General features: G+C 38.9%; 2 protein-coding genes across 3 annotated transcripts; one reads left to right on the forward strand and one right to left on the reverse strand.

Moving 5' to 3' along the window:
- Positions 1 to 55789: 55789 nt before the first annotated feature.
- LOC136866306 (RNA-binding protein 28) lies at positions 55790 to 243795 on the reverse strand. Its single transcript, XM_067143149.2, has 12 exons — positions 243523 to 243795; positions 237843 to 237946; positions 219919 to 220087; positions 189141 to 189382; positions 174861 to 175029; positions 154474 to 154702; positions 133943 to 134171; positions 133586 to 133754; positions 105269 to 105486; positions 91116 to 91265; positions 82489 to 82857; positions 55790 to 56026 (listed from the first exon to the last, which is right to left on the reverse strand). The coding sequence occupies exons 1-12, from the start codon at positions 243536 to 243538 to the stop codon at positions 55916 to 55918; spliced, it is 2175 nt and encodes a 724-aa protein (XP_066999250.2). The 5' UTR covers positions 243539 to 243795; the 3' UTR covers positions 55790 to 55915.
- Positions 243796 to 244565: 770 nt separating this feature from the next.
- On the forward strand, positions 244566 to 406999 carry ktub (Tub domain-containing protein ktub). 2 transcript variants are annotated; one of them, XM_067144422.2, is made up of 9 exons: positions 244566 to 244716; positions 244850 to 244994; positions 274234 to 274347; positions 317475 to 317638; positions 322392 to 322559; positions 335195 to 335428; positions 358429 to 358546; positions 398482 to 398634; positions 405843 to 406999. In XM_067144422.2, the coding sequence occupies exons 1-9, from the start codon at positions 244675 to 244677 to the stop codon at positions 405974 to 405976; spliced, it is 1272 nt and encodes a 423-aa protein (XP_067000523.1). In that variant the 5' UTR covers positions 244566 to 244674; the 3' UTR covers positions 405977 to 406999. The 2 variants fall into 2 exon arrangements, with proteins under 2 accessions (XP_067000523.1, XP_067000524.1); XM_067144423.2 differs by lacking the exon at positions 274234 to 274347.
- Positions 407000 to 487830: the final 80831 nt, after the last annotated feature.

Genomic DNA, 487830 nt, shown 5'->3' on the forward strand with positions numbered 1-487830 from the left:
GGGTCTTGTTGTGTGTGAGTGAGGTGAATTAGCTAAGGATTAGCTGTCTGCTTGGCATGGGAGGGGGGAGCTGATTTTTTTCTTTCTTTTTGCTAGTTGCCTTACGTCGCACCGGCACAAGTAGGTCTTATGGCGACGATGGGACAGGAAAGGCCTAGGAATTGGAAGGAAGCGACCGTGGCCTTAATTAAGGTAGAGTCCCAGCATTTTCCTGGTGTTAAAATGGGAAACCACAGAAAACCATCTTCAGGCTGCCGACAGTGGGCTTCAAACCCACTATCTCCCGGATGCGAGCTCACAGCTGCGCGCTCCTAACCGCACGGCCAACTCGCCCGGTAAAGCTGATTTTGTGTCAGTAGTTTGAGAAGAAGTAGCCTATATTGAGGAGACGTTCATGTCACTGAACAAGTAGGCCTAACTGGAGCAGGCATCTTGAGTAGCATAAATGACCATTCAAGTAGACCCTACTTGATCAGGGACTTGGACTAGTAGTCAGACCAGTCAAATGGGCTGAACGGAACTCAACTTACCCGTCCAAATAGGTTCCCGACCACGGCAATACTTACTAGAATAGTCTACATTTGCCTCACGTAAACGCGTACGATTACTGTGGTTAAAGCGTGTCTGCTGTCTCCTCTGTGGTTTGATTCACAATCATTTTTACTTCCATGGTTCAGTTTGTGATGCTGAGCAGGGTGCGAAATCACGGGGAGGAAGGGAGGGTTCCCCCCCCCCACCGATGATTTTATCTCAAAGACACCCCCCCCCCCACTAAAATTGCCCAGGGAGATTCTTTCATTATAAAATGAGGAAAATATAACATATATATAACTGAAATTAGTGTTTTTACTGCGCTTATTTTTATAAAAACAACAACATGCTGCACATGCAGCCTATTTTCCATGTGCAAGTCCGTCTGAAACCCAGGAATATTTTTCATTGAACATCATTCTTATTACACTGACTGACAGGGCAAATGCAACACCAAGAAGGAGTGGTTCGAATGGGATGAAAGTTGGGGAAAAAACAGAGACGGCACGGACGAATAATTGATGTTTATTTCAAACCGATATGCAGGTTACACAATGCGCACGGCATCGACTCAGTAGGATGTAGGACCACCGCGAGCGGCGATGCACGCAGAAACACGTCGAGGTACAGAGTCAATAAGAGTGCGGATGGTGTCCTGAGGGATGGTTCTCCATTCTCTGTCAACCATTTGCCACAGTTGGTCGTCCGTACGAGGCTGGGGCAGAGTTTGCAAACGGCGTCCAATGAGATCCCACACGTGTTCGATTGGTGAGAGATCCGGAGAGTACGCTGGCCACGGAAGCATCTGTACACCTCGTAGAGCCTGTTGGGAGATGCGAGCAGTGTGTGGGCGGGCATTATCCTGCTGAAAGAGAGCATTGGGCAGCCCCTGAAGGTACGGGAGTGCCACCGGCCGCAGCACATGCTGCACGTAGCGGTGGGCATTTAACGTGCCTTGAATACGCACTAGAGGTGACGTGGAATCATACGCAATAGCGCCCCAAACCATGATGCCGCGTTGTCTAGTGGTAGGGCGCTCCACAGTTACTGCCGGATTTGACCTTTCTCCACGCCGACGCCACACTCGTCTGCGGTGACTGGTGACTATCACTGACAGAACAGAAGCGTGACTCATCGGAGAACACGACGTTCCGCCATTCCCTCATCCAAGTCGCTCTAGCCCGGCACCATGCCAGGTGTGCACGTCTATGCTGTGGAGTCAATGGTAGTCTTCTGAGCGGGCGCCGGGAGTGCAGGCCTCCTTCAACCAATCGACGGGAAATTGTTCTGGTCGATACTGGAACAGCCAGGGTGTCTTGCACATGCTGAAGAATGGCGGTTGACGTGGCGTGCGGGGCTGCCACCGCTTGGCGCGGATGCGCCGATCCTCGCGTGCTGACGTCACTCGGGCTGCACCTGGACCCCTCGCACGTGCCACATGTCCCTGCGCCAACCATCTTCGCCACAGACGCTGCACCGTGGACACATCCCTATGGGTATCGGCTGCGATTTGACGAAGCGACCAACCTGCCCTTCTCAGCCCGATCACCATACACCTCGTAAAGTCGTCTGTCTGCTGGAAATGCCTCCGTTGACGGCGGCCTGGCATTCTTAGCTATACACGTGTCCTGTGGCACACGACAACACGTTCTACAATGACTGTCGGCTGAGAAATCACGGTACGAAGTGGGTCATTCGCCAACGCCGTGTCCCATTTATCGTTTGCTACGTGCGCAGCACAGCGGCGCATTTCACATCATGAGCATACCTCAGTGACGTCAGTCTACCCTGCAATTGGCATAAAGTTCTGACCACTCCTTCTTGGTGTTGCATTTGCTCTGTCAGTCAGTGTATAACAACAGAATTCAAACACAAACATTGTAAATGTATATTTTGCAAGAGAAGGGGTAATTTACTTACAAGAGAATTACCTACCCCCTCCCCGGCCGGGTACTGCTCGAAATAAACACTAGTAGTTAAGCCCTATGATCCTTCTCCACCCCACCCCCGCCCCACTATTATTTTCCGATTTCGCACCCTAATGCTGAGTGATACTTGGGAGTGTCCATTGTGGGCACACATACGGAATGTTTAGTTTGTTTATAATGTGTAATGATCATATATCTTCATGAATTCCTGGAAGCAGGTGTAAATAGCGACACATGCCCTACTTCTGGTACAAGGCTGGAAACTGCAGCCTTTTATAAACGAAATCAGTCGGAAACATCCAAATAGCATTTTTTTTTACAAGTTGCTTTACGTCGTACCGACACAGATAGTATTATGGTGAGAATGGGATAGGAAAGGGCTAGGCGTGGGAAGGAAGCGGCCGTGGACTTAAGGTACAGCCCGAGCATTTGCCTGGTGTGAAAACTGGAAACCACTGAAAACCATCTTCAGGGCTACCGACAGTGGGGTTTGAACCCACTATCACCAGAATACAACCTTACCACTGCGTGCACCTAACCGCACAGCCAACTCGCTCGGTAGAGCTTAATCACTGTAGTAGCCAAGAAGCAAAAGGCCTCTTCCAATAATATTCTTGCTAGTGTAGCGTGTCTCATGAAGGTTTCTGATCGCTGTAGGTAGGCCTATAGCCTATGTGTCATCAAACTGTCAAAATTGTCAAGCAAGCCTTGTATTACTATGGATCTTTGAACACGAGCTCAGAATCAAATGGACCTAATGTTAAAGCTCCACGTCGTTGTAACCATTCCTTCATAGGCCTACGTCCGGCTCCACGGCTAAATGGTTAGCGTGCTGGGGTCCCGGGTTCGATTCCCGGTAAGGTCGGGAATTTTAACCCTCATTGGTTGATTTCTCTGGCACGGGGGCTGGGGATGTGTGTTGTCTCCATCATCATTCCATCCTCATCACGACGCGCAGGTTGCCTATGGGAGTCAAATCAAAAGACCTGCACCTGACGAGCCGGACATGTCCTCTCAGACACTCCCGGCACTGAAAGCCATACACCATTTCATTTTTCAATAGGCCTAGAACGAGTTTACTTCTTAACTCCTCTTCAATCAAGTTCTCGAACTGATTACATATCATACGCGTAATTCTAACAACGTTTTCCACAACACCTCTCGTCGGTCCTTTACGTATTTCACATGTATGTATAGGGCCTACATTTGCAAACATGTCAATGACTACTTGAACACTTGATTCCCATTACTTGTTGAAGTAACTTGAATGGTTACTCGACCCAGGTAAACCAGCCATTAGTAAGGACATACCTATATACTCTAATGAAGACAGGCCTATAGTACCTGAAAAGTTTTTAAAAACTTTAAAAAAGCTTAGGCCTAACATTTTGAAAATGCATGTTTTCTTTTTTAAGAAAGATTTAGGGCCTTAGAAAATGTTAAAATGTATCATTCGGTTAAAGTTTCTGATTCAAAATAGAAAAAAAGGCAGATATCAAATATTTCTCGAGATATAGCCTATAGGCCTACAGTGCTGTAGATCCCCGATGATTCGAGCTATGCCGGGATAATAATAATTTCGTGTGGCTATTTCTAGCCGAGTGCAGCCCTTGTAAGGCAGACCGTCCGATGAGGGGGGGGGGGGCATCTGCCATGTGTACGTAACTGCGTGTTATTGTGGTGGAGGATAGTGTTATGTGTTGTGTGTGAGTTGCAGGGATGTTGGGGACAGCACAAACACCCAGCCCCCGGGCCACTGGAATTAACCAATGAAGGTTAAAACCCCCGACCCGGCCGGGAATCGAACCCGGGACCCTCTGAACCGAAGGCTAGTACGCTGACCATTCAGCCAACGAGTCGGACTATGCCGGGATGAGTGGCTCAGACGGTTGAGGCTCTGGCCTTCTGACCCCAACTTGGCAGGTTCGATCCTGGCTCAGTCCGGTGGTATTTGAAGGTGCTCAAATACGTCAGCCTCGTGTCGGTAGATATACTGGCACGTAAAAGAACTCCTGCTGGACTAAATTCCGACACCTCGGCGTGTCCGAAAACCGTAAAAGTAGTTAGTGAGACGTAAAGCAAATAGCATTATTATTATTATTGATTCGAGCTACTTGAGGTTGACGCTACCTCGAATTACAAAATAAGAACAAATTAAAGGGTAATGCGAGAATAAATATTTCACTGCATACAAACAAAGTTTAACAGTGCAAAACATACCTTTTTCAGACATGGGCTAACATTACCATATTTAAAAGAAAAAGAAATTTCAACTTTAAAGAATAGTCCTTTTTTTTTTTTTAATAGAGCCTCGTTTTTGAGAATCAATCTTCTAAGAAGCATAGCGTCAGTCACGTGTTGCTCGACGTAACTCAGTGCTGTAACACTTTGGTGTGAGTCATCACTGGTTCATTCTTTACAGTCATAGCCCCTTTTCTGAAGGCAGCGGCGAGCGAAAATTGGCAACACCGCAGCGAATGGCTAGTCTAAGTCTCCTCTGCCTAACCTATTGAGTTGCATGGGAAACATGTCACACAGGCGTGTTTTCTTTAAAACACCCCATGTAAATTAAATGATAGGCTACAGCTGGTTATCTGTGTAGCCTCTAGCGGCTAGTTTAACTGCCAAAGGCTTGCATTATACCGAGTTGTAAGTCTAATTATCGTTCATCGATAAGAGCTGAAGGAGTTGTGACAGTGTTCGAGTTTCCTAAAAATCCACGAATGAAAGCCATATGGGAACGTGCTATTCCTCGATCCAACTGAGCATCTACCAAATATTCTTATTATTTATTAGGGATAAACACTTTCTTCTTGGAGGCATAACCTATGTTGAAATAGTTGGGTTTTTTTGCTTTACGTCGCACCGACACAGATAGGTCTTATGGCGACGATGGGACAGGAAAGGCCTAGGAGTGGAAAGGAAGCAGCCGTGGCCTTAATTAAGGTACAACCGAGCTCGATAGCTGCAGTCGCTTAAGTGCGGCCAGTATCCAGTAATCGCGAGATAGTGGGTTCGAGCCCCACTGTCGGCAGCCCTGAAGACGGTTTTCCGTGGTTTCCCATTTTCACACCAGGCAAATGCCGGGACTGTACCTTATCTCCCGGATGCAAGCTCACAACTGCGCTAGATCGGTTTTCTTAACTATTATAGTTGGTGGAGGTAAAATCGGTGCTACGTACCACAGTTTACTTGGTGCAAATGTTTTAACTGTCCATAACTTGTATTAAGGTGTTTTTTTTTTTTTTTTTTTTTGCTAGTGGCTTTACGTTGCACCGACACAGATAGGTCTTATGGCGACGACGGGATAGGAAAGGCCTAGGAGTTGGAAGGAAGCGGCCGTGCCCTTAATTTAGGTACAGCCACAGCACTTGCCTAGCGTGAAAATGGGAAACCACGGAAAAACCATCTTCAGGGCTGCTGACAGTGGGATTCGAACCCACTATCTCCCGGATACAAGCTCACAGCCGCGTGCCTCCAACAGCACGGCCAACTCGCCCGGTATATTGAGGTTTCTAAGGTGTTGAGCAAATAGGACAGAGCGAACTGTATTAAGCAAATTTCTCCAGTTGCCATCAAACATTTAGGTAAAATTCGCAGAAAATATTATTCCAAGGATTTTATGTGTTTCGTCATCATCATCATCATCATCATAAATTATTTCATTCCCCACCCTAAAGAGATGGGGCGGACCACCTACAGGGTTACGCCCTCTCTCTGGCCAAGATATGTTTCGGTAGAGGAAATCCATGTATCTTGTGTAGGCCTGGGTCCAAATGGTAGTACTGCAGATTTGTGTGGATTAAGTTTTGCTCCAGAATAATGTTGATAATCGTCTATCAGCATTCTTAAGTCTTCTAGCTCTGTCTTAGGCTCTCTGTCAAGATGGCAGTGATGTCCGCATAGGCGTGAGCTTCCAAGGACGTTGAACCTACCGTAGTTGTATTCTTGGAAGTTTCAAAGTTAATGGGAGTGTTGTACACGAACTTCATGTTTACGCTACCAGTGACTGTATGAGCAGTGTGGCCAACAGGCGCTTTGTTCTGATTGGCTCCTCCATCTTTTAGCCAAATGTTCCCTCAGGTAAAAAGGTAAACTCGTGTCCTCATCCCGAGGTGGTGCTCTTTTCAGGCACACCCCCATTAGAGGTGAGCTGCATGTACCATTTCAACCATATACTAGCCCTCCTGCCATTCTTAAATTTCTGGCAGTACCGGGAATCGAACCCAGGCCCCCGAGGACGGCAGCTAATAACACTAACCGTTACGCTACAGAGGCGGACTTCCCTCAGGTGATTTAAACTCATGTACCTACTCTATTCCGCACAGGGTAAGATCACACTTTATGTAATATCAATGAAGTGTAGGCTACCTGTTTTTACTTTAATAGAACCGAAAATATATATTTTTTATTAGGCAAGGGGGATCATTAGGTATTATTATGTGTGTGAATCTACGTATTGCTAATGTCTGAGTTTTGAAGAAAATTACGCCAGAATGTTGTGCTTATGAATGCAGAAGTAGATCTGACAATTGCTTGTTTTATTTTCAGCTCTGAAAGTATCATGTTATAAAACGAATCCTATCAACGAGTAGAGTTTTCTCATACAGTACAATGGTAACAATAGGCCTAATAACAAAGTACCGGGCGAGTTGGCCGTGCGCGTAGAGTCGCGCGGCTGTGAGCTTGCATCCGGGAGACAGTAGATTCGAATCCCACTATCGGCAGCCCTGAAAATGGTTTTCCGTGGTTTCCCATTTTCACACCAGGCAAATGCTGGGGTTGTACCTTCATTAAGGCCACGGCCGCTTCCTTCCAACTCCTAGGCCTTTCCTGTCCCATCGTCGCCATAAGACCTATCCGTGTCGGTGCGGCGTAAAGCAAATAGCAAAAAAAAATAACAAAGTGGGTTTATAATTTTCAGGACGCCGCGGCAAGAAATGCTACGGTAGGCCTATCCCCTGGCTGTCTTACGAGGTGACTATAAGGGGCTTCAGGGGTTTTTAACTTTGGGGCGTGGGTTGTTGACCACACGGCCCTTAGCTGAGTCCTGGCATTGCTTCCACTTACTTGTGACAGTCACCTCACTTTCATATGTCCTATCCAATCTCCGTTGCTCAACTCTTGTTCTTTTCCGACCCCGGCGGTATTAGGTGTTGGGTCTAGGGAGTCTTTCATTTGCACGCTCTTCGTAGCCCTTGTCCTTCTTTGGCTCATATCTTCATTTTTCGAAGTTTCGGACCCCCTCCTCCCTCTGATTAGTGTTAATAGAGGATGGTTGCCAAATTGTACTTCGTCTTAAAACAATTATCACCGAGCTCGATAGCTGCAGTCGCTTAAGTGCGGTCAGTATCCAGTATTCGGGAGATAGTGGGTTCGAACCCCACTGTCGGCAGCCTTGAAGATGGTTTTCCGTGGTTTCCCATTTTCACACCAGGCAAATGCTTCAGTCTTCTTCACAGCGGAAAATCGAAATTGTTCTAACTCCTATGTAATTAAAAACAATCGTAATAATGAGGATTATTGTTCAGGCGAAACAGTCTAATGAACGAAATATACATGTTTTGGAACAGGTAGTATTTCAGAATACTCGCGCTTACGATTGCTTTCTTCGACTCTCAGACATGGTGAGACAGACTAGTTGTGCTCCGAATCAGTAGTAGCTTCCATACTGTCACAGCTATCAATGAAGCTGGGAAGCTGCATTTTGCTCTGGTCTGTGCCAAGAGACAAATGCAGAATTACTGCATGTATCAAGAAATGGCAATAGGCGGGGACAAGTAAGCATACGCGCATTATAGAGCCTTAATTAGACCAGTCGTCGATCTCGTGTTATGGCCCGATCTCGGTTGAGTGGTGATGGTCGTGATGGCCGAAGTTTTAAGGAGAAATACAACGACATAACCATTCTCTCTCAACTCTAATCGCAGGAGAAAGTGGAAAAGTTCCAACTCTTTGAATAATGTGATGGTGATGATGATTACTAATAATAGACTCCTGTTTAGCACAGCAGGTGAAGCCATCTGGGCGATGTATTGGTCCTCCTTCCCAGTTGTATACCCCGACCCAAAGCCTCATGCTCCCGGACACTGCCCTTGAGACGCTGAGTTCGAAGGAAAAACCGAGCCTGGAGGGTAAACAGATTAAGAAAGAGAATAATAATAATAATAATAATAATAATAATAATAATAATAATAATAATAATAATAATAATAATAATAAGGATAAAATGAATGGCGAAGACGTCATAAACACCCAGTTTCCAGGCCAGGGGAATTAACAGTATGACGGGGTTGATTCTGAAAATTGAACCGGGGCCGTCGGACCAAAGGTAAGCATTCTATCCACTTAGCCTCAACTCGATTGATCAGCTGTTGAGTATTGGCGGTGGCAGAGGCCAGGGCAGTAGCTTGTGAAGCAGCCTTGACAACACAGCGGGTAGCTCCGTTGGCTGTTGGCTGCAGCTCAAAATGCTTAAGGTTTGATGTTCCCTAAACCAACTATCGAAAAGGGGTAGCCTAAGTCTAGTGATAGCCCACGTCTTGATACCAGCATACGCCACTGGAGCCAAGTCCACACGTATGAGACAGTTTACACCCGTGACCCCACCAGAGTGTTGAAAAAGTAGTGGAAGAGAGGAGGAGAAAAGAAAATGAAGAGGAAGAGAGTATAGCCTTGTAAGCGTTCAGTCTGCAAGCCTCTGCGATTGCGTAGGAGGACATCAGTAGACGAATAAGTTTGAGTGGTGTCTTTAAAAGTAGGAAAGATCACAATATGAAGATAAAGTTGGAATTCAAGAGGACAAATTGGGGCAAATATTCGTTTATAGGAAGGGGAGTTAGGGATTGGAATAACTTACCAAGGGAAATGTTCAATAATTTTCCAATGTCTTTGCGATCATTTAAGAAAAGGCTAAGAAAACAACAGATAGGGAATCTGCCACCTGAGCAACTGCCCTAAATGCAGATCAGTAGTGATTGATTGATTGAAACGCATCCATAATCCTCTATCTGCAACCAGCTCTGTGGCCTTGCTTATCTTCATATCTCTCACTCTTAGATCGTTAGAAACTGAGTGTAACCACTGTTATCTTGGTCTCATTCTACTTTTCTTATCCTCACTGGCCGATGCCGTTCTCCTCCTAGGTAACCTATCATCCTCCATTCGCCTCATATGATCCCTCCCCCGAAGCCGGTTTATGCGTACCACTTCATCAGTCGAGTTCATTCCTAACTTAGTCTTTGCTTCCTCATTCCGAACACTGGGAGAGTTGGCCGTGCGGTTAGGGGCGCGCAGCTGTGAGTTCGCATCCGGGAGATAGTAGGTTCGAACCCCACTGTCGGCAGCCCTGAAGATGGTTTTCCGTGGTTTCCCATTTTTACGCCAGGCAAATGCTGGGGCTGTACTTTAATTAAGGCCGCGGCCGTTTCCTTCCCATTCCTAGGCCTTTCCTGTCCCATCGTCGCCATAAGACATATCTGTGTCGGTGCGACGTAAAGCAAATAGCTCATTCCGAATACCCTCCTGTCATTCTTCCCACCTACTTGTACCAGCAATCATTCTCACTATTTTCATTACATACACCCAAAAACCCTTTAATAAAATGTATATTTTATTCAGTTATGGAAACAATTGAGTTGGACTAGAGATCGGTGGGAAGAGGAAGGAAGTGTGAAGGCGGTGTTGCGTTAAGGCTGTACGTGACAACACATTCACAAGCATACTTACCTTCACTGAGGTGGATCAAACCACATTTAAGCCGGAATTACACCTACCGAGTACTAGGTCGAGACACTCGCTTTGTTACACGGCCGAGTAACTTATTGAGAAGTAAATGTGATCACATGAGGAAGAGACAGTGGACGAGTCAGTGCATTGAAATGTTTAAAGGGTACGGTACATGTTTCCGCGGAGATGGAAAATTAGACAAATTAAGAGAGCTCTTAAACACTATTGTAACTTGACTTGATCATACCTGATATAATAGAGGATATCGAGGATGAAATGAGCAATAATAGAAAACTATTCTGGACAAGACCCTGGCTATTGAAAATCCACAACCTGTTTCCAGTCATTTAACCGGGTCAGGAATGGATTGAATGAAGCCCCCTTCTAGCGGCGAGGATGGGAATTGTGCCGGCTGCCGAAGCCTGTCAATCCTCTGGGGCAATGATTAATGAATGATTAATGAAATGAAATGATATTGGAGAGTGTTGCTGGAATGAAAGATGACAGCGAAAACCGGAGTACCCGGAGAAAAACCTCTCCCGCCTCCGCTTCATCCAGCACAAATCTCACACAGTGTGACCGGGATTTGAACCACCGAACCCAGCGGTAAGAGGCCGGCGCGCTGCCGCCTGAGCCACGGAGGCTCTACCCTGGCTACTAAGAAGAGATAATTAAGGAGAAACTGCAACCTGTTAAGGGAATTTGGAACTGAAGATCTCAAAGAATATAGATCTTTTAGAAGATTATTGAAAAAATCTAATTTAAAAAAAGCGCCAGACTACACAAGGACACTCCTATACAATTCACTTGGCTGATTACACTGACCGACTGAAGCGCCGAGGTGAGTGGGCAGCTGATGGGGATACTTATTCGGCCGAATGCCCTGTCTCGGCCCAGTACTCGATAGGTGTCATTCCGGGTTTAGACTACTGTAGGACCGAGTAACTCCTTGATCTGAGTTTTCTAACTAATACTAAACACACACTTTTTCCTACAGCCCATCTCTTACTAATTGTTATGGTCGAAATATTTTCATTAGCATCGAACGAATAAATAAAACCGCCCGGAACTGCATATTGTGGGACATCCTGAAAATGTAAGACAAGTTCAAGGAAATTAAGTCAAACAATAGGCCTACTGAAGTTTCAGTCAGGGATAACGCTTCTTTATTTCTGCCAGTTTCATTTACATTATTAATAGTAAAGTTATCAGATCGTAGTTTGCAACAATAGTAAAGAATTACATCGTAGTCTGTAACAATGTTGAGGAATTAAATTACTACGATCCCTTGACCTGGGAAGCGTATCACTATTCTTGATCGTCTGTTGATCTGAAAAATAATAAAGAGAGTCATCCAAACAAAACAAATAAATCAAAACCATAATATAAGAAATAAAACAAAGCAAAACAAACCAAAATAAAACAAAGCTAATCGAAACAAAATAAAAAGTTATTTTATCTTGGAGATGCGTCTCGGAAATGTCTGTATTCCTATAATAAGACGTACTGTACATACATATGACTACATACATAGACTACATATATACATACATGCATACATCTTCATTATAGACTGTTATGCCTTTCAACGTTCAGTCTGCAAGCCTCTGCGAATTTACTAAACGCATCCATAATTCTCTATTTGTAACTAGCTCTGTGCCTTCGCATAGTTCCCTACCTGTTACCCTTAAATCGTTAGGAACTGAGTCTAAACATCGTAGTCTTGATCTCCCTCTACTTTTCTCACCCTCAATGACCGATACCATTATTCTCCTTGGTAGCCTTTCATCATCCACTCGCCCCACATGACCCCACCACCGATGCCGATTTATGCGTATCGTTTCATCCATCGAGTTCATTCCTAACTTAGCCGTTATCTCCTCATTCCGAGTAACTCCCTGTCATTCTTCCCACATACTTGCACTCGCTATTTTCATGTCTGTTACTTCTAACATATCTTGAATCCACCCAGCTTTCATTCCCGCACAGCAACGTTGGTCTGAAAACAGGCCGGTGTAATGATAGTATGGTCCGGAAGCTGATTTCTGTCTTTTAGAATACTGTGGGTCGCAACTGCGAGCTCACTTCATTAGCTTTACTGCACCTTGATTCAATTTCCCTTACTAGATTAAAACCCATTAGTGCATAAAGTTTTTTTTTTTTTTTTTTTTTGGTCTTGCCGCCATCCTGGCTACAAATGTGATTCAACAATGAACGCTAAGAATTGAGAACAATGTATTCTTGTTTCCTGTTAGCTACAGCCTTTCTGAAGTGAAGGAAAGTAGTGTGGGCTTAAAACCATGCATAAAGGTCGCACTCCTTACCATTTTTAAGACGTCCGATTTTTCGGACGCTATGCACTACTGGTGTAAATAATTCAGCTCCCTTCTTGAAATTTCCTGTTAATTGTCGGAATGAAGTGAAACCATTCGTAGGCCTACGTATGCCGTAAGTCAATGAGAATACCAAAGTCTGTAAACCGTACAAAAGTCGTGAAGTCTTCTTCTTCTTCTTCTTCTTCTTCCGCTTTTCCCATAACCGTGGGGTCACGGGTGCGAGCTGTGTCGCACACACATATGTGGATTTGGCCGTGTTTTACGACCGGATGCCCTTCCTGACGCCAACCTTATATGGAAGGATGTAATCACTATTGTGTGTTTCTGTGGTGGTTGATAGTGTAGTGTGTTGCCTGAATATGAAGAGGAAAGTGTTGGAACAAACACAAACACCCAGTCCCCGAGCCAGAAGAATTAATCAAACACGATTAAAATCCCCGACCCGGTCGGGAATCGAACCCGGGACCCTCTGAACCTCTGACCAGTCAGCCAATGAATCGGACAGTGACATTTCCTTCCATTTCAACTGAATTGATGTTTATAGAGAAGGTAACGTTGCTTTCCTTATCGGAGGAGTTCTTGCAGATTTTTCTAGATTCTTATAATCCTAATTAAATTCTATACATACGAATTGGACGAAATAAGACCGTATTAATAAAATGCTGCGCTCGTCATTTAACATCAGCTACGTTATAGAGTGGGTTATTCGAACATGACACAATTTTACATACCTTGTATTACCCAAACAGATTTAAATCCTACAGAAAAAAGAAAATATGCTTTACTTATACACGCAAATGTGATTTTCATAATACGACAGTGGCAGAAGGTTTAATCTCGCAAGTAACGAAAAAATCTTGACTACGTAGTGTCAGCATGCACGATAACAGTAACTGTAAGACGTCGTATCGGCAAGTAGGGTCCCTAAACTGTACGGTTAGCGCTGAATCGAACCCAACAGTTAAAAAATAACTAGCCTATAAATCACTACCTAACAGGGCAGAAAGAGTAAGGGTGTTTGCATGGCAGCGACTATACTTACACATAGCCCCAGTGAGAATCTCTCCTCTAACGGGTTAGGGACCATCGGTGGATTGTACAGGCCTAGCCGCTTGAGCACAAGAAGGGTCATGACTCAGAATATGTTCGGGTTGCCCACTCCTATTCCATAACAACTAGTATCCCAGTATCCCGACTCTCAGGACCACTTAGCCTACTAGACCACTCAGCCCTTGCCCATGATTCACGAACAAAGATGTGATTACAATAACATACACCACTATACCGCTAATAACTAAAGGTGCGTTCTGACAGCTAGGGCCAGAGGGTGGAGCATTGCACGCGCCATTTCACGATGTTGCCACATTCCAGCATTCCTTTCTCTTACCCCTCGCTTCTGGCTCACTTGTTCCCTCGTTCATTCGGACCGCTGTGATCTTGTAGACTACTTGGCCAGACTATGACTGACTTAGTCTCATGTTCCGTTATCTGAACTGCTTGCGACAAGATCTAACTCAGAAGTGAGAGGTTTAGCAACTCCAAGCAAGGCGAGATGGCCAGAAGATTTATCTCCATGGCAACCGTAGTCGCCTCACCCTCATTTCCATGGCAACCATACCCCCACTCCCTTTATCCCGTCCCGGCAGGCAGTAAACGGACCTCCCTCTAAGAACTGTTAGAATACAACTTTAGATACCAGAGGTATAGATCATACATAGGCTACAGCATTGTCTTTTTAAAATCTTGATTATTATTGTTTATTTCGTTGTGTTCGATTGTTTTTGACAGTAAACAATTAAAAAGACTTCAGTATTTTCTGGAGGATTGATTTCCATTTCTCCTCCTGTGGGTAGGGACGATAGAATAACACCCACGGTATCCCCTGCCTTCGTAAGAGGTGACTAAAAGGAGTCTCAGGGGCTCTGAACTTGGGAGCGTGGGTTGGTGACCACGGGGCCCTAAGCTGAACCCTAACATTGCTTCCATATACTTGTGCCAGGCTTCTCACTTTCATCTATCCTACCCGACCTCCCTCTGTCAAATCTTGTTCCTTTCCGACCCCGACAGTACTAGAGCACTCGAGACCTAGGGAGTCTTTCATTTTCACGCCCTTTGAGGCCCTTATCTTTCTTTGACCAATACCTTCATCTTTCGAAGTGTCGGATGGCTTCCGTTGTTTCTCTCTGATAGGTGTTATATAGAGTATGGTTGCCTAGTTGCACTCTCTCTTAAAACAATAATCACCACCAACATTGTTTTCCATTTCGAAGGCCGCTCTTCCTCCCCAAAACACAGAAATCAGACATATAAGTTAATCTAAATATTTTGTATCTTTTCCTTGAGGACGCGTGCTGGTCGGTGGCTTCTCTGTATGTTTTTTTGTAGTTGCTTTACGTCGCACCGACAGAGATAGGTCTTATGGCGACGATGGGACAGGAAAGGCCTAGGAATGGGAGGGAAGCGGTTGTGGCCTTAATTAAGGTACAGCCCCGGCATTTGCCTGGTGTGAAAATGGGAAATCACAGAAAAACGTCTTCAGGGCTGCCGACAGTGGGGTTCGAACCCACTATCTCCCAGATGCTAGCTCACAGCTGCGCGCTCCTAACCGCACGGCTAACTCGCCCGGTGTTTCCTATATCATCAGCACAGAGTATTACTTCTGTTAGTGGAAAATCGTGTGAAACATCAACCCGCACGAAACGCAGGAAAGTAGCCTATTTCTGTCACATCTTCCGAAATAACAAATAGGCTACAGTTTGATGCAAATGATCGTAGTAGGCAAGACCGAAGGGAAGCATGGATGTGGGTGGAAAAGGTAATCCCGGGCGTGGAATCGACAGTGGTTTTACATCCACGAGCCGGAAACTTGTACATGGAAAACACGAAATACGAAAAAATGTCCATGATGGACCCCAAACTTCTCTGAGGAATCTGTACCAGAAGAAGAAGAAGGGTTTTGCGACCCACTTATTGTACTTACAAGGTGGTAAAAACGTCGTAAAATATAAGAAACGAGATTTCTACTTTTGGAGGTGCACATGGCCCTGAGGTTTACTCAGCCTACACCAGAAATGAGTACCAGGTTAATTCCTACGGGCTAAGGCGGCCGGGCGTAGAGCTAACCACTCTACCCCACCAAGTGTCAAGGTTACGGATAGTGGAAGCCATTTCCTTCCACCCCTCCAAGGGCCTTCATGGCCTGTACGGAGATGGCATTACTTTGCTTTTGCTTTTTTTAAAATTGTAGGCTACTTACGGTTTTCGGAGACTTCTCCTGAAAGGTGAGAATATTGGCACTAAAGGAAAGGACGGGATATTAACTATGGGAAAAATGAAGGACTTCCTAAGCCCCGTTAACCTAATACCTTCCGAGTTGGAGGAGAACAAGAGTTGCCCAAGAGAGCTGTGGTAGATAAGATGAATGAGAAGAGCCTAATGTAGGCCAAGTTACGTGGAGGCACTGTCAGAGTTCGTGGTTATCACCCCGTACCTCATACCTTGCAGTTGAATTTAGACCTACACATCTTAATGATAATATTCTAAAATGTAGAATTTTATTCCAAATTTGCAACAAGCTACGTAGTGCTTGGCGAGCAGAAAAATCTCATACTACCTAACAAGGCAGTTGAGGGGTGGGGTTGAGGATGAATATCCTTCAAGACACCTTTACACCTACAGGAGGATAACTAATGCACCTTGGGCTATGTGCTTTCCTAGGGCGCAATAGATTTACGCCAGAATTTCACTTACTCGAGAAATTTATGTGAATGATTTTCAACTTTTTTTATTCGGAGAGAATGTTTAAGTTGGTAGCTTCTCTGTGGTTTGTTTATGTATAGGTAGACTTCGGGAAGCGGAAGGCACAGTCTTACCCGGTGAGCCGGAAGTAAGCGTAGTCATGGACGTCGTTAAAGTAGGTAGCAATAGCGGAAAATACATTGATTAGAGATGGTGAAAAAGAATAGGAATGTGTATACATACTGAAAAGGGAGTGTTAGACTGAGAAAAATGGAAAGTGTCCGGCTAAAATAGTATTACATGCAAATAATGAAATAAGAAAACAAGCTAGTTGCTTTACGTCGCACCGACACAGATAGGACTTATGGCGACGATGGGACAGGAAAGGGCTAGGAGTGGGAAGGAAGCGGCCGTGGCCTTAATTAAGGTACAGCCCCAGCATTTGTCTGGTGTGAAAATGGGAAACCACGGAAAACCAATTGCAGGGTTGCCGACAGTGGGGTTCGAACCTACTATCTCCCGAAAACTGGATACTGGCCGCACTTAAGTGACTGCAACTATTGAGCTCGGTGACAAAAACAAAACAAGAGTGACCATTGCTCGAAGTAGCACCACATCGAACAAATATCTACAATCATTCCTTCCTGATCACTACTTCGAGACTATGGAACCAGATCCCGGTAAATATTCTTCTTCTAGCACATTCAAAACAGCCTGTCGTAAATTCTTCCAGTGTACATACAGTTCACTTAAATCAATGATGAATGAATGACATAAAATTACTATATACAGTATTAAATGTAAATGTACGTATCTTAGATAGGCCTATCCCATCTTCATTTTACCTTTCTCATTAAAGATTATGCATTGGTTCCTAAAAATAGATACAGTAACGTACTAACATAGTATCATGGTCCTAAGAGAATAGAGATTGTAACATAGTAATATTCAGTTGTTGTTTTTTTCAGATATTCAATAGAATGAGTTTAACTTTAAGCTAGTTAGTAGATACTGTAGTATTAACTTAGATATTTTTCAGCTATTAATTCGGATATCCGTCTGTTATTGTTTATTCCCTACGTTTTTCATTAATTGCCATCTATATAAATAAAATCCTAACGACCGTGTGTCTGCACATTGACTATTTTGGCGAAATTTCCGTACAGTTACTCATTTCAGGTGTAATAATGACCTTATGCATATTTTTTTCAGCTTTGGTGCCTGTCTGTTTGTCTATCTGTTTGTTTGTCTATCACTTGAAAACTACTGGATATATTTCTACCAAACTTCATATTTAAAATCCACCTGTCCTTGGGTAGGTTTTAGGGCCAATATTGTTTCTAAATTGCTGAACTGACTGGGGGTTTATACGAAGCCGAACCCGTGATTTTGCACTCCCACAAAATATACTCAACCAAACTTAATGGAAATCTACCTGCCTTAATGGAAATCAATTTCTAAAACTTTTTTCTCATATGTATCATTTCGATACGAGGATTAATAAGGGAGATATCATTAACGGGCCGTTTTTCGGTGCAGGTCCCACCGGACATAACTCAAGAGCGGGTGCGTGTAAAGCGTATTTCTTCTAACTTGAAAACTACTAGAGATATTTCAACCAAACTTCATATTTAGCATCCACCTGGCCAAAGGTAAGTTTTTGGATCCATACTATGTCAAATTCCAGGAATGCACTGTGGGTTTATAGGGAACCGAAACAGTCATTTTACAATATAGTCTATACAAGACCAGCCTGACTGGAAATCGAACAACCTTGATGGAAATCGACCAACCTTGATGGAAATCCATTTTTAAAACTTTTTTCTCGTGTACATATTTTCGATAGGAGGATTAATAAGGAAGATATCATTAACGGTCGGTTTTGCAGGCTAAGTCCAGCGGACATAGCCCAAAAGGTGTTGTACGTAGAGCAGATTCCTTATCTATATAAATAAAATCGTAACGACCATGTGTCTGTTCATTGACTATTTTGGCGAAATTTTCGTACAGTTATCCGTTTCAAGTGTAATAATGACCATCTGCATATTTGTTAGCTTTAGTTTCCTACAAGTCCTCATTTTTAACACCTCCCCCACAGCAAGATTGAGGCAAAATCTGCCAGACGAGCTAGAAAATTGAAATTTGGCAAAATTATATGTCTTAGCCTGTAATCGACGGAAAGTTTCGAAGATCTTTAAATATTTCATTTTTTGCCCCCGAAAAATATCGGAATATTGAGGCAATTTTAATGTTGGTGCAGACCTTCGTTTCGAGGTATTTCGCGGCTAAATGGTAAGTCGTATCACAAAACGGATGGCACAATCTTTATTTAATTTGAAGTGATTTACAACTTTGTCCCTATAACGTTTCGCCGCATCTCTATTCCTTATATGTTAGATTTGTTCTATTTCTCGATTATACCTACATTTTTCTCTTTGTACACGTGTAATTCGTAGTTCGAATCACTTATACCAAAGGTAGAATCATCTGATTCTACACGAACATTGGCCCACCAAGTATCCGTACGTGAGCCAAATTCTATGTTTGTAGCTGTCATATTAGTACCCAAAAGTATCTTATCCAAATGTCACCCTATTCAACGTTTCTAACTCAATTTTACCCATAAATAGATGAGATAGGAGGGAATTATTAATTGCAATGGTAGTCCCTCCTTACTAATGCAGTAAGATCAGCAGTTTGGATGCTGAATAAGGCGTCTTACGGTACAATCCGTTTGTCGATATGATGTATCATTTAGCAGCAGTGAATCTGTAAATGAAGGTTTGCAATATTGTAAACATTCATATCCTCCGTATGTCGATGTATATATATTCAATGAAGTCGATTTGTGGCGATGTAGGAAGGGCGTGTTTGCCAGTATAAATAATATTTTACATCGATAGTGACTCTCAGCAGGAGGGTCTCTGCTATTGTAATCATTACTCCCCACATCGACTTATAATTGGCAGTAGGAATGGGATCCTTCTCCAACTCCTTTGTAACTAGCATTAGTAAGGAGGGACTACCATTGCAATTAATAATTCCCTCCTCGATTTGACTGGCAGAAGTCAAGGGAGCATGCAATTTTGTTCAAAACTCCCCTAACCGATTGTGTTTGGGAGTAGGCAAGTGTGCCCGCCATTATAAATAAATTTACCCATCTAAAATGTGACTGGCATTAGGCATAGTGGCCTTGTTATTATAATGGAAAGTCACCAACTCGGTGTGACTGGTATTAAGAAAAGGGGCCTGTCATTATAATGATAACAGCACAACTTAATTTTGACTGGCAGTAGAGAAGGTGCCTGCTATTATAATAAAAGCTCCCCAACTGTAATATGTCTGGATGTAGGAAAGGGTGCCTGCCATTGTAACGAAAATTCCCCAAATCGATTGTGACTGCGCAGTAGGTAATGGGGCCTCCCATTATAATGAAAACTTACCTACTCGATTGTGAATGGCAGTAGGCAAGTGAGCCTGCCGTTATCATCACAACTCCGCAAATCGCACTTTACGTTGGAGACAACGTATGGGAACCTCCCCTTGCTGTTTTTGGATAACGCTAAGCGACATGCAATTTAAAAAAAAATCTTATTCCCTGCATGTACAGTTAGAATGTAGAATACCGGAACGAAGCACAGTACATTTGCTAGTCGTAATTAGAATAAATGTATTATTATTTACTCCTTATTTAACGTGCATGGTCTTTCATTAACTGTAGCTGATTACCATGATATTTAAAATTAGTGCAGTAAAAAATCTAAAATGTAAAAAAATGAAAGTAGGCCCTACGTGGTTAAGTGTCCTAACTTCGCCACTTTATTAAAACATAAAAAATAAGAAAATAACCACGACGTTAGTTAGAAAGACCTCATAAAACGATATGTTCGCTCATCTTGTACCCCTAACAAAAGAGCCCAAATGTATCTAAAACTCAATAGAATTTCTGATACTCCCAACAAAAGAGCCTTCTTTTTCCGCTAAACACACTATAAACAAATAGACATGTTTTACTTACAAGCTGTAGACAACAGACTGCATGAATAAATTTTTCAGAGACTTCTCCCTCCGTATCTTCCTGTATATACACTCGCGGCTCGTTCAAGTTCTTCGCCCATCCGTACCATATCCATTACAAGCCTTCGACTACGCTGGTGAAGTGGAGGCAGCCATGACATAACGGCATTCAGCTGGCGTGGAGGCAGTTGTTGTAGGAAGTTGTCCAACGCATTCATCTCTTGGATAGCATTCCATCCCAAATCCCTCAACTCAAAAGCAAAAGAGGCGAGTGTAGCCAAACTGTCATCAATTCCTACACGTCTCATTTCGTAGCAGGCGAAGAGAAATCGGCGTTTCAGATTATTAAGTGCAGTTTCCAACAGCTGTAGAGTCTCCACAACATCCTCTATGAAAGGATCCATGTTTTAGTCTTGTCGCTGTGTCCTTCTAAACCTGGAAATTAGCATAAACTTATGTAAATAATGATAACACACCATCCATTAGAGTAGGTAAGCTCACCGAACAAAAAAAATTAGTCACCCTTGGAGAAATCACGAGCGTAATTTAATACCGTGTAACCCCGCCTCTGGACTTAATAATGCCTGGATTCGGTTAGGAAGTGAGTCCACAAGGTTGTGCAGGTTAAGCTACTCGCTGAGGATGTGATCGCGTAATTCCGCCAAATTGACGGGATGCTGATGTCGACATTTTACCCGCTGTTCCAATATGTCCCACAGATTTGCAATGGGGTGATTTTTCAAGTCAATCGAGATGTAATAGGATGGCGGGAGTGTTCATAAAACCAGTCACATACGCGTCCAGCCCGATGAACTTTACTGCTGTCATCTTGAAAAATCGGTTTATAATACTCACCATGCAGATGTTGACTGAAAGGCAACACCTGATCAACCAGAATGTTTAAATAAACATGCTGGTTCATTTTAGTGGTCACCTCAGTGAGCGATACGAAAAAATACCCCCCAAAATCACAGACCCACCTCCGGCTTGAACCTGACCTTGCTCACATCCAGGATGAAATGTTCCCTTTGTCCTTTGGTGCACTCGACGACGTACGTCATTGGAATACAGGCAAAAACGTTATTCGTCTGATCACATTACGTTCCACCAATCAGCTACCGTCCACGTTCGATTATTTCTATCCCATTGAAGAGGTATATGTGCCTGTGTGAGCAATGGTCTCTTGCGAGGTAACCGACTCCAAATGTTCATTGCATGCAATTCCCGTCGCAATATTCTCTCACTAACAGGTCGGGATGGACCTTCATTCACTGACTGCAGCAATTCCTGTCGGGTTTGGAAGAGATTTTGAAACGCGTCTCCGATCCCTCTCAGTCAGGATCTTTTTCCGACCACAATAATTCTAACGTCGTGTTTCGTGGCCACGAGTAGTACACTACTGCCTGCCGACACATTCAACAGTCCGCTACGAAACACCAGCAAATCCAGCAACTTTACGCACCGTATGGCCATGGACACGGCCAAACACGACTCCCCCTTTTTGCCACTCTGTTACATCCTTACATCTACCCGTGTTGACGTACACTGACCGCTTGAAACATCAATGTCTCACTGACTGCTGCTGCCTTACCTCCATGTAAGGCTGAGCACGAGACTCATTCGCTGCCCCCTATGTACAGGCTTAACGATCCATCTGTGCGTGCGCACTAGGGTGACTGATTTTTTTGCACGGTGAGCTTATTATTATACTATTTTTGTTGTTAATACTTTACAACAACTATTTCACTGAAAGGCATACAATCGCAGGATGGGGTTCTGATAAATGGAAATGTTAAAAGTATCCACAATGATAAAGATTTTTCCATCGTAAAATTACCAGCGTTTCGCCCAAGTATGGCAGTGAACTCGTCAGTTAGATTGCCATGCTTTCCGATACGGTGACGGCTAGGGCGCCTTTGAGACACCACTGCAAGCCTCCTTTGTAGGACAGTGCAATGATGGAGCACTAGCGGGTTCGAACCCCACCTTTGGCAGGCTTGAAGATGGATTTCCGTGGTTTAATTAACCTCAACTAAGGGCATGGCTGCTCCATTCCCAGTTCTAGTCCTTTAATTAGTCATCAATTATCTGCATTTAAAGCTGTCGTCCAGATGAAAAAATTCCCTATCATTTTTTTTCTATCCTTTACTTAGGCCTAAATGTTTTCAAAGAACTTCGAAATTTATCGAACATTTTCCTCGATAAATTATTACACTCCCTCATTCCTTGACATATAAATGAATATATGCTCCAATTAGTCCTCTTGAATTCCAACTTTATCTTCATATTATGATTGTTCCTGCCTCTCACCGCTGGATACCGTGGTTCAATCCCGGTCACTCCATGTGAGGTTTGTGCTGGACAAAGCGGAGGCGGGACAAGTTTTTCTCCTGGTACTCAGGTTTTCCCTATCATATTCCATTCCAGCTACACTCTCCATTAACATTTCATTTCATCTATCAGTCATTTATCATTGCCCCAGAGGAGTGCGACAGGCTTCGTCAGCCGGCACATTTCCTATCCTCGCCGCTAGATGGGGCTTCATTCATTCCATTCCTGACCCGGTCGAATGACTGGACACAGGCTGTGGATTTTCATTTTCATTGTGATCGTTCCTACTTTTCTATATCTCTACTTTTGAAAGCTCTATTACTTAGGAGTTAATATAAGGAAAGCTTCACTGGGGCAATCACATTAACGAGGTTGTAAACCTCTTCATATGGTTATGAAGATATTTAGGGGTTGAAGTAAGAATGTAAAGGAGAGGGCGTATAAGTCACTGATAAAACAACGTGTATGGGATCCTCGCCAGGTTTACGTAATTCGAGAACTGGAAAAGATCCAAAGGAAGGAAGCGCGATTTGTTCTGGGCGATTTCAAGCAGGCGAGTAGTGTTACTGATATGTTACAATCATTGTTCTAGGAAGATTTCGGAATAAGGAGACATGCTGCTCGACTAAGCGGTAGGTCCTATGTTCAGGCTGTCAGTGGAGGGATAGCACGGAATGGAATTAGTAGAGGAATAAGCTTGAGTGAAGTCCATAAAAGTAGGAAAGGTCATAATATGAAGTTGGAATTCCAGCGGACTGACTGGGGCAAGTACTCGTTTATAGGAAGAGGAATTAGGGATTGGAATAGTTTACCAAAGAATAGGTACGTTTGATATAATTTCCGATTTCTTTGAAATCATTTAGAAAATTCTAGGTAAACAACTGATTGAGAATCTACCACCTAGACGACAGCACTAAGTGCAGAGCTGCTGTAAATTAATAATAATAATAATAATAATAATAATAATAATAATAATAATAATAATAATGCATAATTTGGGGATGTTAGGGTGTGAATTACTTAGTCTATATGCTGACGCATTTCAAACTTGCAACCAGGATCGTCTTCAGAGCAATAACAAAGATATCACTCCATAGTAACTAGTCTCAAGATAGAACCTGTTAGAAAAGTAATTCATTCCATGGCCTCCAGAGTCAAGGAGAAAGATGTACAATAGTTACCTAAGGAGGGTAGCCATGATCTACTCAGTATATAGCCGTTCCCTTTATTAAAATTATTCGAGTGTTCAGCAATTTCTATCGCCTCACGAATGATTCTAGGTATACGTTGTTTCTCTTTAAATGACAGAAGTTGGATCAGAAATGATTCGATTATCATTATGTAGGCCTATGGCATGTTCTACCACAGCAGACTTCTTTGGCTGTCAAAGATATAAGTGCCTGCGATCTTCCTTAAGCCTAAACCGATCCACAGGAGTTAGAAATCGTGTATCTTTTTATTCCACTACAGTTTAAACCGATAGGGTCTTTAACAATTCTCAAGCAATTGCCTATGATGATACTAAGCTTAAAGATGGTCTTGATATTGTGCTTTCTGAGAATATTGCCAATAAGTTACTACTACCCGTGACAGATTGTACGTATGTCAAGAAGGGCAGACTCAAAGGACGGGACTGAGCGAGTTGGCCGTGCGGTTAGGGGCGCGCAGCAGTGAGCTTGCATTCGGGAGACAATGGGTTCAAACCCCACTGTCGACAGCCCTGAAGATGGTTTTCCGTGGTTTCCCATTTTCACACCAGGCAAATGCTGGGGCAGTATCTTAATTAAGGCCACAGCCACTTCCTCCCAACTCCTAGCCCTTTCCTATTCCATTGTCGCCATAAGACCTATCTGTGTCGGTGTGACGTACAGCCAATTGTAAATGTTAAAAAATCAAAGGATGAGAATCACGTGACAATCTGTCTTTTGGCTTAGGATGTAGCACTTCGTCAATCTATTTCCTTGAGTGGCCATGGCTCACCGTCAGAGAGCTTCTCAATTGTAATCACATAGGCTGAGTGGACCTCGAAACAAAACTAAGATCCAGATAAAAATCCCTAACATGACCGGGAATCGAACATGGGGTCTCCGGATGAGCGGCAAGTACGCAAGCAGGCCCTAGTCCGCGGGGGTGGCTAAAATATATATGAAATACCATCAGATCCCCTTCTGCCATACCCCTGAGACCTTTAAAATAAAATATGTTGTAATTAACACCCGTAAATTACCACTATAGAAAACCTTCAGTAACTGATATCACTCCATATCCGCTAGATGACAGCACCATCTTCTTTTCCACTTTTGTTACTACTCTTTCAGTAGTAACAAAAGTTACTCCCTAGTTACAGTTACAGATGAAATGAATTGAGATGAGATTGGAGAGTGTTGCTGGAATGAAAGGATATCAGGGAAAACCGGAGTAGCCGGAGAAAAACCTATCCCGCCTCCGCTTTGTCCAGCACAAACCTCACATGGTGTGATCGGGATTTGAACCAGGCCTTCTCTACTACAAGGTCTTTGATTATGATGATGATGATGATGATGATTGTTGTTTAAAGGGGCCTAACATCGAGGTCATCGGCCCCTAATGGTACGAAATGAAATAACAAAAGTTTCAAATTAATCCACTGACCAAATGTCATGAAGAATGAATGGATGGACATGATCCCTACAAAAAACAAAAAATAAACAAACAGACAAACAAAAACAGTGGATCAAACTCAAAAAAGATCGTAAATAATAGTATTACTGACCAAGGGACCACTCATAAAGCACAATGATGCTTGATGTCTACAGGGGTGCAAAAAATCCACGACTAAGGCTCCACAGAATGGTACATGTCGCGAGTAAAGTAGAACCATGGTATTTGTCATGTTGGGGAACTAATCAAAAGTAGCGAAGACTCACGGTGTTACACATAAGATGGTACTACTCACAAGTATTGTACTTCGTACAGGTAACGCAGACCTATGGTGTTTCTCACACAATGGCGCCACTCATAGCCAACGCAAACCGATGAGTTTCCTCACCTAGGTGTACTAGTCACGGGTGCCGGTCCCACGGGCCCCGTGGTGTTCCTCACATAGTGGGTACTAATCACAGGCAACGCAGACCCACGGTATCGCTCATTTAGTGGTACAACTCACAGGCAACGCCCAGACCCGCGGTGTTGCTCACATGGGTACGACGCACGGGTACTGGGAAACCCCCAGGCCAGGCTCTATACTGCTACTAACCACAAACCTACTTCGTACCTAATATAGTGGTACTACTCGCAAGTACAGGCAACCGATGGTGTTCCGCGCGTGATGGTACGAATCAAAAGTAGTTTCAAAGTTCTAATTCAAACATCCCTTGGTCGCCCCTTTTAGTCGCCTCTCACGACAGGCAGGGGATACCGCGGGTGTATTCTAAATGTGCGTCCCCCACCCGCAGGGGGTAGTGTGTTTGGTCCGCGAGAGGTATTTTATTTCCCTCAAGTCCGCCGGCAAGCCGGTTAGGACTCCCCTATCCTCCACCTGGGACGCGCCACGTGGGAGTATCACCTCTCCCCCTGCTATGCCAGCGTAGTAGGTTCGTGGGGTCTTTGATTAAAATCTTGTCTTCGACCATAAAGTACTAAAATGTTGCCACTCTGAAATTCGTCATTTTCGTAAGATGTCAAGAGATAGCAACACTCGTCATGCTACTACCTCCCTTGCCTCCTGACAGATAAAGAACGTCGCACTTCAGCTTGAGCTGTTAAACGAAAATGGCCCCAAACCTTTTGCTGTTGTAGTTTGGAAGTTCAGGGTTGTTTTGTTATTTGAAGGACGGAAGAAATATATGTTTAAATAGGTATCGGTAAACTCGTAATTAACCCTTTTGCTTATCAAATATTCTAATTATGTTACTATTTTTACGTCCCACTAACTACTTTTTGACTGATTTTGGAGACGCCGAGGTGCCGGAATTTTGACCCGCAGGAGTTCTTTTTACATGCCAGTAAATCTACCGACACGAGGCTGACGTATTTGAGCACCTTCAAATACCACCGGACTGAGCCAAGATCGAGCCTGCCAAGTTGGGGTCAGAAGGCCAGCGCCTGAATCGTCTGAGCCACTCAGACCGGCTATCAAATATTCTAAAGTCCTCAGGTTGGTTGGATGACGCACAGTGGGTCTCGGTCCACAAGTGGCCACGGCTTGTCCGTGGTCCGAGAGCCCTGCACTCCGACCGGCGAACCAACCAGAGGAGGGGAGGCCACGGCTCTATCGTGGCTTTACGCCTCTGTACTGGGGAGGCGAAAAGGGCTGGTCCCAACCGTCGGCTGTCCTAAGAATGGTTTTCCGTGGTTTTCCATTCTTCTGAACTAAGACGAATGCCGGGACAGTTCCTAATTTAGGCCACGGCCGCCAACCCTCTCACCTTCTCTTCACCTCTCCTCCGATACAAATCTCATAGTGAAAAAGCAAATATGTATTTACATAGAAATCCTAGCCCTGAGCTTGTAGAGAGAGCGCTGAGTATTAACAAATACAATATTTGCTGTTACATTTTTTTTTTTTAATGCTTTGTTCGGGGCGTCGACCTAGAAAGATATTTTGCCCCTACTTGCACCATATGTTAGGAAGCTGTGTGTATTTTGTAAATGGCGGAAGTGCGGAAGTGTAAAGTGTTGAATGTGAGGAAAGAAACGTTAAGGACGACACAAACACCCGATCCCCAGGCCAGGGATATTAATCATTTACAACTAAAAGCCCCCGACCCGCCCCGAAATCGAACCCGGGGCCGCCGGGTGACAGGCGGACGCGTTGTCCCCCACACCGCGGGGCCGAATTGGTATTACCCTCCACTCATCTTCAAGGAGGAGGTAATTAACTTGTCACTCATGTTGATAGGTGTTCTACCGTGGCTCTACGCCTCTGTACTGGGGAGTCGAAGAGGTGCTGGTCCCAACCGTCGGCTGTCCTAAGAATGGTTTTCCGTGGTACTGTAGGCGAAAGTACTGTAGGTTAACACTGGAGAAGGCGGGGGTGTTGAAGATTTAATTACCAACTTTCGATAAATCGCCGTTTCTATATACCCAGATCTTTCGGACCTCGACCGAGGAGAGTAGCTTCGGTTCCCCGTGACTTTACAGCTCTGCATTTGGGAGGCGGAGGGCTGCCCCCCCCCCCCCCCCGTCCTGAGAATGGTTTTCCATTCTCCTGCACTAAGGTGAATGCCGGGACAGTTCCTTTTATAGGCCACGGCCGCTCCCCTCTCACCGTCTCCTCAAATCACCGCAACACATCTCCTGGCAAGAGAGAGGGCGTCACCATCTAGGAGGCCCACCTTACCCCATCAAGGTACGGAATGAAATCATTTTTATCGTAGTAGTTGTACATCTCCAAAGAAGGTCAACTTCATGGAGTTCTCTAACATAATACCACCACGCCTCTCCAGCCAAAATGTAATCTCTAACAAGAGCTAGCAACTACCACAAATCCTCCGAGGACGGCAGCTAACACTGTTAACCGTTACGCTACAGAGTTTATATACACCCATTTCTGCTCTCCGTGTTTAGCATCATTTAGCGGTCATTTTGAAAACAGGTTGTTCCCAGTGTATTCCACCTCTGCACCAATCAAGTCCCAGAAGTAAAGGCACGATCATTACTCCTGAAGATTGGCATTACCTACACATCCCAATTGTGAATGATCACTAGGATTTCAGAACTGATACTTCTAACACCACCACTTCATTGGAAGAATGGCGTTAAACAGGCTGAGACAAAAACCGTAGGAATGTCTAACAATCTAAACCTCAATTACAGTCACACATTAACCCAGACATTAACATACTGTACGCTATTTGATAGAATTAATTCAAAATTACGCAGAATGTTGGTCACGTGACTCTCAGAGATCTAAAGGCCATCCGGCGGGACAGTGGTCGTCTTGGCAGGCCCTAGGCCCTTTAGGCTGTACAGGCCGTCGTTTAGTTTTCGTTTACCTAAATGAAGAACAAAAGAAAAGTTACCCGCGTAAGGGCCATACAGGCCTGTGGAAAAACATAAGATATAGACTTCCGTTATTTTTAACTTCAACACTGAGTGGAAGAGAGTTCTATGTTCGATTCCCTTTGCCCCAGGAATCAACCTGGTTCACATTTCTGTTGTAGGTCTTGTAAATCTAAGAACCATGTGTCTCTAAAACCAAACCCCTTGGCACTACAGCCCTTGAAGGGCCTTGCCTACCAAGCGACCGCTGCTCAGCCCGAAGGCCTGCAGATTACGAGATGTCGTGTGGTCAGCACGACGAATCCTCTCGGCCGTTGTTCTTGGCTTTCTAGCCCGGGGCCGCTATCTCACTGAGTGGACATCGAACCAGCCCTCAGATCCAGGTAAAAATCCCTGACCTGGCCGGGAATCGAACCCGGGGCCTCCGAATAAGAGGCAGGCACGCTACCCCTACACCATGGGGCCGGCACCATGTGTCTCTCCAGAAATGAAATTATATTTTTAAAAATTGGAAAAAAAATATTATTCTTGTCATAATACTTATATTATGATGAATTACTTTCCTCCAAAGAATTAGGGCCTACAGAAGTTTCATGCTGTTGCCAAAGTCTCTTTGGATCATTCAGTCTCACTGATGTTGCATTGAGAAAGGATAGCCTATGAATGTCACTCTCTAGTAGAGAGCTAATACTTTATCAACTCTCATTGGTTTTATGATCAATCAATCAATCAATCAATCAATCAATCAATCAATCAATCAATCAATCAATCAATCAATGATCCGCATTTAGAGCTGTCGCCCAGGTGGCAGATTCCCTATCAGTTGTTTAGCTAGATTTTTCTTAAATAGTTTCAAAGAACTTAGAAATTTATCGAACGTTTCCCTTGATAATTTTCTCCAATCTCTTACTCCTCATCCTATAAATGAATATTTTCCACAATCTGTCCTCTTGAATCGCACCTTTATCTTCATATTATGATATTTCCTACTTTTAACAGCTCCTCTCAAACTTATTCTCCTAGTTATGTCATTCCACGCGAACTCTCCACTGACAGCTCGAAACATAACACATAGTCGAGCATCTCCTCTCCTTACACTCAATAGATGCTCCCCCAAATATCAAACTAGCTTTCTATACATACATTACATACCTTGAGAAACTGAAGACTTGTAGGCTCACTGATGGTGCACACGTCTAATTCAACTCACAACTGCACTAAGACTGAGAGGGAAACTAGCAGTCTTCAGTGGTCGCAGCCTTTGGCTCTACCACGCACAACTTCTGCACATTCCGTAGAAGCAGACCAGCGGTGATTGGTTTTCGCTATTTCGCGCGCGAATTGTACTGCACAATAAACAGACCTTAGCTTAGGAGAGTGTATCAGACACGCAGTGGCGGCCAGTGGACTGTTAGTCAGGGGCGGGGCGGCCACAGTACTTTTTCACACACCTCTTTCTTGACAACTTTGACAGGAAAGAGAAGAGGCTGCCCTTATCAGCTGCTTTTGCCATTTGAATATACAATGATGATTACATTTAAATGTTACCATCACTGAGGATCTGATGTTAAAGTTACGTAGGCTGCATGCGGAATTAGTCAAGCTTTATTTGCCGAACTACATTAACTGGAGGTAAATAATCCCCTGGAAAAGTAATAGGTCAGAGCTATGACGGTTTGAATGTGATAAGCGGGCAACACACAGGTGTACAGGCAAGAAAGAAGGCCGTATACAAAAATGCGCGTATTGTTCATTGTTTCGCCCATCAATTGGACTTGATTATCGAGCGCTGTCAGCCCAACAGGCAAGTGAAAGGTTTTTAAAATAACAATTTACGAAGGATATTGCACGTTTTTCTACAAATCTTCGAAACGGACAGCTGTACTAGATGCAATCGTTTAGAAACGAGTCCTGAAAATGTCCGCAACTAGGGCAGGGTGCGTGTTTTCGTCTCCAAACATATAATAATAATTTCGTATGGCTATTTCTAGCCGAGTGCAGGTGGGCGGCATCTGCCATGTGTAGGTAACTGCGTGTTATTGTGGTGGAGGATAGTGTTATGTGTGGTGTGTGAGTTGCAGGGATGTTGGGGACAGCACAAACACCCAGCCCCCGGGCCATTGGAATTAACCAGTGAAGGTTAAAATTCCCGACCCGGCCGGGAATCGAACCCGGGACCCTCTGAACCGAAGGCCAGTACGCTGACCATTCAGCCAACGAGTCGGACTCTCCAAAATGAACTGAGTACAGTAAAGATTTTAGATGACTGCGATGGTTATTCTGGTTGTCTCAGAGAAATCTTGTCACATATCAATTGAAAGCGCGCGGAATAGATTGAGTCTAAAAGCTCGTTCTGTATAGCTTTAGATAGTTCCAGAAAAACACGACTGCTAGCTTTTTTCAGTGTGTCCCTTTAGTAGAGTCTAGAGTAGAGTCCATTTCACATTTCTTAATTAACTCAGAAGATGACTTCAGTGTGGTTTTCAATTTAATTTTGATTGTTACAATCACTAGATTGTGATCAGTTCCCATTTCAGCACCTGTAAAGGATCGGACGTCAGAAATAGCATGTCTATGTTTTCTATCTATAAGAAAAGTGGTAAATCTGATCTGCGGTTTTGCCATCACAGGAATAACAAGTTCCTTTACGAATCTGTTTGTGCGGAAAAATAGTACCTACTACTGATGATCATGTTAGCTGATACAGCAAAATTTATCAGCCGTACTGCATCTTCGTTATACAGGCTTTCTGCACCGATAGTGGGTTGCAAGAAATTCTCTTTTCCTATTTTTGCATTTTCACCCAATATTATCTTAACATCATGGCGTGGCACTCTCTTCCATAATTATGATAAATCTTCATAAAAGATATCCTTAATATCATCATTTTTTCATTCGTTAGTGCATGACAGTTTATTAAGGACAAATTAATCTATATGGACCTAAGGTATGATTCACCATCTTGCCGCGTGCATTCATCAATCTGGCGGTCTCTTCAATGTCTGTTAGTTTTTTAGTAGGCCTATATAGTCAAATACCAAATGATTTTAATTATATAATCACGCCGTATTTCTTTTTAATTTTAATAAATGTGTAATATTGTTCCTTTGGTGAAAGTTTTATTGTATAGTATTGAATCCAAATCTCAAAAGACTATTATTACTTACTATCAGGAGACAACCTACGTGGAGATATGACAACCCTAGCATCCCTAGGACCGAGCTCGATAGCTGCAGTCGCTTAAGTGCGGCCAGCATCCAGTAATCGGGAGATAGTGGTTTCGAGCCCCACTGTCGGCAGCCCTGAAGATGGTTTTCCGTGGTTTCCCATATTCACACCAGGCAAATGCCGCGGTTGTACCCTAATTAAGGCCACGGGCGCTTCCTTCCACTTCCTAGGTCTTTCCTATCCCATCGTCGCCACAAGACGTATCTGTGTCGGTGCGACGTAAAGCAAAAAAAAAAAAAAAAGCAACCCTAGGGGAGGCGTTGGGAGGGTGTGAGATGGAAAAAAAAATCGAAAATAGTATCGAATCCATTAATTTCGGGGTCGCTGAAATGAATATTGACACTCCGGATTTTTTTAGAAGTCCACGTTCAGCCTCCTTTTGTATAGGGGGTGAGAAAAGGTGAAAACAAAATTTCCAAAATGACCGAGATAATGGACGTATGTGTGTATGTTTCAGCATAGCTCTCAATCAAAACTGATACAAGTATGGCTTACTATCTGGAATATAATACCTTGGGACAGATCAGGGCCCCGTGGTCGCCAACCTACGCTCCAAAGTTCAGATCCCTGGGGCCCCTTTTAGTCGCCTCTTACGACAGGCAGGGGTTGTCGTGGATGCTATTCTACAGCCCCCACCCACAGGGGGTCGAAAATGACTGATATTCATGTCGAATACATTGTTTACAAGGTCATTTAGTTGATCTGTGACACTCTGGATTGTTAAGTCATACTTCAACAGCAATCAGAATGGAGATTGAGAAGGGGTGAAAATGAATGTAAAAATAAGCGAGAATATGGATGTATTATGGGTATGTTCCAGAATAGCTCTCAGTGAAACTTGGTTCACATATGACTTAGGGCCTACCATCTGGAAAAAGAATACTATGGAGATGAATCATCCCAACCTCCACTTGGGAAGGGGAAAGGGCGGGGATGACATGTGAAAATGATGGAAAATAACCGATATTAATGTCGAATGCATTGTCTATGTGTCACTGAGACGAATTTTGACGCTGTGGATACCGTTTAAGTCTATGTTCAGCCTCCGTTGAGACGGGGGCTGAGAGGGGCTTAAAAGTCAATAGTCTAAAATGACCGAAATTAGTGTTGAATCCACTGCTTTTGGGGCCACAAGGCTGATTGGTGGCAGTCACAAAGATAGTTGAAATCGCGTAGGCCTACATCATACCTATAGCGGGGCGGGTAAATAGACCAGTAGCCTATATATATAGTACTAGTTACCACTTTTTTTTTTTTTTAATTATCAAATACTTCCCAGTCCTACAAGGACAAAGTTTTACTCGAAAATTAAATAATCTAAAACTTGAAATTAAACATTACTAAATATGAACAAGAATACATAACAGACAAGATGTATAGGTTAGAAATGTAGCCTATGTGTCACTAACAGACAAGAAAAGTGCACCACATTGTGATAGTACATATATCACACCCCCGAATTATATGTAGAAGTTTGAGATATTATTGTCAGTATTCGATTTATTATTATTATTATTATTATTATTATTATTATTATTATCAGTATTTCATTTGTATATTTTGCTATTTATATTTATAAGCTGGAAGATATCCACATATGTAGGTATGAGTAATTTGTTTTGCATGAGTGGGAAAACATTGCTTTAATAACTCTGGTAATTTGAATGAGTCATGTGGCTACCCCAGTATTTGTTGCGGTCGTCGGAAAGTTCGTATGAGTCATGTATATATCCCAGTCTGATGAGATGAGCTTGTTGTTGTACCAGGGAAATTTGATGATTCATGTAAAACTCCCGAGTGTTTGTTTATAACTTGGGAGAAAGAAGAGGTTTACTCATGATTGGCTGGCAAGCACCAATCCAGACGTATCATCTGAGAGGAGGGGGATGTTGATGTCTATAAAGGTGTATCATACGGCGGCAACCAGAGACATTGTATAAAACATTGTATGGGACATTGTATGGGTGATGGTAAAGGAACGAGAAGGAAGACAACTACTACAACTACAAGCAGTAACACTGTATGAAGGAACGACAACTGACACACTGTACGGGAAGGAAGTGGTGCTGATACACGGTACTGGAGTGACACGGCTGCAATGGACTGGACTTCAAACGTTCGTGGAGCGTAGTCTTGTTATGTTTGTGGAAAGTGGCGTGCTTGCGCATTAAGTATTGTAGCACTTGTGGCGGCCTAGCATTATATGTTGGTGAAAGCTATCTCAAACTTTCCATAAATTTATATGTTGAGGATCGACAGACGTGTGTATATATCTTTACAACAAGTGTTAAAATATGTGAACACAGTAGTACAAGGTACAGTATCTGTGTGATGTGATAATTGCCGATTATGAGAATCGGTAAGTCGAATTGATATAGAGACAGTGAAGGGTATTTATCTTCATACATGTACATTGTTCATCGGACTATCTACAAATGGTAGCTTAGTTCTCGCTTTCGTTTTCCCACGATTTTCATTATTAATGTTGTTGTTGTTGTTGTAAATATGGAGTCTTCCAGCAATATTTTATGTGTGTATTATATGTATAATGTTGTATGTTGATGAGGTGCTCATGCACGGAATTTGTTAAGAATATAGTTAGCTATTTTAGAATCAGTGTTATTGATGAACCTAGGTGCAGTTCCTACCTAATTAGTCGTTTTCAGGAGGTTAGGTAAGGTCTGCAGCAGATGTACCAGTACGCAGCATTATGTACACGCCCTGGGATATAAAGTTTATCATGCTCTTATCTAAATTCGAGCGATCCATTCTGGTGAACTCTGGCGCCCATACTACGGACATTTTGGTTAATTATGCTTATTAATTTTATTAAGTTTTTGAGTAATTTTATTTATATATTTGTTTTCATGATTTTATTTATTTATTAGTAGGCATCAAAAAGTTACAACATGATGCTTTCAACACTCTTTAGGACTGCTCACCTAACGAGTTCATCCTAGCGAAGCCCTGCATAGCAGGAGGCCATTGCCCTTCAGGGATTTCGAAGGCTAGATTTATAGTTAGAAATAACTCTAAAACTACATAATAGACCGTAAAATATCAATCAATATCTCCAAACAGGAATTCTATTTATACACACTTAAAGGTAAACACTAAAATACTACCGGGCAACGCTGGGTATTATAGCTAGTTATTCGTAATCATTGACTACTGTAGTTTACACAGCGTAGACAATTTTGTATATGTGTATATATAAGTTACGTGTATATATATAAGTGATTTGATGGACTCTGAGGATTTTCTTGTAGAATGGAACATGCCATTCTTCGTTTAATAGGCCTAGTGTGCATTTTTACAGGTATGCTATAGTATTATAGTCCAGTCTATATGTTATGTTTTGCACTGAGTGTGTTCGACAGACTGAAAAGCCCTTAAGTTAAGCTACATACAGGAGAAACTAACGATGCATAAAATAACATACATACATACATACATACATACATACATACATACATACATACATACATACATACATACATACATACATAATGGACCCATGACCTTTGAGTCATAAGGAGCCAGAATCGTAAATTCATTACATGAGGCCCCATATAAATCAGAAGTCATGAGGAGTTCTAGCTGTATTTTTTATCTCTGACCAGAGACGGCACGTGGAGAACAAATGGTGATTCTCATTCTCACGTTAGATGAATTACGTCACCCACACGTGTAGAATGTGCAAGGATACGAAGTAATTTGGCGGAACTATTTTTTAGTAAAAGTACATTTTAAGAAGGATTGATGACGAAACTGCCGTAGTAAACGTCAGGAAATCGTAAGTGAAACAATTTCGTTGTTAATGGTAAACACATTAGACCGCTAAATAGCTCCAGGAGGAAAATTGTCGAAAGACGCGCCTGTTCGTTTAAACTCTATTAAAAGCAAAGCAAAGTCATCTCCGTACAGGCCATGAAGGCCCTGGGAGTGGTGGAAGGTAAAGGCTTCCACTATGTGCAACCTCGGCACTTGATGGGGTAGAGTGGTTAGCTCTAAGCCCGGCTGCCTTTGCCCTCAGGAATTAACCTGTACTCATTTTAATGTAGGCTGAGTGAACCTCAGGGCCATATGCACCTCCGGAAGTGGAAATCTCATTTCTTAAATTTTACGACTTCCTGACGGGGATTCGAACCCACGTCCTTCCCGGTGAACCGAGTACGCTTTTACCGGCTCGACCAGGCAGCCCCTTTTAAACTCGATTACATCGACCAAAATATAATGCCTAGATTATGAGTTAACTTAATTAAACGACTCAGTTGCTTAAGAGAAACCCTAAATGTTTATCAGCAAAACCGCTACTAAACTAAGCAACTATGTGTTATGTCGTAATCAGCTGTAACTACATTTCTGTGGGGTAAAAATAGTGTCTGTAAATTTTTGGCGGTAGATGCAGATGGGATGGGAGTGGGAGTAAATTTTACAAAAGAACGCCGCGCCATTTGCAATCTCGCATTGTTTTCAGTGAACTTGAGGCGACCGCACGTCATTCAGACTAACATTAAAAATCGGTTGTTGAGGCTAAAAGTCCCCAGAAGGGAAGGCAGTTTGGCCAAAGGTGGCTACCAAACGTCATCTCCAAGTGAAGAGAGATTGTCAGTCAAATTAACGGTATTCCCATAGGGAACCGTCTTGTAAATTCACATCAGGGCAATAGACGGCCATTATAATGCCGAAGTCCTGCAGTTAAATTAGCTAATATAATTGTTTTACTTTATTGCGTGCGCGGATCGGTGATCTGACGAACGTGTTCGGTTCACGTGGAAGATAACGTGTGAACATTTTTTGTTCATGTCATTACTTTCAGGTGAATGATGTCAAATACAAAGACAGGAAGCATATGTTTTGTAAAGCCACTCTCTGTCGAGATGGCTAGATAAAGAATGAGAGAGGCTGGTGGGCCTCTTAAGACGTGAAACGACGTACGACTTCAGGTATGTAGACTACCTTCTCATAAAATGCATTTTATTTATTCGTGATGTCACCATGTTATTTGTGTATCTGTGACGCATTTTGGTCACCCTTTTATTTTGTAAAAATTTCAGAGGAATACGACAAAAGGTAATTTTTCTATGTTTCTTGGATAATCGGAAAGTCGCATAACTAGCGTGTGAAATGTTATAGAGTACAAGATTTGGTGGCTGTAAAACGAATATGATATCTAGAGCAATGTATCATTCCCATACGTTTATTTTTATATTTGTTGTTTGCCAAAGTTAAGACATTAATTTATCATAAAATTCTGTTCGGTGTAAAGATGAAATTCCTGTGACGGTAATCCCTTGGTTTACCATTTAGAGCGAGTGCGCGATAATGATGGAATGTCAACTGTTGCGCAAGGCACACCGTCATGTGTTCGGCGCTGTACAATTTGTCAAGGGAAGGTACGAGGCGAAAGGTGATTTGTGAAAGGGAAGTGCTATAACAAAAGTCTGTTAAAATCTTTGTAGAATTGATGGGAGGTAAATAACGGTAAATTTTAGTAAGTCAAGTTGTGAGTTTCGGTTTTGGAAATATTGTGTTGTCAATCTCAGATATGTGAGGAGAGATGGTTAGTTTGTCACAGAGTGTTTTATGTAACAACATATTGGGTCACCCAAGAGAGATATTCCATATTATTGTCGTGTAGAGAATTTGTGGTAGCAAGTGAGGCAAGTCTTGCAAAGATGGGAAGGAATGTGGATCGGTTGTGTCTTGATTGCGAACAATCCAGATTGCGAGCAAGGCAAAAACCGTCCAGATTCCGAAAAACTAAATATTCGCTATCCAAGATTAGTGTTGACGTGAGATATATAAAAAAAGATACAATTTGCAAAACAGTCTCATATGTAATTTTTGTTCTAGTAGTATTAACATTAACTGGTACATTGGGATGTTTTAGATAACCTAACCATATTTTTAAAAATATTTTTCTTATTGAAAATGTTTAATAATTTAGTTTGAGGTAATCTTACCATTTAGAAGATTATCTTTTTTATTGTATAACATAACCAGAGGGGTAGTTGTTTATGGTGGATTAGTGAGAGTTGTACCGTAATAGGTTATTATTATTACATCCTGGTCAGGGTCAACAGCAAGGATAGAATAGTGCTAATGGGCGATTTCAATGCGAGAGTTCGGAATTAGAACTGAAGGATACGAAAGGATGATTGGTAAATGTGATGATGATATGGAAGCTAATGGGAATGGGAAGCGTTTGCTGGCCTTCTGTGCTAGTATGGGTTTAGCAGTTACGAATACATTCTTCAAGCATTAGGCTATTCACCGCTACACATGAGTGGCTAGGGGTACCAGATCCATAATAGACTCTATCTTAACCAACTTCGAATTCAGGAAAACTGTTAGGAATGTACGAGTTTTCCGGGGATTTTTCGATGATACAGACCACTATTTGATCTGTAGTGAACTAAGTATCTCTAGGCCTAGGGTAGAGAAAGTGAAATCTGTCTGCACACGAATAAGGGTAGAAAATCTCCAGGACGCGGAAATTAGACAGAAGTACACGGATATGATTAGAGATAAGTTTCGAACAGTAGACAGTAAGCAGGTTCAGGATATAGAAAGTGAATGGGTGGCATACAGGGATGCTGTAATAGAAAGTGCAAGGGAATGCCTAGGAACAACTGTGTGTAAAGATGGGAAAGGGCGAACATCTTGGTGGAATGATGAAGTGAGAGCAGCTTGTAAACGTAAAAAGAAGGCTTAAAAGAAATGGTTCCAAACAAGGGCCGATGCAGATAGGGATTCGTATGTAGATGAAAGAAACAGAACGAAACAAATAGTTGTTGAATACAAAAAGAAGTCGTGGGAAGATTTTGGTAATAACCTGAAAAGGCTAGGCCAAGCAGCAGGGAAACCTTTCTGGACAGTAATAAAGAATCTTAGGAAGGGAGGAAAAAAGGAAATGAACAGTGTTTTGAGTAAATCAGGTGAACTCACAATAGATCCCAGGGATTCACTGGAGAGGTTGAGGGAATATTTTGAACATCTTCTCAATGTAAAAGGAATTCATCCTGGTGGTGTTGCAAACAGCCAAGCTCATGGGGAGGAGGAAAATGATGTTGGTGAAATTATGCTTGAGGAAGTGGAAAGGATAGTAAATAAACTCCATTGTCATAAGGCAGCAGGAATAGATGAAATTAGACCTGAAATGGTGAAGTATAGTGGGAAGGCAGGGATGCAAGGGCTTCATAGAGTAGTAAAATTAGCGTGGAGTGTTGGTTTTTGCTAGTTGCTTTACGTCGCACCTACACAGATAGGTGTTGTGGCGACGATGGGACAAGGAAGGGCTAGGAGTGGGAAGGAAGCGGCCGTGGCCTTAATTAAGGAACAGCCCCAGCATTTTCCTGGTGTGAAAATGGGAAACCACGGAAAACCATTTTCAGGGCTGCCGACAGTGGGGTTCGAACCTACTATCTCCCGAATACTCGATACTGGCCGCACTTAAGCGACTGCAGCTATCGAGCCTGGTGGAGTGTTGGTAAGGTACCTTCAGATTGGACAAAAGCAGTAATTGCACCTATCTATAAGCAAGGGAACAGGAAAGATTGCAACAACTATCGAGGTATCTCATTGATTAGTATACGAGGCAAAGTATTCACTGGCATCTTGGAAGGGAGGGTGCGATCAGTCGTTGAGAGGAAGTTGGATGAAAACCAGTGTGGTTTCAGACCACAGAGAGGCTGTCAGGATCAGATTTTCAGTATGCGCCAGGTAATTGAAAAATGCTACGAGAGGAATAGGCAGTTGTTGTGTTTATGTTTCGTAGAATTAGAGGAAGCATATGACAGAATGCCGAGGGAAAAGATGTTCGCTATACTGGGGGACTATGGAATTAAAGGTAGATTATTAAAATCAATCAAAGGCATTTATGTTGACAATTGGGCTTCAGTGAGAATTGATGGTAGAATGAGTTCTTGGCTCAGGGTAGGCCTACTTACAGGGGTTAGACAAGGCTGTAATCTTTCACCTTTGCTGTTCGTAGTTCACTTGGATCATCTGCTGAAAGGTATAAAATGGCAGGGAGGGATTCAGTTAGGTGGAAATATAGTAAGCATTCTAGCCTATGCTGACGACTTGGTCTTAATGGCAGATTGTGTCGAAAGCCTGCAGTCTAATATCTTGGAACTTGAAAAGAGGTTCAATGAGTATGGTATGAAAATTAGTCTCTCGAAGACTAAATTGATGTCAGTAGGTAAGAAATTCAACAGAATTGAATGTCACATTGGTGATACAAAGTTAGAACAGGTCGATAATTTCAAGTATTTATGTTGTGTGTTCTCCCAGGATGGTAATATAGTAAGTGAGATTGAACCAAGGTGTGATAAAGCTAATGCAGTGAGCTAGCAGTTGCGATCAACACTATTCTGTAAGAGGGAAGTCAGCTTCCAGACGAAACTATCTTTACATCGGTCTCTTTTCAGACCAACTTTGCTTTACGAGAGCGAAAGCTGGGTGGACTCAGGATATCTTATTCATAAGTTAGAAGTAACAGACATGAAAGTAGCAAGAATGATTGCTGGTACAAACAGGTGGGAACAATGGCAGGAGGGTACTCGGAATGAGGAGATAAAGGCTAATTTAGGAATGAACTCGATGGATGAAGTTGTACGCATAAACTGGCATATCTCCTGGCCTGAGAGATGGCGTCACCCTCTAGGACGCCTCCCCCTTCAGGGGAAGAATGAAAACATTTTAGTAGTAGTCAGGTAATTTAACTACTATTTTTGTGGCCCTTCCACTAATCTATATCCCTTTTTGTTTGGGGTTGGCCTCGTGGACCATGTTTGTTTTATATCACCACGTGGCATTATGCTTGGCTCTATTTCTTTATTCTCCATAGCTGTTTATTAATGTTGTGTCCCCTTTGTTGTTCGTACTGTTGTTGTCCATGTGACGCTATTTATATTAGCTGTGGTTTTTTTTCTTGGTGTCACAACTCGTACATTGATCTGCGTCTTACTATCATTGAGAGTCTGTATTGAGTGAATGATCTCTGTTGCTCCTTGGAAGTGTGTTACGTCAATTTTATTCTATGGTTCGTGTTGTGGAGGTCTCTATCTTATTATTCATGTACCAATTTGCTATCCGATGTCCCCACTATATGGTTGTGTATCGGAAAAGCTAGTACATGGGATGATGGTACTGCATTTGCATTTGAGTTGTATATGAGAGACGTATTGATGATGGGAACTGGGCCTCCGATCTTGCGTGAGTTTGGCTTCGCCTATCCGCGTGAGCCAGTATTTATGAACCGTACTTCTACATTTTTGCGGTTCTTTTCTTACCGTTGTTCTCTGTTATACGTTCCCTGTTCGTTGGACCATTTTAACCTATTGCGCGAGTGTTCGAATATGAGATATGTAGTACGCATATCATATTGCCTAACCGTATCATTTGTTTGTTCTTATCCGTGTATTTTCTTGACCACTTGCATTTTTCCTTTGTGTGTGTGTGTGTGTGTGTGTGTGTGTGTCTCCTTAGCAACTCCTTGTTTATCCCTGATCCCGGCAGTCATGCTTGCGCGTGACCCTCCCTTTCTTTTGGTCTTTGATTCGGCCATGTTTAACCTTTCCGCTTTCAACTTTTGTGAAGTTCTTTGAAAACCATTCTTGTGAGTTGCATTTCATTTTATGACCGTGTGTCATGTTCGGTAAATACCCGTCCTGTTGATATGAACATCAAAATGATATATTATCTGCGCACTTTTTAGCGATAGATATACACCCTAGTGCTGAATCGGTCGACTTCGGTTATCTTCGAGATTCTTATTGGCAACCTTTGAAACACAAACTAAGAATCGCTTATCATCGCTGTGCGACATCTGGGGTACACTTTAAGTACTCGTGCTGTTGTCGTTTACACAGCAAAGCCAAACTGTAGAATTCATGCTAGGAACACGTTTCGTATCGGGAAATGTTATATAGTATTATATATTGTGTGTGTGAGACACAGTTGTTGGCGTAAGATAATAAAGATTTAGAAAATTCATATCGATCGATCATATTATTGATTCAATTCAGATTTCATTTCCATTCAGTTGGCAGTACTGCCGGAACCGGCAGTGCTGCCTTCTTACTCCTCAACCGAGTACAAACATCTATCACTAAAAAGTGCGCGTACAATAAATATATATTGCTTTCGGCCAAGGACTACGTAATCCAATAAAGCTATTTTTTTTCTTAAGGTAACAGTTTCTTTCCCTATATTCTGTACATTTCTATTTATGAAGGTTGAACCTGTTGACTGGATCCTATTAGGCCTATGGGTAGACATGACGCTATGATTTCAGTGAAAAGCTTTATATGTATTGATCTCACAAGGCCTGTTTACATTAATTATATTTTTCTGATTTTCGTGTGGCCATTGATATTATTTTGGTCCCCTAAAGTTTATTTAATGAATTCTTTGTTTCCTACTCAGCGTTATTATTGAAGAAGTAGGAGGTTCAACCTTTTAAATCTTTTGATTTAATAGGCTCGAGTTCAGTTCATGACTTTTGTTTCTGGTCATTTTCGAACCGGTCCGTGCGAACTATGATAGGTAAGTATTTATTTATCGCCCCGTTACCTCTGGTTGATTGGAGCTTCCACTGATTTTTTTAAATTTTTCGATTTCTTTTCGTCTGTGTATGTGTTGTGTTTCCGGGTTATTTATTCCTCGGTGCTCATTGTGCCCAATCCTGCGAGAAGAATAACGTAGGCTGGTCGAGCACAAGCACATAAACCTGCCGAATTTATCTATGGTAAAAACCTGCAGCAGGATGATACCCTACTTGGCCTACACATAGTCCAAGTGAGGATCTCTCCTCTAACGGGTTAGGAACCAATAATAAAAAGTAAATAACAACATATATGGGAAGTAGTGACATTACTATTTTTACTACCATTGGTCCTAATAAAATACTTTTTTTTAATTTCGTGTGGCTATTTCTAGCCGAGTGCAGCCCTTGTAAGGCAGACCCTCCGATGAGGGTGGGCGGCATCTGCCATTTCTAGGTAACTGTGTGTGAATGTGGTGGAGGATAGTGTTAAGTGTGGTGTGTGAGTTGCAGGGATGTTGGGGACAGCACAAACACCCAGCCCCCGGGCCATTGAAAATAACCAATGGAGGTTAAAATCCCCGACCCGGCCAGGAATCGAACCCGGGACCTCTCTGAACCGAAGGCCAGTACGCTGACCATTCAGACAACGAGTCGGACAATAAAACACTGAACACTGAGGAACAAGGGTGGCGCACCTGCCTGTTACCCGTAGGCCCCAGGCCCGATTCTCGGTCAGTTTAGAGGTTTTAAGTCCGGATTGAAGAGCTGCTGACGTGAGAGGCAACAGGCCTACGGCTGAGGATGTCACCACGCTGACCATGTTGCACTTCCAGTATCTGCAGAGCATTTGATTCAGCAGGTGAAGGCCCTTAATGTGCAGTATGTACCACTGGCAGTATTTTTTTCTTTGCAAGTTGCTTTACGTCGCACCGACACAGATAGGCCTAGGTCTTATGGCGACGATGGGACAGGAAATGGCTACGAGTGGGAAGGAAGCGGCCGTGGCCTTAATTAAGGTACAGCCCCAGCATTTGCCTGGTGTGAAAATGGGAAACCACGGAAAACCATATTCAGGGCTGCCGACAATGGGGTTCGAACCCTCTATCTCCCGAATACTGGATACTGGTCGCACTTAAGCGACTGCAGCTATCGAGCTTGGTGTAACATTAGCACTGTAGTGATAAAATGCAGTAGGAAACTGATGTCTTCAACTTATCACATTTATTTCTGGGATAGATAGAGCCACGCTGGATCACTTTCGGCTTTAGCTGGGGCTGAAGGCCAGATATTCGACCTTAAGCCACGGGATTTGAAACATTACTTCTTTGTACGTAAGTTAAACAAGCTGAGCTTGAGTTTCAGATGGCAAGCTCTGTATTCTTCTTCTTCCAGGCCTTTTCCAAACTGCTTGGGGTCACCACTATATGTGGATAACCGCAGGGGCGGCCGTACCTTATGTGCTGAAGTGCTGCAGCACATTGCCTATTGGGAAAATAAATTAGTTTAAAATTACCTACAATCAAATACAGTGCATTGAAAAAACGTCAGACAAAGAATAGGAAATTATTCAACTCCCCTCACAACCAGGTAACTACTGGTGCGCTCCACGCCGGGTGCTGTGTGATCACAGCTCAGCGAGCTTTTAGCCACAAACCAGGAACTCTGTCTTTTGCGCATGCGTGCCGAACTTTTCCGATACAAAGAGAATGTGTTCCGATAGGCTGTGAGAACAAAAGCCAAGACCTCACTTCACAGCGATTCTTCGTTCGACCACAGAGAGGCAGCACTTGCACTAGTCAGACTTGCATTATGACCGATATGAGAACGTGGCCGCTGGCACCCTCTTGACTCAGCGGTAGTATTTAAGAGGGGACCGCTCAAAGCAAACAGGAAAACAAAATACTATACAGCTGTTCGCGCCAGGTCTTTTAATACCAAAGAGGACAGCATACTACCAACTTGCCTATTCCATAGCCACATTTGTAAATCGATGAACTATAAAAATTGTACTTTTTATGTTGTCAAAATAAGGACATGATATTGTGATTTCTGTAATTAATGTCTAGTTTATAAATGACACTATAAAAACATAACATGTAATTTTGCATTACGATGTTGCTGGTTTTATTTCAATGATGTTGGTAACATTGGGAAGTTCTGTTTTTGCGCGCTCACACCAAGTGTTTGAGATCGTGAATATTTTGTCATTGCAGGTGTTATTGTGTGTTTAATTATAAAGTTTTATAGTTTTTTATTAGGAATGTGTATATGTGTTGGGGATGTTTGCGTGTTTGTTCAGTGCGGAAAACTCAGTGGAGAGCCTCTTGAAAACCACATACCGGTATGTTTCTAAATATTTTTATTTTTTTGGTGTGGGGATGGGTTACAGCACACTGTGTATATGTGTTGGGGATATTTGCGTGTTTGTTCAGTGCGGAAAACTCAGTGGAGAGCCTCTTGAAAACCACATACCGTTATGTTTCTAAATATTTTTATTTTTTTGGTGTGGGGATGGGTTACAGCACACAACTGATTTTCTGCACCAACCGCCACTGGGATAACGCCCAGTTTATCGGCCAGATGCCTTTCGTGACACCAGTTTTATGTGGAGGGATGTATTCACTGTTGCGTATTTCTATACTGGTTTGTAGTATGTAGTGTTCTGTAGGCCTATAAAATACGGATTTGTTTTTGAAACGACGCAGACACCCATTCCAAAAACTCGAGGAATTAACTAGACGTGGTTAAAATCATCGGCCCTCTGAATCGGAGGCCATTACGATGACCATTCAGCCAAAAAGCCAAGACTAATAATGAACAGACTGTCACGTAATTTACAAGCACGAAAATTTTATAAGTATTTAGGGCTCCGTAACTTCTTCATTCAGCCTGTCGGAAAGGCACCTAAAATACCTACATTGTCTGGTTCGATGTGGCAGTCTGTATATTAACACTGTAGCACTTATTGGACCCACTACATAGACATGGAACAGTTATCTAAGTGGGACTATGACTGCGTAACACAACCTCTAAAGACAACAGAGTGTATGTAAGCAATTTTGCCGAGAGTGGGCGTGTCCATCGCAGGAGTCCGCGCTACCAATAGCACACCCAGCTTGACGGCCGCCTTACAAGAATCAAGGAGTCCTCGAACAGCAGTGAAAGAGAAAATCTATATTTACAACAATGTGAAATATCGATACATTAGCATAAATGGACCGATGACCTTTGATGTTAGGCCCCTTAAAACAACAAGTATCAACAAGCAGCACATTAGAATAATAATAATAATAATAATAATAATAGTAATAATAATAATAATAATAATAATAATAATAATAATAATAATACAAGCAGGGACTTAAAAACGAGCGTTGTTACTAACGAGGGGTACATTTTTAAGAAACACATCTGTCAAGAGCCCTGGGACAGCCATAATAATAGACGAGTCTACGTTGAATTTGAATGTACTGTACCAATTTGTCCACCCATTGTACGATGCCTTCTTAAATACAAAGTCACCGACCTCAGTAGCGCAGTCAGTTAGCTATGCAAAGTTGTCCTTCGGTTCCTAAGATTACAGGTTCGATATCGGCGGAGGTCGGTGGCATTTCAGGGTGTTTAAAAAGCGATAGCTGTGTATCATTGACTTCAGGCACATAAAACACTTCTACAGAATAAGAACCGGGTTACACCTGGCCACGATTACTGGCCAACGCGCACCAGAGCCACTGCCCACTGCAGTCTCCTATGGCTTCCACTAGCGTGGCGAGTATCGGCTACATTCATGACATTTATTCCAATCAAAGCAAATATGTCGCGACTGGTGACTGAAGAAGTTGTTGCTTCAAAATTCGCGGAGAAGAAAGTGTAGACAATGGCCATGGCAATATAACAAGGTCATCAGACTTACCAGAAGGAAAATAAGAACTAGCGAGTAATGGATATGGAAGGACAGATCAATTACGGTCAATGAAATTTAAAATATCGTGGGGTTTTTAAGTTACATTCGTCTAATTACTAACATTAAAGAACCACCTACAACATACTGAACTGCATTTGCCTATATAGTTAGCGTAGCCGTAGACTATGCGGAGAATTTGTGTTTGGGTTTCCTAACGATCCACAATTGAAGCCATGCAGGAACGTGCTATTCCTCGAGCAAATTGAGTAGGCCTACCTAACAAATATTCGTTGGTATTGTGCCTGTCCGGGGCTTCAGTGCACAATAATAATAATAATAATAATAATAATAATAATAATAATAATAATAATAATAATTCGTGAGTGCATCGGCCGAATGGAAAATACGTGATGAGATCTTCGACGAACGGCCCTAGAATCGAATTCTCATCATCCCTACTTCAGAATAACCACGGCTATAATTTTAGAGCATTCCAGGTCTGTGGTACGTTCGGACTAATGGGCATTAAATAAATTACTTATAGGTAGGGATCTCAATATATAAGAGGAATACAACGTCACTACTAAATCAGAAGAATGATGTTTTAAGGTTTTATGAATATCAAATTTATTATCAACTGAGAAAGAACATCTACAGCCAAAAGAAAATGTGCCGTAAATCATCTGAATTACAAAAATTAAAAAAAAGGCGGGATTAACATTAATGAAATTATTATTTAATTGTCTTGTGGAATTAGTATTCCACACCAATAATCCCGATATTTAGAGGCCTTTCACTTGTTACTGCCTCTATTATTCGCGACATTGTTAGGCATTAATTAATTATTTAATTTTTTTTTTTTTTTTTTTTTTTTTGCAATTTGCTTTACGTCGCACCGACACAGATAGGTCTTATGGCGACGATGGGACAGGGGAGGGCTGGGAGTGGGAAGGAAGCGGCCGTGGCCTTACTTAAGGTACAGCCCCAGCATTTGCCTGGTGTGAAAATGGGAAACCACGGAAAACCATCTTCAGGGCTGCCGACAGTGGGGTTCGAACCTACTATCTCCCAAATACTGGATACTGGCCGCACTTAAGCGACTGCAGCTATCGAGCTCGGTAATTAATTAATTATACATAATAATCGGCACTACAATGATCACCCTTTGGGATATCATTCCAGCTTTATATTCATGATCTGGAGTTTTGAAATATTATAATTTCTTGTGATCATATCATTACGCGATCAAGGATTAAGACAGTATGTTAATTATGACAAGCACATTCCAAAAATATCTGAAAGTCATATTTAGCCCTAATAACTAACTTCATTATTATTTACAAAGGTGTAACTAATCGCATAGGCATATTTCGCCGGGATTAAAAAAATAATACCATTTAATCAATTAACATAAAATAATACTGGGCTTATGGATGACGCGTGGACAATAACACGACATTTTACATGTAATAATACACTCAACTACTACCAAACATATAATATGACCCTTAATCATATATACAAGATTATATGGAGGGTATGGTCCTTCCATTACCAAAATATAATAGCAATGATACACGTTGCCCTAGATGGGGGTCGAACTCATGGTCTTCTCACTGCAGGATGCATGTTTTGAATTTGTAGATCGGATGGAATGAACAAAATAAAATTGGGAGGAAGTCTATTGTTCCTAATATATTAATTCAATTGCGGTGACAATTAACTACTCTATGCGTAAATGTCCGTCGGATATTGTTAGAAAGTGAATGGTCACTCAACGCTCCACAGTCAAGGCTTGTAACGTGCCCACAGCTTCATTCAGCCCTTGTGTCCAGCTGGTACTTTCCCTAGCGTAACGGTACCTTCGTCCGCCCCTCTTTCATACAGTCAGGGGGAAGATATCTCTCTTCAATAAGCTGCCTTGATAGAAAATTCGGGCCAACACGGCTCCTTCAAGCTCGACGCTAACATATTAATTCTCACATGGTTCTATTCGACCTAATCCCATTATAACTAGCGTGGTACAATTTTTCACGCTTTGCATAGATTATCTCTGGCACATAATTATATCGCCTCGATTATAAATCGACAAATATTCACCGACCATCACTTCCGGCTCAATACCACAAACACTCGCATATATTTACATAAGGGATATTAATTCAAGATATTCAAAAGAAAATTTACATATTAAATTCACGATCTAGAAATTATACTCGCATCTAAAAACATCATTTTAACTCTTTAAATGCTCCGTCTTACGCATGACATACAAGTCATCCTCGTATTCTCTGAAGAGGCAGAACATCTCATTTAATCATTACATTTGAGATTACCTAGATGGATACCACTTCCATCCATCACAACACTTCTTGAAGACAAAAAAAATTCATTACTAGAATCTTCTAACTAACATGCATTACTTTCCAAGGGGGTTTAAATTAACTGCTGGTAATCATGCCAGTAACAAACTTCCTGCTACACAAACTAAAAGTTTTAATTCCTTCGAACAGCCTGCGATCATCATTCACATTTTTAATCTACTTGACATGCTAATTCTAACTATGTACAGGAGGGAAATGACTTTCAAACATAGTAAATTTTTAAATGCACTTATCTAGGGTGATCATTCTTGTCCGAGGGAGCACACTCATAACAGCTTAAGCCATCATCTTGCTGCCTTTGATGTCGTGAGGTCCTTGATTCGTTTCCGGGGTGAGATCCATCATCTTGTAGACTTCACCGTGCATAATAATCCTGGAGGTATCCAACACAATGAGATGCTGGGTAGGTAAGTGACTCGTGTATTCTCTTCCCAGATCGGCGACCACTCGTTCCAATATGCAAAGGGGAAAACACTATGGTTATAATTGGGTCAACTTGTAATACGCACAACACTCAGGCATGGTTAAATTTATCCCGATATTGCTGAACTATCACGTATTCACTTGCACTGTAATCCAACGTTAAGGGTCACTAATTTGCTTATTTCACATCCCCTCACAATGTAAGACAACTCACATCCACGTTTGCACTTTCAGCAGACGCTGCCCAATTATAATGATTATTATTATTATGCGTGAATCGCAATTTCCTGAACAAATTCACTTTTTCAACGTTCTAATTGTAATTCCAATTGTGCTCCCACAACATTTCACTGTATTTGACTAGTAGTGAATTAATCTAGCCACACACGAATCCATCGAACATGTATCACAGTACCTTGAATGCTACGCAGCTCATAACAGGTGGGTTATTCCTCGTTCACTATCCTCGATGATTACACCATGATACAAAATGTTATAAATACACGAAATTTACACAATAAGTGCACGTCAATAATCACTGCGTTTAAATAATGATTTATACAGTACTTCTGCTAGTTAAATCTCACAATTGCAGTACTTCATCACTTAATGAAAGTATTGCACAATCTCACAGGTCGTGCAAAATAGTAACACGTCTGAACAGCACGGAGACACAGTAGATAATGGGTAAGTGGTCTCCTGTCCGATTTCTTTTGTAAGACAGAGGAAAAAATCAAGAGTGGGAGTTAACTACGCCTTCATGTCGGGGGTCACTTCCGTAAAAAGCCGTTTGTCGGCGTTGATCTGCATATCAAAAGATAGCTCTGACCTTCCATATTTTACTGATCGAATCTTATTCTCTTAGGATCGGCGGTTTAATTACACTGACTGACAAAGCAAATGCAACACCAAGGAGGAGTGGTTCGAAAGGGATGAAAGTTGGGGAAAAAACAGAGTCGGCACGGACGAATAATTGATGTTTATTTCAAACCGATATGCAGGTTACACAATGCGCACGGCATCGACTCAGTAGGATGTAGGACCACCGCGAGCGGCGATGCACGCAGAAACACGTCGAGGTACAGAGTCAATAAGAGTGCGGATGGTGTCCTGAGGGATGGTTCTCCATTCTCTGTCAACCATTTGCCACAGTTGGTCGTCCGTACGAGGCTGGGGCAGAGTTTGCAAACGGCGTCCAATGAGATCCCACACGTGTTCGATTGGTGAGAGATCCGGAGAGTACGCTGGCCACGGAAGCATCTGTACACCTCGTAGAGCCTGTTGGGAGATGCGAGCAGTGTGTGGGCGGGCATTATCCTGCTGAAACAGAGCATTGGGCAGCACATGCTGCACGTAGCGGTGGGCATTTAACGTGCCTTGAATACGCACTAGAGGTGACGTGGAACCATACGCAATAGCGCCCCAAACCATGATGCCGCGTTGTCTAGCGGTAGGGCGCTCCACAGTTACGGCCGGATTTGACCTTTCTCCACGCCGACGCCACACGCGTCTGCGGTGACTATCACTGACAGAACAGAAGCGTGACTCATCGGAGAACACGACGTTCCGCCATTCCCTCATCCAAGTCGCTCTAGCCCGGCACCATGCTAGGCGTGCACGTCTATGCTGTGGAGTCAATGGTAGTCTTCTGAGCGGGCGCCGGGAGTGCAGGCCTCCTTCAACCAATCGACGGGAAATTGTTCTGGTCGATATTGGAACAGCCAGGGTGTCTTGCACATGCTGAAGAATGGCGGTTGACGTGGCGTGTGGGGCTGCCACCGCTTGGCGGCGGATGCGCCGATCCTCGCGTGCTGACGTCACTCGGGCTGCGCCTGGACCCCTCGCACGTGCCACATGTCCCTGCGCCAACCATCTTCGCCACAGGCGCTGCACCGTGGACACATCCCTATGGGTATCGGCTGCGATTTGACGAAGCGACCAACCTGCCCTTCTCAGCCCGATCACCATACCCCTCGTAAAGTCGTCTGTCTGCTGGAAATGCCTCCGTTGACGGCGGCCTGGCATTCTTAGCTATACACGTGTCCTGTGGCACACGACAACACGTTCTACAATGACTGTCGGCTGAGAAATCACGGTACGAAGTGGGCCATTCGCCCACGCCGTGTCCCATTTATCGTTCGCTACGTGCGCAGCACAGCGGCGCATTTCACATCATGAGCATACCTCAGTGACGTCAGTCTACCCTGCAATTGGCATAAAGTTCTGACCACTCCTTCTTGGTGTTGCATTTGCTCTGTCAGTCAGTGTATTATAAGTAGAATTTTGTAAACAATATAAATTTATTAAGGATGATGTGTGTGTTTAATAGAACAAATTATTAGCGTAAATTGTATAATATTGTATTCTAGGAAAATTTTCTTCGTCTCTTGTTAATTTAAAATTTAGTGCTTGACAATAATGTATTTTAGTGTACCATTTGCCACCGAGGTAGACACCTCATTTGCAAATAGAGGGATTTTGATTTGATTTGATCTCTTTTTCTTTTCTTTTATTCTTAGTACTGTCCACCTTTTGAGACTCATTTTGGTCACAACGTTATAGTTGTTCTACCAGGTTTACCTTTCTGTTTACCTACAGTTTATGTATGCTGTAGTTCCTGTTTCTCATAACTGACTCTATTTTCCTTTTCTTTTCCATATTAGGGTTCGTTAGGCATGGAGGTCATTGCTATTGGTGACGTAATGGTACCTCACCATTACCTATGCAGGGAGTTGCGTCATATTTTTTCTATACTCTGTCGTACTTAAGGCAAGGGACTGATTCGCTGGGCTTCGGGATGCGGATCAGTGTCATCACATTCGTAACAGATGATAACAATGTTCACTATGGTGCCGTGAGGATTTATGTACGGAACCTTTGTTGAGTACCAGGCTGACATGTCCCTTCCCACCTCATATGCCATCCACTGCGAAATTGTGGCTGCTGGTGAAATGTACCCCTACCAACTGATAAGTTGAGCATGTTGAGGGAGGGGCAATTTTACGTTTCTGGTCCCAAGACTTCATCGCATTTTGAACCACTCGTACCTCAATATGTCCCTTCTCATCAAGAACTACCTACTCTTGCTAGCCCTGCCACTGCATCATTTAATGTAATCAGCCCTGCAAGTATTTTTGTCCAGTGCAGTGCCAATGACAATTAATTCGTTTTCAATGATTATCACCCTCATTCTGAAAATAAGTTGTTCTTTTGTGCCTAATTATGATCTAAATTCTCCCTCAGATTCAAAAAGCAGTCCAAAGGCTCCATCAACCAATGAAAAATAAAGAAACAGCACTGTACTGAATTCACCGATAAAAGACTTTATTCAGGGAGGGAATTTCACAGTGCCCACGTACGCAAGGGACCCTGCCATTATAATGAGAACTTCCAAAGTTAAGTGTCACAGGCAGTAGGCAAGAGGACCTACCATTATAATGAAACTCCCCAACTCGATTGTGACTGTCAGTAGGAAAGGGATGGTGGGGTCATAAGAGGCGTTCCTGGTAGATGTCCTGGAACAATCCACTGCCGTCATCCAGGCTGTGGCAAGAATGAAACTCTTGGTCATGTGTTAGGATACTGCCACAAAGGAGCATTGCTAATGAACACCCTTCATCACAGAGTGAGAGCAACCTTAGCCTCTGCACTGAGAGATCTGAAGTGGAGAGTTTATGAAGAAATACACTGTATCTCTTCCACAGGGTCCAACAGAAAAGCAAATATTGCTGCCATCCAACCATCCAGTTCGAAAAAGGCCTATCCCGGGCCAAGAAAATTGACCAGGAAGAGCATTTATGAACCATGTATCCCATATCTGAGTGAGAGACACAACATTCGCCTTCAAAAATGGTCTGTGATGGGTCTGCTATTTGGAAGCAGAGGTAGTTTATCTAAGCATACGTCTTGAGAAAGCTTGGAATCCAGCACATGACTTTGTTATGTGTCAAGTGTCATACTTTCATAATGTATGTACACTGGTTATGCCCCCCCACCCACACCGTCTCACATCATTATCATTCTCTGGTTTTCTCCACATACATTTTTTTCTTCCATTCTTCAGCTCTGTTCTATTTTATCATGGTGTCTTTTGTTGCATTTTTTTTTAGTTTCTATTTCTTCTATCACATTTGTCCCTGATTCATATGATGTCCTCTCTGTTACTTCTCCTGCACACACGATGTGATAGAAAACCTTAATTGGAGCTTAATGTTGTTGCCAGCTCCGCTTCGAGCGCTGTGCCAGCATACAGCAAGCCACCTAGTGATGAACGAGCATACCACTACAACTCCAATGGTAAAGCATTCTTAAATTCATACCCTCATTATTGTAGAAGTCTTCCTCGTGAACAGTCGAGATTTTCTTCTGAAGACGTTTCTGCGAAATTCTTTCTTGACATGGCACAAGCCCAAAAGCCCATATCATGTCTATACACATAATTGTCTAATCCTCCCATAGCATTTTTCAATTACTCGGACAAGTCAATAAGTATCTGCAATCAATTTTTATAATGTATTACAAAAAGAGTACACACTTTTTATTTATATCATTTTTCAGCATAGTCACCCTGCTTTTTAATACACATACCTCCCCGTAGCTTTCTGACACCCTCTGCAAAAAAGGTTTTTGGTTGCGCAGCAAGCCACATGTGGACCGCTTCCTTCACCTGTTGATCAGAACTGAATTGGCGGGCTCTTAGAGCATTTTTAAGTGGACCAAACAGATGGTAATCTGACGGGGTGAGATCGGCACTGTACATAGAATGCTCCAACACCACGAAATGCATCTGAAGAGTTTGAGCGGTGTGGGCAGCGGTATGTGGACATGCATTGTCATGCAACAAAAGAACTTCTTCCGACAATCGACCTCAGCGGTTGTTGTGATTTGCAGGTTTCAGCTTGTTTACCAGCATATCACTGTAACATTCACTGTTTACTCTTTCCCTCTTTTCCTGATAATGTTCCAGCATTGACCCTTGAGAGTCCCAAAACACTGTGAGCATGGTCACTTTTCCTGCAGAAAGTTGATTCTTGAATTTCGTTTTGACTGGGGATCCGAGAAACTTCCATTCCATGTTCTGACGTTTGCTCTATGGTTCGAAGTGGTGAACCCATGTTTCATCTCCAGTGATGATCCATTTCAGAAATGTTTAACCCTTGTTAGCTCGACGTTCCAGTAGGTGCTGACAGATTCTCACACGATTGCGCTTCTGCTCTTCATTGAGTTGTTTTGGAACCCATCTCGAACAGACTTTGTGAAAGTTAAGCCTGTTATACATGATTTCATATGCAGAACCATGGATAATGTGCATATGGTGTGCCACATCATCAACAGTCACTCGGCTGTTATTCAGGATCACATCATGTACTTGTCCAATATTGGGATCAGTTACGGCTGCAGATGGACGCCTGGATCTTTCCTCATCCTTCACGCTTGTGCAACCGCTTTTGAACGGTTCAGTCCACTGAAAAACACTTCGCTGTGGCAAAACATTGTCCCTGTATTGTGCTGAAAGTCTTCTATGAATTTCTGCTCCTGGTACATCCTCAGACCACAAAAAATGGATTACGGAACGCTGTTCTTCCTTGGCGCAAACAGAGAGTGGTGCGGCCATCTTTACATCACAACAGCGCAAGCTGTACCGATCTGATAATGCAGAAACGTACCACAGACATAGACAACGGTGCCATCTAGTGGCTGGTGAACATACAACACCATAAAGCCAACCTAAAGACAATTAAATAAAAATTTCAGATACTTATTGACTTGCCTACATACCCGGGGGATACTGAAAATCTGATCCTGACAGCCCGTCTATTGTTTGAAACCCACACTGGTTTTAATACAACATATTTTCAACCACTGATTGCAACCTCCCCAAAAGGCCAGTGTTTCCTGGTATACTGATCAATGAAATACTTTTGATAGTTGTTGCAATCCTTCCTGTTCCCTTGTTTATACTGCAGATAGGTACAATTACTGCTTTTTTCTAATCAGAAGCAGAAGGTACCTTACTAACATTCCATGCTAATTTTATTATTCTATGAAGCATTTCATGCCTGCCTTTCCACTATATTCCGATATTCCTTTTATGTTGAGATTTTCAGAATATTCCTTCTACCTGTCCAGTGATTCTCTGAGATCCATTATGAGTTCACCTGATTCACCCATTTCCTTCTTCTCTCCCATTCTAAAATTCTTTATTACTGTCCAGAAAAGCTCTCCTGCCATTTGACTTAGCCTTTCTAGGTTATTACTGAAATCTTGCCACGACTTCTTCTTGGATTCAACAATTATTTGTTTTGTTCTGTTTCTTTCATCAGCGTACAAATCCCTGTCTGCATTAGTTCTTGCGTTGAGCCACAACACAATATTTATGAGATAAACTGGAGTAAAGTAACAATTATAAGTTCTTTGTGAAAATAAAAGACTGCATTTTGGAACTGATTTCAGTGGAACACTGGATACTAGGACCCCTGTTACCATGCTACCTTTTATTTGTTAGGAATATTTTTTCTCTTATATTTCTTCCTTTGCTTCATTTGTAGCCCAGAAGTATTTCTCTCTCCAAGGAATAATACCTCATTAACATTCTTTTAACCATGCTATTATTTAGTTATCCTTTCCAACAGATAAGAAGATAACAATAAACCTCATTATATGAAATAATGGGGAAATCTGTCAGGATAATAAAATACAAATTAAAAAGGAGTCCTTTAATAGAATACATACAAATCATACAATTTAACAAACATCCATAACAAGAGTGAGTTAACTTCCACAACATTAGCAAAGTATTTACAAACGACTACACAATTAACATCTAATTACTCATACCATTTCTTCTGATCAGCTAGAGATGTCAATTTATTTTTGTATTTATTCACAAGGTTGTTGAAGGTATCATTCTCATCTTTAGATATTTTTGATTTCTTCGGCTGTAACAAAACAAACATTATTAATATACATTCAAATAAATGACCTCTACAGTGCATTTAAAAATGAAGAATGTCACTTGATTTAAGAAATATATATAACTAGCTATAGTACCCAGCAGTGCCCAGATAGTTTTTGAAGGTTTACCTTTAACATTTGCATTTGTTGTTAATGATGTGTAAAGTGAATTTTTGTATAGTTCCTTATTGAGATGCTGATTGATATTTTACGATCTATTATGTTATTTTAGAGTTATTTACTGTATAAGCATTCGATTTCAAGTTTTAGATTTCATTTTTGAAAAAAAAAATTGACTGTGAAATATTTTATCCTTTCAAAAAAAAGAGTATGTATTTACCCGATGCGCTATAGATATCATGTAGATGATTCCATCTATCATTAAGACTGTCAACAATCAGCCTTGCGATCCCAAAAACCGTGGATTCAACATTAATCTCGGTCATTTTAGACTATTTATTTTTCACCCCATCTCAGCCCCTGACCCAAAACAGGCTGAATGTGGACTTAAATAGTATCTAGAGCATCATCATTCACCTCAGCGATACATAAACAATGGATTCAACATTAATATTGGTTATTGCCTCAAGCGGGGATAGGAATTTCTCACCTGCATAGTAATTTTTTCTTTCTTTCTTTCCACATAGTAAGTTATATGTATCCAAGTTTGGTTGAGAGCTATGCTGTTTTATGCATACATACATACATACATACATACATACATACATACATACATACATACATACATACATATACCATATCCATAATCTTCATCATTTTGGATGTTTTCTGTCTCATCGCTTCTCACTCCCCACGCTGATGGGATTGTACTTGGACTTAGATGACATCCGGAATATCACTGTTCATCCTAACGACTCAGAAAACGATGGGTTCAAAAATAATCCTGGTCGTTTTCGATTATTCTTACATGTCATCCCCTTCCAATCCCCACCCTTAGGGATGTCTCACATCCGTAGTAATTTTTTTTCCTAGACAGCAAATCAAATGTGGGCCAAGTTAGGTTGAGAGCTATGCTGGAACACACACATATACATCGATAATCTCTGCCATTCTGGACATTATTTTTCTTCTCAACCTCCATGCCTACGAAGACTGAACTTTGACGTAATGGTAACTGGAGTGTTGCTATTCATCTCAGCAACCCCGATAACTATGGATTCACCACTAATATAGGTAGTTTTTTTTTTATTATTTTTACATTTAACTCCCTCCCCTAGGGGTGCTAGGGGTGTCTAACACCCACAGTATTTGTTTCCAGATAGTAAGTCATATGTGAATCAAGTTTGGTTAAGAAGTACACCAGAATATACTAACATGCATCCATAATCTTGGTTATTTTTACATTCATTTTCACCCCTTCTCAACCTCCATTCCCACTGCGACTGAAGTATGATTTAAGTGGCATCCAGAGTGTCACAGTTCAACTCAGCGACCTCGAAAACTCTGGATTCGACATTAATATCAGTCTCTTTCATTTATTTTTATATTTCACCCCTCCCCTAGGGGTGCTTAGTGTGTTTTACCCCCCACAGTAATTTTTTTTTTTTTTTTTTTTGCTATTTGCTTTACGTCGCACCGACACAGATATGTCTTACGGCGACGATGGGATAGGAAAGGCCTAGGAATTGGAAAGAAGCGGCCGTGGCCTTAATTAAGGTACAGCCCCGGCATTTGCCTGGCGTGAAAATGGGAAACCACGGAAAACCATCTTCAGGGCTGCCGATAGTGGGGCTCGAACCCACTATCTCCCGATTACTGGATACTGGCCGCACTTAAGCGACTGCAGCTATCGAGCTCGGTCCACAGTAATTTATCAGATAATGTCATATGTATACCAAGTTTAGTTGAGAGCTATTCTGGAACATACACCCACATACAACCATAATCTCTGTAATTTTGGATATTTTATCTTTCACCCCCTTCTCACCTCCATGCCGATGGGGACTGAATTAGGACTTAAACGGCAACCGGATTGCCAGTATTCATCTCAGTCATCCCGGAAATTATGGATTCTACATTAACATTGGTAGTTTTCTATTATTTTTGTATTTCACCCCTTTCCAACCCTGCTCGTAGGGGTGTCTTACCCCACAGTTTTCTTTCCCAAATAATAAGCATGTGTGTACCATGTTTGGTTGAGAGTTATGCAGGAACATGCATATGTACATCCATAATCTCGGTCATTTTTGACATTCTTTTTTTAACCCCTTCTAACCCCCATCCCAACTGGGAATGGCATCCAAAGTGTCACAGTTCATCTCAGCTACCCCCAAAACTACGGATTCGACACTAATATTGGATACTTTTACATTTCACCTCATTCCCTTTGGGGTGCTAGGGGTTTATTGCCCCTACAGTCATTTTTCCAGATAGTAAATTATGTGTATCAATTTTGGATGAAAGCTATGCTGGAACATACACACATTCATCCGTAATCTCTGTCATTTTCAACACTTTCTTTTTTTTTACCCTTTCTCACCCACTATGCAATTGGGACTGACCCTGATCTTAAAATGACATCCAAAGTGTCACTATTCATACCAGTGACCCCAAAAAGTATGGATTCTACATTAATATTGTCCATTTTGTATTATTTTTATATTTCCTTCCTTTCTACCTCCGCTCCTAAGGGTGCTATGGGTTTCTTACCTCCACAGTATTTTCTTAGATAGTAAGTCATATTATGTGTGCCAAGTTTCATTGACAGCTATGTGCCAAATTTCGTTGACAGCTACGCTGGAATATACACATACCCAAGTCCATAATCTCGGTCATTTTTGGACATTTTCTTTTTCATCCTTTCCCACCTTCTATGCCGATGGGAGCTAAACTTGGACTTAAACGACATCTGGAGTGTCACTGTTCATCTCAGCGACCCTGAAAACTATAGGTTTTATTATTCTGATAAGTCACCCCCTACCTACCCCCATCCCTAGTGATGCTAGGGGTGGCTTACACCCCACAGCGTTTGTCTCCAGATAGTATGTCATAAGTTTACCAAGTTTGGTTGAAATTGCTCCAGTGATATACGAGGAGATGTGGAATTTATAATCATAGCCTATATAACTTCCATTTTTATTTTATACTAGCTGTAGTACCCGGCATTGCCCGGATAGTTTTTGAATGTTTACATTTAATATTTGTATTACCAGTTAGTTGAGTGTGAAGTGAATGCTTACAGAATTCTTTTTGAGATGTTGATTTTACGACTTATCATGTAGTTTTATAGTTATTTAGATGTATCTGACTTCAAGTTTTAGATTATTTAATTATCGAGTAAACACTAATCTCGGTCATTTTATACTATATACTTTTAAGCCCTTCTCAGTTCCTGCCTCGATGGAGGCTGAACGTGGACTTAAACGCTATCCACAGCGTCACAGTTCGTATCAGCGACACATAAGCAATGGATTTCGACATTAATATTGGTTATTTTCCTTATTTTTGCACGTCAGCCCCTCTCATTCCCCAACACCAGCGGGGGCTAGGTGTATCTGACCTCCACAGTAATGTTTTCTATATAGTAAGTCATGTGTATACCAAGTTTGATTGAGAGATATGCTAAAACATACACACATCCTTAAACTCTGTCCATTTGGACGTTTTCAATTTTTTGCCAGTTCTCATCCGCCTGCCGAGTAGGACTGAGCTTTATCTTAAACGGCATCCAGAGTGTTACAGTTCATCTCAGCGACCCCGAAAAATATGGATTAGACACAAATTTCGGTCATTTTCGGTTAATATTTACATTTCGCCCCTACTTTAGAGGCTAGGAGTCTCTTTCCCCTAGGGTATATTTCTCGAGACAGTAGGTCCAGTATACACACATGCGTCCATTCTCTCGGTCATTTTCGAAATTTTGTTTTTCACTTTTTCTCACCGCTATGCGAAAGGAGGCAGAAATTTGACTTCTAAAAAAATTGGAGCGTTACTATTCATCTCAGCGACCCCGAAAAGAATGGATTCGACACTATTTTCGATTATTTCTACACCTCATCCCGTCGTAGGTGTGCTAGGGTTGTCATACCTCCACGCACTTTGTCTCCTGATAATAAATCATAAGTGACCAAGTTTGTTTGAAATTGTTCCCGTAGTCCCGAAACGTATGGATTCAACACTAATATCGGTCATTTTCGGTCTTAATTACATTTCGTACCCTTATCTAAGGATTCAAGGGGTGTCTTTCCCCCTTAGTATTTTTTTCAGGTAATAGGTAATATTTGTATTAAGTTCTGCTGACAGTTATACTGGAACGTAGAAAAAAACATCCTTAATCTCGGTCATTTGGATATTTTCTGTTCTTGACTCCTTCTTACCCGCCTGGCAATTGGGGATCAACTTGGACTTAAACGACAACCGGAGTGTCACTCCTCATTTAAGCGACACTTTAAACCACGGATGTGACATTATTTTCGATTATTTTATATCTAACTCCCTTCCTAACCACTCACCACAAAAGGGGCCTTAATTTGGACCTTAAAAGTCAAGAGTGCCACTATTCACCTCAGCGACCCTAAAAACTGTGGATTCGACACTAATTACGATTATTTTTATATATCACTCCCCCTTGCCCCCCACCCTAGAGGGGGCTGAACTTGAAATTAAGAATTTCCCGGGATGTCACTGTTCATCTAAGCGACCCCGAAAAGTATGGATTCGACACTATTTTCGTTTATTTTTATTTATGACCCCCCTTGCCTCCCGCCCCTAATGGTTCCTGGGGTGTCTTATCCCCACGTGGTTTGTCTCCTGATACTAAAAATCCGGAGTGTCGCTATTCACTTTGGCGACCCCGAAAACTACGTATTCGACACAATTTTCGATTACATGTATATATCACTTCCCCCTCGCCCCCACGCCAAAGGGTCTGAACTTGGACTTAAAAAAATTGGAGTGTCACTATTCATCTCAGCAACCCCAAAAAGTATGTATTCGACACTACTTTGATGATTTTCATATCTCAGGCCCTCCGCCCCCCACCCCTAATGGTTCCTGGGGTGTCTTATTCCCACGTGGTTTGTCTCCTGATAGTAAAAATTCGGAGTGTCAGTATTCATCTCAGCGACCCCGAAGAGTACTCGACATTCTTTTCGATTTTTTTATACATCACTCCCCCCTTGTCCCCCACCGTAAAGGGGGCTGAACTTGGAATTTAAAAATTCTCGGGATGTCACTATTCACCTAAGCGACCACGAAAAGTATGGACTCGACACTATTTTCGATTATGTGTATATATCACTCCCCCCTCGCCCCTACTCCAAAGGGGGCTGAACTTGGACTTTTAAAAAATTCGGAGTGTAACTATTCATCTCAGCGACCCCGAAAAGTATGGATTCGACACTATTTTCGTTTATTTTTATATATGACACCCCTTGCCCCCGTCCCTAAGGGTTCCTGGGGTGTCTTACCCCCACGTGGTTTGTCTCCTGATACCAAAAATCCGGAGTGTCGCTATTCACTTTGGCGACCCCGAAAACTATGTATTTGACACTATTTTCGATTATTTGTATATATCACTCCCCCCTCGCCCGCACCCTAAAAGGGGGCTGAACTTGGACTTTTAAAAAAATCGGAGTGTCACTATTCATCTCAGCGACCCCGAAAAGTGTGGATTCGTCACTATTTTCGTTTATTTTTATTTATGACTCCCTCGCCCCCCGCCCCTAAGGGTTCCTGGCGTGTCTCACCCCCACGTGGTTTGTCACCTGATACTGAAAATCCGGATTGTCGCTATTCACTTTAGCGACCCCGAAAACTATGTATTCGACATTATTTTCGATTATTTGTATATATCACTCCCCCCTCACCCCCACCTCAAAGGGGGATGAACTTGGACTTTAAAAATATTGGAGTGTCACTATTCATCTCAGCGACCCCGAAAAGTATGGATTTGACACTATTTTCATTTATTTTTATATATGACCACCCTCGCCCCCCGCCCCTAAGGGTTCCTGGGATGTCTTACCCCCACGTGGTTTGTCTCCTGATACCAAAAATCCGGAGTGTCGCTATTCACTTTGGCGACCCCGAAAACTAAGTATTCGATATTATTTTCGATTATTTATATATATCACTGCCCCCCTCGCCCCCACCACAAAGGGGCTGAACTTGGACTTTAAAAAAAATTGGAGTGTCACTATTCATCTCAGCGATCCCGAAAAGTATGGATTCGACACTATTTTCATTTATTTTTATATATGACCCCCCCTCGCCCCCCGCCGCTAAGGGTTTCTGGGGTGTCTTACCCCCACGTGGTTTGCCTCCTGATACCAAAAATCCGGAGTGTCGCTATTCACTTTGGCGTCCCCGAAAACTATGTATTTGACACTATTTTCGATTATTTGTATACATCACTCCCCCTCGCCCCCACCCCAAAGGGGGCTGAACTTGGACTTTTAAAAATATCGGAGTGTCACTATTCATCTCAGCGACCCCGAAAAGTGTGGATTCGACACTATTTTAATTATTTTTATTTATGACCCCCCTCACCCCCGCCCCTAAGGGTTCCTGGCGTGTCTTACCCCCACGTAGTTTGTCTCCTGATACTGAAAATCCGGAGTGTCGCTATTCACTTTGGCAACCCCGAAAACTATGTATTCGACATTATTTTCGATTATTTGTATATATCACTCCCCCCTCGCCCCCACCCCAAAGGGGGGCTAAACTTGGACTTTAAAAAAATTGGAGTGTCACTATTGATCTCAGCGACCCCGAAAAGTATGGATTCGACACTATTTTCATTTATTTTTATATATGACCCCCCTCGCCCCCAGGGGTGTTAGGGATGTCTTACCCCCACGCGGTTTGTCTCCTGATACCGAGTCATAAGTGTATCAAATTTGGTTGAAATCGCTCCAATGGTTTGGGAGGAGATGTGGTACAAACCCACCCACCCACCCACCCACATACATACAATGACTTTTATATATATATATATATATATATATATATAGATTATAGACTCAATTCTGCTCATTGAGGGCTCTACCCCCAAACTTCCAGTTGCTTTTCGTTAGGGTGGGTGATGACTTGTGTTATTCCACTGTTGATATTCTACATTTTTTACAGTTTTTTTATCCTTTCGCTATTCAGCTGACGAATGCGCAGAGACTGTCCAATTCTATGAACTTGAAGTTCTTGAAAAGGACTACAATTTCCATCTCATTCATTCTTCGACCGAGGTGTCTCTTTCAACAGTTTGGTTTCATCACTGTTGCTTTCTTAGCACCACCTGAGGGAACACGTGTAGGGCAAGTGAAGGTTATACCTACCCGTCCAGCCCAAAGAAAGATCAGAAGCACTTCTGAAGGTATGGAAAAACATTCAATAGAATCCAGAACTCCTCATTCACAAACAGAATATCAACGCTTGAAATCAAGAAAACCACCATAGCACACAGCAGTTAACCTTAGAAGATCCTCCTTCAAAGTTACCAGTTCATGGAAAATCCAGTGCAAGCAGTCTCCAGTAGTCAATATACATCTACTTTAAGATCCTTCTAAATGAATACAAGGATTCGACCTTCCCAGACGTCAGTGGAGGATCATCAACCGGATCTGAACCGGACAAGGCAGATGTGGATATCTGCTATACAAACAGGGATGGGCTACCTCTGCAAATTGTGACTGTGGTGCCTCCTAGCAGACTGTCCACCACATTGTTGCCAACTGCCTTCTTTGTGCTTTCAGAGGAACGATAATGGACATCCATTATACATCAATTGAAGCAATAGAATGGATCAGAGAATTAGAGGTAGAATTGTAAGAGCTTGTGACTGTGTACATTTGTCCACAAATTTTGTATTCAAAGGCAAAGCTACTGGATTTCCCTGGACCAAGCAAGTGGACAAAGATCTTGCAGAGCTTAATATTAATCAAGCCACCATAACTTACAGGAATGCATACCGTTTAATGGTCAAAACGAAACCTTTCCTAACATACCTTACATCAGCTATCCACAAAGGAGCCGGGAATTGGTCAGAGAAGTGCAAGAAAGAATTCAGCGAGAAAATGAAGGAATACTGGGTCAACAGAAAGGCTCAAGAGGCCACTAAGAACACAATCCAGTACACCAAAAGTGACAGGCGACGACAAAAACACAGCTAGAACACAAACACCATGGTCCGCAGATGGCCTAAATGCAAAGAAAAAACTTTGATTCACCATACGATAATAATAATAACAACAGTTTCTTAAATATCTTTTCACATCTAATGCACAGCTACATTTTTCAAGCTTGGCAGAGTTATCAAATTTGGTCCTAAGACATAAAAGTACATCTCGATCATGGCATGGTCATGAACCTCCTAGCGAGAACGGTACTTTATAAAACATGGCAGCATGTTCTCATCCTCCTACATACAGCATTTCTTACCAGACTATCATGATACAGCGTAAGTTGCTGTCGCCTGGCGGCAATCTGTCCATCAAGTTGATCCAATCTTGGTGTGGTTTTGTAATTAAATTAATTACATAAAATTACTCATAAAACTACCCATTGGATTTCGTTCAAACCACTTCCTAAACCATCTCAGGAGTAATAAATCAAATTGTGAAATTTTCAGCAAAATAGGTCCAGTAGTTTTGGAGTCCATGCTAGACTAACACACATAGCTTTACTTTTATATATACATAGATAGATTTCTAATTAGTCATACAAATGAATATCAGATGCCCCTCTGTTTAGTATTTGTTGACTTCGAAAAGGCATTTGATTCTATCAGTCACACATCCATCCTTCAGGCATCAGCTGAACATGGAGTAGAATAAGCCTACATCAATGTACTTAATGACATATATGAAACATCTTCAGCCTTTGTTAGTGTCAGTGAAACAACCAAAGATTTTCCTACTGAGCGAGGTGTAAAACAAGGTGATCCCATCTCACCAAAACTCTTCTCTGCAGTTTTAGAAATGGTAATGTAAAAAATTCAATGAAAAGATCGAGAAATTAAAATTAATGGAAAAAAGCTGTACCACTTCAGGCTTGTGGACGACTATGTGTTGCTAGCTAATGATAAAAACAAACTCCAATCACAAGTAAGATATCTTGTCCTAGTATGTCAACAAGTAGACCTAAAAATGAACCCATCCAAGACAAAAACCATGCAAAATAAAGAGATTGCTACAGGAAACACGATTATAGAACATAACATTCTCAAAAATATTGGTGTATATATATATATATATATACACACGGTCTTTATTTATGCTTGGCAAAGACTTTCTTGCTTGACCTTGGCCGCCGATGACAGGCCGCTACCGGTCGCTGGCGCGTGCGGTTTCCGGTACTTCCTGCAGTTGCCGAGAGCTGAGCTCTGAGACAGTAGGGTGTTCAATGAAGCTACTGCGTACTGTATGTTGTACTGTATAGTGTTTTATTGTGATTGTGTATAGTGCTGTAATGTATGTGAAATATTCGTTACGTGAACGTGTATATCTGCACAATACTTACATTAAGTGAAGAAAATCGTGCACTAGGACAAGACAAAAGTTTCGAGCGAAATTTCCAAGGAGACCCATTCCTATCAATCGGACAATAAAACAACTGGCCAAGAGATTTAAACGTACAGGTTCAGTAAACAATAAAAATAGACGTAAAGGTCGTTATCTCCTTACTGAAGCGTGTTTGGTACGAGGATCATAAGTAAAAATCTGTGGCCACCTCGTAGCCCAGATTTAACAGCATGTCATTTTTATTTGTGGGGAATGTTAAAAAATGTAGTTTATGGGAACAACCCTCACACACTAAACTTAAAGACATTATAAGAGCTGCAATTGCATCCATCAGTCCTGAAGAACTTGAGAGTAACCAAAAACTTCATTAGGAGATGCCGATTATGTTTGGCAGCGCATGGGGAACGTTTTCAGCATAAACTGTAAAAATGGTGAGTAAAATGCATGATGAATGCATGATAATGATTTTGAGCATGAACTGTAAACATGGTGAGTAAAATGCATGATAATGATTTTGAGCACCGTATTCTGCCGTGCATACGCACGCGCGGTAGCCGGCAACTGAACCGTCACTGGCGGTCAAGGTCAAGCGAGGAAGTCCTTGCCAAGCATAAATAAAGACCCTGTATATATATACCATGGTCAATTGATTAATATGATAGGGAATGTGAGACCCGAAATCTTCCACAGAATTAAATTACGATGGCAGGCATTTGGGAGATATTCCACCATCTTCAAGTTCAACATACCAGTAAACATGAAAAAACAAGTTCATGACCAGTATATTCTCCCAGTAATGACCTATGGATGTGAGACTTGGACAGTGAATGAATTTATCACATGGAAATTAAGAACACCCCAAAGAGGCACAAAAAAGGTCTATGCTTGGATTTACAAGGAAGGGCATGGTTGATGTTATAAGAACAGCCACTAAGGTTAGTGACATCATCAACAGGGTGTCCACCTTAAAACGGCAGTGGGCAGGGGATGTAACCTGAAAAAAGGATGATAGATGGATCAAGGTTGTTCTTCAATGGAGCCCAAGAGAAGAGACAGACATAGACCACGAGGGAAAGCTACCAGATTGTTGGGATAACGGGCATCTGAAAGATCGTTGCAGTAAACTGGCAAAACACTGCTCAAGATTGCTGTGTATGGAAAAGACTACTAAACACTTATCTGAGTTGCAAACTTCAAAAGGCTACAACATTCACTGATAGAACTGGTTGTGATTGTGAATTTGTAACTGTTAATGAATCAACAGAAAAACGATCATACTAACCATGCTTAGTAATAGGTCTTTGTTTATCAGTTCAAGATTACGAGAACAAGTCTTTGATGAAGGGGCCAATATGGCAGGAAAATATGATGGCGTGCAAACACAAATTTTCACACTGCAGCCATTAGCGATCTATATTCAATGTGCTAATCACTGTTTAAATTTAGCTACATCAAAGGCCTGTAATGTTCAAGAAACGAATAATGTTCTTGGAACAATAAAATAAGAGTGTAAATTCACTCAAGAATCTGCAAAACAAATTACACTGCTTGAAGTAAAAGTTCTAAAACATTTCCCTGAAAATAGTGATGCAACTGCATACCATATTTAGAAAGTGGCAGCAGTGAACAATTAAAAGGCGGCAATACATCCTCCATGCATTCATCACATTAGTGAGAGAGATAACTTGCCTGTTAATGCATGGGAAGTCAAAGGACTACTTTCTGGAGCATTTTTTTAAAGCTGATAAAAACGACAGCACCCATATTTCACCTTTTGGAATTCCCTAGGATATGTAGAGTTAGTACTGTAGGATGTTCCCTTGCAAAGAGGGTACATTCTATTATGAGATAGAGAGCTATTAGTCTTGATTTCTCTTGGCAGTCACAGAGTGGTGAAATATCTATATTAATTATCTGGAAGTTTAATCTAAAGCAGATGTGGCTTGTAAGGAATCACATGAGGATGTAATTAGAACTGAGAGATACAGAAAGTCTGTGGTAGATGCTGGGAATGAATAGTTTAGTGTGAGAAGCACTGTGTGAGTTGATGTATGCTGCATCCCAAATTATAGTGCAATATTGCTCCAGTAACTTCCTGCATCTTGTAACTGGAATTGATTTATAGGAAATCGTTGTTGTTTGATATTTATATCCAAGGGTAGAAAAAAATAAGCCCCTTTTTATCAGGAGCCAGCACATTTTTTGCAAATAAAGATTATGAAAACCACGGGTTAGACTAGGATAAAGCTTCATATTGTTTTTGAAATGTGTCCTTAAGTAGTTATCATCATCATCATCATCATCATCATCATCATCATCATCATCATCATCATCATCATCAATGTCCCACTCCAGTTGCCTGGGTGTGGTTTCCTTAAGTAGTATAGTCTATCAATTCATATAAGAATGGAATAGAAACAATTTATATTTTAAGAGACACTAACTCAAAATAGTCACCAGTCACTCTCAAGGTCAGCATCTTTTGAAATTACACTACATGTGCCTATTTGATTTCCCACCAAAATCAATACATTTTGTTCCATAAAAGTCCTTTATAGATGGTCCATTCAAAGATACCACCATGAGATCACTCAAGGCAACACTCCGGAGATAAAAGCAGATATTTTGGTCATTTTGTCAATTTTTTTAATGACTGAAATTGAAAGGATTGAGTTTATTCTTTCTTGTCACAAAGTTATTTTGTTGAATTCAAACAATTTATCACTTTAATAATGCTTTGTTTGCCAGCCTGCACACAGCAGAAATGGGCATGGCTGAACTGCTTTGTCAGGTAATGATGCCATTGTCATGTTTCCATTCAATCAAATATGCCTGTTCTTTGCAATTGCGCATCCATGGGATGGGCCAAAAGCCCCCCTCCCCTCTCCCGATATATTTATACAGACTCAAGCTGTAAGATCTACCATATTTCTGAATAAATTTATAAAGCCTGTTAGGACTAATACCGGTATTTCAGTACTTGGCTGCCATTGAGCAACATTTTATGCTTGTATTGGTATTCCTTATGGTACTACAATAGTGCCGACAACTATAAGTTTTGTTATTCTTGTATGTTTAATCTTTTTTGTGGGTTCTGTGGTGGTAGCTAGTCTGTTTATTTTTGTGAAGTACGTGCACAAGTAACGTCTTGAAGTTGAGTATCAAGATACTGTTATTATTGAAATACAGGGTGCTGTAATAATTGATAGCTTGTATTCAAGGGAATAAACAATATGTGTAAACATAAATAAGCCTTAGCTAAACGACGAATTGCTGACATTTTGATAGGAAATAGATTGCGATCAGCTATTACCAATTGAAGAAATCAGGGACAAAAGGTCATGGAATGTTATCGGAATCAGATTGTTCTCACCAGGAAAGTGTCGCATCAACTTCAAGCCATGTAAGTCCTGCACCTATATCCAACAACCATGACATGACATAAACAACAATCCCCATAACTTTGACTCAGGAAAGGTTGCACTGTGAAAAACAAAATGCAGGTGAATCATTTTTCGTTCTTTGGAGAGGAAGAAGAAGAAGAGACAAGCTTCCAGAGTTACCAGTATTCGTACAGAATCTAATAAGAAAGGAAGGGAAGAAAAACATATGGTTCTGGCGAATTTTAGGTAATGAATCAGGAAGAAAACGTCACTTGAACTTTGCTTGAATTTTCCGCCCTTAAATACATCTTAAAAGGACATGTTTTTGATAAACAGGCGAACATTGAATTTGCCTAGTTCCTTCATATAAATTTACATTCACTAAATATCTTACACTTTTATATACTAATTTTATCATTATTACATTTACATTCATATTATGTAACTCACTTCAATACTCAACTTAATATTATTATAAAATTATATTACAATAAAATAACTTATAACATTATTCAACTGATGCGCCAATTTTAATTTTTACACTTAAATCCCATTTTCTCCCATAATATTCAGCCAATTGTAAACAAAATTTGTACGGTATATGATTCACAGCTATATTAAGAAACCTGCATACGGAATTTTCTATTGCAGAATTTTTTCAAGTAGTACATTCTTTTAAGACCAAAATTTTAGAATGTAAAAATTACACAAACTTTAGTACGATATATCTCTTTATATAAATTATGTACAGAAAAATCGATACTATAACCTTTCAATGATTTCCAGATCACTTACAGAACCATTGAAGGTTATGGTAAAGAAGAGGCCAATGGAATTTATACAGAAGTATACGTCCAGCCTCTATACGTCCACTTGCTATACGTCCAACTGTGTCTGTCGGCCGAGATAACTCGCTCATATGAATAGGAAATTTTGATAGAAATAGGATGAAGGCGTAAATTCATAAGCTCAAAATACCCGTGGTCATTGGATAATTATATTCGGAAAAACATCAACTACTGTATAAGTGGAAATCAGGAAATGAAAAATCAAACATCAGCGGGAGAATAAAGCAAGTTTTATATGTAATATTCAGGTTCAGCAATGGCATATGCGGCGGAGGCCAGGGTTTGAACAATGCAAGTTCAGTGATCGAGAAGGCGTTGATGAAACAATCGATTGTACATGTCAAGAAGATACGAGTGAATGGTTAAGCGTGTTCCTTTGCATAATTTCTTAGTTAAGGGAGTGACTCTGTCATAGAAGGCATTCCTCAAATGTCAAAAACAGATGGAAAGGAAATTTGTCAGAAATTATGAAATACAAACCAATATTATTATTATTTTATGAACAATGATATTGTAAAAAAAAATTGAGATTGAAGATCGAGAGAAAGAACTGCTAGGTACACTTAAGAAGGAAGCTAACTGAAAGTTATAAGACTTAAAAAGTTATTGTGGGAGGATTACGGAAAGATATTGTAATAATAGTAATAAGATCTAGCATTTTATATAAGAAACAAGGCGAGTGCTTTTGGATTAACACTGAAATAATGTGTGTCATATATCATTGTACTAATTCCGATTATACAATTTTCAGGTCAGAATGCCCACGAAGGTGGAAGATTGTTACTGTAATACCATAACCAAATCAACCATGAGGGCTTGAACAGGATTAATGTCCTGACAGGCCTGGAACTATGGGGAAATGAAATAACATTTAAAATTCAACCAGATGAGAGGATAGAGATGAGCTACAAGAACCCATCAACGATAAGTACACCAAGATGTTGTCTTTCCTCTATTTTGTCATATAGAATACATAGCAGTAGCATAGATTTTTCTTTTATTTGTCATGAGGTGACATAATTAAGATACAACTTGAGTAACATAATGTGATCATTGCAAATATTCAATGATATCCATAATTGCAGTTAAGTTTTCAATAAGGAGATATTGGAATTATATTGCCCGTGCAATATTCAACTTGTAAAGCACGCATTCGTGGTAATTATTCCGGGATTTTCTAAAGATTGTTCGTGAATGTAGGAAATATTATCCTCATAATTGAAATGACATACTAGTTACTGCGTAGATCATTCTTGTGAGATGATGTGATTTACGTGTCGTTTGAGATCTTATATGATAACTTTCATGTACGCTTATGATTTGTGTAAGATATGAGTATTTCATCAGGTTAATACAAGGATGATTCTAACACATATTTGATGATGGGATGGTTTCTTCGGATATATGTGCTTGTATATTTTTGGATGGATAATTATGAATAAGCATGGTGGGCATGTGAGGTGATGTGAATTGTAAATGACAGGTTGTCGATAAAATGTTAATATGATAAAATCAGGTTGCTGTGATATACGATTTCAAATTCCAGCAACTCTGAAATTTTCTTCAGTTCATGAAGTCATTTTGGCGAATGTCGATAAAACTTATATAGTTTCCTGAGTGTAGAATCAATTTCATCAATGATTTCAAGTTTCACATTTTTCAGTGAGTGAAGAACAATGAGTTGGAGTTGATGTGCAACACAATGAATGTTTACCAAGTTCTCAATTTTTTCAGATATTTTTGTTACCAAACCATTACAGACACCAATCATACATGGTACTCCATCAGTCCCTATACCTATTCATTTTGTACCCGTGAAGAGTTCTCCAAGCCCTAACTGAAACAATTTGGTTTCTAGAGCTTTCGTATAGCCATCACTTGTTGCATCCTCCAAAGACACAATTGAAAGAAATGTCTCCTATACCTTATCTTCTTAATAATAATAATAATAATAATAATAATAATAATAATAATAATAATAATAATAATAATAAAAAAACCTGTAAAGTATCACCTTTTTTGGCATTCTTTCGTCACTCATTCACTTTATGTGCCCAAAAGATCTTACTCGGCTCTTCTCTATTCTATCATTCATTTTTTCCACTCCAATTTATTCCGCGATTTTCTCATTCCTTATTTTCTCTCTCTACTCTTCTGTATCATACTCCTCAAAAACTTCATTTTGGCTGCCTGCATTCGACTCTCATCCTTCTTTGTCACTATCCAAGTTTCGGCTCCGTAAGTTGTTATGGGAACGTAATACATCTTGTACATAGTTTCCTTTGCTTCCATTGGCACATCTTTGTCCCACAACATGTTTCTTACACTATGATAGAAAGAGCTTCCAGCTTGAATCCTTTTACTAATCTCAGCATCCACTTAAGCATTCTCCATTAATTCACTCCCCAGGTATTTGAACGTCTCCACTACTTCCAGGGGCTTGTCTGCAAGTCTAATATGATCTTTCCCTTCTTTCTCCCCTCTAGTCATAACAAGAGTTTTACTCTTTTCTACTCTTATTTTCAATCAACATTCTTCAATCTTCCCACTCACCACATCCAACTGTCTTGAACCTTCATGTCCTCTTCTCCCCAAATCATAATATCATCTGCAAATAACATGATGTTCATTTCTCTTCCTCCATATGTTGCTTTTGCTGTTCTCATGATGTCATCCATTACTATTGTAAACAGGATTGGCGACAGAACACTTCCCTGTCTCAGCCCACTAGTTATTTTGAACAACTTGTCCTGAAAACTTGTGTTTGCACGCAACAACAACATTCCTTGTACATTGCCATGATCATTTTATTAATCCCTGTCCAATTCCTTCTTGCACTAGACTGTCCCAAACTTTAGTCCCAAGGACACTGTCATATGCCTTTTCAATGTCAACGAATGTCATCACCATATCATTCCCGCACTCCCATTGCTTTTCCATTAGTTGTCTCATTATGAAAATGGGCTCTATTGTTGACCTTCCACTTCTGAAACCAAACTGATTTTCCTGTATCTGATTGTCAACCCTCAACCTAATCCTACTTTTCAGTATCCTTTCCATTATCTTAGCAACATGGGATAATAGAGTAATTCCCCTGTAGTTCTTCAATACCTTCTTATTGCCTTTCTTGAAGATTGGGATGATTATTCCTTTTTGTCAATCCGCAGGGACCTCCTTATTCTCCCAGACAAACCCAAGAACTCTATACGTCTACTGCAGGCCTAGAGCTACAGCTGCCTTTATCATCTCCACTAAAATTTCTTCTATTCCAGCAGTTTTTCCTTTCTTCATCTTTCTTACTGCCATTTCAATTTCATTCAATGTAATTTCTTTATCCATTTCTTCATCAACTAATTGCCTTTCCTGGTCGTCCACTGAATGACTGTCATCAGTTCTTATGTTCAGCAACTTCTGAAAATACTCTCTCCATCTATTTCTTACTTCTTCTGGCTTTGTTAATATTATGCTCCCTTCAACCTTCACAAACCACTTGATCTCTCTTTTCGTTTCTTCAGTAATTTCTTGCTTCCCTGTATATCCTCTCAATTTCTGTGTGAATAAGGCCCAGCTATTCCTTTTTTCTTCCTCCACTACTTTCTTGGACAAATTCTTTGCCTCAACATATTTTCTTCTTTCTTCGGTTTGAGATGTTTTCCATGCTTTCCATCCCATTTTCTTTTCTTTCACTTTAATCTTTACCCTATCATTCCACCAGTGTGTCTCTTTGTCTTTCACATTTCCTGATGTTCTACCACATACCTTCCAGTGCTTCCTTAAATCTTTTCCATTCATCTTCAACGTTCCCCATCTCCATCCTGGGTACCAAGGATATTATTTCCCTTTGAAATTCTTCTTGTATGCTTTTCTCCTTTAACTTCCATACTTTAATTCTTTTCTATCTTAATTGGGGTTCTTCAATTATTATTATTTTTTTTTGCTAGGGGCTTTACGTCGCACCGACACAGATAGGTCTTATGGCGACAATTCTTCAATCTTTCTCACTTTCAATTTTCCTATCACAACTCTATGATCTCCACCAAAGGCTTCTTCAGGCATGGCAGTAATATCTAAAAGGTTCTTCTGGTGTTCTTTCTCTATGATTATAAAATCAATCATGGTCTTTATTCATCTGTCTTCCCAACCATACCTTGTAATCTTCTGACTGTTCTTCTTCCTAAACCAGGTGTTTCCAACAATCATTTGGTTCCTCATGCAAAAATCCACCAACAACTCGCCTTCTGGATTTTCCTTTCCATATACAGAGCGCCCTACAACATCGTCCTTTCCATTTCTTTCCAACTTGTGCATTTAGATCTCCCATCAATAGCACTTCCTTATCTTCTATCTGTCTCTCCACTTTCTCTAAAAAGTCCTCTAGATGTTCATCTATGCAACTCGTTTATGGGGATATACAACTGAAATAGATCTTTCATGCCATTTTCAAACAGGAGTCTCATCACCATCATCCTATTGCTGACGCATTTTGTATATTCCACATATTCTTGGAGATGGCCACTCCATTTTTTGCTTCAGGTCCTCTGCTGTAATACAGCCTGTATCCTTCTTTCAGAAGAATCTCTCCCGTACCCCTCTTCTTGGTCTCACACAGTCCAAGTATGGCTATATCTTGTTCTTTCATGAAGTCAACCAGTTCTTCTGTCTTTCCCGTCAGTGTCAGGATATTTACTGTCGCAATCTTGATGTAGTTTGGTGCTGGTTGCCCAGTTCTCACAGTTCCGCCAGCACCCGAAGAGCTGCGAGTCGCTTTTAGCACGGGACGCCCCAACCTCTTCTGAGACACCATATCTGCTTTGTCCATATAGGCTCTCTTGCAGCTGACATCAATCACACTGGGTTCAACATTACCAATTCCTGGAGGGAAGAATGGATGCAAAATGCTCCAGCTACATGCCTGGAAATGCCATGCATCGATAAAACAGTTCCAGGGTTTGATCAACCTCGCAAGGTATGGTCAATGCTCAACCGACTCAGGACGGGACACGGAAGATGTGGGGATTCACTTTTTTGAATGGTGAATGCTGTCTTACCGGTATGCAACTGTGGTGCAGTATCAGAGCATATGGAGGACCATATGAAAACTTCTTGATGGCAACCCCAAAATGTATTGAGTACATACAAGATCTAGATGTTTGTTTGTAGTTTGGTTCACTGATTATTGTTGTTCATATGTAATAATGTATTCGTATGCCATACACTAAATAATAATACCAAACCCAAAGGCATTTTATACTTATTGCCAGGTTCAAAATTAAGCCGCTGCTAACATGGAGACAGATGCCTTTCGTAGCTGCCCCTCTGGAGTACAGTTGCTACGGGTTTGCCCCTTCCGCTATCTCCACCGTACCAAAGTCCACCTTCTCCGCTGTAGATGCCGCTGAGATCTTCACTTGTAACCCTGAGCTGGGACCCATGCCAAATGTTACACACCAGGTCAGTGTGCTCTGCGACTCACATAGGCAGGTGGGACACTCCCTGGGTAGGGCTGCCTACGAAGAGGGTCCCTACCTGCTACCTGCACAGCAATATATATCCCATTTAATATCTTTCACACACCCACATGTTCAGAGACCCAAAAATCAAATCCATGAGTGAAGCAGAACTATGGTGGCAACACATCTCCCTTCAGTCACCATAATAATTAAATAAAAAAGGAATGCTCATAAAATCCAGTCAAAACAGTGAACCAGAATGCAAGGTCCACTATAAGAAGTCTTTCACGAATTTCTATCATTCCACAACCAATAACGCTTGCAGTTACTAGAAATAAAACATCAGAACCAGACCTCTAGGCATGAGCAATATATCACCACCACACAGGTAAATTAAAGTACATACCCAACACAAAGAAAGATTCACTCCACCACGCACAAAATATAACAGGACGTATACCCACAATAATTCCCATAATTACACAAGGGAACTAAAATAACTTGAAGAAATAAAACAAGATAAAATCAGGCTCGAGCCACAAAACTAGAAATAAATAGGACAAAATCATGAAGATCTCAAAGATAGCTATGACAACCATCTCAATTTAAAAATCGAGAATACGTATACATCTCAGGGATTGTGGTGTTAAGATAAACATTACCTTGAGACATCGGATGAGATAAATCATATGCATCATCATCTTCCTTCCAAGTATTGGGCCATGTGACCCGTTACGGTCTTGCATTTTACTTTTTGCAAGACTTGAAAGCAATCAAATGTCCTTCCGACGGGTTGCTAGCCTGAAGGAAGTAAGACCATTGGTGGGGCTGCCACCTCTCAGCTAATGGACTAGCTGAAATCACAGCATTTCCTCCATAATGGATGTAACAGTTATACCGCCGTGACTCTGTCGACAGGGCCTCATCTGTGGGAACAGGTTTCTTCATCTCGGGAAGGTGAGGTTGGCCTTTGGGCAGAAGAGGTTATGTCATAATCATCATCATCCTCCTCCTTTCAAGTACTGGGCCATGTGGCCCGTTACGGTCTTGCATTTTCTTTCCATCGCTTCATTGGACGTCCTATAGATCTCTGTCCTCTTGGTTGATAGCGTAGGATCTCCTTTGGTAGTCTTCCAGATTCCATCCTTTGAACATGACGTTTCCAGTTTTCTTGGTAATCATAGATGTAATTGATTACTGATTTCACATTCAGTCCTTTAAGCACATCTTCATTTCTTATACGATCCCATTTCGTATAGCCTGCTGTTCTGCGCATGAACGTCATTTCACGTGCTGTAATTCTGGAAATGTCTTGAGTTCTTATTGTCCATGCCTCACTGACGTAGCAAAGTGTTGGTCTGGCTAAAGTGTTACAAAGACGTAAGCGAGTGTGTTTTTGGACAAGAGATGGCTTCATGATATGATTTATGATTCCTGTTGTTCTGGTAAATTTGGTTATTTTTGCAGAGATATCAATTTCCCCTTGGTAAGATAAACTGTATCCCAGATAATTGAATTCATTGACTCTTTCCAAAATTTATTATCTAAACAGATTTTACTTGGGATAAGGTCCTTCCCCTTAAAGGCCATTATTTTGCTATTTTGTGGTGAAATGATCATGTAGAATTTTGAAGAGACTTTCTGGAGATTAAATACTGACCACTGAAGATCATCTTCTGATGATGCTACCAATGCAACATCATCAGCAAAGAGTATGGCATCAAGATGTGTGAGATATCTGCTGACTGGGATTGATCCATGCCTTTCATGCCTACATTCTTGTATTATGTTGTTCATATAGATTATGAACAACAAAGGAGAAAGTCCACAACCTTGTCTCACACCTCTGCTGACCGGTTTCCATTCAGTCTGATGATTACCTAACTTTATTGCAATAAGGTTGTCACTGTAGATATTGTATATGTTATCTATTAACTGTTGTGGGACATTATCTTCTGCTAAGATATTAAGAAGTCTGTTCCTGTTAACTAGGTCAAAGGCTTTCTTAAAATCAACAAATGCTATGTGAGTTTCCAAGTTAAATTCCCTGCGTTTTTCGACTAAGATTTTCAAGGTAAAGTAACCATCAGCACATGAGCGCCCCTTTCGAAATCCATGTTGTTCATTTTCAATCACATTTTCATAATACCTGAATAATTTTTCTCTGACAATATTAGAGTAAATTTTGTAACCTGAGTTGAGTATACTTATTCCTCTGTAATTTCCACAATCTTTCACACTGCCCTTCTTATGAAGAGGAATAACTATAGCTTTTTGCCAATTCTCTGGTGGTCTGTTGCCATTCCAAATTAAATTGATGAATTTGAGAAATCTTTGCTTGAAGATGTCACTGGAATACTTGAATAATTCTGCATTTATTGAATCTTCTCCAGATGCTTTTCCATTTCTAAGTTTTCTGAGTATTAGCTCCAGTTCTTCGAGTGTAATGGTTTCCGAAGACTTGTTAAGAGATGTTGGCAGATTTGAACCTCTCCAAAGGTTCCAAAAATAAATGAGCCACTCCGTTAGAGGTATTGCATTAATGCGTATGTCTTCTTTTACATCATTATTTAGTTTCTTGAGTATTTTATAGGACTGTGGTTGTGGTCTTGTTATATCAGTCTCCAGTTGTGAAACAAAGTTTTCCCAACTCTTTCTGTGCTTTTTCCGCACTTTCCTTTTTGCTATTGCTCTCTTGTGGTGATACTCTATTTTATCTTCGAATTTGCCAGTTGACAAAATTTTTTTTTATAAGCATTTCTTTTGTCTGAAATAACTTTTTCAATCTCTTCATCCCAGATTCTTAAACCCTTTTTCCCCTGCCATTTTTTCTTAACTCCCAAACTCTCAGAAGCAGACTGCTTTAAAATTGAACACAAATTAGACCACTCCATTTCCACGTTGTCACTAACTGGTGTCATCTGTGTAAGTTTATTAAGTCTGTTCTGGTACAGCCATTTTATACTGGGGTCTCTTAATAGGTTAACCTTGTAAGAAGTTTTAATTTCTTGTGTTGTTTGTTTGTTTCTTTTATACCATCTAGGCCTCAGACGAATAGGTGCTACTAATAGATAGTGATCAGTTTCCAATTCAGGTCCTCGATAGACTCTTGTATCCAAGACTAAATCTGCCAATTTACCATTACAAATTATATAATCTATAATCGATTTCTGATTTCGTGCAGACCACGTATACTTGTGGGTGTCCTTGTGTGGGAACATTGTATTCATAATCTTTAACTGATTGAAGACAGTGAAATCTATTAATTTCGTTCCATTGTTATTACGGGTTGTTTCTCCATGGATTCCGATGTGATTCTGAATTTTTTCATTACCAACTCTGGCATTGAAGTCTCCCAGTAATAATAGCATATCTTGTTTGTTAATTTTATTGACTATCTTTTGCAGATCATTATAGAACCCATCACTTTCGTTTGAATTGCCCCCCACTGGAGCGTATACCCCTATAACTGTAAGATAACCCCTGAATAGTTTTAGTCTTAATTGGATAATCCTTTCATTCCAAAAAGTGTAGCTATCAATTGTTGATCTTAATCTTTTGTGTACCATGAGCAGTACACCCGCCTGTGCTCTAGTATCTCTGTCAACCCCACTGTAAAACTGTAAATAATTTACTGTCTCTTTTGATCCCTGAAGCTTTCTTTTTGTTTCTGAAATTGCTGCAATTAAAATGTCTTTTTTTGCGAGAATGTCGTCCAGCTGGTCATCTTTGTGTGAGATACCTTGTACATTCCAGGTAGCACATCTAAAAGTATTTTTCTTCTTCCAATCTTTGTCCATTTCACTGTCCTTTTCATTGCCGGGAGAGGTTATGTATTCCACATAAAGTTCATTTTGGATAATATACAGAACAATAACAAATAAGTTAATATGCCAAGTTCTTCATGGTGTAGATAAAATACATATAAAGTGTATAAAATATCATAATTTTAAAATATTCACCGTATAAGGAAACTTCAATCTTCAAAGAATATAAAAGACTTGCAATGCCAGAAATAGGCGAGTGCTCAAAAAAAACATATTTAAAACGATTCAGTATCGTAGGTAAGTTGAGAAAACTGGCAAAATATTTCTAGCCTCCATTATCAAAAAACACAAATCCAGAGAGACAAGTCAAGGAAGTAAAAAAGATCAAAGCAAGGCAAGAAAGACATACTTTACTGATAGATATATGCCAGTCATCGGGTCAACTTAAAGAATCAAGAATTTCTGAGTTCAGTGAAGCCATTATAGGCCGAGATGAAGCTGATCCAGACCAATATGCTCCCATCTGTAGTTACATTGTCACAGAGACCATAATACCAGCTCACTGGGTTCCCAGGCAGATATTCACACACAGCACCTCTATCCAACATACATACAGGAAAATCATACTGTCCAGTTCAGTTATATTTATAACAATGAGTATGATTTTCAACCTCATTTTACTAGGTGAAATTATTGGAAACACTGGGAACGAAAGAACAGCTAACAAAAGACGTGCAGATCAGTTGTGTAAAGCCTACACCATCACCTGAAATATGTACAAGAAATCGCTTTCCAACCAAAGCCAAACTTCATCACTATCACACAGCTGTTCTTACTGAAGCACTCAATGCAACGGAGACGTCATCGTTAACTATCAACATCAAAGACATCGAGAAAATAGAATGACAGATACTGAGGAAAATATTTGGACCCAAGATTCAAGATGGTATCTGGATTCGTAAAAGCTCAGAAGAACTGTATTCGCTGACAGAATTGATTCACGTCACTTGCACGGAAAAGACAAGAAATTCTACAGATATATAGCACTAATGGACAACTCTCACTTGACCAAGAAAATCTTCCACATCAACAACGGAACCTGCCCAATCCAAAATATTCTGGCTGGTAGACACCCAAAGTGAACTCACAGAGATCGATATTGACCCACCGGCAACTATACAGGCAGAAAATCAATACACATAACTTCGTACACAAGAATCCAACAGGAAGGAATTTAAAACTCAAAAACCCATGGACGCAAGAAAGAAGAGAGGCCCAAATTGAAAGGATGAGGAAATTTTGGGAAGATATGAAGGATAAGAAGAACAAGAAAACCAGTGCTAAGTAATGGTTGTACATGCTCCTTAGAGGGTGAAACGCAATATTATTATTATTTAACAAAAGATTACAAAATGAAATTTAAATATGCCTTTTCCAGCTTCCAAATCTTCCGCCACATTTACTCATCACCTTCTCATTTCCATCGGTTCTGTTTACAATTCTCGCATTGAAATCCATGTTCATCATCTGCTCCCTTACATGGTGAATATACTGAGATGATACTTGCCCTAATTCCTGCAACAGCTAAATTTAACCACAAGACTCTATAGTTTTCCTGATGAACAATCCCATCCCACACTATGCCTTTCCTCTATTAACACCTGTTAAAAACACCTGATAATTTGCTACATGTAGTAAGAGAAAACTATCTCTTAGAGAACAAATAGGAAAACAATACATGAAAATTAGAATTAAAATAACATCAAAAATCAAACTTACTTTAGATACATCTAAGGGTGTACTCTAAGAAGTGTTAATACAAATAAAATACTTAAAAAACACACTAATGGCACTTTTTGGCCAGTACTAGAATGTTGCAAGCACAGAATTTCACCAGCAACACAAATAAAAAAAAAAATGTTTTTCATCACCTCGTACCAAAGAGTTCCAGACTCTTTACAAAAAAACTGAAGAGACACATACAGAGATACCATACCAGAGTTATTTATTGCTCAATAAAACAACAAATGAGAGCCTCTACAATAATATAGCTTTGCTTTCTCAATTTGAGTTACAGCACACACAAGTACCTTTAATACCATGTAACACATCCTCATACATTGATGTATGCCTGAATTAGTCTTGGCATACTGTCCACTAGTTCACGGTAATTTTGGTCCAAATCAGCTCACTCTTCAATGGTGATTTGGTGTAAACCTCACAGACTTATTGGTGGATCATAACATCCATAAACAGCCTTCTTTAATTTATCTCAGGTATGTTCGATAGAGGTCACGTCCAGATAACATGGCGGCTACTCCAGATGAGCGATATTGAAATCACGAAGTAATAATAATAATGTTATTTTGCTTTACGTCCCACTAATGACTCTTATGGTTTTCGGAGATGACAAGGTGCCAGAATTGTGTCCCGCAGGAGTTCTTTCACATGCTGGTAAATCTACCGACATGAGGCTGACATATTTGAGCACCTGAGCCAGGGTCAAACCTGCCAAGTTGGGGCAAGAAGGCCAGCGCCTCAACCATCTGAGCCACTCAGCCTGGCACAAAAAAAGTCAATAACAAGAACCACACGATGGATGTGGGCATTATAATCTTTTAAGACAAATTCTCCTACATAATGCCGGCAATAAGGTGTCACTCTGGGTCGGAAGATGTCGTCTCTGTATTGCACAGCCGTGACAGTGTCCTGCATAACTAGGTGTTGGGTACAGTGGCCCCAAGTAATGCCACCTGAAAACATCATCATGCTACACGAGCTGGACAGTGTGCCTAAGACATAAATCCAGAACAGACTACCTCCAAACACATTGCTGATGCTTCTCAGGAACAAGGTTTATAAGACAATCACTGATGAAAAGGACTTTATACCAATTCTAAGGAGACCATTCAGCGTAATGATGGGTCCTTCTGCAGTGCCCCATGATGACTAGTTTTGAAAGCTGGACCTAACCATGGGTGTCGAGAGTGACGCTGTGACTCGTACTACAACTCGTGCCTCGTACTCGCCCATTTGAGCATAACATTATGCCTGTGGGTTGGGGTACATGCAGTTGTGAGTATGTTTACAAACATCGTAATGGTAGTCTCCCAGGGCAACACAGAACAGATTAAGTTAACAACATAGTTAAATGACACACAGGGGTGATGCAGAACTCTTTTTGATGTGTCTCAGTCCACTTCCCCACATGATTTCATCATCGAAGCAAATAACAAAAGTGTCTCTATTCTATAAAATGCCTTCTATAGATATTTCATTTTTTATTTTCCCTGCCAAAATGAAAAGATGATTTATACACAGCCAATTTACGAGTCAATGCTCAGGTTTACACTCAGATTTTATTATTCCTTAAATACACTCAGGTTACGGTAATAAATCTATATAATTTAAAATGTGATGTTACACATTAAAATGAACATGTATTTTCATATCTATTTACAGACAAAGAAAATTTTGAGAAACAATCTTTATACACCAGAAGAAGAAAAGTAAGATTTTTACCTGAGGTTGTTTCATTACTCTGTTTTCTCTTCTCTTCTGTTTCACTTTCTGCTTTTGTTTATCCTTCCTTACAGACAAGGTATGTATTGCAGATTGGACTCTCAAGTTAAATTTTGAACGCATTTTCTTATTTCCAGGTTCTGCAGTAACTCCTGAAAATGGTTTTGGCTCATTTACTGAATCACTAAGGTCACTTATTTTTCGCTTCTTTGTATTTCTATTTGTTTGAGACTTTGGGTGCAATCCTTCAGATTGCACTGTATTTTCTGTTCTATTATTAAGGGGATTTTTAGCTCGACTCTTCTGAATTCTTCGCTGTAAAACCTTGTGAATAGCCTTGTTTTCTATTGAAAAGGAAACAATGGGTCTCTGTAAATAGAAAACAAAACATAAATATCAGCACAATTTTTAAAACATTTATCAGGAAGAAAATTTGAATTTAAATAACACTGCATATACTATTAGCATACATGCACACAAGCACATAAACACTCAATCTCTCTTCTGGATTATATTAATGAGAATAATAACAAAAACTATAGCAATGGTATACTGAATGGTCTTTGAGACTTTAATATCAGATATTCGTCAAGTATCCTGGATATATAGAATATATATAATTACTGCCTGTTGGCCAGCTACTATATCCAATATGACTACAAGCAGTTATTTCTGTTTTAGAGCAGGGTGTATTATAAATCTTTGTAACAAAATGAACTTGGTATGATTGACTTCACGTAAGTGATATTTCCATGATGCTGTTCTCAATATACTGTATGTGCTAGTTCATCATATGGCTTGAATTTTTGTTGGCACTGAAATTGTGTGTTGTGGTGGATTGTTTTGGTTTTAAACAGGTTGAAGAAGCTGTAATATAATTCTTGTGCAGTGAGAGATTTCAAATTCCTGGAAACCACTGAAAGGTAATGTTATTGTATATTACGAATATTTTAAACATTAACTAAGACAAACTCCGATTAAGACAATTAGGGCAGTATCTCATCTTTAGGACTTATGAGTAAGAATTGTATCATCTCATGACAATATTATTTGTGGCCAAACAGTCTAATCTGCTTACATACAACACCAACAATTTAGGTTAAGTGCTACATTCAGACATTTGATTGGATATTTTGGATTTATATAGTACTGTAGTTAATTAAAGAGTAGTTTTGCGGTAGAACCTTTATGATATCGTATAGATTATTTTAATGGTGTGAATCTGATTTTTGTCTGTGACATTGTAATGTGCGCATGGCTTCACATACCAGCTGGTTTCCCCACAAAGAGAATGTGTGCATAACTTACACCAAAATATTTTGTACTATGTATGTTGCTAAATGATACCCTAAGCATTCTTTGCCCAAACTTTGCTCGCTTTTATCTTTCGACTGTCTCTTTACTGGACTATTTTTATTTTCAATGTCTTTTGCAAGAGTATGCATCTGATTAACAAGAGATCTTAGGGCAGATTTAGATCTATATTCACAGATTCCACCTGAGGATAAAGCAAGTTTAGTTGGAATGCTAGGAAGAGCAGAAAGTCAATATTAGCCAGATGGTCATCACAACAAATGACTGCAGAATACCAAAATTGCATTCTAAGGGTTCTGGATTGAATTTCAAAATGTACTTGGAATCCTTTTCCCACAAATATTCGGACACTTCTAAAGTGTTTTCTACAGTCACTCTCCAGGATTTCAGCTTTCTTTGAGAAGCAAATTTATTTTAATCATCTCGGAGGATGTTCTGCCAATTAATTATGTTTTGTGTGATTCAAATTCTTCATACATTGCCTGTGCAGGATTCTATGAATTTAATACATTAATCTAACAGCTGAGATCCCTCACAAAATTTTTGGACATTTTGCTATCTTCTAAACCCTCTGAATTAATACTCTGAAAAAGTGTTATTCCAGTAGCAACAGATGTACTGAACAGCTCAAATACCAGCCTTACATTCATTTGTTGCAATAAATTAAGGTCAAAATGACAGGAGGTGAGTTTATAGCAATTACATTTCCATAGATTAATACTTTTTTTCAGATGCTGAAGGTTCAGGTGTGTACTTATATTTCAAATTCATGTCACAATTTGCATATTCGAAGGGATTTGGTTGTCTTAACACTTTCAAAACTAGAAAATGTGTGCAGCAATAATTCAGAGTGACCAGACTGCTGTATTTTCTACTAACTTCGAAGTCTGTGAAATAATACCAAATGTTCCAGTTATTATATAATGAAGTTTTGGTGCATTAGTATGAAGGTCGATCAAATATAAACGGGACTTTTGTTTCTGAACATCAACCGTTGGTAGGATTGACCCCATGCTTCTGCTATGCTTAGGCGGGACTGTTAGGAGTGGGAAGAGTGTGCTGTTAGATATTTACTGCCGTTTTGTCAGTAACATTCATGATGTCAGAGCAACAGGTGTACTCCTCCACTGCGCAATGCATAATTATACAATTTCTTGCTCGTAAAGGAGTTACAGCAGTGGAAATTTGCCAGAGATTGACTGCACAGTTCGGTGATCAGACACTGTCAAGGATGCATGTGTTTGCCTGGCATAAAAAGTTCAAGGAAGGACGAGAATGTGTGGAAAATCAGCAAAACGATCGCCGTCCTCGGAACAGCATTACAGATGAGAATATTTGTGCAATTAAAGACATTACTGCCAACTGGTTTTTTGCATGAGTGATGCACAATCAATGCTGCTTACTACTGTGAGTTGTTAAACAAGGCGAGGGTTGCATATCGCCGCAAAAGACAAGACCAACCGATTCGACAGGTCATCCTCCTCAACGACAATACCGCATAAAGAAGCTTAAAGAAGCTCTAGGAGGGCAACAATTTGAAGATGACGAGAGTATGGAAAACTTCTTGCGCAACTGGCTGGTGACACGACGCTGTTCTTTTTATGATGAGGGCATCAAAAAGCTGCCCATACCCTGGGGAAAATGCATTTCCAAAGCAGGAAACAATGTGGAAAAATAAATTGTAATTGCCTTGTGTTTTTCAATAAATGAATTTAAATAAAAAATAAAATCCTGTTTATATTTGATCCCCCACCCCCCTCGTATGTACCATTACAAAGCAAAACAACAAATGTACTGTACTTAAAGCAGCAGCAGACTTTTAATACAAGATATACAACGTGTGTTGTAAAATGTTTTCACTGCGTGAAGCAGGAGATCCTACACATGAACATGAGTACTGAGCTAAATTTTATACAGTTCTGGTCATTTTGTTTTTTGTTGCTTATTTAATAAATGGTTGCCTCATTATTTTGCTTTTGTACTTCTTTACCAGTCTTCCGGCAAGTCCGCATTCCCTATTTGTGCACACTTAAGAGGCAGGAATGGAAATATTTCATTAGTGCACTTCCGTGTATTTTTTTTATAGGCTTCCCAGTACAATGCTAAAACTGAACAAGAGGCATAAGATAAGCTTATGACTTATGACAGACTGATGGATGATGAAGTTAACGTAAAAAAGAGGGCGCATCAGAAATGGCTCCAAACAAAGACTAATACTAACAAGGAATTGTATGTAGATGAAAGAAAAACAGTGAAACAAATAATTGTTGAATTCAAGATTAAGTCATGGGAAGATTTAGGTAATAATCTGGAGAAGATTGGTCAAGTGGCAGGGGAAACTTTCTGGACAGTAATGAAAAATCTTAGTAAAGGAGGGGAAAAAGAAAATTAATAGTATCTTGGATAAACCAGGTAAACTCATACTTGATCTCAGGTAATCACTGGACAACTGTAAGGAATATTCTGAAAATCTTTTCAACATAAAAGGAAATATTTCTGTTCATGTTGCAAACAATCAAGCTTGTGGGGAGGAGGATGATCATGTTATTGAAATTATGCTTGAAGTGAAAAGCATGGTGTACAAGTCAGTAGTGCGTCTGGCTATGATGTACAGTGCCGAAATATGGCCCCTTGCTAAGGCCCCAAAAAAGAAGTTACATGTGGCAAAAATGTGGATGTTATGTTGGATGTGAGGGGTCACCAGAGAGGATAAAATAAGAAATGAACACAAGCCAATACAGGATCAAAGAAAATACCTAGTATTGTTAAGTTTATCAACTAATGTACACATGTGATGAAGCTCAATCCTGTTGAAACCACATTATTAAATATTCTCCAAGTGGTACATCCTCCAGCAGAAGTGGGAGTTCATGACATAGAATGTGCAGGTAGTGTGTACCTGTTAAATGGCCCTTAAAGAATTATGGTCCAATAAAGCGGTCAAGTAAGTTTCCACACCATACACTCACTCACCAGTGCACTTGATAGACTGTCTGTCGCATCCAGTGGGGATTGTCAGCACTTCAATAGTGCATGTTGTGACAGTTGACGGTACCATTATTGTGGAATCGCGATTCATCCGAGAAGAGGATTTTTACAGAAATGTTACATCATTTTCCAGATTTCCTAGCAGCCACTGACAGACATTCATTCAACCTTTGAAATCCAGGCCCATGGAGTTACTAGTTTAGCTGTAGATGGTAGGGATGATATTTATGTGCATGCAATATTCTTAGTGTACGGAAGCCTGGCTGTTGTGCAGTTGCCCGTGTACTCCTCTGAGGGTTATTACAGGCTGTGTCTAGAACAGTCTCCTCATTCTCATTGGCCGTTATGTAGGTACTTCTCTTGGACAGGAGGTATCATCTGAAGTACCCCTGTTGTTTGTAAACGTTTTTTAACACTGCAAAAAGTCTGTGCAGTCGGACATCACCTGACTGGATACCTTTCCTGCCTGCATTGAATTCTCTCATGCTTCCCTGTACATAAGGATCATATCAATATACATGAGATGAAGGACTGAAGAGACTACATAGCAATCCAATGTGTGCTGCGCACAAAAATGATAATAGCAGCATTTTGCTGTTTTTGTGTGGTACACGCTGGTCTGTAAAAATATTTGTATGATGCAGGATTCAACTATTAACATTATGTTCTGTTACATTTGTAGGGCTGCAGAACAAAATATTGCCGTGGGTTGGCCCCATGCTGACTCCAAGGTGACAGGAGTGAGCCCGTCTGACCCCAACCATGAATGATCAACATCACAGATGGAATATTGGTCCACTGCCACAAGCTCACCACAGGAAGAAGGGTCTTGTAGTGGGATGTGCCTGTTGCTTGATCACTAGCCTAGAATATATGCCATCCAGAGAATTCTGGAGACCCACTCTCAAGAAACATCTCGGCTGCTAGGCCCAGCCCAGGAAAGGCAGGCAGGTAGCCAGTCACAGTCAGTACTATTGTGGAGCTGAATGCTGTGGAATACAGCAGAGCATTGTGTGTGTACTGCCGCGGAGTACAGCAGAGCGGAGTACAGTGCGTGTGACGGTGTGTGTGAATACTGGTTTGAAGTTGTCAGTCTGCCAGTTGATGTGGAGTTAAGTGAGAGTTTGGTCTGTCATGGAGTTGAGCATCGTTTTGCCCTGGAGTGTAGTGGAGTTGGATCTCTCATGTCTGGCACAGTGAAGTGGGTGGTCGAATAGGCAAGTGACATCGAATGAGGACTGTTATAAGTTTAGGACCGATAAGAGTGTTGTGGTTGCTAAGACAGACAGTGCACGACCTGCAGTATTGGGAAACTGTGTAGTGCATAATTGGAACTAGTGTCATTTTGTTAACCTGTAAGTGATAGAATGAACAGCCGATGTGACTGAGTTGGAGTGAGTGGAGAGCGCAACTGTGAATTATTGTGTTGTTTGGTGTATAAGACACCCGTCATGTTACAAATTTGGTAGGGGCAGTTGATTCACCTGGTATAATACAAGTTAATAACTACGTGAAAATACAATGTATAAGCTATGTTGTATTGAGATTGGAAATAATGGACCTCCACTATATTCACATGGGGGACGGGGAAAGGAGGGTAGAAGAAGGAGTAGGTAGTGGGGAGCACGACCAGATGTGTGTCACAATACCAGAAGTGCATCGCTGCGCTATCTGAAGTGGGACCAGGCACTGTAATGCTACATACTAACCATCCCTCCACTTGAAAACTTCAAACTTCTCCCCATCATGCTCCCACACCGTACAAACTTTATTTCTCTCCGGCTGGATGTCGACTATTCATCTGATTCTTCACTTCGCCTTGATGATCATCTCATCTACTACATTCATCCTTTGTGCCTAAGAGATCTTGAATATTCCATCCGCTCTTCATTGGTTCAGTGAAAGTGTTTCTTTACCACCCCTCCACCTCTCTGCCCTTCAAGAAGTGCAATTTAAGCCCTGCAATATGAACTTTCACGAGATGCATTTAAATGCACGTTATATGATCGTCAAGCTTATTAAGGAAATTGTTGTGTACAATTGGTTTTTGTTTTATAATCAGTATTAATATTTTGCTGTTTTCTCTCTTAATATGACAAATTCCAGGTGTTGAATATAAAGGTGAATTGCCCCTCCCTTTCGTATTGCGAACAATGTTAAAGATGTTGTTATAGCTGACTACAGTTAAATACACTTATGCATAAACTATATGTTGGTTCTTCCTTTGGGGCCGATGACCTTCGATGTTAGGCCCCTTCCCGTCAGAAGATCCTATGTTCCTGTGAGTCTACCGTTGGTTATAGTGTGTATGATAGTGTTCTGTACCTTGCCTTCTGTCATGTTAACGTGTAAATCACTGCAGATTACTTTGTTCAGCCCTGCTTGTTTTACTAAAGTTTGGCCTTGAGTAACTTTACTTTAATCCAAGTCTTCGAATTTATCAATTCTTGTTTAAGACTGACTCTTGAAATAATAATCATAGTTATTTACTACAATTAAGATAGGATCTCTCCCTTATTTCATTTATCCTTGCACTCACTCGGAAACCTCAACCTAATCCAGCACATTGGCGCCTGTCATTATTAGCTTCCACTGCAGTCACCTGACTTACTCAGAATACACCATGTTGCCCTAACCATTACCTTTGCGCCACAACTTGGGCATGTTATAGCTCATGAATTCAACCTTAGCTAGTTGTGACATGCTAGCGGTGCCCTTATTCTAATTATTAAAAAAAAAGCCTATTGGTAATTTGATCACTAGTTCTGCTACCATATGTCACAGCACCAAAATTTATTGAGTTTCATCTCTATCCTATTGTTCTCTTTAGTTGCTACTTAGAAATTTAGATTCCTTCTTACAACCTTCCATTAAAGCTTGAAAGCTTCACTGAATATCCTCACACTAATAACAGAGTTAACATTTCACATGTTACATAAAATGTGTGAATAATTGTTCAGACCTAATTCTGAAACCCATTTCTTTAGTAACTTTAAATGATGCAGCCTTATGTGACAGTGGGCTGCATTCATCATCATCATAATTTCCCCTTGTCCAGCTCCTGCCAGGTCGGGGTGTTGATGGCACTTCTCCACCGTTGCCTCTTCTTCCACCACTCCTCTTCAGTAAGTGTATTTCAGTCCAGTCTTCTTTGTCTTATACTGTTCTAGACAAGTATCCATCCATCTTGTTCTGGGCCTCTCTCTTGCCCTCTTTCCTTCAATCTTAGCCTCCAACACTTGTTTCGGTATCCTTCCCTCCTCCATCCTCACAACATGTCCAAACCAACTCAATTTATTCTTCTCCATCCTATCACTCAGTTTTTCAATCCCTATCTCTTTTCTGACCTCAACATTTCTTACTATGTCTCTCCTTGTCTTCCCTACCTTACTCCTCAGGAACTTCATCTCGCTGGCCTGAATTTTACTCTCATTTCTTGCTGTCGAAGTCTCCAAGTCTCTGATGCATATTTTAATACAGATGTATAGTGCATCTTGTACATTATCTTTACATTTCATAGGAGCTTCTGTGTCCACACCAGGTTCCCTTACATTCTGGCGGAATGTATTTCTTGCTTGTAGCCTTCTGCTAATCTCCTTATCCAACCTTGCATCTTGTATTATTTCACTTTCCAAATATTTGAAGTAATCAACAACCTCAAGGTTTTGACCCCTGATACTAACAATTCCTTTTCTTTCTCTTTCTCCTCTTGTCATATCACCACTTTTCTCCACACTGATTTTCATCCTATATTTCTCAATATTGTCGTTTAAAGCCTCAAGTTACACTTCTGCACTGTTATTTTGTAACAGTGAAAAAACTACTACAGCAGTCCTATTGTATTGGATTTTGTTGCAACATTTCAATTACCACAGCAACATTCACTCAAATGTACCCCATCTGCTCCAAATTTAAAGCTGTACCAAAAGCATTCCACAGTTTTTATTTACAAAGGAAAATAATTAGGTGTGAAATGTTTCATTCCAAGGTATCTTAAGGCTAGAATGTAGGTAAGGGTGGTTTCTAGGGTTCACCTCAGTAAACATTCTGAACAAACAGAATAACTCCTGCAGAAAAACTAGAAATCAAAAGCAACAGTAACAAAAGTATAAACAAAAGAGGGTGAGAATAAGCAGTTGTTACTTTTAGTCATACTTCCTATTTCCTGTGAAATAAACTATTCACATATGACAACAAAAATGATTAAGTAATGCACGAAAAGAACGTAATTTTAGAAGTGGAATACAAGTCTTAGATAGATCAAACATCCAGAGTAAAGGTACTTATCACTACAATATAAAATGTACAAATTAATGAAAACTTACCTTAGACTTGGTAAATATATCTGGATTATTATTAATATTCCTCAAGGCTTGCAGAGCATGTTCATGAGATGTAAATTTTACAAAAGCCATCTCCTTAGACTTCCCAACTCCTTGAGCATCCACATTCCTCATATCCCTCATAACACGAGCCTGTGAAATGAAATTCAAAACACAGCGTAATTATTATGAATTTATTAAAATGATAATAATTTACATATTTCTTTAAAACACAAAAGTTGGAATACCCAAGTGCTCAGATCTCACATACAGTAAAGAAGAGAACTGAAAAAGGAAATGCAAAACTACAGCAAAACCTCCATTAACTGAAATAAAGTTTGAGGACGGGAGCAGGGGATTTCACATTTAAGATAACAAAAACAAGCTTTTTGATGCTAAAAGGTACAAAATCTCTCGTACAGTATTTTACACTGAAATAATGTAATTGTTTGGATGACTGTATTTACAGAATTTACAGTATAATAATAATAACAATAATAATAATAATTATTTTTTTACAGGTACATTTATAAGTGTTATAGTTATACAGAATGAAAAGCTTTAAAGTTACTTTCAATGAGTCAACACGGAAAAGTATGGCTTCCTTATTAAAAAACCATTACTTGTTTAAAAATGACACCTACAAACAAGCTTTGCATAAAACAAATGCACATGTGTGTGGAGCCATTGGTAAAAACTAGTTTTGTAATAAAGCAACTGATACGTATTGCTTGGGTGGGTTACTGTAGTCATGTCCGAGTTCGTGAACCATGGGCAACAGCTGAGTGGCCTAGTAAGTGGTCCTCACAGTCGGAATATCAGTTGCTATCGAATGTGAGTGGGTATCTCGGACATATTCTGTGCTTGGGCGGCTAGGATTTCACAATCCACCACTGGTCCCTAACCTGTTAGAGGAGAGATCCTCACTTGGACTATGTGTAAGTAAGGGTAGCATGCTGCTTCACGGGATTTTGACCGAGAATGCATGGAACGTTTTAAGCAAGACTCGGACCTATGGGAGTAACGGAGTACAACTCCCATTTGACAGGTTAGGGACTCCTTGGAAACAACTTGGTGAATAAAATGGAATTCAATGGGGAGCTATCAATATTAATGGGGCTTAAAGAAGGAAGAAAGTACAACTGGATGAGTTAGCAATGAGGATGCGTTGGATGTGTTAGGAATAAATGATTTTTGGGTAAGGGGAAATAACGGTGAAGAGACTGAAGATTATAAAGTGTATTGAACGGGTGTTAAAAAGGGAAGGCCAGAATGTAGGGTACGATTGTTCATCAGGAATACTACTGCACACAACAGTTTCTGTTAGGCACATAAATGAGCGAATGATGTGGGTAGATTTGGCAGTTGGAGGAATCAGGAGGAAAATTGTCTCAGTGTACTCACCATGTGAGGATGCAGATGAGGAAGAAGTTGACAGATTTTTATGAAGCATTGAGTGACATCGTAGTCACGGTTAACAGCAAGAACAGGGTAGAGCTAATGGACGATTTCTAAGGGAGAGTACTGTTGGAAATCAAACTGAAAGATACGAAAGGGTGGTTGGTAAATATGGGGAAGATATGGAAGCTAATAAGAATGGGAAGAGTTTGCTGGACTTTTGTGCTAGTATGGGATTAGCAGTTACAAATACTTTCTTCAAGCATTAGGATATTCATTGATAAAAATAGGAGGGTATGGGCATCAGATCCATAATAAACTATATCATAATCAACTTGGAATTCAGGAAGTCTGTTAGTAATATACAGAGATATTCTGGGGATTTTTTAATGATACAGAGCACTATCCGATCTGTAGTGAACTAAGTATCTCTAGGCCTAGGATAGAGAAAGTGAAGTCTGTCTGCAGATGAATAAGGGTAGAAAATCTCCAGTACGAGGAAATTATACAGAAGTACATAGACATGATTAGTAAAAAGTTATAAACAGTGGACAGTAAGCAGGTTCAGGATAAAGAAAGAGAATGGGTGGCATAAAGTGTTGATGTAGTATGCACGAAAAACAGCAAGGGAATGTCTAGGAACAACTGTGTGTAAAGATGGGGAAAAGTAAACATCTTGGTGGAAAGTAAAGTGAGAGCAGCTTGTAAATGTAAAATGAAGAAGGGATATCAGAAGGCTCCAAAGAAAGACTGATAGAGACAAAAAAAAAAAAAAAAAAAAAGTATATAGAGGAAAGAAACAGCAAAATAAACAGTTGCTGAATCCAAGAAGAAGTCATGGGAAGATTTTGGAAAAGGCTAGGTCAATCAGCAAGGAAACCTTTCTGCGCAGTAATAAAGAATCTTAGAAAGGGAAGGGAAAAGGAAATGAACAGTGTTTTGGGTAAATCAGGTGAACTCATAATAGATCCCAGGGAATTGCTGGAAAGGTGGAAGGAATATTTTTAAAATCTCAAGTAAAAAGAAATCTTCCTGGAGACGTCGCAAACAACCAAGCTCATGGAGAGGAGGACAGTATTGGTGAAATTACGCCTGAGGAAGTGGAAAGGATGGTAAATAAAATCCAGTGTCATAATTGCACCTATCTATAAGGAAGGGAACAGGAAGGATTGTAGTAACTATTGAGGCGCAGTATTTCATTGATCAGTATACCAGGCAAGGTGTTCACTGGCATTTTGCAAGGGAGGGTGCAATCAGTGGTTGAGATTACGTTGGATGGGCTGTCAGGTTCAGATTCTCAGTAGGCTATGCACCAGGTAATTGAAAAATGTTATGAGAGGAACAGACAGTTATGTTAATATATTGTAGATCTATAGAAGACATATGGTAGAGTACTGAGAGAAAAGATCATCATACCGGGGGAATATGGGATTAAGGGTTGATTATTAAAAGCAATCAAAAGCATTTATGTTGATAATTGGGCTGCAGTGAGATTTGATGGTAGAATGAGCTCTTGGTTCAAGATACTTATGGGGATTCATAATTTACAAGAATCACCTACTGAAAGATATTACATGGCAGGGAGAGATTCAGTTAGGTGAATATATAGTAAGCAGTTTGGCCTATGCTGATGACTTGGTCTTAATGGAAGATTGTGCGGAAAGCCTGAAGTCTAATATCTAGGAACTTGAAAATAGGTGCAATGAGTATGGTATGGAAATTAGCCTTTCTAAGACTAAACTGATGTCAGTAGGTAAGAAATCCAAGAGAACTGAATGTCAGACTGGGGATACATAACTAGAACAAGTAGATTATTTCAAGTATTTACAATGTGTTTTCTCCCAGGATGGTAGTATAGTAAGTGAGATTGAATCAAGGTGCAGGAAAGCTAATGCAGTGAGCTCGCAATTGTGATCAACAGTATTCCGTAAGAAAGAAGTCAGCTCCCGGACTAAACTATCTTTACATCGGTCTGTTTTCAGACCAACTTTGCTTTACGGGAGTGAAAGCTGGGTGGAGTCAGGATATCTTATTCATAAGCTAGAAGTAACAGACATGAACGTAGTGAGAATGATTGCTGGTACAAACAGGTGTGAACTATGGCAGGAGAGTACTCTGAATCAGGAAATAGAGACTAAGTTACGAATGAACTCAGCTGATGAAGCTGTACGCATAAACTGACTCTGGTGGTGGGGTCATGTGAAGGCGAATGTAGGAGGATAGGTTACTTTGGAAAATAATGGACTTTGTTACGGAAGGTAAGAGGAGTAGAAGGAAACCAAGACGACGATGGTTAGACTAAGTTTCTAATGATTTAAAGGTAAGAGGTATAGAACTAACCGGGGCCACAGAACTAGTTACAAATGGAGGATTGTGGCAGCGATTAGTAAATTCACAGAGGCTTGCAGACTGAACACTGAAAGGCATAACAGTCTATAATGAAGATGTATGTATGTATGTATGTATGTATGTATGTATGTATGTATGTATGTATGTATGTATGTATGTATGTATGTATGTATGTATGTATTTTTCAATTGAAAGTACATAGGTAATGAAACCCAAAAAGTACCTTATAACATAAAATATTTGTAAATATCAATCATCACTAATAGGTAGCTCCCAGAACACTGAAGGGAATCAGAATAATTAATAAACAAAAAGAACTATTAAGATTGCTAATCAAATCATATCTCTTAATAAACGATGAGTAAATATTAACATTATATGCGTTCAAATCTGCATCAAGGTAAAGTAAACTCATATCCTCATCCCGAGGTGGTGCAGCTCTTTTCAGGCACACCCCCGATGGAGGTGAGCTGCATGTACCATTTCAACCAGATAACAGCCCTCCTGCCATTCTTAAATTTCTAACAGTACGGGGAATCGAACCCGGGCCCCCGAGGACGGAAGCTAATAACACTAACCGTTATGCTGTAGAGGCGGACTACATCAAGGTAATATGAGTACACATAGGAGAAAAGAAACAACTTACCAAACTATCTGTAACATAGTAAGGTTTATGAAATGATTAAGTGGACACTATATAGTCAGTAAATGTTTGGAAAATTCCTTTGCTGTGCCAAAAAATAGTTCATTATATTTGGAAAAATTTTTGATAAAGGGCGAGTTAGAGTGAAGTCATTAAAAACTATTTAAAATAGTATACTGGTATGCTTGAATCCAACTTGTTAATACACTTTTATCATTGAAAACCATTTATTCCTCGAACACGTTTCGGGAACACAATACATTCCCTTCATCAGCGATTATTAAAGTTTAATAGGTTTAGCCAATACACAAATAAACACAGCACAGATCATGGTCATGTTTATCATTAGTGTGAGGTCCAGCTCCGTGGCCAAATGGTTAGCGTGCTGGCCTTTGATATGGATACAGATTCCCTTAAGGAACCTAAATTATTTGTCCTGAATGAGTAAATTTATAATTCCAATACAGAGAGTCCGGGTTCAATTCCTGGCCAGTTTGGAGATTTTAACCTTCATTTTGAGATTTTGGAATCAGGTACCAAGAAAGAAGAATTATCTACAATCTATATAAAAATCAGTCTGCAGCGATAAGAATTGAGGGCTATAAAAAAGAAGCAGCAATCCAGAAAGGGGTGAGGCAAGGCTACAGTTCCCCCCCACCCCCATCATTTTCAATGTTTATATAAAACAAGCAGTAAAGGAAATCAAAGAGGAATTTGGAAAGGGAATCACAATCCAAGGAGAGGAAATCAAAACCTTGAGACTTGCCGATATTGTTATTTTATCTGAGACTGCAGAAGATCTGGAGAAGTTGCTGAATGGTATGAACGGAGTCTTGGGTGAGGAGTACAAGATGAAAATAAATAACTCCAAAACAAAAGTAATGGAGTGCAGTCGTACAAAGTCAGGTGATGCGGGAAATATTAGATTAGGAAATGAAGTCTTAAAGGAAGTGGATGAATATTGTTACTTGGGTAGTAAAATAACTAACGATGCCGGAAGTAAGGAGGACATAAATTGCAGGCTAGCACAAACAAGAAAGGCTTTTCTTAAGAAAAGAAATTTGCTCATTTCGAACATTAATACAGAAATTAGAAAAATGTTTTTGAAGACTTTCGTTTGGAGCGTGGCATTGTACCGAAGTGAAACATGGACGATAACTCGCTCAGAAAGAAAGAGAATAGAAGCTTTTGAAATGTGGTGTTACAGAAGAATGCTGAAGGTGAGATGGATAGTTCGAATCACAAATTAAGAGATACTGAATCAGATTGGTGAGAAGAGATAGTTGTAGCTAAATTTGTCGAGAAGAAAAGATAGAATGATAGAACACATATTAAGACACCCAGGACTTGTGCAGTTGGTTTTTGAAGGAAGTGTAGGGGGTAAGAACGGTAGGAGTAGACCAAGGTATGAATATGACAAATAGATTAGAGCAGATGTAGGATGCAGCAGTTACCGGTATGTAGAAATGAAAAGGTTAGCACAGGATAGGATGGCATGGAGAACTGCATAAAACCAGTTTATGGACTAGTGATGGGACATTCGATTAATTTTACTGAATCGATTCATTTGATTCCGTTCACGTTACTGAATCGATACAGTGATCCGATTCACGGCTCATTGGTCACCGCTCCTACTGCTCCTGTGTAGTATGTGCTGGTAAGACAGCAGTAGCAGCATTCAGTGCTCGCAGCTGCCATCTGGTCTTCGTACTATGAACTCCTTTCTTAGAAAAAATGCTAGTTACTCTAATAAATCGAAGGTTTCCGGCGACGCAGGGTGGGAAAGGTTAGGATTAGGAAGGTAGCAGCCATGGCCTGAATTAAGGTACAGTCCCAGCATTTCCTGGTGTGAAAATGGGGAAACTACGGAAAACCATCTTAACGGCTGCCGACGGTGGGATTCGAACCCACCATCCCCCGAATGCAAGCGCATAGCCACGCGATATTAACCACATGACAACTCACTCAGACATTTTTGAAAATATGTATTATTCTATCAGCTGAGGATTTTTTTAAATCGTCATATTTTGTATAGGCCACCCGAGATGTACAGTAGCCCGCTGGTTTTCTGATTCAACATACTGCGTCTGTCCACATATAATTGAAGTCTTGTGCAACGATGTGACATATGAACTGAGAAAATACTGAGCCGTTCTTCCCAATATAAAACAGGTACTTTTGAGTGGTCATGAGCATGACTCATAGTCATAGGACAGGCTAGAGTCGAGTTTAATTGTCAAATGTCAACTAAGTTATAATACTAAGATTCATTCAACTAATAAATAGTATAACCTAATAGCCTACCTACTTACTAGCTACTTCAGAATTATGTTGTGACTACCTTCTTAACACTGTAAATAAATCCATCTATTATTTAAACCTCCCTGTAAGAAGAGGACAGTGAATGCAAATGGGTATTATTTTCAAATGAGCTGAGCTCGAGAGTCCATTATAGCATACGATTCTTTCAGTGTAGCATGGCTCACTGTATGTCTCGCTGCAGTGAGCCGATAAGGAGCCGTGCGTATCTTGTGTCTCACTGAGCCGGCTCGTTCACGATTCTTTCCGTGTGCCATGGCTCACTGTATATCTCGCTGCAGCGGACGCTCGGCTCTACGCGTGTCCAGTGAGCCGATAAGGAGCCGCGTGTATCATGTGTCTCACTGAGCCGCGCTCGTTCACGATTCTTTCGATGTGCCATGATTCACTGTCTCGCTGCAGCGGAAGCTCGGCTCTCCGCGTGTCCAGTGAGCCGATAAGGAGCCGTGTGTATCATGTGTGTCACTGAGCCGCGCTCGTTCACGATTCTTTTGATGTACCATGATTCACTGTCTCGCTGCAGCGGAAGCTCGGCTCCCCGTCAACGTCCAGTGAGTGCGCCACTCAGCACTGTCCGCTGGGAGTAAGCTGAATCGTGTGCCGTGAACTCGCCGTTCCTGTGAATCGATTCACTCGGACACTTGAATGAATCGATACACTGCTTCGAATCATGCATTCAGTAGCCAACACTACTATGGACTAAAGACCCATACAACAAACATGGTTAATTCCGCTAGCACGGGCGCTGGGTGTATGTATCGTCTTCATTATCATTTCAGGGTCATCACGATGTGCAGGTCGCCTACGTGCGTCAAATTAAAAGCTGGATCTGGCAAGCCGAACTTATCCTCAGACACTCCCAGCACTAAAAACCATACACCATTTCACTAGTGTGAAGTGACGTTCTGAGGCAGAGGTGCTCAGCTGGGCATCCCCGCTGGGCTAGGCTGACGTAAATGCAGGCAGCTTACATAGCAAGCTTATGTCAAGATGAAGCGAGAGTGCGAACACACTTTGCAAGAAAGTGGAGCAGTGACTACGAAGCTCTCCTCCACTACTAAGCGGAATGTTGATTGGGGTACAATATTTCTTTTTAAAAGATGCTACTATCGCAAAAAACTAACCTTTTCAAGATATTCCGGTCTAATTTATATTGCGCTCAATATAAATAGTCTATTTTCTTTTCTTATATTTATACATTCAAAGAAAACTGACATTATAATTTTTGTGTTACAATTTACAAAGATACATGGTTTAAGTGTACAAGTTACGATTTACAATTCCTTTGATGGGGATGACAGTATTTCCATTTAAAAAAAAAGTAAAATTCCTGTTATTCATTCATTATAAGATATCGAAGACATCATAGTAACAGTGCTGATGGTACTAATTATTATTATTATTATTATTATTATTATTATTATTATTATTATTAATCACATACAGTCGTATCAGCATACTATTTTAATTCAAAACTGGTTTTCGGACTCTAAGGTCCATCATCAGTGTTAAAATTATTTAAAACATTTAATTCCACATGAGTGTGTCGTCAATATGAGTTAAAATAAGTTTTGATACACTTTTATAATTGAAAATGATTTATTTAAACATGTTTCAGAAACATGTGGACCAAGCACATACTATTTTAAATAGTTTTTAATAGCTTTAGACAAGTCAGTACAGAAACAAATACAAATACCTATTATGGTTAAGTTGTCAACAATAAGGCATTTATCAGCAAAGTAAATGTTTTCAAGGTTAGGAAATGTTTGTGAGTGTTGTATTTTTTGTTCTAAACTTCACGTACAAAGCCATAGGACCTCTGCCTTTTACGCAGAACTTGGAAAGAATCCTGTTTCGTATCCAGTCTCACTTTTGTCCCTACGCTTTGAACCATAGTCCTTTTGATGAAAATTGATTAGGTAGTGAATATACTAGACAGCGATACTCTTCTTGACTAATGCAAATGGAAAGAATGACAAAGCATTCATTTGATGCTAGTGTTCCGAGACTTGAAGTGATTACATATCACAGTGTGTCCTGTAAGTTTTCATCGTGAAGTGTTGAACAAATGATCAAAGTTTGTGATATACATAAAACAAACTCCATCTGTAAGTCACAGTGAGATCCAGATTCCATGCATTTCGTCATCATTTTCAATAAGGTAAGAGTGAACAACAGCTAATATATTATATACTGACGTGCAAAACTTAAGGACAAAAGTAACATTCACAAGTTGTGTCACTGTCAAGTATCATAGCTCGATGAAACTTAAACCATACATAGGAAGAACTGATAGAGTATGGTATGGTAGGCAACTGAAAGGAATATGCTATGAGACAAACAGAAATGACACTTTTATATAAAGACGATAAATTACACCTAAGTCTCATAATGGTTCCCTAGACATCGGGAAAGAAGGGACATGGTTCTTAAAAGGGTGTGTGATCACCATAGACAGCGATTCATGCTCTGCAACGTGTTCCCATGCTGGCCACAAGATTGGTAAAGAGTTCTTGTGGTAGGGCGTTTCATTCCTCCACCAGCGAGGTTGACAACTGCTAGATGTTCGTTGGTGCATGTGTATGTGCTGTAATACATCTGTCCAACATGCCCCACATGTAATCAATGGGATTTAAGTCAGAGGACGGGCAGGCCAGTCCATTCGCTGAATATCCTCTCATTCCAAGAGCTCCTCCACCTGCGCTGTTCGATGCAGTCGTGCATTGTCATTCATAAAAATGAAGTCAGAGCTGAATGCACCCTGAAAAGACACACAAGCGGAAGGAATAACACTGTCATAATACCGTTGACTGGTGAGTGTACCCCACTCAAAAACTGAAGGTTGGTATGCCCATGCAATATTATGCCTCCCCACACCATAACATCTGGACCACCAAAATGACATGTTCGACAATGTTCCTGGGCGCATTGTGTGTTCCCACCTCTCGCCACCATCGCAAACGGTGCTGCCGATATGCGGGTGTCAACGAAACATAGCGTAATGGTCGTCAGGCAAATAGACCACCCCACATGCAGTTGCCGTGTCACTGTGGAGCGTGAGATTGGGTGCCTTGCAGTCCTGTTAAATGTGGTTGCAATTGCACCCGCTGTTTGATGTGAGTCTCTTCTTGCCTGTTGCACAATGTAGCAGTCATCTGCTGCCGTAGTTGGCCATGGTCGACCCCCTCCTCTCTTATGGTTCGGAATGCTCTCCATGCACGTGAAATGATACCAAACTCCTGAGCTACACTCGTCACACTTCATCCTTCTTTCAATTTCCCGATGATTCTTCCCCGTGTAAAGTCATCCAAATGTTGTATCCGAGCCATGTTGTAACAAATAACACCACCACAGTGCACCGTAACAGCTCGCTGATTGACTTACGTTGTCTTGTCCCGTTCCTTCTACTGCCTCGTTTTATGGGGCCAGACCCATTTGGCGCTGTAGTCATGATGACCTCACACCAGGTTTCTATTCATGTGTGGTAGACCTTTGGCAACATGTTATCTTTATCTATCTCGTCCTTAAGTTTTGCACAGCAGTGTAGTTTTGTTAGTCCTGAATCTGTTGAATTAAGCCTAAAATAATGCGCAAGTCTTAAGTACCTCCCATACTGCAGTGCTACAATTTTATACTTTTTCTTGTACAGAATATTTCCAATGAAAATTAATTAAATGTGTTTTCTTATTGTACTTAAGGATTAATCAGTAGGCTGAACCGTTGTGGTTTCCCTAGTATTAGGGCAGTTATTCTAAGTGGTTTTTCTCTCTTAGAATATGTTGAATGACGTTCGAAAATTCTAACATATCACTTGCTATGTTTTTAAAATGTGAAAAATTACCTGCACGCTAATACAATCTGCCACAGTGACATCACAGCAACAACCAATGATAGCCTGTACCGCAGAATGTCTAACATTACTGTTCTTTATTAACCTTGGTCCTTGAAACATATTCTAGTCTTACAGTGATATGGCACTTATTTCACCTACATTTTCTCTCAGGCTGTGTTTCATTTCTTACAGTTTTATTCTGTGCACTTGACAAGTCACTGTCCCATTAAATCACCTGTTTAAGCAGATGATTATGAGTTTGGGTAAAGAACTGTGACCAAAGCGTTCACAAAATATTTTTAACATATCCTCATCAGTATATTTGTTGTCTGTGATTTATACATACATATTTTTTTTAAATTCATGTGGCTTTTGCTAGCCTGGTGCAACCTTTGTAAGGCAGATCATCCAACAAGGGTGGACGACATCTGGCATAAGTGAGAAACTGCGTGTTATTGTGGTGGAGGATTGTGTTGTGTACAGTGTATGAGTCGCAGGAAGTTGGGGAGAGCACAAAACACCCAGCCACTGAGCCAAGGTAAATAACTATCCCCGACCCAGCAGGGAATCAACCCTATGACTCTCTGAACTGAAAGCCACTATACTGACCATTCAGCCAGAGAGCCAGACGTAGTATGGTATACATCATTGTAAGAGTTGTGTTTGTGACTAGAGATTCGTACATGAACCACGATGGTACTGATCATAAAACAAGAGAAGTAGTGAGTTGCACCTTGGTATTTGAACAAGTTCTCACCCTGGCCTTGTGTATGTACTGAAACTGGATCAAACTGGGTGGGGGGATGCAATGGCAATGGGTGTGAGTTGCACCTCGCAATTTGAACCAGTGAAAGTTCTTTTCATGCCTGCATGTATCTTGAAATGGATCAAATCGGTGGGGGCCAGGTCTCCTTGTTCGTTGTAACATTACGAATACACAAAGTAATGAATTTAAATATAGGGATCCACCTATTCAATACAAATTATGTGAGAGTTTTTAAGCCACCACATTATTATTTATTATATGGTACCGGTTTTGGCTTAGTGAATGCCATCATCAGCCAAATAGGGAATTTACAAAGATATATAAAGTGAACATAAACATAATAGACCCTATGGTTAAAATATACTAAGTGACTTAGAATGGATATCCATGTTATAGATAAATACTGTTTCTTACAAGTGTATAACTTGATGATCATATAACTACTATTTTACAAGTTTTCAACTTGAAAGTCATATATTAAAAGGAGTTAACAGAAAAGCCCAATGTTGAGTGTTTTAAAATACTATGATTACAATTTGTTGATAAAATATTGAACTCAGTGCTACACATTATTAACCCATTCACGTACCATTTAAGTGAACTTATTTGTGCCTTGGTGTACCATTTATTTTCATTACTTTACATGATATTATCACCGACACTGAAAGAGCATACTTTACAGCAACACTATTTATTTCACCAGTTGCGATGTATGAATGATACTCTGGAGTATTACTTTTGTGCTCCCAGTTCCATTCCCAATGTGTAAAATATGATTAGAAGCCATTGGTGTGGCATCAGCTGTAGGCCTAAAATTCAATGACATACTTGACGGCGAAACAGCACTTTGTTCACTCCTATCAGCGCTCACGTCACCGTCGCACGAACTACTTTCAATGCCACTAAATTCTTCATTGCTTATTTCTATATCAATGTCACTCTCTTCTAAAAATTCCCTTATAATCCCTTTGTCAGTCAACTTGGAGGCAGCCATGATTTCGCTTACGATGAGGTTGCTAAGATACAGGTCATTCTTTCCACAGAATAACTGTACAGGAGTGCTTATCGAATAGATCAATGAAATAAAACAGTGCTTCCATCTGTCAAGAGATTACCTTACTAATATCAAACCCTTTCAGAAAGGAAACCGGCTAGGAGCGGGTCCGGAAATAAACACTACGCGCGGACGGAGAGATCCGTCTTTGTATCGGAGTGCGGTCGAGAGCCGGGACGGAGAGATCCGTCTTTGTACGGGAATGGGTTAATGCAAGTTGGTATTTCTTGAGAAACAACATTAAGAAAGAACTCTCTGTTACTTTCATACAGACTATTACTATTGAAATATAGCTACAATATTCTGGGCTATATACAACTGACTCGGTTGATCCCTACTGATGGATAACATCTAAAAAGGACCTCTCTGTCACTCTTATATATTACTATTAATAAATCATAGCCACAACAGGCCATATCTTACCAACAAGCTATAATCATAGTATTTTAAAACACTCAACATTGGGCTTTTAGTTTGTTAACTCCTTCTAATATACGACTTTCAAGTTTAAAACTTGTAAAATAGTAGTTATATGACCATCAAGTTATACACTTGTAAAAAACAGTATTTATCTATAAGATGGATATCCATTCTAAGTGACTTAGTATATTTTAACCATAGGGTCTATTATGTTTATGTTCACTTTATATGTCTTTGCAAATTTCCTATTTGGCTTATGATGGCATTCACTATGCCGAAACGGGTACCATATAATAAATAATAACATGGTGACTTAAAAACTCTCACATAATTTGTATTGAATAGGTGGATCCCTATACTTTAATTCATTACTTTGTGAATCTTGATTCAATATGGACCAAACAATGAAATTTTTGACACTGGACATTACGAATACGAAAAATATTAAAATCCAGGTAACCATGATGACGCATTGCACTTACCCTATTTTCAGGATCCTCGACTACCTCTGAAGCATGGAAACAACACTGGAATCCAAACACTGTCATACTACATCACTAGATATTTGAACTGCTCAGATCAATCTCTGGTAAGATTAAGTGTGCAGAGTGAACTGTTTCTACTGGAATGGGCTAAATCAAGTTTGTTATATTCATATTTCTGTCTGTCACAGTCTGATCCTTAGTTTCGAACAGGTGTGTCATGTTTACATGTTTTGTTGATGGCCCACCTCCATGGGGGAATATAAACAAAATTTAATTTAATTTAATTTAACCCTTTCCCAAGGACAATCTTTGATTCACTATCTGGCAAAATCTGGAGTTTGTTTGCCACGGATAGTTGTTAAAGTACCTTCAATAAGTAATTTATTTTGTAAAAAACTTTTACGTTATCTGTTTCAAATTTTGCATCAAAAAATAAAACATACTTATTTTATGGGCACCAAGATGGCTCCATCCTATGGCAAGCACTTCATGGGAAAACTCTAAAAGGATTTCCTCACTTCCGAGCCTTTCCAGCCCCAAGTTTGGTGGCGGTTCATTGTCAATATCTTCCTCCCATGGCACCATGAAGCAATCCTACTTGACTCATTCCTGCACTGCCTTAACTTAATTATCGTGTCCCACATCTCTCACTTTCCTTTGAAGTTAACTTTAATTTCTAGGATGGCAGAATGGACACCTCTGTACACATCAAACCCACCAAACATCAGCAAGTATAGGTGTTCTTTGAGTTGTCCTTTCCTATCTTATAAGTACACTCAGCCTACACATGGATGTACCGCCCCCAGGTGTGAATCACATGCCATCATCTGACTAGTATGGGCACAATATATATATTTTTAAAACTTATTTTAGCAATCTTTACATACCTCTGTAATAACTGCACCAGGACCAGCATGTTTGAGGAACAACTTCTTAACATCAACATCATTCCAGGTGGGAGGTAGGTTGTGCACCACAAGACGAAACTTGGACACAAACATGTTGAGGTTGCGCAAAATCTGACTTTTCCACTGCTCTAGCTGAAGACGTTTCTGCATGTCAGACAGAGATACCCCTTTAGCAGCAGGACTGCCTGCCAGAACCACTAGGAGAGGGAGGAACAATAAGTTATTTTATTTGCACCTCTTACAGTAGCAGAATACAGGGTGTATCATCCGTGATGATATTACAAACTTTCTGGGATGATGGAGGACGGTAAATGGATCGATTTGAGATAAGAAACCATATTCTGGAAACAATTGAGTCAAAAGTTAAGCCTCTTCTGCTCGTCGGGATTGTCCCCCCCTATTAGCACATGTAGTGTACAGTACAGTTGGAGGTATCAGACCGATTTTTGCTTTAACTTTCGACTGCGGGCCACAGTGGTGTAGCGGATCCGGCGTTGGTCTACTAATCCCAAGTTAACGGATTCAAACCCGACTGAGGTTGGTGGCTTTTAAAGGTGATAACCCCATGTCGTTGGCTTCCGCCACGTTAAAGAACTACTGGGCAACGAAATTCTGACAGGCGTCTGTTAAGAATGGACAGACGTTAAACAACTTGCATTATTAATAACTTTTGACTCAAACATTTCCGGACTACAGTTCCTTATCTCAAATTGATCCATTTGCCGTCCTCCATCATCCCTGAAAGTTTGTAACATCATCAAGGATACATCTTGTATAACTGGTGTTAAGCAACAAATACAGTTTTCTTAAACATTTATAATCATTAACAATAACAATAATCTAATAACAAAACTATAGTAATAAATACATAAAACACAGCAGATATCAACCGGTGCGAACTAAGGCTGTAGTCTAGGGTATGTATATGCCCTCTGGTTAACTCCACTCATTAGAGTGATTTCTTGCGTATACCTTCTACTTTGGTTTCTTTTCTTTTTAATTTTGCCATCCTGTCAGTGAGTCTTAACTCTCCTGCTATGCTCGTAATCATGAACATCACAGGTTCAGATTGATGAATAACATTATCAGCCATCACTTATATAATGTAACCACTGTTCATTGCTTATGTCTCCAGCCGTATGTTCATACATTCAAAAGCCTCACCAGTTGACCGATTTACGCCTGAGAAATATATGAAGAAGTGGCTATAAAAACACTGTACTGCAGCATACACCAATTCAAGAGTTTGTTCCAGTAAAGAGTGTGATCACAAATCAAATGAGACACTTTGGATTATTTTTAAATTATTTATTATAAATATCATAATATGCATGTTTCATCTCATTTTTTGTGAAATAAGTGCATTGTTGCATTGATCACATTTAAATGTACAGTATGTGCATCTCCATCAAGTTAATGTGTTTAATGTATCATCTGTAATTTAAAATCTGTACATATGAAGAAATGGAAGGTATATCCATAAGTGGTGGTGGTGGTGGTGGTGGTGATTATTGTTTTAAGAGGAAGTACAACTAGGCAACCATCCTCTATATAACACTAATCAGAGGGAAAAATTGGAAGGGATCCGACACTTCAAAAACTGAAGGTATCGGCCAAAGACAGACAAGGGCCGCGAAGGGTGTGAAAATGAAAGACTCCCTAGCCCTCGCAAACCTAATAGCGTCGGGGTCGGAAGAGAACAAGAGTTGACCAAGGAAGGTCGGATAGGATAGATGAAAGTGAGGAGCCTGGCACAAGTAAGTAGAAGCAATGCCAGGACTCAGCTACGGGCCCCGTGGCCGCCAACCCACGCTCCAAAGTACAGAGCCCCTGGGGCCCTTTTTAGTCGCCTCTTACGACAGGCAGGGGATACCGTGGGTGTTATTCTACCGCCCCCACCCACAGGGAGAATATATCCATAATCTACATGATAAACTGGTCCAGCAAAGTATGATCTACGGCAATTAAAATGAGAGTTTCTTGTAGCCAGTGTTATTTGTACCTGTAATTCTTTCCCAAAATTATTGCCATATCATCAGGAAAACATTTCACCATAAATCTCTCTCTTCCTTGTTGCAAATGGAGTCCTTTGATGTTTTTCATGTTTTTATTTAATACCAAACTGAAGAGAACTGGTGAAAGTCCATCACCTTGCTGAACTCCAGTCTTGAATTAGAAGGGGCCTGAAATTTTGTTACAAATTTGACTCTTGAGGCTGTATCTGTGAATTAGGAATAGCATCTGCCTGTTTACTGAATCATAGGCTCTTTTGAAGTCAAACTGATGACTGTGTTGAGATTTCATATCATTCTGAATCTGAGTATTAAGACTGTTGTTTTGGACAACATTTACCTTTTCTAAATCCAGCATGTAATTGCTAATAGCATGTTCTGCTTGTTCTTCAAGACTGCTTAACCTTGGGAAACTGCGGGCTTTTTCCATAACATAAGCAGGCGCACAGCGCACTTTGTACACATATAAGGAACAACTGTTTCTATGCTACCAAGGTATATATTTTCATTTTTCTAAAATAATGTTAAATTAACCAATGCATAATAATAAAAGCCAGTGTATGTGCACATATGTGCACGATACCCAACCAAATCTATGGCACGCACAGATCTGAATCTTTTAACATACAGTGAAATTCTGTTATGAAGTTTTTTAAGGGACCACAAAAAAACTTCTTAAACAGGAAACTTCTTAAAAGGGGTAATAACCAAAAACTTATTCTCTACTTTGAAATACATGTGAAACACACAGCCAACAGACTTCCTTGTTAGTGAACAACACCGAAATAAAAATATAAAAATTTGATTATCATGACATGTATTTTTAGAGATAAAGTTAAATAATTGAAATGAAATGGCATATGGCTATTATTCCCTGGACCACCTTTTGAGCAGACTAAAGCAGAAGTAAGTGTATGGACCAGGGGATGGCGCGGGCGACAGGGATAGCGCCAGCGGTGTTGTCACATGGTAGATGAGGGGGCAAGGAGGCGCTGAAAGCGCGAGTTTTGGCAATGGTGCCGTCAATGTAGAGCTGCCGTACTTACAGTACTTACTCACTCAGTAAATGTCTTGAAGACACGGGTGCAGTTCCAATCACAGTCTGTTTAAAACAGCAGTGAGAAAATTTTATCAGTGTGCTTCGCTTTACAAAAACAGTGTATGTGCGCATTGTGAGCTAATTCATAAATCTTGTAGTCTCTTGTACGTTTGTTTCTTCTTACTTATTATTGGATATTGTTGTGATATGGATCTGAACAAAAATTCACCAGACTGTTATCAGTTGAAGAAGAAACACATGATTTTTACGTCCGGCGAGAGAAACAAGACTCTGTTTGTTTATAAGCATTTCTGAGCGAAAACCATTGACGGCGGGATTACTACTGTTCGTGAAGCAGCGAGACAGACAGCAGAGGCAGTGGAGGCTTCATATACATACACTACTGTGCTCAATGTAAAAGGTGATTATAAAACTGGAAAAGGGTTGGAGACACCTCGAAAGCATAGGGGAACAGAAAGGAAAGTTTTTCGTTTTCAGAAGTATGATTCCTTTACTCGAGCGGCAATAAGGAGAAAAATCCACATCTTGTACAGGGAGAACAGTCTACCGACATTAAATAAAGTGGTATGGTATCAATTGTTAATGAGGACAAAGAACTTTGAAAGTTCTCTAAAACAACTATGCGGAGGCTACTTTTAGATATGGCGTTTAAGTATATAAAGCAAAGGAAAGTATCATTGTTAACTGAGAGGGAAGATATTGTTTAGCGTCATAGGTATTTACGCAATATTCACGAAGTAAGGGCCGAGGGAAAAGCCGTAGTGTACACAGATGAGCATGGGCAACTGCCGGCCACACCAAGTCCAAGCTTTGGGTTGATACATCTATTAAGACAGTCACGCAGGCATGGAGGGAGGGCCTCACCACAGATAGCAAGGCACCCTCGGGCAAAAGGGGGCGTGTATTGCAGATTCATGCAGGGACTGAATGTGGGTTCGTTGAGAGCAGAGAGAGAGCAGAACTTATATTTGTGGGCAAGAAGACAGGCGACTATCATGGGAAAATGGACGGTGAGTGATATAAGGAATATTACACGAAGCAACTATTACTGAATATACCACCTAATTCAGTTATAATGTTATAATGCTTCATATCACTCAGTGAAAATTGAGCGTGTGCCCACAAAAAATGCCATGAAACCTGTTATTCAGGCGTGGTTGACAGAGAAAAATATTAGCTGAGAACCCTCTATGAATAAACTTGAACTTGTGGAAGTACTGAATAAAATTTGAGCAAATTATGATGCCAGCTATCGCATTGACAATCTGGCAGCAGCTGCAGGTCAGAAGGTGTTACGTCTCCCTCCATATCACCGCGAGCTAAATCCCATAGTACTTGTGTGGAGCCAAGTGAAGGGATACATTGCGACTAACAACAATCGTACAAGCTCGCAGAAGTGGAACAATTAATGCGGGAGGGAATACGTAAAGTAACTTCGGAACAATGGCGAAATTATGTAGAACACGTGAAACGGATGGAGAATTGCATGTGGGAAGCTGATGGCCTCATAGAACGTCTTCACAACAAGATTGTGATCGGTCTCAATGATGACAGCTCGAGCTCCAGTGATGATACATCGTGTGCTGACCCCAACTCTGAGACCGACTTGGGTGTACAGCCACTCGATAGCGATACAGATTAATTACTGCGGCACAAGGTAATCTGATGCTCAAACCTCCTGCATGATAATATTAAAATATTTGTAATAATTTATTTATTGAAATTGTGCTGGACAAAAATGGAGGTGGGACAGGTTTTCACCTGGACCCCCAACTTCCCCTGTCAGTTTCAAGTTAATTCCAGTACGAGTACATAATCATCACTTCTCTTGCTTATTCATCAATCACCCGTGAGTAGCGTGACAGACCTCTCCGGCAGGCTCATTTCTAATACTTGGAGCTAGATAGGGTATCATTCCATTCCTAGTCTGGTCTTCAAATGGAATCAGGCCATATATTTAGATAATAATAGTGAAGGATAAATAATAAAATTATGTTATATACCGCTATACAATAATAATAATAATAATAATAATAATAATAATAATAATAATAATAATAATAATAATGTAATGAATGTATATCAAGCTCGATAGCTGCAGTCGCTTAAGTGCGGCCAGTATCCAGTATTCGGGAGATAGTGGGTTCGAACCCCACTGTCGGCAGTCCTGAAGATGGTTTTACGTGGTTTCCCATTTTCACACCAGGCAAATGCTGGGACTGTACCTTAATTAAGGCTATAATCACTTCCTTCTGACTCCTAGCCCTTTCCTATCCAATCGTCGCCATAAGACCTCTCTGAGTCGGTGCGATGTAAAGCCAATTGTAAAAAAAAAAATTAATTAATGTAATGCTTAATGTGTATGTCAAAAGAATTTGTTTGTAATGCTTCAAGCGTGAAATTGTTAGTACATTAACATGTAATTCAGTAAATTAATTGTATAAAGATGTAAGCCGTTAAAAGACTGTATGGGATTCTAACACACATACGTTAATGTATTAATTCTTTTAAATGCACTCGAGATTCAATCTGAGAGCTGTGCTGTATTTCAGAGCTGGAGTACAACTTTGAATCGTGCGCCGGTTCATTTGGCAACCACGGCAAGTGTACGAGGCAGTGACGTTACTTCCGCTTTAGTCAGTTCAAAAGGTGGTCCGATCGTCGCCATAAGACCTATCTGTGTTGGTGCGACGTAAAGCAACTAGCAAAAAAAAAAAAAAAAAAAAAAAAAAAGGTGGTCCGGAGAATAGTGCCAGGAGTGTCACAGGACAAATTCAGCTCGCCAGATGCAGGACTTTTGATTTGACGCCCGTAAGCGACCTGTGTGTCATGATGAGGATGACAGCAAAATCAAACCCAGGACCAAATGCCAACACGCTTACCATTTACCCATGGAGCCGGACAAATAATTGAACATACTGTATTATAAAAATAGTTGATAGAGAAGGGAACATATTATATAAAACCTTGCACAACATATAAGTAGAAATGCTAAGAACATTAACACGGTAGATGGTAACTGTACATTATGTAAATTCCGTACTGCATTAGACATTAAATACATTTCCAAACACAAAAGTTTAGGCTCCTACTTGGAAAAGAAATTGTCCAGGGTTGACTGTTTCAGGTTTTTACTGCTTTGTTGAAGTATAAACCTCTCCATTTCCCACATTGCTTTCCATGTGTTCTGAGGCACACTGGCCGAACCTTCCATAAACCGCCTCAGTTTTTCAAGCCAGATGCTTGCCTTACTGCACGATGGGCTTGGGGGATTCTCTTCCTCCACCTCTTCTTCTTCAGTCTCCGTATCTCCTGCCTGAATTTCCTTGCAGATCTCATCGATGGTCTATTCCTCGCAAGTGGTTACCATATCATCAATGGCAGTGAAGTCGTTGAAACTACTGGTAATCTCCATCTTCTCCTCTATAGTTTTCCAGCACCCTGGCTCTTCATTACCAACTTCCATAACAATGCTGTTGGTACCACCACTGAAGCTTGCTTTCTTGAAGCAATTTGCTATTATTATAGGCTCCACTGGATCCTATGATGAGGCAATGAAATGCATTGTGTCCAAAAGAGACGGTTCATAGATGGGTTTGCCTGCTTCCATGCATAGCAGCATGTGGCGCACAACTAATTTTCGGTACGTCTGCTTCAATGATTCCTTGGTCCATGGGCTGTAGTACCAATGCAGTATTCGGTGGAAAAAATTCTACCTTGACGTTCTTTGAACTCCTTGGGATAAGCAGAGCAGTGGTCCATGAACACCACAATCTTCCTGTTCTGGTTCCCCATCTTGGCATCTAATGCCTGGATATACTCTTCAAACAGGGAACTTGTCATCCAAGCTGATTTGTTGCTAGTGTACTTGCACGGTACAATCCTAACATTTTTCAAACAACGAGACTTACTAGATTTCCCTAACATCAGCAGAGGTAGTTTTTCAGTTCCTTCCATATTAGCATCAACCAATACCATAACTTGTACTTTACTTAATTTTTCCCCGTGGCAAGATTCTCCCTTCAAAACTAGAGACTTATCCGGGATAAGCTGGTAAAAAGTGCGAATTCATCAAGATTTAAAATGTTACAAGGTTTGTAAATGCTTATTTTAGCAGGCAGAACTGTTCCTTCGATGCTTCCATTTCCTCAGAAATTACACTCTCTGCTTCACCACAAACTGTTTTGTAAACGATGCCAGTTCGATTTTTAAAGCAGTCCAGCCACCCGTTCGACGCAGTAAAAGGTACCTTTAATTTGCATACAATTTTTTTGGCTTTCTCTTTCACAACAGTCCTGCTCAAAGGTTTCCTTGTTCAACTTCATCGTACTTTCCAGATATAACTTTCTTGCAATTTGCTGAAGTATTCCCTGCAGAAACCAAGATCTCTTCTTTCTTTGCTATAATGCCAATCAAAGTAGATGGCGGCATCCCCAGGTCCTTCCCCAAAGCAACACGGGAAAGTGTATATGATTCTACTTTCCTCATAACCTCCGATTTGTCTTTAATTGTTAGTGCCTTTCACTTGATCTCTTTCCTCTGAGTTCCGCTCAATTTCACTTAAAAGGTTCGTTCAGTGATATTACAAGTACAACTAACTTCACTGACTCCTATTCACACTAATTATGACACTACACTACGCTTGGAAATCCGTAGCTTAGGCTTAAAAGACGCAAAGACAAGACGTGTACTACAGTTCGTTAACATGTACTTTCTATCTTACTCACACCCCCGACACCTGCATCAAGGTTAACGGCAACAAATTGGAAATCCGGCAACTTATTCTTAGCGATTCTGCATGGCCAAGCCGGTACTGAGTTTATTTTCCTGCTTTAATCCTCTTCATGCTATAGGTAATGAAGAAAAGAAATGCAGGTTTGAAGTTGCAGAAATGAGTTCATGGGAAAGTATCTGGGGTATTACATGCGAGTGACAAAGGCGCAGTAACAACACTAGCACATCTAAACATAAACGATTTCATTCCCCACGAGAATTTTATTTCGTGTCTCCTCATCCTTTTGGTATGCTCTAATAATGCGATGTAATAATTACGAGTGACACAAAAATACAATGTTTAGCTCGTATAAAGGTAAAAAAAAATTCAATTTTATGCCAACAAGTGCTATCGCAACGCCTTTGTGTGCGTGTCAAGCCCCCTCCCACCAACACCCAGTTAGTTATCAACTTTCGTTCAACTTTGTAGACAATTGGGATCTTTCGGCCATCTGTTTGGTGGCATAATGTGTAACAGCTGGACACGGAAAATCTTATCACTTTAGTTCAAAAACATAATTTCCTCAACAATAAGACCCATAAGTATTATTGCAAACAACGACGTAAGAGAGAATGCCTGGAAAGAAATAAGCAAGGGAATGAAAAATCAAACAGGTTAGAATATTCAATTTCATAGTAGATTAGCCCTACACGGTACTTAGTTTATTTTGCAATTATTGCTGACCTTATTTCAGAATCACATTATCATGTTGGAATCCATATACAGTACGGTTTGTCAGTACGATAATTGACATTGCTTGGAATGTGTGTATCTTTAAGTGTTTATTATACAGTATTTACCGTGAACAATTTCATAAGAGGCATTCCCTACATTTGTCGTATGTGTATTCCTAACAAACAGTAATGCATAAAAAGCTGCTCTCTTGTGGACAAATACATTTTACGGTTTTTAATTACCAGTAATGTTGAGGCCACCTCGATTAATGACTTCACCCTGTCGAAGCATGCAACTTGCTGCATTAAAGTTTTATCAAACCGTCCACTGCGTGCTTTATGTTTCCTGCATAGAATCCCGTTTGATTCTATTCCGGGGGTCGATGACCTATATATTAGGCCCGTTAAACAACAAGCAGCAATTCTATTCCGCTAGATGTGAACGGTGGAGTGGAAATTTCAACTGATGGGTTCGATTCAATTACACAAGGTGAGAGTGAGCATCTGGTATTTGTGTTGTCATAGCGTGATGTCGCATGGCCTTGGCAAGCCCGGACAGGCTCCATGACACCAAAGGCACACCGCAAGCACGTGAACAGTTTAACACAGGGTGCAACTTGCGCGGAGACTGGAGGGTTCTAAACATGAGCTGCTTTGAGTGGATGTTTTATATCTCCAGGGGCTCTAAAATCTGAACTCTTTAACCAGGAAATATAGTTACAACAGAACATTTTAAACAGGAAAAATATACATTATATCTTAATGCAACCAATCAAGGGACCAACAATATCACACTTCTTAGGCGGGAAAACTTCTTATGCAGGAACTTCTTAACCGAGTTTCACTGTAGGTGGATGGACAACATTTACCTTTCATTTTTGCATTCATCGGGAGTTATGAACAAAAAAAATGGCGGAAAACATGTGCTGGGATATGACAATCCAATGTGCTGTCACCAGGTTAAATGTAAGGATTTACTGTTGCTAGGAAACGTACATAAGATAGGTAAGTCAAAGACCCATTTTAAGTCCATGGCGTAAGAAGCCATTTTCGGTCCCCGACACGAGCAGCCATATTCAGACCATGACACCCGAAAGTGTTTGTCTATGTGTAAGTGCGCGGTGCCCAGCAAAATCTATGGCATGCAGAAATCTGAAATTTTTAACATAGATGGGCAAAACATTTCACCGATCATGCATAGCTGTGTCAAAGAGCAATTCTTACTCCAAGAAATAAAGCTGTCAATGCCATCAAAAAGCAACTTTTATAAGAATTATCTGGTGTTCTACAAATTTACAAGTCTATGATATGACACATAACAAGGGTGAGGCTGTATCTGGTGTTCTACAAATTTACAAGTCTATGATATGACACATAACACAGATGAGGCTGTCAACTACATGACAAAGCTTCTGAACAACTTCGAGTCACCTGGAGTACCCTCAAACATCTTGGAGCTGAAGATTGAGGCTCCCAATTATCCTTCTCAGGAACACGAACCTTCCTTGCCTCTGCAATGGAACATGACTCTCAGTCAAGAAACTGATGCCGGATGTTACTGAAGCCATCATCATGACCAGACATGCTATGGGGGCAGAGTAGTATTCATTCCTTGCATTTAAATCATCCTTTTGGATATACCGTTTCAAATTAGACGCCTGCAGTTCTTTGTTTGTTTGAGTTTTGCCATGTGCATAAACAAGGCACAAAGACAATTGGTTAAAGTTGTAGGATTCAATCTTCAGAAACAGTGATTCTTCTTGGAAAGGCAAACACTCTTAACAGCTCCAAATAGGAGGACAGTTAATATAGTTCATCCAGAAGCTCTATCAGGAAAAAAAAAAAGTTTTATATATGGTCTTTTATATTGTTTTAATATTATTTGGATCATCCACCAACCCGGTATCCCAAGCACTGAAAGTGATGTATTTAATAAGTTAATGGAAACAGTTTAATCGATGATATCGTGTAATTAACATCCCAGTTCACCAGTGTGTGTTTCAAGTGTTTACATTGCATGGAAATAATTTTCTACTACCGGCCGTGTTACCACTCCGGGTAAAAAGAGACCATGTGTTAGAAGTGTTTTGGACGTGGAGTGTGATGAATTGGTTCTTTCTGCTAACCAGAGGAAAGTGCACATATTTAAAAAAAAAACAAAGAACCTCCTATGATTAAAAAGAATTATCGGCTGTAAATTCTGATTCTGAACTCCCAGATTAAAAAAAAACTCCTCCCTTCAAATGCTACTGAAAGAAATAGGTTTTGAGTTTATCAGTAGAAATTGAAAAAACATCATAGTGGGCAGAGATGATAACATATTGTGGCATAGGTGTTATCTCCACAAGATAAGAGAATTTAGACAACAGGGGTGGAAATTATACTATTTGGACAAGATGTGGATTAACGAAGGGCATACAACATCAAAGGCAAGGTGAGTCGAAGAAACAGGCATTTCTTTCGTATTTAAGCACAGGGCTAAAAATCCAACAGGGTAGGGTAAGCGACTGATAGTATTACACATTGGAAGTGATGACGGTTTTGTGGAGGGTGGTGATCTTGTGTTAGTCTTTAAAAGAAAAAAAGACTATCACAATGAAATGACTGGTGATGTATTTAAATAGTGGTTTGAAAGAATATTACCAAAGCTGATGCCTAGTAGTGTTATCATGTTAGACAATGCTCCTTATCCTAGAAGAAAGGTGAAGTAATTTCATGGCTGAGAAGTAAAAAATGTTAGAAGATATCAGAATTTTTCCTTTGTACAGTAAAAATGAAACATGTGACGAGGGACTTGTTAAAAACAAATTGCTGGAAATGGTGAAAATTTACAGACCTTGGTTCAAGAAATATTCAACAGATGACAGCCAAACAAGCAGGCCACACTGTACTCAGACTGCCCCTACCACTGACAATTAAACCCAACAGAGATGTTGTGGAGCCAGATCAAATGTTATGTTGCCAACCTTAACACCACTTTCAAACTTCGCGATGTCTGTAAACATCTTGAGACAGCATTTTGTGAGGTGGCAGCTGATCAATGGCGTTCCTATATCCAGCATGTGGTGTGTGAAGAGAAAACAATATGGGACCTGGAAAGTGCCATAGATACTGTAGTTGAAAAAATGGTTATTACTTTAGGAGAGGATTCTAGTGATGCAAGTGACAGCGAATCATCCGATCTACAGAGAATCGAGCGTCTTGCAAGTTTGGATTAATGAAATAATGAAATATCACGTAAGTAGGCACAGTTATTCATTTTCATGGTAAATATATTTTATAGCAATGATATTGTATTTTTGTTACCATAACTCAAAATAAGTTCATATGTCTCCATCCGACAATTTTTTACTTTATGTTCATATTGACGTAAAGAGCAAGCAGCGAGGCACGTGAAACTCGCTGAGTGATACAAAATGTTTGTTTATTTTATTTTTTTGTTGAAAATAGTTTAGTATCAAAAACTTTAAACTCACCTTAAGAAAACTTCAGTTCCTTTAATTTATTAGATAGCAGATTAGTGATATTTAAAATGACATACATTTAAAATCAAAATACAAACAAGGCATCCAAACTGACACACTATAAAGCTATTTATGTCTTAAATAATGGAAAACAATGTCTTTTAGAGCTACACTGTTCAAACTCTGTGCTCGCCTGTGTCACCCCCTTTGCTCCGATTACTGCTTGACAAATACATGACATTCTTCTGGTTAGTTTTTCCAACATATCTGTGGTTATAGTTCCCCATTCTCCCAACAGGCATTTTCAGCGATCTTTACATCTGCAGACAGAAAACTGTTTTCACCCCACAGCAACTTGATGGGTGAAAAATCAGGTGACTGAGGGGGGTCATGTCATTATTTGCAAAACTTCTGGTGATTCTTTGTATCTTCTATACTTCTTGTACAGCTCTCACATGTGTTTTGTGTCACTGTCCTGCTGCAGAACAGTTCCTCATTCAATAAGTTTGAGTTCCAGATGGTTACTGCATTGTTTGACAGAATGCTATTGTACTGCCTCTTCCACCAAATACCTTCTACTCTCATCAAGTCCCCGACCTTATTGCTACCCAAACCACCCTAAATCATAATGCTACCACACCTATGCTTCACCACTACGTTAGGTGTTATGCGGCCTTCTAGTGTTTTTTTTTTTTACTGGAAGACGGTGGACATACTGATGATTTGACGCAAACTTCTCAAATTTTGACTCGTCAGTTCACAGGACACGTTTCCACTAGTCAATGGTCCAATCCTTGTGTTGTGGGGCCCACTGAAGTCTTGGCTTCAAAAGCAAAGTGATAAGCAAATTCAGAAATCCCTAATTTTGCAGCAATATGCTGGTTTGACCAACCAAGTGTCTTGTAGGCACATGCTATAGTATGCTTTTCTTCACATATGCAAGCTTTTCTTTGTCCCCATCTCCACAGTAAGTTTCTACCCTGAGAAGAATTGGAGCAGTACTGAAGAGAAGTCAGTATCAAAAAACAGTCAAAACCACAAACCCATTCAAAAAAGGAGAAAAAGTATGCATTATAACTAGCAATACATGATTTCAAGAACAAAGATGAGGCTTTTAAGATTCATAAAATCTCTGGTATAACAATATGATAGAATCCAGACCGATATTTGGTACTGTGATGTGTTGGCAGAGTAGATAAATAAATACAGAAACTGGTAGCACATACATAACTTCGAAGATTTAGTAACTAACTACTTAATCTACACGTTAACACAAACAGGCATACCAAGATCACAACTTACACTCATAGTACAGGACACATGAGTACACAGTTTGTGTTCTCTCTCTTATTCTCGCTGTTCATTCACAAATTCACCCAGTCTTCGTTCACTAGCACTACAGTCTCACTCAGTCACACAATTACTATAACAGTCCACAGTTCACAAGTTACACGCCAGTCTCACAGTCCAGGATGATATTTGCGGTCCACTCACTCCGGTAGAACTCTGTTCACAGCCCCATGCCAATATCCAGTGTTCTCTTCCACGCTGCACCAGAACGCACGACGTCCACTCACAGTAGCTGGCCCAAGAGACCCACATACAGTGACAAGCATACAGAACAAGTCTTCAGTTCTATGGATGGACACTCCAACAGACTGTCGCTCGTAACTTACACTTGTCCACTGACTGACTGACTGACTGACTGACTGAGCTGACAGTGAGCTCAACTCCAACTCGACTAGAACTACTATCTCAACACCAATTGAACTAACTCCAACTGAAACTACTACTACAAGTCACGGAGTCTTATATATACCCGGGTCAATCATTTCAGAATAGTCCGGAGACTGGACGCATCCAGAAACCTCGCGCTGTAGAAAACTCCAGGTTAACTGTCTCATAATTTCCATTTGACTACTGCACCGCTCGGGCGAACAGAGAGGGGCCTGGCCTTGCACCTAGGCTCGACTGTGAGTGGTGCGGCTTGGAGGGGGGGGGAGGACAGCCTGGATTGTGACATCCTGCTTCAATTGCTGGGCCCGCCCAAAGTCAGAGATTGAGATGACAGACTTGGAGGCTGCTTGGGTTGCAGGATACACAGGCTGAAGATTATATTACAAGTGTCACTCTCCAAATACCTACATAATATCTAATAATTAAATATCATTAATTTTTAATTATTAATTAAATATTATTAACTTTCATATTTTAGTGTGTAATAGAACAGAATGGAACTCCACCATTGTCCAGTCCCAAGTTCGGAATGAGAAAGGAGGAGGGTTTGCTGGTCTGGCACCCAGCTGTGAAACTGCCAACGCCGAGTGTTGGGCGGCAGGAAATAACCTGACTTCCTAAGGGGGCCAAAGGCTTCGGGCGAATGAGCCCCATTAGGGGGGGGTTGATGATCTCCACAGTGGAGGAAATGCCAGTGGAATCCATTATGCAGTGTCTGTTCTCCAGTTTAGGGGCGGCTGCACAAGGCATCTGTACCCCAGAGGAGCGGCCTCATTATCACATCACTGGATCACATCCAGAGTTGTAATTCGGGACCTAGTCCCAACAGGTGACACCTTGACATTCAACCATGGAAGGTCTTTTAAGAAATACTCCACCGGCTGAACCAAGAGTTCAGAGAAGTCAGCATTCGGATACAGTGGGCTGCCACTTAAAAGATATTGTGAAGTCAGAGGCACGAAAAACCCCAGTACCACATACACGAACGAGACAAAATCAAGAATCAAACCAAAGCAGATAACATACTTCTCTACACACAATATAAACTCACTCATGCAAACCAGTAAACTAAAAGTGATCACCGACATAATGGACCAACACAAAATTCTTATCATGGGATTACAGGAAATTAGAAACACTGACCAGGATACCTTGGAATCAGAAGGGTACAGACTTTATAAAGGTATACCTGGGAAGAGAGTGATGAAGAATGTCCCACAATTTGGAACAGGATTTTTGGTCAGCCTTAAAATAATAAAAACTCAGTTCAAGAATTCAAATCACACTCTCCATGACTCTCAACACTCACTTAAAAGGCATCTAATAAAATCTATACTATAATAAATGCCCATGCTCCCACTAATGATAAAAACAACTCCTCAAAAGACCACGAGGGAACAGAAGAATTTTGGGACCTATTGAACCAGACCATAGATAACATCCCCAAACACCATGTAAAATTATTCATAGGCGACTTTGTAACACTCCCTTCAACAGTTCCTCATTGAGTGACATTTATGTGACTGTGCATATAGCATATAATAAAGAAAATAAATTAGAACTGTGGCTCGCCTGCAAATTGCCACAATATAGGAATCTTAATTACCACTCTACTATGGTTTCCCACTTCTCTATGTAATAATTGGATGCCAGCTTTACAGTTTAAAAGGAACTGTAATGCACATTTATTTTTAATAACATAGAGACTAGATGAAAATCACAGGGGTGGGATATGAAATATTAACCATTAAGTATCGCTACAAGAAAGGAGATTAATGCATTCTCAATTTTAACTGAATTTATTAAAACAAAAAACAAAAACAAAACAAAAATGAGATGAATTGGACAAGGTCCTTTCCAGCCTGAAAAAATTTAATTTGAAGTTAATGGAATTTCTCGTCGCTTGCATTATCTAACGTCGGCTCACCAATTTGCTTCAGATGATGTCCTCTAGTTTCCATGGTTACTCGTTCCCCTTTTTGCCATGGCAGATCTGCTCCATGGACATCCTTCCTTCCTTCGAGTACTCCATTTAGGTCTATTTGGGCCTAACACTCCCTATGATCTCGGTTGGAGAAAATCCAACATTATGAATTTTTCTATCTTAATTAGAATTTCCACATCCACTACACTGTTTCGCTGTAAGAATACAAAGTCGATACTGCGTATAGTAGACTTGAACTAAACAAAGTCTTTGTCCACACAATCGTAGAGTATATATTACGAACCGTGACCGTGTTTCGGCAGTATTGCTGTACTGTGTACCGCTATAAACATGGAAGTTACGAGAAATGCTGCCGATACATAGTGAAATACATAAATCAGTTCCACAATGATAATAAGTTCCGTTCCAATAACGTAATAACTCCATTCTTGTCCTAGTTCCGTAGCAGTTCTAGTTTTTGTACCAGTTCTGGTTCTAGTTCCTCAATGATAGCTGCGTCCGATATTTTATAGGCTCATTCCCCTTCCGCAGGGTCTCTGCTTCCTAACCAATCTCCTTTCTTTGCTGCTTCCAAGACAATCTCCTTTTTTCCATCCTTTCTGTTCACCAGTGTGGTAGCCGTGTCCACAAGGTGTACATCTTCACGTCACAAGCCTCGCGCAAGGTGTCCATCTAATACAAACAAGCTCGCGGTAAACCCGCTGACTCATACTAATTTCCCAGGCTTCCAAAAATAACACTTCCTTATACAAAGTATGGGCTGAAATGACACAATTGTAGGTTTCTAGTATAGAACAAAATACAGAACATAATGAAAACTTCTTCCAACATTATATAAATAATAAAATATGCTGTAATAATATAAATAATAAATGATTTGAATATTGTATAGATTTACAATCGCCTGTAATAAAGTTTACAGATGTCAATTAAATATTCCCGATGACAGATCTTCTGATATCGTATGATATCACATAATTTGGGCTATATAAATAATTTATATATGGGTGTCAAAACCTGGAAGGTAACAACTTTAACGCTACAAAAGCAAGCCCCTAAAACTAAAAGAAAAATATATCCTACCCAGCTAATCAACAATGAAAATTACCAAAAAGCAACTGAAAAAATAAAAATCACAGATAAACTTGATGACTTGGTACACAACCTTAAACTGCAGAAGACCTGGCTCCAATTAAACCACGTAAAAAACACCAATGGTGGAACAGCGAATGTGATGAAACAGTGGAGTAAATACATCAGGCATGGCTATTACAACAGTCCCAAAAATCAGAAATATCCTATCAAAATCTAGTAAAACAGAGAAAAGAAAATACCCAAGTCTTAAGAAGAATAAAAAGACAGCATCATAAGGACCACTGCAATTAACTGAAGAAGAATTCAATAAAACTCAATCAAGGGACTACTAAAAAACCTTCAGAAAACAGCTCCAAAAATATGAACACCCGACCCTACTGGTGAAGGATGGAAATGGCAAGCTGGCTCATAACAATACAGACAATGCAGAAATTTCAACAAGCTTCTAAATTGTGAGGAACCTACAGAACTTCTACATTTGGATACCAACACCCCAACAAAAACACCACCAGAAAACATCAATCCTCCCACGATGAAGGAAGTCTACCAAGCACTGAATAAATTATAAAACTACAAAGCGCCAGGAGAAGATCAGACCTTTGCGGAAATCTGGAAATATGCAGGACGATCAGCAAAGTTTGCCCTCCATGAACAACTTGTCTCTATCTGGATTAAAGAAGAACTGCCAGAACACTGGACAACAGCCCTCATTCACCCACTGCACAAAAAAGGAGACAAAACCGACCTTAAGAACTACAGGGGAATCTCACTCCTAGACATAACGAACAAAATATTTTCAATAATCATCCTTAATAGGATGTTTACAACTTGAGAAAGAACTACCAGAATATCAAGGAGGTTTCAGATCCTGGAGGAGCTGTCCTGATCAGATCATGAGTCTTAAGTTGATAATGGACTATAACAGGAGAAGAAACAGAGATATGGTGATAAAATCTGTAGATTTCAAGAAAGATTACGATTGCATCCATAGAGAATCTCTGTTTAAAATTTTAAGACACCTTGGACTACTACACCCCAAATTAATAAACATGATAAAATTGACTCTCACTAACACCAAATCAAAAGAGTCATTTGAAATTAAAACTGGACTACGGCAGGGAGATGGGTTCTCACCATTATTATTTAATTTTGCTCTAGAAATGGTAACGAGGGAATGGTTTAGAAAATGTCCCCCAAAAATAAAGATTGGCCGAAAAATCAAAACAAACTGTCTGGGTTTCACAGACGATTTAGCACTATTAGCTGTGGACATAAAAGAAGCAAAAACCCAGATATCAGAACTTCAAAACATTGCAAATAAAATTGGCCTCAAAATATCATTTGAAAAAAAAAAAAAAAAAAAAAACAGAAATTATGCCCCAAAACCAACACAACTAAAAGAAGTTACCATGAATGGTAATAAAATCAAAATAGTAACTCAATTTAAATATCTTGGAGAAGTAATAACACATAACCTAAATGAAAAAAATCTCAATCCAAACAAGAATAAATAGATTAGTTAAAGCACAAAAATTAACATGGGATATCTACAAAAAGTTTTTATCAATAAATGCAAAAACAAAACACTACAACACAGTTATAAAACCGGAAGCTACATATGCAGCAGAAACACTTTTTCACCTGAACAAACAAACAAAAACTGACAGACTTCAGAAAATTGAAAGGAGGATTGGAAGAACCTGCATCAACAAAAAATACCAGAAGGATGGACAGTGGTGGATAATACCTAACAAAGTCGTGTACAAAGAGCTAGAACCCATTACAGATACTATGCGTAAGAGGAGACTGGGATTCTTGGGACATATCATGAGGATGCACGATTCGAGGCGTCTGAAACAATTAGTACAACACAATCTTGTCTCAAAAAATACCACAACCGGATGTAAATGGATCAGAGAAATAAGAGAGCATCCGAAGGAAATAGGCCTTACAACAGAAGACAAAACAAATAAGATAAAATTGAATACAAAACTCAAGAATACAAACCTCCGCTTTACACTTATATGAAACAAACCAACAAGCATATTTTCAACCAAGGAAAGGGCACGATCGGAGCGTCTGAAGAAGTACTGGGAGGACTACAAAGGTCAAACAATCCCTTCAAGGAGACCTGAACGATGGACTGAATAAAGTGATCGTATGGGGTCATAATAGAAGAAGAAGAACAGAATGGACTAATACGTGCAGCAGGAAATAGATCAGAAATCCAATAAATCTCAATTAAGTATCAGTTTCAAGGATATACTGTACAGAGAATTTCAGAGGTGAGTTTAAACTTTTTGATGCAAAGTGTACATACAACAATGGAAAGGCTGCGGTCCCAGCAGCAGCAACTATGCCACTGACCGCGATTGTGAACAGTGTCACATTCAGTACAGATCTGTGTGGTATTCGATTTTCTTGAAGGTAATATTGAGAATATACACTTTCTATTTGGACTCGAAATAGGTGGAGGGACATAAAGTTCTGCGCTGGTCATGTGACTGGTCAACATGACGTGATAAGTGCCGAGCCAAGTATCTAGCAAGTTTGTGAACGACAGTTTTTATCTTATCTTTTCTTATGGACAATGGAGGCGTTTCTACATGAAAGGTAGTTTGGTTGTGTGGCCAGGATAGCAGACCTGGTTCAGCACGTTTCCCCACATTCAGAAATGTCAGACGTATCCTATCCCAACACAGCAAACAGTGTGTGAAGTGGAAGTTTTGATAAACATTTAGTAGAGACTTGTTTTACTTTGGTACAAGAGAGTAACATGTGTGTGAATTGTAAGCTTCAAGAAGGGCCACTGAACTTTGAAGTCAATTACAAAATGCCGTGTCTAACTAATTTAAAATATACATCACACAAGACAGAGAATAACAAGTCAAATGAAATAATAAAATGTGTTCATGTAAATGCCATAAACATTGAATGTGCTTTCCAGACGATCTGGCCGAAGCAAGAATGTGTTCGACTCTTGCCGCGAGCAAGTGAACTGTGATGTTAAGCCAGCAGTGACACATACACCTCACTTCTGGTAAACTTGAAGTGAAACTCCTTGCAAGTGAAACATAGGCATTCATAAATGATATGTTTTTCTGTAACCGTATGAGGTTAGTGGAACAATTTAATGTAGGAGAAATCAGTTACATTGAACTAAGTTCTCGTGTTCACAAATTGCAAATTACATCTATATTGTGGTGTAAGAATATGGTGAAGAAAAATGATGGGAGTGGCATATGAGATTTGAGGTTAGCAAAGACCAAAAGAACATCGGTTTCCAGATCATTCTATTATCTAAAGTCAACATGGGAATCTGCATATATGGTGTTGGGGACCTACAAAGAGGATCCCAGCCTCGCTGTGAAATAGAGGTTAGATGCAGGATATCGGAGCCCAAGATGAACAACTAAAAAGCAGTGGTCACCCGACCTGACCGGAGGATGATGTAGGAGGAGCCAGGTGAATACCACTAAAATTATTTAAGTTATTGTATATGTAGCACTACAAAAAACTTAGGGGGTATTAGTGTAAATTCAGGTAGTTAATAGATTCAGATCAAAACAGGGAATGGTTGTACATCTCCACAAGTTCTATGTGTTTCAAGTTTCGCTGAGAGGTGGTGGTGATTTTTTTTTTTTAAAGAGGAAGTACAACGAGGTAATCATCCTCTCTGAACAAATTAGTGGAAAAGAAATTTTAAATAGAAACAAAATTATTTATTAAACAAAGGAATTTGGAAACGCAGTACCAAATAACACAAAAATTTATTGAATTAGGGCAAAAAATTACTAACGAATCAAAAGGGAACATGCGTTCGCTGAGTAACAGTACACTTGTAATTTATATACCCTTGATTCATCCACTGTCGCACATGAAGCGGATGACGAGATCAGCAGTAGTTGCGTCATCGGCTAGTATGCGTTCGAGTGTTTCCTGCAGGCCGAGGCTCCGTCTTAGGCCAGAGAGATCAGCACACTCTGTGAAGATGTGGGCCACGGTGAAGTCGGCACCACAAGAACACACTGGGAGGTCTTCCCTCTTTAGGAGATAAGAGTGCGTAGATCGTAAATGACCTATCCTCAGTCTACACAATACCATGGCCTCTCTCTGTGGAAGTCAGAAAGGGGACCGCCACACGGTAGTTGTCTTTTTATGGATCTCAGCTTGCTGGGAGTTCGGATAGCTAGCCATTCCAATTCCCAGGACACCAAGATGGTTCGACATAGCTGAGAACAAATATCTTTAGCAGGTACACTGACAGGTCTTGGAGGTAAAAGTACCGCTTCCATAGCAGCTTCATCCGCAAGTTCGTTTTCCGCAATCCCAACGTGGCTTGAGAGCCAAGCGAAAGTGATTCTGGTGCCAGCATCACTTAACCTGGCTAGAAAGTCATGAATCTGCTGCACCAGTGGGTGTTATGAGAAACAGGCTTCAATAGACAGCAGAAAGCTTAACGAGTCGGTACACATAAGAAAGTGGTTTCTTTCGTCACCCAGTGTAAACTGCAGAGCATCTAAGATGACGTAAAACTCCGCAGTATACATGCTACATACACTAGGAAGCGAGGTCTCGCTCATATCATCGGTGACAAAAGAGCAACCAACATTATCTTCGATTTTAGAACCATCCGTGAAGACATGTCTCGCGGCTGGATACTGGTGAACGAAGTCCTGAAAATACCTCCGATAAACGGAGGAATCCGTGTTCACCTTGGGTCCATGGAGTAGATCTAGATGTATAACTAGTCACGGAACCAACCACGGAAGTACCTCACTAAAAGTTTGTTCAAGACAACCACCGATATCGATATTCAAATCACGACACAAGCTATCAATTCGAAACCTAACTGGCTGTGTGGCATTCAGCCGGTTTTGGTACCTCTGGTGGTATTGGATACTAAAGATGCATTGATAGCCTGGATGTAGTGGCCTTTCATGAATTTTGGCAGCGTTCGTGAGGAGTAACTGCTGCCTCCTTATCTGTAAAGGCGGAACTCCCGCTTCAGCGAGTAGGATGGGAATGGGGCTAATACGGAAATAAACCGTTGCCAGCCCAACTCCACTATACTGTCTAAAAGGCTCAGCGTAGATTTTGATGCTGAACCATAAGCCACACTTCCACAGTCAATTTGGGAGAGGACCGTTGCCATGTAAAATCGTAGCAGCACAGCACGGTCAGCCGCCCACGATGTGCCGCTGAGAAACTTAAGCATGTTAAGTCTCTTGATGCAGGCAATCTTCAACTGACGGATGTGAAGCTGCCACGTTAGCCTCTTATCAAAATGAAGACCCAGGAATCTGCAGATGTCTACCACTGGTAAGACACTGTTTCAGGATGCACAAGCCGACGTCGACAGAAGTGGACAATTCAGGTTTTCGCCACTGAAAATCGAAAACCATGTTGCAGGGCCCATCTGTCGACTTGGTTAATAGCTTGCTGTAGTTGTCTCTCAGCAAACGCCACCCTTCCGGAGCTGTAATGTAGAGCTAAGTCGTCTACATACAGCAATGGAATGATTGCGGGCCCAGCAGTGGCAACTATGCCATTGATAGTGATTGCAAACAGCGCGACACTCATTACAGATCCCTGAGGTACTCCATTTTCCTGAACGTAATATTGAGAAAATCCATTTCCTACTCAGACTCGGAAGAGCCGGAGGGACATGAAGTTCCCAATACACGTTGGCAAATTTCCCCAAAATTCCCACTGGTGTAGAGTGGAGAGAGTTCCATATCGCCAGGTAGTATCGTAAGCTTTCTCCGGGTCAAAAAACACGGCGACTAGGTGTTTCTTTCGGAGAAAGGCCTCCTGAATTGCGCTCTCCGGTCTGACCAGATGATCAGTGGCAGAGCGATGAGAGTGGAAACCACACTGATAGTTAGACGAGAGACCTTCCTTATCCATGGCCCACACAAGATGCCAGTTACCCACCCTATCAAATAGCTTACTAAGGGTATTTGTACAGCATATTGGCCTATAACTATCCAGGAGATTTGGATCTTTACCTGGCTTGGGAATTGGTACCACAATTCCCTCACGCCAGTGAAATGGAAACACACTCTCACTCCATATTCTGTTGAATAGGGTGAAGATATCCTTGAGACATCTGTCACTCAAATACTTAAGTATTTGATTATGGATTTTGTCCGGTCCAGGAGAGGTGTCTCTGCATAGCCCGAGTGCACTCTGTAACACTCCGTGAAAGGCACAGTGTAGGGATGCGAAGCACTAAGAGGCGAAAGAGAGATGGTGTGCCTCTGCTTCGCGCTTAATTGGTAAAAATGCAGGGTTGTATCTGCCAGAGCTGGACGTATCTGCAAAATGTGACATGATGTGTTCTGCAATGACTGAAGGAACCGTAACAATATCTCCATTAATAGAGATATCGGGGACTGAGGGCACATTCTCTACTCTGACAATACGGCGGAGTTTTGTCCACACTTGTGACGACAGAGTATGTGCCGTCATGAAAGACACGTAGCTTTCTTACTCTCTCGAATAAAAAAGCGGACCTTCGCACGCAGACGCTTAAATGTGATATGATTGGCCATCGCAGGATCCCAACGATAGTGCTTAAAAGCCCGTTGGCGATCACGTATGGCTGCTGCAATTTCGTCCGTCCACAATGGGACCTGTTTCCGGCGACGAATACCGGACAAGGAAGGAATTGTTTCCTCCGCAGCAGCCAAAATTCAAATAGTAATGGAAGAAACATGGCCATCAACAGACTCCAGCACATCTTCGGCCATCACTGCGCATTTGAAAAATTCTGGCCAATTTTCCTGCCGAAGTAACCAGCGCTTGGGTACTTCAGACTGTCTTTGATTCAAGATAGATAGAATTAACGGGAAGTGGTTACTATCACAGAGGTGGTCATGTACTTGCCACCACAGCAGGGGAACTAGCGCACAGCCACACGAGGTGACATCCAGGTGTGAGAATGTGCCATGTACGCTGCTGAAATATGTCGGTTCCCCTGTATTAAGCACGCAAAGATCGAACAGGTTTATCAATCACTTGAGCATCCTCTCCCTAGAACAGGAAGACAGAAAACCCCAAAGTGTGTTACGGGCATTCACGTCTCCCAGCGTAAGGAAAGGCGGAGGTAACTGAGCGATCAAATCTTGTAGTGCACGCATTTCAATACTGTAGTCCGGTGGAATGTACACGTTGCACACCGTTGTCATTATTGGCAACGGAGTGCGAACTGCAACCGCACCTGAGTACAGAGCGGTACTTCTTCACTGAAGATGTCGGAACGAACTAGGGTACTAACGCCCCCAGTACCCGCGCCATCCACAGCTACTCTGTCTTTAGAATGAAGACAATATCCTCTCATAGTCGTGACGTGTCCAGGTCTCAAACGAGATTCCTGCAGATAAGACTATGGAAGCCGCATAGACTGATATCAATTGACGTAACTCAGCTAGGCGACAGTGATCACTGTTGCAGTTCCACAGCAACAGTATCATTGTGTGGATTGGTAGCGTTACGAGATTAAGACAATTGCTTGCCCTTCTTTTGGTCAGCTACCTACCAATTTCCGCCGTCTTTGTCGGTGTCCGTTTTGTCATCATCACCATTTACAATAATAATGGCTTCAGTCTCCATTGTGTCCTCTGCAGGGGGTGACTTGGAGACTGAGCCCTCCGTAGATGGTGAGCTCTCCGACTTTGAATGGTGGGCCTTCTTCCTGGGAGAACTGAGTTCCCCAGAAACGGAACGAACACGAGACCACCGGGGCCTCTCATTCTTTCCCGCCGTTTCCTTAGTCTTTGAAGGAGAACCAGCAGATGGTTTGCCAGTCTTCTTCGGGGAAGCTGTGATTCCCGATGGGGTTGGAAAAGACTTTTTCTCCAACTTCTCAGGAGAGTGCTGTGGCTTCCCTTTCTCCTCCTTCTTGATCTGTGCCTTGGGAGGAAGGCTGGAAGAAGGTTTACCAGCCGTATTTGGGGAAGTCATTCCCCCTGCACTTGTAGGGGAGGACTTCCCAGCCGATGGTGCCTGGGAAGTGCCATTTCCAGACGTTTTCGGCAATAACTTGCTTAATACCAATATAAATGGTTCGTTACTGGACATTATAAATTTTCACGCTAACTCATTCCTGGTTGCCAGCATTGCCAGTGTGCTAAGTTGGGCTCATCAGTTGGTAAATTGCACACCCACCAAGACACATGGCTAGTGCATACTGCGGAGGCCACTGCGTACGCTACTTGATCTATACCAAATAACTTGCTTACCGATAATTTTGTTGAGATTTGTTCTTTCTTTCCTTAGTTATTGGTGCTGTGAGGAACTGTCTGTTTGCTAGTTGACGATTTCTCAGGAGTGGTTGTTACAAAACTTGTTGGTGTTATCGATACTTTTGCTGCCTTCTCGCAAAGGAGACAGAGATTTCCGAAGGGGCCATTGATTTAAATTTCCTCCGGGCATCTGGATAAGATAGTTTATCCAGTGTCTTAATATCCTGGATATTCTTTTCTTCTTTGAATATGGGACAATTCTTGGATCGAGGGGCATACTCAGCTGTGCAGTTTACACACACGGGTCGCGGTGTGCATTCTACACCGGTAGGTGCCCCTTTTCCACATTCCCCACAAGTTGTTGAGCCTTGGCAGCGTGGTGATGTGTGACCAAACCGTTGGCAGTTGTAACAGCGCAGAGGTGCTGGAATATAATAACGAACTGTCAGCGTATACACTGAAACTATAATTCGGTCGAGCAGTGTCTGTTTGTCAAAGGTGAGTATGAAAGCACCTGTGTCATGAAGATTGGCTCCGACACGCCTTGTGAGCCTTTTGATATTGGAAACTCCCCGATGTGCAAGGCTTCAGATGAGATCATTTCTTTTTTTCTGCTATTTGTTTTATATTGCACCGACACAGATAGGTCTTATGGCGACGATGGGACAGGAAAGGCCTAGGAATGGGAAGGAAGCAGCCGTGGCCATAATTAAGGTACAGCCCCAGCATTTGCATGGTGTGAAAATGGGAAACCATGGAAAACCATCTTCAGGGCTGCCGACAGTGGGATTCAAACTCACTATCTCCTGGATGCAAGCTCATAGCTGTGCACCCCCAACCGCACGGCCAACTCATCATCAGAGGCTTTGACTAAGTCCCTGTAAAACATGATTCCTTTAATGGAGTTCAGGGACTTGTGCTTTTCCACCTTAACAGGTACTGGTCCGAACATTGTAGTTTCCAGTAACCTCTTACTCTGTATAACTGTAGTGGTCTTGATAAGTATGGAGCCGTCTCACAGCTTCCGCATCTCATCAACCTCTCCACCAACAATATCCTCTACAGCATTACTAATTAGAAACAGATTTTCTGGAAGGAAGTGCAGTCCATCGACTCAGGAGGAAACCAGGAATCGAGACAGATTTTTCTCAGACATTTCCCAACTGAACAAATCATCGGCTCGGTTGAAACGTGTACGTTTCTTTGCGGGACAATTTAAAGACGCAGTTTTAAGGCCTGAAGCATTCGACGAATTAAAACCAAACTCAATAACCATGCATAGTCCCACGAGTACCCGGGATATAAAAGGTCGACCTTCGGCAGAGCCCTGACGTACCAAAGGCAAGGCTATTTACTCCACAGTGCACCCATATCTGGAAGGGGTTCTCTAAGAACTACTCTCCCCGTAGCCATGCATCACCTCGTCACGAAACAAAACCTGTGATTAGGGGAGGATAAAACCTCCGTACTAACCTATTCTACCCGAGGCAGAGAGGGTGGCTAGACAGGAAGAGGAATGAAATTTAACTATTACAGTGCCAAGATGCCAATGCATCGGCTCTTACATTCTGTATGAAAAATGCCAGGATGCCGATTCAATCGGCACCCTCTTATAAGTGGTGTAGTTATGCAGTAAGGCGCTAGATTGCGCTACAAATCAAGTATAAAGAAGGTAGAATGTTTGTAATCCCTTCTTATGTCATTAGATGGCACTGACATAGCTTCATTTCTGCTAGTTTACTCGTCAATTGTGAGTGTATGATCTGTGAGCGCTTGACGTCTCTGATCCAATACGGCAGCCTCCTTGTTTGTTTATGCCCGCGTGTTGTGATTTTTTTCAATCATTTTACGTTCTAATTGACGCATTTGAGTTTATTATTATTTCTACTGTAGTTATAGTTACATAGCAATTTATTTAGGTCATAAAGTTGCATATATATAGTTATATATAGTATATTTATCACAATAAGGCATGTCGTCACGTAGGCCTATTTCGGGAGAAGAAATGGAGGAACTTTTGGGTTGTTTTGAAGATGTAAGTGACTGTAATTTTAGTAAAATTGATGATTATGATGTTTCTGGGTCTTCAGATAGCGCACCAGAGAATGATGGAGCCATGCCATTAGCTAATGGGCTTACAACATTTCGTGCATTGTCAAAGATTTATCGTGACAGTGCTAATGAAAATGATAGTGACAGTGAATTAGATGATTGTTGGACTGAATGCATATTCCCTGCAAGTAATGTTGTCCATCCCCACCATTTTAATGAAATCCCAGGGCCAAAACATATAGGCCAACCTCAACCTGATGCTCCACCCATAGAATATTTCAATCTGTTCTTTACACTTTCATTCCTGACACTATTAGTTGATTTTGTATGTTGCTCTGATCTTCTAAACTATTCTGTAGTAGCTCTCAAATAATTACTATTACTCTCCCAAAATTCATAAAAATATCCAGTCATTGACAGGTAACACTGTTGGTGACTTCCTCTCCACATGTTCAATGTTTTTGGAAATTAGTTTATAAATTGGAAAGTAGACCTACATTAACAATATGAATTGGTACATATGATTCCATACAAGAGTTAAGATTAAATATCTTCACTTAGTCACTTTGTATTTAGTATAAAATGTGCTAATTAATTTCAAATTATGATTTTTCCTTTTAAAAATAAAAAAGAATGATATTTTTTGCACAGTATTCCACAAAATTTTGTTTTTTGAAATGCAAGTCACATGTTTATATTCCTTGGAATATATCAAGCTCACATACCAAATTTCACCACCATATCTTTTAAACTGAGACGTAAATACTTTCTTTTATACAGTGATCCAAAATCCCTTGAAACATGCTTGGCATTCTATGCATATGATGCCCTATTATGGATCGGCATCTAAAGAGTTAAGAAGGTGAGAATATAAGGGTAGAAATAGTTACGAAAAATAAAGAGCACAGACATCTCTCAGACAACTCGGGGGACACCTTGTTAGTCTGGGCCTACACCGAGGCCAATCTAGCATGGGTAACCCTGAGGTGGCACAGCCCTCGGGATCAACAAGCACACAAGCCCCCACACTGACGTTAAGGTCTTGGTGTTCCTACAGGGGTTTCGCTGAGAGCAATGCTGGAACATACATTTGTGGAATCCTTTATAACCCATACTATATTACAGCAGCATGGTTTAAAATCTCATCTGCTGGAAAATTATACCATCGTACCTTTCATCACCATCATATTATTTATGAAATTAATTAAATGATTGGTAAATTCTCAATACACACCTCCTTCTTTCACAAGATACAAATGCCGACTGTCTTTTGTTTTGTTTTTCTCCTTCAAAGTTCTCTTCTGTGTATCTTCTTTATTTAGGGCTGGAAATACACTTATTTGTTGATCATGAATCACAAGGTCTGTGCCACCAGACAAACACATGTCAGCACTTTCTTTTGTCTGCAAGAAATGGAAAAATATTTGCATGAGTTACCGGTACCATTCAAATGTGATCGAATCTACTATAAAATAAAGTGTAGATATAAATATAAGGTAAAACTATATTAGAGGAAATAGGAATCATTCTTATTGGCATAAGTAAAAACAAAATAATGTTGTTCTTAATAAGTTAAATAAATCACACTAACTGTAAATTTCACAAATCCAGTTCCTTTAGAATGTTCTGTTAATGGATCCATACAAATGAGAGCATAAAATATGGGGCCAAATTTTTCCATACAAGCTTTCAAATCCTCATTGGTAGCAGAAAATGGAATATTTTTTACAAAAACTGTTCGACCCTCAGAAACATCATTAGATACCACTCTTGAGCCAGCTCTCTCAAATTCAGGCTTTTCATCTGTAGTACTTTCAGATCTGCAATCAAAAAGAAATAATATGTAAATATGCAAAATCTGAGTGAGACTAATATAGAATGAGAAACAACTCACTTAAGATTGATATTAAACACAGTCTTGTGCCACTATCTACTCAGTGTTTGACATTGACTTGTTGAATGTGGAAAGTTTCATTGCTCGCTATCTGTAATTTACTGCACTAATATTCCTATCAATGGTTATGTTTCAAATTTGGTGAAAATCCACTCAGAGGTAAGAATCATATACAATTACTTATGACCAGGGCCCGGATTCTGATGACATGTCATCTTTTAAATGGTTCACCACAGACATTGCTAACTTATAAACTGTCCCCTTCTCCAGTCTTCTTGCATGACGTTAGCATAACCCTTTCAGACCATGTACGCACAATTGTGCGGGTTCGTATTTTATTTATGTCTGAGCTTATTTGACGTTTTCTTGGCGCTAGACCGGACTGCAGTGCTTGTGCGAGACACGTAGCATATACTTCAGCTGTTTTTATTTAGTACTTGACCACCAAGGGGCAGGAAGAAGAGTTTAAAAAATACAGTTCATTAGCAAGATGGCGGGAAGCAGTAATGCCTAAAGTATTTATTTATTGCATTCAAATTAATCTAGAAGCTTTACTGAATATCAGAATATAATCAATGAAGTGTGTAAATTGTGTAGCAAACGTAAATTGTGAACTTACATCGTATGTAATACCATGAGGTTTTGAATTTTGATACGCACATATGTGCGGGCTAGGTTTCCTTACAGGCAATGCATGCAGGAGTGCTGGGTGCTGTCACAAAAAGGACTGTGAAAGCAAAACTCGTACTCTACATGAGAAATGTAATGTATAAGATTTAAATTGTTTAAAATCGTTCCCCACTGTAAAATAGAACATTTGATCATGCACATATGTATATTCACATGCATTGAGGTAATTTTTCTTTTTTGTAAGTGGTGAATTAAGTCCTGACACGCACAATTATGCGGGTGGTTTTTTCAGATGTTAATTTTTATTTTGTAAAATAAACTAAAAATATATCTATTTAAGAGCATTTTAGTCAGTTTTTGACGTACAAACAATTTTTTTTTTTTGCTAGGGGCTTTACGTCGCACCGACACAGATAGGTCTTATGGCGACGATGGGATAGGAAAGGCCTAGGAGTTGGAAGGAAGCGGCCGTGGCCTTAATTAAGGTACAGCCCCAGCATTTGCCTGGTGTGAAAATGGGAAACCACGGAAAACCATTTTCAGGGCTGCCGATAGTGGGATTCGAACCTACTATCTCCCGGATGCAAGCTCACAGCCGCGCGCCTCTACACGCACGGTCAACTCGCCCAGTTACAAACAAAAATTCACACCGCCAGTTTTCTTTCAGGTCTGAAAGGGATACCCCTGTGATGTAACCCATGTGTTCTTGACCGCTCGACCAAATTCTGGCCTGCTTGCTTCAACGGGACGGCATGGCTATCAGCTGTTAGCTCGTCCGTGTGTATTGCATGAATAAATATAAATTAAATCGAATATTCTTTCATTCCCATAATGTACCATTGCAACGGGCACATTAAACCCTCTCGGTTGATTTATAATTTGATTGGAAGATAATATTAACAGTTCCTGTACCATCACAATATACATGTATAATATATGTTTATCCTGGTTCACATCCGCTATTAATTGTTCACAGTTGTTATAGTCATTTTGATTATCAAAGCACTTGTTCTTATGCTCTTGAAACGATGTTCAAGGTCTAAGCTGGTACACAGGAACATTCCTCAGTTTGCGATAAACACGGAGGTTTCCGGCATTATAGATTGACTTGAAAGTGCCATCCAGGCACTCTACCTCATAAGCATTGTTTCCCAGGCTTCTTATAATATTATATGGCCCAATATACAAGGGTGCAAACATTGTGTAATATCACTTTGCTGGGTCAGAGATTGCAGGTTTGCGAATAAGGACGTATTCATCTACATTTACAGTACGATGAAACTTCTCTTGAAGTCTACGTAACCTTCTCTTGGCATGATCCACCAGATTTCCCCTTGTTTGCAAGATGGTTTTAGCATGTAAAGACTGTCACTGATCAAAACTGGGGGTCATACTGCTCCATGGCCTAATCGGATAATGACTGAAATGAAAGATCGATGGAATTTTTTTTGGTTGCTTGTGTACAATATTGTTAACAACCTCCATAATTATTGGCAACAAGGTGATACACAAGTTGTGTTGATCTTTGCAGTATATTCTGCAAAATTTTGAAACCTCTTGTATTACCCATTCAGCGGAATTACTACCTGGATTACGGATGGAAGTCATAACGTGCTTGATTCCTAGTCGTCCTAACCCTTGCTTGAACTCGGCTGATGTAAATCGTGATCCAGGGTCTGTTAACAAACTCTTGGGCTTACCCATTATAGGAATGATGTTTTTATTCAGCCTGCACAGAATGGACTTTGTGTTCGCTTTCTGGATGGGAAAAGGCAGAAATTTCAAAACTACATCGATGGTTACAATCACAAACTTGAGTTTCAATTTGCTAGTCGGAATTTGTCTGAATAAGTCCATTGCAAATAGTATGCCTGGTCCCTCAGGTATAAAAAGGGATAGGTTTTGCTTCATAAGATGTGGGCTGAATTTAATCCTTTGACAGGTATCGCACGTATGCAAAATGTCCCTTACAAATTTGCGCAGTTTATCCCATACGAAGATTTCCTGGATTGTCACTACTGTCTTGTCAATCCTGCATGGCCTGTGATTCGCTTACTTTCGCAGGTACTACTGCTTTTACCTTAATGTGTATCGGATCTACAATTTTATAAAGAATACCACCTTGGTACAAGTATCTACTAGCTTTCCTTCGAATAGACTTATAATTCAGATCTCCTGGTTCGAGCTTTCCTGACAAAGTAAACAATTAAGAGTCTTAAGTTCTTGTTCCTTCTCTGTATTTGGTAAAAGTATCTCAGTTTACATAAGAATTTTTTATCCTCAGGAAGTAATTTAATATGATTGATTTCAACAGCATCATTCTCAGGATTACGACTTAAACAATTGGCTAGGCTGTTGGATTTTCCAGAGCAATGCTTGATTTTTACATCAAATTGCTGGATGAAGACTGTCCATCTTGTAACTTTCTCGCTGCTCATAGTCATGCGCAGCATGAATTTCAATGCGTGGTGATCAATATGAATGATAGGAAACCCATAAATTATCTTTCTCCACTGTGTTAATGCATGAACTATCGAAAGCATCTCCAATTCTGTAACTGTGTACACCTTTCCATAACTCCTTAATTTCCTGCTCAAAAAAGCGATGTAATCTTTTACCTCGCGTTTCTCAGGATTCTCTTGAAATAAAGTTGCTCCGACACCATTTTTCAAAGCATCTGATTGAACAATAAATGATCTTTCAAAATCCGGATAACTAAGCTTGAGGTTATTTGCTAGCGGTTTTAATGAAAGTTTCCTCAGCTACTTCCGACCATTTCCATCCCTGGCCCTTCTTTAACGGTTCCTGCAGAGGGGCTACAGTCTCAGTGTAGTGTGGGCAGAAATTTGAAAAAAAAAAAAGGCACATGCCAAGAAATCATCACACCTGTTTCACCCTCTGCGGTCTGGTGAAATTACAAATTGCATTTTATCTTCACAGGGTTCAGTCTAATGCCCTCTCCATCAATTACATGGCGTAATAATTTAATTTCATTCTGGAAAAATTTTGATTTCTTGAAGTTGACTCATAATCCTGCATTAGACAAGGTAGTAAGCAACTTTTTATCTAACTTGGTCATGTGATCCTCAAAAGTCTTGGATGCAATGACCAAATCATCGACAAAGCAAGTGGTGAAATTTTTTACTTCTGGTGTCGGACATCTATCCAAGGATCTGATTAATGCCGCCCCAGCATTTTTTATTCCAAAAGGCACTGGACAAAAAAATAAGTGTGCTGGCCATATCAAAATCCTGTAAAGAGCCAGGATTTCTCCTCTAACAAGATACTGTAGTAAGAAGAGGTTACATCCATGATCATCAGAAAGCGTATGCCTGCAAATTTCCGGATTAGGTCCTTAATATTGGGCACGATCATTCTTGGGGATTAGTCTTTCATTAATTGCACGGAAGTCTAGACAGATCCTTAATGAACTGTTAGGCTTAGGAATAACGATGATGAAGTTTAGGTAGGGGTTCTCGCTTTCTCAATTATTCCACCCCTTTCCATCTCTTCTATAACTTTACCTACTCTCTTGTAATACTTCTAGGGGATTGGATATATTTTCCGCTTATAAGGTGACCAATCAATCGTCAAAAGTTGGGTATTACACCTGGTTTTTCACCAAATGCCAACTTGTGTTTTAGCAGTAAAATCTACATCATTTATTTCTGTTCACTTGAACCTACAATTTCCTGAGCTTTTACTTTTATTACTTCAAGGGGACGAATATCCTCTTCTTGACCTTGCAATATCTGATTGATCAACCTAAAACGACTATCCCAGTCAGGATTTTCATCATTATCCCTCAACAATGACTGGTTTAAAACCAATTCTTGATCTACAACATTATTGTCCTCACCCAACGAAATGGCTTCAGAAAAATCATTTTTCTTTACAACAACTTGGTTGGTTTCAAATTTGCCTTCACCTTGATAGTATCCCAGAAAATTAACTCCGAGAATCATGTTGTATTGGATTCGCGACATCACTATAAAAATGTGTGGAAATTCAGATGCTCCTATTTGACGTAAGAAAGACTTGCTTTTTACATTCTACAGATTTATTCAGTATAATACCTTTGATTTTGGTATTTGATACGGGAATTATGGGAATATCACCTTTCCTTGTCATTTCCTCTGGTAAGTTGTTGGAAATAATACTAATCGTAGCCATGTATCAAGTAAACAAGACACAGAAATGCCAAAAAATCATGCTTTTATAATGGGTAATTTAACTTTCCCTGGGACATTGGGTTGGTTTTTCTCTTCAAGAAGTTCCTGGGGTTGTGTTATCCAGGAATCAACCTGAATTACCTCAAATTTGCATTTTTGCCTATACTTTCCCATTTTATCTGTCTCTTTGGCAATTAATAATTGATCGATTCAGTTACCATTACGTCAGGATTCGAATCCTGCTCCTGAATAGCCCGTTTCCACTTTTCTTACTCCTCTGTTCTCTTCTTCAGCTCATTGACGTATGTTTGATTTTCATCGCTGCTATCTCTTCTCATCCCCCACAGTTGGTTAGACCGGTAATAGCCTCTCCAGTTTTTGGCATGAGACCTTACTCTCTGAGAATCTTTATCTTGATTACAATAATTTCTTCCTCTTACTTTTGCAGGATATGGCTGATAACCACGGAAATTCCTCCGGGTAATTCGCTCTTCTCCCCCTTTGGACATTCCCTGATTATCCACAGTTTGTACCTCTTTATTCTTCAGCGGGATAGCTGCCTTTTGTCATTTGGTGTGTACTGTGTGAATTTCGTGATCTACAGCTCTCGAATTTCAGGGTTGTTCCTTGGACATCATGTCCAGCTGTCTTAATTTCTCAAGCTCGATCGCCGTTCGAATGTTAGCTGCCACTAATATTCTCTGGACGTCTGGAGGTAATAGGCGAATATTAACACAACAAAGTTCTTCCTTCAGGAGCGGAGCATCAAGTACCCTGATTTTACGATGCTCGTTTGAAAAGAACTCAGAATATTTAGTCGGCAATGACGATGCATATTTTCAGGCGTACCATTCAGTTTTCAAATTATGTTGAATGTCTGAGTTCCAATATTTCTTCAAGAGCACAGTTTTAAACCCATCAAAATCGTCAAAACTGTATTTAAAAGCCATAAATCGAGCATGAACTGAGGACTCTAAATATTTCTCTGTCACTCGTAATTGACGTTCCGGCGGTATTTCCTTATCCCTAAAATATTCTTGCAAGTCTTTAATGTTTTAGGAGTAAGTCCCTTCTGGTTGTTAATTTTACGAGGTTTATTATCCTGCAGACATATGATATTCAAGATTTGAGGCTAATTCATCCCACTAACTGTTTGAGTTGGAGACCCATTAATTATTACATTACGCTCTTGATTTTCTATTTCCTTGATAGGCCTGGGAGTAAAACTAACTAGTTCTGTGTTGACTTGTTGTTCCATCCTTGCTTGTCCTTCAACCATAGAAGCCATCATTATCCGTGAACTACCATTGTATATTTGCAATGTTTTCACTTCTTGAGTGATATTAGAGATTTTGTCTTTCACCTTATTTTCCATTTTTCCTACACTTCCACGAGCTGTGAGAAGTTTGTGATCTACCTTGGTCACTACCTCTTCCTCCGATTTCTTATTGTCACCTACTATTGTTTATAACCTGTCTATTTTATCATCAAGACATTTCTGATGCATTTCTATTTCCTGTCCACCTAAATTACACTATCACAAATCTCTTTAAATCGTCCAGCCCATCTCAATTGAATGTCGGACATGTGATCCTTGTTCGCTTTCACCCGGTCACTAAGTTATGTAATACTCGTCTCAACCTCTTCTTTAACCTTGTCTATGGTTTCGACTATCGTTTTCTTACATGTACCTAGCCTTACATAAAGTCAGCTTCATGGTCCGTATCACACTGTAACAGATTCACAACTAAGTATTTTTTTATTTTCCACCTTGTCGGTACATTAATTGCTTAAGGCAACTTATTAGTTAGAAGTGGTACATGTTTCATATATTATTAACATCTTCAGCCACATAACACTGTTTAGATGAAAAATTCATATTTGACAAAGTATCAATGCTTGCGAGGAAGTGTTAATTTTAAGATCATGATTTTTAGAACATGTTCTTGCTTTTTACATCATTATTATGTCATTTTATGGAATTAATTAGAACATTTTATATGTTTCGAGTCAGTTTCTCACATTCTTAACGGTTTATAATGCATTTTTTGCGTATGGTACTGGGTATTAACTGTTAATTTTAAGGACACTTCCTCTCATGCATTGATACTTAGTCAATATAGGAATTTTTCATCTAAACAGTGTTATGTGCCTGAAGATGTCAATAATATACGAAACATGTACAACTTTTACGAAATAAGTTGCCTTAAGCAATTAATGTACCGACAAGGTGGAAAATAAAAAATACTTAGTTGTGAATCTGTACCTAGCCTCTCATTAAATTCCTGAGCAACACTAGCTACTGAAGTGGTAATCATCCTTTCAATTTCCTGCTTTAGCTTAGCCCCATTTGATTTCACTTCGCTTTCTACAGCAGTTAACTTTCCATTCACCTTCTTCAAATCCACTCGTAATTGTTCAACACTAGCTTGATTCTCTGTGTGAATTTGTTGAAGGGTATTACCAAGTCTCACATGGTTTTTAAGTAACCTATCCTCAAGCTCACATTGACTGGATGTATTTCCGTATGACTAGCTTCAAGTTGTTCCTTAAATTTGCGTAACTTCACTTGATTAACTTCAAGTTTATTACTTACTTTGATTAAGTTCAAGCTTTTCTTGATTAGCCTGACTTTCAGCCCTCATCTCGGCTAACATCCTGCCAAACACCTCTAAATCCACGCTTTTCCCCCCCCCGTAAATATTGCGCTTGCCAGCGACAATGAAGTTGTACACCCTTACCCATCCGAGAATATGTCTACATCGAAAATTACCAAAGAATCTGATTCAATACAGTGAAGTTCAGTAAGTACTTGATCAAACGTACAATAAATGTAGTCTTATGAAAAGAATGTCCAGCTATGCCACATATTACCAAGCTTGGTATTTCCTATCCATCATAACATCCAATTGCCACCAACTAATTACCATGACATATAAATAATATGCCACGTTCACACATTGCCATAGTCAAATCGAACTCCTAATTAAATGGCATCTAAGCACTGGCCGCACATTGGGCCCCATATTAAAATGTTCCCTTTTCCAGTCTTCTCGCATGACATTAGCATACTGCTGTGATGTAGCCCATGTGTTTATGACTGCTCAAACAAATTCCGGCCTGCTTGCTTCAACGGGATGACCTGGCTATCAGCTGTTAGCTTGTCCGTGCGTATTGCATTAAAAAATATAAATTAAATCAAATATCCTTTCGTTACCATAAGGTACCAATGGGACGGTTACAATACAAATCCTGTACATGTCTCCCATATTACAGAAATGCATATTTATAAAGTCATTTTTTCATCATTTTTCTAAGTATTTTATTTTTAGATCATGTTCTTGCTTTTTGCATCATTATTATGTCATTTTATGGAATCAATTAGAATATTGTATATGTTTTGAGTCAGTTTCTCACATTCTTAACGGTTTATGATGCATTTTTTACGTATGGTACTGGATATTAACAGAACTAAAAGCGAGGATGAATACGAAGACATGAGAATCTTCACAACTTTGTTCAACCCTTGTTTCTTGGAATATCCACATTCCAGGAGACACACCTGCGCTTACAGATAATCCGGAAGCGATGTTGAAATCAAGGGGGTAGGAAGATAGACAACAGTAGGCCCAGTAATGCCAGTCTGGTTAAGTACCTCAGTGCAACCATACATGTGCTAAGTGGATTTGTGTTATCAGCCATAACTATTTTCCAAGTGTATTTAAAATGCAAAGTTAAAGCCATCTAGGGCTGTTCATTTCAAACAAATAATTTTCAAATTCCGCGAGGATATTTTTACCACTGATGGTGAAATTCTTTTCTGCAAAATATGTGAAGTGAAAGTGGCGGGAGATAGGAGATTTATAATACCAATATAATGGTCCGTTATTGGACATCATAAATTTTCCAGCTAACTCATTCTTGGTTGCCTGCGTTTTGCCCTCGTGTGCTAAGTTAGGCTTGTCAGTTGGGACTTAGAACACCACCCAAGACGCAAGGCTAGTGCATACCATGGAGGCCACTGCATAGGCTATTTGAAGCCACCAGCAGTGCCAATGCACTATGAGAGCTATGTCTCATTTCCAAAAATAGATGCCTGCCTGGCCATCAAATGATGTAGATGTTGATTCCCATAGGGAACCTAAAATATTTGTCCCGAATGAGTAAATTTATAATACCAATATAATGGTCCGTTATTGGACATTATAAATTTTCCAGCTAACTCATTCTTGGTTGCCTGCGTTTCAGCCCTCGTGTGTTAAGTTAGGCTCGTCAGTTGGGACTTAGCACACCACCCAAGACGCAAGGCTAGTGCATACCATGGAGGCCACTGCATAGGCTATTTGAAGCCACCAGCAGTGCCAATGCACTATGAGAGCTATGTCTCATTTCCAAAAATAGATGCCTGCCTGGCCATCAAATGATGTAGATGTTGATTCCCATAGGGAACCTAAAATATTTGTCCCGAATGAGTAAATTTATAATACCAATATAATGGTCCGTTATTGGACATTATAAATTTTCCAGCTAACTCATTCTTGGTTGCCTGCGTTTCGCCCTCGTGTGCTACGTTAGGCTCGTCAGTTGGGACTTAGCACACCACCCAAGACGCAAGGCTAGTGCATACCATGGAGGCCACTGCATAGGCTATTTGAAGCCACCAGCAGTGCCAATGCACTATGAGAGCTATGTCTCATTTCCAAAAATAGATGCCTGCCTGGCCATCAAATGATGTAGATGTTGATTCCCATAGGGAACCTAAAATATTTGTCCCGAATGAGTAAATTTATAATACCAATATAATGGTCCGTTATTGGACATTATAAATTTTCCAGCTAACTCATTCTTGGTTGCCTGCGTTTCGCCCTCGTGTGCTAAGTTAGGCTCGTCAGTTGGGACTTAGCACACCACCCAAGACGCAAGGCTAGTGCATACCATGGAGGCCACTGCATAGGCTATTTGAAGCCACCAGCAGTGCCACTGCACTATGAGAGCTATGTCTCATTTCCAAAAATAGATGCCTGCCTGGCCATCAAATGATGTAGATGTTGATTCCCATAGGGAATCCCATAGCACACGAGGGCGAAACGCAGGCAACCAAGAATGAGTTAGCTGGAAAATTTATAATGTCCAATAACGGACCATTATATTGGTATTATAAATTTACTCATTCAGGACAAATATTTTAGGTTCCCTATGGGAATCAACATCTACATCATTTGATGGCCAGGCAGGCATCTATTTTTGGAAATGAGACATAGCCCTCATAGTGCATTGGCACTGCTGGTGGCTTCAAATAGCCTATGCAGTGGCCTCCATGGTATGCACTAGCCTTGCGTCTTGGGTGGTGTGCTAAGTCCCAACTGACGAGCCTAACTTAACACACGAGGGCGAAACGCAGGCAACCAAGAATGAGTTAGCTGGAAAATTTATAATGTCCAATAACGGACAATTATATTGGTATTATAAATTTACTCATTCGGGACAAATATTTTAGGTTCCCTATGGGAATCAACATCTACATCATTTGATGGCCAGGCAGGCATCTATTTTTGGAAATGAGACATAGCTCTCATAGTGCATTGGCACTGCTGGTGGCTTCAAATAGCCTATGCAGTGGCCTCCATGGTATGCACTAGCCTTGCGTCTTGGGTGGTGTGCTAAGTCCCAACTGATGAGCCTAACTTAGCACACGAGGGCGAAACGCAGGCAACCAAGAATGAGTTAGCTGGAAAATTTATAATGTCCAATAACGGACCATTATATTGGTATTATAAATTTACTCATTCGGGACAAATATTTTAGGTTCCCTATGGGAATCAACATCTACATCATTTGATGGCCAGGCAGGCATCTATTTTTGGAAATGAGACATAGCTCTCATAGTGCATTGGCACTGCTGGTGGCTTCAAATAGCCTATGCAGTGGCCTCCATGGTATGCACTAGCCTTGCGTCTTGGGTGGTGTGCTAAGTCCCAACTGACGAGCCTAACTTAGCACACGAGGGCGAAACGTAGGCAACCAAGAATGAGTTAGCTGGAAAATTTATAATGTCCTATAACGGACCATTATATTGGTATTATAAATTTACTCATTCGGGACAAATATTTTAGGTTCCCTATGGGAATCAACATCTACATCAGATAGGAGATTTACCGTTCAGCAATATATTGGTCGAGAGAAGCACATATGCAAAGTCCGAAATAGTAGCAAACGAAAAGTTTCTCAACCGTTACTCTCACAGTCATCCTCTGATGGCGGTAATTCCTCTGTGTTTTGTAAAGACTTATGTGAAGCTTTGGTTTCTTCGAACATTCCACTCTGGAAATTAAACAATATTACACCGAGAAATTTCTTAGAAAGGTATACGGACTGTGTAATTCTAAATGAGTCTACTCTGAGAAAGAACTATGCATCCCAATGCTATGATGACACAATAAGGAATATCAGAGAAGAAGTCTGCAGAAACAAAATATTTGTCTCAATGGATGAAACCAGTGATGTAGAGGGCCATTACACTGCCAATGTTATACATTTTCAATCAATCAATCAATCAATCAATCAATCAATCAATCAATCAATCAATCAATCAATCAATCAATCACTACTGATCTGCATTTAGGGCAGTCGCCCAGGTGGCAGATTCCCTATCTGTTGTTTTCCTAGCCTTTTCTTAAATGATCACAAAGAAATTGGAAAATTATTGAACATCTCCCTTAGTAAGTTATTCCAATCCCTAACTCCCCTTCCTCTAAACAAATATTTGCCCAATTTGTCCTCTTGAATTCCAACTTTATCTTCATATTGTGATCTTTCCTACTTTTAAAGACACAACTCAAACTTATTTGTCTACTGATGTCCTCCCACGCCATCTCTCCACTGACAGCTCAGAACATACCACTTAATCGAGCAGCTCGTCTCCTTTCTCCCAAGTCTTCCCAGCCCAAACCTTGCAACATTTTCGTAACGCTACTCTTTTGTCGGAAATCACCCATAACAAATCGAGCTGCTTTTCTTTGGATTTTTTTCCAGTTCTTGAATCAAGTAATCCTGGTGAGGATCCCATACACTGGAACCATACTCTAGTTGGGGTCTTACCAGAGACTTATATGCCCTCTCCTTTAAATCCTTTCTACAACCCCTAAATACCCTCATAACCATGTGCAGAGATCTGTACCCTTTAATAACAATCAAATTTATGTGATTACCCCAATGAAGGTCTTTTCTTATATTATATTATCCCAAAAGGAACTTTCACCCCATCAACGCAGTAATTAAAACTGAGAGGACTTTTCCAATTTGTGAAACTCACAACCTGACTTTTAGCCCTGTTTATCATCATACCATTGTCCACCGTCCATCTCACAACACTATTGAGGTCACCATGCAGCCGCTTACAATCTTGTAACTTATTTATTACTGTAGAGAATTACATCATCTGCAAACAGCCTTATCTCCGATTCCACTTCTTTACACATATCATTGATATATAAAAGAAAATATAAAGGTCAAACAACACTGCCTTCAGGAATTCCCCTCTTAATTATCGTGGGTACATTAGAAGTAGATAGGCCTGGAAAATTTACTCACGACCGAAGTTTTACAATCTGTGGACCATTCTACAATATGCCGTATCTTCGATAAATCGATGATGTTCTGCTCTTTGTGACTGATGCAGTGCCTTACATAATTAAAGCTGCCAATGCAATTAAAGCATTTTACCCAAAAATGTACATGTAACCTGCCTAGCTCATGCTTTTCACACAGTGGCCAAAGAAGTCAGATCAAATTTCCTTGAAGTTGACAAGCTTGTGTCCCTTACTAAGAAGGTATTTACTAAGGCTCCATCATGCAGGGAACTTTTCAGATCCCAAGCACCCAACATTCCATTACTACCGCAGCCTTGCATCACACAGTGGGTGTACATGGATCGATGCCTGTGTTTACTATTGTGACCACTTTCAGACAGTGAAGCATGTAATAGATTCTTTTGATGTAAAGATGCCAAGACCATTCAGATGGCTCAAGGATTGTTTTTGGATACGCAAATGGAGGGAAAATGAGCGTACAAAAAGCAAATTTCAGTTCCTTATCGTCAATATTATACGTCTTCAGGAGAGAGGCGTGGCTCTAGAACAAAACGATCAATTTAGTCAGAACAGCCACAGATGAATTACAATGCATTCGTGGCAATTCTGGTGTGGCAGTGTCAGACAAACTGAAACGTGTTCTTGACAACAACTCAGGTTGCAATGTTTTGCGCTCCATCTCTCGGATTTCGGCGGGTGAAGATTTCAGCATTATTGGCATTGAACAAGAACTTACATCCAGTGATTTAGTGCACTTCAAGTACGCTCCAATAGCATCCATAGACGTTGAGAGGAGCTTTTGAAAGTACAAAAATGTGCTGGTCGACAATCGTCGTTCTTTTTCCTATGAGAATCTACGAATGGTCACAGTCATCTACTGTAATGCAAAGTGAGGTAAGCCTGTATAGCCTGTCACATATTTTAAGTGCACACTTTTCTTATTATCTCTAATCTGATAAGGAATTTGAGTACCTAACAGTGAAATTCTCCCTTGTTTGTTCTTCAGTTTTGGTGTTCAGAACAGTGCTGATGATTACTACGAAATAGGTCTTGGAAATGAATCCTGAGTTTTAGTAATTGTTCATTTATTTCTCTTCCATGATATGTATGGATTGGAGATAACATATCCAGGTGTTATGTTGTTAGTGGTTGAGGTTATATCAATGAGAGATGTTAGTAAGGTTACATTATGGTCATGTCAGGTGATCTGAACACAGTGAGCTTGATATGCTTTCCAGAGTTAGTGTTAGTGTCGCATAGACGTAAAAAGGTCTCTGCATGATATCTCAACTGACAGTGACTGGCTCGCACCACTAATCTATGATACAGATGTTGATTCCCATAGGGAACTTAAAATATTTGTCCTGAATGAGTAAATTTATAATACCAATATAATGGTCCGTTATTGGACATTATAAATTTCCAATTTCTTGGAAATGAGACATAGCTCTCATAGTGCAGTGGCACTGCTGGTGGCTTCAAGTAGCCTATGCAGTGGCCTCCATGGTATGCACTAGCCTTGCGTCTTGGGTGGTGTGCTATGTCCCAACTGACCAGCCTAACTTAGCACACGAGGGCGAAACGCAGGCAACCAATGAATGAGTTAGCCGGAAAATTTATAATGTCCAATAACGGACCATTATATTGGTATTATAAATTTACTCATTCAGGACAAATATTTTAAGTTCCCTATGGGAATCAACATCTGTATCATCTGATGGCCAGGCAGGCATCATTTTTTGGAAATGAGACATAGCTCTCATAGTGCATTGGCACTGCTGGTGGCTTCAAGTAGCCTATGCAGTGGCCTCCATGGTATGCACTAGCCTTGCGTCTTGGGTGGTGTGCTATGTCCCAACTGACGAGCCTAACTTAGCACACGAGGGCGAAATGCAGGCAACCAATGAATGAGTTAGCCGGAAAATTTATAATGTCCAATAACGGACCATTATATTGGTACCACTAATCTATGTCGGGCAATTAATTACTTGTTTCTCAGATATTTGTATTTCAGAGGTGATTGTCGTCTTTAATATTGTGCATTATAGGTTTAATGCTGAATAGGGTTAGGTCATGTTTGATATTTAAAAAAAATAATTTTGAGTTACGATCTGTATTTTAATTCATACACCAATGTAATGTAAATACTGTATTTTCCACCAGTGATAGAATTTCACTTAGGCATGCATGTTTTAGTTTAAGGATGTTAAAATATCAGTATAAATGATGATTCTACAACCATTCCTTCAGATCTGGAGATGTTAGCAAGTCTGTTTATTGTTGTCACGAATGCACTGCTGACTTGTCATCCACCAAAAATAAATTATCTTCAATAATGATGCACTTGATGAATCAGCTTTCATGTAATTATTTCCTTTTATTGAAGTTAACCTGAAAATTTATTAATTATTTAATTATACCTTTTGATATTGTAACCGTACAACAAGGTTACAGATTCCATTCAATATTTATTATTATTATTATTATTATTATTATTATTATTATTATTAACCCGATTCATTAGATTTTATATTCTGTTTCTCATCATTTAGACTGTAATAATTAGGTATCACGTATATTATTGTATTTAATCATAGGGTAAGTGAAATTAATTTGTAATTATTCTGTACTGTAGTAAGTGAGATTTGTTGGTTTCATATTGTCATGCTGTGGCTTGTAACTCTGGCTAGATGAGCTGGCATAGTATTTTGCAATTGAGGCTATGTTTAATTGGGCAAGTAGATTTCCCGGTGACGCATTCAGCATAGTCATCCTCAATCCGCTTGGGCACGCTTAGACAACACTTGACTGATGACATCGGTGCGTGGGCACGTGATTGCGACCAAGTGTCAGTATTCGCCAGCTACTGTATGTGGAAGTGGAAGGGATGAACAGTGAGTAGGGAGATGAGTCGTCATCACGAGGTTATATAAGTTGATGCAACGGTGGGGAGAGGTATTCAGTTCATATTATTCAGATCATATCGTTCAGATCATATTGTGCAGATCAAATGAAACAGTCAGATGTATCAAATGGAAGAAGTGGTTTTAGTGTGATGGTCAGAGCTAAGAGTTGTGTTTTCAAGAGGTCTTGTAATCATCGAGGAGGTCTACAAGTGGTGGTTGTATCCGAGCAGAGACGGGTACTATGCTGATAAAGAAACATAATCTTCTTGTGAGGATGGACTTCACAAGATGTTTCAATAATATTTTCAAATTTCTTATAATATATTGAGTGGACGTAATTACATTGGAGCTCCCTACACGCGTACATGTTATGTAGGCCAACTTCTTGTTATATAAGAAGATAACAGCAGATGGCTCCCGACTTCAGCTCATAGGTTTTCCCAAGAATTTCAAGTTCAACAGCGGTGTATGCTGACATCAGGTAATTAAAGCACCAGACATGTTATGCATTCATAACATGAAGAAGAATGTAATCAGCGGCGATATCACATCTCACTTCAAGTTCATGCCAATAGCTTTTTTTGTTTAGATTAAATTTTCCTTTTCTTAGTACCGCAAATCTTACGATATATTTCTTTTGTTAAATTAAAAGACGTCAATGATTGTTCATTGTGACGTAAATTATAGTCATAAACTCAGTTTTATTTTAATTATAATAAGTGATTCCAGTTCCATGTACAATCCTCAATTGTGAAAATGCAACAGTTATTTAATATTGTCCTGATCCATATCCCTGTATATTGCCAAATATGTGAGTTTATCACCTCACGCCTTGAGATAATTGATATAAGAGGTATGCTCTACCGAATTCTGTTGTTTTTCTTAAAAAAGCAACTGGCACTCAAACAAATGTCATTTATATTGTGTGGAAGATATGAAGGTATAAGGGTAGTGGTTGGAGTAGCAACAATATTAACATAAATATTTTCATACTCATTTACTTGCTCAGTTTGAACATAATTTGTTCATGAGCTTATCGAAGCTTTCTTTATTAATTTATTTCATTAAGTTAATTTTCATTAAAGCACAGTTTTATATCACTTTTTTTAGAACACCATTGGAGCGCTACGCTTGACTGAGGGGAAAATTTGACTAACTTCACATTGTAGCTCAGTGATTTCATTACTTGTTCAAGTAGATTGGAAGAAACTGCATCTCAGATTAAGGGTCCGTTGGTCATGTATGGTACCGCGAGAGATATTGCTTCGGTGGACAACTTTACATAGAGGAACATCTGAGAGACAAAGCTTTCCCAAATAAACAATGTGACTTATGGTTTTGCTTGAAGTACATCTTTTGGTATTTTCAGCTTATACTTCATGTAATGTCATTTTAAGGACGAGCCTGTCTTGAAGAAGCCTCGAAGGCAAAGGTACTATAGAACCAATGTATTCATTTTCAGTGATATTTGATTAGCTAATTGTTGTTTCATGCTTTCATTTTATGTATAAATTCACTGTAAATTCATTCTTATTTTACTGTAAGTTATTTTCTTTTCTATTTTTCAATTGCTAAATCTTTTATAACTTTCAGTACCTTTAAAATAAATATGAGTTGTTAAAGCACTATTATGATTTCCTTCATACCCTGTCGATCATTCGATGAAGTGACTACAACGAACATACCACCTCTGAGAGGAGGAGGAGAAGGAAGAGGAGGAGGAGGAGGAGAAGCAGAAAAAGAAGTACCTACTCGTGATGCCGAGGAGAAGACTGAAGATTGACAAATAAGGGTGCAATACAAACATACATACATACATACATGCATATTCATTAGACTATTATGCTTTTCAGTAATCAGTCAGCAAGCCTCTGCGAATTTACTAAACACCACCTCAATCCTCCATTTGTAACTAGCTCTGTGGTATCATTTATTTCCATACCTCTCATCTTTAAATCATTACAAACCAAGTCAAACCATCATATTGGTAGTGCTCTACTTCTCTTACCCTCCATAACTGAGTTCATTATTCTCTTAGGTAAGCTGCCTGCCTCCCGGTTAATGCATACCACTTCATCCATCAAGTTCACTGCTAACTTACCCTTTATTTCCTTATTCTAAGAATCTTCCTGCCATTACTCCCACCTGTTTGTACAACCGATCACTCACTCCTTTCATGTCTGTTATTTCTAACTTATGAATAAGTTTGACTCCACAGCAAAGTTGGTCCGAAAACAGACCAGTGTAAAGATAGTTTCATACAGGAACTGACTTCTTTCATACAGAATACTGTTAAATCCAACTGCGAGCTCACTGTGCTAGTTGTACCTTTATTCAATCTCGCTTACTACAATACCATTGTGGAAGAATACACATCCTAAGTACTCAAGACGATCTACATGTTCCAGTTTTGTATTTCCAACCAGACATTCCCTTTAGGCTTCTTCCCTCATGACATCGCCTTAGTCATACTGCACCTATTTTCATGTTCCAAGATATTCAATTGCAAGCTTTCTATTATTATTATTATTATTATTATTATTATTATTATTGTTATTTGCTTTACATCGCACCGACACAGATAGGTCTTATGGCGACGATGAGGCAGGAAGGGGCTAAGAGTGGGAAGGAAGCGGCCGTGGCCTTAATTGAGGTACATCCCCAGCATTTGCCTGGTGTGAAAATGGGAAACCATGAAAAACCATCTTCAGGGCTGCTGACAGTGGGGTTCGAACCCACGATCTCCCGAATACTGGATACTGGCTGCACTTAAACGACTGCAGCTATCGAGCTCGGTGTTTGCAAGCTTTCAACACAGTCTGCCATTAAGAATAGTTGTCAGCATAGGCCAAACTGCTTACTACATTTCCACCTAACTGAATCCCTCACAGCCACTTTATACCTTTCAGTTGATGATCCATGTAAACTATGAACAACAAAAGTGAAAGATTACAGCCTTGTATAACCCTTCTAAGTACCTTGAACCAAGAACTCTTTCTCCCACCAATTCTCAACATAAATTCCCTTGACTGCTTTTAATAATCTGCCCTTGATCCCATAGTCACCCAGTATGGCAAACATCTTGTTCCTCGGTACTCTGTCACATGCCTTCTCTAGATCTATGAAACAAATGTAACTGTCTATTTCTCTCATAGCATTTTTCAATTACGTGGTGCATAATCCTGACAGCTCCTATGTGGTCTGAAAGCACACTGGTTTTCATACAACTTACTCTCAACTATTAACTGCACTCTCCCTTCCAAAATGCCATTGAACACCTTGCATAGTATACTGATAAAAGATATACTCAATTAATAACAATAATATTAATAATTAATTATAATACATAAAAGTGTAATCTGACAGAATCTGACGATGTTCTTTCAAGAGCAAAACATGTCATTCTGTTCTTAAATTATATTTTGTTCAGGTATAATCTTTAAAAAATGTTTTCATTTTCAGTTATTTTCTAATTTTATTTATCCTGAATTAGTTTTGACAGTGTGAACAACTTCAAACAAAAACTATTTTCAAGAAAAAAAAAAAAAAAGGAAAAAAAAGAGAGAGAGAAAACAATGAATGCAGCAACAATTCATTTTAGTGATACTGTGTAATGCATTACTTTTTAAAACGGCTGGACTAGATAAACACTACAATTTGTATGCACATATTTAGGATTTATTTATTTTTAGCCATTTTGTGTGTTACTTTGAACTAACTTGTAGGTCAAACAATTCTTCATTCTGTTTCCTATTCTTTAAAGATATCAATAACACTGACATAAAATACAGTCTGCTTGGGCCTAAAAATATATATACAAATTCGTGACTGTACAGACTACAAGTTTGTATGGTATAGTGGGGGAAACTTTTTTCAGTCAAGGAGTTAGAACTCCTTGCTTCAGAAGCAAAGATTATTACCGGAGTGTATGTGTTGTGTGTGTCCAGTGTGACACACACAAGTAATGTGTAGTGTGATGATGATAATGATAACGAGGTAGGGACGGGGTGAAACCTGGTGTCAATGCACTCTTGTTGAAGAACACCTAGGGGATCTGTTTGAAGGTTTAAGGTCTCCACATGATGGATGAATCACAATCAACAGTGTCATATGCCCTCACTACATATGAGCAAAGAGTGCAGAATGGTTTGAAAATGAACCCAGGCTTTTGGCACGCAATCCAGTGATATATACAAAACGTATTCTGCCCTTAGGCAGGTCTTCACACAGCCGGTCTCCATGCAGTCCTGTAGCAGCCATCCTCTCAGTTTCTTCGTAATTTCCAGCTATTTTGACACTGTCCACCATCTGGTACCTTCTCCGTTCTCTTCTTCTCCTTCCCTTTACCGATCTTTCTACAACTTCCATCAGCAAACACTCTCTTCATAGCCAGTGCCCAAACCAGTTTCTCTTCATTGTATGGATGGTTTGTAATAACTTCCCCTTTTCTCAAATTCTCTCCAGTACCTGGTTGTTCTGTACCCTTTCTACCCAAGATATCTTTCCATCCTTCTCCATAACCACATCTCAAATAGTTCTACTTTCTTTTTATTTACCTTCCTTAGCATCCAGGACTCTGCTCCAATTCACCAGCTAATCTAGTGATAAGGAATTGTATACCACACCTCTCCTACTTTGCTGGCCAACATTCTTACAAGAAGAATTTTTTCCACCAAGACTCAAACTGGCTGACCTTGATGTTAGATCAGAAAGACTTGATGCTGTAAGTACCATGGCCACCAGGTAAGCTCTCTGAATAAACATACTGAGCTGTCAATATTACCTGAAAGTACAGTACTAGTTTTAGTTATTCTGGAGAAATCCTTTACAGTTCGGCTGAATGAGTGCAACCTCTCTCCTATTCTCCTCTATTATTCTGAAATGAGACTAAAAATACCTTAACTGGAAAACTAATATTATCACATACTTACTCTTCATCAGCCTCTGAATCTGCAGTCCCTTCCTCGACATCAGAATCTTGCGACATGACTTCTTCTTTAATTTCATCTCCATTCAGAGATTTCACTTCTTCCTCCGCCTCCTCTTCCTCCTGAGATTTCTCATCTTTGACTTCTTCTTTTACAGGGCTCTGAGTATCAGTTTCAAGATGAGCAACATATTTGTCTTTAGGTAAAGCCCAGTCACAAATAATAGTTCTTCCTGAAATAACATATCTCAGTTTTAACATATTACTAAAATCAAAGGAAATAAGTAGTAGCAAAAGGGAATTAATACAAAATACCTAAAAAACATCTTTTTCTTTTATATATTATTTGCTTGAATAATCAATTCACTACATGGGGAAATGTTTATTATTACTTTATATTGCTTTGTAAATTATGTTGACATGTTCTATAAAACATTTATATGATAATATCCCATAGATGAATGAAGGCAGTGTACAACATTAACAGAGAAATTGAAAGTACCAGTATTTAAGTTCTCCAAAACCCTTTAAAAGAGGCTCCTTTGAATCCAAAGCATGTTTAATCATTAGGCAAAAATTTACATTCTACTAAATCTCAACCTCATATTAAGTGATGCTGACCTAGCAGAATTCTTGTTAGTTTTACAAAGCATATCACTGGGTGTTCAGGTCCAAAACATATATATATTTTTTGCTATTTGCTTTACGTCTCACCGACACAGATAGGTCTTATGGTGACGATGGGAGAGGAAAGGCTTAGGAATGGGAAGGAAGTGGCTGTGGCCATAATTAAGGTACAGCTCCAGCATTTGCCTGGTGTGAAAATGGGAAACCACAGAAAACCATCTTCAGGGCTGCCGACAGTGGGGTTCGAACCCACTATCTCCCGGATGCAAGCTCACAGCTGCGCGCTCCTACCCGCATGGGCAACTCGCCTGGTGGGGTCCAAAACAAAATTGAACATTGCACTGAATACACGGATTTAAGAGTGAATAGCCCTATTTCTGCACCAAAGAAAATAAAAAATCATGCATTAAGTGAAATGCACAATCTTGAGTAGGCACTAAAGTGTGGGTACTTTGATTTAAGACAAGTGGCTATTCAACTACAGGGTAGGTCCTCTATTTTACATGCGTAAATATTCTCAAATGAAACGGTGTGTCCACTTAAGATTCTAAAGTACTGGAAGTAGGCACTGTGAATTATTGCTTCTTTGTCTTCCTAACTTTCTGCACAGTTTAGTTGTGGACTTAATACAATAACAACTAGCTGAGCACCATGTCATGCTTCAGTTTAGAGCAGTGGTTCATAAACTTTTTTGGTTTGTGGCACAATATTTTGCTGTGCAGAATTTTGTGCCAAATCCCTAATGTAGAAGGAACCATGCCTGGTTTGGAGGAATTTAAAATGGAAGGGAGCAGTTCGGAAAGATCAAAAACCCTAGCGGATGACATACGAACCACTGGAACACTTGAGAAATATGTTTATCATTCCTGAACCCTAGTGGAGCATATATAAACCAATGTAGTCACCTGAAGTTCATTAATCAGTTAGATATGAAGAGGTTTACATGCAGTGTAATGCATAACTCTGTGCAGTTGATTGCTGATAGTCACAATATTTTTTGTTATTATAAAGTTGAAATAACTACAGTTTTTGTGGAATATGGAGAAGTTTTTAGTTGTTAAATTCAAAAGATTAAGCAACAGTGAAGGACACAGTGAAAATAGAATAAGTGATTCACCTGGATCAAAGGCTAGCATGCTACTTGCGCAGAGAACTTCCTTGTCTGGTACAGTGTGGAGGTATCACGAATCTTATCTAAGCCTCGGATTTACATATACCAAATCTGCAAACGATGAACTTTGTCAGCGTGTGGTATGAGGTGAAAAATAAAGCAATGAATATATAGTTCCAAGCAAACTACTAAAGAAATACTTGACAATTAAATACAGTCATTAGAAAGTTGGTTACTCTCTTCTCAAGTTAAAGCCAAGATAATGAATAAAAGAACTAAAATTTCAGAAAAAGTACTGTTATGTAGCTATAAAGTAGAAGAAGTTATTGCTAGGAAAAGGCAGTCACATACAGTGGCACAAACATTTATTTTACCTGCTAGTAAAGAAATAGTAAAAACCATGTTAGAGGAGGCCGCCAAGAGGGAGATATTAGTACCTTTTTCAAATGATACTATTACTCACCACATGAAGGACATGTCAGCTGATATTCAAAACAAGCAGGTAGCAGAAAAATAAAATAATGGTACAAAATTTGCTCTTCAGCTTGACAAACTAACAGACAGGAAAAATTGCCTAGCTATGTAAGATTTCCAAACTCTTTAGTCTTTAATTCTTAACAATTTTTTTTTTTATGGGTACAAAAATTCTTTAACCCTAGACCGGGCGCGCCAATTTCTGTCACACTAGCGGGCGCGCGGTTGACTTTGTCAACCAGTTACATTTTCAGTCGTTTACAGGTTTCTAATCGCATAAACATTTCATTTAACGGCGTTTTATCTTTTGTTTCAATGTTATTCTCCAAATATAATTAAAAACTTGTATTAGTGATTAATATGAATGTACTTAAAATGGATAATCATGAACACGAGAACTAATTCTGATAGGGATGTGAATACTGTGCCTATTTAAAATGAGTTAAGCAGCAGATACATAATTAAATAAAAATAATGGTAATATTTTTATATTTGCACAATATTATACAATGAAATAATCAGATATAATAACAAAAAAATGACTGGATAAAAAATAAACTTTGTTGCCATGTGCAAGAAATCTTTCACACTTTATCCCCCGAGTAATGCCATAATTTCACTGCGGTTCGCAAATTTAGCATTGCACTCACGGCTGTAATTCACTTCCTCCTGCTTCCTAGAAATGTACTAATTAATCCAGTATAATAGTTCATCGACCATCTCAGTGTTTATCAGCTGCACGAAACAGTCAACTTCTTTTGATACATTCCTCGCCTCCCCTACCGGTCCTGGCAGTATTTTTACAATAATCCTTGCTTTTACCCTCGAAGTAAGTTTTGAAAAGTCCATCGTGGACCACATTGTTCCTCCATCTCTCCCTAAGATAAATTCCGCCATGCGCGTAGAGGCGCGCGGCTGTGAGCTTGCATCCGGGAGATAGTAGGTTCGAATCCCACTATCGGCAGCCCTGAAAATGGTTTTCCGTGGTTTCCCATTTTCACACCAGGCAAATGCTGGGGCTGTACCTTAATTAAGGCCACGGCCGCTTCCTTCCAAATCCTAGTCCTTTCCTATCCCATCGTCGCCATAAGACCTATCTGTGTCGGTGCGACGTAAAGCCCCTAGCAAAAAAAAAGATAAATTCCCATTCGTTATCGTCTTCCTCGGCCTCCTGCTCCGTATCACTGTTATGATCCTGATCCGATACGGTTATAATTTCCTCCTCCCCATCCAAAAAATCCGAGGCAGAGTCCTCTATTTCATCAGACAACTGGCTCAAAATGTCAGGTATGTCTTCATTACTGACAAAACGAGACCTAAAATAGAAATATACTACATGTAATTACGCCTGACTTCGCCTAATTAACCGAAAAGTACAGAAGAAGTGATGAAACTGTTGTCGAAACTCGACTGAACTGAAGGTCAAGAGTGAGAGCAAAGGTATTAGTTGTGAGGTGGTGAAAGACTGACAGTTCTAGGAATTACGGCATAAAATAGTGCGCTGGTTGACAAAAACAACCAGCGTGCCTGGTCTAGGGTTAAGAATTAAAAACCAAGAACTTGTAATTCAATACGGAACTGTCATGAAGCTTACTGTTTGCAAAGACTTTTAAATGGTGAATCGCTTGTCGAGCAGTCTCTAGCCTGCAAAGAATCATCTCTGACATCAACAGGATCAGATGTCTTATAACTGTATGACATCTACATTGCAAGAGAATGGATTGTGCTGGAAAAATTACATTTCAGTGTGCAATGATGGTACTCTCGCGTTAATTGGTCGAATGAAAGGTTATGCTTCAAGATTTCAGGAAGATTTTCCTCATATCGTATCCCCACATTGTTTTTTACATCGGGAAGCTTTGATGGCAAAAACTATTCCTGAAGGCCTAAAGAACATAAAGAACTCAGTTGTTGAAATGGTTAATTACATTAAATGTAGAACTCTAAAAACTAGAATTCTCAATCATGTGCCAGGAAGCAGGAACTCCTCACAACACTCTGGTCCTTCACACCGCAATTCACTAGTTGTCAAGAGGAAAAGTACTCTCCAGATTGTATGAACTAAAAAATGAATTGTAACAAATGTTTGCCGCAGAAAAACCTGAGTTTGCCGCCCCCATTAGTGATGAAACAGGATGTTTCAAAGTGGTTTACATAGCTAATATTTCTGGACATTTGAATAGTCTTAATGTTAGTATGCTGGGAAAGGAAGAGAATATTCTTATATCGAATGACATGTTGAATGAGTTAAGAAAAATGGAACTGTGGAAGTCAAAAGTTGGAAAGGGTGAACATAAGATGTTTCCTCTTACAGCTGATTCTGACATTTGTTCCAGTCTGATTTTAGAACATCTTTTTATGCTGGAGGATAAAATGAAGCAATAGTTTCCTTCCCTCAACGTGAAAAAATGTGTCCCTTTGCTGTTACTACCCAGGAGTTGACAGACTTTCAGGCTGATCGAACTTTGAAGCTCAAATTTATGGAAGAAATGCTACTTCAGTTCTGGATTTTAGAGAAAAGGGAGTTCCTAGTCTTATCAGAACATGCCATATCTGTACTACTTCAGTTTTCAATAACATATCTGTGCAGACAGGGATTTCTGGCAATGACCAACATCATAAATAAGAAACATGAGTGACTTCTTTCTGTAAATAAAAAATTGTGAGTTATTTATTTTTTTGCTATTCCTCCATGCATTGAACAATTGTGCAAAAGCAAATAAGCCCATGTTTCACACCAAACTGCAACACTAGTGTAATATTAGTGACATGGTATTCTCAATTTTTTATTTTGTATTGCAAGTACGAGGCATGTTTTTTAAGTAAGGTCTGTTTTGTTGTAGACACTAGTAGTTCGCGCGCATATTGCAACGAGTGCGTGTGTCGTGTACCGGCATGCCTCGGGAACAACTGTGCTCAGTTTCAGCTCTGTAGGTAACCTGTATGGTTCTGTTCTGTGCTTTCAAAATGTTTAAGACTATCAACTCGCCCGCCGCGTGTGAGGTTCGGTCAGTGATATGCTTATTGTCACCAAGGAACCTGTCTGCTGCAGAAATTTGACACATTTGCGAAGTGTATGGTGATACTGTTACGAATGAAAGCAAAGTCCATAAGTGGGTACGACAATTCAAAGATGGCCATGACAACGTCCATGATGAGGACCACTCCGGTCGCCCTTCTTTGATTACAGACTATTTGGTGACTTCAGTTGAAGCGAAGATTCGTGAGAACAGGCGCTTCACAATAACAGGTATCTCAAACGAATTTCCTGACGTGTCGAGATCAGTTCTTTATAACATTGTTTCTGAACATCTAAAATTTAGGAAACTGTGCTCCCATTGGGTCCCGAAACTACTAACAGAGGACCAAAAAAACCAAAGATTTGAGTGTGTGATGAAGTTCTTGACTAGTTATGATGAAGAAGGTGACGGCTTCTTGAATCCGATAGTAACTGGAGAAGAAACATGGGTTTCGCATATCACGCCCGAATCGAAGCAACAGAGCATGGAATGGAGACACACACACTCGCCTGTAAAGGTGAAGGCCAAACAGACTCTGTCCCAGCGTACAATCATGGCGTCGGTGTTTTGGGATAGGCATGGTGTTTTGGGATAGGCATGGTGTTTTTTTGGTCGACTTCATGCAACGAGGAACCACTATTAATGCAGAAGCATACTGCCAAACCCTGAGAAAGCTACGCAGAGCGATTCAAAACAAAAGACGCTACATGCTGACAAAGGGAATTGTCCTTCTCCATGACAATGCAAGACCTCACACTGCAGGTCAGATCCGCGATTTATTGGACAGTTTTGGCTGGGAAGTTTTAGACCACCCACCCTACAATCCTGATCTTGCGCCGAGCGATTACCATCTGTTCCTCCACCTCAAACATCACCTCAGTAGCAACCATTACAATGACGACGACGTGAAAACGGCAGTGAACTCTTGGTTATCGGAGCAGGCGGCAAGTTTCTACGAAGAGGGTATTTTAAAATTGGTTAAGAGGTATGATAATTGTATAAACAAACTTGGCAACTATGTCGAAAAATAGAGTGAAGTATGTACTTTCTGAAACTAAATTTACATTTTTGAAATAACCTTTCGTTGTATACTTACGTTCAAACGGACCTTACTTAAAAAACACGCTTCGTATTTTCAGTTCTCTGAGATTAATAACTTACTCTACTGAAATATTGAACACATTCATTCCCATGGACACCTTAAGGCGTTTAAAAGCTGCTTATGTGCGGAACTGTATCCGGGTTAAGTCACTTAAGGTCGCAGGATCTAAACGTTGTTTAGAATTTAGTGCTAAATTCGTATGAAGTCGTAGTTCGTATTGAAAACCATAAATGGCATATAAATGAACAGTCCCTCACCCTAACTACCTGAATAGAGGGTACATTCCAATGCTTTCTGTCTTTTTTTCTTAGAGTACACATTGACCTAAGCCAGTCGTGATGTTCTTGTGAGGGTTTATAGTGAAATGAGTTACTGTGTTGCGATAACTAGTTACAAAGGCAGTAACTGAAATGAGAAAATTGAAGACATACTACTGAACAGTGATTCTGGGGATGAACTCTTCCCTAATTTCAGTGACAGCGATAGCAATTCCGATGATGATATACCAGACTCTGGGCAAAGTGAAATTCAGCACATTCAAATAACCGATGCATCCTTCTTGCCCGCCTGCAAACAACACTGGCCAGGTAGGATTATATGTTGACAATGAAAATAGCAATGAAATTACGTCGTTTGTTAATTTATTTGTAAATAATGATTTCCTTGAGTACATATGCCATCAGACAAACCTTTACATGTAACAAGTTATTAGCGCACCACCGTGTCCCTTCAATAAATATTCAATTTTTCAGACGTGGAAACCAGTCTATGTAACTGAAATGAAAAAGTTTTTAGTACTAATTTTTGTAACAGGAAACATTCCAAAGCCAGATCTTAAAATGTACTGGACAGAGGACACTATTTTCAGATCACAGATTTTTTTCGAAAACCATGGCACAAACCCGGTTCGAAAACATTTTGTTGTTCATCACTTTAGCGACAGGGAATCCTGATAGGCTATAAAAAATTAGGCTGATTCTTGAAAGGCTCGGTGATCAGTTTTCAGTTTTATATACTCCGGATCAGAAAATCGCCCTTGATGAAAGAATGTTAGCTTGGAAGGGACGTTTGCGTTTCTGAGTTTACAATCCAGGAAAAATAACAAATTAAGGGATTTTGGTAAGGATGGTGTGTGAATCCACTGCAGGGTACATATGCAAGTCGAAGATCTATGATGCAAGTGGAATGAACATACGAGGCACTATATTTGACTTGTTGGCCAGGGGTACACAGTGTACATGGATAATTTTTACAATAATGTAGGCTTAGCCAAGGAACCGAGTGAACGAGAAACTGCTGTACATGGGACAATAAGGCAGAATAGGGGACCTCCTAGGGAATTCAATGAAAGGCAGAAGAAGTTGAAACCAGCAGAAATGACTTTCGATACAGGCTATGAAGAACTGCTATGTTCATGGAAGGACAAAAAAAGTAATTACCATGGTTTCAACAGTACATTCTGCAGAAATGGCTGGGAAAATAAAAATGAACCCTGCTAGCATTATTGATTATAATCAGTTTATGCATGGAGTGGATACAGCCGACCAGTGTTCGGCAATATATCCTCCTCTTCTTCTTCATCATCTTATCCCGCTTCAAATGGGCTCGATGTTTCTGGCAAGTCTTTTCCACTTTATCCTATCCCAAACATCATCTTTCCTTAATTTCTTCTCCTTCAGATCTTCTCATACATTATCTGTCCACCTCCTTCTTGGTCTCCTCCTATTTCGAGTCCCATCCACCGTCATATCCATCACTCTCCTCCCTAAATAGCTTTCATCCCTTCGCATAATGTATCCATACCATAGCAGTCTTCTCTCCTGAACTTTCTTAGATACTTCTGTCACTTTAACTGTTCCTCTGATTTTCTCATTTTTGATGTGGTCCAATATGGATATATATACATATCTATTCATGCGATAAACAGTGAAGTAACTGAAAAAAGTTTTCCTACATTTTGCAGTGTACCTTTTTTTAATGCATTCAGACTTTTCCAAAAATCCAATACAAACTCAAAAATAATTTTTCTGACATTTATGCAGACAATATATAGAAACTTCTTACAAGACAGTGAATATGAAGAACCATCAGACGCCACGAATCTTTCTGTCACCAGTCCCATCTCAGTCTTCAGTAGGTTCCTCAGCATCTATGTGTATTCCACCGGTGCAGCCCCCTAAGTGAACTCCGGCTAATGATCTACTATTTCGACTTGATGGGAAAACAAAGGAGCATATACTTCATAAAATCCCAGGCACAAAATCAGACAATTTCCCAACTAGACGATGCAGAGTGTGCGCGAAAAGCAACGTCCGGCATGAAACCAGGTGGTTCTGTGGAAAGTGTGGTGTGCCTCTCCATCCAGTAAAATGTCAAACCCGGTACCATAGCCTCAAGCACTACTAGTAATCATTCTCAAGGTGTTGAAATTTTCAATATTGCACCTATGATTGTTTTCTTACCAAACCAAACCCCATGGCGCAACAGTCCCAAGGGCCATGGCCTACCAAGTGACTGCTGTTCAGCCCGAAGACCTACAGATCATGAGGTGTCATGTGTCCAGCACAACGGATCCTCTCGGCCGTTATTCTTACCTTTCTAGACCAGGGCCGCTAATTCAACGCCAGATAGCTCCTTAATTGTAATCACATAGGCTGAGTGGACCTTGAAACAGCCCTCAGATGCAGGTAAAAATCCCTGACCTGGCTAGGAATCAAACCCGGGGCCTCCAGGTAAGAGGCAGGCACGCTACCCCACACCGCGGGGCCAGCTTGTTTCCTTCAGGTAACATTCAATGAGAAATAGTGCGCTATAGAGCTGAAGGGTATTTAAAAAGGTTAGGCTGGGCTTGGCTGGAGGTTTAAAGCACCTACTAAGATGTTTCTACATATTGTCAGAAAAGTTATTTTTGAGTTTGAATAGCTGAAGAAAAACTATAATATTCCTGACATTTTATGACCAGGAGAATGTAATCCATATACTGTAATCATGTGGTTTTTGAAAAATTTGTCCATGGCACTTGAAACTGTTCTCGTCACAGTTGACTGGTGGATAGTAATATCCTCCTCTAAACCACTCTGAAACTTGGAATCACCTGTATTTAAAAGCTACTAAGGAGCTGGTACTGAACATGTTGTTATCAAAAGATCTAAATTTCATTATGATTGATCCATATTAAACTGGTGATCACAATAATAGTTAAATATTTTATTTTTAAGGTCCACCTTTTCAAAACTATGCAATGTTTACATTACATCTCCATTCAGGGAATAGTTTTGATCTAACTGTAGGTAATCATCAGCCATAAAGCAAATCACACAAATACACCGAATAAAATAAACAATGTACAGACACAATGGCCTTAGCACAACCCATAGAATTCAAGTTAAGACTGGTTACATAAATGCATTCTGTTAAAAATTCAATTGATTTAAGACAGTGCAGTGTTAATGACATTAAAATGATATGTACATACCATGTATGCATCAAATTAAGGCTTAGGAAATGTGTTGCACTATGTTAAAAAGTGATAGAGATTCATAAAATGCTGGTTAAAGTTGACACACAGAATTTCGATTAATGCTGGCTCCTTAAATATGTTGCAAGAGTCTTTAAACAGAAGAGCCCTCTTAACAGCATACATCGCATTCAATTGTACTGAATATGTGTTTGTGTAATTAACTCAGATATTTTTAAGATCTTGAGAAGACACCTTGACTTTGGCTCAACTGAACTTTTAGTTTTCAGTCACAACCCAGAAAACTTCTACACTATACCGAGTTAAGTATGTCACTGAGTTACCACACATTATCTGTAGCAGGTACTCTGCTCACTGGAGTGTGCACTTCAGATCACAAAAAGGGTGAGCGGGAACTTACCAAACAAACAGCTTACTCACGAACGGAGTATGTACTCTGAGTGGTGAGTGCACATTCACACAGTTTGTCATACCATTTAACCTATTATGAAACTGCTAGATAATGTATACAGCCTCATTACACTTTCCTCTGGCATCAATCAGATAATCATTCCCCTTACAAGGAGACTTCCCCAACGTGTCTCCATCAATTTGATCAATTTTCAGTATATGTGCAGGCCATGACGAGAACTTTCTTCGGTTCAATTTGCAAGGCCAATTCCAATTTGAATATTTTGAGAGTGCTTCACAAAACCAGCATGTGACACATTCACATGACGAACGCACAGCACAGGGAGCAAACTCTCCACGGATTAAATCTCGCCTCCACCGTTTTCTTGTTTATTGCTGTTTCTCACAAGCGCACAGTATTCCTCATTCCTGCTATAATAGCAGACAACATATATATCGACGAAGATGTATGAGAAATCTTTCTTCCAATACTTAGGTCACACTGCTTTACCTAAACACAAAATAAAAACAGCTCAAATGCAGAGTATTCCACTATGAAACCAAACTCATAATTATTAATATATTTGTTCATAAAATAATAATAATAATAATAATAATAATAATAATAATATAATAACAACAATACAACATTAAACAAACAAAATAACTGAGTAGTGTAATTTTACAATCTATTAATACACAATGAGCACTTCAGAATATTTTTTTTTACCCTGCAGTAGAATGCTCAACAAATAATATCATGATGCTACTTTAAGCATAATTGATTTTTCATATTTGCTGTTCATATTTTTGCCATTAATACTCATTTTAGTTTTTTCTAGAGATACAGTATTTTTACTTCAATGTCCATCTGCTCTGTAATGGACCAGTCCAATCATCCCTTCAACAAAGTTTCACAATAGTCAAGGTTCTGTCTGAAGAACAAATCTCACTCGAGGCAGGAGATGATAGTGGTTTAGTGACCACCGATATTGTGGGTTTTTTTTGGTTTTTTTTTTTTGCTTTTTTGTGCTAGTGGCTTTACGTTGCACCGACACAGATAGACATACCTGCCAACTTTATAAAACCAAAAATCAGGAGATTTAGATTCAAAAATCAGGAAAAATCGGGAGGAATCAGGAGATACAACTGGTCAAAAATGATTATTCTACATGTCTTGCGCAATACAGGAGTACTGTGGTAGACTCTATTATAACACTTATTGTCTCAAAACACGACTGTTTCTATACGAGGCTACAAGGCTTAAAAATTACACTTCTCTATTACCTCACAGGAAGTATGTGAGATAATCGTGTCTGATAAGTCTTCTGAAAATAGTATGAACTCATGCTCCACACGTGTGAATCAGACATGCACACAGATGCCATTACTTAGCAAATTCATACATTAATATATTGCATCATGCGCCCGCGCGATTATGCAAGCGCAATGTTATTTTTATCAAGTAATAAATTAAAATTCGCCAGAATTGTCTCCAAATGGCTCCTAAAATCTCTAGAAAAGTCACTAGTTGCTATCTTTGAAATTCTGCCACTAAATTACTTAAAAGGACTCCAAAACTAGCGGCTAGTCTCTAGAATCGACTAGACTGATGTGAACGAACACAAACATAGCACGCGAGAACGAGAGATGACAATCGATATACGCATCGCGATATACAGGTATCAATAAACATCGCACATTCGCGCGCATTTCTTGAATTAATAAACGTCGATATTTCATTTGAAAGCAGCCAATGAGCCGAGGACTTCCGCTCACTTGCGTAAAAAGCTGAAATTGCAGGATTTGAAGACAAATTTTAAAGTTCACCAAAAAAGCTAAAATCGGGAGAAATAACAAATAATCAGTAGGCGGGAAAAACTGTCGAAAATCGGGAGTCTCCCGCCTAAATCGGGAAAGTTGGCAGGTATGGATAGGTCTTCCGGCGACGATGGGATAGGAAAGGCCCAGGAGTTGGAAGGAAGCGGCTGTGGCCTTAATTAAGGTACAGCCCTAGCATTTCCCTGGTGTGAAAATGGGAAACCATGGAAAACCATCTTCAGGGCTGCCGACAGTGGGATTCAAACCCACTATCTCCCAGACGCAAGCTCACAGCCGTGCGCCTCTAATCACACGGCCAACTCGTCCGGTTTTGTGGTGTTGTTTTTTTTTCAGTTGAGGTGGAAAGGAATTTTTTTTTAGTGTAAGGTTCTGTTGGTTTAAATTGTCCAAGTTTCAATTTTGAGAACTTGGATAAAGGGTTTACTGCATATTGCAGCTCATTGTTATAATTTGCTGAAGGCAATGCCTTGTTCTTACAAACAAATTTCTCTGTCCATTGCCAGCATATTCATCTCTTCACATGGAGCTACAGTTCATTTCCATCATGAGTTTCTTGGTTACTGCAACTCAGTAAATGAAAGTAAACAAGTAACAACTAACTAGAATTAATTGTTGGAAACTACATCAGTTAAAATAATTTTTATGAAATCATTTAGATAAAATTCACACAAAATTTGGTAAATAATGCAGTACATTATCCTCTATGTTCATACTTCAATTCAGTTATGCTTATTTTATTTTATTTTATTTTATTTTATTTTATTTACAAGGCTGCCATGATGAAGAGAGTACACTAAAACCCTGTGCATACAATAAAATAGAGTTTTAAAATTAATTAAATCTTTAGCCCTATTACAAAAAATCATCTGTATTATATATCATAGCTGAATTATTTAATACTTGTACCAATTCATACAAGTGGATGCTGAGGGTGCTTACCTACTTTATTTTTCCTGTCAGTTACTGTATAAACATGGTTCAGATCTTTATCTTATTTATATTTTATGAAAATCTGAAAGAACTGATAGCTATTAATTGCAAGTCTAAATGATAAAAAGTTCAGGACCTCTCTTACTACTAAGTAAATAAGAATTGAAATTTATTTCATGCCTTTTTTTTTGTAATTTTAGAGCAATTTTGAAGGAATTTTTGGTCAAAAATGCTTTAATTAGGTGCTTTTAGGTCATTTATAGGTCATCAAAAAATAGCCCTGTTCATGACCATCGGTTGTAACAAAATAATATCAGATGCTATAATACTAGTAAAGAAATAAGCACTTAGGCTGGTATTACACTATCAAAGAAATTTGTCCAAAGATCTTTTGTAAAATATTTTGTAAAAGTTAACTTTTATGAATAATTGTAACATACAGCATTGCACATTACACTACATAAAATATTTGATCACAATTCAGCAAAAATGGATAGACAGCTGTACACATATTTGGCTACTATTAATTTTTACTTGTATTGTTAAGGATAATGGTTCATGTTTGTGGGTTACTGTAGTCACGTCCTAGTTCGTGAACCATGGGCAACGGCTGAGTGGCCTAGTAAGTGGTCCTGAGAGTCGGGATACCAGTTGCTATGGAATGGGAGTGGGCATCTCGGACATATTCTGAGTCGTGGTCCTCCTTGTGCTCAGGCGGCTAGGACTATACAATCCACCGGTGGTCCATAACCCGTTAGAGGAGAGATCCTCACTTGGACTATGTGCAAGTAGGGCAGCATCCTGCTTCATGAATCGACCGAGCTCAGAACATTTTAAACAAGCCTCGGACCTATGGGAGTAACGGAGTCCCACTCCCATTTGACAGGCGAGGGACTCCTTGGAAACAACTTGGCGAACGAAATGGAATTCGATGGGGAGCTATCAATATTAATGGGGCTTATGGAAGAAAGAAAGTAGAACTGGCTGAGTCAGCAAAGAGGGTGCATCTGGATGTGCTAGGAGTAAGTGATATTCGGGTAAGGGGAGATAACGAGGAAGAGATAGGAGATTATAAAGTGTACTTGACGGGTGTTAGAAAGGGAAGGGCAGAGTCTGGGGTAGGGCTCTTTATCAGGAATACCATTGCACGGAACATAGTTTCTGTTAGGCATGTAAATGAGCGAATGATGTGGGTAGATTTGTCTGTTGGAGGAATTAGGACTAGAATTGTGTCCGTGTATTCAACATGTGAGGGTGCAGATGAGGATGAAGTTGACAAGTTTTATGAAGCATTGAGTGACATCGTAGTCAGGGTAAACAGCAAGGATAGAATAGTGCTAATGGGCGATTTCAATGCGAGAGTTGGGAATAGAACTGAAGGATACGAAAGGGTGATTGGTAAATGTGGGGAAGATATGGAAGCTAATGGGAATGGGAAGCGTTTGCTGGACTTCTGTGCTAGTATGGGTTTAGCTGTTACAAATACATTCTTCAAGCATAAGGCTATTCACCGCTACACGTGGGAGGCTAGGGGTACCAGATCCATAATAGACTATATCTTAACAGACTTCAAATTCAGGAAATCTGTTAGGAATGTACGAGTTTTCCGGGGATTTTTCGATGATACAGACCACTATCTGATCTGTAGTGAACTAAGTATCTCTAGGCCTAAGGTAGAGAAAGTGAAATCTGTCTGCAAACGAATAAGGGTAGAAAATCTCCAGGACGAGGAAATTAGACGGAAGTACATGGATATGATTAGTGAGAAGTTTCGAACAGTAGACATTAAGCAGGTTCAGGATATAGAAAGTGAATGGGTTGCATATAGGGATGCTGTAGTAGAAACAGCCAGGGAATGCCTTGGAACAACTGTGTGTAAAGACGGGAAAAGGCGAACATCTTGGTGGAATGATGAAGTGAGAGCAGCTTGTAAACGTAAAAAGAAGGCTTATAAGAAATGGCTCCAAACAAGGGCCGAGGCAGATAGGGAGTTGTATGTAGATGAAAGAAACAGAGCGAAACAAATAATTGTTGAATCCAAAAAGAAGTCATGGGAAGATTTTGGTAACAACCTGGAAAGGCTAGGTCAAGCAGCAGGGAAACCTTTCTGGACAGTAATAAAGAATCTTAGGAAGGGAGGGAAAAAGGAAATGAACAGTGTTTTGAGTAATTCAGGTGAACTCATAATAGATCCCAGGGAATCACTGGAGAGGTGGAGGGAATATTTTGAACATCTTCTCAATGTAAAAGGAAATCATCCTGGTGGTGTTGTGAACAGCGAAGCTCAAGGGGAGGAGGAAAATGATGTTGGTGAAATTATGCTTGAGGAAGTGGAAAGGATGGTAAATAAACTCCATTGTCATAAAGCAGCAGGAATAGATTAAATTAGACCTGAAATGGTGAAGTATAGTGGGAAGGCAGGGATGAAATGGCTTCATAGAGTAGTAAAACTAGCGTGGAGTGTTGGTAAGGTACCTTCAGATTGGGCAAAAGCAGTAATTGCACCTATCTATAAGCAAGGGAACAGGAAGGATTGCAACAACTATCGAGGTATCTCACTGATTAGTATACCAGGCAAAGTATTCACTGGCATCTTGGAAGGGAGGGTGCGATCAGTCGTTGAAAGGAAGTTGGATGAAAACCAGTGTGGTTTCAGACCACAGAGAGGCTGTCAGGATCAGATTTTCAGTATGCGCCAGGTAATTGAAAACTGCTACGAGAGGAATAGGCAGTTGTGTTTATGTTTCGTAGATCTAGAGAAAGCATATGACAGGGTACCGAGGGAAAAGATGTTCGCCATACTGGAGGACTATGGAATTAAAGGCAGATTATTTAAAGCAATCAAAGGCATTTATGTTGACAATTGGGCTTCAGTGAGAATTGATGGCAGAATGAGTTCTTGGTTCAGGGTACTTACAGGGGTTAGACAAGGCTGTAATCTTTCACCTTTGCTGTTTGTAGTTTACATGGATCATCTGCTGAAAGGTATAAAATGGCAGGGAGGGATTCAATTAGGTGGAAATGTAGTAAGCAGTCTGGCCTATGCTGACGACTTGGTCTTAATGGCAGATTGTGCCGAAAGCCTACAGTCTAATATCGTGGAACTTGAAAATAGGTGCAATGAGTATGGTATGAAAATTAGCCTCTCGAAGACTAAATTGATGTCAGTAGGTAAGAAATTCAACAGAATTGAATGTCAGATTGGTGATACAAAGCTAGAACAGGTCGATAATTTCAAGTATTTAGGTTGTGTGTTCTCCCAGGATGGTAATATAGTAAGTGAGATTGAATCAAGGTGCCGTAAAGCTAATGCAGTGAGCTCGCAGCTGCGATCGACTGTATTCTGTAAGAAGGAAGTCAGCTCCCAGACGAAACTATCTTTACATCGGTCTGTTTTCAGACCAACTTTGCTTTACGGGAGCGAAAGCTGGGTGGACTCAGGATATCTTATTCATAAGTTAGAAGTAACAGACATGAAAGTAGCAAGAATGATTGCTGGTACAAGCAGGTGGGAACAATGGCAGGAGGGCACTCGGAATGAAGAAATAAAGGCTAATTTAGGAATGAACTCGATGGATGAAGCTGTACGCATAAACCGGCTTCGGTGGTGGGGTCATGTGAGGCGAATGGAGGAGGATAGGTTACCTAGGAGAATAATGGACTCTGCTATGGAGGGTAAGAGAAGTAGAGGTAGACCAAGACGACGATGGTTAGACTCGGTTTCTAACGATTTAAAGATAAGAGGTATAGAACTAAATGAGGCCACAACACTAGTTGCAAATCGAGGATTGTGGCGACGTTTAGTAAATTTACAGAGGCTTGCAGACTGAACGCTGAAAGGCATAACAGTCTATAATGATAATGTATGTATGTATGTATGAATGTTGTTAAGGATAACAATTCTCATAAAATATACCAGCCCTGAAGATGGTTTTCCGCGGTTTCCCATTTTCACACCAGGCAAATGCTGGGGCTGTACCTTAATTAAGGCCACGGCCGCTTCCTTCCAACTCCTAGGCCTTTCCTATCCCATCGTCGCCATAAGACCTATCTGTGTCTGTGCGACGTAAAGCCCCTAGCAAAAAAAATTAATTAAACCATCACAAGAGAGTACATCGTAACTTCTACATCTGTCTACTTGTTCATATTATAACTTTAAAACTCACATGATTCTAGGTTATCTCATGTGACTTTTCAGAAAAATAAAAGAAGTTGCTTACAATAATCAAAATTAAATTAATGGAAGAAATAAAATTTATAGTGTAAACATCAAATTCAATTTTTCAGCCAAATACTAGCTAAATAATCCACTCAATTTCTTTTTCATATCCAAAACTGTGCATCCTTCCTGTATAGTATTTATCGCCTCTGCTATGTTTAAATACACATGCTGTCTTAAATTTCTATTTTTATATTCCTGGTGTCTTGTGCTGTACAACATTTCGTTAATTTCATACTCGGAAATAAGCAGTTTTATTGTAGCAACATTCCAACTGAACTTACGATCCGTCATATAGGATGTATCAAGTCAAATCTTTTGTAGAAGATGCTCATATCTTTTATCAAAGAAATTTTATAACAGGACATATTTTAAAACATTCCTCCATTACACTGCCATATATTTTACAAAAGATCTCTGACAATTTTTTTCGATAGTGTAATACCAGCCTTAGAAGCAATGTCATCTAGGTATCGATATTTTATTTTTCCTGTCAGTTTCTTGCAGAAATAATATGGTTCAGACCTTTGCCTTCATTTAATTACCATGTAATTACTTAAATTTTGTGAATATTTGGAAGCATTGCTCTTTATAAACATCACTCAATGGTAGTACAGTAGTTTAAACACGAGAAGAAAGTCAGACTAACTGCATGACGTCACACAAGATTGTGACTCACGCGCCAGAGCCTGTCTATCTAGTCAGCCACATCAGCATCCCAAATGCTGTCATCTTCACTGCCAATGAGAGCTTTCGAGATCCCACCCTTTTTGAAATTTTAAAAACAGTTTCATTCCCAATTATAGGGTTCAAACGGTGAGAATCTATTTGCAAGTGGTTTCTAGAGATGGTCATTGATTTTCCCAGTTTGTGTATGTGTAGCAGAAACCACCCCTTCCGAATAAAGCCGTGCTGTAGTAAGTGTGCCAGCCCACCAGCTGATTGGTACCAAATGTTATGAGTTGTACTTCTAAATGCAATACATAGTAACTGAAACCATTCTTTGGAAAACTGCGGCTGTTGAGAGCCAGTGATCTATGCTTCCAATGTACAGGACAGACATATGAAACTGTTCACCTATTTGTGCGACGTCATCAGAACTGCAGTACTCTACGGAAGTAGACATTTCTAGGTTAACAGACGTACCGCATGACTTTGATGCGTGTTTTTACTATGTGGGTTGGATGGACAAAACTATTCACAAATCTGTGTGATGTCATTGGTGCTGCCGTACGGCCTGGACCCACTTAGAAGCAGAACCGTTGTTCTTCTTGGACAAATTACGTTGGGGGATGTTATAAGTGAGCTTGTGCGGCCCCATGGTGTAAGGGGCAATGCATCTGCCTGTCACCCGGCGACCCCAGGTTCGATTCCCGGCCGGGACAGGGGTTTTTAATTGTAAATGATTATCCTTGGCTTGGGGACTAGGTGTTTTGTGTCGTCCTTAACATTCCTTTCCTCACATTCAATACTCTACACTTCCGCAATTCCAATTACAAGCAGGTTCACATCATATGTAACAAAGGCTTTTCAGTCTGTCAAACACACAGCAAATACAACGTACATTATAACACTATAAACACACCTGTAAATACACACTAACATACAAAGAATGACATGTTTCGTTCTACAAGAACATCCTCAGATTCTATCAAATCACTTAAAAACAAGCTTATATATGTACAATATTGTTTACGTAGTGTAAACTTGTCAATGATAGCAAGTTTAGTGATAACATGAATCACTAATGACAAAAATAAAATATATACAAGTATTAATATAATGAAAACTTACGTACTTATCTAGACTGCCGATGTTAAGTCCGTTGTCACCAAACACTATTTCAGGATTGTGGTCATGGAAAGTTTTTGGTGAAGCACCCTGCACGTGGAGAGGGGAGGGCAAGAAAGGGAGGGGCCATGTAGAGCGATGTGGATCTCTCTTATTGGATGATTAAATCGAGTACACTATACAGTGGAGAGGGGAGGGAGAAGTAGGGCGGAGCGGCTGGAGCGCTGTGGAACCTTCCATCAACATTGGAGAGGGGAGAGATGTTATTGACCTATTTCATGTTAAATGTACATTTATGTAATATGGATGAATGCAAATTAATAATTTTTTAATTATTTTTTATTGTGTGAAAAAAGTAAGGAACGGTATTATTATTATTATTATTATTACTATTATTATTATTATTATTATTATTATTATTATTATGATAAAAGCAATTTAATGAGTAGGTGTTGTCAGATATTATGTGAGTAGAGCGAATAGAGGGGAATTATTTAAATGTGTATGCTCATTCAGGTTATTTGCATTGCTTCTATTTCTTCTATTTCTATTGCTTCTTTTATATTCAAAGATTTACTTTTATTTTTGAAGTGTAAAATTTTTAGATAAGTGTTGATGTCTGTGAAATGGTGTGAACAGTCGTATATGTGCTCCCCGAAGGCTGAATGCCAATTATATCTGATCGCGTTTTTGTGTTCTTTGTATCTTGTAATTTCCATAATTTCTTGGAACGGAGTATAATTAACCACAACTGACACAACTTTCAAAGTACATTTAAAGGACAGTTCTGAAAAAAAAAATTAGTCCATCTTTGTAACGACACAGTCGGATAGAGTGGTTGGCCACCTTTACTATCAAGAATTAACCTTTTGGTGTAAGCTGAGTGAATCTTCAGAAGTGGAAGTCTTGTTTCTAAATTTGTCTACTTCCTGTCAGAAAATAAAAAAAATACCTTCTCCATCTTGGTTAGGTAGTCCATTTAAAGAATAATCTAGTCTAAATTTATGATACTTGACACATCATAGCCAAAAATTACTGAGTAATCCATTGCAATTAAGCAGTGATAATTAATCTGAGTGTTTTTGTATCCCTTCAAAAAGAGACAGGGAATTTAAGGAATTTTCCACTGTACAGAGTGCATTTAATAAACCAGTACTGACATATAATATTTTTAAAAGCAAAACCACTGTGCCTAGATTGTATCCCATAACCTTCAACAAAGTACAGTATGTTATGCAGCCAGTAACTACAGTTAGTAGACAATGAACTCGAACAAGCATGAAGTTGCAGGGTAACTATTCATGTCTCACTGGCCATTAGTACCTACAAGCATTAAAGAACACACAAAACATTCAGCAGTCAATTTCATAAGGAATTTCAATAGAACAAGAAAAATTTATTACTTACCCATAAGTTCTTTTCCACTAGTATTTAGAATGGCTCTGATGGCACTCTGTTTGGTTTTGAACTGAACAAATCCACAGCCCACCAACTTCCCATCAGGCTTGCGAAGTAATTTAACCTCCAAAATCTCACCAAACTTTTCAAAATGTTTCCGAAAAATGTCTTCTGTCACCTGAATTAATTATACATGAAATCCTTAGTTATATATCAAAGTTAGAGTAAAAAATAATCAAATACAGTAGAGTCTCAATAATCCGAGGTATTGGGGGGGGGGGGAGTTACCTCTGATTTGGAATAACTTGGACTACATGGAGCAACACAGGGAAAAATGTAAAACATGAATAAAATCAGCAACAAATGAAGCTACTATGTTATGGCATGGATTAAGGTTATCTTTTGAAAAAGCCCTTAATTGATATCCGTTTCTGAATGTTGCATCGTTTCTGTGCAGCAATATCACATCATAGCTTGAAGAGTAGGGTGTCAGTGGGAGTTGCCTCTGGTTGCTGGTCTACGTAGCGTAGTGCCGCCTCAAACGCAGTGAGACTCTCACTATGAGACATCTTTGATGCCGTCTCTTCAAAATCTTCTCCCAGTTATTGTCTGTTGGTTAATTCAACATTTCAATGATTGATGTGTCTGTAAGATCACAGCATTCATCACTTCATCGGGGGTCTACGTTGCTTCACGTCCGTAGGTTTAACCACTACACTGCCCTACACGTGTCCCCCGGGTGGTGCTAAGAAAGCAACAGTGATAAGATGAGACCGAACTGTCGGAAACGACCTCTCGGTCAAAGAGCGAACAAGGAGGAGATGTGTGATCCTTTTCAGGACCTTCAAGTTCGTAGAATTGGACCATCGCTGCGCATTTGTCAATTGAATATCGAAGGGATTAGTCGAGCGAAATGCGAGTATCTTTCCAGGATTGCACTGAAATATGCAGTTGATGTCATCGTGCTTCAAGAAACACACACAGCAGACGAACTACAGTTACAGAGTAGGGGGAAAATTCCAATCTTTAAATTGGTAGCGTCTAACTATCATCAAAATTATGGCCTTGCAACTTATGTCAGGAATGATATAACAAATTACCAATTACTATCAGTAAATTCTGAAAATGACATTTTTACTACTACAGTTAACATTGAAAACTTGACAATAGTTAATGTGTACAAGCCACCAGATATTACTTGGCCTAATCCTCCTATACCTTCTCTGCAGTATCCTACTATATATCTTGGTTATTTCAATAGTCATCATCTTCTTTGGGGATATAACAAGGATGACTCTAATGGTGAAGTTCTTGTGGACTGGATGGAAACTGAAAATTTGAATCTGATTTTTGATGCTAAGGACCTGCCTACCTTTCAAACAGCTCGCTGGTCTCTAGGCTACACCCCAGATCTTTATTTCACAAGTCGGCTTCATAATTCACACAGTCAAGTTCGACGTGCAGTGCTCAACGATTTCCCACATAGTCAACACAGGCCTGTTCTCTTGGAGGTTGGGATGTCTTTACCTGTTGTTCGTTCACATCCTAAACCAAGGTGGAACTTCAAGAAAGCCAATTGGACTGAATTTGCAAAGCAAACAGACTCTAATATAAGATGGATCAAACCAACATACAACAACTACAGCAGATTTGGAGGGGTTATAAAAGGTGCAGCAAGATGATGCATCCCTAGAGGATATCGTAAGGAGTATATCCCTGGTTGGAGTTCAGAGAGTGAGGAATTACTACGAGAATATGAAGAACATCCTAATTCCGACAATGCAGCTGGTCTCCTCCAATCCTTGGATGAGAGTCGAAGAAGGATCTGGCATGAAACAGTGGAATCCCTAGATTACACCCATTCTAGCAGAAAGGCCTGGTCTATAATTAGGAAACTGGATTCTTCAAACCCTGCAACTAAGAGATTAAAAACAGCCATCAATTTGAATGATTTTGCTAATCATCTAATATCAGTTTCCAAAAACACAAAAGACAAGCGAACCAAAAAGGATATCAAATTAAAGTTGAACATCAAGAAAAGGGCAGCGCCACAGTTTTCTGAATTCTCTACTCCATTCAAAGAAGGGGAAACTGAAGCCATAATAAAAAGTATGAAACTTGGAAAAGCTGCAGGATTTGATGGAATTTATCCTGAATTTTTGGCTCATTGCGGACCAGCCACAATAAAATGGTTAACCAACTTCTTCGCTAATATTCTGCAAACTGGAAACATACCACCTCTGATGAAGAAAACAAAGATAATAGCCATACTGAAACTAAATAAAGATCCATCTAAAGTTGAAAGCTACCGTCCAATAGCACTTCTAAGTGTTACATATAAACTCCTTGAGCGATTGATCTACAATAGAATTTATGAAACAATCAACAGCTACATTCCTATAGGGCAAGCAGGATTTAGACCTGGAAGAAGTTGTAATGATCAAGTACTGTCTCTCACCACGTATATCGAAAATGGATATGAGAGGAAATCAGTAAGCGTGGCTGCCTTTTTGGATCTATCAGTTGCCTATGATACTGTCTGGCGAGAAGGACTTCTCCTAAAATTTTTGAGTGTGATCCCATGTCATAAACTTACGGCCTTACTTAGCAATATGCTCAGTAATATGTACTTCCAGATCTACGCTGATAACGACAGAAGTAGTGTTTAAATTAAACGATGGTTTACCTCAAGGATCAGTCCTTTCCCCCCTTCTTTTCAGTCTGTACATATATGACCTCCCAGACACATCAAGAAAATTCATTTATGCTGATGACATTTGTTTGGTGACTCAGTGCTCCAACTTTTATGATGCTGAAACTACTTTAGCCACTGATCCGGAAGCCTTGGATGTATACTTCAAGAAATGGTGCCTTCACCTAAATCCTCAAAAAACAGTTATATCTACATTCCACCTACGCAACAGACAGTCTAATTACAAACCAACAGTCAGATTCCGAGGTGAAATGTTGCCGTTCTGCAGTACACTAAAATACTTGGGAATAACACTTGATAGAACTTTGACTTTCAAGCAACATCTTTCAAATGTAGCTGCTAAAGTAAAAACTAGAAATAATATTCTTCAGAAACTTGCTGGTACATCATGGGGAGCCAATACTCATGTTCTAAGATCAACAGCATTAGCCTTATCATATTCTGTTGCTGAATACTGCTGCCCTTCTTGGATCAATAGCGTTCACACAAAGAAGATCGATGTACAACTCAATCAGGCAATGCGCATAATCTCGGGTTGCATTCGGAGCACGAACACACTATGGCTTCCTGTTCTCAGCAATATTGCACCTCCAGCCCTAAGACGATCAGAAGCTCTCCTAAAGGTTTGGAAGAACATTCAGCAGAACCCCCAACTACCCATCCATCAAGATATTACGCACACTGAACATCAACGACTGAAATCAAGGAAACCACCCTGGCGTACAGCAATGGATCTTGAAAGAACCTCTTTTCATGTTAACAGTTCATGGAAAGCCCAGTGGGATCAGTCTTCAGTAGTGAACAAACATCTGGTTGAGAATCCTTCTAAACGAGTACAAGGATTTGATCTTCCAAGACGACAGTGGAGAATCATCAATCGGATAAGAACTGGACAAGGCAGATGTAGTTATCTGTTGTGCAAATGGGGTTGGACTAGGTCTGCAGATTGTGATTGTGGTGCCTCTTCTCAGTCAATCCACCACATTGTTGCCGACTGCCCAATTCGAGCTTTCAAAGGAACGCTAATGGACATTCACCGCACATCGGATGAAGCCGTTGATTGGGTCAAAATGCTAGACCTAGAGTTATAGTATTGTACGGACTTGTGACTACGCACATTTACCCTCAACTATATACATGTGTGTACATAGATTCATCATACGATAAATAAATAAATAAATAAATAAATAAATAAATAAATAAATAAATAAATAAATAAATAAATAAATAAAAATCACTTCATCCATTCCATAATTTTGATTCCACCAGCATCTTTACATCCGGGTATCTGTGGGATTAGGCATGACAAGTTTGTATGTCATCATTATTGCCATCATCGGAGTTACTGTCAGCACTTCCTCAACTCTTTTTCCATGATTTCGTAAGCGTGTCTGGCTTAACTTCAGCCAATGATTCTCCTAAACAATACACTACGTCTCTCATGGGTATCTACTTGAGGAAGTTTGTGATGTTTTCATCACATTCTGTTGCTTCCTGGAGTGACTGTAGTAGGCTATGCAGTGCCAATACTTTTTTCTTAGATATTCCAAAACGCCCTGATTCATAGGTTGTATCAAACTTGTCACATCAGGGGGCAAAAGTAAAGTACAAATTCCATCACATTCAAGCTCCTGTTGACCTGGATGTGACCCTGCGTTGTCCAGCAATAAAACTACTTTAATAAGCAGACACTTCTTTCTCAAACATGCTTTAGTTTCAGGCACATATTCTTCAAAGAACCACTTTTTAAATATTTGTCTATCCATCCATGAGTTCTTTTGGATTTTGCAAGAAACAGGCAGTACTGTACTGAAAGTGAAGTGTCCTTAAGAGCTCTCGGTTTAGCGGACTTTCCTACGACGACTAACTTTAATTTATGATTGCCAGATGCCTTTCATATAGCGAGAGAACTGTCACCCTTTCTTTACTTTTCTTGTGTCCAGGGGCATAAGTTTCTTCATGTGAAGCAAGTCTCTCAGAAGGCAACATTTTAAAATTGAGCCCTGTTTCATCACAGTTGTATAACTGATCAGCACTGCGATTTTCACTTTTTATGAGGTGTTCAAGTTTTTTTTTTCTCTTTCTCTTTTTTTTCCTTCAGAACTTGTTTGCACCTTTGGAATAACCATAAAGCTTTTTCCCCACATATTTCAAGTTGTTGAACACCGTATGTGCATTTCCATCGCCGCAACCAGCCTACCCTTCCAATAAAATTGTCCTCTTCTTCCTTAAATTAATTTCTAAAGAGCAACGCATTTTGTTGTAACAATGGACCTGATATTGGACTTTTCTGCCTCTGTTGATTAAACCACAAACACAATGCTTCAATCTTTTTTTTAATTTTTATATTTAGACTTCCTCATGCATTTTCTATCAGAAGTGTTTTCTGAACACTAAGCAAAAAAAATTGTTTTCCCGCTTATGTCTGTTGCGTTAACAATCACCAACCATCAATTCTTGAACTCCGTATTCAGCTGCTAGCTTTTTAATTGTCTTCTAATTTCACTGTTAATGACACAAACCTCCTTTTGCTTTTACTGTTCATAATGAAACAAAATACGACAGCACTGAGTGGGAGCAGGTACATACTCTACTGGTGGTTAGGGGAGAACATGACAACTATGCGCGTGATCTCAGTAGAGGGGAGGCACAGTATGACAACATGGTGGGAATAACCAGGAAATGCTGTAATAACCAGGAAATGTTGTTGAAAACTCATTTTAAATTTTCAAAAATTAAAATTACGTTCACATTTAATGGAGCCTTGGATTTACGAGACTCTACTGTACACGGATTATAATATTCATCAAGCACAAGTTCATAAAAGGTAAGCCAACAGACACTTGTGAACCTGAGTTTGAAAATTAATTTTATTTACATAAAATCATGGAACCAACAAGCATGATTGCCACAGCTAAGGTCTAAATCATTCAATGACATGGTTATCAGCCAGGTTGACATCTCTATACATGAAATCATATCATTATCAATAATTAGGCCAGGGACCTGAAAAAAAAATAGCATTTGCGATAAATGCGAATTTTTTAATCTTGTACTGAATCCAAGCCTACGGTAATTCTAATGTGGAATAAAATCATTTTTACGCATAAATAGAAGTGCGACAAAATGCAAATTGTGACCCAAAATGCTAAATTAGCATAAATATGCGATTTTGGTGCGAATTCTGCAAAAATGTGCTATTTTACTGGCGAAAACAACATATTTTGCCAAAATCATCAGAAATACTCAAAATATGATGTATAAATCTTTCGACCGTTCCGATCGATGAAGAAAAGTAGCCGATGGATTGCTGCTTGCTGACTAATCAATATTTACAATGGGAATAGCAAGGGGAATAAGATCTGTATCGATTATTATTGGGGAATACGATCTGTATCGATTATTATTGAAATGTAAATCGAGTGTCACAGAAATAACGAGATGGATGCAGTGTTGTTTTCCTGTTATTCAAAATTGAAACTAGTGAAGAGTACAAAGTTGAGCTATTGTTTAGGTTATGGGGCCCACGACAAAAACTGCGCATGAAAGGGTTCAGCAATATGCAAAGGATGGTTTATATGCCACAGATTCAGCGACAGTGTTTTGCAAGTATTGTAATTGCCGAGTTCGGTGGGAGAAAAAAAGGATAGCATTGTGAAACATTTTAAATCTGAAAAACACGTGGGTAAGCAACGCGATAACGAAAGTCCAATCCCTGTTGCTAGTACGTCTCAAGGAAAGCAATCTTCTGTGCTTACACAGTTAAATAGTTGTAAAAGATGAAAAATTTCCAGAGATAACTTCTTGAAACACACAGTTGAAGTATTTGCCAAAGCAAATATACCTCTGGAAAAGCTGGAAAGCAAAGAGCTAAGAGCCTGGATCAATGAGTTTTCAAATGAAGAGCTGCCACGTGTGAGAACTCTACATGAAGTATATTTACTGGTAAGTTTCGATTTCATTGATCGGGAACGGTTTAGGTATTACGACATCGAAACCACACGCAAAATTGAAGGATACTGAATTTGAGTGTGATTTCCATATCGAACTATCTTACCCGTACCCAACTGATCCAGTAATTTTAAATTATTTTGTTATAATTTGAGGTCTTTCCTCCTTTTTAGAAGTTGCTTCTGACCACCAGAAAAGAACAGCAGAGGCTCCAGTGGGGAAGAACATCAACATACTCTGTGATGAAACTACAGATAGAATGGGCCGCTGTGTTTTTATCATCATATTCCAAGTCCCAGCAGGATCAAAAGGAGAGCTGCACGTTGTTTCTGTGAACTATCTTGATACAGGAAATGTTACAAACTGCTCTCTTGCTGTTTTAGAAGCTCTGCACAGTTATAGTGTGCCATATGATGCAGTTAAAGTGTTTGTTAGTGACAGTGCCCCGTACATGACCCGGCATTATGAAACATTAAGTGTGGTCATAGGGGATCATTTAATGCATATACAGTGCTGGGCAAATAAGATCAGCTTGGCTGGCAATAGTTGGGTCGCAGTGATGACAGATTTAAATCATGTGGTTGCGATGGTAAAGTCTGCATTTTTGAACACAAGAAAGCGAAAATATAATTACTGTATTTACAATTCTTAACATCGAAGTATGGTGCTTCAAAGGAAGCAAAGCTTTTTCCTGCACCTGTCATAATCCGATGGAATAGCTGGTTTCAGGCTGTCTTCTATTTGAGTGCTTACTTTACTGATGTTACATTTTTCAAGATGTCTGACATGAAAGACATCAACAACTGTGGTATTAAGTATCTGACTGATCTGAGTGACCGGGAAGTGAATAGGCTTCACTTCCACATGGTTTTTGTCACAGAACATGCAGCTGGATTGGTTGACCTCAATACTGAACTTGAAGGGTCTCGGTATCCTACCTCTCATCTCCTTTACCCCAAACTGCATAACCTTGACGCCAGTTTTACCTTAATTTGTGAAGGGAATTTTTCTGCCGCAACTAATGATGCTTTGATTAAGCTCACTCCTCTACAGCAGGCTGCAGGTAGAGACACATTAATCAAAGCTGCTCATTCTTCACAGTGCAAGCTAGCCACACTGAAAGCTTAAGACCCCAACCATAAGCATTTTGTGTCAATTTCTCAAGCTTTGTATCCAAAAAATATAATTTTGAATAACGCTGATAAATTAGATGAGCTTGAGAACTTGTTTGGAGTAACAGATCTTTCACGAAACGATATCTGGTCTGGTTACTGTTCTCTGAAACATGCAATTCAAACCCAGATGAAAGAAAGTGAAAAATGTGATGACATGCCTGCATTAACTGCATTTCAGACAGAGTTCAGCATATTTGCTAAATACTGTCTTGAGTTGTTGTAGACCCCAACGAACAACATACAGTAGATAGCGAGCGCGTGTTGTCTCATTACAACTCAGTGGTTACAGACAGATGGTGCAATTTGAAAAAAGCAATGCCAAAGTACTGACAATACTTTCGTTTGAACAATGAATTTGTATTGTGTGTGAACCAAGGACATAAACTGCACTTCATAAACTTGGAATCGTTAAAATTAATAATACCATGCGATTATTTTAACTTTGTAAATAGCTGCTAATTTTGGAAAAAATAGAAACTCATTTTGAAACAAATAGATGCTAATTTTTAAGGTCCCTATCAATAATAAGCAACTGTAAAGCATGATATAGTACACTTTCTGCATCACTGTCTCTTACAACAGTTATTAATAAATTGAAGTGTGAATATGATTAAAGAGAAAAAATTATATTCGCAGCATGATAAGTAGTGGCGAGGTCAGTGGTACAGTATATGAGGGTGTTTAAATGCATCAAGTCTGTGTTGTCGCTTCTAGTGCATCAAAGTAGTTCTACAGGACAAAATTCCAACAGCCTGATGTTTCTCAAAATCTTTAGCAATAGAAGGGACATTGAACAAATAACACTATTGCTATTATTAGTGAAAGATCATTTAAGGGGCTTGGAACAGTATTGCTCTCATCACCACCAAATAACATACAAATTTTCTGACATAATGGGCGGTGATGAGATACTAGAAATTTCATTACTGAGACTACTCCGAATCTGTGTCGTCACTTCCGGTGCATCAAAGTACTTCTACAGGATAAAATTCCAACAGCCTGATGTCTCTCAAAATTTTAAGCAATAGAAGGCACATGAAACAAATAACACTATTGCTATCATTAGTGAAAGATTTTTTTTTTTTTTTTTTTTTGGCTACTTGCTTCACATCGCACCGACACAGATAGGTCTTATGGCGACGAAGTGAAAGATTATTTAAGGGGCTTGGAACAGTATTGCTCATCACCACCAAATAGCGTAGAAATTTCCTGACGTAAAAGGTGATGATGAGATAACATAAATTTGATTATTGACACTATGCTGAATGAGATTAAGTACTTTGAAACTTAAAAGCAGGTACTATACCACAACTTCCACAGGTGAGGGCAAGGAGGTGCCCGAGGAAACCACAGAATTGCTGTTGTTAGTATCAGGACTTGAACCTTGAACTCCAAACAGCAGAGCTTCACAGTCACATCATAGTTACTCTGGTGAAAGGGGATAATGTCGTGGTGCCACCTCACCTGTTTGAAGTCAGTGAGCTACACAGCGAATCTTCAGAAACACGACGTATTTCCCAGCCAGCACACTGAAGAGACTGTGATGCCAGCCCGCCTGTGATATATGTATAGACAAGCACGCTGAAGAGATAGGCAGGCTGTTAGCAGCTGTCCAACGACTAAGTCTACACCGTAAGTCGGGCACGGAGGTCACGCCACTGAACTGGTGGACTAACGCTAGCCAGGAGAATTCATCTCAGGATAAGCTCTCTAGCCTCATCCTATCTGATTTGCATGGCGCTATCACTTGATACATTTTCTTTACCGACACCAGTCATATTAAGATTAAACTTATATAGCCTTCTGCTAGAACTCTTCTCATGATCAACTTACGCACTTGATTATAGGGATATTGATTTGCATTGTGTTCTAGCATGGAAAAATTTATTGTACATATTAGGTTAGATTTGTATATCCACATCAATCAATCAATCAATCAATCAATCAATCAATCAATCAATCAATCAATCAATCACTACTGATCTGCATTTAGGGCAGTCGCCCAGGTGGCAGATTCCCTATCTGTTGTTTTCCTATCCTTTTCTTAAATGATCCCAAAGAAATTAGAAATTTATTGAACATCTCCCTTGGTAAGTTATTCCAATCCCTAACTCCCCTACCTATAAACGAATATTTGCCCCAATTTGTCCTCTTTCATTCGTAGATCTAGAAAAGGCATTTGACAATGTTAATTGGACCAAGCTATTTGAGATTCTGAAGGAGATCGGGATCAGGTACCGAGAAAGAAGAATTATCTACAATCTATATAAAAATCAGCCTGCAGTGATAAGAATTGAGGGCTATGAAAAAGAAGCAGCAATCGAGAAAGGGGTGAGGCAAGGCTGCGGTTTGTCCCCCTCCTTTTCAAAGTTTATATAGAACAGGCAGTAAAGGAAATCAAAGAGGAATTTGGAAAGGGAATAACAATCCAAGGAGAGGAAATCAAACCCTGAGATATGCCGATGATATTGTTATTTTATCTGAGACCGCAGAAGATCTGGAAAAGTTGCTGAATGGCGTCTTGGGTGAGGAGTACAACATGAAAATAAATAAGTCCAAAACAAAAGTAATGGATCTTTGTCTTCAATCTGAGGCCAAATACTGGCTTTAGTTAAGCCTATGCCATAATTTGTTGCAGCTGCACAATTATTCTACATTTCCGAGTGTTTAATAACCATTAACTTAAAATTGGCATCATAATATCGACGAGAACCTGTTGAAAATTTGCCGGCAATACCTGTTCCACGGATCTTTACTACTATCCATCATGATAATATTCTTGCTGTCTATAAAACTAAATATTACTAAGAGTCAAGTACAGTAGACGCGTTATAACTCTGCCACTGAGCAGCCGCGGCCTTTCTAAGAATTCAAAGGCTCACATGTTTTGATGTGATTCTGGAGATTTGAGAAACATTTTTATAGAGGCTAACAGAATGTCATTCTATCTTCACTATTTTCCGAGATCCAGTGACGTTGCACACAGTCACTGTACAACCGGTTGTCATGGCTAGTGATGTATATTAAAGAAGCGGTCATTTATTGTCAACGAATTCTGCGTGTGTGGGCACGTGCAGAGGTGAAAAGCAGCGTGGTTACCGTGAAAGTTGCCAGTGGTATTCATTACTGTTAGGCCGCGAATGCAAGAAAACTCTTGATTTTTTCCATGAGATTCAGAAGAAAAAAAGTCATCTTAGATTAGGAGAAATACGGTATCACTCCGGAGTTTTCTTCTTCAAATAGCATCAACTAACATAACCGTATATGTGTCAGAAAACATATTTGAAATGCATGTAGAGAAATGAGTTATCCTCGCCAAAAATTTACATGTGAATAGCCTTTTCGAAATTTAACTAGATGCGAGAAAATATGAACTATCCTCTGAAATCAGTGATGTACTCTGCCATATCTTGAGGTGTATCACATTCTTACTTAATTTCAGTATATAACATTAACATTAAGAGATCGTTTAATTCAGCCGTTATTTTTAACGAGTTAAGAACTGCTATCGGCCATGTTATTTATGCATTTTTTTACGAAAACTTGTTATCCTCTTTCATTTTTAATTTTCTTTAGAGAATAGCAGTCGTACTATCTTTACATCGGTCTGTTTTCAGACCAACTTTGCTTTACGGGAGCGAAAGCTGGGTGGACTCAGGATATCTTATTCATAAGTTAGAAGTAACAGACATGAAAGTAGCGAGAATGATTGCTGGTACAAACAGGTGGGAACAATGGCAGGATGGTACTTGGAATGAGGAGATAGAGGCTAATTTAGGAATGAACTCGATGGATGAAGCTGTACACATAAACCGGCTTCGGTGGTGGGGTCACGTGAGGCGAATGGAGAAGGATAGGTTACCTGGGAGAATAATGGACTCTGTTATGGAGGGTAAGAGAAGTAGAGGGAGACCAAGACGATGATGGTTAGACTCAGTTTCTAACGATTTAAGAGGTATAGAACTAAATGAGGTCACAGCACTAGTTGCAAATAGAGGATTGTAGCAACATGTAGTAAATTCCCAGAGGCTTGCAGACTGAACGCTGAAGGGCATAACAGTCTACAATTATAATGTAATGTATGTATGTATGTATGTATGTATGTATGTATGTATGTATGTATGTATGTATGTATGTATGTATGTATGTATGTGTATTTAAGAATAACGGAAAGAAGAGAGGTAGAAATATGTGAAGCAATCCTGACTTTACGTTATGATCTTAAGAGGAGCAAATTAAGGACAAGCCCAATTACATGATGTTTGTAGATCTAGAAAAGACTTTCAATAATGTTGACTGGACCATGCTGTTTGAGATTCTGAAAGTGAATAATTATTATCTACAATCTATAAAAAAAAAAACCAGTCTGCAGTGATAAGAATCAGGGAGTTTGAAAAAGAAACAGCAATCCAGTGATAAGTGAGACAAGGATGCAGTTTGTGAACCCTCTTTTTCAATGTTTATACAGAACAGGTGATAAAGGAAATCAAAGAGGAATTGGAAAGGGAATCACAATCCAAGGAGAGGATATCAAAATCCTGAGATTTGCCTATGATACTGTAATTTTATCTGACTGCAGAAATCTGGAGAAATTGCTGAATAGTATGGACACAGTCTTGGGGAAGGATTACATGCTGAAAGTAAGTAAGTCCCATACAAAAGTAATGTAGTGCAGCTGAATGAAGTTAGGCGATGGAGGAAATATTAGATTAGAAAATGAAGTCTTAAAGGAAGTAGATGAATATTGTTACTTGGGTAATAAAATAACTAACAGTGCCAGAAGTAAGGAGAACATAAAATGCAGACTAGCACAAGCAAGGAAGGCCTTTCTTAAGAAAAGAAATTTGCTCACTTCGAACATTGATATAGAAATAGAAAAGATGCTCTTGAAGACTTTTGTCTGGAGCATGGCATTTACGGAATTGAAATATGGATGATAACGAGCTCAGAAACAAAGAGAATGGAAGTTTTCGAAACGTAATGTTACAGAAGAATTCTGGAGGCGAGATGGGTAGATTGAATCATGAATGAAGAGATACTGAATTGAACTGGTGAGAGGAGATCGATTTGGCTAAATTTTATGAGAGGAAGAGATAGAATGATAGGACATATCTTAAGACACCCAGAACTTGTTCAGTTGGTTTTTGAGGGAAGTGCAGACAGTTAGTTTTCTTTTTTGCAATTCACTTTATGTCACACTGACACAGATAGGTCTTATGGCAACGATGGGATAGGAAAGGGCTAGGAGTGGGAAGGAAGCGGCCGTGGCCTTAATTAAGGTACAGCCCCAGCATTTGCCTGATGTGATAATGGGAAACCACAGAAAACCATCCTCAGGGCTGCCGACAGTAGGGGTTCGAACCCACTATCTCCCGGATGCAAGCTCACAGCTGCACGGTCCTAACCGCACAGCCAACTCGCCCGGTGTAGACAGTTAGAACACGAGGGGTAGACCAAGGTATGACCATGACTAGAAGATTAGAGCAGATGTAGGATGTAGTAGTTACATAGAAATGAAAAGATTAGCACAGGATAGGGTGGCATGGAGGGCTGCACAAAATCAGTTTATGGACTGATGACTCAAACAATAACAAAGTAAAAGTTAAGACATAAGAGCTAAAACAAAAATGTTAAGTGGTGCACATGTTCTGTAAGAAAACAACAATTTCAAAACTGATTGTTTCGATGATAATAAAAAAATTTAACATAGAATGAAACCTTCATTGTGTAGCAAAGTGAACATGCTCAGGTGCGCAGGAACAAATCCAATAATTGTTTGTTTTGTCACGTACAGTATAAGCAATTCACAACATATGCTGTTGTCTGTGGTGATTTGGGTAGACTAACAGACATTGGATAGCAGTAAGCCCTCCACTCATCTGTCGGCCTTCACAAAATGTGAGGTAAGGATGGTGCATCATCGCCCACTCTCATACACTCAGGGCATGAATCACCATGGACAAGAACACAAGCTCCAGCTGTGCGAAAGACTACGAAGCAAAATTCAGAACATCACTACAAATGCAACTATTAAACCAGAAACCAGTCAGATGGTGTAGTACTGTATTGTATACAGAGAACATGTCACAGTTTTTACTAATGCAGCAAAACAAAATTATGCTACAAAATATTTACTTGAAAATAAATGATGCAAAGAACAGCAAGAGGAAATCAAAATGTGAAAATTAATGGTCAGAGACTAGTTAGGCAGAGAGACAAATGATTATGAGTATTATGCAACAGAGATAAGTGGAACTCAGTGTCAATTTTGGAGAGTATAACGATTGGACTAATAATACATTTGATCACATCACTCACGTGGACAACAATTTATTTTAAGGAATATTCTAATTTTTATCTTTTGTTTCTGTGCCATTAAGTTGTTCTCTGTTACATTTCCAACTGATCTCTCTTTTACCCTTTTTCTTGCTTTGTTACAATTTTGCTTACCTTGAAAGGCAAATTCCGAACAATAATTCTTCCTTTCTTCTTAGGAGTTTTCACGTGTGGTTTGTGTGGAGAGGCATTATTAGGCTTACTATCTGCTTCATTAATATCATCACCAGATAAAGATTCCTCTTTAATATCTGGGTCATTATCTTCTTCAGTTTTTACCTTGGATTTTCTTTCGAGCACCTTCGTTGCTATGAATTCAGACTTAGGAACAGCCCAAGCTACTTTAATTTTTCTTCCTAAGACAGAGAGAGAAAAAGAATTTGTTGGTTACAAACACAGAACTAAAAAGTAACAAAATCAGTGTTTTTCATAATAGAGATGAAACAATAAAAAGAGTTTATATAGCTGAAGATTGTAAATAGACTGTAAACTCTAAAACTCTTAAATTCAACTTATCACAGTTAATCTGGCTGTCTGACCGGTTACCTTGCTACGGTAATGAGTAGGCCATACAGCCAGCCTCAATGCTGAATATCGGTAAATAAACTGATCCCCTAAGGTTACCAACAGCTTCGGGCATATGAGTTTCCTTAGGTGGGGTGATCTCTCAGTGTAGGAAATGACATTGAAACCCATCGAGTAGCATCTGACACCAGGTTAGGGGCAGCTGCATGTTAGGAGCAGCCTGATCACTTGCTGGCAGTAGTTCTAAAATGCCTTTAGGAGTGGCGATCCTATTGTAATAAAAGCCCAAAACGAAAATGGCACTTTTAAGTCAGCCTTGAAAAAGGCTAGGGCATTCCCTGGAAAGATGCCCATTTCTTATGCTGAGGGAACTGTGAGAAGTGGTGACCAGTAGAGAACATTATGAAAGTGGCAAAAATCAACTTCGTGTCACTGACTGAAAGGTCAAAAAAAGTTATGGATTTTATGGACAAGGAGAACATAGCTACTGTGCAACTGAGTGACCTTAAGTGGAGAGGAAACGGAGAGAAGATGAGGAAGAGGTACACTCTCTACTGGAGTGGAGGACATAAAGCAAAGAATGGAGTGGGGATAATAACCAATAAGATCTTACATGAGTATGTAGATAAAGTGGACCATTATAAGTGGTGAATAATCAAGATGCATGTAAGGACAGAGAATGAAGTAAAGGATTTCATCTAAGTGTAGGCAGCCCATATTGGATGCAAAGAAGATTATATGGACAAATTCTTGGAAATGTGGAGAGAGAGATAAAGGATCTGTAAGTGACTATTGTGGAGAATTTAATGCAATAGTGGGATGTGACCGGAAAGTAAAGGGAGAAGTAACTGGACCTTTTGGATATGGGAAGAGGAAAGAAGAGGGGAAAGAAGTCAGTGGATTTTTGTGTGAGAAATGGGTGAAGTGTGGGCAATACGTGGTTCACAAAGAAGAATAGTAGAAAGATTACAAGATATGGATGGGAAAACAGAAAGACAGAGACAATAACTGATTACTTCTAGGTGGAAAGAGCATACTGCAGACAGCTGTTAAATGTAACAGCCTTGCCAAAATTACCATTTGATGGAGAGTAGTGGTAGCAAAAATGAAAGTGCAAAAAATTGTGAAAATGAAACAAATAATAGAGAAGAAAATACAAGTATGGAAATCAAAAAAAGAGTGCTTGCAGCAGAATAGCTGAAAGAGTGAAAGATAAAGATCCCGTAGTGGAGTGAGGGTAAAAGAAGCAGTGAAAAAAAAAGAAGAAAGCATGGAAATTATGGAACAGGGATAAAATGGAAGAAATTATGAGGAAATTAAAAGAAGGTGCAAGAAAGTAATAACTGAAGAAAAGAAGAATAGGTGGGAAGGATTTACATGATTTAGAAGAGGATATGTACAGGGGCAAAAGGACGCTACATGGACTTGTAAGAAGAAAGAGTTTACAAATTGCAGGGGAAAGAGAAAGGAGTAGAGACAACATGACAACCAGAGGAGATAAGGAAAAGATGGAAGGAGTACTTCAATAAACTCCTGAAGATGAGATGATAAGAGGTAGATTGATAGGAAAGACAGCAAAGGACAGAGTAAGAAATGAGACTGTCAGGAAGAAAAACGGAGTAGAAACATTTTTAGACAGAATGGAGAGATATGAACTCAGATGGTTTGGATATAAGAGGATGCCGAAGCAGATGATGGAAACCCAGATAGGAGGAGGGCGAGAGGGTGACACAGAATCAAGAACAGTATACACTAGTGTCCAAAAGTTAAGCATAATCACTAAACAAGGCCATACCGCCTGATAGGAATGTCAGACGGATTTCTGAACAAACGGAAGCTGAATCACACACCATATGTCACACAACTTGTCCAAAAAAACTGTGTCAGAAAGGTTCTGATAGCTAAACTACACCTGTGACAACAACTAACAAAACTTGGCAATGCCTTCCACAACAAAATATGCTGTTAATACGGTGTACGGTTACCCCTAACGGCCATACATGCTTCGCAGCAACGTGGCATGCTCTCTATCGGATGGTCCAAGAGCTCTTGTGGCAGTCGATCCCATTCCTCCGAAAGGGCAATGCAAAGGTCTTGGAGGGTCCTTGGTGGAGGCTGACGGGATGCAATTCGCCTCCCTAATGCATCCCAGGCATGCTCTATAGGATTCAGATCCGCAGACCTCGCTGGCCAGTCCATATGATGAATGTCTTCCCCAGCCAGAAATTCATCCACCAGAGCAGCGCGGTGTGGTCAGGCATTATCGTCCCTTAAGAGGAAGTCTGGACCAACCGCACCTCTGAAGAGTCGAACCTGTGGTCTCAGTACCTCATCCCTTTATCTCCGAGCGTTAACAGTGTTCCTCGGACCACCCATAAAGATGTGCAGGTCCGTGCGGCCATTCAACATGATGCCGCTCCACACCATGACACCACCACCACCATACTGGTCCCATTCCACGATGATCCTGTGGTTGTATCGGCTACCCTGTTTTCTCCAGATTAATGTGCGGTGGGAATTGTTCTGCAAACTGAAGCGGGATTAATCTGTGAAGAGCACATGCCTCCATTCATTAAAGGTCCAGTTTCGATGTTGACAGCCCCACAGTAAACAGGCCCATCTCTGTACTGGAGTGAGCGGGAGGCACACCGCTGGACGTCGGGCAAACAGCTCTCTGCTGTTCTGAGACTCTGGTACACAGTTTGCCAGGAAACGGCAAACCCTGAGACAGCTGCAAGCTCCGCCGACAATTGTCTTGCAGGTGCACTCTGATTTCATCGGGTAGTTAGGGCCAGATATCGGTCCTGCTGTGGGGTGGTTACCCTTGGTCGACCTGGTACTGGCCTACGACTAACAAAGCCTGGAAATGACACTTAGTGGCACATTCATGGATACGGCGACTTCAGTCTGTGTCTGGCCTGCTTCCAGGTGACCAAGTATTCAAGTAGTCCAAATGGCGTCGTTGTGCCATTATGTTATCACATTCACCACGAGGCTATACTCCCACACGATAACAGGACAAACACGACTGAGGGAATATGGGGCGCAGGCACTGGCTGTGTTTACCTTGCAGTTACGCCGCTAGTCAAACCAGTGAACACTCCTTTCCTATACAGAGCGAACACGTAAGGTTGATAGGTGCATACTTTGTGCGATTAAAACCAGGGAACACTCCTTTCCTATACAGAGGGAACATGTAAGGTTGATAGGTGTATACTTCATGCGATTTGCAGTCTATTTCCTGTTGCCCTGCTTACTCTTAACTTATGCTTAACTTTTGAACACTAGTGTAATTAGAAGAAACCTAGTTTGGAACACAGTAAAGGCTTTATCTAAAAGGAAGCGGACTGTCCGCGCAGATGAAATAACTGCAGGCCATCGCGGACTGGGGTAGTCAAACAGAACGAGGACAAGTTAGGGCGAACCAATGTGAAAGCAGTCACGATCGAGTGCGTATCGACTCAATTTTTTTCTTTCTTGAACTGGTGTTATCATTTTGTTGTTTTAATCGAATACCCAGCAACCCCTGTGGGTGGGGGACGCAGACGAAGAATACACCCACGGTATCCTCTGCCTGTCGTAAGTGGTGACTAAAAAGGGCGTCCCAGGGATGATGACATTAGAATCATGAGACTACTTGTGATCTTTGTAATCGACGTGCCGTGTTACACGTGTTCATGATCACGCACTAGATCAATTAATTTCTCCGTATCTTCTGAAGACATTGTTCAGTGTTGGCCAAGCAAACTGTGAAAATTTAACTCTCCGCCAGTCCACTGTGAACTAGTCTGGTCCGCTGTGGTAGGCCGCCTTCTGTTTGACCAAGATGATGTAATATCACAGTGTACAGAGTCCACACAGACGAAAGCGGCCAGTCTGCGCGCACAGTCCGCTTCCTGTTTGTCAGAGCCTTTAAGAGGGACCAATGGTGGTTGAATAGGGAAAGATGTAAAGGATGGATGATGATGCTGATGATAAATCCAGAAAACAATTCTGTTTTTTTTTTTTTTTTCAAACTATACATACTTCTACCCTGTTTTACAAATGAGTTATTAAAAAGTTATAAATAATTTACACACAATAGAACTTTAGTTTGGAATGCACTAGGAATTTTTTAAAAAATTATTTTACACCCACTTTAATCATACCATATACATTTAAGTCTTAAGAGCATTAGCTACAAATTTGGCTTATGTTTCTTCTTCTGCTCCCAGAACTTCTTCATTCTTTCCAACCTGGCTGCCCTTTCTTCGTCATTTATGGTGTACTGTTTGCGTGTAAAAGTTGTTAGATTAAGTCTCATGGCTTTGTTTCTAAGGATCCTCTTCTTGGTCTTCAATTTGCTGCATTGTCAAGCCTAACTCATCTAAATCATCTTGGACTTCTTGGAACCAATTATTCTTGGTTTTACTTTTCCAAAAGTAGTTGAAAAGATGTTTCAGTACCCTGGTTTCTGGTAGTCTTGATATGTGGCAGAAAAATGCAACCCTCCTTTTCCGCATTGTGTCTATTATTCACTCAGTTTCCTGGTATATAACGTCATTAGGTAATAATCGCCATTGTCCATCTACTTGGTGTTTTTTGTTTATGATTGTTCTAAGGATTCTTCTTTCTGCCTTCTGTAATTTATCTGTTGTTGATTTGGTGTTCAAATTGAATAGTGTTTCAATGGCATAGGTTGCTTCAGGTTTAATAACGGAGTAGTAATGTTTGAATTTTGCATTTATCGAGGGAGATTTCTTCTTGTAGGTTGGCCAAGAGATACGTTGTGCTTGTTTCAATTTAGTTCTATTTTCTACTGATACTTTCTCGTTTAAGTTCCAAGTAATAATCTCCCCAAGATACTTGAATTTATTTACAATCTTAATCTGTTTGTTATTATTCAGTGTGATAGTTGGTGTTTCCATAGAGTTAGTAAATTATACACCAGAGGTAGCATTGGCGCCACCGTCTACGAGAGAATCACTGTAGCGAGCGGAGCATGTTGAAATCGCAGCTGTTTGGCAAAAAGCTCACTCCGATATACTCATCAATGTAAATAAAGGACATTTAAACCTGTGTGGATACAGATATGGTTTAAAATTCTTACATGTAAACATTCTCAGATATTACAGTATACTTGCGATGCTTCTCTCCAGTAAAAAAGAAAGCCCTAAAAGCATAAATACAGGAGAAATGCGTGATAAAAGAGCACGGTGTTCAGGTGCAGTTAAGAAAAACAAAATCAATATACTGTTCATATTAAGTCTTCTAACAACATAGGTTCAGAAGGAGGGCACGTATATTTCGCTATCTTTTGTGTAAATGACCAGGACTTTGGTATAGTTCTGCCCAACGACCGAAAAAATCCTCTCTTGAACGAAGCGGATGAGCGAGTTTTTAGGCCTAAAAGCGTTGTTGAGATTTTGGGGTAAAGTAGACAAAATATTGTTATCGCTGGTTTAGACGCTGGCTTTCTAAACCCAAGTTGGCAGGTTCGAGCCTGGCTCATCCCGATGATACTTGAAGATGCTCAAATATGTCAGCCTCTTGTAGACAAATTTACTGGCACATGAAAGAACTCCCGTGGGAAAAAATCTGACATCTCAGCGTCTCCGAAAACCGTGTAAGTAGGTAGTGGAACGTAAAGCCATTATTATTATTATTATTATTATTATTATTATTATTATTATTATTCTTATTCGTTTTGGCCTACTAGGGACCATGGGGCTCGTCTTAACTCTTAGTTAAGGTCTTCTGCTTTTTCTCGGCCCAGTATGATTTCATTTTCTGATTATTATTATTATTATTATTATTATTATTATTATCGATGTTTTCTAAACGCGATTACAAGTGGAAATACGACACTCGGTTGTGGTTTCAGACTATTATGGAGTTTTTATTTAGTTTTTCCTGAAATGCATGATTGCTTTAAGATTTTAACTTATAAAATGATTTCCGTTAATGGAAAGGGAGAGTGGTAAATTATATGATTGAAGACAACTGAAAAAATACTTATAATAATTTTTACAATTTGTTAACATCGCACCGACACAGATAGGCCTTATAGCGACGATGGGATAGGAAAAGACTAGGAGTGGGAAGGAAGCGCCCGTGTGCTTAAGGTACATCCCCGGCATTTACCTGGTGTGAAAATGGGAAACCACGGAAAACCATCTTCGGGGCTGCCGACAGTGGGGTTTGAACCCACTATTTCCCGAAAGCAAGCTTACAGCTGCGTAGCCCTAACCACGCGGTAAACTCGCTTTGTCAATAATTTATTATGCTTATATCTCCATATGACATTTCAGGGAATAATATTGACGAAAGTAAAGGACTCAGAAGTTCACACGGTGCAGGACATCTATAATAGTCTCTATATTTTAAAATCTGGTAAGGTATGAATGGGGACTGCTACACGCATTGTACAAAGGGAAAGCAACAAACTGTATATACAGAAAATATATTCAATAGATTTAATGCTATAAATACACACAGAAAGTGAAAAACGAGGCACAATTCCAATGCTATAAATACACACAGAAAGTGAAAAACGAGGCACAATTCCAGGCTATCATGTACATCTTTTCTTATTTTCTTTTTTGTACCAATTTGCTTTATGTCGCACCGACACACATAGGTCTTACGGCGACTATGGGACAGGAAAGGGCTGGGAGTGGGAAGGAAACGACTAATAATAATGTTATTTGCTTTACGTCCCACTAACTACTCTTTTATGGTTTTCGGAGACGCCGAGGTGCGGGAATTTAGTCCAGCAGGAGTTCTTTTACGTGCCAGTAAATCTACCGACACGAGGCTGACGTATTTGAGCACCTTCAAATACCACCGGACTGAGCCAGGATCGAACCTGCCAAGTTGGGGTCAGAAGGCCAGCGCCTTAACCGTCTGAGCCACTCAGCCCGGCAGGAAACAACTGTGGCCTTAATTAGAGTACAGCCCCAGCATTTGCCTCGTGTAAAAATTGGAAACCATCTTCAGGGCTCCCGACAGTGGGGTTCAAACCCACTATCTCCTGAATGCAAGCTGACAGCTGTGTGACCTAGAGCCTACAGCCAGTCGCTCGGTATCATGCACATGATTTTTCTGGATATTCGCTTTCAGTGAAAGGAAAATGTCATCCCTTATATTTCCTAAAACATTCATTTCAGTCTTCAAGGAAAGATCCAAAGAATCTCATTCACGCCGACAGGGGAATCAGTCATTAAGTCAGCCCACGTAGGCCAATTCATATGACAATAAGTGTCACGCAAAGTATTATTTTATACGCACGGAAATGAATTTCAAGGAAACGTACCTGTGAAATGATACGCCACTACCCTTTATGAACCTCTCTATGTAGCCATTAGCTGCACAGAAGACTGGCATTTTCCTTCAGAGAAGTATATACTTAAATTTAGCGGGAAGCTCCAGTACTGACAGTACCAAACAATCCAGCTTTTGCCAAACAGCGCGCTCGTTCAACTTCGCACGCGACTGCAGCGCCAATGCTACCTCTAGTGTATTATTTACTAACTCTAAGGGTGTTTCAACCTTGAAGGATGGCACCATTTCTGTCTTTTCAACTAAGATTTGTAGTCCGACTTTTGCTGCTATTTTTTCAAGTTCTTCAATTTGGTGTTTAACCTCTTCCACACTATTTGTGAGCAGCGCAAGGTCATCTGCAAATGCCAGGCAATTGAGTTTGATATTTCTGCCAATCTTGATGTTTGGTTGGCATTTCTTAGTCCACTCCCGCATGATTTTCTCCAGTGTGCCATTAAACAGTAATGGTGAGAGACCGTCACCCTGTCGAAGTCCAGTCAAGATTTCAAATGATTCACACAACTCCCCTCTGAATTTAACTTTTAATTTAGTGTTCTTAATGGTAATTCCCACAAGGTTGATAAGTTTCTGGTGTAATTCAAATACCTTGATGATTTTAAGTAATGACTCACGATGCATACTGCCATACGCTTTCTTGAAGTCATACCAATATAAACGGTCTGTTATTGGACATTATGAATTTTCCAGCTAACTCATTCCTGGTTGCCAGTATTTCGCCCCAGTGTGCTAAGTTGGGCTCTTCAGTTGGTAAATAGCAAGACGCATGGCTAGTGCATACCGTGCAGGCCACTGCGTAGGCTATTTGAAGCCACCGGCAGTGCCAATGAACTTTGAGAGACTATGTCTCATTACCAAAAATTAATGCCTGCCTGGCCATCAGGTTCCCTATGGGAATCAGCATCTATATCATTCTTGAAGTCAACAAAAGTGATAACTAACTTTTTGTTTCTCACACTTTGATGTTTCATGATCCACTTAAAACTGATGATTTGATCTGGACAACTTCTTCCAGGTCGAAATCCTCCCTTTTATTTTCCAAGTTTCTTGGTCGAGTTGTTCCTGAATTCTTATATGTGGATCTTATATGTGATATCAAGTAAAGAAATACCCCGGTATTTATTTGGAACCAATCTATCACCCTTTTTGTGTATTGGATGAATTGTAGCTGTGTTCCATTCTTCGGGCATTTTTTCAGAATTCCAGATGTCTGCGAAGTATTTGTGGAGGTTCTGAAGTGTTTGTTTATTTTCATTCTTCCACAGCTCTGCAACCTCTTAATTCTCTCCTGCTGCCTTGTAGTTTTTGAGCCAACCAATCGCTTTAATTACTTCAATGAAATCTGGTGGTATAACCTTTTCTAGACGTGTTATATTTTTTGGATAAGGCTCAAATTCTAAGTATTCTTTTGGTTCCTCAGCATTTAGTAATTCTTTGAAGTGATCAGCTAGAAGTTTGGCATTCTCTTCATTACTGTGTGCTAGTTTCCCTTGTTTATTTTTTATCATGAGTGTGGGTGGAGTATACTTAGATTGATATTGCCTAAATGTCTTGTAATAGTCCCTTGTCTCATGTTGTTTGAATGACTCATCTATGACGTTTAGGTTTTCTTTCTGATGGTCTCTTTTGCTTCTTCTAATTTATCTGGCCGCTTGTCTTCTAGCAATGGTTAGTTGTTTTCGAGATTTTTCAGTTTTCTTTTGTTGGTCATTTAGCCATGCTTTGTGCCTTTTCTGTACTGCCATATCAAATTCCTCATTCCACCAGGCGTGTTTCTTTCTCCTTCTAATAGGAGCAATTTCTTCGGCAATGTTTTTCAGTTTATCAATAATCGATTCCAGTTTGTCGCTTAGATTTGTTTCGGATCTCTCTGGATACAAGGCATTATTTATTAAGTAGCTGGGGTCATATTTCCTCCTCCTAGTGGATTTTGGTGGTTTGTATTTCTTTCTTGGAGTTATCTTGTTTTTTATCTTTGAAATATAGTGGTCTGATTCGATGTCCACCCCATGAAGGACTTTGACATTATAGATTTCTCTGTGGTACTTTTTATCCATTGCTAGATGGTCTATCTGAAACTCACCCATTTTACCATTAGGGCATTTCCAGGTCATTAACTTGTGCAGTTTCCTCTTAAATCTTGTGGTTTCAAGAATAAGCCCACGGTCTATGCAAAGTTTAATATTAGTCTTTGACCATCCTTGTTCGTCAATTTATGAGCTGGCCATTTACCTACCACTGTGCGATACTTTCTTTCTTGTCCAATTTTCAGGCTAAAATCTCAAAGCATTATTTTAACAGGGTTATCAGGGATATTTGGTATCAGTTGGTCAAGCTCTTCCCAAAATATTTCAGTTACTTCTTTATTTTTTCATGTTTTTGTCATTTATTGGGGCAATGTATATATTTTGTTCTCTACTTTAATCGTTAAGGTTGCCGTTGTTGGGGAATTTGATGAGAAGTCCTGCACTGAATCTAATATGCTGGTATGGACCAGAAATTCCATTCCGAATTGGAGGACATACTTCATTACTTTTTTCCCTGGAGGTCCTTTGTAAAGACGATATCCTCCAGATTCAGGTGGGTCTTGATCTGTATTCTGAAGTTCCTGAAGGGCTGTTATTAGAATCCTGTATTGATCCATTACATCTGTTAAGTGTTTCAACTTTCCAATTTTCATCATCGAGTTTATGTTTAATGTTGCAAAGAAAGAGAATTTCCCTGGTTTACTGAATTTAAGCCTGTGTCTGCAGTTTGTCTGTTGGGCTTCCAGGCGCTCCGACTCGCTATGATCTTCGAAGTGACACCCCACCGTATCCGAGTGGTGTCTTTTCTTAGGCCTATGATGTTTTATGTCCAAGCTGGTGGATTCTTTCATTAGAAGCCACTACATGTTTGGTTGATTGTCTGATCATTGATCAATGCTCTGACAGTGGTCAGGATTTACAATTCCAGATGAGATCTTGAAAGGTGATTAATGAAATATGGTATGATGATGAATGAAATTGTGGAGTGTGTTTGGTTCGCGAGAGCTATTTATTTCGCTCAAGTCCGCCGGTAATCCAGTGAAGACGCCCCTATCTGCCACCTGGAATGCGCCATGTCGGAGTATCACCTCTCCGCCTGCTACGACAGCGTAGTAGATTCGTGGGAATAATATTTTATTGTAAGAACAGATATATCAATGAACAGATGGAAGGAATTTTCCAGAAATCTTCTTAACATAAATGGAAATCTTTCTGTTGAAATCACAAACAACACAGTTCATGGAAAGGAGAACAATGATGGTAGTGAAATTACACTTGAGGAAGTGGAAAGGATGGTACATGTATTCTACTGTCACAAAGAGCATGAATAGATTAAATTAGGCCTGAAATCTATATACCAGTATATAAAATAACATGTCCTGACTGAATGATTCATCATCGCCGAGCTAAAACTACTGGACATAAAAAAATGAAATTTTGAGGATACATTTATATTACAATGTAAGTGCTCAATAAGAGAGTATTTTTGGATATTCCGTCACTTAGGGGGTGTAAAGGGGGATGAATTTTTAAAATGAGTGTGTGTATATCGCAAAAACTTAACGGTTTAAAGATATAAAAATTGGTATTTGGAATCTCCTATAAAAATAAGGAAACATACATTTTTGTTTTCGGAAAATCCTCCTAAGAGGGGCAAGAAAAAAAGGGTTGAATACATTTTATCAGGATACTTTTGACTCAAAAACTATATATTTTACAGTCATAAAAATTGGTATTTGGAATCTCCTTTAAAAATAAAAAATTAAAAATAAACACATTTTTTTCCTTTTTGGGAAAAAAGGAGTGACTAAGGGGGCGAATTTTTAAAATAAGTACATCTACAATACATCTCAGAAACGTAACATGTTAAAGATGATAAAGTTGGTATTTGGAATCACCTGGAAAAGTAAAGGAAGACGCATAATTTGTTTTCTGAAAATCCACTTAAGAGGAAGTGTTAAAGGGGGTGAATTTTTAAAATGAGCATATTTACAGTATATTTCAAAAACGTAACATATTACAGACGTGAAAATTGGTATTTTAAATCTCTTTTAAAAATAAAGTAATATGTATTTTTGTTTCTGGAAAAACACTTAGGTGGGTAAAAATGAGTGAAAAAGGGGGTTCAATTATTTGTATTAGGATACTGGTATCTCCAAAACTAAAGATATTACAGACGCGAAAATTGATATTTGGAATCACCTTTAAAAATAAAGAAAATGTATACATATTTTTGGTTTAGGAAAATTCACTTAAGGTGGTTGTAACAAGGACTGAAAAAGGCACTGAATTATTTTTATGAGGATAATTCAAAAACTGAAGATGTTACAGATCTGAACATTTGTATTTGAAATCTTCTTTAAAAATAAACACGTATTTTTTTGTTTTAGAAAAATACACTTAAGGGGGTGGAGTGGGTTAAAAGAAGTGAAGAAAGTGTTTCAGATGTGAAAAATGGTATTTTTAATCTCTTTTAAAAAAAGTAACACGTACTTTTTGTTTTGGAAAACATTTAAGGGATGGGTGTTGTACTGAAAGATTGGCTAAATTCTTTTTATAAGGATACTTATATTCTCAAAAACTGAAGATGTTACATAAATGAAAATTTCTATTTGGAACCTCATTTAAAAATAAAGACCATGTATTCTTTTGTTTTCAGAAATTCCAATTACGGGGAGATAAATGAATTGAAAAATTAGTTGAATTATTTGTTTGAAGACACTTATATCTCGAAAATGAAGGATGTTACGGAGAGAAAATTGGTATTTGGAATCTCTTTTATTGAAAATAAAGAGAGACAAATTTTGTGGCAGGAGAGGGGGGTGGAATCAACTTAAGGGGGGTGTAAAAAGAGTTGAATTATTTTTATGAATTCTTCCATGTGAGGTTCAAAAGTGTTACATCAGAAAAATAATCATTCCCCCAAAACTGTTTGACATATGAACTGAGGGCATATTTTACAGGCTCAACTGACAATGGACTCTCCAAGTTGTAAAACTTAAAATACGTAACAACTTTCAGTTTAATTACAAGTTTCAGTCTAAAACTATAACGAAGCATGGGTATCTTGCTAGTAGTAAGTGCAAAGGCAGGGATGAAATGGCTTTATAGAGTTACACGATTAGCACAGAATTTGACGGATAAATGCAATAATTGCACCTATTTATAAGCAAGGGAACACAAAGGATTGCAACAACTATCAAGGTATTTCATTGATCAGTATACCCGACAAGGTGTTCACTAGCATTTGGATGGGAGGTTGCAATCAATGTTTGAGAATAAGTTGGACGTAAACCAATGTGGTTTCAGACCACAGAGGTGCTGTCAGGATCAGATTTTCTGTTGTGGCCAGGTATTGAAAAATGCTACAAGAGGAATAAACAATTATGCTTATGTTTCATGAATCTAGAAGGCACACGACAGAGTACCGAGAGAAAAGACGTTCACCACATTGGAGGACTATGGGATTAAGGATAGATTCTTAAAAGCAATGGAAAACATTCATGTTGACAACTGGGCTGCGGTGAGAATTTATAGTAGAATGAGTTCTTGGTTCAAGGTAATTACAGGGGTTAGAAAAGGTTGTAATCTTTCACCTTTGTTGTTCATAGTTTACATGGTCAACTATTGAATGGTATCAAGTGACAAAGAGGGATTCAGTTAGGTGGTAATGTAGTACCGGGTAAGTAGTTTGGCCTATGCCGACGACTTGGTCTTAATGGCGGACTGTGCTGAAAACCAGCAATATATGATCTTGGACCTTGAAAATAGGTGCACTATGATATGAAAATTAGACTTTCTAAGACTAATGTGATGTCAGTAGGGTAAAAGCATACAAGAATTGAATGTCAGATCAGAATTACAAAACTGGAACAGGTAGATCATTTAAAGTATTTAGGATGTGTATTCTCCTAAGATGTTAGTATAGTAGGTGAGAATGAATCAAGGTGCAGCAAAGGTAAATGAAGTGAGCTTGCAGTTGCAAACAACAGTATTCTGCAAGAAAGAAGTCAGCTCCTGGATAAAACTATATCTACACCAGTCTAGTTTCAGGCCAACTTTGCTTTACAGGAGTGAAAGGTGGGTGGACTTGGGATACCTACTTCAGAAGCTGGAAGTAACAAATGTGAAGTAGTAAGAATGACTGATGGTACAAAAAGGTGGGATACAAGGCAAGAGGGTACTCAGAATGAGGATTTGAAGGCTAAGTTAAGAATGAACTCAATGGATGAAGAGGTACACATAAACCAGCTTCGGATGTGGGGACATGTGAAGTAATGGAGGAGGACAAGCTACCTTGGAGAATAAAAGACTCACGAGGGAACTGTCCATACTGTCATATCGAAATCGACAATGAAATTTGGTAGAGAGGATGAAGGGTCTATAAGAAAGCAATGAACAAAACTTCAGCTGCCATTTCGATCTGCAAAGTCCTGAAATCGATACAGAAATGTCTAATACAACTGCACGCGTTAGCATATAGCTCGACGTGGACATCGCTGGTGACCATCTGAAGCGACCGAGTTACCTTGAACTTTCTGCGCTAGCCAGCTGACACATGTTCCCTTGAAAGACCAGTCATGAATCTGGCTAATGTTCTAGAGTATGATTTACATTATTTCCGTGAAAAAGGTTTCTCCTCTTCCCGAGAAATAACTTCAGAAGGAATGGAGATGGGTCGACATGTGATCGAACTAATTGAAAATCATCCCGTGGGTGCCAGCATTGTCTCGGAGTAGTGTCTGGAAAGAAATAGTGATAGTGAAAGTGATAGTGAAAGCAGTGACACCTCATTTGCATTATCTGAAGGAGAAGGCAGCACACCATTGCCAGGAACAAGATGTGTTGGATCCAATTTTGAGTCCCGAGTCTGATTCCCGTCAATCCAGTGAAGAGACACTGCAGTCACCTAGCAAATCTACTAGTTCAAGCTATGCTTCCAGTCCACAGAGGAAAGTGAAACAGACGGTAGATCCTGTGTACAAAAGAAAATCTGTAAATTTATGGTTAAATAAATAAGTGGCTTTCATTAACCACTGTTTGCAAAATCTGTCGTAAGGTGACGTCAGTACGACAACAGTACAGGTGGAAGAACTAATTAGAATCTACATCAGTACGCCCCACTGAACACAGGAAATTAATGCATACAAAATTATTTTCTCACTTTACAGAAGCAAGAAGACTGATGCAGAATGTATGCGTTGAAGACCTGCGACTTTGGCCTTGGAAATTTCAAGAGAGATTTCAATGGGGCAAACTAATTTCTATTTTTTCTTTGCTAGTTACTTTACGTCGCACCGACACAGATAGGTCTTATGGCGACGATGGGACAGGGAAGGGCTAGGAGTGGGAAGGAAGTGGCCGTGGCCTTAATTAAGGTACAGCCCCAGCATTTGCCTGGTGTGAAAATGGAAAACCACGGAAAACCATTTTCAGGGCTGCCAACAGTGGGGTTCGAACCTACTATCTCCCGAATACTGGATACTGGCTGCACTTAAGCGACTGCAGCTATCGAGCTTGGTAAAACTAATTTCAGTGCATGTGCTACTTGATTGAGCCGTTCTAAGAAAAAGTACAGAATAAAAAGGAGAAAAATTATGAAATTTGTATCCCATATGTATCTTCAAGAAGAATACGAAAAAGATAAAGTCGCTAAGAAATTTGCTGAAGCAGCTACAGAGCGATTTTTAGACTACATCCCTTCTTCAATATACAATACTGATCAGAGAGGTTTCGTGTGCGAAATGAAAGCAAAAAGGACTCTATCATTTGTTGGTGAGAAACATAGAGAAACAGTTGCTCAATCAGTTACTGCATTCACCCATCCATACACAATTATGCCTACAATTAGCATGGCCGCTACTCTTTTCCCTAAATTAGTCATTGTACTATAGGAGGCAACTGGAACTTTCAGTTCGAGTTTACAAAGAAATGTATCATGCCAAAAATATAAGTGTAACAGCCACAAAATCAGGGAAAATGGGGAAAAAGGAATTAAATTATTGGCTTAAAGAATCCTTCTTCCCATTTGCAGAAGAGAAGTGTTTGCTACTGCTAAATTCCTGAACTAATTATAGTGATAAGAGCTGTCTTGAAGACATTCCTCTAGGCAACAGTATAGAAATTAGCCAATGACAGCCCTTGGACAAGTTTTTCTTCCGGCAGTGTAAGGCTTTGTATTGCCACTTAACAGGCATTGTGCCGACTTGTGAAGACTTTCAGTTTGATGTTTATTAGAGAAACAGCGTACTGAAAATGCAGTCCTTCATTCATTTTCAATTTTCTTCCCCACGGTTCAAGGACATGATTAAATATTTGTGGCTCGCAACCAATTATACAACGGAGAGACCTCCCGAGTTCGAAGTGCCAGCGAAATATTGCCTTCAAAGAAATAAAAAAGAACAATATGGCCTCAAAGTGCATATTTGTTACGCATGGTGCTAAAAATATTTGTGTTTTTATCATGCGATTAACGCACCTCATATATGTTTTACATTTGTTCTGTAACCATAAAGTGAGCTTGGCATGTGGCAGCCTGCCAGTTCGTTCTCTCTATCTCTCTCTCTCTCCAGCACAACTGCAACTCCACTCCATGGTGGGCTGCGTGAGCCAGCAAGAAGCAAGGGTTGTCCAGTAAGCTGCATTGTCACATGGATTTTGTATAAAGATTTAACAACCTTCCAGTTCGAAATGGCAGCTAAATTTTTGTCCATCGCTATTTTATGGGTCTCCTCATGGTCTCTGCCAAATTTCATTGTCGATTTCAATATGACATTATGGACAGTTCCCTTGTCAGTTATGGAGGGTAAAGGAAGTAAAGGGAGACCAAGACGACAATGGTTAGACTCAGTTTTTAATGATGTAAAGATAAGAGGTATGAATCTAAACGTTGCCTCATAGCTAGTTACAAAGAGAGGGTTGTGGAGGCGTTCAATAAATTCACAAAGGCTTGCAGGCTAAATGCTGAGTCATAACAGTCTATAATAAAGACATATGTATGTTTATTATTCAAAACTGAGGGATCCTATAGTGTACTCTGGCACCCATTTACATGGTATTAGGAAATATTATTTCCATTAATGTGTGGTCAATTGGTAGGGTGATATTTTAGACTCTTGAGTATGGGCTCTTTGCAGGAGTGTGCTCTAAGCCCAACTAGTATAGACTCATTTCTGTAAGTGGGGCAGAAGAATATATCCACAGTATCCCCTGCCTGTCGTAAGCGGTGATGAAAGAAGATCCCAACTTCAAAGTGTGGGCTGGAGACCAATGATCCCCTAGTTGAGTCTGGCATTGCTTCCGCTTAGTTGTGCCAGACTCCGCACTTTCACCTTTCCTATCTGACCTCCTTTAGTCAGCTCTTGTTCCTTTCTGATACTAATGGTAATAGGCCTGCAATGCCTACGGAGTCGTTTGCTTACATGCCCTTCATGGCCCTGGCCTTTCTTTTGCCAATACCTTCATAATTCGAAAGATAGGACCTCTTCCTTTTTACCTTTCTGATTGGTATTATGCTCGGTGCAACGTTACTGGAATATGAGAGGTAGCTAATGCCAGTTTGTGTGTGGTGCACTGTAGGTAGGTAGGTAGGTAGGTAGGTAGATGTGTACAGCCATGAGTCCAGTCTGTAAGAACACCATTAAAAATAATGCAGGTAATAATCTTACGGTGTTGGTGTTTATTCTTGAATTGCTTACATTACCTTGATATGCTATTAATGCTTGCACATACTTTAAGAGAGGATGGTTGCCCAGTCTCTCTTCCTCTTAAAACAATAATCACCACCCCCCTAATTTCCAAAAGGGTTATCCTTTAACTTAGTAGATACTCAAATGCCCCACCACGTGGATCATCTGAAATTGAGTAGATGATCAGTTGTGTATGTTCATCAAATGTTCTAACTTTAACATAAAATGCAAGAGCTGAGTTCCATTTTCTAATCCATCTGCACACAGATTAAAGTGTATTTTGTTCACTGCAATGGAAAATATTCTATCAATAATATTCGCAAACAATTTACAGGAACAATCTTTGCTGTTAAAGGGTCTCAGAAAAAGTCAGATGCTTTAGAATAAATTTAAACTCACTCACAAGCCATGTGCAGGATAAAGGCAGAAATGTGTACCTATGGTACCAACAAAAAAGATAAATAATATGAAAATGAGAGTGAAATAAAAGGGTGATAATCAAACATGTACGTGAATACATTCATAGCCTCTCCTGCTTATATATACCCATCACCCTCCACGTCGTAAGATGTCAGCATTTAAAACATCTCTGGTGACATATTTGGAGTTTACCTCACAAAATTCATTAAAACTCAGCCATAAACACCCAACAGATTCAGTTTACTCTGTCATCTAGTTAGCCTAGAGTAACATGGACCGTCAAAATTGGTGAGCAGGCAGCCAGATGTCATCATATCAGAATGTTTGCACACAATAGCTGAGACCACACAATTATTATTACCATTATTATCATAATAAATATAAAAGCACCGGGCGAGTTGGCCGTGCGCGTAGAGGCGCGCGGCTGTGAGCTTGCATCCGGGAGATAGTAGGTTCGAATCCCACTATCGGCAACCCTGAAGATGTTTTTCCGTGGTTTCCCATTTTCACACCAGGCAAATGCTGGGGCTGTACCTTAATTAAGGCCACGGCCGCTTCCTTCCAACTCCTAGGCCTTTCCTATCCCATCATCGCCATAAGACCTATCTGTGTCGGTGCGACGTAAAGCCCCTAGCAAAACAAAAAAAAAAATATATATATAAAAGCATGTTTTGAATTCCAATGGAAACAATATTACGAAATTGGAAGTGAATTATTAAAAATGAATTATGGATAGAACAGACTCTTCATATTTATTATTCAAAGTAATAAACTTCATGGTTAGATTCCGTATTGAGTTAAGACTATACTTAAAATAGATACAAATCTTTTAATGTTCCACCTTCTCAATACTAAAAATCATTTGATGTTTACAAAAACATTACAATGATATTAACAGGTACTAGTTTCGGTCCACTGTGGACCATCATCAGCCTAGCCGAAGTACAAAAGCAAAAGACATAGTCATAAAATAGAATGAAGTAATGTGGAGAAATGAGAGAGGATCTAAAAGGATGGGATGGTAGTGGAATTTAAAGATAAAAATTTCATTGTTCCGTATTGAAAATTATCACAGTTAAATTGAAATAATAAATATGGTAATTCAACCTATTCAATACAAGTAAATAAGAGATGTAGAGATTAGATTCTTATTTAATTAAAAATGGAAATGGTACGGGTTTCGACCCCAGTCTGGTTCATCATCAGCCGATTATAACTCGAAAAACAATGCATAAGTAAGAAAGAAGTTAAACGTCAAGTCCACACAATATCAGTTGAAGAGGCAATATAATAATGACGGGGGTAGGCACTGTTCAATTTAGATGAAGTGGAATGTAAGTCACTTAAAAGAAGTAATGCATAATCTTCTGAGCGTCAGCACGGCACACGCAATGTTTGGCACTGTCATACAATGTTTACGAAAAGCATAGAACAGTTAAATGAGCCAGACTGCATACACCGTCAGGCACAAAGTCACAACACAATCCAAATATGAAGATCTAAAGTCATGAAGAAGCCGAAGACGAGCAGCTCAACCGAAGTAACTTGCAAGCTTCAGAAGATCGGCGCGGTGTTTACAACGTCAAGTGTTGTAGTTTCATACGCTGGCGGAGATTGAAGGATAGATTATTGATCAAGTATTTGCTTAGTTCACGAAAATGTACCTATATATATATATATATGCTTATATAGGTAGCAGGTAGGGACCCTCTTCGGAGGCAGCCCTACCCAGGGAGTGGCGCCCCTGCCTATGTGAGTCCCAGAGCACACTGACCCGGTGTGTATCATCTGGTAAGGGTCCCAGCTCAGGGTTACGGGTGAAGACCTCAACGGCAGTGAAGGCGGAGATGAAGATCATTGGTATGGCGGAACTGGCGGAAGAGGCATCCTTGCTTTTTGGGATAGTAATAAAAAGCATTCACGAAGATAGTCAACAGCTTCAGCAGCGAATGAGGAATTTGGATCCCAACGGTGAAGAAGGTGGAAGAACTATCTTTGAAATGTAAATCCACACATGTCTGATCCCGCAGCGGGCGGTGTTGTGGTCAGCGTCTGTATCCAGGTCAGGGTCGGCTGTTTAAGCATGCTCCAGGTCTTACCAATCTGGTTCTAATTGTTGTGGGACCTACGGGTTCCACCCTCATGTGAAATGATTCACACAATCTACCATGATGGTACAACGCACATCGGAAACTACCCCAGCCGGTAAAATCCGGGGCCAGTTAGAGTCTGGTCTAAACAGGGCATTGGATTCTGGGGGCCCTGCACCATCATGTTGGGATCAGTCGGAGGATCCCTCACCCCGCAAGATCAGGACCAAGAAAAAATACTTCTTTGGTACAGTGAATGTCAATACCCTCCTAAGAGTCGGTAAACAGATGGAACTTAGCAAAGAACTGGAGAGATATCAGATCAAGCTACTCGCTGTACAGGAAACAAGATTCCCATCTAATGAAGTATCTATGATGGGCAAGTACAAGATAATAAAGGGTCAACCAGCGATCAGGGAATATAAAATGGGTAATAAAAGAAAATCACCTTCAATTCTAGGAACAGCATTTTTTGTTCACAATTCAATTATAGATGCAATCATTGATTTTCGATCACCTTCCCCTAGGCTTTCCATCTTAACCTTGAAGAGTGGAAACAAATCATATGCTATCTTCAATGTGCATGCACCTATTAATGAGGACAACAAGAAAAATCCAGATAAAGTTGAAGAATTCTGGTCTCTCCTGGAAAAAGAGTTGTTGGAAACTCCGGAACATATGATTAAAATATTAATGGGTGATTTTAATGCTCAAGTTGGCAAGGAAAGAAAATACAGAAAAATAGTTGGCAGTTATCCTGGGCATATAAGAACCAATAGAAATGGGGAAAGGCTTATTGAAGTGTGTGAAGCATTCAACCTCAAGTTAATGTCCACCCAATTCAAGAAAGAAAGGAAGAAATTAATGACATGGCGTTCACCAAATCCCATGTTAGGGGAGTTCCAAATAGACCATGTAGCCACATCGAACCCTGCAGAGATTTTGAACGTTAAAGTGCAAAAAGGTGCAAACATAGATTCTGACCACTACCTTGTTAGAGTCAAGATAAGATTTATTCCAAAGTCCTTCAAGAGACCTTCACCCAAAATCAAGAAATATCGAACTGATGAACTCAAGATAAACCAAGAGATTGTTGAGAACTATAAACGAGAGCTTGAGGTCTTGGAATCTTCGAATTGGGACGAAATGGCAAGGAGGATACAAGAAGCAGCTGAAAAGACTATAATGATCGCCAAAAAGAAGAAACATCCATGGTGGAATGACGATTGTGAAGTAGCCTTACGGGAAAGGTCTAAAGCGTGGAATAAATGGTGTACTAATCACAAGAATTTCGAAGACTTCAAGGAACAACGGAAACACACAGCAAAAATTCTTCGGAATACGAAAAGAAAGTACGAGAAAGAACAGCTGCACAACATAGAAGAAGATTTCAAGAGAAACAACACAAGAGATTTCTATAGAAGGTTTAAAAACAAAATCAAAAAATTCTCCCCTGGTAATCTATGTTTTAAAAGTGAACAAGGGAAACTCATTATTGGTGACAAGAAGAACTGCGAGTATCTGGCCAACTATTTCCAGAATCTTCTGAACTGTGAACCTCCCGAAGATGGATTGCTATTTGGAGAGCCTCAATTCAAGTTGAAGGATTCATTACCACCAAATAAGGAAGAAATTAGGGACATCATTAAGCAACTAAAAAACAACAAAGCTCCTGGGAAAGATTCAATTACTGCAGAGTTATTCAAATTTGCAAGTGAAAATATAGTGGAAAAACTAGAGGAATTATTCGATTTTATTTGGGAAAAAGAAGAAATACCAAGTGATTGGAAAAATGCACTCATTCATCCTTTACACAAAAAAGGGGACCAAACTAACGTCAACAACTACAGAGGTATCTCTCTTCTTCCTATAGCATACAAAATTCTATCCAAAGCATTGCAGCGGAGGCTTGAAACACATCTAGATAAACAAATTGGTGAATACCAGGCAGGGTTCAGGAAAGGGCGTTCATGTGCTGAGCAGATTTATATTCTAAAATCACTTATAAAAATAAGATCTATGAGAAATCAGAAGAGGACAATCATAACCTTCGTTGATTTCAAAAAGGCATATGATTCCATAGATCGTGGAGTGCTCATGAACGTTCTGCAGGAGTTTGGAGTGGATGAGAAATCTCTGGCCATAATTCGGCAATCTCTTACAAACACTTTTTCTCAAGTCAAATTTATGGGCGAACTCTCAAATCCATTTGAGATAAAAACAGGTTTGAGGCAAGGAGACAGCCTTTCTCCACTACTCTTTAATTGCATTTTAGAAAAAGTTATTAGGGAATGGAGGCTGAGAATGACTGAAAATGGAATGAAGAATGGGGTAAAGATAGGTTGTGGAAAAAATGCGATGATGTTGGATTGCCTTGCCTTCGCAGACGATGTCGTTCTTATTACAGACAACCGTCAAACAGCCAAGAAACAAGTCGAAGAACTACAAAATGTTGCAGTCAAGACAGGGTTAAGAATCTCTTTCGAGAAAACAGCATTCATGGATTCTATAAAAAAAGGCGACACGGACAGAGTTGTTACATTGTATGGGGATATCCAGCGTGTGCAAAAATTTAAATACCTCGGAGAAATGCTCACCCCCAATGGAGATGAAAAGGAGGGATTAAAGGAGAGGGTGAGAAGGATGGAGCTGGCATTCAGACTATGTCATGACACCTATAAGTCCAAGTCTCTCTCAATTCAGGCCAAGTTAAAACATTACTGCACAGTGGTTAGAACAGAGTGCCTTTATGGAGCAGAAACCTTGACGAGGATGGCTGACCCAGTCCTTGAAAAAAGAGAAAGAAGATTCTTGCGAAAAATCTTAGTCCCTAGAAAGTCGACGAGTGACCCAAACACATTCCGGTTAAGATCGAATTTGGAGCTCTACAAGACAGTAGAAAGAATCACGACTGTGATGAGAAAAAGGAGACTGACGTTTTATGGACATATCAAAAGAATGAACCCTGAGAGATTGACCAACAGGATACTTCTTCTGCAGGAAAGGTGGAAAAAACAACCGGGATGGCTTACACACGTGCACAATGACTTGGCAGAAATAGGTATCAAGGAGGAGGATATAAAAGAAAGGACATCATTTAGGAAGAAGGTTGCGGGATTGAGGGATGCGTCTGAAGAGCAACATGCAAAGCCACGGAACATCTCGGTGGAAGAACGAGCAAGAAGAAGTCAAAGACTCAAGAATCTTTGGCGAGAGTGTAAAGAGAAGGGTATCAGTCTGCGTGACAGAAGGAAGATTGTGTAAACGTGGCCCACAGGTGGCCGTATCGATTAATAATAATAATATATGCTTATAATACGATTCAATGTAACTGAATACGTAATTATGATCTTGAAGATTTTTAGAACAGTTGACGTGAAAAAACAGTAGTGAATAGAAAAAAAATGGTAAAAACCTTTTAGCATCCTACAAAAAGCGCAATACCGGAAACAAATGAAAATGTGTATGCACAGAGCGCTATTTCTTGAATATAAAAAATTCAGGTCGTGATTGAAGTAGTCAAAGTTGGCGGACGCAAGGCATGAAATTAAATTTGAATGTGAGGGCCCAAAATGAAGGTGGCAATGCAGTTTTTTTTTTTTTTTAGGGGTGAAAAGAAAAATAGGATAAATTAATAAAGAAAGAAGGTTAGTGGATAAGAAAAGATTAAAAGGGTTTAAAGTTGAGAAGTGATGAGAAAGGATAAGATAGGGATGAAGGAGGGGTATTTTAGGGTGGGTTAGGAGGGTGGGTTACTGGAGGTATAAAATAACTAATGTTCTTAAAAAACATAACATGAAAATTTCCTTTAGAACCAATAAAAGAAATTTTGATATATTACACAACTCTAAATCACTAAATAAATCTAATGCTTTTTCAAAATCTGGAGTATACTGATTCAAATGTAACAACTGCAGATCCTCGTACATTGGTCAAACAGGCCGCAACTTCAACATCAGATACTCCGAACATATCAACGCCATTAAATACAATATATTCTCCGCCATAGGACAATACATACATGACTCCAAGCACAATTTCATCAATATTTTGAAAAAGACATGAAAATACTTAAAATCATTAACAAAGGCCCCCTCTTAAACACTACTTAAAATTGTTTTATTCACCTTGACCAATACTTCAACCCCAATTTCAACTTAAACAACATTTCTGAAAAACCCAACATCCTATTTGACTTCCTAGTTCTTCTTCTCAAAAATTCTAAATTTCAAAATCCGAATTCAATTTTCCATGCCTTACAAAGTTCCTACCCACATTTTATACCTCCAGTAACCCGTCCTCCTAACCCACCCTAAACTACCTCTCCTTCATCCCTATCTTATCCTTTCTCACCAACTCTCAACTTTAAACCCTTTTAATCTTTTCTTATCCACTAATCTTCTTTCTTTATTAATTTACCCTATTTTTCTTTTCACCCCTTAAAAAAAAAAACCTGCATTGCCACCTTCATTTTAGGCCCTCAATTTCAAATTTAATTTCATGCCTTGCGTCCGCCAACTTTGACTACTTCAATCACGACCTGAATTTTTTATATTCAAGGGGAAAAAAAAAATCTACATTGCCACCTTCATTTTGGGCCCTCACTTTCAAATTTAATTTCATGCCTTGCGTCCGCCAACTTTATAATGTCCAATAACGGACCATTTATATTGGTATTATAAATTTACTCATTCAGGACAAACATTTCAGATTCCCTATGGGAATCAACATCTATATCATCTGATGGCCAAGCAGGCATCAATTTTTGATAACGAGACAAAGTTTCTTAGTGCATTGGCACTGCCGGTGGCTCCAGTTAGCCTACGCAGTGGCCTCCACGGTATGCACTAGCCAGCGTATTGGTAGGTGTGCTAGGTACCAACTGATGAGCCCACCCTAGCACACGAGGGCGAAACGCTGGCAACCAAGAATGAGTTAGCTGGAAAATTTATAATGTCCAATAACGGACCATTTATATTGGTATTATAAATTTACTCATTCAGGACAATTATTTCAGATTCCCTATGGGAATCAACATCTATATCATCTGATGGCCAAGCAGGCATCAATTTTTGATAATGAGACAAAGTCTCTTAGTGCATTGGCACTGCCGGTGGCTCCAGTTAGCCTACACAGTGGCCTCCACGGTATGCACTAGCCAGCGTATTGGTAGGTGTGCTAGGTACCAACTGATGAGCCCACCCTAGCATACGAGGGCGAAACGCTGGCAACCAAGAATGAGTTAGCTGGAAAATTTATAATGTCCAATAACGGACCATTTATATTGGTATTAACTTTGACTATTTCAATCATGACCTGAATTTTTTATATTCAAGAAATAGCGCACTGTGCATACACGTTTTCATTTGTTTCGGTATTGCGCTTTTTACCATTTTTTTCTATTCACTATTGTTTTTTCACGACAACTGTTCTAAAAATCTTCAAGATCATAATTACATATTCAATTACATTGAATCGTATTATAAGCATATATATATAGGCACATTTTCGTGAACTAAGCAAATACTTGATCAATAATCTATCCTTCAATCTCCGTCAGCGTATGAAACTACAGCACTTGACGTTGTAAACACCGCGCCGATATCTTCTGAAGCTTGCAAGTTACTTCGGTTGAGCTGATCATCTTCGGTTTCTTCATGACTTTAGATCTCCATATTTGGATTGTGTTGTGACTTTGTGCCTGACGGTGTATGCAGTCTGGCTCATTTAACTGTTCTCTGCTTTTCGTAAACATTGTGAGACAGTGCCAAACATTGCGTGTGCCGTGCTGACGCTCGGAAGATTATGCATTACTTCTTTTAAGTGACTTACATTCCACTTCATCTAAATTGAACAGTGCCTACCCCCGTCATTTTTATATCGCCTCTTCAACTGATATTGTGTGGACTTGACGTTTAACTTCTTTCTTACTTACGCACTGTTTTTCGAGTTATAATCGGCTGATGATGACCCAGACTGGGGTCGAAACCGGTACCATTTCCATTTTGAATTAAATAAGAATCTAATCTCTACATCTCTTATTTACTTGTATTGAATAGGTTGAACTACCATATTTATTATTTCAATTTAACTATGGTAGTGGAATGACATACAAAAGTGAAAAACCGTATACATGAATTACGATAAATGTAGCAAAGATGTGTTAACATTGACAAATAAAATCTTTGTGATGTCACATAAAATCTTCTGATGAGAAACTCTTTGGTTGACGGTACTCCTGTGTTGCACACGTAAAGTTATATCTGGTATATACAAAGTCCTATGTTTCTGGAAAGTTCTGGATGTGAGTTCCACATTAGCGTAGAGGGAAAATTGTCCGATGAGACCAGCATAAAATTAAAAGCTGACAGAGTTGGGCATGTTCGTGAATTTGTGGTTATAGTCGACCATATGTTGGCCGATGGCTGAGAATTTGTTATATTTAACTGCATTGAAATGTTCCGAATATCTAATATTAAAGCTCCTACTGTGTTACATTTAAGCCTGTAGACACCTGATTTTGCGTACCTGTTTATTTTATTAATATGTGATGTGTTATGTAAGATGTGTGTTGTTGTTGTTGTTGGTTTTAAGGGCTATTTTCATACCTTTTTTCTTTAAAACTTCAAGCACTTAACAACATTGATCCCCATATTAAATTTACCTTGGAGTCAGAAGTAGACAAAAAAAATCAATTTTCTGGATCTTACCATCACTAGACAACAGGAATCTTTAACCTACAAGATTTACAGAAAACCCACTCAATCGGCAGTCACAATCCGACAAGATTCAGCTCACCCCCTCCCTCACAAAAAAGCAACCTTTAACAGTCTTGTACATAGAGCATTCAACGTACCTATGAATAAGAAAGATCTTCATATCGAATTGAATACTATCCATCACATTGCCAGATTCAATGGCTTCAATAGCCATTTTATAGAAAATATCATCAACAAACATAAATTTCGCCCCAAGACCACACTTAAAAAAGAACCATCTAAACATGACTCTTTCTCCACTTTTACTTACGTCAATGGAATTCACAAGATCACGGCAGCCGTTAAGACGGTTTTCCGTAGTTTCCCCATTTTCACACCAGGGGATTTAATTAAGGCCATGGGTGCTACCTTCCTAATCCTAGACCTTTCCCATCCTATGATGCCGGAAGTCTTTGATGTATTAGAGTGACTAGCATTTTTTTTTCCTAAGAAAGAAGTTCATAGTATGAAGACCAGATGGCAGCTGCGAGCACTGAATGCTGTTGCTGCTGTCTTACCAATACATACTACACAGATGCAGTAGGAGCGGTGACTAATGTGCCGTGAATCGGATCACTGTATCGATTCAGCAACGTGAATGGAATCAAATGAATCGATTCAGTAAAATGAATCAAATGTCCCATCACTAAATCGTAAGCCTAATATGGGTCGTGGAACCACATAAATTTCTCACAAAAGTTGATTGGAAAATATGTTTCAAATGTTTGTTTTACAGTTTTCAGGTGGTTACAAATCCTGTCAAGAAACTCAAAATTGACACAAATATCAGTTTCTATTTTGAAAGTATTCCATTGTTGGAAGAGATGTGAATTTCCTGTCCTTTGTGTAACTACAGTAATCCATAATGTAAGTCTTTTTCTTTCTTGAATGCCTTTATTTTGCTGTAGGCATCATGAACAGTTAAAAAATTTCCCTAAAGACAGAGATTTATTTCATTTAGAAAAAAAATATCAGAGAGATAGGATAAGGCTAACAACCATGCTTCATCAACAATGCGTGCAAAATCAGAATTATCTTCTTCTTCTTCATTTCGAATCACCCATCTTTGGGGTATGTCAGATCAATCACTTCTTAGATGCTTGTGCTCTTTTCTTCTCCCAATAGTTCTTCATTCTAACTGATCTCCTCCTCCTTTCCTCCTATGATATCTGAATCAGATTTCTGGTGTTGTTCTTAACATGGAACCTCTTAGTTTTGTCTTTGGTCACGGTTTTGGCTGTACCATTCTTTAACATGAGTTTGGTAATCTTAAGATCTCTCAGATCCTTTTCAACTTCCTTAAACCAATTGGGTTTAGCCTTTTTTTTTTTTTTTTAAGAAGATCTGTTTAGTTAATCTGTCAGGATTCATTCTTCATTTATGAACAATAAAACTTTGTGCCTTAATAGAAATAGCCTTGCTAATACTTTTTCCCTAGAAAGCCAGCAAATTTCAGAATGAAGCAAAAGTTGCATGTATTCACTGACCATTTCGTCGCACAAAACGGAAGATAATCTGTTATTTAATGATCGAGACTTAATAAAATTAACTAGCCTTATAGTGCTCTTGACCACAATTTTTAATTCTGGTGGTTCAGTCTGCAAACTTTGTGAATTTACTAAATGCCACCACAATCCTCTATTTGTCAACTAGTTCTGTGGCCTCCTTTAGTTCTATACCACTTATCTTTAAATTCTTAGAAACTGAATCTGATCATTGTCATCTTCGTCTCCCTCTACTTCTCTTACCCTTCATAACAGAGCCCATTATTCTCATAGGTAACCTATCATTCTCCATTTGCCTCACAAGACACCACCACCGAAGCCAGTTATGCATACAGCTTCATCTATCGATTTAATTCCTAATGTAGCCTTTATCTCCTCTTTCTGAGTACCCTCCTTTCATTGTTCGCACCTGTTTGTACCAGCAATCATTCTCACTACTTTCATGTCTGTTACTTCTAAGTTATTCATAAGATATCCTTAAGCCACCCATCTTCCACTCCCGTAAAGCAAAGCTGGTCTGAAAACAGACCAACGTAAAGATAATTTTGTCTGGGAGCTGACTTCCTTGTTACAGAATACTGCTGACTGCAACTGCAAGTTCACTGCATTAGCTTTACTGCACCTTGATTCAATCTCACTTAATATAGTACCATTCTAGGAGAACACGCATCCTAAATACAGTACTTAAAATGATCTACCTGGCCAGCTTTGTATCCCCAATCTGACATTCATTTCTCTTGGATTTCTTACTTACTGACATCAAATTAGTCTTGGAAAGGCTAATTTTTATACCATACTCATTGCACCTAATTTCAAGTTCCAAGAAATTAGACTGCAGCCTTTCAGCACAATCTGCCATTAAGACCAAGTCGTCAGCATAGGCCAGAGTGGTTACTACATTTCCACCTCCCTCCACTAACCAATCCATGAATGCATCCAGGCCAGAGTGGGTGCATTGTGATACTGATAAGTAGGCTTGTACTACCAAGTTCTTTGTAAATTTGACTTGATTTTGTAATCACTGTAATAAAATCAAATACCCTCTCAACACGTGAAGTTTCATTTTGTTCATGAATAAAGACCTGGCCATGAAGACGAAATTCATGGTGTAGCACGCTGTTGTCATCACAACATTGCTGTATAGTTGTCAAACTTGGACCCTTGAGCTTGAGTGTTTCCACCAATAAAAACTTCAATCCATCCTTAGGATCAAAAGGGAAGACCATGTCAACAACATTGCTGTCTTGAGAAAGCGCATGCCAAGAGCATAGAATCGTCCATCATTTGTCATCAGATTAGAAGGATTGGCCATGTTCGTCGGATGAGCGATACCAGATTTCCACGTTAAATCCTGTATGGCGAATTTTGTTCCAGCATCAGACATCGTAGTGCCCCCCATGAGGCGCTACAAGGACCAGCTTAAGTACACTATGAAGATGACAGGTCTTAATCCACAAACCTGGCACATGCTTTCTCAAGACTGTACAATCTCGCACCGGACCATCCCCGTTGCTGTCAATCTGTTTGAAGGGCTGCTGTCAACTGTATGCAGGGGAATGACCTACATGTGAAGAGGCCAGGAGGGAAGCATGAAAACTCCGTGCAGCACAACCACGCCCACCTCCAACAATTCTATGCAATCTGTGTGGACGCTTGTTCCATGCTAGAATTGGTCTGTTCAACTATCGAAAGTACATCCACAGTCAGAAGTGAATTTATTGGAAGAAGTTAATTACTCAGAAACGAGTTAAAGCCTCCACCGCCGATGCTGATATTTTAAATTCAATAGAATTTAATTTTTAATTCTGCCTGCAAACCAGGTGTCCGATCTTCACGTGCCGCTGGCCACAGGTTGAAAAACGATGAAGTAGAGTATTTACTCAGAAAAGCTGAGTAGGCCCTATACATTAAAAGTTCATATGTATTCAAAACACCCAAATCTCAATTCTGCATTTTGGATTTAGCTTAAATATAAATAAGGTCAAATTTTATACAAATATTTACTACTAGCTGATGTACCCGTGCTTCGCTATGGAATTCTACATTGTATACAGAATTCTAAGTTAGGTAGTGAACACGTTGTGAGCAAGATTGTAGGAAATTGCATAGCTCTTAACGTTACCCTAGAAATGCGACGGGGAGGTCACCAAACATCTTTTCTCATATGAAGACTGAGTTAAGGAATTTTCACTGTAATGGTAGACCTGCTTGCATACCATCAGTCACAATCAGGTTGGGGAGCTTTCATTATAATAGTAGACACACACACTCCACCTGCCTTTTTACGTCCTCAAAAAGACTGTCTTAGTGGTTTTCCCAACTGAAATTAACATACATTACAATGACATCAGTAGGAATTGAACGATCAAAAGCAATGCTTTCATATGAAACATTCGATCAAATGAAAAACCACACATTTTCTCACTAACAGTCCAAACAGTAACCCACTCTCAGATTGTGAAACAACAAACATTAAAGAAACTGATTTTACAATTAATGATTTTTGTTTTTACTATACAATTATGAGTCTGATGAAGAGTTTTTTAAAACAGTACTTACCCATATACAGTTTCCCATTGCAATTCTTGATAGCTTCTTCAGCAGCCTCTTTCCTGGTAAATTGAACAAATCCACATCCAACCAGTTTGCCATCTTGCCGGCGGAGCAATTTTACATCCCTAATATCTCCATATTGTAAGAAATGTTCTTCTATACCATCTTCTGTAGCCTGTTAATGAAAAATGTATGTGGAATATTAAAATCGTTTGCATCTCCATTACAGCAGAATCAAAATGATTACAGTAGGAAAATGGTAAAAAAAAACTGGAAATTCAGTGTGAATGCAGCACTAATTATTATAAAACTTCCAATAGATTTAAAGTTGAGTACCACAATCATGTCCTCTCTCTTCTTCCTCAAAAGTTTTCTTGGTTGTGGGTACAACATTTCTTCAGCCACATGCCCGATGAAGGATGGTCTACAACATGTCTGCTGGTTTCAAATTCAACAAAGAAAATGGGAAATTTATCCAAGTTTTCTTTGTAGAATAGGGTATAGGGCTGGTCATTTAAATTCCTGATCCACTGCATTTTCAGCTAGTTGAATGGAGAGTTTCTTTCATTTTTCTCCTTGTGATACATTGTTCCAGGCTGGCAACAGATTTAAAATCTTGTTTTGAGAAATTTTCATTCGATGAAACAAACCTTTAATTTTCTGCATTCCATTATAGCATCATACCAATCATTTAGTACATAAGTGGTTTAGTGTTTTGCAAACAGTTCAATCAACCCTAAATTGGAATCACTGGGCAAAAGCGAATGCCTGTTGACTGTAAATGTACAATCATTGATTTTGATACTGCTAATCTTGGTTTGTATCAACTTCGTGAGGAACAAAACAAATTCGCCATCTTGGTTTTGACTGGTGCAGGCATCACTGTATATGACAAAATTCCTCGATGTACAACCTCATGTTTATATGTGTTGTCGAATACAAGAATCGATTATTTGTGACCCTCGAGAACCAATCGTCTCATTCCAAGCACACATAAAAATGAGATCAGAGCCTACTTCATGGCAACATAAGTTGTAAACATATATATTCCTCTTATAGTATGCCATGGAGGGGGTCAAACATAAATGTATAAAATGAATCATCCTTCCTAGCTTTCTTCACATCTTGTTTCTCTGCCGCTCCGAGGTGGAGTTCATGTTCTACATCCAATTTAACCTTTTCTTACTCTTCATCAGTAGCTAACAGTTTGTTCTTGAAAGCATCACACTTGGCACAGGCATTCTTCAACAGTGAATAAAAATGCAAATTGAATCATTGTTGAACATTTGTCGATAAATTGCTTCTTCAACGGGTGACAAGTTCTTTTCGAAGTTTCTGCTCTTTGTACAAGTTGTACACGAGTCATATATTTAACCCATATTTGCCCACAGTTGACATTTGTCGACATGAATATCTGAATATTGTTGATCTTGTATAGACAAACAGAACATTTCTGATGTGCATTCTTTCGAGTTCATTGTTTGACACTTGATAGATGGGTAGATAGATCATTTATCCTGGGAAAGTTAGGGACAGCAGTCGTCATCTTACACTTAACCAGTAACAGAATTAGAATGATAAATAACTAAATACTAATCTCATAAAGTAACCTATCATAAACTTAAACTATGTAGAACTACAGAACTATATACAACCGTAACTAGTTGTACATCAAAACTTATAAAAGTCAAGCGGAAAGAACACAATATAACAAAAAAAGAGTACAGTTTTGAAGATATACATAAACAATAAAGTTGGAAAAAAGAGAATATCACGATCCCGACATCACCTGTGTTTGTGCTTTGTGCAACAGAAGTTGTGATCGATATCACACAATGATATGCAGTGAAAGTAAGTGTTAATTAAAAATGCTTTGCAGTGAGGGACAGTGACTGTCCTAATAACTATTGTTAACTATTGTATTCCTGCACATTGTGCACTTTTCCTATTTATTTATTTATTTAATTATTTAAAAAAGAGAATCACATAACAAAGTAGAATTCTAAGTAGAATAAAAGTTACTCTTGTACTGTGAGTTTCCACCCAAGTTGAGAAAGGAACAGGGAAGAATAAAGTAGATGGGGTGAAAAGGATTTAAAAGAAAAGAGGACAGGGAAGCAGGAAAGTGATTACACAACATAAAAACACGAGATTCTCAGTTTCGCACCTGATCAAGTGACTTAGGTGTAAAATATCATTCCATTTACCGCCAAGAGGTGTGGCTTCCATCGCAGTGAGAACTGTTTTGTTGTTATATAGCTACTATTATTAGTAAAACTGAACTTATATATTAAATGTAATAATGAAACATGCATTTAGTATATTTTAAATTTATTTGTGGTATACTGATAAATTTTTTTCTCCTGTAGAGCAAAAAATTACCATATCAACGTCAACAGTGGATGCGAATGGGATTACTTCAGTACTGAAATAGTGTGTTTTCATTCATTCTTCTCAGATTGACTGTTCAGCACATCATTAGTATCCTGGAGGAATTAGATGCTACACAAAGAATAAAGAAAATGCTTTTCACAGTGACAGGGATAGGGATGAGTCGTGTACGGATATATGTTAACTGAAAATGGTATATTGGTGTAATGAAAATGAAGTCAGTGCAGTTAGTGAAGAAGCAGCTAGTCCAGTAATGTGAACATCTCCAAGTTATTCCAATGATGGAAAATCCAACTGATTGGATCAAAATGTTTATTGTTACCGCATCAGCATCAAAAACAAGAAATGGTACTGGCTTCTAACTGTGTCCCTTCTCAACATCTACATGAACAATGCATGGTAACTTAACCATTTGACACAAAAGGACAAAGAAGAGAAATTATATGCAGACCTACTCAAGTTCACATGGTACATAGTTAGGGCATATACTTCATCTTATGCCGCTCCGCATCCTATTGCATGAAGACAGAGTATGAATGTATGCGTGCATTATGTGGTTAAGCAGCCAGGAAACAGTGCAAAAAAACTTCATGTTGGCTACCACGTTCTTTGCTTTGAATCATTTCACTCACATTAAAATATGAATGTACTACAAAAAAATGAGTGTGGCCTCAAAATGTAGACTAAACTGTTCTGAAGTTCTGTTTGCATTTACATGTTTTTAACATTTGCAGTGACCATACCTGCTGAAAATTAGGCATTTTGTTTATAACTAGAAATACAAACAAACAAATGTTGTCCTATTGTGTTGAAACAGTGTACATTTTACACTGAGACCCAACTAGTACTCAGTTATGTATTTTGTCATTCACCCACACGAAATTTGCAAGGTATCCAAAAAATACAATTTGCAAACAATGATGCTTGATTCTTCAGCTTGGAAACAGTAAGTATTTCTTGATATCCTTGGTGGTCTAGATGAAATTCTTAGATGTCTTGTATTAGGGGTTGTAAACATTTTGTGCATTCCATACAGAGTAATTATTTTTCTTACAAATTGTACAAAATTGTGTTGATTATCCTTCTAGTCAATACTCAATATTACATCCAATTAAGATGAAATTTTAGACAGACATGTTTCGACCCGACATAGGGTCAATCTCAGTAAAAAATATATATAATAAACTAAAAAACATACACACAATATGAAGTGCTAGTTAAAATATTTTTCCTTAAAAACATGATGTAAATTTAAAATATGAGATGATGGCCATTAAAACAGTTTTTGAGCTGGAGGCCTTTTTGTTGTAATATTCTAGTTGTTCCCTGATGCAGTTCAACTGATATCTGTACACTGTTGACTTAATTATTATGTTCAGTCATAGGCTGACATACGTAAGTTGTTACTGAAGTTGAAGCGCCTGTTTTTTAGTCTGTAAAGTGGATAATAAAAATCAAGTTATGAATTTAAAAATGGTGACTGACAAGAAACATTTAAGGTAAGTTTGACGAACAAAATTAACTTACGTTATGTGGCCGCTAGTGTCACCCGTGTTCTCTTACTACAGAGTCCAGCTCTCAAGAGACATGCGACGTGTTGTTAGGAGGAAGTGGAGTGGAGAAATGGGGCGGGACTTGCAGGTGTGTGGGAGCATGCGGAATTATAGGGGTGGTGGCTGAAACTGAGTGTAATAATTGTGAATTTTTCTGGTCTTGTTTTTTACTACAAATAATAGGAATGAAAGTTTCCCATATTATGTTCATTATTTCATTTATCTCATTTAAGTTGAGGGCTGGATTCTTGTATTTATCCATACTAATGTAAAAATTGTCTAAGATATTAAGTAGTGGACCTTTATGCTCACATTGTAGAAGTTTTAAATCTTGATCTACTGTGGTATAATTATGATTATGGTCTTTGTGATGGTTACTGATGGCAGAGAAACAATTATATTTTAAACCGTTGCAGTGTTCTGTATATCTTATGACCTGCCAGTTTGTCCGACATAAGTTGAACCGCATCCCTGGCATTCCAGTTTATGATGTGACCGTATGCAGGTCTCGGTTGAGTGAATATGGCCCAGTGTGTCACTGGGCTAGCTTTGTCGGTATGGCGCGTGCGTCCTTGAGTCACGTGGTGACCTGTTTCTAGCCTGAAAGGGGAGCTTAGCGACTCGAGAAATAAAAAAATTAAAAAAGAGTGGACGAGAGATGAAAATAGAGAGAATATGTTCGTCTGCAGTCACAATGAATTTATAGCAAAAGGAAATATTTATAATATCTTCGATGGTGTGATATGCGTAAATAAGAAAGTATACAAGAATGATATTGACTGGACGGTGTTAATGATGTCACGTGTGAAGTGTAATAATTAGCAATTGAATTTTTATTTAATTTGAATGATATTTCGGCAGGAATTAAGGTGAAGTTATTTAATGAAACCAATTAGAATTCAGTACTTGAATTGACTTTACTTCCTACAACGAGTGCTGCACGACGGCACTTAAAACGAGTCATACGTATACAAGTTCTCACATACTCGCATACTTGTTATTCACTCACGTCTGTCACTTAGTTCACTTCGCCAGCTTTATTTCATTGCAGAATGTCAGTGGGGATACTGTCAACGACAGGGACATTGGACTCATTTCCTATGCTCAACTTTTACTTCAGATTGTGCTAGCATCATCATCATCATCATCATCCTAAACCATCTCCAGTTTCCCAGGTGTGGTATATGAGCCTCCTCCATCTCATCCTGTCCTTGTACCATTCTTCCTCCACAAACTTGTCCCAATCATGACCTCTCAGCATTACATCGCTCTTAACTAAATCTATCCATTTCCTTCGTGGCCTTCCCACGGGTCGTCTTCCTTCTACCTTTCTGTCAAATTCCTTCCTTGCAGTTCTGTTTACTGGCATCCTCTTCATGTGACCAAACCACTTCAGTCTTGATATCTGAATCTTATTTAGGAGAGAATTGTCTATTCCTACTTCTTCTCTAATTTTCTCATTCCTAATCTTGTCTTTCCTGGTTTTCTGGATCATAGTGCGTAGGAATTTCATTTCAGCTGCCTGAAGTTTGGAATTATCTCTATTGGTCAGTGTTGTGGTTTTGAGACTGTATGTAAGAATTGGTGTATAATAGGACTTGTACAATGTCATTTTTGTTTTCATGGGTATTTGCTCATCCCACAGCAGGTGTCTTACCTGGTGGTAAAATTGTGCTGCCTTATTGATTCGATTGTTCACCTCATGTTTTGCTAGGTTGTCATTTGATATAACACTACCCAAGTATTTGAAAACTGGAACGCTGTCCAGTTGAGCTTCATTTAACATGACTATTGGTTCTGCTCCTTCCCCATACAGTTTCATCACCACCATCTTGGTCTTGCTGATGTTTAAACCATATTTCTTAAACTCCTCATTCCAGCTTTGTATTCTCTCTCCCAATTCCTCTTCTGAGTCACTCCAGATCGCAACATCATCTGCAAATGTGAAGGCTTTGATATCTCCATGTTCTTTCCTTTTAATAGATTTCATTACTACATCCATTACAATAATAAATAGAAGTGGTGACAATGAGCTGCCCTGCTGCACTCCCCTCTTTGTTTCAAACCAGTCCGACAAACCACATCCTACTTGAATACAGCTTCTGTTCCCACTATACAACATTTTCACTTTGTCTATGAGGCTGTCTCGCACTTGAAGTTCTTTCATGCATTGCCAAATTCTTTCCCTTGGTACACTATCGTATGCTTTCTCAATGTCCACAAATATTAGGAATAAAGGCTTGTTCTTCTCCCAGTATTTTTCCATTAGCATCCTAATTGCAAATATAAGGTCTGTAGTTGACCTTCCTGGTCTGAAACCATACTGCTCTTCTTCCAAAATTGGTTCAACAATATCTCTGATTCTGGTCTCTATAATTTTTTCCGATATTTTCAGGACATGAGACAGTAGTGTGATACCACAGTAATTAGTACATTTTCGTCGGCTTCCTTTCTTGAACAGAGGTACAATGATGCCCATCTTCCAGTCCTCAGGAATAGTATTTTCCTCCCATATCTTGTTGAGCAGTCTATAGAGCCATTGGATTCCTGGAACTCCCGCTGCTTTCAGCATATCTGCACTTAGTTCATCTACGCCCACTGCCTTTCCTTTCTTCATGCTCTTGAGCGCATTTTCAACCTCAAGCCATGTAATTGGTGGTTCAGTTGTGGTTCCTCGACTTGGCTCTCCTCTATCCGTTGTTATGTTTTCTGTATCTCCATTCAGCAGCTTTTTGAAATAGATCTTGTGTTCTTGTTTAATTTCTCCCTCTTCTTGTGCCAGAGTTCCATCATCACGTTCTATTGCTTTTATGGTCTCTTGATCCCTTCGCTTGTTTTTCACTACTCTGTATAGCAATTTCATATTTCCTCTACTGTCCTCTTCCAGTTTGTCTGCAAACTCATTCCATTTCTTCTCTTTTTCTTCCCTTACAATGTTCTTTACAGCAAGTTTCTTGTTCCTGTATACTCCTTGAAGTCTTTGTATTTCTTGTTCATTTCGTTCTTGTCCCAGTTTTTGTTTCTCCTTGTCCAGTGCCTTCTTTATTTGGTTTCTTTCTTTCACCGCTGTTTTCACTCTATCATTCCACCATGGTGTCTCCTTTTTTCTTTTGATGGAACTTGTAACTCCACATAGGTTTTTGGCTTCTCCCACAAAGGTGTCTTTGAAGGCCTTCCATTCTTCATTAACGCTGGTTACTTCACACTTCGGCAAACTCTGTTGAATCCTTAGTTTGTATTCTTCCTTTATTTGGACTTCTTGCAACTTCCAAGTTTTAATCCTTGGTTTTTTCGTAATAAGTTTCTGCGTTTCATTTGTCTTATGTCTGAAGTCTACTACCAACAATCTGTGGTCACTGTCCATGCTTTCACTAGGGATGACTTTTACATCTGTGATGTACCTGCCACCATCTTTATTTGTGATTACGTAGTCAATCAATGTTCTATACTGGCCATCCCAACTGTACCTTGTTATTCTGTGACTGTCTCTTTTTTTGAAGAATGTATTTTTGATTATAAGATCACTTCTTCTGCACAGATCTAATAGTTGTTCTCCTTCTGGGTTCCTTTGTCCAAATCCATGTGGACCAATGATGTTCTCGTACCCAAGTCTGTCTACCCCAACTTGCGCATTTAGATCTCCAATAATAATAACATTTTCCTCATTAACAGTATCTTCCAGGTCTTGCCGAAATTTCTCTTTGTGCTAGCATACGACTCTAATTAGTGTAACCAACAGACGTCGAAAACATCAGATAACTCATAAATGTGCGTGTCCTTTCATCATAATTTGCAGGATTGTGCACAGGATTTGTCTTAATTCATTTGGTACAAGTTTCAACAACCATCAGAGAGTGTAAACGTGGAAGAGGACCTCTACATTGTCATCGCCAGAAGATAGAAGTTTGTGCCAGAGACTACACACATTCCATCATGAGTTTCTAAGTCTATAGACCGACGTCAACAACGCAGAAATGCAAGGGTTTCAGCCTTTGAATGTGTGATTGAGGACCCCAGGAGTTCGACATGAAGACAACAAAATAAGTTAAGTCGACAACATCTTATTTATATCTTTTCTCTGTAGCTCTTTATTTCTATTATTATTCTTTCTTTGGATTGGTCTTATAGTCTATAGTTGATTTCATTTTCACGATATTTCATTGATTCTTTCCTTATATGTGAAATAGGACTTGAAACTTATTTTGTATATTTGTTTGATTCCTGACCACGTGTTGTTGAGTTCGGAAATGACGGATCAGTTGAAGTTATCCATGTGTTATCAGAACCATCCTTTCTTATTGTCCGAATTTCATTATAATAGTGAGTTAATCTGTGTCAGTTAAATTCATCAAGGTAATATTTCCCCAATATTTTTTACATTTTCTTGATAAATTGAACTTATACTCGTGCCTCGTGGTAATGATAGCATGTCATCAGGATAAAATTCTGAATCGAGATTATGGATTTATTTAGAGTACATGCGCTGTGATATAGGATTATTAATGGATTATTTAGTCATTGAGACAAATTTAATGGGAATAAGACTTGTTTTGGGACAATAACAGGTTCTTATAATTTTTCTGACTACACATTGTGTGATACACGGTTATGATGATAGTAGTCGTCATTATGATGTTGTTACTGTACGTGGATTTATGTGGAAGTAGTACAGGTGATATGAGTCTTTGTGATATTGAATTTTCACGTGTTAATGTGGCGATATTTTGTACATGATGTTGATCATGGTAGAAGGGAGAGAATGAATCTTCGAGATTATACGAGGTGTAGTCAGTGTAGTAATGTCTTCCGATGATAAGAGTAAGTCCATGTTGATCGATGTGCTCCGTAATTCATTTTAAATTTGGAATAAGTTTATCCCGATATAATTCATTGAAGTTAGTAATTCGAAATTTTAAAGTATGGGTAAATTTTACTGTAGGACCTTAGGTCTGGAAAATAGATCCTCAATTTAATACGTAGGTGGTTTGAAAAGTTCTTGGAATGTACTAGAATTAAGTATCTTACCTCGGTGGAACTGCTTTTATTTTTCAACATAGTCTCCCTGTAGAGTAATGCATTTGATCCAGCGATGTTCCAATGCCTTGATCCCATCTCGAAAATGAGATTCCTCCAGGCCTGCACAATACCTCTCCAATTCGGCTGTCAGTTCTTCCCTTGTAGAAAATCTCTGTCCACCGAAGAAAATTTTCAGCTTGGGGAATAGATGAAAATCTGATGGTGCCAAATCAGATGAATAAGGTGGATGTGGCAACAATTCGTACCCCAGTTCATAAAGTTTTCCCATGGCAATAACACTTGTATACGGCGGAGCGCTGTCCTGATAAAAGATGACCTTTTTCCTTGCCAAACCAGGCCTTGTTTTGCGTATCTTTTCCTGTAGTTGGTCCAGGAGGTTTGCATAGAAATGCCCCGTAATTGTTTGGCCAGTAGGAAGATAATCTATCAGCAGAATGCCTTTTGCATCCCAGAAAACTAAGGCCATCACCTTTCCGGCCGAACGCACTGCCTTTGCTTTCTTTGGTGGTGGTGAATCAGCATAGTTTCATCTGTAGTCACAAACCGGCACAAAATATCTTGTTGGTTGCACTGAAAACGGGCCAGACTTTGTTCGGACATTTCCAATCTGGTGCGTTTATTGTCCAATGTCAAGAGCCGCGGCACCCATCTTGCGGATAATTATTTCATACCCAATTCTTCGGTTAAAATATAATATACCCGTTCAGAAGACATCCCTACAGCTTCAGCAATCTCCCGCACTTTCAGTCGACGATCCTCCATGACCATTTTATGCACTTTTGCGATAAATTCTGGGGTCGTAACACTTTTTGGCCGTCCACTACGCGGATCATCATCCAAGCTCTCCCGACCAAATTTAAACTCACTGGTCCACTTGGCAACAGTTGAAAATGAAGGAACAGTGTCCCCCACTGTGTTCTGAAAGTCGGCATGAATTTCCTTTGCTTTCATACCTTTCTTTACAAAGTATTTAATCACTGCTCGAATCTCAGTTTTTTCCATTGTCACAAATCACTACGCGGGAACAACAACAAAGAGTCCTCACTACCACACTCCTGCAGCTAGAGCACTGACGCGCTACGTGTTCACTCACAAAGGATGTGTGATTATTGCGCGGGAACCTCGTTGCTCTAGCACTGACATCTAGCGGTGATTCCGAGAACTTTTCAAACCGTCCTCGTATCTTAATAATGTTATAGTTCGATACCAGGCGAACTCACTTTTCCTTGCCATAATTCGTACCCACGTTGAGACTTTACATTTTCAACAACATTTATAAACGGATTTACGGGAGAGTGGTAATACTGATTACTACCTGAATGTGACGTGTAGATATTGTAAATATTTCTTCTTTTAGAATTTTCCAGTAGTTAGTCGTAGACTTAGTGAGATTTTCTAGTGTTAACTCATTGGGCCCGAGCCACGGAACCGTTCCCTGCTTCGTCTTGGTGGACCAAACGCCGGACCACGGAACTGTTCCGTTGTCTCATTTTACTACGTAATTCAACTTTCCCTCAAGAGATGGCAGAGTGAGTTGCATTTGTGATTTGTGTAGGGACTCCTTCTTTGCAATGTTATATGCTCTTTGCTAATATATATCGATAGTGTGCTTGGTAATATTAGTTTGAAGTGGGCTATCTCTAGCTTTGAGATTCGCTTGTAAACAAGATGGCTGCCACTATAGAACTGATATTTACCGATATATAACCCCCTTTAGAAAGTAATAATGATTAGGAATGTAATTTTTTCAATGAAATTAGTAGTAATATTAGTACTAGTGTGACCAACACTCCTGAAGAACAAATAGATGCAGAAATCAAAGAGGAAGTGCAAAGAGAAGACTGAGTTACAGCTCAGCAGGCGGGCTGAGTATGGTCCCGTGATGCAAATAAAATACAATGTTTTACAGTATTCCTTGTTCCGCAGTTTGTGTTATGAAAGCCTTTAGTTTTCAGGTATATTTAAATCTTTAATGGTCTTGTAAGTAAGAAATTTCGCACGATATGAAGCGACACTATATTTCCTCCAAAATAATCCCAGCGCCAATGCAGTTTCAATCCAACAAATATGCAGGGCTCAATGGGTTAAGGCATTTTTCTTGTGCATTAGTGTTGTGATAATCTGTGACACTTTAGTGATGTTTATACATAGTTGTGGACAGGGTTTCCACGTTGATGAAGTATTTTCTCTATTTAATGATTTTTTTCAAGGAGTCATAATGCTAATTTCAGTTCTTATGATGACCAAGCGATAATAAATTTCGTTGTTAATTCTCACGAGAAGATAAGTGGGAAAGACGTTGAACAGATATACTCGACGTCTCGAATGAACTTTATCAGGAAACAAAAGCAAATTCAAATTTCATTCACATGTTAATAAAATTTTGATTAAATTAATTTCACTAATATTTTGTTAAAAGAAGTAAACTTGTTAATCTTGAATATTTATCTTATACACTTCATTAAAATTTAATGCAATTTTCCAGATTGTTCGAGGAATTCGAGGAAACAAGCTCATTTTTCAAAATAATAACTTTCAAATTATTTAATTAATAATTATCGAACAAAAAAAATATGTTATATTCAACACTGTTAGAATTGTAGGGAAAACTAAATCACGTGTACCACTCCATTTGTTAGTATTTTTTATGTCAATCAAGATTCAGTAATAAATGAACGTAACATAGCGATCATTTTCATCATCATAGATATCAGGATGGCAAATATTTTATTTTAATAAATGTGTGATATGATTTCTAAACTTAAATATTTTCATTTTCCGAACCTCATGTCAAATCCTGCCACTTATACTTATTAAGTCAGCAATCTTGTCGAACTGAGCACCCCTGAGGTGTCTCTTGTTCACCGGCAGACCTAGTTACGGGGACAATATATCACAGAATTTGTATATTTTTTGCTACTATTACTGTGTGAGGGATAAATACTACTTTTTCATTAATGTTGCTGGTTTTTAAAGCAATTTTTAGGTTCTGCTTTTTAGGACGTTAGTGATTACAGTTATTATTACTAAATTTGAATGCGGCATAGGCTACTTTTCTTAAGTTTTTTACTCCTTCGTCAAAGTGGTTATGATCTTGTTTGTCATCATCATCTCCCATTATCCAGTTGTAGCCGGGTAGGGGCAAATATGATTCCTCTCCACTTTCTTCAGTCTTTTCACCACTCCTCCTCCAACACTGTGTCACAGTCCAGGTTTCTTTTTCTAATACTGCATTGGACTGTGTCCTTCCATCTCAATCGTGGTCGTCCGCGGCCTCTCCTTCCTTCCATTATCCATTATCTTTTTTTTTTGGCATTCTTTTATCACTCATTTGCTTTATGTGCCCAAATCATCTTAGTCAGTTCTTCTCTATTCTATCTTTCATTTTTTCCACTCCAATTTCTTCCCGGATATTCTCATTCCTTATTTTGTCTCTTCTACTCTTCTGTATCATACTCCTCAAGAACTTCATTTTGGCTACCTGTATTCAACTCTCATCCTTCTGTCATTGTGCAAGTTTCAGCTCCGTAAGTTGTTAGGGGTACGTAATACATCTTGTACATAGTTTCCTTTGTTTCCATTGGCACATCCTTGTCACATAACATATTTCTTACACTATGATAGAAACAGCTTCCAGCTTGAATCCTCTTACTAATTTCCGCATCCAGTCGAGCATTCTCCATTAATTTAACTCCCCAGGTATTTGAACATCTCCACTACTTCCAGGGGCTTGTCTGCAAGTCTAATCTGACCTTTCCCTTCTTTCTCCCTCTAGTCATAACAAGAGTTTTACTCTTTTCTACACTTATTTTCAATCCACATTCTTCGATCTTCCCATTCACCACATCCAACTGTTCTTGAACATTTCATATCCTCTTCTCCCCAAATCATATCATCTGTAAATAACATGATGTTCATTTCTCTTCCTCCATATGATGCTTTTGCTGCTCTCATGATGTGATCCATTCTATTACAAACAGGATTGGCAATAGAACACTTCCCTGTCTCAGCCCACTAGTAATTTTTTACCAACGTATACTGCCAACTTGTGTTTGCATGCAACTACAACATTCCTTTGTATATTGCCATGATCATTTTTATTAATCCCTGTCCAATTTTTCTTTGCACCAGACTGTCCCAAACTTTAGTCCTGGGGACACTGTCATATGCCTTTTCAATGTCAATGAATGTCATCACCACATCATTCCCATACTCCCATTGCTTTTCCATTAGTTGTATCATAATGAAAATAGGCTCTATTGTTGACCTTCCACTTCTGAAACCAAACTGATTTTCCTGTATCTGATTTTCAACCCTCAACCTTATCCTACTTTCCAGTATCCTCTCAATTTTCTTAGCAACATGGGATATCAGAGTAATTCCCCTGTAGTTCTTCAAGACTTTCTTATCACCTTTCTTGAAAACTGGGATTTCCTTTTTGCCAATCCTCAGGGACTTCCTTATTCTCCCAGACAATCCTGAGAACTCGATATGTCCACTGCAGGCCTACAGCTCCAGGTGCCTTTATCATCTCCACTGAAATTTCATCTATTCCAGCAGTTTTTCCATTCTTTATCTTTCTTACCGCCATTTCAATTTCATTCTATGCAATTTCTTAATCCATTTCTTCATCAACTAGTTGCCTTTCCTGGTCGTCCGTTGAATGACTGTCATTAGTTCTCATGTTCAGCAACTTCTGACAATCTATTTCTTATTTGTTTGTATGTTTACTAATTAGCTTATTTATAAACTTGACGCTAAATCTGTTTCTCATGGCTATTTCGCAGACAGTCTTGATTTCTTTCTTCAAATTTTTCTTTGAAAGCAGGAGATCCAAAATTTCCTTTCCTTCGTTAACATTACTATCTATAATAGCTAGAACATCGTCAACGTAACGTGTCCAGTATTTTATGACTTTGATTTTGTCTATGATGCTTGTGTGTTCTATGGGGTCCATATATATAATCGCCAAGATACTCAAGGACGGTGCTCCCAGAGGTAACCCTATCTGCTGGTACATTTTATTTTCAAAGACGAAATAATTATTACTTAATGTGAATTTTAATAAGCCTATGAACTCATCTATTTCACCAGTGTTCAATTTACTGAATTTGGTTAAATTATTCTGTATCAAACACAAAACGGTGGCCCCTTGTTTTCTTTTCCATCATGAATGTGGCAGCTATCCATGCTTTCATGATTTTCACAATTTACAATTTGCTTTTAAGTCGCACCAACACAGATAGGTTTTATGGCGACGATGGGACAGGAAAGGGCTAGGAGTGGGAAGTGGCCTTAATTAAGGTACAGCACCAGAATTTGCCTGGTGTGAAAATGGGAAACCATGGTAAACCATTTCCAGGGCTGCCGACAATGGGGTTCAAACCCACTATCTCCCGAATACTGGATACTGATTTTCACAGCCAACGCTGAAGGGAAGATGAAACAAAAAGAATTTCTTCGAAAGTTGTCAGGGAGTCTTGTTGAAAAGAATGTCCAGCAAAGGGCAACTTTATTCACTGGAGAGCTTTGCCAGAAAATTGGCTCGCAAAAGCAAGATGCCATTCAAGAAGATGAAGGAGGGCAACCTGAGAAGAAAAGATGCAGACTCTGCCTGAAAGAAAAGCACTTGATACATGCAAGCGTTGCAAAGAATTTGTGTGCATACTGTTCCCATTGCAATTCTATGTAATCTAATCACGAACTTTCATCTTTGTTCAGTTTCAACTTTCACCTGTAAATTTATGTTTTCATTATTCAGTTTTGTATTTTTCTAGTGTGATTTCATTTTGATTATTTTATTTTATATGTGCCAGAAAGTAAATATTATTTTATTTCATTTCTGAGATATTTAAAAGTGAATGTACGTTCAGTTTGTCAGCGATGCCGCTGGTAGGATCCTCAACAGCTCTGCCATCAGCTGTCATAGGTGGCCTAGGCATCAATGAAGAGGCGTACTAGGGAAATGAGGAGTAAGGTAGTTTCCCGTTGCTTTCCTCATCGAGCCAGAGTTACCATTACATATCAGTCTGCCAAGCCCACCAAAATGCATACACCAACTGACCCTATGAGCAACATTTTCACACCGTTCATAGCAGGGACTGGCTGCATAAGGATTGGCATTACTAGCATCGCTCATACCTCAGTCACTTTCATATTGTCAAATCCAAGGATAAGACAGACAGATCTATGAAAGTAACAAAATTGCTCTAGCCTATACCTGAAGACAGTGTACTGTAAAGACTAGGTTCTGCCAGCAAAGGCATATTGAAAAGTGTACCAACATACAATATGTGGAAGTCACTTATGGACCAGAATTTGTATAATGAAAGCTTTGTAATGGGCAAAAAGTGATGGTAATAGCATTTTCCACTCTTATTTTTTTTTTGCTAGTTGCTTTACGTCACACCGACACAGATAGGTCTTATGGCGACGATGGGACAGGAAAGGGCTAGGAGTGGGAAGGAAGCGGCCATGGCCTTCATTAAGGTACAGCCCCAGCATTTGCCTGGCGTGAAAATGGGAAACCACGGAAAAACATTTTCAGGGCTGCCGACAGTGGGGTTCGAACCTATTACCTCCCGAATACTGGATACTGGCCGCACTAAAGCCACGGCAGCTATCGAACTCGGTTTTCCACTCTTTAATGTTAAGGAATATCGATGTTATCCATCCTCTCAGTTACTGTACTTTCATGGCTCAGTGATATTTATGTGGACGCATATTTCTCTGACACATGCGATCATCTGTACAACTTCTAAAAGAGTGCCTATCAGAAGATGAAATAACAGTGTAAAATTCACTTGTGACATTTCATTCAGGAATTCTAAACCAATACTTTACTTGTGGACTTATCCAAATGAGAGGAGTAAAATGAACATCATGTTAACAGCTATCAAAGTGTAAATTCATTTATTAAACCAAAGACTGCACATCATAGTTTAGTGATATAGTTTAAATAATGAAAGTCTGGCTAGATGAATCTTCTAGAATTGATCTTCCACTGAGAAATCACAACCTACATCAGTATCGTGAGTCTTCCTGGGATAGTTGAAGTGGATCTTCTGGAATTTCATGGTAGGTATGGTGATGGAGAATGGTGAATAGAACTTCATGGTATTCATGGTGCTGTTATTTATAAGTTTCATTTCCGTATTGATAGATATTACTTTACAGAAAAACAATATATATACAAATCTCCACCTTATCAATACAAATTTATTTTACATTAAGCAGGTAAATATAGTCAAATAGTCAAGACTAGTTTCGACCCCTAGGGGGTCATCCTCAGTTGACATGCATTAAAAATTGTATTGTTCACAAAAACATCACATATAGTGGTAAAAGCTTAGACTAATTTAGACTGATCATTAATGTTGGTATGTCTAATGCATGATTGACTAGTGTGCATCGTTCATGAAGACACATATCACCTTACTGCTACTACCATCCAATTTTTAGGTTATATAATATGGAACACACATATGTTTGTGTAACTCAACAGTGGCAAGTTCAACTATATACACAATTGGCTATTGATTAGTCACATGAAAGTACAGAACACTGGCTTGAACATTTCTGATTGAGATATCAATGCAACACCTTACTTGCATACATCCTAGAAGCTAAATTCAGTTTGTAAAGCCCATTACTTCTGATTGAAACTTAGTATGAAGTTAAAATTTGAATAAAAATATTTGCTTAATGTAGGCATTAAAATGTTGTTAAAATGGGCATCCATTACGGATCCATTTTGTTGGAACACTATATATACAAACCCCATTTATTCCAAATCAATGTACATGTTGTACCACACATAAACAACATCAATGTAATGTGTTTTTAACTAGACATGTGTGGCATACATACCACTGTTTTTGACTATATGCCCATTTTAACAACATTTTAATGCCTACATTAAGCAAATATTTTTATTCAAATTTTAACTTCATACTAAGTTTCAATCAGAAGTAATGGGCTTTACAAACTGAATTTAGCTTCTAGGATGTATGCAAGTAAGGTGTTGCATTGATATCTCAATCAGAAATGTTCAAGCCAGTGTTCTGTACTTTCATGTGACTAATCAATAGCCAATTGTGTATATAGTTGAACTTGCCACTGTTGAGTTACACAAACATATGTGTGTTCCATATTATATAACCTAAAAATTGGATGGTAGTAGCAGTAAGGTGATATGTGTCTTCATGAACGATGCACACTAGTCAATCATGCATTAGACATACCAACATTAATGATCAGTCTAAATTAGTCTAAGCTTTTACCACTATATGTGATGTTTTTGTGAACAATACAATTTTTAATGCATGTCAACTGAGGATGACCCCCTAGGGGTCGAAACTAGTCTTGACTATTTGACTATATTTACCTGCTTAATGTAAAATAAATTTGTATTGATAAGGTGGAGATTTGTATATATATTGTTTTTCTGTAAAATTCATGGTGCTGTCGAATGGAACTACATGATGACATGGTGATCGAGAATTGGAGAGTTTGTGTCCAGCCTAAAGCAGAAGCCTACACTAACCTCTACTGTACTACGTGATATCATATTTGCCTTTCCAAACATTGTTTTTTTTACTCTGGTAATAAAAGACTTTTATGAGTTTTAAAGGAAACCACTCTCTGTACCAGATTCCAATTAATGTACTGCACACACTCCATGAAATTTAATATCTCATACTCTAAGCTAACCCATGTTGCAAACATTACCTGGTACAATATATATAAAACACAAATATTACTATGGGTCACACATACCCCAGGAGCTGTAGGTTAAACATCCCTAACTTGGACTACTTCTAAAATTTGAGCCAAAACTACAATTTTCTGCTTAAATCTACCTCCAAGAAGATGGTTGTGCTGCTTTTACTCTGCAAATCATAACAAATACCCACAATGGAACAATTTACAAAAGTCTCAGTTACCTACCTCAAAAGATAAATTCCGGACAACAATTCTTCCAGCTTTGCTGGTTGGCTTCCATTCCTTTTTTCCTTTAGATGGCTTGATATTCCGTCTCCTAGGCTTTCCTTCTGAAAGTAGAAAATGGTATTGCTTAATTTTAGATTAGATCCAGCTCAGTAAAGTTACTTCTATTAGAAAATCTGTATATATATATATATATATATATATATATATATCTGTGCTTTGTTCAGAATTTGAAAAAAATGGCATTTGTGTATTTGTCGTGTCCACAGTAACAAAGAAATGCACTTTCTAATTTTTCATCATTTCTGTCTGTATGTATGTATGTATGTATGTATGTACGGACGGGAATCATGAGAAAATAGCTGAAGAGCATTTAATGAAAATTGGTATGTAAAATTGGGGAATTTTGCACTGATCTAGGCTATAAATAATTTTATTCACGCTGAGTGAAATGGTTTGATGAATCCTACAAACAGAAGTGAAAATTTCTAAACTGAGATGTTGAGAAATGAAGGTATTAATTATGATGAGGTTACGATGTTGCTGACTTGACAAAACAGATTCTTGATTTGGATGATATATGTTGTTGGAATAAACTGGATACTTTCTCATCTTCTGATGGTCTGTCAATAAGGCCCAAATTGTTTGAACGGATGAGAGTTTGGAAAGCAGACAAATGTCTGAAAAATGCAATAGATCTGAGAGCATGAGAATAAATATAGATGGTGGGGAAACTTACTTTAAAATGTATATTGGAAACTCACTCAGAAGCTGACCCTGCTGGACTAGGATCATCCAAAGCTTGTGAATGTGTTACAGATTGAGTGCTATTGTTGTCAGGTTTTGTAGGCTAACTAACACCAGAACATAATGGACCAGCATGAAAAGCACAGCCAGATTGAAAGCTTGAGGTGCTCAAAGTGCATTTCACTTTTCAGTGTCGCTAGCCCTGCATACGATACTGACCACATGTGGAGATAATATTTAGGTCTGGGTGGAGGGTCCCCAGCAGTGGCAATGAACACTTCTATCTTTCCTAAATATTAAACAAGTTAGGATTTATAAGATTTGACATCCTAACGTTTCAAAATAAATTGATGGGATGGTCCTCTAGTTCTACTGAACATTCAACTTCCTAAATCATATATTTCAACATGAGGGACAATACTTCACTCCCTTCCGCAAATCTTTTAATACTATGTTTAACAGTTAGAAGAACACAGTAACAGGAGACCTTCCCTCCTATACATCGGTGAACATACTTTGCTCTACTGGTACTGAAGCAGTAAAATTTGTTCAGTTATACTTTGAAGAGCTATATGTGTCTGTGAAACTGAAATTGACATATACATCAGACGACATAGAAGAATTACAACCACTCACTCCAACCACCATTCTGCAGGGAATTTGCAACACTAGGGCAAGTACATACAAGTGATTCTTGATACAACTCAATAGTTCAGTTGTGTCATTCACGTTCCACAATTTCATTACAACTAAACTGTATAGTCGTTGATGTGTGCATACACACGACAGTCAAGAAGCAGTCGTCATATAATGAATAACAAAAAAGGTTTTGCGTGTGCACTACTGTATCTTGAAGTTACATAGAAAAGAAAGAGAAAATTTTCTGTTCATCCATTATTTAGCAACAGATTAATGAAATGAAAATTTCACACACTGCATTTGGAGCTGTAGCAGTACCCAGAAAACTCCTACAACAAGATGATTTATTGTAATCCTAATTTTCCATACAAGATACCATCTACGAAGATATATTTTTACACATACATGTTTCAGCTCTATAGTTTTATCTTCAGTGGGTTAACATAAATTACAAGAACATATTACTAATAGTATGCTGTGATTGCAATGTCACTGATAAATTCTGTTTTTCTTAATATGGTATCTTGCTGTTGTCCTAGTTGACATAACTGATAAATCATAAACATCTGTCGTGAGGTTTAAGTCCTCTTGTCTAAATTTTTAAAAGTAACACATTGGTGTTTGGTAGAAGCATAAAATGTCAGTCTTTAATACTTTGTATACCAGGCGAGTTGGCCGTGCGGTCAAGGGCACGCAGCTGTGAGCTTGCATCTGGGAGATAGTGAGTTCGAATCCCACTGTCGGCAGCCCTGAAGATGGTTTTCCATGGTTTCCCATTTTCACACCAGGCAAATGCTGGGGCTGTACCCTAATTAAGGCTACGGATGCTTCCTTCCAACTCCTAGGCCTTTCCTAACCCATCGTCGCCACAAGACCTATCTGTGTCGGTGCGACGTAAAGCGACTAGCAAAAAAAAAAATTTTAAATAGATACTTTGTATAAGCTCTATTTAAAGTCGGTCAGTAATTATATGACCAGTTGATGAGTTTAAATTTGTTGGGGCTACATGTTTACTGAACAGAATAGGGCTGTAATCTTTTAACAGGTTACCGGTAATGTTATGGTCTTTAATCAGGCGAGTAAAACTGTAAATCTGTTAATCCTAGTCGTTTTCTGTATAATCTGTAATGGAAAGAATAAGGGTGAATATTTATGCTGGATAATGTGTAAGAGATCTATAACCAGATAAATGTGAGAGTGTAACTTACTCTTTGTCGTGTTGCTCACTCAAACGGCTTGATCTTGTCCGTTTGAAACTCTTGCCCTCAACTGATGTGCTTCTAACTGGTGAGGTAACACTGATGTGACTAATGGGGAGAGCGGCATTGAGGGGAGGAGTGAGGCACGTTGGGAAAGTGAGGGGATTACGTATTGTTCTTGTATGCTGGGGGGCAGGGCTTATTCTTATTGTGAGATTGCTTACAAATAATTGGAGTGCAGGTCTCAAATAATGTTTCCTTTTTTTCTTTTTTTGATCATTTCATTTGAATGTTTTCTAGAATATTAAGTAAGAGGCCCTTTTGATTATATTGCAGAATTTTCAGATCTTGGTCTATTGTTGTATAATTGTGATTCTTTGTGGTGTGCACTCATGGCTGAAAAAAGACTATGTTTTATTGCATCACAACGTTCTGCATATCTACAACCTGTTTGTCCAAGGTAAGTTCATAACCTGTATCCAGAAAAGCATTTCATGTACTATTGAATAAGCTCAAGTAGTTACGATGAGCTTGTCTCATTAACTGGTCCATGTTTATGTTAGGACACTAAATGGAAGAAGTTTAGGCCTATATCCCCACAAGAGAGACTGAATGTTACATTAAGGTAATTAAATCTCACAATGATACTTAAACACTTTATTAAAGAATAATTTGCATGAAATACACTGCATTTTTTTAGTATAATTTTTATTTACAAGGAATCCAGGTGTTTCTTATATCAAATTAATTTAGCTGTTATGAATTTGTACGCACATGCACAAGAAATGAACAGAGAAAGAATAATTTTTCAGTGAAACAATCTAATATTTTGTGTAACTGACAAATATCCACTTTCAAATACCTAAAATGTCACTACTGGGAGGAGCCAAATTCGATAGATTGGATTGAGTCGACTCGTTGGAGTGACACAGGAGAGGACGAACAGATGTGGTTTGAGGGTTTCATGAACCCCATGATGCTAATGGCCCTGAGTAGCTCCGTGGAAAAATAGTAATTCAGAATATTGTTGACTGAACTAGTCTCAGACACACGCGTGCTGGTTGATGGAAAGTTTTATACCCTCCTCGCTTTTATCCGGCAAAGTACTTCTAAAATTTATATTCCTGTATCCAATTTTTAGTCTTACATCAGTTATTTTAATGTAGGGACTAAAAAAAGTGCAAAATTCCTATCTACATCCCGATCATCATTTAGAATTTAAAGTAAAGATTCTTGAAAATGATGAGCAGGTTTTTCTTTGTTATGGCTCCGTAAAGGCCGTGGTTGAAGCTGTTTAAAATTCTCTTCATTTTCAGTTTCAACAGCAGTATTTCAAGTATCTATATTACTATCAGTGGGCCGTTGTTCAACTGAAAACTTCAGAAAAATAAGTTTCTCAAAAAATATTTATGTTTCCTACATTTGGTAGCTACTTGACCAAATGCTGTTCTTTGTGCTTTCAATTCTCTGGCAAAGGATGTTATTAAATTTAAACACTTTTTTTTTGCACTTTTGCACCTGTTTAATGTTAATGGCTTTACGCCCTACTAACTACTTTTTCGTTTTTTGGAGACGATGAGGTGCCGAAATTTAGTCCCGCAGGAGTTCTTTTATGTGCCAGTAAATCTACTGACACGAGGCTGATGTATCTGAGCACCTTCGAATACTACCGGACTGAGCCAGGATCGAACCTGCCAAGTTGGGGTCAGAAGGCCAGCGCCTCAACCGTCTGAGCCACTCAGCCCGGCCCCTTTGCACCTGTAACAAAAATACATACTACATGTGTATTGAAATGTATAAATACTTGTAGCTGTTTAAGGAAATATTACTAAAATAAAAATAAATAAAACTTACCAACTTTTCTTCTGTTATAGGGGCCTATACATCTAGTTGTGTCCATCCAGAAACCACATCTATACCAACTTCTTCCTATAACTTCTTATTTATATTAACATCTGAATACTGAATAATCATAAATCCTCCTCGACTGGTTTATGACTGTTATGCCGATCTGCAGTCGTGTCGACTGTATGTGCAGACTAATTTCAGGCTGTGGACTTTTGAGATATGACAAAACTGTCGAACAATTAAATATCGCATGCATGTGTCCACCCTAAATCTAAAGAAATGGGTCCAGTGAAAGATACTTGTCTTATTAAACATGGAATTATTTACAACAACTGAGAAAAGATATTTGTCATCAATTCATGAAGAAGAATTTTGCCCAATTTCACCATAACGGCCAATGACAAAACATCACAATGAAATTTTGGGGTTTTGTCCTGATGAGTAGGCCTACTACGAATACTGGGTGTACTAAGTGGGCATTTAGGGCAATGCATGAAGTGTAATTAGCAGGTGTCAAAATCTCTAGAATGAACGCTGCTGTTCTCACCCTAAAATGATCCTGGAAGAGAGATGTGTTCAATACGCTTGCCAGGGACCAACCCACCCGCCCCTAGAAGTACATTTACTACTAGTACGACTGTCAAACTCGCGTGCGCCACCTAGTGGTGGCTCGTGTTACTAATCCTTTGAGGCCCCTTTATAGTACGCGCACCTTTTCTTGAGCCCGAATCTCCATAGTAACGAATGGGAACCAGGGCTCAAGAAAAGTTGCGCGTACTATACTATAGTTTTCCCAGGAGACATTGCATCATGGAGAAAAAATCTCTGATAGACTGAATGTAAGGAAACAATATTAATTTATCGATCAAAGTTGTGCCAATTTCCGTTCTGTCAAAGATATATTATTATAGGCCTACTAATATTACCAGATGCGAGGATGTAAGGGCCTACACAGATGGCCTAACGTGGGTTATGGTAAAGAAGCGGATTGTTGTTAATTCACTTACAGGCTATATTCCTTTATTATAGTCGTAATGTATTACTTTTAATCCAGTCTTTTCAGTGTGTACACCGACAGAGATTTCATCGGATAACTTCGTATTCTTCAGTTATCCAAAAGCAATCAGTCGCACAGAGGTTAGAACCTTCCATCGTTCAGAGAATCACAAATTGACAGAACATTGTGAATCATCATGTATTCCTTGCTACACTACAATTCGTCGATTACCATGCAATTTCATACTTACTTGGTCTGTGTGGCATGATATTCGACCTCAAAACACTGAACCCCACGCTGTTTGAAAGATGTTTACACGGCGTGCAGTGAATAGATAATGTATCAGCACACGCTCTCAATCATTTTCATATTGAAAACAGAACAATAATCTGAAGCAATTCAGAGAAAACTATGATCAATAATTCAACACAAACAAATTATACGATTATACACGTGTTTTCAATTCGCAAGCACAGCTAGTGTTCCTAGGGTTATGTATTCCATCGCTGCCCAGCTGCTGCAGTCATCTGGGCATAGCCTGGCATAGCATAGAGATCAGAAGGAAAAAATGTCAAATGTTGAATTTTGCTTTCTTGAATTCCTTTTCTGTTGGGACATTCTGGATAATTTATTTAAGAACTAGAAGTTAGTCAATATTTTGAATTAGCAAAAAATTATTGCAAGCAAGAAGTTTAAGGTCAATTATTTTTTAAGAAAAGTATTATTGCACTTTCAAGTTGCATGTTTCCATTCAAATGTTGGCTACATCGGGACATATTATTTCGCAAAATAAATATATTTTTTTAAACACTAGTATAGAATCGAATTCGAAATAACTTGACCCAATTCGAAATTTGAAGTCTTATGTGGACATAATTACTATTGAAAAATCTATCATTCATAATTAATAGCAATTAATATTATTTTATTTAATTCATCTTCGGTGTTCTTATTTACAGTGTTACGGAAACTTCCTTCACTTGTTTTTCTGTTGAATATCATATTTCTCTAATGCCGTCCACCTTGACTCGCGTGACCAACATAAACAAGACAATGTGTCTTCCAGGAAAATCAGTACATATCCTTAGAATAAAAATTCCGTCATGGTTTGAGCACAATATTAATTAATGTATAATGAAGATGTGATATGCAATAATTAATGTGCATCAAAGAAAAGAAAGTATGTGAAACATATTCTTTAGGTACAACATGATGTCAGTGAGGAATTTTGTACATGTTGGTATTCTGTAATAATCCATATATACACAGAATGTGTTGTATTGAGTAGCGGCGTTGTGATTATTCTTGGTATTCCTGTCAAAGCGGGTGTTCGTGTAATTTGTTTCATGTCATTTATATATTTTTAATTCGACTGTTTTGTTTACTTGTTGAACTTGGAGTGATGACGTCTGTAAATCTTCGCCAGCAAAAGCTTGAGCAGCAGGTAATTATACTCATTATTTATTTGTGGCAATTCAATTTCAGATTGTTAGTTTTGTGTCAAATGATTTTTCATGGTGATAGTATTTGCCTTTCATGACACCCTGGACATTGATACGCTGTAATGATTTATTTAGCGCCAGCTGATGGAACAGAAGATGCGTCAGAAGAGGCAAACTCCTGGTATGGTGCAAGCCTCGGATGTAAGAGCTCCATCTGCCAAAGGACAGAATGGGTTACAGATCAGGAATTCAGCGTCCGTTAGAAGTCGAGAACTTCATGGTGAGGAATAAGTTATTAATCATTATAAATTTGTTTGCCCAGGTTGTTAAAGCCTAGATAATAAAATGGAAGCAATTTTCTAATCCAGTCCTCCACCAAGTGTTAAGTTAGAGTATGAATTCATTCTGGACGAGAATATCCTACCTAATATGCATTAGGCCTATAGGGTACGTAAAATGTAATTACACTTCACTGTACTTTGCCAGATTCAGTATTTAAAAGAAGGTATTTCATTGAACACCTAAAAAGTTTTAATACATACATGTGTACATCTTCATTATAGACTGTTATGCTTTTCAGCCTTCAGTCTGTAAACCTCTGTGTGATTACTAAATGCCACCACAGTCCTCTAGTTGTTATTAGGTTTGTGGTCTCATTTAGTTTTATACCTCTGATGTGTAAATCATTAGAAACCAAGTCTAGCCATCGCCGTCTTGGTCTCCCTCTACTTCTGTTACCCTTCAAGTCAGAGACCATTATTTTCATGGTAGAATTGAAATATGCACCACGCAAGCTTTATAATATTATGAAGAAGTAGAAACAATGCAAATCTTAGGTGGAATTCCTTTCAGAGGAAAGATGTGTTCATTGCGATGTCCAGGGACCCCCCCCCCCTCCCGCCCCCAGAAGGGCATTTAATTTTATAACCTAGTAAAGTGTAGGACACTCCATTGCTTTAGTAGCTATTCACATTGCTATTGGCTAACGTATAATGGGATATGGTGTTATTCCCATCACTGATGAGAAATACATTCTTGGTAATGAAGTGGCGTATGGTTTTTAGTGCCAGGAGTGTCCAAGGACAAGTTCGGCTCGCCAGATGTAGGTCTTTTGATATGACCCCCGTGGGCGACCTGCACGTCGTGATGAGGATGAAATGATGATGAAGACGACACGTACACCCAGTCCCCTTGCCGGTGAAATTAACCAGTTACGGTTAAACTTCCCGACCCTACTGGGAATCGAACCCGGGACCCCTGTGTCAAAAGGCCAGCACGCTAACCATTTAGCCATGGAGTCAGACACATTCTTGGTATTCCTGTAAAAGCGGGTGTTAGTGTAATCTGTTCAATGTTTTACAGTAATATATGTGATGACTAGATATTGGATCTTTAGGTCCCAAAATGACGAGTTTTAGGCACCTTGTGTACGTGGAAATAAATGTAGGCCTATAAAATAGGTTCTTATTGGTTTTAAATAGGCGCAATGAGGCTGACATATCTGAGCCCCTTCAAATACCTCCGGACTAAGTCAGGATTAAACCTGCCAAGTTGGGGTCAGACGGCCAGTGCCTCAACCGTCTGAGCCATACAGCCCGGCAATAAAATTTCATTTGCTGTGACGGTAGGTACATAATACGGATAATTGCCTAATAATAGGCTTGATAGGGTCTTGTGGAAAACAATACGTAAAAATCTAACGTTCCGATGTCTATCGATGATTGCAGTTCAAGGTTGACCATAAACACCCGGAATATTTGCAAAAATATATTATTTGTATGCCTTCCGCTTTTGGTATTTGTTTCAGGTATATTTACAAAACAAGGAAGAAATTCTTTTGTTGAGAATGTAGGCAGTCTGAAAATGTTTGTGTATAATTTCCAGGAAAGGCTGGAATTTAATAATGATGTTATTGGCTTTACGTCCCATGAACTACTTTTTTGTTTTTTTATTAATTCGCAATAGCAAATTTAATCACATTAAAAATGTAACAAGAAACTTAAATGCATGTGACACCTGGAACCAACTTTGAGGTATGGGAGTTGGAAAATGTAAGGAACCTCAGGTTCCAACTATATCTCTTGATCGTACATTAAACTCTAGCTTTATAACTAACCCAGAAAAAAAGAATCTCAACGTCAAAATCCTATCCATCCAAATAAAGGAATCAGTGAACCCACAGAAAACAAACATAATTTCTCGTTTCACCCCTTCAGTGTAAATGATGTAAAGTGTATTTTGAATTCAGTTAAGTCACTAGGTAAAGGAACAGGTTACATCCCAAAAGGCACTGTTCATAGTTATTACCCACATTGTAAACTACTGTCTAACTACAGGGACATTTCCAACTACATGGAAGGGTGCTCTAGTAACCCCAATATTAAAGCAAACCAAAGCAAATAAGCCATCTGATTACTGACCGATTTCTCTTCTTCACCTCTCTTGAATGTTCTTGAATGACTCGTATACGAGCAGTTAGTAGAATTCTTAACCAGTCATTCTCTTTTAGACCCATTGCAGTGTGCCTTCAGAAAGGGACACAGTACTACTACTGCCCTTCTTCAGCTAACAGATGACATAAGACTAGAAGTGGACAAGTGGCAGGTGACGATACTGACACTCCTTGACTTAAGTTCTGCTTTTGACATGGTAAATACAGACGTACCGGTACTATTATCCAAGCTCCACTCTCTGCATATCAGCCTGATTGCCCTAAATTTTTAAGTCGTACCTTACAAATTATCACCAGTGCATGGTTGTAAACAATCAAAGATCCCAACGGACTGTAAAATCATCTGGTGTCCCACAGGCGTCTCTTCTAGGGCCTCTATTGTTTGTCTTGCATATTAATGACATATCGTCCACACTTCTGTATAATAACTACCACTTATATGCTGATGATCTGCAGATATACAAACACACCACTAGTCCGGTCCCGCGGTGTAGGGGGCAACGCGTCCGCCTGTCACCCGGCGGTCCCGGGTTCAATTCCTTGCTGGGTCAGGGGTTTTTAATTGTAAATGATTAATATCCCTGGCCTGAGGACTGGGTGTTTGTGTCGCCCTTAACATTCCTTTCCTCACATTCAATACTCTACACTTCCTCCATTCCAATTACTCGCAAGTTCATATCACATGATGCAAGTAGGGGCGAAAGATCTCTATTGGTCGACGCCCCAAACATAGTATTTAATTATATGAAACAACCCAGCACATTAATTCAGATATTGAAAGCCTTACCGCCTCTCTTAACAACAACCCCTTAATCCTAAATTATTACACATAATAACTAACATCAATCATCATCAATGACATTGCTGTACCATACCTTAAAAATGTAACTAATGTTGGAATCTCTATCAATGAGAATCTGATTTGGAATGAACACGTAACTAATGTATGGAGAAAGGTTCGTGCAGCTGTATATCCCCATGAAATGTCACAAGAATGCCTTTCCTCAAATGGAAAAATGAATATCCACAGCATATTTCCAGTCATTTGACCAGGTCAGGAATGGAATGAATGAAGCCCCCTATGTAGCAGTGAGGATAGGAATTGTGCCGGCTGCCGAAGCCTGACGCACTCCTCTAGGGCAGTGATTAATGACTGACTGATGAAACGTTAATGGAGTGTGTTGCTGGAATGAAAGATGACAGGGAAAACCGGAGTACCTGGAGAAAAACTTCTCCCGTCTCGACATTGTCCAACACAAATCTCACATGGAGAGACCAGGATTTGAACCACGGTATCCAGCGGTGAGAGGCCAGCGTGCTGCCACCTGAGCCACGGAGGCTTATTGCCTTTCTTTTAATCCTTAAATGAAAATTAATCCAAGCACTCCTATTTCCAATTTTAGACTACTGTGATACGGTACTGTATGTTAGATATTCAGCCCGAAGGCCGGTTTGATCCTCTACAGCTGATGAAATGTTAATGGAGTGTGTTGCTGGAATGAAAGATGACAGGGAAAACCGGAGTACCTGGAGAAAAACTTCTCCCGTCTTCACTTTGTCCAGCACAAATCTCACATGGAGCGACCAGGATTTGAACCACGGTATCCAGCGGTGAGAGGCCAGTGTGCTGCCACCTGGGCCCCGGAGGCTTATTGCCTTTCTTTTAATCCTTAAATGAAAATTAATCCAAGCACTCCTATTCCCAATTTTAGACTACTGTGATACGGTACTGTATATTAGGTATTCAGCCCGAAGGCCGGTTTGATCCTCTACAGCTCCACTAACAGCTGTCATAGATAGCCTAGGTGTCACTGAAGAGGCGTACTAGGAAAATGAGGATGGGTAGTTTACCGTTGCTACATATTGTCAAAGCCATGGATGAGACTAAGAGAGGTAAATGAAAATAACAAATTTATTCTAGCCCATACCAGACGACATAGTGCACTGTAAACACTACATCTTGCCAGTCAATCTAAATGCTGAACAAGCTTCACGACTTCAACGAACACAAAACTCACGCGTATGATGTGCTTCCAACTGCGATATGATCTCATACTCCACCCTATTTTAAAAAATGGTGATGGCTATGCATAAATGAATGAATTTGCACCTAATAACACTTGTTTACCAACTGCCTTCAGTGAACTCTCGTATTTAACCTACCTGTCTTTAATTTTCCTTTCCTAATTCCATGAAATTTGTACCCATTCTGGTTCCCTACTTGAAATTCCACTAAATCGGACAAATTCCTACAATCATTCTTTTCTAGTTGCTGTATCGAGACTCTTTGAATATATTTGTGACATGAAAATGGCAACTAATATTTATTTGGCATAATGGAATTGTAACATGAAAACATCTACGAGTATTTATTTATCTGGCATGTCTACTTGTGCATTGAGACATTATCTAACATTATCGCTTATTGTTTGGAACTGTCGTCTAGTCTTGGAATTTTCCATGCACATTTAATTCAAAACTATATCTCCTATTGTTACGTATTTGCTGGATTAATCTGATTCGCTCAATTATCGTTTGATTACATGTAACTAATCTCATTATTAGACCCGTATTGAACTATGCTATGATATACTAACAATTTGTTGGTTGTTTTGATCCACCTTTTCAATACAAATTACAGTTTGTGTTGCTAAGTTGTAATGTTACAACACTAATTTACCGGGACATGTTTCGCTTTTATTCACAAGCATCATCAGCCTATACAATTGCCTCAAGGTTTGTCATATTTGGATTGTTGTTACAAATTTCATTACATTGAATGTAAATCTAATTTCAGTGATAACAATATTTGAAACATAAGAATAATATCGTTTGATTGCCGCAGCCCTGGGCAGTGCGAACTTTGAATGCTGGGAGCGGCTGACTTCTGGCTGCTTGGTGTGAGAGAGAGCAGTCTGTCTGTTGTGTTGGAGCATTTAACATGGCTGCGTTAAGGAGAGCTCTTAAAGAGACATCTTTGCGTAATGGGAGAACCGTAGTAATGGAGCCTGACTCTGGAGGATAACTCTGAGGACGTTAGGACTATGTCCTTTACTTTTGAAATGCTTCTCAGTGTGCTCCAACCTTAAGTTTTTCATTGGTGTAAGAAGAAAACTTTGTGTGTGTTAACCCTTACCGATATGGTCAGTTCTAAAAGTGTTGTAAGTCTTAGTATTGGATAACTGTACTCAAGTAAGATCAAAAATTGCTAGGCGGGCATTAATTCCATTGTGGAGTTTTATCTCCCGTATGCAGTTATCAGACTGTGCTTCATAAATAAGCTTCTGATAAGTTCACCTGCATACACCCCAGCGTCAGTGGGTAGGGTCTGACACATCCCACTCTGAAGAGTCTAGTGTCAGACCTAAGACGAAACGCTGGTTAATAGAGCAAACGCCGGAAAAGCCATACATCTAATTTTTGATCTGATTTTTTATATGCTCTATTGGTGGAAAAGAATCTAATTCCCTTCATGGGAACTTAGAATTTCCATCTACTCAAGTAAGTACTGGAATGTCTATATTATTCAAGTGATCCCGTACAGCCAAGGAGCACATCCTTCGAAACTTTGGTTCGTTAATTAAAAACTGTAAACGTCTGCAAGCAAAATTCATTGTATCGGTTATGGACTAAATTCGTGAAAGTATGTAAGTAAATTATGTGGTAATTTAGAATCGCTAGTTATGCGTCTGTGGGGTTGTATTCTGAGTGAGTTGTTTAATCTTACTGTGTTGTGGTTCGTACCTTGTTTGCCTACTCCTTTTTTGAGATGGTTATTATTATTATTATTATTATCATTGTCGCGATTATTATTATTATTATTTTTCTGTTATTTTATTTTGGTGTTGATTTTCCTCCCTAATTTTCCTTAGTCGTTTGTATTTTCCTTCTAACTGTTGCTGTTTAATTATTTGGATGTGATCGTTATTTGCATTGTTCGGTCTTTAATTATTGACACCTCATGTATGTATCCTAGTGTAATCTGAAGCCCCCTTTATTCTAAATTATCTAAGCAGTAGGTGAACTGTTTGACAAAACACTACTGCAACCTTACCAAGAAATACACAAAACAATGCAAATGCACGAACAACAAAATGAAAACAAACACAATACTTACCGTAAGGGCAGTAGCACAAAATACGAAGCGTGGAGTGCAAAAACATGAAGGAAAAAGGTCAGGGTCTTACATTAACGTTGACAGGTTGCCAGGTCAATATTACTGACTACTAAATAGCAGACAAGATTAAATTTAAAAAAAAAAAAGGAATATTTACTTAATAATTTACATATGAAATTTTAAAATAGTATAAGAACAGTTAAATATATTCTTTTTAAAAAACGCAATTAAAACTAAAGGGAGAAACAGTATTTTGTAATGAAATTTAAATTAAGATGAAATGAAGCTGACATTAACATAGGCTTCCTCAAACAATCAAGTTGGAAAACTCATAATTAATACCATAAAATAAAATTGTCAATTACGTTACCTTAATGTACAGGAAGATTAAAATATTTTTAAAAAGGGAAAATTGGTCACAACCAGAATTTAAAAAAAAAACGATAAACACTAGGTAATTACTACATGGAAATTCATTTTTTTTAAATAAAAGAGTCAGAGGATAATCAGTATGCGGGCCCACGACTATTAATACTGTTTAAAATTGAAATTTGCTACACTACCAACGAATAATAAGTCACACGCAAAGGCACACACAAGAACACACGTACAATAAATCAGTGGCTCCAACCGTGAATAAAATTTACATAAATAAACAAAACCAGTTTAAATTATAATAAAACAAAGGTGTAAAACTATCCCAACTAAATGAAAAATATTAAGGGAAAAATACTATAAACATTACCATATAATAACAGAACACGGAAGCACACCACAGGAGTCATCGTTTACCGACGCCAAGCCATCATCTCATAATAATCATCAAAGCCACCAAATTTAATAACGTGTACATCAGATAAGATAGGAAGGGGATTACACATTACGTAATCATAACAAAGGCAAGGAACCCAAACAATGAGTAGAATGTGACAAGAAAACGTTAAGAAAATGGCATAAATTAAGTTAAATATCGACCAGCAAACTTCAGTTTAATCACAGACTTGACGTTATTAAAAATAATAATAACAATTATTATTTATGCAAGAGGTGATAGTTAGAAATTATATTTTCTTTTGTTAAACAGTTCGCCTACAGATTAGGTAATTTAGAATAAATGGGGCTTTGGATTACGCTAGGATACATACATGAGGTGTCATTAATTAAAGACCGAACATTGCAAATAACGATCACATCCAAATAATTAGCCGGCAAAGGCAACAGCAACAGTTAGAAGGAAAATACAAATGACTAAGGAAAATTAGGGAGAAAAATCAACAGCAAAATAAAATAACAAAAATAATAATAATCATCGCGACGATGATAATAATAGTAATAACTCTCTCAAAGAATGAGTAGGCAAACAAGGTACGAACCACAACACAGTAGATTAAACAACTCACACAAAATACAACCTCATAGACGCATAACTAGCGATTCTAAATTACCACATAATTTACTTACATACTTTCACGAATTTAGTCCATAACCGATACAATGAATTTTGCTTGCAGACGTTTACAGTTTTTAATTAACGAACCAAAGTTTCGAAGGATGTGCTCCTTGGCTGTATGGGATCACTTGAATAATATAGACATTCCAGTACTTACTTGAGTAGAGTTATCCAATACTAAGACTGACAACACTTTTAGTACTGACCATATTGGTAAGGGTTAACACACACAAAGTTTTCTTCTAACACCAATGAAAGACTTAAGATTGGAGCACACTGAGAAGCATTTAAAATGTAAAGGACATAGTCCTAACGTCCTTGGAGTTATCCTCCAGAGTCAGGCTCCATTACTACGGTTCTCCCATTACGCAAAGATGTCTCTTTAAGAGCTCTCCTTAACGCAGCCATGTTGAATGCATCACAACAGACAGACTGCTCTCTCTCACACCAAGCTGCCGGAAGTCAGCCGCTCCCAGCGTTCAAAGTTCGCACTGCCCAGGGCCGCGGCAATCAAACAATAATCGAGCGAATCAGATTAATCCAGCAAATACGTAACAATAGGAGATATAGTTTTGAATTAAATGTGCATGGAAAATTCCACAACTAGACGACAGTTCTTTCTGTACATATTGTTACAATTTCAAGTCTAATGTTATCATTTTACTTTTTATTATGGTATTGTCACTCTTTTAACAATTTTTATCATTCAGCTCAGGGCCCTGACCTAATCTTTGTAAATTAAGGCTGATGATGTTCGCTATGTCGAACGAAACATGTTCCATTATTTAAGACACCTCATGATTATTTTATAATTCAATGAGTAATGTATTGTATTGAGTAGGTGGTTGTTATTAAAAGGATTTTATAATTTTAATATAATTTTAATAAGTGATAATGTTAGATAACGTCTCGATGCACAAGTAGGCATGCCAGATAAATAAATAAGTACTCGTAGATGTTTTCATGTTACAATTCCATTATGCCAAATAAATATTAGTTGCCATTTTCATGTCACAATATTCCCAGTAGACATTTGGCACTTTACTTCCTCTCATAAATTCTATTTCCGGGGCACACACAACTCGTGGTTGGGTTTTTAAAGACTTATTATGCACTTCAGTCATTATTGCTATCATTATTGTATTATTTCTTTTTATTCTTATTATTAGTCCCTCAAGCCGACAATTTAATTCCAAGGTCCTCACTTCCCGGGTGGTATTTAAATTGAAGCTCAATAGAGGTTTTGATGCCATCAAGTTAAAAAAAATTCATAATGTTAAATCTACAAAACATAATAGTGAAAAATTTGGGACTTCTTACCAGGATCATGTTTAATGTTTTTTAGTAATATATGTGATGACTGCAGTTCATGGTTGACCATAACCACTCAGAATATTTGCAAAAGTGTATAATTTGGATACATACCAAAATCAAGGAGCGTCAGTATCGTAACATTTGTCCATTGCTGGTCTTATGTCATCTGTTACCGAAAGAAGTGCAGTCGTAGTACTATGTCCCTTTCTGAAGGCACGTTGCAATGGGTCGAAAAGAGAATGACTGAATAAGAATTCTACTAGCTGCTCGTGTAAAAGTCGTTCAAGAACATTCGAGAGAGGTTGAAGAATAGAAATAGGTCAGTAATCAGATGGCTTATTTGCTATGGTTTGCTTTAATATGGGGTTACTAGAGCATCTTTCGATGTATTTGGATATATTCCTGTGGTTAGACAGTAGTTTACAATGTGGGTAATGATTGTTAGGACAGTGTTAATAATGTTTTTCAAAGCCCATTTTGATGTTATCTGTCCCTTTAGCTTGTGACTTACCTGAATTCAAAATACACTTTCCCATCATTTACACCGACAGGGTGAAACAAGAAATAATGTTTGTTTTCTGTGGGCTCACTGATTTCTTTATTTTTAGATGGATATGATTTTGAGGTTGAGATTCTTTTATTGGGTTAGTTTCAAAGTGAGAGTATTCTGTATAAATAGATATAGTTGGTATCTGAGGCTCCTTACATTTTCCAACTCCCATAGTTCAAAGTTGGCTCCATATGTCAGGTGCATTTAAGTTTCTTGTTACATTTTTTATGTGATTAAATTGACGTAAAAGACGTTACTGTTCAAAGTTTATTCCATTATTTGTTTCCTTGTATCAGCGGAATATAGCGCCTTGGCAAGCCATTGTTACTTTTACATTGCTAGTTTACTAAGGTGCAGGCTAGTGATTGACTGTAGCTTAAATCTGTTAAAGAAACTATTTAAAATAGTTTCTTAAATAGATTTAGACAAGTCAATACAGGATCAAATAAAATACCTATTATGGTTAAGTTTATCAACAGTGATTCTAGCTTGCCTAATCGGAGCATGCTTGTGACTCCTATGCGTAGAGAGTTAAATCTTGTCACATTCATGTCTGTGTCGTGTAGTTGCTTTATATCTTCCCAAGCGAAACTATACGCATCATTTTGGAGTTTTAGATCGATATTTTTCAAATCCTTATGAGTAGTGTATGTAGCTTTTTACTTTGGTACATGTAGAGACCAGTACAGGTAAATTAAGTCATTAGTTGAGATGCCAGGTACAGGAAATTGGCCGTATTTAAGAACTTTATGCGGGTTATTTGTAATAAAGAGGTCACTTCCAGTCTTCATCGCCTCTTTTTCTTCTTCATCCATTCATTTTCCAGATTCTCTCTGGGTAGGGTAGTGTACCAAAGCCTCTCTTGTCTTTTCCTGTATGCTCCTCAAAAACATCATTTCAGCTGCTTGTATCCACCTTACTCAATCTTTCCACCACTTCTCTTCTAGTACTTTATTGCTATTGATTCCTCTGTTTGCAATACAGTCCACAACAGAGTTCCTCCATCTCATTTTAGGGTGCCCCCTAGGTCCCTTTGCAGTCTCTGTATCCATGAATGTTCGCTTTGGTATTCTCTGTCCTGGCAATCTCGTCATGTGTCCAAACCATTTTAACTTTGCTGTATCAATCTCTTCTCGGAGTTTACACACTTCCACGCTTCTCCTTATTTCCTCATTTCGTATTCTACCTGTTCTTGTCTTTTACTGTATGCTCCTCAAAAACATCATTTCAGCTGCTTGGTTCCGCGTAGTCAATGTCCAAGCTGCTGAAACATAGGTCAGTATAGGTTATAATAGGACGAGTATACAACTTTCTTGCACTTCATTGGCACGTCTTTGTTCCATACAACGTCTCTCACACACTGGTAGAAACTTGCAGACTACTGTATTCATATGTCAGTTTCTCCATCCAAATGTCCATCTTGTGACATGCTTTCCAAGTACAGGGTGCACCGGGCGAGTTGGCCGTGCATGTAGAGGTGCGCGTCTGTGAGCTTGCATCCGGGAGATAGTAGGTTCGAATCCCACTATCGGCAGCCCTGAAGATGGTTTTCCGTGGTTTCCCATTTTCACACCAGGCAAATGCTGGGGCTGTACCTTAATTAAGGACACAGCCGCTTCCTTCCAACTCCTAGGCCTTTCCTATCACATCGTCGCCATAAGACCTATCTGTGTCGGTGTGACGTAAAGCCCCTAGCAAAAAAAAAAATACAGGGTGCGGCAGAAATACGTGATGAATTTCAGATGTAAATAACTCAGCAGTGCAACAAGCCATTCACATTTTTTTTTTTTTTTTTTTTCGCAGTTTAAAAGAGCAGGGTTGGCCATTTATGTCACATACAGTAGATTGGAGCGAACTAAAGGTCGTATTGACCAGAGCTTTCAAACAGGTGTTATTGTCGTGGTGCAAGCGGTCTTGGCCTTGGAGAAAATGTGCATCGTCTCGTCCGGGCTAGTCAGCCAGCCAGTCGCTAGCATGGCGCGGAGTGGTTATCACCAAGGTTTCATGATTGAGACTTGTTTAAAAAATGCAGACTCTGTTACCACAACACAGCGTTTGTTTCGCAGACACTTTGGCTTAGGTCGACATGGGAAGGTTCCGAGTAGGAACGCCATTCTGCTATGGGTGAACAGTTTGAAAAAAAAAGTGGTTCGAGTGTGAAAACAAAGCCGTCTGGTAGGCCTCATAGCGTCTGAACACCAGAGACCGTCCGTGCAGTGAGACACGCCATTATGCAAACTCCTCAACGTTCGGTGCGTATGCATTCACGTGCTATGGGACTCTTGGATCGCACTGTAAGCAGGATTTTACACGCAGACGTGAAGTTCCATCCGTACAAAATGGTGGGTGTTAAGAAACTCAGTGAACATGATTGGCCAACTGCAGAGCGTGTTGTGAGACTACCCTGGAAGCTGTAGCACCTTACACCAGTGTCCTGGCAAGTGATGAAGCGCACTTTCATTTGTCAGGCTACGTTAATAAACAAAATTTTTGGTACTGGTCCGCAACTAATCCTTAACAGATCCATGAGTGACCTCTCCACAGCGAGCGTGTTACTGTTTGGTACGCTGTCGCTGATTTCAGAATTGTAGGCGCTTACTTTTTTGAAGAGGAGGACAGAACTGTAACAGTATCATCGGATCCTTTCGTACAGCTGTTACACAACTTCTTGCAGCTGACACTCGCCGACTTAGGGAATTGTGCTGTGTGGTTCCAACAAGATGGTGCCACTGCACACACAGCCAGGGCGTCGCTGGGTCTCCTCAGAGAAATGTTTCCAGGACGTCTCATCTCCTTACGGGGGGGTGACGTTCCATGGCCAGCCCGTTCCCCTGACCTTGTCCCGTGCGATTTCCTTCTCTGGGGATATTTGAAGGATCACGTCTTCCAATGTAAGCCACAAACACTACATGACCTGAAAGCTGCCATCCATGAAGAAATCGACGCAATACCACAAGACATGCTCAAGTGAGTCGTGCGGAACTTCAGGTAGAGGCTTCAGAGGTGCATTGAACAGGACAGTCGGCATTTGGATGACATTATTTTCAAAAACCTAGTGTGTATGTGTATGTGACGCAAATGGTAAACACTACTCTTTCCAACTGTGCATTAAATCTTTAAATGGCTTGTTACGTTGCCGAGTTATTTACGTTTGAAATTCATCAGGTATTTTTGCCACACCCTCTATTTAAAAATTTTCACTACTTCAAGAGGTTCATTTCCTATTTTTATCACTCCCCTGGATTTTCTGATACCTCTCATCATGATCAAAGTCTTGCTTTTCACAGTACTAATCTTCATTCCAAAATTTCTTATCTCCTCATTCCATAAATCAACTTGTGTCTGTACTTCCTCTTCATTATCTCCCCAAACTACAATGTCATCAGCAAAGAGCATAGATTTTACTTGCTTGCCTATCATCTTCTCCTTGACATTATGTAGAATTCTACCCATGATAATAATGAAGAGTAAGGGAGACAGTACACTTCTCTGTCTTAAGCCTGTTTCATCTCTGAACCATTCAGTTTGATCCACTTTGGTTCTAACACAGCTTTCACAATTTTGATACAATGCTATTACCATCTGCATTGTTTCATTCCCAGTCGGTACCTCCATCAGCGTTTTCCAGACCAGATTCCTTGGGACACTACCACATGTCTTTTCAGTATCTACCATTGGATACCATCCGCTCTATAGCTTATGTTAACAGCTATAAAGATTTTTTCATTGAACGTATAATCAGTAAGATTAGACATCGTCCGCAAACCACGCTTAGCAGAGATAAACCCAGTCACAATTCCTATTCAAACTTCACATTTAATGACAACATTTATAAAGACACCTATTTAAAAAGAATAAGGTAAAGATATCTTTTCATACTGATAACAGGAGTACTGAGGTCTTACATAACGCACCCACTATAAATAAATCCACTCCTTATTTCAGTTCAGGAATATATAGATTTCAGTGCAATGACTGTAGTAGCGCCTGTCTTGGTCAAACTGAGTGCAACTTCAAGATAAGATATGTTGAACATGTTAATGCCATGAGATACAATAGATTCTCTGCGCTAGGCCAACATGTCCATGAATTAAAACAGAATTTCACAAGCTTGGAACAAGACATTCAAATACTAAAGACTTTAAGTAAAGGACCGTTGCTGGATGCTACTGAATTATGTTATATCCATCTAGACCAGTATTTCAATGCAAATCTCAATATAAATGATATATCCGAGACACCAAAAGTTCCCTTTGATTTCCTTCTAGCATTTTTTAAAAATGTTCAAATTCCAAACAAGAATTTAATTTTACGTATTACACGCAACAAGTTTTCCCAACATTTGTTTCTTAGTCCACGCCCACGAGATCCCCTCCACACGCCCTGTTTCGGCCTACCCCTGTCGCCCCTCCCTTGTCCCGTCCAGATATGCATACCTGACTCGAGCTGTTCATTGTTTACTGCACGTTACTTGCATTACGATCAGTCTACGGCCGTATGAGGTGAGTCTTGCATACATTTATATTATTGAGTAGAGCCTCAACACTTTCCGCTTCGAATCGTTAATAGTGTTTTTTATTTATTTTTCACAGGTTCCAGATTTGAACTGAGAAACATAGATCTTATATACACACCTTAAGGAACTATTCATATGTTTCCACCTCATAGGCCTTAGATATAGAAGAATTTCATCATACCTAAATTTTATCCAGCAATATTCATGATTTTTAAGATGACTCTGCAGTTTATGAACCGTAGTTGAATGGACACAAAATGTTTTATTATTGTAAACCGCTCACCAAATTTAACTACTGTATGTCCACAGGGACATCAATCAACTTGAGAACTGTTCAGTATATGTTTGACTCGCAGTCTTCTACTTGTTCAATAAGTTTTTATTAGGTGTCATTGTTTTTATTGTAGATTTCATACGGTTTTATATTACGCACAATTTAAGGTCTATCATGAGTTTTATATAATTTGCCTATTTTCCTTTTCTTTGTACAGCTGAAGATGGCGCAAAAATTGCGCCGAAACTAGTACTGTATATAATTAGTATGTTGTAATTACATCTATATAACAACATTATTATTGTATTGAATAGGTGGACATTAAAAGTTTATTTATTGTAATTCTCAGTTCAATACAGACAAAAAATCAAATTTCTTACGTTAACATATAGGCTTTTAATACGATAGGTTTGTTACTGCCAGCCAAAACTTGTAGGCTGCTCCTAACATGAAGAACAAACGCCGTTTGTAGCCGCTCCTTTGGAGTTCAAATGCTACAGTTGATATGCGATTTCAGTGGCATTTCCTCCACTGAGGGGCCATTTCCCTTCTATAAGGACTCCTTCGCCCGTAGCCGTTGGTCCATATAGTGGGTCAGTTTATTTACCGCCGCCCAACACTGGGTGTGGAGACACTGGCCGTACGGTTTACTCCATTACCATAGCAGATTTAACTGGCCAGACAAATTCCAGTATGGCTTGTATATCTAAGTGTATCTAGTGGTATGATTGTCATATCAACGGAGGTAAAAAGGTTGCTGATTCTGTCTGATTTGTTAGTCAGGGCTTGTTATATATTAGTAAAATAATGGTTGAAATCCTTAACATGCTGACCAAAAGCAGGAAATTTACTGTGTTTGATGGCATTTACATGTTCGAGTTTGACCTACAAGATTTAGATATAATCTATATGAATCTTGGAAGAATATTTCATTTCCCTTGTCCAATTTATATCAACCCTGCTTTCAACATCAACAAAATCTCTGACAATACCTACATTCTCTTGGAGTCAATAATCCCTATAATACCTAAATATTATGATAAGAAATTCAGTAAACAATATACAAATAATCTTGCAAACAGAATTCCTCATTCCTCTCTTCCATCACTCCCCCCACCTCCCGTCGCCTTGAGCCCAAGCCACTAACAGCTGCTGAATGGTGCACTCCTGCTGGAACTTTGAGGGGTAAGCTTGTTTTTGTCGTATACATTTTGCCTTCCTACGTTTTCACATCGACTTCACTAAGACCAGTTTTTCTTTCTAGATATCCTTTACATCATCCACACGGATTGATTGATATGACTTAAATTCTTCGCTTCATCACCAGAATATCCCTTGGTCTAATGCAACAGCATTGTGCTTTTCACAGAGGATTGTATCCACACCTTCATAATTTTACGTGCAGTGCACACTTCATATTTTATATTAGTTTACTGGACCAGGGAAGAGATAATGTTATTAAATTACTGTATTCATCTCAACGAGATATCTTTTAAAGATGCTCAGATACCCCGTAATTTTAACCTAGCAACATAGTGTTTATCTTTGAGGACTGTATCCATATATATAAAATAAGAGTTTTGTCTGTACATTGCTCAGAATTTGAAAATAATGGTATTTCTATATCGGTCATGTCCACAGTAACAAGGAAGTGCACTTTTTACTTTTCCGTGATTTCTGTCTGTCTGTCTGTCTGTCTCTCTGTCTGTCTGAATGTATGTATGTGTATGCATCACAAGAAAACAGCTGAAGAGAATTTAATGAAAATCGGTATGTAAAGTTGGGGGATGAGCCTCTACAATCTAGGCTATAAATAATTTTATTCACGCTGAGTAAAATGGTACTTTAGGGGAAGGCCTAAAATTTAATTCTCAAATAATTCCATTGTTAGTGGTCCTATTGATAAATACTACATAACTAAAGTTATATAGAATTAAATTTCCGATCATTTGTCTTATATATATTTTTATCGTACCAGCTATGATAACGCAGATATTCATGAATTTGTATTTTTGTTGCTAAGTCCACATTATTGCCAAGCTATGAGAAAATGGGTTAACAGAATTTAATGAAAATCGGTATATAGAGTCGGGGAATAAAAAGTCTAAGCTATAAACAATTTTATTCATCTTAGATGAAATTTCAGTTTAGGGGAAGGCGCCTGAAATTGAATTTTTAAATGCCTGTTTCATTGGTCCTATTGAAGAGTACTACATAACAAAGTTATAAAGAATACAATTTCCAATCATTTATGTTTTATTCAGTTTTACCGTGCTGACTATCGTAAGACTGGTGTTTCAGAGTCGGAAGAAAACTAAATGTGATGGCCTACAATATCGAAGGCGCATAACATTGATCAACAATAACATTACATTGACCATTGTTTGTTGTGAGGTTCTTTGTCTCTTATGCTGCCACTGAACTCCAACTCCGATAGACGGGATTAATCCTGCGTACCGAGTATAAAAGCCTGATTGAATACTGGCTGGAAATAGCTGGGGAGTTAGAAAACTTTCTTCTTTAGCATGCCATTCATCTGGTTCATACATTTTCTGATACTGCTGGTACGTTACACACTGGTTTATCATAGTATTCCAGCTATTCGATCCCTACTCTGACGCGTTGTTTTGAATGAGCCATGTGCACACTTAAGGCAGAGGCTCGCTTAGCAGTAGTAGTAGTAGTAGTATGACTTGGTCTAGAGTTACAATTTAGGCCTATTCCAAATTATAGCACCACAATACACTAAATAACTCAAAATCCAATCCTGAAAAGAGCCGCTTCTTAAGAAAAGTTTCTTCCTTTTCACCTTTATTAAATTCTACATTCATTTTATTCCCAATTAGGGCTGTCTGTGGCATGGTCAATCCAGCCCTGGAACTTTGGACTGTTAGATCGGCAGCGTAATACTGTTTGTTAAAAGTGAGAAAATATGTGTTTTTTTAATTTGATTATTTCATATGATAGCATTGCTTTTAATCGCGACATTTCTACTAGCGTCAGTGTACAGATCTGTGTTGATATCAGTTTGGAAAACCACTAAGAGGATGTAAAAAGGCAGGTGGAGAGTGAGTGTGAGCCATTATAATGAAAACTCCCCAGCTTGATTGTGACTGATGGTAGGCAAGATGGTCTACCATTACAAAGAAAATTCCCTAACCCAGTTTTCACATAAGAAAAGACGTTTGGTGACTTCCCCATCGCGTTTCTAGGGTAACATTAAGAGCTATGCAATTTAACACAATCTTGCTTGCGTGTGCACTACCTAACCTAGAATTCTGTATACAATGTAGAATTCCGTAGCTAAGCATGGGTACATCAGCTAGTCTATAAATGTAATCAATTTCGTGTACATGTCCATATTTTATCCTTTTTTATATTCGGACTAATTAAGTGATAGTATTGATTTTCATATTAATAATTGTTCATCAAGATTGAAGAGCCATATATAAACTGCATACAGAAATGAATGATTCCACTGTATATGTGTTCCTTTTGACTGAGTGTGTTTATAACTTTTGAAGATTCATGGTCCTAGTTGACTTTTTAATAAGACTTTTATTTCAACTTAAAGATTGCTATGTCCTTATATCAATCAATCAATCAATACTGATCTGCATTTAGGGCAGTCGCCCAGGTGGCAGATTCCCTATCTGTTGCTTTCCTAGCCTTTTCCTAAATGATTTCAAAGAAATTGGAAATTTATTGAACATCTCCCTTGGTAAGTTATTCCAATCCCTAACTCCCCTTCCTATAAATGAATATTTGCCCCAGTTTGTCCTCTTGAATTCCAACTTTATCTTCATATTCTATCTTGTCAAAAAAGTAGCTGAATATGAACGGTTTAGGGTCGGAACTAGTCCTAAAAGAATGAATGACAGTCATTATATTTCACTGTATTGATTAGTTGGATAATAAATCCTTTTAATAAGAAATAAGTCGTAGTTGGATAATAAATCCTTTTAATAAGAAATAAGTCGCTTCATCAAAATGGACTTAAAAAATGAAGTTCATTGCTTATACATTCCACTTAGTCGAGCAGCTCATCTCTTTTCTCCCAAGTCTTCCCAGCCCAAACTTTGCAACGTTTTCGTAATAGTATTTTTAACACGTCAGATATGCCTGATTGATTTTAAAGAAGATAAAGTTTTCTTATTCTCGAAACATGTGCTCCTGTATTAATAAGTGTTAGACAGTAAGTATGCTATTGTAATGTATTGATAAGGCAGATCCATAAAACATTATTAGTGGTTTAAGCCCACTAGAAAGTGCTTATGATTAGTTCTTTCTGAATGCTCGCTTTCGTTCCCAGTATCTCTTGAGTCCTGCTATTAGTTTTCCTTTCTTTCCTGTGAAAGAGGTTTGCAAGGTTTAACAACTTTTGATAGAGGAGTCCATGAATTTACACATTTACAAAATTTAGGGCGATCTGAGGCATCGCTATCAGAAATCCCAGCAGAAGCTAAATCCTTTTTTACTTCATTGAGCCACATTCTTCCAGTCTTGTAGCTTTTGATGAGTGAGAAGATATTCGTTAGCCTGCTGTTGTCCGTTCTCAGAAGGTGCCCGTAAAACTTCAGCCGCCTATTTCGCATGCTAGTGTTAGCTGTTTCCTGCAGTTCAGAGTTGGCTTTCAGCCGCCAAGTTTCATCCGGGAGCACTCTTGGCCCATGAATTTTCCGGACGATATGTCTTTCAATTTTTTCCAGGTTATCCATGGTGCCTTTCCTTTTCATCAGTAAGGTCTCCACAGCATATAAGAACTGGGATCTGTCAACAATTCTGTAATGGCATATTTTGGCTTTCTTTGAAATGTACTTCTTGTTGTGATGGTTTTGTGACAGTTGATATGCTGCATTGTGTTGGCACCTCTGTCTAAGATGGAGGTTCTGTCTCTACCATTGGAGTGGACCTATTCACCAAGATACCGGAATCAATTGACTTTTCCTATGTTTCCATGGATGGTCGTCAAAGGGGCTTTTCCAGGGTGATTATTCTCAAAGTACTTGGTCTTGTGGTATGATATTTGTACTCCTGTCTTCGCCGCTGTTTCGTGTAGGGATTGAACAGCAACTACAGGATCCTTAGAATTGTTGGTTAGCTTCACGATGTCATCTGCGAAGGCTAGGCTCCTGATCTCAGTCCTCCTTGTTCTAGCTCCAATGGTAATCGGTTTGATTCTGAGATGGCTCAGTGTAAGTTCCCAGGTCTTTATGACTTTGTGAGCACCAAATTGAAGAGAATAGGCAAGGGGTCATCTCCTTTTCTCACACCAGTTGTGATCATAAAACTCCGAGACAATTCTCCTCTGAATTTTACCTTGGAGGAGGTGTCTGTGAGAGTCCGTTCAGTGAGGGCACATGTGTTGTCATCCACTCCTCTTTCTCGCTGCACTTAGAAGTGTGTCTGGCGGTTAATAGTCATAAGCCTTTGTGAAGTCGACGAATACCACAGTGATGTTCACACCCCTCACATGTTTTAAGTGGAGTATAGTCTTCAGGTTGAAGGTCTGCTTGGTGCAGGACTGTGCTCACTGAAATCCTTCCTGATATTCACCAATTGTGTTACCACACTGACTTTCCACATTGTCCTGTAGAATCCTTGACAGAACTTTGTAGGCTATTGGAACAGCAATATTCCCCGGTAGTTGTTGACATCACTTCGGTCATCTTTCTTGTGCAGTGGGTGTATTACGAGCTGTCTTCCAGTCATCAGGTATCCTGCCAGTCTCCCAACAGTCAACCAGGATCTGGTGTATGACCGCTGCGATCGCAGTTCCTCCTGCTTTAAGTGCTTCCGCAATGATGCCGTCTTCCCCTGGTGCCTTGTTATTCTTGAGGCAGTTGGTGTTTGTTATTTGCTGAAGGGTGGTGGTTCAGATAGGAGGCAGACATGTACTGTGTCTACTACAGGTAGTCTTTCCTTGGGCTCTTGGCAGTTGAGTAACTGGTCTAAGTAGTCTGCTAGAAGTTGTGTGTCCCCACGCTTACAGGTAACCAACTTCCCTTCTGGGTTCTTAAGTGAAGGCATGGTGGATTACCATATAATCTTGAATACCACCCGCCACCAAATAAGACCCGCACCCTTATTTTGAAAGAACAAATTTTTAAAAAAAATGTGAAGTCAAAATTATTTACAATCATAACTAACACACATAAAATTATTAGAAAATACAAATAAAAGTAAACAAACATTACCAGAACAATATCCAGCGAGTTAATTCATCATCATCAGTACCAGCTTCGGAACTTTCATCATCATCGCCTTCCCACAAAATGTCGTCGTCGCTGCCATTCATAGCATTAGAAATGCTACATTTCCCGAAGCTCTTCCGTATGAGCTCTCCAGGAATACGATTCCATGCCGTCAAAATCCACGAACACAGCAGCTGAACTTCCGGGCGCTGAATGCGACCAGTTGGTATCAGTATGTCATTATCAGCCGCCATCAGTTCTGTATAGAGCTTTTTCAAGAAAGTTATAGGAAATTTTTTTTTGCTAGTTGCTTTACGTCGCACCGACACAGATAGGTCTTATGGCGACGATGGGACAGGAAAGGGCTAGGAGTGTTAAGGAAGCGGCCGTGGCCTTAACCTGGTGTGAAAATGGGAAACCACGGAAAACCATTTTCAGGGCTGCCGACAGTGGGGTTCAAACCTACTATCTCCCGAATACTGAATACAGGCCGCACTTAAGCGACTGCAGCTATCGAGCTCGGTTTATAGGAAATTACCCTACTCACAAAAGAGCCAATCCCAACGGCAAAAGGCTGGTGTCCATTTGCAAAAATCATAACCTGCAGGTCATGTTGACGCACTTTCGTCATCTACCCAGAAAGCATATTACTTTGTGATCTCCCGTCCAAACTCAGAGAGTTACAAATAGATCGTGTTGCAATCTCCAGGAGAAACAGCCCCGAGATTATGAATGTCAAAGTAAAGAAAGGCATCAATGTGGCTCAGAACACTATATGTCTCTGATCAAATTCAAACCAATTCCTGTAGACACAAGGAAAACAACCAAAGAGATCACACGCTTCGACAACGATACACTTGGGCAAAGGTTTGAGGAGTTCCAAGAGAAGGCTAGACCAAATTACTGTGACTTTAACACCACCAAAAGTCTCCTTGTTGAGGCCGCCAAAGATGTTGCCGAAATCAAGAGAAGCGAAAAGCATGCCTGGTGGAATGATACCTGTGAATCAGTCCTCAAAGAAAGACTCAATGCATGGAAACAGTACTACTCTACAAAATCAGAAACTGATTGGGAAACCTATAAAACCCAAGTGCCCAAGCAGCTAGGGTATTCAGAACTGAGAAACGTAAATACAAAAATCTCTCATTGAAAAGATAGACCAAAACTTTAGGCAGACTGAAAGCAGAGAGTATTACAGAGCCTTCAAACGCAAACTCATTGGCTATATACCAACATCTCTATGCTTTGAGCGAAAGGATGGCACACTGGCGATGTCAAATGAAGAAAATTGTAGCATTCTGGCAGACTACTTCAAGAATTTACTTAATTGCTCTAAACTGCAAAGCCCCATTGAGACCAAGGAACCCTTACTCAGGTACCCAGATTGCAGACCCCCCCGACAGAGATGAAATCAAGTGCCACATTGCCCGTCTCAAAAACAACAAAGCACCAGGGAAGACTCCCTTGGTAGCAGAACTATGAAAATATGCCCCAGAGGATCACTTGAAATCTTGCAAAAGCAAATAGAAGAAATTTGGAACAAGGAGACCCTACCCAAAGATTGAAAATTAGCTTTGATCCATCCATTACACAAAAAAGGCAGCATCAAGCAATTTCCTTTAACATTTCAACTTGAATTCTAGCGGTTTCCACGTCGTTTGAGAGAACGGCAATGTCATCGGCTGATTATTATTTTTGTTTTCTTGTTTACCCTATACTCTTTGTTCTCGTCGGTATGCGGACAGTGCAATATTTGAATACGAAGAGCAGCAAACAATCACCAACAGTCCAAATACTGTCAACTATTTGTCCAGTAATAATAATGGTGTGTGGTCTCCGAAGAGGCCTGGTGCAGTTCTTTCGAGTTGATGCCTTATAGGCATCCTGCGTGTCTATGAGGATGGGACCCTACCTGTGATGAATTGTAATGACGATGACAGTACACACACACACAGCCTCCGACCCGGCTGGAAATCAAACCTGGACCAAAGACCAGCACACTAACATTTAACCATGGAGCCAGGCATTTCTCCATTGAAATACCATAAATTCTCGTGAGCTTATTTCTCTTTTAAAACAAAAGGGCATGAGTATCATGTTATTTAATTTTAAAAATGAGTACCCTCATGTTAGTTTTAATACCTGTATGAAATATCATGTCTGTTGCCTGCTCGAGTGTTAAAGCTGTGAAAGATAAAATTTCTTATAATAACAGTATTTATAAGTATTCTACCAATCAACCTACATATGTTTAAACAAAAAATTAATATTATTTCCTATTTCCCCAGCCTAAATTCAAAACAAAGTAAACCTGGTCTACTTAATGTAGAACGTGTACCCTACAAACACCAACTGAACTACTTGATATAAAATTTTAATAAATATTGCTAATCTCAATTTCTTCCAACAAGCACTGAACAGTAGCACTACATGGATCACATACACACAAACTTAACCAAATTTCAATAGGTTTTAACAACTTTATCACTGCAAAAAGACAAGAATGATGTCACCATAGCATGACTTAACGGACGGTTACCCCTAAACAAGCCAGCAGGCTGATGCCAGTGATGGCACATTGCACTCCTAGCTGGGCTATTGGAGAGAGGAGGTACAAAAGTAGTACTTCATGAAGATAAGTTCTAACACTTTAACAACTATTAAAAGAGGTGTTTACAGAATGTAATATATGAAGGGAGTTCAATATATAATGCAACACTTTTTTTTTCTCTAAAAGTACGTTGGTTTTATTGAGGATTCAAATACATCATGTTATTCCCTAATCCTTTTGCTACATAACCCTGTTTTTCAACATAACCTCCATTCAATGCTATGGCCTTACGCCACCGTAATGTGAGGGCCTGTATGCCTGCATAGTAACATTAGACTGATATAGACGATAGACGTTGATTCCCACAGGGAACCTGAAATATTTGTCCCGAATGAGTGAATTTATAATACCAGTGTAGTTGGTCCGTTATTGGATATTATAAATTTTCCAGCTCACTCATTCCTCGTTGGCAGCGTTTTGCAGTGTGAAGGCCACGGCCATGCACTAGCCATGCGTCTTGGTAGGTGTACTGTTTACCAACTGATAAGCCCAACTTAGCATACTGGGGTGAAACTCTGGCAACTAGGAATGAGTTAGCTGGAAAAGTTATAATTTCCAATAACGGACTAACTATATTGGAATTACAACTCGACTGGTCGATGCCGGAGCCAACGTCGTGCTACATCGATAACTTCCCCATTATCCACGTAGTGCTTCTCATGGTGTGCATTCTTCATTGGGCCAAAAAGATGGAAGTCGGAAGACGCCAAGATCTGGGCTGTAGGGTGCATGAGGAAGAATAGCCCACTGAAGTTTTGTGAACTCCTGTCGGGTGAGCAGACTTGTGTGAAATCTTGCGTTGTCTTGGAGAAGGAGAAGTTTAATTGCAGTTTTGTGTCTGCGAGCACGCTGAAGTTGTTTCTTCAATTTCCTGTGAGGTGTTTGACTGTGATCCATCGATCACCTCGAATAAGGGTGTTCGCATGTTCCAACTTTGCAGGCGTTACGACTGTGTGCGGCACGCGGGAGATCAGATAAGTTTTTCAACCTTGTTGTGATGATGAAACACTCCTCGTCCAATGACTCACCGTGCTTTTGTCCACTTTTGTCAAGTGCCTATGAATATTAGTGATGCCCTGATTTTCCTCCAAGAAAAACCCTCAAAACTGCTCTCTGTTTGGTACACACATCTGATACAGGCACCAGTTTGAAGGCTAGTGATAGCGCTGCCACGTATTGGAAATTAATGAAACTCTATGAGACCAAGCTGGAATATTCAAAGCTGTCCCAAACAAAATTCCAACTTTTTAAAACCAAAATTGGTGGAGAAATAAAATGTGTTGCATTATATATTGAACACCCCTCATAAATGTTTTTACACTTCTTAATAATATTAATCGATTCATAATATCTAAAATAATAATAATCAAGAGTGTGATGTGATAGAATCTGATGATGGTCTTTCAAGAACGAAACATGTCTTTCTGTTAATGATACCTTTTCAGGTATTTTAAAATTTTATTTTGTCCTTTATTAGTTTTGACAGACTGAAGTGTTTCACAGTTAAAGACAAACTAAGTCGAAACTGAAGAGAAATGGCTTACACTATAACAAAAAATGTATGGTGGTATGACATTTTTAGCCCAGAAACTCTCTGTTACCCATCTTGTTAAGACAGCTTATTGTTTGATGTCAAAATAGTGGATAAGATAAAATTTAGGAACCTTATTATTTCCTGCAGTTTATGTTAACATGGCTGGATCGATAAAAGTTGGGGTTAAGTGCCTTTGTCGTTTCAGTTATTTGGAGAGGGTCCACAAATCATGTAGCCCTAGATAACTGCTATTTATGTATGGTCCCTCCTGCTTAGCATTCTGTATGAATAACTGCTGTTTCTGCATTGTACCTGTTACTAAGCATGATGTATGGAGAAAGAAGTTTAGTATTAAATACACCAACATATCTTCAGGTTTGACCAGGACCACATAGGGTATTTCACCACCGGGAGAATAAAGTCTTCACAATACACCACCCTACCAACCACTGCAGAATCTCATAATAGTAGATTCATCTCCCCCCACATTGGATTGACATTGGGCATGTGAAGTTTTGCCCTGATGAAGGCCAATGCAATTTGGCTGAAAGCTTGGCTTTATTATTAATAAATATCCTATATATATATAGTGGCTTTAATCCAGTTCATTTATTTCTATATGTTAATACAATGACCCACGAAAACTTATGTTTATTATCTATGTTATCTATGTTTACAGTGTTAAATTTGCCAAATTCATGTCCTAGCTTTCAAAAACTATTGCACAGAAATCAGTTAGTTACCACCCTGAAAGAATGAAGCTTTGTGGGTACTTTAACAGGTTCTTTTTTTTTTTACAAATATTCACCCACAAGTAAATTTTTGAGGACATTTTTTCTAAGAAGTTTTTTAAAAATTGCATTTCCATAATATTGAAAACATGTAAGACAAGTGATAAAACTTGTCACTATAGTTTCAACCCTGAGAAGACATGTGTTGCGAGTTTCATGTTCCTAGCCCTTGTGAACTCTGTGCAGCTATGCTAGGGCACACATTTACTCGGCAGATCAAGGCCGGCCTTGAGACGTTTGCATGAGGCAGGGTTGCAGTCCTGTCGAGCAGCTAAGGAAGCTTACTGATGAGCAGAGGGTTTGCCTCTGCTGAGGAAAGCTTGCTGTGTGATTGATTGAATGACTTATTCTCCAATGAGAGCACATTTTCTTCGGCAAACAATGGATCCATACGTATGTTTCGCCCTTTTGGCACCTGACACAATCCAGCATATGTGGCCGAACATCGGCATTCTGGCTATGTTAGGTGTTGGAGTTGGACTAGTTCTCGTGGGATAGGAATGTTGCACAGAACCAAACAATGTCTCCTTCTGGTCCTTTCTGGTGACCTGTCTCCAATTAACACATCTTGCTTAGTTCATGAATGTTTCGCTGTGCAAGGTCACGACAAGCTTATCAACTGGCTTTCTAGGGAGGCAAACATGAATCACATGGAGCACAAATGGGCTAACACAAGAGAGTAGTGGTAGATACCTGGCCTGATCCCACAACAAAACAAACAACACTCTTTGGGATGATGTCAGTGTGGCCAGGGACCAGGTGACAACAATACATATACTTCCACCCTCATCAATTCCATGGCCATACGTGTCAAAGAGGTCAAGCACAACAGTGGTGAGTGGTCCTCTCGGCCCTTTTCAAAGCCACAAATAAGTCCACTTACTGTCAATAATGGCATGATAAAACAAAGGAACTTATGTGGATCATCGTATAAATGAGTATAGGCATAAACGTAATAATATTTTGACCCCACCAAGACTCAAACTCTTGATACCAGAGGTGAGCGGTAGAACTCTCAATTTAGCACACGCAGCTTCCGCTTTGACTGACAGACCCTGCACGTTCGGAGCCTCTTCACGAAACTATAATACATTATGACTAATGTGGCCACTGGACGGATATGTAATGTCTCAGGCTGAGAGATGTAACAAGCCATGTCGCATGGCCGTATAAGGACAACAAAATAGGCCATGTCTCATGTCCTATCATCCCACCTGTACATGTTGTGGGCAAACATACCTTCCAGAGAATGCTCGCTTTCCATGTTGGCAAGTGTACATACAGATGTTATGTACAGAACTAAAATGGCACAACAGGAACTTTTACTAGATGGTAGCGTCAGTTCCAAAGTAAGTACTTAAGTCAACAGCGTAAGGTGACTTGTGATGATAGCTCAATGGTACCCTTGCAATGAAAAGGTTACTAGTCTGTTTCTTGGTTGTGCCAAGTTCTATCCTTAACCTTTTAAGTGCTGATTTACCAGTTAGCTGTTTGGTACCTCAGTGCTCACTTTTTCATTTGTATGTAAAAAAAAAATTGTGGAAGCATCAATTCTTAACTTATCAGTTGGGTGATTAGCTTATAATGTTTATAAATGTTGGTTCTTTATAAATCTAAATGCAAATGGAAAATCCTACACTCATGTTCAATATTATTTTGAGAGAAAAAATTGCACTTTTGTGCCAATGCGTACATTATCTTTATATAAAATAAAGAGCCCAAAATAATATTATTTCCTAAAATCTGTAGGCAACTAATATATGTAACTTCTTAGAAGTACATAAGTTGATATTTAAATGTTTTCTACTGGTTGTTTGTGATGCCGATTTGTTCAACTATCTGCACCATCTCCACTGGCAAAAAAGTTTTTTAAAAATCGATGATTTTCGGGTTGTCATCAAACACTACTTGGCCTTCAGAGTCTGTCACAGTCGCTTGAAAGTCTGGTGGAGAAAAGTAATCCCTCCGCCACAAAAATAGTGATAAAATAGCTTTTGTACTCAACGTGTTTTTCTTCTTTCGTTTAGGAGGAGGTTCTGTTTCTCTCTCACCATACAATATTTTCGGTACACTCTGTATCACTCCCACTTTCAAAAACGCTTAACAATTCATTAAAATCATCATTTCCATCATCACTTTCCTCTGTGGTTAATAACTGAAAGTTTCTTTGATCCAAAAATAACATCGCTGCAAGAGCAACTACTGTAGATTGTTGTTCCGCCATGTTTCTTTACATCACAGATGAACTCCACAGACGTCTACAAAAAGCTCTGTAAGTTACTTCCCGAAGCTATAATCTGTGATCAATTGGTTCTACATAATGCCAAACAGATGGCAGAACATGTCAAGAGATCAAATTGGCAATCGAGAGTGAACCGGGAAACTAAAAAAAATATTGAAGTTCTTGCGCATCCTCTACAGACGGGCGTAGCAGTGCTGGACCGGCCGCTTCAGCCCGTCTAAAGGCGGGCGTAGCACTCATTGGGTTAATACATGTGAGCAACAACATGATATACCCTACTCAGGCTGTTAACTAAAAATATCCCTGTGAGGTTACTATAGTAGTGTCAAAACTCCAATATTCTATATGGAATTAGTGTTCCATAGCTAAGGCTGCGAATGCTATCTGTACACCTGAACAACTGAAGTTTAATTTGCTATTTTTATATTTACCTTTTGTGCATTTAACTCTTAAAATGTGAGTTGTGGTTATAATACAAATAAAATGCATACAAAGCACTTTATTCAAACCATTGCTTTATCTTTATCATCTCTCTTAAAAAGGCCTAGATAAGTACAAAATTTTCACTTTTTCCTCATCTATAGTAGTACTTTGCACGAACCATTGCTGACTGGTTATTGATAGCGCAACCCAGCTATACCTGAGCTTAAATACTGGGTTCCAAGAAATTGTGTTAAGCCATTTTCCTGTGATGTCAAAATAAATAGTCAGACAAAAATTGTGTTAAACCTACACTTGACTTTTGTACACATAATTCAAGATACCATAAAAGCATTGTATGAGGCAAAATTGGAAGTGAACAGACAAAATTATAAATTTATTGATATGGATATAATGTTATTTTATATAACATGAAGATCCATAGTAGGCTTATCTGGTTTATGCCTATTTGTTCTTTATTTGAGAAAAATCTCTAAATCTCTTCTAATTTGGTATTTAAACATGCAATTCATCTTTATCAGATAGTATAGCATATTGCAGCATTCACTACCAGCAGGGATTTGCTTTGTTTTATTCTATGGACATATCACCTCTCAGTGAAGAAGAGAGATTGACTATCTACACAGATACCAATTATATTTTCTCCCTAAAGCAGTATTTAAACTTATCAGCTCTATGTTAGAGAAACAGGAGATAGGTATTTTGTGGAGACCATTATATTGTGACAATATATTAAGGTGAACAGTGCATGGTTTGGAGCAGAAGAAAGTGTTTTAGTAAACAGTTTTTCTGCTGTGGTGTAGCACTGTAGCATCAGTTGTGTCTGATTATATTGCCTACTTCTGTGATTCCTACTTGTTTAGTCTTCTACCAGATTCCTGTTGCCTCTCAATGCTCCTTTGTGTAAATTTGACAGTTTGCCTGTGCTTACCAAGCCATCCTCCCTCCTTTCTTTTCATCCTGGTTTTCTGACCATGTGCAAGATGTAACAGTTGTAATTTATAGAAGGATTATTCTTCATGTACATTTTTAGGTTATGATGGTCCATTGCAGTTCACCATGTCACCAGGCAATCCAGATTCAGTGATTTCTTTACAGCCTACGAATAGTGTGTCTAGCTCTGAATCTCGGCCACAAGATGAAGAAGGTAAACATGATCTTAAAATTGTTGCATGCGCCCTAAATCTCGGACTTTGTACTATAGCCTTGAAGAACTGAAATTATATACCCACTAGCGTCAGAAAGTGTAAAATCAGCTCTGAAATTCTCTGTATATTCTTAGAACTGATACTTAAATCTGGGGAACCGAGCAGATGGCCATGTGTGTTAACTTGTTACAGCTGTGGAGCCAAGCTCTTCATTTAGGAGATGCATGGATTTGAACCCCACTATTGGCTGTCTTGAGAATGGTATTCTGTATTTTCACTTCCAGGCAAATGTCGGGACAGTTCCTATTCATAGGCCCAGCCAGTTCCTTCCACCTCCTTACCCAGTTTCATTCACCATCATTCATTTCATTTTCATTAGCCCCTCAACTGAGGTTGGCATCATGAAGGGTATCTGGCTGTAAAAACATGCCATACAAATTGATCTCACCTCATCCCTAATCAAGATATGGGATTAAGGTTTAGGCATACATGTAGGTATCCAGAAAGTGTTACTTAAGCCTGTGTGCACCAAATGTCAGCCTGGATTCTGTTACATTGCCATATCAAAGAATTTATGAACCCTAAAAGACACTGCTGTCTTTGTTGTTGAAGTCATCTATTATTAATTATTGTTAACTATTATACAAACTATTTTTTCCTCCTTTTTTAATGAATCTGTTGGTTTTTAGACTGTTTTCCAACACTGACTTTCATCTGTACTGTACCAGTTATTGGTTTTTAGACTCTTTTCCAACACTGACTTTCATCTGTACTGCACCAGTTATTTCAAGATTGAAACTCACTGCTGAAATGGGAAGAAAAGTTAAGAAGAGCATGGTATGGCATGTGCCTACAAGACAGTTGGTTGGTCAACCCGGCAGTTTGCTGCAGTATTAGGGATTTCTAAATTTAGCATTTGCTCTCCTTTGTAGGACATCTGCACAGAAATCAACAGAACTAGAGAACAACCAGAGTTAATGTCAACTGTGAAGTATTGTTCCCAGGATGTTTGGTTTTTGGATGTTTATCTGCCAAAATGCCTTTGTTATCACATAGGTATAAATCTCGGAGACTTCAGTGGAGCAGACAGTGCAAGGATTGAACCATTTACCATAAAAATGTGTGTTGTGGACTGGTGAATCAAAGTTTGAGAAGTTTGGATCAAGTCATCATCAGTATGTCCACCATTGTCCAGTAGAAAGAATGCTAGAAGGCTGCCAAACAACACCAACTGTGAAGCATGAGGGTGGTAATGTTATGATTTAGGGTTGTTAAGGTAACAAAAAGGTGAGAGGCTTGTGAGAGTGGAAGGTATCATGAGGAAGGAGCAGTACAATCACATTCTGTCAAGCAGTGCAGGTACCATCTGGAACTCAACTTGTTGGAAGAGGGTTTGTTCTGCAGCAGGACAACAGCCAGAAACACACATAAAAGTTGTGCTGGAAGTAAGAAAGAATCATCAGGAATACTACAAGTAATGACCTTGCCACCTTGCCCCACTCCCCACCCTTCATTCACCCATTGAGTTGTTGTGGGATGAACTCGACCATAAAGCAAAGCAGTCAACCAGTCCGTTGCTACTCATCTACATTTAGGCTCTCGCCCAGGTGACAGATTCCCTGTTCAGTTGTTTACCTAGTACTTAGATGGTTTCAAAGAAGTTTATTGAACATCACCCTTGGTAAATTATTCCAATTTCTCTTCTTAAACAAATATTTGTCCCAATTTTGTCCTCTTGAATTCCAACTTTATCTTCATACATTCCTACATTTCAAAACTCCATTTGAGCTTATTAGTCTAAGCGTCATTTGACGCTACCTCTCCGCGTTGTACTCGGACATATGGACAGAAGATAAATCAGTGACCATGATGATGCTCATCATCATTTTCCAGCTCCAGTTTCCCGGGTGTGGTATACAGTCGCTCACCACTTCTTCCTGTCGAAGTATAGTTTCTGTTCCTCTATGTCCTCCCACTTTGCATTACTCTTGCTGACCTCCGATTTCACTGTGTCTATCCATGGCTATGCTCAGTGAACACAAAATCTTTCATCATTGCCCATCATCGTGAGCTTTCATATTTCTTCATGGATTCATCTCTTCTCTGCAGGGTGTAGGTATCAAATAATTTGTGGTATGGGCGCAATGAATTTAACTAAGAAGTTAACTAATTAAATAAAACATGATTTTTTGCTTTACTAAAACAAAATTAAAATAATCATATCAAGTACTGAAATAATAATGGCAGGATAATTATAAATTAATAACCCTTCTTAATTAAGATTAAATGACAAATTGAGATATAAATAAGAAAATATAAGACATGACTAGGATTCGCAGTACAGTGTGTGTAGCATTTTCCATCTTTAACAATTTGAAAATTACAAACAGAAATAATGAATTAATACAAAATTTGTAGTATAATTTAAACTAGTCACGGATATCTTTTTATTTCCGATATTCTTGCTTATATTTGTTTCTCCGTTATTTGCATCAATAGTATTAACAAATAGCTATGAATTATCCCTGATTTTTCTTTATATATTAAAAAATACTCCTTCTTGATGTAATATTAATGATATCAGTTAATTGCATTTCATATCTTATACTTCAATTAAGTTGAAGATATAATGCCCATGTTCACTGAACAGCTTCATATCAGTTAAAGTAAATAATTCCAACCCATTAATAGATAAATAAACTTTCAACGTCGTGATGTAGAATTATATGAAATTGACACAGTGAACAAGAGATATGAAACAAATGCCCTGAAAATAGACATGAAATACAACAAATAATCTGTTACACTGATTTATCTACAGTCTACAATTATTACTTCAAACAATTTCCATTTTAACCATTAATTCAAACACTTACTATTAAAAGTCTTCAAGTGACATTAAAAGGATTACAAGTTGAAGTCATTCGGATGATTAAGCAGAAATAATTAATAATAATGTGTTCGTTTACGTCCCACTAATTACTTTTTTATGGGTTTTGGGGCCGCCGAGGCCCCGGCATTTTTTCCTACAAGAGTTCTTTTACATGCCAGTAAATTTACCATCACAAGGCTGGCGCATTTGATCTCTTTCAAATACCACCGGACTGAGCCAAGATCGAACCTGCCAAGTTGGGGTCAGAAGGCCTGCGCCTCAACCGTCTGAGCCATTTGGCCCAGCCAGAAACAATGATTACTCAAAATAATCTAGGAGTACCTCTTAGACAATATCCAGTTACGAATATTTCGGATCTCAACTAGAAATTATGTATATACCGGGCTTGCAATTATGATTCAATATTATTAATGACTCATGTTATGACCATATAATACTTTCATGTTCGGTCGTTTTATATATACTCTTTCATATCTGAATGTTTACGTAGCAAAGGCTGCTTTATTTAAATCTTTCAAGAAATTATGTACAGTAGGCCTACTCATTTTACATGTGACAGTCCTACCCATAATTCATCAACGCTTATATATCAAGGCATATAATCTGTTAAATTCATCATAAAATTGCTTCTATTCACTTAAATCCATGTGGGGTTCAATAGACTTATCGACTTGTCACTACACATTGACTTGCTAGCTACAGTAAGCATAACATTAAATAGAACTGCATTTTATTCTACTCGGCACTTTACACTGTTTTACCTACAGTTCATTCTATAGATAACATTGCATAGAAAGACACTCAGTGTATTTGTTTACCATCTTTATCCTAAGTGTCAGCCATCTTGTGATATTTACCATCAGTGCCATGGAAATTATAAAGAAGATGGGCACTCTGCATGCTTTCATCGGCGTTGCCTAGTGTGGCGAGGTCTACTAGCTTGGAATTGTGCTGCCCTCTAGGTTCCTGTACCGGAAAGATGACGTGGTTTCACCATACCAGCCCTCTACAGAATTGAGGTAGTCTAAGCTGAAAGTAGTCCGGAAACCAAACTCTTCGGCCAGAGTGAGTTGTGAATTTGTAGGTCCCAAGTCGCAGGATGGTGGAGCACTTTTAGGTGCCAGTGATGCTGCGGCTGTGTCATTGTGGAGAGTGTTCTCTGGGCTGATACGATGATCCTGAGTGGCATTTTGTCCAGTTAAGGGTGTGTTATCAGCCAGGAGGAAAGTAGGTTTTATCCAATCAATGCTGATCTGGACAGGCTTGCCTCTTATCTGCTCAGTCAGTATTCTATCACTTCGATCTAACATTCGATGTGGGCCAGTGTATGGCAGCGGTTGGGTGGCGCAGACTGTGTCATCATGTAGGTAGATCTGAGTACAAGTGTTCAAGTCCCTGAAGATGAAGGTGGAGTGTTGATCATGTTGTGATGCTGACAAAGGACGCAGTCAACTCATTTGTTGGTGGAGTCTGACTATGAAGTTTGAAGTGTCCTCGAGGTGGTTGTCTGTTGTGGCACAGAACATTTCTCCTGGAAGTCGAATTTATTCTCCGTAGACTAGCTCTGCCAAGGAAGCACAAAGATCTTTTTTATGCGCACTTCAGATATCAAGGTAGACAATTCATAAGGCTTGCAGCCAAGACACATCAGGATGGCACATGATGGCATCTTCTTCATGCGCAGTTCGGATACCAAGCTAGACAATTCGTAAGGCTTGCAGCCAAGACACATCGGGATGGCACATGATGGCTGCCTCGAGTTAATGGTGGAAACGTTCTACCATGCCATTGGCGCAAGTTTGCCAGCTGGTTCTTTGGGAACGTGAGGTTCCGGTGAGAATCCCGAAATTTCGGAACAACTGAGATTCGAACTGTCTGCCTTGGTCGGTCGTGATACGATGTGGTGATCCAAAGCGAGATATCCAGCATGCTACAAAGTCTTCAGCGACATCTTTGGCTGTGATGCGTTCCAACGGGTGAATCGGTCCACTGCTGTCAGACATTATTGGTAATTTCCAGCAGGAGAGAGTGGGCCGATGATATCCAGATGGACATGTTGGAAGGGAGCAGATGGTTGAGTAAAGTTGCCAATTAGAGCATTGATATGGTGCGTGACCTTCGAGCGTTAACATGCCTGGTAGGCTCGTGCCCATGCCCGGCAGTCTTTTTGCATGTGAAACCATACGAAGCGTTCTGATGCTAAACGAGCGGTCACTCTGGCACCAGGATGAGTTAGACCGTGAAGAGAGTCAAAACCTTGTCTGCGAAAAGATGCAGTGATAAACTGTCTGGTTCGACATGTTGGAAGTGTCGCAGAACAAAGTGATGTTGGTTCCTGGTAACCGGACTTGCTGCAACCGAAGTGCTGATTATCGGTTCAACAGATCAAGGAGTTCTGCATCCCCTTCTTGTGATTGTACCAAAGCGCAGATGTCCAAGGTGCTACTGGCAATTCTGTTGATGCAAGACAGTGCATTTGCAACTACATTGGAGGAGCCTTCAGTATGCTGAATATCCATTGTGAACTGAGCGATGAACTATAACTGGCTCAACTGCACAGGTAGAAGTTTGTTGCAACGTTGCTGGAAGGCGTAAGTCAGGGGTCAGTGGTCTGTATAATTGTTAACTGCTGGGCTTCCAAAACATATCTGCACTGCTTCATAAATCAAGAATCTTTATTAGCCATTGACCATATACAATGAAATAGGCTTCGTCAACTGATAATAATTTAGTACTTAATATTAACAAGGCTAAATGATTTAAAGATAAAAACTTCATTATTCCGTATTGAAATTATTGATGTTAAAAATTAAATAATTGTAAAGGAGGTTCAACCTATTCAATACTTAAAAGAAAGAAATGCAGTAATCACATTCCTATTTAAATGGGACCGGTTTCGACCTTAGTCCAGGTCATCATCAGCCATAAAAACATGTACAATGTTTATGAATATTGGAGGTCAGTTTCACACTCTGATAGGCACAAAGACACGACACCACATTCTGTCATGCACAAAGTCACAACACTATCAACTAATATACGAAGATCAAAAATAACTTGAAGTCGCAGACGAATAGATTTGTAGTAGAAAGCCGCCAGCTCCTGGTGATCAGCGCAGCACATTCAAGGTCATGCGCTGCGGTCGAACGCCAAAGTAGAGTGGAGAATGTTTTGAAGGTCTAGAATTTGTCACAGTTGCGGGAAGTTAAGTACGTATATAAAAATATACGACGCAAATCAGTATAATTGAATGAGTACTTGTACTCCTGCTAAGTTCTTGGAAAACAGTTGACTTGAAAAAACAATTGTAGAGAGAAGAAAAAATGTAGTAAAAAGCGCAATATCGGAAAACAAATGAAAACTCATATGCACAGTGCGCTATTTTTAAATGAAAAATTTTTAGGTTATGATTGAAGTAGTCGAAGTTGGCGCAAGACAAGAGTTAAAATTTGAAAGAGGAGAACCGAAATGAAGGTCGTGGTTTTTTTTTTTTTTTTTTAAATAGAGAAGGAAGAATAAATTAAACGAGGAAGAGTGATAGTGAAATAAGAGAAAGAATAAAAGAAATTGAAGTTAGATGGTAATGAGGAAGGATAAGATAGGGAAATGAAGGAGGGGTAGTTTAGGGTCGGTTAGGAGGGTGGGTTATTGGAGGTAGAGAATGTGGGTGGGAACTATGTAAGGCATGGAAAATAGAATTGGGGTTTTGGAATTTTGAGTTTTTGAGAAGAAGAATTAGGAAGTCAAAAAGGATATTGGGTTTTTCAGAAATGTCGTTTAAATTGAAATTAGGGTTGAAGTACTGGTCAAGGTGGATAAAGCAATTTTCAGTAATGTTTAAGAGGGGGCCTTTGTTAATGATTTTAAGTATATTTATGTCATTGTCAATACTGGTAAAACTATGCTTGGAGTCTTGTATGTGCTGTCCTATGGCAGAGAATCTGTTGTATTTAATGGCGTTGACATGTTCAGAGTACCTGATATTGAAGTTGCTGCCAGTTTGTCCGACGTAGGAGGAATTGCAGTTGTTGCATTTAAATCTGTATACACCAGATTTAGAAAAAGCATTAGACTTATTTAGAGATTTAGAGTTGTGTAAGATATCAAGACTTCTATTGTTAGTTCTAAAAGAAATTTTCATATTATGTTTTTTTAAAAATATTAGTTATTTTATAAGCATCCTGAGTGAAAGTGAAGGTGGAAAAAGCAGTTGGTTTAATTGTGTCTTTAGATAAAGTGGTTTTTGGACGGTGTTTGAATTTGTTGATGATGCGGTTAATGAAGGAGTTGTTAAAGCCATTAAATTTAGCAATGTTGCGGATGGTGTTTAATTCATAATTTAAATCTTTTTTGGACATAGGGGTGTTGAAAGCACGAAAAATTAAGCTGTTATAAGTAGCACGTTTATGAGCTTGGGGGTGCGAAGAATCTTGTCTTATTGTAGTTGCTGTTTGGGTTGGTTTTCTGAAAATTTTGTAAGATAAAGAAGAAGGATGTCTAGTAATAGTTAGGTCTAGAAAATTAAGAGTTTGGTTGTGTTCTGATTCGAGGGTGAATTTAATGTTAGAGTCTAAGTTGTTGAGATGAAGAAGTGTAGAGGCTGCGTTGGTTGATTCCTCATTTAATATTACTAATGTGTCATCGACATATCTCGCCATTTCTGAAAAACCCAATATCCTTTTTGACTTCCTAATTCTTCTTCTCAAAAATTCCAAATTCCAAAACCCCAATTCTATTTTCTATGCCTTACATAGTTCCCACCCACATTTTCTACCTCCAATAACCCACCCTCCTAACCGACCCTAAACTACCCCTCCTTCATTTCCCTATCTTATCCTTCCTCATTACCATCTAACTTCAATTTCTTTTATTCTTTCTCTTATTTCACTATCACTCTTCCTCGTTTAATTTATTCTTCCTTCTCTATTTATAAAAAAAAAAAAAAAACCACGACCTTCATTTCGGTTCTCCTCTTTCAAATTTTAACTCTTGTCTTGCGCCAACTTCGACTACTTCAATCATAACCTAAAAATTTTTCATTTAAAAAATAGCGCACTGTGCATATAAGTTTTCATTTGTTTTCCGATATTGCGCTTTTTACTACATTTTTTCTTCTCTCTACAATTGTTTTTTCAAGTCAACTGTTTTCCAAGAACTTAGCAGGAGTACAAGTACTCATTCAATTATACTGATTTACGTCGTATATTTTTATATACGTACTTAACTTCCCGCAACCGTGACAAATTCTGGACCTTCAAAACATTCTCCACTCTACTTTGGCGTTCGACCGCAGCGCATGACCTTGAATGTGCCGCGCTGATCACCAGGAGCTGGCGGCTTTCTACTACAAATCTATTCGTCTGCGACTTCAAGTTATTTTTGATCTTCGTATATTAGTTGATAGTGTTGTGACTTTGCGCATGACAGAATGTGGTGTCGTGTCTTTGTGCCTATCAGAGTGTGAAACTGACCTCCAATATTCATAAACATTGTACATGTTTTTACGGCTGATGATGACCTGGACTAAGGTCGAAACCGGTCCCATTTAAATAGGAATGTGATTACTGCATTTCTTTCTTTTAAGTATTGAATAGGTTGAACCTCCTTTACAATTATTTAATTTTTAACATTAAGGCTAAATGAACAAACACCTTTTATTAAAATTTAATACTAACATTATGCATTTCTAATAATTCAGAGGTATTATAAAATGGATTTTCTATTAAACAATCGTACAATTTCCTTTTAAAATTGCCTAAAGGAGTGGACTGTGCAGAATGTTTTAGTTCATTAAATAATCTTAAACATCTGATCTTATGTGAGTGAGCAGTTTTTGCAGTTTGCTTCGGAGGCAGTTTCTTAGAGAAAAAGGTTAGGGGCTGCCAGGCATCGTCCACACATTACTGGAAGCTAGCTCCAATAGCGTTGTTGGATGCATCTGTGGACAATCCCAATAGTGCTTGCAGATCGGGATGCTCTAGGAGGGTAGCTTGAGCAAGGCTTTCTTTACAGGCGGCAAAGATGTGTTCCATTTCTGCTGTCCAGCGTACCGGTTGAGAGCCGCATAAACTGGATGCAGCTGCATGGGGTGGAGCCTGGTTCTGCGATGCCGAAGGAAGGAACCAATGGTAGAAACTGATCATTCCCAAGAAACGTCTGAAATCACGTGCAGTTTCTGGGAGAGGAAAATTCGAGACCGTATTTGATAAACGTGACTCTCGGAGATGCTAAGACACTCTTGGTAGCGTTAATGAGGATGCCATACTTAGAGAGGCGGTGGAGGAGAGCTTGCAGGTGGTACCTGTGTTCTTCGGATTTCTTAGAGATGACCAAGGTGCCGTAGACGTACACAAGCGTGAAATTCAGACCAGATAGTACTTTGCCTATGAATCTCTGAAAAGTTTGACCAGCATTGCGCAGTCCAAAGGTCATGAATGGAAACTCAATCCGAAGAGCGTTATGATTGTAGTCTTTGGAATGTCGCTTGGGTTCACGGGAATTTGGGGGTAGGCCTTACTAGGTCAATAACGGAGAAAATTGTGCATCCGCAGAGCTGATGGCTGAAATCATGGAGATGCCGAAGTGGATATCTGTCAGGAATGGTCCGTGAGTTTAAGGCATGAAAATCTCCAAAGGGCTGTTAGCCTTCGTTCTTCTTTGGTACCAAATTCAGCAGTGTTGACCAAGGACCCTCAGAGCATCGTGCTGTACCTTCCAGAAGCATGACATCAAACACCTTCTTAGCAGCCTGGAGACAATCCGTGGTGAGATAACTAGCTTGGCAGGAGACAGGTGGTCCTGGTGTAGTGCAGATGAAATGTACCATAGAAAGGCGTACTTTTTGTGGGGCTCCAGATGGACGAGTGATGTCAGGAAATTTCTTTAAAATTTCATGAAACATAGTTGGTATGTTAAGAGCCTTCACACTGGGTTGTAGAGAGTTAGCAGGTTGGACGTTCGCCTGTGATGCCGTCGATTAAGTGTTTGTTTAGACAGTCTGGCAGAAGATGGTAATAGGCGAGGAAGTCTGATCCTATGATGGGAAGTGCGACGTCAGCAACAACAAATTTCCATGACCGGGCGAGTTGGCCATGCGCGTAGAGGCACGCGGCTGTGAGCTTGCATCCGGGAGATAGTAGGTTCAAATCCCACTATCGGCAACCCTGAAAATGGTTTTCCGTGGTTCCCATTTTCACACCAGGCAAATGCTGGGGCTGTACCTTAATTAAGGCCACGGCCACTTCCTTCCAACTCCTAGGCCTCTCCTATCCCATTGTCGCCATAAGACCTATCTGTGTCGGTGCGACGTAAAGCCCCTAGCAAAAAAAAAAAATTCCAAGAAAGTTCTCGTCAGAGTCTGAGGTTCAGTTTCAAGTGCAGAGTTCTGTATGTGCGGATTGTGGAATTATTGGTGGCTGCGAGTTCATAATTGGTCTGTTGGTGACGCCCCTTCAGGAATTTATGCGGAAAGCAACACAGATCCGACCCAGTGTCAATCAGAAATTCATGTTTACTGTTCTTATCCATGTGATAATGAGGTGGTTTCCATCTGGTTGGGCAACCATTTACCGCTGTCAGTGCTTGCTGTTGGAGTTTAACGGGAAGCTACAAGTTGATTCACATTTCCATGCATTTTCGCGGAAGATGGTACCAGCAGACACCTTGTGCACTGGGTGTCAGGGAAGACCTGCAGCTGTTGTTAGGACAGTTTGGCCGATCCCGGGAACAACGTATGCATTTGCAGTGCTGCCATCTGGTGTGAGAGTTCATCTATTCTCTTCGCGAGCTGGCTTATCTCACTAACTGGTTATGTGTTCACGGTGTGAACAGTGACGGTAAATGACACGGGTGAAACCTTAAGAATTTTGTTGGCCAGGACGGCAACCTTATCTAGCGGAATCTCACTCTGCGTTTGTAAAATGGCCTGTACTTGTGACCGCAGGCGCTCTATCCATAACTCTCTTAGGAGGTTGTCTTGTACTTGAGTGCTGCCTGCGAGAGACCTAAGGTGTCGTAAGAACTGGGGTGGCTTTCGGTCGCCGAGCACCTCCTCCATGAGCAGTTGACGTAACGCGTTGCTATTCCTATAGGGAAAGACTCCAAATGCATTTTGCTCCACAAGGTTGGTAATAATACCTTTATTTTCCGCAGCATAGCGACTAACCAGCTGGGAAACAACGTACGCATATTTTGTTGCGTCTTGTATGATGCCGGATAAATTGAACTGCGCTTGCACCTGAGCGAACCATAGCACCGGCTTGTCTGGACAGAAAACAGGTAAATTAACTCCTACATGATTCACTACAGTACTAACTTGTGAGGGTTGTTATTGTGGCGTTTGCTGTTGAAGTTGCTGTTGTAAGAGGCAATTTTGCTCTTGTAATTGCTGTAGCTGCTGTTGTAATTCCTCCGTAGCGGAGTCGGTCTCTAGCTTGTGAAAACACTGACTCCACGAACCTACTTCGCTGGCGTAGCTGGGAAGAGAGGTGAAACGCCCACATGACGCGTCCCAGGTGGCGGATAGGGGGGTCCTAACCGGCTTGCCGGCAGACTTGAGGGAAGTAAAATACCTATTGCGGACCAAACACACAACCCCCTGTAGGTGGGGGACGCAGACGAAGAATACACCCACGGTATCCCCTGCCTGTTGTAAGAGGCAACTCAAAGGGGCGACCAAGGGATGATTGCATCAGAACCATGAAACTACTCGTGATTAGTACCATCATGTACTTGCAAATAGTACCACTCTGTTAGGTACTCAATAGTTTTATGACTCGTAGCAGTAGAACGGGGTTCACTATGGGTTTCCAGTACCTGTGATTAGTATCACTAAATGCGGAACACCACGGTCTTATGTTGCCCGTGATTAGTACCATTAAGTGAGAAACACCAGGGTCTGGGCGTTGCCTGTGGTTAGTAACACAATATGAGCGACACCGTGGGTCTTCCTTGCCTATGATTAGTACCCACTATATGCGGAACACCACGGGAATACCAGGGCCTGTGATTAGTACACATAGGTGAGGAACACTATGGGTTTCCGTTGCCTATGAGATTCGCCATTATGTGAGAAACACCAGAGTAGTACCATAATGTTTGGAACACCGTGAGTTTACACTACCTTTGATTAGTACCGCAACCTGAGAAATACCATGGTTCCCCGTTTCTAGTGATAAGTGCCATTATGAAGGACCGTTGACATGGATATTGAACTCCTTTAGACAACAAGCATCATCGATTCAGGATAATGCTTTGGAAACATTCCCTTGGTCCGTAATATTGTTTCTGGTCAGGTGATGCATGATGGGTCGGATCCACTGATTGTTTTAAATTCATATTCATTCCTTCATTCTTCATTACGTTTTGAATTCTGGTCAGTGGATGAATTTTGTACTTTTAAATTGTCATTGCATTTCGTCTCATTTCGAACCATTAGGGGCTGATGACCTAGATGTTAGGCCCTCTAAACAACAATTATCATCATCATCAAAAGCACTAACTTTATTTTAGTAAACTGTATCGCGTGTTATCAGATCACATCGGGGTCACTAATGTGGTGATCACTGCACTGGAGATCAGTACACTTATTGACATTGCTAGCTACAGTAAGCACAACATTAATTAGAACTGCATTTTATTCTACACGGCACTTTACGTTGTTTTACCTACAATTCAGTCCATAAATAACATTACGTAGAAAAACACTCAGTGTATTTGTTTACCATCTTTATCCTAAGTGTCAGCCATCTTGTGATATTTACCATCAATGCCATGGAAATCATAAAGAAGATGGGCACTCTACTTGCCTTCACTGGCATTGCCTATTGTAGTGAGGTCCACTAGCTTAAAGCTGCTGCCCTCTAAGTTCCTGTGGCGGAGGGATGATGTGGTTTCGCCACATCCACATTAACTCTTTGGTATATTAATGAACATAAAATATAATTTTATTCCAGTCATCTCATATGAACATATTATAACTTACCATTGTCGTATGTAACTTTATCCTTTTAGTCCAAAGATAAGCATAAAATATAATTTTATTCCAGTCATCTCATATGAACATATTATAACTTACCATTGTCGAATGTAACCTTACCGGGCGAGTTGGCGGTGCGGTTAGAAGCGCTCAGCTGTGAGCTCGCATCCGGGAGATAGTGGGTTCGAACCCCACTGTCGGCAGCCCTGAAGATGGTTTTCCGTGGTTTCCCATTTTCACACCAGGCAAATGCTAGGGCTGTACCTTCATTAAGGCCACGGCCGCTTCCTTCCCATTCCTAGGCCTTTCCTGTCCCATCGTCTCCATAAGACCTATCTGTGCCAGTGCGACTTAAAACAAATAACAAAAAAAAAAAGAATGTAACCTTATCCTTTTAGTCCAAAACCAATGTTGAAATCCTTAAAATTAATACTTTACATCTTAATTTTGCATTCTAACCTAAATATTACTATCAACTTCAATAGCTGTGATCTCATGGCCCTATATCATTAACCAATTCTCAAAAGAATGTCTACGCACAGCTATTAAACATGTAATCTAATTAAGATACCATTACGACATCACACAAAACTTTCTTTGTGCAAACAATGCTATTACTTCTTCAAAATCATCCGTCATTGTTTAGTTAGTGCAGATCATGAAATATTAACCGAAATAAATTTTCTGAAGAGAAATCTCTACAGTTGCAAGTTCATTTATATTATCGACATTAAAATAAGGGATATTGTATTCATCTTCGCAGACTTCGTCAGCCTTGAGTTGTAGGTGATTAACGGACATCGTTGGAATTTCCATCTCCTCCTATTTCTAGCACTCCATCATTTTTCAAGTCATAATTCTTGGAAACACTTCGAAACAATCATTGATTCATCACTGAAACTCAAATGACAGTTCATTAATACAACAGATGATTTTTCAGTTGCATTCATATGTCGGTATCATTAATGTTGACACTTATCTTTGTAATACACTATTATAATTTTATGTATATATATTAAATATTTTACTATACTTGTTTACACGATTGCTTTCAAATATATTATTACATCAGTTGAGGTGGTCGACATAAAAAGGGCACATAGACCTGACCTATGCATCCATTTTATGCAGAATGCATAGGGTTGTGCGCCATTTTCTTTAGTTAATAACGGTGAATGATTTTATGGGATATGTTGAAAACTTATGTTGAAGCAGTTGCAGAAGGCGTCTGTACTCCTGAGGAGTGGCCTAAATTTACACCTGGCTGTATATATAAAAAGCCTCTGAGAGTGGCGTCTCCATTGTAATAATAGCCTATATATACTATGGTACTTCATAACTTGCCTCGGAAAAGGTTCTGGCGTACCGTGCTGCAAGTGGCATGCAGTTCCTTGGGCACAGGGGCAACTGTGAAAAATGGGCAACCAGTAGCCACCATCATGAAGGTGGGCATAATCAACCTTACAACCCTGACAGAAAAGGCAGAAGTGGTGGATTTTTATGGAGAAAGAGGTTGTAGAAGTGATAGGGTTGAGCAAAGTTAAATGGAAGGGGAAAGGGAAGAAGAGAATGAGTAAAAGATATACACTGTACTGGAGTGCTGGCAGAGAGGCAAAAAATGGAGTGGGCCTGATCATTTCAAAACAGTTGGAGGAGTGTGTGGATATGGTAAAGTACACCAGTGACAGGATAATGAAAATTAGACTGAGAATGAGGAATGAAGTGAAGGACTTCATACAAGTGTATGCTCCACAGACAGGGAACAAAGAAGATATTGAGAAATTCCTGGAGAAACTAGAACAGGATATAACTGATGTGAAAGTGATTAACATGGGAGACTTAAATGCACAGGTGGGAAACGAACGACAAGGAAAGGAAGAAGGTGAGAAACTAGTTGAACTTTGTGAGAGGAATGGAATGATTGTAACGCAAGGTTTTGGAAGAAAACCAGCAGGAAAATTATAAGATATGGCTGGAGGACAGAAGAATAAAATCAGTAATTGATTACTTTCTGATGGAGGGGACAATCGTAAATTACGATCTTCATTTCCGTATTGACGTTTAACCAATAATGTTAATAAATTGTTGCAATGTGTTGAATGGTGGAACATCCCTCAGACTCTACATTATTGGAAGGGACAAATCGCAGACAGTTCATGGATGTAACGGCTTCACCAGGAGAAGCATTCGTTGGAGATCATCGAGTTGTGATAGCAAAAATGAGAGTGGAGAAAATGGAAAAATTAAGGAGAGAGTAAAATTAAAGTGTGGAAATTAAAACATAAGACTGTACAGGAAGAATTTCTGGAGAGACTGAAACAACAAATTCCAGTTACTAAAGTAGGAAATGTGGAGGATGAATGGTCCAACTTCAAAAGAGCATTAGTAAGTGGGGCATAGAATGTAGAACATCGACGAGAGTGAGAGAAAAGGAGACACCATGGTGGAATGAGAAAGTGAGAGAAGCAGTGAAGGAAAAGAAAGAAGTATGTCATAAATGGACTAGACATAACAAAAGAAAACAAAAGGGATTATCTTGATAACAAAAAGGAAATGTAAGAAATTAGTAAGAGATGAAAAGAAGAAATTTGGGAAGAATTTACACAAAAGATGGAAACAGATATAGCATGCAGTAAAAGAATGCTGTATGAAATTATATGAAATAATAGGAAAGAAAAATTTTATACAAAGCTGATGAAAGAGGAAGATGGTGATTTGATAACACATCCTGAAGTAATGAAGGGAAGATGGAAGGTGTATTTTGATAAAATGTTGAATGTGAAAAATTGTGCTGAGGAGACTGTAATAATACGGTTTGATGACTCAGCAGTAGAAGATGATATAACCCTGTCAAAGGTGGAATTAGCAGTCCGTAAAGTGATAATGGGGAAGGCATCAGGAATGGATGAAATTAGTGTAGAAATGATAAAGACCTGTTGGACTACAATGGGTGTACAGATTGTTAAAGTGCATATGGAGAAAAACGTGTGTGCTAGAAGACTGGGGAAAAGGAATAATAATAATAATACCAGAATGGGGGGGAAAAGGTGTGTGGTAATTATAGAAAAATCACACTCTCATAACAAGGTAGAAGGAGAGTTGAAAAGGAAACAGTATGGGTTTAGAAGTGGAAGATCTACAGTGAACCCAATCTTGAGCATGAAGCAGTTAATGGAGTTGATAATATGAGAAGGATCTGGATATGAGATTAATATATTTAACAAAGGCATACGATAGTGTCAGTAGGGAGAAGGTGTGGGAAATGTAGATCAAAAAGAGACTGGGTACACAAACTGTAGAAATGGTGCAAGCGATGTACAAAAACTGTGTCAACAGCATATAGACTTCATTTGGAAAGAGAGAATGGTTTAGAAATGAAACTGGACTTGGACAGCGGGTGTGCTGTCACTTTTTTTTTTTCTAATGGTTCTGGACAAAATTGTAAAGGAGACAAAGTAACCATACAGGAATAGGGAGATGGAAGTTATTACTATTTGCAGACGATACTCTAGTCTGGGGAACAAACAGCAAAGTGTATTATACACCCATATTGACCTATGAGGCTGAGACAAGTAGGCAAAAGAGTAGAATTCAAGCCAGTGAAATGGTATACCTAAGTATGATAGGAAAGACAGATTGAGAAATGATGATGTGAGAAAGAAGGTTGGAATCAAAAACCTAAGTGAGAGAATTGATAGGAGATTGGACATGTAAAGGGGATGGAGGAGGAAAGAATACCAGAACAGATGATGGAGATAAAGATGAAGTTCGAGGGGAAGAGAGCGAGAGAGAGACCTAGAACAAGGTATAATAATTTATAATTTCGTTAGGCTATTTCTAGCCTAGTGTAGCCCTTGTAAGGCGGACCTTTGATGAGGGTGAGCGGCATCTGCCGTGAGTAGGTAACTGCGTGTTGTTGTGGTGGAGGTTAGTGTTATATGTGGTGTGTGAGTTGCAGGGATGTTGGGGACAGCACAAACACCCAACCTCGGACCATTGTAATTAACCAGTGGAGGTTAAAATCCCCGACCCGGCCGGGAATTGAACCCGGGACCCTCTGAACCAAAGGCCAGTGTGCTGACCATTCGGCCAAAGAGTCTGACTAGAACAAGGTGGATCGGTCCAATAAAGAGGAGTTCAAGACGAAGAAATCTGGACTGAAACAAAATGGAGGAGGAATGGTGGAAGGAGAGAGGAAGGTATAGAAGTGCTATAAATGCCCTGATTTGGCAGGAGCTGGATAAGGGGAAAAGAAGAGGAGGATGACATTGAAAAATGATGTTGTTACATCTGTTTATAGTTTACTGTGTAAATAGCTGTTTTCTTCTTCCTGTTTGTATGAAGCTGTAAGTTGGTTAATTATTGGAGTGTTTATTGCAAGTAAAATGAATGAGAATAATGGTAATAAAATTGATGAAAGTGTTACTGATGCTGCTTTGTGGTGAAAGAAGGAAAAATAAGAAATATTTTTCATAAGCAAAAGAATAAGCATGTGGAAGATAAAAGTAAAACATGCTTTCAGTGGAAGGTTATGTTTCATTCCCAGGGAAAGTGGTGGCTGGAAAAAGCCTACAAATCGATTTCTGTGTTGCACAAGTTATATGAGAAAGTATTGGAAGAGTAAGAGTTGGAATTGTTTCATTCATTTTATATTGGTACACCAAAAGACCTACAGGATTCCTACTTAGCAACGTGTACTGAATTTGTCCCTCAGCTCAAAAAAAAAAAAAAAAAAAGCTACCCCAAGAAACTAAGAGAACACACTTGGTCATACAATCTAGTTGTGGAAGCAAATAAAAGGCAAGTATGTCGGCAATTTATATTCAGCTTATTTCAAATATCTGTAAAACGCCTCCGCTTAATTCAAAATAAGCTTTTACTAAATGAGTGTTTAGAAAAGAAAAGAGGCCCTCGCTCAACCCGTCCAAGAAATGTGTCCAACAATGTTATTACCTTAATGGGTGAACATCTAAGTACAACACCTCATGAAGAAAGTTGCTGCAGAAAATAAAGTAATTTGATGTATTTCAACAACCACATGCTAAATATTTAAAAAATGTTTGAGATGTTTCGTACAGTTTTTTCAAGAACAAAGTGGTAGGCATTTGGAAATGAAGTACAAAACTTATTTTGAATACTATAAAACAAATATTCAATACTCTGTGCGCAAGCAGAGTTTGAGGAGGGTAGAAGCAAACTAAGACAGAACCCGGAATGATCCATGTTGTCTGATATATGATTTCCACAAAAGAAAAGTCAATAAAAGAAAGGGGTTATGTGAGAACCATTTTAAAAATCCAAAGGAGATACTTCTTATTTGGTAATAAATTTTATTACACTCAAAACTTTCCTATTCCAAAAATAAATGTTAACACTCAATTCTATAAAAGAATATTTTGGCTCTACTGTTTTAACATTCATATTTTCAATGATGGTTCCAGGTATTGTTATTGTTTTACTGGGTGTGATGGAAAAATGAATCGCAAATCTGAAGTTTAATTTTTGTACAATTACTTGCGGAAACAGCTAAAGTCCTAGTGTATCTACAATAGTATTCTTATGTGATCCGGCTGGAAAACAGAATTGAAACTATACAGTAACTAGGTTTGCTGCTTGGTTTGCAACAGTACGTAATGTGATTGGGAATGCCAAGCCTTATCTTACTGGAATGGTATTGTGCCACAGAAACCCTTGTCCATTTGAAGTTACAATGGATGTGGACCTACTGCGAGACTGGGATAACTTTTTATTTCCATTCTTTTTGGGCAAACTAGTATCCAGAAATAAAGTGCCATTCACAATAATGCAGTCTGTGATCATAAAAACAATGATAGGTGGTCCTGTTTTGAGTTCTTGCACCTTAACTGCAAATTTCAACCTTTTTCACATTTGGAAATGCCTTTACAGACGATTGAAAAGACCGCTCTCCCAGACATCAACCAAAAGAAAGTGAAGGATGTAGGAGCCTGTAGAAATTTTTGTCTGAAGATGTTGCGTTTATTGAGGGGATGATTAATCAAGACACTGTAAATGAAGTACTATTCGCTGACAATGTTAATAAACCAAGACTAAACAGAAAATGTTAATCTCTTCCGTGGTTTCCCATTTTCACACCAGCAAATGCTGGGGCTGTACCTTAATTAAGGCCATGGCCGCTTCCTTCCAACTCCTAGGCCTTTCCTATCCCATCGTCGCCATAAGACCTATCTGTGTCGGTGCGACGTAAAGCCCATAGCAAAAAAAAAAAATGTTAATCTCTGACAATGCTGATCTATTGTAGCCTCTTAATTTTTCCACAAACTCAATCTTTGGTGTTGAAATTGGATTGCATTTAATTTAAAACCCTATATAAATATTGTTTATTGCATATTAGCACTGAAAATGCTGTCTTTGTAAAAAAGGGCTCATAATATTGATTTAAAAATTCTTATTTAATTAATTCATGAGCTATTTAAGTCATATTTTACAGGAATTATTCATATCTGAATTAAATATTCTAAATTATAACAAAAATACAGTATGAAAAGAAATAAACAGCAAAGGAAAACAAAGAGAAATATTTCCTTTTTCCTCCAAAATGAGTTTTCACCTATGTGCCCTTTTTACGTCGACTGCCTCAATTATGTTTAACTTTCTTTATAAATCAGTGTAATAGCTGATTTAAATATTTTAATTTTCTCATCTACTTTTTCTTTTACTTTTTTAAGTGGAACAGTACTTAATAATCAAAGTAAAGAAACAGTGGGTTTTTCTTTCAAATGAATGCTTCATCCAGTGTCTTCTATTGTATATCTCCTATGAATACAATATTCACATTATATAAAGTCATTCCGTTTTCGTAATTATTATTTACCGTACTGCAGTCATGCTGTCGGCCATTTTTATTCCAGTAATATAAAAGGTCTCGATGTACAGCTCATATCATACTGCTTAATGAAGCGGTTCACCTTCTTACTCCCTTGTCTTACAAGATTTTCATAACAGAGAACAAATTGTTCTGCTTTCTTTTGGATCTTTTTCAGTTCTTGAATCAAGTAATCCTTGTGAGGGTCCTGTGCATTGGAACCATACTGTAATTGGGGTCTTACCAGTGACCTACCAGTGTATGCTGTCTCCTTAACATCCTTACTTCAACCGCTAAGTGTCCTCATAACCACATGAAGAGATATAACCATTATTTAAAATCCTATTAATGTGATTATCCTAGTGAAGATCTTTCCGTGTATTAACACATAGGTACTTACAGTGATCGCCTTGAGGTACTTCCACTCAATCAACACTATTACTAAAATTCAACAGTACTTTTTCTCTTGTTGAAACTTACAACCTGACTTTTCACATTTACCATCTGCTGTCCATCTCACAACATTGTTGAGATCTTTTTACAGTCATTCACAGTCATGTATCTTATTTCTCTATACGGTATAACATCATCCACAAAAAGCTTTGCAGTAAAACCTTGGTTTGCAAGCAACTTAGTCTGAAAGAGTTTTGCATGACAAGCAAAAATGTTCAATTCATTCTAACGTCATAAACAAACAAGATTTTGTACTGCAAGTAGTGCTGGTCTGTCTGTTGAGCATCACCATGCTTCGCTTGTATAGTCAACATCCATGCGAGCGTATACTAACAAATCGAAGCAAAGAGTGGCCGAATTTGCCCCAAAGAATTAACCAGCTACTCATTTTTTGTGTAGGCTGATTGAAATTCACGGCCATGTGCACCTCCAGAAATGTATATCTCGTTTCTTAAATTTGTTGACTTCCTTGAAGAAAAACTTGAACAGGACAGCAGTAAAAAAGGAGGAGATGATTACGGTCGAAGTTAAGAAGGAAATCATTGAAACATATGAACAAGGTGTGCCTGTGACCTATATAGCAAATTTTACTCCACGTCAACTAATTGCACAATATTAAAGAAGAACTAATGGGTCTGGATCACTGATCTCTATACATGGATCGCTGATGGCAGGTCTCCGCTTCAGGAGAAAGTACGCCAAGTTGAGCGCGCGGTTCGCCATGTTGGCGTACCCAATCTAGAGCTCTCCTTTTGGGAAAGCAATGATAATATAGTCAATTTTAAGTCGCAATTAATGGCGCATTGGAATAATTAAAAATATAGAGACGTGTTCACTCAATGCATAAGGACATTGGGATCACTGACGCGTCATTCCGAGGTCAGTAAATCTCCGGGATAGCAATAAACATGAGTGTATAATAACGGCCGACAAATATTAACTTAGGTGCTGAATACATGCAATAAGCGATCGGTAACACAATACGAGTGAACACCAGTTTCTGGAAACATTGCTGTAAATTGTATACATGTATGCCACGAAATTATGCATTCTTTAAATGATGGTACCTATAAACGTAGCTCACTATACAGGCCTAGATTCGACATATCGTAATCGGTACTTGATAATTAATTTCTGTTTCCTGTTTCCATGAAATAACGCGCATATTATCAAATTAAAATATCATTGAAGCAAATGTACACATTTATAAAACCAGCAAATATTCAAAATTTGTCAATATATCACATTATCTGCAGCTTAATTTACTATTACAGACCTCTTTAATTAAATTCAGCTAGAAAAGCGATATTGATAGTCATCATCAAAAATATGTAACACCAGTTAAAAGAGTCCCAAATACCACGAATAGTATAATAGGATAGCCCCAAACACCCACCACACTTTCCCTTCTCCCACCACTCCAGTGTCTGAAACCCATAATTATTACTGATGTAAATAAGGTCTAGAATTCCTCCAGACTTCATTTTCTAAGTTTGTTATAAGGTCACGTCAATTATTTCTTCGAAACCGTCAGTTTAATTATGAGAAATAAAAAAATATAAGTAAATCTTTACTTGCAGACAGTGTTCAGTAAAATTGAAAACAGTTGGCTGTACATCACTTCTTAGGTGTACAGTTTGTCCATTTCTATCAAAACAGTCTTCCTCTAAGTGATCCGAGCAGAGAACAGCTGTTTTAGAAGACTCCCAATTCTCCCGCCTGATAATCCATGATCTTAGAAGTTCGGGTCTCGAGAAAGGAAACCTACAAAAATTAATTGCCATTTTGCTCCCGGAATATGCGAAAAAAGATACAATAAACCTAAAACTGAAAACACTACCCTAGGAAGATTCTTTTGTACAGTATAAAACTCCCCGATGAAATGATTTCTCCTTCTGCTGATCGGTTCTGTTTTTACATCCATAAGCTGAACACTGCGGTATGTTAATACCCCGTAGAATGTTTCTTCATTCATATTTCAGATAAACACATACATATTTAAATTGAATCTTGTAGTCCACAAGTATACTACAAGGCAACGAACCTAAATTCGTAAAATACACTACTATTTACTTTGCAATAACACAGCAGAGAACACTCGTGGAACTACAATCAAGAGGCCTGGCGTCACTGAACTAATCATAAACAAAGCAAGCGCGCTCCTCGTGGTCTATTGCACCATGCGCTCGCTGCCATCTTACTACGCCAGTCATCTTCTATTCGGCTTACTGCTACCCAAGCTACCAGCCATCCAGGTATAGAGATCAGTGGTCTGGATGCAGCAAAAGGAGTCGTGACAGTATCGAGGCAATGGCCGCGTATTTTCTGGAAGATGTACTGAAACCGTATGTATGTTACCTGTGACTTCATTAACTTAGGAAATATTACACTTCGCTTCGTTTCAGGGAGTTGGAGTTCACAGATTTCTTGCTCGTGTAATAATGAAGCCACATGTAACATATGTACAATTTATGTACAAGTTGTTTTTCATGTAGATCATTGCGTACCAGTACATATTTTTGGGTTGTGAAACGGATCGTCTACGTTTCAATTATTTCTTACAAGAAAATTTGCCTTGATATGCAAGTGCTTTGGATTACATGCACATTTACAGAACGAACTATGCTTGCAGTCCAAGGCTTTACTGCATCTCCGATTCCCGTTCTTTACTCATGTCATCTGTATGTGTAAGGAAACATAAAGGTCCATTAATTATATGTAATACTAGCAAGATACCCTGCTTGGCTATGGTGTTACACTGAAATTTATAATTGAATGCTTAACATATTGTATATAATCCACTAAAATTCGTGATCTGACAGCAAAGTTCCTCTCATTTTTTAATCTTCCATTCCAGCAATCGATTCCGTACTTCCCAGACTAGCTCCAGGTATTCTGCCCGGTCAGTTGGGTCCCTAAATCTTTGCCATCTTTTCCTATAAGCATTTTTAATGTGGATCAAATCCTTGAGGAGATCCGGCGTGGTGCCGTCTTTCGTGCCTTGGCGGTACTCAACACGCGGCCGGACTGCATTCGTAGTCATTACCCAGCCAGGACCTGTTTCCAGCACGGTCCACACATTTTGACGACGGTCCAGAACATTATTATTAGAGTAGGTGATATTAGGTGAATTTTTCGTTGTTATTATTATTATTATTATTATTATTGTTATTGTTATTGTTACGATGGTTTGTGGATTTGCAGAGGTGAAAGGAGGTGCTGGGTGGAATAGGTCTCAACTTACTATATTAAAGTTAATTTAAAACTTTAACCAAGGTTATATTTTCTTTTCAAAATCAACACCTAACAACAATAGAGTAACAGGTACCAAGTAGCAGGAAAACAATTTAAGAAATTACAATGGTTACAAGCTTTGGGCTTCGAGTCCCAAGATTAATTCCTGAGCTCGCAGCTCACCACCACAATAGCTAACGGGCAGAAAACCCCTAAGTACAAGGAGCACTTGCTCCTAATTACAACGTTAAGAGGGAAGATGCGGCAGTATTCGGGAGATAGTAGGTTCGAACCCCACTGTCGACAGCCCTGAAAATGGTTTTCCGTGGTTTCCCATTTTCACACCAGGCAACTGCTGGGGCTGTACCTTAATTAAGGCCACGGCCGCTTCCTTCCCACTCCTAGCCCTTTCCTCTCCCATCGTCGCCATAAGACCATTCTGTGTCGGTGCGACGTAAAGCAACTAGCAAAAAAAAAAAAGAGGGAAAGAGCAGACCCGCTCTCAATTTGACAAGCCTATCAAAGGCTACAACAAACTTCATTTCTATCAGCCCTTAAGGCACACCAAGAAACAGGGGTATTAGATACCCAACCTACAGGGCCTTTACATGAGGTAAATAAAACATCTGGTTAAGTTACTGGCACATAATACAAAATAGAATGGAGGCGCAGCTTGCACTCCTAATACACTTTTAAAACCTACTTGGCACTAGGCCGCTTACGCAAGGGCTAATCCCATACTAAGGAGGTGACACGTTAAGAAAACTTTATTACATTACGAAGGGAAGAAAAACGGTTATGAAAACGTAGTCACCTCAAAACAATATGAGGGTTAGGCACTCTCTATCCCAATTTATAGTTAAAGAGACAAAATTTTACCAAGTATCTATTACATTTTAAAGATAGGTTACATAAGAAAAGTTTCGAACCTGCCCTGAGGGTTAAACTGCTGAGCTAGCAAGAAATAAAGTTATTAAACGGCCATTACCTTGTGGATGAACTGCTGCCCGAAGAAAGAGGCGCTTCCCGCCCCCTGCTACATAATCACACACTAAGCAAGATGTCGATGAAGTGGCCCCGAGACAAGAAAATCAGCAGTTTAAATACCCTCGTGGAACATTCGAGACCTTTCAAGAATGAGTACCCACACCCCCCTCAACTTTATTGGATAGCTTAAAGCAACATCTCCCTATCGGAGAAGACATACGTTATTGGTCAAAAATTAATTAGAGAAATTTGGGATTGGCTAAATTCAAAACAAGCGGAAAGAGAAGGGTTATACTGCCAACCCAAAAAATGACTGAAAGAAATTTAACAAAGAACAAACTTATGAATACCAAATTTCTTCAAAGAAAACAGTTCCTTCACTTCGCACTAGGGTGCACAATTATAGTTCTTAAGTACTGCCATCTAGGAGAGAATGTCCACACCTCTTGCTACAGAGCAAACAAATACAAATCGAAATAGACATAGTTCAGAACACTTCAAAATTTACAGTTGAGACATCTTCTGAGAAACCTTTGATTTAATACAGATTTTAAAGTTCAGAGTTTCTCCTGTAGAGAGGTTTCAACTGGCGCAATATTTGAATTCGCGGCGTGGAGGTGTACCACCCGGTACAATTATTATTATTATTATTATTATTATTATTATTATTGGTGTTCTGGACCCCGCGGCAGGATGCAAGACTGCTGCTTGGTGGTAAATTACATCTGCTGCCATTGTCATTGCTGACGATGTTGACCACTACCATTGTCGCGCGTAGGCAAGTTTGCGGGATTTCTGACGATTCGAATGATCTACTTCCGTCCATTATTGACCTTATTATAGAGGTGAACAATTACACGGTCAAATCATTCTGAAGACGATAGGGATCAGATATCTACAATCTGTATAAAAATCAGTCTGCAGTGATAAGAATCGAGGGCTTTGAAAAAGAAGCAGCAATCCAGAAAGGAGTGAGGCAAGGCTGCAGTTTGTCCCCTCTCCTTTTCAATGTTTACATAGAACAGGCAGTAAAGGAAATCAAAGAGGAATTTGGAAAGGGAATCACAGTCCAAGGAGAGGAAATCAAAACCTTGAGATTTGCCGATGATATTGTTATTTTATCTGAGACTGCAGAAGATTTCGAAGTTGCTGAATGGTATGGAGGAAGTCTTGGGTAAGGAGTACAAGATGAAAATAAATAAGTCCAAGACAAAAGTAATGGAGTGCAGTCGAAAGAAGGCAGGTGATGCAGGAAATATTAGATTAGGAAATTAAGTCTTAAAGGAAGTAGATGAATATTGTTACTTGGGTAGTAAAATAACTAACGATGGCAGAAGTAAGGACATAAAATGCAGACTAGCACAAGCAAGGAAGAGCTTTCTTAAGAAAAGAAATTTGCTCACTTCAAACATTGATATCGGAATTAGAAAGATGTTTTTGAAAACTTTCGTGTGGAGCGTGGCATTGTATGGAAGTGAAACATGGACGATAACTAGCTCAGAAAGAAAGAGAATAGAAGCTTTTGAAATGTGGTGTTGCAGAAGAATGCTGAAGGTGAGATGGATAGATCGAATCACGAATGAAGAGATACTGAATCGAATTGGTGAGAGGAGATCGATTTGGCTAAATTTGACGAGAAGAAGAGATAGAATGATAGGACACATCTTAAGACACCCAGGACTTGTTCAGTTGGTTTTTGAAGGAAGTGTAGGTGGTAAGAACAGTAGGGGTAGACCAAGGTATGAATATGACAAGCAGATTAGAGCAGATGTAAGATGCAATAGTTACGTAGAAATGAAAATGTTAGCATAGGATAGGGTGGCATGGACAGCTGCATCAAACCAGTCTATGGACTGATGACTCAAACAACATCATTCCTACCGCTTATTTCAAATGTGTTTAAATTTTTATTTATATGCTAGGAGAATCTACTGTAATCTAACTTTAAGTTCTCCAAAGGAAAAGATGGCTCTTGAAAACCAACCCAGGAAAGTTTAAAACTGATCGGTTTATGATCAGAATCAAGTGCATTATGAACAGTAAAATCAATTGGTCTCAACTCCTTTTTCACCCCACCGTCGTTAATTCCCCCTCCCCCATCCCCCCAAAAAAGTGTGTTTCTTCATATTTAAAGAAGATTCCAAATACCAATGTTCACGTCTGTTACCTTCAGTTTTGCGATATAAGTATCCCCATAAAAATAATTCATTTTTTTTCACTTCGTTTCACACTCCCCCTTTAGTGAATTTTCACCCTCAAAAAATACTTGTTTCTTTATTAGTAAAAGATCTTTTAAATACAATTTATCACAACTGTAACATCTTCAGATTTTGAGATACTTGTCCTCATAAAAGGAATTCGACTCCTTTTCACCCCCTCCCCCCAAAATTATTCCCCCTAAAATGCGTTTTTCTTTGTTTTTAAAGGAGATCCAGATACCAATTTTCACATCTGTAACAACTTGAGTTTCACCCACCCTTCATTGGATTTTTTGAAATCAAAGGAATACGTGTTTCTTTACTTTTAAATCAGATTCCAAATATCAATTTTCACATCTGCAACATCTTTCATTTTTGAGATAATAGTATCTTCATACAAATAATTCAACTAATTTTTCAATTCCCCTCCCCCTCCCTTCAAGTGAATTTCCAAAAACAATAAACAAAATACTTATTTCTTTATTTTTAAAGGAGATTCCAAATACCAATTTTCACACCTGTAACATCTTCAGTTTTTGAGATATCTGTATCCTAATAAAAAGAATTCAACCCCATTTTCAGTCATTTTTACACCCCACCCAAGTGGTTTTTCCAAAAATAAAAATTTCATGTTTCTTTATTTTTAATAGAGATTAAAAATACCATTTTTCACTTCTGTAACATGTTAAGTTTTTCAGATATTCTGATGCTCATTTTAAAATTTCAAACAAATCACGTATGTTTCTTTACTTTTACAGGAGATTCCAAATACCAATTTTTACTTCTGTAACATTTTACGTTTCGGAGATATACTGTAGATATAGTCTTTCTAAAAATTCACCCCATTTGTCACTCCTGTTTATTCCCCATTAATTGGATTTTCCAAAAACAAAAAAAATTTGTGTTTCTTTATTTTTAAAGGAGATTCCAAATACCACTTTTCAGGTCTGTTATATCTTCAGTTTCTGAGATAAAAGTATCCTCATTAAAGGCATTGAACCGCTTTTTCACCCTTTTTCACCCTTCCTAGTGGGATTTTCCAAAAACAAAAAAATATGTGTTTCTTTATTTTTAAAGGAGATTCTAAATACCAATTTTTGCATCTGTAAACTTTTAAAGTTTTGAAATATAGATACTCATTTTAAAAATTCACCCTCCTTTTCACCCCCTTAGCGATGAAATATCCGAAAATGCTCCCTTAGTGAGCACCTACATTGTAATATAAATGTATCCTCAACATTTCATTTCTTTTGTCCACTTGTTTTGGCTCGGCGATGATGAATGAGTCTGTCAGTCAGGACATGTTCTTTTATATATATTATATGTAATATAAGTCACGTTTAGCTCGTATTGTCAACTTTGAACAGTTTTATGATTTTATCAAGATAAACTTCCATCCTTATCATACTTCTTGATAAAATCATAAAACTGTTCAAGGTCCATTATAACTGGCTTGTGGAACAACCCCTCCCCTTCCCCCCCCATCATTGCAGAATCACCTACTCCATTTTTCTGAGATTTGTTTTCTAGAAATTTAGTCACCAATTCAACCACTCTTTTGACCAGTCCAATAGCCCTTTTTAAATCAGAATTACCCATGATTTACCCTCTCAGAAACCTTGGATAGGTCAGTAACAATGCAGTCCATTATTTGACCTCTTGATTCTAAAATATTTACTATATCTTGCTGGGTTTCCACAAATTCAGCCTCATAGGAATAAGCTTTCCTAAATCCGAGTTGTCTTCTCTCAAACCAGTTAGCAATTTCATAACTTTGTCTAATGTAATCAGAAAGAATGCTTTCCCAGAGCTTACATGCAACACATGTCAAGCTGACTGGCATGTAATTGTGCACTTTATTTTTATCACCCTTTTCTTTGTCTGTAGGTGCTACTGTAACAACTCTCTGTTTATATGGTATTATATAATTCCTTCATGCAAACAGTAATCAAGTAAGTATTGGAAATATGGTACTAAATTCTAACCCATTGCCTTTAGTATATTCCCAGAAATCTTATCAATTCTCAATGCTTTTCTAGTTTTTCAGCTTTTGAATCTTTTTTTAGTATCTTTATTATCATAGGTAAATTTTGGTACTAGAGTTGTCACTTCACATTATCCTTACATCCAACTACGGTGTTCTTACGTACTGCTGACTGGATACTTCTGCCTTTTGTGAATCCTCACATACACACTCCACTTGTTCATTAATGATTCCTGGAATTTCCTTCCTGGGACCTGTTTCTGCCTTAAATTACCTGTACATACCCTTTTATTTTTGTCTTAACTGACTTCTTTGCTATAAATTCAATTTCCTGGTAAGTTTCTTCAACCTCTCCTTACTTCCACAAACATTCCTAACTCTCCTTTTAATCTGCTCCTTATTCATGATCTCTTTATTTCTCCATTGTAGTATAGTGGGTGACCATGCCTCAGCCCTGCCCACCTCATTAAATTCCCTCCCCTCCTGGTCTTCCTTATCTTCTCTAACAACTGCCGTACCTATTTCTTCCTCCCTTTTCTCCCTCTTGCTGGCCCCCGTGGTGTAGGGGTAGCGTGCCTGCCGCTTACCCGGAGGCCCCGGGTTCGATTCCGGGCCAGGTAAGGGATTTTTACCTGGACCTGAGGACTGGTTCGAGGTCCACTCAGCCTACGTGATTAGAATTGAGGAGCTATCTGACGGTGAGATAGCGGGCCCGGTCTAGAAAGCCGAGAATAACAGCCGAAAGGATTTGTCACGCTGACCACATGACACCTCGTAATCTGAAGGCTTTCGGGCTGAGCAGCGGTCGCTTGGTAGGCCAAGGCCCTTCAAGGGCTGTAGTGCCACGGGGTATGGTTTGGTTTTCTCCCTCTCATGATGCTGTTCCACCTCCCTCGTCCTATCCTCAACTCTGTGTTTCCGTGAATTTCCTCTCTACCTCATCTTCCCCACTGTTATTCTATCTGCAGTGACTCACAACAATTCCTTACTGATACCTATTCCTAATTACAACAGGCTAACTGAATCAAAAGAACTGAAGTTAATAAATACTTCATAGACAGATTATTATTATTATTATTATTATTATTATTATTATTATTATTATTATTATTATTATTATTATTATTATTATTATTATTATTATTATTATTATTTGGAATAGTAAATCAAAAAACAATTGGTTTAAAGAAGTCCAAAGTGATGGTGAGAAAAGTATTGTGAAGAATAAATGCATCAGGCTTCCTCTGACCACTGTACAGAGGAAACAATATGTTATAACGGATGCGGAGAGGGCAGCCAGGTCAACCAGACTCAAGACTTTTTGGGAGAAGAAAAGGAAGACAAATTTGTTGTAGTCTGATTTAAGTGCTCCAATGTGGGCGTAAACTCTGTAAATAAATTATTATTATTATTATTATTATTATTATTATTATTATTATTATTATTATTATTATTATTATTATTATTATTATTATTATTATACCGGGAGGTACACTTCAACTTCGCACATTCAAAATAAGCGCCTTAATGAACTCCTCTACCGACCTAAATGTGAAATTGCTACTACATAAAGTTGGAACTTTTATTAGAAGATGTCACTACTGAAATATTAAGTAATTGTGTTATGTGAAGTTTCCTAAACTGATTGAATTTCTCAAGAAGTTTGGACATTTTTCCACAGATGACACTACCAAAAACTCTGATCTTTCACTCGGGTGCAAGGTGGAAGAACTTGTTTCTTATTTCTAGATTTTTCTTAACTGAATCTATGTTCATTTATTTTTGGGTTGGCAACACTTCTTTTTCTTTCCGCCAGTTTTGAATTTGACCAATCATTAATTTTTGTAATTAATTTTCAACCAATCCTGCATTTCTTGTTCACTTTGAATTAACCAATAAAAATTGAGAGGGTGTGTCCGGATTAGTCTTCAGTTCTCTCGAACCTTCCCTGAGGGTATAAAAGTTGCGGCTTTTTGGGTTTCCTTGTTAATTGATCGTCATCTTTTTAAGTGTGTGTGTGTTAAGGCAGGAGGCGGGGCGGCTCTTTCTTCGGCAGGCAGAACATCTACAAGGTAATGGCCACGTAAATTCTATCTTTCTTGCTGCTCCGCAAATTTATCCGAGGGAAAGGTCCGAATCTTTAACTATGTAACAAACCTTTCTAGAATGTAAATCTTCTTTCGGTTAATGTAAAATTTCATAAAGTTTTTAACTGTAAATCGGGGATAGAGAGTGAGTTACGCTCTCCAGCTATCCTTCATCTTGGTTTGAGGTGACTACTTCTTCGTAACTGTTTTCTTCCTGTAATGTATTAAAGTTATTTCCATTCGAGCCACCTCAATAGTTTGGGACTAGCCCCAGTTTCATCGGCCGAGAGCCCTGTAGGTTTTTAATATTTCATTATCTGGGAGCGCAGTGTACGCCTCCATCCACTTTGTGTTCGGGCCTTTTATTTAACCTGTTCTTTTCCGCAAAGACCCGGGAGGTTGGGTACTAGATACCCCTGTGTAAAAGTATTTCCGTTTGTAATTTGTGCCTTGTGAGGCCAGAGAGTGTAATATTTTGATGTAATGCTGCCTTGAGTGGGCTGTGAGGAAGCGGGAGCATGTAAGCTCTTTTCAAAGTTTGGTAACAGTGAAAGGCGCCTCTGGAATGCTAGATATTGTAAATTTTGGGAGCAAGTACTCTTGAATTAGGGGATTTCTTCCCTTGACTAAATTATTCCTCATTTGGTAAATGTTGTAAACTTGAGCTTGTAGTGCAGAAATTGTAAATCGAGGGCTTAAAGCTCAAACTTGTTAAATTCCCGTATTCTTGGGGTGTTCCACCCTTATCTGGCATTGTACCCGAGATATAATTATTACCAAGTGAAAATTTGTTAAATTTGTCATTTTTGAAGAAATACAACCTTCAGTTCAAGTTTTAAATTCATTTTGATATTGTAGATAGACCCATTCACCCCAGCACCTTCTTTCATCTCTCTGCGTTCCACAGATACCCCGGAACAATTATTATTATTATTATTATTATTATTATTATTATTATTTTATTTATTTTTTCTTTTTTCTTTGGATGTGGCCTTCAAAGTCAGTTCTCCTTTTCCTTATTGTGTCGGAAATCCTTTCTGATTTCTCATACAAGGTTTCTTTGTTGATGTGTGAGAGTTTGTTATTATGGAATTTGGGATCTAGAATTTTTCGTAGTATTTTCCTTTCCTTTATCTCCAACTTTTCATTGAACCATATGTAGTTATTATTATTATTATTATTATTATTATTATTATTATTATTATTATTATTATTATTATTATTATTATTAGCGTATTCTCCCAATAATGGAAGACGTTAAGCAAACAACTCAATCAAGCTTTCTTTGGGTTCTTCTTGTTCTTCCAATAGGCTTTCATTCTCTCTGAGAAGGCTTGTTTACGTTCTTCCGACCATTTCGGTCTGCACTGTTTTTGCTTTGGTTGCTCTGATGTAACTTCCCACTTGTTGACTTTGTGTCTGAAGATGTCTCTTTCTAAAATGTCTGTTGCACATATGTTTGCGTTTTTGAGGTCCTTTCGAAGTTCGTCCAGCCAAGGTGTTGAATTCTTAAGTGAGCTAACATAATTTAATATTCTTTTTGACAGTCGATTTTCTGGTAATCTTGTGAGGTGTCCAAAGAATTTCATTCGTCTTTTCTTAATGTCAATTTCAATGTTTGAAGCTTTTTCTGTTGTTTTGATTGATTGTAGCCTGTAACCATCTTGGGTATATCTTGCTCCTAGGATTTTCCTGATGATCTTCCTCTCTTGCTTTTTTATTTCTTCTAATTCTTGTTTACTGTTAAGTGACAATGTTTCACTTGAGTAAAGGACTGTTGGTTTTATGACTGTGTTGTAATGCCGAATTTTTGTCTGTCTTGACATGCATTTTTTGTTGTAGATGTCTTGAACTAACCCTAATGCCTTCTTGACTTTTTGGAGATGGTTTTGCTGTGAGATCTTCTCAAGGCCTGTCGGTTCAATGAATTCTCCGAGGTATTTAAAGTACGAGACCCGGTCGATTTTACCGTATTTTGTTTTCAGGCTCGTGATATCTGTCTTTGAACAGAAGAATTTAGTTTTCTCAAATGAAATCTGTAGTCCCACTTTTTCTGCAGATTCCTTAAGTATCTCAAGCTGCTTGATGGCAGTCTCCTCATCCTCTTTAAAATCGCCAGATCGTCCGCAAATGCAAGGTATGGTACGTAGAGGTTGTTTTTGGGAAAGCCCAATCGGATCGGTTTCCAAAATTCAAGTTTCTTGAGTTCCTTCTCCCATTCTTCCATAACCTTGTCTAGGACGACGTTGAACAGAATAGGAGAGAGTCCATTACCTTGTCTCACACCTGTTTGAATGTCGAAGGGTTCTGAAATTTCTCCCATAAATTTCACTTTAGATTTTGTGCCCGTTAGTGTTTGTCTTATGAGTTCTAGGGTTTTGGGATCTAGTCCTCTCTCTTCTAGAATTTGGAATATTGAGGGTCTGTCTATCGAATCATATGCCTTTTTGAAATCTACGAATGTGCATACCGTAGGCTTTTGTCTGAGGGCTCGTAGTTTAAGTATGGTTTTGAGGTTGAAAATTTGTTCTGGGCATGACCTGTTCGGTCTGAATCCTGCTTGAAATTCCGATAATTTGGGTTCTAATTGTTGTTGTGTTCTATGCAAGAGACAGGATGATAGTATTTTGTATGTGACTGATACAAGTGAGATTCCTCTGTAATTGTTTACATCTAACTTGCTGCCTTTTTTATGTAGTGGATGGATTAGAGCAATCTTCCAGTCATCCGGGAGCTTTTTGGTTTGCCAAATGTTTTGGATTATTTGTGTAATTTCTCTGAGTGAATTAGGGCCTAAATTTTTCAGAAGTTCAGCTACAATTCCGTCTTCCCCTGATGCTTCGTTGTCTTTAAGTTTCTTGATATGTGAATAAATTTCTTCTTGAGTTGGTGGTGACGAATTTTCCGATATTGATTTCTGGCTGTACTTTCGGGAATCTCTTTTTGGGTTCTGGACAATTTAAAAGCTGTGAAAAATATGTAGCTAATTCTTGGCAGTTTTCCTTATTTGTTAAGGCTAGTTTACCATCGTGCTTCCGAAAGCAAAGGTTCTGTGGGGAATATCCTTTAATTTGGTTCGCAAAGGTCTTGTAGAAATCGTGTGTGTTGTAATTTTTGAAGTTGTCTTCAATTGACTTCAGTTGGACATTGACGTATTTCCGTTTATTTTGTCTTAAAATCTTGGATACATGCTTGCGAACTTCGAAGAATTTCTTCTGTGTTTCTTCTGATTTGTTACAATTGTAGTTTTGAAATGCCTTTTTCCTTTCTTCTAGTGCGATCTCACATTCTTGATTCCACCAAGGATGTTTTGGTTTCTTGCGAAGAGGGATTAGGTCCTTGGCCGTTTCGATGATTTTAGTCTGGAAATTCTCCCAGCTCTCTGCAGGTCGTTTTTCCCATTCTTCTGAAATTTTGTAGTCCTTGATTTTGTGCAGATCAAATTTTGGAATCACCGATGTTTTCCAGTTGAATTTCTCTTTGGGTGTGAATTTAATTTTGATTCTGCTTAAATAATGATCCGAATCGATGTTAGCACCTCTGCGCACTTGCACATCATGAATTTCCTTTTGGTAATCATATGATATTGCCACATGATCAATCTGAAATTCTCCTAAATGACGGATGGGTGATCGCCAAGTTTTTTGCTTTTTGGGATTCTTCCGGAGTGATGTTGACATAATTTTGAGGTTATTTTGTTGGCATAACTCAATGAGGCGTGTGCCATTTTTATTGGTGAATCTGTGGCCTGGATAGTCTCCCACTGTCCTCCTGTATTTGTATTCCCTGCCAAGCTGTGCATTGAAATCACCGAGTAGAATTTTCACATCATTTTTAGGGATTTTGGCCATTTCTGTTTCAAGTTCTTCCCAGAATCTTTCTGTTTTTTCAGGCTCCTTTTTATTGTCTCCATTTGTTGGTGCATGCACATTAATAAAGGTGTATTTTTTGTTTGTATGCCTGATTCTTAAGGTCATAAGCCTATTGTTGATGGGTTTCACCTCTATTACTGAATCCAAAACTTTTTTGTCTACACAGAAGGCCATTCCTAACTATGCTGCTCCTTTACCAATTTTCTTGTTTGTTCCACTTTTGAAGATCCTATAATTATTGTAATCCATCGTTTCTGAATCGGTGAAGCGTGTTTCTTGTAGGGCCAGAATTTGGATTTTCTCCTCAGTTGAAGCTATAGGTGGCAGCAAGGAGGTTCTTGACACACCTATATCCCCCGCTCCTCCACCTCCACAGGTGCAAGAGCAAGGAAGAACGCATCATCAATATTACACCAGACACAAGGCTGTGAAAGAATGACAGGAGTTACTGTTCCAAAGGAAAGCAGGCTTAATAAGAATTGACAACTAAGAATTAGTTATATTTTCATCTGCATTAATAATAAGAACCACATTGTGATATCTGGTTCTCTTCATTTCGACAATTACCTATAAACTGTATAATTTATAAATTTATAATTTGACCTTTTTTTCATGAATTATTAAGAAAAGAATATTCATTTAGGACATACTCTCTATGGAATATTGTACAAGTGTTTCCTTGACAACTGCTTTCAATTGTAGTAATAATTTATATATTTTCTCTTGAGTTTTTGTTTGTTTTAATGTTGTCAATCTTATGTTAATTTTAAGGACACTTCCTCTTAAGCATTACTTTGTCAATTTTATATATTTTTCATCTAAACAGTGTTATGTGGCTGAAGATGTTGATAAAATACGAAACATGTACCACTTTTAATCATTAAATTGCCTTAAGCAATCATTGTATCGACTAGGTGGAAAATAATAAATACTTAATTGTGAATCTATTGAGGTACATAGTTGGGTTTTTGATTGTCTAGGTGGAAACAGCTTACTTCAGTTTTCATCAAGTTAGGTTTGAGTCGCCATGTACTGAAATATTTGTTCAGGTTATGGAGATCCTTTGTGAGTATAGTTTCTGCTGTTTTGAAGTCACTCGATTGGGCAGCCAGAGCTATGTCATCTGCATATATGAATTTCCTGGAAGTAGTTTCTGGAAGATTTGCAGTATAGATGCTGAACAGTAGAGGAGCAAGAACTGATCCTTGGGGTAAACTATCGTTTAGTATATAGCGCTTACTCTTATTGCCGTTTAAATGTATTTCGAACGCTCTATTGCATAGCATGTTGTTCAGAAGTGTTGCAAGGTTCTTACAGGGAATGATCTTCAAGAATTTCAAAATCATCCCTTGTCGCCATACTGTGTCATAAGCTGATGTCAAGTCCACAAAACAGCGATGCTCTTTTCTTGTCTTGAAATCCGTTCTCAATGTGGCTGGTGAGTGCCAAGACTTGGTCACAGCAGCTTCGGTTAGGTCGGAATCCTGCTTGTTCAGTTGGTATGTGTTGGAAGGCTGTGGTTGAGATTCTGTTGTAAATCATTCTCTCCATTAACTTGTAGCAAATACTTAAGAGTGCTATTGGGCTGTAATCTTCAGGACTATCTCCGCTTTTTCCGGGTTTTAGAATGGCAACTATTTTAGTCCTCTTAAGCAAGGATGGAAGCCTACCACTTCTTAAGATGTCATTAAAGAACATAAGTAACCAGTGTAGAGTTCTAGGTCCACAATGTTTCAGGAATTCTGGATATACCCTATCCACTCCTGCTGCTTTGCCTGTTTTTTTTTCTTTTAGAGCTGTTGAGATTTCTGCAGTTGTGAATTCCCCTGAGAACTGGGGGGGTTGATTCAGTCGAGGATAGCCTAGTTTTTAGCTCTTTCTTGAGTTTTTTTATTCATCTTTATTGACATTTTCTGGTATTTTGGATAGTTTAATGATTCTTGTAGCTACATCTACTGGAGATACCTCTGAGCTCTTATTAATATATTTGGAAGTACAACTACCAAGTATTCTAAGCAGAGTCCATGTTTTTCTGCTTGAGTGTTGGAAATTCATGCTTGCTGTCATTGAGTTCCATTTGTCTTTTCTGGCAGAATCTAGGCAGAGCAATAGTTCATCAGCGACTTCTGTTGCTGATTTGGTATTCTTCGTACAGCTCATCACATCTTCTATTCCATCCGGGGATATATTCTTTTGTAAATCCTCTGGGAATGTGTTTCTTTGCTATGGAGCATGTTAAACTAACAAATCACTTATAGTTGTCGAGTTTGGGTGGAATCCATTGAATATTGTGATCCAACTCATTAGTAAACGCTTCCCAGTTTGCTCTTTCAAAATTCCAGCGAGGTACAGGTGTTGATCTTATTATTGGGACTTCAATGCCAATTTTTAGAAGAATTGGTCTATGCTGACTTCGGGGAAAATTGTTCAGTACTTTCCTGCTGCACTGTAAAGGTCTTCCGTGCTCATCCCTTGAAACAAAACAGAGGTCTGGGTTGGTGTCCTTCTTCCATCTTCCCGAGTGAAAGGAGCCTCTCTCTTTTGCATCGTACACAAGGAAAACATCTTCTGTTTCAGACCATTCTAACACACCAAGACCATCTGAATTAGTATCTCCATACCCCCAGGAAGTACTCCTACTGTTGAAATCTCCCATGATGGCTGCCGGATGATTTACATTCTTGATGGCTTCATTACACCAAGGTTGAGATGGTGGTTTGTAAATGTTTACTATTTCCAAGTCTGCAACTTTAATCCTGGTAGTTTACATCTGAAGTGAAGTTATTATTATTATTATTATTATTATTATTATTATTATTATTATTATTATTATTATTATTATTATTATTATTATTATTATTATTATTATTATTATTGTTGTTGTTGTTGTTGTTATTATTGTTATTATTATTATTATTATTATTATTATTATTATTATTATTATTATTATTATTATTATTATTATTATTATTATTATCATCATCATCTATATGAATGTAAAGGTAGAAGCTGTGGAAAGTACAACTCTGTTTAATAACCTGTCTCGTAAGTATTCTACTAAGAAAACTATAGATATTTAAACAAAAATAAATGGAATATTATTTCTCATTCCCTCTAACCCAAATATGAAACTAAGTAAACCTAAGCTCCATAACCTACAGTACGTAATATACCGAACACCAACAGAACTATTCAATGTATTATTTTTTTTTTTTATCCACACCAGTTCAAATGATTTATTCCACTGACTGGTTCTCCCACACACCAACTTTTTTAATGCTAGTTAATAACTACTTTGTCTCTATAAAAATATAGGGCACGTTCAACAGCTCACATATCTCTAGCTTGTCCAAGAATGATGTCATCCATTGACACTCTTCTGTCAACAGTTGTGAAGATCTTTGACAATACCTTTGGAAAGCTATAACCACAGAGATGCTGGAAATACTAACCAGAAGAATGGCGTGGATTTGTCTAGCAGTAATCACAGCGGGGGGGCCATAGATTAGCACGAAGTTTGAACACTGTAACTGTGAAAGGCATTGTTCTCCATTATTTGAAGCATATATTATTTTGTAGTTTGTCAGTTTGTGTACATTGGATACCGGTACCTATATTATTTATTTAAAATATACATCATTTGATTAAAAAACAATCTGCTGCCTAATAAATAACAAGAACTGGAATTTTCTTAAGGTAAGTTTACATTTTTGACACTAGTATATTTCTGAGAGCGTTGCCTAGACATAACTCTACCCCTTCATCTTTGTATAATATGCCTTGTGAAATGGAATAGCTTTCTATGACTAGGTGCATGAAAAGCATGGAAACTGAATGAATAATTCCATTACTATTGACCTCAGAATTACTCACACTTAAACCATGTACTCCAAACTTGCATTACTGAATCCTGCTGTTTGCAAAGTTTTTGACCTATGGTTTGGATGGTGGTCATTATTGTTTTAAGAGATCGATTCTACAGACATCAGCCTGTGGTAATTTAACAAACAACAATAATGATGGTGATGGAAAGAAGGACTAGTGAGAATTTAAGTACCCTCAAACTTAATAAACTGCAGGACCCAGAAGTCGAATGTGGCTTGGAGCTGAAGGAACTCAAACAGAAGTGAGACGAAATAAAGGACCTGCTCCAAAATCACAAAATTGATACGATAGACTCAGTCCAGAAATCTCTTGTGGTGTCTCCCTATAACTGAATTTCCTAGCTCCTAGTGCAACAATACATATTACAGTAATTAGCATCATCTGTAATGCATATTGTTGAGGCTGACTACAGATCCTGATGACTACTCTATTAGTTCTCTCATTCTTTTTACTTTCTAGGATTCCTTTTTCAAGTTCTCTGTTATCTTCTTTTCTTTCCAAACTATTCTCAACACTTTGTTTAGCCTCTTTACATTAACAATTCCAGCTGTTTTCTGTATCCATTGGGACTTCTTCCAAGCCTGGAGCTTTGCCACTCTTCATCCTCGCCAGCTTACCCTCCACTTCATTCTGGGTATTTCTTCAGTAATGTAATAATGAATGTTTTGTTCAGTATGAAATCTTCCATAATTTTTCTGGTATTTTTTACACTATTGAGGAGATCCTCAAAATACTCCTTCCATATCCCTTTTATTTCCTCTAGTTTCTCCTAGAGATGGGAGTTACATATCGTATCACGATACTGTATCCTGTTCCATCGCAATAATCTGTTCCAGAAATGTTATGTTCCACCCGACACCCTAATTGAAAAGTAACTGTCTCAGCGAAACTAAGGGAGCTACTGATTGGTTAACAGATGTTAGACTGCAAGCAAGTACGTCAGCTAGCCTTAAGCGCGCACTCCTGCGCAGGCGTGATCCTGATGACTACTCTATTAGTTCTCTCATTCTTTTTACTTCCTATCATACTAGGATTCCTTTTTGTAACTGCTTAGAAGCAGTACTGTCACTGATACACTGTTAACTTGTCAGCCGGTTACAGAATTACAGATATTCGTTAGTTGTCTCAAGAGCGTTGTATTAGGTTTACAATTGGTAATATAAATACATACAGTTGTGTAGTTTCTCGAAACAGTTCCGCGGTGTCTTTCAAGTTAATATTTCGTGTTTTACACTGTGCTGTGCAAGATGAGTAAACGACAGAAGACGAATCCTCTGTGGTCTTATTTCACTGTCACAGACGATATAAATAAATCTGCCCGATGTAATTTATGTGGGAAAAAATTTATAGTTACAGGGGCACAGTTTCTAACTTCAAGAAAGATATTGAAAGAAGGCACCCAACAATGAATATTTTCATGTTAAACTCTCAAAATTCTATCAGTGCATGTGGGTCTGATAATGTTCATAGTACTCAAATATCAGGTCCTGGACAGCCTTCGCAAATGCCATCTCGTGTACCTGTCTCTCCTCCTGAATCTTCATCATCACCTGGGGGCAGTGAATCAACAGTCACTGTCATCATTTTTACCACTGCAAAGAAAACTGAGTGATGTACAGGAAAAGAAGCTGGACAAGCTACTATTACAGTTGTTTATCGTGGATTTTCAGTCTTTTTCTATAGTGGAAAATGAAGGTTTTGCAGCATTTTGTACGGAATTAAACCCTGCCTACGTTTTGCCTGATAGGAAGACTATTTCATCATCACTTGTTCCAACAACATATGAACAATGTATGACAGTTGTTCATCAACCTTTAATGTCGGCTTCCAGCGTCTGTTTAACTACCGAATCCTGGACGTCTAGGAATTCAGAGAGCTACCTAGCTGTCACTGCACACTTCATAAATAAAGATTTCAAAATAGAGTCAGTTTTGTTGAAATATTAAATTTTGCCTCATAGCCACACAAGTGTTAATTTGGCTGCTGAAATTAGGTGTTTTTCAGACATATTTCATTTGTCCGAAAGAATTGTAGCCGTTGTAATGGACAACGTATCTAATATGAAAAATGCTGTTGTAAATGAACTTCAATGGAAGCACTTTCCCTGTTGTGCGCACACTTTAAATTTAATCATCCAGGATGCTTTGAAACAGATACAATTATTACTAGAGAAAGTAAAACATGTAGTGGCGTATTTTAAGAGAATCACCACGGGCATGAAGAAGCTACTGACAGCACATAGGTTCTTTTCATCCCAAGAAACTTATTCAGGAAGCCCCCATGTGGTGGAATTCCACCTAGCATATGTTATAAAGGTTTTGTGAATTGGAGGACGCAGTGAAAACTTCAATTGCTCTCATAAATAGAGGCATCCCAGTACTTTCAGAAGAGGAATGGACATTTTGTAAAGAACTTTGTACTGTTCTCAAGCCATTTGAAGAGGTTACACTCATAATGAGTGGCCATAAGTTTGTAACAGGCAGCCAAGTACTTATTTTGACAAATGGCCTCACAAATGTTTGCCGAAAACTGTTAATTGAGGCCTTCATTGAAACAGTAATCGGCGTTGTAAACAAATTATATGAGGGACTCGCTACTAGATCAAAAATCTAGAGTACAACGATGTGATTGCCTTATGTATGTTTCTGGATCCAAGGCTTAAGTTACTGACATTCACAGACAACACTGCAGGAAAAGTAGCAAAGACGCATACAATCGATCTGCTATCAAAATGAAACAAACAAGAGCAGGTTATAGCTAACACAGATGATGGTGAACAAGTTCTGAAAAGAGATGACAACAGGAGTGAATTCTCTATTTGGACTGATTTTGATAAGGTGACATCTTCAAGAAAACCCACAGGTAGGTTGATATGATGGTGATAAATAATAATAATAATAATAATAATAATAATAATAATAATAATAATAATAATAATAACAACACCTATGAGATATATTATTATAATCGTTCTTTTCTTTATTAGTTACACCAATGTCAGCTGCTGCCATTGAGATCAACCTCTACTTGGATGTATAAAGTCTGTAGAATTAAGTCACTGTAATAAGTACACAACTTGTTTTGTAGCGCACCTTGTCTTCCGATACATTTAATTTGCAATGAACCTTTCACACTAATACTAAATATTATTATGAGAAACCACTAGAATTTCTGCTGGCCCTATGGTGTAGGATGCCTACCTCGGGTTCGATTCCTGGCCAGATCAGGGATTTTTACCTGGATCTGAGGGCTGCTTCGAGGTTTACTCAGCTTACGTGATTACAATTGAGGTGCTATCTGATGCTGAGACAGCAGCCCCGGTCTAGAAAGCCAAGAATACCGGCCGAGAAGATTAGTGATGCTGACCACACCACACCTCGTAATCTGCAGGCCTTCTGGCTAAGCAGCGGTCGCTTGGTAGGCCATGGTCCTTTGGGGCTGTTACGCCATGGGGTTTGGTTTGGTTAGAATTACTGTTTTTGTTTTCATCACTGCTTAACACTAGCTAAAGTTGTCTCTTCAGGACAATTGTATTTTGTTGAAATAGTAGAATTATATTACGTCATAATCCCCGTACAAGTTTTGATTGGTTAACAATCCATACAATTTGATCAGTTTCAAACAGAGAATCATATATTCTGATCAAATTACAGTTGCATTAAAGTATATAACTCCAGGACACTACAATGAGACGAGGCATTGCTTATAGAGTGACCTGGTTATAAAACAAAACCAACTCACATTACAGAACACATTCATGCTGCATGTGTTTTTACGTATCTGCATCATAGAATGTGCTACTAGATTCTCAGAATAGTTTCCGGAATCGGGTACCCGATTCCCCAGGCATATGCAATCGACTCTTCACAATTCCAGTTGCAACCCGTCACTATTTAAGGCCATGTATATCTCCACAGGTAGAAATCTCATTTTGTAATTTTGTCAACTTCCTGTTTGAGAATCTAACCCACATTCTTCCAGGTGATCCAAGTGCTGCTCTACCGCATCAACTAGACAGTCCCTAATGAATTTAGGAGACCGAGCTCGATAGCTGCAGTCGCTTAAGTGCGGCCAGTATCCAGTATTCGGGAGATAGTAGGTTCGAAACCCACTCTCGGCAGCCCTGAAAATGGTTTTCCATGGTTTCCCATTTTCACACCAGGCAAATGCTGGGGCTGTACCTTAATTAAGGCCACGGCCGCTTCCTTCCAACTCCTAGCCCTTCCCTGTCCCATCGTCGCCATAAGACCTACCTGTGTCGGTGCGACGTAAAGCAACTAGCATATATATATATACGAATTTAGGAGATATCGAGCGAGTTGACCATGTGATTAGGGTTGCATGTCGGTGAGCTTGCATATGGGTGATGGTGGGTTTGAATCCCACCACCAGCAGCCCGGAAGATGGTTTTTGATGGTTTCCCATTTTCACACCAGGCAAATGCTGGAGCTATACCTTAATTAAGCCCGCTACCTTCCTGTCCTTACATCACTGAAAACCTTTGATGTGTTAGTGCTATATTAAACCACTAGCAAAAAGAAAAAAATAAGGACATGATGGACATTTTTTCTTAGTATTTTTGTATAAATCTTAAGTAATCAAATCTATACTGTAATAAATTCATCTCTCTTCTAAGCCACATTTTACAACTACAGTTAATACTGATTTTCCTGATTAGAAAATAGAGAGTATTTAACTCATTCTTACTTTCAGATATGTATGGACAAATGGAAACATTATGTTTATCATCTGAAGACCATCAAGATGTGGAAGATGAAGAATCAACGCCTATCTCACCACCGACCCCTGTTGACACATTAAGCCTGCCGGTGGCTCCATGCACTGATGGTCCTAGTTTTAATGGTGGAAGCCCTGCTGTAAGTTAAGGATATTCTTAATATTTAGTCTACTAGAGTTGCTTAATTAAAATCATTAGTTATCGTCAACGATGCGATAACCTAGAGTTGATGTGAATGAATTACACACAGATGTGAAGAGATGAAATAGAATCTTCAGTAATGAATGACACCATGTAGGGGAAAACCATGTTGCGGGTGAGATGTGTAGATATCGTTCTGAGCAATACGTAGCTTGATTTCCTGCTAATTGCAAGTCGAATGCTATACGGACGGCTTACCTGACACTAGTGAGACCTATACTAACGTATGGTCTACCTGCTTGGCACCCTACCACTGCAGCTAACCTTCACAAACTAGAAGGAATCTAACGTCGCGCTGAACGACTAATTAACAAGAACAGCTGCCCCCCTTCCCTCCCGTCAATCGCCTCCTTGTGTAAACAATGCGACATCACCTTCTTACACAAGTCCCTCACAGGGGCCATTCACCTTTCACCATTCCCTCGACTCTGCTTATCTTACAGCTCCGTCCGTAGAGGCAAAGGGGTGTGTCTCATACCTCCCTTTGCGCGAACTGAGTCCTACAAACTAGGTTTCTTTGCTCGTTCAGCGCGGCTTTGGAACGATCTACCCACCAACATTAAATGTAGAAATGTAAATATAGTTAAATGTTATGTTAGGAAGCACATAGGTGAGAAAATGCATGTGAATATGTGGCAGAATGAATGAGGGAGTGAAAGGTTGTATAAATGAGAAATAGGTATATATTAGGCTATACTTTGTTACTTTACCTGTAAATAGTGTATATGACTGTTTTACTTTAGGATTTAGGTAATTATTTCAAAGGTCAGGGGGCACTACGTGTAGGGGGCTTGTCCTTTTCCCCTGGCCTTCCATACATACTGTAAAGGTTTATGGTAAATAAATAATGAATGAATGAAAAATAATATTATTTTGGTAGATCACAGATTTGGTAGTGAACATTGAATGCAGATTTGTCAGGATTGTTCGTGAGAATACCAGAGGCTGCAGAATCATCAAAAGTTTGAATTATTATTATTATTATTATTATTATTATTATTATTATTATTATTAATGTCGTTTTTTTTTTTCAGGAATCTGTTGTTATCCAGATGCAGCTATTGCAGAATTTCAGGCTGTTTTTCAAACTTGTTACATGACTTTAGTAATTAGAGGGATCATAATGTAGCCCTAATTATTGATCATATATTGGTACAAGCGACAACGTTGAGAACATATCAGTGGAGCATCCTAGTTGTTTTTGTTGAGATTTTCTGAATTAGGCGATGATTTCAAAGGTAGAGGAATACTGAAAGACACGCATTTTTGGGGTTGGTGGTCGCGAGTGCTAATGAATAAAGTTTCTTTAATTTCATTTTAGTAAAAAAAAATAATTGATGTGAATAATGAATTTATAATATAATTAAACCTTCAGCATCTTGAATGTTGGTTTTTTGTTTATTTTATTGGAATTTTAAGATTGATAGCGATAGCGATCCATGCCGTTTTTGGTCTTATATGGTGTGAGGGCATATGACCCTGTCGGATGGGGACGTAAAGTCTTACCTAGATGTCTTAGAACACAACAAGATTGAAAATAAACTAAATTTTAATAATATCCTCTTTTGGGTCAGATACGTCGATTCCCTAGTTATTTTAGATTAAAAAATTTGTAATGCGAAGTCCACTCTTCTAAATCTTAATAATATTGACCCCCACATTAAATTTACACTTTAATCCAAACTAGAGCGAAAGATTAATTATTTAGACCTAACCATCACTAGAAACACAACCTCATTAGAAAACCTACTCAAACTAGTACCACAATCTGTCATGATTCAAATCACTCAGTAACCCATAAACGGGCTACTTACAATAGTTCAATTCATAGAGCTTTCACTGTTCCGATGTGCAGACAAGATCTAAAAAGTGAATTAAATACCATTTGTTTCATCGCAAAATCATATGGATACAACAATTTTTTTATTAATAGAATAATTAATAAATACAGACATCGCCCTTCAACTACTTTAATAAAAGATAAAACTAATACCTCAATAATTCAACCTTTACTTTTAACAAGGACATTTACAAAATCACTAACACTTTTAAAAAATACAAGGTAAATATAGCACTCAAAACTAATAATAAGAATTCTGACATCTTATACAACTCCACCTCTATTAATAAATTTAATTGTTTTTCTAAATAAGGTTTATAGATTCAAAAAGGCCAATTTGATATAACAGATGATTTTTTCATACATTTAGATCAATATTTAAACTCTTAATTACAACCAAAATGAAATATGTGGAAAAAAAAACCAACATTCTATTTGATCTTTTTATCATTATTCTTAAAAATTTAGTTTTCCATTCTGTTCATTCCACCTCTCTTCAGCAGTTACTCCCATTCCCTCATTCTTCAGCCCCACCTTAAGTATCCCTCCATTCTTAACACTTTTGATTATACCTTAGTAATTTTTCCTTATAATCTCTATCATTTTCTCTTTTTTCCCTTTTCATTTGCTTCTTAGCACATTATTTTACTAATACGTCCAACACCTGGTTACGTAAGATGAGCCACAGTTTGACTTGTTTCTCTTCAATTCTTTCCTTCATTCTTTTCATTTAATATTTACATTCCTTAAATTTTGTTAATAATTCCTACATTTTTCTAATTTCTTTTTCCTTTCTTTTATATCAGCATTGGATAAGATTTCACTCCACCATTTGAACATAAAGAATACAAATCTTTTAACTTGATTCAAGTGCCTTTTCACTTTCATTTTTTAAAGTCATTAATCTCCATGGATGCCTTCAATATTTTTACATTGTTTTCTTTATATACAACTATATAGAATTTCCTTTCCACTGCAATAATATATTTGTTAAACTGATATTTTAATTAGGACATTACTTTGCGTGTATCTACACTTTTCAGTGAAATGAAGAATATCAAAAGACTTTTTCTTCTCTACTACAACATTAATGCATATATTCCCAATTCCATACCTCATCAAGATTGTGAATTTCATCTTCAATCTACGTTCTTGAATACTACGAAGAATACTAAAATACTTCTTCTTTTTCTCATATATTCCCACAGCCACATGAACAAAAGTGTTTTAAGGAAATTCTAAAAACATTTTTTCATAGTGTCAAACTTCTATCTTTTAAGACCATCTTTAAAACAACTGTGTTTCAAATACGTTTTTCTACACGTGATATGGCTGAAGATGATCTTTAAATAGGTTGAAACTAGTCCCATTAAATGATTATTTAATGAACACTATTTAATTTGTATTGAAAAGGTGGATTTAAATCACTCAATTTAATTTGGTTTAATCAAAGTTCAATACGGACCCAAAAAATGAAATTCATTTCACTAGATAAGCCAGGGTATGTCAAAAATCGTTAGATTTTTGTCGCGTGTGAGTTTTACTGATAGCCCTTTTCGGAAGTTGGCAGGTATGTACATACAAACATGCATACAATATTGCGTTGCAGGACCTCATATGTAAGAGGGTTATTAAAGTTGAATGTAGTCGCTTTTTACACATTTTTTGTTTGTTTTTTAGGTCCTTCATTATGCCAAAACTAATTTTGAATAAATAATTAAATTTTAATTCTTTTTCAGGTATAATTTTGTTGCCAGACGTTTCCTTTTTTGGATAGTTTATACATTTATTTATTCAGAATTAGTTTCGGCAGAGTGAAGAACCTAACAGTTGTCAGTTAATTTTGTCGTAACTGAAAAGAAATGTCTTCAGATATTACAAATTTTATCATATTGACAGATCATATCAAACCTAGCGGCTCCACTTGTTTGGTTTCTTGCGTAATATTGTCCGACCTCTGGACAAATGTTATGGACTATTTACGATTGAAAGTAATTAAGAAATCACATGAAGTGCTATTTCTTATAAGATTACTCTTTTCTTGCACCTACCATTGTAAAGCATTCTGGTAAATCTGATTTCCTGTAAGGTCTGTTTTATATTTTAATTCCATTTGCTTGTCTATATTAGTAGCAGCTAGTCTAAGTGGTAATTGTGGTGCATGTAGGAACTGCCTGGCATCACAACTATGATGATATGGTGGGCATTACCTTAATAACAAACCAGACCTGTTAATGGAGACTTCCCAATGGATTATACACTTTGTAATTTTCACTTTGTTGTTTAAGCCCCTGCACAAATTTGATGTCTCTGATTGCAGAATTATTTTGACAGAGATATATTAAATGATATGACAAATAATTATTATATTAAAGCTATTGTGGGAGTGTGTGTGATTGAAAATAATATAGCATTTGTTGTATTATTTGCCTTTGCTTTTGTGGTTATTAATTTGCTTCCCATTTCCCCCTTGCTTAATTGTATGCAACGTGTACTTATCCACCCTTTCACTCCAGTGCTTCTATTCCGTTCTATGTGACTTGACATTGAGGCATTATTTTCCTTATGTTGATAATGTGTGCTGTGTTGCATCCCTGCCTTAGGTAGTTGGTTTACCTTTCCAGGCTTTAAAAAAAAATATCTGTGTATTCTTTTTCTCTCCTTTTCCTGCTTCACTACTTTAACTCATAAGGTATTCATTGTATAGGATAAGATTTCTATTTGTATGAACTGTCAGTAAGAATATTTTCTTCCAGCTGTAATATTCTTTAGCCTGTATTTATTGTTAGCAGAGAACGGGTCAACAAAATTTAAATATTTGATGGTTTAAAATGAAAATAATTCTGTACAGGATAGAGAAATGGAAGGCGATATCAAAGGGAGTCTTGAGAATTTTGTATTGGAGCCTGGATGTCAGAGTGTTCATTACAAGTGTCGGATAACAAGGGATCGAAAAGGAATGGATCGTGGGCTTTATCCTACATACTTCTTACACTTGGAAAGAGATTATGGCAAGAAGGTAAGTTGTTAATTTTTGGCCTACATCTAATAAAATGCATTTGAATAATATCTGAATTATTGTAGTATTCAATGAAAGTCTTTTAAATATACATTTTTGTGTTTTAGGTCTTTTGATTCACATTGTGTGCACATTCTGTAAATACTTATTCACTGTGTTATTTTTAAAATATGTACAATACAATAAGAAAAAAAATAGGAAGAAAATGAAATCCCCACTGAGTGATTCATTCCACTATTTAAGAAAAGTGACCGAAAGAATAACAACTGTAGAGGTATAACCCTTCTATCTCATGAGTTAAAAATGTATGAGTCCCACCTGGAAAGAAAAATCAGAAAATTTGTTGAACCTGAACTTGAGGAAGATCAACATGGATTTAGACCAAACAGATCAACCCTAGATCTTTTTGTTTCAACAAGAATGCTTTTTGAAAATTATTTGGATAATAATAGAACAGTTATAATCATATTCTTTGATACTAAGAAGGCATATGATCACATACCACATAGGCACATATGGGAGTGTCTGAAATATAAAGAAGTGCCAGCTGAGATTATAACTCGAGTAAAACAATTAATTGAGAGACAAAAACCCCTTCAGCCACTCTTTTGTCTAGTCCAGTAGCATTCAGCATCCAGATTTCAGCCATGCAGAGTCCATCCTGACGTCTGACCTGAATACACTTAGCTCTTACTTCCGAAACTGGAGACTACAACTCAGCGTGAATAAGACAGAATCTGCTTGCTTCCATCTCCACAATAAGTTGGCTAATACAAAACTCCAAGTATGCTTCAATGTCTCAGTGCTAAAGCACAATCCTAATCCAAGGTACCTCGGGGTAACGCTTGACCTAGCCCTATCTTATAGAAAGCATCTTGAAAACCTCGGGTCTAAGTTGAGATCACGTAATAATATTCAATTTAAATTGTGTGGAACTTCATGGGGTGCTTCAGCGGACACATTACGACGTACTGCGCTTGGCCTCGTGTATTCTGCAGCTGAATACTGCTCTTCAGTATGGCTTAACAGTTGCCACGTGAAGAAAGTCGATGTACAATTTAACACCATCATGCGTATCATCTCTGGTACTGTGAAGCCTACTGCAACGCACTAGCTGCCAGTCCTGTCCCACATTGCTCCACCAAGCCTGCGACGTTCAAGAGCCCTTGTTCAAGAATATGATAAGATCATGTCCAACCCAACTCTACCCATCCACAGAGATGTTGCAGATCTCTGGAGACAAAGGCTGAAATCCCGCAAGCCACCAATGAAAACAGCTAAGAATCTAATGGATGCTGGTTTCAGTTTAAAAGAGGAATGGAAAGAGCAATGGTTTCGTACCGCTCAGGAGTTTCAAGCCTCTTCAATCCAAACCACGCCCCAGCTGGTTTCAGTTTGCCTAGAAGAATGTGGTCATCACTAAACAGGTTTTGCACTAATTGTGGAAGATCTGCACTCTCCCTTCACCAGTGGGGCTTCAGGGACTCTCCAGCATGTGATTGTGGTGCTTTGGTCCAGACCTTGCATCATATAATGGACGAATGCCCTCTGCATGCTTATGGTGAAGACCGGAGAGACTTTGCTGATGTCTGAGTATCCCTAGTGCAGTGGATAAATAATTTAGATATCCATGTGTAATTGTTCCCTACTTAGTACCATGTATTCTTTGCAGGTTTTTCTTTTGTATAATATTGTATATACTTGTCCATTATGTAAATTCCATTCGCTTAATAATAATCACTGAAATTCTAGAGATGTTTCAAGGAATGTTTATCTCTGCCACCAGGGGCAAGCACTGTGTTTGTCTGCTATCTGGCGACTACTATGCACACTTCTTACATTATACCTTCATTTCCTCTTAGGGAAGAACCTGACTGTCAACAGAATCATAAATTTTATCTATTCAGGGCTCTCTTGGGATTGTTTTTTCCCGTCCTTTTTCCTGTCTTGCATTCCGTTGGAAGTGAGTGGAGATGGCTTCTGCAAGCAAGTGCGGGTATTCTAGTGTGGACATAGAGAATGTTTTAGAACAGTTTAGCGGTTCTGACGAAAGTTTGTTAGATTCAGATTGCGATTTGAGTAATGTGGATGACATTGCTGTACGCAAAGTCCTCAGTTTGGAGTCAGATACGAGTGACAGTGCACAGAATGGCAATGTGCATGTCATGGCTAATAAATTTTGATGGGAAAACATGTCTAATTACATGGGTCAATTAGAACCGTTTATAGGGAACCCAAGACCTCAGAATGAAGCAGTTGGGAAATGTGATGGTGTAAAGGTTTACACAAGGCCTATATTTTGATTAAGGGCCGTTTGTCAATAAAATATGAACCACAATATATTTTTGCCTAATTTCCTTTTATGCCTCTTTTCATACCTTTGGCTAAGTTTCCACGTAATTCTATGTTTATTGAAACATTTGCCGTTGCACAGGACACATTTCTGCAGACCCTTGTCATAGTAGTCAGCTGCCCAAGAGGAAAAGCATTTTTGAATCATCGTTTTACTTTGCCGTCGGTATAAAAACGCTTGCCGCTTAGAAACTTCTTCGGGTGAAGAAAAACACGGTAGTCACTAAGTACTGTTCAAACGCAAACACTCACCCAGTCTTTTGGCTAGCAGCATTTCGACCGCTCTCCCTACAGCCTTGATCTTCCGCCTATTGACTGCCACCTCTTCCTGTGTCTGAATAAGTTCCTCGATCGCAAGCATTTTCACACCGACGATGAAATAAAATGACGGTCAGAGGAGTCTATCCTCGTGGGCAGCAGATTTGTATGACGAATGTCTACAAAATCTTGTCCCGTGCTACGACAAATGTTTCAATAAGCATAAAATTATGTGGAAAAGTAGCTTAAGGAATGAAAAGAGGCAAATGTTTCAATAAGCATAAAATTATGTGGAAAAGTAGTTTAAGGAATGAAAAGAAGCATAAAAATGTAATTAGTCAGTAATATCTAATAGTTCTTATTTTATTGGCAAACGATCCTTAATTAAAAAATAGGCCTCATAAGATGTTCTTTACGGACGAGTCAGTGGAAATAATAGCTTGTGATTGCTCTTTATATCCTAATGGGTATAATGGAATATGACATAGAGTCTGCTATCCTGTTTAATGAAATTGACAATGCTATCAAACATTTGAAAAACAACAAAGCCCCAGGCATAGATGGTATTACTGGAGAAACGCTGAAAGTAATGGGAGAAGAAGTCCTCCATGCTTTACATTCAATATGTAATAAAGTGTGGAAAACTGGAGAATGGCCTAATTATTGGACTACATCTGTGCTTATCCCCCTTCACAAAAGAGGGTCAGTTAGGGACTGTTCTAATTACCGCACCATAGCATTAATATCACACACTGTACGTAATGAATCAATGACTAAAATCTTTCTTGCAATCTCAGATTTCTGCTGAACAAGCATGTTTTGTGATAGGATAAGGTACACGAGAGTCAATAACAAAACATGAGGCAGATAACTGAAAAATGCCGCAAGTTCTGTGTCCCTGTCTATATTTGTTTCCTTGATTATAAAAAGGCCTTCAACTGTATCAAGTGGGACAAGTTGTGGGAAGTGCTCAATGAATGTGGAGCCCCAAAACACTTAACGTCATTATTGAAAGGTCTATATAATATCCTTAATGCAACTGTAAAGGTGGATGGTGAATACTCAGAATTTTTCAATGTGACAAATGGAGTCAGGCAAGGTTGCATATTGTCACCCCAACCCTACAACATCTATGCAGAGTATGTAATGAGAAGAGCACTGGATGGCTGGAATAGTGGAATTTCAAACGGTGGTAGGAAAATCAACAATTTACGCTTCACTGATGATTGTAGGAAGTGGACAAGAACTTGATGAATTGCTCTCTAGAGTGAAAATCATTAGTTTGGATTTTGGTCTAGAAATTAACATGAAAAAGACCAAACTAATGGTTATCAACTGACAAATGACAGGATGCCTGAAAGATCTGGAGTTGGTGAACGATTGTGTATATCTGAGCTCCATAATCAGTAACACAAGAAATTGTGATAAAGAAATAAAATGACAGGTTGTTCTAGGTCGTACCGCAATGGTTAAACTTACAAAGATCTGGCAGAACTGGGCATTATCCAAAACAGTGAAAATATGATTGGTGGAATCACTAGTGTTTTCTGTTTTCTTGTACGGTTGTGAGACCCGGACTGTGAAGGCTAGTGACAAGAATCGAATGGATGTGTTTGAGATGTGGTGTTGGTGGAGAATGCTCCATATACCATGGACAGGAAGAAGAACAAATGCCTCCATTATAGAAGAACTGAGCGTCACAAAACGTTTATTTTCCCGCGTTAGTGAAAGTTACCTCCAGTTCCTGGGACACATTTTGAGGAGAGAAGGAGACAATTTAGAAAAGACCATTCTGCAAGGCAAAATTGAAGGCACCAGACCAAGAGGCAGAAAAACAAATAGATGGTTAGACCAAGCAAAGATGATCACCGGTCTACCTCTTCACAATATGTTAAGAAGAGCTGAAGACCGCTCAGGATGGAAAAATCTTGTTAAGGATGCAGTTACTAATAAAGTGAAGAAATGAGGTCACAACGCTCAGCAATGAGTAAACTGACTGCTGATGATGATGATAATACAAAAGCCTATGCTACAAAGCTTCTTTTTCTAAAAACTCTATTCTGTCTATGCCAATTTTTGGATCTGTTATTTCAATGGATAGATTTGTGTCAATTAGTAATTTTATGCATTTCAACAGCAAAGAGGCAGTTGATTCATACCAGGGACCCTCCAAACTTTTCAAAATTTATCCAATTATGTTCTAACTAAAAAATAAGTTCCAGGCTTTGTACTTGCCACAACAGAACATCGTAGTTGACGAGTCACTAATCCTATGGCGGGTTAGGTTGTCTTTTAAGCAATGTACACCTGTAAAGTCCGCAAAATTTGGCAATAAATCGTACGAATTATGTGATTCAAGTTCAGGCTATCTTTGGTCATTTATAATATACACAGGCAAAGATACTATATTTGAAACAATACACATATCAACAGACAGAAAGGTTTAAAATAACCTTTGACTGTCGTAGATAGACCCATTCAAGCCAGCACCTTCTTTCACCTCTCTATTCCACAAAAACCCAGTAACAATTAGGAACGCACTTATGAGGTTTCACTGTATATATAAATGATATGAGTAAGAACTGGAATCACAGATAAGGCTATTTGCAGATGGTGTTAAATGGTATAGAGTAGTAAATTAGTTACAGGATTATGAGCAAGTGCAGGGGGACCTAAACAATGTTGTGAGATGAACAGCAGATAATGGTATGATGGTAAATGGGTTGAAAAGTCAAGTTCTAAGTTTCACCAACAGGAAAAATCCTCTCACTTTTAATTATTGTGTTGATGGGGTGATAGTACCTCATGGGGAAGACTGTAAGTACCTAGGTGTTAATATAAGGAATGATCTTCATTGGGTAATCATATTAATATGGTTGTTTAAAAACGGTTACAGATCTCTTCATATGGTCATGAGAGTATTTTCGGATTGCAGTAAGGATGTAAAGGAGATGTATCTGGTGGTAAGACCCCAATTAGAGTATAAGACCCGTACCAGGACTTCTTGAAACGAGAACTGGAAAAGATTCAAAGGAAAGCAGCACGGTTTGTTCTGAGTGATTTCCGATAAAGGAGTAATGTTACGAAAATGTTGCAAACTTTGGGCTGGGAAGACTTGAGAGTAAGGAGATGAGTTGCTTGACTATGTGATATGTGATGATACAGATGTTGATTCCCACAAGGAACCAACTATATTGGTATGTGATATGTTTCGAGCTGTCAGCGGAAAGGTGGCATGGAATGGCATTAGTAGGTGATTAAGCTTGAGCAGAGCTTTTAAAAGTAGGAAATATAATATGAAGATAAAGTTGATTTTCAAGAGGACAAATTGGGGAAAATATTCATTTAAAGGATGAGGAGTAATGGATTGGAATACACTATCAAGTGAAATGTTCGATAAATTTCCAAGTTCTTTGAAATTGTTTAAGAAATAGCCAGGTAAACAATTGATACGGAATCTGCTACATGTGTGCTAGCCCTAAATGCAGATCTTTGATGATTGTTTGAATTTCCCTGTCCCCCATTGTGGAAAGCTATTTCTCAGGGTCGATCATAAATAAGCCGGGCTCATCCAGAGGTGTATAAATAGTCTTGTGTCCAAACAGCCTGCTAGCAGCCTCGCTCTCCTTACCAAACACTGGAAGTATAGAATGTAATCAGATACCAGACACCGAAGAACTGCAAGAAGTAGACCCAATGAATGAATACATTCCCATGCACCAGTACAGAAAAGGTTTTGCGCAGTGGAATGTGTGCTTTTATAATGGGATTACATTTGCCAATTTGAGGATTTTTGTGCATTTCAGTGAGCATTAAAGAGGTTTCATTAGGTCATGTAGTTGTGTTATCAACACTGCCATTCTGGAATCTTTCCTTCCAATTTTCCAGTGAAATCAATCTGTCAACACGCTTAACTTGGAAAGCACAATGTAACACTGATTTTCCTGTACTTAAGTAAAGCCTTTGACATCTAAGAAATACTCGTAGTTCTTCCAAATGCCCCTCTCAATTAAGTGGAATAATTTCCAATATCCACGGAAATAATTCAACCTATTTCCAAGTCAATCTTAGAAGGACTAAACCTATCATTTTGTGTCATGGAGTAAAAGAAGGGTCTCTTTTGTCACCCATCTTATGCAATATTTCTGATTATCACATATTTAGAGAACTGAGTGAAAACAGTGTATCTAATGAATTTGGATACACAAAGGGTGATAGGTTAACTCACTTGACAGTTCTGGGCTTGCTGATGGTACTGTAATAATTGGAAGAAACAAATAAATTACTTACTTAGCAGTTGAGAGATTGCAGGAATTAGGGTTGAAAATAAACACAAGTAAATCGATAGCTATCCCCATTAATGGAGCAAAAATCAGCAGCGTCAACTTATGCATATCAAACGGAACAACTATAAAGTGAACTTCCAGATCCAAATGCATTAAATACGTGAGAGTTAACTTTGCTGATGCTACTGTATTTGATCCTGAACAGTCTTATCAGATTACTGCAAGAGTAATTAAATGGCTGGCAATCTCTCTGTGGCTACATCCTGATCAATAGTTTTGCATTATAAATTCATCCATTTGTCCCAATTGATATATCAGTTCATTTCCACATCACTGTAAAAAGTTCCCCAACGATTTTTAGATGATACCGAAAAAATTATTAAGAGTACTCCCAAGGAGATTTTATCACTTCCAGCCAACACACTGAATGCAATGATCTATTCTGCTAAAATGATCAAACATCTGGGTCTTTTTCATTCAGGGTAGGAAGCAGCTACATAACAGATCAATAGCTGTAACATCCACTGCAAAACTGGCAATTAGAACACTGCTGCAACAGGAAACCTCGGAAGTCGATACTACACCTTGCATGTCTACGCTCGACTTCTAATGTCACACCAAAACTGCTGGTAAGTGCTGACATGTGAAGGTCTGTTAGTCACTATGAAAATCGGGAGATCTCTTAGAGACCAGGAATATAAAGAATGGTGACTGTTATACCAGGAGGATAAAGCCGTATTTCAATATCACGAGTTTACTCTAGCCAACCAGTAGATGAGAGGACAGACTCTCAAGCACCGAGTGGAAAGATGCTCTTAAATTCACTGCGAATGCAGCTCCTAACCACACCATACCAGGCAGATCCAAAGAGTGTAACCAGTGCAGATAATGCAGTGAGATTGAAACTTTGACATGCGTCTTAGGATTCTGTCCATTCGGCAGATGCCTACGAAACACTAGACACCATCACATCCAGTCATCCTTGGATGATACGCTACATGGAAAAGGGTATCTAGTACATGAAGCAGTCCATGGCTTCGCAATTGACAGTAGAAAGACTAATCAACATGATCACCTTCAAACTCGGAAGCAAAAAGAAAAAAGTTTTGTTCTCAATCCAACAATTGTATTTGTATCACATGTGCAACAGCTCGCTGAAGTTGACCAAGAAAAAAGAAAAGGATATATTCAGTAAATACAATCTTGAGGTCATCGAGGTCATAGTGCTCATGCTAGGTATGGGGCACTATTCCTAATCTATTGGTCACCTATTTATGACACTTTGGTGTGCCGAATGAGACCGTTGTAAGCCTCAATATCGGTCTTCGGACATCATCTCTATACACCACCTTCGTAATTAAATGATTGAAAATATTTTTCTTTTTATCTTGCTTCTTCTAAATACCTTTGTCGTTCTTTAAATTATCATTACAATTATTGTATATCTTTTATTCTAAATTGTACTTAGATTACTGAATTTGTATTGTATTGTATTCTTTGTCAATTTTGCAACCTCAAATGTTTGAGGAAGAATAAATAATTTTTTTTAAATATGGGGGTTCATACAACTGTTCCAAATAGATACCTGCATGAAATTTCTACAGTCGCTTGATGTAGTCACCAGCAATGTCTAGAATCTGTTGCCAGTGATACAGAATCTGTAGTATACCTGTCGCAGCATCTGGTCTTTGAGTGGTGTTAATTGAGCAGCCTACTGCTTGAAGAATATATGGAACAGTTCGGAAGCAGATGCCATTGCTACATCTTCAAAATCAAATCAGAATCACTGGGGCTTAAGTCTAAGGAGTATGGGGGATAATAGAGCATATCCCAGCCCCATCGAGGATGTAAATCAGCCACCAGTTGCACTACATGCACCTGAACATTGTCCTACAAAAATGATTGGAATGAGTCTGCAGAAAGTATTAACTGCTTCTTTCACAATACTGGTCATAGATTATGTTCCAAAAAATAGACAGTAATACTGTCTGTTCTTGGGGTATGGTATGCATTAGAACAATACTGCCACCATCACCTTCACATTGTTGAGGTTCTGGTGAACTACTGATTTTCGTGGGGACTGATAAAATGCCACTCATTTCATTGGCATTCAATTTTGCCAATTACTATCAGGCTTATGTTTCATTCAACTTAAAGATACAGCATAGGAAAGCCTCCAATTTATGCTCATAGCTCTCCAAGTAGGTCTGCACAATGTCATATCATTACCATTTCTGCAATTCCATTGAATGGTGCACAACCCATTGCAGTGCAGTTTTTCTCATTCCCAGGTGATCCTTCACGATATGAAAAACAGCCTTAAGCGTTATTCGTGTATCTTGGGCTAACTCACAAATATCAGGTTTGTATCCATAACCAGTAACACACCAACAACCTAAATGTCCTCTTCACTGACACTAGACAAACTGGTCTAAGCATGTTGACCATACATTGGCATCTGTCATTGAAGGGCTTTACCCATCGTGCCACTGCTCTGCAAGGCAACACCAATAGGGATGTAGGCAGAGAAAGTTCGCGCCAGATAGCGCTCATGTAATACCGGGTAAGCGCAAGGCGATCTTCTTATGTTTCTCCCAGTCAGCTGCGAGTAATGTATAGAATGTGACCAAGTTTTCTGTGCTAAAGCCGATTGTATCTTCTCTATATTAATTAATTGTATAGGTATATCCCGTTGCATATTATGGACGATTTTTAGCGTTTAAGCGTTAAACAGCTGCAAAATGAGCTACGGACCAGAGAAGCTAAAATTAGCGGGAGGAAGGAAGAATTAGTAGCCTACAGCGGTAATTAGAAAATTCTAACACTCTTTATTGTCCAAATAATGAATAGGAGTCAGCATGCCTTTTCCTAAAGATTACAATTACTTGAGTATTGTACATTGATAAATATATAAATATACCTCCACAAGACTCAAATCATAAATAGAGATTTAAATATGCACCTGCTCCCCTTGCTTATAGACTTTGATTAATGTATTTTTTTAAGGTTGATGGCTTACATAAAACTGCAGATACAGCCTTGTCCACCACCAAAGGCATATGAATTTCTTGAGTTTCCCAGTGCTGATTCCTTTGAAGATTTGACCATCAGCGATAAGGTGAAGATCACTATCACAAATTTGCATTTGATGGATTATTTCGTATTTAGAAAATCGGAAATAGATGGAACACCTGTTTCCAACTACAAATCATTGTGTTATGCTGGATGCAGACTATTCAGTGAAAAGTTTGTTTTGTTTATAAAAGGTTAACTTCAAACGGGTGAAATTCTAAAATGCAGTGCTGTGAAATCCGAGTACACATAACATAAGACCTATAATGTGAAGCTTATTTTAAGAATACCTGGTGACATTATAGGAGGGGAATGTGAATGTTTTGCTGGAGCAAGCCCCAAGGCATGTTGTAATCATATTGCAGCTGTAAGCTATGCATTAGAGCACTTCCCCAAGACTGGTATTATTCAGTGTTCAGAAACATGCAGTCAAAATTTATAAACTTTTCAACATCCCTACCAAACGGTTGAGGCCATTTAGCCCTATGAAAGTGGAATGTTTGCCCTTGGAACAAGTTTTGCTATTATAATCTCAGTTGCACCAGTTATAACTCTAGTCGAGGGGTATTTCTGTCTAAAAGCAACGGGGCTGTTTTCAAGGACATTTTCTCTACCAGGCTAAATGTTCAACTCTTTAAATTAGCAGTACATGAAATTAATCCAAACATTAAATATTCTCCCAACAGTAGTTTTATAGATTCTGAAATTAAGGCCTAGTTCCTTGTCAGATTTGTTGGTCCTTACCTTCATAACTGTCACGAGGAAACACAGTCTGGGTTCAAGAGGGAATATCTGCAAATTGTATCTGTTTTCTCCCAGAACAGCAAACACCAAGTTACAATGTTGGACGTCTACAAACTCTGTATAAAGCAATATGGCATTAGGATTACGCATTGTTTGCTCAACAACCAAATTACCTGTAATATTTGTTTGAGTGCTGATGTCTTTGAAAATGGTAATCACAAATGTTACATTCACTTCTTAGGGTATATTTATGATTTCTTCCCGTACTTCAAAAGAGGTGATTTCTGCATATTCCGATATTGTAGGCTTATCGTGGTAATCCGGCAATTTTCTGGTGTATGGCCCCTTCCTCGCTTTTGTTGTGTTCGTGGTCCACGGAAAAAGTGATGGAACAGCTCCCGGTTTTAATTTTGCTCGCTCAACTTTAAATACAAACGCATAAATTCCGTGGTTGTTATCGTAATGTACCAGGCGAGTTGGCCGTGCGGTTAGAGGCGCGCGGCTGTGAGCTTGATTCCGGGAGATAGTGGTCACGAATCTCACTGTCGGCAGCCCTGTAGATGGTTTTCCGTGGTTTCCCATTTCCTATCCCATGGTCGTCATAAGACCTATCTTTGTTGGTGCAACGAAAAGCCCTTAGCAAAAAGAAAACAATTATCGAAATGCCTAATCAGTTTATAGGTAGAAAATAGGAATTATTTCCCTTCGTAAATCGCGCTTAGCCAACAAAGTTTTCGTGAAGTTATCGGGTTGAAAATAATGGGAACACATTTTAATATTTTTGGTCAGATTCTTCTGATATAGATGTTGATTCCCATAGGTGTTTTTCTCACCAAAATTTTTCCTTCTAATAGCATGTAACCATTTCTTCCTCATTTCTTTATTGTGTGGAAACTGGTGAAACGAAAATGGGCTTCCCTGATTTTTGCCAAGAGGAACACTGCAATAGCTCAGCATAGTCACAAAAATAACAATTTAAACAACTTAAATTCGTGGATATTTAGTGGCATGAGTACACAGGAGACAAATGAAGAGCGCATTACGCTTACCCAGTACAACAGCAGTGCGCTCTATCAGCGCTAGTTCTATACATCCCAATTCCCTTTACACCAGATGAAGACCTATATGACACGGCCATGGTCACATTCAATTTTTATCCAACTGTGCTGTTCCTCTTTCAGGAACATTATTGCTACTTGCCTTTAGTCCTCCTGTTCACAGGCAACATTTTTCTTCACAGTATGGTGCATGCCTGGAACGCTGGACGGGTGAGTCCATGTGTTGTAAAGTAGGTGAGGTAACAACCTAAAAAGTGTTGCCACTATTAAAGTACCATTCCTTTTATGACATTACTGTCCTATTTCTTTTAAAATTGCATATTAATGTAGGGTTAGAAATACTGAAATTACATCCATACCTTGTGCTTAAAAGTTCACAGGATTCTCTTTTAAATGTAACTTAAAAGCTTTTCAGTCATCTGAACACACAAGCTAAGTATAAAAATACACAAACAGATTGTTGAGTCACTTCTAACTTCTCTAGCTGCTGTTTGTGATCAACACTGCAGTTACTCTGGATATTAGATCATAATATTGTGACTTGACTGTTCCAACTATGTATAACACACATGTCAAAATTAACTTTAATTTATTCCTTGTTTAATGTGTTGGTTTGTTTTTTATTTATATATATATTTTTTTTACAGGTATGTTATAGTGTGATATTTATATTTAGCTTGTATGTTTGACAGACTGAAAAGCTGTTAAGTTACATTTAACTGAGTCGACGATGGAAAATCTGGCATCCTTCTTTTCATAAATAATGGGACTCTTACTGAAGCAAAATTTTAAACATACTGTATATATCTTCTTTTTTGTGTTTATCCATCTCAGTACAAATACATCTGACATTTTGTTTCCACAGATATTTTTACTGGCAGGTCGAAAGAGAAAAAAGAGTGCAACAAGTAACTACCTCATTTCCACTGATCCTACTGATCTTTCTCGTGGAGGTGAATCCTATGTGGGTAAACTTCGGTCTAATTTACTTGGAACACAATTCACAGTGTTTGATAATGGTTACTCGCCTCGTAAGGCTGATTCAAGACAGGACTGGAAGCGGAACACGCCCCGTCAAGAACTTGCTGCAGTAGTATATGTAAGTAATTGTCATAATTGCATTGCCCATATGTACTTCTATTTGTACATTTTGAAAGTGCGTTGAAGGTGTCCGTGATAGCTACATAATGACTTGAAAATTATTTAGCTGGCTGTAGTAAAAAGATAACAGAAGCCTGACTTGGTGTCAAGTGTGGATACATGGTGTGTGGTTGAGCTGCAAGATTGATGCGTTATTTTACTGTATTAAGGTGTACTTTGAATTCTTGAAAAGAATACAATTTTAGTAGACTTGAGATCTAGTAATTTTCTCTTTTGCTTACCTAAAATAATTTTTTAAAGTTATAATTTTAAAAAAATAATTTTTATGTGTCACTATGTTTATACATGTTATAACCTATTATGTATCTTGTTAGTTTTGTAATTTAGGCTGATGATGACGCTTCAGAAATGTGTCGAAACCTGTCCCTTGAATAAAAACATATTGTAAACACTTCTATTTATTATTGTAATGGATGTAGTAATGAAATCTATTAAACGGAAAGAACATGGAGATATCAAAGCCTTCACATTTGCAGATGATGTTGCGATCTGGAGTGACTCAGAAGATGAATTGGGAGAGAGAATACAAAGCTGGAATGAGGAGTTTAAGAAATATGGTTTAAACATCAGCAAGACCAAGACGGTGGTGATGAAAGTGTATGGGGAAGGAGCAGAACCAATAGTCATGTTAAATGAAGCTCAACTGGACAGCGTTCCAGTTTTCAAATACTTGGGTAGCGTTATATCAAATGACAACCTAGCAAAACATGAGGTGAACAATCGAATCAATAAGGCAACACAATTCTACCACCAGGTAAGACACCTGCTGTGGGATGAGCAAATACCCTTGAAAACAAAAATGACATTGTACAAGTCCTATTATACACCAATTCTTACATACAGTCTCGAAACCACAACACTGACCAATAGAGATAATTCCAAACTTCAGGTAGCTGAAATGAAATTCCTATGCACTATGATCCAGAAAACCAGGAGAGACAAGATTAGGAATGAGAAAATTAGAGAAGAAGTAGGAATAGACAATTCTCTCCTAAATAAGATTCAGATATCAAGACTGAAGTGGTTTGGTCACATGAAGAGGATGCCAGTAAACAGAACTGCAAGGAAGGAATTTGACAGAAAGGTAGAAGGAAGACGACCCGTGGGAAGGCCACGAAGGAAATGGATAGATTTAGTTAAGAGCGATGTAATGCTGAGAGGTCATGATTGGGACAAGTTGGTGGAGGAAGAATGGTACAAGGACAGGATGAGATGGAGGAGGCTCATATACCACACCTGGGAAACTGGAGATGGTTTAGGATGATGATGATGTAAACACTATCCTGTACAACATACACTTTGTATTGAAAAGGTGGAACCTTCACTGAAATTTCAACTTTTGTGCCTAAAAGAATGCACTTACTTCTTTGAACATTGATGAATAATAAATAAAAAATAATTCTGTGTTCATTTATGGTGGTGATAATTATTCAATTAATTTTTGACACGTGGATTATAGATAGTTAGAATAGTCGAGTCACAATATTATGATCTCCTACTAATGTCCAGAGTAACTGCCGTGCTGATCATAAACAGCAGCTAGAGGGGTTAGAAGTGACTCAGCAAGGTGTTCGTAGGTTGTCACAGGTATCTGGAGCCATGCTGCCTGCAGTAATGGATTTCACAGCTGTTGGTGGGTGCAATGGCAGTGAGTTAACAAATACACACAGCGAAAAAGGTGGTACCACAGATGATGAGCTGGGTTCAAGTCTGAAGAATTAGAGGGCGAGGAAAGTACTTGGAAGTCTTGATTGTGCTCTTCCAGCCACTGTTGGGATATTTCTAACTATGTGACACATCTCATCGCCTTGCTAGAAAATTCCATCCACAGCAGGAAAGACAATCAATGTATGGTTGTACGTTATTTGCAGTGATTGATTCATAACCGAATCGGTCAACAGTGGCTTCATCATAGAGGAGTGGTCCCAGAGAATGCCAAAAGTATATTCCTAGGTCATGCCTTTGCTGCCACCAGCTTGCGTCTTCTAGCGTTGGTTGAAGGGTGTTTGTTCTCCGCCGGATCTCGCCTGACACACCAACATCCATCCATTTGATAAAGCAGAAAACGGGACTCATCGGAAAAGGAAATCCTTTACTAATCAGCAGAGGTGCAGTTCCAATACTGCCAAGCTAATTGAAGTCTTCTCTGCCCATGCACCTTCATTAGCAGAGTTGCAGTGACCCTCTGTTTGCTTCAAAGCCTCATTCACAGCAGGATTTGCTGAACTGTCATTGTAGACAATTGCATCTGATAGCCTTTGATTCATTTTACAGGTGGAGATGGGGCTACATTCCTGACCTCATATCCAGTTCCAGTAATATCAGCCAATAATGTGTAAAATCTGTAGCAGATATACGTGTTTGCCAACAGGCTTTTAAATATTATAGTCAGAATCCTGCAATGGCCAACCATGGGCTTCCACGATAAAGCCCATTTCTTGATTCGAGACAGTTAGAAATCTGTTTTCCATGATGGTGCAAACTCAGTCATCGCAAGTGTGGACAAAACTCCACAGTAATGTTGGAGTCCAAAACTTGTCCTCAGTTCCCGGAATCTCCATTAATGGAGATGTAGTTACGATTCCTTCAGTCATTGCTGATCACCATTGTGTCATTTTGCAGATCCATCCAGCCCTGGGAGATACGACTCTGCATTCCTGCGTATTAAGTGCGAGGTAGAGGCATACCATCTCTCCTTTGCCTCTATTAATTTATATTCCTATAACGTGCCTTTCACGGTGTGGGAATTGCGGAGAGCACTCGCTGTGCAGAGACATGGCTTCTGGGCCGGACAAAATCCGCAATCAAACACTTAAACCTTTGAGTGATCATTGTCTCAGTGATATCCTCACCCTATTCAGCAGAATATGGAGTGCCAGGCTGAGTGGCTCAGACGGTTGAGGCGCTGACCTTCTAACTTCAACTTGGCAGGTTCAATCCTGGCTCAGTCTGGTGGTTTTTGAAGGTGCTCACATACATGAGCCTTGTGTCGGTAGATTTACTGGCACATAAAAGAACTCCTGTGGGACTAAATTCCACCACCTCGGTGTCTCCGAAAACCGTGAAAGTAGTTAGTGAGACGTAAAGCAAATAACATTAATTAATTAGAATATGGAGTGTTTCCATCTCAGTGGCATGAAGGAATTGTAATACAAATTCCCAAGCCAGGTAAAAATCCAAAGCTTCTGGATAGTTACAGGCTAATATGCCTTACAAATGACCTCTGTAAGCCATTTGAAAGGATGGTGAACCAGCAACTTGTGTAGGCTATTGAAGAGAGAGGTCTCTTGACTGACTACCAGTGTGATTTTCACTCTCATCAGTCTGCCACTCAACATTTGTGTTTTTTTACTTGGAGAAAGCCTACAACACTACTTGGCAATATTGGATTATTTCCACACTACACCAGTGGGGACTTCAGGGTAACTTACCAATGTTTATTGAGAACTTCTTATCCCTCTGGCTCATTTGAGTCTGAGTAGGGAATGCTTTTTCCCATTATTACGTACAGGAAAATAGAGTACCACCAGGATCTGTACCAAGTATCATGTTGTTCGCAATCACCATCAACAACATACTTGGCCGCTGCTGGGTCCATAAAACAGATCAGATGTAAGGCTTTTCAGGCGTTTGCTCTATTAACCAGCGTTTCATCTTAGGTCTGACACTAGATTCATCAGAGTAGGATGTGTCAGACCCTACCCATTGATGCTGGGGTGTATGCAGGTGAACTTATCAGAAGCCCATTATAATAGGCACAGTCTGATATTTTTCCACCAATAGAGCATGTCAGTGCAATGAAAACCTGTGTTGTACTCTTCTGTCGACATCGGCTTTTGCATCCTGATCCAGAGCTCTGCTTTCAAAACATTGTCTTACTAGTGGTAGACACCTGCAGGTTCCTGTTTCTTCATTTTGATAAGAGACTAATGTGGCTGCCTCACATCTGTCAGTTGAAGGTTGTCTGCATGAAGAGACTTAACATGCTTAAGTTTACAAAGGAAAAATTAAGTGTATCCTCCTGATTCAATGCATCATATAATTCCATCATTAGATGGAGTAATAAAATTCAAACATGTTTCAACTCGTTTCAGCCATCTTCAGTGAAACAAAGGGGAGGTTTAAAGTAATTTACATAATACAAGCTAAAAATGTGCCAAAAAACCATAATGAAGGAACAAATGAAAAAACAAAAGAGAGCCATTACGGAAATAAAAACAGCACAATGTATAATACACATGATATGGTGCAATAAACAATTCGCTGCAACAAAATTCAGGCTTGGTTTCTGAAACTTTTTCGCTCCTGCTCCCCTTCCAGCCATTCGATGTGATGGTGTTTCTTCAGAGCAGACTTTCGGCCTGAATTTTTGACACAGTGATTTCATCCTGTTTTGAGTTGTTGAAAAATTAAAAATTTTTAGACTAAGAGGTCCGCAACCTTGCTATGTGCACTTATTGTTCGTTTCCATCTATATCCTTTTGTTTTCATTTGTTTTCTTAGGTTAACACAGTTTTTAGATTCAGTTATGTTTTGTTTTAACATTTTTTCACTGAATTTTATCGCAGCAAATTGTTTATTGTTCCATATGATGATGTAAACATTGTGCGTTGTGCTGTTTTTACTTCAGTCATGTCTCTCTTTTGTTTTTTCATTTGTTCCTTCATTATGTTTTTGGCACATTTTTAGCTTGTATTATGTAAATTACTTTATTTTTAGCTTGTATTATGTAAATTACTTTACACACACACACCCTCGTTTCACTGAAGATGGCTCAAACGAGCTGAAACATGTTTGAATTTGATTACTCCATCTAATGATGGAATTATATGATGTATTGAATTAGGAAAATACACTTAATTTTTCCTTTGTAAAGTGAAAACTGTCGGTACGCAATGATTCTAATATCTTGTAATGCTTAAGTTTCTCAGCGGCCCTTCATGGGGGTGCTGACCATGTTGTGCTGCTACTTTTTTTACACGGCAACGGTCCTTTCCTGAATTGACTATGGTAGTGCGGCATACGGTTCATCAGTACAATTAACGAACTTCATCATGGTTCATCATGAAGTTCTACACTGAACCTTTTAGAGATTATTCACCATAGTGGAGTTTGGCTGACAACTGGATCCTTTCGTACTTGCCCAATTCCCTGCCTACTCGCCGAATCGGGAGTTCGACCTTTAGAAATGAGGCGGCATCAGATGCTCCTCATGTACGCTGCTAAAATTCATGAAATGCCACAACACCCAAGCTATCCATGCGTCTTTAGTACCCGATACCACCAGAGGTATGAAAACCAGCCAAATGCCACGCAACCTGTTGGGATTCTCAAATGAATGATTTTTTTTTTTCTTTTCGTTAGGGCCATCTATGGACCACGGTGCTTGTGTTTTAGCTGTTTCTTGATGTCATCGTCGTTGTTTGCCACAATTGGTGTTCTTAGCGGTTGGTTTGGCAGCTGTTTTCTTGTTGGTACCTAGAGCTTTCCTGATGGCCCAGTAGTCCTTCATTTTCTGGCTAAATTCAATCTTATGTTCCTCAGACCATTTCCTGGTCTCATCTTTTGGTCTGTGGGTAACTTCTGTGAGGGATGTTACAAAGGATTTAGTTTTAAGAGTTGTATGATAGTTACTCCGATCAGCTATGTCGTTTTGATTTATATGGAGTTCCGAAAGGTCCTTCTCCACTTGCTTCATCCACACGAATCCAGTAGCTTTGCCCTTGTTAGCAGCCTTGAAGATCCTATGGAATAACCTATTTGAGTCCGTTCTGGATAGGTGTCCGTAAAAAGCCAGTCGCCTTCTTCTGATGGCAACTATGAGATTTTCTTGGTGTTTATACAGCTCACGATTTGGTTGATACCATCGGCTTCCATCTGGTAAAATTCTTGGTCCCACTATCCGTCTCAGGAACTTTCTTTTTGCACCTCAAGGGCTCTTAGTGGGGTCTTCTTAGTTAAATATAGACACTCTGCTGCATAGAGGACTGAAGGTCTGATTACTGCATTGTAGTGTCTTAGTTTGACATTCATCGACAGATTTTTTGAAGCATATAGCTTTCTACAGGCATGGTAAGCCTTATCTAGTTTGAGTCTCCCGTGTTCAAGAGCCATTGTTTCGCTGAGGTCCTCTGAGAACCATTCCCCAAGGTACTTTACACTTTTGACTCTCTTGATGTAGATATTATCACTTCCAGGGGCATCTTTGATGTTAGTCACAAACTCGGTCTTTCCTATGTTGATCAAAAGACCCGTTTTAGCCGCTATTGAGTGCAGTGTTTGGAGCGGAGTAGTAGCCTCCTATATGTCATTTGCCAATAAAGTCAGGTCGTCTGCAAAGGCTAGGCATGGTATCCTTAGGTTGTCGGCTTTAATCCCCATCCGTAATCCAGTGTTCTCTGGAAGGAATCTCATCCACTCTCTAATTATCTTTTCCAGAACACAATTAAATAATATACATGAGATGCAATCTCCTTGTCTCACCCCTGTTTTAATGGCGAAACTCTCCAAGAGTTGTCCTCTAAACTTTACCCTGGCTGTAGTATTGTGCAAGGTGGCTTGCACCAGCCTATTAATCTTGTTGTTAAGTCCTAGTTCTCTTAATGTCTTATAAAGAGTATTCTGTCTACTGAGTCGTATGCTTTCTAGAAGTCGACAAATATAGCTACCCATTGTCGGGCTCTTGACTTGCTGCTCGGTACAGGACCTCGTTGCTCTGAACCCTGCTTGATATTTATTTATTTATTTATTTATTTATTTATTTATTTATTTATTTATTTATTTATTTATTTATTTATTTATTTATTTATTTATTTATTTATTTATTTATTTATTTATTTATTTTTATTTTATTTTTCTTTCTTTCTTTCTTTCTTTCTTTCTTTCTTTCTTGTTTCGCATAGACCAGCTAAGGACCACGACATTCAACTGTTACATTTTGGAATGGCCTTTGATGTTTGCCCAGTAGTTGCGCATCCTCAGGCTGTGTTGCTCCTTCCTCTCCTTTGTCCAAAGGGCGCCAGTCTTCTTTGTTGGTAGTCTATCCTGGAACTCCTTATGTTTAAGTATCTTCCTGAGTGTTGTCCGATCCTTCAAGTTTCCTTCTGTCATTCCCAGTTCCTGTAGATCTTTATCCACTTCCATCAACCATGGTGACTTGGTCTTCCTATTTTGCCAGTAGCTGAGAATCCGGTTGGTCAACCTGGTCGGATGCATCCTATAGATGTGCCCATAGAATGCTAGGCGTCTCTTCCTTGCTACATTAATTATTCTTTCACAGTACTTGTAGAGATCTTTGGTAGGCCGTCTTCTATAACTGTCACCTTCCTTGACTGGGCCCAGTATCATCCTCATTATCTTTCTTTCCCGGATTTCAAGTTTTTCCATAAGTCCCATAAGTGTTAAACATTCTGAAGCATATAAGGCTTCAGGACGGATGACTGTCCGGTAGTGCTTCATCTTAGTATTACGAGAGAGACACTTTTTATTATAGGTATTCTTCATCAGTTGGTAGGCCATTTCAAGGCTGTTAACTCGAGTTGACAAGGCTGTTCCTTCAGTGAGATTAGATTCCAACCATTCTCCCAAGTACTTAAACCTGTTGGTTTTCCTGATCTCTCCCTGTTCCAGATGCAACTTACAAGGAGATTCACCGATGTTCGTGATGAATTGTGTTTTTTCAAGAGACACATGTAGCCCATCCTTTGCTGCTTGTTGTCTGAGAACATTTAGTTGTTTCACTGAAGTTTCTATTGAATTAGGTATAATGGCCAGGTCATCGGCAAACGCCGGACAGTCAACATTGAGCTCATTGCGCTTATGTCCCAGATAAATGCCACTTGGAATCTCCTTTCTAGCTAATTCCTTTCGCCACTCTCTTATTACCTTTTCCAGGACACAGATAAAGAGGAGAGGGGACAAACCATCTCCCTGTCTCACTCCTGATTTAATTTCAAAACTTTCTGATATGGTTCCTCTGAACTTTACTCGTGACCTAGTGTTGATTAAAGTCTGTTTGCTGGGGCTGTACCTCAATTAAGGCCACGGCCGCTTCCTTCCAACTCCTAGGCCTTTCCTATCCCATCGTCGCCATAAGACCTATCTGTGTCGGTGCGACATAAAGCAACTAACAAAAAAAAAAAAAAGAAGTCTGTTTGATTAGGTTGTGGGTCTTCTCATCTAGTCCTAGGTCCTGCAAAATCTTCATAAGAGTAGGACTGTCTACTGAGTCATACGCCTTTGTAAAGTCGACGAAAATGTCAACGTATTTCTTACCGGCCATTTTTGCTTGATGTAATACTGATTGAAGATTGAGTATCTGTTCTGTACAAGAGCATCCTTTTCTAAATCCTGCCTGGTACTCTCCTAATTGTGGGTCTAGTTGAGGTTCGGCTCTATTTAATAAGGCTTTAGAGAAAATTTTGTATGTGACAGGTACCAATGAGATTCCTCGATAATTATTGATGTCAGTCAAGTCTCCTTTCTTGTGCAAGGGATGAATCAATGCAGTGGTCTAGTCACTAGGTAATGTTTTGGTCTCCCAGATGTTTTGTAGAATTTCTGTCAACTTGCTTACAGTCTTGTCTCCAGCCTGCTTCCAAAGTTCGGCTACTATTGAATCTTCTCCGGATGCTTTGTTGTTTTTCAGAGACTGGATGATTTGTATTACTTCTTCTTTGGATGGTGGTTGTGAGTTTGGTTGCTTGATGTTGTCTTGGTAAGTAAAAAAGTTATCAGGTGATTCACAATTAAGGAGATCCTCGAAGTACTTGGCGAGAAGGTGGCAATTGTCAGAGTCATTATAGGCTATCTTCCCATCTGGTCCACGGAAATGGAGATTGGGTGGACTGTAGTGACTAAGGTTCCATTTAAAGCCTCTGTAAAAGTTTCTGGTGTTGTTCCTCTTGAAGTCATCATCCAGCTGTGTCAATTGGTCTTTTGTGAATTGCCGTTTCACTTGTCTGATGATATTGGCAGTTATCTTCCGTTGCTCTAAGAACTTCACTCTGTTGTCTTGTGTCTTCTGTGAGTTCCACTTTAACCAGGCCATCTGCCTCTGCATTACCGCTTCTTCACATCTAGCTGTCCACCAGGCATGTTTCTTCTGTTTTAGTAATGGTGCAGTCTCTGTTGCTACTTTAACTAGATTTTCCCTCAATTTATCCCAGTCTCTGCATTCTATTCTTTCCATTTTCTCTGTAAACTGTTTGCAAGTTGCAAGTTCTTCTAAATCAAACTTAGTAAGATTAACTGACTTGGTTCTTTTAGTGTTCCTAGGTAGAAATTTCAGCTTTATTTATGAGAGGTAGTGGTCGGAGTCCAAATTTGCTCCTCTTAACACTCTTACATTCTGGATCTCTCTATGAGCTTTCCTTGCAATGGCAACATGATCTATCTGAAATTCTCCTAAGAGGTTGTTGGGTGACGTCCAGGTCTTCTGTTTCTTTGGTAGTCTCTTAAAGGCCGTTGACTTCATTACCAGGTTGAAGGCTTTGCAGAGTCCCACTAGATGCTCCCCATGAAGGCTTTGCAGAGTCCCACTAGATGCTCCCCATTTCTATTTGTTCGTAAGTGAGCTGGGTATTCTCCCACAATGTCTCTAAATTTGCGCTCTTTCCCTAACTGTGCGTTGAAGTCCCCGAGTAAAATGATTGTATGACGCTCTGGGACTTTGCTGATGATGTCCTCTAGTTCTTCCCAAAATTTGTCGGTACTTTCAGGGTTACGTTTATTGTCTTCATTGATAGATGTGTGAACATTTACTGCAGTGTACATCTTGTTTGTGCACCGGAAGGTTAGAAGGGATACTCGACTATTGGGCGAGTTGAAGTCAATTACCGAGTCCAGTATCTTATGGCTTACAGTGAACCCAGTCCCCAGGTGTGGCACATTCTTCATTCTCCTGCGCCCTACTTTTCCCTTAAAAATACGGTACCCCTGCGAATCAAAGGCATGCTCATCTGTGTACCTGGTTTCCTGTATTGCTGTGAGTAGTATCTTGTGGTGAGTCAAAGTGTCAGTTAAATGCTTCAGTTTGCCTAGCTTAAGTAGTGAGTTGATGTTCAATGTGGCGAAATAGTTCTGTTCCTTATATCGGATCTTATTGCTAGTAGTTCCAAGACGCTCCGACTCGTCCTCAAAGCATGTTGGTGTGGGCTCCCCAGAATCTGAAGGCCTACTAACACCGCCTAAGGTGGAGGTGGATTTGACACCACCTGGGGTAGTTACTTCAGTGAGTTTGTTTGTTTGTTTGTTTGTTTGTTTGTTTGTTTGTTTGTTTGTTTGTTTGTTTGTTTGTTTATTTGTTTATTTATTTATTTCTTCTTCTTCTTCTTCTTTGTTTAGGCCTACGATGGACCACGTGGTTCTTAACTCTGGTGAGCCCTTTTCTTCCTCTTAGCCCAATATTCCTTCATTCTAGCGCTATGGATGTCTTTTCTTTCTTGAGTCCATTTCACTCCTACTCCTGGACGCAGTGATTCAGTTGTTAGTGACTGGAGAGAGTCAGATGTCTTGACTAACTTTCTTAATTTATCTTGGTTGTAAATGTCAACGTGATCAATGTTTAGGTATTGTAGGTCTTTCCGCACTAAATTCGTCCATTTGGCATTTGTTGCTTTATTTATTTATTTATTTATTTATTTATTTATTTATTTATTTATTTATTTATTTATTTATTTATTTATTTCAGAAGTACAAAATATGAAACACGAAACGTAAAAAAAAAAAAAAAGCATGAAATGGACACAAGTACAGTCACTTCGAGAGCACTTGAATTAACTCAAATCAAATCACTAATTGTACATCTGGATGGGCACAACGGACAAAATAAGAGATGTTGTGTTGTTTGAAATTCGCCACAATCACATAGAACTGTCTTGGTCAGAAAATGTCACATGAATGTTTTTCCTTATTCTTCCAACTTCAGCTCACAGTCTGTTGAAGGACTTCCAGATTGGCCAGTTCTCTGTGTGGCCAGGAGGTAGAGATTTCTTCGGTTCCATCCATTCAGACAAATTACTAATTCTCTCCTTCCACATGGCAGCTGGTGCTTTTGCAGCTGTTCCTTATAATGGTTGAATAGTTGTTAGCAAATTCTTTCTCTATTTTAATCTCCTTTCAGCAGGTTGATATCTGTAGAGTGGGTGTGAGGTCATAGTAGATGATTTTCTCCTAGCATTGTTGGCAGCCACATCTCTTCTGATACCAGATGGAGCAATCCCAGCCAGATACTGTAGTTCACTTTATTTATGGGAGTTGGCATCAACCTGAAATAATGCTGCAACTCACATTTAAGGCAATATCAACCTGTTTTTCATGGGCTGACTTATACCAAACAGGACATGCATATTCTCCTACTGAATAGCATAAGGCCATTACTGTTGTTCTTAACATTTGGGGATGGGTGCACCAGTTAGTCCCTGCCAATTTATGCAGGAGGCAGTTCCTCAAAGAGATCTTCTGCTTCAGCTTAAGGTTCTGCTCCTTGTATGTAAGTGTACGGTCCAAGATGACACCTATATATCTAGGATATAAGCAGTGAACCAATAATGTACCATTCCAGAATACTTCAAATTTCCAATTACCTTGCATATGTTTCAGGTGGAAGGCACATACTGAGTTGGGTATGAGTTGGTTCCTTTCATAGTAAGTACCAAGCTGTTCTAGAGCACGACTGAGCATATGTTCTATGACCTCAAATTGTTACGACTGAGCAATAAGAGCAGGGTTGTCAGCGTAAATGAAGCTTTTGCACCCTTGAGGCGGTGGTTGATCATTGGTGTACACATTAAATAAAATGGGAGACAAGGCTCTTCCCTAGGGCAATCAGTTCCTCTGAGTTCTCCATCGACTACGATGTCCTTGGAAGTCTACGAACAACCGATGACCTTGTAAAAGTGTAGCTATCATCATAGTGAATCCGTAATTGTCAGTAAGATTATAGAGTTTATGTAACAGCATTCTGTGGTTTACGGTGTTGTATGCAGCAGAGAGATCTCTTTCCTTTCAAAAACATATTCAGTGAACTGAGTAAGGTGTAGAACTTGAAGTACAGTTTTGCCCTGGTCTGAATCTGGCTTGCTGAGGAGTGAGAAGAGGATCAACTATAATAAACGATTCAAGATCATTTTCTCTAGGATCTTATAGAGGTGGCAAAGAAGCGATATTGGTCTAAAACTTTTGGGGTTATTTGGTGATGGAAGGATGCCATCCAACGCAGCATTATAGAAAGAAACCTGGACTGGGACACAGTGTTGGAGGAGGAGTGGTGTAAAGACCGAAGAAAGTGGAGAGGAACCATATTTGCCCCTACCCGGCTACAGCTGGATAAAGGGAAAGGATGATGATGATGATGATGATGATGATGATGATGATGATGATGATGATGATGATGATGATGATGATTGGTTCTTTACCAGTCTTTAAAATAGCAATTACTCGATCCTTGCGCCATAATTTTGGAATCTTGAAGAATGAAAATCAGTTATTGTAAAGATTTAGGAGCCAAATTTTTGTGACATTACCAAAATGTTTCATTGGTTCAACACAGATATCATCCAATCCTGCTGCCTTGCCATTCTTACATATACAGACGGCTGCTTCTAATTCATGAAGGTCAAATGATCTAGTGAGTTCACTGTTCTTGTTGTGTGGTTTATCTTCAAGTTTGAAGTCTGATTTTCTAAATGAACTGTTATTTATTAGTAGTTATGCAATTTTATTGCCAGTGATGTTTGCATATGTGGCACTCTTAGTAGGATCATTATTTAGTTTCTTCAACAGTCTCCAAGCCTTCTGATTATTAACAGAAAAAAGTCAGTTTTCTCCATTAGTTTTAACCATTTTTCTCTCTTGTTCTGTGCTATCATTGATATTAGCTCTTTGCCTACTGAAATGGTTTCATCACTAAATGGATTGTCTTCAAAGAGTGAAATATAAAAGATAATTACTTGTAACATCAGCTGCATTAGGTGTTAAGTCATGAGAATAATGTGTCCTTCATCCTCGGGGCATAGATAATCGAGATGCCTTCTTTGCTGCATCCTGAAATTTGTCATATTCTTGTGGTTTTGGCTGGATATCAGCTACAAAACTATCTAAAGTAGAAGTAACTTTCTCCCAATTAGCTTTCCGGAAGTTGAATCTTCTAGGGTAGGGTATAGTGATCTGTTGTACTACTGCAGTAACTTGGCACATCACAGGTGTATGTTTAAAAGAAAAACTCGTGTCCTCATCCCGAGGTGGTGCAGCTCTTTTCAGGCACACTCCTGCCATTCTTAAATTTCTGGCAGTACCGGAAATCGAACCCGGACCCCCGAGGATGGCAGTTATTAGTGCTAACCATTATGCTACAGAGAGAGTTAGGTACAGGAGAGCAGACTGTCTTCATGCATTGTTGGCTTATGTGCTCACTGGCAAAAATCTGATCTGGATTGTATCTGCGTTGCCAGTGCCCACTATTGAAGGATGAAGGAAGTTTACTGTCATGAACGAGGGTTAACTGGAAGGTATCGGCCCATTTTAACACCTGCTCTCCATTATCGTCTTGTGTGTAACCCCATACTGTACTGTGACTGTTAAAGTCACCAACTACAAAGTTCACACTATGTTTAAGAAAGCTACCAGGGGTTGCAAAGGAAAACCCAACACCCGGTGGTTTGTATACAGAAGACACAGTGCAGTTACTCAGTTCAACAGTTAATATTTCTATATCCTAATGTTCAGAGATGGATGTGGATGTAATTTGGAGATCAGGTCGAACCAATAAAGCACGTCCGTACTGCCTGTGAGGTCTTGCGACAATAAGTCTCAAGCCAGTAATTTTGGGACGTCGTCATTGATTTTCTCTATGCGTCTCTATAGGCAAAATATGCCACAGTAATTAGTTTGACATACCGTATTTCACGGCATAATCATCGCACTTTTTATACCAAAATTTTCGAAAAAAATTGTAGGGTGCGACCATTATACGATGAATATTTAATACCAGTATTTGTATTACTCAAAAAATGTATTTATAACTAAATTGTATTTGATACAAATTTAAGATGCACGTAATACTCGCGTTTATACATCAAAATAATTAAAATAGTCTAAAACAAAATTCATAATTTTTCGCAACAATTCGGCGAACGTTTTTCCAACCTGAAAATAAAAATGAACGTATTAAGTTAATTTGTCATTAATTTGAGTATTAAAGTTAAAATATTACACTTGCAAAAAATTATCGCTTTGTTGTGAAATGCGGACTTACCAGTACGCAATTTATTCCAAATCTTCGGTGTCGCTATCGCAGGTTTCACTATCTGATGCGCCGTCCTCGCCTCTGTTAATACCAGTATCAGATTCTCCGTCTCCCTGCCACACTGCGTCATCTTCGGAACCGTCTAGTGCATTCGAAATCCCAGTCCTTTTGAAGCTCTTGGAGACTAGTTCAGGTGGTATAAGATCCCAACTCTTCTTCACCCACGAGCATAACAAGTCCAAGGGTGGACGCCTGATATTTCCGGCGGGCGTCAATTGCTGATCGCCGCTCATCATCCACTCGTAAAATCGACGTAAGTGGTCTTTAAAGGGTTTATTAACACATATGTCTAGTGGCTGCAAAGCAGATGTTAGGCCACCAGGAATGACTATCTGTCGTGTCTTATTTGTAGTGAGAATTTGCTTCACTTCGTTCACGAGGTGACCTCGGAAACTATCTAAAACAAGCAGAGCTGGTTGTTTTAGTAGTGCACCAGGTCTTCTATTCCACACAGTTTTAACCCAGTCCAGCATGAGTTCTACGTCCATCCAACCCTTTGGTTGCACTCGTACATGAATTCCACGGGGAAACTGTATATTCTTGGGCATCGTTTTCCTCTTGAAAATGATGTAAGGCGGCAACTTTCTCCCGTCAGCTGTAATGGCTAGCATTGCCGTGCATCGCAACTTCTCACTACCGCTGGTTTTCATTAATACACTCCGTGATCCTTTTAGCGCAATAGTGCTGTTGCGAGGCATATCAAAAAAGATTGGAGTCTGATCGGCATTACCGATTTGAGAAAGCAAGTACGAAGTTTCCTTGCGCAAACGTATGACAAATCGGTGAAAATTTACAATCTTGTCCGTGTAATCAGCAGGCAACTTTTGGCTTAGTGTTGTTCTCCTTCGCACTGACAGATTGTGTCGTCGCATGAACCCCTTAATCCACCCACGAGTCGCCTTAAACTGAGTTACCGGTATGTTGTGTTTGCGCGCTACCTCCTGTCCCTTAATTTGTAACATTTCATATGATACACTGCAGCCATTGTTACGTATTTCACTGACGTACCTAAACACTTCTTCGTCAATTATAGGAAACTTCCCTGTTTTAGGACCTCTAAACGCACGTCTAGAAGGGTTTGTGCTTTTTAGCTTGTTTTTTACTTTCCGCCAGTCACGCACCAACTTTTCACTCACAGAAAATTTTCTTTCTGCAGCTCTGTTCCCGTGCTGTTCAGCGAAGGCAATTACGCTTAGATTGAAGCCCGCAGAATAGTTTCTATATTTACCCATAATCGCTTATAAATGCTTCACACGTTAATGTTTTGCGATATAAATGACTTTCCGTAATTGTTCACTATTAAAACAAATTATTTCTGCAAACACCCAAAACACAAATTAAAAACTTAAATTCTCACGCACACATGTCTACAGTAATCACGTAAATCTGAAACAAATAAATGCATCTGTGATCTGTCCATTCCAGAGCAGCCAATACTGTTAGGCAGCAAGGAAGCATGCAACAATTTATCAGTTTAGCTCGTTGGTTGCGACACACTACTGCACTTGCGCAAAGCTCGCAAACCGGAGCTCTAGCTAGCGCGGTGTAGATCTACTGTATAGTTGACTGTATTCCGAGACGTCAGTAACAAACATTCATTTTTTTCAATTTCTTTTAAACATACGGTAATTAGGTTAATATTTCTTCCCAGTTATTGATGATTTTACATTACATTACTGACGAGTTTATAAAATAAAACTTTAATAGCATTGGATAATAATTATCTTGACTGCTTGGATAAAAGTTTTCATCCCATGCCCGGACACTTATGACGTAGTAGTAAGATAAGAGTCTAGCGATGACAACTGAGACATCGTAAATAATTCGGCTGAATAATTCCGTGGAAATCTGCGTTATCGTCTTGGATTTCACTTCGTGCGCAATAACACAGGAGCCGGCCCCATGGTGTAGGGGTAGCGTGCTTGCCTCTTACACGGAGGCCTCAGGTTCAATTCACGGCCGGGTCAGGGAATTTTACCTGTATCTGAGGGCTGGTTCGAGGTCCATTCAACCTACCTAGCCGGTATTTCCTGGCGACGTTGCCGATAAGCGATAACTTACAGCCTTACGTATTTCAAATGGGAACTCATAATATGTAGGTGGTGAATAAATAGTACACTGTCTCGCGACCACGTTGTCAAACTGCCGATAGCCTACCGGTAAGCATAATATGTAGGTGGTGAATAAATAGTACACTGTCTCGCGACCACGTTGTCAAACTGCCGATAGTCTACCGGTAAGCCATGCGTCGTACATATACCGGTATTATTTATTTATACGTTGTGCAACATGTCGCAAACGTGACTGTGTTGCCAAATTGCACATAAACCATACACGTATTTAAATTGCGCATTCATGTGCAACTTACGTTGCAGTTCCATTTACCTTTTAACCAGATTAGTGAACAAAATTTGGACGTGCGACGATTATGTAATTAAAGGTTTAAAGTCCGATTTTTGTATTGAAAATAAAGGATGCGACGATTACGCGGTGGCGACGATTATGCCATGAAATACGGAATTTCACTTACGAGCTCTGCTTGTGATAATGAAAGTCCCTCTATATTAAAGATACCTAGCCTTGAAAACTCTTGAGAAGATAACATTATATATCTTATATTTGTATACTTCTGGAATGCTGATGCTCAATTCAGTACTGGAAAATCTAATCCGAGTACCTATGCAGGGGCACCACGTGTGTTGTGAATTACTGTAGATGTGACTGTCGGTGGTTGTCACGAGCGGACCCCTAGCGATGTACCTCTGTGGCTACTTCTGCATCCAGGTATGTGGCTAGATCTACTCCGTAGGTCCAAGGTAAACACAGGTGCCTCTGTTCATTGGTGGTACTTTCAGGACTTTATTCGCCAACATCCAGATGCGTGACATGCTTTCACAGATGGTTCTGAGATCAGAGAAAATGTGGGATGCTTATTCATCTCCAGTAATATTAGCACAAATATTCATAGCGTGTATACTGTGTAGTGTTTTGCCTTCTTAGAAGCTCTACAGATTGCACTGGGTTACAAAAGAGACCACTTTCTAGTTTGTACTGTCTCATTATGTTCTCTGCAGTCTGTTGACATTTGTTTCCCCGCAACACCCACTAGTACAGCAGATACATGACCTTAGAGCCAGGTTATGTGATGCTGGTATGAGAATCACTTTTGCGTAGCTCGCAGGCTACATCTGGATTGTGAGAAATGAACTTGCAGATCAAGCTACAAAAGAGGGGGTACTTTTACCACCTAGAATAGGAATGTACCAGCTAGAGATATTAGTTTTCGGCTCCGTCAAACCATTTTGGCGTCCTGAGATTCGAAGTTGCTAGCTGTCCAAACTTCCAACAAGCTGAGAGCAATTACGAAGACAATAGTTGTGTGGCGGTCCTCTTTTCAGCCTTCACAGAGAGAGGCCGTAGTTTTGTGTAGGCTGAGAATAGGTCATGGAAGATCTATGCACTCTTACCTCCTAAGAGGGAAGACCCCTTCCCCCAAGTGTGTTCTTATGGTGCTGAATTCACCATGACCCACATCCTCACTGAATTGTGTCAGCCTCTCTGGCCTAAGACGGAACGTCGGCCTGCAGGAGACACTCAAACTCATTCTAGCCAATGACAAGAATACTGCCAATCTCCTCATTTGCTTTATGTGCGAGAGTGGATTAATCAAGGATGTATAAATTTCAAGTGTTTTGGTATTCAGGGAATTTACATTCTCTTCTGATATATGTGTGTCTTTTTTGGCTTAAATAAATATTTTTTTCAGATTCCTCTGTTGAATATATAGATTTTAATTTTAATTTCCAATTATTTTTTTCAGATAGGATGATTACTTAGTTGGTTCTTCCTCTTAAAACAAAAATTACAACCACCTTCCTAAGGTTCATTGCTGCAAAGTGAGGTGTCATGAATTTCCTACTTGGATGCTCATTTCCAACAGAATTGGTATTTCTTAGTCTCTGAAGAGAGTTGTTGAACTATATCAACTAGCCATATACTACTATGCTGGCGTAGCAGGGGGAGAGGTGATACTCCCACGTGGCACATCCCAGGTGGCGGGTAGGGGGGTCCTAACCGGCTTGCAGACGGACTTGAGGGAAATAAAATACCTCTTGCGGACCAAACACACAACCCCCCTGTGGGTGGAGGTTGCAGACGAAGAATACACCCACAGTATCCCCTGCCTCTTGTAAGAGGCGACTAAAAGGGGCAACCAAAGGATGTTTGTATTATTCTTCTTCTTTCGGTGCCTATCCATTTCGGATGTTGGCGATCATGATGGCTATTTTTGTCTTGTTTGTGGCAGCGCGGAACAGTTCAGCTGATGACATATTGCACCAGCCTCTAAGATTGTCAAGCCAAGATATTCTTCTTCTTCCAGGACCTCTTTTGCTGTTGATTTTCCCCTGGAGTATTTTTTGGAGTAGGTTGTATCTATCTGTGTTGCACATTATATGTCCCAGATACTGCAGCTTTCGGCATTTCACTATCTTGATCAACTGAGGTGTTGTGTTCATCCTTCTCATTACTTCCACGTTTGTAATTCTCTGGGTCCAAGATATTCTGAGGATCCGTCTATAAAGCCATGTTTCAAAGGCCTCCAGCTTCTTCTCTGTGTTCTTATTTAAGGTCCATGTCTCTACACCATATAAAAGAACAGAAAATACATAACAGTGCAGAAGTCTGATTTTAGTCCCTAAAGTTAGATTGTGGCTTTTAAACACATTACTCATTTTCTGGAACACACTTCTTGCTTTTCCAATGTGTACCTTGACTTCTTGTGAGCAATCCCAGTCTTCATTTATTATGGTTCCAAGGTATGTATATTGTTTTACCCTTTCTATACTCTTTTGATTTATAAACAAGTTTATTCCGGATATATTTTCCTTACTTATAACCATGAGTTTTGTCTTTGCAGTGTTTATTTCAAGCCCGTATTGGCTGCTGACTCTTACAATTCTATCCATTAGTGATTGTAGCGCTTGGATAGTATCAGCCTATACAATTGTATCATCAGCATACCGGATGTTGTTTAATCTCACTCCATTTATCAAAATTCCTTCTTCTATATCTTCCAAGGGTTCTCTAAATATGTATTCTGATTACAAATTAAATAGTATAGGTGACAAGATACATCCTTGCCTCACTCCTCTCAGGATTTTGACTGCTTCGGTGTGTTCTCCTTCAACACGCAACACCGCTGTTTGATTCCAGTACAGCGTCTTGATGATTCCCTGATCTCTTTCCTCCATTCCAATATTTCTCAAAATATCCATCAATTTTTCATGTTTTACACAGTCAAAAGCTTTCTGGTAGTCTATTAAACAAGCAAATACATTCGTATTTACATCTCTACATCTCTGAAAGAGGACCTGCACACTGAACAAGGCTTCTCTCGTACTTACTGCTTTAATAAACCCAAATTGATTAGGGGCTATCTGATCTTCACACAGTCTGTATATTCTTCTGTGTATCACTCTCAAGAACACTTTCAAGAGATGACTCATCAAGCTTATTGTGCGGTAATCTCCACATTGGTTTGCGTTTTGCTTTTTTGGCAGGGTGATGAACTCTGATTTGAGCCATTCCGATGGAATATTCCCGGATACATAAATTCGGTTGAAAATTTTGGTCAACCATTTTAAATGATGTTCATCCATCAGTTTTAAGAACTCTGCTTCTACTTTATCTGGTCCCACTGCCTTTCCGTCCTTCATCTGATTGATGGCTGTTTGAACTTCTTCTTCTAATATATCTGTGCCGCTTATTTCATTTGTATTTTGCGTAAAAGCACATCTAGTGTCACGAAATAAATCTTCTATATATTTTTTCCAGATCTTTTTCTTGTCTTCTAAATCCACCATCAAGTTCCCGGCTTCATCTATTAACTTTCCACCAGTGCCATTCCTGTATTTCCCTGTTACTTCTCTTACTTTCCTGTGTACATTGAAGCTGTCATACCTACTTTGATATAACTCAATCTCCTCACATTGATCCACTTTTTCTTTTTCTTTTGCCTCCCTGATCTTTCTTCTGATGTCTGCATTTATCTTTCTGTATTCTGCAGGTTTTCCTTTATTGACTCTTCTTTTCTCCATTAGGTTCAGTATTTCATCTGTCATCCATGACTTTCTCTTTTTCTCCTCTGGTTTCATGTACTTCTCTTTTATTTGCTGAACGGGGTTTTGTACTTTAGTTAATTCTAATTTGACATTATTGCTGGTGATGTTTTCCTCTGTGATAATCTTCAAGTTAAGTTCTACTTGCATGTTCTCTTTCATTATTGGGTCTTTGATTTTCCTCAAATTGTAGTTTTGCCTGTTCTTCCTCTTCACTTTCTTCATTTTGACTTTGAAAACTCCAACAAGTGGTGTGTGATCTGAGTTGACGTCTGCACCAGGGTAGGTTTTCACTGCGGTGCAACTGTTCCTGAAACTTTTATTTACCAATATGAAATCAGTCTGGTTTCTCACACATTTCCCAGGTTTGTCCATTGGAGACTTCCATGTATATAGTCTTCTAGGTGGGAGTTTAAACCAAGTGTTCATGATCACTAAATCATTTGACATCGCAAAACTTTCAAGATCATCCCCTCTGGAATTCATCTCTCCTAGTCCAAACAGTCCTACAATGTCTGATGTCCTACCTTCCCCCACTTTCGCATTGAAATCTCCCATCACAATTGTCAGATCATGTTTGTTAAGGTTTTTCAAAATCCCATTTATGCTTTCATAGAATTCTTCTACCTCTTCATCTTCCTTGTCCATTGTAGGCGCATACACTTGTATTATGTTTATGTCAATAGGCCTAGCACTCAGCTGTAACATCATTACTCTGGCTGATACGGGTGTGAAACTTTTGAGACACCTTGCTACTTCCGCTGAAAGTATTACACCGACTCCATGTTCATGCGTTCCATCAGCTCTACCCGAATATAGCACTCTATGTTTATTTATGGAAACATCTCCCGTATTCGGCCATCGCATCTCACTAACACCAAGTATATCTAACTCCATCCTATCCATTTCTTTAATCGTATTATGTATTTTTCCTCCGTGGCTCATTGTTCTCACGTTCCAGGTTGCCACTTTAATTTTTTCTTGCCACTTGATTTTCTTCATGCCTGTACTCACTACTGTTCCTCCCGGAGATCCGACTGAGGAACTTACCCCGGATGATGATAATTTCGTCATGAGCATAGCCATAATGATTACTAGGACTTGCCATCAGGCCTTTAATGTAGTCGTTGTCCAGTGCGTTCTACATCCTTATGCCGTTGACCACCTTTGTGGTTCCTCCGCCTTTAAAGCCAGTTTCCCAACTCAAGGACAAAAGAGTTTGTATTAGAACCATGAAACTACTTGTGATTAGTACCACCACGCGGGGAACACATGGGTCTCTTTTACTTGCGCGTAGTACCACTATGTTAGGTACCAAATAGGTTTGTGATTAGTAGGAAAAGAGTACGATGCCGGCTTTTACATTACCTGTGATTAGTACCACTATATGAGCGACACCATGGTTCTGGCTTGCCTATGATTAGTACCCACGGTATGAGGAACACCATGGGATAGCGCGAGTCCCTGTGGTTAGTACACTTACATGCTGAACACTATAGGTTTGTGTTGCCTGTAAATGGCGCCGCAATGTGCGAAACACCCAAGGTCTGTATTACATGTGCGAATTTCATTACCTGTGAGTAGTACCATACTGTGTGGAATATCGCGAGAGTACGCTACTTTTGATTAGTACCGTAACATGGCAAATACCATGGTTCTACTTTCATAGCGATAAGTACCATTATGAGGGTCCGATTACTTGGATTTTGGACCCCTTTAGACTAAAAGCACCATCAATTCAGTATTATGCTATAGACACAGTCCCTTGGTCAGTAATACTATTGTTTCATGTCAGTTTCTGTGAATTACATAAAATCAGCTTCATGGTCCATATTGCACTTCAATAGATTCACAACTAAGTATTTATTTATTTTCCACCTTGTCGATACAATGATTGCTTAAGGCAATTTAATGGTTAAAAGTGGTACATGTTTCGTATATTATCAACATCTTCAGCCACATAACACTGTTTAGATGAAAAAATACATAAATTGACAAAGTAATGCTTTAGAGGAAGTGTCCTTAAAATTAACATAAGATTGTCAACACATTTAGAAATACAAGAACGCCTAAAGGCGTCAAACCCAATACTCATGTGACAGTTGTTGACGCCCCAGTTAAGGGGTTAATTAATGTCATGGCCACTTCCTTACCACTCCTAGCTTTTTCCTATCCCATTATCGCCATAAGACCTATCTGTGTCAGTATGACATAAAGCCAATTGTAAAAAAAGGAAATTACTGACATCTGATATAAATATTGTGAACTCATAGAAATATCCGATATATATCCACAAACCTCAAAAGAGTGACATGGAGTCGTGATGGAAATTTATGGGAACACAAGGACAATCCGTCATTGCTAATCAGTGGGTTAATAATGTATTATAATTTGTTCCTCATTATGATGCTTGGCTTTCGGTTATTTAAAGATATATTCGATAATATGTAAGCTTTTCATTGCTTTAATTCATTTTTAATATTATTTTTCTAATCCTCATTATTTTTTTTATAGGAAACCAATGTACTGGGTTTCAAGGGACCAAGAAAAATGACTGTAATTCTACCAGGAATGACTCAAGATCATAAGAGAGTTCAGATTTCACCACAGGATGATCATGAAGGATTGCTTGGTAAGGTTCTCTGTTTACTTTAGAAATATACTAATACTGTCCATTTAAAACTATGGTTAATTATGATAGTTTTACTCAGTGAATTTCATTGGGGAATGATGAAGTATTTTTCGAGTATATTTATTGGAGGTTGATTATTACTGTTTTTGTTAACATTTATGTAGAGAATTGGTGCTGCATGTACAGTAGTTGATCTGCACTAAACGATACAGGAAGAGGGGAGGGAATAGTATTGAATAGATTATGAATATGCACACAACACACTGACTGTAGACAGTTGTGAATTTTCTTTAATATGGAAAAATAATAAATAATAACATTGGTGCATGTTAAATGTCCCTTCAAGGACTATAGATTCTTTAAGAGACATCAGAATGCCAGAATTGTTTTCTTAAACACGATACGTAAATGTGCTAATAATTCTACCAAAATGAGTTGCTCTCAAATGCCAAATAACTGCATCAGAATTCAGTGAGATATAAGTTTATATGCAAGAATTATATGCTTAACATCTATTCTGTCTGCTAGTGATTTTAACATTAGTGCACAGGATAAGTTTTATTCATTATATTGCCATACCTGCCACCTTTTAGAAATCAAAAATAGGAAGATTTTTTAATTCTTGGATTTCATCAAGTGTATTGCGCCACGGTCTCGGTAAAAAGAGGACAAGATAAAAGGCATACATATCTACAGTTACAATGCGAATTAACCATTACATTTAAAATCTTAAACTAAGAAAACACAAACGATTGCAAGAAAACGTACCTAATAATCATTCTAATTTATGACACATACATACGAATAGTAACATTTAGACAGATAAGTCAAGAACTGACTACAACTTACCAAATGGTGAAGAATATACACATGTAGGTGATACAGAGACTGCTGTGTTTACTTGTTTAGCATTGATTCAACAATGCACTGCCATACTGCTGCTCATAACACTTTCCACTTAGACTTGATTTGACCACCAACAGTTTACTGAGATTTTCGTCATTCAGAGATGATCGGAAGTGTGTCCTCGTCTTTTTTACCTGGCTGAACAATCTTTCACACTCGGCATTGCTGTGTTGAATTGTCAATATTGAGAGCATTACTTTTGCGATTCTATCATATTTGAAACACCCATCTGCACCTCGTATATCCCCTATAGCAGACCAAGAACAATCTACTCTTTCTCCTTGCACAACAGACAATGGTAAATCCTCCACTTGGAGAGCACAAAACTGGCACTGTAATGCATCCATTGCTTCTTGTTCATCTTCACCATCTTTCACTGGCAATATAACAGGAAACTTTGAAACAAAATACTTTACAGCATTGAAGGAAGAAGCCTGCAAAGAATTTATCTGAGCTACTTGAGCATTAACAAAAACATCACTATTCAAATTAAATTTATGAATAATATAATCACAAACTGCGACGTGCAAATAAAAGTTTTTCTTCTCCTCAGGTGCCAGATTTTCTACAAGACGAGATGTTGAACAGCCAATTACTAAATCATCCGCTTTCTGATTCTCTCTCGTGTGATAGACCACTTCTAAAACTGTAGGATATTTTTTTATAACCACTGGCTTAACAAACCTACACAGAATGTCCCTCAACATATCCGTCAGCATTGATCTTATGACATGAATCTGAGGTGCTTGCGACTGAAGAACTTTATTAGTTTTCTCAAATGTAGGGATGATAAATGCCAGAAATGAGCAAAATGCTTTATTAAAGTTTGAAGACAGAAAAAGAAATAGTCTCTCCTCTCGTGAAATACTGGCAGTGCAACTAGACTCCTTTATTTTCTTCACAGATGAGGATGAACTACTCTCAGCCTTCCTTTTCCCAGAAATAACAGAAGCTTGGTCTTGTACTCTACTGACACAAGGACCACGTTCCATTTCGGTATCTTCATGTGCCTTTAGCTTGGGAATTTGGAAATACTTCAGAGATGTGTCTGTGCCATTGGACTGCTTTACTTCATCCTTAAAAAAACTCTGAAGTGGCTCCCACTCTGAAATCAATCTTTCCAAACATTTCCCCAAGGATAACCAGCGTGTACACACATGCTTTAATATTTTTCTAACATCAGTTTGGTACAAAGCTTGATACATTTTGATATGATCTTTTCTCTTTGAGCTTTTGTCTAAATAATAATAAATATCAATTAGCATCTGATCAATTTTGACAGGAAGGGAGTCTGCACCCTTCATGGCAGCCAAATTAATTAAATGACATGGGCATCTCTTAATAATAATGTTTTCGCACTGCTCTCTTAGTTTAGCAGCAACACCGTTTTTTCTTCCCATCATAACAGGAGCATTATCTGCGCTAAAAGCTATACAGTTTGCCATCGGAACGTCATATCTTTTCAGAACATCCAGGAGCAAATTAGCAATATTAATACCAGTAGAATTGCCTTCCAAATTTTCCATGGATAGCAAACGATTTTCAATCTTTTTCAATTCTTTGTTGAAAAACGAGACGACGATAGGATAGAGCTTACTATCTTTATCATTGCTACCATCAGTTGAAATCGCAAAAGGTTCAGACTTTAAAGTCTGAATCACTTGACTATCTGCATCACGGGACATTTCATTAATTATGGCAGATGCTTTTTGTTCTAGCACACGCATATTTCTTCGCAATGTCTGAATCTGGGAACATCTTTCTGAACAATGGCCCTGCGTGGTCCGAACAAGACAATGCAAGGTTATGTTCGACAATGAACGTCGTGAACAAACATTCTGCTCGAGTGACTGCATCATCTTCCTTCCCACCTACAAAAAAATTACTTAATTTTTTGTTCCTTTCGAGACAGCTAGCACTATCTTTGTGTTTCTGTGTGACACTGTGGGCTACAATATCTGTTTTCCCTCCATGTGAGATATTAATATCACACCGGCACACGGAACAAAATGCATAATAGTTTCCTTTATTAGACTGTAAAATGAACGGAAATTCAGTTTTATAGGTATCCCTGAACACTTGGAGATAACGTTTGTTATGTTTTGTAGTCATCATGTGAAGAGAAAATACCACAAACTGTCACAGACAACTCTCTGAAATACATTGAAGTCATTAAAATTATGAACTCTGGTCAACACAAAAGCACTGAAATACGCGAAACTACCACATACAAAACAAATCAATATGTCTCGTACATTATTAACATATGATTTCCACAGGGGGAAAAGCACAGAACCGCAAGAAAAAACACGTTGTCTAAAACTCCACCGAAACTACGCACAGAAACAAGCGCGCGAACCACACAAAAACAAACTCACTCTTTCATGCCGATCAACGGAGTCCCTAGTGGTCGCTAGTGCGCATGACCTTCTCTGACTCGTAAGACGATTGCCGTCCCGAATTCCCACCTGAAACAGCACATACGCTCCTGTAGTGAGCGGGAAATATGATACACGAAGCCGACGGATGATCCGCCCGCGAAATAAAGCATCAAATACCGGTAAATATGCTTAAAAATGAGGTTGTGGAAATTACACAAACACATAAGAATTCGTCCTAGGGGAAGAGTACTGACCATACTGGAGGTTATATTGGTCAAAAATAGGAAGAAATAAAAATAAATCGGAAAACCGGAAGATGAGTTAAAAATTGGAAAGTTTCCGGGTAAATCGGAAGGGTTGGCAGGTATGTATTGCTGTGTTCCTGTGCATTTCTGGGAAGAATTTGATAATTAGGAGTCCCTGGGGCAAGACAATAGTTTCAATATTTCATATGACGTCATTGAAACAGTTATCTAATAAGGATAACAGCAACAGTGATAATACTAAGAGAACACTAGGGTGAAGCACCTGTAGGGGAACTGCAGCGTATCTTTGAGCTGACCAGGGAGGATGATGTAATGGAGGGTCAGCAAACGGGCAGCCAGTTGGATGTGAGTCAACGAAAGAGCAATAGTGTTTCAAACGCCTCACATTGTATGCTACCGAGCTCGATAGCTCCAGTCGCTTAAGTGCGGCCAGTATCCAGTATTCAGGAGATGGTAGGTCCGAACCCCACTGTCGGCAGTCCTGAAGATGGTTTTCCGTGGTTTCCCATTTTCACACCAGGCAAACGCTGGGAGTGTACCTTAATTAAGGCCATGGCCGCTTCCTTCCCACTCCTAGCCATTTCCTATCCCATCGTCGCCGTAAGATCTATCTGTGTCGGTGCAATGTAAAACCAAATGTTTAAAAAAATTTTTAAAAATCGTATGCTGGAATAGATACAAAGCAGGACTTCAATAAGATAAGTTCCATATTTCAAATTCCTTAGTGTTTGGACAGAAATAAAACTGTATTTCCTTGTGTATTAGGCCCCTTTATAGATGCAAAAAGTAAGGGGGGCTGCAATATGTGATAGCCTCTCGTTTTGTCCAGTGACTTCTGGGTATAAAGAACTATAAATTGTACAGGTATGTATTCTACACTATTTTTTTTAACAAATTTGTGATTGTATTCCGAGTCCTACTGGCTATTTTCATGTGAAGGCAGCATTTCTAAATTTAAAAAATAAAGAAGGCAATAAATGGTGAACACATGACTTTTAGGCCTACATATAAAATAAATACAGTCATAGATACTCTTGTATCATGTCATTCGTTTCATCTCATTAACTCTGATGAGGTTGACGTCAGGAACAGCATCCGGTTGTAAAAACTCGCTATGAAGATTTGTCTTGCTTCATGCTCAGTCTCGTAGAGAAAAGGGATAAGGGTATCATATTATGCGATATTAATACAAAAGATCTTATTGGCCAGTCATTTGTATCTGTCAGTTGAGCTGTTGAGCTATCACACAGTTAACCTGATCACTGCTTCCACTTGAATTATCGTTGTCTTGTGCCACCAACTTACATGCTACAGGTGTGTTATCATTCCAAATGACGTCATCTTCACTGCCATCAAGAACATTTGAGATCCCATCTTTTTGAAACTTTTAAAAATAGTTTTGTTCCCGACTATAGAGTCTAAACAGTGAGAATATATTTGCATATAGTTCCTGGAGATAATCTCTGTTATTCCCAGTTGGTGTATATGTAGCAGAAACCACCCCTTATGAATAAAGCCGTGCTGTAGAAAGTGTGCCAACCCACCAGATGATAACTAGTGTATGTTACGAGTTGTACTTTTGAATGTAATACATAGTGACTGGAATCATTCTTTGGATAACTGCGGCTGTTGAAAGCCAGACCTTTATTTTTAAGTATATATCATGCTTATTCTCCACATTTATCATGCCAGTATTTACCTAAACAGCTGTAATTGAGATAAAAGAGACTGCATTTTTTAGGTTAGGTATGCTCTCAATTGCTTGGATAGAGCCAGAAGTTCCACAATAGAAAGAATAAAAATAAAGAACGAAAAAAAAGCCTGCCACATTTATGGATATCTACGGTGTGGCAGTAATGCGTTTTATCATCATAATGTTTAATTTTTTAAGTTCGTTGTCTCCATTTTTTTATTAATGCGTAGTATGTTTTGTTGGGCATCTCCAAAAATGAAAATAGTAGTTAGTGGGACGTAAAATCAATAACGTTATTATCATTATTTGTTAGGTACATTGGCGAGTAAAACAGTCGTTATGATTGGATTGTTTTCATTACATTTTAAACCTACTTCTCTCCAAAAATTACCTATATTGGCCCAAATTATAAGATATTAACTGATCACTTTGTTAATAATCTTGCCTGCTATATTAATAGTAACAACCGTGAATATTTCATAACTAAAGTAAATTCATTTCCTCATCCCGAGGTGGTGCACCTTCTTTTAGGCGCACCCTCAATCGAGGGGAGCTGCATGTACCACTTTTACTGCATGTCAACTTTCCTGCCATTGTTAAATCTCTGGCAGTACAGTACTGAGAATCTAACTCAGGTCCCCGAGAATGGCAGCTAATTGTGTTAACCATTATGCTGATGGACATTCTTAACTACAATACACAGACATACAGCATGACTGTTGCGTGCTTGCAGTGTGCAGGTTGGACACAAAACTATTCACCTATTTGTGCAACGTTATTGGAGCTGCAGTAGGCCTACGCTATGAAATTTAGATGTACTCCATGACTTTGATGCATGCTTTCATTGTGCGGGTCGTATGAATGAAACTATTCACAAATTTGTGTGATGTCATTGGAGCTGCAGTAAGGCTTGTACTTGCTTCAAAGCGGAATCGTTGTTCTTCTCTGACAAATTGTATTTGATGGGGGGTCTGGTATGCAAGATTTGTTTTTTCATTTTCTTTGTCTCGAAAAGCCAGGGGGTCTCATACACAGGGAAATAGGTAAATATTTCCAAATGTTGAGTGTGACTTCATAGAATCAGATGGTGTTCTTTTAAAAACAAAACATCTCCTTTGTTTCATAGCCTGTATTTTTATTCCTTGTTTAATAGTGTGGTTTTTACAGGTATGTTACAGTGTAACATTTTATAAAGAACTTGCTTATTTATTTATTTATTTATTTATTTATTTATTTATTTATTTATTTATTTATTTATTTATTTATTTATTTATTTATTTATTTATTTATTTAGTGTATAGCTAGAGATACGGTGTCTGTTATTGTAAGATCTACACTATATACGTTTGTCCAAATTGTTTATATAGTCTATAGTCGCAAAAGCAAAGTCACTAGCACTGCCATTGTATTTTCTATTCCTGCATTCTTTGATGATTTGCTTCACTGTCTGTTGTGTAGCGCCACAGTCACAATCGGCGTTGGGATTATGTTCCACTTGTAGTGAAAGGCTGCACGGTTCCCGTAGTTCGTTCAGATCCTGTTCAGTGCAGAACATAGTCTACGGGGGAGGTTGAAACCAGGTGGCGGCGTCTTCTTCATAGAAGGCATTGTTGGGTAGTAGTATTTGTCGTTGAGTCTCTTCTGCCATTCAGCGGAAGTTTGGTAGTTGCTGTTCCACTAGTTCATGGCATCTCTAGTTTGTGGTTTTCTCAAAGGCAGGCGATTAATATTCGCATCGCTGATGTCATTATGTATCGGGAGTTTTGGGTTATTCACTATTTACTGAATTCTCTTAGGAGAGCATCTTTACGTCTGAGATCTGGAGGAGGGATATAACTTAACACTGATAGCCACTACGTGGGAGTAGATTTGATTGTGCCAGTGATGAGACACATTGTAGTGTTCAGCTGGGTATCTATGATTGTGTGGGCACTATTTAACCAAACAGCAGCGCAGTATTCAGCAGTCAAGTACACCAACCCTTAAGCTGAACATCTCAGAGTTGCAGCTGTAGATCCCCAAGTTGTTCCACACAGCTTATGAATTCTATTGTTGCGAGTTCTTACTTTGGCAGAGACGTTCAGGAGATGTTGTTTATAAGACAGTGTTATATCCAGTGTGACTCGTAGATATTTAGGGCATCTATTATGTCTCAATTTCTGGTTGTCCATTTACACATTTAACTCCCTGTTAGACATTTTATTGTTTAGGTGGAAGCAACAAACTTCAGTTTTGCTGATGTTTGGTTGGAGTCCCCATATTTTAAAGTAGTGTGCCAGTGTCTTGAGGTTTTCAGTCAGGATCTCTTCTGTTTTCTCAACTGTTTTGTCCCTGATAGCAAGTGCCCAGTCACCTGTATATCCGAATTTCATTGAAAGTGTCTTCGGCATGTCTGCAATATATAAACTAAACAGCAAAGGAGTGAGAACTGACCCCTGTGGTAGACCATTGTTTAGCGATCTTTGGCTACTTACAGCGGTGTGTTTGACAGACTGAAAAGCTTTATGTTACACTGTGTGTATCTGTCTGAAAATTTAAAATTTTTACAAATTGGGGTGATAGGACCATTATATTCAATTTTAGTGCTACATATTTTTACGTATTTTGTACTATACCACATTTTAGAATGAATTCACATTTTTATATAAAACAAGCAATTACAGTATGTCCAGTGCTTAATTAAATGCGTGAGATTATACAGAATTATAAAATATGTTTTTTTTTTACTTTAAATTGAGAGTTAATGAAATGTAATCGTACTTTTACAACGCAATGGGTCAACAATTCATGTATAACCTCATATTTCCCAGCTTGACAAGTCTCAATACGTACACCTTTTACTGCTATCATTTGTTAGCTGGTTTTGCAAGAAAGTAGAAATTACGAAGTGTGTAGGGTATTTCCTCACTCCCCTGCCTCAAAGCAGTTTACTAGCTCAGTGATTTTTTGCAATAAAGGTAGGTAGAGTTTTGGAAAGGAGAGAAGTTGTTATTTTATTCACTAATATTTATAGTAAATGGTAGGTGGGGGATGGTCATTTTAAGTACTTCCAGAAACCAAGGACATTATGTTTGGTCAATGACAGTAGTTCAATTCTGTAGGGACTGCTGTAAAACTTCTTTCATACATTTTGGTCTTATGTGTTTTTTTACAAATTTTCTACAAGAAACTTCATATGTTAGTCATTTTGCGCATAAGTTGTGGTCATTGAAGAGATGTTCGTCATCGTTCGTGTAAAAGTTATCATTTGTTTGTTAACAGGGCAGCTAAAGCAATGCGATTTCATTTTACATAAATAAATATCACGCGAGAACACGTTCCCTTCCTTGTATAAATTACTTACACGGTAAGTCACAACACACAATTATATATACTAGCAAGTGACACTGCAGCTCTTAATAGCGGAGTACCCTGAAGTCGATTCTGACAAGTACAGATATCAACAACACTGACTCGCGCACTATAACATACACTCTCTTGAACTCGCCAACTCTGCCTCGGAACCCAACAGTCACTCATATTCCATCACTTGCCTTCGAGTCCAACCTGATCAAGTCCTACATTCACTCCGAGTCTAACACTGACTGAGTCCTCACTTCTGACTTGGTCCTGACTCGACTTGACTGTCTCATTGACTGCTCAATATATATACTGTTTGATCAACCATCTAGAATTATTGATTTCTGGAAGGGTTCTTACAACACTCTAATGGAACACACTTGAAACATCGATCGACCAGCTAGTTGAATGGAGTACCCCAGTAATGGATCCAACTCGAACTTTTATTTTCTGTTTACTAATACACATAGAAATTTCTCCAACATTCCTAATGTCTCTCCACGTATCTGGATAACAAACCTTACAGTAAGTTTCCAGAACCCTTCATATATACCAAATTATAGTACTATAAGTCTAATATACAAACATTATGGAAATTTCTACCGCTTTCGAATATATAGATTTTGAGGTTATACAAATTTATACTACATATTTACAGGGACCTCCCCTGTGAACCATGTGACCTGGCCGCGGTGGGGAGGCTTGCACGTCCCAATGAAGCAGATAGCCAAGCTGCAGGTGCAACCATATCGGATGGGTATCTGTTGAGAGACCAGACTAAGGAATGGTTCATCGAAAGAAGGGTAGCAGCCTTTCAGAAGTTGCAAGGGCGGCAGTCTAGATGATTGACTGAAGTGGCCTTGTAGTAATACTTAACATGGCTTAGCTGTGTTGATACTGCTACACAGCTGAAAGCAATGGGAAACTACAGCCGTAACTAACTCCCGAGGACATGCAGCTCTCTCTGTATGAATGATCTCATGATGATGGCTTCCTCCCAGGTAAAATATTCCGGAGGTAAACTAGTCCCCCATTCGGATCTCTGGGTGGGGACTACACGAGAGGGGGCAATCATCAGGAAGATGGATACTGACATTCTGCGAGTCGGAGCGTGGAATGTTAGAAGTTTGAATTGTTGTGGTAGATTAGAGACTCTGAAAAGGGAGATGGATAGACTAAAGTTAGATGTAGTTGGTATAAGTGAAGTACGTTGGCAGGAAGAACAGGATTTTTGGTCAGGCGACTACAGAATTATCAACACAAAATCAGAGGAAATGCAGGAGTTGGTTTAATAATGAATAAGAAAATAGGCCAGCGGGTAAGCTACTACGACCAGCATAGTGAAAGAATTATTGTCGTCAAGATAGGCACCAAACCAATGCCCACCACAGTAGTGCAGGTCTATATGCCTACTAGCTCATCAGATGATGAGGAAATTGAAAGAACATATGAAGAGATAGAAGATTTAATACAATATGTAAAAGGTGATGAGAATCTAATTGTGATGGGAGACTGTCTCACGACACAAATAAAAAGATGATGTGAGAGCGTTTCGCACGACCAGGGATCATAACAAGCAGTACAAGAACAATAATAAATAGAAACACTTACCAAAGGAATCCCAAGGAAAATTGTTGCAGAATGTAAAAGCAAGGGCACAAGAGGCTGAGCGGAACGATTAAAACTTAATTTTAATTTATCCTTGGCTGAAATAATAAAATTCTCAGATTTGGTGGAGAAAAAGAAACTTTAATTAAATTAAATTGATTAAAAAAACTTCCGACCCCATTTAACAAACTACAAATTAAACCAACTGAGATATCAACAATTAATTACAAATGAGTAAAATGGAAAAATGCATTAAAACCAATCTCACAATGTTTGAAGTCTTCAATTGGGATATGAAAATAGAAAACATTTTCTAAGGCACTAACTCGGTTTTGTATTTAGGATATGAAATTGGTAATGAAACATAAACGCCATGCAAGCTCCAAATTAACCAGGAGAAGAAAATCAATTATAATCCAATTAACGGCCACAAAGAAATAATACGGCTCAAATAAATTAAATATCGTTACCACAAGAGCCACAGTAAATCAGACTTAATGATCACAAGACCGGAGAAAAAATCCAAGCACACAAGGAAAATTCTCATCCCAATCGGCGAATGTCAGATGTCATAATAATAAGACGACACTCAAATGTCAGACTCAACAGAGCACACGTCCCCAAACAGTTTACACTTGGTTACATGGCAACGAAACACGTAACACCCACATACCAAAAAGATGGCTACCCAAACAAACCGAGTAGTCCATTAGAAAAGTTTTCACCTTATAACCTTTATCCCAAAAATGGTGGTTGCGAAATCTTCAAGATAATAACCATGATTGCAATAAGTCAAACAATATCAATTTAAACCACCGAATAGAGATTTATACCATTAAAGTATTCATAAGCAATTATTGTTAGGAGCTCCTACAGCATACATTCATTTAACCTTACATTATGAACCATTTAAATTATCCCACCATGAAAATCAAACCAAAATACATATTTGAAGTTTCATTGAAACCCATGATTACAAACCAAACATTATATTGACATGATTATGACCTGATTTTCTAATGTTTCACCAATACTGAATTATATGAAACTTGAATCAATAATTTCTCATACTGTTATTACGCCAAAACAGTTTCTATTTGTTTCTCAAAATCATTCATTTGAAGGATTCATTGATGAGATCAGTGCCGTAGACAAGAAGATTCAAAACATACTCACAGCGTCGGAGACTTCAAAATTTTTAAAAAATTAAAAAAAAAAAAAACATTTTAGGCCTAAACGTCCGGATGGCGATCATTCTACCCAGGGTCTAATCCGGGTAACATCTTCCCAGCTCTCAGTTACTAGTTTTTCACTTAAAATTCAACCAGAACATTAGGCAGCAAGCTTCCTTCTTGAACAAAACAATCCAGACAACTGCATTTCACTCATTGTAGAGCTTACACATGTGATGATCGCAAAGCGAGTCCAACTTGATGTACCCAGGTGGTAGCACGCACACGGCGATCAGGGAGGCTAGTACAATGCTACCCCACTAGAAGGTGCAGAATTAGCGAGCAGAGAATAAGGAAATGCATATAACGACGGTCCAGCCCACTCAATAGGCCACAAATCACATGAAGGCATAAACTGAGCTGCAAAATACTTCATGACTCGCATCTAGTTATTTAAAATCCATTATAACTGGAATGCAGTGGTAGGCCAGGTAAGAGAAGGAAATACAGCAGGAGAATTCAGATTGGAACAAATGAACGAAAGAGGAAGTCAATTGGTTGAATTCTGCACTGATCATAATTTAGTCCTTGCGAATACTTGGTTCAAACACCACAAACGATGGCTTTATACGGGGACGAGACCTGGAGATACTGGAAGGTATCAAATAGACTTCATTATCATTAGGCAGAGATTCAGAAACCAGGTGTTGGATTGCAAAACTTTCCCAGGAGCAGACGTGGACTCTGACCACAACTTGTTGGTCATGAAATGCCATCTGAAGCTGAAGAAATTGAAGAAAGGAGAAATGCAAAAAGATGGGATCTAGACAAGTTGAAAGAAAAGAGCGTGAGGGATTGTTTCAAGGAACGTGTTGCAAAAGGACTAAATGAAAAGGCTGAAGGAAACACAATAGAGGAAGAGTGGATAGTCATGAAAAATGAAGTCAGCAGGACTGCTAAAGAAATGTTAGGAAGGAAGAAAATATCAACTAAGGATCAGCGAGTAACTCAGGAGGTACTAGACCTGATTGATGAACGACGAAAATACAAGAATGCTAGAAATGAAGAGGGCAGAAAAGAATACAGGCGATTAAAGAATGAAGTTGATAGAAAGTGCAAGGTAGCTAAGGAAGACTGGCTGAAGGAGAAGTGCAAGGATGTCGAAGGTTGTATGGTCCTAGGAGAGGTAGATGCTGCATACAGGAAAATCAAGGAAACCTTTGGAGAAAGGAAATCTAGGTGTATGAATATTGAGAGCTCAGATGGAAAGCCACTTCTAGGGAAAGAAGACAAAGGAGAAAGATGGCAGGAACATATCCAACAGTTGTATCAAGTTGAAGATGTAGATAATTTGGTTCTAGAACAAGAAGAGGCTGTTGATGCTGATGAAATGGGAGACCCAATTTTGAGGTCAGAGTTTGACAGAGCTGTGATGGACCTAAATAGGAACAAGGCACCTGGAATTGATGACATTCCCTCTGAATTACTGACTGCCTTAGGAAAAACCAGCATGGTAAGGCTATTCCATTTACTGTGTAAGATGTATGAGACAGGAGAAGTCCCATCCAATTTTCGGCAGAATGTTGTTATACCTATTCCCAAGAAAGCCGGTGCTGACAGGTGTGAAAACTATCGCACCATTAGTTTAGTATCTTATGTCTGCAAAATTTTAACACACATTATTTACAGAAGAATGGAAAAACAAGTTGAAGCTGAGTTGGAAGAAGATCAGTTTGGCTTCAGAAGAAATGTAGGAAGACGTGAAGCAATCCTGACTTTACGTCTGATCTTAGAGGATTGAATCAAGAAGGACAAGCCCATGTACATGGCATTCGTAGATCTAGAAAAGTATTTGATAATGTTGATTGGACCAAGCTATTTAAGATTCTGAAGGTGATTGTGATCAGATACCAAGAACGAAGAATTATCTATAATCTGTATAAAAATCAGTCTGCAGTGATAAGAATCGAGGACTTTGAAAAAGAAGCAGCAATCCAGAAAGGAGTGAGACAAGGCTGCAGTTTGTCCCCCCTCCTTTTCAGTGTTTACATAGAACAGGCAGTAAAGGAAATCAAAGAGGAATTTGGAAAGGGAATCACAATCTAAGGAGAGGAAATCAAAACCTTGAGATTTGACAATGATATTGTTATTTTATCTAATTTAAATGATTTAATGAAATCTTAAAGAACAACAAATTCTATTTCCACGGACGAATGGTTTCTTCACAAGTTCCTACACAATTTTGGGCGTAATTCGTTTAATCATGTTTGATGTTTATCTGTTGATTCCTGTAGCTGGAAAAGAACTATTACATCATTCATGTCCAGTTTTATATCTTGTTTCATGACCTCACACTTTAAATCTAATCTAACCCTAGCCATTATTAACACTTGAATAACCCTAATAATTACGTACAAACCAAAAGCAACTCGCTGTATAATTACGATGTCATATCTCGTTATAACATTTTATAAAGTTTGCGCACCCCTCAAGACAAAACAATCATCACTACCACCGCTCTATATTTTGGACAACCCTGAATTTGGCTAACCTTGCTCATTATACTCTAAGTTCGTGGTCTCAGATGTACATTACGATCTCAATTAAACAAATTCACAGTATCCAACTACTCGCACGTTATTCCCGGATGGAAATTTCAACTATATTCCGTAATTATTTATCTCCGTTGCCACGAAGGCAATCTCAATCCTACACGTAAACCACTACATGTTCCGTTATACCAACTGTTCCCCCCCTCGATCAGCTGCGGTCTCGATACAAACGACCCTTCCCTGTCTGTCAGTCTCGATATGAAACATCTGTTCATCATGCCTGACTGACCACAAAGAATGAAACATTTAACTTTGCAAAAAACTAATATGCACATAGATTTTCCTTTAAAAGTTCCACAGTAATTGTACACATCGCAAATTAATACCGGCGCAGATTCTTGTATTCTGCTTTCCATTCCCAACATTATAAAATCTTCCTCGGGCTTCCACAAGTCCCGGCTTCATTGACAGGTCTCCAACAGCTGATTCACAAATCTCATCTCGACTCACACGACAAAACTAACCTCTTTTTCCCAAACTCACTACTATCACTGATAAAAAAAAACCTGGAATAAAAATCCTTACTAGAATCCACGACATCTAATAACGCACAATGCTTTAATAATGAATAACTTCGCCTAAAATGATATTGTATTTTAATAACTGGATTTTCACGAAAATTACTTACAAAATTCCTGATATTATCGTCACTCAGACACAGCTTAAACGGACATAGAATACACTACACTCATGACAAATTCACCGACATGCGTTACTCAACACTACGTACAGCGCTTCCATCCGATTGAAAATGGGTAACCACGGATCCCTTCTGCACCAACTCCATCAAAATTTCAATTGAAACTTTTTACATCAAATGAACATCTTAATTTGACATCACAAAATATAGGCAATAAACACACAGAAATGATGATCTACATTGGACATGATATCACTTTGAAACCCTATTTAATAACTTTTTACAACATCATACGGCACTCGCAGGACTTCAGAAATTTATCGAAGTGGAAAATAAAACAAATGACCCTTTTTCGTCGTATTCTGACATTACAAAAACCACATAGGGGCGACCAACTGTGTCGTATATACCCCCTACAAATACATATGAGTTAGACATCATGAAACAAGATATAGTAGGTGGTAAGATGGTAAGTCACATACCTTGTCACGCCAGCATTCATCTTACGGCTCACCTGTGACCCTGGCATTTTTATTTAGCCATTTTTACATTTCTGGCTGTACAGATCATCATATTCTTCCGGTTTCCTGGAAATAAAGCATAAAAAAAAAGAAAATGCCCTTCACTTGTTCTTGTTGATCGCACACGACGGACTGTAATTATTTCCCGCACACGAATTACTTTATTTACCACACACAATTAATACAAATTTATTCGGTACCTTGACCGTCCTTTTTGTACAATTATTTCCACTCAAGGAAAAAAACTATCTCCACATGGAGTCAAGACCCCAGCCACATCGACTAAAATCTGTTGGTCGGACTTAGTCTACTTTTGTCGTTCGATTTTACTGAGCAGTTCAACCCTCCGTCTTCAGCCTCGTGATACAAAATGCAGGGGCTTCATCATGGCGTCTCTTATTTATAGAAACTATCCCCTCTCTCCGGGCATTTTACTTTGCCGCCAAGAAAATTTCCGTAGCTTTTCTGACTTAACTGAACTGTAATTACAAGAGTTTTGAAGGTAACCACATACTTGCTACTTTGCCGGCGGTAGTGTTCATGGACATTTAAAATTAAAATTTATACATATTCAATTAGCTGGATAAATGACCTTATTTGATAGGCACTATATTTTGTCGACTTGGCGTGGGTAAGCGAGACGCGCATCCTTCTGAAATAATCCACCGAAATGACTTAGATTCTTCCGCGGTCGACACGTGCAAATGACGTCACGTATCCCAGAGCGTGGGACAGAAGGTAGCCACCCCCATGCCACGTGTCACTCCCGTGATATTGAGAAATCAAACTTCTTATATTCCAATTGACAATTTAATACATAATATTCTTAGGGCACAAAGGTCATGGGTTCAGTATTTGGAATCTCCTTTAAAAATAAAGACGTATTTTTTGTTTTTGGAAAATATACTTAAGTGGGGAGGTGAACAGGAGTGACAAAGGGGGTGAATTTTTAAAATAAGTATATCTCACGTAACATGTTACAGACGTGGAAATTGATATTTGGAATTTTCTGTAAAAGTAAAGGGGCATGCATAATGTTTCTGAAAATCAACTTAAGGGGAAGTGTTAAAAGAGGGTGAATTTTTAAAATAAGTATATCTACAGTATATCTCAAAACCTTAACATATTACAGATTGGAAATTGGTATTTTTAACATCTTTTAAAAATAAAGTAACACATTTTTTGTTTTTTTTTAGGGACAATCACTTAAAGGGAGGAAAGGACTGAAAAGGGGGGTTGAATTATTTTTATTAAGGTAATGGTATCTCTAAAACTGAAGATGTTACAGACGTGAAAATTGGTATTTGGAATCTCCTATAAAAATACAGCGACTCTTTTTTAAAATTCACTTAAGGGGAGGGCTTGTAGAAAGGACTGGAAAAGGGGTTGAATTATTTTAATAAGGATACTTATAACTCAAAAACTGAAGATGTTACGGACATGAAAATTTGTATTTGCATTCTTCTTTTAACACATTCACGCCCGTATCCGAGTTATTGCCTATAGCGCATGACCATGCTGTGGACCGTATCCAAGTTAGCCCGGATAAGTGCAACCTTGAACTCGAGCCGTTCCTACGCAGCTGGGATATATTTTGGTCACAAATATGTGCGAGAGAGATGAAAGTAATACCCTTATGAATGTTTCTACTCACCGAAAACCACATGGCCACGGCGATTTTCCCTCCCAATGCACTTCTTTGTTTTGTTTCTGAAGGTAGCATAAGGCTCGCACAACTAGCTGCGTATTTGGTTTGTGATTGCACAAGCGTGTGTATAGTCGTGTTCTGAAGTATAATCATGGCGTGTAGGGACAATATAAATGATGCAAGTGATGCGAATTTACAAAGCACAGTTTTTCAGCTGCTTGAAAATTATCTTGTCCAGGGATATACAGTCTATATTGGACAATTATTACAAATAGCGTTGGACTCGCAAAACAATTACGGGAACAGAACACTGCCATATGTGGAACAATACGGTCGAATAGGGGCGTACCAAAAGATCTAAAAGAACAAAAGGCAATTCTCAAACGGGGTAAAAAGTGAACCCGACATACAAGTACAGTCACCTCTCTCCGAAATCTCAGCTCCATCTACGTCATCAGCTCCAAGTGAACGTCCTGCAATTTTGCCGCCGAAAAGGGCACCGGCCAAGGATCCATCATTTAGGTTAGATGCGAAGAGAAAAGTTTCTACCATCAAATATAGACAAGTTCCCCTGAAGAAGGTGCAAAGTGTGCTTCAAAAAAAATTATTAGTGAAACACGCTATTTTTGGAATGTTTAGTGTTCCCATTCACCCAGGAAAGTGTGACATTACCTACCACATCCTACAGAGATACTAGAGGACTTCATTAAGGTATGTTGAAAATTTTATTTCCATATCTTGTTCAGTTTAGAACTTATTGTGAAAAGAATTCGTTGTTGTTTGCTCTGCCATTAACAGCTGGAATAGCTGGGCCAGCCCTTTAAATAGCCGCTCAGATGATGGGCGTGAATGTGTTAAAATAAAGAAACCTATATTCTTTTTTTTTGGAAAATCCATTGAAGGGGATGGGATGGATGAAAAGAAGTGAAGAAAGTTTTGAATTCCTTTTATGAGAATACTTATATATCAAATATTGAAGATGCTACATACATAATAATAATTTCATGTGTCTATTTCTAGCCGGGTGCAGTCCTTGTAAGGCAGACCCTCCGATGTGTGTGGGCGGCATATGCCATGTGTAGGTAACTGTGTGTTGTTGTGGTGGAGGATAATATTATGTGTCGTGTATGAATTGTAGGTATGTTGGGGACAGCACAAACACCCAGTCCCTGAGCCAAAGGAATTAACCATTTAAGGTTAAAATCTCCAACCCAGCCGGTAATCAAACCCAGGACCTGCTAGACCAAACACTAGCAAGCCATGGAGCCGGATATTACAGACATGAAAATTGGTATTTGGAATCTCCTGTAAAAGTAAAGGAACACGCATAGATTGTTTCCGAAAATCCACTTAAGGGGAAGTGTTACAGAGTGTGAATCTTTAAAATATATATATATATATATATAAAATAATATGTTCTGACGGACCGAGTGACCGACCGACCGTAAAGAAATGAAATTTTGGGAATACAGTACATTTATACAGTAAAACCTTGTTAATTCAGAGTCGTTGGGATGCAAAAATCGGACTTCGAGTTATGTGATTTCGAATTAACCGCCGCTAACTCGAAATTTAGAAATGCTACCCCTGCTGCATCACAGAATATTCTAAGATTCTTTATAGCATACAATCACCTTGATTCACAGTTAAACCTTTCGAATGCCATGGGGGAAAAAAAAAAAAATCCTAAATGTATCCAAGAAGGTGCATTTATTGAAATAATGCTCTTGGATAATGCCGTACACTGTCAAATGTAACCTCACACCCGGGAAAAATAAAACACAATTCAAAGACAAAGGGTACAGTAATCTACTGTATATGCACGACACAATTTAAGCAGATAGGTTGTAACCTACTTAATTTAAGTGCAGTATAAAGCACTTGCACAGGGGAGCCAACAAGACTGTCCAAATTGGAAACACATGACACCAACTAAACAAACTTTAAAAACCCAGGCGTATATTGGAAACACATGACACTAACAAAACAAACTTTAGAAACCCAGACATATATTTAACACAAATATCAAGTATAATAAATAACTTTGTACAGTACCTGAATAGTTCATAAATGTTTGTACCAGCTCGTACCTGCATTTACTGGCACAAGTAAACAAAGACAAGAAATAGCACAAACAAGAAAAATATTTAAACAGGAAATGTCGATACTCACCAAAAGCAGGAACTGGACCATTAAACAGAGGCAATTCGGACCGTAACCTAGCGGTTTTTGCGGTGGTAAATGATTGTAGAATGAAAGAAAAACACTGCTTAATTTTTTTTTAAATCAACTAAATCATTTAATTACCTTGATAAGGGGATATTACATATGACAGTGAAAACAAACGATTAAAATTGGCAGGTGCACCCACACGAAACCCATAAGTTTAGATTGATTAAAAACATAAAGTTTGAATTAACACAAACTAATTAAATGAAATTTGATTGATAACAAGATACCTTAAACGAGGGACGCCCTCTTGACCAAGAAAATAAATTAAAGATTAATTTACGAAGTTTTACTTGGATATTAATAATTTAAACAAAATTTTCTCTTCAGAAATAATAGTATATAAGAGGAGAATTGTTTAAATGAGACCACGAGATTCTCTGCCGAGCCGGATCACGATAGGCGCAATTAGAAATTAAATAGTAAGCACAGAAAGACACTCGAAGCTGAAGCAGCACACTCGAGTAACAGACACGAATTAGACTACCAAAAAACACCAGGAAAACACCGGCCTACGGAGCGGAAGAACAAGATAGCACAATTGAAGTAACGCCCTCACCGATGATAGAAATTCCAATCAAATATTATCGGAGCAACGAGCAATAATTAGATCAGATAGAGCACACATAGGTTCCCAAAATAGTGTGAAAGATAGGGTAGCACAAATCACAAGGGAAAGATCCCACCGTCAAACCATAAAACACTAAAAGAGAAGAATATAGAGCCAACTGCTCTCACTTAATGACATGCTCGTCACCAATTCAACCGATCGTCAACCTCTCCAAAACCCACATTGTTTTTTAAAAAACATTCCAAAACAATCTATCCCGTTGGCAACGGTCCCCAAGGAAACATCAAACAAAATCAACCATGCCGAAGAGAAAAGAAGAAAATCCCCACGAAGGAAAGACAAAAAAATGAAAAGTAAATACACAATTTAAAACCAACTAGACTCCGATTCACAGAGATTATCTCGCGATCTCAACCATATAAGAAAGCCCTTACATATTAAATACCTTTTCCTTCTTTTCTTTTTTCTCTCTCTTTTTTTTTTTTTACCCAAAACAAGTTACCTTAAATGAGGGACACCCTTTAACCTCTAACATTTCGCCGAAAAAAATTACTTGTACACATAGTTGATTTAGGCGGTACAGTCAATAGGCCATAAGTTCTTCCATGTTAATTAAATTTTTCAAGTTCATTTCAGATGAAGGTCAACCAGAAATGCAAATCGTAGAACAGATCCACTAGTTTAGCCAAATGTTTTTGAGACGATGAAATCCAACTCCCGTAGAAAAGTCGAAAATAAATAGCTTGTAAATAGACTTAGGCTGATGACACTCGGAGCGGTTTTCGCCGAGTCGGCGCATGTTTCTATTGTATCAGATGGGATGAAACAGACAGAGCGGTGCTCGCCGACAGGCGGCAGATTTGCCGACTCGGCCTGTCGTGTAGCTGGCGGTGCAGCGAGCGTTTTGAAGACTTTGTGCGCGCTCTAGCGCCATAGATTTAATACATTCAGCTGAATCACGGCCGACTTGATGCTTCGCTCTAGTCGGGCGTGGCTGAATTTACGCGGCGATTGCATCATTGGTAGGTATTCTTGTATTAGATATCATGAAGTATCTTTGAAATTCAATAATATACACGTAAAAGGACATATAGAGTAAGTAGACTTTTGGAATAAGAATAAGAACAATCCTTTATTTTTCGGTAATTTTAGCTAGCTTCCTCACCTAACGTCACGCTCACTAATGTGTTTTGTCCACTGCCTGCTCGATACGCACCCGATGACTGCTTATAAGCAGTCATTTTAGATGCAGTTCGAGCAGGCAGTGGTTTCGTCACAGTCGGCAAAAACCACTCTGTGTATCAATCACAGGCGGCGGCCGACGCGGTTGCCGACTCGGCAAAAACCGCTCCGTGTGTCGTCAGCCTTACTCTTTCAGCATCAGTGGAAAGCTAACCCATGGCGTCAGTTTGAGCTGTCCATTACTTACAAACTTGGAGAGTTTGAATTAATTAAAGTAGGGAAACAGGCATCCACACGAGGTAGTAGAATTAAGAAAATCATAAAAGATAAAACTCTTCTGGGCCTTAGCCCCACATCCTTCACATTTTATCCAGGTTTGTCCTGATGAAAAGAGGCCCTTTTGGAGAGCGCATGCGCCAACCTTCTAGCCATCTTGAAGCTCGACAATCGAATGAAACTCACGCCAGTAAGACGATGTAGCGCAACAAAGAATAGAATAGTCAGCAGACCATACGAACTCGCTCTCTAGTTGGCGCGTCATTAGACCATTACTCCAGAGTCGTGGGACCAGAAAATAAATAGTAGGACACATCATAAGTAAACAATGGCGGTTACAATTAGCGGCCAAAGTCGTACCGAAAAAAAAAGAAAAATTAAAACAGAGTAGGAATAAGATTCCCAAGTGATACATTTTTCAACGGCGTTTTGCCCAGGCCGAAAATGTTGAAGGGAAGGGCTTAAATCGTGTCCCGTCGGGCACATGTTTAATGGTCCAGTAAGGCTCTTTTGTCACATATTAGGCTTATTGCCTTTTAAAGAATGTATGAGTGGTTGCTTCATCTTTTTATATACACTAGCTACGAACTGCTCATATGGGCCATAGCCTTAATTGTAGCGTTGTCAGCATCACTTGCACTTTTCACAGAATCCAACATGGGTAGAGCGGCAAGTACACATTTTTTTACATAATAGTTGCCGCCTGCACCATATCTTCGTCGTGTTCAGCATCAGCTGTAGCTGCATCTCCCTCTTGCATCACGTGATCACAGCTGATCATCTTGGCGGGATCCCACTCTTCTGAAGTAGTCTCCGCATGGTCTGTGACGATGTATTTGGTGAAAGTCATACCGACATCGGACTTTTGCCGTAACTCCTCCCATTCATCTTCATTGTTGTCTTCTCCTCCTCCTACTTCATTTAACAAACCGAAACCACACTTGATGAAACGGTTCTTGATTGTTGATGAAGGAATAGCGTCCCAGGCAACTGTCACACTCCGCATTGCATCAATCGCGTTCCACTTGCGTATTTCTACCGCCGGAATATTTCTAGCAACTTCACAGAGAAAGTACCGCACCAGTCGCTTTCAGTAGGCACGTTTCACAGATGAAATTATACTTTGATCTAGGGGCTGCTAGTATCTCATAGTGTTGGCTGGCAAAAAAAGAAAGCGCACATGTTTTAAAATTAAATTACGTTTGTGTGCAGTGCACTGATCCAACAACAGAAGTATTTTTCTGTCCTGACATGCCATTTTGCGCTCAAGGCATACCAGCCACTCAAAAATTTTGTCTGTCATCCAGGAATTTTTAGACGACTTGTATTTGCACGTGTGACCTTATCCTTGTAAGATTTCCCGCCATGAGACTTCTCTCCCTTGAAACCATAAGTCCGTTTGGGCTCGGCGTTAAAAAACAATGCAGTCTCATTAGCATTGAAGATACTGAATATTAAGTTAAAAGAAGGTATATAATTATTCTACCTTTCAATACTATTAACATAAGAAATCTAAGTTTACCTTCCTATTTAATTAAAATTGCTACTGGTTTCGACCAGTATTCATGGTCATCTTGAGCCAGTTACAAATAAGTGTAAAACAGTGCATAAAAAAATGCGAAGTTTAAATAATTCTGTTTGGTTTCTGCTAGTGAAGCACTAAAATCTTTAAGGAGCACTGTGCTTTGAAATATAGCCAAAAACCAAAAAATAAGATGCACGGGTAAAAATGAAATTTAGATGATGCTGTTAGATGCAGTTTATGGAGCACTGTAACACATAAGGGAACTCTATGCGTCGAGATTTCAAAGTTATGTAGAAGTCTAAAGTCAAATATGTATTTTTAATTGTAGTTTATGAGGCACTGTATAATTTTAAGTATCAATAATACGTATCTATGAAGAAGTCGTAGATCAAATACGTTATTAAGACATACATGTTAGAGAGCACTGTGTGAAGAAGAATCAAATAAGCCCTTAAATGTAGTATGGAGTAAGTACTTGAAGAGTTCAATTCCAGTTTATGAGGCATTGTATAATTTTAGAGATTAGCACTGAGTGTCAGTAGATCCAAATATAATGAAGAAATCTTCGATCAGATACGTCAAATACATATTTAAAAGTACAGAGTAAGTTCTTGAAGAGTTCAGTTGAAGTTTATGAGGCACTGTACAATTTTTGAAATTAGCACTGCGTGTTGAGAGATTCAAAAATTATGTAAAAGTCTTAGATTAAATATGTACTTGAAGTACGGAGCAAGTTCTTAAGAGTAGATCGGCACTATGCTTCCAAAAGTTATGTAAGTTAGATTAACACGCGAGAGGTCACACCCGTTTTGGAACGTGAGAGGTCGCGCAAAGGCAAAATGCTCATGCTTAATATTTTAATGAGCTGCTATTTTCCCTTTGCAGTGAATGCTCTGGTAAAAATTTAAATATGTACCCTGTTTAACTGCCTTTCAACTAGTACTAACATAATTACCGTAACAGTGTTTTCTCAATGTAAAAAAGTAATTGAGTTTTTTTGCAAAATCTGGTAAAATTATATGAGTTTTTAAAGAGCGTGAGATGTTGTATGTGAGCAAATTGCCTCAACGTTTGCATTTGTACATTTCAATGAATGATTTGGTCACAATTCAAGATAAAACTACAGCACCACACTTCACTGAAAACCACCATAAACCTCATGAACTTTACTTAAGAAACTTTCTTGGAAATGCAGTCATGTAAGAATGATAATGATAATCAACGTCAGGCGAGAGAGAGGGAGGGGAGGGATGAAACGAGCGCCCTAAGCCCAACAGCGGTTAGCAATGAAATTATTAACAAATATTTAAAAAGTGCGGAAAAACACCTCTCGCGTGTTAATGAAATTATTGAAAAATTGACATAGAAAAATCTATTGTGATGAGAAAAAAATACTAAAAGGTGCAATATTAGAACAGTTGAGGAGTGTAAATGACGTAGCGTGATATATCTTGAAGGTCAATCTTAGAATAGCGTAAAGTATAAATTTGAAAGTTCGAGTAGTCAATATCATTTAGAAATGTTAGAAAATGTGAATCAATTAGGAAAGTGAAAAAAAGAATGTAATAAGGAAAGAAAAAGTTGAGGCAGAAAAATAAAGGAGGAATAAATAAATAAAGGGAAGAAGGGAGGAAATGAAGTGGTTTAAGGTGGATTAGGAGGATGGGTGATAGGAAGTGGAAATTGTTGGTAGGAATTATATAAGGTCTGGAATATTGAATTTGGGTTTGTAAAATTAGCATTTTTGATGAAACGGATAAGGAAGTCGAATAAAATATTAGGGAATGAGAGCTTCTTCGAATTAGGCGAGACTTTGAATTATTGAGGTATTAGTAGTAGTGATAACAAGATTCATGTTCTTGAATACATTCAACAATGCCGTCTTCATGAAAATAATTTAGGTCTATTTCTAATACAATATGTTGTTGTAGGTTAATGCTGCTATGGAGGCTGTTAATTGTTCCCATGAGTGTCCTCTGTTAGAGAAATGTAGCATATTTAAGCTGTTATTTATGCAGTTAACTCAGAATGTGTCACCTCACAAACTGATTTACCCTATGAATGGGCTCAAGATTGCATTTCAGATGCAGGGAAAGGACATTTGACTGCTTTCAAGTCTTGCAAAAAGTAAAATGCAAGACCGTAACGGGTCACATGGCCCAATACTTGGAAGGAAGATGATGATGATGATGGAAAGAGGAATATAACAAGGGGAATAGATTAGAATAGCTTTTTCTGATAAAAAAAACAGGGGCTTGATGTTGGACCGATTGAAATTCCTGATTTTGAAACTGCATGCATCCTAACACTATCAAAAATGTTGCATGAGAAGAAAAAATCATCATCACTTACGGTTACCAATGAATAATTATTTACATTATGCTTCTGGATTTACAGTGTATAGTATGATCAAGTCTGCCCCTGCAGTGTAACAGTTAGTGCTACTAGCTGCTGTCCTCGGGGGCCCAGGTTTTATTCCTAAAACTGTCAGAAATTTAAGATTGTTTTGAGGACTGTATGAGGTTAAATGGAGCGTGCAACTCATTTCCATCAGCAGTGTGTCTGAAAAGCCATGAGGACACGAATTTACTTATAATTACGCATCTGTAAAATAAGGTATTTCTGTGAGCTATTGATGTTGTGTAATGTAAGCCTGTTTTTGAAATTATAATTGTCTAATGAATTTTTAACACATTCACTCTCGTAGACGCCTTGAGGCGTTTAAGAGCAACCTATGTGCGGGACCATATCTGAGTTAAGGCGTTTAAGGTCACGTGATGTAAACGTTGTTTCGAATTTAGCACTAAACTCGTACCATATCATAGTTCTTGAAAAAAATAGATTGCATATAAGTGAACGGAAGTATTCAAAGTATTCCTATATCGATGTTTGAAGTCAGCAGATTTCCTTAAGAAAGGCCTTCCTTGTTTTTGCTAGTCTGCATTTATGTCCTCCTTACTTCTGCCATCATTGGTCATTGTACTACCCAAGTAACAGTATTCATCTACTTTAAGATTTCATTTCCTAATCCAGTATTTCCTGCATCATCAAACTTCATTTGACTGCACTCCATTACCTTGTTTTGGATTTATATATATATATATATATATATATATATATATATATATATATATATATATATATATTTTTTTTTTTTTTTTTTTTTTTTTTTTTTTTTTTTTTTTTTTTTTTTTCATCTTGTACTCCCTCACCAAGACTGTGCCCATGCCATTCAGCTGTTTCTCCAGATCTTCTGCAGACTCAGATAGAGTAAAATATCTTCGGCAAAACTCAGAGTTTTGATTTCCTCTCCTTGGATTGAGATTCCTTTTCCAAATTCTTTGATTTCCTTTATCACCTGTTCTATGTACTGGGTAAACTTTGAAAAGAAGAGGGGACAACCTGCAGCATTGTCTCACTCCTTTCTACAATGAAGTACATAGTTCTACCAGAACGTTATGACATTAAAAAATACTAATATGAAGACAGCATTATAAAATGGTTGAATAAATACATGTAAATATCACACTTACTCCAGCTTCCTGCGATCAGCTGTTGATGAACTGGCCTCTAAGTAGTTCTCATAATATCCGCCCGCAGCAGCACATTGCTACATGTACAGAACAACCTCGTTAAATCAAGCTTGTAGTGTGTATGTGTGTAAATACAAAGGGCACTAGGAAAGTTTTGCAATGGAAGTGAATGCTTTTAGACTTTTTTCAAAATAATTTCCACCACACTCAATACACTTCTCCATATGTCGAAACCAGTCACTGAACCAACTCTGCCACTTTTCTTCAGTTACATTTTCACACTCTTGATCCCATGCTGCCAAAAGCTTCTCGTCGGATGCAAAACACCGCCCTTTCAGCTTCATCTTCACTTCTGGGAAGAGTGCGAATTCACATGGGGCAAGATCAGGACTGTATATAGGCTGATCAAGCAGTCAACCCTAATCTAGCAAAAAAATCCATTGTTACATTAGCACAATGTGCTGGAGCATTGTCATGATGCAAGAACCAAGTGTTGAACCGTGACCTTGTACGGAGCTGCTTGAGAGCCTGGATGACCTGAGGCAGACAAGTCTCACTGTACTACTTCGCAGTAACTGTCCTTTGTTTTTCTAGCACAACCCGAGTCAGGATGCCCCGTTTAGTGAAGAATACTGCAATCATCCTTTTCTTTACTGACCTTGACTTTCGCACAGTTACAGGAGTACCCTCATCTGCAAACAGCCACACCTTTTTCTGGGATTTTGTTGGGACATCATAATAATAAAGCCATGTTTCATCACCTATAACGATGCTATTGACGTTACACAAAGTCCCATTTTCAAATTGTTTTAGCATTTTTCGGCACCATTTCACTCTATGTGCTCTTTGTTTCTCTGAAACTGAATGGGGCTCCCAAGGGAACAAACCTTTGTAACATGCAGATGGTCATGTAGAATTGAATGAATAGCTGGTGCAGGGATGTGGAGGGTCTCTTCTACCTGCCGATATGTCAACCGCCTCTCTTGCTGCAACATTTTCCTCACAGCTTAAATGTTTTCCTCAGTCTCATGTTCAGACGGTTGCCCAGAACGAGGATCGTCTTCAACCCCAAAATTTCCCCTCTGGAACTCTTTGTACCAGCGGAAAATTGTTGTCCGATGTGGACAGTCTTTCCCCAGCACAGGAGTCATTTCCTCGAGGCACTGGTCAACAGTTAATCCACGAGCAAAATTGTAGCAGATAATTGCGCGATATTCACTTTTAGACCACACTGACATCTTAACTTGCTTTTAATCCCACTGCTTGGTAACAACTGGTGTACCGAGCTCGATAGCTGCAGTTGCTTAAGTGCGGCCAGTATCCAGTATTCGGGAGATAGTAGGTTCGAACACCACTGCCGGCAGCCCTGAAAATGGTTTTCCGTGGTTTCCCATTTTCACACCAGGCAAATACTGAGGCTGTACCTTAATTAAGGCCACGGCCGCTTCCTTCCCACCCCTAGCCCTTTCCCGTCCCATCGTCGCCATAAGACCTATCCGTGTCGGTGCAACGTAAAGCAACTAGCAAAAAAAAAAAAACTGGTGTGAAGATAGTAGATTCGAACTCCACTGCCGGCAGCCTTGCTGTCTTCTAGATTGGTTTTCACCCCTCTTTTCATCCCTCACCATACAGGGGTGTCCAGCCAACCGTTTTTGCGTATTGTAAAACTTTCCTAGTGCCCTTTGTACATACAGGATGGTTGGAAACAACGTGAACTCGATATATGAGCACTAGAGGGTTGGTCATGCTGATAAATAATTTTAAAAATATAATTCAGTATCGTGCGCTGTTGTAATTTTATCAGCTGCCATGGGCGCCCGCAAGGGGGGGGGGGGGGCCAAGGGTGGCGCTTGTCCCCCCCCCCTCCTGAAATTCTAAAACGGTTGATGTTCATACATACATACATACATACATACATACATACACACACACATACATACATACATACATTATCATTATAGACTGTTATGCCTTTCAGCGTTCAGTCTGCAAGCCTCTGAGAATTTACTAAACGTCGCCACAATCCTCGATTTGCAACTAGTGTTGTGGCCTCATTTAGTTCTATACCTCTTATCTTTAAATCGTTAGAAACCGAGTCTAACCATCGTCGTCTTGGTCTCCCTCTACTTCTCTTACCCTCCATAACAGAGTCCTTTATTCTCCTAGGTAACCTATCCTCCTCCATTCGCCTCACATGACCCCACCACCGAAGCCGGTTTATGCGTACAGCTACATCGAGTTCATTCCTAAATTAGCCTTTATCTCCTCATTCTGAGTACCCTCCTGCCATTGTTCCCACCTGTTTGTACCAGCAATCATTCTTGCTACTTTCATATCTGTTACTTCTAACTTATGAATAAGATATCCTGAGTCCACCCAGCTTTCACTCCCGTAAAGCAAAGTTGGTCTGAAAACAGACCGATGTAAAGATAGTTTCGTCTGGGAGCTGACTTCCTTCTTACAAAATACTGTTGATCGCAACTGCGAGCTCACTGTGTTAGCTTTACTACACCTTGATTCAATCTCACTTACTATATTACCATCCTGGGAGAACATACAACCTAAATACTTGAAATTATCCACCTGTTCTAGCTTTGTATCACCAATCTGACATTCAATTCTGTTGAATTTCTTACCTACTGACATCAATTGATTTAGTCTTCGAGAGGCTAATTTTCATACCATACTCATTGCACCTATTTTCAAGTTCCAAGATATTAGACTGCAGGCTTTTGGCACAGTCTGCCATTAAGACCAAGTCGTCAGCATAGGCCAAACTGCTTACTACATTTCCACCGAACTGAATCCCTCCCTGCCATTTTATACCTTTCAGCAAATGATCCATGTAAACTACGAACAGCAAAGGTGAAAGATTACAGCCTTGTCTAACCCCTGTAAGTACCCTGAACCAAGAACTCATTCTGCCATCAATTCTCACTGAAGCCTAATTGTCAACATAAATGCCTTTCATTGATTTTAATAATCTACATTTAATTACATAGTCCCCCAGTATAGTAAACATCTTTTCTCTCGGAACCCTGTCATATGCTTTCTCTAGATCTACGAAACATAAACACAACTGCCTATTCTTCTCGTAGCATTTTTCAATTACCTGGTGCATACTGAAAATCTGATCCTGACAGCCTCTCTGTGGTCTGAAACCACACTGGTTTTCATCCAACTTCCTCTCAACGACTGATCGCACCCTCCCTTCCAAGATGCCAGTGAATACTTTGCCTGGTATACTAATCAAAGAGATAGCTCGGTAGTTATTGCAATCCTTCCTGTTCCCTTGCTTATAGATAGGTGCAATTACTGCTTTTGTCCAATCTGAAGGTACCTTACCCACACTCCACGCTAATTCTCCTACTCTATGAAGCCATTTCATCCCTGCCTGCCCACTATACTCCACCATTTCAGGTCTAATTTCATCTATTCCTGCTGCCTTATGACAATGGAGCTTTTTACCATCCTCTCCACTTCCTCAAGCGTAATTTCACCAACATATTTTTCCTCCTCCCCATGAGCTTAGCTGTTTGCAACACCACCAGGACGATTTCCTTTTACGTTGAGAAGATGTTCAAAATATTCCCTCCCTCTCCAGTGATTCCCTGGGATCTATTATGAGTTGATGTTCAATTGTTTAATATCATACCAGATTATTTTATATACTGAACTTACTGACAGTCATCTAGCATCTGTTATAACCAGAAATTTCTGTAAACAATTGAATGTTGCTGACGTTATCTTGGTTTTTATATTCAAGAAAATTGTTAATGTGCCCCCCCTGGAAAATATCCTGTGGGTGCCCATGTCAGCTGCTGAATTTAGCCAATCAGATTGCTTCACTGCCGAATTCATATGGGCTTTCTGAGATGGTGTTGCTTAATCTACACGTGGTTTAAGACCAGCTTGAGAGCACCAGTCAAAGAAAAAAGCATCGTCAGGGGAAGGATTTGAACACGGACCTCCAAGCTGATAGAATTGCGCCATAGGAGGTACACTACGGTGTCACTGGCTGAAACCCACATGTGTTTGATACTGATTTCTCTGCATGGCTTCCAGGCCAGTCTTCATGACAAAGACTCTAAATTTTAAATATCCTCAATAAAAGAAATCAAGTGCAAAAGAGATCGGGCGATCTCACACTGTATACCTTCTTCCAGATATTCTTTAATACAGACAATGTAATGAGGGAGAGCAACATCTTGCTGATACCAGATTGTGGAATGTCTAAATCTTCATAATTTGGATGCAAGTCATCAAGAGATGGTACTAAGTCTTTACTCAAGAATTCCAAATAGATATCACCTGTAACTTCCTCGTCATAGAAATAAGGACTTAAAATTCTTGTTCCCAGAATGAATTCCTGCCCACACATTTACTTTTTGAGGATGATGTGTGTTTGTACCATCCAGTGTGGATTCTTATTTGATTAATATTCAGATTTCTTTGTTCACTTCTCTGTTGACCATAAATAAAGTTTCATCAGAGAATAGCACAGAGATCAGTCATTGTCTCACAGAACTATAATCTGTCATCAAAGTAATCTTCCATCAACTCCTTCAAAGCTGGACTTTGAGAGTTGTGTTTATATCATAGCAATATTCTCCAGGTACAATAAAACCTTGTTACTTGAAAGTCATTAGGATGCCAAAATCGGACTTCGAATTATGTAATTTCAAATTAACCACCAACCCGTAATTCAGAATGCCAACCCTTGCGTGTCACATAATATTCCAAGACCCGTTATCGCATGCTATTACTTGATTCACAGTTTAAACCTTTCAAATGCCATGGAAAGAACTATTTACAAAATGTAACGAATAAGGTGCATTTACATTATTCAAATAATGCACTTCGATAAATCACTAGCAAACATAACCTCATGCAACGAAAGAAAAAACACACGATTCAAAGACGAGGATTAATTATGTTGGCTCCCCTGTGCAAATGCTTTCTTTTTTGGAATACTGTACTGTTTGAATTTTTTAGATGCCTTGTACTTGCACAGAAAGTGCCCAACCCCCCTTAAAACATCGTGTCTTTTCGAACTTTTCTGTGTGCATTGCAACACAGTACAATGACTGCCACCCTTGTACAACTTCCCGGCTGGCACTTCTCTCCTTTAAAACCATAAGTTTGTTTGGGCTCGGTATTAAAAAAGTGCAGTTTCATCGGGATTGACTATTACTCGGTGTGTGTGAATTGATTATATGAGCCACGCTTTTTCGCCCACTGTGGCATCGCCAGTGTTTGCAGATTGTGCTTCTCTGCACACTGCCTGCTACGTGACATTGTGTCATTCCTTAAAACGTTGAATACAAAAGAATTGCAATTTCATTCAAACTTAGCAAGTATGAAGCACACTGTAGACACACCGAAGTGAGTGAAAGTGCGGAAAGCTACTCCTGCACGTTCCGGAAGACGCATTCTATCATGATGCTGATGCTGATAAATTTTGAATTTAAATTACTCTGTGAAATACCTTTTTTTCAATGTAAAGACAGATTTGAATTAAAAGTTTGAATTTCGGTAATGGGATCATAATTGTTCTTCGAATTACGAATTATCCGTATTTTAAATTAAACACCTTAAATATGCAAAACTGTACCTCATGTTTGCAGGAACGAGAGCTTCTTCGAATTAGGTTGCATTTTGAATTAACCGATTTCGAATTATCAAGGTTCTACTGTAGTTTGCGTTTGAGATATGAAATGAAGCTTTAATTCTTCGAGAGAAGAATGTGGTTTATCTTGAACTGTTAGAAAAACATCAAGTTGCACATTTTGGTTTTTGGACAGGGTTCCAGACCATGTTAAATATCTGACATGTCCATGTTCTACAAATTTTGTTCCTCTTCTGCTCATGGTTCCCTGTGGAATAAATTATCAATTTGGATGATTTCCTTGTAGAAAATTATGCATATTTCTTGTTGTGTATATCAATTGTCACCAACTCCTATCAGCATCAGGATTTCAAACGTTTCAGTTTCTTTGAAAAACTTTTTTTTTTAAAGGGTGATATGATGAATAAAGCAGTTTTCTTCACACAAAATGTGATTCACAAGTAAGGAATTAAATTGTTCCCATACCAACTAAACATGTATAAAACAAGTGGAATGTTGCATGCAACCAAAGAAAATTTGTACTTTCAGTGGGGTGGGGGGGAAGAATAAATTATCATTTAAAAGCTTTTTTGATGTCACGTCCTGTAGAATAATCCACAATAAACAAAGAAAATATTAAGATCCACCTTTTCAGTATTATATATTACATGAAAATTTCTACATTTCTGTTCATTCATCACGTTTATGAACTTTTGGTACCGGTTTTGACAAAACTATATGTCATCATCAGCCTAGGACAAATTATACAACGACAATAAAATACATTGATCGTGACTCTTATAGTAATATCATAATAGTAATTTTTAAAATATACATGTTAAAACTAAAATAATATTTACATATACATAGTCATTAATACAATAGTGGTAGTTTTTTATAAGGTGTACATCTTAGTAATTATAATTAAAAAGAATGACATATTAAAAGAAAATTTGGTTTTTGTACTATACATTTGGAGTAAAATATAATTATCAGCTTTTGATCTGTCATATTTTTATCTGTTGAACACACTGGTTCATTTTTAAAGAGGCGTTATAGCCATGTTTGACATGCCAAAAGAAGTAAACAAACACTTAGTCATAAGTTGTTCCACATGAGTATATACACAATAGAATGTAAAGAATATTCTAATAGGGCTTCAACTTGGACTTAACAGATGAAGAATTTTAGTACAATGTCCAATGTAACCAAAATAGATAAATTAAGTTTTATATATCACTGCAGGTTGATATTGACAAGCAAAGTGTTCATTGGAAAGTTCTTTATATTGGCTTGTCCCCTTGTATGTTTATTTACGGTATATTGTTTTAAGAAGTGGGTAGAACACTGTAAAATAACCAAGGTTCTTGTTGAAATGATGCTTGAAAGAATGATCTTATGAAGCATGTTGTAAGTACTGCACCTGTCCAGGGTTCCAGTGCATAACAATTTATCTTAATTGGCTTATGAAGTGGCTGAAAGGATTTATTCGACGAGACCCTCGAACAGTCCCTGGAATCGAAGACCATCACCCCTACTTGAGTCTTTCCTCGGCTGGCTCAAGAGCTTGGGTACGTGGTATGTCCGGAAAGGGGCTTAAACTATTTAATTCTAAGTAGGGGGAAAGAGTCTCGGATATTAGAAGAATACGAATACACTACTAATTAGAAGGAAAATTATCTATTTTTGCACAAACACCTTTAATTAGCTAAGGAAACACGCTACACACAGATATGCCGGGATATTTACATATGCAATAACATTAATTCATAAATTAGGTTTGAGCTTTGAATGTCCTTTTCTGTCTCTCTCAGATTAGCATTTATCACTTCATAACCTTCAAATAATTGAAAATACATCGAAAGGGCGTCCCCTTTCAGAACTATTTAACACACGGAAGATCTTATCATATATCATATTAAAACATTTTATACATATCTTTCACAAAGGCATATTTTCTTTATGGCATGAATTATTCCATTCAATTTATTCAGATCATGTTATTTGAGGTTTACTACAAAATCCTTGAGCGCATTTTAAACACATGATAGTTATGTCACATTTTCTACGTTAATGAACTCGTCAAATTTATCGTGCGGAGTACTAACTCCCTCATAACACCTGTTTCATTGGGATTGCCTATGCGTTAATATAACACACGACATTCCATTTCAATGGTGTCCCTAAAAAGAAGATACATATAGCAACTCAACAACCAGTATGACGTATGATAAACATTCACTTGAAGAAATAATATGACATTCACTTGAAGAAATAATATAACATTCTGCACTTCATTTCCACGGAAAGAACAGTCTCTGGCATGACCCATCTCATTTGCCACAGGTGAGCAACAATCCTCGCCGGAATCTGGGACTCAAACCCAGGGACTTTGGTGTGTGAGGGTATAACAACCTGAAAACCCTATAACTGTTTTATTTTAATTTTAAAAATAACAGAAAGATGGGAGGATTTCATTCATTTATCAAATCTGAGATCTTTACGACGATGTCAATTTCTTGATTTCTGAATGTATCTCCTTACAAAGTGGTCAACAAACTTCGTTTGGAGGTCTCCCCTCACTATTCTCTCATAAAGCTGTCAGGCGAGTCAGCGGAGACAGCCCGCCCTTCTCCCCTACAGAGCAAAGCACCGGACTTTACCTGCTATTCTTAAATATTCATATCATCGCAAAAACACTCTCTCTCTCTGCGATTCATTAACATTATCAGAGTAACATCATATACTAGCCTATATTTGGCCTCAATTATCTTGTTCTCAAGGCGGCATTCTACATCGTCCTAATTATATATATTCAACAAACTCATATATTTAACACCACTACACTCTCAAAATTATGAACTTACACATCAGGTTCCGTCTTCTCATTCCTCATATCCCGAAAACATGCAAGTTAAATAGAAGATCCTACAGCAATCTTCAGATAGGGAGAAAAAAAAAATCACAGCTAATCGACATAATTCACTTACATCCCCACTGACCTCTGTTGTCATGGAGTTTGCAGTCTTAAATCTAGACAGGAGGAGTTTCTATCGGTAAGTGACGTGCAATAAAAAAAAAAAAATCGGAAACTCTTATGATGAATCATAGCATTTAATTGTAACTTCAAGACAAATGAATCATACTACAAAATTTATCCCTGTACATTTACGTCACGTCACCTGTAAGTTATACTAAGGGCCTTATAACTACCATGCAATATTTCCCCATAATGAATGAAATAAGTGGTTCAAAACCACGAAGAAAATCTCACAAATCTACAAAAACTATAATCCCTCCGAAACTTAGTTATAGTCAAATAATATTCAAAGTATTTACATGCAAGTTACTTGTTTATATGAATTGTGACTTTAACTGTCACGATAATAAGTTCAAATGTACTCAACACTCAGATGTCTGCAATCAGCTTTCCTCAGGGAGTACAGCCAGGGTTTTAAGCTGCCATCAGGACGTCTTCACTTGCAATGGCCCCCAGAATCGTCCTATGTCGGTTCACCTGCATGTTGGTTGAATCCTCGTCTGGCGTTGGAAGCTATAGAGTATCTCTGCTGCGTTGGAGTGACTGTACAGCGGACCGCTCACCGGCCCTCTTCAAACTCGAAGCTCTCGAAGGTCAAATATGCAAATGAGGAAGAACTAATTTGTCATAAATGCACTAATTGTGTCATGCATTATAACTCTGTTATGACTAAGGAGACATATAAACTCAAGTATCCTAGCCCTATATCGGTATTTGTCCTGAAGCCCGATATCGATACTTTCATTTGCATACTCCAGTTCTCCACAAATAATTTAATCTCGGAGCGTCACACACTAGCCGGTCACCATCACAGAACATGTATGTTAGGTATTAATTTTTGTTTTTAATTTTTTTTTACTGGTCATTAATCGACCCACTCCATTTCACTAGTCATTGATACGATGTAGAACTCACTGTGTTTGAGAGAATACGGAGAGTGCTGTCCGATCTACTAAAATGATAGCTGATAAGCCGCTCACTGTTATCGTTGGTTCAAGCCTTACTGTAACATTGTTATTGATCTATCTTTGTATTTAATTACTTCCTTCATTTAACCTCATTTATATAATTCATATAATTTGGCATAATCCACCACACTAACTCAAATCAATTTCATAGCTGCACACGTAATAATTCACTTTAATCGACCACCTCCTTTTTTACAATCCTGTGCCGGTCTGACACATAATTGAAGAAAATTTTTTATCACATACGAATCATAACAAACTGAATTAAAGACGTAAGGAATATCTGGTACTCAGCGCACTGTCACTCACTATGTGGTGTCATTTACCACTACACAACACTGTTCAATAAGAACCTTCACAATGTGAAACACTGAATATTGAAACTGAATGTTTATTAAAACTGAGTCTGCTGATTTAGATTGAATGCACTGGATATACTGTGTATGCTCCCTTCTTGCCACTCGCCTTTATAGTGGGAAGCCTTATTTTTTGGAGGGGGAGTCAGTCCACGCCCCCTTGTCAAACAACGGCCTGTTGGACGGTATATTTAAACGTTTAATTTGATATCAAATTAAAGCCTGTACATCCCTCTTTCCAGTGATCAATTTTTGTTCCGAGTCTTTCGCGGGTTCGTCTGCAATCATCAAAGCGTCGGTATCAATTCTCAGTAGGTGGAGCCTGACTCCGGGGATTTTTAAGTTTCCCTGGTCCTGTCAGAGTCGGGCATCTGGTTTCATTCTCTTCGTGCCATCAACTATCTGCGTACTTCCTGTTATTCTTATTATGTAAAATGGTTCTCTGCATGATAAATCCGCATTCTTTGAGGCTGTTTCGTGACCTCACTTCTCAGTCATGTGACATCTTTCTTGTTCCAGCTCTCCACTTACAAGTGCTTGTACTCCCTCTTTTTCCCAATTGCACGCAACAAGAGGAGGGGAGCGCGACTCTACGGCGAGCAGCTCGAGTCCCGGGACTGTCAAGAATATCCTCGTTTGGTGGCTATTTAACGTAGAACTGCGCGGAAAAGGGCATATTCTCTATACAGGATGTCTCTATATACATATGACGATGTCATGAACGGTTACATCACAAAGGTTGATCTAGAAAAGTCTTGAACCAAGACGGAACCTATAAGAAGGATAAGACGCGAGTTGGAATTACGTAAAAACCGGAAAAAATATTATTAAAAAAATAGAAGACTCACCTCGATGCCAGGTTGATAGTAGATGTATCAGGGAGGAACTGACAGACTGAATGTCGAGGGACGGACCTTCGGAGAGAACAGGGAGGGGCGGAGTTGCTACATAGGAGGAAGGGGGAGCGCAGTAGAGGCGAGACTATAATCGGGTGGGCGTGGGCGGCGATAGGGGTAATAAGTAAGCGTGTTATGTATTATTTTGAAGATTGATCGATTTTTGGGTACTTTAAGATTATTCAATATTGTAGTGAGTGTATCAAACAATATTGTAGGTTTTTCAGAAAGGTCATTGAGATTAAAATTTGGATTATAGTATTGATCAAGTGAAATGTAGCAATGTTCAGTTAAATCGAGTACGGGGCCTTTATTTATTATTTCAATGATGTCTATATCGTGGTCTAAGCCATAAAATTTGTATTTATAGTCGTTTATATGTTGACCTACTGCAGAAAATTTTCTGTATTTGATTGCGTTTACGTGTTCTGTGTATCTGATTTTGAATGATCTGCCGGTCTGTCCAAGATATGTACTGTGACGGTCGTTACAATGAAATCTATAGACACCTGACTGGATGATGCATTCATTATTTTGGGCCAAAGTACCATAGATGCAGCTGCTACTTAAACACACCTAAACACTATCGATGCAGACATTAAATTTACGCTAGAATCCAAAGTCAACAATGCCATCGATTTCCTAGATCTTGATTAGGTGGAAGTGTCTTAATTTTAAATTGAAGCCACTGAAACTGAGAAATCAACACGGGAATTATGAAAATCATAAATTATGAAAATAATAAAATAAAAATCATAAAACTTATAATGCGTGCACTATTTTCAATAGATGGTTTGCTTGGTAACATGCAATCTGTGACTGACAAAACAAGATCGATTAAAATGGCTACTATGGTTGGTACCAAATCTATTATAACTAGGGCTCGGATGTTTCTTGCCTGATTGGATTTCGGTGCAAATTAGGTGATTATCGTCACAATTAAGTGAATTTCATTTGTCATATAAATGCATATTTTGGCGATTTTTTGCCATAAGGTCATATTCTGAGCTATTTTACTAGAAACATCATATTTCGGTCATATTTCGGCGATTTGACGACAGCTGTAGGTGTGCAAAATCATCTTCAACTTAGCGAATGCGAACTTGTGTTTACAAAACTGCTTCTCGGTATGACGCTGTTGATACAAGTCAAGTAGTCGAATAACCAACCCGCTGTATTCGGCAACCCGATCTCCCAGGTAGAGACAGAAATAATCCGGAAAATCCCGTCCCAGCAGTGAGCTAATTACTTCTGATAATCGCTCACTTGTCTTTATTCAGATATTATAACCTCAACCTCCTTTCACTTACAGAAGGGTTAGTTTATAGTAAATTGTATCGCAGCATACATTCCAGTATACTTAAGGAAAAGTCAGGGTGCGAAATAGCGGGGGGGTGTTTCACACACACACACACCGATGATTTTATCACAAAGGTCCCACTACCACCACTAAAGTTGCCCATGGAGGATTCTTCGTTGTAAAATGAGGAAAATATAACACATATATTACTGAAATCAGTGTTTTTACTGTGAATATTTTCATAATAACAACAATAATACTGCTACACATAAGAGAGAAATAATAGGATGACTGCCGCACCTTGAGCAATAAAACAACGTAGTGGTGGTAACTCTGCACATGCAGCCTATTTTTCATGTTTAACTCTGGCAAGTCTATCTGAAACCCGGAAATAATTTTACATTGAATATCATTTTTATTATAACAACAGAAATCAAACAAAAATATTTTAATTTTATATTTTTCAGGGCGAGGTGGTAATTTACTTACAAGGGAATTATACAGTTTACCCTTCCCCGGCCAGGTACTGCTTGAAATATACACTAGTATATAAGTCCTATGATCCTTCTCCCTCTGCCCACCAATTTTTTCAGATTTCGCACCCTGGGAAAAGTCCTCTACTAGTGTTAAGTTACGAAGCTTTGTTAAGGAATTTGGAGAAGAATATTTCTGTACAGACAGTTAGTTTATAATATTAATATTAAAGTATTATAGTAAGAGTAAAGAATTTAGTTAAAAAATATGTATCAGAGGAATTACTGTTCTGATTTATAATTTATTTTAAAATGACTATATTTTGAATAATCATTTTTGGGTCATATTTTGTCATTTTCACGTCATATTTCATCACTTTTGAGGTCATATTTCCTCATTTTTGAGGTCATATTTGCTTGCATATTTGGGCTATTTTTAGGTTTTAAACATCCGAGCCCTAATTATAACCAAGTAGAATAACTCGCTAAATGGGCCACGATTCCTTCGGATAACATCAGTTCACTATTAAAACGCAAATAAACAGCACAAAGCACCAACGATGTTTTAAAAACCGACCTGGCACTTATTTCTTACAGCGCAATGTCAGAGCACATCATGCGCACAGCCATCTTGACAATAAAAAAAAAAAAAGAATGTAGGTATGTGATAGAGGTTTCTGTACAAGTCAACAATGTCTGTAGAATATCGTTTGAAAGATGACGTGTCATCAAAATCTGGGCCTTGTTAATCAGCCTGTTTCAGGCTAAAGAGGCCTAGATATATTTGAGAAAAACAAATCTGGAGAGACTTGCTCAAGAAGAAATACAGGATGAGAACAAAAACTGGAACAGCAGTTTTGGTTGGACAGAAGAAATTAGATGAGGCTAATTTATAACCATACTCAGCTTGCTGGACCATAATGCTCGATGATGATAATGAAGAACATACAGTGATCACCATAGCTGTACTTTACTTTCTTGTCATCCTCATTTTACTTTCTTTATTCCACTTTATACTCCATTCTTTATATGATTGGTACATTTTCCTCTTTTTAAGTCGGCCTAATTGTGTTAATAATCAAGATATAAATTCCATTTAATCCTGAAGAATCAGTCATCGGTCAAATGTGAATTGCAGAGGTTATCAAATATTCACTTTGTACAGGAAAGCTCATTTCTGATGTTGTTGCAGAATGTTGGAGAAATAAAAATATGGACAACTTAATCGAACTTCACAACAAGACTCCTGTATGGAATGATGATACGCAGTCATACGTACTTAATTTCCATGGGAGAGTAACGCAAGCATCAGTGAAAAACTTCCAGATTGTTCATGACAGCAATGGTATGTATTTTTCATTCAGGATCCACTATTGAGTTAAATGCAACATTTTACCTTATTTAAGAATTTTCTTGAAGTTGCCAGAATTTTTTTTGTCTCTAATATAGTGTAGGCCATAAAAAAGGACTTTGTTAACATGGTTGAAAGGATTGAATTGATCAGTAGAGATTGGATCTAAGTCACTTTTCTCTCACTTTTCAGGCAAAGGAAAACTTTTTTCCCCACTGAAATAATATTCCTGGCCCTTTTTGCTGTATAAGTGGTTATTGTTTTGCCATTATAATGGTTAGTTTAAAATAATTATGGAAAATGTCCTCCTCGTGATGCCTAATTTCAAGGTATTATTGTTACTTCTTATGCTTCTAGTAATATATTTCTTTGTAAAAAATTACAAAATTGATCTGCAGACAGAATGTAGTTTTTAACTCCATTGCACTCATGCTCTGATATATTGGCACAAAACATTATGGTGAGAACACTCAGAACTGTTATTTAGCTGTTTCAGTCATTTGTGGGGCTGCTAGATGGCTGTAGGGGATCAGCCGTTATTTTCATTTTATTCAACAGATTGATTCACCAGTCCTATGAAATATTTATTGCATAGTTCATATCAGTTCAGAGTAGGGGGTACTTTCATAGTTATGTTATTAAATTAAACATATGTTAAAATCCAGGACAAAATAAGAAAGTCGTATGTTTTTGTTTCATCCAGAAAAATTCCTGGCCCGTGATACAGACCACCAAAGGTGACACTCAGGCGCTATTTCTCATGTGCAGTTTTGGCAAAATGTTAAAATGTTCTATCTCTGGAATGGTTCAGGATATTTTGTGGCTCTTTTTTTATTTGAGGGAATGATTGTATAATTAAAATAATATCCTTAGTTTGGAAATGTGAGTTCAAGTTCTCTTCCTGTATGTAGCATTCTGAGTTTCTTAAATCAAAAAATATTTTAAAATGCCTATCTCAGTTTGTTTTCAATTGATCACTATTATACAGTATCACGTTCCTTGAAATGGGGAACTTGCACTTTTGAGGTTAACAGGTTTTATAAACAATTGAAAATATTGCCATTGACCCAGTGTTATGGACTCTGCTGCTATTTTTGTGCGGATGAGAGGATATTAGTCTGGAGCTGCTATATCTTGACCAATAATGGCTTCATCGGATGGTAGTTGATTATTTATTTGGCCCTACGAATGACAGATAGTGCTCCGTGCACATATCTATCACGAATGTATTTCTTTCTTGCCTTGCCTTGATCTTTTGTTTCCCTTACTCGACTCTCGAGAATTGTTTATATGAAAATGGAGTCTACAATATGTGTATTCGCTCCTTTTCCTTAACTTACCGACAGTACTTTCATCATTCAAATGTGTTCTATTCGAGCACTCGCCTATTTCCGGCTTTTCATATTACTTATCTCCTGCGACGTCTCAAGGTAATGTCATCTTAACTTTTTTATTATTGATATGTTTGTCATAGTTATCTTGTGCTTTATGACTTTCTCGTATTTAACTTTTGTTGGCTGATTCTGGCATGATTTTTGTCTAGTTTCTTCTTTTGTTTTGGCCGACTGTGGACCACGTTAATTTGAATTCAGCTTCATCCGTCTTTGAGATTTAATCCTCGTTCAGTACTCCTTCATCCTTTCACCCTGCAATCTCCTACTTTCTTCTGTCCGTGGCGCTTGGGTATGGGATCTAACTTTTTCTTGAAACATTTTCGTTGCCTTGATCCTTGATTTGTACGCATCCCTGTTGCTGATTTCTGTTCCTTGTATTTCCATTTCTTCCAGGTCCCTCTTCACCTCTTTGTACTAGCACACTGTAGTTCTGTAGTTTTCCTCATCTCAAAAAATCTTATCTGATTGGTCAGTCTTCCCGGGTTCATTCTGTAGATATATCCGAAGAACATGGCTCTCCTCTTCTGGATGGTATCTGAGATCTTATCCATCTTGAGATATAATTCTTGGTTTCCTTTTTTCCTGTATGATCCATCCTCTGTTCTTTGAGCTCCCAGTATCTTCCTCAGAATCTTTCTCTCTACTAGTTTGAACTTCTTGACCAATCCTGTTTTTATCAGGTTCAAACTTTCAGCTGCATATAAAGCCTCCGAGTGGATCACTGTCTGATAGTGACTGGGTTTTGCATTGATTGAAATATTCTTCTTGTTGTAAGTGTTCATAGTTTATATGCCAAGTTCATCTTGTTGATTCTCGATAACAATGCCTCTCTTTCTGACTGGTTATTGTCCATCCACTCCTCCAGATATTTGAATTTCTCCACTTTCTGAATACTTCCTATCTCAACTGTCATCCATCTGTGTGCTGTTTTGATGTTGGTCGTGTACTGTCTTCTCAAAGGAGATTCATAGGCCTACCTTACTTGCCTCTTCCTGGAGTTGGGCAATTTGATTCTGTGCTGCCTCTATTGACTCTGACAGAACCACAATGCCATCCGCAAAGGCTAAACAGTTAACTCCAATTCCTTTGCTTTTGCATCCCATTCGTATACCACCTATTCCTTGCATTTTGTGGGGCCACTCTCTAATCACTTTGTCAAGAACACAGTTGAATAGAAGGGGAGGTCCATCTTCCTGTCTGACCCCTGTTTGAATCCCAAAAGATTCCAGTAGGATCCCTCTGAACTTGACCGTAGATGTTATGCCAGTCACTGTCTGTTTAATGTGTTCTCTTGTCTTCCTATCTAGACCCATTTCTTCACTGATATGAATCATTGTTTCCCTGTCTACAGAATCGTAGGCCTTTTCGAAGTCCATTTTGAAGTTTTTTATACAGGTCTTTTTATTTCCCTAGTGATTGTGGGAATTATATGTCCTGTTATTTTGTGTGTGGGTGGGTAGGTGGACGATATTTGCTCATGCCTAGAGGTCTGATTTTTAATGTGTTATTGTGGTGGCTCCATAAGTCTTTGGTTATGGAATGATGTTGATTGATGAAAGACCTGTTATCGTGTGCCTTGCATTATGGTTCACTGTTTGACAGAATACTATGAGCGTTTTGCTTGATTATGCTCATAGTAGTGTGACCAACTGGATATGTTTTGTCACCATATTGCCGTTTCGATCATTGAGTTTGTTATTTTGAGTCCGTGGATGTGTGAAAAAGTTGTAATAGGATGTGCATCACTGTCTGATTCATTTTGATTGGTTTATGTGCCTTTTGCTGTATTGTGTTTGGCATATTTGCCATTTGAATGCTTTATTTCCCATACATGTCTCCCTTTTTGTCCTTTATTTTGTTTTTGAGGAAGCTATGGCAAGTGAATTCACCTGTGATCCACTTCCTGATTGATTGGGCTCTGCGCATTTCTCTTTCTTGCTTATGACCCTCTGCCCCTGTGTTTCGTCAGAGGCTTTATTTCTTTGGTGTTCCTTGAGATTTCCTGGGGGATTGTTATCAAGAAGAAAATGTTCTGCCGTGTTTGTGGTTAAAGGTAAAAAAGGAGATATCTTTTGACTATGAGTTAAGTCAGTAGAAAAGGAAAAGGTCCGTGTTTAATTGGTTCAAACCTGTCAAATATCCCTCATAAATGGAATACCATGAGCCTAAAATATATCTTGTAACATATTACATAAAACTATTACTGTAGACAAGTATGGTTGTTCGGTCTTGGCTATAGGCCTACAGAACTGTTCGAAGAAATTGATGTGACTAATCTCCTTCAATATTATTGTTGTCTTTAATGTTTTTCTTACGAGGGTCATTAACACTTTTTTATTCTATGATTATGAATAAACCATTCATTTTATTTTAATTCTTGTTGTTATTGATATAAATGCCTCATTTGCTTGTTCTCTTTATTGGCTTATGAGGCTCAGCTTTGGCTCCAGACGATTTCTGTCTGATCTGGTCGGATCCATTGGGTAACATCTGTTCTTTTTTTTTGGGGGGGGGGGGGGGATAAACTGTTATTATGTTTCCATTGCATGGCAATTTCTGCTTAGCATATGATTATTATTGAGTTTACCTCCATGCTCTCTCTCTCTCTGACATTTTATTGAGTAAGTGAGGGAATGGTACACCATACATTAAACCAGTTTCTGTGACCACATTCTCACATATTGGTTTCATAAACTCATAAAGTCTGGTCTTAATTGACATGGTACTTTCATTCTTCATAAAGATAAGTAACACACACAGCTTTTAAAACATATTACAGGTTCCAAAATTTATGTGAAAGTTCAAAGATATAGTACATGTTCCAAAACATATCACTTCTATATACTCTGCTTACAATTGAAATTAGCGATTCAGTGAACTAAAAATTTGTTCAAATGCATCAGTATCTTCCTTCGATATTGAGTGAAACCTTCCTGTTGAGCCAGTAGGAACTGGGGCACTCAAAATCTGTAAAACATCACAAATTAGGAATGAGCACTGGTGGTGGTATTGCTGTGTTTCAGCAGGAAATCTATATCTACCAACTGGTCCATGTGGTAGCATAAAGTTCACCAAGATTTCTTTTAACCCACAGTTGATATCTAAAACCTCTGCAACCCACCAGTAAATTTCTTCTTTCTTGCTATTTAAAGTTTGTGAAATATAAGTTCACCCATCACTGCAAGTCCAGACATGTCATCTGAATTCATTTCACAGGGATAGTTTGTTTAGACCATTATTCTGTTTTCTGCTGGTAGAATTCTTCAACTTCCTCATTGGGCAACAGGATGAGGGCTATTGATGTGTATGACTTCACTACTCTTGTACAATCCTTAGCATTCTGTATTGCAGATGTACTTGGTCTGGAAAGATTACGTTTTGTAGCATGGTTTTTCAACAGGCCTGCTCCACCATTGCAAGTCACCTTTCCATGACCAGTAGCACTGTATACCCATTCCATTGGTAATGATTTTTGAAATGACTAGGGACACCATCAGAAATTATGATTTTCTTTCTGCCTGTGATTGCAGCCGTTGTAGAATTTTGTGTATTGCCAACAATGCATGTTTTGAGTTATGTTTTATGTCATCACTTGTACTGCAACACTTGAAATCTTGTTTTGAAAGTGTGATTTCTGTAAAAATTGAAACTTAATCATTACTCAGTGATACCTGTGTATTTCTTGTGACAAAATCACAGACCAGTTCTCAGCAAAATCACAATGATGCACTAAATATAGTCCATTCCTTCATTTCTGCAATGTGTTGTTGTTGTTGTTGTTGTTGGTTGTTTGTTTGTTTGTTTGTTTGTTTGTTTGTTTGTTTGTTCGTTCTTTCTTCCGGTGTTGGTGTGTTACAGCTTTCACTGTCCATTTCCTAAGTTCAACAGTGAAGGTATCATTGGCAACAGTTTTTGTAATGAGTTTGTTTTCCTCCCCATATTGCATATGTAACTTCAGAAGAGTCATCTGCTATGTTTTCCAGACCTAGTGTCTAAGGCCAGTCCTCCCTTTCCAGGGCAGTTGTCACATTTCTGAAACCACACGTTCAACCAAGGTATCATATCACTCATGTAATCAAGAACATCATAACTCAAAAACAACCTGTTTTCAGTTATGTATACCATTTTATTAGTTCTTGCATGCACTCTTAATTATTATACATAACTCAAAACAAGTAGTTATGACGTATTAAATGAGCGATATGCCATTCCTTCTAGTAAGTTGTTCAAAGTTACCACGCAAAGTTCAAAATTGGCACAATAAACACATAAGCAGACATATCTCGGTGGTTGTGGAATGATCAACTTGGGTCGTAATGCATAAAATAGTGATCATAAAATTCTGAATGTTCCTGCCTATGTGTGGTGACAGGTTTTTTTTTTATAATACTGTATCTTTTCACTTTCACCATGTTTTCTCCTGCAACTGTTACAGTGATAATGTCTTTTTGTTGGCACTCTGGCAAGAACAATTCCATTTATCTTCCAAATAAAATGACTGTGCAATTTGAATATGTGCTTCCTTCACAGGATGACCATAATATGGATCTGGTTTTCCAAATACTGCTTTTGTAGACTTCACAATTCTTATTCTGTCCACATTGTATTTTGTTTCAGATGGAATGTGGTGCAAAATTTGTTCCTTTGAAACGGATACTGGGATAATTGTTAGAACTTGCACCTTTTCACTGTAGGATTCACATGATTCAATGACCAAATTGATGTTAGACATGAACTCCAGGCAAATTGTGCAAGCTTCTATTAGTTTATTTTCCTCTGAAGATGGAATTTGTACTTTGAAGAGTTTGCCACTCTGTTTGCAGTTTGTAATTTTTTGTATTTTCTCTGCACTTGATGCATACGACTGTTTACAAGCACATTTCACTGACCATAGTTTCTTAATAGGACTAACACCAACCTCTGTGGCTGACTGATTTAAGGAATGAAATTCTTCTTCTGCAAATACAAAATCTTCCATCATCCACACCATGGCAGACTTCTTGTTCAGTTAGAGCCATTGTTGATATTCTATCAAAACATTTAGAACACAGAAAATCATCACTGGATATATCTTTACTTTGAAACAGAGTCTTAAAATGAGCACTTTTATTTTGAACCTGAATAAAGTCAGATTCTCTTTTTTGGTTTTTGGTTCTTATATATCATTGCATTATGGATATGCAAATAATCAACACACTTCACTCTCCTATGGCCTCAGTCAGAAGACATTTTGTACTTGGTCCTTTCCACAAAACACCCTACTACTCAATCAGCAGAATTCTCACAAAAACAGATAGCTAGACCATAAATGTAGTGAACTGCTTTCTTTGTTTGTGTTTTGACGCAACTGAACTGTAAAACATTTGTCCTTCCTTTTATGTACTAGGAGAAAGAGAGAGAGAGACGCACACACGCGCGCGCGCGCGCGCGCGCACACACACACACACACACACACACACACACACACACACAGTACCAGGTTAATTCCTGTCTAGGTAAAGGTGGCCAAGCATAAACCTAACCACTTCTACAGACCATTATGCTTTTGGATCATTGAAAATAATGGATAGACTGAGTTTTTGATTGATGGATTTCTTTCTTCCATTCTTCATTCCTTCCTTTGCTATTGAATATTAATAGAATATCCTTTTAAACATACAGAAATGTATATATGTATGTTTGTGTATATATATATATATATATAGAGAGAGAGAGAGAGAGAGAGAGAGAGAGTAAAATGATGCTGCTCCTTCACTCTCCACTGCTTTCTTACTCTTATTTTTGTAATTGTCTTTTCTTTTTTTCCAGTGGATTACATTGTAATGCAGTTTGGACGTGTTGCTGAAGATGTGTTTACAATGGATTTCCGTTACCCTATGTGTGCTCTACAAGCATTTGCCATTGCGCTCAGTAGTTTTGACAGCAAACTGGCTTGTGAATGAAGTTTGTTTCTAGAGTGCCTATTATAAGAACCTAGAATGTCATTGAGTACTTCTTAGTGGCATTTAATGAGTGACAATCGTGTATCATGTGGATGAAATATCGCTCTATTGAAAAGAGGACACTGATTTTTTAATTTACTTTCTCATTATGACTCGTCACATAATGAGTAACTTCACATGCCGGTAATTAGCAAAACAAACACTTACAAGTGCTGTTTTCTAGTGCTGGTGCACGCACAATCATCATACCATTAGAATAGAATTTGTTTTTAGCATCTCACCATCTTTTTTAATATATTTACTCCTATTAGCGTGAAGATGGCTACAGTATTTATATTTCTTACATGTGTATATTCATTGAAAAGAAGAAATATTTCTAGTCCTAAGTAAACATGAAACAAGTTATATTTTTTTAAGAGCTTTTTAAAAGTATGTGTAGAAATGTTTTAATTTAATTATAGGTTCTTTGTGTGTATTTTATATATGCCAAATTTAGTTTCAAACAGATGTGCATTTAACAGTTATTGGGCATTATCCCATTAAATTTAAAGTGTGTGTGTGTATATATTTTGTAAATTTTAGCTATATCAAGAAGAGAATGAGTTGTGAATAACATAATGTTAAAAGTGTTCATACCCTAGCTCTGTCAATAAAACTATGTCATTGTTGAACTGCACTACTGCAGTCGTGTTGTTCATTATACATATTGTTTTACATTAAATTGAACATAAGTTACAATATGTTCTATGCAGCTTTCATTGGTAAAATGAGTAGAAATTGGAAAAAAAAAAGTATTGAAATAAATCTTCTCAGTTTGTGATTGGGCTAAAATTGTGTGAGAGAAAATTCCTGAAAATAAACTATAATAGGATTGAATGTAAGATAACATGTAATGAATGGTATGAATGTAACTTTTCACTCTGTGACAAGGAAATGATTCCAGTCTATATGTAGTGTTCTCCAATGATTGTCTGAAAATATTCATTCTCACATAAGGCACTATTTAAGATATACTAGCAAATGTACCCGTGTTTCACTACGGTATTCTACATTGTATACGGTTCTCGAAGTAGATCACTGTTCATGCAGTAAATAAGATTTTTTTTAACTGCATGCCTCTTAGCGTTATCCAGAAACTACAGGGGGAGATTCGCATACGTTGTTTCCAATGTAAGGTGTGAGTTTCGGAGTTGTAATGATAACGGCTGGCTCACTTGCCTACCACCATTCACAATCGAATAGGAAAGTTTTCATTATAATGGGAAGCTCTATTACCTACTGCACCGTCACAATCTATTTGCAGAGTTTTCGTTACAACGCCAGGCGCCTTTTCTTACTTCCAGACAGATTACATCTGAGGAGTTTTTATTATAATTCCCTACTGCCAGTCAAAATTGAGTTGTGCTGTTATCATTATAATGGCATGCCCCTTTTCTTAATGGCAGTCACACCGAGTTAGTAAGCTTCTATTACAATAGCAGGGCAACTATGTCTATTGCCAGTCACATTTTAGATGGGTAAATTTGTTTATAATGGCAGGCGCACTTGCCTACTCCCAAATACAATCGGTTAGGGGAGTTTGGAACATAATTGCATGCTCCCTTGAGTTCTGCCAGTCAAATCGAGAAGGGAATTATCAATTACAATGGTAGTCCCTCCTTACTAATGCTAGTTACAAAGGAGTTGGAGAAGGATCTCATTCCTGCTGAGAGTCACTATCAATGTAAAATATTAATTATAATGGCAAAAACACCCTTTCTAAGTCGCTACAAATTGACTTCAGTGAATATATATAGATCGACATACGAAGTATATGCATGTTTACAGTATTGCAATCCTTCATTTACAGATTAACTGCTGCTAAATGATACATGATATCAACAAACGGATTGTACTATAAGACGCCTCATTTAGCAGTCTAAATGGCTGGTCTTCAGATATTTTCTCCTGTCTCATCAATTTATGGGTAAAATTGAGTTAGGAATGTTGAATAGGATGAAATTTTCGTAAGGTTGTCTCACAGTGCATTACTTTTTAGCACGAATGTGACAGCTACATACATAGAATTTGGATCACGTATGGATACTGTGTAGGCCAATATTCGTGTAGAATTAAATGATTCTATCTTTCATATGAGGGATTCGAAATATGAATTATACGTGTACAAAGAGCAAAATGAAGGTATAACCAATAAATTGAGACAAATCTAACATGTAAGTATGAGATACGACGAAACGTCATAGGACCAAAGTTGTAGATCACTTCAAATTGAGCTGAGATTGGGCCATCTGTTTTCTGATATGACTGACCATTTAGCCGCAAAATACCTCAAAACGAAGGTCTGCACCGTCATTAAAATTGCCTCCATATTTCGATATTCTTTGTGGATAAAAAGTGAAAAATTTAAAGATCTTGGAAGTTTTCCGTCGGTTACAGGCTAAATCGTATAATTCCGCCTAATTTCAATTTTCTGGCTCATCTGGCAGATTGTACCGCAATCTTGATTATGGGCTTTGGGGGGGGGGGGGGGGGGTAAAATTTCGGACTTTCAGAAAACTATATCTAAAAAATATGCAGATTGTCATTGAAAATGAAAATCCACAGCCTGTTTTCAGTCACTCGACCGGGTCAGGAATGGAATGAATGCAGCCCCCTTCTAGCAGCGAGGATAGGAATTGTGCCGACTGCCGAGGCCTGTCACACTCCTCTGGGGCAATTATTGATTAATGAAATGTTATTGGAGAGTGTTGCTGGAATGAAAGATGACAGGAAAAACCAGAGTAACCGGAGAAAAACCTGTTCCACCTCCGCTTTGTCCAGCACAAATTTCACATGGAGTGACCGGGATTTGAACCACGGAACCCAGCGGTGAGAGGCCGGCCCGCTATTGCCTGAGCCACAGACACTGCAGATGCTCATTATTACCCCGTAAATCGATAGCTGTATGAAAATTTTGCCATAATGGTCCATGCACAGACACACGATTGTTACGATTTTATTTATATAGATAGATAAGGAATCTGCCCCACGTACAACACCTTTTTGGCTATGTCCGCTGGACTTAGCCTGCAAAACCGACCGTTCATGATATCTCCCTCATTATTCCTCCTGTCAAAAAAATGCACATGAGAAAAAATGTTTTAGAAATGGATTTCAATGAAGATTGGTTGGTTTCCAGTCAGGCTGGTCCTGTATATACTGTGGGCGAGTAAAATCACTGTTTCGGTTCCCAATAAATCCCAAGTCCATTTCGGGAATTTGACATGGTATGGACCTAAAAACCTACCTTTGGACAGGTGGATGCTAAATATGAAGTTTGGTTGAAATATCTCCAGTAGTTTTCAAGTTATAAGGAGTAGGCTTTACATGTACCCGCTCTTGAGTTAAGTCCGGTGGGACTTGTACTGCAAAACGGTCCATTAATGATATCTCCCTTATTAATCCTCGTATCAAAATGATTCATATGAGAAAAAAGTTTAGAAATTGATTTCCATTAAAGCAGGTACATTTCCATTAAGTTTGGTTGTGTATATTTTATGGCAGTGCAAAATCACGGTTTTGGTTTTGTATAAACCCCCAGTCAATTCAGGGATTTAGAAACAATAATGGCCCTAAAACCTACCCAAGAACAGGTGGATTCTAAATGTGAAGTTTGGTAGAAATATATCCAGTAGTTTTCAAGTTATAGACAGACAGACAGACAGTCACCAAAGCTAAAAATTATGTGGATGGTCATTACTACACCTGAAACGGATAACTGTATGGAAATTTTGCCAAAATAGCCAATGTACAGACACACGGTCGTTATGATTTGAGTTCATTTTGTTCATTCTGCATAAAGAAACTTGACAATATATTAATTTCAGAAATCTGAATCAGGTCATTTATTTAAGAACATGTATTATGAGTATATTTCTTTGATAATTAGATTTTTGATAGAACGATCTAATGAACTATATTTTGGTTGAGCTATTTTCCTTTTGAGCAGTGGAAAAGTAAGAAACCTTCCTTTTGCCTCTGTTCTAACTGTTCTTATCAAGAATGAGTACTTGAAAAGCTCAGTATACCTTCTTGTGGAATATGTTCATTATCTTGATTTTCTTGTTCCCTTTAAAATGGAACCTAAACAGAATTTGATTGTTACATTAATCATATCAGGGTATGAGAATGAAGAGTTATAACAAAGGAAAGCTTTCCTTGAAAAGCAGAGGGGGTAGTGGATGAATAGCTTGTAAGGATTAAAATGTTATTACATCCACTTAATTTATCAAGAGCAAGCAAAACTCTCTCATGACTTGGCCATTCTGCTCTGCTCGTTGAAAAGAGATGTGGGTTAAAATCCTTCTCTTGACTATTCTTAGTCTTTTTTTCTGTTATTGCCTCATCAACTTAACTCAGAGTGAATGGCAGGATGATACAAACTTACCTTACCTATTCTAGCCCCCAACTGATTGCAAATACATAAATTAGTACAGACACCACTGCTACACAGATTCAACACCCCAATGGAGTCGTCAGCATGTGCCTACAGGCCCTCTGGGTGGAAGTAAGGTGCCGTGACGTGTCCTTCACTAGTCGCCACCCCTAAAACCATCGCAGTTGCAGGAAACTTGGTGTACAAAAACATGGGGGCACATCAAAAGGATCTGCACATAATGACCTGTCATTTCTCATGTTCTTTCAGATTGTTCCTCTTGTTCAGTAATCACTTTGCTCGGAGCAGCAATTGTTTATGCGTGTGCACCAACGGACTGCCCTTTCCTCCAAAAATGAGGCTTTTATTGCTTGCCTCATGAACCATAATGCGAATTGGACCCTCGGACACGTAGAGATCTCTGCCAGTGGCTCTGACGGATGTTTTTGGGGTTGCCATCAATAAAGATCTGCACCTGTTGAACGAACTGTGGTGTCTGAATACTGAGAATTCTTTTTGTACTTGGCTACATGCCAGCGGCTTTCAAACCTTTTTAAACTTTGTACACAAATGACTTTGTAGCTTTCAAAAACAGTGCGATCTCGATATTGTCTTTGCATGTATCACAACATCTTTTTCATATCTTGCGTTAGATGGTAGTCTTGACAGTCTAACATTTGATGCTCTGAAAACATAAAAATGTAGCAATTAATTTGTACATAACTGCAGCAGCACAGTAACATGTCCTCAAATATGTTATACCTTTTTAGAGTTAGAAAAAATTACCTTGTTGGAGCTCAGTCAGTTTCAGCCACTGACTTCCAGGACTGGAGTACTTGAATTTCTCTGATGGTGATGATGATGATGATTATTATTATTATTATTATTATTATTATTATTATTATTATTATTATTATTATTATTATTCAGTGGTCCTATTCAGTTATCATAAAGTTATGAACTTATTTTTAATTTCCATCTGTTAAGTCTTCAACCTGAAGCCTGGTTAGATCCTCAAATAGCACCACCAAAGGTTATGCAGTTATAGGGAAATCACAAAAACCAATGGAGGCACCATAATGAGACATGCAAGGCATGATGAAAAGTGAGGTAGTTTACCGTTGCTTTCTTCTAGGAATACTATGAGTAGCTCCTTTCATAACATCCAGATGCATTCTGAATACCATTACTCAGCACCAGCCATACCTCAGCAGCTTCCTCATTGTCACAGCCAAAACGAGACTGAGACTTCTGTGGAAACTGCATTATGCTCTCATCTGTGCCAAAAGATAGATGCAAAATCACTGCATCCATCAAGAAATATAAAACATAAATTTAGAACAGCAGGCCTAGTTTGAAAATTTTACCCTTTCTCAGTAATACTACAAGGATTATTTATATAAAATCATTGTTGAGAATTTGCATAATAATGTTCCTGTTTGGAATCACGAAAGCAAATGTTATGTACGAAATTGAATTTCAGAAATTTCTCTTTCACAAGAACACTTTTATAGAGTGCAAGGAAACAGAAGTCACATTCTGTTAATATCGGCGGTGGCGGCTGATACTCATATACATCTCTCTCCTGCCATTCTTCCAATATTTGAATTCAGGAATGCAGATACCTTTGATGGCTAAGGAGACCAACTCTGGCATGAAACATAGGACCCCATTGGTTGCACCTTCTAGAGGGTTGAGATCGTGGTTGAGCCTGGCGTTCTTTACGCCTTTGACATTTTTCTACTTCCTGTTCATGATGTTCATTCTCAGATTGTGCAACAGCAGCTGCAATAGTTTTGTGCCATTGAGTGTGGGTTTCTGCAATGATATACCAAGTAATCGGATCAATATCAGTACTCCTCTTAATATATAGGCATGATCAAAATTTTTCCGTTTGAGGGCATTGCTGCAGCTGATATGCAACGTAGCGCGACTCTGATGTGGATATATAAGCAAGGGCATGTAGGCAAAGGGATTAGTGTGGCAGTCGTGTCATGCCGAGGTGTGTGCGTGTAATGCAGCCATGTGAACAATGGTGACATTATTACCAAATGCATCCAAGCAGGACCAACATGCTGTTTTTCTGTTCTTGGCTGCCGAAGGACAAACACGGGTGGACATCCATCAGAGAATGAAGACTGCATCTGTCGAAAACCACTGTTGTGGAATGGTGCACCAAGTTCCGTGCGGGTCATATTTCGACACAAAACGCCAGTTGATCTGGGAGGCCAGTCTCATCCATTACGGACAATAACAAGCAGGCAGTGATTGAGGCCTATAGTCCTGATCTCTCTCCATGCAGTTATCCTACCTTCGGTCCTCTCGAAAAGGCCTTGAAGGGTCAACGCTTCCTGTCAGATGAGGATGTGCAGCAGGCGGTTATGGACTTCTTCACGCAACAAGACATGGTGTTTTACCATATGGCGATCTTCAACCTGGTGCATCAGTGAGATAAGTGCCTCAATGCTTACAGCGATTTTGCCTGATTGGCATCCCAGTTCAGGACTGCACGGCCGTCGAACGAAAACGTTTTGATCGCCCCTTATATATTAAACATATAAACCTCCATCATCACAATTATTTTTATCTCTGATCCTTGTAGAAATATAATCTGGTGCTTCGTTTTAGAGTTGTAGTGTAAGTTTTAGGAAGGAAACTAGTTTTGTTTTTTAAGAATCTTAAATTTATGTGATCTAACTGAATGAATTTATGGAAAGGGAACAAGCAAGTAATGAATAAAATGATATAGAAGGCTAAGAATTAGGATAAGAATGTATACAAAGTTGATCATAATGATAGATCAGTTGGACATGATAAAAAGGAAAGAACAGGGAAAACATGCAAACTAAAAAATAACAAGAACAAACTCCCAAATCTTCATACGCTATCATCTTCTCACAGACCTGAGTTGTTCTACATCTCTGTTTCTTCTCGGTCCCAGTGAACTCGTTTCTGCTTTCCAGCACCATCAGTAGTGCGAACATCCACACTTACTGAGAGGACCATTCTTGATGAATCTTGCTGTGATGTATAACAGAGAAAAGAATAGAACCAGTTAAACAGAGGAAACTGGAAAAGAAAAAAAAAGAAAGAAAAAAAAGAGGTTTATACACATGATTGAAACACTAGGAACTGAACGTAGGTGGTGTATTACTAGAACTGTCATAGAAAAGACTCAGAAATAATCCTCCTCAACATTAAAAAATTCCTACATTCTCATTAAGCATCAATGAAAATGCAAAATGCAATAATATTCTAGCTCATTAATTTAAGAGCGCTTCATTCCTGTAGACAACCATAAACATAATTTGAAGCATATGCTGTAAGATTAAATCTTCCATTAGTCATTATTTGTATTTCCTTCACCAAATAATACTGAGAGTTTTCTAGTAGACTGAATGTGCACTTTTCTTTAAATTGAAACAAAGTGATTGAAAATTAGTGCCCTTTCCCAGTGTAGTATTTTGTAGACGGCATTTTTATCCTTGAATTTTATATCCTCTGGAATATAAGAAGTCTTTAGTGATTTAACTTTGAATTCAAGGTATTATTCAAAGAAAGCACCGATTAATATTCACACTACGCTTTGCATTTTACTTCTTTCAAATGTAACTCATCTTAATATACTTTAGTATTTGAAGTCCCTAATAGTAAAATATTTTTAATTGCTTTAAAACCGGGCGAGTTGGCCGTGCGCGTAGAAGCGCGCGGCTGTGAGCGTGCATCCGGGAGATAGTAGGTTTGAATCCCACTATCGGCAGCCCTGAAAATGGTTTTCCGTGGTTTCCCATTTTCACACCAGGCAAATGCTGGGGCTGTATCTTAATTAAGGCCACGGCCGCTTCCTTCCAACTCCTAGGCCTTTCCTATCCCATCGTCGCCATAAGACCTATCTGTGTCGGTGCAATGCAAAGCCCCTAGCAAAAAAAAAAAAAAAAAAAATTGCTTTAAACTGTTTGTTCTGTACAGAATCTAATGAAGTAGACTCCTCAGAGGATGATGGTGTGAGCAAACAATATTAGTGCAGTAATTTTTGGTCATACCTAGAACTCAGGATTGTCATTGAATAATTGCTTTAAAAATGATGGGAAGAAATAGCTTTTGGATAATTTTTAATTCCACATATATAATACTGTATCATAATGACTTACATTTAGAGTCAAGGTTCTGATTTACGAGATATATACACTGACCGGCAAAATAATTTTTAAAAAACACTTGGAAAAAACTATTCGAATTCAAGTTTTAAATTTATTATTATGAAATAATTCTAAAAATAACAGTTGCAGTTGTAATCAATCTTTAGACAATGACAGACATTCTTCCAAAGTTTTGTCAATATTTTTGTTTAACTTTAACAAATTAAGCAAAGGGCACAACATGATCGGCAAGAATCGCATTTATGTAACAGTGAGCGTTGAAGTTACCATTCCCAATGAATACCAGTTCTGTTTGCGCCTTTATGGAGTTGCCATCCTACACCATCACAAAGGCATACCGCTCTCTAGATTGTCTCTAGAATCTTTGCCTCCCATCTGGAGATTTCAGGAAGAACCTGGATTCTTAAGGGAACAATACTCTACTGCACAGTCCATTGGGTGTGATGATGAGTAAACTAAAGATGGGTGGCTCGGTGCTTGTCTGGTGAGGTTGGTCCTGTTGCAGGTCATCGTGGTTGAAGATTTTGTTTTCTAAGGAGTCATCAAACATTCCTCCAGCCCACATTAACACCCCACAAATGCTGTAGTTGATTCCAAGCTTCAGCTGCTGATGTATGGCGACCTGGCTGACGAGAAAAATCAGTCATCTCAGGATGGAGTCTTCCTTTTTTCTTTTTTTTCTTTTTTTGCCGGATCCTGGTCTTCTGGAGTAACTGTATGTTTTTCAGAACCATTTCACTGCCTCTTGTATCATGGTGTATAGTGCATGTATAAGAGTAGTGGTATAACAGAGGCTGCGTCCATCATCAATCAGGGTGACCAACGGTTTTGGCAACTTCTTTGAGAAATATCTATTGTTTCACATTAAAGTGTGGATAAGAAGGGGCAGTGCATTCAGCCACTAGCTAATGCAGCCAATTAAACCATACTTACCAATGACAAACATGCATTACTCCATTCTAAATTATGTTTAAACTTAAGTATATAAAAGTGATAGCAGTGTTTCGCCAGTCAGCATATAAGAAGCCCCCAGTAAAAGGCGATAGTCCCTTCACTACAATATCTTGAAATTTTATATGCTTGCAATATGGAATTGAAGTCTCATTGAAGGGTGGTAGAAGAGGGAGGGCTAGTTGTCATAGTGACTTAAGGCTCAAATTTCTTGCACCTTAGTAGTGATTAATGTTTGAGAATTTGTGGAAATGTTGAAAGTTTTAGATTCTTTACATATGCATTTAACATTTGATCCTACATGCACAGAACCAGAAATTTACATTTTTGTAAACTAATTATTTTTGTGTATATTGTTATTACAGTGTGCTCTGTTAGGTAGAACTTAGTTCACAAGATTCTCATCTGAATGTAATATGTATTGTCATGGTTTCAGACTTTTTCTGTGCAATTTGTGTCACTAAGAATTGCCTAATATATTTAGATTTTTTCCTTCTTCTGACTATTTACCATAAATATCACTTGTTCTTTTTCATTTGAGCTTCATTATTATACAAATCAAGATATCCATTGTATTTTCAGCGCCCTTTAATCACTTATTAGAAAATTTCAGCTAGAATCCTTGGCGTCATGCCATGTTATCCTGTGTCAGACATTAAATCGCCAATTTTAATGCTTCGCTGTGTTTCTGGGCTTAAGACTACAAAATTTCATTGTTGTATAGTTAAGAAAATCATGTAAAAATATATTTCATTGTATTTGTTCCCCTTGAAATACAATTGAACATGTTATATTAATTTAAGAGTCTGGGTGTGCACAACTTGCAATAAGCTGAACTTTAGCTATTGATGTGATTTAATGTTTTATATGTATCTGAAAATATGTGATCTGGGAAAGTTTCTCCCAACTAAATGCTACTGAGTACTATTAATGCTAACATGATTCTCATATATTTCTTGTGAGAAGAACTGTTATTATCAAAAGTATAAGTAATGTATATAAGATATTGTTGTCACACTCTTTTTAAACACTCAAGTTAATGGGATAGTGCCAAAAGTTAAAAACTTTGGATGTATTTTCATAAAGAAATGAGAATTCACTGCTCACAACAATCAATGTTTATACTTGAGAAAACTGAACTATATTATAAGAACAGTAAAAACTACATGACATGCATACATGCATGAATGATATTAATTCATTCTGTTTCTGCTTGGAATAAGGGAACAAGCAGTGGCACAATGCAAGCTCACTCGATATATCTAGTAAATTGAATGGAATGAAACTGTACTTTTAATGAGTAGCTTACTATGAATTTATGTACAGTGCACAAAATATAGGTGTATAAAATATTTTACTTCATTTTTTATGCCTCTAAATAGAAGTGTTTTATATGCAACAAAATTTATTATTATGTAATTGCAGAATACATCATTTGGACATATAGCAGTGCCATATTAATGTTTAATAGGCATGTTCCATGGGCTTTGATTTATTGATATTTTTAAAATATTGCTTCTGTTTGAACGTTTGGCACATACTTGTTTATAGCCATATGCATGAATGTAAAGTGTTGGTTGTTGACTTCTGCATCTTTGTGCTTCAAATCTAATTGTATAATGTGCTATAAAACATGATGTCTTTCTTCCTTATGGTTATAAAAAAGATATCTCACATTTCTTGTATGTGTGAAGCATTTAAACTGCCTTAAAGATATAGACAACATATCATAATGAATAATTGCATCAGTTTATATCCCTACCCTCTCTCTTTATTTCATATGGTGCAATAAATGTGATTTATATATAATTAACTTTTTCTTCTTCTCTGTTAAATAATATTGCTGAATATACTCTCCAGTGATAGGGAAATTCTTATAAAATCTTAGATCATAATCACAGAGTTTCAGATATTGAACATTTTAATGTCATCATCATCATTGTTTATTGCTCTTTACAGGCCATTAAGACCAACAACAGAAAACAAAGAAAAAACACACATAAAAAAATAGGTGTCAATCACATGGGAGGTAAAATCGTTGCAGTTATATCTATTGCAGATGTTGACCCATCACTATCTGTCTTCTGCATCTTTTTCCATAGCCATCAGCACCATCATTTTCAAAACTGTCATTGCCCGTTCTTTCCATAACTGTAAATACTTTCAATAGATTGGAATAACTTCCTCTTGTTTCAAGGCTATTAAACAAAAAGAATACAAGCAAAAAGTCAAACTAAGTAAAAAAACTACAAGAAAAACAATGTACTTTAGCAAGGATGCAAAATGCATAGACATAAAACAGAAAGAAGAAAATTACATCATTGATCAGAGGGGAAGAAAAGTTTTGTATGAGGTGATATATTCAGCGATGAACAACCATAGAAGCACATCCAACCAACATAATATTTGCTCCACATTTCCACTCCCATTGATTTTCCTTTGATGAATGCTTCACTATAAAACATACTTGCCTGTCTGTCTCTTTAATTTCACTGAAAGTCTAAGATTACATACCAGTTTATTCCCCAGTTCATGGCAGACGTGCACGTGAACATAGGGATGGGAATTTCTCTCGCTCAAGAATCTCTAGACAAATAGCCAAAATCTCAAGAATCTCGTAAAGCATCTTGAGAGAAAGTGAGCAGTGCTGCACTCTCTTGAGCACATTTGCGAATTACATCTAAATGTTGATGTTAAACCTTCTTGCTCAAAGCATGGCATTTGGGTTATTTTAAACAACCCTATTTTTAGTTGATCAGCCATGAAACACGTGGAATATTTGTTCTGTCCTTATATTTAAGTTCATATAAACACAACTGCTTATTTACAGAAAGGAATGACATAGAATGAAACTTAGTTTAGATAGTCTTAAAAAACCACAAAAATCAAATCAGTTATTTCATTCCTAATCCTCGTAGCCATCAGCTGAAGAAAGTTGTTTTTCAGCCATGGAATATCGAAACATTATTTTTAAGGACATAATATCTATTATGAAGTATGTCTAGTACACACATAATGGAAATTGCTTATTATGTTTATCTGGCGCAGAAGTCACTGAATAAAACGTCTACTCCGCATTCGCTCAAACAGACTCCCACTATCCCTTGCTTATTGAAGATAATACATGTTACAGATTTATACACATACCTATACAGTGAGTAACATTAATACTGAATTGTACAATTACATTGGCTTGAAAAGTCAGGCGACGTAATCTTGCTGTCATTGAATTCTGACGTATTATGCAAGTGACTACTGTAGTCAAACTTGTTAGATTGTTAATAACGTAATTCTAATTGTATGATGTAATAAAAGTAACATAAACTTACACCTTTTAAACACTTTGTCTTCAAAATATGGAAGAAATGACTTGATTTACATAAAAAGTTAAACACTTCCACTGTTGCCACTTCTTTAAACTAGCATGAATTTGACACTTGGCATTCTGTGCCAGAGTGTTTCTTGCACTTATTTAATAATTATTGACACAACAACAACAACCAGATTTATTGTTTTACATTGAATAAAGTTGTATATTGCTCTTCCCAGAAGGTAGCCTAAGATTTATCTTGCCTTTTTTACAAACTTCGTATATACGATAATTACTGCTTAGCTGGGGAAAAAAAGAAAGAAAGATACAAATAATTTGTAATTTATTTAACTTCCATATAACAATGTATTAGCAAAAACGACAAAATGGAACAAAAACAACATTGCGGTTTATATTCTGGGACATCTGTGAAATATTCCCAGGCCCATGATTTCCTCTTGCTACCCATCGGTGTGCACGAAAAGTACTGTATTTTATTCACCCAGTCAAACGATTAGCCTTAAATAAGATGACAGATTTTTAATGTAGACTTACGTTCCTTGATAACAGGAACATGGAAAGTAAAATTTTAAGACACTTTTAGTGTTTGGGTAGAACACGTATATCGCCGAGAGTATTTAACTTACAATTATGTTTAATATCTCAGTTGACAGATAAAAGAGGAGGCTACCTGTTGCAAAAAATTGAAAATCTGAAACATTTTCATGAAATAGCGCTTCAAAATAAGGCAAAATTTGTGCTAAATATGTGACGTCACAAGCATTCTGTATTATAAGATGGTACTGTGTTGACTCGCGCAGGTTAACTGTCATTGTGAATACATCATGGTCGGATGTATAGAATAACAAATTTAATAATGGAAAAGAAAGATTGACGTCACAGGCACACTCTGTTATAAGATGGCGCTGTGCTGACTCGTGCTCTCAGTTGGAGGTTAGCTGTGGTTGTGAATACATCGTGGTCAGCTGTATAGAATAACAAATTTAACAAATAAGTCCACGAAATCTTCAAAACCCTTTGGTCAGTACAATAATGACAGCCAACCACCAAATTTTTTTCATGGGTTGAGTGTGATGTTGTGGTCCTTGTTCGTGCTTGTTCTAGCTTGTTCGTGTATTATTCCCTGCTAATAGAAGACCAAACTTCCATTCATGACTCAGCCTGTGTTCCATTGGGCAAAATATCAAAGCCTGTTGTTCTCAGTGTGCCATGTAACTGTGACGTAAGAAGCGTGCTTATGTTCTCGAGTCTCATAAGGCATGCTTGTATGAGAAAAACATTGAGGAGTTCCCGCAATCCTTGAGACATGAGCTCTCATTTCCCATCTCTACCTGAACATAAGATATCGGCCAACTAGATCTACGCTGCATTCCTTATACTGGCCTTGACAAATAGGTCCATGCACTGTAATCAGAGTAGTTTCATAGTTCAAAACGTGGCACTGACTGCCTATGGTTGTGCAGTAGAAATTAATACTCTCTTAATTTAGAGGTATGGAAATTGTCACATAGGTTAATATTGTTGAATTATTCATCCTAAAGGCTACTTTCTTTGATATTTGCCAAAATAATGTCTGAAGAAATCAAATTTCTAAGAAATGGAGCAGTACAGCTGACATTCCTTAACTCTGAGTAATAATAGTAATCACTTTTATTATCCATAGTATTTAGATACATAGTAGAACTTACCACAAGGATGTTGTTCAATACAGTTTGTCTTTGGATGTTAGGAAAGACAGGATTTTGAGATTAAGCATCATTGTTCAGTTAGTTTTAAATTACTTAAGTGCTGCTCCCATGAAGTGGGCATGGTCAAAAAATAAAATTCTTATTTTTTCTACTAAAATATTCAGTGGAACTTCCTGAGCAAAACTGTGTGAATAACAGTAATGTCAACTCAAACCTGTTTCAGTTTGCATATATAGTTGAAGATAACATTTCATTCATATTTTGCACTGGTGTGTTACATAAAAATTCACTGAGAGAAAAGTACATGTGAATAACTTTGAGTGGGGGATGTTGAACAGCTTACATTGGGATTTTGGAAATTGTAAGCAGCTTCAGCTCCTTTTGCATTTCTTGGGTGGGGGTGGTGCAGTTTAGTAATTTTTTTTGGGGTACTCCTGGTACTAGTCACCTTGTTACCAGGGTAGTTAGGGAACACTGATGATACAGAACATCTTTTTAGTCTCCTGCTTTTACCTGCTCCTGAAGTGGTGGATTGGATCAAATTTTAGATATATGAATCTTTCAGTTGTGTGAGACCATGTTTGTTGATGTACTTATGGATCTGTATTGTTTTCTTTTTATGTTTATTGGATCAACCTACAAATGAATAATCATCATCTTTGAAATGAGGACTATAGACAACCAAAGAAACAGATGGGACAAAGTTATCACGAGAAATTGCTTTGAGCTACTGTTTAGTTTTCTCCTGTTCTACAGGAAATTTATGAAGTATGATAGTTTCCCTTTGCTCTTTTTCCTGCCTAAAGTAAAAAAAGGCACAGAACAGTGTGACATGTTTGAATATTTGCAAACACAGTTCAGGACTAAATTGCTAAATTTGCAAACACAGTTAAAGACTAAATTGCTAAACTACCCAATTAAAAAATTAAATGACCGCATAAAGGAAAATTGTTTCAGACCAAGTTACTGCGAGAAATTGCTTTGAGCCACTCGTATATGTCCTTGTTGTCAGGAAATTTGTTAAATGATAGTATCCTAATATCCGTTATCTTCTTTTCTGTTCAAAGTACAAAAAATGCACACAACGATATCACGGTTTTGAAGGTTTGTGAACACATTTTTTTTAAATACTCTACTATACAATAAATTGTCAAAATGAGGGCATAACTGTAACTCGCAATAACAACTTATTATGAACCAATTAGCAACACTAGCAGCAACAATACATCTGAAACTGGAAATATGGTAATTACGGTACACAGCTTTCTGTCAGTACCATAGATAGCCAGCACCCCAGAGGCATGTACAGGGTGGCGCACGAAATGTCATACATCGGAAATGTTTTATAAAATGTGTAAACCTGGGCTCACAACCATGTCCTTTCGTGAATAGAAACCTTATTATATGCGTGATCCGACAGGCAGCACCACATGTCATGCATGCGTAGCGGTGGACAAAAGGAGATTGACGCATGAACAGAAGATGAAGATAGTGATGTTTTATCCAGAAACAAAGAGCATAGCTCGGACCCAGGAAAGGTTTCGTGTTCATTTCCGTACTCGGTGGGCTTCTTGCCAGCAGACAGTATACAGACTGACCAGGCAATTTGAAACAGAAGGCAACATACTGGAGAGAAAACGGCCCCGCGTCAAGCCGGTCCGCTCAACTGAGAATGTTGCTGCTGTGAGAGTGGCTGTGGCTCGGAGCCCCTCCAAATCCACCAGAACTGCATGTGTTCAGCTGGGCATCTCTCGTCGGTCAATTCAGAGAATACTGCAGTCTGACCTTGACATGTTTCCATACAAAATGACAACAGTTCATAAACTAACGGCGCTTGACAAGCAATGGCGAGTACAGTTTGCTGCTTGGGCTATTGCAGAAGGTGATCCCGTATTGCACAACACATGGTTCAGTGATGAGGCACACGTCTAACTCAATGGTGCAGTGAACAAACAGAATGTCCGGTTTTGGGCGAAAGAACGGCCTGCTATTGTGCACGAGGTTGAGAGTCATGGTGTGAAAGTGTGTGTGGGCTGCAATTTCCAGTCATGGAATTATTGAGCCAATCTTTTTCAATGACACAGTCAATAGTGCGCGTTACTTGGACATGTTTACAAACAGTTTCCTTCCAGAACTCTTTGCATCACGACTACCAATAGAGACACAATGGTTCATGCAAGATGGAGCTCGTCCGCACACAGCAAATGTTGTTCCGGACTTCCTGAATGAACATTTTGGGCCCCGTGTGATGTCCCATTGATATCCCGAGCATTTTCAGAGCGGCTCACACCGATCTCAATCCCTGCGACTTCTTCCTGTGGGGATATTTGAAGGAGAAATCTACCGCCATAAACCAGAAAATGTACAGCATTTGCAAGCGGCTATTGTGACTTTCTTCCGAGGGTTAAGTGAGGACTTGTGTCGTAGAGTGATCACGAACATACGGGTTCCTTCTCGAAGCTGTTGTACACCGAGAAGGTGGACATATTGAACATGTCCTGCACACGGACTAACCATGCACACGTCAGTGAATGTTGTAACGCCATTTTGTATTCAATATGTTTCTATAAACAATTTCCAGTGTATGACATTTTGTGCGCCACCCTGTATGTATGTACTTCAATGACGAAAAAAAGTATTTCGACACTTACTTGTGCGGATGGAACAGCTAGGACTGAAGTGACTACCTTATACAACTGGGGCATTGTGTGTTTGTTCCTATGCCAAAATTCGAAGATGTTTCCCTTCGATCACAGCTGTAGAAGTTCGCACAGACTACTTCAGTTAGATTTTCAGTTAATCTGCCTCTCAGATACAAAATTATTGATTTGTATTCAGGCAGTTTGAGGTTTATGATCTTAATATGCTTGTCTGTGGATAAGATGGAAACCAGAACAATGCAGTGCATTTTCTTATTTGTTCAAAGATAAGACAAATGGAAACCAGAATAGCAGCATGGGTTGATATATGGTGGGATACAGAAACTTTCTTCATTGGATTGGCCCTATTCTTTCTTATTCTAAGACTCGTACCCAAGATCTGCTGGTCCAAGCATATAACAACATTTTTTAAAGTCGTGCATTTGATAAAACATGTAACAATGTTTGGATTTCAAACATACAAACGTATTATATTAATAGTTTTACACTTTAGTTGTAAGTTGTAATTCATGTCCTCATACAGTAAGACTTATAAGCATGTTCTCCGTCTAGTGGAAGTAGATTCTCAAGTAAGAGAGCAACATCAGTCAGGTGAATTAGGAATTAGAATGCTTTTGTCAAGGGAAATGTTCAGTAAATTTCTTTGAAATCTTTTAAGAAAAAGACTATGTAAACAATTGATAGGGAATATGCCACCTGCACGACAGCCCTAAATGTAGATCAGTGATGACTGATTTGATTGATTGTGATTTCTAGAAGTATACAGGAATTAAGTGTCCCCTGTTTGAAATTAATTTAACAGCTGGGAAGAAGCGTATGCATATTTCTTTCAAAATGTTACTTTCCATGGACCAGACTTATTGGAATAAAATTCTTGTATGGAGACATGTAGCAGTTTATGAACATAATAAACACACACACCCACCCACCCACACCCCCTACCTGTTACTCTCGCAGTGATGTTTGCCTGAACATAATGTACCAACTATGAAATTTTCTGTGCTTTTGTCATATTATCACCTCTTTTATTCAATAACATCACAACTGAATCCTAGTTAGAATCATACAGTGAAAGTAGATATATGTTTAAAGATAAACATCAGATTTAGGAATTCAGAAAGGAAGGTAGGCATATAAACAAAGGATGAAAACAATGGCAGGCATAATATTTTTAGTTCTATACCCCTTGTAACTATTCTTACTGTTTTTTACAATGACAGGTCAGTGTGGGTAAAGGAGACGGCAGAAAGGCTATTTGCTTTACGTCGCACCGACACAAATAGATCTTATGGCGATGATGGGATAGGAAAGGCCTGGGAGTGGGAAGGAAGTGGCCGTGGTCTTAATTAAGATATAGCCTCAGCATTTGCCTGGTGTGAAAATGGGAAACCATGGAAAACCATCTTCAGAGCTGCCGACAGTGGGGTTCGAACCCACTATCTCCCGGATGCAACAACAGAAAGGAGGGAGACAAACATAAAATCACAACTGCCTGTGAGGTGGTGAAAGATATGTACCAAGCGAGTGGACTGCATGGTTAGGGTTACATAGCTGTGAGTTTGCATTCAGAAGATGGTGGGTTCAAATCCCACTGTTGGCAGCCCAGAAGATGGTTTTCCGTGATTTCCCATTTTCACACCAGGCAAATCCTTGGGAGCTGTACCTTGGCTGTATTTTAATTAAGGCCACGATTGTTACTTTCTCAATCCTAGTCCTTTCCCACCCTTGGATGCTCAAAACCTCATGTGCTAATGCTACGTTAAACCACTAGCAAAAGAAAAAAGGAATGTAGAAAGGTTTTAAATAAAATTTATTCATATCTACTTGCTTGCACTCACAGGAGAGAAGTAAACTTCCATTACTCATAGAACTGGGGATGTATACTTGAATACAGTGGTAATGAACAAGGGATTACAGGTCACAGGTCACCTGCCAAAAAGCATAGTAGAACACTTCGTACCTCAAAAATAATCACCAGAACTGTTAAGAGATAAGATGGTCAATTGCGTTCTTGAAAAACCTGGTGGGCTGCTAAAGGAAACTACATCTATACCCAGTCACACACATCATTGTCCGACGTATGCCGATGTCCATTAATGTCAGAAATGGGTAGAAATAAAAGTTGTATAAATCTTGAAGATTAACAATAAATTTTCATTGTTTGATGTTTTACTAATTGGAACATTAATTTAGAATTGAAGCTATCAGTAAAATAGTGGCCTAACCAACATTTTTTTTTAAGAAGTGCGGTATAGGCCTTATAGCCCAATCTGTGTCTAGAGTGGTATTAGCCGTTTGTCACCAATATTTCAGTACAACATGCTTGTGCACTGGATTCTGGTGCCATAAAGGGCTATTATAGGTCGATTTTGCACTTCAGCCAAAAATGTTGCTTAGGCCACTATTGCGCTGATAGCCTGAATTATTTGAAGTTCTACTTATGCAAAACAACCAACTATCAAAAACAACATCTAGAACTTAGATAAAATGAAGGAAGATGGAAATTTACCTTATTACATAAGTGATTCCTAGAAAATTTATGAAGAATAGTGGACAATTTAAAAACGTTTTCTTATAATCTGTTGTTATATTAAGCAGTTGCTTGTATGTAAAACTCTTCCTTAATGGTGAGGAAAAAGTTGAATAGAAGATTGTGGAATTTGTTAATTATTCGTATAGAATTTTTTATGCCGACTCATTCATGTTATAAGACGGAGAAATCTATCAGCAGCCATTATGATAACTTTGAAGAAGTATCCTATTTGCTGCATATTTAAATATTGAATGTGCTAGTTTTTAGTTTGGTAAATGGACCTCTTGAATCACTTAGGCTGCAATTAAACAGCAGGGAAAAAAAGATAATTCTCCCTTATAATCATAACTTACGTGGTGCCGTTCACTGTATCATGTCTACAATGTGATAATTATAAAGTGAAAAATAACGCCTTAAGAATTGTATTGAACTTGTGCATATGGCTCACTTCAAATTATCGTCTGTACCATATCTTCAATTGTTCATGCTAACTTATTTTGTTCCTAGTATCTAGGCAGTATTGTAATACAAGCAAATATTTGGGACTACCATTTTTTTTTTTTTTTTTCTGTCATTGAACATTAAACTAGTCAGTTATAGACCTCAAATATTTTCATAAATTGGTCTGAATGTTACAATAAGTATGTTGTTATATTGTCCCCTGCTGTAAAATTACTGTAAACCATATCAAGCAGAAATGTGTATTTAAAAATGGCCTCAAAGTCAAAATATTGTTATTCTTGGTTTTGACTTGTGACAAAATCTTGGTGCTATTTCATTTGAGCTTGAATGAATAATTCTTGCAATACTGAGTAATAATTGACTATGCTTGCAGTTGAATTGACTGTACTAACATATTTTGTTGTGCCTCAAATCATCCATACAGTATTCTGAGAGATACTTCAAGTTGACTTAATAGAAAGTTTTAATCTTATGAAAATATTTGTTGTTCAAGTTATTTTGTATACCTTTCATCCTGATATTCCTACCTTATTAGGTCCTCTGTCAGTATCTCTTTCTTATGAAGGGATAATGATATTTATATTTTTTCCTACATGTGTAGGTAAGGACAAAGGGAACTACAACAATCTGGGTCAATAAACTGACTAATAAAATGGCAGGTTCACATGTTAGGGGTTGCTGAACTGCAGTTTTCCCTATAAAATCATCATGGCTTAAGTTAACATAGAAATGCCTCCAGCAGACATGAAGTGATAAGAGAGGATGTGAAGAATGACTGGGTTGAATCTTAAAAAAGTGAATGTTTGATAACACTTCAAGAGAAATTACAAGATTTAGTCTTATCTGTCTGGAAACTCAAAATGTTTATGGATTAGACTAATATGGTCATGATATTGTTTACAAATAACATATTGTCTGTCTTATTCCTCAAATTTATTTCAGGATGACCCAACAAAATACACACACAATTCTATTCAACCATGAATGACCACACTCAACTAACTGTTGTCTATTTACAAAGCTTTCTTGTCCTCACATAAGCAAGCCAGTTAGGAGGCCTACCTGGATGGGCTGTAATCCTGATTGACAGGCTGTCTTTCACTTTTGCTCCTGCAAGTTCAGTCACTCCACACACAACAGCTGCTAGGTTCAAACTCAGGGCTGCTGACCCCCACAACACACAACTGTTTTTCTTGAATTCAAAGTCCGCTACTCACACAGTCAGCACAGTCAATTTAAAAAAATAACGCATGCAAAAGCAACAATTCAGCAGTGCTAAACAGGTCTTCAATATTCCTCACGACAGTTAACACTGCTGTAATTCTACTCACGATAGCTGTTCCATATACTGATTCCTGGAGGATCTACAGCCTGCGGTAATACACACACACACACACACACACACACACACACACTACTCCAAGGCAGTACACATACACAGTACTCCACTCAGACACATGACAATACTCTGACTCCTGCGGGACACAGACAACCAGCACTACTGCCATCAAACTCCAATCACTCACTACACGTCAGTACTCGTACAGTACTCCAAGGCAATGCACACACTGTACTCGGCTCAGATACACTGACACCGGTGGGATACTGACGACAGCCAATCTAGTCTGACTATCGAACTCCCGAACACCCACTGACTGTTTGCAACTAGCCTCCTTTTTATAGCTTGGATGAGTACCTCCAATTTCGCGATGAGGGTAGAAGGGGAAGTTTCTCGTTTCCAATTCCAGAAAGAACACGGGGGAACCAGACGATAACAATACAGGGAGAGGCCGACTGGGAGGGCACCAGTCTGACTCACTAATACCTTCCAGGAAATATCGAAGGGAGCTACGAGAAGATTGGGACATAATATTATTAATTTTAACATTACATTTTTTGCATGTTAGTACACATTTTAAAGATAATTAAATATTTTTACATAAAATTAACATTCATGCAAAATATTATTTACAAAGGAAAAATGAAATGTATCCTAATTCAATACAAAACATAAAACCATCATTAGATGGAGCAATAAAATTCAAACATGTTTCAACTCGTTTGAGCCATCTTCAGTGAAATAGGGTGGTGGGGGGGATAAAGTAATCTACATACTACAAGCTAAAAATGTGATAAAAACATAATGAAGGAAGAAAAGATAAACACAAGAGACGTAACGGAAATAATAACAATATACAATATTTACACCACTAGATGGAGCAATAAATAACTTGCTGAGACAAATTCAGTGAAAAAAGGTTATAAAACATAATTGAATCCAAAAAGTGTGCTAAACCTAACAAGAAAATAAAATAAAATAAATGATACAGATGGAAACGAAACAATAAGTGCTAATAGTGAGGTTGCAGACCTCTGGGTCTAAAATGTTTAGTTTGATAAAAATTCAAAAACAAGACTAAATCACTGTGTTGAAAATTCAGGACAGTCTGTCTTTGTAGAAACACCATCACCACGAGTGGCTAGAAGGTGAGCTAAAAAGCTTCAGAAACCAAGTTTGAGACGAGACATCGTGTCAGGTGAAATGTATGTGATAAGTGATGGAAAAACGCAGATGAATTTAAAATTTTAGATTAACAGCATTCTCAATTTCTTCAATTTAGCGGTCCTTTTCTAGAAGATTGTTTCTAATATTGGCTAGGTGTGTTTGCCTTATTTTAAATATTTTATTTTACATACATCTTCATTATAGACTGGTGTGCTTTTCAGCGTTTAGTCTGCAAGCCTCTGTGAATTTATTAAACGCTGTCGCAATCCTCTCTATTTGCAACTAGTTCTGTGGCATCGTTTAGTTCTATATCTCTTATTATTAAATTGTTAAAAACTGAGTCTAACCGTCTTTGTCTCCCTCGACTCCTCTTCCCCTCCGTAATAGAGTCCATTATTCTCCTTGGTAAGCTATCCTCCTCCATTCGCCTCGCATGACGCCACCACCAAAGCTGGTTTATGCGTATAACTTCATCCATAAAGTTCATTTCTAACTTAGCTTTTATCGCCTAATTCCAAGTACTCTCCTGCCATTGTTCTGACCAGTTTGTACCAGCAATCATTCTCGCTACTTTCATGCCTGCTACTTCTAGCTTATCAATAAGATATCCTGAGTCCACCCAGCTTTCACTCCCATAAAGCTAAGTTGGTCTGAATACAGCCCGATGTAAAGAGTTTCGTCCAGGAGCTGACTTCCTTTTTACAAAATTCTGTTAATCGCAACTGCGAGCTAACTGCATTAGCTTTACTGCACCTTGATTCAATCTCACTATATTACAATCTTGGGAGAACATGCATCCTAAATACTTGAAATTATCTACCTGTTCTAGCTTTTTATCTCTTGGATTTCTTACCTATTGACATCACTTTAGTCTTAGAAGGGCTAATTTTCATACCATACTCATTAACCTATTGTCAAGTTCCAAGCTGCTTCTTTTTTTTTTTGCTTTACGTTGCACCGACACAGATAGGTCTTTTGGCGACTATGGGACAGGAAAGGGCTAGGAGTGGGAAGGAAGCAGCTGTGTCCTTAATTAAGGTACAGCACCAACATTTGCCTGGTGTGAAAATGGGAAACCATGGAAAACCATTTTCAGGGCTGCTGACAGTGGGGTTCAAACCTACTATCTCCCAAATACTGGATACTGGCCGCACTTAAGCTATTGAGCTTGGTGTTCCAAGCTATTAAGACTGCAGGCTTTCATCACAATCTGCCATTAAGACCAAGTCATCAGCATAGGCCAGACTGCTTACTACATTTTCACCAAACTGAATCCCTCCCTGTCACTTAATACTATGTAAACTATGAACAACAAAAGTGGAAGATTACAGCTTTTTCTAATCCCTGTAAGTACCTTGAACCAAGAAATTTTATCATCAGTTCTCACTGCAGCTCATTTATCATCATAAATGCCTTTGATTGATTTTATTAAGGTCTAAAATTCTCTACAAGAATTATACAAAATATAATTTTAGACCTTGGAATGTTATAATTTTAGAATTATAGACAGTACAGAATGAGATGTACCTCACATCCCATTTCACCATTAAAGATATGATCCCACCCCTAAGTTATAACCTATTTTAAGTGTATTTACTGTTATAACTTGATATCTCCCTTCTAATCCACTTTGTCTAAAACCTTGGCGATTGTCTGTTGTCGTTACATGCTGCCTCTCACTCTCCTCTACCTAAATCAGTCAATCCATCACTACTTACCTGCACTTAAGGCAATCACCCAGGTGGCAGATTCCCTATCAGTTGTTTATCTAGTCTTTTCTTAAATAATTTCAAAGATTTGGGAAATTTATCAAACATCTCCCGTGGTAAATTATTCCAATCCATTACCCCTCTTCCTATAAACGAATGTTTGCCCCAGTTTGTCCTCTTAAATTCCAACTGTATCTTCATACTAACTGTAGTACCAGTCGTTGACGGGCAATCGCTTAGCATGTGTACGAGTACATTTTTGTCTACCCCTCACATTGATCCCCAGATTCTGAGACACATAAAGTGGACATGCCTTCCCTGTCAGTGACTTGTCGTGATGTACTTGCTTCCTTGCTCTCTGCGACCCTTTACATTTTCTTTTTATTTCCCCTGCATTATTGCTGATCTTGATTTGATCTCTTTCTTCTGATATAAAAGAAAAGCAAGTATCGGGTTAATATTTTAAAAAGTTGGCAGGTGTACAAAGCCTTTGAAACGTTACCAGAACGGTGTAATGAGTATGGTATGAAAATTAGCCTCTTGAAGACTAAATTGATGTCAGTAGGTAAGAAATTCAACAGAATTGAATGTCAGATTGATGATACAAAGCTAGAACAGGTTGATAATTTCAAGTATTTAGGTTTTGTGGGGTAATATAATAAGTGAGATTGAATCAAGGTGTAGTAAAGCTAATGCAGTGAGCTCGCAGTTGCGATCAACAGTATTCTGTAAGAAGGAAGTCAGCTCCCAGACGAAACTATCTTTAAATCGGTCTGTACACACGCCGGAAATGCCGAATGGACACGGCCCATTTTCCCAATCCACATCGTCTTTGTCTTCCTTGGGTTCAACTGAGCCCCGGAATATCTCCCGTAATCCTAGATTACCTTGAACAAATGCTGGATATCAATGGTTGGATCGAATATTAGAGTAACGTCATCTGCGAATGCGACAATATCTACATTACTAGGACTGAAAGTTTGCTGTAGATTGCTAAGAAGGGATTCTAGGGAGATAACCAAGAACAACATAGACAGCGGACACCATTGCCGTACTCCTCTGTGGATGCGGATTGTCCTTGTTAAATAACCATTTATGTCGATCTTCGAAGAGCCTCCGTGAAGAATTTTGCTCATGAGAGTCGTGAATCGAGTGTCAAAGCCAAGGGCATTTAGTGTTTCAATTATATATTTTTGGTTTACCCTGCCAAATGCATGGTCAAAATCTAGTGATATTAGCAGTTGACCAATGACTCGCTTATAATATCCCGAATGACAGAGAATTTATTACACATCTTCCTGGTATCGCACCAGACTGGTGTTCGGATGTGGCGTCCTCCATAAACGCAGTTAGTCACTTTTCTATACATTTAGTTAATGGCTTATAGTCAAAATTTTTAGAGCGTTATGGGCCGAAAGTCAGATAACTTGGTTGGATTTGTCATCTTGGGAAGAAGGACCACAAGGCCTCCTTTCATCTTGTCGATGTTCCTTTCTGGATTACAGGCATCATTCATTGCTGCAACAAATTCATCTCTAATGATGGACCAGAATGTCATGCAAAAGGCTCTTCCTAGACCATCGGGACCAGGAGATTTGTTCGGTGCGCTTTGTAGTATAGACTGCTGGATTTCTACTAAGGTGATGTCTTGGGTCAAACTTTCTTGTTCCCTCTGCTGAATTCTTCCTCTTATACCATCAAAGAATGGGTGTTTGTGATTTACGATGGTGAGCGACTCTTCGTTATACAAGGACTGGAAAAAGTTCTCCGCCATTTCTGTTATTATTTCGGGGCTTTTCGTTATTTGTCCATTAGTTGTTTTGATGTCATGGATGTATTTTTCACGTCCTTTCCTGCAAGTTCTTATAAGGTGGTAACTGGAAGGAGACTCATTGCCAAGAATTTGATGATCTTGCGCTTGAATTTTAAAACTTTCCCTTTCTATTCGCTGTATCGTTAGTAGCTGCGCTCTTGTTTTCTTTATTCTTCGATAGGTATCAGGGTTGGTAGGATCCTCTTTATATAATTGTCTTAAGCATTTATAATAGAATTCTGTTGTTTGGTTAAACTGCTTTCTCCTCTCGGCACTGTATGACTTCAACAGCCAGATCGTGCGAGGTTTAGCGTATAACAGCCGCCAATCAAGAGTATCTATATATCGGGGTATGCATGTTTTCCATTTTTACCATTCAGTGAAAAATCTTTCTTATAAGTCCATGTACTTCAAAATAGATTCATTTAACCTCCGAATTCCTCGTCCGCGTCTTGGTCGTCGGATCATAACAGATAAAAGCACAATGGTTTGAAAATTCCACTGGGCAGACATCTGTTTCCCTCACTTGTACTTTCAGTCCCCTGCTGACATAAATTCTGTCTAGTCCAGCTGACCTCTGTGGCTTCACTTCCCAAGTATCTTTTAGACGTAGCCCTTTTATTAAATCAGATAGCGCGGGACATCCCTGGAACTGTCCTGTTTGGTCTTTGGGTGATAATACTGTTTGTCTTGTGGTGATAGCTGTATTTGTTGTTGTGTGGATATGTCGTCCGGTGAGGCTGCCTGGCTGACTTGTGTTGGCGATAAGACATTGGAGTTAGTTAAGTGATTCATCAACTTCGTGTTGTTCTGCAGCCTGTGTTTGTACAGGGGCAGGGTTGTCCATGTGAGGTGTGCTTGTGGGTATAGTATCCATCTCTAATACAGCAGGTGAATCAGTGTGATGTTCCCTGTTCACCACTATATCACTGAGTAATCTTGGCCCTGTTTTGTTGTCGTTCTCACCTTGCCGTATGGGGCAATCTTGTCTAAAGTGATTTGTAGCGTTGCTGTAAAAGCAAGATTTAGGTTGTTCTTCACATATTAAAATACCTGCGCTTTATATCCCTCTATGGCCACAATGGGTGGTATGGCAGTTTTAAGTTCTATTCGCATAGCTCTGATACCACTGTAAATGTTATACATGTAAGTTGAAGACCATCTTTTATTTCTAATTTCTCCAAGTTTCCCATATTTGTTAAAAATAACATTATTTTCTCGTTCGGCATTTCTATTGGTAGGTTCATTATTCGGACCAACTTACTATCAACATGTCCACATGTAATAACAACATCAGAGAAGGAACCATTAAATTTTCGTATCTGTGATTTTCCATTTGTATTTAGTAATATCCTCTCCATCCATAGTTTGCTGGTTAGCTTGATGTAAACAGCGGTTTCCCGATTGTCTAGTGGAATGGCTTTCAGTTGATTCACTGTAAGTTTTAAGGTTTTGCTGAATCCACTCGTGAATTTTTGCTGGCCCCGGTTTATTTTTCTTGTCGGTAAATGCACATTTAATTGTATTTCTCCTAATGCTATTGGTTGCCATTGTCACTTTACTGTATTTTACTGGAAAATATTAACACACCAACGTCACACGCAATGAAGGCAGAGTACAGCAAACCGCTCTCTGCCAGAGCTCAAACCGTACTCCTCGGCATTACTACTACTACTACTATCAGGCCCCAATTTCAAGTAGTGAGGGCCCTGGGCAAACAATATGTATCCCCCCCGCTCGTTTTTCTGTTCCTCTAAAAATATAATTGTTTATAAATTAAAGATTACATTTTTCAAGATCATGAGTTTTAAAACAGCACATTATGCAAATAAAGTTAATTCTCATAATTAAATTTATCAAGCCAAATAAAAGTAACAGCCAAATAAGAATCAGGCTGTTTCTATTTCTGTTTAAAAAGCCTTTGGTTCAATTTGATAGTTTGTGTGTATGTAAATAATTTTAGAAATATGCCTAAGACATAAATTATCATTAATTTATTGCAAATATTTTTTCGATCACATTTAAAAATACAAGTTTTGTTTATAGGCTACTTGTATATATAATACTACTTTACATAAAAGTATTTTTTCCTAGCAAACTCTTGAACAGTTTCATCAAAGTTGGTTTTCAAAGTTAAATCTTTTAACTTTTCATTAAGAAGTGTTGCCCTCTTAGCATTTTTACTCTGCTTAAAAGTGAAAAATGCCTTTCTGCAGTAGAGTTGGTTATTGCTAAGGTCAAAAGCATCCTAATTGCAATTTCAAGTTTGGGTAAAGTACTTGACAAATTGTTTTGCTTAATATAAGAATACACTTAGGCAAGTTTTCAAATCCACGAGTTCAAATACATTTGAAAGTGTACACACTAATTTACAAAATCTTGACTGATGTCTTCAGGGTACAGCAAACTAAGTTTCAAAGCGGTGTTCTTCACTTCTGATTATTCGGATGAGCAAGTCAGTAGTAGGGGTAACACTTGAAATTTGGAAGCTACGACTTCATATGCTTCTTTTCTTCTTGTTTCCTATAAGTGTGTCCATTATTTTAAGGAACACATTATTTTTGAAATTTGTTCTTTCATCTAGGTCTCCTTCAATCCCACGTGTTTCACCTGCAAATATTTTCCATTTTCTTACTCTTGAGTAGCTTGGAACATATGTCAAACTCATCCCTTTTCGCTTTGATGAATCTTTCCAGGGTTTTCAACTGTTTTACTCCTCCCTCAAGATTAAGTTTTTAGAACACTTGTCATCTTTTTCCAAAATGTCGTTCCACACAACTGACAGAAAAGTGGTCTCGAAATTCTGCCTCAAGTCTACAAGCAGGTTTTACACTGGAGTCTTCAGATAGCTGCCTCAATGATTGTCGTATTTCTTACCTTTTACCAAAGCTCTGACAGCATATGCTCTTGCAGACCATCAGGTTTCTGATACAGATTTTACCACTGGCATACCGTAAACTGGGGTTACTTTGTGACTGCAGGGGTTACTTTGTGACAGGTGCGCGCCAAATAATAATTTCATATTTCGTGGGATATGCATCGATGGTCTGACAATGAACACTATATGTTTTCACTCCTCAATAATGCTGCTACCTGCGTGTACAATGATAATGTCCTAAGTGTTGGATTGTTGGCAACAGAGAGCCTTTTGGTGTATTGTACTGAGCACGTGATTTTGTGAATAGCAGGAAACTTTTGTCGGCGACAGAAAACATTAACGAGGCACAGACATCAAAGTTAGAGGAAATCATAATTTCATGTTCCCTGGTAAAAATGCACGATTCTCATGACGCTTTGAGCTTTCTTTCAGTTATTTATGTTAAAATAAAATAAAGAGGAGAAGTTTAAGGGTTAACTTTGTGACAACAATGACTCTGCCACAAAGTAACCCCAGTGTTCTAAAATTGCCTTTTTTAGTAATGTAGAGTCTGAAAACGATGTTTTACTATACTGAAGCAAGAATGTCCATCTCTTGTTAAGATCTAATTGAGAACTAGTTGAAAATGGTCTGAATAATCTACGTTCTTGATGCAGGAAATGTAATACCCGTATTTGCCCTCTAAGCCAGGAAGGAGTGCTGAAGCACATGTATAACTGGGCAATGGATGTAGAAGGTGATGCTGTGAAACAAGCTGTAAGTTAGTTTCATCGAGCACCTGAATCTCAAATAATGGGAGAAGAAAGGGGAGATGTATAGATGTACCACTTGGAAGAGGTATGACAGCTTCAGATTTTGACACTGTAGATGAGATTCCTAGCTGTAGTGGCACCGATGGGAACTGTCCCTCAAAGAACATTAAAGACACCCGAAACGAGAATTCAAGTAAAAATGACAATGATGACATCTGTAGTGAGTCAAAAGACAACTCATTGCATGAAGAAGAATTTAATTCTGACTCTGAAGAACTTCCTATTTGTGAAAATCGTATCTTGGAATCCGATGATAAGATTGTTGGGACACGCATAACTGTACTGTCCAAGAATCGTAACGAAAGTATACAAACAAGGTGCAGTTGTCAGTGCTATGGATAGCACCGTGAAGTGGGCGGATATCAACGATGAAATATAGTATGCAGATGACAAAATATGGTATAAAATTAGTCCAGCCATACAAAGGAGAAAACTTGAAATCTATGACATTCCAAAACTCACAAAACACAGCGAAAAGTAAACAGTTTGTAAACTATTCACTCTTTAATGATGCAGATATTTCAAGTGGTTATATCTCAGGGTTTAAAAAATATACAGTGTGTTGTACTAACATGGTTATAAAAGAAATTCTCCTTTTATATTTAGCCAGAGTCTTAAGTAATGACTTAATGCGGGTAAATTTGTGACATCTGCACCAAACATGGAAATACATGGTAAAAAGATTGTGTCACAAAGTAACCCCACCTAACGAGGTGACATTGTGACAAGTTCTTCTTGAAATATTAAGTGATTAATTGCAAATACACATATAAAAATTATTTAAAAACATGAATAAAGCATGGAAGCATAGACAATATAGAAAAACCTTAATACATAATGATATTATTCTTATTATCTTGAAGAAATCGTCAAAACTGTCACAAAGTAACCCCAGTTTACGGTACTGTTTCTTGCCAAGAATTGCTTCAAAATATTCCACCTCTACGTTTACACAGAAACCTAATTATACAACTCCTGGACGAAGCCAAAGAAAACTACTGTGGCAGTGCAGCATTCTGTGGCAGGTGAACCAACAAGATTTAATGAATGTGCTGCACACGGTATGTATTCAGCAAAGGGACTTTGCTGCTATATTCGGGCCTGAAGACCTGAGTAAGCTCCTGACGTATTGGAAGCATTATCATAACTTTGGCCCCTACAATTCTTGATGTGATTTCGAAACCCTAAAGACAATCAACTAAAGATTTTTCTAGTCCAGCGGATGTATGTGATATTCCAGGCAGAAGCTTAATGAGTTGTTCTACAGGCTTTGGCTCCGTTTGAGGTATATATCGTAAAACAATAGCCAACTGGTCAGTGTGAGAGTGATCAGGCGTCGAATACCTTCTTTTACTTCATCAACTACAGTTTTAAGCACACAATTCCCCATAACTTCAATAAATTCATTGCATATTTGAGAAGACAGATGTGTGCCCTTGAACTCTGTTACCATATTTCCCGATGTGCTGGGCAAGGAGAGGGTCATATTCACTGATAAACTCGAGACATCCAAGATATAAACATTTGAAGTAGATCCAAAATCCTCATGGTATCCTTGGAAAGGTAAACCCCTAACTGCCAAAAAACGTACAACAGAAACTATTCTTGAGAATATACTTCGCCAGTAGTTTACCTCTTCTTCATAGTGTGTAAACAGAATTTTATCACCCTGCATTAACTGTTTTTGTCTGGTGATGTACCGTAAAATGGGGTGAATAGGATCACTGGGGTGAATAAGATCATAAAGTGATAAAGTTATTGCTTTCACTTTTCAAGGAGTAAACGACTTTCTTTTTAAAGATTTCCTGGTTTATACAATTACATGCTATTTTCTCCTTGGAATCCAGTAAATTTCATGTGTGAGGGTTGCCTGTCGTGACACCTGCACATTTTCCCGCCATTTGTGTCACTGTGACAATATATGGGAGTGAAATAACTTTGTCCGAATCTCAGAAACTATTAAATTCCCCGAAATCACAGTTTGTTTTTTGTATTCAAAATATATTCCAGAATCATGTGTGAAATAGGCAAAATTGTGCGTCTATTAGAGTTTCTGGAATTTAGGTTAACCTCGCTTTGTAATTTTTGTACGCTTGTTTGGGGTGAATAGGATCACCATGCCAAGAACTTACAAACGAGATCCATATGCAAGAGCTTACAAGAACCATGATCCTGAGACCATACAATTGGCTAAGGATGCTATTAATAAGAAAGGTGTTAGCATAAGAGCTGCAAGTAAGCAGTTTAGGGAAGAGTTTTAAAAGTGTTGCCACTTGATGATGGGGTAAATTATCCTGATCACGTCAGAGAAGTGTTGGACGATTCTTTCAAGGCTTTTCTAATGAGCAAACGATATGAAGAGAACGTAGTGCGGAAGCAAAAGAAGAAGCTGGATGTAGCTCCAGACAAAAGCGTGACTTGTAGTGAGAGTGACTCATCCTCAAATCCCAACGTGAGTGAATCACAATGTGAAGTGGATGTTCCAGCAGCTAACAGTGATATCTCCGAACCTCGTTTGCATGAACAGAATTCAGAAGTGAATGCAAATAACATAATACAAGTTCCTGCTGATGAAGTTGAAAATGGGGACTGACTACTGGCTTCCCTTCTGACCAGTAAACGAGGCACTAGTTCCAGTATGAGTCAATATTTTATTGGTCAAGTTCTAGAGAAGAAGGAGAAGGATCGATTTGTGACCAATTTTGTGAGGCTGAAGGTTACTCGAGATTATTCTGGTTACATTTACACTTTGCATGATGTTAAGGACATATGTGAATTTTCCTATACTCAGGTAATAGGAAAACTGGACAATCCACATATAATGAGCAGGGGCTAATTGAAATTCAATGTGCACTCTCAGACTCTGCTTTCATAGAATGTCATTCCTTGGTAAAACAAAAACAAATGTTTCTCCTTCATATATGTTGTTGTCATTACATACACATTACAATACATTTGAACTATGTACTATAAGTAGTACTTTTTGTTATTATTCTATTTATGAAGGCACTATTCCTGCTACAATTTTCACAGATACTTTTTATTTTGACAACAATGTTTTTTTACCCTAATCAGTTTTGTTTTAGTTATTTCAGAACATTAAACTATAATAGAAAATGTATTTATATGTTTTAACTATCAAATAACCAATCCCATTCACCCCAGTTTGATGTGAATCGAATAACTTTCATATTAATATGTCTGATCCTATTGACCCCAGGCAAGGGGTGAAGAGGATCACTTAACAACTTGGTTAAAATCAAGGAAATATGAAGGAATTCTAGAATATTTGTGGATAAAGTTATAAAACACAGAAGGACTCATGTACTGAAACAAAAAAGGAGAATAATTCTGTATTTTTTCTGTTGGTAGGTTAATGTTCCTCGTGAAAGTGCTCCTATTCACCCCATTTTACGGTACGTAAGAACATTACACCTGTGGTCATGAGAATGATCATGATGTTTCAGTAGTTCGTAGCTGTGCTTCCAGTCAATAAAACCGGTAGAAAATGTGTTTTTTCATTGTCTGGTTGAAATAAATAGCAATGTCCCCACTAGGAAGAGTACTCTTAAACATGTTTTGAGACAATGTTCTTTTACCATCATTGTAAGTTCGAACAGATTTCGAAAAATCCACCATTACGTTTTGTTTTGGACATTCTCAACTACTGAATTTAATCGGCATTTCAAGTAGTAGGATCATCTATAGAAAATGGATTAGGTAAGGTTACCTCAGGTTGTGATTGTTAAATAGTTCCAAACGGCTGCTGGACAACTTCAGGCTCAACGTTCAATTTAATACTAACACAGGGCTGATCAAGCTGTATATCTAGGCCTTGCAAGTCTTCTTGCGTAAGGTTAAATGGGACCGATGACGAAGTCGAAGGTTTTGTTAAGTCGTCTTGGCATTCCAATTCCGAGGTTGGAGTTGAAAGGGTCAAAGTAAAGATCTTTCCTAATTTTGGCACTTAGTAGTTCAAGTTCGTCACTCTGCTTTTTAGCAGCGTGTTTTTTGTATTCAGCACCACTAAACTTTTTACTCATGGTTAAATACTGAAAAACATGTAAGAATTACACGAGGCAATGAGTTAGCTAGGTGAGGTTATCAGGTTGATGGTGAGCGGATGTAAACAACAATACACACACGAACCGTCACGAGCCAATGACAGACAGGACAGTAGGTGTCTAGACTAAAGGCCGGTCTCCATTGGTTAACATTTAACATCATGTTAAATGTTAAAAAAGGGTTAAATGTTAACTGGTGACACCATGAACATGTTAAATGTTAAGTGTTAAATACTGTTTCATTCAACATTGTGTCTACACTTAATAAGCATGTTAAACTTGACTTCCTTTGTTTATATACAGGTAGTTCATCATATCAATTTGTGGTAATACGTTTAGGTGGTGTCTAGAATAGAACGCAGCCGGAAAGCCGGTTTCAAGCCTGTTTGTGCGGGTCACGAGCGAATGTTTCGAGTTTTATTTGTAAATATCATAATCAACGAATTTAGGGAAATATTTGCGTGTGTACGATAGATCCAGGAAGAGCAAAATGACAGGTATTCCATCGACATGCGAGGGAAATAGCATTTAGAGTGTATTTGTATTTTGTAAGCATGCAGCAACAGGCGTTCATAGGCGGGGAAGGCGGGGAACGCCATGTTGCCACGCTTCAAAGGAAGACAGCACTCGCGTGTGGTATCGGCGTGTGAACAGTACAGAGGATGAAACAAGCTACGGAAACAAAAATAATGCAGTGTTCAGGTCGCCAGGGAAGAACCCTAAGCCAGTGATGGACCTCGGTGATTTCAATAAAAATGTTCTGCGTACTACAAAATTTGATATGTATAAAAACGGCGAATATCCTATGGCATTGAAACTGTCCCGTCCATTTACCTTCCTTAATATCTCGAAAATTTTCCTCAATTTCTCGGGGTTTGATGTTAAAAATTAATTTAAACTTTCAGGAAACATTTAACCCCACGAAAAGTATAGGTCATCGCTTTGGAATTCAAGATATAACTGGATGGAAACATGTTTACATATTCATGCTGTTATGCGCTCGGCACTTCGCCTTTCATTTCTCTCAATTTCCATTTACCTTCTTTAATATCTCGAAAATTTTCCTCTAAAATTACTCGGGGTTTGATGTTAACAATTAATTTAGACTTTCAGGAAACATTTAAGCCTACGAAAAATATAGGTCATCGCTTTGGAATTCAAGATATAACTGGATGAAAAAATGTTTACACATTCATGCTGTTGTGAGTAGCCAAATTGGCATCACGGCACCTCATACTACTGTCTCTCTCTGCGCAACGAAACCGCCCTCCGGGCTGCGTTATACTTTAGTAATTTCAAACAAGGACAATGGACTCAGACGAAGAGGATTTGGACTTTGTTAGTGCCACTGTTGCTTCTTGTTATGGTTTATAAATGCAGTTTTATTAGGCACATTTCCTCCCCCTCATCCTGCTCACTGCTCCAAAAGCAAACCACTTTGAAGTATAAACTTCGTCCACTCCCGTCCCCAACTTTTCTGAAATTTTTGCAATTATCGACTGTACTGGGAGCGGAGGGACGCTAGTTTTATTCGATGCACTCGCGGAAACAATTATATATAACTTCACGTTCCTGGAAACTACCGGCTTTCTTCGCTTTATCACTGTATTCCTTTGATGAGACATCCAAGAGTAAACTCCTTGCTCCACTCCATTTCTGACTAAATTTTAGTATAGTGCAGAGAGAACGACACACGTGCGCGTACTGTATTTGTAGCTTATAACAAAGAGAATGAGTGTGCAGAGTGTTGTAACTATAATCCTACTTCAGGAGAAGTACGTCGTTTGCGTCGTTTAGGCTATCTGTTGGAATGGAAACAGCACGGAAGTTGCCGAAGTTGTACCGACATCTCACGAACAACGAATTGACTTGACATGTTTTCCACTTGGAGCGGAAAACACGCCAGCATGTTAAGTGTTAACCTCAACATTCTGAGTTAACATGCAAAGTCAATTGGAACACGCAATCACAATATACATGTCAACTGTAACATGTTAAATTTGATATGTTGGTCTTAAATGTTAATCAGTGGAGACCGGTCCTAACAGGGTTGCCAAGGAACCAACTACAATTGCCCACCCAGCACCCGCACGAGTTAAACAATACTTTTATTGTATTGTATTGTATTGTATTGTATTGTATTGTATTGTATTGTATTGTATTTCGTCCAACTGATCGTACAGTGATATGGGACACGTCAATTAATTTCTTTCATAAAATTTAAATATATAGATTAAATTCATGTTTTAAAGTTAGAATAGTTTAAAGTGTTTTATATAGGCTAATAAAATAATTGGAATAAAGTAAAAGTTATTTGAATGTAATGAATTTAAGACGTAATTCACGCAGGCCATAATTATTCGATACGCCAGCGGCCGCCCATCAAAAACTGGCGCCCTGGGCAAATGCCCAGTCTGCTCATTTGTAAATCGGGGCTTGACTACTACTACTACTACTACTACTACTACGCTCAATTTCAAGGCCGTCCCGCTAGGTGCGCTGGCAATCAATGTGTTGCAATATTTCGCAAAGTGTCACGTATTCTGTATTCAGCGGACTCCATAGACTAACAAAATAAAAGAAATAAAACGGCAGCTTACGAGGAGATTGCAAAAGAAATGTCTCAAGGAAGTGGGCAGCTTTTATGTCTAATACTGCATGGTAAACTATAAGTGAACACCCCTTCACCAATGATCGATTTAAGCTGATCTTCGCATATTATTATTATTATTATTATTATTATTATTATTATTATTATTATTATTATTATTATTATTATTATTGAATTGCTAATATGTTTTAATGTAATAAGATATGAATTTCCGTTGCATAGCTAAAATTTTTAATCAATTCATGTCAGTAAATGCGATATAACGTAACCTCTGCAAATGATGTTACGGCAGTAAATACACAGAAAAAATTCGTTGAAGATAACCTCATTAATATTTTCCCCATGTAAAGTATGGCATATGGCGGATTTCTCTGCCTTTTAGGAATGTATACCAAGAACCACAACAGCTTTCCACCATGTTAACAAAATGTTATCAAATCTTGTCACACCTTCAATAATGTTGAACAATCTTTGACAAGATTTGGCACCTCTTCTTGTTAAGTATTGAATTGAAAGAAAACTGATGGTGTACAACAGGCATAACACCACTGTATCTGGTCTATTGTGGGCAGTCACCTTATCCGTGATAATTGTTCGGTCGTAGTAAATTTTGATCTCGTCATTTTCGAGTAGAGTTTGAGGGCTGTACTTAAAATAGGGAAGTCTTTCCTCAACCATTCTGTATCTAACAGCAAGTTATTGGTGCAAAATCTTGGCAACCGAGTCGTGGCATTCCTTACACACACATCCTAAGAAGTGTGAGCATCTGGAAGCAACATGACGGATGGTTTCTTGCTTTTGGCAGCCATACCGCCACGAGTCCCTCATGACTGTTGGGTCTCTTACCACGTTTTTCAAAAAGCTTTTGGTTGGAATTACGGACGTGTATAGCCATTATTATTATTATTATTATTATTATTATTATTATTATTATTATTATTATTATTATTATTATTATTATTATTATTATTATTATTATTATTATTAATACAGAAATATTGTGGAAGAGACAGGTGTAAGAAGTGCCGGGATGAATGGGTGGACAAGGAAATGACCAGAGCATAAGATGAAGCACTAAATTTTGAAATGTTATTTCTTTTCTTCTTTTTTTGATTTTAAAATGTGATTTGGAATAAATTACCGTTATTAGAATAACCAATGAGCTCGTCAGCACTGATGACAACAGTGGACTATAAGTCCAAAAAAGGTACAATAGAGAAAATTATCGACACAAAAAATTACAAGGGATGAGCAATATAGCTCTAAACAGGTACATTTTTACAAGAGTATGTTTGCTCCGCTCATTTACATTCTAGGAGACTGTGCTCCAAAAGCTACCAGAGTCCAGCCTCTCAGAGGCACAAGCTTCGTACAAAATTATGCCTGATATACTTCAAACACTGTGTTTACAGTCGCTTCTACTCAACAGTTATTTACACAATCGATTACCAATAATTAGAATTTAAACGGGGCAATGAGTGACAATACGAAATGGCCTTAATGTAAAAATAAAATGTTTAATACGATCGGCCATGAACAAAGCTATGAGGAAAAACAATGCACTCTCTTTAGAAAAACTCTTAAAACCATAAATGGGCTTATGGCCCGAAGTTGCAGAGGTTAAGCCTGTACTACAGAGGGGTGACTAAACGAGAAATATTAAATGCCGAATGAGAGTGAAGAATTTAGAGGTTTAGAAAATTGTAGTTACCCCATACCAAGTTGAATGGGAATCAACAGGGCGTGGACACTATTTGTTCTCTTAAATTACACGTTTCTCAGCGGGGATTTGAACAGAGTCCTTACACTTGCCGAAAATTTACATTTAAACTATGACTTTAGAACTTCACATTATTAAAAGAAGTTTGAGCCCTTTCCGGCACATGTTAAGAAATTTCTGCCATTCCTTTCAATTCTTGGGCTTCCGAACTACGACATGCAGCCCCTGCCTCCGAATAACACGCCGCACTCACTAAACCAGAGCAATGAAGGAGACAATTCGGCCATAAAAAGCCCAGCTTTTCTAGCATTTCGGAGGAGAAGTTTCCAGAACGCTTTTCAGATAGGCAGGATGCTTGTACAAACCCCCAGTTTTATATGGATAAAGAAATATACACGAAATTCCTGATTGGTTAATAATTAAGGAAGAAGAAAGCCGTAGGAGTATTGAAAACTTTGACACATAAAAACAATCTACAAAAGGTTAAGAAACTTTGAACATTGAAATTCCCTCACAAATAAATTTTCCTTAATCCCTCCAGAGGGGGCACATAGGCCGGCGATAGAGACATCTAATGGTTAAAGGTCCAAGTACCTTGTATTACATTAGTACAAGATACATATCACAGATTGCCTTCTAGAAGGCGCGCAGGTCAACGGGATGGAGAAGGTGTACCCCCCGGTACAGTCCTCCACCTCCTAAGGTTTTACCACAGTCTGAACAGTTTTGAAATCTTGCATCTAAGAAGACTTACATTTTATATATATATATATATATATATATATATATATATATATATATAAGTTGGAAAATATCTTGATATAGAGTCTGCTCTAATTGGTTTTTGAAGTAAAGACATCTTGTGTTTGCGAAGTCGTAGAAGTTAGGTCAGTTGCGCCCAAACTTGACGGCAAGATCAGCCGCGACAGCCGATGTCAGGATGGGAACCCCCGGACTCTCCAGGTACCCTAGGATACCATTCTCCTGTATATTGAGAGGAGCAGCCAAGGCTATGGTTATCAAGGGCCAAGTGGCATAGTTTCGCCCAATGATAGAGTGGGCGGTTGGGGTTCAGCTTCCAAGCTACTCCCAATGATGATAGCCCCCAAGTCGGTCGTATAGATGGAGACTTGCCCGGATTGAGGTGGGCCTGTACCCCGCGCTGGCATCCCTCGCCAGTTGACACGACGTGACCTCAGGTGAAAGTAGGGCACTGTAACAATCGAATATCTGGGTGACAGTAACTGGCTTATGGACAGTATTGCATGTGGAGCTGTTAAGGTATGCGGTTGTGTAGGATGAGTGCACGGAATTTCTGACTCAGGTTTGGAGGCAGGGGTGGTAATGGCAGGATGGTAAAGAAATTATTGAAGGGAAGGATTTCACAAAAGGATTTCAACAAAAATGGAAATGAACATTAACTTAAATACCTAGAAATTTTCACCATCCACAGGGGCAGAAGCCCTCCTTATTTAAACTTGATTACCTAAAACTTAAACTAATAAGATTATGAGGAAATAAATATAATTAAATCGGAAACGCCATCACTTGGTGGCCTATAATGAAAAGCAGAAGTGTTCACACAGGATTTATTCGAGACAGATGAACACGAAAAGTCCTTTCTGTTTCAGGGTTATTCACCAAGAGGATGACAGATGTAAGGAAAACTAAGGTAACAAAAGATCCACGAAATCTGGGGGCAAGCCTGCGTGCTGGAACAAGAATTTTTTTACCATGACCTGATCTCCGACTTTTAAATTGGTGGGTCTCCGTCCACGAGCATACCTCATTTTTACTCTCTGATGAGAGGCTTTAAGATTATTTTTGCCTTTTCTCCACAGACCCTTGATATTCTCCGGGTCTATTGTCTTTGGAAAAAGCTCATTGATTGACCACAAATTGGACAAGGGAGTTTTGGGAACAAACTTAAGAGATGTGGGAGAAAACTTGTGTGACTCGTGAACTAGTTAAAGGCTACTGATAACCAGTGTAAGGAAGTGTCCCAACGAGAACGATCTTCGTGGTGGAAAGCAACCAAGAGCAGATCGAAGATTACGATTAACCCGCTCAGCTAGAGATGGCTGTGGATAGAACGCCGACGTCGTTACATTTGAGACAGAGAGATCGAATCAGAAATTACGAAATAAATTGAAAGTCAACGCCTCCACGTTATCAGAAACAATGTATTAGCAGGGTCCAATTTTAAACGAGCACGATCTCGCCTATTGCCAAAGTAAACTGTACAATAATCCTGTACTCCGGCATATCTCTAATAAAATGCTGTGAAATGCCCCGCAATGTGTGACGTCACCAAATGCTTTTGTAGGAGAAAACAGGCTGCTCTTTTTGTAGCGGGTGCAATGATATCTAAATTCGCGTCTGGTGCTGTCCTCACAACAGCATGTCTGTTACTAGCATTAATTTTCTCAAGGATAAAACCAACTTAAATAGCATCGACCACATTAGAGAAATGCCCTTCGGAATGTGAAGACAAAATGCGAGGAGAGGAAAAGTGTAAAGGCATAGATCTGATGTAGAGATAGGTACCTCTGTTCCAGAATTAATAGAGATGTAAGGCATTTTATTAGTAGGAAAAGGCAGGAACTTAAACTGAATGTATATATTTTTTATTTTATCTAGAAAGGGAAATCCCGGTCACTCCATGTGGGATTTGTGCTGGACAAAGCGGAGGCGGGACAGGTTTTTCTCCGGGTACTCCGGCTTTCCCTGTCATCTTTCATTCCAGCAACATTCTCCGTTATCATTTCATAGCATTTATCACTCATTAATAAATCACCTTGGGAGTGGCGACCCCATTGTAATAACGGCCTATATGTCTTTCATTCATTACATCCCTGACCTGGTCAATGACTGGAGAACAGGTTGTATGTTTTCACTCATTTCATCTAGAAAGGGAATTTATTATATTTGCAATTTCCTAAAAAATTCATCATCATATTCTTGTTCCTCCTCCTCTTCGATCCTTGGCCTGTACCGAGAGGTACATCCCAACGTCGCGCATTTCAATCTAGCGCCTAAAGGAACTCCTCTATTGGTGAAACAGTGAAACTGAAACTACAACTACTTAGAACTTTACTCAGAAGATGTCACCACTAAAATCTGATGTAATTTTGTTATTCTGTAGTTTCCTGAACTGTGTGAATTTCCACTTGTTTTGTTTTCCATTCATCAAGAAGTTTGGACATTCTCCCATAGATGACACTACCAAAAAACTATGATAATGTCCCCTGGTGCGAGGTATAAGAACATATTATTCAAAGAGGATTTGTATTCATAAGTTATTTATTGATTGATGTTCATTTACTTTTGGGTTGACAATATTTACTTTTTATTTCCCCCAGTTTTGAAAGTAGCCAATCCCTAATTTCTGTAATTAATTTTCTACCAATCACAGTCTTCTTCTTCTTTTTTCTTCTTCTTCTTCTTCGATTTTGAGTGTAACTTTGAAAGTACCCAATAAATGAGAGAGGGTGTGGATAATTTAATCTTGAATGATCTCGAACTTTCCCGGAGGGTTTATAAACTGCGGATTTTCACGTCCGTTGGCCAATTGATCGTCATCTTACTGAGTGTGCGTGTTAAAGCAGGAGGTGGGCGGCCTCTTCGTCAGCTGCTAGACTTTCGACAAGGTAATGGCTACATAACATATTTCTTTATTTCTTTCTTGCTAGCTCCGCAGTTTAACCCGAGGGAAAGGTCCGAATCATCAACTATGTAACCTACTTTTCTAAAAATGTAATTTCAGCCAACTAATGTAAAAACTTCATAAAAATCTTTAACTGTAAATCGGGGATAGAGAGTGAAGTACCCTCTCGAGCTCCCCTTCATCTTGGTTTGAGATGCCACATTTTGGTAAACTTTCGTTTCTGCAATGTATTAAAGTTATTTCTATCCGTGCAACCTCAGTAGTTTGGGAATAGCCCCTGTTTCGTCGGCCAAGCGCCCTATAGGATTTAAATTTTTTCGTTTGGAGCTCAGTTTTCGACTCCATTCAAATTGTACTCGGGCCGTTTATTTAACCCGTTATCTATCTCTGAGGCCCTGCAGGATTGGTACTAGATACCTCTGTGTAATAAGATTTCTATTTGTAAATAGTACCATGTAAGGACAGAGATTATTAGAGTTGCATGCTATGTTGCCTTGAGTAGGCTTGGAAAACTGAGAGCACGTTAGCTCTTTTTCAAGTGTTGAAAAAGTACCTCTGGGAGGCCTGACATTGTAATTTAAGGAGCAAGTGCTACATGTATTAGGGAATTCCTGCCCTTGTATAAATTTGTGCTCTTTGGTAAATTTGAGCTAGGAGCTCAGGAAAAGTACATTTAATGATTGTTACTTGTACCTGTAAAATGGTTAAATTTTTTGTTTTGTAAATATAACCTTTAGTTTACATTTTAAATTCAATTCATGACATTGTAGTTAGACCCATTCACCCCGGCACCTTCTTTCACGTCTGCGATCCACGAAAAACCACGGAACAATTAGTATTTGCATCACTATCACTATCACTATCAGCCATATTCAATCGTTTTTACGATGTGGCCTCTTTAAGTCCGAAGCATGGTAGGTTTTCATGAGGTCTCTCCATCTGGGACGGTCTTGAGCGATGTTCTGCCAATTGATTCCAGTAATCTTCCGGATGTCTTTATCCCATCTGTCCGGTGGTCTTCCCCTTGGTCTGAGATGATCTTTCGGACACCACTCAAGCACAAGCTTTGTCCACCTACCATCAGTATTTGCATCACCGTAGAAAATATTCTACAACCGCCTAACCTTTATGTAATTCTATTTTGAGGATCCAACCTCATTCCCGGGGTTTAAAACTTGGCAGACAGACATAAATCGTCAAGACTTTTCAGTATTTCTAAATTCGCGTCTGGTGCTTGTCCTCACAACAGCGTGTCTGTTACTAGCATTAATTTTCTCAAGGAGAAAACCATCTTAAATAGAATCGAACACATTTGGATACTACCGTGAACGTTAATACATCAAATTATATCTGTGAACATGCATTATTAATCTAGGATATATGGCAAATTTAAATAATAACATATATTTTAAATACTACTACTATCTGTACTTGCATTAATTACCATCTAAATAAGTCGACTTAAACAGAAATACACGTTCTATTTGAATAGACGGTAACAATTGCGCCTGATATTAATTTTATGTGGTGAATATAGGGAGTCCGCCTCCATGGTGTAGTAGTCTGGAAGGTCAGCCTCGTGCTGGTAGATTTACTGGCACGTAAGAGAACTTCTGTAGGACAAAAGAATTCCGGAACCTCGGCGTTGCAGAAAACCGTTAAATGTAGTTAGAAGGATGTAAAAGCAATAACATTTCCATTTTTATACCCGACTCTGCTACAAAAGAATTTGAAATGTGGTACAAGGGCTAGAATGGTGTCCACTAAGCCTCGGTGGTCAACTCACTAGATGGGGATTCGATTCCTACTCAGCCATCCTCGAAGTGGTTTTCTCCACTTCTCCTCCAGGAAAATGCCGGGATGGTACCTAACTTAAGTCTACGGTTGCTTCCTTTCCTCTTACTTGTCTATCCCTTGCGATCTTGCCACCCCGCTAAAAGGGGCCTGTTCTTCATAGCAAGCGAAGGCGCTTGGGTGAAGTACTTGTCTTCCGTCCGAGTTATATTAGCTCCGACTTAAAGTCTCACGCTCCATGACACTGCCCTGGAAGCGATAGAGGTAGGTTCCATCGCTGAGTCAGAAAGAACGACCAACTGATGATGGAAAACGGATTAAGAAACGACAAAAATTAAGACATGATAACAAGAACAGCAGCCGCTCAACCTTGTAAATGCCACCCCTAGAAGCTCGGGTTGAATTCCCGGCTTGGCTACAAATACTGTTACAAGGGCTAGAAGGACTAGAAGGACTTGTAAAGTTAACTCAGTAGAGATAGTTCGATTCCCATCTCGACCATCCTCAGAGTAGTTTTCCGTGGTTTTCATCTTCATCCCCAGGAAAAATCCTGGACGGATGACGGAGAAACTACGTTCACATCTTTCTTCCTTCGTAGCCTATCCTGTCTTATCTTTCCTATCCCATTCAATAAACCCTTGTTTAGCATAGCAGGTGAGTTTGCCTAGGTGAGGCACTAGTTCTCCTTCCCATTTGTATCCCTCACCATAAGTTTAAAGTTCCAGAACACTACTCCTGAATAGCGGTAGAGGTAAAAATCCCTCGAAAACTTCCCCGAGAGCATAGATTCTAATCCAGGGTCTTCTAACCGAAAGTCACTATGCTCACAGTTCAGCTAAGGAGATAAGTGTCTAGATGGGTAAAAAAACCTATTTCATTTCCTAACCAGATCAAGTTAAATTCCGCGGTACAGCATAGATTCAACCTAGAGTCTTCTAACTCGAAAGCCACTACTCTTACCATTTAGTTAAAAAATAATTGTCCAGTTGAGTAAAAATTAATGAAAAACACCTCATTTCCTAACCAAATCAAGTTAAAATACCCGCTTGATCATAGATTCGAACCCAGAATGCTCTGAAAGGAAAGTCACTACACTGAATATTCAGCTAAGGAGCTAAACATCATTCATTCACAAATTGCTTATTCTACAGTGGCTTTCAATCCAGTGATTAGGGTAAAAGCAATAAATTATTTGATCCTTCTTGGAACGGTCATTTGTATTCAACAAATGAGTCACTCACCCCGGGCAAGTGATGGAATTCGAAACCGGTCAAAGAAAACAAGTGAATTAAGGTTCTGCTCAGAGCGAGAGCCGTTATCTGGCAATTTCTCCGTGTAAATACAATTTCTGGGCGCTTGTAGCAACGTAGTTTGTATATCTGATTCGCTTTATGCACTCAACAAAGAATGAAAACATATAGGCTATCTGTAGGTGAGACGTAGGCAGAAAACGTGAAAAAAATCACAATTTATTTTTATTGATTTTCTTGAAGGAATATATCAAGGAGAATATAATCCCAAAAGTTTACATTAAAATTCGAACCATAAATGGCACTTAAAAATCATGCACTGCAGTATGACACGCCTACTACTCAGCCTCTTGGAAGTATAAGTTGTCTTCTAACACAGTTCTGTTAGTTAAACTTCTGGCAACAATTTATACAAGGCCAGATATTATTTCCTTGTTGACCAGGCAGTTGTAGAAACAAGCCAGCATGATATAGAAGGCTGTGGATGACAGAGGAGTTCACTCAATAATTGTGTGAGTATGTGAAATGCAATCGGGCGTTCTCTGGGCAACGGTTTAACCGGCTGATTCTTTCACAAATATGTTGCTACACAGCAACAAGTATGCAAGAGAACTTATATACGCATAGTCCTTTCAGAACCAATCAAGCACGGAACACTTACCAATTTCCATTGGAATCAAATTACGGATATGTCAGTCGAACATCGAATCGATTTCAACTGCGAAGAGTTAATATCTCTCACGCCTGATGCTGCAGAATACTGTAGATGTAATAGCAAAACCGGAGACTTACACCTAGGAAGACACAGATTTTTACAGAAGAGGAAGGATATATTGTTATGATCTGGCTGGAGCAAAAGATGATGAACAATACGGTATTACTACATATGTCAGGTCCCATCTCACTGATTACAATGTAACTAATCAAGACAGAACAGCAGATGTCTTTGTTTTTGCTGTAGAGATTGCCGGCATCACTGAAGTAAATATTTACAAACCTCCACAAGTCAGTTGGCCAAATCCTCCTGTAAGGTCCTGCAGTCACCCAGTAGTGAATGTCCGTCATTTCAACAGCCATAGTCATGTATGGGGATATCCGAATGAAGACGGCAGTGGGGCAATTCTAAATGAATGGATGGATCTGTACAATCTTTAGCTTGTGTACATCGCTAAAGATCCAAGAACGTTCCGACCTGGTAGAGGGTTAAATGATTATTCTCCTGATCTGTGCATCGTTTCTAAATCTGGAAAGAACGATATGACACAACGAAAATTCATCAAGCCTTTCCCACACAGCCTAGGCCAGTCATTATTATTATTATTATTATTATTATTATTATTATTATTATTATTATTATTATTATTATTATTATTATTATTATTATTACACTGACTGACAGAGCAAATGCAGCACCAAGAAGGAGTGGTTCGAAAGGGATGAAAGTTGGGAAAAAAACAGAGACGGCACGGACGAATAATTGATGTTTATTTCACACCGATATGCAGGTTACACAATGCGCACGGCATCGACTCAGTAGGATGTAGGACCACCGCGAGCGGCGATGCACGCAGAAACACGTCGAGGTACAGAGTCAATAAGAGTGCGGATGGTGTCCTGAGGGATGGTTCTCCATTCTCTGTCAACCATTTGCCACAGTTGGTCGTCCGTACGAGGCTGGGGCAGAGTTTGCAAACGGCGTCCAATGAGATCCCACACGTGTTCGATTGGTGAGAGATCCGGAGAGTACGCTGGCCACGGAAGCATCTGTACACCTCATAGAGCCTGTTGGGAGATGCGAGCAGTGTGTGGGCGGGCATTATCCTGCTGAAACAGAGCATTGGGCAGCCCCTGAAGGTACGGGAGTGCCACCGGCCGCAGCACATGCTGCACGTAGCGGTGGGCATTTAACGTGCCTTGAATACGCACTAGAGGTGACGTGGAATCATACGCAGTAGCGCCCCAAACCATGATGCCGCGTTGTCTAGCGGTAGGGCGCTCCACAGTTACTGCCGGATTTGACCTTTCTCCACGCCGACGCCACACTCGTCTGCGGTGACTATCACTGACAGAACAGAAGCGTGACTCATCGGAGAACACGACGTTCCGCCATTCCCTCATCCAAGTCGCTCTAGCCCGGCACCATGCCAGGCGTGCACGTCTATGCTGTGGAGTCAATTGTAGTCTTCGGAGCGGACGCCGGGAGTGCAGGCCTCCTTCAACCAATTGACGGGAAATTGTTCTGGTCGATATTGGAACAGCCAGTGTGTCTCGCACATGCTGAAGAATGGCGGTTGACGTGGCGTGCGTGGCTGCCACCGCTTGGCGGCGGATGCGCCGATCCTCGCGTGCTGACGTCACTCGGGCTGCGCCTGGACCCCTCGCACGTGCCACATGTCCCTGCGCCAACCATCTTCGCCACAGGCGCTGCACCGTGGACACATCCCTATGGGTATCGGCTGCGATTTGACGAAGCGACGAACCTGCCCTTCTCAGCCCGATCACCATACCCCTCGTAAAGTCGTCTGTCTGCTGGAAATGCCTCCGTTGACGGCGGCCTGGCATTCTTAGCTATACACGTGTCCTGTGGCACACGACAACACGTTCTACAATGACTGTCGGCTGAGAAATCACGGTACGAAGTGGGCCATTCGCCAACGCCGTGTCCCATTTATCGTTCGCTACATGCGCAGCACAGCGGCGCATTTCACATCATGAGCATACCTCAGTGACGTCAGTCTACGCTGCAATTGGCATTAAGTTCTGACCACTCCTTCTTGGTGTTGCATTTGCTCTGTCAGTCAGTGTATTATTATTATTATTATTATTATTATTATTATTATTATTATTATTATTATTATTATTATTATTATTATTATTATTATTATTATTATTATTATTATTATTGTAAAGAAATTCCACTAGTTACCTCTATCCCACAACCTCGATGGAATTTTCACCTTGCTGTTTCAGAAAGATCTTGAAAACATGTTTAATTAGTGCAAGGTCGATACTGCAATTTATTATGTGCGTTTCATTATTTTCATTTATATTCTCTCTTTTCAAGAATATGGTTATAGTACGCCTACTGTATATCAAAATAAAGACAGATATATGTAACATTAATTTGAGTGAGAAAGTGTGTTTATTTCTTAATTCCTCACTGAGAGTGGAAATCGACTTAATTGTGAATATCTTGATTTATTTCATCTTAACTTTTATCATTTACTAGGGTAGGGAAAGATTCATTATCGGTGTTTACATTGAGGTTAGTTTGTTATGGTTATGTCTGGTGATTTTAATATGTAACCAGGCAGGTTGGCAGCAGTGATCAGCTATTACAAAAAAGAGAAAATAAGAGCATCGGGCGGCGATATTTACTTTCTGGGGTATTGCCTTACGTGGCGATTACTATATAAAATTAATATAAATTATCAAGACTACCACTGTTATGAAATGGCATCTGTACTACTAACAATAAACTGCAGTGCGAGCGATAATATACTATCAAGGACGAGTGTGGTAACACTTTTCAAAACGTCACGCGTCGCCACTGCTAAATTTGGTCAGGAACTCCTTGTATCCCACAGTTATCGGGAGATAGTTTGTCTAGCTATTAGCACTTATCATACCATAAGATATCATAAGATTATACGTAATGAGTGTGCTGTTATTTACGAGGGCGCTATCCAATTTCTGAATGTAATACCTAAGTAGTGGCATAGCGAGTAGAAGGAAGAAGTGCGATCACTTCCATATTTCATTGGTTCCTCCGCTAGGCCGCTCTTCCAGCAGTATTTGAGCCTGAACTTACAAGTCAGCATACGAATAAAAAACAATTATTGCAGGCAAATTATTATGATTTTGCTTACCATTCCAGAAATCAGTTGTCAGATAGTTTAGATAGCTTCCGGGTAGACTTTGTGGTCTTAGAAGATTTCAGTTCCTTTCTCATCTGTCTTGTTACAAAATAAAATCGACATTTCATATAATGCAACACAAGTTTAGGGACAATGTCCGCAACATGGTTATCGCAGCATCCTAATTATTTCGAATTAATTAAAATACTGTGTAAATTGTTCAAACAGTCGTAAAATATTTCGCCCCATAGACTATGTTCACAGGAGAGTTTTTGTTCCGCTACACTTTCAACTTGCACGAACATATTATAAACTGCTCTTGAAGGATGAGTGAGGAAAGTGCTGTCAATGTTGTATTTATTGCTGTAGTCCCTAATAAATGTGAAGGCTGCGGTAAGTAATTCTTCTATAGGCTTTCCGTGAAGCAGGCTGACACACTTATGACATTTTGTGACCTTGGATACATTTCGTACTATATATCCTCCAAGATAATAAATCATACACTCCTTTGCAAGACTGCGGCCATCACTGTTAATTAGATCTAAATTGTTCTCCCAGTCCGGTAAGAGGTCATCTATGTCCTCAGTGAAGTCTAGTGCTTGTCTTTTTTTATTTGATGCATTTTCTACTATAGCTTATTTGCCTCTTCTGTCTTAGCCAGTGTTCTAATTTGATTGACGAATTATATCAATGTCAGTTCAAGTTTGGACTCACAATTACTACCCGCTGACAGGAAAAATTTGGTTGGGATATAAATATACTGCAACGTGTGTAAATTCAGAAAATATATTGTTGAAGGGTGATCGTCACAACTTAATGAGCGTAGTATACCAAAGTGCCGTTCTAGTAGATCTTGATTAAATTTGGCTGTGAGCATATATCGGAATCCATTATTCCATAAATATTCGGACACCTGTATGGTGCTCTCAATTGTTACTCTTAGGGATTCAAGAGTTATTTCTGAAGCAAAAGTATTATTCTTCCCAATGAGGTTATCTCTTCTCTTCCTCCGGAGGCTCACCTGCAAAAATTAGTTAAAGGTATTAAGTGCCCTTACGGGGTGAAAACCCATGCCATTAGTGCTATCGAGAACTATTACTGCGATGAGAAGAGAGAAAACAATCGCACGGAAGTTCTCATATATGACGAAGTAAAACTAAAACTGAGGGAAGAGGTTCAGTTTAACACCAACTAATTAAAAGTTGGTGGATTCGTATATTTAGGAGAACACCCCAAGAACACGGGTACAATAAACTCACAAATCATGCGTTAGTGTTCATGTTTGTACCCCTATTGCATAATTGGGTTCAACCGGTTGCTGTGTATGCAAGGCGAAATTCCACACCTGGTGATATTTGGTCACGAATTTTAATCCAAGTGGTCTTATAACTTGAGCAAATTGGCGCCAAGCGACTCTTCTCATCGCAGTAATAGTTCTCGATAGCACTAATGGCATGGGTTTTCACCCCGTAAGGGCACTTAAGTCCTTTAACTAATTTTTGCAGGTGAGCCTCCGAAGGAAGGGGTAGCATGTCATGCCGTAAACAGTGTCTATAACCCTTAGGTGATTTAATTTTAAATAAGAGACTATCTAAAAGGAATTCATTATCTACCTCATCCCTTTCTTATTTCTTAGCTGATATCTTTTTTTTTTAGAGTGGTGTCAATAATCACCTTTTGCTTTCTGCTTAATATCGGCTCATTTGAATAATTTGGCTGTAATTTCGAATCTCTTAGTTGGTTTTCTAGCAAAAAATCTTAGCATTAGCTAATTTTCAATTTATTACGGATAGTCATTATATTACGTCCCTTTCTCTTTAGTTTGTTTTTAAGTGAATTTATTGTCTTTTTAGCTGTGTATGAATCTATTTCATTTCTTTTATCACTCTCAGAAAAAAATCAAAATATAATTCGGGATGAGGCCTGTGTGATTTGTTTCTTGAACCATCCTCCGTCTTCGGAGGCTGTCTTTTACGGGGTGATTTTCGTTTGTTTTATTGTTTCGTGAAATATTGTGGCAAATTGGGGAATATATGAGGGACAGCGCCAGTTTTCAGTTTCCAACTATCTCTAGGAATTTCTACCTGTTCGCCTTGTATTATAAATTAACCTGATTTAAAAATATATTCATCAGAAAATGTTAATCGCACACATAACACTTATCCGAAAGCTTTTTGTCCTTTCTGGGAATCGCCTTTTCCCATTTTGAAAATTCTGCTTCATTTTTAGATGGTTTGAAGAAGTGTTTACCTTTCTTAGTTTTGTAGCCAGACTTAAATCCTGCAACGAAGCAAGTAGGCATTCTTTCCTAGTCGGTATTTTATAAGTTTTACAAACTCAGCACTGTATTTGCACAAAACAAAAGAATACCATCACCAAATCACACGCTTTCACTTAACAATAATGCATAAGAATTAAGTTTTTGCCTTCACAGAACAACACTATCGAACATAACCATATTACAAGTACAGGTACCAAACCTCAGATAGCAACGGTGCTGCCCCTAGCGGACAATTCATCACAGTCCCTATACTAGCCAACAGGGAACAACTTAAGGGCTCACACTTTCTCTTCTACTCGTTATGGTAGTGGATTAACAGTGGAGTGCCCAGCCTATATGCTCACATTAACTTTGAATTTCCTACCGCATCAATTCTGTTTTAATATTTCTGTAACTGCTCTCTTAGGATTGCATAGGTGGATATCGTCAAATCTACCGCCATCGTGTAGGTACCTTAATTAAAGGAACAATATCATCCTTTATTACTATGTTAAGTGGAACCAGCAGTTTCTTAGATAAATTGTATCCATTGCATGCCATATTTACTTATAAGTTTCGTTATCTCAGTGTTGTGTTATTCATATATTAAACGATGGTAAGGGAATGCATTAACCTAACTAATACATTCGTTCGTAATCCTGTTCTTGTTTATAATTCAAATTATTATCTACAAATTACATGTTTTGCCATTAATCTTGGCGTTCCTGGAGGAAAAAAGTCTAATATGCGAAGCTATCGTATCAAAAATTAAATTATTTAGATGACTCCCTAACAGTGAAGAGTAGACAGCTGATCCCCCTATGACGCCTTCCATTTTGGTTTTGATATTCCGGTCTGATCAAGACCGAGTCCAGTCCGCATTCTTTAATGCCCAATGATACTCCCAATCGTTCAAAAATGGCGAATCGTGTAGCCAGAAATGTTGAAAAAGTTGGTTTGTTTTGGTTTATTGTAATCAATCAGTCACTACTGACCTGCAAATAGGGCAGACGCCCAGGTGGCAGATTTCCTATCTGTTGTTTTCCTAGCCCTTTCTTAAATGATTGCAAAGAATTTGGAAATTTATTGAACATCTCCCTTGGTAAGATATTCCAATCCCTAAGTCCCCTTCCTATAAACTAATATTTTCCCCAATTTGTCCTCTTGAATTCCAACTTTATCTTCATAATTTTATATTTCCTACTTGTAAAGACACCACTCAAACTTATCTTCTACTGATGTCCTCCCACGCCATCTCTCCACTGACAGCTCGGAACATACCACTTAATCGAGTAGTTTGTCTCCTTTCTCCCAAGTCTTCCCAGCCCAAACTTTGCAACATTTTTGTAACGCTACTCTTTTGTCGGAAATCGCCCAGAACAAATCGAGCTGGTTTTCTTTGGAATTTTTCCAGTTCCTGAATTAAGTAATCTTGGTTAGGGTTCCATACACTGGAACCATACTCTAGTTGGGATCTTACCAGAGACTTATCGGCTCTCTCCTTTACATCGTGCAGAGAACTGTACCATTTATTTACAATCATATTTATGTGATTACCCCAATGGAGATCTTTCCTTTTATTAATACCTAGGTATTTACAATGATCCCCAAAGGGAACTTTCACCCCATCAACGCAGTAATTAATACTCAGAGGACTCTTCCTATTTGTGAAACTCACAACCTGAATTTTAACCCCGTTTATCATCATACCATTGCCTGTTGTCCATTGCCTACAACATTATCAATGTCATTTTGCAGTTGCTCAGAATCTCGTAACTTATTTATTACTCTGTCAGAATAACATCAATCGCAAAAAGGCTTATTTCTGATTCCACTTCTTTACACATATCATTGATATACATAAGAAAACAAAAAGGTCCAATAATACTGCATTGAGGATTTCCCCTTTTAATTATCGTATGTAGTCGGTGCAAATCCAGGAAAGTTGACGATAAATGTTAGTTTCTTTGTAGAATATAAGTGCGCGATTGTATCTATTTGAGTCAGTGGACACTTAGTATCCATAATTATACGCAGTAATGTGTGAATGTACTTGTTTTGATCATGTTGTGGACCAGATTTTAGTCTAAGTATGGCAATGCTTCTCATACAACTATTCTTAATTTCTCTACGAAAAAAAAACACAAAGAGAAAAATGGATTAGGAATATACGTCGTGATTATTTTGAAGTCATTGACAAAACTGTAGTATGCATACGCCATTTTGAGAATAAGTCTGAGGTTATGGCAGACGTTTCTCTAATTCCCAATGGTGAATCTCTTCGTGTTCCTTGAAAAATATTAATTTAGATAGAATATAATTGATATTGTGATATTGCGTCAGTGTCTATGTGCTTCAAAGTGTGGAGTGATTTGTATGCAAGTGTATTTTACAATAATCTGTGCTTTGCCTGCGGAAATGTTTGGCTAGATCTCGGAGTACAACAAAACCACAGCCGTCTCGTGCCTCTCCTCCTATACTGCCTGCTCTATGCAAACCTTTTTGCGACTACTCTGGGACAAAATTTCTCCGCTAAATGGCAGACATAGACGCACAATATTCTAAACTTATTTTAATGACGACAGTCTACAAAACACTATGCAGTATGGTCATATGTTCACTGAAGCTCGTATATTACATCAGTAATATTAAATATCGGCAATGTTACCTGTATGAAGTCGCAGTTAGCCTCTTCATGCACAATTTAAAGATTTTCCTGGACGAAGGCTTGGAGTGGTACCGTACTTGTTGTGTTATCGCCAGCGCAATATCAAATAATAGAGGTCTTACGAACTTGGTTAGGATAATATCACTAACAGTTTGCTGATGTTCCTGACCTCACACTGTAACAAAACGCATTCTGAAAGTTTTTTTTGCTATTTGTTTTACGTCGCACCCACACAGATGGGTCTTATAGCGATGATAGGATGGGAAAGTCCTAGGAATGGGAATGAAGCGGCCGTGGCCTTAATTAAGGTACAACCCCAGAATTTTCCTGGTGTGAACATGGGAAACCACGGAAAATCATCTTCAGAGATGCCGACAGTGGGGTTCGAACCCACTATATCCCGGATGCAAGCTCATAGCTGCGCGCTCCCAGCCGCACGGCAAACTCGCCCGGTATTCTGACTGGAAGATATCGCAAGTCCTTGTATTACGCTCGTATCTTTGAAGGACTTCGACAATAGGGCACATTAATTTAAACGAACTCCTGCAGATGTTTGAATTCTCCTCTGTCCTGATCCATATTCACTTCTATTTAGCGGTGTCGAAGCTCTAGGCAGTGAAATGTTGCTGACACAAATGTCACACCCCACCCTTTCTTCAGCAACACGAACCTAGTACCCGCAAATTAGGATTCGATTTCCTGTTTCTAGTTTGATTGGAGTATTATCGTCTGGATATCTGAGGTTGTCCAAAATGTCTAAACATGAAGACGTTTTGTGATTGTCCCTCACAAATCTTATCACAAGGAATCCACTGTACTCCACGGCTGGAAAAATTCCGCAGCCTGTTTCCAGTCATTCGACCGGGTCAGGAATTGAACGAATGAAGCCCCATCTAGCAGCGAGGATAGGAATTGTGCCGGCTGCCGAAGCCTGTCGCACCCTCACGGGGCAATGATTAATGAATGACAGGTGAAATGAAATCATATTCGAGAGTGTTGCTGGAATGAAATATGACAGGGAAAACCGGAGTATACGGAGGAAAACCTGTCCCGCCTCCGCTTTGTCCAGCGCAAATCTCGCATGGAGTGACCGGGATTCGAACCACAGAGCCCAGCGGTGAGAGGCCGGCGTGCTTCCGCCTGAGCCGCGGAGGCCACATCACCTTCTGAAATAAGGTGAAAAGGCACAGATGAGAGAGTAATCTGAGGATGTCCAATTACTTCCTTTATTATGTCCATGCCTTGATAGAGCCGACAACCACTTTTCTCTTAATTCCCTTCTAGACGGTATTTCATGGAGTCGTATCTGCTCTGGCTGCGAACAACCTTGCCGAGATTGGCAAAATGGTACATAACAGTTGAATATTTCGGGGAAAGTATCTGAAGTTTCAGTTCTACGAAAAATATACCTTGCACCATGGGCGCGCATATGACAATTTCTAGAGGGGAGCCCAGACCTGGGGGTACGTAGTAATTTTAATATTTCGGAAGATAAATGGCGATTTGTATTCTGTATTCTGCGCTAGAATAACCCACGGTATCCCCTACCTGTTGGTGGTGGATGGTACTACCACTTTTACATTATACTGACATTTAAATCGTTTTCTTGAAAGAAAAACACGTGACTACTCTAGATTTTTGCCTTTCCCGGAGAGCTAGAGGGGGGACCGCGGCCCCACCTTGCCCCCGGATATGGGCGCCCTTGCCTTGCACGAACAGAAAGAAATAAGAACCAACACCTTAAAATCACTTTTGAAATATGTATAAGCATAACATGATTAATTCATTTCACAGTTCGATACTAAATATATCTTGTACGAACGGAAGTGACCAGACACTTTTACACATTGTAAAAAATAACTCAGGTTTTCACATGCATTCATGCACCAATAACACAGTGCTTCACCCACACTGACAGCGAAGATTGTGCGTCAACTGCTGCACTCTTACGGTGACTTGGAGAAATATTGGTATTCGCGCCTTCCTGTGTTAAACTAGTGGCATTGAGCAGGCAGTATAAGAGGATAGAGACGGCGGTGAACAAAACATATAAGTGCGACAGATGGAGCAATCTGTATACTGTTACGCAGAAGAAATAGTGACTCGGAGGGATTAGCTGGGTATGTAACGCAGGGTTTTATACTACCAGCACCTTCCGATTCATGCTGTGGTTATCTGTTATCGGGCAGACTACACCAAACTGAACCTCCTCCATGCGATTAAATATCAATGTTTAGTATAAATAGAGTTTTTGCACTATGTTCTTTAATGGCTAAAAACCTGTCTCCAGTTCAACTATTATACGGGAGTTAATTCAAGACTATAAACACATATGTAATATGGTTGCTAGAATGAAAAGTGATATACAAATTAGATATTATATCAATAGGCTAAACCACGGCCGACTGAATCCCTCGCTGCGCTCCTTATGCCGGCCTCGACAATCGCTTGTGAAGCACAGCATAAAGCTGTAATTGGAAAGTTTAACCGTAATGCCGCTGAAGCGCAGGCCTCCTACCCACTGACAGGAAGCTGTATACCGCATATTGCCGCATTTCCAGTTTTATTTATATCGTTTTGCTGTCGTAAATATTGGCAATGTGTTGGCAATGAGGTGCTCGTTGGGTTGATCTTGATGTCTGATAGTTTTGCGCTAGTGAGTTCATTTTTTATTGTGTAGTGTGCTGATTATATTTTTTAAATTGTGTTTACAAATCTTGGAATTTGTGGCATTCTTGTGCGCCTTTTCGTACTTCGCTGTAACTTCGTCCTAAACAAATTTTAAATTATGCGCTAATTTTTTCTTTCTTTCTTTCTTTCTTTCTTTCTTTCTTTCTTTCTTTCTTTCTTACTCCGTTTACCCCTCCAGGGTTGGCTTTCTTCTCGGACTGTGAGGGATTCCACCTCTACCAAATCAAGGGTAGTGTCCTGGAGCGTGAGACTGCGCGTCGGGGGATACAACTGGGAAGGATGACCAGTGCCTCGCCCAGGCGGCCGCGATTTTCAGCAGAATTATGCATCCAAGCAACAGCAGAGTATATGAGGCAACAGGCAGAGAAAAGACTGCGACGACTTCGAGGTAAGAGATACCATCGACCGTTGAGGGTAGGAGAATACGTGTTGGCAAAGAGACCAGCAGTGTCAGATCCCGCCAATAAATTTTATCATAATCATATAAAGCCCAAGGTATGAATGGTTTAACGGAAACCGTGTACAATGCAGCAAATTTTAAACCATATTATCCACCAGGAAGCATTAGAGCAGATTTGGACCATCCGGACCATAACTCCGAGGAAGAAGGAGAGGATCAAGATGAAGATGATGGTAACATTCCACAGGATGAAGAAGATGAGAATCTTGACGAAGCAGAGGTCCAGATGACAAGAACTGAACACCAGAAGACGAGGGCATCCCATGGTATCAAGATTGTGAAGAGTTAGAACAACGTCGAGAAATTTTGGGTCAACTTTGTTTTTATACTCGAACGGGATAACCAGAGGTTTAGGATTGAAAACCGAGAGCTCATGAGGACAATACACTGCTGAAGAGACCATAAACAAATATGTGAATGAGAGTCTCTGTCAATAAATTGTAATAAGTCAAGAAAATCGTGACCCATTCCAAATTTCTTGAGTCCGACGGAAGGGTAGATGTGACCGTATCGGTCATGCACATATTTAGTTATTTATTATTTTAGGCAGTGAAAAACTTTTGTTAAGCTCCCTTGTACATATTACAGAAAGTTGCATTAGGTTGCACCTGCTTACACAACGCTTCTAACCTGGTAAACACGACTCCGTCGTAACTGAAGGAATCCCCAGATAGAGAGAGAGAGAGAGAGAGAGAGAGAGACGAAAAATGACAAGGAAAGAATATCAATACTAATACCTCCACCCGCAAAAAAATGGCCGAAAGGCGGCGATGCTAACTTGCAAGCTTCATTTGTATGGTATGATTTTGAGATATGCATAACAATTAGTTTGGGATACCTCGGGATGTCATATGTTTTCATAATAGACCTCTGCCAAAATTCGAGTTGTTTATAAAATGATAACGTGTGGAAAAATACGCGATCATCGGATTGTGTAAAAACTATAGCGTCACCACGCTCACGATGTACGCAGAACCCTCACGGGGGATTCTGTAGGGACATCATTTTGATAATAAATTTTAAAGAAACGGCCGATCGATAAAAGTTTCGCACATAACAGGAGTACTTATGAATCTGAATCACACATTTGAGCGCATTACCGATGTCATACGACATGTAGAGCCATTAATTTTAAAAAATGGTGAGGACTGACCGCCGTCTATTGTGTGTGTATAGGTAAGGTTATAAAAACTGCGACCATGGTGAAACAACATCCACTTGACGCGAAAGATTCAAGGCAGACCCACGGTTCGCTGGTGTTCTGACCTTACCTGTATTTGAGAGTGAAAATATACATTTTGCAAATACGAGGTGTGAAAAACCTTGTCCAAGTTATAGTATTGAAAGTTGTCATTAAGAAGTATTTTTTTTGCTAGTTGTTTTACGTCGCACCGACACAGATAGGTCTTACGGCGACGATGGGACAGGAAAGGGCTAGGAGTGGGAAGGAAGCGGCCGTGGCTTTAATTAAGGTACAGCCCCAGCATTTGCCTGGTGTGAAAATGGGAAACCACGGAAAACCATTTTCAGGGCTGCCGACAGTGGGGTTCGAACCTACTATCTCCCGAATACTGGATACTGGCCGCACTTAAGCGACTGCAGCTATCGAGCTCGGTTAAGAAGTATTCGAGAAGGCGCTGAACTATAAAGTGTTCGAATAAGATTGCGTATTGCAGTTGGGAGACACATGCGTTTCAGCACTGCTAACAAGTACCCATGAAGCACCTTGTCAAAGCTTTTCGGAAGTCCACGTTTAGAACCGCGAACATTTCAGTTGGTTCTACTTCAATTGTAGCACTGCATTTCTTACTGCCTGCAGGATGTGGGTTATTTTCCTTTCTAGAATAGCGCATGTTTGCCGCACTTTGATGGTGTTATTAAGGTAGGGTCGTATTCTTTTTGCCAGCATTTTTCATGAAGAGTTTGTAATCGGTGTTGAGGAGTGTTATCGGGCGGAAATCTTTTGATGTAAGGGTTATAATTCCTTTATTACCGCCTGTGCAATCTTGTAGATTAGCGAACAATATTTGCATCAGTGTTAAAAGGGTTGATGTCATGATGTTCCAGTAATTTTTGTAGAAAAATGAGTCAGACCACCAGGGCCTGCAGCTGATCTGTTACTGGCCGTTCGTAGAGCCCCGAATAGTTCATTTTCTTCAATCGGACGGAGGAGTTGCTGCCTGTCATTATCAGTGTGTTGTTGTTCGACGAAATCCAGAATGGTCGTTTGACCTGGTGGGGAATTCTCACAGTCTCGGAACGTTTCCCTAAAGTATTTTTCAGTTTCATTTAGACAGTCTTTAGTAGAGAAAAGTCGTCTGTTGTCAACGGTAAGAAGAGTAGATATGATTTTGCTCTTCCCGTTTCTTTTTTCATTGGCTACATGATAAAGCTGTGCTTTTTCTTCTGCTAAGGGTGAATGAGAACACGAACGAGGGAACGCTGTAGGATGTTTTCCTGAATGACTGTTATTCTTCGTTTAACTGCGGCTATGTGACTGTTTACGTTGTAACCTGCTTGTTGACGCACCAGCAGGTCACTTAGTATAGTCAAGACCAACTACAATATCTCAGACCTTAAACGACCTATCGAAACTGTCCAGTATGGCGGATATCGGCGTGTTAGCATGAGTTTGTTTTGATTGTGGAAGTTGTGTTGTTGCTCAATAATTACGTGGAATTTGAATATTATTAAGCGTAAATTTTATATATTTTATATATTTATAGCCTCAAAGAAGCTATGGAGCCTCTTTCAGTGCCGTAAGAAGCTGTTTATTCTTAAAAAGCTTATATATTTAAGCAATTTACGTGGTGATTAGGTTATTGTTCTAGTGTTCTTCACTAAAAGTGTTTTTTCTATATTTTCAGTTAACTGTGCAGTATGTGTATAGTTTAATACGATGGGTCGTATGTGCTGTGTGCCTGGATGTAAATCCAATTATAAGGGTAGTGAACAAGTTTCAGTGTTCAGATTTCCGAAAGACCCAGTATTAAGGCAAAAATGGGTTAGGTGCATTCACAGGGAAAACTTCGAACCAAATGATAATAGTGTTGTGTGTATTAATCATTTTGATCCTAAATGTATTGTTAGGGAAGACCTTATACCCATAGAAGGTTGTGATCCAGTTCGAGTGCCACGCAAAGTTCCAGAGTTAACTACTGATGCCTATCCTAGTATTTTCCCCAATCAGCCGACATACCTGACTACAAAAGTAAGCCAGTCCCGGAAAGATCCGGAAATTCGTAAGCAAGGGGTACGATTGAGAGATGAAAACAATTTTCAACAGTGGTGCAAAAATGGTATAATTGATAATTTCCAGTGTTTTACAACTGAGGTGCGTAAGCGAAACCTAACCCCATTTCTTGTAAGTGAAAATGAGGATTATGTTCTCTTTTATAAATTACAAGAGGATGATGTGCCATCAATTCCGGTAAGTTTTAAAGTGACGAGTTCTTTAGATGTTCAAGTGTACCATAGGAACATCACTATACCTAATCAACAGTTCAGATGAATTTTGGAGAGTGAAGGACAGGAAGGCCTGAAATGCAACAGATGGAGCAAGTTTGAATCATTGGTAAGTCACCTTGGACATTTTTCAGATTCTAGTGTTACAGTTAGTGAAAGACTAATTATGTTAATAAATTTTGTAAAAGATGCTCTCAGAGTGGACAGTGACTCCAACAAACTGAAGGTTAATAAAATAAAATTTGCACTAGAGCAATTGGAATTATGTGAAACAAATCAGGTGCGTTATTCCGCAGAATTGTTAGTATGGGCTGCAACTATTTCATTTTCATTCCCTGGTGCATATCATTTCCTCAGATTTACAAATGTTATGACTTTGCCTCACCCTGTGTACTTGAGGAAATTTTTTACTAAAATAGGTCCAAACTGTCCAGGCATTTGGCCTTCACAGAAAGCATTCTTGCAAGAAAAAGTAAAACTTCTTAAGGAACATGAAAAAGTAGTAACAGTGATGTTGGATGAGATTTATGTAAATTCCAAGTTCTCGTATAAGGCTGGTAGGATTTATGCAGTGGCTGAAAACTGTTCGCAAGTAGACCGAGCAAGTATCATGCAGGTTTTCATGTACTCTTCCTTATCTTCTGATGTAAAGGATGTGATAGGTCATTTCCCTGTGAAGAACATGAATGCTGACACCCTTTTAAATCTAACTAATGAAGTTATAAAAGTGATGCATGAAGTAGGACTTGATATTGTTTGCTTAATATGTGACAATCATAGGACCAACAGGAAAATGTTTGAACTTTTATGTGGTGGTTCCCTAAAACCGTATATACCTAACCCGTTCGATTCATCAAAGAGCATATTTCTTTTGTTTGATAATGTACATTTATTGAAGTGTATTAGGAACAATTGGTTAAATAGACCTGATGAGACCTTTAACATCCCTAATGTTCAGGAAATATTTGATGCGATTGCTGGCATGTCGAATATTACTGACGGTGCAATTAACTGTGAATACACCACTGTTGCAGCCAAGTTTTCCGAATTAAAGGACTTATTTCATTCTGAAAAAGTATGTTACTGAAGTTGGCACCAAATTTATGCAGGAAAGCCCTATATCCATCTTCCATAGAGAGGCAGAATGTTACACTAGCAGTTAATATTTTCAATCTAAAGAATATCGCTGCACTGCAAATGCTAAAAAATCAAGGGGTGGAGATTTCAATTGGGACTGTACAGTTTTTGAAAGTCATTTGTAAGTGGTGGAAAATTTGCAATGTGCAGCACCCAATGAAAGGGACATATACTCGAATTGATTATGCCCATCCTATCAGTGGCCCTGATGATCCGAAGATTTCATTTCTAGAGAGTTTTAAACTTTTTCTTGATATCTGGCACATATCAGTCACCGATGGCAAACTGACCCAGGAAACTTATATTGCCTTGACCCATACGCTTGCAGCAATGGTTGGGTTGTGTAGGTACCTCTTCAGTAAATATGATTTTGCATACGTACTTACTGCAAAATTGCAAAATGATGGATTTGAAGGAAGGTTTAGTGCCTACAGACGGTTAAGTGGATGTACCTACAATGTATCAGTAGAGCAGATTTTAGAATCTGAGAGGAAACTTAAAGTACTGGGTATACTGAAACTTAAGTCTGCACAGCTTTGAGAGTTTTCTTTAGAAGATTTCTCATTGGCCATTAATAAAGGTGCAAAGGTAGAAAACAACATTGAAAACTTAGAAACTTTGGAAACATCCCTAGGAGATTTGGACAGTATTGTAATTACTCCAGAGACACGCAACATTTTGGTTTGTATTGCAAGCTACACTACTTTTAAAGTTACTGAAAGATTAGGTAGTAAATGTTCTGATTGTTTGCAAGCGTTGCAGTCAGAAGAAGAAATGAGTGAACTTTGTGATGAAGATTTATATTCCTACTTTACTCTGGTAAACCGTGGTGGACTGAAGTGCCCCTCACCCGTTCTTGTATTTCTGTGTACTCAGATGTTCAGACTGTTCCAGGTTCTGATTAGTGAAGTTTATGAACTGGACTTTTTAAAATTAGACAGTCAGCAGTATGGTTTGTTAACCTTAGGCATGCAGCTAAGTGAGTGCATAATTAGTAACTGGGATGATGTCTGCAAATGTGGTACCCCATTAAAATATCTTATTAAGAAGTGCATCAAAATTATCTCTAACATTTTTATAAACAATTATATTCAAGTCTTAGAAGAAAACAGTGCTTCTAAAGACATAGCCAGGAAACTAGCAAGCCAAAAATCGAAAAGGAAAGTTGATGACCCTAATGAACTGAAACTGCAGATACGCAAACAGATGAAACTAAGCAGCAAGTAGTTGCATGCTCCAGTAATAAGGTAAATATTACGTTATCTCTATTTTTTCTGACCGGGCGAGTTGGCCGTGCGTGTAGAGGCGCGCGGCTGTGAGCTTGCATCCGGAAGATCGTGGGTTCGAGCCCCACTGTCGGCAGCCCTGAAGATGGTTTTCCGTGGTTTCCCATTTTCACACCAGGCAAATGCTAGGGCTGTACCTTAATTAAGGCCACGGCCGCTTCCTTCCAACTCCTAGGCCTTTCCCATCCCATCGTCGCCATAAGACCTATCTGTATCGGTGCGACGTAAAGCAAATAGCAAAAAAACTATTTTTCTGTGTTTATTATTATTATTATTATTATTATTATTATTATTATTATTATTATTATTATTATTATTATTATTATTATTATTATTATTATTATTATTATTGAAATTTTGTATGAGAAATGCATTTGTTTGAATGTTTTTTTTACATAATGGGCTGTGAGTAATTGTGATGTTGCATGGTATTTAATGTAAGGTTAATAATGCTATTTGTTGACCTATTTATCTTATATGAAGTCCGAAGTTTCATATGTGAAAATATTTTATGATGTGTCTGTTTTAACCTGACGTTTATAAAGTAATTCTCCCACTGAAATTACAATTTGATTTACAATAGAATTACGCGATTACGCTACTTTTGGTGTATAATTATTCATATTTTGAGTTAGTTACTTGCATTTCATGACGTTCGACTTGTGATGTTTCCTTTAGTTAGCTAGGAATGAACACGCCTAACCTACTCCTCAGCCTCTCCCGTCGCCCACCGATGTCCGCCATGTTTTTTCTGTGTTACGGTCTGATGTAATTCTAGTTGGTCTTGGTATAGTGCAGTGACGAAGCTAGCTATATTACTTGGGGAGTCTAAGAATATTGTTCAAGCTTACCTTAAATTATTTTATACAGCAAGTGTATGCGGCGCTCCTTTCTCTCTGCAAATGCATCAATGACACGGTCCCTGAAGCTCTGATTATTTGACAGTTCGTGCAATAGAGATTTCTCTATCGCAAGTGTACTTAAATTACATAGTCTACTGTTTGTCATTGAATTCCTCAAGAAGGTTTTTATGCGTTTTAGCGCACTCATACTTCTTTCACTCGAACAGTCACTGGAAATGTGAGAACTAAACGAATCAAACGTGTTGTTTTTTCGTAAACCTTGTCCAGACCATTATCCAACATATATTTTAGCAGTATTTGTGGAGGTAGATGTTTAGCTTCATCAGAGTACACATTCACAAGTTCATTTGTCAGTTGTTCACTTTCGAAAAAAAGGGTACATCTTCAGGAGTTGTTTCATTTTCATTGAGGGAAAACTTGTGTTGTAAGCCTTAAATTGATTCTCATCCAATAATTCTGCAAAATGGAAGTTTTCAAAGTGACAGAACCGTATTTCCATCAGTACCACAGTGGTATCAATTATTTCATATGCTAATGCTGTGAGGGTTGGCACTACAAATGATTCTGTTGCCATTGCGGTATTGAGAGCTTTGCTGGTGTCTATGCATTCATTCACTGTTTCTTCATTTCTCAGATTTTTTAAGTTATTTATGGTTTGCTTTATCACATGGTTGCAGATATTTACATTAGATGTGCATTTTGCTTGCAGCACCTTGAATAAATGATCCGTGTAGCAAAATATCTTGTTGAAGACGCACAACAGGAAGAGGAAATTAGGGTCATCTAATCTCTTAACCAGTCCCATAGCACCATTAACAGATTCGCCATCCCATTCTTCATATTTATCAACAATGTGTGTAAGAGCTTCTTTCAAGTCCTTGAAATGGGATGCTATTGTTAGTGTTGCTCTGGAGTGGAAGTTCCAACGTTGTCGTACATGCCGGGGGAAGTTTAAAGCCTTTATCTCTTAGGACTTGAGTTCTCTTTGATGACTTGCTGAAATATGTATGGAAGGCAGTCAAATCATAAGTAAAGACACGCACTTTCTTTCTAGCTTTTGCTCCATAGAAGAGTACCAAATTAAGCTTATGTGCATAGCAATGTATAAACATTGCATGTGGGCAAACTTGCTTTACGATAGTTTGAACACCCCCTGTAGAACCCGCCATTACGGAAGCCCCGTCGTAAGTCTGACATATTAACTTCTTTTCTACGCCCCATTTTCGTAAGACATCCAAGTATTACGGCTGACAGTCCAGTGGCACTTTCATCTTTTGAGACGTCATGGAACCCCACAAACCTCTTGTGAACGTTATAACCAACACAATACCGAAATATAATGTTCATCTGATTCTGACAAGATATATCTAATGTTTCATCCGCCTGAACGGATACAAATTCACAAATAGAAATTTCTTTCTGAATCTCTTCATTCATCACTTGAGTTACACAGTCAATAAGTTCATTCTGAATGTCACTCGAAGTTCCTTTAAATCCTGAAGTTGCTCCCAGATGCTCTCTCATGAATTGTTCTTCTTGTGCTAGCAATTCCAAGGTCTCGAGGTAGTTACCTTTATTTACGGAGTCACTACTCTCGTCATGCCCACGGAATGGAAGTTCTTGTTTTCCGAGAAAACACACCACTTGAACTAACCTGCCAACAACCCGTCTATTATGATTTACTAACTCATTATGCTTTAGAGCTGCAAGACGAGCCGCTTCTGATATCGCATGATCTATTCTACTCCTGCCGAGAAGAAGAAAACGCACACTGTTCTGAATATGTCTTTTTGAAATCTGGTGTTTACGTGCTCTTCTATGAAATTTTTTTAGGGTACTGATGCCACCCTCATTCCATTCACTATCACCTCCAAATAATATGCAAATGTAACAATAAAACTTACAATCTGTCACACTTGCTGTAAGCCATGTATAATCCTTATACCATTGGGACTGGAAAGTTCTTATTTGGTTTCCATCCTTTTGCACAATTTTCAATAATGGCTGTGGCCGCTTGTCTTTCAGGGCACATTTTTCTTCAAAAGACAAAGAAGAAAATGGAGTTCGAAGCATGTATGTAATAAGATCATTACTTTCATTCATTATACACGGATTTAAAAAATACTGGCAACTCTTCACAAAACACAGACCACTAATAATAAGTTGTAAACTTCACAGATCAACAGATCAGAACGCAAACTTTAACTCGTAACTCGCGACTTGGAGACTAGACTCTCAGCTAGGTTTCAAAGCGAGCACTTACCGCTGCATGACGTCATACGTTGTCATAGCAACCAGTACAAGCCCCGCCCGCTAGCAGAAAGGTAAGAGTCTGGCTGAAGCCAGACTCAACGGCTAGGCTCAGTGCTCTGCGAGTACGCGGCAGATCGGAGATCCGTGAAGTCTATTAAGTTTATTAGACATAATTTTCGTGCCTTATATCAATAATTTATTATTCGTATTTCGTCTAGGGAATCTGAGACTCTTAGATTCCCCCCAAGCTTCGCCACTGGTATAGTGCAGTAAGAGTGTAGAGTTTTCCGTCTGTTGCTTGCTTTTTCTGGTCCATGCTTCTTAAAGAAGGTTTGAATCGCCGGTTTAACCTTATGCAACAATTTGTGTACAGTTAAAGGCCCCTGTTTAGTAAGTCGACTGAGCATATCTGACCACGTCTGTTGAACGTTCTCTTTCACTTCCTCGTCTTCTAGCAACGCATTATTTAGTTTCCAATATCCCTTCCCGACAACAGGAATTCTCCTAGTGGTACGAATCTTCAGTAGGACAGCGTGATGATCACTGAAGGATATTATGTTAACACTGATGTCATGTACATTGCGTGCTAAATCTCTGTTTATGTAAAATCTATCAATTCTAGACGCAGATGCTCCTCGGAAAAATGTAAATTGTTCGATGTTGCCGTGTTTACTTTCCCATTCATCGCATAGCTCTGAGGCCTGACATAGCCTTTCAAGCGCTGGAGAAGAGTTGAATTCCCCTCTCTGGTCTTTTTCGTGTAAAACACAATTAAAATCTCCACCAAAAATTACATCTTTGTAATTATGTCGTTAATAGAATGGTAATTGTGTGGTCAGAAATTCCTCTCACTCGTGGCGACGATGATGTGTTCCAGGGTGCAGGTAAACGTTTATGTACAGTGTGTTATCTTCTGTTAATATTGACGTGATCTTCCCACAAGGTGAGTTTCACAAATTGTAATGTTTAAACCAAATCTGTATATAATTGCAGTACCTCTCGATTCTTCTCCAGGTTGGCAATATGTTGGTAATTGTTCCCAAGGCAAGGCAAAGTAAAGTCGCTAACTTCTTGTAGGAAAAGGATATCGGTGTCATAATCTCTGATAACTTCTTGTAATAGAACCTGTTTGCTGCGACTTCTCAGGCAATTAACATTAAGTGACGCTACAGAATGAAGAAGTAGAATGGTAAAGGAAATAACACAGCACCAATCATAATGATGATTTTGGAGATGGAGACGAGTGCTGAAGTTATTTATTCGGACATGTTTGATAATTTTAGTGCCATTCATTTTTCCATTGTCATCACCCGGCCGCTTTAACCTAGGATCCCTGTGGCTAACTTGAGGTAGTTTACTTTCGGTAATGTCCATTTCTTCTACCGACAGAGGACTCTCGTTTTCGACTGTCAGTGATATATTTGCTCTTCCCTACTTTGCATGTTACCGTCTTTGACGGATGTTGGTGGTGTCAATACACCTCCGCCCCTGTTTTCACATCCTGATTTAGTGGAGGTTGTAACTAATTATGAGTTATTTCTTGGGTAGCTGTGCTGGCAGTAATGCATTCGACTCAGTCATAGGTAGCCTTTTAGGTTGCGGTAGTTGATTATTAATATCATAATTGTCATTCTCAGTTATCTGATCCCCCACACCCACAGAAGTGTCCGGCATAGTGCTCGGGTGTTAATTTTGAGTTGCCTGTGTAGCTTCATGTAAGTCACTAGGTGACGAACTGTATGAGTTTTCCTAAGGAGCCAAGTGTCTAGCTTGCAGCGGAAGGCGCTGTGTCGGCAGTTTGCCACTGGCCAAGGTCGCCCAGGTTGTTCGGTTAGCTGTGCGGGTTGTTTACGTCCTGGGCATTGGCCCTGTAAGTGTCCCACAGCATTGCAAGATGAATACGTAGTAGGCTGATTTTCGTAACTGATCTGGGCTTTATGCCCACCAATATCTCAGTAAGACGGTATATGTTGCTTTAACATTAATAGAATTGCTCGCACACCATTATGAACCGTGTACCGGTAACCTGAGCTCCATGTATCATCCTGAATCTAAAAAAGGTCCCATATTTACTAAATATGTTCCATAATTATTCTGTGTGATAGCTCCATCGGAGGATTAAAAATTCGCATGAACCTTGTACCAAGACCCGCAGAATCAATACCAGTAGTCACTTTGCTACGGAACCCTTTACTGTGTAAGAATGAGTGCTCACTTGCATAATCCTGTAGCAGTTTTTCAGTTGTCTCCTGCTTCTTGCATTTTATGTACACTTGCCGCGATATACAATTAAACTGGATCATCTCGATGTCACTTTCTTCTAGCTTCAAAGTGTCAAAATCCAGTCATGTACTTCGAATGGGGCTGGTCGGGGTGTGTGTCTTTGTTGAATTTGATCACAATCGTGTTCTTCCTTTCCATTATCATGATGACATTTTAATTATAACCACATAGATATCTTGAACAACCCTATCTGTCACCACTGTCTAGTGTTTATCAGGTAGTCACACACAAGTAATAACAGACTCGTTAAGGCCGGTCTCCACTGATTAACATTTAACACTAACATGTTAATTTTAACATGTTACAATTGACATGTATATTGTGATCGTGTCTTCCAGTTTACTCAAAACGTTGAGATTAACTCTTTTAACATGTTGGCGTGTTTTCCGCTCCAAGTGGAAAACATGTCAAGTCAATTCGTTGTTCGTGAGATGTTGGCACATCTTCGGCAACTTCCTTGCCGTTTCGATGTTAACAGATAGCCAAACGACGTGCTTCTCGTGAAGTAGGATTTTAGTTACAACACTCCGCAACACTCATTCTCTTTGTTATAAGCTACAAATACAGTACCGGTACCGGTACGCGCACTTGTGTCGTTCTCTTTGCACTATACTAATATTTATAGTCAGAAATGGAGTGGAGCAAGATTACTTTGGACTTAATTAATGATATACCGTAAACTGGGGTAAATAGGGACACTGGGTGAATAGGGACAAAAACTGGCAAATTTAAATTGAATTAAGCAGCTCGCTTGTGTTTCGGTCTATGGTGCTGGTACCAGTGCACTTAAGATTGATAACCTGTATTTACAATATGTTGAAATATCTCATTTCTTGTGTCGGCAGACATGCTAATGGGCTGTTAATTTTCTTAGAATTTCCATACTGTGTAAAATGTTGTCTGATATCAGCTTGTGGCTAGACTGATGTGTTACTCCAATACTATTATCATTTGGCCGTGTTTTGGTGAGCATTTTCACATAATAAATGTTAATGTACCTTTGTTTTGAAATCAGCTGTTTATTTTTTTGTTGAACGCATATTTGTTCCATTAAATTGGGGTGAATAGGGACAAGATGAAAAATGTACAAAAGAAACACGTTTATCTGAAAAATTGAGTGTGAGTCTAGGTGATTTTGAGGAAGCTAATGGAGATATTCCAGAACAACAAGAATCTGTTCAAGATAAAGTAGACTCGAGTGATGAAGAAGAACAAGATGGTGAAGTGGAGAAGGCAAGTGAAGGGATTAAAGATCTGAAGAAAGGAGACTGGGTCAAGGTCCACTTTTCTTATGATAAGGGTGTGAAGATATTCATTGGAATGGTTCTACAAGAACTTGAAAAGGAAAAGGACAAATACAATGCAACTTTTCGTCACCACTCAACCAAATGTTCAGATGTCTTCGTGTTCCCTGATGTGCGTGATGAATACGAATTCTCAAAAGCTGATGAACTTGCTTTTTTAAAGCCACCAACTGTGCGCAGAGAACATTACACCTTCAAGCCAAACCTACTTTCAAAGTGACCGCTTTACTTGAAAAATATTTTTTTTTTAATTTTAGATCAGCCGTCCTTTTAAAATTTGTAATTTGTGTCTTTGTGCCATTAAAATGATAGCAAAAGTTTTAAAATTAATATTTTTAAATTTTGTAATAAATGATAACAATTTATTTTTAAAGAAGTAAACTGATGTCCCTATTTACCCCTCTGAGTGGCTGAATAGGGATTACAATAAAAATAAACACCTGTCCCTTTTCACCCCGACCTTGGGGTGAATAGGGACATGAGTATATGTACATATATATATATATAAGCAGATTTATGTTATATGTTATGAACAATCTACGGGACATTACAAAATATAAAAATATAACTTTCAATACGAAGTTATTCATTGTTAAGGCGTATAGGAAAAACTGAAAAAGTTGTCCCTATTCACCCCAGTTTACTGTAATAGAAAGGCCTTCTTTTTGGGATGTCTCATCAAAGGAATACAGAGATAAAGCGAAGAAGACTGAAAGTTTCCAGGAACTCTAAATTATCTATAATTGTTCCCGGGAGTGCATTGAAAAAACCTAGCGACCCTCCGCTCCCAGTACAGTCGAGTATTGCAACAAAAAAGTCAGAAGTCGGGTGCGGGAGCGGACGAAGTTTATACTTCGAAGTGGTTTGCCTTTGAAGCAATGAGCAGGAAGAGGGGAGGAAATGTGTCTAGTAAAACTGCATTTCTAAGTCATAACAAGAAGCAACAGTGGCAATAACAAAGGGCCAAATTCTCTTCATCTGAGTCCATTGTCCTTATTTGAAAATACTAGGCACCACCTAAATGTATTACCACAAAATCATATGATGAACTACTTAAGCCCTATATATAAACAAAGAAAGTCAAGTTTAACATGTTTATTAAGTGTGGACACAATATTAAATGAAACAATATTCAACATTTAACATTGAACATGTTGATGGTGTCACTAGTTAACATTTAACACCTTTAACATTTAACGTGTTGTTGTTAAGTATTAATCAGTGGAGACTGGCCTTTAGATCGTACACTCAGTTCAGGAGCTCTCTAGCTGCCCTGACTTGCACGCACGCTGGTCCATGCAGAGCTGAGACTATAACCTGGTGCACAACACGATCAAAACAAGTACGGTATATTCTCACATTACTGCGTATAATTACGGATACTAAGTGTCCACTGACTCGTATAGATGCACTCGCACACTTATATTCTACAAATAAACTAACTTTATCGTCAGCTTTCATGAAATTACACCGACTACATACGATAACAATTAACCAAAACGAACCTACTTTTCCAACATTTCCGACTACTCGATCTTTTAACGATTGAGAGTAGCATTAGGCATTATAATTGGAGTCGGTCTTGGCCTTGCTTCAAACAAGACCAATATGGTCAGTCTACACTGCGCTACGAACCGATTAGGTTGTGCCGTGTGTGGGTTGTTTACTTTAGTGGACGTGTGGTGTTAGTTCGTTCTTCGTTTCTCTTGCATATCCTTAGCTGTGAGGACTTCGTGTGATGGCGGCCTCCAGTGGAGGGGAGGTCCTCTTGGACAATTCGCAGCTATCTATTGATAATGAGGTTGATGTGGAAATGGACGATGAATCTCTGGATAATCAATCTACCGATAAGCTTACTCAAGATCAAGTACTTGACAAGCAGACAACGCAACGTAGTCAAAAGCCACCATCTCCTGTTTTTCAGGAAGTGCATACCTGGGAACATCCTGGACCATATATTGTTTTGGTGGAATCAATGGCAGATAAAATGTCGGCCAACTTCACCCTACGGCTTTAGGCCGACTTTTTTACGATAGGAATTTACCAGTCAAATCAATAACACGTAAAGGCAGAAATCGGCTTCAAGTCGAATTCAATTACGTTGTTCAAGTGAACGAATTTTTGTGTCATTCGTTACTTGAAACTATTCACGCTTGAGCATACATACCCAGCTCAAATATATTTCGTGTTGGTATTATAAGAGGAGTAGATAAAAACTTCACTGAGGAATCTATTCTCCAACACCTCAAAGCCGAATATAAGGTCAAATCTGTCCAGCGTTTACAACGTAAAGCTGTTATCAATGAATACATTGTATACGTACCTACTGGTTCTGTCAAAGTAGTCTTCCGCTCACAACATCTTCCACGTTATATCTCACTTTACAGCGTATTTCTTGATGTTGAACCTTTTATTTTCAATCCAATTATTTGCAAAGAATACCAACGCTACGGTCATACCGTCCGGCAGTGTCGGGCACAAGCTTTCCGATGCGGCAAATGCTCCCTGCAGCATGCCACAGGTAACTGTACCGAACCGATTACAAAATGTACACACTGTAAATGGGACCATCTATCAGGACATGTTACATGCACCGAACATAATCATCAACAGCTTGTTAAAAAGATAATGAGCACTGAGAACATATCTTTCGCAGAAGCAAAATCAAAAGTTACACCCCCGATATATTGTCCTACTCAACATCCGCAATAATTCCCTCCCCTCGCTAGTGAATCCTACACCCCTCCCGTTGAAAACCCGAGAAAAGTTTACTCAGGTTATTATGCAATCGCCGAGACCTCAACCCCTTCCGGGGTTCGATAGATCTGCACATATGGCTATCCTTAGAGATCCACCTATTTCACTTAACTCGCCTGTTAGTATCAATGCTCCCCCACCCCCCTACAGTCACAACCCTCGACTTCTACAGCTAATGTCATTCCCCCATCCCCCTCCGTACAAAAGGCCCACCTTCAGAAAGATATCCATAACACCATTTTCCTTTCACTCGAAGCTTTACGTGATCACCTCTCTATCAAGCACGTCGTCTACCAACTACGAGACCGATTATAAGATATTTTTACTCTGCATGATCAACATAGTTCAATGGAAGGCTAGGAGTGTACTCAATAATAAGAGTGCAATTCAATTAATTATTAAAGAAACCTGTGCTCATATTCTCGCGTTGCAAAAACATGGTTTTCAGATCAAACTACATTTTCGTTAGCGGGATATAATCAAGTGCGTCACGATGGCCAAGGGTATGGTGGAGCTGCCTACTTTATCCATCGTTCCTTCCCCTACCAATTCAAAACCTGATGTTCATATTACAAGCATTCAATGGGCGCAATTTTTTCTGCAATTTGAGCATATACCCAATATTCTATTCTTAGGTGACTTCAATTTACACCATACCGCCTGGGGTGGTGCTAACGATACATCCCGTGGTTCTCATTTTCTTGTATCTCTACAACGGTTTAATTTGACTCTTCTTAATTATGGTTCTCCAACAAGAATTGCTTCTCCTGAATCTCCACCTACTGCAGTCGACCTTACTTTTTTCCACTCAAATTTGACACCCCTGCTTACTTGGGCGACACTTTCGGACACTTTTGCAAGCGATCATTATCCCATTTGGGTTACGGTTTTGGCCGACATGCCGCCTCTGTTCATCCTCATGCCCCTGCCAGTAATATCCGATCGTTACGGAATTTTGATGGTCAAACTTTTTCCTCATACCTAGAATATCATTTCAAAATTCCTCGACACGCTCCTTAACGCATCAGACTCTTGTGGCACTCCTTACCCTGTATCTTGATACTTACCATCCTTGTAAACCATTTGTTACCTCCATCCCCCGTCCCTTTCAATATATTCACTGGTGGGATACTGAGTGTCATCAACTCATTATACAGCGTAAACGTTTATTTCGTACATATCGCCAATCCCTTACACGTCTGAATTATCTCAGACTGAAAAATCATATTGCTAAAACTAAATTAATTTTCAATCAGAAACGTCGTGCCACGTGGAAAATATTTATATCTTCCCTCACTTTGCATATACCTCCTGTCCAATTATGGAGCGCCATCCAGGCGTTGTCACATTCCTTCTCACATAACGGTCCCCGACCCATACCACAAGATATTCTCCTTTCCTTTTTCCATTCATTCACTCCGGATTATACATTACCTCTTTTATCAATTCCTCAGTATCCCGCAAACTATCAATATTCCACCCTCCTTCAACTCCTACAATTACGTGAATTGCAAGCTATTCTCCATTCCGCATCTACATCCTCTCCTGGTCCAGATTACATTACCTAGAAAATGCTTCGATTATTACCCTTGCACGTGCAGTCAATACTCCTGCACTTTTATAATGACATCTTGCTTACCACTTGCTTATTCCTCAGTGGAATTATTTTTTTCATTCCTATTCTCAACCCCCAAAAATCCCTTACAAATCCTGAGAATTATCGTGGTATCGTCCTAGGATCTTGCTTGCGCAAAACATTTTTTAAAACTACTCTTACAACGTTTGTTATGGGCCCTAGAATATTATCATTTACTCCCTAAATATCAATATGCTTTTCTTGAAGGCCGTAGTACTCATGACCCTATTAATATTTTGACCATAGACCTTCTTCTTCCCCAACACCGTAAAGAAAGTACCCTTGCCATTTTTGGACATACATAAAGCTTGTGACTCAGTCCCATTACATGTGCTTTGGGCTAAACTCGCTGCGAAGCTGCTTGTATACCTGTCACTCGTTAACAATCAGATCGTCATACCATCACTTAACTAGTCGAACTTCTGTTATGGCTTGCCTCAAGGAGATATATTAAGCGGACTTCTTTTTGCATTATATATTAGTGATCTTGAACATCTAATTTCACAGCATGTTCGTGTTCTCATTTATGCGGATGACATAGTTTTATACACTTCCCATACTTGTATTGATGATGCCCGTACACTTATGAGTAACGTCATGAGTGAGATATACATGTGGTTTCATGATAATGGACTTAAGATATCCCTTGATAAATGCGCTGCGATGCTCTTTACACCCAAGCCCTCATATGATCGCCCCCCTCTTTCTTTCCAAGAGCATAATATCTCATTTACCACCCATTACAAATACCTTTGGATAATATTTGACCAAAAGCTTACTTGGAAACGGCATCTTACATCTTTAAGACAGAAAGCTAATAGATACCTTCAAGTTTTACAAACTGTTATACGGCGCCAATAGGGTGCTGATCCCATTACTGCTCTCTCATTATATAAAGCGACTATTCACTCATATTTTGACTACTGTTATCATATCATAGATACAGCATCTACAATCCTTAAGGTACTTGATACCATCCAATTTCGTGCTTTATGACTTTGCATTGGAGCTCTCAGGACTACCCCTACCAATGCATTATTAGTAGAGGCAGGAGAATTTCCCCTAGTACCCAGACGGCATAAACTTGCTCAGAAATACTTGCTAGAACGCCTTGCCTTTTCCTCCTCTCCCTTATTTCCGAAGCTACAGCTCTTATATGAATATTATCAAACACGCCCTCCCCGTAATGTACGATTTCCCTCTATATACACAGCTTATATTCCCTTGAATCAATTTCGAACTTCGCTTCTTAAACTATGTACACTCCCTATGTATTCTTTCCCCTTAAATCTCTTTCACTATATGCCTACTGTCATGTATTCTAATAAGACTTCATTCTCCGTATCCACGACCAATTCCATTCTACCGGGCGAGTTGGCCGTGCGTGTAGAGGCGCGCGGCTGTGAGCTTGCATCCGGGAGATAGTAGGTTCGAATCCCACTATCGGCAGCCCTGAAGATGGTTTTCCGTGGTTTCCCATTTTCACACCAGGCAAATGCTGGGGCTGTACCTTAATTAAGGCCACGGCCACTTCCTTCCAACTCCTAGGCCTTTCCCATCCCATCGTCGCCATAAGACCTATCTGTGTCGGTGCGACGTGAAGCCCCTAGCAAAAAAATTCCAGTCTCCCTTGTCCCTCCTTGAAAAAACCGCGCCTAATCCCTTTCGTAAGTGGTGTAAACATCTATACTGACGGTTCTAAACATTCCCACGACGTTGGTACTGCTTTTTACATTCCTCATTCGCACACAATAGGACGTTTTCACCTCCCAGCAACATTTTCCATTTTCTCGGCCGAATTATTTGCTATCCAACAAGCCTTTCTTTATGCCTAACAACATTCCTTTTCCAAGGTCACAATTTATACTGATGTTCAAAGTGATTTACATGCTCTAACATATTTTCCCCTCTCTCTCAATTGGTATGTATACCATGTTAAATCTGTACTTCTCCAACTTGAGCGTGATGGAGTATATTTAACTCTTGTTTGGATCCCAGGGCATTCTCAACTTGCAGGTAATGAACACGCCGATTCAGCTGCTAAAGAAGCCAGTTGACGTTGTACCGCTCCCCTCCTAGTAGCTATACCACTCCTAGATTACTCCCCATGTTTACAGGAGACTGTCTATCGTGCTTGGCAAGATCAATGGAGTCAATCAGCACGTTCCAAAGGCCATTACTATTATCAGCTTCAACCATCCATTCCCTCACAACCTTGGTTTTATAAGGGAACATATTCATGACGACGTATTACTAATATTATACGCCTCCGGTTCAATCATGCTCTTACCCCTCAATATAAATATCGTTTTCGGCTCGCTAATTTTCCTTATTGTGTGTGTGGTGATTCTGATGGCGACTCTAATAATGTTTTTTTCCAATGTCCTGTCTATATTTACATCCTCGCCGTAAATTTCTCCATACTCTTATACGGATGAAAATTCCTTTTCCTACAAGTATTCCTTGATTGTTATCTGACCCTTCCTCGGGCATGATATAGGTTCTTAATGAATTTCTCGATGACGCTCCGTTGACTTTGTGAGTTTCATTCTCGCTCCTGCTTCCATTCGAACTGTGTGTACGATCCATGCTCTAAGTGACTTCTGTATCATAGTAATACTGCTCATTACATAACAGTTTTTCAGCTTTTTACGTGGGAATCAGCTTTATCACATGGTGACTTTATGGAATCGTATAATTTCTTGTGTGTTTTTCTATATTAAATGTGTAGTGACTGGGTAGAAAGATATAAAGCGCCCATAAGCATTGAAAAGGAGAAGAAGAAGAAGAATATCTATTTGGTCTTACTCTATTCTATCCTCTTTGGTCTTACAGTTCTACTTGAATCGTCGTGCGGTATACTACCTTGTTTGTGCGAGTCAGTTGTGCGCGGCAGTGGTAATCAATTGTGTTCGCTTATGTGTAGTGAAGCAGTGGTGAACTATGGAGACCGACAGTGGAGGAACGTTGGTATTGTCCGGGTCTAAATTACGAGTGGAACGTGAGATTGTCATACCCATGGATGAGGAATCCATGACTGATTCACCTAGTAATACGAGACAAATGCAAGGCTCTCAGTCAACTGAGACTGATTCACAGCGTCGTAATACGGAAGTGTCAGAACGTCCTAATACAGAACAACTTAACAAACAATCCGAGGTGTCAAAAGTAGTTTTCCCCCCGGAATATTATAATCGCTTTCACCATGGACCATATGTTGTATTCGTGGTATCCAGTAACGATCAATTCATCGGTAGTTTACACCCTATGGCACTTGGTCGTCGATTCTATGAAACTAAGTTAAACGTCAAATCTATCCGACGTAAGGGACGAAATAGACTTCAAGTCACTTTCCATACGGCTTCTCAAGCCAATGCCTTTTTCAGCAGCCCTATTCTTGAAACTCTAAAAATTAAAGCCTATATTCCATCTTCGCAAGTGTTGCGAGTAGGAATAATTCGTGGAGTCGAAAAAGGTCTATCTAATGAAGAAATTCTACAATACTTGGAATCTGAAGTACCAGTTAAAAGCGTTCAACGCCTTAATCGTCGCGCAATTCAAGATGGAGGAACCCAATTCCTCCCCACGGGTTCTATTTAAAAAGTTTTCAGGGCACAAACGCTTCCATCCCATGTTGCCTTATATAAGGTTTATATGGAAGTTGAACCCTATATTGTTTCACCAATCCGCTGTCGCAAATGCCAGCGCTATGGACATATAATACGACAATGTCAGGCCAAAAATGCACGTTGTGGAAAATGTTCTCAGCAGCACGAAACCCAGGCTTGTACTGAGCAATTCACGCAATGTGTTTATTGTAAGAAAAATCATGTTACGGGTTCCTCTATCTGTCCTGAACACAAGTATCAGGTTCAAATTAAACGGTTAGTGAGCACCGAATATCTGTCTTTTCCAGAAGCTAAAGCTCGAACCGCCCTTCCAATTTATCATTCTGAGCAACAGGAAAATCAATTCCCTCCGTTGCCATCGAATTCTCCATCTCCGCCCGACATCTAACCCTCGTAAACGTAAGTTTACTCAGGTCGTCATGCAATCTCCCCCTCCTACACCTGAGCCCGGCTTTGATAAGCAAGGATATATGGCCATACTGCGAAATGAGCATTTGGTTCCAGTCAATTCTATCCCATCAACAAGTACAATGCAACAACCTACGCAATTACCATACCCATCAAGTTCGTCACAATCTAATGGGCAGCCACTTTCTGTAGCCCCACAAGGCATAAACTATCCTCCTACGAAGGAACGACTTCATCAGGAAATCCAGCAATTGCTGGTAATGTTACTCCAAAGTATGAGCCATGAGCCACAGATACACCATGTACTATATAAACTAAGGGACCATATAATGAACATTCTCGTATGATTCAATTATTACAATGGAATTCTAATAAATTCTAATAAATGAAACGCAAGCTAATATTATTTTCTTACAAGAAACGTGGTTTCAACCACAATTTTCTTTCGGATTAAGAGGTTATCAAGTATTCCGATACGCTGGTAATGGTTTTGATGGAGTAGCCACATGTGTACAAGATTCACTACACTTCACACAACTATTTTTGCAATATATTATTCCACACACGTATGCAGTAGGGATCATAACAATAATACTTGTTTTATAAATATTTATTGCCCCCCTCACATTTACGTTACTCAAAATCAATGGACGCAATTTTTCCAGCAATTTGCACAATTCCAACTCCTTTTCATTCTCGGTGATTTCAATTGCCACCACACCGAGTGGGGGTGTACAATGGACACGATAAAAGGCTCTAATTTACTTGTTACCTCCAATCATCAGAATCTGTTTATTTTAAATGATGGTTCCCCAACCCGTTTAACTCCGCCTGGATCCCCACCCAGTGCCGTGGACCTTACATTATGCCGTACAAATATGGTTCCTATAACCACCTGGCACACATTATCCGACACCTACACCAGTGACCACTTTCCAATTGTTATACCATATGGGAATCGACCAATAACTTCCCAGTATACGCCACCTTCATTCACAAGTAATGTCCGATCCTATAAATATTTCAATATTTTAAATTATCAATCATATCTCAATCACATTCTACAGCAGGAACACGAGTCATCTATTACCTTTTGAATATTACTCCCTTATTTAACCCGATATTTAAATATGTTTCATCCGTGTAGACCGCTTAAGGTAACGAACCCCCCACAGGAGTACGAAATAAAATGGTGGGATAAAGAATGCCACGATCTCATTCATAAGAGAAAACAATTATTTAAACAATATCGCCAAGCCATGATCCAGCATCATTATTTTCAGTTACGAAATTCTGGAACGTTATCCGCATGATAACTAGAACATTCCAATACCAAACTCATTTTTCATGTCCGCGACAAGTTTTAGAAGACTTTCTATATACCCTCGCCCCAGTATCAGTAAATCCTCCTTTTCTACCTAACTCAATGGACAATTCTCGTCAATTTACTTCATTATTAAACCCAATTACATATAATGAACATCAATCTGTATTATGCACCGCTAATAGTTCATCACCAGGACCTGACGCCATTACTTATCTTATGCTAAAGGCCCTTCCTCCCCATGTCCAACTTTATTTACTACAATATTACAATGGTATTCTTGAGACGTTACAAGTACCAATAACATGGAGCGATTTTTTAATAACCCCTATTTTGAAACCCAAAAAACGACCTACAGAACCTGAAAATTTTCGTGGCATTGTACTGGGATCATGTATACGAAAAGTTTTCTGTAAAATCCTCATGAAACGAATGGCGTGGTTATTAGAACATCACTCGTTATTACCTAAGTATCAATTCGCTTTTAGACGTGGTCGTAGTACACAGGAACCTACCATTATTTTCCTACTCGATATTTTATTAGCAAAATGGCGGGAACAATCTACCATTGCAGTCTTTTTAGATATTAAAGGCGCCAATGATGCTGTATTATTGCATATACTCTGAGAGAAATTATTTATTTATGGATTCCCCATCAGATTTCTTTCTATTTTAAATCAACTATTCACCATCCGTCGGTTAACCATCACATCAACTCAACACACAATTGAAAGCCGATATACATAACAGGGATTACCACAGGGATCGATACTAAATGGAATTTTGTTTGCTCTTTATGTGAAAGATCTGGAATCTATTGTGACACCGCATGCTCGAATTCTAGCCTTTGCGGATGACTATGTCATTTATTATTCCCACCCAAACATTGACAATTGTTGAGCCACAATATCTCATGTTTTGAGTTTAGTTTTTCGATGGTTAACGACCCACGGACTTTCTCTTTCTTTATCTAAGTGTGCAGCGATGATTTTTACTAATAAACGGACCTCTGATAGAAGTCCTATTACTTTTGATACTTATTGCATCCATCTTTGTCCCACAACACTTATATTTAGGCGTCTATATAGACCAAAGACTTACATGGCAACCCCAAATACAGTATTTAATTAGGAAATCTGATCGCAATATCACCATATAACGAACGGTAACGAAACGTACATGGGGAGCTGACCCCTTGTCAGCATTACAATTATATCGTGCAACCATCCGTTCCACACTTGATTATAGTGCACATATTATCGATTTAGCCTCTAAACACTTTATTAGCCTTGGATCTTTTACAATTTTCTGCATTACGTATCAGCGTGGGTGCCCTCCGAAATACACCTACTAACTCTTTATTAGTGGAAACTACAGAAGAACCGCTGCACATTCGAAGCATAAACATTTCGAAAAAAATCTACTTAAACATATTAGCAGATCGAACTCCCTTATCGTCCCCAAATTAAAATTATTATATGAACACTATCAACAGCTACCTCCACCTAATCATCAATACCCCGCCATATATATGGCATATGCTGATATGCACCATATTGCTGAGATAATATTACGAACACCACGCTTCAATATGTACTCATATAGCTACGATATTCAAACATTCCGTCCATCAATTATCATTGTACCTTCCGATTCTTCGAAGCAAACAATGCATGCACCTAACCTCATACCATACGCTCATAAGAAATTAAAAAGTTTAATTACTTCACCAGATTATCACATTTTTACCGATGGGTCAAAGTCGTGTACTGGAGTTGGAGCAGCATTTTTTGATCCACAAACACAAACTAGCTTTAAATATCCGTTGCCTAATAATTTAACTATCTTTACAGCAGAATTATATGCCATATATCAAGCTCTATTATATGTCCAACAATTGCATTCCAGAAAAATAAATATATTTAGCGATTCTCAAAGTGTGCTACAAGCTCTACAATCTTTCTCCCACAGTCAAAATACATATGTCTACGAAGTTAAACATCTCCTTTATCAACTCGAAACATCTGGATTTGTTATAACGTTATTATGGACTAAAGGACATAGTCAGCACGTAGGCAACGATATGGCCGATATAGCAGCCAAATAGGCTAGTGCAGATACGACGAACTTATTACAAATTAAAATTCCGGTCTCTGATTTCCTTCCATGTATTAAACACGAACCTAAACACGCATGGTACACACAATGGCGTATATCAGCTGGTACGAAAGGCCAATATTATTACCAAATTCAACCGAATATTCCCACACTCCCGTGGTTTGCAAGCGGTAAGTACACACGACGTCACATCACTAATATAATTAGATTACGCTTTAATCATTCATTAACCTCTGTATACTTATCTCGATTTCACATTACGAATGACGCAACTTGTTCCTGTGGAGAACCTTATGGCGACAGCGACCATTTATTTTTCCAATGCCCCCAATATGCACACTACCAGGCAATTTTAATGCAGAAATTAATTAAAGTACACGTACCTTTACCTACACGACTTTCAGTCTTGCTGTCTCAACCTTCACCTATTAT

This window comes from Anabrus simplex, chromosome 3 (genome assembly GCF_040414725.1).
Source record: "Anabrus simplex isolate iqAnaSimp1 chromosome 3, ASM4041472v1, whole genome shotgun sequence".
Taxonomy (NCBI): domain Eukaryota; kingdom Metazoa; phylum Arthropoda; class Insecta; order Orthoptera; family Tettigoniidae; genus Anabrus; species Anabrus simplex.

Coding starts and splice junctions, on each gene's coding strand:
- LOC136866306 (XM_067143149.2), bottom strand. Junction 154,703..174,860: donor TAGTGGAAAAGAACTTATGG/GTAAGTAATAAA, acceptor ATGTTATTTCAG/GAAGAACTATTATTTGTGAC. Junction 134,172..154,473: donor GATTCAGAGGCTGATGAAGA/GTAAGTATGTGA, acceptor TTTTGATTGCAG/ATCTGAAAGTACTACAGATG.
- ktub (XM_067144422.2), top strand. CDS start 244,675: ATGACGTCTGTAAATCTTCGCCAGCAAAAGCTTGAGCAGCAG. Junction 335,429..358,428: donor AACTTGCTGCAGTAGTATAT/GTAAGTAATTGT, acceptor TTTTTTTTATAG/GAAACCAATGTACTGGGTTT. Junction 358,547..398,481: donor TGATCATGAAGGATTGCTTG/GTAAGGTTCTCT, acceptor ATGTTGTTGCAG/AATGTTGGAGAAATAAAAAT.